Here is a 454,468-nt window from a genome sequence, read left to right as displayed (position 1 = left end):
AAACTCCAACAGATCTGCAGCTGAGGGTCCTGTCTGTTAGAAGGAAAACTAACAAACAGAAAGGACATCCACACCAAAACCCATCTGTACGTCACCATCATCAAAGACCAAAAATAGATAAACCCACAAAGATGGGGAAAAAACAGAGCAGAAAAACTGGAAACTCTAAAAAGCAGAGCATCTCTCCTCCTCCAAAGGAACGCAGTTCCTCACCAGCAACGGAACAAAGCTGGACGGAGAATGACTTTGATGAGTTGAGAGAAGAAGGCTTCAGACAATCAAACCACTCCGAGCTACAGGAGGAAATTCAAACCAATGGCAAAGAAGTTAAAAACTTTGAAAAAAAATTAGAAGAATGGATAACTAGAATAACCAAAGCAGAGAAGTCCTTAAAGGAGCTGATGGAGCTAAAAGCCAAGGCTCAAGAACTACGTGAAGAATGCAGAAGCCTCAGGAGCCGATGCAATCAGCTGGAAGAAAGAGTATCAGTGATGGAAGACGAAATGAATGAAATGAAGCGAGAAGGGAAGTTTAGAGAAAAAAGAATAAAAAGAAATGAACAAAGCCTCCAAGAAATATGGGACTATGTGAAAAGACTAAATCTACATCTGATTGGTGTACCTGAAAGCGACGCGGAGAATGGAACCAAGTTGGAAAACACTCTGCAGGATATTATCCAGGAGAACTTCCCCAATCTAGCAAGGCAGGCCAACATTCAGATTCAGGAAATACAGAGAATGCCACAAAGATACTCCTCGAGAATAGCAACTCCAAGACACATACTTGTCAGATTCACCAAAGTTGAAATGAAGGAAAAAATGTGAAGGGCAGCCAGAGAGAAAGGTCGGGTTACCCACAAAGGGAAGCCCATCCAACTAACAGCGGATCTCTCAGCAGAAACTCTACAAGCCAGAAGAGAGTGGGGGCCAATATTCAACATTCTTAAAGAATTTTCATCCCAGAATTTCATATCCAGCCAAACTAAGCTTCATAAGTGAAGGAGAAATAAAATACTTTACAGACAAACAAATGCTGAGAGATTTTGTCACCAACAGGCCTGCCCTAAAAGAGCTCCTGAAGGATGCACCAAACATGGAAAGGAACAACCGCTACCAGCCACTGCAAAAACATGCCAAAATATAAAGACCATCAAGGCTAGGAAGAAACTGCATCAACTAACGAGCAAAATAACCAGCTAACATCATAATGACAGGATCAAATTCACACCATAACAATATTAACTTTAAATGTAAATGGGCTAAATGCTCCAATTAAAAGACACAGACTGGCAAACTGGATAAAGAGTCAAGACCCATCAGTGTGCTGTATTCAGGAAACCCATCTCACGTGCAGAGACACACATAGGCTCAAAATAAAGGGATGGAGGAAGATCTATCAAGAAAATGGAAAACAAAAAAAGGCAGGGGTTACGATCCTAGTCTCTGATAAAACAGACTTTAAACCAACAAAGATCAAAAGAGACAAAGAAGGCCATTACATAATGGTAAAGGGATCAATTCAACAAGAAGAGCTAACTATCCTAAATATATATGCACCCAATACAGGAGGGCCCAGATTCATGAAGCAAGTCCTGAGTGACTTACAAAGAGACTTAGACTCCCACACAATAATAATGGGAGATTTTAACACCCCACTGTCAACATTAGACAGATCAACGAGATAGAAAGTTAACAAGGATATCCAGGAATTGAACTCAGCTCTGCACCAGGCGGAACTAATAGACATCTACAGAACTCTCCACCCCAAATCAACAGAATATACATTTTTTTCAGCACCACACCACACCTATTCCAAAACTGACCACATGGTTGGAAGTAAAGCTCTCCTCAGCAAATGTAAAAGAACAGAAATTATAACAAACTGTCTCTCAGACCACAGTGCAATCAAACTAGAACTCAGGATTAAGAAACTCACTCAAAACCACTCAACTACATGGAAACTGAACAACCTGCTCCTGAATGACTACTGGGTACACAACAAAATGAAGGCAGAAATAAAGATGTTCTTTGAAACCAACAAGAACAAGGACACAACATACCAGATCTCTGGGACACATTCAAAGCAGTGTGTAGAGGGAAATTTATAGCACTAAATGCCCACAAGAGAAAGCAGGAAAGATCCAAAATTGACACCCTAACATCACAATTAAAAGAACTAGAAAAGCAAGAGCAAACACACTCAAAAGCTAGCAGAAGGCAAGAAATAACTAAAATCAGAGCAGAACTGAAGGAAATAGAGACACAAAAAACCCTTCAAAAAATTAATGAATCCAGGAGCTGGTTTTTTGACAAGATCAACAAAATTGATAGACCGCTAGCAAGACTAATAAAGAAGAAAAGAGAGAAGAATCAAATAGATGCAATAAAAAATGATAAAGGGGATATCACCACCGATCCCACAGAAATACAAACTACCATCAGAGAATACTACAAACACCTCTACGCAAATAAACTAGAAAATCTAGAAGAAATGGATAAATTCCTTGACACATACACCCTACCAAGACTAAACCAGGAAGAAGTTGAATCTCTGAATAGACCAATAACAGGCTCTGAAATTGTGGCAATAATCAATAGCTTACAAACCAAAAAAAGTCCAGGACCAGATGGATTCAGAGCCGAATTCTACCAGAGGTACAAGGAGGAGCTGGTACCATTCCTTCTGAAACTATTCCAATTGATAGAAAAAGAGGAAATCCTCCCTAACTCATTTTATGAGGCCAGCATCATCCTCATACCAAAGCCTGACAGAGTCACAACCAAAAAAGAGAATTTAAGACCAATATCCTTGATGAACATTGATGCAAAAATCCTCAATAAAATACGGGCAAACCGAATCCAGCAGCACATCAAAAAGCTTATCCACCATGATCAAGTGGGCTTCATCCCTGGGATGCAAGGCTGGTTCAACATACGCAAATCAATAAATGTAATCCAGCATATAAACAGAACCAAAGACAAAAACCACATGATTATCTCAATAAATGTAGAAAAGGCCTTTGACAATAGCCCTTCATGATAAAACTCTCAATAAATTAGGTATTGATGGGACGTATCTCAAAATAATAAGAGCTGTTTATGACAAACCCACAGCCAGTATCATACTGAATGGGCAAAAACTGGAAGCATTCCCTTTGAAAACTGGCACAAGACAGGGATGCCCTCTCTCACCACTCCTATTCAACATAGTGTTGGAAGTTCTGGCCAGGGCAATTAGGCAGGAGAAGGAAATAAAGGGCATTCAATTAGGAAAAGAGGAAGTCAAATTATCCCTGTTTGCAGATGACATGATTGTATATCTAGAAAACCCCATTGTCTCAGCCCCAAATCTCCTTAAGCTGATAAGCAACTTCAGCAAAGTCTCAGGATACAAAATCAATGTACAAAAATCACAAGCATTCTTATATACCAATAGCAGACAAACAGAGAGCCAAATCATGAGTGAAGTCCCATTCACAATTGCTTCAAAGAGAATAAAATACCTAGGAATCCAACTTACAAGGGATGTGAAGGACCTCTTCAAGGAGGACTACAAACCACTGCTCAGTGAAATAAAAGAGGATACAAACAAATGGAAGAACATTCCATGCTCATGGGTAGGAAGAATCAATATCGTGAAAATGGCCATACTGCCCAAGGTAATTTATAGATTCAATGCCATCTCCATTAAGCTACCAATGACTTTCTTCACAGAATTGGAAAAAGCTAGTTTAAATTTCACATGGAACCAAAAAAGAGCCCGCATCACCAAGTCAATCCTAAGCCAAAAGAACAAAGCTGGAGGCATTACGCTACCTGACTTCAAACTATACTACAAGGCTATAGTAACAGCATGGTACTGGTACCAAAACAGAGCTATAGACCAATGGAACAGAACAGAGCCCTCAGAAATAATGCCGCATACCTACAACTATCTGATCTTTGACAAATCTTACAAAAACAAGCAATGGGGAAAGGATTCCCTATTTAATAAATGGTGCTGGGAAAACTGGCTAGCCATATGTAGAAAGCTGAAACTGGATCCCTTCCTTACGCTTTAGACAAAAATTAATTCAAGATGGATTAAAGACTTACATGTTAGACCTAAAACCATAAAAACCCTAGAAGAAAACCCAGGCAATACCATTCAGGACATAGGCGTGGGCAAAGACTTCATGTCTAAAACACCAAAAGCAATGGCAACAAAAGCCAAAATTGACAAATGGGATCTAATTAAACTAAAGAGCTTCTGCACAGCAAAAGAAACTACCATCAGAGTGAACAGGCAACCTACAAAATGGGAGAAAATTTTCACAACCTACTCATCCCACAAAGGGCTAATATCCAGAATCTACAATGAACTCAAACAAATTTACAAGAAAAAAACAACCCCATCAAAAAGTGGGCGAAGGATACGAACAGACACTTCTCAAAGGAAGACATTTATGCAGCCAAAAAACACATTCAAAAATGCTCATCATCACTGGCCATCAGAGAAATGCAAATCAAAACCACAATGAGATACCATCTCACACCAGTTAGAATGGCGATCATTAAAAAGTCAGGAAACAACAGGTGTTGGAGAGGATGTGGAGAAATAGAAACACTTTTACACTGTTGGTGGGACTGTAAACTAGTTCAACCATTGTGGAAGTCAGTGTGGCGATTCCTCAGGGATCTAGAACTAGAAATACCATTTGACCCAGCCATCCCATTACTGGGTATATATCCAAAGGATTATAAATCATGCTGCTACAAAGACACATGTACACGTATGATTATTGCGGCATTATTCACAATAGCAAAGAGTTGGAGCCAACCCAAATGTCCAACAACGACAGACTGGATTAAGAAAATGTGGCACATATACACCATGGAATACTATGCAGCCATAAAAAAGGATGAGTTCATGCCCTTTGTAGGGACATGGATGAAACTGGAAACCATCACTCTCAGCAAACTATCACAAGGACAAAAAACCAAACACCGCATGTTCTCACTCATTGGTGGGAATTGAACAATGAGAAAAACATGGACACAGGAAGGGGAACATCACACTCCGGGGACTGTTGTGGGGTGGCAGGGGGAGGGGGGAGGGATAGCATTAGGAGATATACCTAATGCTAAATGACGAGTTAATGGGTGCAGCACACCAACATGGCACATGCATACATATGTAACAAGTCTGCACACTGTGCACATGTACCATAAAACTTAAAGTATAACAATAAAATTAAAAAAAAGTTTACTTAATTTGTATTAAAACATTCATGTTATGTATTCAACGTAAGTGTTCAGAAGTTATGGTTATTTTTTATAACTCTCTTAGCGTTTCTTTATTTTTATATATCCTTAAAACATCCAGAAAACAAATTAGTCTAAGATTCCTGTCCTCTGAGAGGCCCAGCCAGTCAGAAACAGAAACAGTCTCTTCCCCAGGGGATGGTAGTCTGACTTTGGCCATGCCCTTCCCGCCTGCCACTGGTACAGTGGACACGAGGCGACCAGAGGAGCCACTCACCTGAGGTGCAGGATCCCTGAGGAAGCCTGCAATGGGGTCCCTGGGGGCCCTCACTTGGTGGTGTCCAGCCTTTGCTGATGCGTGAAGTTTGGCTTCATACCCATCATGGACTGACAGGACGGGGTTCAAACTATGGAGTCAGTAGGTAGGGGGACCCCCTGGAATTTGAAATTAGGGATCCTGGAGCGTCTCAGGAATACTTTATTTATGTATCTATTTATATTAATTTTTTTTGAGATGGAGTCTCACTCTGTCGCCCAGGCTGGAGTGCAGTGGCATCATCTCGGCTCACTGCAACCTCCGCCTCCCAGGTTCAAGCAATTCTCCTGCCTCAGCCTCTCGAGTAGTTGGAATTACAGGCACCTGCCACCACACCCGGCTAATTTTTGTATTTTTAGTAGAGACGGGGTTTCACCATGTTGGCCAGGCTGGTCTTGAACTCCTGACCTCTGGTGATCCGCCTGCCTCGGCCTCCCAAAGTGCTGGGATTACAGTCATGAGCCACCGTGCCTGGCCTACTTTTATTTTTTAAAACGTTCCTAGATATGACCCTCAGTGATAAAAATAACAAACGCTTGTGCTAAAGAATACATTTTTAAAACAGTAAACCGTGGCTCTCATGCAAATATAAAATGAACATATATTTAGTATTTTTAACTCATTAATTGATGAGGGAACCAGTCAGTTGTCAAAACCAATTCAAAGGAGAATTCAAAAAACCACACTTACATAGGCAATCACAAATGTTGAAACAAATTTACAAATAGATGCAAAATTGGTCTCTCCTCGGGGCAATAATCAAGTGCATTCCACCAAATACCACTTATTTGCATTTCTTTATTTTTTTTTATTTTGGATAAAGAAAATGTGGCACATATACACTGCAGGCTTCCTCAGGGATCCTGCACCTCAGGTGAGTGGCTCCTCTGGTCCCCTCCTATCCACTGTACCAGTGGCAGGCGGGAAGGGCATGGCCAAAGTCAGACTACCATCCCCTGGGGAAGAGACTGTTTCTGTTTCTGACTGGCTGGGCCTCTCAGAGGACAGGAATCTTAGACTAATTTGTTTTCTGGATGTTTTAAGGATATATAAAAATAAAGAAATGCTAAGAGAGTTATAAAAATAACCATAAATTCTGAACACTTACGTTGAATACATACATGAATGTTTTAATACAAATTAAGTGTTGTATAGCAACGTACACAATGGAATATTATTCAGCCAGAAAAAAAAGAATAGAATCCTGTTGTTTGCATTCCTGTGGATGAGAATCACATGGACCATGGTCAGTTTTTCATGACTTAACGGAGTTATAAAGCAGCTCAAAGACAATGAAAGGCAAGTGGTGGATGTAGGACATCCAGTAATCCTTTTTGCCTATTTTATTTTATTTACTTATTTATTTTGAGACAGGGTCTCGCTCTGTTGCCTGGGCTAGGGTGCAGTGGCACGATTTCGGCTCACTACAACCTCCGCCTCCCGGGCTCAAGGGGTCCTCTTACCTCAGCCTCGCGAGTAGCTGCGATTACAGGCGTGCACCACCATGCTCAGCTAATTTTTCTGGTTTTTGGTAGAGACAGGGTTTCACCATGTTGCCAAAGTTGAGTCCTGGGCTCAAGTGATCCACCCGCCTTGGCTTCCCAAAGTGCTGGGATTACAGGCTTGAGCCACTGCACCTGGCCCCTTTTTGCCTAGTTTAAAGACTTTCACACGTTTTTCTGCTTACAAAAAACCCTCAGATAGATATAAAGTTAAAAGGGATTTCCTCACCTACAAATTCCCCTCTGTAGATATATACTGTTAACTGTTTATCAAGGTTTCTGACAGGCTTGATTCCTGCACACACAAACTGATACTTTAAAGACAAAAATAGAATCACACTACACACAGATCAATAGTTGCTTTTTTCACTTGGCAGTATATCATGGACATAACACTACAGGTATAATTCTTTTTTGTGTGTTACTTTGTTATTTTTAACCATTATACTTGCACATGATCTAAAATTTAAAATCCCTGGAAACAGATTTATTTTATTTGAGACGGAGTCTCACGTTGTCACCGAGGCTTGAGTGCAGTGACATGACCTCGGCTCACTGCAACCTCCGCCTCCCAGGTTCAAGCAATTCTCCTGCCTCAGCCTCTCGAGTAGTTGGAATTACAGGCACCTGCCACCACGCCCGGCTAATTTTTGTATTTTTAGTAGAGACGGGGTTTCACCGTGTTGGCCAGGCTGATCTCGAACTCCTGACCTCAGGTGATCGGCCTCCCAAAGTGCTGGGATTACAGGCATGAGCCACTGTGCCTGGCCTACTTTTATTTTTTAAAATGTTCCTAGATATAACCTTCAGTGGTAAAAATAACAAATGCTTGTGCTAAAGAATACATTTTTAAAACAGTAAACCTTGGCTCTCATGCAAATATAAAATGAACATATATTTAGTATTTTCAACTCATTAATTGATGAGGGAACCAGTCAGTTGTCAAAACCAATTCAAAGGAGAATTCAAAAAACCACACTTACATAGGCAATCACAAATGTTGAAACAAATTTACAAATAGATGCAAAATTGGTCTCTCCTCGGGGCAATAATCAAGTGCATTCCACCAAATACCACTTATTTGCATTTCTTTATTTTTTTTTATTTTGGATAAAGAAAATGTGGCACATACACACTGCAGGCTTCCTCAGGGATCCTGCACCTCAGGTGAGTGGCTCCCCTGGTCCCCTCCTATCCACTGTACCAGTGGCAGGCGGGAAGGGCATAGCCAAAGTCAGACTACCATCCCCTGGGGAAGAGACTGTTTCTGTTTCTGACTGGCTGGGCCTCTCAGAGGACAGGAATCTTAGACTAATTTGTTTTCTGGATGTTTTAAGGATATATAAAAATAAAGAAATGCTAAGAGAGTTATAAAAATAACCATAAATTCTGAACACTTACGTTGAATACATACATGAATGTTTTAATACAAATTAAGTGTTGTATAGCAACGTACACAATGGAATATTATTCAGCCAGAAAAAAAGAATAGAATCCTGTTGTTTGCATTCCTATGGATGAGAATCACATGGACCATGGTCAGTTTTTCATGACTTAACGGAGTTATAAAGCAGCTCAAAGACAATGAAAGGCAAGTGGTGGATGTAGGACATCCAGTAATCCTTTTTGCCTATTTTATTTTATTTACTTATTTATTTTGAGACAGGGTCTCGCTCTGTTGCCTGGGCTAGGGTGCAGTGGCACGATTTCGGCTCACTACAACCTCCGCCTCCCGGGCTCAAGGGGTCCTCTTACCTCAGCCTCGCGAGTAGCTGCGATTACAGGCGTGCACCACCATGCTCAGCTAATTTTTCTGGTTTTTGGTAGAGACAGGGTTTCACCATGTTGCCAAAGTTGAGTCCTGGGCTCAAGTGATCCACCCGCCTTGGCTTCCCAAAGTGCTGGGATTACAGGCTTGAGCCACTGCACCTGGCCCCTTTTTGCCTAGTTTAAAGACTTTCACACGTTTTTCTGCTTACAAAAAACCCTCAGATAGATATAAAGTTAAAAGGGATTTCCTCACCTACAAATTCCCCTCTGTAGATATATACTGTTAACTGTTTATCAAGGTTTCTGACAGGCTTGATTCCTGCACACACAAACTGATACTTTAAAGACAAAAATAGAATCACACTACACACAGATCAATAGTTGCTTTTTTCACTTGGCAGTATATCATGGACATAACACTACAGATATGATTCTTTTTTGTGTGTTACTTTATTATTTTTTACCATTATACTCGCACATGGTCTAAAAATTTAAAATCCCTGGAAACAGATTTATTTTATTTTATTTTATTTTATTTTATTTTTTTGAGACAGAGTCTCATGTTGTCACCCAGGCTTGAGTGCAGTGACATGATCTCGGCTCACTGCAACCTCCGCCTCCCAGGTTCAAGCAATTCTCCTGCCTCAGCCTCTGGAGTAGCTGGAATTACAGGCACCTGCCACCACGCCCGGCTAATTTTTGTATTTTTAGTAGAGACGGGGTTTCACCATGTTGGCCAGGCTGGTCTCGAACTGCTGACCTCATGATCCACCGGCCTTAGCCTCCCAAAATGCTGGGATTACAGGTGTGAGCCACCGCGCCCAGCCTAGAAATTTTTAAAAAGCCTTTTGCTTTGGAAATCATTTCTAACTTACAGCTAAGTTGCTAAAATCAATGGTACCAGGAATACCATGTGCCTTTTACCTATAATCTCCTATTAATATTTTTACCTCCTTTGCTTTATCATTCTCAGTCTCTTTCCGCACACACATGCACACACATACACACACTATTTTCTGAACTGCTTGAAGTTAAGTTACATACATCATAGCCCTTTACCTAACCTAAACACTTAAGTAGTATATTTTTACTAAGATCAGGAATATTCTCTTACATAATCAACTTCAGTCAATTTAATATTGGTATACGTTTTTATCTACTCTTAACATTCACGTTCCAATTTTCTGAGTCGAACCAATAATATCCTTTTTCAGTAATTTTCCCCTCTAGTACAGAAGGTAGCCTAGGGGCAGGGGTTGCAGTTAGCTGTCATATCTCTTTAGCCTCTTTTAATCTGCAACATTTTCATAGCCTTTTGTGATCTTTTATGGCACTGACATTTGAGAAGAATACGACCAAGCACACCCACCTTTTTCAAAAATAGAAAAGCATTTGTCTGATGTTTCCTTGGGACTAGTTTTTGGTTCTTCATTCTTAGCCAAAATCCTGCCTAGAGCGTATTGAGTCCTTCTCACAGGAGCACATCTGGAGGCACAAGACAGCCATCTGTCCTTCCTTGGTGATGTTAATTTTGATCACTCGATCAAGGCGTTGTCCAATTTCTTCACTGTATAATTACTGGAGTTTTTTGATCTTCTTTGCAACTAATAAGCAGTCTGTGGGGAGACACTTTGAGACCATGAAAACATTCTGTTCCTCATCAGAATGTTCCCCTAGATTTAGCAACCATGAATGATTCTTAATTGATCCCATCTTTACTAGGATAGTTGCAAAAGATGATTTTCCAACTCTAACAATCTCTCCATTTCACCGGTTGACTCTCAGAATTCTCTCATTAGCATAGATCCTCCTTCTCCCCCACGTATTGATAAATCTATTTACTATTGGTATAGACTCAGAAATTTCCATTTTTAAGGGTTTATATTTCATTACTTTATTATTTTGGTGCTCAAATAGTCCTAGGTTTTGCCACCGGCAGCCCCTTTAAGCTGCTGACACTTCCCCCAGAAGAGCTTTTGATCTTTCCTTACTTTCTGGAGTAACAAAATGTCCCAGGCTCACAATGTACCTACCCTGCCTCAGCTCTCGAATTAGTCATTTCTCCGAGAAACCCTGGGGAATGGTATTAAGAACCAATATCTGCGAGCTAGTAGAATGGCTTTTCTTCTTGACCTTGTCAGCAGGCAGAACTAGGAAATAAATGCATATATGTGCACACAAAAGTGCATATACACATTCTACAAATCATGGGTTTGCATCTGTACCTCCAATTCCATGGAATCTGAAGTTTAACAGGCACCCCCGGGAAGCAAGCTCCTGCATCAGGCAAATCAGTAAGAACCTGCAAATGCTCATCAGAGGAGGAGAAAGCAACCCACAGGAGGGAGAGGTGGGGCTGCTCCCTGCTCCCTGCACCGAGCAGGGCACCCTACAGGAATAGATGAGCCCGCTAACCTGCAACACAGGGCAATGGTGATTTTTGCTTTGCTCCCCATCAAAGCATGTCGGAGATGCAGAACTCTCTTAATGGGTCTTAAATAAATGCTGGAGTGGTTCAAGTGATGTTTCCTCAATAAACAGGAGTGTGCTGCTAGGAGAAAGGAACAGGCTGAAAACAAAAACTTGGAAGGAAAGAATGTCATTGCTGATGGTGGACAACAGAACGCATGTGCTGAAAAGTCAAATCAGTGATCCATTCTAGAACATCGGCTTGAAGCATCCAAGAATAAGGCAAAAGAGAAATAATTGGAAATTAAAGGGACAATAAATAAATGTGAATATGCTCATTCATGGTAATAATTCAAGAAAAATAAAAATAACAAATATCTATATTTTTTGGTCCAGCAATGTTTAGGTAATAGAAACACAAAAGGAATCAACCTAAATAGAGAAAAATACATGACATTTGTTGAAGAACATATAGGGGCTGGGGTTCCCTCTGCCGCTGCATGTCACATCACATCGCAAACTTTTTTGGGGGGTGGTGGGTATCTATCACTTCAAGCATTTATCACTTATTTGTGTTACAAACATTCCAATTATACTCTTTTAGTTTAGTTTTTTTTTTTTTTTTTTTTTTTTTAAGATGGAATCCCGCTCTGTCACCCAGGAATGCATGGCGCAATCCTGGCTCACTGCAGCTTTTACCTCCCGGCTTCCAGAGATTCTTCTGCCTCAGCCTCCTGAGTAGCTGGGATTACAGGCACATGCCACCACGCCCGGCTAATTTTAGTATTTTTAGTAGAGACAGGGTTTCACCATGTTGGCCAGGCTGATCTCGAACTCCTGAGCTCAGGTGATCCGTCCACCTCGGCCTCCCAAAGTGCTGGGATTACAGGCGTGAGCCACTGCACCAGGCCTAGTTATTTTCAAATGTACAATAAGTTACTGTCAACTGTGGTCACCCTGTTACGCTATCAAATATTAGGTCTTATTCATTCTTTCTAACTATATTTTTGTATGCATTAATTATCCCCACTTTCCCCATCCACCCTCACCCTCACCACCCTTCCCAGCCTCTGGTAACCGTCATTCTACTTTTTATCTTCATGAGTTCAACTGTTTTAACTCTCAGCTCCCACAAATGAGTGAGAACGTGCAAAGTTTGTCTTTCCGTGCCTGGCTTATTTCATTTAACATAATGACCTCCAGTTCCATCTGTGTTGTTTCAAATGACAGGATCTCATTCTTTTTCATGGCTGAATAGTACTCCATTGTGTGTATGTACCACATTTTCTTTATCCATTCATCTGCTAATGGGCACTTAGATTGACTCCAAATCCTGGATATTGTGAATAGCCATGTTTCAATAAACATGGGAGGGCAGATATTACTCCGATATACCGGTTTCCTTTCTTTTGGGTATGTACCCGGCAGTGGGATTGCTGGATCATATGATAGTTCTACTTTTAGATTTTTGAGGACGCTCCTTACTGTTCTCCATACTGGTTGTACTAATTTACATTCCTACTGACAGTGTATGAGGGTTCCATTTTCTCTCCACATCCTTGCCAGCATTTTTATTGCCTGTCTTTTGGGTAAAGCCCATTTAAACTGGGGTGAGATGATATATCATTGCAGTTTTGATTTGCATTTCTCTGATGGTATTTTATTTGATTTGTAGCTATTGCAAATCGGGTTACTGGTGGTATTTTCTTTGATTTGTAGCTATTGTAAATGGGATTGCTTTCTTGATTTCTTTATGAAGCTGTTCTGTTGACATACAGAAATGCTACTTATTTTTGTATGTTGATTTTGTATCCTGCAATGTTACTGAATTTGTTTAACAGTTCTAATAGTTTCTTGAACTGCTTAGTTTTTTTCAAATATACAATCATATAATCTGTAAACAAGGATAATGTGACTCTTTCCTTTCCAGTTTGGACGCTCTTTATTTCTTTCTCTTGTCTTACTGCTCTGGCTAGGACTTCCAGTACTATGTTGAATAACAGTGGTGACAGTGGACATCCTTGTCTTGTTGCAGATCTTAGGGGAAAGGCTTTCAGTTTTTCCTCATTCAGTATGATATTAGCTGTGGGTCTGTCCTATATGACTTCTATTGTGTTGGAGTATGTTCCCAGTTTTTTGAGAGTTTTTATCATGAAAGGATGTTGAATTTATTAAATGCTTTCTCAGCATCAATTGAAATGATTATATGGTTTTTGTCCTTCATTCTGAAGATACAGTATATTACATTGATTTACATACGTTGAACCATCCTTGTATTTCTGGGATTGTAAATGTAGATTTATTTATGCTTTCTGTTGTTACGCTGTGGGGCTCAAGTTTTATTCAACCTAGTATAATTATCACCTAACATGATGCTTGGCCTGTGGTAAGCTCAATAAAGGAAAGGCCGTATTTCTTAACCACAGAGCAGTGAAAGTGGGACTTAATAACAAGAGCTTACCTGCTGCTTAGAAATCTCATCAACAGATGAATGGATAAAGAAAATATGGTGTGTATATATATATATACACATACATATACATATATACAATGGAACACAATTCAGCCATAAAAAAATGAAATCTTATAATTTTTGGCAACACAGATGAACCTGGAGGAAGTTACGTTAAGTGAAATAAACCAGGCACAGAAAGACAAATAGTAGTAATGTGTGTACTCACTCGTATGTGGAAGCTAAATAAATTGATATCATAGAGATAGAAAGTTGAATAGTGGTAACCAGAGCCTGGGCAGGGAGGAGGAAGGGAGGATAGGGAGAGGATGGTTGACAAATACAAAATTACAGCTAGGTAGGAGGAATGAGTTCTAGTGCTCACTGTAGGGTGACTATAGTTAACAAGTATTTATTCTACATTTTCAAATAGCTAGAAGAGAGGATTTTGTGTGTTCCCAACACAAAGAAATGATAAATGTTGGAGATGATGGCTGTGTAAATTACCCTGATTTGATTATTACATTATACATGTGTGGAAATATCAGACTGTATAAATATTATTAATTATTGTGTCAATTACAAATAAAGAGAAAAGATGAGATGCCAAAAGTAGATTCAATTATATATAAAAGTGTAATAGAATAAAATAAGCATAAAGAGCTTTGCATTGAAAAAAGCTTACCTGCTGCTTGGAAATTCAAAATGCATGCAGAAATGTGTGTGGATGTATGCGCATGTGTATGGGTGTATGGGTGTGGGGGGGTGTTTATGTGTGTGGATTTGTGTGTATAGATGCATGTGTATGTGTGTACATGTGTGAGGGGGATGTGTGTGTGGATGTGTATATGTGGATGTGTGAGGGTTTCTGTGTGTGCGGATGTGTGTGCATATATGGATGTGCGTGTGCTTGTAGGTGTGTGTGCTTGCCTGTGGGTGTTTGGATGTGTGTATATGTGTATGTGTGTGCTCTTTGTGTGTGGATGTCAGTGTACGTGTGGATGTGTGTGAGGGTGTGTGTGGATGTGTGTGTATATGTGGATGTGTGTGCTTGTGTGTGTAGGTGTGCTTGTGTGTGGGTGTTTGGGTGTGTGTGTGCTCTGTGTGTTTGTGGGTATGTGGATGTGTGTATATGTGTATGAATGTATGTGTGGATGTGTGAGAGTGTGTGTATATGTGGATGTATGTGCTTGTGTGTGCGCTTGTGTGTGGGTGTTTGTGTGAATGTGTGTATATGTGGATGTGTGTGTGCTCTGTGTATGTTTGTGTGGGTATGTGGATGTGTGTATATGTGTATAAATGTACATGCGGATGTGTGCGAGGGTGTGTGTGTATGTGTGAGGGGGTGTGTGTGGATGTGTGTGAGGGTGTGTGTGTGGATGTGTGTTAGGCTGTGTGTGTGTGGATGTGTGTATATGTGTATGTGTGTGTGCTCTTTGTGTGTATGTTTGCTTGTGTGGGTGTGTGGATTTGAGTGTACGTGTGGATGTGTGTGAGGGCGTGTGTGTGGATATGTTTGTGGATGTATGTGTGGATGTGTGCTTGTGTGGGGGTGTTTGTGTGTGTGTGGATGTGTGCTTGTGTGGGGGTGTTTGTGTGTGTGTGTCTCAGTGTGTGTGTGGATGTGTGTGAGGGTGTGTGTGTGGGGTGTGTGTGGATGTGTGCTTGAGTGTGTGTGTGTGTGGATGTGTGCTTGTGTGTGTGTGGATATGTCTGAGTGTGTGTGTGGATGTGTGTGAGGGGGTGTGTATGGATGTGTGTGAATGTGAGTGTGTGTGGATGTGTGTGGGGGGTGTGTGTGTGGATGTGTGTGTGAATGTGTCTGTGTGTGTGGATGTGTGCGTGTATGTGTGTCTGAGTGTGTGTGTGGATGTGTGTGTGGATGTGTGCTTGTGTGGGGTGTTTGTGTGTGGATGTGTCTGAGTGTGTGTGTGGATGTGTGCTTGTGTGGGTGTGTGTGGATGTGTGTGTGAGTGTGTGTGTCTGAGTGTGTGTGGATGTGTGTGAGGGTGTGGGTGTGTGTGTGTGGATGCATATGTGTGTGTATGGATGTGTGAGTGTGTGGATGTGTGTGAGGGGGCGTGTGTGGATGTGTGTGTGTGTGTGGATGTGTGTGTGTGTGGGTGTGTGTGGGTGTGGATGTGTGTGTGTGAGGGTGTGTGTGGATAGGTGTCTGAGTGTGTGTGTGTGTATGGATGTGTGTGTGTATGGATGTGTGTGTGTGTGAGTGTGTATCGGGTGTGCTAGCTGTGATTAAGGTGTTGGGAGTTGGTGTGGGTAGGCATAGCCTCTACCTTGGGATGCGAGTGGGTATGTACGGACGTGTTTCTGTGTGTGGTTCTGTCAAGGTGTGGTTTGTATACCAGCGTGGGCACCTGTCCCATTTAAGTTTGTGAAGAGGCGTGGTAGGTGTGGTGTGTCACCTGCAGAAGGCAGAAGCCAAGGCCTGTGACTTCCAGGAGGTGCGGCAGAGTCAGCTGGCTGCAATGTGGCCAGGCTGTGGGCTTCCGGGGTTGAGTTCCTCCTGGCTGGCCCATCTGTAGCCTTGCCGTAGCAGGGGGCAGCGTGGTGGGGCAAGGGACAGGGGACGCGAGGACAGGGGCAGGATGGCAGGGAGACACAGGGCAGAGGACAGGGGTAGAGACTGGAAGACAGTGCAATGCCTTGAGACCATCTCTGCAAATTGCACCTAAGTACAGCCCACAGCACCCGGCACCTCTCAAGCTGCAGCAGGGAGTAAGCTCAAGATCCTCCCACTCCTGTCTCCCTGGAGGTTTGGAAAAATAGTCCTGGCAAGGGGAGGGGGCAACATGTTCATTATAGGAAATAAGCAGCACAATTGCATTCTGAGAAATCCGCACAGATTTCAGAGCAGCACGGGGGCTCGCGGGCTCTGCGGGCGGTGGAATTCAATATGATATGCTTCAGCCTGTCAGCTAATGGGCTGCGGCTGGACGCCACGTGACCCAGCCTTCCCAGGGACGTTAAATGATGCTGAAAAGTGGCCCAGATTTATTTATTGGGACAGCGCTCCTGCCTGTGGGTGTGTGGGGTAATGACAAGTTATGAAAACAGGTGTGCGTGAGCAAGGGCGGAGGAGCCAGGGATTCCACACTACCCCAGGGCCTCCCTCCTGGCCCTACTGCTGGGTCTGCTGTGCACTGGGAACATGTTGTCCCACCTGGGCGACTCACCTCCCCCTACCCCATCCACAACATCATCCATCTGTTAAATCCATCCATCCATCCACCCATCCATCCATCCATCCATCCATCCATCCATTATTCCCTCTCACCTGTCATTCATTCATTCCCAGAACACTCCACCTTTTGTGTGCTGAGCCATGTTCTAGATGCCTTGATGCAGCTTCCAACACAAATGACTAGGCTCTGCCCTCGGGGAGTTTCAATCCAGCAGGGAGGTGAGATGGCAATTGAACAGCCACTGTGAGAAGTGCTGTCAACCTGGCCTGCTTAAAACCCCTCGAGTGTGTGCCCTTCATTTCCAGGGCCATGCCAAGTTGGAGCTGCCAGCCCTCCCGCCTGGACCCCTGCACCCACTCCCAGCCCACCCCTCCATGTCCACTCTTGCTCCATCCAAATTGTAAGCTTGGTTACCTTTAAAAACACAAACCCAATAGTGTCATCCTCTGTGCACTCTCCAATGGCAAAGAGAACATTTGCAATGGGGCCTGGCTCTTCTCCTGCCAGCCTTCCCCTGCCCCAGGTCCTGGCCCTTCCCTCTGCTGGTAGTTGAGCCCTGCCTGTCCATCAGCAAGTTTCCCTGGCCCTTTGGCTCTGGGCAGGCAGGGGCCACATCTGGTTGGGCCCACACCAGTGTCCTGGGGCCCTGAGCCCCTGGGAGATCCTGATGGCAGAGGTGTTGGTGCCCACCAGGGTCCTCCTAGGATGCCCCTCTGTGGGGGGTCGGGGCGGGCAGGGAACCTGCTCTCTGGAAAGGCCTCAATTGATAATCTGAAAAGCACGCTAGACCTTCCAAATAAAAAGGTCTCCACAACAGACTCGAGAGGCGCACCATATTACCTGGGAAGGGCAGGTCAGCTGCATTTTTTCAAATTTGCATTTTGCAAAGTGTTTAACGGATATTTATGTGAAAGAGCAGCCTATTGGGTAAATGCATGACTTTAAATTAGGCTGAGGCCTTCCCCGCTCTGCTGTGCTGGCTGAGCTCGGCTGTCAATGGGGCCTTTGGTCCCTCCCTCCCTTGTTCCTCCTACCTGCAGGTCCTGAGGGCCCCTTCTGTGCCAGGCCCTGGCTGCGGCGGGATCCAGATATGAGGGGGCACAGCCCTGCCTGAGGTGTACCTGGTAGAGAGTCACCATGAAGTGGCTTAAAGAGACACACCAAGGGGTGGGGGGGCCACCTGCAAGAGCAGAGGCGGTGTGTACCAACAAGCCCACACGGGGAGGGGCATTAGGGGCAGAAGAAGGACCCGGATGCGGTGCTGGCCAGATGACAGAGCAAGGGGCATTTGGGGAGTGGCAAAAAGAGCGAGGAGCCATGAAGGAGTTCACAAGAGCTGGGCAGGGCTGCCTGGTGGGTCCCTGTAGGGGCGCAACTCAGGTTATCCGTGTGTCTCTGTCCTCTGTGCAGAGTGCAGCCTTCATTGGCTGCAGGTGGTGATCCTGTTGGTTGGGGAGGGAGGTTGGTCCTGTTGGTGGGGGAGGGAGGAGGCTGGGCTCCAAATGGAAAAGACCCCTAAAACCAGGTGAGGAGTGAAGCTGAACCCTGGTGACAGGAAGCTGTTTTCTATCTGTATGGGGGTGACACGATCAGTTTGGCATCCCAGAAAGGCTACTCTGGCAGCTTGTTGAGAATGGGCTGCAGGTGGAGAGATAGTTTGCCGCCAGAAAATGGCCCATGTAGAATACATATTTTTCAAAACGATGGCAAAAGGCTAACTCTTTTCATCTGCAAAGATGCTACAAATCAACAAGAAAAGGACCAGTAGAAGAATGGGTGAAGAAAGAGGCTCAACTGCATTCATAATATAAGAAATGAAAATTCAGGCCAGGCACGGTGGCTCACGCCTGTAATCCCAGCACTTTGGGAGGCCGAGGCAGGCGGATCACGAGGTCAGGAGATCGAGACGATCCTGGCCAACACGGTGAAACTCTGTCTCTACTAAAAATACAAAAAAAAATTAGCCGGGCATGCTGGCACGTGCCTGTAGTCCCAGCTACTCGGGAGGCTGAGGCAGGAGAATCACTTGAACTCGGGAGGCGGAGGTTGCAGTGAGCCGAGATCGTGCCATTGCACTCCAGCCTGGGTGACAGAGAGAGACTCCATCTCAAAAAAAAAAGAAAAGAAAAGAAAATTCAATCTGTGATGAGATGCTGCCATGTTTTTTTATTCATCAACAGGTAAAAGTTGGCATTCTCACAACACGCTGTGTTGGGGAGGGCGGGAAGCACAGAGCACTGGCCCTTTCACACATCAGGTGGGGCCAAATGGCGGTCCAACTTATCTGGAGGACAATATAGCAGCAATATTGATTGCAACTTTAAATGCATGCACCCTTTGACCCAGCGATTCCAGTTCTACGACACATTGTACATGCACATAAATGCATGTACCAGGAAGAGTCCTTGCAACACTTTTTTTGTAATAACAGAAAACTAGAAACAATCTAAATGTTACTTAATTGGGGACAAGTTAAGTAAACTACAATATTATACATAACTAGAGTACATTGTATAATGGCATGCTATGACACCATTATAAAATGGAGACCCCGGCCAGGCGCGGTGGCTTACGCCTGTAACCTCAGTACTTTGGGAGGCCAGGGCAGGAGGATCACTTGAGCCCGGAGTTCGAGAACAGCCTGGGCAATATGGTGAGACCCCATCTCAATTTTTTAAAAAGAAAAAGAATATGGAATGGGAGTGAACATTTTCTGGCTGGCCCTGAAGCAGAGAGCTCTTTGCCCCTGCACTGAAAGCCCCTCTCTTAATAAGTCTTTTGTCCCCTCCCCACCTGTCAGGCACCAGGTCGCATGCAGCCTGTGAGTGCAGAGAAAGAGCTAATAAGAGTGGCCTTTCCAGACCGAGCTGAAGCCTGGCGCTGCCCGGGCAGCCTCTCTCCTGACCATGGGGGTCAGGAGTCCAGGCTTTGGGGGGGCCCCTCTGGATGTCATTTGCTCACAAGTCGGTGGCCCCAGGTGGTTAGAGTCAAGGGACTTTGTGAACCTGCAGTCAGGTGGCCAGCTGCTTCCTTCTCCAGTGTGTGGGGCTCTGCACCTGCCCTGGGCTCAGAGCTTCTACGGTGGCCATGTGGCCTGGGCAGGGTGGCCTTCTGTGGCCTCGGGCAAGGCACCTAACTTCTCCAAACCTGTTTCCTCAGCTGTATAAGGGGGGCAATGCCACCTGCCCCTCCATGATGGCTGGGGTGATGCTGGCTCCTGGGACAAAGCTGGTCCTGAGCACATGGTCACCTTTTTCCCCACCAGCCTCCCCTCGCTCACTACTGGCCCATTTAGCCCAGAGATGGAGGCTGTCTCAGTGATCTCAGTGTTGCTCCCTATGTCCCTTCTGCTGTCACCTTGCTGCCAAGTGCAACAGCTCACAAAGGCTGGATCCTCTTGGGTGACCCTAAGGCCTGCCTGCTGTGTGAACCTCACTGAGTTGGGGCGTTTCCTCCAGGACTTTGAGTTCAAAGCTTTGCAGACAGGTTGCTATTCGAGGTCTCCCCCAGAGCCTCCGCTTCCACATGTGCCCGGCGCCCATCCCCTCTTCAGAGCCGCCTGCTGCTGCAAGGGGGCCTTCAACACCGTGGCACAGCACAGCTGTTTGGAGAGCGAGCTCTGTGAGGCCAAAATCCGAAACCCGCCTGGGCACAGACAACCTGCGCCACCTTGGGCACGCCACTGCACCTCAGCTTTGAACCTCAGCTTCCTCTACTGTAAAGCAAGGTGATAATAAGAGTAACCACCCGAGCCTGTTTCTCAGATTAAATGAACTAACGCCATAATGTGCCCCGCATGGGTCTCGGCCTTGTGTGTGCGAGACCCTAGCCATGAATTGAGAATGTGCTTTACATTTCCCCACCCCCATTGTCTATGTTAATTGTGACACAACTTCCAGCAGCTACAGGAGAAGCCCGATGTCACAGGGTTCACTGCCTGTGAATCCTTGGCTTTGCGCAAGGCCTGCTCCCCTCAGCAGGCAGCCAGGGGAGCCTGGCTCATCACCGCAGGGTAGCTGGAGAGGGCTTGGCCAGAGCCCCCTCTCTAGGCCAGATGGCCCCCGGAGCATGGTCTCAGTGCTCTGCTCCGGCCTGGGAAGGGTTGGCACTCTTTCTGGGACCTTCAGCCCCTACCCCCTCAAGGGAAAATGTCAGCTGGCCGGCTTTGGACTCAGTTTTCCAGGTGATGGGGAAACTGCCCGTGGAGTTTGGAGCTGAGCGGCACCCAGGCCACAGAGCCTAGGATTGGCTTTCTTGATGGGAAGGCACAAGATACCCCCTAGCTCCCCTGTGGCTCTGGAGTCAGGAGATCCACGTGACCTCCATCTGCTCTAACTCAACGGAGAAAAGGTGATGGGGGCGGGGGCGCTGTGTGTGCGGCCGGGAGAGAACCGTGGTCATTTCCTTGGCGCAGCCATTTTATGTGAAGATTGAAAAACGTTCTTCTATTGAAACAAATAGGAATTGTGGCAAAAACAATACTATGTGTCCACCAAATCCCATTTTACTTTTGTCCGCTTGGGTGCCCAGGAAGGGGGCATGTCCCATTGTCCCAGCAATTCCGTCGGGGTCATGGGACTGCGTTCTGGCCAAGGGCTTGTGGGAGGAGATGGAGTCAGCCCCTCCTTGAACAACATCCCCTGAGGACCCCTCCTGTCCCCTCATCTTGCCAGAAGCAACTGGGAGGCGTGGTTGAGGAGAAAGACCAGAGCCTGTCTGCGAAGAGCCATCCTAAGAGCCAGCAGACCCACATGAACCTTTGAATTCGCAAGAAATAAACCTCCACTGTGTTAGGCCATGGAGCCCCGTGGGTTTATCTTTTCAGGGTAGCCTAACCTAGCCTGGCTAATATGCGGATGTCATACAGAGCAGAATGCGCTATTTACAAGACTTTTAAAGCTAAAACAAGTGGCTTCAAATAAATGGCTGCTTGTAGCTGGTCTCTCTGGGACGTGCTCTCAGACTTCTGACCTGTCAATGTCTGGGGTCAATCTCCTCCCAGGACAGCTGGTGATGGATCCAGTGACCCACTGATGCCACCTCCCCGCTGGCTCTGGAAATAGTTCAAAGCAGGTTTATTTAAGTGGTGGGTGAGGAGCTGTGACGGTGGAAATTCTTCAGTGGATCCCGTATTCCACCCTGGGTATCTGATGATTAGCGCCCAGTGACAGGTGAGCCCAGGGCCGGCATCGGAGGCTTCCAACAACCGTTCTACCAGGGGTGAGAGAAACCAGGTGATGGACTAGATGTCTGTGTCCCTCTCAAATTCGTCTGATGAAATCCTAGCCCCATTTAGGGAGGTGGGGCCTTTGGGAAGTGATTAGGTCGTGAGGGCAGAGCGCTTGTGAATAGGAATAGTGCCCTGGGAAAAGAGACCCTAGAGAGCTGTCACTCTCTCCCTACCATGTGAGGATACAACCGGCCTGCAAACCTGGAAGAGAACCCTTGCCAGGACCCAACCGTGCAGGGACTGTGATCTCGGACTCGCAGGCTCCAGAACTGGGAGTTATAAAATTTCTGTTGTTTATCCACTGCCCAGTCTACAGTACTTCGTTATAGTAGCACAAATGGATTAAGACACCAAGCCAATCTCCGGAGGGGGTTCACACCTCCTCCCAGGGCCCCAGTGTGAGCCAGCCCAGCACCTGAGCACCGGTGCCAGCATGACATACACTCCAGGGCAGGGCCGGGGTGCCCAGCTGGGCTCAGGTGACCTTGGATGAGTTACTTCTCCTGGGCCCCCAGCTTTGTGAAAACCTGGATTTACCCCATAAGTAAAAAATTGGAAGGGATGATGGCATTTGAAGCTTTTTCCTTACATGCAGCCCCAATATATAAAACAGCCAGCTGAGCTGCTCTAAGGTTCCGTGGGATCTAGCTTGAAAACCCCTGGGCCAGAGGCTCTCTTGGGTTCCCTTCTGTAGGTATTTGGCGAGGTGATGGGCTGAGGGTGGTGTTGGCTTCTGCCCCATCCCTCTGATCACACAGGGCAAAACAGGTTCCTTCATTGAAGTGGCCTTAATTCATGTCCTAACTTGCTGGGTATTTGGGGCAAGACCCCTCCCCTCTCTGGGCTTCCCTTGCCTCATGCGTAATATTGAAAGGCAGGCGTCAGCAGCTGCGGATACAACCTTATTATAAAGCCCATCACGTCGGAATGGGAAAGCCGCAGTTGCCTGGATTAAAGACAGAGGTGGGGTCTGAGCCCTGAGGGGATCCTGGGGGGCAGGCAGCAGTGTGAAAGGGCACCTGTGGCCTCCACAGTCCCCATTCGATCCCCCAAACACATGCCTGGCCCAAGCCAGCGCTAAGCTCTCATGCTGCCCTAGCTGCCTCCCCTCCAGGCTGCAGGGCCTCAGGCAGGCAAACGCAGTTTTCTCCAGCAGAGAGTGGCACAACAGCTCTGCCACACTGCAGAGCCATGACCTGTGACACAGGAGGCTGGGACGGAGGTGCTGGTACATCTGAGGAATGTGCAGAATCTGAATGGGTCATCAAAAGGTGAACTGGGATCCAGAGGACCACAGGGGTTACCCACGGGAACAGGGCCTGCCTAAGTGGCCTCCCTGGGCATGGGGGGGCCGTGTGAAATGAACATTTATCTGACGCCAATGGGTGAGGGGATTTCCAGGGAGCTGGGGTCTCACTTTATTTTTAACTCGAGGCCATCTGCTTTCCACTTGCCAAATATTCTGAAATATTCAGAGCAGATATGTGCTGCTCCCCAAGGGCAGAAGGGGAGGAGAGGGTGATAGGAGGGGGCGAGGCCTCCGTTCCCAGGGACAGAGCCACCAGCTGGACCAGCAGCCCCAGGAATCGCCTCTTTGGTGCAGGATGAATGGTTTAGTTCTCTAGGCAGGCACCTGCCTCTGGCTTCCCCCATGAGGGTGAAACATGCAGTGCTCACCGGTCTAGCCCGAGCTGAGAACTGTGGCTCCTCTTGCACACAGGGAGCTGCAAGGGGCCATTCTGTCTTCCAGGGCAGCCACAGAGTCTCTGACCAAACTCTAGGGACAGATCCCTACCTCCATACGAGAAACTGTCCCCAGCAGATCAAGGGTTGAAAGATTTTCCAAACCCCTCCCTCTACCTCCCCCAGGATCTCACAGTTTCCTTGAGGCAATATTTAGCTTCCTAGACAAATACTAAGCTTTAAGGGAGAAAAAAAAATTAAAAGGCGTCCTTTTCTCAACAATTGACCCCAAGTGAACAAGCATTGTCCACCCCAGTGGACTTGCTGTCAAAAATTATCATGCAGAACAAACTGTCAATACTTCGCAGTCGTTTATACAATGAGCCTGTGTTTAGCAACACTCAGCTTCGTTTTATTATTGCGTTTTATGAAGTTGCCAAGACAACTGAGGCCAAGTAACAGAACCTTGACTTTATGCGCCATGAAAATTTAATAAAGAATTTTTAAAGGCTTTTAAGAGGCAGGAGCTGCAGTCTCTTAAAGGCAGAGCTCAGCACAGGGTGGAGAGGGCTAGAGCACGTGAGGCCTCTCACCAGACCTCCAGGAGCCTCCGCTGTCAGGGGCGTGGAGGCGGGCAGACGTATTTCCTGGCATCCGTCTTGTTTCCGCACGTCAAGACCCTTCCTTTTCTCGACAGACATGTATTAAGACACTTCCCAGGTGCCAAGTCCCGCACCCGGCTCTTTACATACATTATGACGTGATCCCCACTATCTTAGGCAGGGAGCAGGGATCAGAGAGGTAAAGTCACTGGCCCGTGGTCATTTAGGGAGAGCGCGACAGACAGACCAAAGTGCATATGAAGGTCTGACTGCAAAGCCCTTGCTTTTCCAGGATAGTTCACGGCCTCCTGTGGGATTCTCGGCCCTCGCTTTCCCCATTCTGATGCAAGAGGTTCTGAAGGGAAAATATCCCTGTGGTCTGTGAAGGGACTGGGGGAGCAGACAGTGTTCTGTGGCCCAAGACTGGGTCCTGGTTGGAATCTTAGCAAACACCTTCATGTTGGAGGAAATGTTTCCCGTGAGCCTCTTGGTGAGCACAAGACACTACCGCAGGGCTGCAAAAAGCCCCTTCCACTCCGATCTCTAAATAACACTCGCAAGCCAATCACCAGAAATGAGAAAAACATCGTAATTGTGCCATTTTCTACCAAAGCTCAACGGTGCTCTGTGTGTGTGTGCGTGTGCATGTGTGCGTGTGCATGCGTGTGCGTGTGTGTGCATCGTGTGTGTGTGTGCATCGTGTGCGTGTGTGTGGTGTGTGCGCACATGCATGTGCGTGTGTGTGCATCGTGTGTGTGCATGTGTGTGTGTGCGCGTGCGTGTGTGTGTATAAGCATCATGCTGTGTGGTTTTTCCAGTTATATAAAAATCAAGACTTTTGGCTACTAGAGATAAAGGTAATTGAAGCTGTGGCCTATTCTGCAGAGCTCCTTCGTCTCCAGGAACAGAAAAAAATTTAGACTTATTTTGTGAGGGAGAAATTCATATGCCAAATGGGAAAATTTCTCTCACATTCATTGAACCAAATGGGAGATTGGCAAAAGTATCCATCAAGGCGAGGTGGATTTCAGGTTAATACACACGGTGGTGAATGATCTCTCTGTGTGAGGAGGACAGCTCTCTCGGCCACGGGGAATGCCAGCTCCCTGCCGGGACAGCCATAATTTCTGAGCTTTCAGGGAAGATGCTCGTGTGCTGGCCAATGCAAACCCAATTCTCAATTATAGGGCCAAGGAGTAGAGGACATTAGTCAAGAAATGGGAAAAAAAATTAAGCTATTCTGGAGGGACACTCTGCCAATCACAAGGCACATTCTGGGTGTCAGAGGAGCAGCAGGAATCATTTCTCAGCCTACGGATGTCTTTAAATATGTGGGAATTAAGGGGAGGTGGGGGAGGGCAGGAGGAGCTGACCACTGTGGTTTCATCTGTCTTGATGGATAACATTACTCAAGAAAGAGCTTTTACCTTCATCCCTTCACACTTTGTAGGAAGCCAGTAGCCAGGCTGAAGATAACGCTACGTTTGAGCAGCGCCTTGGTTTACAAAACACTTTCACATTGATGACATTTTCTGTGATCTCGTCTTATGCTCCCAAAGATCAAGTGAGACAGGACTTGCCACTCTCACTAAGTGGCTGGGAGACCTGGAGCCCTTCCTGGGGTGCTTGGCAGGAGAACAGATCAGAGAGCCTCAAGCTAAGTCCCCAGAACTGAGTGGAGCAAACACCCAGCCTCTGCGGGACGTGGGTTTCCACACCTGCAAAATGGGATGTTTTGGGGAGTGTCGAGGCACCGTGCAAAACCAAGGAAGTGCCGAGGAAGGAGTGTGGGATCTGGAGCCAGCCGGGGGCCTCAGGTGGATCCTGGCTCTGCACTTCATCAGCACGAAACCTCGAGATCTCGGTCAGTCACTAAGCCTCCTGGAAGCCAGTTCCCCGCCCCCAGGAAAACAGAGTGCCAGTGATCCTCAGCCTTCGCGGGGTTGGATGGATCTAGAAGTGCTTTGTAAACTGTGAAGGATTGAGCATGTGCTAATAAAATCACGTAGGAAAGGGCCTGGGGTCTAGAAAGGCATGGAACACCATTTCAAGTGTCTGAGCTCCTATCCTCCCACTCTGTTCCCCTGACTGCCTACATGCACATCCGGAGGACCTGCTGGGAACTCAACAACCCCACACAAACTCAGGGCAATGCAGAATTGAAAGGAGGCTGGCTAGCCGGCTGGAGGGGTGTTGGTGAGGACCGTCCAGCCTGGCGTCCTGTCTGTGAGATTGAATGGGAGGGGGTGCCCATGGGTATGCAGCCCAGGCCTGGCCAAAAAGGGCCGTGGAGAGACACCTAGAGTCAGAGGAGCTATTATCTGTTTACGGACACAGGACAGCTGCCGTGTCCCAGGGAGCCAACAAGGCAGCCGGGAATGTAGAGGTGTTCAGCGGATCGGCTTGGCGAGATTTAAAATCTGTGTTTCTTAAAGGCACCCGCAGGCGAAGCGGAGGACAAGCGTGGTAACACTGTCCCCTCTCCCGGGGTCTGCTGAACGTTCCTATTCACAGCAAGCACCTGCTGGCCCCTGCTCTGTGCCAACATGGACCCAGCACATGCCTGACCCTGCAGGAACTCACAGCTGGGTGGGAACCAATGCTGTGGTCCCACAGTGTGTGTGACAAGACAGGAAATTTCCAGTTCTTGGAAGTAGATGGAAGGAACCGCTCACTCTGTTTGGGGGATTGCAGCGGGGACACTGGAAGTGAACCTTGAGAGTCTGTTTGCCACTGGGCAGAGGAAGGCCATTCCAGGCAGAGAGGCCAGCAAGACAAGGGTGGTGGGAAATAGCACACCCTCCTCCTGTCTCATGACAAGAGATACGAACAGTGCTGGGAGCAGGGGTGGGACAGGGGCTCAGGAAGGATGCAGAGCCTGGTCCTGAGGTGGGGGGTCAGGTGTGGGCCTTAGGATGGAAAGAAAGGAAGGGCGCCGTTGAGGGCTGCTTTCAATAGGTGACTGGATTTCAGCTCTGTGGCTCTCCAAGTTGCTTCCAGACTGATGGAGATGGAGGGTAGAGTGGAGGGGTGATCGGCAGGGATGCAGTGGAAGCCCAGGCGAGAGACCGTCTCTGAGTTTGGGGGAGTGGACAGAGGCCGGGAGGAGAAGTAAGAGGAATCCAGGTGGTTCGTTTTAGGGATGGACACTCCTCTCTCCTGGAGGCCCTGCCTCTGCCCACTGGGAGGGGTCTGCTGGGACCAGCACTTGCTAACAGCTGCACTGAATCCAGCGGATCTTTATAAGTATAAGCACCTGTTGCAGGCTCCATTTTGGCCAGGCCGTGAGGAGAAAGCTCCTGCCCCTAACAACAGAAACGCTGAGCCTGTCCCCCTAGGAGGTTGGAAGGAAGGGAGCAGCAGGCAGGATCAGCAAGGCAGGAGCAAGGAGGCTGCCCTGGGGCACACCCAAAGAAAGGGTGGGTGGGCCCAGTTCTGTGGGTCTGCCCTGTTCTCTTGATGCTTCCCTCCCCAGATTGGTCCCACTAACTTGTCATACTTGGATGTGAAGCCCCCAAACTGAGCACAGGCTGAGCCTGATCTTCTTACCTGTTCATTCCAAGCCCTCCGGAGTGCCCAGCTCTCCAGGAACTCAGCCAGCAGACTAGGGAGAGGACTGTGTGTGCATTGAGGGTGGGGAGAGACAGGCGTCAGTAGGAGCGGGAGGGGGCAGGAGAGAGGGAGGGAGAAGACGGTGGAGATGGATCCTGAGGGCCCTTGCAGGGACGGGGCTTATCCTGCAGCAAAGCACAGGGGCTGCCCAGCTATGTGTGCAGTGCCTCTGGGCCGGCCGGACTCCCGGCTCTGCTTCCTGTCCTCTTGGAGGAAGGAACCATCTGCTTTTGCTATCGTTTCAATTACATCCAATAAAACGAGTGGCCGATTACCAAAGGGGTAAACACAGTGGGGCTTCTTATTAGGAATGGAGGAGGCGGGGTGAGTCAGCTATCACTCATTCTGACAATGGAGCAGACTCAAAATGCTTTCGGTTGAACTGAAAAGGGCCAATCTGTCACGACTGGCCTCTCATAAAACCACAGCCTCGTTTCCCTAACAATCAGCAGGGAGGCTCTGTGCCCTGCAGGTGGGTGGGGCTATCGGGGCCTTGTCTGCAGGGGAGGGGGCTGCTCCTGGGATAGAGGGGCCATGGTGGGCGGAGCAGCCCGCCTCCAGATGATGGCATGGGGTGGGAGAGGCCCTCACCAGGAGAGCTGATGTTTTCATATCACCCCAAAGTGGCTGGAATTCAACCTCTTGATTTTATTTCTCAAAATATTCAATGTGCTTGGTTGGTTTTAGACCTGAACATTGCACTCCACTTCGGCAAGCGAGTACTTTCTGAAGACCAACTTCAAGAAATGGTGTCACGTGAGAGCTTTGTTAAGACTTCTGGTGGCTCCCAGCTGACGACAAGTGTGCCCAGACGTGCTTACTCTGGTCTTTCTCTGGGAAATCCATTTGTTCTGCCAAAGGGGACTGGGAGAACTGCATGGGGGCTTCAAACATTGTTTCTCACACTGGACCATTTAGGAGCCCTGACTGCCTTGTCCCATGCCACCACACCATGACAGACCCCAGGCAGCCCCAAGCCGGGTAGAGCTGCAGGGTCTTTACTTGGAGCTGAATTCATGCCCACTCAGGGACAAGGAGCCAAAGACAGATACACCTGGACAAAGTCCTGACTATGTGGCCTCCTGGGCCTTCCTTTCCTCATCTGAAAGGGGAGCAGCGGTACAGACCTGCCCTAGTACCTGGGGAACGGAGCCGATAACACCTCCACAGCACCCCATGTAGAGGACACTCGACACCTCAGGAGGCACATCCTGCCAGTGCCACCTTCCCACCTGGCCTGCCTTCTGCTTGGGAAAATAAAGTGATTGCACAAGTCTGCTGTCACTCACTGAACACCCCAGAGTGGGTTCCGCAGGGCTCAGTTCCACGGCCCCTCTTGGCTGGGGAAGGGCAGCGGCCTTTGGGCTCTGCTAGCAGCAGGGAAGGGGCGCTGCGCGGCAGCCACACTGTGGGGGAATCAGGTTTTCCTCTTTGAGAGGGTGAACTCCTGGCAGGAAGGAGCTCCAGGCAGGGATGAACAGAGCAGCCCCTGCTCTGAAATCGCTTGCCAACAATTGGAGACATCTTGGATTAACAATCTTGTCTTTGGGTTTAAAAATACTCTGGGGAGGGCAGATTCAAGTAACTTGTTTCCACAGATGCTTTTGAGTACCTGTTACGAACCAGGTCGACTGCTCTTATCCGTTTGGGTCAGGAGTCAGGACAGGATGGTGGAAGGAAGGAGGAGAAAGCCACAGGAGCTTGTTTGGGATGCACCTCTGCCTCCCAGGACCCTCCCTTGCCATGCACTACGAGCATTTTCTGAGTCCTACAGTGCACCACACCAGGCACAGTACTAGCGCCTCAAATACTTTCCTCCACCTCGCTTGGAGCACGATGACTGACTCTTCCCAGGGTCCTCAGCACCCTTTAAAGGGATCCTCCAGGAAAGGGCCACATTAGCCCCAAATCCAACCACACTCTGGAGAGCTTGGCTTTGCCAGGTCCTGTCTGCCTGTCTTCAATAGGCCCTGGACCTTGGCATGCCCAAGGCTGTTTCCAAAATGCCACCTTCTGCTGTCTGTGAGGCGTTTCCTCTGAGAGAGGGGCTACCTGGGGATACAGATGGAGACAAGGAAAGGGTCTCATGGAAGACAGCGTGAGCTCCCCTGACCCTGGCACCAGGTCTGACATACTCTACTCCTCTTGCTCTGGTTCTTATCCATGTCTGATTTCCTTCCCTCACCCAGGGCTCCCAGCACAGTGCTTGGCATGCAGGGACCCCTGGCAGTGCTTGTTGTGGACACACTGGCCACGTGACCAGCACCTCAGCTATGCAGGGGTCCACTCAGACCATCTGGTCAGGGAGGCCAAAGATGGGATTCCTGCTTTGGGGTCACAGTCAAACAAAATCAAACAAAATGACCTCCGAGGCTTCTGCCAGCTCTGAGGCTCCAGGAGTTTTAGTTACTTCTTAATTAATTATTTCTTAATTAATAACAAACCAAACATTGCAGCAACAGGCAAGCTAATGAACTAAATGAGGTTAATCTGTTCACTACACCCATGTAGCACATGGCTGGGATGGGAGATTTGCAGACGCCTTCTTGATACTTCCACTTCCTTCTCTCCGAACGGGCGGCAGGAAATAAACACGATGTTCTCAGGCTTTTCCCGGTGGGCGCGTGGAGGCCCCGGCAGCAGATCCTAACACTCGGCTTCCTCTCCACAGCTCCAGGCCTTGGGATCGATTGTGTCCCGTGCCCCAAACACAACAGATTTGCCCCAGTTGGTGCTTCCTGTGAGCCCAGAATAGAAGGTGCCATCTGTCATGTTTTAGATGTCATATGTCCGATGACTGATGACTCGAAAACAGGGTGTATCACCAGGAGGTGCGAGGAGGAAGGCAGGTGAGAACCAGCCAGCCTGGTGAAGCACAGCTCAGCCGCACACAGAGACAGTTCGTGGGGACCTCAGCTGGGCCCCTCGGCAGCCTGCCCGCCATTCCTCTGCAGGCAGAATGCCTGGGGCGCTCCAGCCCTGAAAGTCACTCTCGTCTTCCGTCTTCCGGGAGGACAGAGTGGCCCTCAGGACAGGGTATGTCTGGAATGGGAGAGCTTATTGGCGCAGCTGGTGCGGGGTGGGGGGTTGTCCCCTGCTGGCTGGGCCGAGGGGGAGGGCTCCTGGGGAGGGCCACGGTGTGGGGGCCGGCCCCCCGACGGGACGCCCCGGCCACACACCAGGCGTTTTTCATCCAGCAGGGACAGGTGGTACTCGCAAAGGTCGATCAGCGAGGCCACCTGCTCATGAAGTGGCAGCATCTTGAACTTCCTCTGAGCCAGGAAAAAGAAAGCTTCTACGAAGGCCTGCAGACACATCCCTGTGAACAAAGAGACTGGATGAGGGGGTGCACACAGCTGCCCTGCGCTGCCCTGGGAAGGCCCATCTCCAGCCACAAGGATATCAGCAAGAGCTAGCCCCGCTCCCCACCACCGTCTCCGTTCCAGAAAATCCTAACAGGGCTAACTCACTCACAGAGTGCCCACCACGCCCACCAGGCACTAGCTGGGCATTTTACGGCCATGTGCAGACCCAATCCCTCACACAGCCCTGTGAAGGAAGTTCGGTTAACCCTGTTTTGCAGATGAGGAAGTTGAGTCTCAGAGACACGGAGGAACCTGGGGAAAGTTATAGAAGATTTAAACCTAGCTCAAAGCCTTGTAAAATGTCCACAATGAAATGCCCCCATTAAAACCCAGCTCCTGGCCGAGCGCAGTGGCTCACGCCTATAATCCCAGCACTTTGGGAGGCCGAGGTGCGTGGATCATTTGAGGTCAGGAGTTCGAGACCAGCCTGGCCAACATGGAGAAACCTCATCTCTACTAAAAGTACAAAAATTAACTGGGCGTGGTGGCATTTGCCTGTAATCCCAGCTACTCAGGAGGCTAAGGCAGGAAAATCATTTGAACCTGGGAAGCAGAGGTTGCAGTGAGCTGAGGTCGGGTGACGGAGAGAGACTCCATCTCAGAAAACAAAAACAAAAAAACCCAGCTTCTTAACTTTTATAATCAGGGAACAAGGTTATGAAGATATGAAGATAAACACGGTTTGACAGCAAAGTTCTATCTGATAACAGAGATGCTGGTTACATGGGTGTGTGCATTTGTCAAAACTCAAATTGTGCCTTAAGGCTCATGCATTTTGCTGTCTGTTAATTTTACCCGCCAAAGTAAAATAAACCCAACTGTCATTTCTCTGGCCCAAACTATATTCTGGAAAGAATAAATAGTCATCCCTACAACACCCCTGGAATGTTCTTCCCTTGTTTTTGTCTTATAAGCATCTACTTATCTTTGGGACCTGAGCTCAAAATCACTGATTCAGTAAAACCTTCCCTGATCCCCAGATTAGACCCAGCCCCTGGTACAGGATTCTTGCACTTCTCTTTGCAGCACCGGCTGTGGCTTGCTCTGTGTCTGTCTGTTTGTGTGGTCTCCATCCTCCTCTCTGGACTGTGCGCTTCCCATGCTGCCCAGAGGTGCTCAGTATAGATGAATGAGTGAATGAATGAATGGGTGCATTCACGCTAGGTGCTTTACCGACAGTGCCACTAATTCTCACAATACCTTTATAAGGTAAATATTATTATGCCCCATCTTACAGATTAAGAAACTGATGGCTGGGTGTGGTGGCTCACACCTGTAATCCTAGCACTTTGGGAGGCCGAGGTGGGTGGATCACAAGGTCAGGAGATGGAGACCATCCTGGCCAATATGGTGAAACCCCGTCTGTACTAAAAATACCAAAACTAGCTGGGTGTGGTGGTGCGTGCCTGTAGTCCCAGCTACTCAGGAGGCTGATGCAGGGGAAACGCTTGAAGATTGCGCCACTGCACTCCAGCCTGGCGACAGACAGAGCGAGACTCCATCTCAAAAAAAAAAAAAAAGAAAAAAAGAAACTGATAGAGAGGTTAAGTGACTTCCCTAAGGTCACACAGCCAGGGAAGAGTGGCCTGGAAATTCAAACTGACTCCCAAGTTTTTTAACTAAGTTGTTAAAAACGTAGTTAAAAGTTTCAACTGCCTGAAAAGGTCTTAGTCTTCCCAATGTCCAAGTAAAACTGGAACCCTGGGATCTAAACCTATAGGAGTCCCTGGGCTCTTTGGGAAAGGTGACAGTAAGGCTGGACTGAACACCACGTGCCATTTTAGATTAGGCTGGTGTCGACTCTGAAATCCACACCTTCCTGGTGACTGTGCATTATTTACCTGCTTCTGGCACTGGGGGTAGAAGCCTGGCCTAGGGTTTGTAGATCCCAGTTTACATACAGACCCTGGGATCCCAGAGCTATTCTTGCCTTGGGAACTTGAGCTGGGCAAAGAAGTTGTGTTTTGCCTCCCTTATAGTCCATCAAAGCTCTTCGGCTTGGGTTCTTTTGACTCCAGACATCCTACAAGGCCGCTGCTCTGTTTGATCCTGATATGATAAGTTGATAAAATGGGTTTTACATCAGGGTTGCTTTTAATGTAAACAGCGGCCTGGGATAGGCAAAGACACAGGGGAGTGGGAGCCTCGGTCTGACTCAAGAGACAGATGTTTCCTAATCACCAACTCTGGGCCAGGCTTCTCATAGGGCGGGCCTGTGCCCGTGCAAGTATGTGCATCTGGTGTGTGTGAGATGGTCGGGTGGGACGGTTAGATACACACAGAGTGAGAAGATTAGGATCTAAAGCCAGAGAAAACCAGTCCCAGTCCCCTACTTCCCAACGGTGTGATCTAAACAGCGCCACTCAAAGTGTGGCCGAATGACAGTGCCAAGCCCATGAACTGTGTGTCCCTGGTCCCTGACAAGATAAGGCGCTTGGGCCAGAATGTTAATCAAGGTCCTCATCAATCACATTGTTTAGTGCTGTTGACAGTATTTAGTATAATAGCACGTCTTCCTCTACAAAGGAAGCAGCGTGCTGTCTACATTCTGGCTCAGGCGTCTTGTCCACGACTGTGACAGTCTGTGGGTTGCAACTTTGAGTAACTTTGCTCTGCAAAGCCCTTCCCAGCTGTAATGCACACTCCAATCACCAGCTTGTTCAAATGTGAATCCTGGGGTGGGGCCCAAGCCACTGAATTTCTAGCAAGCTTCCTGGTGGTGCTGATGCCACACTTCAAATGGCAAGGATCTAGCCACTCACTGCATCTCTTTACTCAACAAATGTCACTTTCGTTCCCTTAGTTGAAGGTAGAATGTGATTAGAGCTATAATGCATAGAAAACATACAATGAGAACCAATTTGGAAAAAAAAAAAGCACGACAACATCATCTAGAAGACATTCTAAAATGAGAAGTGGGATCTCACTGTGCTGGCTTGGCTTTCTTTCTGCTTGTCTGCATTTTGTGATTTTCTACAGTAAACACGGATGCAATTTAAACATCTGCAGTGGGAAATTCTGGTGTGTGGAAAGAGATGATGTAGGGGGAGATGCTTTTAATTATGAACCCCTTACTACTATTTGAATTTGAAGTCAGGCACATGTATTACTTTGAAAAAAAATACAATGCAAACTTTTTGCACATATATTCTACTTTTTATCAAAGTAGAATATATATATATATATAAACCCAGTAACCCATATATATATATATACACATATATATATATGAGTGTGTGAGTTTATATATATATGGGTTTATATATATATATGGGTTTTTATACATGAGTTATATATGGGTAAAACCATATATATATAGGTAAAACCATATATATATATATAGGCAAAACCATATATATATATATATATATATAGGTAAACCCATATATATAAAACCATATATATATATATATATAGCTAAAACCATATATATATATGTAAAACCATATATATATATATGTAAAACCATATATATATATGGTTTTATACCAGGGTTACTTTTGGCAGGGCTGGGAATTGAACCCAAGCCTCATGCACTGCTGCTTCTGCACTTTATTCCCAGAAATCCTCTGGAGCATCCCTGCCAAGGATACCTGAGGATGGAAATGGTAGAACCTGCAGGAAACACTGAACCCAACACCTTGAAGGATCTAGGGGTTGGGGGCATCAGTGGAAGCTTTTGGCAAAGTGGGCATGACAGTGGGGCCTTGCAGAATGAGGAGGGCTTGGATGGGCAGAGATGTGCTGGGGGTGGTTGGCCAGGCCGAGAGCAGGGACCTGTGGGGCAGGGAGGCAGGGTGGATGGCCCGGGGACCTGCCATAAGACAGGCTCGGGAAGAGGCCAAAGGGACTAAACCCAGAGGGCACTGGTGGTCACTATGGGGCTGGAGTCAATGTCAGATGAAGCCATTGGGAGCCCCTGCAGGTGCTGGGCAAGGCCCGCGTGATCCGAGTCCCATGGGTTTGGACCCATAACAGCCTGATCATATTTTCTAGTCTGATGATTTCTAACTACTTTTTTATAGTGATAGAAACTGTGGGGGATGTTTTTTCTTCTCTTGTTTTATTTCTTAAGTGAAATCTTCCGAGGGAGTCCAGTATGCCAGACAGGTAAAGGGACCCTTCTCCCCTCTCTGCTGACGCCAGGTGAATGGTGGCTTAGAGGCCTGCCACACAGCCCCTCATCCCTTGGGGCCCTTGGATCTTCACAAGCAGCACGATCACTGTCACCCTGAGGCCCTCGAACCCTTGTCTAGCATTTGCATTTTGCCGAAGGGTGGGGCCAGGAAGTACGTGAGGCCCCCCCAGTCACACTTAGCAACTGACAGAAGCAGGGATTGACCCCAGCTCTGGGACTGGAACCCAGGGTACCCTCAAACCACATCTCCCCCTCCAAAAAGAAACTGAACGCAAAATCAAACCAATCACTTCTCTGGCCATGGGCTATCTCCACTGACAGACAGCCCTGTTGAACATGTCCCAGCGAGTGTGGTGGGGATGCAGGGATGCCCCAAACTGCACGCCATGAGCATATGGGCCTCTGGTCCCACAATAGCCCATTCTAATAGCCCTTTGAGTTTGACTAGATATTGGCTTTAATCCTCAATTGATCAAGGTGGCCCAGGAAACGGTGGTAGGACCCAGGCCAATATTCACTGAGCTTCAGAGAACGTAACCTTTTGAAGGTTTCAAGGGGGTGGGGATCGGGGGAGGAGGAGTCAGCGCACTCATATGATTCAAGTTACGCTGCAGGAGCAGGGCTGCTGGGGTTCCCCCTGAGAGTCAAGCTCAGGCTCTGGGCTGTCCCCTCTGGCTGCAGTTTCCAGCCTTTTCCAGAGCCTCCACAATGGTTGATGTTCTACCAGGCAGAATTGGGGCTTTCACCTTCCTTATTTTTTATTTATTATAACATATAATGAGAGTCTTAGCAGAAAGTGCCATAGAGCCCATGCGTGGCCTTCCCTCCAGCACTTACGTGTTCTTGCGGAATGACCTTCCACCCTTACTCTTTGTCCACAGGAAGACGTATTGTCACTTAGTGATAACACACATTGAACTTTTTTTTTTTTTTTTTTGAGACGGAGTTTCGCTCTGTCACCTAAGCTGGAGGGCAGTGGTGAGATCTCGGCTCACTGCAACCTCCACCTGCCAGGTTCAAGCGATTCTCCTGCCTCAGCCTCCTGAGTAGCTGGGATTACAGGCATGCACCACTATACCTGGCTAATTTTTTGTATTTTTAGTAGAGATGGGGGTTTCACCTTCTTGGCCAGGCTGGTCTTGAACTCCTGACCTCAACTGATCCGCCACCTCGGCCTCCCAAAGTGCTGGTATTACAGGCATAAGCCACCATGCCTGGCCACATGGAACTTTATTTTGCTTAAAATTATATCATTAACATTTTTTTATGTTGCTATACAGCCTTCATAACCATGATTTTAATGGTTGTGTAACTGTCCATCAAATTTTTGCCTTCTATGCCATTTCAACACCCCGTCCCTGTTGAACACAAAGACTATTTACATTTGCTCACTATTGTTGAGAATATTATAATCAACACTTGGTATTTCATTGTTTTTATTTATGATTCATTTATTCCCTTACGATAAAACCCTTGGGACCTGGGTGGTTGTTTTTGTTTTTAATAAATGTAAGGTTAGTTTAGTAACTGACTTCATGTTAAAAATACCTAAAACCTTACAGAGGCTGGGTGAGATGGCTTAACCCTGTAATCCCAGCACATTGGGAGGCTGAGGCAGGAGGATCGCTTGAGCCCAGGAATTGGAGGCTGAAGTGAGCTATGATCACACCACAGCACTCCCGCCTGGGCAACAGACAAGACTCTGTATTTTTTTTTTTTTTTTTTTGAGACGGAGTCTCACTCTGTCGCCCAGGCTGGAGTGCAGTGGCATGATCTTGGCTCAACTTCTGCCTCCTGGGTTCAAGCAATTCTCCTGCCTCAGCCTCCCTAGTAGCTAGGATTACAGGTGCCCGCCACCATGCCCAGCTAATTTTTTTGTATTTTAGTAGAGATAGGGTTTCACCACATTGGCCAGGCTGGTCTCAAACTCCTGACCTCAAGCGATCCACCCACCTTGGCCTCCCAAATTGCTGGGATTACAAGCTTGAACCACCGTGTCTGGCCAAGACCCTGTCTTCTAAAAAATTTTTAAAAAGAAAATCTCAGAGTACCCAAATGGACAAAGCACATGAATGGGCAATTCACACATATCAGCAAATAAGAGAGAAGACATCCGGCCCCATCCAAGCCACAGGGGCTATTGCTCACCAAGTAAACTAACAAAAGTATTAAATACTGATAATGGGAGGTAGTGGTGAAATTGCTATAGACTTTGGAAAAGCAATTTGGTGAAAGTTTTAAGAGCCATTCAAATGTTTATTAGGGAGGTAAGGAGGAAGAAACAAAAAATAAATGTGTTCATATCATTGAACACAGTGATCACAATCCTAGGAATTTACCCTAAGAAAATATTCCTTCCAAAGGAAAACAATGTATACAATGGTATTCATTGCAAACTTATTTATAGTACCACGGGGCATGAGGGAAGGCAGTGCTAGACTTATAGGGTATTTTAATATCTTAATTCTTTTCTGAATTTTCCAAATAAGACAATGCATGCTCATTGTTGATAATAATTCAAGTACACACACACACACACACACACACACACATAATTTTAAAAATACCCCCAACCTAGCCTCTGAGGTCACTGGTTCTCGGAATCGGTCCTTGACCATCCCCGGGTGGAGTTAATCACCCTTCATGGTGCTGCTTCTTGTTTCTTATCATAGACTAGGATAAATCCATGGGTACATGGCTGTCTCTCTAATGAGACTCTGTGCTCCTGCAGGTGGGGACCATGTCCCTGTCTTCTCTACATTCCCAGAGCCCAGCATAGCCTGGCACACAGTGAGCATCAATAAAGATGCATTTAATCCACTGAATAGAATGTGAACATTGTAACAGTCGTGTGATGCAGGTGTTCTTATGCCCACTTTATAGCTGAGGACACTGAGGTAAGCCAAGGGGCGAAGAAAAAAGAGACCCATGGAAACCCTTCTCTTAGAAGATGTGCAGACTTACGAAACCGCAATGATCCAGACCAGAGGCTCTCGAACTTTCGAACCTCCCAGAGAGTTTGTTAAAATACAGATGGAGGGTCCTGCCCCACAGTTTCTATTTCGGAAGGGCTGAGGTGGGGCCTGGGAGTTTGCATCTCTCGCAAGATCCCAGGTGATGCTGAACCCCGCTCCTCCCCCTCCCTGCTCCCTGCTGCACAGTCCAGTCTGTATTAACTTCACTCGGATGGCCCATCTGCAAAGCCGGGCTTATTTGCAAAAGGACCTGCCCCCAGACTGAGAGAAGCTTGACTTTGGGCTAAAAATGTCTACTTTTTAAAGACACTCTGATTGAGAACAAACCCAACCAGTTATTTTTAAAAGACTAATGATGGAGCTGAAAAGCCATGGAATGGTTCCAACTGTGCATTAAGTCCTTTCTGAGAAACCGCACAGCCCCAGATTCTTCTAGCATCATTGCTTGCCCACTAAGTGGGGGAGAACATTCTCCATGCGGTCTCCTAGGCCCTGCCCTTCCCTGTCTGGGCCGTGATAGAGGGGACCTGGAAGGTTCCAGAAGGCCAGGCCACAGGGGGCTCTGTAGACCATGGCAGGACTTTAGATTTCAAAATGAAGAAGATGGGAGGTCACTGGGGAGTCCTGAAGTGACATGTCACTGTGGAAGCCGTATTGAAACCTACTGTTAGGGGCACATGTGAAAACAAAGAGATCCATTCAGGGGCTACTGCACCAGTCCAAAAGAGAGCCGACACGGTGGCTTGGACCAGTATGACACTGGTGGAGGTGGTGAGGGATGATTAGATCCTGGATATGGTCCGAGGGTAGTGCCAGTGCCATCTGAGGTTTGCCCATGGTTGGATGTAGGTGTGAAGGCAAGCCAGGAATCTTATGCAGGAGGGCCTCTGACACCTCAGGCCGAGGAAGCTGGCCTTCCCATCAAGGTCAATGGTTTTCAAACATTTTACACATAAAATAATCTGGGGACCTTGCCAGAAATGCAGGTTCCTATTCCCTCACCTGGGGATTCTGTCTGTTGGCAGTGAGGCCCCAGAAACTGCATTTGTAACAGCAGCGTTGGGGCTTTTGCCCCAGTGGGTGATCAGGAAATGGAATGAACATGCCAACTTGGCCATCTCTTGAAGGGCTCTATCGGAGGCAGTGGAGTGAAGAAGTTAAGAGAATGGTCTGGCTGGGCCCAGTGGCTCACGCCTGTAATCCCAGCACTTTGGGAGGCCAAGGTGGGTGGATCATGAGATCAGGCATTCGAGACCAGCCTGGCCAACATAGTGAAACCCCGTCTCTACTAAATATACAAAAAATTAGCCAGACGTGGTGGCGGGTGCCTGTAATCCCAGCTACTTGGGAGGCTGAGCCAGGAGAATCACTTGAACCTGGGAGGTGGAGGTTGCAGTGAGCCAAGATTGTGCCACTTCACTCCAGCCTGGGCAACAGAGACAGACTCTGTCTCAAAAAAAAAAAGAATGGTCTTTGAGAAACCTAGTACTGGGCTGGCTCTGCTGTGGGTGATCAAGAGCCTTTGGGGACACAGAACAAGCCTTATCCTCTGAAATCCCACTGTTCACTCTGCTCCTGGTCTTAGTCTGCTCAGGCTGCAAAATACCATAGCCTGGGTGGCTTCAACAACAGAAATTTACTTTCACAATCCGGGAGGCTGGAAGTCTGAGATTGGGGTGCCAGCGCGGTCATGTTGTGGTAAGGGCTCTCTTCCTGGTTTGCAGATGGCCGCCTTCTTGCCATGTCCTCACATGGCAGAGAGGCAGATTGGGCTCTCTGGTGTCTCTTCTTGTCAGGACGCTAATCCTATTCAATAAGGGACCCACCCTTATGACCTCATTTAACCTTAATTACTTCCTTAGAGGCCCCATCTCCAAATACAGCCACATGGAGGATAGTTAGGGTTTCAACATATAAATTTGGTGGGAGACACAATTCGGTTCATAGCACCCTCAAACCCTCAGTTCTGCTGAGGTGCACCTAGCTCTTGGGGACACTCTCCTACTACTACTCAAGTCTCTGAATTTACCTGAGCCATTTAGAAAAAAATATAAGCTATCCTACACTTCTTCCCTGCTCCTTCACCAGCACTCAGAAAACCCCTCACAGCTTGGATTGGGAGTTGAAAGGATCTCTTTGGTAACATTGCCTTAATGTCTTGTTACAGTGAAAGTAATGAAAGTAAACAGTAATCATTCATATTTATTTAGCCCTCATTATGTGGAAGGCCCTGGGCTATGGGGTGCCTTCACACTATTTAATTTAATCAGACAAAAACCTTATGAAGCAGGTATTGACAATCCATTTTACATTCAAGAAATTTGCCAGAATCACACGGCTGGTAGGCGACAGACCCCAACCACCATGCTCTTAACTCCCTTACTCCACTGCTGCTTCGAGAGTTTTCGAAGATTTGGCCAGGTGCAGTGGCTCATGCCTGTAATCCCAGCACTTTGAGAGGCCAAGGTGGGCGGATCACCTGAGGTCAGGAGTTCGAGACCAGCCTGACCAACACGGTGAAACCCTGTCTCTACTAAAAATACAAAAATTAGCCAGGCATGGTGGCACGCACCTGAAGTCCCAGCTACTCAGGAAGCTTAGTCAGGAGAATCACTTGAACCCAGGAGGCGGAGGTTTCAGTGAGCTGAGATCGCATCAGTGCACTCCAGCCTGGGCAACAGAGTGAGACTCCATCTCAAACAAAACAAAAAACAAACAAACAAACGAACAAAAACTGGGGGGGAGTTTTCAAAGATTTGATCAAGTGTTAATTCCAGTCATTTAGAACAGAAACAATACCGGCCTTGCAGTGAATGAGGGATGGAGCCTCATCTATCTCTGCTGGATGTCAACAAGAAGGTGCAGTTAGATTCGTTGGTCTTTGCAAACAGGCTTTCCCTACCTGCCCTGCATGCCACAAGATAAGCTGTTGAGTATTTTTCTAAACTTCATTTAGATGTTGCTGGAGAAGGCAGCCTTCGAAACATTCCAGTTGCAGCCAGCTGCATGTCTCTCATCTGAGACCGCCACTTGGATATTGAGAGGCGGCCCCTGACAGACGATGGCCTCATTCTGTCAATAGGCTGGGTGAGGATGGCCCACCAGCTCCTTCTAGGCCAAAGCCCCCTGCTCTCCACTCCTGGGAAGGCATCCTTGCACTCAGGGCTTTATGAAAACACTGGGAGCTGCTCACCAATAATCTCGTCATCTCTTCCCCAGCTTAAGGATGGGAACAAGAATCCTATCTTACGTCTGCATAGCACTTTCCAGTTTACAAAGAACATCCATTTTTCTCATCTACTTCTCAGGGTAATGGTGGGAAGAGGACATGTTTACACGTATTCTTCATTTACAGTTGAGGAACACAGGCCCAGAGAGGCTGAGTGGCTTGTCAAGGTCATCATCTAGGTGGGCGAGGCAGCATTTACATGCCTAGCTGACTTTCAAGCCCACACTCTTTTTTCTACATTACATTTTCTTAACATCTGACATTTATGTATTATTTTACAGTTGACAGAGCACATTTGAATATATGATATAATTAAATCCAAATCATTGTCGATAGCCAGGGATATTATCCCAGACTGAATATGAGATATTTTCTTCCTCTCAAAAATACCTGAGCTTCCTTGCTAGTAATTCTGTTTCCTGGGATTGGTGTGCTTAAACAGCCACTTGCCAAGCCCTTGTCTCTCCCCAATCTTTAAATCTCTTTCTTATTACTCACCTAGAACAGATGTTTCTGTCTCATCGTACAATTCTAAATGTATAAGAATACAAGCTTGCTGTTTGGAATCATTGGTAGGAAATAAAGCTGAATGATCTTGACTAGAATTAGCTTAGTGCTTCCTATCTGTGTAGTGAAATGGCCCCCAGAAGAGCTATCTGTGAAGGCTGCACAAACTCCAAGGCGGTTCATCACAGGAATCTCAGCCTTCTCTCCATTCTTAGGGCATCTTGCAGCCCAGCTCCCTGTTTGCTGCTGCACTGTTCCCCCAGACTTGACCACAATCTCTCTAGGCCTGGGGCTGGGGTCTCGAAGGACTCCCCACATGGTAGATCAAACCTGGGCATCTCCCAGGGAGATGGCATTCGGCTCCATGAATAGGGACAGGGATTCAGATGAGCTGGTCCGGGTCCCAGCTCTCCCACTTACTGGCTGTCAAGGCATTTTACTTTTCTGGGTCTCAGTATCTGCATCTGTGAAGTGGGGATAGTAATATCTGCCCTGAGTGGCTTTTTTTTTTTTCCACAAGGTACCACACAGAAAAAGCAACACAGTGCTTAAAAAACAGCAGCACAGGCCAGGCGTGGTGGCTCACACCTGTAATCCCAGCACTTTGGGAGGCCAAAGCAGGCAGATCACAAGGTCAGAAGTTCGAGACCAGTCTGGCCAACATGGTGAAACTCCGTCTCTACTAAAAATACAAAAATTAGCCGGGCGTGGTGGCACACACCTGTAATCCTAGCGACTCAGGAGGCTGAGGCAGGAGAATTGCTTGAACCCAGGATAGGGAGGTTGCAGTGAGTTGAGATTGTGCCACTGCACTCCAGCCTGGGCGACAGAGTGAGACTGTCTCAGAAAAAAAAAAAAAAAATAGTGGCACAAGTACTTCCCATCATCTTCCCACTTGGAAGTCTGCTCTCTCACCTCACTGGCCTGGAGCGCTATCATAATATTGGTTTCATTTTCTCTTACTGAAGTTGGCCAATTTCTTTTCGCCCTGCTGGACTGAGTTTCATGAGGCCAGGAATCTGAGTTAAGGGGCCTGGGATCTCCATGGTCTCTACCCCTGTGCACTGTGTGGCTTTGAGCTGGTCACTTTCCCTCAGTGGGCCTCACTTGCTTCCCCTCTGTAAAGTGAGGGGCTGGACGGGGTGATCTCCGAGGATTCCACAAGTATTGGAAGTGATGGCGACTTCTGAATATTTTAAGAAGTGGAATGTCCATGTTTATTGAGGACATTCTGCCCACCAGGATTCCCACTCAGCATTACCACGTCCTACTGCCACCCTAACAGGCTGGCCTGCCAATACTCACATTGTTAGAGAAAGTTCTGAGCTCAGGGAGACCCAAGCACCAGCCCAAGGTCACACTCCGCCTGCCCAAGGTCACACTACTAGAGAGTGGTAGGTGGTGGTGCTGCTCCCTACCAGTTCTCCCCCAACCCAGATGGAAATCTCAAGGAAAAAAGCCTTGCTCCTGCCACCGCCCAACCCACCAGCTCAGGAACAGAAATTGCACATGTGCAGTCATTGTATTAAGCATTACAGCAACAACAAGTCACTATCACCTTTGTCCTTGGCCGGATGGAGAAATTAATAAGTGTCAGGACTGGACCATAAATAGACCTTGCAGAAAAATCATTACCCCCAGAAGCCAGCGGCACCAAAATAACAAACATCATCAAAGGTGAAAGCAACTCTTCCATCATTTCATTAATCACAGGTCATACTGCTGGCCACGGCAGAGCGGCCCAGAGGTCTCAGTCCAGTCCCATCCAACGTCACCCCTGATTCCATCACGACACGAACATAAGTTCCTGAGTCACCATCTGGGAAGACAGGGCCACAGTTTTGGTCACTGCTTCCTGCAACTGCTTCATGCTATTGTGGACATTTCTCACGAGATTAATGGCTCCTATAAAACCTTCGGAGGCTCAGCACTCATCCCTCAGCAAGTGGGCAAAATCTCTGGCTTAAAAAGGACCTCAGAGATAACACAATCCAGGCCCTTGCAGGGCAACAACAGCACCCAGAATGATAAGAGGGATTACTAAGAGTGGTCTGTATACAACACGTGCTTAATATGTGTCAGGCACTGTGGTGAGTACTTTATGGGCACCTTTTGTTTAATCCTCAGAACAAAATCTGGATGGTAGATGCTTCTATGGCCCCTGATTTTCTGTGGTTGTTTGCCTTTGTTTAGTGATATGGCAAAGCTTTGCATTTGTCTTGGGCTCTGTGTGTTAGTTGGGTGTGGGCAGACCTAGCCATTCACTCAGAGTCCTCCAGGCTGGGGCTGGTAGTGGGGATAAAAAACTAGGGCAGATAAAGCATGATTTCTGGTCCTGTCTCTGTGGCTTTCTGTAGTTGCCCTGTGAGATTCTGAAGAGCATGGGTTGCCCTTCCTGACATTGCTAACAATGACCATCCAGCCCCCCCACTTGGTTGCTTCCAGCGATGGGGAGCTCATCACTGCCCAGGAGGTCCCTTCTCACTGCCATGTGCTCTCTCTGCTCTCTGCCTGGGAGCTGAAATGTGCAAAACCTCCCCCGACACCCCACTTTAACACAGAGCAAATCAACCTCTTCTTCCACCACCACAGCCTTTCTCTACGAGGATCTGAGGATTCAGAAGGCAGCAACCATGGCCACTCAGTTCCGCCAGCCCTGGCTGACTCCCCATTGTGTGGATTCGAAGATGAGCAAGCCTCCTCTGATGCAGGGCAGGGAGAAGCAGGGAGAGGGCAGGATGGCCCAACGTGAGATGGGGGTGTTAGAACACAAAGGAAGAAGCAAGTCATTGCCTGGAAGAGGCAGGATAGGTTACAGAGTGCCTGTGGTGCACATGGTGAGAAAATTCAGACAGCGGCAATGCACAGATAGTGGAAAGTGAAGGTCCTGTTTCCCTCCTCTGCCCTGCGACCTCCAATTCCTGTGTGCTGGAAGTGAACGCTGTTTGCAATTTCTGGCATATACACATAAAAATGAAATATGTGCACTGCTGTTTGCACCAATATCCATATCCATATCCATATAATTTTACACACAAATAGGATCATCTTACAGGTACTGTACTGCACGTACACAATTTTAACCATGCCTTGACGCTTCTCCGTATCAGCATATATAGATCTACCCTGTTGTTTATAGACTGTATAGAATTCCATAGTATAGTTGTACCGTGAGTTTCTAAAATCCTTCCCCTAATAATGAACACTTAGGATGTTTTTCTCCTTTTTTCTTCTTTTTTTGATATTATGAATAATGATGCAACGAACATCTTTGTGTATATATCAGTACATACTTGAATGACCAATCATCTCTTTCCAGTGGAACTTACGGGTCAAATAGTATGTATTATTTTTACTAGTATGTTTTGATAGCTCTTGCCAAATTAACTTGGGGTTGGGATCTTCAAGGATCAGCACTGGGGAGGAAGATCTTTCTGAGGAGAGGAACTAGTAGTACAAAATCTTGGTGCTTTGAAAGGGCTTTTTTAGGGTGTTAGGGAACAGAGCTGGTGCTGTGGGCAGCCTGGCAGGTGGGCCTGGAAGGGGTGGGGGTGGGGGATGCGGGGAGGAGAGGGAGTTTGTCTACAGTCGGTCCTGATTAATGCTCCCAGCTTGTCAGTTTCTCCCCTGCTCCTGAATGCCACCATCTGCCATCAACCAGCCCTGGGATCTTGTGTGGTTGAAAAGCCTGCCTTCCTGTCACTATCCTCTCTCTCTCTGTTCCCTCCTCAGCCAGACTGCCCTTCCCTCTTGGGGTGGCACTGCCTCCACAGCCTCCTTTCCAGCTCGAGAGAGGACGTCCACTCCCTGTCTCTCCTCCCAAAGGGCTCACGCCAAATGCCTGGGTACCTTCCACTCCCATGTCAGCTCTGAGCTCCTCTTGGCTCTTTCCCCACAGCATGTGACCATGTGGAAGCCTCCCTCCTGGAGACACGGTCTTCCCACGTCTGTTTCATCTCGCTCTCCTGCTTCTTGCTCTCTCTCTCTTGCTGGCTTCTGTCTGCTTTTCCTTGCTGTGGGCCCCGCAGGGCTCTCTCTCTTCCTGTCATTCATTCCCCAGGTTGAAGTACCTTCAATGAATCCATGCTCTCCAAATTATTATCTCCAGGCCAGCCTGCTTTTTTGCCACTGGGATATCGCATTAGCCTGTTAAAAATGAATCTCTTGGTCTTCCCTTCCCAATTCTGTTTTTCCTTGAGTCTCGCCCATTTTAATAAATGGTCTCTCCACCCACCTAGTTGTTCAAGCTGGAAGCCTGAGGTCATTTTTGAGACTTCTCTCACCTCCTCTCAACACCTCCGCATCCTTAGGACCATAAACCTGTGCTCTCCTGCCCTCACCCACCTGAGCAGCTGTCCTCCCTTGAAGCCCCCACAGCCTCCTCGCTGGTCTCCCTGCTTCCACTATTGCCCCTTTCAATACAGCATCCAGAATGACCTTTTAGAAACACAGATCAGGGCTGGGAGCAGTGACTCATGCCTGTAATCCCAGCACTTTGGGAGGCCGAGGTGGGCGGATCACCTGAGGTCAGAAGTTCAAGACCAGCCTGGCCAACATGGTGAAACCCTGTCTCTACCAAAAATACAAAAATTAGCAGGGCACTGTGGCATGTGCCTGCAGTCCCAGCTACTCAGGAGGCTGAGGCAGAAGAATCGCTTGAACTCAGGAGGCGGAGGTTGCAGTGAGCTGAGATTGTGACACTGCACTCAAGACTGGGTGACAGAGTGAGATTCTGTCTCAAAAAAAGAAAGAAAGAAAGAAGGAAGGAAAGAAAGAAAGAAGAAAGAAAGAAAGAGAAAGAAAGAAAGAAAGAAAGAAAGAAAGAAAAAGAGAGAGAGAGAGAAAGAAAAAGAAAGAAAGAGAGAGAGAAAGAAAGAAGGACAGAAAGAAAGAAAGAAAGAAGGAAAGAGAGAGAGAACGAAAGAAAAAGAAAGAAAGAAAGAAAGAAAGAAAGAAAGAAAGAAAGAAAGAAAGAAAGGAAAGATAGATCAAACCACGCACTCCCCCACTTTAAACTCTTCAACAACAACATCTCTTGCCCTGCCCACCTTTCTTGCCCTGCTCTGAGGGATCGAGCCCCGCCTCTCCAGCTGCCTCTGGAACCCACGCCCCCGTTCCTGTCACCCTGAGGGCCTTCATTTCCCAGAACCTGCTCCACACATTCCCACCTTGGGGTAGGTCCCTGGCCTCTGCTCAGAACACCCTGAGTCCCACCTGGCGAAGCTTCCATCTCAGCATTACCTTCACTGACACATCTCTTTGATCCACTCTTAATATAAATGAGGTCCTCTCTGTCCTCCTCATTAAAACGTATTTCACAGAACACATCACACCGTCTAATTACATGCAATTTCTGCGTTTCCGTGTTTAATGTCTGCCTCGGCCACCGGATGTCAGCAGTGCCAGGGCTTGGGTGTTCTGTTCGTCCCTGCACATCCCCATCACCCCCAGTGCCTGGCGTGTGGGGGCGGCTCATTGAACATTAGGTGATCCACTTAGGGTAGAAAAAATCCAGGCTTGATATCAGACATGCCTAAGGTTGGCCTCTTACACATTGCGGGGTGATCTCGGCTTACTCACTGCCCGGCTGGAGTGAAACTCAGTTTCTTTCTACCCTGCCCGGCTCTGGGGGCTCAGTGACAGAAAACAGGCATAAGGGGCTGGGCCTGTGTCTGGCACATGGAAGACACACTGGAAACATGGCCTTCTTTCTTGATTGTCTTTAAGTCATGAGAGGGGCCAAGCCTGGCAGAATAAAGAGTATTCTCATGGAGGGCCACGGCTCAGAATTCCCATTCTATCCAAAGATGGGAAAATTGGAAGATGGGCAAATTGGCCCTAACTCAGCCACCAACAGCAACCCTCTTCCCTATCCCCCCCGACTGTCCAGCAGTTAACTGGCGGGGCCTTCTGGAATCTCCAGAAGACCTCAGCCTCAGCCTTCTCAGCCTTGGGTGGGGCAGAGCGGTGCCCACTCACCAAGTGGACCGAGCCCTATCCTCAAGGTAAGACCCCTCTGAGGAGCTCTTCAAAGCTGGCCTGCCATTTGGAGCAGTGACAGGAGGCAGATCAGTGTCAAAAATAAGACAGAGCAGTGGGTTTCAACTTGACTCACATTAAGAATGTCACTTTAGAGCACAAATGAGAGAGAAGAGAAATGCTGTTTTATGCAGGAGTTTATTTTTGTCACTTTGTCAGAGAGAAATTGCAGCCTGGAGGGCACTGGAACTGCACCGAATCACCCAAAACATTAACATGCAAATTGCCTTCTTTAGAGAAGGTAATTTTATTAGTGCACGAAAATGTTTCTTTCACTGTATTCATGCCTAGGAGCAGTGCTATCTGGGGGCCAGTTAGGGCAACCGCAAGTGGAGAATTAGGGACAGTCCTGAACTCGGTTAGGATCTATTACCTCCCCAACTTGGGACCACTACGTATCCTCGGATGCATGGAACACAGTGCGCTGCGATGTGACAGCTGGCTACCGATGGATGCACAGGCTAGAGGGCGCAAGTGACTTGTTCAAGATCATACAGCTTCTTTTTTCTTTTCTGAGACAGGGTCTCACTTTGTCACTCAGGCTGGAGGGAGTGTACTGGCGTGATCTTGGCTCACTGCAACCTCCACCTACCAGGTTCAAGCGATTCTCCTGCCTCAGCGTTCCAGGTAGCTGGGATTACAGGCAACTGCCACCATGCTTGGCTACTTTTTGTATTTGTAGTAGAGACGGGGTTTCACCATGTTGCCCAGGTTGGTCTTGAACTCCTGACCTTAAGTGATCTGCCTGCCTCAGCCTCTCAAAGTGCTGGGATTACAGGCATGAGCCACCATGCCCAGCTGATCATACAATTTCAATGAGGAGGCAGAGTTGAGGCCACATGGCCTGTGTCTAGATACCAAGTGACCAAAAAGGAACCATGAGGTCCTGGAAGTAGTCACTCTGAGAGTAAGGAACCTAGTGAGACCCCATCTACCTATTTGTTCACTCACTTGCTTGATTATTCAGTAAGCTTTCCCTGTGCTAGGCCCTGGGCCCCAAACATGAATCAGGCACTGGCATGAGGCACTTGGCCTCCACTGGGGGCAGGTGGAAAGGGGATAAGACACCTACAAATACTTCTGATCCAGCGAGCTATGACGGCTGGAGAGGTGTGCCTGGAATCAACAGAGCAAGAAGACAGCATGGCTGTTTGGCAGGGAGGGCAGGGAGAAGGGTCTGGAAGCTTCACAGACAACCGTCTTGCCCACGGGCCTTGTGCAGGCAATTAAGACAGGGAGGGATGTTACAGGAAGGAGACACCATGAGCAGAGGCCCCACGATGGAAGCACGTTGGCTGGCCCCAAGCAGCACAGGACGTGTGGGTGAAGAGTGTGGCGGGAATGGGGGCTGTGGTTGTGGAGGATGGAGATGAGGCTGGCAAGTCTAATCTCAAAGGCTAAAGAGCTCAGATGTACCTGTATCCTGCAGGTAGCAGGCAAACCCTCCAGGGCCCATTCAGAACAGAAGCGTGCTCCCCATGAGATTTTGGAAGGGAGGGGCTTCCCCAGGCCCTGTGTTGCCAAAATGACAGAAGGTTCTCTGAGGCTGCGCTTATGTAAGGCTTCCTCCTCCCTTCGCAGATGTGATCAGTGGGGAAGTGTGGGCAGAGACTCCCACCTGCTACCAAGAAGAACGCGCTCAGTCATGTAAGGTCTCGCGGAACAGACGAGGTGAGCTCCCTTCCTCTAGAGGCTGCTTGGGGCCTCCCGGGCTGAGGACATAGCTTTGCCCTGAGTCACGTGGCAGCTGCATGGTGTGGCTGTGGTGGGGCACGAAGAACTGTTACAGCAGCCCCAGGAAGCCGAAGGGGAAAAGCCCAATGATTATTATCATTGGGCCAGACCATTCTTTGTTGCGGGGGTCTGTCTTGTGCATTTCAGGTTGTCTAGCAGCAGCCCTGGGCTTGACCCACTAGATGCCAGTATAGCAACTCCCTTCCCCCAGTATGACAATCAAAAATGTCTCAAATCGTGGCCAGATGTCCCCCTGGGAGTTAAAATTGTCCCCAGTTGAGAACCACTTGTCTCTCTAGACTTCAGGGAAGACATGGATGCCTGACCACTGGAAGTGTCCCAATTCTTCCAGTGAGATGCAGAGCACCCCGAGAGCACGTGCCTGCCTTCTTCCACCTCTCAGGGTGCAAAGGACAGGGTATATTTCATCACATATTTGTGGGCTATCTCAAAAAGGAATGTGTCTAACTTACTCCTTCAAAAATCTGGAAAAGAGCAGGCTGGGGATGTAGAAAGCCAATGGACAGTTGGTGCTTCTTCCAATACTTTGCTAGGGTCTCAGAGTCCCTCACATGTAAAACAAGGGGGTTGAAAGAGATGATCTTTAAGCCTCCCTCTCTTTTTAAAAAAAAAAAAAAAAAAAGACACATGGTCTCTCTCTGTCACCCAGGCTGGAGGACTGGAGTGCAGTGATGTAATCATAGTTCACCGCAGCTTCAAGTTTCTGGGCTCAAGCAATCCTCCTGCCCCAGCATCCTGAGTAGCCAAGATTACAGGTGCATGCCACCGTGCCTGGCTAATGTTTTTGTAACTTTGTGTATGTGTGTGTAGAGACAGGGTCTCACTATGTTTCCCAGGCTGGTCACGAACTCCTGGGCTCAAGTGATCCTCCTGCCTTGGCCTCCCAAAGTACAGGCTACTGTGTGCCTGGCCCCCTTCTACTTTTGAACACTATGATTCCATGTCAGTAAGATGAATATGTAGGAAATGTTACCCATGAATTCTGAAGGTGGCTCCTATGGGCCAGACGAGTCTCTGTCTTGGGTAACCTGGGCATTTTCTTGATGACAAAGAACTGATCAGGTGGTTTGTGAGATTCTCTCTGCTCTCTTGGGTTAAATGAGTAAGCCCAGATTTCCCCGGAGAATCTCTGAAAGGTAAACACTTCTGGAATGTTGGTCATTGCTGCAGTTTCTTAAAGACCATTAGAATCTAAAGACAAAGAATTATGGCTCTACCACTCACAAGCTGGGTGACCTTGGACACATTACTTAACCTCTCTGAGCCTTAGCTTTCTTCTCTGTAACCTGGAGTACAGAGCTTAAATCTCAGGATTGTTGGGAGATGTGTGAAATGCTAACAGAGGACTTTTAATTTCAGCTCTGACGCATAAAGAGCTTAGAAGTCATTGCTCCTGGCTGGGCACGGTGACATATACCTGTAATCCCAGCACTTTGGGGGCCGAGGCTGGAGGATCTCTTGAGCGCAGGAGTTCAAGACTAGCCTCAGCAACATAGTGAGACACCCATCTTTATTTAAAAAAAAAGAGAAGTTGTCACTCCCATCTTCACAACAAGAAAAAAAGCTGAACAAATTGAAAAATCAATGACTTTTCTAAGATCCATGAGTATTGAAGTCACAGGACAAGCCACCACCCTAAAAACCACTGAGACCTGTGAATATAGAGAATCACAGCTGAGTTCAGCTTACCAGGAGCAGAAGCTGCTGGAGCCAGGAGCTGATAAGAACATTTCACTGGTAATTGATGAGTTGCTAGAGACAGTGTGAGGCTCAACCTTTAACTAGGTTGAGTTAAAAATGCCTGGGAGCCAGTCTTAGGGGGTCTCCCACCTTTTTGTGAGTGGGGCTCCAGGAGCCCCACCAGGTTCTCAAGAAAAATACTAGAGAAAATCTTCTCATGCTTCATAAAGGGGTGGTAACTATTTTGGAATATGCCTAGAGCACTCTCTATAACAAAGGCCTGCTAATGCGGGAAACTATTATTTATTTACTTATTTTTTGTTATTATTATTATTATTACAGACAGGGTCTTGCTCTGTCACCCAGGTTGGAGTGCAGTGGTGCAACCACAACTCACTGCAGCCTTGACCTCCTGGGCTCAAGCCATCCTCCTACCTCAGCCTCCCCAGTAGCTGGGACTACAGGCGTGTGACATCACACCTGGCTATTTTTAAAATTTTTTGTAGAGACAGGGGTCTCACTGTGCTGCGTAAGCTGGTCTCGAACTCCTAAACTCATATGATCTTGCCTCAGCCTTCCAAAGTGCTGGAATTACTTGGTGTAAGCCATTACACCCAGCCAGAAACTACTTTAGTAGAGGCTGATCTGACCTAGGGGAAGGGCAATTAGATAACTCTAGCTTTTCTAGCCTTTCTAGCTTCCACACATAAAGGGAGAAAAAAGGAGCTAAGAAGCACTTCTGAAAGTCACAGCCCATGGACTCAAGCCCACTAGGAACAGACTTAATCTCAAGATTGTAAAATGTTTCTCTACCCAGCACCTTATCACCACATCAACAGGGTTCACTCCAGTGTAGTAACAGGGGATTACAACTGAGAGAGATCCAAGAAAAAGATTCCATTTAAGGAATTTTTAAGGAAATACGAAGGTAATAGGGAGAGAAGAAAAAAAAAAAAACAATTGGAGGAATCCGAAGCTTCTGGCACCTATGACTACAGCAAACATTAAACACAGCCCAGTTCCTAGAAAGATAAATATAAAACCTCACACTGAAAGCCTGATTACCTTGGTTCCTATTATCAGGTACTTCATGGCTGGCTTTCAACAAAACATTACAAGACCTGCTAGGCCTGCTAAAAGTCAGGAAAATACACACTGTGAAGAGACAAAGCAAGCATGAGAAACAAACTCAAGTATGACACAGATATTGGAATTATCCAATGGAGAATACAAAATAATGATCAATATGTTAAAGTCTCTAGTGGAAAAAGTAGGCAACATTCAAGAACAGATTGAAAATGTAAGGAGAAATGGAAACTCTAAGAATCCAAAAGAAATGCTAGAAATAAAAAACATTCTAACAGAAATGAAGAAGGCTCTCAATGGGCCCATCAGCAGATCGGATACAGTCAAAGAAAGAATCAGTGAGCTTGAAGATATGTCAATAGGAATATCCTAAACTGAAACAATGAATTAAATAAAAAGAATACTGAAAAACGGGAGAATATCTAGGAACAGTGGGACAATGACAAAAACTACAAAATATATGTTATGAGAAAGAAAGAGAAGAATGAAGGGAGCAGAAGATAGATTTGAAGCTGTAATATTTGAGAATTTTCCAAAATTACAGACAGACACCAAAACCACAGATCCAGAAAGTTCACAGAAAACCGTGCAGGACAAATAACAAAAATCTACACCTAGGGAAAATCATATTTAAACTGTAGAAAACCAGAGACAAAGAGAAAATCTTGGAAGAAGCCAGAGAGGAAAAATAATACCTTACCTATACAGGTAAGGTATATATGCCTTAGGTAAGGTATATATAAAACACCTTAAGGACAATAATTATACCAGCCATCTCACCTAAAACCATGCAAGCAAGAAGGGAGTGGAGTGAAATACTTAAAGTATTGGAAAAAGAAACCCCATCAACCCAGAATTCTGTATGCAGTGAAATTATCCTCCAGAAATGAAGGAGAAATATACTCTCAGACAAACAAAAACTGAAGGGATCTGTTGCCAGTAGACTTGCTTTGTAAGAAATATTAAAAAATAAATTTCAGAGAGAAGAAAAATGATATAGGCCAGAAACTCAGATCTACATAAAGGAAGAGCATTAGAGAATAAATAATAGAAGATACAATAAAATGTTTTTTCTTAATTTTAATTGATCTAATAGATAATTGTTCAAATTAATAATAGCAACAATGTATTGGGTGATTATAGCTTGTGAAATGAATAACAGCAATGTTATAAGGCATGGAAAAGAGAAATTGGAAGTTCTCTGTTACAAGGTACCTGCACTATCTGTTAAGTGGTATAGTGTTGTTTGAAAATGGACTTATTAGCTGGAAACGAATTGCAAACTCTAGGATAATGACTATTTTTAAAAAGAGTATAATTGCTATGCTAAAAGAAGAGATAAAGTGGAATTTTACAAAATTCTCTATTAAAACCAGAAAAGGCAGAAAAGAGAAGTAAAAACAGAAACAAACAACAAGTCAATGAATAGCAAGCCGTTACAAACATGACAGGTATAAATCCAACTATATCAATAAGTACTTTAAATGTGAATGGTTTAAATAAATTAAGGGACAGAGACTGTTGAGAGGATTAAAAAACGAGACCCAACTGAAACACAGCTTAAAGATAAAAAGAAACACCCTTTAAATGTAAAAACAACAACAAAAAAGACAGATAAAAAAGCAAAGGGTTGGAGGAAGATATATCATGATAACCCTAACTAAAAGAAAGTTACAGTAGCTATATTAATTTCAGACAAAGCAGACTGCAGAACAGGGAAAATTATCAGGGATAAAGGTGAGTGAGTAATAATGATAAAGGGACAATTCTCCAAGGAGACACAATAATCCTTAACATGTATGCACCTAACAACAGAGTGTCAAAATATGTGAGACAAAACTGATAGAATTGCAAAGAAAAATAGATAAATCTACTATTATAGTTGGAGACTTCAACACCCTTCTATCAGTAATTGACAGATCCAGAAGGCAGAAAATTGTTAAGGGTATAGTTGAACATAGCAGCACCATCAATCAACTATGTCTAATTGACATGTATACAATACTTTATCCAACAAGAGTAGAATATACATTCTTCTCAGTTCAAATGAAATATTCACCAAGACAGGCTACACCCTAGACCACAAAACACACCTTCTTAACAAATTTAAAAGAATAGAAATCATACAAAAAATTCTCTCAGGCCACAATAGAATTAAACTAAAAATCAATAACAGAAAGATGGTTGAGAAGTCCCCAGATATTTGGAGAATAAGTAGCACATGTCTAAACAACATATAGGTCCAAAAAAATCTCAAGAGAAATTTAAAAATATTTTAAACTAGGCGAAGATTAAAATATAACTTATTGAAATTTGTGGGATCCAGTGATATTAGTGCTTAGAAGAACAATTTACAGCAATAGATTAGACAAGAAGAAAGATCTAAAATCAATAAGCTTCCATTTTAGGAAACTAGGAAAAAAGCAAATTTAATCCAAAATGAACAGAAAGAAAGAAATAATAAAAATCAGAACACAATGCCGGGCGCGGTGGCTCATGCCTGTAATCCCAGCACTTTGGGAGGCCGAGGCGGGCGGATCACGAGGTCAGGAGATGAAGACCAGCCTGGCTAACAAGGTGAAGCCCCTTTTAGTCTCTACTAAAAATACAAAAAATTAGCCAGGCGTGGTGGCGGGCACCTATAGTCCCAGCTACTCGGGAGGCTGAGGCAGGAGAATGGCGTGAACCAAGGAGGTGGAGCTTGCAGTGAGGAGAGATCGCGCCACTGCACTCCAGCCTGAGAGACTGCGAGACTCCGTCTCAAAAAAAAAAAAAAAAAAAAAAAAATCAGAACACAAATTAATGAACTAAAAATAGGAAGAAAGCAATAGAGAAAATCTATAAAACCAAAAGCTGGTTCTTTGAAAAGTCTTAAGATCAATAAAATTGATAAATCTCTAGCCCAGCTAACCAAAAACAAACAAACAAACAGACAAAAGCAAACAAAAAAGCAACAACAGAGAAAGAGAAAAGGTTATTAGATTACTAATTAGTAATTACAAATTACTAATATCAGAAATGAAAGAGGGATCATCACTATCACTACTGATCCCATGGATATTAAAAGGAAAATAAAGAAATATTACAAATAAGTCTATGTCTACAAATTTGATTAGATAAAATAGATCCACTCCTTGAAAGAAATAATTTATGAAAACTCACACGAGAATAAACAGATAATCTGAATAGGCCTTTATCTATTAAAGAAACTAGATGAATAATCAATAACTTTTCAAAAAAGAAAGCACCATGCCAGCTAGGTTCATTTGGTGAGTTCTAACAAACGTTTAAGAAAGAAATGATACAAATTCTCTACAATCTCTTCCAGAATACAGAAGCAGAGAAAACACTCCCTAACTCATTCTGTGAGGCCAGCATTACCCTAATACGTAAACCAGATAATGACATTACCAGAAAGAAAAACTGCATACCAATATTCCTCTTGAGCATAGATGCAAAAACCCTCAATAAAATATCAGCAAATTGAATCATAGGCTGGGCACCAATATAATTCCAACACTTTAAGAGGCCGAAGTAGGAGGATTGCTTGAGTACAGGAGTTTGAGACCAGCCTGGGCAATCCTGTGAAACCCAGTCTCTACAAAAAAATAAAAAAAAAAAATAAATTAGCCAGGTGTGGGGGCACATGCCTGTAGCCCTAGCCACTCAGGAGGCTAAGGCAGAAGGATCACTTAAGCCCAGGACTTTGAGGCTGCAGTGAGCCAAGATTGTGCCACTGCACTCCAGCATGGGCAACAGAGCAAGACCCTATTGCTAAGGAAAAAAAAAAAGAAAAGAAAAAAGGAATCATATACCATGACCAATGCGATTACTTCCTCAACTTGATAAAGCAATATCTACAAAAAAATCTAATAGTTTAATTTTCTAAAGAAATTAGATGCTTGCCTCTTAACATCAGGAAGAAAAAGTCCCCCCTCACCATTCCTGTCCAACATTGGACTAGAAGTCATAGATAATGCAGTAAGACAAGAAAAGGAATGAAAGGTATAGAGATTTGGAAGGAAGAAATAAAATTGTCTGTGTTCAATGGATTGTCAATGTAGAAAATCCCAATGAATTGACAAGGAAACCTCCTGAAGTAACAAATGACTATAGTATGTTTGAAGGATACAAGGTTATTATAGGAAAGTCAATTTTTAAAAATATATTAGCAATGAACAATTGGAATTTGAAATTAAAAACATATTTGAAGTTAAAACCATTTACATTAGCACCAAAATAAAATAAAATATTTAGGTATAAATCTAAGAGAATATGTGCAAGATCTATATGAGGAAAACTAGAAAACTTAGATGAAAGAAATAAAAAGAAGATCTAAATAAATGAAGAGCTACTTCATGTTTATGAATAGGAAGATCACTATTGTTCTTTCTGACTTGATCTATGGATTCAACACAATCCAAATGAAAATCCCAGCAAGTTATTTTGTGGATATTGACACACTAATTCAAAATTTATATGAAAGGACAAAAGGCTAGAATAGCAAACATAACACTGAAGAAGAAAAAGAACAAAGTCAGAGGACTGACACTACCCAACTCCAAAATTTACTATAAAGCTCTAGTAATCAAAACAGTACGGTATTAGCAAAATAATAGGTAACTAGACCAATGGAACAGAAGAGAGAGTCCTGGTAGGCCCCTATGAATATAGTCAACTGATCTTTGACAAAGGAGTAAATGCAATTCAATGTAGGGAGGTTAGTGTTTTGAACAAACTGTGCTGGCACAATTGTGCATCAATAAGCAAAATAAATAAATAAGAGAATCTAAACACAGAACTTAACACCTTTCACAAAAATGAAGTCAAAATGGATCACAGACCTAAGTGTAAAATACAAACTATAAAATTTCTAGATGATAATATGGGAGAAAATCTAGATGACGTTGGGTTTGGCTATAAAATTTTAGACACAACACCAAGAGCAAGATTCATGAAGGAAAAAAATTGTTAAGTTGAACTTTATTAAAATTAAAAACTTCTCCTCTAAAAAGACATTGTTAAGAAAATGAGATAAGCCACAGACTGGGAGAAACGTATTTGCAAAATATATATCTGATAAAGAACTTGTCTCCAAAATATACAAAGAATTCTTAAAACTCAACAACAAAATAAGTTAAAACATGGGCAAAAGAGCTGAACAGACATATCACCAAAGAAGTTATACAGATGGCAAATAAGCATATGTAAAGACACTCAACATCAAATGTCTTTAGGGAATTGCAAAGTAAAACAATGAGGTGGCACTACATACCTATCAAAGGTGGCTAAATCCAAAAAACAGTACAGTAAGTGTTGACAAGGATGTGGGGCAAAAAGAACTCTCATTCATTACTGTAGGAATGCAAAATGGTACTACTACTTTGGTAGACAGTTTGGCGTCCCTCAGCATCCACAGGAGATCAGTTCCAGGTAACCCCACTGATACCAAATTCTGCAGATGCTCAAGTTCCTTATATAAAATGGTGTAGTATTTGCATATAACCTATGCACATCCTGTTGTATACTTCAAATGATCTCTAGATTACTTATAATACCTAACACAATGTAAATGTTATACTTTTTATTTGTATTTTTAAAAGTGTTATATTATTTTTTATTTTTCTTAAAAAAACCTATCAATCCATGGCTGATCTAAATCTGCACATGTGAGATGCATGGATATGGAAGACTCACTGCATATATATATACAGAGAGAGATAAATAGATATAGATATAGATAGATACAGAGATAGATATAGATATAGATATTAATAGATACGGATATGTGAAAGGAGATTTATTAGGGGAATTGGCTCAGGGCTGAGAAGTCCCATATACAACAGACCATCTTTAAAGTAGAGACCCTAGGAAGTCAGTGGTGTGGCTCAGTCCAAGTCTAATGGCCCCAGAACAAGAGATGTCAATGGTGTAACTCTCAGTCCCAGGCCTAAGGCCTAAGTAGTTGGAGCTGGGGGAGTGGGGGTGAGGGGAGGACCTGGTGTAAGTCCTGGATTCCAAAGGCCAGATAACCTGGATTTCTGACATCCAAAGACAGGAGAAGAAGCGTGTCCCAGCTCCAGGAGGGAGCAGTGAAGGGGGAGGAGTGGGGAGGTGGGGGGCAAGAGAGAGAGAGAAAGAGAAAGAGAGTCTTCTTGGCCTTTTTGCTGTTGTTGTTCTATTTGGGCCCCCAGCTGATTGGATGGTGCCCACTCACATTGAGAGTGAATCTTCCCCATCCAGCTCACCAACTCACACACCAATCGCCTATGGAAACACTCTCACAGACACACCCAGAACTAATGCTTTACCAGTTCTCTAGGTATCCCTTACTCCAGTCAAGTAGGCACCTGAAATTAACCATTGCACCATACAATCCAACCATCACATCCTTGGGTATTTGCCCAATCGTGTTACAAACTTATGTCCACACAAAACCCACGCATGAATGTTTATAGTAGCTTTAATTATGATTGCCAAAAACTGGAAGCAACCAAGGTGTATCTCAGTAAGTGAATAGATGAACAAACTGTGGCATATCCGTTCAATGGACTATTATTCAGAGATAAAAAGAAATGAGCTGGCAAGCCATAAAAGACATGAAGAAACCTTAAATGCATATTGTTAAGTGAAAAGAGCCAGTCTGAAAAGGCTAGATGTTATATGATTCCAACAATATGACTTTCCAAAAAAGGCTAAACTATAGAGTAAAAAGATCAGGGGCTCATGGTGGGGGAGGGCTGAACAGGCACAGGGAATTTTTAGGGCAGTGAAACTATTCTGTATGACACCGTAATGGTGGCCACATTTGTCAAATGTCAAATCCCACAGAACTGTACAACACAAAGGGTGAACCTTAATGCAAACTATAGACTTGAGTTGATCATAATATACCAAGGTTTTTGCATTAATTGTAACAGCACAATCATGCAAGATGGTGTTATAAGGAAACTGTGTGCATGGGAATGGGAGAGTACATGGGAATTCTGCACTATCTGCTCAGCTTTTTCTGTAACTATATGTTCTAAAAATATTAAGCCTATTAATTTTTTTAAAAAGGCTTTTAAAGCACCTGGCCTGTGTTAGGTGCTTGATAAATGTACCTGGTGTTGGCGTCAATCACTGGCAGTCGCATTAGGAGACAGCCTGCTGGAGAACATACAGTCAGGAGACCTGGGTCTTGGCCTGAGCACTGCAGGGGCTATTGGAGGTGGCTCCTAACCCATCCCATCCTTATTTCCACAGCTCTAAATCTAGGATAAGAGAAATTCCTCCCCTCAGGGCAGTTGGGAGCACTGAGTGCTGTTTTGCAACAGTAAAGTGTGTGCAAACATTTTACTGCCTGCTCCAGGCCGCGGGAGGAACGGATGGATGAGAGGAGTGGTGGAGGGAAGCCCTCACAGCCCAAGTGCTCCCTGGACACGCTGTTGTCGTTAACGCCAGGCTTAGCCAAGACCAGGGGCCAGACCGTCCTACTAAACACAACTCTGCCCAATTCTCAGGCCTGGGAGCATTTGAGGACCAGGACGGGGCTCACATCTTCATGTGCCTGTGACCGTTGTCACTGCGCAAGGCAGACCAGGACTGAGACTCGGGGCCGGCTCCTGTTCTGCCCCTGCCTGCCTGTGGAGCTGTTTCCAGCCCTCTGAGCCTTGGTTTCCTCCTCTGTATATAGGGTCGTGGTAGAGCTCACTGGGAGTGTGTGCATTGTGTGGACAAGTGACTTTGGAAATGGTTTGTAATCTGTAACACACACACCCACCAGGAAGGATGGTGGTGGTTAGACACAGAAAAAGCTACTGTTTGGGCCAGGTGCATACTTTATCACTAAATCCTGACAGTGCCCCAAGGTAGATGTCATTGCCCCATTTCAAAGGACACTGAGGCTCCCAGAGGTGCAGTGCCCCCCTCTCAGGGCTTCCCGATGGCAGGTAGCAGAGTATTGAAACCCAACCTGTCTAACTCAGCTGATGGCTTTCTGCACAACACTGGATCCTGCAGCTGCTGTTCCTGCAAGATCTGGGGATGGTGAGCAACAAGTGTAGGGAGAGGGGAAGCCTACACAGAAAAGAATTCAGCTTTCCCCTCTGTCTGTTTTTGGGGGGTGGGGCCAGATGATGGGCAGGGATCCTATTCTGCCCACCCTCAAGGTGACTGAGGATGAGGAAGGACAGGCGCTCGCCCGACAAAGGGGCAGCAGGTGTGACCGCACCTCGTCTGGCGGCACTATGGGTGCAGAATTGGCTTTAGCAGGCCTCGGAGATCAGGGTCTGGGTGAGCGAGGGGGAGGTGGAGCCGGCATCTCTGCTGGCTCACTTGCTTTTATTAAAAATAATTCTGACGCCAACTATTTTGAAAGCGTGTAGGGCACACATCCAGAGAGGCCCATCTGACTGCGAGATAATTTCAAGGCTGAAGAACATCGTTCGTGCCAGACACCTCGCATGAGGCGCTGCGTGAAACTGGCCTACTTATCCGCAGCCTCCTGTATTTCAGGGGGAGGGGGCAAGCCATGTTTATGTATAAAGGAGACTGCGCTCAACATTCCAAATGAAAATACTCTTCAATATTTCAGTGCATCGTTCACCAAATACATTTCAGCTGGGGCTTACTCCAGCCGATGTGAGCAGAGGCGTCAGATGACTTGCAGTCGGTGACTGAGGGATTTTGCTGAGAGATGGTCATGAAGCTCAGACACCCATGGGATTGGTGGGTTGCTGTGGTTGAGCCCTGGTCCATGGGACATGTGTAGCAGGGCACCTGCTAGATGCCAGGCTCAGTGCTTGGCCTCATGCAGGCGGGACAGCTCTGTTTCCTGGATGTTGGCCTCGTGTCGGGGGCAGATGTCCAGGCCCTTTCACAGTACTTGATGTGCGCTGTGGTCAAGAGCAGCGCTGGGTGCTGCGGAGCAGATGAGATGGTACTGGGCCCAGCCTGAGCACCGGGGGAGGCTCTGTGTGGGAGGGGGCCTGGGTGGTGGTGAGCAAGGAGACGGGGTTCCTGCAGAGGTGGGGGCCTGAGGGGGCCGGCCATTCTGGCTGGAGTGAGTGTGAGGCTAGTGATGAGTGGGGACGCAGAGTGGACAGGGGTCCAGCTCTCAAGGCCCTGAAATGTGCCAATGTTCTCCCCTGGGGTTGGAATTGTGAGACCAGTGACTGCAGGCAGCTGGGGGCCGGCACAGGCCTGTAAGTGATGGGAGCAGGCAGGGCTCCCGCTTCCCACAGCCATGGCCGAGGCTGCCAGCATGGCATTTCCTCTGCCTTCCCCAGCCTCACTGACCCCACTGTCGCCAGGGTGGGATGAGGAGGGCCTGGCACTCTGTCAGCCACCAAGGGAGAGTCTGTTGTGGCCACGTCCCGAACCCCTCATCTGGCTGTGAGGCAGGCCCTTCTTCACATCTCTGTCCCAGCACCTGCAGAGCAGCTGGCAGGGGTAGGTGCCCCGGAAGCACTTCCCAAGAAAGTAGCGCAGTATGAGCAATGGGATCACACTAGGGGCAGACCCGCTTCCCGAGCATTTTCCACGGGCAGACACAGCCCTGAGCGCTTTCTGTGTTTTGTTTCATTTCATCCATCCCAATGTTTCCAGGAGGCAGGCACCATTATTATCTCCACTTTACACATGAACTTGAGGCTTGGAGGAAGTTACCTAACTTACCTGAGGTTAGCTAGCAAGTGACCAAGCACAGATTGAAAGCCCAGTTTGTCTGATTCTGGAGCCTGTGGCTTTGGGTATATAGCAAGTCAACCCGAGGCAGCCCCCGGAGGCGGACATGTATCTCAGGAGGCAGACATGCAGCTCACCAAGCAGTGGAAGAAATGTTTCTTATTTTGGTCAAAGAGCACTCCGCATATGTCAGATAATAAACAATGCCATTCTTAGAGTTCCCTCTCCAAGCAAGGGGTGTGTGGTGTTTGAGCTCTCATGGGAAGGGGACGTGGGGAAGACTCCACAGTCAGTTTTTAATTCCTTTGCTCTCATGTTCCCTTTGGTTACTGAAAGGGACCTTTAGCTTATATCTTAAAATAGCAAAAACATCTGGCTTTGAAGTAAACAAAGTCCAGAAGCCCCCAGATGTTGGTCTTTTGTTAGGACCGGGACAGGATTCTTGGCTGCCCAGCTCAAATGTTACCTTTGCGAGTAAATGTTTGTCTCTCACAGCTGACACCATGATTTTGCCTTTAATTGCCTAATCTTGATGCTGTCCTCATCTCTTACCACGGAGATGTGAAATTCCACTCTGGAAAGAGGTGAGGGCAAAGTCTCCATGATAAGAAGGAGCTCCTGTGCAATTTACGTGAAATAAATGCATCTTCACTGACAAATTTGTTTCTTTATTTGATTCTGGGCAATGAGAGAGCTACTTGAGGGCTACGACATCCCAGTTTTGCTGATAACATCCTCATTTAGTGTTCTGTGTCCTGCTGGAAATTCTAGAAGTGAAAATTAAAATTCTTATCTTTTTTTTTTAATGACAATTACATTGGCATGCTGGAGAGCATAAGCTACATGTTACTAAATTCCATCAAGCTCTTGAAGAGCCATTGACATTCTGACAGAGGTGAAGGTGAGCCTATTTGGGGAATGATGAACCCAGGGTGCAGATGGGGAGGGTTCCTTAGGTGGGGAGAGCCACATATTAGATGCAGGTCACTGTCAAGTCCTAGCTTTTGTTTTGAGTCATGAGTTTGCGAATGCTTATTCCATTATTAAAAATAGCTAATTTAAAAAGCTAACTAAATAAAAGTAGGCCACGCGTGGATCATGATGGAAGTGTCTCATGGACCAAGGGTGATGGGTGATGGTTAATCTAATTCTATGCACCTGAGGTCTAATAAAACACAAAACAAACAATCAAAAGCAAACTTATTTAAACGAATTATTTGAGTTTTAGATTTCATCATGTGCATGCTTTTTCTCACTAGTTTTTATTTTTTCCTAATTATTTTAAGCACCATTTTTTCTTCTCCATTTCAATAGCAAGGTCTCCTTTTGCAGGTTATTTTTGTTCATAAGGGTCTCAAGCATCAGGGATCTGGTTAACCCCTTCAGTGGGCACCAAAGTCTTATAACGGCAGAAGGAAGGTCTGGCTGGCTTCGGGAGAGGGGAAGATGCTTTAGCACTTTGACGCAGCAGGCACTGGGTATGGGTGACGATCCAGTCCAACTGGGCACTCAGAGGAGGGGAGGGAGACCCTGTCAAAGAGACCACCTCTACTCTGAGCCACGGTCCTCACACTCAGGACTCCCTGCTTTGAGGATGGAGGGCATCTTTTATTTTTGCATTCGTCCGCTCATCAAACATTAACTGGGCACTGGGCGAGATGCTTTGCATGTTCTAGGCCATGTGCTAGGCCCTCGAGGATACAGAATGCACAGTGGGTAGCTTTTCTGGGTCACGGCATGCTACGTGCCTTGTATGCATTCTATCTTAACCCTCACAGCAACCCTCCTCTGTTGCTTCCCCCCATGATAGCTCTGGTCGTATACTATTGCAATCGTCAAATGTATGTCATATTCATTTGTGACTGAGAGCACTGGGTATAATGGAAAGGGCAGCAGACACTGAAGTTAGACTGGTTTTTATTCAAATACTAGGGTCCCCACTGTAATTTATTTTTTAGAGGCAGGATCTCTCTCTGTCACCCAGGCTGGATTGCAGTGGCACAATTGTAGCTCACTGCAGCCTTGAACTCTTGGGTGCAAGCAATCCTCCTGCCTCAGCTTCCCAAGTAGCTGGGACTATAGGCAAGTGCCATCATGCCTGGTGAATTTTTAAGTTTTTTATAGAGATGCGGTCTTGCTATGTTGCTCAGGTTGGTCCTGAACTCCTAGCCTCAAGTAATCCTCCCATCTCAGCCTCCCAAAGTGCTGGGATTACAGGCATGAGCCACTGCTACTGGCCCCCACTGTAATACTTGATGTGTCTGTGTAATTTCACCTCTTTGAGGCTCAGGTTTTTCATCTGTTGAATGGGAATAACAATGCTTATCTCACAGGATGGTGTGAGAAGTAAATGAGGTAATTCATAGCAAGCATTTTTTATTTCTGTCCCATATAAATGTTCAGTAAATGGTCTCTTTTTTTTCCTTAAGAGGACAGGATCTGTACCTAATTTATCTTTATATCCCTGCAGGGCACAATACCTGGTAACACGTTCACTAGCTGTTAGTTGAGTGGATGAATGAATGAATGAGTATGTGTTCTTTGAGCGTGAGAACCCAGGCTCTATCATCCTTCACAGGCTTCTTTCTTTTCAGCCCCCAGCAGCTGTGGGATGGGGAAAGCTGTCTCCCTCAGCACGGCACCCACACCTCCAGCCAGTACCTAACTGGATCTGAGGGCCTCAAACCTCTTGGCTCCACACCATGGAGGGAAGAAAAGAAGACCCTCTGGTCTTTCTGCTGACACTTGGCAAAAGGAAGAACGACCACTCAACCACAGACTTCTCCTTTTGCTACTCAGCAGCTTCCTGAATAGTCCTAAGAAGGTGGCTGTCACCAGATGCCCCTCTCCTTGAGAATCAGGGGCTTGGACCAGCCTTGAGAAGGAGGCAAGAACTGGGCCCTGGCTGGCACCAGCAGTGGCTCCTGAGACCAAGGGCACAGAAGGCTTCCCATGTGTGGCTTTCATGCCCAGGCCCACTTCCTAGACCCCCAGGCCCTACTATTTCCTTCCAGGAGTGATGAAAACTCAGAGGATGGAGGAAAGGGAGACAGGAGGTTGGACAGGCACCCTCTCTGCTCTGGTTCTGTCCTCCCAGCAGGCCCTGTGAGTTGACTTTTATCCTCCTGCTGCTGCCGTCCCCTCTGACTCCTGCCTCATGAGCCCTGCCTCCTCTGTATCACTTAAGTGAACAAGCACTGCTTGGTATAGCCCTGGATGGGGGTAGAGCACCCTGGTCGAGGAGGTAGGAGGCCTGAGTTCAAATACTGCCTTCCTTTGCTGCTCCCTGGCTGTGGGAGTTTAGACAAGTCACTTTTGCTCTTGGAACCTTAGGGTGCTCATCTGTAAAAGAGGGTGCTGTTGCCCACCTTGAAGGCCTGGCGTGAGAATTTGCAGCGATATATGCACAAATGAAGTAATCGCAAAACTGCCCCTGTTACTATTCCACCTGGTGATGACTATTTAACCTAGTCGGGGGCTGAGGTCTGGCGAAGGGCCTGGGAGATCCCAGCCCTGAATTTGCTTATCCGTATGTGCTAAAAATAAGTATTTTTCTCATTTCTATAGCTTGCTCAGCAGAATACAGAAACCCTGGCAGACCCCAGAAAACTTCACCCGAGCTTGAATTGTGGACAGCCCCTGTGCATTCCGCTTACTGGGAGCAATTTAAGAGGCAAACAAAACATGAAAAACTACTCAGAATTAACAATGGGCCAGATGGTAATGCTAGTTTGCAGCAATAAAACATGATAAATAGCTTCCTGCTGCTACTCCTGATCAATTTCAATATTTAATAATTCCACTGCTACCCCCACCCCCTCATCTGGCCCCCTCCGTGGGATCCTGGATGACTCCGCACATTCAGCTCACAGAGCAAACACTTCTTTGCTTTCTGAAGGTGTCAGCAGAAAGTGCCGCTGCTCGATTGTCACATGAGCACTCTCAGTCCTTGAAATGATAATTAATCTGCCTACTTCTCCCAAAGACGCTCCATCTCACGCCTCTCCTGGTTGCCAGGGAGGGCTGTAAGGGAGCTGCCAACTGCAGAGATGTGATAGAGGCACTCACCTTGTTGATTCAATGACTGCTGCTATTTCCTGGGTTTTGCTTTTGACTTAAAGAAAGGGGAGCTGCAGGGAGCTCGGTGGTCGTCTCACTCTAGGACCAGTAAGTAGGAGAAGGCAACCTGGAAGGGGCTAGGGTGGATTGGTGTTTGAACCTTATCCACCAGTCATGTCTCTCTAGGCCTCAGTTTCCTCCTCCGCACAATGGAGATAATCATATCTACCTCTAGGAGAATTCTAGCCGGTGCTGCACATGTAAAGTGCCTGCAGAGTGCTTGGCATATAAGAATTGGCCAAGAACTGGCAGCCAGGAGCATCATTACTAAACACAAAGCCAAACAGCAAATGATGTCTGAGCGCCAGTGCCCTGTAGGAAGGACCGGCTGCATCTCTGTAGTTGGGAAGTTTCTGGCCCACATGGGTGTAGGGCAGGATTGGCTAGGGGTGCAGCAGCTGCCAGGCAGACTGCCCCCAGGATTCTCCCCAAGGGGTGTCCACTAATAAGATAAACTGCCTTGCACCATCAGCGAGGACTCCAAAGACCTCAGAGCCACCCTGGAGAGCAGAGATTGTTGGCACCATTTTACAGATGAGGAACTGGAGATAAGGAGGTGGAATGACTCTTCAAGCTGCCATGGGCAGGAAATGGCATAATCAATTCTAATCTGGATCTCCCAACCTGACTTCATGTCCTCTCCACAGACTCACAGGAGCAAGCTGCCCCACTCCTCACGACCCGGTGCCTCCCTTCTGTGTGTCCCTTTTGGAGGGAGGCAGCCAGAAGAGGGGGTGGCGTGGGTGCCAGGGTGCTGCGGGCTCACAGTTCCTGTGTGATCTGTGTCACCTGAGCTGCAGTTTACTCGTCTGTGAAATGAGACTCATAATGCCTACTGCACTGGTTCACCGGGACATTTAATGAGGAAATATGCATGAAAGGACCTGGAAGTTTTGTGATGAGCTGTACAAATATCAGTTATGGTTATTATAATTTTTTTAGAAAAACACCCTCTGGGCTGGGCGCAGTGGCTCATGCCTGTAATCTCAGCACTTTGGGAGGCCAAGGTAGGCGTATCACTTGAGCTCAGGAGTTCAAGACCAGCCTGGCCAACATGGTGAAACTCCATCTCTACTGAAAAAAAAAATACAAAATTAGCTGGGCATCGTGGCTTGCACCTGTAATCCCAGATACTTGGGAGGCCGAGGCAGGATAACTGCTTGAACCTGGGAGGCGGAGGTTGCAGTGAGCTGAGATCTTGCCACTGCAACCACTCCAGCCTGGGCAACAGAGTGAGACTACGTCTCAAAAACAAACAAACAAACAAACAAAAAATGAAAGAGAGAGAGAGAGAAACACCCTCTGTGAGAAAAAAAGACAGGAAACTCATCCACCTAAAGGTGGGTTCTTCTCACAGAACCCTTCACCACAGAACCTAGAGGATCAAGATCAAATTTTCTTGTGTGGCATTCAAGGCTTTGACAGCTCCCATAATCCCATCTCCACTGCTTCTCACATCCCTTTTTGCTCCAGCCCATCTGGGCTGCTTGGTATGGTCTAAGCTCAACAGCCTCTCCTGTGTCCATGCCAAGGCCAGGCAATAGCCCTGCCAGAGTGTCTGTCCCAGTCCTGTTCACCAGCTGATCCCATACACCCTTTCTCCTGAAGTCTTCCTTGGCCCTCCCTGGATGAGGACCTCCTCCCCTGGGTTCCTGGATAGCTTCTCTGAGCTTCTCTCCCTCCCAGCCAGCCACCCTACTACCTAGCGGCATTTTCTCATCTGCCTCCCAATGCTACAGTGAATTCTTTCAGGATGAGAACCAAGCACTATACCCTCCAGCCCACCCAAGGCTGGGCCCAGCATATGCTCAGGAAATGTGTGTGAGGGGTGAACAAATGAATGAATAACTGAGTGTTCCCAGTATGGATGGAATCTGAGCCTTAAGCAAAGGCAAGGAATGCTAACGGTGGCATAAGAATTTGGTAGCAGACAGTGCTCCCTCATTTAAATTCAGCTCAATCCCTGGGATGATGTCTAGATCTGATGGCATCATCTTCTTCCCCCATCTGAACCCTTGACAAGAAGGAACAGAAAATATACCACCCACACCTGTCAGGACCCCCACAGGCCATGGCAGAGGCATTTGTCAGGTACCTGAGTCCCGCTGGTCCAGGGTCATGGAGTTCCACCTCCGTGTGATGTCAATGTAGAGGATGTCCACGGCAGCCATGGACAGGCTGCTGCTGCTGAGTTTGCAGCTCCTGCCAACAATGGGAAGTGATATGTCACTGCCATCCTGAAACCTGTCCTGTCTATCTCTCCTCCACTCCTGTTAGGGGCTGAATGTTTGTCCTCCCCAAATCCATAGGTTGAAATCCTATCCCTCCAATGTGATGGTGTTAGGAAGTAGGGCCTCTGACAGGTGATTAGGCCGTGAGGGTGGAGCCCTTGGGAATGGGACTAGTGCTCTTCTAGGAAGAGACACTAGAGAGCTTGCCTCCTGTCTACTCTCCACCATGTGAACATAGAAGAAGGCAGCCATCTGCAAACCAGGAAGTGAGTCCTCACCAGACACCAGATCTACCAGCACCTTGATCTTGGTCTTCCCAGCCTCCAGAACCATGAGAAATAAATGTTTGTTGTTTAAGCCACTCAGGCTGTGGCGTTTTTGTTCTGGCAGCCTGAACTGACTGACATTGTCTTTGTTTGGATTATGTTCCGGGTCTGGAATGTACTCCCTTATCACAGCTGGAACTACTGCAGGGTGACTGGCATGGAGCCATGCGAGAGAAGGCAGTGACGTAAGTGAGGTTAGATCCTCGGGTTCCTGTAAGTTCAGCCATTTGGTTAGTTAGGGGTCTAACAGGCTGGAAAGAGCAAGAACTTTAGAAAAGCAAGGCAAGTCTTTTTTTTTTTTTTTTTGAGACAGAGTCTTGCTCTGTCGCCCAGGCTGGAGTGAAGTAATGTAATCTCAGCTCACTGCAACCTCTGCCTCCTGGGTTCAAGCAGTTCTCCCTACCTCTGTCCCCTGAGTAGCTGGGATTACAGGTGCCCAGCTAATTTTTATATTTTTAGTAGAGACGGAGTTTCACCATGTTGGCCAGGCTGGTCTCGAACTCCTGATCTCAGGTGATCCACCCGCCTCGGCCTCCCAAAGTGCTGGGATTACAGGCGTGAGCCACTGTGCCTGGCCAGGAGAGCAAGTCTTGAGTTATAGCCTGGCTCTGCCACTTGGAAGCTGCATGGCCCTGGTTAAAACATTTCACCTTCCTGAGTCTCGCTGTCCTCATCTATAAAACAGGTGGTCTTTATTATAGTCATTGCATGTCAGCCTGACCTTACACAGCAATGTGGGTCCCTGCTTGCTCCAAAAGAGAACGAACTCCACATATCAAGAAATACCCCCAGCAACGTGTCCTCATCTTCATATCTCTTAGTCTCCAGAAGGAGGAGGGGAAGCTAGGCCCTCGGCACTGCCCTCTCCTGGAGTGTCCAGGCAGCTGACGGCGTCATGCTCAGATGACCCAAGGATGACAGCATGTCAACAGTACAGGCTGAAGCCATCACTACTGTCCAGAAGCAATTTCCCAGTGGAAATGCTCACCAGATGAGTCCCTGAGGACAAATCTATGGACAAGGGCTCAAGGCTTCTGTACTTTACCCATCTTAATCTGTCACCTGAAGATTCTACATAAGCCCTGAATCAGCCAAACTAAACCCCAGATTTATAAAGGAGAATAGCACAGGTTGGGTCCTCGCTGCTGTGTGTGGGCTGACACAGCGTTGCTGGGGAGGTTCCTTGTTCCTGACTTTAGGGGAGTCACCTGGAATTGACAGGAGGACTGTGGGGGGCGGGCCTCTGAGCTTTGGATGCTCCACTTGTTTAGGTGCAGGGAGGAGGCCACAGCAAGCAGGTTTTCAGTCTGATGTCAGCATTGGTGCTCCCTGTCCATGCCACAGCAGGGGTGTTTAGAATCCTCCTACCCCTCCCCAGCCTTTTTTTTTTTTTGGTCTGGAAATATGGAGGGGAGGACAGTCTGGTATGCCGAAAAGAGCATGATTTAGGCGTCAGACAGATTAGGATTTAAATCCTGACTAGAATCTTTTCTAGCTGTGTGACTGTGGGGAATTTACTTAAACCTTCTGTGCTTTTATTTCTTGGGCTCTAAAATGAAGATAATAATACCTGCCCACATGGTTGTGAGTACATGCCAAGAACCCAGCATGGTGCCTGGCACCTGGTAGGCCCACAGCAATTGTGAGTTCCCTTCCCCAACTCTCCCCTTTTCCCTTTTCTTCCTCTAGATCTAGAGCCATCTCACCCCAGAGGCTGCCTGGAGCCAACCTTTCAGTGAGTGACCCTGCCCGTTCTGGAGAAATGGAGTACACCAGTTGGAATGTCTGTGTACAGGGCTTGGGCTCTCTCTTCAGACTGGAAGCAGCCCTTGGCTTGTCCAGGTGCACCCCTGCCCTGGATGGGATCGTGCTGAGAGGCCTGTCCCAAGGCAGGCTGGATTTGTCCAGGGAATCCTGAAAGCTAGGCCTCTGGGCCAGCTGTCAGGTTGGCTGAACTACATTCAATGCTGCTTTCAACTTTTCAAACGAATCCACATCCACTGCCTCAGCTAATGATGAAGTGGCTCTTTGATTTCCCATTTGTCATTATCCCTTGTGTGAATAGCTCTGTTAGGGACCGGACAGGGGAGGGGTTGATTGGCAAGCAGGGTTTGGGCATCAGAGGCCCCTCTCCAAACCCAAGCACATCCCTAACGACGGTGGCTGGGCGTGTGCCCCGCATGGTGCCCAGATGAGCCTGGTGCTCCTTCTATGCCAGCACACTTTCTTGCCCCCTTCCTCCCTCCTCCCTTCCTTTCTTCCCGCCTGTATTTCCCAGGTCATCAATGCACATCCTGCTTCCTCCTGGCTCCTGCTCCGTATTTCAATCACAAGTCACGGTGGCAGACTTCAAAGCACATCAGCACACAGTTACTGAGCCCCAGTAACCACATGTCAATGGACGCAGAGGTTTTCACGTCACTTGTCACCAAGACAGCTATCTACTGGTTTCTGTGGGGGACGATGTTCCAGTCTCTCCCAGGGTATTCGAACAGCCTGCATTGCTAATTTACAAAGCTTCATTAGGAACAGCCACAGTGTCCTCTAATTATCATATCAGTGTCCTCTGGGCTACCTGCTCTTCCATAAGTCAGCAGCGCTGCCTAGCTTGCTCTGTGGGTTAATGGAGTATTAAAAGGGAAAACAAACTGACCACTGGTATATAGTTATTTTTTTTCTGACAGGTAGAAAATAGAAGTGTCAAACCTTTAGGAGGAGCCGTAATTTACCAAAGAAATTCTCCGTTTATTCCCTTTCCAAGGTAACTCTTCCTCCCTAGTGATGCCTGCAAATATAGTTGATTGCAACATCTGCTACTGGGACAGAGGAGGGATCCACGCTGGCTGCGGTAGGCAGGAAATGCAAATGCCTTAAAAGAATCTTGATTCTGTAGGCATTTCTTGGGCACCATCTGTATGCTAGGGCTTTTCTTGCTCATCAGCTCTCTGGATTTTAACCATTCTTTGAGGGTGGTATTCCTGATCCCATTTCAATGAAGCGTATGCTGAGGCTCAAGAGATGGGACGTGACTTGCCCAAGGTCACACAGCCGGAATTCACATCTAGTCCATCCTTGGAAGACAGAGTAGTGGGCTTGGGAGCTGTGGGGAGGTGGCCCAGTCCAGGGCTGCAGGAGGGATTCAGGAATCAAGAGAACAGGTCTCAGGCCAGGGACCAGAAGGGTTGGAGCCTCTAAAGCACTCTTGTTGCAAGCTTTGGGATATGGGGCTGGGGCTAAGCAACCAGGGCGCTTGGATTTGCCCTGTGGTTACCAAACATTCTCAATAAACTCAAACAGGAAATGAATGACTCCAACAGTCAAGATATCAAGACTTTGGAATGAATTTTTCATCCATCTATCCACTCAATGAGAATTTATTTGTGCCCTCTCTGTGTAGGCAGTATTCTGGGCTTGGACAGCAATGAAGAGCTGAATGGGCGTTGGATACCGCTCTCAGAGACTGTACGTGATCTTAGAGTCTGGGGTAAAAATGTGGCTCTTAATCATTGAGAATAGTTTTCCCTTATGCCTGGGGATGCAGCTCTTCAAATGACTAATGAGTGGAAGGATAAATTCTTCAGTGGAAGAAAACTCCAGGAAATAGGGTATCATGAGAAGCCAGAAAAGTTTCTAGGAAAGGATAGGTTAGAAATGTACATGGAAAAGATGAGCTTTGGAGTCAAATGCACATGAGTTTGAATCTTGGCTTTGCTGCGTAACCTTGTGCAAGTCATGGAAGCTCTCTGCATCTACATTAGGAAATTTCGGTTTGTACAGTGAGAAAAAGGCTGCTCACCACACAAAGATCTTTTAAGGACTAGCTCAGTGCCTGGCACACATGGGGAAGTGGCAAATGGCAGTTCCCATCCTTCCTCTCTGATGTGGAACCAGTTTGAAGAAATAGTCTTTTTTTTTTTTTTTTCCAGAATCAAAGGAATTTGGGCACATATGATGGGAGAGAATCACAAATCATTTAAGTTCATTAGGAGTCCAAGTATAGAAAGATTTGAAATGATCATTCTCATTTCCTCTTAACAACTACTGACATCTCATGGGAAATTTAGGAACCAACTTTTTCTACTCCATAAAATCCTATTTATAGAATTTCTTTTGTGTTCATCCTTCTCTGTGCAGAGAAGAAGCTTTTTTTTTTTCTTTTGGAGAGGATTCTATAATGTGAAAGCTAACAAATGATCAATATTTATTTTTTAAAAACCAGACTACCTAAACATCTAAGGCGGCAAGAAGGCAACTCCAGTTTAAAATGTATGACATTGAAAGGCCATTGATATCCAAGGCATGCAATATTGCTGGAAAGGGATTGTCACAGAAGCAGGGGAGATTATAAAAGTCACTGAGGAGTTAATGACAGAGGGGGAAGCAAGGCCCCTTACGCTCCTATTCTAGAACATTCTAACACACCATGTCGCCTCTCAGCGAATAAAGCCCCCCCGCAGCTACCCATTATGAAGCATGTTAATATCTCCTTATGATAAAAGGGAGTGGAAGGGGAAAGGGGAAAGGAAGAAAAACCTTCCCCTCATTCAAAAGGAGGCCCAGGATCAGAAGCCACCCAGTGGGAGAACCTCACATGAAGCAACTGCTTGCGATACAGAGAAGCTGCTGCATTTCCTAGAAATAAACCTGGTTTTGGCAAACTGCTTAATTTCTGGGCTGCCATCATGAAAAATGGAGCATATGCAAATTGATGTCCAATTCCGATGTGGGACACATTTGTAAAAATTTTCCTTCGTGAATTACATAGATGCCCCCCAAATCAGTAATCCAATGGAAGGAGAATGACAAAAATGCATCTCCCTCCAAGAAAGCTGTCAAGCTGAAGAATCAATCAGATAATGTCTATTTCTCGGGGAAAAAGGTGGCTTCACACCCCAGCAATTATTATAAAATCAAATGTTAAAAAAGAAAGAAGAAAAGAGGCACTTAATTCATGGTAATATGTGCTAGTATTATGTGCCTCCTGAGGAAGTGACATGAAAAGCCGGTTAGAGAGAGTTAAGTCCAGACGAGAGAAGAACGGTTCATTATTTCTCATTTCTTGGTGAAAAAGAAAAATAGAATATGGCCAGACTGGCATTAGCATAATTCACTCCAAAAACTGCTGATCTATGCAGCACATTATGAGAGATGGACACTGGAAATAAATTCAATCAGAGTGTTTATTATTTTCTTCCCTCTAGTTCTCTTCAAGGAGCTTGGAGAGAGAGAGAGTGGGTAGAACAGATGAAAAGCAAGTTCAACTTCTGCCATTTGCGTGGGAGCGCTGAGAGGAGTGTATATCTCGCCAGTGAATATGTCTTTTTCAAAGTGCTCCTGAGAAGGGCACTTGGTTCGATTTAACATATGGCATAAATATTATTAATTCATAATGAAGCAAAATTTAAACCAAAGTGGAACAGAGAGAGAGAAGAGTTGTTAGCAAGAGAAAATGCGTGCTGTTAAATTTAGCAGGCAAGACTGAACATACGCAGAGAAAGCTAAAGGCAGTTAGATTGTGTGTTAGAATGTTCTAGAATAGGAGCGTAAGGGGCCTTGCTTCCCCCTCTGTCATCAAAGGCAGAGAATATCATCTTTTATGATTAGGTTGCTGTTAGGATTTTCTGGTACATTTGAAAAAGAAAAATCCGGCCGGGTGCACTGGCTCACACCTGTAATCCCAGCACTTTGGGAGGCTGAGGCGAGTGGATCACCTGAGGTTAGGAGTTCAAGACCAACCTGAACAATATGGTGAAGCCCCGACCCTACTAAAAATACAAAAATCAGCCGGGCATGGTGGTGCACGCCTGTAGTCCCAGCTACTCAGGAGGCTGAAACAGGAGAATTACTTGAACCTGGGAGGTGGAGGTTGCAGTGAACTGAGATTGCACCACTACACTCCAGCCTGGGCAAAAGAGCAAGACTCCGTCTCAAAAAAAAAAAAGAAAGAAAAGAAAAGAAAAAGAAAAACCTGTTAATGGTTGTGCAATGCTTTCTCCATTTCTTCCTGCATTCTTAATTACTACAGACATTTGTTGGGAAGGGAGGGAACAGGGAGAGGGGCTCAGTTTGAGTTCCTGTGCACTGACTGCCTGGTCCCCACTTGAAGAAGTGGTTCTCAGTGTCACGGTCACCATGGCTCCCTAATGAGTTTGGCCACTGATTGGGAATGATGGCTGTAGGACCTAATAGTCTCTACTGTCACAAAACCTGGGTTTTCATGCAAACGCCCTTAATTGTAGAGAGCAAAAGAGCGAAAAATCATAAAGCCTATCACATAGAGACAGATTTGTGGCTATATTTTTGACCTTGCCTGGTTCCAATCTGAGAGCATTTTAGGAATCTTCTTGGTTAGAACCATTCTCAATTCCGCTTTCTTTTCAAGAGTCATAGCAGTCCTCTTAATAGGCACCTCCTTCCTCTCATACCAGAGGTCACCCACCGATGGTATCTATGGGCAGTCATGCTTTCATTGAATCCACCATATTTAAAATTATTTTTCAAATCGCCAACATTTGTAGATGTGTATTGAGATTTTATATAGATATTTAGGATTGAAAAATCAAAAGCTCTGGTGATATGAGCCCAGGAGCAGCCTTGCTTTAGACACGGGATGTGCTCTCCAGCTTGCCACAGCTGGCCCTCCCTCCCCAACCTTGTCTACCCAGCCCTCTGTGATAGTTGATGCTTCCTGCCTAACCTGTAGGCAAGTGAGACGGTGATTCTTACCATAAGTAATTTTTCAAATCTCCTCCTCTCTCTTCTGTTTGAGTAGGACTTTATTAGGAGTAAAAAGGAAGCATTTCCGTTTCTACCAGCAATTTAGCCTAGATGATAAACCTTTCTAACTTCTAAATTTGGGCTATACATGCCATCCATTCTCAGGCTCTCCCTGCTGCCTGGAAAAATCCTGCTTTTACCAGTCCAAACCCTGCCTCCTCTCGGGAGCCTGCCTTGATTCCACCAGGCAAAGGAAGCTTCCCTCGTTCTGTACTTGTAGCACTCTGAATGCCACCCTGCTGGGGAGTCCATGAGCTACCGCCCTGTGACTCTACCAAAACATTGCATTTAATGATGTGTTCACTGCATGCTATCTGTTAGACTGACAGTCCTTTGAGGGCAGGCAGGGTCCCATTATTTGCCTTTGAATGTCCCATGGCTACCAGGTGCTCAGGAACAGTTGTTAGGTTAAACCAGACATAATCCTTTACAGCATAACTTTGAGCTAGAACAGATCTCATAGGACCAGGGTTCCCTGCAACTCCCAAGATGTCATCCACATGAAGCCAAGCCATTCCTTCATGTTCTCTGATCTTGAATTGAGTCTTCTGTGTGATGGTGCAAAGGCTGGGGAGGGCCAAGGAAGCTTCTGCCTTTGCTCCAGAGATCTGTGCCCACAGATGTCTTATGCTGACAGAAGCACCCCAGCTTGCTCAATCTCATCATTCTCCCAAATAACTTCCACAGTGCCCTAAGTGTCCTCATGACCTGGGGCCTCTGTCACTGAGCTGCTTCCTTATGTTACAAGGTCCAGGAATCACAAAGGGACAGAGCCTGCCTACCTATCTGTTCTCTTCCTTCTCTTTTTCACTATAATGGGATAGCACTATGCACTGTTAGAATAATTCTATTTCCCAGCTTCCTATGCAGACGGTGGTAGCCAGTAAGATGGAAGTGGAAGTCACTAAATGCAGCTTCCAGGAAAGCTTTGAAAGAGATCTAATTCATCTGTAGAGGCCTTTTTTCTTCCTCCCCTTCTTCCCCTTTCTGCCTGGAACTCAACCATGTTGGCTGGATTTTGAGCAGCCCTCTTGTGACCATAAGACAACACTGAAGTGGAAGTATGCACTTAGGATGGATGAGCAAAAAGACAGAAAGTGGAACACGGATCATCCTGTGGAGTCATTAACCGGCTCTAGAACCCCCACCGCAAAAGTTCCTGTTACATGAAAGAAAGTTACTATTTAAGCCATTCGTAGATGGTTACCTATTACTGAAAGCCAAATGTAATTCCTAAATGAGTCAGAGAGTATCATGTCAGGCAGTCTTTTCAGTGCAAATAATAACATGTGCCTATTGACTTTTTTGAAAATTCCCACTGCCTGATGGAAATAACAATCAGAAGACTCCCACTGAACAAGCAGCTCCTATGAACTAGGCATCAGGCCAGCTGCTTTATGATATATCATCACAACCTCCCAACAATCCTGCAGGGCAGGGATGATTGTTCCCATTTTGCAGATGACAGAACTGAGTGCAGAGATGATAAGGAATTTGCCCAAAGCCACACAGCTATGACGTAACGTACTTGGCTCTGAAGCCAGACCGGTCTAATCCCAAAGCCTGTCCTCTTTCCACTGGGCTTCCCTCCTCCACCCTGCCCTACCCCCTGAAACTAACACAAAGCCCTTCTCAAAGTCACCATGCAAAAGTACTACTTCAGGTGTACTGAAACGGCAAAATTCAGGCCAATACTTCTGTGTACCATCCTGTCAGGAATAGCAGAGGGCTAGAGTTAGAATTTATAAAACTTCTTTGGAGACAAGTCTTTGACAAAAGTGGTTTCCCACTCAAGACTTCTAATTATTTTAGTGAATAAAGCTGTGAAAAGCATGACTTTGAGGTGCAAGACAAAAATATTAAAATCAGTGACAGGAAAAACAACAGCAATATTGAGTGCTAGCAGACATACTCCTTGAGGTGTACAGGATACAATTAATTGCTAAGGAATAATTCACTGTTGTCGCCCGTTCGTATTTGTTAAAGGGATCTGGAGTTACTAGATTAACACATACTTAGTGGGAACCTTCTTTGATCGAGACTCTGTGTAGGACCATATATAGATCTATATAAATTATATATAAATATACATATAATTTCATAGAATTCTTTTAATCTTGTAAGAATAAACTGACATTTATTGATCACTTACCATATGCTAGATGTTTCTATGCAATCTCAACTAACATGACACACACTATTGTAGGGCACACGCAGCTTTATCCTCATTTTACAGGATGGACTTATTGAGGTTTAGGGGTGCTCTTTGACTTGCCTTAAGGTTACTTGCCCTGGAAGCCAGTAAATGCCGCTGTATTGCCCCAAAGTGCCCCCACAGGGTAGAGGGAAATTAATGTGTTACCTCAGGAAACCAAGTGGCAATTGCTTACTGTGCAGGCTGCAGCAAAGATATGATTTCCTTATCTCATGTTTTATCTTGAAAATTCATGCAAATTTTGCATTATACTCTATAATATAGCCATGTTATTTTTATATTAGAACAAATGTAGTAAAATATTTATCAGCTGAATTATTTAACTTTTCCCTCCTGAAACTGACACTTTGGAAAGATGTGCCTTGCTTCTCTGTTGTGGCTTCATGAACGCCAAACACACAGCCATGCACCCCTGGGAGAAGACTGGTTTAAGAAGCGCAAGGTGTGCCTGACTCCGAGGGGCTATTATTAATATGCGTTTTCAGGACTCAGCTCAAGGTAGGCACAGAGTTGTTTTTTAATCATGAACATAAGGTTGCGAATGCTGTCACATCCATCATATTCATTAATTCGCTCAACAAATGAGAGTCTACCATGTGCCAGCCACTAGGCTAATCCAAGCTCAAATGGGGTACTGACCCAGCACCACAGATTCTCCCGAGCGCAGTCAGGGAGACCCACCAGCCAGATGTGAGACTGGACTCCACCCGGCCCAAAGCCCAAGCCAGAGGGGGCTGTTCTCACTGACCTTATGAAGGTACGAAAGCCTGTTGGCCCCAACTTCATTGTCCCCTTGATGCCCAGGAACCGGATAAACAAATTTGCCATCCTGTCCACCAGGCGCAGATAGTTGAACTGTTTTGCGTACTTGGGGAACACCTGCTTGAGGCAAATGGAAGGCAGGTGGGCTTCGGGGTTGGCGTTGCAGTCTGGAGCACTGGTCAGCTCGCCGTCCAAAGCATCTTCCTTTCCAGCGAACGGTTTTTCAAGCTGCTGAGACCTGAAGCACACAAAGAATTAATGATATAACACTTTCCCTTTCAGTTTCTCCTTTACTTGAGATTTACAACCTCCTCGGGAGGCAGCATTACCAATATTTTTATTTTACAGACAGCAAGACTGACCACAGAGAAGTGACCTGCCCAAGCTCACACAGCTAGCACATAGCCAAGCCAGGACGTGAAACCAAGGCAGAGCCACGGCTAGAAATGTGTCCTTCCTCCTTCCACCATCCTGGTTTCCCAGTATGAAAACCTTCCTTTACTGTACTCATGATTCAAGGGAATATTCTATTATGTAGCAGTCTGGGTTTGATTTCAAACTCTTACTTATGGGTAGTAATTGAATAATTAAGAAATATGAAAATCTCATTGAGGACTGGCAAGAAGCCAGAACACAGTTCAACGAACAATTTGCAAAGATGCATCAGCTACCAAATTCTAGGAACAGAAACAATCATATTTCTGGCTTAACTGTTTTTTTTAAATTTGGAATTCATACAAAAAATGATTATAGAGTAGTGATTCCTTAGTCTGGATATTTTATTCAGAAATTATTTTGATATTCAAGAAAACTAGCAGCTAATAACTCTTAAATATGCACCTCTAGCTCAGAATGTTCTTCTCACCTTAGACCTACATATTATTCCCCCCACCCCAAATCTATGTCTCCTATGTCCTTGAATGTCAAAATCATCTGCCAGTTACCCAACAGGAAAGCATAGAATAAATGCCGACTCCTCCTCAGCTCGTTCTCCCTCCTTAGTCCTGAAGCCAACCCCTTCTCTGCCCCTGCCTGGACTGTAGCAAAGGCCCTCCTGCGTCTGGCTTTGCCCATCCATAGATCCATCCTCCAAACTGGCACCTGAGTCACCTCTTTTTAGGCCAACCTGGCTGAGTCACTTACTTGCTAAAACCACAGAGGACTCTTGAGTCTGTACTGCTCATTCTGGCACTTGAGGCCCTTCCCGAGTTCTTCCCGGGCCTCCTCATTTCCAAACATCCCCCCAGCCAGGCACACTGTTCCAGCCCAAGCCTTGAGCGCTGCTCCTCCCAACCTCCCACTCACTGGCCTGCCCTGGAACCGGAGACTCCGTGCTCCTTGGACACCCAGCTCCCTTCCACACTCAAAGGCCCTCTCTGCAACTGTAGCTCAGTTCCCGCTCCTGGGTCCTATCCTGTCGGGATCTGGGGCCAGGTGTAACCCTCTCCCACCTGTTGTGTTCATTCCTGAGACAGAACCTTGAGCATGTTATACATGGTCAGTAAATGCTGCCTGGTTGACTAATCCAAGAAAGTTAGGATGACGTCTCGTGGTACTGAGACGTGGTGCTGTTAATGGTACCAAGGCCTGTTCTCTACTCCAAATTAAATGTCCTCATGCCCACTGCTTTCATTTCCAAGCAAGCACACCATCAGTGCCCAGGTTGGGCCATCTGGGTGTCTTTGTGCCTGCTTTCCTCTGGCCGTGGCCGCCTGGCACACTTCTGTTCCACTTTCAAAACCAGCTGAGATGGCTTCTCGACCACACAGGTGCCTCTCTCTCATGCCTCATCCCCATTCCTTGGACCTGCTTCCTTGTTTGCTTTGTCATGCCTGCACTGCATTGGTTTACATGCCAGTCTGTCTCATCATTTTGTGAGCTCATTGAAGGCCTACATCTACTTCATATAGAAACTTCACTCCTATTTCTATAAGACCTGAAACACACTTGGTGTTTGAGAAAGTTTCATTGAATCCGTTGAATTGGAAAAGTTTGCAACGTAAGCCTTAACATATCAAGGTTATAATGCTTTGTAACCTGTAAGTGCGTTTAAATTCAACAGCAAACCAACATGCGTGATAGCCCTATACGAACGGTCCTCTCTTCATCCCAGTCCAAGGAGCCAGCCTCTGGGAAAAACTCCCTTGTGTGAATAAAAAGTCCTGGAAGGCCTATTCCCGGTTCTTCCTTAGTGGGTCTTGATGCTGCTCTCAAAGCAAGGACAGGCAGAGGGCAGAAGCAGAGAATCATGAGGGAAAAATCTCTTTTCAACTTCAACAGTGTGGAGGGTTTTAAGGAAAGAAATGCTCCCTCCCACAAAGAGGAGAGTCCTGACTCCTTGGGAGAGGCGAATGTGCCCAAAGGGCTGCAATTTTCCTTCCGCTAAAATGATTTTGTCATCATCACCTTGAACTTAAGACAGTAAATATCAGGTGGTTGCTTTTCAGTTGAAATGAAATGTTTTCCCATTAAGGTTATAGGAAGAAAGATGAGAAAAAAGGCGACACTCTTACCAGAAATTAGCCCTTAAATAACTCGGTAAGTGGCAATCAGTGACTTTATAAGCACTCAGTAAGTTTTTATTCAAGGAAAGATTTGGAAATGTACAGTTGGAATACACTCAATAACAACGAAAATAGCTCAGAGGACTCCTCAGTTGGCAGAACCATCCACAGTTAGGCGGTCATCTGCTCCTCACTCCACTCTGTGCAGTAGACTGTTATGACTATGCCCCTGTTCCAGACGAAGAAACTTGAGGCTTGGCAAGGTGTTGCACCTGTATCATCTAGCTGAACTGCAATTATAAGTCAGTTCTTATAATCCACTGATCCACTGCTCTTTCTATTTTACTACCGTAATTCTTCTTCTCCTTTTTTTTTTTTTTTTTTGGCTTCAAGCCATTCTCCTGCCTCAGCCTCCTGAGTAGCTGGGATTACAGGAGTGTGCCACCACGCCCAGCTAATTTTTTTATATTTTTAGTAGAGACGGGGTTTCACCATGTTGGTCAGGCTGGTCTTGAACTCCTGACCTCAAGCAATCCACCTCCTGCCTTGGCCTCGGCCTTCCAAAGTGCTGGGATTACAGGCATGAGCCACCATGCCCAGTCCTCCTTCTTCTTCTTTTCTTCTTTCTTTTTTTTTTTTTAAGAGATAGGGGCTCACTCTGTCATCCAGGCTGGAGTACAGTGGTACAACCACAGCTCACTGTAGCCTAGGTTCAGCCTAGGCACCTGGACTCAAACAATCTTGCCTTAGCTTCTTGAGTAGCTAGAACTACAGGTGTGCACCACCATTAGCCTGACTTTTTTTTTTTTTTTTTTGGAGACAGAGTCTTGCTCTGTCACCCAGGCTGGAGTGCAGTGGCGTGATCTTGGCTCACTGCCACTGCAACCTCTGCCTCCTGGGTTCAAGTGATTCTCTTGTCTCAGCCTCCTGAGTAGCTGGGATTACAGGTGTGTGCCACCACGCCTGGCTAATTTTTGTATTTTTAGTAGAGATGGGGTTTTGTCATGTTGGCCAGGCTGGTCTCTAACTCCTGACCTCAAGTGATCCACCCACCTCAGCCTCCCAAAGTGCTGGGATTACAGGTGTGAGCCACCGTGCCTGGTCAGTCTGGCTAATTTTTAAGTTTTTTTGTAGAGATAAGGTCTTGCTAAATTGATCAGGCTAGTCTTGAACTCCTGGCCTCAAGCGATCCTCCTGCCTTGGCCAGCCTCCCAATATCCTGGGATTATAGGCATGAGCCTCTGCGCCCGACCCACCACTCCATTATTCAAATATACATCATAATTCACATTGTGGGTTACAAATCCTATGTGAAATTATTGATTTTTTATTTTATAGAGTTTTTTGAAAGATTATAATAGTAAGTCATGTTCTTTGTAGACATTCTGAGAAATGTGTAAAGGAATCAAAATCATTTGTAATTCTACAAGTCTGAGATCAACACTATTAACACTTTGATTTCTTATCTATATTTATAAAGTTAGGATTACATTACATGTATTCCAAATCCTTCTTTTTATACCCTACATTGTAAGTATCTTCCCATGGTTTAAGTGTTTTCATCAGTGTAATTTCTCATGACATGAAATATTCTGTATTAATTAACCATTCCCCCTCAGTTAGAGATCTAGTGTCACATGGTCTGTCATTTGACTAAATAGAGTCAGTGATCAGTCCCCTGAGTGATGTGCTCCCTCTCAGAGGCATAAATTTTTTTTTTTTTTTTTTTTTTTGAGACAGAGACTTGTTCTGTCACCCAGGCTGCAGTGTGGTAGTGTGATCTCGGCTCACTGCAACCTCTGCCTCCCAGGTTCAAGCGAATCTCTTGTCTCAGCCTCCCAAGTAGCTGGAACTACAGGCGTGTGCCACTATGCCTGGCTAATTTTTTTTTCTTTTTTGTATATTTGGTAGAGACGGGGTTTCACCTTGTTAGCCAGGAAGCATAAAATCTTATAGTTATAGGTGGCTTTGGAGATCACTCTGTCCAACGATGTCATTTATTATTTTATCATAGTATAATGAACATAAAGCTCACCGTTTTAACCATTTTCAAGTGGACAATTCAGTGGTGTTTCAGGCATTCACATTGTTGTGTAACTGTCACCACTATCTAGTTACAGAACATTTTTTAAATGATTCTAGAGGAGAAATTTAAATCCAGAGAGATAAGGTCATTTGATCAGCACATCATCCAGGGTCGCGGGCTTAGCTGGGGTTGCCCTGGTGATGGGAACCCCACCACCTCTGGGACGCCTTAGAGTGGAAAGGTGTTCCCAATGGTAACCAGCAAATGTCTTTCTCCAGGGTCCAACTCCTGCCTCCCATCCTGCCTCCAGAGCCTTGCAGAATGAGTCTGTTTTTTCTTCTAGTGACAGCCTTTCAAATTTCTTTCAAGGGTTGCTGTATTTAGTGGATGACTACCATGTCCCATCCTTCCTGAATCCCAATTAATAACCTCATGATGAAAAGAGTCTTCAAAGCCAGAGATATCATTTTCATGGATTCAACCACAAATTCAGAGGGAGGTGGTTTTACTCAGCTGGAAGAAGGTACTAAAGATATAGCTGATATGTAAGAGGAAATGAAACAATGAGAAATGGTATCTTTGCTGGAGATAATTCCAGTGATCATGTTGAGATCCAAGCCATCACAAATATGTAAGATCCTGTTTTTACTTAATAGCATTTTAATGGAAATGTCGGGCTTATGAAATAAAAGTGACGGGTAAAGAAAATATAAATCAAGCTGACTAGTCCTTTGGGATAATTTTTTTAAAAAATTGAATTTGGTATATCCTTGATTCATTAAAATAGGTGAAAGAGTTCTGGAATGTTTTATCTGTTAGCATTTTTCAAATAAAATGGAATTCTTTTTCATTGAAACTTGTGAAAAACCACGTATCTCTATTTTGCCTGGAAAGTTAACTGTTAAAAATCACCATTTATCAAGGTAAATACTACTACATGTCAAACATTGCTCCAAGCCGCTTACCTATATTACTTCATTTGTTTCTCATAACAATTCTACAATGTAGGTGGAAATGATTCCCATTTTACAGATTAGGAAACAGGCCCAGAGAGGCTGAGTACTTTCCCAAGCTCACCTAGTCAGTAGTGAAATCAGGATTTACACTTGGGACTGTCTCATGCCACACCCCATGTTTAGTTCACTATATAGCTTTTGTGATAATTTGATTTAAATCAAATCAGAGACTTTTCTTCTTATGTATAAGTGGTATATAGTTCCAGAAATTAACAAAGTAGAGGAGTAGATCCAGCAAGGTCAAATTCTAGTTGCTGAGAAGTTGCTCGAGTTAATTTCCATCTCTAGTTAAACATTCCTTCAATAATTTATTCATCCATGAAACATGTTCCAAGCACTCACATGCCCTAGAGGCCTCAGATACAAGAGTGAGGTGGACACAGTCCCTGTCACCCAGAAGCATGTGACCAAGTGAGGGAAGACAAGACCCATATATAAACAGTGACTTGGCAGTGTGATGATGAGCAAGCCAGCGTGGGTCTAGGTCATACAGGACCCTGAATGTGAGAGAAAGGTGCTTGGACTTAGTAGTGTAGGGAATGAGAAGAATGTGGTAGATTTTGAGGAGAGGAATGGCAAGATTAAAACTGTGCTGGAAACGAATAAATCTGCCAGCACTACGTATTCTGAATTGAGAGGGGAAGGGTGGATGGTATTAGAAAGCTACTGGAACGGTCTAGGTCAACAGTTCTGAAAGTGTGGTCCCCAGCCCAGCAGCATCAGTGCCTCCTGATAACTTGTTAGTAATGTACATTCTTGGATCTCACCCCAGACCTACTGACTCAGAAACTCTGAGTGGGCTGGGCAATCTGTTTTAGCAAGCCCTGCAGGTGATTCTGATACAGGCTAAGGTCTAAGAATCACTGGCCTAGGTGAAAGAAAATGAGACCTAAACTAGGGCAGTTGTAATGGGCATAGAGACAGGGAGCTTTAGACACACAGATTTAGCAATTACTGCTTGAACATGTGGGACAAAAGGGGAGAGAACACCCTGGATCACGTTCCCAGGCAGCCCCACGGCTTGGCAGGACAGCCTTGTGGCCGTGGTGCCGCATGGCAAAGGGACATAAACAGGTCCCCTTCCCTGCTGTTCAGCCAAGGCGAGTCCCCTCAGTCACTAGCAGATTCCAAACACACATGTATCATGTTGGCATTCCTGCAGAAAATGCTAACCATGCACCAAAGAAGTCCCTTAAATTAGCCCTGCAGCTAATTTAAAGAACTGGAGGATGAAGTCACCAAAAATAAACTTTACTGTATAGCCCAGCTCTGTTGCTTGATAAATCTCTGCTATCACAGAGGCTCTATTTGCCTGATGGGTGATGCTAGGCGACTTGAAGGGAAGGTGATAGACTCTAAAACAGGTGAGGCGTGGGCTTCCACAGTGACAAGGAAAGGACTTAACAAGAGAGCTCTATCTGCCTTCCAAGTCCCTCTAAGACCTAGACCCACGTTGAGCCTATTCCCACCTATTCCCCTTCACACAATGACCCTTCCTCCCCACAAACCCTGGCCAGGCCACTTCCATCTCGCTTTATCACTTCCCTCCATAACATATCATCAACAGCAACACAACATCAAAACACAAAAAAACACAATGGTGATGATATTAATTGCACATACTATGTGCCAGGAACTGCAATTTAAAAAAATTTAATCTTGATAAAATCCTGTGAAGCCGGTGTTATTATTAATATGATCCCCATTTTACAGATGAGGAAACCAAGGCACAAGGATATGAACCAATATGTTTTGAACCTGAGACCGAAACCCAGACAGGCGGACTCCAGCATCCTTGTTTCTAACCACTGCATCATGCGGCCTCCATACACGGGGAGCTGGCAGGCACTGACTGAGGACCTCGAGAGTCAGGCTGGTTATTTGTAATATCTCCTTTGACCCTAGCAAGAATCCTATGAATTAGGTATTACAAATGGTCCCATTTCACTGATGAGAAAAATGAGCTTCAGAGAGGTTAACCTACTTTCCTAAGGTGGCTCAGCTTTGACCTCAAAGTCCAGGCGCTTTTCACGCCATCATGCTCACTTGATGTAGTTATACAACTTCACCGAACTCATTTTGCCCTCCCTTGCAATGGAGAGAAGTCTCTGGCTCTATGGGGTGATGTGAGGCTAAAGCAGGAGGATGGAGCCTACGCCCAGCACAAAACGGCCACATTGTTTAGGACTCAAAACAGGCTTTCCACAAAGCATCAAGATGAATCTGCTTGGGGGGCTTGTAACTGTCCTCAGTGTGACTTCTCTGGAGGGTACCAGTGCTCATCTGGCTGCTTCGTTTTGTTTGCCAAACAAGTCAATCTGTTACTTTACATTCCGGGCTCCCACGAATTGCTGACATGTAATGTTTGTAATGTTTGTCGACTATATGATTAACAAAGGACCCCATGGCGACAACAGCAGACTAGGTCTCTCCCTGCCTGGGGATGGATTCCCAGAGCTGCCAGGCCTGGGGTTGCTGCAGGAGCATTTTCCTGCAGGGCCAGGCAACGCATTAACTGAAGGACAAGCATAAGGACTTACTCTAATGCCCTGGCTCCCACAGACCCAGAACTCATGCTATTTCAGAGCTGGAAAGGCCTTTTGGGGTCACTGGGCCCAGCCCTCTCATTTTACGGATGAAGAAGCTGACAGCTCATTTTACAAAGACCTCCCAATAAGCTTCTTTTCCAACAGGGCTCTCTGCCCTGCTGGGCCTGAGCATGGAGCGCGTGTCTTCGCCATCGTCCCTCTTGCCCGCTGGGCCTGCAGCATGGTCAGAGGCAATGAAACATTTTGTGCACACAAGCCAAGGAGGGGTGTTCCAGTCGGCTCCTCCTCCCTGGGCTGTGGGGCTGGTGGTGCAGGGGGTCTGGAGTTTGGGCTTTGCGGGCAGATCAGGGCATGGTTGAAATCCCAGCTCTGCCACTCACAAGCTGTGTGACCTTGGGCAAGTCATATAATCTCAAAGCTTTAGTTTCCTCTAATATAAAATGGGAATAATAATGGCACCTAACCTATAGGACTGATGTTAGGATTAGCAGAGAAGATGGACACAGCACCTCAATACCTGTTTGCCACTTGGATTATAACCACTGACATCTTTCTCTCACAAGTGTCATCATCTCAAGGGGCCCACTGTCTAGTCAACAGCCCTCAGTGGGAGAGACTGGTATTCACCCCTAGGACCTCAGGAGAATATGGGGTTTCTGCCTCACTCTCCACCCCATGTAACCAAACACTAGATTGACTTTCTGCTCCTCCGCTGCTCCTTCTTGGGAAACTCTCATTCCAGGCTGTCCAGGACCACCTAACAAACCCTCCACGTGTGCCTCATTTTCTCAGGCCTGGCTGGGGAGTTCACTGCACCTGCTCTGACACCCTCCTTCTCTATTGAGGATGAAGTAACGCGTGAGAGAGAACTTTGCTGCTGCCCAGGTACAGAAAAAGTCAGATTTTGAGTTAGAAGGGGCACTAACAATGACCGTGTGCCATTTTCCTTCTGAAATACATAGGGAGTGGGGCCAAGTCACTGGCTTGAGGTGAGGCATCACACAGGGGTGGCAAAGGCAAGCTAAGGCCCCCGGACTTCTCATCCAGAGCCTTTGAGATAAAAAAGAGTGAAGAAGGGAGAGTTAAGTGGCTCATGACTGTAATCCTAGCACTTTGGGAGGCTGAGGTGGGAGAACTGCTTGAAGCCCTGAATCTAGACCAGCTTGGGCAACATAACAAAACCCCACTTCTACAAAAAATTAAAAATAAGTCAGCTCTGGTGGTACGCACCTGTGGTCCTAACTACTTGGGAGGCTGAGGTGGGAGGATTGCTTGAATCCGGGAAACAAGGCTGCAGTGAGCCATGAGCTGTGCCACTGCACTCCAGCCTGGGAGATGGAGCAAGACCCTGTGTTTAAAAAAAGAAAAGGAAAAGAAAAAAGAAAGAAAAAGAAGAAAAAAATGACACAGCTATTGAGCATAAATGCCAGAGTGGCCAAAATTCTGAATGAAAAGCTCAGACTCTTCTAGCCACCTTGGCAGAAAGGAAGGAGAATGCCTGTTGCCTGAAGGACTTCAGAGTCCCCTTTAAAGCTACTGAATAGTTGGCCACTGCCTTTCCGTAGATGAATTGGCTGGTGCTTAGCTTTTCTCTGGAACCCAGAGAAAGATTTTTCAAAGTATAAGCCCTGCCTGCACCAACTGCCCAAGGCATGGTGAACAAGGTCCCCAGGCCTGAGAGAGCATTCCAGGTCTGCATGGCCTGGTTGCTGCCTCCCTCATCCTCCATATCCACATCCCTCCGTTTTATAAATGATCCACTAGAAAAACACCCATCTTTCAAATTTAAGATTCTCTCTCACCTTTCCCCAAATGCTTTCCATGGCTTCTGGAGATAGAATCAACCATTCCTTTCTCTATAACCTCCCCGACTTAGTATTTCATCATCATCATCATCAAGAAATTTATTGAGAACTCAGTCTGCATCTTGCACAATGCTAAGCCCACAGTATGCATTATTTTTTTTTCAGAGTAGTTATCACACTCCAACGGCTATTTGCGTAATTGTCTGCTTAATGCCTATTTCTTTTCTAGACGGAAAGTTCCCAGAAGGGCAGGCACCATTACTGCCTGGTTTATGACTATATCTACAGCCCCAGCACAGTACACAGTAGGTGCTTAAAAATATCTGACAATGAATACAGTCATTATTTCAGTGAACTCTCACAACAATCCAATCAGTCACAGTTACTAACAGGAGTTTACACCTGAGGACGCTGAAGCGTGGGAAAGTTAAGTCAGTGGCCTAAGCGAGGAGGCTGGGATTGGAACCTGGGTGGTGTGTCTCCAGCCCACATGTTAAACCCCTGCACTACCCCTGTATTTCCACACCCCTCTACTTCTGGTTGCCAGCATGAATCTTTTTTTCCTCTTGTTCTCTCACAGTCCCTGGGAAAAGCCTGTCTCTACTCTGGGAGAACAAAAATTTCCTAATGGCAACAGCAAGAGACTGTCTATATGACAATTATAATCAGTGGTTGTATTAGCCTCTGTTTTACCACCTCCAAAATTAGCAGAAAAGGCCAACTTGAGCTTTCATTGTACAGCTCTGCTAATGAAGGGATCCTTTTAATTACATACTCAGTGCCTATCTGCAACACAAAGCATTTTAGTGTTTAAACACAGTTCTGCACCAAAGTAGAGGGCTACGTGAATACAGACAATAAGTTGGGGGAAGCCATGTGTAAAAGTTATTCTTTGCCTAGACTGTAATATCTTTTTGGCATTCAATTTCATCTAAACCCAGTTCATTTTCTATGGTAATCCTAATTCTCTTCTATACACTCAGCATCCGACGAACCCTTATTCAGTAATTCTGTAGGCATATCCCAGGTCAGATACTCCCCCTTCAGATTGCAGGTGAAATCTGCACACTTTGTTAATTTCACTCATCACTAACTGATTTGCCTTGAGGGCTCTCACCACTTACCTGTGCTGGCACCTCGGTCAATTCCTGCAGTACATGTGTTGAACACGAAACCAGCTTCACTCAGCATCATGCCAGGAGCTCATGACTTGTATCCCACTTTCCAAAGCAATTTTTGAATGCCATTCTGTATGGGATTTGCACTGATGTGAATGAGGCCTTACGAGGCAGATCCCACAGACCTTTCTCAGACAAGGGTGTCCTGACCTTGCATTTGTATTTGGTCAGGGGAGAAAGGGAGTCACTCTTAGTGAGCCCCTCCTTTGGGCCAGAGACTCTAACAGGCATTAATTACCCTGGTTAAACCACACAGAGACCTTAAGATGGAGATATTAAGATGCACCTCCAGAACCAGAATGCGTGGGTTGGAATCCTGTTCCTGTTCCCAACTAGCTGGTAATCTTTGAAAAGTCTCTTATCCTGCTCGTGCCTTGACATCTTTATCTGTATAATAGGGATGATAATTCTCCCTATGTCCCAGCATTGTTGTGTGAATTAAATGGGCTAATCCATTCAGAGCCATACCTGGAATGTGGCAAGCACTCAGTAAGTGTTAGCTGCTGTGACTCAACAAACAAAGCTAAGCTCAGGTTAAACACAACACGCAAAGTCACGTGCCTTCTAAATAGTATCAACTGGTATCCAGGACCTGTCTGATGCTTAAGACCCTAGGCTTCCAGGGAGGCTAGGCCAAGGGGGCTCACTGCTGATCCACCCCTAGGAGACTGTAGTCAGCGCCCTGGCCTGGCGGAGCGTGACCTAGAGGCAGCCTTTCCGTGTGCATGGTCCCCTCCTGGCCGCAGCACGAGCACACTGGCTTCTGTCTCCACTGCCCACATACTGTTCTCTCAAGGGTGACCATGCACCTCCTAATTGCCACTGATCTTCTTAATCTTTCTCCAATCTTACTTGTTCACAGCATTCAGTGAAGCTGACCACTGTCTTCCTGAACCTCTCATTTCCTGGCTCCTGCACCCATGCACTCTCTGTGGTGTTTTTCCATCCTCTGTTTTCCCTCCTCTAGGACCCTTAGTAGTAGGTGGTCCTCTAAGCCCCTGTCCTTGACCTGCTCCCTGCCCACAGTCTTCCTGGGCGATCTTATTCACAAACGCGATGGCCTGTACCTCGTGCCACCTCTCTGTGTCTGCGATGCCTCTGTCCTGCCCACCCCTTCACGACAGCCAGGTCCAAATCCTGCTCATTCTTCCAAGCTCACTCTAGACAGCAGCCCACAGCCTTCCTGGATCCTTCCCACTCAGAAATACTCTCTTCCTGATTCCCACAGTACTTCATAGTGGAATTTATCATTTTCTAAATTTATATCACAGTCATTTAAGTTTGTGGCTTCTTTTTCCTGATAGACTCTGAGTTTGCCAGAAATAGAATCCATTTTTGTTCCTCTGGCAGTACTGTACATCTAATAGGTGATACAAAAAAGACATGCTGATACATGACTGTGTAAGTATTCTTTAAGACTGAGAACATGAAGAATTTGGAGTAATTTTGCCTGAAGGCAAGAAAATGGGCAAGATGACTTTTGGGTGTCATTTTTCAGCTTATGGGTCTATAAACCCATCTTTAGGGCAAAAATACCACATTAATAATTTATGGTGATGAGAGTAACGGTCACTGTGATTCCACCCCTTACCAATTGTGTGGCCTTAGGAAACGGGCATCAACACTAAGCCTCTTGCTCTCTTCTGTAAAATGGAGATGGACGATAAAATCCACTCTCCAGAGGTGTTGAGGGACTTGATGGGGTGGTATAAACAAGGGGCTGGCACCCTGGTTGGAACATCGTAAGTACAAAAGAAATGGTAGCTGTTATATGACTCCTTTGACATATATTTACTGAGTACCAACTCTGTAGCCAGGGATGTTGGGTCAACTCAAGCCCCACCTCCTCCAGGAAGACTTCGTGGCCTCCTTCGACCCATTACATTCTTTCCTCAAAGAACTTTGGTCCTATCAAGATTAGATTTTTTTAAAAAATCCAACTAATAAATGAGGCATGCCTATTAGCAGTCAGGTCCAGAGAGAAAGTCTAACTTTTTACTTTATGCAATTTGAATTCCCTGAACGTAGAGCTGTTGTCAAAATCCATTAAAGTATTTAATTTCTCTTGTCACTGCGCAATTCCCCAAGCAGACATCCAGACAGTTTGCAGTGGTGTTTCTCACAGAAGTACTAAATGTTTAGTTATCAAGGTACAGTTTTTAGATGATGCCTCCCTGATGGCTCTGGAGACTCTAGAGAGACTGTGTAAGTTCAAGCGCAAGGTTAAGGCAGGCAGCAGAGTGGCGAGAGCTGCAGGGAAGATGAATCACGCAGGCCTGGGCTTCAGCTCTGACACTGCCACTTCCTGGCTGACTGACTTTGGGGAAGGTACTTAACCTCACTGAGCATCAGTTTCCTCATTTGCAAAGTGGTGACAGCACCAAACCCACACGGCTTTAGTGAGCACGAAGTGGAATACCAAATGTAAAGAACTTGGGAGAATGCCAGACACATCACTGGTCCTCGACACAAGATGGCTTAAAGATCCCAGAGATTTGCAGATGCACAGACTGGGGTCTAGAGGCTGCTGTCCCCATCCACCTCTCCCTCCCAGAGGGACAGCCCTAAGGAGCAGTGTGTTTATGGCGACACAATGGCCAGACCCACCGGGTCCTGCCTCTTCACAGTAGCCTCTCCCAACACCCATTCAAATCAATTATTACCCCACTTGACCGACTCACCCGGTGGGAGCCAAAGGTTTCCATGCCAACAGGAATGTGGTGGGCATCCCAGCCCCCAAGAAAGAAAACAAAAGCAACTCTTTTAGTTTCCCTACTAACAAGCGCGGAGCTGAAGTCAGAGCTGTCTCTTTCTCAGTTGTCATGGCAACATCCACTGACCTACCCCGTCCTGCCAAACACACACACGGGAGAGGGAGAGGGCAAGGGGGATGTGTGGGAGGTGGTGGTCCAGGGATGAGGGGCAGCAGAACCGCTCCACAATGCTCGGGAGAGAAGTATAAAAACACCCGCTTTTACAAAAAAAAAAAAAAAACCACTGCAAAAAATGCACACCCCTTGCCAGGGAATGGAGAAATTCCAGTTTTCATTGTGTCGTTTCTTTGGCGATTATGAACAAATTTAGAGCCTATTCAATAGGCCAGTTTAAACCAGAAGAGGGAACAATTATTAATTTCTCAGCTATGACACAGAGACAGGGGGCGCTTCACTTGTACCTTTCCTGTCCTGCTCAGCATTTGGGAGACTGGGGTTGACGCTACTGTCTGCTGCCTCTCGCCACAGCTCAGGGCACAATCTACAGGGCAATTTCCCATTCCTGACCTAATGCAGCCTCAACAGCAGCTTGGGAAGAATAAAGCAAGGCACCCACTCTGCAGGCAAGAAAACTGAATGCCGCGACCACAAACCCATGAGTACCCACTTCTGTTTTCTGTTTTCTAGTTTGCTCTCTGCCCCCAGAAGTCTTCATCCAGGAAAACACTTGAATTTGCCCAGATGGGATCAATTATTTCCCACACTCTTAGTCTTCGTGTAGCTTTGACGAATCATTTTCTGGAAGTCCAACGCCTGCCAGAAAATCCACCCAGATAGCCCACTTGCATCTCAGTAGTCCAATGTTCCAGGATGAAGATAATACATCCCCTTGAACCTGCTTCTTGCTATTTCCATGTTGTTACCGGCAACTTCATCCCCCCAGTGAGCCAAGCTCAAAACCCTGAAGTCAGCTTCAGATTCTTGCTCTTCCTCAGCCTGGTTTCTGGGGACTTGTACAGAAGTCTTCCACTGTCCGTTTTCCATTTGGAGGCTCTGATTCAAATATTCTGGGGCAACCTAGCAAGTGGAAAGCAGTGAACAGTGGTTAACCACAAAGGCTTGGGGTCAGGATGCTGGGGCTCTCGCTGCTTGGCCACCTGTGTGCTAAGCACATCCTCTCATTTGATTCTCACCACGACCCCTTTGAGGTTAGGATTCTTCTTCATATCATCCCCAGTTTCCATAAGAGACTGTTTCCCTATGAGACACAGAAAAATGGCATAATTTGCCCAAGGTCATCCAGCTTAGAAGTGGCAAAGCCGGCTTATGATTCTGGATTGGCTGGACTCAAAACTCTCACTCTGAACCAATATGCATAGCTCCTTCCCACCCAGCCACAACTCTTTTTCTTTCTTTCTTTCTTTCTTTTCTTTCTTTGAGACAGGGTTTCACTCTGTTGCACATGCTAGAGTGCAATGGTGTGATTATGGCTCACGGCAGCTCCAAACTCCTGGCCTCATGCAATCCTCTTGCCTTAGCCTCTCAAGTAGCTGGGACTAAAGGCATTGTTCACCATTCCTGCCTAGTTTTGGTATCTTTAGTAGAGACAGAGTTTCTTTATGTTGGCCAGGCTGGCCTCTAACTCCTGGGCTCGAGCAAACCTTCTGCCTTGGACTCCCAAAGTGCTGGGATTACAGGCATGAGCCACCATGCCCAGCCTATAACTTTCTTAAGAACAGGGCCCATCACTTCATGTTTATATCTCAGCACTGACACCAAGGCCTGCGTTGCAGCACCTGATGAGTGCCACCTGATCAAAGCTCCATAGAGTGTCTTAGCTCGGAGCTGACCAGCCTGGGTTCCATGCCTACTGAGACCCCTTCTCCATATGTGACTTTGGGGGAACCATCAGGTAACAGCTGGAAGGCTGCAGTGAGCTGAACACTGTCCCCCAGAAGATATATCCAAGTCCTAATCCCTGAAACCTGTGAATGTGACCTTTTTTGGAAAAAAAGAGTCTTTGCTGATATAATTAAGGATCCCAAGATCATTCTGGATTTAGAGAGAGCCCTAAATCTGGGGACAGATGTTCTTATAGGAGAGAGATAAAGGGAGATTTGATGCAGACATACACAGAGGAGAAGGCCATGGGAAGCCGAGGGCAGAGGCTGGAGTCATGCTACCTGGCCAAGAGCTACCAAATGCTGGAAGAGGCAGGGAAGGATTCTCCTCTAGAGCTTTGGAGGGGGCATGGCCCTGCAGACACCCTGCTCTCAGACTTCTGGCCTCCAGCACTGTGAAAGAAGACATTTCTGTTATTCTAAGTCACACAGTTTGAGGTAACTTGTTAGGCAGCCCTAGGAAACTGATGTAAGAGTCCAGTGTCCTTATGTCCAACCTAGGTACCCTTAGGGGTTACTGTGAGATCATGTAACTGGAAGCAACTAGAATAGTGCCTGGTGCACAGTAGGCCCTCAATAGATGCTAGCTGAACAGCACTAAAACATTCTCAGTCAATATCCTGGAAACTTCTTTCCCAAGGCATACCTGGCTGACTGCCTCTGTCTACATTCTCAAGCTTGTAAAATGTTTAACTTCAGAACCCATGAGCCAGAAGGAGGAGCCACAGGGAGTATCTCCCTCTGAGCCCAGCTGTGTGGGATGAACGGGCAGCCAGCAGAGATGTTGGTGTCCTTGCGAGGCTGGTAACTAAGTACTGGCCCATCTCCAGCCCAAGATGACGAGCCTGTCACGGTGGGTTTCACAAAACATCTGTTTCAGGAACAAGCCTATTGTTTCAGGCAAGCTCTAGAGATAATAGTATGTTTTTCCTATATACAGCCATGACATGTTCACTGAAGCTGAATATCTCTAAATGTGACCAATTTCTTAAGTGGCAGAAGCCCATCAAACTCTTTGAGAACATATATGGCATGTGGGCAGCCCAAGTGGCTTCCTTTGCTACCACAGAGCTAAAGCAACACTCATTCTGGCTTGCAGGTAGGCGGTGAGAGTGGGTGGAGGTAGCGGTGGTGATTTCTCTGAAATTGGTACCTCTAAAGGTTATGCTTCATTCTGCAAGGGAGTCAGGTCCCCAGGCTTCATGCATATGGATGGCGGTGGTGGTTGAATGATAACCTGCAATTTCTCTTCCCCACGTTAATCGACTTGGGTTGGCTACCGAGAGTTTGACTAGGAATCGCGATGCCAGTACGCATACCAATGATCCCAGGATCTCAGCTCAGCTCTGCCGGCTTCGACTCAATTCCGGCCTGAGATAAGAAAGCACTAGTGCGGTGTCCCGCGTGAGATGAGCAGACTATGCCTTGGCATGAGATAGAGAGACGGCCAGAAGGCCGACCACAGCAAGGAGAGCTGGGACACTTTCCCACAGGCGAGGGGAAACTTGGGCCAATGAAGCAAATGCTTCAAGATCCCCCATGAAGAAAGTGCCTCCCCCGCAGCAAGCTGTCCCCCGTCCTTCCTCCCAGGGGAGGAGTGGGATGTGAGCTCCTTCCCTCGGCACACAGATCAAGACTGGAATACATCTGGTGTCTGGTGTGCTGCTTGGGAGTCAGGCCTGAACTGCTTGGGGGCCCCCAGGCAGCCCCAGCACCCAGTAGGGGTCTGGAGTGAGTCAGCTTCCTGGCCCCGGGAGCCCAGTTAGCCCGAAGCTGCCCTGGCTATTGGAGCCTCCACTCTCAATCCCTCTTTGCTCACCCAGGTGGGACACTGGCCTGCAGCCTTGGCCCAGGTCCCCTCTCCAGTTCCTGGCTCTATCCCCCTCCCCTTCCTCACCAGACCGCTGCTGGGATCCCAGGATGCCACAGGGTTAAGCCCACCCTGGCTGTCCGAGAAGGTCCCAACGCCAAGTCTTTATAGCTCAGAAGGCAGTGGCTCTGGTATAACCTCCCCTAATTATCCTGTGCCCTGCAGACTACTCCCAGAGAGCACTGGGCAAAGGAGTCAACACATGTGAAGAGGAAATAGCTTCAAGCCATAGAGACCAGCAAGCTCAAGGTCCTCATTCTGCATGTACACAAGTTCTGGAGATGGGAGGTGTGGCTTGTTCAAGGTGTCCTGGCACTTAGGTTTTAGGGCTCAAGAAAGAACCCGGGTTTCTGCACTCCTAGTGCAGTTTCCTGGGACGATGTTCTTGGCTCTTCTTTGGGCCAGTATCAGCTCCTTGCAGACAGGGGCTGTGTCTGACTCATTTCTGACTCTCCAGCAAAAGCATGGGGACAGGCCCAGAGCAGGGAATCAGTCAATGTTACTTAGACTTGGCTGAAACAGTCCCCTTTGTAAAACGAATAAATCAGACACAGACACATTACTGAAGCCTGCACAAAGGTATGGCTTCAGGATCTTCAAATACCTCAACTATGAGCAGGGAGGTGCTATTTCTGCCTATTAAATGGCATGGAAGTAGAAAAAGATGTCAGGTCACTATGTGAATTTTTTCTTACATAACTGTGATCCTGTGTCCACACAGTAACAGCCGCTATGGACTGGAGGTTGTGGCTGACACGCAGGCACTGGACTGGGGGCCTCGGACACAGGTCCAATTTAGTCCTGCTCTCAGCCCTGCCAGGCAGGAACTATCAGCCCAGATAGCGCTTGATAATAGGTAGAAACTGAGGCTTAAGCTGGTTCAGTGCTTTGCCCAAGGACACATAGCTCCCAAGTGCTAGAGCGTGGATTTTAGTCCAGGTCTGTGCTGTTTTACCTGGATTGGGTTGTTCTGACATTAGAATAGTAATAATAACTAATACATCATGAGTTTACTCTGTGGCAGGCATGTTAGGTGCATGGATTCATTTAATTCTCACAACAACCTTATGAGGTATCTCTACTTTACAGATGGGGAAAAATAGGCCCAGAGAAGTGAAATAATTTTACCAAGTAATCAAAGCCAGCCTAGAAGACAGGGAGGGAATAGTGAGAGAGAGAGAGCTCAGAATAAGAGGCTGGAGGTGCACGAGGAGCTCTGGAGTTGGGCTGGATTTGCTCACTATGTGATTTTGGGCAAATTACTTGGAATACCTTTTTAATTTTTGGAAAAATACATATAATATACAATTTACCATTTTAATTATTTTAAGTGTGTAATTCAGTAGCATGATGTACGTTCATTGCTGTGCAGCCATCGTCACCTTCCATCTCCAGAACTTTTCTCATCGTTCTCCCCTGAAACTCTGTCCCTATCAAACAATAACTCTCGACTCCCCCACATCACCCCCAGCAACCACCACTCTACTTTCTGACTCTATGAATTTGACTACTCTAGGTGCCTGATACAAGTGGAATCATGGCCAGGTGCAGTGGCTCACACCTGTAATCCCAGCACTTTGGGAGGCCGAGATGGGTGGATCACAAGGTCAGGAGTTTGAGACCAGCCTGGCCAACATGGTGAAACCCCATCTCTACTAAAAATACAAAAATCAGCAGGGCTTGTGGGCGTTTGCCTGTAATTCCAGCTACTCCGGAGGCTGAGGCAGGAGAATCGCTTAAACTCGGGAGGCGGAGGTTGCAGTGAGCCAAGATCGCACCACTGCACTCCAGCCTGGGCAACAGAGCAAGACTCCATCTTGGGCGGGGCGGGGGGTGGTGCCGGGGAGGAAAGTGGAATCATATAGTGTTTGTCCTGCGTATCTGGCTTATTTCACTTAGCATAATGTCCTAAGGGTTCATCCATGCTGTAGCATGTGTCAGAATATCCTTCCTTTTAAAGGCTGAGGCTGTTTATTCATTCATTCATTCATTCATGGACATTGTGAATAATGCTGCTATGAACAAGGTGTACATAGGCAAGTTACTTTTCAGTTAGTCATTTTTCTACCCCAATTCTGAGCCTCCAGCTTTGTTCCTGACACAGAGGAGGGAGTCCCCATCCATCCAGTGTCTGGGCCAGAAACCAGAGAGAAGAGATTCATTCTCCCTCCCCTCACAAGCATCAAGCCAGCCAAGTCCTATCCCTCCTGTCACTGCAGTTCACACACATCTCTGCCATCACTTGTCACCTCATCATGGGTCACCCGAACTTCAACAGCCTCTTCACCAGTTTCCTGGCTCACAACCTCCGCTTTCAATGTGTCCTTCATGTCATAGCCAAAACCCCAAGCCTGTCCCTGGCTCACTCCCTCATTTCCTTCAAGTGTGTGTCCAAGTGTGCCCTTCTCAGGCAGGCCTCCCCCAACCACTCTGCTTACAAGTGCAGCCCACACTCTTTCCAGCCCTCCAGAGCTCTCCCTGCTTCATTTTCTCCATAGCGCTCATCACCACTCATCACAGTATAGATTTTACTCATTTATTTTGTTTATTTTCCATCTCCTGTCCTCTCATCCTCCACCTCCCATCAATAATGGCAGTTCACAAAGGCGGGATTGTTGACAGTCTTGTGCACTTCTGACTCCATCCTGGTGCAGAGTAAGTGCTCAATAAACACTGCCTGGGTGCATGAATGCATGAATGGGTGCATGAATGCATGAATGACTGGCTCTTCTCTGCCTACAGAGTGAAGTCTAAACTCTCTGGCCTGGTCAAGCCCTTGACTTTGGGTCCCTCTCTGGCCCCATCTCAGACCACAGTCCTATTTAAGCTCCAGCCACACTGCCCTGCCCCCTAAGCCCTCCTGCTGTCTGATAGACAAAGACCCTAAGCCTTTGCGTGAACCTGGCCTCTGCCTGGAACTTCATTCCTTCCACCTTGCCCTACCCTTCTGCTGGCTTGTGGGGCCCCCTTCACTAGGCTCCCATGACACTCTATTTTTAACCCCTTTTGAAGCCCTTTTCACGCTATGTTACAATCGTCCTTGAACTCATCTCTAGCTGTTCTAAACTGCCAGCTCCACCAGGGCAGGAAGACCTCGCTCACACTGGGATTCTCAGCGCTGTTCACTGGGCACATCACAGCTGCACAGAAAGTATCTACTGAAAAACACGAGCAACCTCGAGAGTCTCCTCTGCTTCAGCCTGAAACAATGGCAATGCCACTCCTGCAGGGTTGCCCGAGGATCAGAGATCACATACGAGAGGTACAACATCTGCCACCGTGCCTGGCACAGGGCAGGCATTTAACACTAGCAGTTCAGTGCTAGCCTCTGATGCAACAGAGGGATCACAACGATTTAGGAAGATCTGCTGCCTTTGTTTAGAAGCCACCAGCTGAAGTCCTTCCATAATTTGTCATCTCTGGGGCCAGCCGGTAAGTGTCGGCCCCAGAAAAAATTCCTGTCCTTTCCTGTCTTATCCATCACATTTTGGCAGCATGCTCACTGAGCACAGAAAACGTCCAAGTTCACTTTTTTCTCAGAACTGACTGTATCTATAATCATCGTGTCACGGAATTGAGAACTTTCAGGGATTTCAAGGACCAACTGTGCAGATCCCTCATTTTACACCTGAGGATACAGGCTCAGAGAGGTTGTCTAACTTGCTCACAGTCACTCAGCCACATAGGAATTTCACCTTCTCTTTCCTTTATGCACAATTTCAATTCTCTCTGGCTGAACATGTTGGACCCTAAAGGATTTGAGGGTTTAGTCTAAAATTCTCACCTGCACTAAATCCTCACCATTATCATCATATATATATGTGTATATATATATACACACACATGTGTGTGCATATATATATACACATATATATGATGATTATATATATACACATATATATGAGATATACATATCTTATATATCTCATATATATGAGATATACATATCTTATATATCTCATATATATGAGATATACATATCTTATATATCTCATATATATGAGATATACATATCTTATATATCTCATATATATGAGATATACATATCTTATATATCTCATATATATGAGATATACATATCTTATATATCTCATATATATGAGATATACATATCTTATATATCTCATATATATGAGATATACATATCTTATATATCTCATATATATGAGATAATATCACTATAATCTAAAACCTATATATAGGTTTTATATATAAATATATATTAAAATATACAAAATATATATATAAACCTATATATAAACTATATATGTAGTGATGATAATATCTATCGATTATGAAAGTTAAAAACGTCTCCTTCTACCTTCATATATATATACATATATATACACAGATATATATACATATATACACACACACATATATATACACACACATATATATACATATATATGTGTGTGTGTATATATATATAATCTTCCAATCAGCAGCATCAAGTTCATTTTAGACATTGGAAACTCTTACTGGGAAACTGTATTACTCCATTTTCATGCTTCTGATAAAGGCATACCCTAAGACTGAGAGGAAAAATAGGTTTAATGGACTCACAATTCCACATGGATGGGGACGGCTCACAATCGTGGCAGAAGGCAAAAGGCACTTCTTAAGTGGTGGAAAGAGAGAATGAGAGTCAAGTGAAAGGGGTTTCCCCCTTATAAAACCATCAGATTTCGTGAAACTGATTCACTACCACAAGAACTGTATGGGGGAAACCGCCCCCATGATTCAATTATCTCCCACTGGGTCTCTCCCACAACACGTGGGAATTATGGGACCTACAATTCAAGATGAGATTTGGGTAGGGACACAGCCAAACCATAGCAAGAACCTTTTCTGCAACCCAAACAGAAGAAAGTTTACTCTTACTGTCCCCCTGAACGAATGACTTGCCATCCACAGAGGGATGGCAATGTCCCACCACATTCTCCATGGAAGAGAAGCTCCTCCCTGGAAAATACCTCTGCCTGCCCGGAAGTGAGGTCCCCTTTGTCGTGGCCACTGGGAGTTCCGTTGCTGGACTGCTTTGAGTGGGGAAGGAGGCCACTGTGGGAGCAGTGTCAGGTCTGGCACTCAGGGGGTTGCAGAAGGATCAGGAAGGCCGTGAAGGGGGGCCCCAGTTGGAAGTGAACTCACTGGGAAGGGAGCTCTGAGTCATCAACCACCACCTACAGACTAATTCACAACCTCTGGTCCCTGAGGAAATCATTAGTTCTAATTATTATTGTTAGGCATAATAACTAATTAGTAAAAATAGCTACCATTTACCGAGTGCCAACTTATGCCTGATACTTAATGCATATTATTTCTTTTTTCCTATTTTATGCCTTTAAGTTTATTTCCTATTTTCCTAATTATAAAGTCAATATATGTTCATGCAAAAAAAATAGTTAAATATACCAAAAAGCAGACAAAGGGGGAAAAAATCACAGTTTATTCCATTACGTACCTATGACCATTGTTAACATGTTGGTGTTTTATTTCCAGAATTTCTTCTCTGTCTGTCTGTCTCTCTAGCCTTCTCCATGCATGCATATGTGTGTGTGTGTGTGTGTGTGAGGGGGGCCATGTGAGATTTAACACAGTTGTGACCATTCTTTTACAAAAAATTACCTCTAACTTCTACAACAATCCTGAGTTGGGTACTATTATCCCCATTTTACAGATGAGAAACCTGAGGCTCAGAGAAGATGAATAATTTGCCCAGTGTCCCACAGCAGGTCTATGGCAGGACAGGGACTCATATCAAGTCTTTCTGTTATCAAAACATGTCCTTTCCCCACTCTGCCACATTCCTTCCCACTTAGCGTGGAAGAACTGGGGCTAGTTGAATTACCTCTACTTCTGCTATCCCATTCCTCTGCCTGTATCTGCTGGGCCACACCCCACTGAGAGATGTAGGTAAGGGAGACAAAGATTATCCCACCTACGTCTACTCAATGGGCAGTACCCAAGGATGGAAAGCTTTGAAAGCTTAAGCTTAGATGGAGATATTCTGTCAGAAACTGGAGGGAATCTGTGTTTTCTGTGCATACAGATATCTGGAAAGCTGAAATCAGAAAGCACAATGAACTATTTGTTGCGAGCTGTTTTGCAGGAGAAAAATATAAGTATCATCTGAAGAGCAGCTGCAGGATGGCCTCCAGAGCTCTAAGGGGCTGGGCCACCACGAGCCACACCTGTGGGGAGGAAGTAATGAGCACCTGGATTCCACGTTTCACCAAATGTTTGAGCAAAGCCATGGGTACTAAGTGTCTTCATGTTGGTACCAAGCAGATAAACATGCGACATCTCTCTCCTATATGCCAAGCACTGGGCACAGGGTCTATAAAATAAATAAGACAGTGTCCCTGCCTGCAAGGAGCTTACAGCCTGGTGCAGGAGACCCCTAAAAGAAGAGACTTACACAAGGATGTAGGAAGTGCTGAGATGGAGACACAGAAACCTTTCTGGAGAAACAGAAACGATTTACACTGTTGGTGGGAGTGTAAACTAGTTCAACCATTGTGGAAGAAAGTGTGGCAATTCCTCAGGGATCTGGAACCAGAAATACCATTTGATCCAGCAATCCCATTACTGGGTATATACCCAAAGGACTATAAATCATTCTACCATAAAGACACATGCACACGTATGTTTACTGCAGCACTAGTCACAATAGCAAAGACTTGGAAACAACCCAAATTCCCATCAATGATAGACTGGATAAATAAAATGTTGCACATATACACCATGGAATACTATGCAGCCATAAAAAATGATGAGTTCATGTCCTTTGCAGAGACATGGATGAAGCTGGAAACCATCATTCTCAGCAAACTAACACAGGAACAGAAAACCAAACACCACATGTTCTCACTCATAAGTGGGAGTTGAAACAATGAGAACACATGGACACAGGGAGGGGAACATCACACACCAGGGCCTGTCATGGGGTGGGGGCTAGGGGAGGGATAGCATTAGGAGAAATACCTAATGTAGATGACGGGTTGATGGGTGCAGCAAACCACCATGGCACTACCTATGTAACAAACCTGCACCTTCTGCACGTGTATCCCAGAACTTAAATTATAATTTTTTTAAAAAAGGTAAAAAAATTGGACCCTCAAGGTCCAATCCCTAAAAACATTAAGATGGGAGAATTCATGGTTGAGAAGAAAAGTCAGCGGGGGTCAGGGGAGGTGGGACCAACGACAGGAATAAACTGATTAAAGCCTTTTTAGCCAAGTCCTATGCTCGTTTAAATGAAAAGATAAAGAGAGGGGACTAAATAAAGATATATCTTTATCTTACATGTCTTAAATGTAGTAACAATGAGCTTCCACACTTCACTCCCTACAGAGTTTTCAGAATCCTTCTCGCTTTCATCTTGAAAAGATGTCTGGAACGTTTTGCTTTGCTGTAGATAATGTTCACAATGAACCTCATTTGTGTGTGTGTGTCTGTGTGAGCTATGTTTTTGTGTGTTTGTGTGGCTGTGTTTGCGTGTGTGTGCACAGAGTTGTGTTTGTGTGACTGTGTGCATGTCTGTGTGTGTATTGTGTGATGTGTGTGGTTGTATGATTGTGTGTTTGTGTGACTGTGTGTGCATGAGTGTGCAGTGTGTGTGTGTGTCTGTGCACGTTTGTATGGTTGTGTAAATGTGTGGTTGTATGAGTGTTAGTGTGTGTGTGGTTGTGTGTAGTTTTGTGTGTTTGTATGACGGTGACTGTGTGTGACTGTGTTTCATTGTGCCTATGTGTGTGTCTGTGTGTTTGTGTATTTGTGTGACTGTGTGTGGTTGTGTGTATGTGTGTCTGTGTGAACATGTGGTCATGTGTGCTTGTGTCTGTGTGTGTATGTGTGGTTGTGTGTTTATGTGTGTCTGTGTGAATGTGTGATTGTGTGGGTTTGTGTGACTGTGTGTGATTGTATCTGTGTGCGTCCGTGTGTGTGGTTATGTGTTATTGTGTGTGTCTGTGTGACTGTGTGTGATTGTATCTGTGTGTGTCCGTGTGTGTGGTTGTGTTTGTGTGTCTGTGTGTATGTGTGGGTATGTGTGGATGTGTTTGTAAGTGTCTGTGTGTGTGTGTGGGTGTGTGTTTGTGTGTCTGTGGATATGTGGGTGTGTTTTGTGTGTTTGTGTGTGGATGTGTGGGTGTATTTGGTGTGTGTGTATGTGTGGGTGTGTTTTGTGTGTTTCTAAGTGTGTGTCTGTGTGTATGTGTGGGTGTGTGTGTTTGTGTGTGTCTGTGTGGGGGTGTTTTGTGCATTTGTGTGTCTGTGTGTGGATGTGTGGGAGTGTTTTATATTTTTGTGTCTGTATGTGTATGTGTGGGTGTGTTTTGTGTGTCGGTGTGTGTCTGTGCTTATGTGTGGGTATGTTTTTGTGTGTTTGTGGATGTGTGGGTGTGTTTTTTGTGTTTGTATGTTTGCGTGTGTAGATGTGTGGACGTGTGTTTGTATGAATGTGTGGGTGTGTTTTGTGTTTGTGTGTCTGTGTGGATATGTGGACGTGTTTTGTGTGTCTGTGTGTGGATGTTTTGTGTGTGTGTGTATGTGTGGGCGTTTGTGTGTGAATGCAGTTGTATGGGTTTGTGTGACTGTGTGTGATTTATGTGTGTGTTCATTTGTGTGTTTGTGTGTGTCTGTGTGGATGTGTGGGTGTGTGTGTGGATGTGTAGGTGTGTTTTGTTTGTGGGTGTATTTGTGTGTCTGTGTGTGGATGGGTGGCAGTGCGTGTTTGTGTGTGGGTGTGTTTTGTGTGTTTGTGTGTGTGGATGTGTGTGTGTGTATGTGGGTGTGTTTGTGTCTGTGTGTGGATGTGTGGGTGTGTGTGTGGATGTGTAGGTGTGTTTTGTGTTTGTGGGTGTGTTTGTGTGTGTATGTGTGGGTGTATTTGTGTGTCTGTGTGTGGATGGGTGGCAGTGGGTGTTTGTGTGTGTCTGTGTGGGTGTGTTTTGTGTTTGTGTGTGTGTGGATGTGTGGGTGTGTGTGTGTCTATGTGGGTGTGTGTGTGTATGTGTGGGTGTGGTGTTTGTGAGTGTGAGTCTGTGTGGGTGTGCTTTGTGCGTTTGTGTGTGTGGATGTGTGGGTGTGTTTGTGAGTGTGTGTCTGTGGATGTGTGAGTGTGTTTTGTGTATTTGTGAGTGTGCATGTGGGTGTTGGGGTGTGTGAGTGTGTCTGTGTGTGTATGTGTGGGTGTGTTTTGTGTGTTTGTGTATGTGCAGTTGTGTCGTGTGTGTGAATGTGTTGTGTGGGTTTGTGTGACTGTGTCATTGTATGTGTGTGTCCGTTTGTGTGGATATGTGGGTGTGTCTGTGTATGTGTGGGTGTGTTTGTGTGTGTGGATGTGTGGGTGTGGGTGTTTGGGTGTGTCTGTGGTGGGTGTTTTGTGTGTATGTGTGGTTGTGTGTATGAATGTGTGGTAGTGTAGGTTTGTGTGGCTGTGTGTCATTGTATCTGTGTGTGTCCGTTTAGTTGTGTGTGTTTGTGTGTGTTTTTGAGTGTGTGTGCTCCGCCATCTGCAGGTTCTGTTATCTCTAACTGAATAACCAGGAGTTGTTCAATTCTGCCTCTGGCTCCCACCCAAGACACGGAATGCTGGGAATGCTTCCACCTTGGTCCAGTGCAGCAGATTAATCTGGAAAGAATAGACACATTTCTTACGGCGCCCACCACGGGCTCCCCTTTCCAGGGCTAGGTGGCTTTAGCCTAGAGTTCCCAACTGTGGCCCAGGAACCCACCCCTCAGCCCTTCACTTTTAGTCATCTTCCTCTTAACACTCCTGGAGGTCAGTTCCACAGCCCCAGCCGCTGCCCTCAGCTCTCCCATCTCACACACAGTCTTGGTGCCCAACCTCTTCGGTGTCACTTTCCTACCTCTTCCCTCTCATGTCTCGACTCCGAGGCCCTCTTTCTCCTGGAAGTCGGGACATGATTCGGAACTCACACTTCTCCCGGGTCGGGACATAAGTCAGGACTCACACTTCTGGGTCCGAGGTTGCATAGATGGGCGTGCAGGAGGTGCAGGAGGCACCATCTGCAGGTGCCTGAACTTCAGTGCGGGCTCCTGGCGGCGGGGCGGCAGAGATGACTATGCAGACCCTGGCCCTGAGGCAGGAGGAAGCACCTCCTTAACCCGCCGCAAGAGGAACAGGCTGTTCCAGCCGAGATCATTTCGGAAACGACGCTGCGGCTAGCCTGGGAATGGGGCTCTGTTTGTGAATGTCATGGCCATCCCACGCCAAAAGAAAAACGCGTACAGGGATCCGAGGCACGAACCAGCTGCGCACTACAGACCACGGCCTCGAGTCAGCTGTAGGTCTTTTCCTTATGACCGCTTCCCAAACTGGCTCTGCAAAGTCAATGTCAACCAATCACCTATTCCACAAATTTGATTCAAGCCACATTAATTTGCGTTTGACCTAACAGTCTAGCAGTGAATAGACTTATTAAGAAAACCTGAATGACTAAGAATGCCAGCCAGCCAGCCATGCACACACAGGAAAAGATCAAAAGGGGGACCTTTGTGAGAGAAGGCATGGCTCACCCCCACACAGAGGCTATGTGCTTGCAGTAGTTTTTTTCCAGTTATGAAAAAATAAAACCATACTGGTTTTCCACAGCGGATATCCACTGGGTGCTTTTAGACCTCATAACAAGCCTGCGAGGCAGGACACAGGCCCAGAGAGGTTAAGCACCTCACTCGAGATCACACAGCTAGCACGCGGTAGAACTGAGGCTCAAACCTGAGCAGGCTGAGCCGCTCTTCGCTGTTGCCTCTTCTAGGGGCTGCGGTCATTCTTCAGGCCCTGGCTTCGGCTCATTTTTCTCTCTCTTCTCTCCAGATACTCAGCCTCATCAGTGCTCCGGCCATCACCTCTGCGATGACTCCAGATTGATCTTTCCAATTTTCCCTTCTCACCAGGCTTCCAGCCCACTCAAGTCCCTGCGGAATGTTGACTCTTGGCTACCCCCGCATCCCACAAGCCCACCTTCCCAGGCGTTTCCCTCCAGACACACACACACACACACACACACACACACAGTCTCCAGCTGCCCCCAGAAGGTGTTCTCAATTGCAGGACAGCCCTTAAAGGCCACCTCCTCAGGGAAGCTTTCTCTGCCCATGTCTCCACTCTGATGTATCCCTGGGTACTCAGTTTCCCCTCGGTCCTGACTATACCGGGCACAGCCTCTGCTGCAGTGTTTTCCCTCATTTCACTGCATTTCTCCCCATCAAATGGATGTTTTTCCTTCTTATCCCTTCTCTTTTCTCCTCTCCCTCCCTTCCCTCTCTTTCTTCTATTCTTTCTTTTTTTTGAGATGTAGCCTTGCTCTGTCACCCAAGCTGGAGTGCAGTGATGCAGTCTCAGCTCACTGCAATCTCTGCCTCCCTGGTTCAAGCAATTCTCGTGCCTCAGCCTCCCGAGTAGCTGGGACTACAGGCACCTGCCACCACACCTGGCTTGTTTGTTTGTTTGTTTGTTTGTTTAAGTAGAGACGGGGTTTCACCATGTTGGCCAGGCTGATCTTGACCTCCTGACCTCAAGTGACCTGCTTCAGCCTGCCAAAAGTGCTGGGATTACAGTCATGAGCCACCATGCCTGGCTCCATTCTTCCATTCTTAAAACCTGCTGTCACCACCCCCACCGCCACAGAGAGAAGAGCCGGGAAGCTAGAAAGGGAGAGACGGTGCTTGAGAAAAAAGAGGCTGGGGAGCCTTGTTCTCTAGTGAGGGGCCAGGAGGCACTGCTGCTGCCTCTTTGGCCCTGAAAAGGGGATGTGGGGGCTTCAGGCAGATGGGGTAACCCCACTGGCTGCAATAGGAATAGCAGAGGTGGCTGAAGTGGAACAGGGAGCCAGGACAGGAAACTACAGGCCCAAGGGAATGACAGTCCTGAGAGGGTGGGGCAGGGCCAGACCTGGAAGGTGAAGTGGCTGCCAGTGTGGGGGCTCTGGCAATGCAGGGTCCTAACCCTCCCACCATGGAGCAACTCAAGGTCAAGTGCTTGATGGCCGTGTGTTCACCGATGGGCCAGGCACGGTGGGCAGCCTGGGCATGGCACTTAATGGGAGCAGGTCACTCTGGCCATCCCCAACAGTGCAGCAGCGTGATCACCACTCACTGCAGCCTCAAACCTCTGGGATCAAGCGATTCTCTTGCCTCAGCCTCCTGAGTAGCTAAGACTACAGCCACATATATGGTTTAGACTTCACTTAACACATCCATGTGTGCAGCTGCGGAATGTGGTGAGATGCATGTCTGGCCAGCTGCTGGGCAGGGAAGGAGCCATAAGCACCCTCTCCTTGTCCTCATGCCTGCTCCTGTTGCTGGGTGCCCTTCTTCTTTGCCTGGCTCCTGATAACTCGGGAAATCTTGGCATTGCAGAGGGGCCCTCTCCTGCTCCAGCAGCCCCTGTGCTCATCAGACCTGAGCCCCTGTCAGGGGCCATGCTGTGTCAGTGAGCTGCTGACATCACCTCCTCCCTGGGCCCCTCTGCTCCAGCTCTGCTGGCCGCCTTGCAGCTACTTGAACTTGCCAGGCACAGTTCTGCCTCAAGGCCTCTGCACTTGCTGGCTGCCCTACCTGGATAGCTCTTCCTCCCTTAGCTTGCTCCCTCTACCCTCTGTGTGTTTACTCAACACCGTCTTCTCAATAAGCCCTGCCCTAAACACTCTCTATGCACATATATATATATATGTTTAGAGACAGAGTCTCACTCTTTCACCCAGGCTGGAGTGCAGTGGCACAATTAAAGCTCACTGTGGCCTTGAATGCCTGGACTCAAAAGATCCTCCTGCCTCAGCCTCCCAAGTGGTTGGGACTACAGGCGCACCACCATGCCCAGCTAATTTATTTTTATTTTTTGTAGAGACAGGGTCTCATTATGTTGCCTGGGCTGGTCTTGAACTCCTGGCCTCAAGCAATCCTCCTGCCTCAGTCTCCCAAAGTGCTGAGATTACAAGCATGAGACATCTTGTCAGGCCCACCCTATATTTTAATTAATTTTTTCCTCCATTTTCTCCCTGTAAGCTCCATGAGATTTGGGTTTTTGTCTGTTTCATTCTGTTACATTCCCAGTGACTAAAGACAGTGCCACATGCATATCACATGCTTAGTAAACACATGTTGAATGAATACATTTTAAAAATTACCCTTCTAAATGTCTCTTAGGGGTTTTATGTTGTATCTTATTTAACTCTGTCAATAACCCTATGGAATAGACACTATTTCCCCCGCTTTATGGAGGAAGAAACAGTAGCCAATGAGTGACAAGAATGGCTCAAAAAGTACTTATGCCTAGTAAGTGAGATTTGAAACCAGGACAGCCTCTCTAATGCCTGTGTTTATTACACTCTCCACATCACACAAGGGTGACTCCTAATAGTCCCAATGGCCTCTGGACCTAAATTTAGCATTTAACTAGAGCATCTTGCCTTTAGTGAGGGTCTGTTGCTCCTAGTTCTCAAGGGTCTTTATTTTGCCTCTTCTCTTGAAAGACAGGTTCATAGAGCACACAATTCTAAGTTTTCAGTTATTTTCTCTGAGCACTCAAACAGATTTCACTGACTTCTGAATTGCATTGTTACTCTTGCGAAGTCAGCTGTCAGTCTAATTACCACCGTGTTTTAGCATATAATCTGCCTTGTATCTCTGGTAGCTTTTATGATCTTTTCTTTGTCTTTGTTATATAGCAGTTTCACAGTGGATTTCTTTTTATTTTCTTTCTACCCGTGGATTTCTTTTTATTTTGCTTGAAATTCAGTGGGCTTCCTGTCAAAGATCATTGGTGTCTTTCGTTTCTATTCTCATTGGAAAATTCTCAGCCTTAACTTCTTTGAATATCAACTCTCTGCATTCTTTCTATTATCTCCTTCTGGAACTCCCATTGAATGTATGACCTTCTTATTCTATCCTCCATTCTTAAAATTCTCCCATTGTGTTTTCCATCTCATTGTTTGTGCTAAATTCTGACTAATTTCTTCAAATGTATCTTTCAGTTGTCTATCAGGTCTCTAATTTATTTTCAAGTGAGTCTAATCTGCCATTAAACCCACTGAGTTCCTATTTTATTTTTATTTGCTTATTTTTTTTTTGAGATAGAGTCTCGCTCTGTTGCCCAGACTGGAGTGCAGTGGTACTATCACGGCTCACTGCAGCCTCAACCTCCTGGACTCAAGTGATCCTCCCGCCTCAGCCTCCTGAGTAGCTGAGACTACAGGTGTATAGAGATGGGGTCTCACCATGTTGCCCAGGCTGGTCTTGAACTCCTGGACTCAAGAGATCCTCCCACCTTAGCCTCCCAAAGTGCTGGGATTACAGGAGTGAGCCACCACACCCTGCCTGATATTTCATCTTCTTTGTGGCTACTGTAAATGGGATTGTGCTCTTGATTTGACTCTCAGCCAGGATATTATTGGTGTATAGAAAATACTACTGATTTTTGTACACTGATTTAGCATCCTGAAACTTTACTAAAATCGTTTATCAGTTCTTAGTAGCCTTTTAGTAGAGTCTTTAGGGTTTTCTAGGTATAGAATCACATCATCGGTGGAGAGAAATAGTTTAACTTCTTCTTTGCCTATTCGGATGCCTTTTACTTTTTTCTCTTGCCTGATTGCTCTGGCTAAGACTACCCTTCGGATCTTCATTGGTAGGAATTCTTAGAGTCCCAGGCTTAAAGTTCATTTTATCAGAGTAGAACTGTGTTTGCTTCTGTCATGCATCTGAGAACACTAACAACTTAGAACAGCTTTAAACTAAATTATAAGTATTCTGCTTTTCAAGTCATACAGATAATATGAACTCCAACTCCAAACTCTTGTGAGATTAGGCTTATGGCTCTTAAAGAAGACACTGTCTTTCCCTCCCCTGAGAGCCAAGGCCAACACTGGCAAGTATCCCTATATTACCCTGCAGGATGGGTTTTTCCTGGTTCACTCACTGAGAATGTGATCTTTCAGTGGTCCTGGTTTTATGTGGGAGTTTCCAATCTAATTTCCCTCATTGTTGGGTCTCTAGACTTTGTTTCTTGTCTCCATGTGGGCCCAAGGTCTAGGCCACAAGGGATTGTCAGATGCTTGCACGGAAACCCCAGTTTCAACACCTGCTCACTCCCTCTGAAGCTGCGTTTCCTCATTACTTTGTGTTTTCTCATTGCTTCTGGCTTCTGATAATTTTTTCGTACCTTCCTGCCAGCACATTCCTACATTAAATTTTTTATTTTTTATTTATTTATTTTTTAGCCAGCATGTACTGGGGGAGTTTCTTCAGCTATCTAGTCTGTAATATTGTTAGACACAGATCTATTGTGTGATTACACAAAAATTACTTTCATTGCTTTTCTCTCTTTATAAAAATAATATATATCCTCTATAAAGAAAAAATAAAACCATGGGCAATCAAGATGAAAATAAAAACCATTTCTCATCCTACAGCCCAGAAGCAATCAGTGAACGCTTTGGTGCCTATCCTTCCTTATCTGTATAAAATAGATCTTCCATATTTATTATTTTGAAAGCTTTTTCCTCCACCCAAACTATGATGAACATATTTCCCTGGACTTCACTGTTCTTTAAGAACATCCTTTTAAGTTACTAGAGTGCACAGGTGTGCCATGATGGAGGTGGTTTTGAATACAAGTCTGCCTGACTCCTGAGTTCTTACTTTTTCCATTGTTCTGTGCGAGGCTTTCCCTCTAAGCATTAGCTAAACCATAGTAGTTAGGAACCTTGGAGAAAAAGATGTTTCTCACAGACTGTTTCAATTCCCTGTGTCCCACTCTAGGCTTAGTGTGTCTTTAATTGTGTGCAGCTGGGTTTATGCTTGATCTGTTTAGCCTGGAGTTCCTACCGAGTTTTTTTTTTTAAAGATCCTTAATGGGATGTTGACGGGTTTATCTCACTCTCCTTTTTCATGCCTGTACTGTGAATTTGAGTAAGTCATCAGCAAGCCCTCCATTTATGTGTTTTTAGTGGAGTCCAGATGCTTCTTTTCTGACGCAGATGGGAGTTGAACAGCAGACCCAGGGCCACAGGAATGGTCAGTGGCCACGGGAATGGTCAGCCATGCCATTCTCTGTGGACTTCTAGTTCGTCCTTGTAACACGTATTGGGAAACTCTAGAGCTTTTTCTGCTCTGATATTCAGCAAGCATTTTCTCTCTCTCACAGAGTCACAGGTTATCAGACGGGGGATATCTGCAGGTTCTACACTATAGACTGTATCATCTACCCCTGGGACTCTTATCTCAAATGAGCCCAGCTGCTTGGGGGCTTTCCTATGACTACTGTAACCACATTTCCTTATCTAGAAGTTCAGACACATTGTCTGATGGCCTCGGTCCAAAGGTAATAGTCACAATGGGCCAACTCTCAGAGGCCTGCAATGTACCTGAAACTGCACTGTATTTCACATAGATCCTCTAATCCTCATACCACCCCTGCGATGCAACAGGCTCCCTATTTTATAGACAGGAAAACTAAAGATTAAAGAGAGGAGCTTGTCCAGCATCACAACAAATAGGAGAGTCAGGATTGGAGCCTGTGTCCCATTCTTTCCATCCTGCCGTACTGCTTTTTGCTCTTAGGTTTTTTAGAACACAGAAATTATGAGGGCGTGGGAAGAACACTTAGCTAAATCTTTGGCAGTCCCCAAGGCTTGGCTGAAAAGTACCTATCATATGTATGGCAAAGCTGGATGGCACTGGTAAAAGCAGCACCCGCTTTAAACTCAAAACTGGGTTCAAATCCCAACTCTGTCACTGAGACGCTGTGTGACTTGAGCAAGTCACTTAACTCTTCAGATCTTCTGTTTTCTTACCCTTAAAATGAGGGTAATACCTCCCTTGTAAGGTTGTTGTGAAGATTAGGTGAGATTTTATATAAATACGTACATGTAACGTATGAATATGAGATTACATGTATTTATTTTTATGCACTTTTTTTTGCTTTATATTCACTTTTTTTATTTTTTATTATACTTTAAAAGTTTTAGGGTACATGTGCACAACGTGCAGGTTAGTTACATATGTATACATGTGCATGTTGGTGTGCTGCACCCATTAACTCATCATTTAACATTAGGTATATCTCCTAATGCTATCCCTCCTCCCCACCCCCCGCTCCCACCTCACAACAGGCCCTGGTGTGTGATGTTCCCCTTCCTGTGTCCATGTGTTCTCATTGTTTAATTCCCACCTATGAGTGAGAACATGTGGTGTTTGGATTTTTGTCCTTGCGATAGTTCGCTGAGAATGATGGTTTCCAGCTTCATCCATGTCCCTACAAAGGACATGAATTCATCATTCTTTATGGCTGCATAGTATTCCATGGTGTATATGTATGCACATTATTTTTTATAAAATGTTTTAAACACTCATTTTACACACACGGAGATCCCATAGGCGCCCAGTGGCTGGTATAAGGTGGTCACCAACCTGTCTAGTTCTGCCATGTCTATACTTCATGAATCTGTCAGTAAAAGCAAATCAGATGGTACAATTAAAAGGTTTAGGTAAATGTAAAGTATTGAAAGAGAATATTGAGGTGTATCTTTTCTTATGTGCTTTGAATGGAGTGACATTTATCTTGTCATTTTATAGCTGGGAGTTTGCAGGGTTTTCCAGCCGAGCTCAGGGATACCACATACAACGTGGGTTAAATATACAGGCCAACTCAGCTTCACGCCCGGGCTAAGTCTGTCCATGAAACATAAACCGCCTTAATTCCCATATTCATGACAGAGTTCTCTTGGGGAACAGCATTTGGAGAAAATACTAACAACTAAAACTATTTCCACATTTCATAATGATCATCCAAGGGACATCTGCAACTGTGTGGCTTTGATACATTCTTTTTTTTTGAGACGGAGTCTCTCTCTGTCGCCAGGCTGGAGTGCAGTGGCATGATCTTGGCTCACTGCAACCTCCGCCTCCTGCTTTCAAGCCATTCTCTTGCCTCAGCCTTCTGAGTAGCTGGGACTATAGGCATGCACCACCATGCCCAGCTAATTTTTGTATTTTTAGTAGAGACGGGGTTTCACCATATTGGCCAGGATGGTCTCAATCTCTTGACCTCGTGATCTGCCTGCCTCAGACTCCCAAAGGGCTGGGATTACAGGCGTGAGCCACCGCACCCAGCCTGATATATTCTTACATGTTTAATGTGTGGCCCATCTAGAGCCATACCAGCAGACTCAGCCCTGTTAGAGCCTTGAGCCAGTCCAAGCCCAACCATCGCCTTTGCCCTGGTGGTGTTCTTTCTGACGTAAGTCTGGAATCCCCATACATAAGAGAAACCTCAGGCTCTAGTAGCTATCAACCCTATCCTCATGGAGCCAGGTCAATTTCCTCCAACTGGGCTTCTGCCCTTGTTCCTGGTTGGTACCTTGTTTCCCACGAGGGAGACAACCTGACCAGGATCCCTGCCCATTTGACTGGCCCCTGCCATGCCCTTGTTTCCTTTTTCTACCAGGGCAGCAGGTGTTAGTCCCCACACACCTTTGTGCTATCTGGGTCCAGCCATGAATAACCTGAGCTCGTGAAACCATGAGGCCACCAGCGTCTAGTTGCCAGTGTTGACTCATGTATGGACGTCAATGCTCCTTCTGCCATTTTGGACCCACAAATATGGACACAAACAAATCCAAGTTTGTTTTGTCATGTTCTTTCACTTTGAAAAGCTCAGCTAAATTTCTGGATTGTTCCCCAGGCCCTCAGAATGTGCTGGCCTATGCTGTACATTGCTCACTACTGGTGGTCCAAGTTGTGGGGGCTCTCTCTAATATCACTGGTTCTAATATTGTAATATTATATCTCTCTGTAGAAGACATGAAAAATATAGAAATATATAGGCAAGAGAACAAAATTCTCATATGTAATCTCACTAACCAGAAATTATCACTTTTAGTATTTTGATAAATCCCTTTCCACTCCTCTTCGATGCACATAATATTTTCACATAGCTGAAGTCACACTATACATACAATTTTAAAACCTGATTTAACATTTAACTTTTTTTTTTTTTTTGAGACAGAGTCTTGCTTCGTCACCCAGGCTGGAGTGCAATGGCACGAACTCGGCTCACTGCAACCTCCATCTCCAGGGTTCAAGCTATTCTCAAGCCTCAGCCTCGTGAGTAGCTGGGATTACAGGCATGCACCATCAAGCCTGGCTAATTTTTTGTATTTTTAGTAGAGATGGGTTTCACCATGTTGCCCAGGCTGGCCTTGAACTCCTGAGCTCAGACAATCTGCCTGTCTCGGCCTCCCAAAGTGCTAGGATTACAGGCATGAGCCACTGCACCCAGCCATTTAACATGTTATTATAAGCATTTTTGCCATATCACCAAGTTTACTTATAGACATCATCTTTAATGACAGAATGACAATCCCTCAAGCTAACCCATATTTACATTGTTTCCAATTTGTCACTGCTTGGATGAACTTATTTGTGCAAAAAAATCTCTCTCATAATTTTGGATTATATCTTTGGTGCAAATTCCTAGAAGTGAAATTTCTGAGTCAACAAGTATGAACACTTTAAGGCCCTTGATATACAATCTGGCTTTAGTCTATGACCTTGTGAGTTGTTAAAGAATAAATTCATAGTCACCAATTCAAAGATTTTTCATCTATAATCTTTTGTTTGCCATGAAGTTAACTACTAAGACCACATTAAAATAGGGTGATACTTTTTCTATTAATTTCAACACAAATATGGGCTTAAAAATATTTCACACAGGAGTATGGGAAACTGGAAGTAACGAGATTAGGCAATATTTTCAAATGACCTGCAATCACTTTCCTAATAACAGGAAATTGTCATGGAGATTTGTATCTCTAATTATTTTTTAGACTCTTCTCCTCAAAGCTATGAATCTGAATCTGAGTCAGCAGCCTAAACAGCCAGAATTGGAAACAGTGAACTCTATTTCTGAGTTTCTTGAGTAGCATGGGAACTTGGGATGTCAGCTGCTCAGATCCATTTATGTAATAATTTTTTTTTAAAAAAATCTGTCTTCTCCATGAACCCTCCCCTGATCCCTCCAGGCAGAATTAATCACTCTTCCTTCTCTGCCCTGCTCATCACCAGTGCCTCATTTAACACTTTTCTTGGTCTTTATCCTATCTGAGTTATTTGTTCAAGTCTCCCATTAGGATGGGTGCTCCTGGAAGGCGAAACCTAGTGTGTTTCCCTAGACTTAGCACAGAGACCAGTGCAAAACAGGCACACACAAACAGGAGGAGGATTTTTTTTTTTTTTTTTAATCTGCTAGTAAGCATGTGGGTTGTGGCTTCCTGGGAATCCTATGTGTAGGACAGGTTGGAAAGGGAAAGGGGAAAGGGGAAGGAGGCTCAATGCCAGCCCAGAGGCCGTACATGAGCAATAATCAGAAGAGAGTATTACTTCTAAAATTTCAGTGGCTCCAAAATGAAAAGTTCATTGACTGTTTCATAGATGTTTGTGGTATACCTTCCAGGGAGCAGGTATTGTGTCAGGTGATGGAGTCCCGAGAGGAGTAAAAAGCTCTGTCTGCCTTCCTAAAGCTCCTGGAGACCACCACCACAGTAAAATATAGAGATTTTGGCATGGCGTGTTGGCTCACGTCTGTATTTCCAGATTTCAAGCAGCTGACCGACAACTACCCCTTGCTCCCTATTTCCTTTACTCAATAAATAAGAAGGGCTCTAGAAGCTCAGGGCCCCTGTTCACTAGAAGCAAGGAGGCTCCTGACCCCTTTTTCCAAATATACTCTTTTGTTTTTGTCTTTATTCCCATGTTCGTCCTCCTTTGTTCAGTCCACCAGGGTCCGTGGCAATTGAGTACCTACATTCCAGGCATTGTGCTGGGAACTACAGACACAAATTGGGAGGCCGGGGTGGGAGGATCACCTGAGGTCAGGGGTTCGAGACCAGCCTGGCTAACATGGTGAAACCCCTTCTCTACTAAAAATACAAAAATTAGCCGGGTGTGATGGTGCATGCCTGTAATCCCAGCTACTTGGAAGGCTGAGGCAGGAGAATCGCTTGAACCCTGGAGGCAGAGGTTGCAGTGAGCTGAAATCATGCCACTGCACTCCAGCCTGGGAAAAAGAGCAAAACTCTGTCTCAAAAAAAAAAAAATAGAGATTTCAATGATCCTATTAAAAAGGTTGTCCATGGATGAAGAAAAATAAGCAATGCAAATCCGGATAGGATAAGAGATAGAGACTGGATTTCCACTAATCAGAGAGCACCACCTTTAAGTACATTATCTAAAAATCATTTAAGATTCTTTCAGGTAATCACTGTGTGTCACCCCTGCTATCTGCCAAGTCTAGATTATCTGCTCACTCATTTCCATTTGCTAGCAACCTTCCAAGGACAAGTAAGGCCTTTGAAATCCACTAAATCTTACTACAAATTTCTTGGGGGACTGTCACATCTGTGGTGGCTTGCCATGAAAAATGTATTAAGTGGATATTTAAAACTATGTTATACATAATTGGGAAAAAATAGCTAAGGCTTAAGGATAAAGATTCATTAAGAAAAAGTGTTGCATGGTAAAAAGTTTTGGAGTGACATGGCCAAGATAAAATCCTCGTTCTGCTGGACATTCATCTTGTAGCCTTGATAAGTTACTTAGCCTTTCTGGGGCTCAGTATTCTCATCTGTAAAATGGGGGTGATTATAGCTATCTCCTAAAGAAGAAGAGAAGGAGTAGGTGAACAAAGAAGGCTATGTGGGTTCGACACAGATGTCTAGCACCCAAACATAAAGAATGTGGAATGCATAAGAAAAGGGGGAAGACATCTTCTTCTGGTGGGTAGAAGACTGAGCAAGAAGCATCGGGTGACTCAGATTCTGGTCCCAGATCCATTCCAAACTTGCTGGAAGACCGAGGGAATCCCATTCCCCTGGAACAATCTCAGTTTTCCCATCTGCAAAATGAGCAGGCTGGAATACATGACCCCCGTTTCCTCCCAGTTCTGACATTTCATCAGATCCTTTTGTTCTCTCTTCTTCTAAAGCATGTGAGTCAGGGGACAGTGAGTCAGTTAGGACCGGGGCCAAGGCAGCATCATAACAAGGCTCATTCAGGCTTTCACGTCTCCAGGTTAGAAGGCTGCCAGCCTGGTCACCAAGCAGAATACTTTTGTGAAACATCCTGCCACAAGCTGGTGTTTCATGAGCAATGAACAGAAATCCATCTCCCATTTTGACAGCGCTGCGCTGGGAATTCATAAAATATTCAAGTAACTAATTAAGTCATTTTTCGATTCAGCAGTGGTTTTCTCTACTCATCTCTTCATTTGTCCATCCAGTTGTTGACTCAAGTCACTGGAGCATCTATTATGAGAACAGACATGCAGACGTGCTGCTTCTCTTCCAGGAGCTATTGTTTCAGGCCTCTCTTCCTGGCTTGTAGATGGCTGTCTTCTCCCTGAGTCTTCACATCGTCTTCTCTCTCTGTGTGTCTGTGTCCAAATTTCCTCTCCTTGTAAGTACCTTCCAAGGTAATTAGGGCCTACTCTGTTGGCTTCATTTTAACTTGATTACCTCTATAAATATCCTATCTCCAAATAAGGTCACATTCTGAGTTACTGGGGGTTAGGATTTCAACATATGAATTTGTCAGGGGACACAATTCAACCCATAACAGTTAGTCAACTTAGTCAACCATTCCTTCATTTGCTCATACATTCATTCATTCTTCCATTCAACCCATAACAGTTAGTCAACTTATTTATCTATCCCTTCACGTGTTCATATGTTCATTCATTATACCATCCAACCCATAATAGTCAACTTATTGATCCATTCCTTCATTTGTTCATTCATTCTTCCAACCATAACTGAGTGTTGGGAGGCAAAAGCCTGAGGGTTGTGACCAACTCAGCATTCCACTGGAGGCTAAATGATCAAACAGCAAACTGCTGATCATGAATGCAGGATGTGGGCAAACTCACATCTGCACCTGCCGCCAGAAGGTATGCTGAGGGCAATCACTCCCTGCAGCCATGCTCCTTGAGATTATCTACTGGAACATCTGGAGTCTACTGTTCTAAGAAAGCAGTAATGCAGGCCTGCACTAAATCAAGCAGCTGACCGACAACCACCCCCTACTCCCTATTTCCTTTACTCAATAAATAGGAAGGGCTCTAGAAGCTCAGGTACCTTGTTCACTAGAAGCAAGGAGCCTCCTGACCCCTTTTTCCAAGTATACGCTTTTGTCTTTATTCCCACGTTCATCCTCCTTTGTTCAGTCCACCAGGGTCCATGGCAAATGAGTACCTACATTATAGGCATTGTGCTGGGAACTAGAGACACAAAGCAGAACAAGCAGATGTATCCATGGAAGATATTACATCTGGTGGAGGCATCATGCACACAGACAGCTCACTCAGTGTGAGGCAAGCTTAAAGTGCGGGCTGGCCACGGGGAATGGGGCACTCAGCTCCCACAGAGCATTCTGGGCAGGTTTCTAAGTCTTCCATGAGGCAATAGTGTTGCGGCCAAGAGGTGAAAGACTTGGGTAGAGCTGAGTAAGTGGCAGGTAAGAAGAGAGGAATGCCTGGGAAGGGAGGAATGCCTGCAAAGGAAACTGCAAGGGAAGACATAACGGAGTGTGGAAGGAAAGGGCATCATTTTGGAACTCAAATAATGTGGATGGAGTCTAAGATGCGGTTTTCACCCATAACCTCACTGGATCCTCAAGGCAATAATGTAAGGTATGTAGGGCAGAAATTATAATTTCAAAATAAAGATAAGAAAACTGAGGCCCAGAAGTGGATAACTAATTTGCTCACATGATACAGCATTCAAGTGCAAAACCAGAGCTAGGGCTGTGGCCTTCCTCGCTTTGCAGATACAGGGGAGAAGAGCAGCAATAGGTGTCCTGGGGAAAATTAATCTCTTTGGGTTTTGCAAATGACCTTGGCCCATCTATTTGGATTTTGCAAATGACCTTGGTAAATCTCTTATACTCTTTCTCTCATGAGGTACTTCTGATATCATTTTGTTATTACTTGGGCCAAAGTATGCTGCTTTTCTGCAGGGAGCAGCATGCCTTCATTTCAAACACCGTTCCTCGTAACAGCTTTTTAACATTTGGCTACTAGAGAAAATGTCCCTGTATTTTGTGAATGCTTTAGAAACTTTCCAGTTCCTTCACAGTTTCCTCCGTCAGCTGAGTGTAACAGTTTGGAAAACAGTGATGCATCATTACAGCAAAATCAAACACCAATTTTAGCCCTTTCCAGCAGTGGTTTTCTTTAGAACACATTCATCATTAAAACAAAGGGTTGTGGGTTTGTGGGGAAAGCGACATTCGAGCTGTCAAGACGATCGAAAATGTTTAGGAAAACATGTCTCTTTTTTAGGTAATGCTTGCTTTTTGGGCAAGTGCAATTTCAAAAAAAATTCTTTCCTGTAAATGAACATTGTTAAGATAACATAGGAAAGAGCCTGGAAATCTTTGATTGTCTCAAGTATAATCATTGTTTTGACTAATAAGTCAACTTTGCAATAACAAAAAGGCAAGTAACCAAATGTAACTATGTGGTTTGCATTTGTTTGTATTTTTAAAGTGTAAATCCTGAGTTTTGTTAAATAAGAGAGCCAGGAAGAGTCATAGAGATTTTTTTAATGTGGGGGAAACTGGTTTTTCAACACTGGTATAGGTTCTAATCGGTGTATGACTCTTTTTAACAATAATAATGGTGATCACATACTATATTTGAATAAACTCTGAGACTTTACAAAGTTCTTCCATCCCTGTTATGCCCCTGGTTCTCAGAATAGCCCTATAAGTGGCCAGGTGCGGTGGCTCATGCCTGTAATCCCAGCACTTTGGGAGGCTGAGGTGGGCAGATCACTTGAGGTCAGGAGTTCGAGACCAGCCTGGCCGACATGGCAAAATTCTGTCTCTACTGAAAATACAAAAAATTAGCCGGGCATGGTGGCGGGCATCTGTAATCCCAGCTACTCTGGAGGCTGAGGCTGGAGAATCACTTGAACCCAGGATGTGGAGGTTGCAGTAAGCCGAGATTGTGCCACTGCACTCCAGACTGGGAAACAGAGTGAGACTCTATCTCAGGAGAAAAAAAAAATTGACCCAGCAATCCCATTACTGGGTATATACCCTAAGGGTTATAAGTAATTCTACTATAAAGACACATGCACACGTATGTTTATTGCAACACTATTCACAATAGCAAAGACTTGAAACCAACCCAGATGCCCATCAATGTTAGACTGGATAAAGAAAATGTGGCACATATACACCATGGAATACTATGAAGCCATAAAAAAGAATTAGTTCATGTCCTTTGCAGGGACATGGATGAAGCTGGAAACCATCATTCTCAGCAGACTAACACAGGAACAGAAAACCAAACACCACATGTTCTCACTCATAAGTGGGAGTTGAACAATGAGAACACATGGACACAGGGAGGGGAACATCATACACCAGGGCCTGTCAGAAGTGGGGGGCTAGGGGAAGGATAGCATTAGGAGAAATACCTAATGTAGATGACAGGTTGATGGGTGCAGCAAATCACCATGGCACGTGTATACCCATGTAACAAACCTGCACCTTATACATGTGTATCCCAGAACTTAAAGTACAATAAAAAAATAATTTTTTAAAAAAGAATAGCCCTTTGAGGGAAGCAGCATACAGGTGGTCACCCCACTGTATGGATAGGGCATCGGAGCATTAACAAATATTTGCAAGCTTCTACTACGTAAGAAGCCCTGGCCTGGGCATTCCAAGCTGAATTAGACACAGTGCTCCTGCTCCCAGGAACTTAAATGAGTTTTTAGGCAGGTAGACAGAGCAGGGCCTATGATCTACTGTACTGCTAGATCCAACTCAAATCTGCAGCTCTGTTAAGGGTAATGGTGGAATTTCCTTTTGGAAGAGACGCCTTCTGGTCTGGAGGCCATGTGGTGCCTGCCAGGCCTCTGTGGTCAACCTGAGGAGTCATCCAGAACACTTCAAACCCAGGTCCCCGAGGATGCACAAGCACATCAGGAGATCTTCCACGCTTACCATTCCCCTGCCCCTCTCCCTGTCCAGCAATACCATGCTGCTTATGATACCCCAAATATGAAATGCTCTCTGTGTCTCTGCCTTAACCTAAGCTCCCCCTTTTGCTCGGAATGCCCCTCTCTGCCCCACAGTCCATTCAGGCGTCGTATGTCACTAAAACCTAGCACAGAGGACACCACTCCCTTGCCTGAGTCACTTCTATACCTTCTATACACATCCACTGTTGAACCTGTCACCCCTAAATTGTGTCTGTCTCAATACCCTGTTGGATCTGGGAGCATCTTGAGAGTGGAGGCTGTCTTTTGTGACATTCTAGATCCTCAGTGGCTAGTCCAGAATCTGGCACAGGGCAGATATTCAACACATACATGATATCAGGAATTCAGTAAGCACTTAGAATGTGATGAGTTTGAGGCACCCTCTAAGTGTGTGATCTCTAAGCCGCATAAAGATCCTGGGGAAAGGCATTCTTTTCCTCATTTTACATAGGAGGAGCATGAGATTTAGAGAAATTATGAGACTTGGCCAAGATCAGAGTCAAGGAAAAAAAAAAAGCACTAGGATTCAAAGCCAGGCTTATCTGATTTCAACGATCTTTCCACAAACCCACAGTGACTCTGCTGAATTGCCTTCAAGGTAGTTTCTCCTGCAAAGTTTGGTAAAGACTGCAGTGAACTCTGGCTGCTGTACTCATTCTCCACTCACCCTGCTCCACCCAGACAAGGGGAAGCAAGAAGGTTTGGGTTTAGAAGTCTCCCGATGATTTCTTATCCATGACTCCCTTTTTGTTTGTTTTATCATAAGAGCATTTTCCATAGCATTAATCTGGATGACAAGACTTCAAGCACCTTGCCCTTAGTAATCTTGACTTAGAGTCTTCTTTTTTAATCATCTGACAGCTTCTGAAAATGGTCAAAGTCCAAATCTTACTGACGCTAATTATTTCTTTAAAATGTGCGGATCTGTCCATTGGCAAAAAGAAGACCAGGAGGCAAAGTTAAATTACACAGTACATCACTGTCCCCAGCACAGTCTTCTCTGCCACTCTGTCAGTGTGAAAATTTACAGCCTAGGAGATATACCTAATGCTAAATGACGAGTTAATGGGTGCAGCACACCAATATGGCACATGTATACACATGTAACAAACCTGCACATTGTGCATATGTACCCTAAAACTTAAAGTATAATAATAATAAAATTTAAAAAAAAAGAAAATTTACAGCCTATATTATATCTTTGAAGGGGTTCAAGTCCTAGAAAATACAAGCTAAATTTTAAGTAGAATTTTAATTTTAATGAAAGCTTCGGGGAATGCTGTTTATGTTGCTTATCTTTCATACCTGGTGATTAAGTTAATTTATGCTTAATGGTAAAGGATATTTCTAATCCCCAGACAGGCTCAACATCTGTCTAAGACTGTGTTTTTGGAAGCTTTAAGCTGCTTGTGACGGATGTAGTAAAACCAGGACACTACTGAACTGACACCTGAAGGCTATGTGTAAGGAAGACCAGGGACATTATGTCTCTGCCCAGTGCTTGTATTGAAATCAAATCAACATCTCATGCATTTCATTCTGTCAGCCTTTAAAATCCTGCCTCATGCTCTTTCATGGTATTCCCTGGACAGGGCTGTGGAAATGAAGGCGGGTTGTGAGGTGGGATCTGGCATTCACACTCAGTGAAAACTAGCAGTTCTTGAGCCCCTGTGACATCTATAGGCCAGGGCTCTGCTAGATGCCCTTTATTCACTATCTCGTTTAACTCTCACAATAATCCTGAAGGTAGCAATTACCATCCCCACTTTCCACTGGGAGAAACTAAGGCTCAAAGAGGTGAACTTGTTTATCAGGTGACGTAGCTCGGAAGCTAGGATTTGATCCTAAGACAGCCTGCTCTTGTTCTATCCCCCATAGTATAGGAAGGAGTTGACAAGACATGGCCCTTGGGTCAAACCAACTTGCAATCTGTTTGCATAAATAAAGTTTTACTGGAACACAGGCACAGCTATTTGTTAATACGTCGTCTACAGCCAATGTCATGCAGCAACAGTAGAACTGAATAGATGCGGCAGAGACAGCCTGGCAGGCAGAGCCTAAGCTAGTTCCTATCAACCTTTTACAGGGAAGTTTGCCATCTCCAGGCATAGGACCTATACCATAACAAGGAAATGACCTGAGCACCTATTACCTGGGAGGCCTGGATTGGGTCAGGGCATGGAATGAAGGTTGATGAAGATATAGTCCACAGTTTCAAGGAGCTTAAAATCTGTAGGCAGGGCCTTCACATGAAATGGTAAGCCCAGATGTTATCTATCTCAGCAGCCCCCAAGCTGCCCAGTAAAAGAGACAGTGCTGCCCTGCTCTCACCCTCCGTATGGATCACTCGGGCCTTCCTGGGCGTCTCCATGAAGAGCCTCGGGAGCACCCAGCACATCCTCACGCAGCCCACTCCTATGTCATGCGGCCCCCTCCATCCTCATTGGCCCACTCCTGCCTGTGCTCCTGCAGTTGCAGATGGCCCATTTCCCCTGCACACCACGCTGCTGGGGAGTGCTGCTTGGGAGCACCATGCCACAGCAAGAGGGCTGGCTCTTCCTGCTCCCTAGGCTACCTGGGAATGGAGCCAGATCCCATAGAGAAGGAGAGAGGACTAGAGTCAGGAACCTGTGTCACTGTGCTCCTGGGTTTCTGCTTGTGCCAAGTGTGGCCCAGGTCTTCTCACCCAGACCTATCAGCTCTGCCTCTAACCCGCTCTCCACAGGGGCTCAAAACCAGTGCTAGGGACCCAGGTCAGGAACATATGCCATTTCATCTCGATTTCCTCCGCCTCCTGTTGCTCTTTCTGTGATGGAAACCTCTCTCCTTACAGAACAGACAGTCACTGGCAGTGGTGGTGGGAGGGGGAGCTGGCCAAGGATTCCATATCAGTGACCACCGGACATAAAACTGGGTATTTACCCGTCAGAGTAAGATGAAAAAAGTAAACAAAGGTGTGTGTGTGTGTGCATGTGCATGCATCTGTGATTGTGTGAATGTATGTATCATTCTTCCATGAAATCATGCTCACAGGACTACATTAAACTACATGAAATGCAGATATTGGGCTATTTTGACATACAAAAGTGCCATTTTGGAGTGCATATACTAGTGCTGTGCTTGTATACAGCTATCACAAGAACATGTGCACATTTGCCAGCAGACAGGACATCTCCCAAAGTTAGTTCCGCTTTCTTCTGACTTCCCAATACATCTCATGTTTGCTTATTCTGATACCCATCACATCGTATTCTAATTGCTTAGATAGATGCCTGTCCTTCCTAAAATACTAGAAGTTTCTTTCTTGAATCAGAAACTTTTGTGCTATTTTTAAATATCTTTGCCTACCTGGTATTTCCCAGCTCAATATATCTTTGTTGAATAAATGGACTGTTTGTGTGTGTAAAAGAACAAAAAAGTTGCTATTTTCACATGCTTCAAGCCTAATAATTAGTATTTGATTTTTTTAAAGTATCCTTACAGAGAAAAATAAAATGTTGGCTACTTTATGTTATCTTCACAATTTGGGTTTCTTTTTCTTTTACATTTTATTGGCTTATAAAGTCTGGACATCTGGAAATTACTTATCTTATACAAGCAGCAGTTGGCCCCCAAACATTCTCATAAAATTTGGCAGTAGCTATCAAAATGTAAAATCACCTATTTCTTGACCCAGCAATTTTATTTCTAAGGGTCCATCCTGAAGAAATATTGGCATGTATAGACAAAGACACACACACACACACACACACACACACATATACACACACACTGAGGGGGTTCCTGGCAATGTTGTTTGAAATATGAAAAAGTAGAAATAACTTAAGTCCTCATCATCAGAGGATTAATTATAAGAAGAATGAAAATGCCCCAAATTGGTATAGCACACAGGCCATAGAAACAATGATGTCTGGATCTGTATCTACTGACATGGAAAGATGTCCTTACTGTACTGATAAGTGAAAATAGCAAGTCATAGCATGTCATATGCATGAATCATACACAGTGTGATCCTGTTTTTATAAAAATCACTACAACATAATAAATTTGTCTCTCTTTACAGGTTTCAATATCACTAAGAAGGGTTAGAAGGATTGAAAGCAAATTGTTTATAGTGGTTGTCGCTGGGAAGTGAGGCTGGGGTTGAGGGATAAGCTGAGGGAAGATTTGCCTTTCAATCTATAGACTTTAGAAATTGTTTGAATTATTTACAAGGAAGACGTATTACTATTTTTATAATTTTAAAAACAAAGCAATAAAGAAAAAAAAGCCTTGATACACAGTGGTGATTTGTGCAAAGCAGAATAAAAGAGAATACAGAAAAAGGAAAAATTCATTTTGATTCTGGGGTTCTGGGAAGGCTTCAGAGAAAGCACTTTCTGAGTTGGCCTTTAAAAGATGATCAGAAATAACGGAACGATGGTATCCAGTTTGAAGGAATCATGAGCACATGTCAGGCTCGAGGACAGCTACCCACATTAGAGTGTGATTTGTAGTTGATGACAGTCAAGAGGGTTGAAAATTTTGTTACTAAATTTGATCTCCAGTTAAGATTTCTTATTACTTTATTCAGACAAACCTAATTTCTCCTCAGGTAGATGTCTCTTACTTGGAACTCAGCTGCTTAGGTATTTGAGGGCTGGGGAGCTGTTGCAGACACACTTAAAGGCCCACCCAAGACCTTGTCCCTTTTCCTAACATATTTACATTCTGTTTAGGTAGCCATGCTCTTCCTAAAAGCCACCTGCTTCAGAAGAGGCTGACCCCAGCCCAAAGCCCTGCTGGGGGCATACTCTGACTGGTCTAAGCCAGTTGTGGTGGGCCCATCCCCCTTGACAATATTGGTTTATGTTTAGGGCTTTGACCCAATTCTGGCTAATGCGATGTGATGTTATATATATTTTACCATAATAAAAGTAGAGGGTGGCTGCACATGGTGGCTCGTGTCTATAATCCCAGTGCTTTTGAGAGGCCGAGGCAGAAGAATTGCTTCAGGCCAGGAGTTCGAGACCGCCTAGGCAATATAGCAAGATGCTATCTCTATAAAAAAAAAAAGAAAAAAAAATTAGCCAGGTAATGCATACCTCTATTCCTAATTACTTAGAAGGCTGAGGCTTGAGGATCACTTGAGCCCCAGAGTTCAAGGTTGTAGTGAGCTATGATTGTGCCACTGCACTTTAGCCTGCCTGGGTGACAGAGCAAGACCCTGTTGAAAGAAAGAAAAGAAAAGAAAAGAGAAAAGAAGGACAGAGAGAAAAAAGAAAGAAAGAAAGAAAGAAAGAAAGAAAGAAAGAAAGAAAGAAAGAAAGAAAGAGAGAAAAAGAAAGAAAGAAAGAGCTGGGCCGCGGTGGCTCACGCTTGTAATCCCAGCACTTTGGGAGGCCGAGGCGGGCGGATCACGAGGTCAGGAGATCGAGACCATGGTGAAACCCCATCTCTACTAAAAATACAAAAAATTAGCCGGGCATGGTGGCGGGCGCCTGTAGTCCCAGCTACTCGGAGAGGCTGAGGCAGGAGAATGGCGTGAACCCAGGAGGCGGAGCTTGCAGTGAGCCGAGATCACGCCACTGCACTCCAGCCTGGGTGACAGAGTGAGACTCCATCAAAAAAAAAAAAAAGAAAGAGAGAAAGAAAGAAAGAAAGAAAGAAAGAAAGAAAGAAAGAAAGAAAGAAAGAAAAGGAAGAAAGGGAAGGAAGGGAAGAAGGAAGGGAGGGAGGGAAGAGGAGGGAAAAGAGGGAAGGGGAGGGAAGGGAGGGAAGGAAGGGAAGGAAAAAAAGGAAGAAAGAAAGAGAAGAAAAGAAGGAAAGAAGGAAGGAAGGAAGGAAGGAAGGAAGGAAGGAAGGAAGGAAGGAAGGAAGAAAGAAAGAAAGAAAGAAAGAAAGAAAGAAAGAAAGAAAGAAAGAAAGGCAACCAACAGCACCCAGTGAAGCAAGCATAAATTGTGAGTATAATCTCTAAATCTTACATTTAAATCTCTCATTGCTCCATAGGAAATAAATTGCACTTAAAAATCCACTAGAATTAAGTTAAGCCCATATAATGAAATAAAATGGGGTCATTAAAAATAAAAGCATATGCTTTGGGAGGCCGAGGCGGGCAGATCACGAGGTCAGGAGATCGAGACCATGGTGAAACCCCGTCTCTACTAAAAATACAAAAAAATTAGCCGGGCGTGGTGGCGGGTGCCTGTAGTCCCAGCTACTCGGGAGGCTGAGGCAGGAGAATGGCGTGAACCCAGGAGGCGGAGCTTGCAATGAGCCGAGATTGCGCCACTGCACTCCAGCCTGGGCGACAGAGCAAGACTCCGTCTCAAAAAAATAAATAAATAAATAAATAAATAAATAAATAAATAAAATAAAATAAAAAATAAATAAATAAAAGCATATGATTCCACTTTAGGCCACGAGAGAGTGATAGCAAACTTATTTATACTCTTGCCCTAAATAACTATAAAAACTAGGGATTTTTTTTTTTTTTTTGAGGACAGTGTTTTTAAGCACTGGACAACTGGCAGTGCAGCCCTGTGAGCCTTGCAAAAAGGGAAACATGAGGTGGGCCTCGGTTTACCCAGCCTTCAGCCTGTGGGCACATTACAGACCACGGACCAGGGATGTGGGGTGTATCAGATTTGCTGAGCTGCTGGAATTCATGGAGCAGGTTACTGGAAAGGAATAAATCTGTGGATGGGTGGGGGAGACTCTCCACATCTTTGGCTGAGGGCTGGGCCATGAATGTGCAGAGTGAGACTCTGTGAGGCCCAACGGAGAGGCTGCTACAGGGCAGAGCACTGACCAGAGAAACCAGAAGTCACAGAGTGATGGGAAATGTCAGAGTGAAGGTGGGGAGATTTCGATGCCACTGGAACATGTGTCCCAAGAGGGTAGCAATTGCCATCTGTTGTCATGCCTGATGCACCCCCAGACTCCAAAATGATGCCAATCCCCATAGGAGACGTGTAATGCTTATTTAAATGGTGTCACCTAAGCTGGGTCTAGGGCAGATAGCATTAAGGACAAGGTAGGGGCTGTCCAAGGAGTTCAGATTGGGGAGGGATCTGGCTCCAGGGACTGCAGGGCCAAGGTACTTAGGAGTGGGGAGGCATCATTAGAGATAAATTTTAAAATGCATTCATTCATCCATTTCACTTCATTTCTTCTCTGACCCATCTTGCTACCACAAAGAACATGAAATAATAACCAAACACTGGAAATAACCCACGTCATCAATCACCGAATGTAGAAATAAACTGTGGGAATATTCACAGGATGTAATTCCACACAACAATGAAAATGAATGAACTTCTGCTAAACCCAATAACACAGATGAATGTCACTAACAAGTGTTGAGTGAGGGAAGCCAGATACAAAAGAGTACATACTGTATGGCAGCATTAATATGTAAAGTTCAAAAACATGCCAAAGTAACAGATGAGGTTAGAAACCAGTATTATGGTTACCTGTGGGGCTAGTGGAGAGGGTATGTGCAAGGCTTCTGGGGCCCTGGTAATGTTCTATTTCTTGCCCTTGATTGGGTTACCCCAGTATGTTCATTCTATGACAACACACTGAGCAGTGCTCTTATGAATTATGCACTATGAATAGAATGTGTCAACAAAAAGGTAAATGTCCAACTGACATAGTTTACAAGATCAGAAGCTAGGCTAAATGATGGGGATAATGGGGCCTCATTTAATTAATTATACATTTCAGAAAGTCCATTTTTCTTTATTTTAATAAAATCATTATTAAATAACTTTAAAGATGGCAATATAACTTCAGGAGTTTCATCCCTTTCAAATATTTGAGAATATGGATTTTAAAAAGAAACACATACATGCTGTTTAAAAAAAGGATGTGAAGTGGCTTACAGAGATAGATAGATATAGATAAAATGCCTTAAAACGAACATGGAAATAGGAGGAAAGGAAGAGCAAGGGTAGAATAAAAACAGAAGGTTAAAGACAAACACAGAGGCATAACGCTTCAAGGGCCTGCACAGTTTTTGCGGAGGTCCTGAGAGTGAGGGCACAAATATGGCTGTAGGCTTCCTGGTAGCCAAAGGCAAGAAGGAAAGAGAACAGTTCAAAGATTCGCTTTGTCCACAGATGTTGTAATATGGAAGACAGTTGCTCAGGAGAAGTCCAGCTTGTCCTGCAAGTGAGGCCCGAGAGAAATGTCCCCTGTGGGGAGACAGTGAGTAATACAGAGCATGAGGTCCACAAGAATATCCTAAGCCAGGTACAGCGGCTCATGCTTGTAATCCCAGCATCTTGGGAATCTAAGAGGGAAGGATCACTTGAGGCCAGGAGTTCAAAACCAGCCTGGGCAACATAGTGAGACCCTCATCTCTTAAAAAAAAAAAAAAAAAAAGGAAATATCCTAATATTAACACTAACAGTGAGGACAATGTTAACAATAATAGCTAACACTTTAATACTGTTTAACTTTGTGCCAAGCACTGTTTGAAGTTCTTTGCATGCATTATAGTAAATTTAAAATCAATGTTTTTTAGGCTGAGTGTGGTGGCTCATGCCTGTAATCCTAGCACTCAAGCACTTTGGGAGGCTGAGGTGGGCAGATTGCTGGAACTCAAGTATTCAAGACCAGCCTGGGCAACATGGCAAAACACCATCTCCAAAAAAAATACAAAACATTTGCCAGGTGTGGTGGCACATGCCTATAGTCCCAGCTACTCAGGAGGCTAAGGTGGGAGAATCACCTGAGACTGGGAGGTCGAGGCTGCAGTGAGCCGAGATTGCACCACTGCACTCCAGCCTGGTGACAAAGTGAGACTCTGCTTAAAAAAAAATTTTTTTTGATGAATTCAATGTTTCTGGTAATGTCTCCCATTGCAGGGTAGCACAAAAGCAGAGCCAGGAAAGGCAGCTGGAACAATGGTATCAAGGAGCAAAGCTCTCTGATGGTTTGGCTGGATCCAATGATCTAAACCACATGAGCTCCATATCTCTCTGGTAAATGATGAAGGATGTCACCAGGCAGCAAATCATCGGGAAGCAAATAGCCCACCTTGCACATTCAGACCTAGTCTATTGTCTTTGACATATAATCAAACCAAAGGTAGGGTTGGCATCCTTTTCTAAAGCTGAGGTACCTAATAAGCTTCGTACCTGAAGAGACGGCCACCCCATCTCTACAGGAGCAGGCCAAGGTAGGATCTGTGGGCAAGGCCAAGATTCACCTCTGGAAACTGTTCTATGTCTGCTCTAACACAAGGACAATTGGATAAGACTGTATCCCCTGAGTTTATACCACCAAATATGGCCATGATCATGTCAGTCTTGTGAAGACCATGAAGATGAGCAGCCTCCCTTGCAGGGAAGGAATTGTTCACAAAGAGGGAGGAGCATCCTTACCCACTATAGAGGGCCTAGGACCGCTTTGCATGGGGAAGGTAAGAAGAGAGAGTGTCTAGCTAATGCACAACAGCCTGGAATAATACATCCTCATGCTTTTGAGTTACTTTGACTTCTGCCAACAAGTTTCTAACAATCTTAAAGTTAATTCATAAACTTAATCTTTGTTAACAGATGGATTTATGCAAGGATAAATTAAGAGAGGTGAATTTGTTTTTAGTCATTCATTCATTCAAATATTTACTGACCAATCAAAGAGGAAGACACCAGTGGAAAACCCTCACTGGTGGTATGCAAAAGACGTCCGTCAGATCACACATCTGTCCTTCAGGGAAATGAGTTTAATTCACTGGTTTTACTAGCTAGTTCCTTCTTTCCTTGACTCGACAAACACGAGTTTCACGCCTGTTTTGTGCCAAGAAGTATTCATATCACAAGGCCAGTAGGCAGAGATACAAGTAATGCCCTGAAGGTGCTTAGATTAAGGAGCAATTAACCCAGTGGAGGCAGGGGGGTGAACAGAGGTTCAAGGAAGAGGGGACAGCAGAGCCCAACTCCCAAGAATCATGAGATTTGTTTTATAAAAAAAGCTCGCCATAGGATTCCTCTAAGTAACAATTTTTTTTCCTAGTGCCTTTCAGTTACACCTGGACTGATTTACACACCCTTTTATAAGCACAGCTGTTGTGTAAATTAAACCTCAGTAATCCCTCCCCAGTGCTGAGTCCCCCTTAGGAGAAATTCTGGCACCTGCTAATTTATTTCTGTGTACTTTCTCAGCACCTTAAGGATTTCTGCTTTGGTAATCACAAGTTATGAGTCACTCCAACTGGGGATAGTTAGACAAAGAGGGAACAGGGGATTGAAAATAGAGAATGGAAGCAAAGCAGATGGTGGAGAAGGGTAGAGAGGCCTGCAAGGAAGCCTTGGGCTAGATAGAGGGAAGTAATCCTAAGCTTTAGATGTTCAGAGCCGCCTCCTCAGGTAGAAGGAAGAAGAGCTGGGAAATGGAAAAGAGAGGCTGATGGTCTGCCATGAAGAACCCTTCTCCGAGCCCACGGAGGAAGCCAGGAAGCCTGACACAGTGACAGACTGAAAACTTTTCATCTGTGCTTCAAGGATCATGAGATAACATCTTCAAGGAGCTTAGCACACAACCTGGCGACTGGTCAGCGCTTTCTAACTGTCAGCTGCTGCTGCTGCTGCTGTTGTTCTTCAACTTCAACTCCTCAGTCCAGGGGAAATTTCAGGACGAGCCCATTAGGTTGAACCAGCCAAGGAGGGACAACTCTATCTCTACCCGGAACCATTTACTGATAATCCCTAGGAAACTTCTTTAGACCATAAGAATGTCACCCTTGTCTGTTTACATTTTATTGATACTCTTTTTAAAAGATTTAATGTAAGTATGCTGTTGTCCCGTGATTTCCCTTTCTCTATGTGCATCTACACTTATCATCTGTGGCCCTGGTGCCAAGTCATCACCTCAGGTGTCAATGTTGAATTTTTAATGTTGCATTTCTCATTAGAGTCTCTGAAGGAATTCTTGGGGTCTGGGAATGCTCAAGTTTGTGAAATGCTACATTAGACTGATAATTACCTTGAGAGCAAGCTGACCTTGGGCCAGAGGAGACATAAAACACCCAGTGACACTCCAGTGCCCCTGGAATTAGTAGAAAGATCGCATTTTCTAACCACAAGTGTGAGACTCACAAAGGGTAGAATGGATTTTTTTCTCACTTGGAAGAAATGACTCCAGTTCTGGAAATCCTATAGCAGCCCCTGCTGTCACCATGATAATGAGAAAGTATGTTAGAGCCCCAAGCAGGCCCCATAACCTAGTCATGTCCAAATAAGCTTTTTTTAGGGCAAGGGGTCAATATCTATTCAGTGTGTGTGTGTGTGTGTGTGCACATGTGTATATCAAACCTCAAAATCCCAAAGGTTAAGTGGACAAGGGATATAAGCAGATAATTTCCCGGTACTATAAAATGAAACATAAATAGTAGATACAAACAGTTATATGGAAACACGTCCACCCTCATTAACAACCAAAGACATGCACATTTCAAAACCACCTTACACATCCTAAGTTAGCACTTACTTTTAGAAAGTCAACACCTAATGCTTTGCAGGTGAAGGGGCACACATGGGCATTAAAGGTGGAAAAGGCAATAATTATAGCTCACCCTTTGGGTTAAAGCAAAATGGGACTTTGCATCAAGATCTTCAGAGATATTCATTCCCTTTGGCCCTGTGATTGTAGAGCTGGGTTTTATTTAAAGAAGAACAAAATTGAGTACCACATAAATGTCTGATTACGGGGATAAATTATGGTACAACTGCACCCTAGGATGTTCTCGATTCACTAAGATGATTATGAGGATTGCATAGCAATGTGGGGAAAAGTTTATGCCATAATATCATCTAAAAGCCAGTAGAACTCGAATAGCTTGTACGTTACAAGAAAACATTAAAGCTACATCTGCAGGTGGACAGGGTCTAGAAGAGCTTAAAATTGCTGGTAGAAGTTAGGGTTGGAGTATTTTTTTCCAATTTTTTCAATTTTGTTTTTAGCATAACCATTGTAATTTTTGAAAATACCTTACGGTTGTTTGTTCCAAAACTGCAAAAAGACCCCTTTAGAATCAACTGAAATCAGTGCTTATGAAGACAACCTCTGAGCCAGGCATTGTTCTAGGTGCTTTAAAAACCATATTCATCTTTTAATGTACCTCATTTTACAGGTAAAGAAGCCAGGCTTTGGTGAGAGTAAGTGGCTTGCTCTGCTCATAGAGGCTGACAGAAGTTATGAAGGTTCCATCCTTGGTCTGTCTGGCTCAAGCCTGAGCTTTCCTTCCAACATCACACTGACTCTCTTTTGCTCCCAGGAAAGTGATACTCTGGTTTTCATCCTCAACTGAAAGAATTCCTTTTTTTTTTTAACTGCATTTGCTTTTGTGCTAGAGAAGTAATACGGTTTGGCTGTGTCCCCACCCAAATTCATCTTGAGTTGTAGCTCCCATAATTCCCACGTGTTGTGGGAGGAACCCAGTGGGAGATAATTGAATCATGGGGGCCATTTCCCCCATACTCTTCTCGTGGTAGTGAGTAAGTCTCATGGGATCTTATGAGACTTATTAAGGGGAAAACCCTTTTGCTTGGCTCTCATTCTCCCTTGCCTGCTGCCATGTAAGACGTGCCTTCCACTATGATTGTGAGGCCTCCCCAGCCATGTGGAACTGTGATTCCATGAAACCTCTTTTTCTTTATAAATTACCCAGTCTCAGGTATGTCTTTATCAGCAGCATGAAAACGGACTAATACAAGAAGTAATTGGCTTTCTGGAAAGCCTTCCCAGACACACTTAAGTGGAGTTAACCTCTGCCTCTTTCATGCTTTCCCATTGTGCGTGGCCCATTGTAGGTGCTCGGCGTGTAGTGACGCTGTTGAATGTGAGGCTAGGATGTTTCCTTCCCATCTGAGTGCCACATCCCCAGCACTGTGGCAGTGATCCCTTAGCAGGGGAGGGCAGAGAAAAGAGGCAAGGGCCACAGCCCTGGCTGGCTCCCATTTCCTGAGTTCTGTATGCTGCCTAATGTTATTTGTTAGTTGGTTTGTCCTCATCACAACGTAGCTGAAGAGGGTTAGGAGATATTGAGAACAATCCTTTCAGAGGAAAATGAAAAAGACTTGGCCAAGCAAGATGGGGGAAGGAGCAGATGAGAGTTCCGGAGATAAAGAAAAGAAGCTGGAGGACAGAGGAGAAGATGACGGGTGAAGAGACGAGCTTTGGGAGTGCCCTGATGAAAAGGCAGGGGTCACAGTGAAACTGGGCACTTCCAGAAAGAGGAAAGAAAAAAAAACAGGCCCAGGCAATTTCCTGCAGAAATACCTGTGGGGATAACAAACACTTTTTTTTTTTTAACCTGAGCAAAAATCGTCAAGCCCAGCTACTTTTATCATCTAAAATTCGTTCCGGAGATTTCCTCCAGCTTGTAAGAGACATCTTAACTCTCCCTGAAATAGTCATTTGTCACAAGGGGCTGGAAGTGAGCCAAAATGTCTGTAAGCAAAGTCCAGGGGCTCTATATAATAAAATAAATTGCAAAATATTGATTTTGTTTCTTTTCGACCTGTTTTAATCCAATAATATCATCTTATTATGAGAATTTTCTCTCCTGATGGCGAGGGGAACAGGCTCAGCTGCAGGAGAGGAAGAAGCAGACACAGGCTTCACTTCTCCTCTGAAAGGCTCTGTTTAGGGATCTCTAATGTCACCAGCAAGAATTGCGTTCCAATCTTCTACCATGACATTTCTGAAGGAAAGACCAAAGTGCTGGAGAACCTGACAAGCAGGATGTGTGCTTCTCTCCTAAGCTTAGAAAAAAGTAGAAATAAGAACCCAGAGAAAGTGACCAAATGTCACTCAGGTGCTACTAACACCTCTTGTGAGCCCCTCAGAGCCCAGGAGATGAGTCCCAGGCTCCCAGGCTGGGTGGGCTCCCAGATAGGGTGGGCGAGGCCTCCCACTGCCTGGCCTCCATCCACCTCGCCAGCCTTCCAGCTGCACCTGCCCACCCCACCCCGGGACCATCCTCCCCTCCGTTTTCTGGACACATCAGGACTGTTCATGGCTCCAGACCTTTGCTCATGTCCCTTCTGCCTGGGAGGCCCTCTCTCCTCTTCCTCAAATGAGCATTTACTCATTCTTCAAATTCATGGGTTCCCTCCTCAGCAAAGCCCTCCAGACCCTCCCAGGAAGGGTGAGAGGCCTCCTCCTTAGGTTTCCATTAGGTTCCCATGCCAAGGCTCTCCACAGGCTCCCGAAGCTGTCTCCCGGCTGGACTGCATGTCAGCAGCAGGGGCTGGTCTCTGAATCTCTCTGTGTCCAGAGCCTAGTCCACAGCCTGGAACGGCACTTAGGATGGGTTTGTGGAGTGAATGAATGAATGGCAGCCCCCTGCTCCCCTCCTCCACCCTCACCCTTTGTTTAAGAACATCACCCATTCAGGGGCGAGAGCCTGGCATCCAGGCCTCTAATCTCAGGATGAAAGGCACAGGCCCGCTCTTTAGAACATAAAGCATTCATCTTTCCTTCCCACTTTTCTTGTGCCACGGGAGCTCTGAAAATCCTGCCATATCAATGTCTTCCAGGTTCTGTGTTCCTCTCAAAAAGATACCAGTTTACCCATGTGAAGGCTCTGAGGTTATTGAGTCTCTCGAGGGGTTTTTTAATCTTTGGAGGCAGAAGAAGATCCTGACACATGCTTTGAAGTTTGCCTTCACACGCTTCTGCCAGGAAGGAGCCATGGTGTTTCAGATGTGAGCAGTCTCTGCTTCAGAGGGGCCCGGGGCTGGGGTGCACAGCCAGAACTGGCCCTGGGGGACCCTGCGCTGCCCGCAGACCATTTCCAGCATGCCAGGGGTCAGGGCAAAGGATTGCCACGTGCTCTAAAACTCTTGCTGTTATCCCCACGCTCTCCCTCCAGGTCCCCGGGTCCCTGCTGACCCAGGCTTTGTTTAGAATCCAAAAATAACTCCCTACTTCTTGTGTTCACTGCCACAAGGCTTGCTAAGGAGTCATTCACATTCATTAATCCCTTTCATTCTCAGAACAACCCGATGATGGGCACAGTGGCTGAGTGCCAGGCACGGGGCTGAGGACGGCCCAGCCTTGGAGGTGGTGCTCTTCCTGGCCCTGTGACATAGACGAGGATCCAGAGGCTGGGGAGGACAGCAGCTTGTGCTCAGTCTCAGAGCCGCTTAGGGGCAGAGCCTCCATCAACAAGGCCATCTCCTCTCTCCCGTGTGACTTTGAGTGGTTCTTCCTCCTCGAGGCTGGAGCAGGAACTTTGGCACGAGCCAGGCCTGGCTTTGGATCCAAGCAATTCAGCTGTATTTTGGCACACTGCTTGTCTTCACCCGCTCTGGCTGTTATAACAGAAAATCATAGCTGGGGTGGCACAGAAACAACAGAAATGTATTTCCCACAGTTTGGAGGCTGGAAGTCCGAGCTCACAGGGCCAGCATGGTTGGTTCTGACAAAGGTACTTTTGCGAATGCAGACAGCCGACTTCACATGAGAGCCTTGCACGGTGGAAAGAGGGTGAGGGAGCTCTCTGGGGCCCCTTTTATAAAGGCATGAATCCCATTCATGAGGTTCCACCCTCATGACCTAATCACCTCCCAAAGGCCCTAACTCCTAAGACCATCACATGGTGGGGTTGGCTGGTGGAGTTAGGATTTCAACATATGTATTTGGAGGAACACAAACATTTGGTTTATAGCATAGCATTACTTCATGTCTCTATGCTTCTCTCCTCACCTGTCAAATGGACAAAATAATAGTAGAACTGTTGTAAAAATGAATTGAAGTAGAGCTTACAATGCTCTCAGCACAGCGTCTGACACATAGAGCATGCTCTGTCTGTATCTATGTAGATAGATAGATGGATAGAGAAATATTTTTATAACCATTACCCTCTCTCTAAGCTTTTCAGTTTCTCCAGGAATTTGATCTTCATGGTCACTATTTTTTTGTTCAACAAAATCAGCACCACGATCCTCTATAAACACCCTCTCCCTGAACTATGATCCAGCTTTTTGGATCAGTCAATCCTGCTACGTGTCAGGCACTCTCAGGTAAAGGAATCTAGAGATATATGATAACCTATTTTCCTTGCCCCCAGGGAGGTGAAAAGAAATATGTAAACTGCTCATTTTGAAATAAAATAGTAAATATCACAAGAGCACAGAAAGTGGCATTTTTTTTTTTTGAAGGTGGGAGAAGGCAGAGAAGACTTCTGGGGAGATATCTTTCTGGCCAGGACGGTGACAGAGGACTAGGAGTTAGCAAGGCAAAGAAGGGCCTAAGGAGTGTTCTGAATAGAGTGAAGAGCTGCTGGAGTACTGGGTTATTAATTTCCATTTATTCAGTATCATAGCACAGATCACTGGCAGGCAGGAGATGGTAGCAGATGGTTTTAGTAAGGTGGGAAAACCTAGTCATGAAGGATCTTGTACATCACATGTTATTGGGTTTGGATCTTACCTTAGAGGCCAATAAATCTCAAATGTTGGTGTGCTTCAGAAGTCAGCATAGGAGCTTGTTAAGATGCTATTCCCAACCCTGAGACTTGGATATTATGGAACGTGCAGCCAGGTGGTTTCAATAGAGGGGCTCCAGGAGCCACAATCATAAAGTATCTCAGTAGATGATGGAGAAGCGTGGGAGGGGCAGTACCAGAGAGGGCTACCAGCCCCCATGAGGGATGCATGGCCATGGCTGTGATTCAGTAAAATCAAGAATTCTGTTTCAGAACCACCTGTCAATCAGCTCCTCTTTGGTAAGAGGTACTACTTCTAGAAAATGTGATGTCACTTCTATTTGTTCATTTATTTCAACAGCTTTATTGAGATGTAATTGTTATATTAAAAACTGCACCTATTTAGTGCATACAAGCTGATGGGTCTGTACATGTACACATAACCATGAAACCATCACCACAATCAAGGTAAAACACATATCCATCACCTCGAAAAGTTTCCTCCGGCCCCTTTGAGTTTTTTTGTTTGTTTGTTTTGGATTTTTTTTGTTTGTTTGTCTGAGATGGAATCTCACTCTTTTGCTAGGCTGGAGTGCAGTGGCGCGATCTCGGCTCACTGCAATCTCCACCTCCTGGGTTCAAGCGATTCCCCTGCCTCAGCCTCCCAAGTAACTGGGACTACAGGTGCGCACGACCACACCCGGCTAATTTTTTGTATTTTGGTAGAGACAGGGTTTCACCATGTTGGCCAGGATGGTCTCAATCTCCTGACCTCATGGTCTGCCCACCTCAGCCTCCCAAAGTGCTGGGATTATAGGCTTGAGCCACCGCACCTGGCCTGTTTTGCTTTTTCAATGAAATGGGGTCTTGTTATGTTTCCCAGGCTGGTCTCAAACTCCTGGGCTCAAGTGATCCTCCCACCTCGGCCTCCCGAGTAGCTGAGACTACAAGTGTGAGCTGCCACACCCCCTTTGGGTTTGTAAAAATGCTATTCATTTACAGTCATGATAGATTATTTTAAAAACTTTTATAAAAATTTATGTACACACACAACATATATTTGCCACACTAGTATAAAATGAATCCTCTCTTCTCATTTGCATAAACAATAATCTTTAGCCTATCAGAGACAACCTTTGTGATTTTACGTAGATTATGTAGTTTCAGACAACATCAACCAGCAAAACAAGGTCTTCAAATATGAAGAGAGCCCCAAAGGCTCCCAAACCACAGAAACTTTCCATAGAAGTTACACGTTTTGGCCAGGCACGGTGGCTCATGCCTGTAATCCCAGCACTTTGTGAGGCCGATGCAGGCAGATCACAAGGTCAGGAGTTCGAGACCAGCCTGACCAACATGGTGAAACCCTGTCTCTACTAAAAACACAAAAATTAGCCGGGCGTGGTGGTGCACACCTGTAATTTCAGCTACTCAGGAGACTCAGGCAGGAAAATCACTTGAACCCAGGAGGCAGAGGTTGCAGTGAGCCGAGATCACACCATAGCACTCCAGCCTGGGCGACAGAGCGAGACTCCGTCTCAAAAAAAAAAAAAAAAAGTTACCTATTTTATTTTAGGAGAGCCAGAGGCATTTGCAGCTTCTCTCTCAGTCAAGGAATATGTATGAAAAATGGGATGGGGAAGGGTGGCCATTACATTAAAATTAGACACAAACAGAGCATGCTGAGGCCATTTGCGGGGTACACAAGCTCATTCATTTGTTCCTTATAGTTTTTTGTGCTCACTCTGTGCAGGGGTCCTGTGCTGAGTGCTGAGATGACACAAGGCAAGGCCTTAAGGACAAAAAGTTGTTATAACACAATAGACAAGAAGAAAGTGCACTTGACAGGGAGGCATGAGGCAGGTTTCGAGGACCGGCCCTCTGCCCCTCTCCAGCTGTGTGACCCCAGACAGGCCACTTTGCTCCTTTGGGTGTTTGTAGAATAAGGGGTGAGTGACAGTTCCTCTTAGCAATAAGGTCCTATGCTTCAATGTTCGGAAAGAAGAACCTAACTCACCAACAATTAAAATTAACTGCTGCTAAGAAGACAAACGTGTAAGCATTTTAAAAGATTTCAAATTTTAAGTGGCTACAATTAAATTTTGGTGATTAATGGAACAAATGCCTGTCATTTGAAAAGAATTCACTTAAAGGAAATATTGCATTCCCCAAAGACTCTTCCGAAATTTGAGAGCTAGAAGAGTTCCTTAAAGATGACCCAACTGACTTCCATCGTCTGAGGAAACTGATGTCCAGGAAAACCAAATCTGACCAGACAATAGGTAAGTGGCAAAAGAGAACCAGGCCAGGTTCCTGGCTACATCGGAAAAAGACTCCCTGTCATACCGTGTTGCTGTGATTTGTAAATTACGGGGTAAAACATGCAGTATCAGTAACTGGGCTCAAGGGGAGAGAAAAAGGCCTTCAATTCTTCAAAGCACTTGGCCTCTATTTGAGCTCTTTTACTCAAATAGCTTGAAGCCTTAAGGGAGTAGCCCCAAATCATTTGCCTGGGGAAAGTATAGATACAAATTGGTTCATTTTCTCAGTTACACAAATAGTGAAACCGTGACCCACATCTTAAGACACGCTATCACATGACCAAGTCTAATGGCTGGTAAAGAATTAAACTCAATCCCATAGCAATCAGCACCCGAGAATGCTCGTCCTCCCAGATTACCTGCTGCAGACAGAAGAAATGGCTCACCCGGGGCCAGCCAGCCAGCTGGCAGTGGCAGCGTCCTAGGCCAAGGATGAGAAGGACCAGAGCTCCTGACTCCCTAGGTGGCTGCTGTCCCAGGTCTGCCACGCCATCAGGTGGTCCTGGTGGTCACTGCACCACTCTGCGTGTGGACCTTTGCATCTCTAAGATGGAGCTGATACACTGTCCACACCTCACAGGGCAGTTGTGAGGATACGTGTTTTAATGCAAACTTCCTCGCACAGAGTTTAGCACTTAATAGGTGCCTACTTATTAATGTTTTTAGTCAACAGTAGTTATTAAGGTTGTAGGTATCACAATCTCACACTGCCCTCCTTCCTGGTAACTGAATTTGTACTCAGCTGGCTGTACACAGTGAGGAGATGGGATGTGCTCAAGCGGGAAGTGCAGCCAGCGGCTTGGAATCCATCTAATTACTCGTTTCACTTTATTCTACCATTAACTGGTAACATGGCAAGGTTCAAAGTCCTAATGATTAGTATGAGCTCTCCCTGCTCAGTCAGGCCAGCTATCTCCCTGCTCCACCTGGCTCAGCCATTCACTGGGAAATTGCCTGAGTGGCACCTGTCCCATTTGTCAAACACCGAAGCGCTGGGTAATGATCTAATGTGCTTGGGGCAGACAGCACATGCTAATGGCACCAGGCCACCCTACATCCTCAGAGCCCCTTGCGGGCATGCAGACCTCTCTCAGTTAGAAGACGGAGGAAGCTAAGTGGCTGCAAGGTTAAAATTAGCTGTGCCGTGACTAGACTTCTTGTTGGAGCAGAAGTAATATGTTCTCCAGTTTCTTTCTCCCACACTGTCTCACCCCTGCCTTTCTGAACTATAAGAAATATTCAAAAGGCCAGGCATGGTGGCTCACACCTGTAATCCCAGCACTTTGGTAAGCCGAGGCGGGTGGATCACTTGAGGTCAGAAGTTCGAGACCAGCCTGACCAACATGGTGAAACCCCGTTTCTACTAAAAAAAAAAAAAAAAAAGAAAGAAAGAAAAGAAAAGAAAGAAATATTCAATATTTCAGATGGAACTAAAATGCCCGTGAACTATTTAAATGCCTCAATACCTCAGAGCATGCTGGAAACAGGGCTTGTGGAACACTAGAGGGCTCTCTGAGGGCCCTGTCCCAGCAGACTAGCCTCCTGACACCCCGGGTTGCCTGCCTGCTTTCCAGGGGAAGCCACTGGTCCCTCTGCACTCTCAGCAGAGAAATATTGATGCCAACTGTGGCTCCTCTCTCCCCATCTTCCTTCAAGCCTTTCTCAATGATGTCAGCACACTGATTTCTCTCCTCTCTCTGAATTCTTGCAGTGCTTAGCGTTGGACCTCATAATTCAGACTTGATAATAGAGAATCTCTTTCAGGAAGGCCTCCCCAGGTTCTTCAATCAGATATTATCACCATTCCCAACCTGACCCACTTCTGCTCCATAGCCTCAGGGCACCTTGTTCTATCCTTACCTGTATCCAGTGTCCTACATAGCAAGCTTTGGACTGCATATTCTATTTATCTCCAATATGAGCCTATGAGTTCTTGAGAGTTGACTTTTATACACTCTTCTCCTTTGCCTCTGCCACACCCCAGGATGCAGCAAGAAGCCTGACCTAGGTTGGACATTTACACACACATACATGTATATTATATATAAAAAATGAATATTCTGTATTGTACCTAAGGTTTTGGTAGATTTAAATATTTTGTTTCTAAGAATACTATATTCTTTGTTGGAGACACAGGCTGTGTTTTCTCCTGCATCTGCATCCTTCCTTGGTACCAGGCACCACCTGGGTACATAACAGGTTCTCAGGATGTGTTTGGATTACAGAGTCTTAGAGTAGGATGAGCTTTCGCAAACATCCAGCCCATTCACTTCATAAATGGGAAAACTAGATTCAGGGAGGAAAAGAGACTTGTCCACAATCATTAGCGGCCAGTGGAAGCATCATTCCCCACCTCCTCAGCTGACAGCATGGAGAGCCCATGCTATTACAAAGGCTTTCTTAACAGTTCAGAAAGAAAATCTGTCAAATCTTTCATAGTGGTACGGCAGGCTGATAGATCTAGATAACCCACTTTTTTTAAAAAAGGAAAATGAAATAATAAGGCTAATTCCCAGTGATCCTGAGGCTCGGTAAGGTCTGAGTTTATACTTCAAGAGGATGGAGCTCCGAGAAAAGATGATGTACCATTAAAATGGCAAGTATGGCAGATGCAAAAAATAAGCACACATCTCAGCGATTTCCAACTACAAGAGACAGGAAAATCGGCCTCATTAATGACAAAATGCAGATGCTTTTCTTCCTGAGCAGGAAAAAAACCACAGACTAAATTACATCCGAGCCTGTAAAGAGGCATGTGAGAACCCTCTTAAAAATGTATGATGTCTCACGGAAAAGACTGATCAACTGGCTCCCTGAGCACTGAAAATGTCGGTTAGTTTTTCCTCTCTCTTGTATCAGACAAGTGGTGATTAATATAACACAGCAGACAGTAGAGGAGGTGAAACTTGTAAAATAGGTACAAAGGGGAAATGATCAAGGAGGGAGATTATGAGAATTTAAATCTGAAGGTAGAGAACATGTATGAAATATATTAATATGGAGCCTACGGAAGGGAGAAAATGCGAGTGGGTACCATAGATGCCGGGAAAGAGAACGCTCTCCTGGGGTTTTGATGGTAAGAGTGAGGAGAGGTGAATTACAGAGTAGTGGAGAATGGGGAGCAAATGGGTTTTCAGCACAAGAAACTACATGTGCCAAGGCCTTGGGGCAGAAGAGAGTCAGGCTGGAGTAACTGATGGAGTAATGGAAAGACGGTAGTTTGAGGGAGTTTTGGGAATATTAGGAGTGATGTGAGATGGGTTAGAAATCCGGACCTCTGTCTAGTGGGGAGATCAGCGGTGTTCAAAGGTTTTGGTCTTAACAGTCCTTTGTACTCTCACTATCTATCGATTTCCAAAATAGAAATGAAGGCAAGAAAAATATTCACTCATTTAAAAACAACAATAATAAATCCATTATGTGTTAATGCAAATAATGTATTTCTGTGGGAAATTATTTTTTCCAAAACAACAAAAGAAGTGAAAAAAAGAACACTGCTTTACATTTTTTGCAAATGTCTTTAATGTCTGGCTTAATAAGAGATAGTTGAATTTGCATGTTGGTTTCTACATTTGGTTTGCTGTGATATGTTGGGGAGTGAAGTATATGAAGAAAATCAGGCATGATCAAATCTAGTCAAGCAATGCTTTCTTAAAGGTTAGTTGCAATATGGAAGTTGAAACCACGTCAATAAGCTTTTCATACTCTGTTACATTTAAATCCATTGGTCCAGCCGGGCGCTGTGGCTCACGCCTGTAATCCCAGCACTTTGGGAGGCTGAGACTGGCAGATCACCTGAGGTAAGGAGTTTGAGACCAGCCTAACCAACATAGAGCAACCCTGTCTCTACTAAAAATACGAAATTAGCCGTGCGTGGTGTCGCATGCCTACATGTAATCCCAGCTACTTGGGAGGCTGAGGCAGGAGAATTGCTTGAACCTGGGAGGTGGAGGTTGTGGTGAGCCGAGATTGCACCATTGAACCCCAGCCTGGGCAACAAGAGCAAAACTCCGTCTCAAAAATAAATAAATAAATAAATAAATAAATCCATTCATCCATCTTGTGCTTTGGATCTTTTACCCATGCCAAACTATATAACGTCATAGTTATATGCGACACTTGGAAAATACTGGTTTATATAGCTCTTCCAAATGTTGTGCATTTCATTATACGACATCAGAAAATCACATTCATTAATATCACCAACTGAACTCAACAGAAAAGTCTTTAAATATTGTGAAGCTGTCAAGCTCATGGTGGCAGATATGAGTTTTCAGAGATTCCAGTTTTTGCTTAAAAGTTCAAATTTTGGGCCGGGCGTGGTGGCTCACGCTTGTAATCCCAGCACTTTGGGAGGCCGAGGCGGGAGGATCACAAGGTCAGGAGTTCGAGACCACGGTGAAACCCTGTCTCTACTAAAAATACAAAAAATTAGCCAGGCGTGGTGGCGGGCGCCTGTAGTCCCAGCTACTCGGAGAGGCTGAGGCAGAAGAATGGCGTGAACCCGGGAGGCGGAGCTTGCGGTGAGCCGAGATTGCGCCACTGCACTCCAGCCTGGGCGACAGAGTGAGACTCCATCTCAAGAAAAAAAAAAAGTTCAAATTTTATAATTGAAGCAAATGTTGTTGGCTGTTTTCCTCGAAGTGAAAAGCTCACTTAGTTTCAGGAACATGTCTACAAATGTCCAAACCTGAACAACTTATAGTTTGTCTGCCAATTGTTCTTTCCACGAAAAACATTCTGATTGTTTCAAGACAAAAGGGGCTCACTCAGCTTGCGGCCCAAACAATCACTAGAGCCTTACTGTGCTTCAGTGGGCAGCAGAAGTGCTTTAACCTACTTGCCACTTTATCATCCAGAATATTAAAAAGAAGCGTGTTCAAGTGCTGAGATTTAATTTTAAAAAAGGTTTTTTACTGTTTCATCAAAGATCTTCTTAAGTGAATCTGGCATTTTATTTGTTTGTTTTAAACTTTGAAGTATGTGGCAGTGACGAATAATGACTGCTAGTCCACCTTGGTGTTCCTGTCTTTTTTTTTTTTTTTTTTTTTTTTTTGAGACGAAGTCTAGCTCTGTCACCCAGGCTGTAGTGCAATGGCGCAATCTTGGCTCACTGCAACCTCCACCTCCTGGGTTCGAGTGATTCTTCTGCCTCGGCCTCCTGAGTAGCTGGGATTACAGGCGTGCACCACCACGCCCGGCTAACTTTTGTATTTTTAGTAGAGACGGGGTTTCACCATGTTGCCCAGGCTGGTCTCGAACTCCTGATCTCTTGATCCGCCCGCCTCAGCCTCCCAAAGTGCTGGGATTACAGGCGTGAGCCACCACACCCGGCCTCCTGTCTTAAGTAGTAATAAGCAGCCAGCAGTTGTACTCATCACTGCTTTTACACCATCAGTGCAAAAGTCAATACAAGAACAAGGCAAAGGATGCCTTATCATTATTGTGATGACTATAGTTTTGACTCCATAGATATCCTGACAAGATGTTGGGGAACCTTGAATGTTCAAGGACCCCACTTATAGAACTGCTGGTCTAGTCTAGATCAGACAAGGCCTTGTCAGGCATTTAAAATTTTTTAAAAATTTTATCTTTCTCCTATGGGGAAATGAAAAGCCGCTGAAGTGTTTTTAACAGGAACTTAATCCAATTAGATTTTAGTTTTGAAAAGATCACTCTGGCTGCCATAAGGAGAATGAAACAGATGGAGGTTAAGTGTGGATGAGGAGAAAATAAGTTAGGAGATTCTTAGAGCTCTCCAAACTTGAGACGGCGACTGGACAAAAGTGGTAAAGATGGACAGAATTACAAAATTGAGAGATCTTTGGGAGTTGAACTCAAGAGGGCTCATTGAGAATTCACGGAAACCTCCAGGGGTTCTGGCTCAGGTACCTGGATGAACTGGGAGAAGAGCTCAGGAACATGATGCGTGTCGTGTACAGAGCACAGAGCCTCGCTCGGTGAACACCAGCTGCCCAGGCCTGGACAGAGCACAGCCCCGACAGGTCTCCAGGTACCCTGACCCTCTCTTGGCCGCTTCTGGGAAAAGTAGCCTTAGGTAGTAACCTACGTAACCCAGTCTCTTAGTGACTGGCTGAAACCGAGCTATTAATGACTGCCAAAAGGAAACACTCTACACAAAGGGTGGTTTGGCCAACTCAGTTAGATCTCCCTGCTTGGAGAATGGTAGATGAGAGGAAGGAGAGAGGAAGACTCACAATGGTAGAGTGTGAGAAGAGAATGTTGGCCAGTTCTTAGGACAAGCTGAAATAATCAAACAAATTCGATCATTAAAGGCTGACAAGCCGGGCGCGGTGGCTCACGCTTGTAATCCCAGCACTTTGGGAGGCCGAGGCGGGAGGATCACGAGGTCAGGAGATCTAGACCACGGTGAAACCCCGTCTCTACTAAAAATACAAAAAATTAGCCGGGCGTGGTGGTGGGCGCCTGTAGTCCCAGCTACTCGGAGAGGCTGAGGCAGGAGAATGGCGTGAACCCGGGAGGGGAGGCAGAGCTTGCAGTGAGCCGAGATTGCGCCACTGCACTCCAGCCTGGGCGACAGAGCGAGACTCCGTCTCAAAAAAAAAAAAAAAAAAAAAAAAAGGCTGACAAGAGTCCATATAATTAAGACCTCTTTCTTCTTTCTTTTTCTTTTTTATTGGAGACAGGGTCTCCCTCTGTTTCCCAGGCCAGAGTGCAGTGGCTCGATCACTGCTCACTGCAGCCTCGATGTCCCAGGTTCAAGTGATCCTCCTCACCTTGGTCTTCCAAAGTGTTGGGATTATAGGCATGAGCCACGGTATCAAGCCAGTTAAGAGCATTTATATCAAGCTGGATTGCAGAAAGAGAAGAGACAAGACTTCACTCCTCTTCTGCCCTCGAGGACCCAGAAATCCTGTTTCTAAAGTCCCCCGCCAGCTCCAATGTGTGCCTGTAAGTAGGAGTCCTACTGGCACTGAATCTTCTGGGACTCGATGTCAACCTGTCCTCACACAGGTATAACTGCAAGTTCCTTCCTTGCCAGAGCAGGCTCATGCTAGAAACTTGGAATACACAGAAAAGCTTAACAAAAAAAGCTAAAATTATAATCCTACAGGTCAGAGATCATCATGATTAACATTTAGTGTGTTTCCTTCCAATATATTGTATGCACATAAACCATACATTTTAAAATAAAATTGGGGCTATACGCGAATAGTTATGAAACATTTGACTACATCATTATGTGGGCTTTTAAAACATAACAATAACACCTAAACACTATTGTTAAATAACATTTGCAATCCTTTCTCTGCTCCCTCCATATGAGACATGCTAGGCTGTTTCTCCAGGTCTTTGACATCATTTCGAATTTCTGTAATGACACCACTTAATGCAGACAAGGATTTTGGTTTAAACCATCCCAGAAAATGACATTTCTTTCCCTTTGCATGATGTTTTACATTTATCAAAGCCTTTTTACAGATATTAATAAAACCCAACATTTTTACAACATTTTACTAAATTTTCCCACATGCTCGTATGACAACATCTGTCAAATGTTAACAATAATCTATCACATAAAGCAACTGTGAGGATCAGGTGGAAAACTGGACATGAATAATGACAGCTATTTTTGGTTGACTTTCATTGTGTGCCAGATACTGTGCTAAACATTTTATATCACATATATTCAAATGTAGTCTATAAGGTAGATCCTGTTACTATCCTGCTTTAAGAGAAGAGGTTAAATGGGGCTTACAAAAATGAAGTAACTTACTAACTCGCTTACAGTGACATAGTTAATAATTGATGGGGCCAGAATTTGCATCCAAATTCATCTGACTCCAAAACCGGGGTGCCTGGCAACTCCCCCGATTGCTTTGCTGTGCAAGGGTTTTGCAGACAGCAAGCACTAATTGTATTCACCAAACAATGAGTTCTTGGAGTCCAGAGATTCCCCTATTCACCCCCACCCTTCTCTATTGGCATATAGTAGCTGCTTAATAAATGTTTGGTGATTCGATGGCTATGGAAATCAATGGAAGCAAAATAAAGAGACTCTGTGAAAAGTATTAAGAGATGTCCCTCCCTAGAAAAAGACCAGGCAAACCAAAAAGTCCTGAAATAAGAATATTCAAAGTAATTTAAATTTAAAAGAAAGAACATCAAATCCTCAGGGAAGAAAAATTTAAGAAAGAAAAAAATAAGTCTAAGAAAAGAACCAAAGAGATTATCTAGAAATAAACCCAGTAAAGCATGAAAAATAATATATAATTACCAAGGTTTATCCTAGGATTGCAAGGATGGTATAAAATAACCTGACAAAAGATGCCTACCAAACCCCGCAGATGACATCACACTCAACAGTAAAACATAAGAAAGATTTTCTTTAAAATCAGGAATTGCCAGGCATGGTGGCTCACGTCTGTAATCCCAGCACTTTGGGAGGCCAAGGCGGGTGGATCATGAGGTCAAGAGATTGACACCATCCTGGCCAACATGGTGAAATCCCGTCTCTACTAAAAATACAAAACATTAGCCGGGCATGGTGGCGGGCACCTGTAGTCCCAGCTACTCGGGAGGCTGAGGCAGGAGAATCACTTGAACCTGGGAGGCGGAGCTTGCAGTGAGCCGAGATTGCACCACCACACTCCAGCCTGGGCAACAGAGCGAGACACTGTCTCAAAAAAAAATCAGGAACATGATAAGCATGTCCACATTCCTAATTCCCACAATTAGGGAAACGAGACATAAAAAAAGAAATAAAAGTTATAAGCATTAGAAAGGGAACAAAACCATCATTCTTTGCAAACAAAAAATAAGACCATATAAAATTTAAAACTTTTATTTATCAAAAGGTAAATTAAAACAAGGTAAAAGACAAATTATAGCCTAAGAGACCATATGTATAACTCATAAAACCATCAAAGGGTTTCTATCCAAGATAAATAGAGCATTTCTACAAATAAGAAATTTCTACAAATTTTCTTAGTGCATTTCTGCTCTAAGAAAACAGAAATGGCAAAGAATATGAATAGATAATTCATAGAGAAAGAAATCCAAATGGCCAATAAATCTATGAAAAGGCCATAAACCTCATTAATGATCACAAGAATGCAAATTAAAGCAATATGACACCATTTGATATACCTCAGATTGGCAAACATTGGTAAGTTTCATAACCAGGTGTTGGCAAGAATGTTGGCAATGGAAACGCTCATATAAACTGGTGGGAGTGTAGGTTAGTACAATCGCTCTGGGGAGTAATTTGTCAGTATCCATTCTTTTAACAGATATTTATTGAGTATTTACAAGGCACTGTCCTAGGTGCAAGGGATAAGGCAGCAAACCGAAGAGATAAAGTCTGATGTGAGAAAAATAACCAATAAAATAGAAGATGTCTATTTCCACTCTAGGTGTTGACCCCAGAGGAACTCACACATGCGAATGAGAGACACGTATAAGGACATTGACCACAGCTGTGCTTGTAATAGCAGGGATGGAGAACAACTTGGCTTTTCCTTAGTAACAGTAACCTAATGAGGAGGGACTGCTGTATAATATTTCCTTTAATAAACCCTAGTATTTGCTTATAATAAAACTGGGGTTTATTGAGGGAAATATTAAATATTATAATCCCAGTTTATTTATAACTAGGGTTTATTAAAGGAAATATTATACAGCAGTTAAAATAAATGTGGATCCAACACAGACCCAAACATATCTTATTGGATAAATATCAGAAAGATAATGTTAAGCAAAAAGGCTGGTTGCCAAAGGAGATATGGATTGTATCATTTACACAAAAAGGGACACATTAAATAGTCACTTTCTTGATAAACATACCTATGTAGTAAAAGAACATAGTGATTCTCTGGGGGTAGGAGGAGAAGGATGTCATAGCAGTAAACGATTTCTTTATTTTTTCAAAAAGCAAAAGAGTGAGAGATCCAAAGTAGATATGGCAAAACTGTTCGTATCTGCAGAATCTTGGTGGGGAGTGCATACATATTCATTATATTGTTTTCTGAAAGTTTAAAATGTTTCGTAATAATTTTTTTTTAATTTTATAAAAGCAAGAACAAAACAAAACTTCAGACCCCAGCACTGAGCTAATCGCTGGTGCTCATCGTACCCCGCTTCCTGCACCCAGCCCAGCCTGCAGACAGCAGGTCAGGCACCTCCGCGATGCAGTGACAACTCTGAAGAGCCGTCCAGGCTTCAGCTGCTTGTATGCATTCGCTCAGCAAGGAGGGGATGAAGGCAGCAGAAGGCAGAGGGGAGCAGGGAAAGAGGCTGGGGGAGGGCCGGTGAGGACGAGAGGTGAGTGAATCTCTTGTACTACCTGAAAAAGTGACTGCCGAGAAAGGACAAATGTCTTCCCTCCTCCAGCGTTCTGAGAGGACTGGCTCGCCTTCCTTCGTTACTGGAACATGACAACCCAGCTCATTCTCAGATATTCCAACAATGGCACAGGTCAAACACTTATCCAGTCTCTCAAGGCTCAGCTTACAAGCAAAGGGCTTGCAATAGCTGTGTTATATTTTTTGAATCTTGTTTGATTCATAGTCATAAATCCTCTTTTCTAAATTAGGTGAAATTATGGGAAGCCTACAGGCTCTTCCCTCACCCTCCGTCTCTAAAACTCTCTCTCTCCCTCCCTTGGATTTCTAACCATCTGTGATCTATAACTTTCTCTCTCTTTTTTTTTTTTTTTTTTTTTTTGAGACGGAGTCTCGCTCTGTTGCCCAGGCTAGAGTGCAGTGGCATGATCTCGGCTCACCACAACCTCCGCCTCCCGGGTTCAAGCAATTCTCCTGCCTCAGCCTCCTGAGCAGCTGGGACTACAGGCGCACGCTACCATGACCGGCTAATTTTTGTATTTTTAGTGGAGATGGGGTTCCACTATGATGGGTTTCACTATGTCTCAAACTCCTGACCTCATGATCCGCCCACCTCGGCCTCCTAAAGTGCTGGAATTACAGGCGTGAGCCACCATGCCCGGCTAACTTTCTCTCTCTTGATTTATCCTCCTCCTTCACTCACCCACACCCAATCACCCACCACAGGAGAGGTAAAACACCATTTCTTACTCTACTCTGAAACTCTGTCTCTAGCTCACTGCACGCTAGAGAGCAGGCTCCATAGGACATTTGCTGATCTCTTTTTCTATTTCATATAAACTGGAAATATAATTTTAATTAGATTACTAACTTCTTAAAGCATGCTTCAACTCTAATTAAACAAAGAGGTCTTTATTCACCATCAAACCCAGAAACATTGGCTAAAGGTAGCAGGAAAGCTGGAGGCTCCTGAGAACTCCAATTAAGGCAGAAGCTGGCTATATTTGGGAGCCAATTAATTTCACAATGTCGAAAACTAATGCGTTTAAGATTCTACGGTTCACATCTATTTTTCTTCATGAAAACGTTTTAACTGTGTTGTGCCTGTCATCATCTTACCCAGAGTGTCTGTTCATGTAAGGAAGACCTCAGGTTTGCTAGATATAACCAAAGGCTTATGCTTTACCTTCTAAAATTGCAGTCAATTTTAAGACACTTTCAAGTCAATCCGCGTTCATCACCAAAGTGAGCCCTGAATACTGCAAAATGCCTTTTGCACTGGCTTCTAAATGAAGTGGAGGTGGGAGCTGCTTTCCTCCTCTACCCTCCTCTCTTGGGCTTTCCACTGGTGGACTCACCTTCTGCTATGACCTCAACTACCACTGACAGGCTGATGGCTATGAAATCAGTGATGATGATGACAACAGCCAACATTTGCTGAGCATCGACACGTGTTTTAAAGTCGACCTGTCTAAAACTGGACTTCTTTTCTTCCCCTGGAATCTATTCTTCCTGTTGCATTTCTCATGTAAATTCATTGTTTCCTTCTCAACCCCATCATTCTTGAGTTTCTCAGTTTCTTAGCTCATCAGATCCCACTGACTTCTCCTGCCTGCTGAGTAGAACCAGGAATGATGGTCTCTCTGATCAGTTCCTTTCCCAGCTCCCTCGCCCAGTGCTTTTGTTCAGAGGGCACACTTCTCATCTGCCAACTGGCCCTGCAGCCTTCTAGTTCTCCCTGACCCTGCTCATCCTCGGGACTGTCCCCCAAGGATATTTGTGTGGCACAGATCAGTACTCCTCCGTGTTCCCTGCCTCTACCCAGTCGCTCAGGCCAAAATCCCGAGTATCCTTGATTCCTCTCTCCGTCTTCTCCCTCATTGTACCCAGCAGGAATCCTGCCACCCCTGCCTCCAAACACTCTGACCCTTCCCTCTTCCTCTTTCCCCACTGCTGCAGAGATTGTTCAAGCCATCACCATGCCTCCTGCAGGCCTCAGAATAACCAAGAAGGACAAGAATAACCTGCCCTTCTCCCATGCAGTCCACAGAGTAGCCAAAAAGCAGCTCATGTCAACTGGACCCTAGAATCAAATCTATACTCCTACTCCAGCATCTGCCATTCAGCCCCCAGCATCATCTACCATTCCTGCTCTTGCCCACCACCTCAGCCATGTTACCTTTGTGTCTGGTGAACTTCAAATGCACCAGACTCACCCTGCCTTAGGGCCCCTGTGCCAGCTGTTCCTGCTGCCCGACAGATTTTCCCTCAGCTCCTTGCATGTCCTCTCTGACACTCGGGTCTCAACTCCAATGTCATCTTCACAGTCAGGCCGCTTCTCTGATCATCCATTCTCAAATAGTTTCCCAGGCACTAACACATCATCTTAGCCCTTCATTGTTGACTTATTTGCTCACTTGTGTATTGTCTGTCCCCCTCTGTTGAAATGTAAGCTGTTTGAAAGCGGGGATCTCACTGTGAGCATCTTTCCTCTACTGTAACCCTGTAACCCCAGCTCCTAGAAGAGTGCCCGGTACACAGTGATTGCTCAATACATGCTTGTAGAGTGTTGAATGAATAAACAGGGATGTCACTCTCTAGTTAAAAACACCCTATTTTTCCCACTGCCATGGAATCTAGTCTGATCTCTGAGCCTGATGTTCAGGCTCTCGCAGTCTAGTTCTGACCTGCCAAAATTAACCTCCTGCTACTCCCCCCCTCTCACGTTTCTAATCTTTTTTTTTTTTTTTTTTTTTTTTTGGCTGAATATAGCGAGTGCTTTCACACTTTCCTGCGTTTGCAAATTTGGTTCTCACTGCCTGATGATTTTCCCTTTCTCTGTCTGATGAGCTTCTCTCATTCTGCAACAACCAAGCTCCAACATCCCCTCATTCAAGAAGGTGCAACCAAGCGCCCCCAAGCAAGGGAGCTGTTTGCTGTTCCCACACCCTTTCATGCAGGCATATCGGACTCGGGATGGCGTACAGTAGACCCTTGGCGCTGGCAGTCCTGAAGGTCACATGGCATGTGCGGTGTGAATGAAGATAATAATCCTAATCACACGATCGTGAAATGAGATGACGAGTGCAAAACGCCTTGCGTGACCTTGACTCACCCCCACCCAGAGGCAGGTTTGAATTAACAAGTCACTTAACTAGTGAGTGAGCACCGCTGACCAATGAATACGTGCATAACAGCAGTCAATGTAAGGATTCCCAAAGGTTTCTGGACATGAACCTGGTGACAGTCAAGGGCTAACTGTATTATAATTATTTATGTATCTTTTTCTCCCCTCTCAGAAACAGGCATGAGTAGCCTGGCTCTTCTTAGGCGTATGGACTGTAACAGACACTAAGATAAAGGTTTGTTGCATTAATAACTGAAATAAGATCTATGTGGATGTGTGAGTCCGTGGATGCAGGAAAGACTCGCCACTTCCCCCAAACACTTACCTCGCCTACTTGTTAATGCCCAAATTATTTTAGCGAGGGACAAAACCTTTTATTTTACAATGGAAGATCATTTAGACCTCAGCAAAATGACAAACTGCTACATTTCTCAGATCTTCATGGTTGCTCAAGAATGATCAAAATAGTAAATGTTACACCTGCAGGTGTCTAGAAGCCAGAGCTTGTATCTATTTTGTTTAAGCATCTGTCTCTCCACTCTCCAGTGAGCATTTCAAGAAAAACATGATGGCTCATTGTTCCCATCACTGTCCCCATCATCGTACTTACTGGCCTCGTTGCACTTGTTTTCTTTCTTTGTAGACTCATGTGATGCCTACCTACCTCCTTTGAAATCCAGGCTTTGTGGGAATAGACCATGTAGGTTAGTCTTACAGCTCTATTCCCCCGTGCACCCCACACAGAAGATGCTCAGAAAATGTTTGTTGAATAAATGAATGAATGATTCTATAAGCCTGCCCATTTCTTTCTTCATGTATGATCAAAGAAAATTCAATCCTTGTATTATGAATAGCTAACAGTGAGGGAGTCGAAACCCAGATTAATGGACATTTACAAATTCCTGATCGAAAGTGATTCTATACAATTGCATTTTCCTGGAAGGAAGAACAGACTATGACCAAATTAACAAAATGATAAAAAATAGCATAGGAAGGCTGGCTGCACCATGAATAATCATTGAAGGACTAAACTTTTGCCCTTGGGGTAATTTTAGAATTTGGGACTTCACTAATATAGCAAGAAAATATTGAGTTCCGAGCCTGGTGCGGTGGCTCACGCCTGTAATCTCAGCACTTCAGGAGGCCGAGGCGGGCAGATTATTTGAGGTCAGGAGTTTGAGACCAGCCCGGTCAACATGATGAAACCCCACCTCCACTAAAAACACAAAAATTAGCCGGGCATGGTGGCAGGCACCTGTAGTCTCAGCTACTCGGGAAGCTGAGGCAGGAGAATCACTTGAACCCAGGGGGCGGAGGTTGCAGTGAGCCGAGATCGCGCCACTGCACCCAGCCTGGGTGACAGAGTGAGACTCCATCTCAAAAAAAAAGAAAAGAAAATATTGAGTTCCTTTAAGTGAATTGACAGTAGTGGTGTTTTGTTTAATACATAATATACTTAAGCTATATTTTCAAATTATTTTTATTATTTTCCAGATGCTTTTAAACAAAAATACAAATTCCTATGTCAGAAAGCATGGTCCATTGGCAAATGGAAAGCAATAAGCAAGTGACAGTGAAGAAGCTATTGAAAAGAACAAGGACATGGGCCAGCCCCAGGCTGAATCCCAGCCTGGCCCACACTGGCTATGTGACCTTAGGCAGTGACTCAGTTCTCTGAGACCAGGTTTCCTCTTCTGGAAAAGCAGTATTTGCAAAATCCCATGAGAAATCCACAAGATAATAACATTTGCAAAGAACCCACACTGCTCTGGGCACCATAAATAGTAACAGTAATGTGTAACAATAACATTCATCTCAGAAAAATGTGGCATCAGCAAAGAACTGGAAATGCTTGTTTTCAGGGTTAAAAAAATACCATTAGTGTTTCTTCACTAAATAAACTAGTAATTTTAGTAGCCCAATCTGGAGGCCTGTGGTTTAAAAAGCAACTCACTAGAAACTGGTGCTCCCTAAGCTCTGAGTGACACCTGCTTTTAAAACTGTACCCACAGAGAGGAGTCAGGTGCAAGGGACAGTAGCTGGCTGTGCTGTCTCCGGAAAATACAGCTAGGAGCAAACCCCAGACCATCTCTTTTAATAAAATCTTCTCTGAAAAATACATGGGTTAATAATATGAACAAAGGAGGTTTGCTGAGGTCCCATCAGTTTAATTCCACCCAATATCAGATTATTCCTGCCAGGATGGGCTGTGAAAATAATGAAAGCAATAATTAAAAGTAAATTATGCAAATAGCAAGGGCAGGAACAGAAGATTGGGAGATTGCTCGGAAGGAAGAGTGATTTGATCTGATCTGTTCAAGGAGCCGACCACAATGATGCTCTTACCCACCCACTGGGCGTGCCTCTGCCACTCATCCTCTGAAGTGTCCACAGAGTCCTCCTCTCTGCCCACAGGGCAGATCTAAAGCTCCTTAGCCTGGCATTCAAGGTCCTTTATAATCCAAATCCCTGCCAATCCTTCCAAATTCATTCCCTCTGCTTCCTACACCACCCCTTCCATCTATACGAAACTACTTAACAATTTTCCAAACTCACTCTATGTTTAATGACTCCATTCAGGACAGTAATGGAGAGAAAATTTATTTTAAAAGTCAATGTCTATGTCCCTTAAAGAAAGCGATCCACAATTTAACAGCCATGGATAAATCCTGCCATGGGAACTGAATCTCCCTGTGAAATTTCTGGAAATTACAAACACACTCCACTTACCTGGAAAGTCACCCTTTCATAAACTTATCCCTCTAAGTCACAGTCCTGAACATGGAGGTAAGATAGAATCGCCTCCCATCCACCCATCCTTCCTTCCATCTTTCTTTTTTTTTTTTTTTTTTTTTGAGACGGAGTCTCGCTCTGTCGCCCAGGCTGGAGTGCAGTGGCACAATCTCGGCTCACTGCAAGCTCCGCCTCCCGGGTTCACGCCATTCTCCTGCCTCAGCCTCTCCGAGTAGCTGGGACTACAGGCGCCCGCCACCACGCCCGGCTAATTTTTTGTATTTTTAGTAGAGACGGGGTTTCACCGTGGTCTCGATCTCCTGACCTCGTGATCCGCCCGCCTCGGCCTCCCAAAGTGCTGGGATTACAAGCGTGAGCCACCGCGCCCAGCCCCATCTTTCTAAAATATAAAAAAAACTCTATGTGCCAGGCCCCATGCCAAATGCCAAGGGCATGAAGGCATCCGATGTGGTTCTGAGCCTTGAAGAGCTCACAGGAAGTTTAAACCATAAATCCAGCACTCCTTCTGCTGTGTTCATAATGGGCACTAAATAAGTATTTGTTGAATTAAGACAAACATGTAAACTAATAATGACAATCTAATACAGGAACTACTGTACCAGAGTGGACACAGAGGGTGCCCTGGGCCAGAGGGTGAGATGTGCAAAGGCATAGAGGCATCAAAAAGCATGGCATGCTTGGGGGTCTCGACAAGCGGACAAAAGCTGGGGAATGAGGTAGGGAGAGAATGGCGGGTAGAATCCCAGAATCCTTTGCTCCTGGGCCCCCTTCCCCTGGCATGACCTCATCAGTTTCCACTTAAGATCCACACAGGCACAAAACACACACACAGCCCTCTGGTTTTGCCATAGCTCATGGCCAACTAGGCAAAGCAGGTGGGGCTTACAGAGAAAGGGGCTTTGACCACAGGAATCATACCTGGGGCCAGCCTTCAAGATTTAGGAAGATAAAAAAGTTCTTGTGCAAAAAACAGTTACTAGGTTACCATACAGTACAATAGTCTGGGAAGGCTATCCTGTAACCCCTGCTGTGTGCCAAGCCTGCTGACTTATTTTGGAGGGACAGGCACGCTCGCTACCCACAAGTGTCCGTCAGGACCAGTGGTCCTCAAATGTGATTTGCACATTTGAATCACTAGGCGAAAGAGTGTTCTTTTAATTTTTTTAAAACCATGCTCAGTCTCCACCCCCAGAAATTCTGGTTTAATTGGTCTGAGGGGGATCCCAGGTAGAGAAGTTCCCTATTGGTTCCAATATGCAGCTGAGCTTGAGAACCACTGTTTCTGGGATTTTCCAGGGTCCCCACTCAGCCTCCCCCCGTTTACTAGATCACCTGCTTGGCCCTGACAGCACCTGGGACCCCTGACCTCTGCCCCCTTCTCTGGTCCTCACTATCACCCATGGTGTGGTCATGTTTAGCTCAGTTTATACAAAGAAACTCAGATTAAAGATCCTGTTCCAGGTAGCCCAGCTCTCAAGCAGAAAAATGAGGACTAAAACCAGGTGTGTCCAGATCTAACAACCATGTCCTTTCCACAGTGCTACGCTGCTTCCTTGCAGACCTGAGCTCAAGCTGTCCATAAATATTCAGGAGTCTTTTAAGCTGGTTGTTAAAAACCACTGATAGCCTGAAATTAGTTGTGATGGGAATATTTACACCATGGAAACAGACAAACACTACCCATCAGGAGGTGTTTTGTTTTGTTTTTTGAAACCAGTTTGCCAGCACATCTCTTAATTCCAAGGCACCAAGAAAAAAGAAAAAATGTCAAATTATGTTCCTTCAATTTCAGGAAGCAGCTGTATCATGCATTTTAGGAAGATTTCAACTCCAAATAGTTAAAATTGAAAGAGCTTTTTGAGTTTAGAGAGATAAACCTCAAGTGTGCGGAAAATATACACCTGTAATTTTTATCAAGATGCCACATGGGTACAGATGCATTCTGCATGCTGCTATGGGTTGGGTGCATCTGACTTAAAGTCACTTAGTGTCAGTGAAAAAGGAAAATGCAAGTGTAGAACAAGGTCCCTGGAAGTGCTCCCTATCTCAGCCACAGAGAGCATAATAGAAAATGTTCTCTGAAACAAGCCACCTGGCAGCCCACCTCTGCCTCAGATACCTTGATATGTGGAGTTTCAATATTGGAATGCTGGATGGGAGCCTCTTATTACAGAATAACAAGAGAGACTAGCAGAAGTTACTTACCCCCCAGGATCTCCAGTACCCCCGCGGAGCTCAGCTTTAAGTGGTCCCCACTGAACAAAGAACTGTGACATTTCTCTCCCCAGCATGGTTCCTCTAACAGCAGGGCTCGATAGCTACAAAGCCTAGTTATGCTGGTACCGTGCTTTTGGAGGATGGAAGGAGATTGTAAATTGAAAAGGAATAAAGAAAACTACCATTTACTGACTGTCTACTCTGCAACAAGGCACTGAGCTAGACACTCTCAGACCTGGCACTTGAATTGACACTTACTGAATAACTATTACATGTCAAGCCCTATTCCAGGCCCTTAGCGACATTAGCTCATTGCATCCTCTTAATAACTCTATGAAGTGGCTCCAATCATTCCTATTTTACAGAGGAGAACATAGAGGTATAGATAGCTCAAGGCATTTCCTAAGTTAACACAACCGGAACATGGCAGGCACGACTGGAACCAAAGCAATGATCCTGGGGCTGCTCTCCTGAGAAATGGAAATGCTTCTGGCAGACAGGGAATTGTCACTGACTTGAACTCTAGTCTTCAGTATTCAGTAGTTACCAAAAAACTAACCATGAACCTCAATATCACAGTGACAGAAAAAATGTTTCTTACATATGTTTCTGTAATTATCAAATTATAGAAATGATTTGTAGGTAGCTACCGTACATCAAGTAATATCTACCATCTCTGGGAACTCTGCCAGTCACTTGATGACGGTGATTACACGCCGCTCTCCAAGCCCTTCCATATGCCAGGCACAGAACCAAATAAGCATTTAACATCGATCCTCATAATAACTGGATGAGGTAGGTATGGTCCAGTTTACAGATGCAGAAACTGAGGTTTGAAGAGCAACTTGCTCAAGGTCACAGAGCCAGGAAGTGGCAGAACCAGGCTGGAATTCAGGATCTGGGGCCTCAAAAGCTGTGGTCCTAACTCTAGCTGCCATGCATGTGGGCTGCAGAGTGAGTTAGACCATTCCTGAACGGGTGACATTGCATGGCTACTCAGGGGTCAGTAAAGTGCTGTTTTCTGAGTTCTCACTGCATGAAGCTAGTGCAGACACAACACGGTACAGGAGCAAGAACGTGACCTGATGCAAGCTTTGGGCACAAAGGGACCAAAATGGGAATGTGTCCTCCCTAGTCATAGGGCTCAGCATTTCTTACCAAGGCATGGCTGCCCTAGAAATGTGGAATCTTGCCAGGCACGGTGGCTCACGCTTGTAATCCCAGCACTTTGGGAGGCCGAGGCGGGCGGATCACGAGGTCAGGAGATCGAGACCGCGGTGAAACCCCGTCTCTACTAAAAATACAAAAAAAAAAATTAGCCGGGCGTGGTGGCGGGCGCCTGTAGTCCCAGCTACTTGGAGAGGCTGAGGCAGGAGAATGGCGTGAACCCGGGAGGCGGAGCTTGCAGTGAGCCGAGATTGCGCCACTGCACTCCAGCCTGGGCGACAGAGCGAGACTCCGTCTCAAAAAAAAAAAAAAAAAAAAAAAAAGAAATGTGTAATCTTGGAGGTGAGAATGACCTTCAGGCCAGCTGGGCCAGCCTCTCACACAATGTTTGTGTCACCATTGCAATCCTGAGACAAACACTCTGCCACTCACTCTTGTGAGATGGGGCCATCGCACAAGATTGTGTCTATGATTAAATGAGATATTAGTAAAAGTGCTAAACCCAACGACTATCACATTAGTTAACAGCAATTAACATAGTTAATCCCTCCCTCATCCAACCACTCAATACATTTTAAATTAGAGTCTATTATGTACCAGGCTCGGGATAAGACCCACGTTCAAGCTTCAGGGCTGATTTGTGGGGGGGGGGGGGGGGGAATCATTGATTCATTAATTAATTTATTCGACAAACATTTACTATTCTATGATGGCACTAAGCTAAAACCTCTAAGACAAACTCGTTGTCTTAGATGGAATCCAACACAAATTAGTTGGATGACTAAGACACATTCACCAGTAACTACTGTGAAATGACAATAAGCATAATAACTAACATTTTGTGTGATGTCTCATAGTTTAGAAAGCTCTTTCACACTTGTAATTGGGTCTTGCAAGAAATGCAGATTCAGATGAGTCAAGTGACCTGCCTGGGGCCACAAAGCCAGTGCAAAAGTTTGATTCAAATCTAGGTGTCTGACGCCAAAACTCGGCTCTCTCTCCTCTACCATCTGCGTCATCCGGCTCTGCTTGGACCCATCAGTCTGCCCAGTGGCAGCCGTGTTCCACTTTTAGAAAACCTTGATTATGAGAAAGTTTTTGCAAATATTCATTAAAAAATCTGCCTTCTGCTAAATTCTATCTCGTTACTCTTAGCTCTTCTTTCCCTCCAGAGCCATACTGAATAAATGTTCCTCTCCCTGTCCTCAGAGTAACTTTAAGATAGTCTTCCTCAAGTCTTCTCTGCCCCAGGCAACATGTCTGGGTCTTCAGTCCTTCCTGTTCTGACACAACTACTAATCCCTCCCCAGCTTGCTCTGTCCGCATCCATCCAGCCTCTATTCACACTCCCTGGCTTGGTGGAGGTTATCTTTCACTTTTTCCCTATGACTAGGGAGGACACATTCCCATTTCGGTCCCTTTGTGCCCAAAGCTTGCATCAGGTCATGTTCTTGCTCCTGTACCATGTTGTGTCTGCACTAGTTTCATACACTGGAAGAGTATTCCAATGACTCTTCACCCAAGATTCAGTTATGACCCTCCTAGGCACTCTGCACCCTGTATCACCACACTCCTCAAATGACGTTGGGATCTTCCGTCTGTGTGTCACTCTTCGCAGGCAGTGAGCTCCCTGAGGCCATGGGCTGGTCTGTAACCATGATCACAGCACGGCCCCTCTCCCTAAGTGCCCACCACATCCCAGGCACTGTTTAGGCACCTTCCATTGAGTACCCCAACCATATGAGATAGGTGCTATTATTAAATTAACCCCTGTCCCAAAGCCTGACAAAGGGCAAAGAATCATAGATTTTTTCAGAACTGAATGAAACTCCAATTTATTCATATCCCAAAGACTGGCGTCAAGGGTGGTTTCCCTGAGCAGAACAAGGTAGAGTCTGACCTGAGGCCAGCAGGTGCCACAGGGGTCCTTCAGAGAGCCTGGCTTCTCCCAGGGACACTTGAGAGCTTACCTGGCAAGGGAGAGAAATGAACCGTATCGAAAAATGTGGTCTGGGGTGAGACATCAGCAATAATCACTGCCAGGAAAAGGAGGGCTGCTGGTTAGTGCCAAATGCCAATGACAGGAAAGCTGCAAGGGCCTGACCAAGCCTCCCTCCAGGCTTTGAGGAGCTTGTCGCCTGGGCTCCTAACAACACGAGCTCTGGGATGAACCGAACCTGGCTCAAATCATGACTCTGTCCGTGACCTGGAGTAAAATGAGGACAGTAATACCTTATAGGGGTTATGGTAAAAATTAAACCCGAAAGCACTTGGCCACAGTAACCCTCGATAAATGTGATGTTGATGATGATGACAAGGGGGCGAGGAGGCTGCAGAGTGAAGCCACAGCCCCCTGCTCCATCTTCTTTCTGGGCACACTCACTGCCAGGGCTGCCTCTGGCACGCAAAGCTGTCCCTTAAAGCCTGATGGCGGAACATCAGCTCCTGAACACTCTGGGTCTGTGTCAAGTTTCCACTGATGATTTCTCAGCGTAAATTAAACGGAGTGAAGACTTTCTAATGGCCACTACAGAATTACATGACAGCTTCCAGGAGAAGCTACAAAAATAGCTGGAATCAGAAGGATGGTCATTCGGACGCCTGCAAGTTTCTCATTAATTTAATTTCTTCTTTCCTCCTGGCTTGTGGATCTTTTTTGTAAGAGCTGACAGAAAAGACATGCGTAACAAGCCACCAGGTATTCCCAGCCTATTTAAATAAGCCCAAAGAGAGAGCACCGACCGTACTGTATAGCAAGTGGAATTCAGCATTGCATTAAAACCACCACCATAAATAATAACACTTATTTATATTTACATAAACTTGCATAATTTACAAGCGACATTTATATATTTGTCTTTATCTCATTTGACCTTCTATAATTTATGAAGCACTTATCATGGGCCTGGCATTTTTAATATATTATCTCACTTAATTTTCACAGTGACCGATTATTATCTCTATTTTACAGGCGAGGTTTAACAAAGCAGAAGAATTCCTCTGGAATCACACTGTTACAGGAAACAGGTCCTGATTCAGACTCCAAGGGAGGTTTCTTGGACCTCCCGCAAGAAAGAATTCAGGGCGAGTCCGAGTAAAGTGAAAGCGAGTTTATTAAGAAAGTAGAGGAATAAAAGAATGGCTACTCCATAGAACAGCCCCGAGGGCTGCTGGTTGCCCATTTTTATGGTTATTTCTTGATGACTTGCTAAACAAGGGGTGGATTATTCATGCCTCCCCTTTTTAGACCATCTAGGGTAACTTCCTGACGTTGCCATGGCATTTGTAAACTGTCATGGCGCTGGTGGGAGTGTAGTAGTGAGGACGACCAGAGGTCACCCTTGTTGCCATCTTGGTTTTGGCAGGATTTAGCCGGCTTCTTTACTGAAAACTGTTTTATCAGCAAGATGGTTATGACCTGTATTTTGTGCCCATCTCCTGTCTCACCCTGTGACTCAGAATGCCTTAGCTGTCTGAGAATGCAGCCCAACAACACAGCCCAAAAGTGGATGACTAGGGCCGGGCGCAGTGGCTCACGCCTGTAATCCCAGCACTTTGGGAGGCCGAGCTGGGCAGATCACAAGGTCGAGAGATCGACACCATCCTGGCTAACACAGTGAAACCCAGTCTCTACTAAAAAATACAAAAATTAGCTGGGTGTGATGGCACGCACCTGTAGTCCCAGCTACTTGGGAGGCTGAGGCAGGAGAATCGCTTGAACCTGGGAGACAGAGGTTGCAGTGAGCCGAGATCACGCCACTGCACTCCAGCCTGGTGACAGAGTGAGACTCTGTCTCAAAAAAATAAAAATAAAAAAAAAATTGGAGGACTAGGATTTGAACCTGGGTCTGTCAGGCTCCAAAGCTTGTTCTTTCAGCTAGTTACCCAGCTTCTGTTTGGGGAGGAGGTACTTTTTCCATACCCTTGATAGTTCTTTCAGCATGAGAGGAACACCTTTGGCGTAATGTTTCTGGCCTCTCCTGCCCCCACACACTCTGTTCCCCTGGGGAAATACAATACTTTGTTTGATTGGTGAGTTTGGAGACACTGGCAAACGTGCTCAGCCCCTTCCTCTCCTTCCTCATGGAGCTCATTCCTGCTGCCCTCCAGAGCCTGGCTCTGATTCCTGCAAACCTGCCTGGGGTTGCAGCGGGAGCTGCTGCCTGCCTGAATCAAGCTCCGGATTCAGCCTCAGGAAGCTCATTTGCCCACAGACCTGACACATTCCCCAGCAGCACCTTTGTCATAATGAAGGTGATATTTTGGCCCTTATCCTCTTTATTCCTTTATCTTATTCTCAAGTAATTCAGAACCTAAGTGGAAGAGAGGAATATTTATTGGCCCTCCTTCAAAGATTCTAATGATTATGATCCTCATTTTACAGATAAAGCTCTTTCCTAAGAAAAGAGTTGAAATGTTGGCAGATGTGTGATAAATAGCCCCATACATTATTATGCTATATGAATGTAATTCCTTTAATTCAGATTAGTACATGTAGTTTAAGGAGGAGGAAAATGGAGGACTGGAGTGATACCACCAAAAATGACTCAAATGTAAAACAAACTAAAGGAGAAAACACAACTTCAAATGAGCACATCATAATTTAAGAAGAAGCCATGCTCCACCAATTTAGAGATCTTTGTCTGGGGTACTATATAAAGTGGGTCAAATGCCAATAAGAGCCCAGAGTAGAAAATTAACCAAAGCAGCCAGGCACTGTGGCTCACGTGTGTAATCCCAGCACTTTGGGAGGCTGAGGCGGGCGGATCACTTGAGGCCAGGAGTTCGAGACCAGCCTGGCAACATGGTGAAACCCCATCTCTAATAAAAAATACAAAATTAGCCGGGCATGGTGGCGTGTGCCTGTAGTCCCAGCTACTCAGGAGGCTGAGGCATAAGAGTCGCTTGAACCAGGAAGGCGGAGGTTTGCAGTGACCCGAGATCGCGCTAATGCACTCCAGCCTGGGTGACAGAGCAAGATTCTGCCTCAAAAAAAAAAAAAAAAAAAAAAAAAAAAAAAAGAAGATTAACCAAAGCATTTCCCAACTACCAAGAAAGAAGCAAGAGCCAGTTTATAGAGACCAACCCCTCCCCCAAAAAATCCACAAAAAAATAAGCAAAGCAACCAAAAAACCCAATGAACATTGCATGGGGTACAAAAAGCTCACAATCTAAGCATGCTTTCTGGAGCCATCTATAATTTGGAACCCATCCAGAGATTTACCTGTTGCTGGAGTTCTATCAAAACAGCCACCTATACAACCTGCCTGAGGCTTACTACTCTTATTATCAATAATTGAGTTAACAGAATGTTAGGGCCAAAAATGTCCTCAGTAGTCAAGCCCAAGCCCTTGGTGAAGAGAGAAAGCCCAGATGACAGAGCTGGCCGAGAGAGAGCTTCTCTGAACTACCTTTGCATCCATAGGACCCAACACAGCCCCAGCCCCACTGTATGTGAGAAAGAACCACATCAGTGGCAGGGCCGGGGCTAGAACCCTGGTCTCCCAACACTAGTATTGCTTCCTTTTCTTACAATGCATCAGCTGCAGTGACACTTGTCTGTTCACTTCATGGATATCATGTATTCACTGTTGTGTTATCATAGGCCAAGTCAACAGGCCTATGAACCAGAGGAATGATCTCTCATAAACAAACAAGTGGTGGAAGGGTGCTAAGATTCAAACTACGGGAGACACTGAACAATAGCTGAACATGGAGACAAGCCCCATTCTGTCCCCCAGTTACAAGCACCAAAGATGCTAGCAATGAACCCAGGCTGAGGATAAATGCGAAACCTTGTAATATCACTCTTGTGAAGCACACAGATTCTAAGAGAATCAAAAAATGGGCTTCTGTATCCAGAACTATTTTTAGAAACACAATCCTATTTTTCTTCTTCAAAGTAATTAGCGTTCATAACCAGAACTAGAGTGTTTCTTCTGAATGCAAGGGAGAAGCAAACCTTTCTCTTTAGAAGCAAGAAGCTAGATGGTGAGAGGCTGTCAAGAACACATTGAGTGCAAGCACACACACACACACACACACACACACACACACACTGCAGATGATAAATACAGCTTCCAATTAATCTGCCCTCAACTAGCTGGCACCTAATACCTGTTGGTTTAAAAACAACTGGAAAATTTGCAGAGTCTAAGGGTTTTTAAAGGATGAAATCTTTCTTTTAATTTTTTTGTATCCCTTTTTTTTTTTTTTTGAGACGGAGTCTCGCTCTGTCACCCAGGCTGGAGTGCAGTGGCGCGATCTCGGCTCACTGCTAGCTCTGCCTCCCGGGTTCATGCCATTCTCCTGCCTCAGCCTCTCCGAGTAGCTGGGACTACAGGTGCCCGCCACCACGCCTGGCTAATTTTTTTTTTTTGTATTTTTAGTAGAGACGGGGTTTCACTGTGGTCTCGATCTCCTGACCTCGTGATCCGCCCGCCTCGGCCTCCCAAAGTGCTGGGATTACAAGCGTGAGCCACCGCGCCCGGCCCTTGTATCTCTCTTTTTAAAGATAACAAATCACATACATTTACAGAATTGTAGAATTTTTGCACAATAGCGGTCTCTAGAGATAAACAGACCACAGGCAAGGGAAGCGTGGGGTCTGGCTCTTGGTCAAGCTCAGAGTGCAGCCACAGGGCAGCCACTCAGCCCAAGACCTCGACTCCCAGCCAGTTCCCCTTCGTGGTCAGAGCCGCCTTTCCACATCAAAGAGAAGCTCATGAAAATCTATGGAGCCCATTTTCAATGTGAGGTGCAAATTGAACAAATGTTTTGCATCAGGGATTATCTTAATTAAACTATTTAATACGAGCACCATTGGTTTACTTCAATCTTCCTGAACTTCATTAAGCTGTCCATTTACTTATATAAATTCCCATCTTAAAAAATAAAATGCATATAGTTTGTGTGGTAGAAAACTGTATTTTAATATACATCCATGTGTAAAAATTGTGATGATGTTTATAATAGTAATAATAAAACTCATTTGTTAAATGGCAATAGGCTCAACATTGTGATAGGGACTTTATATGATTGGAACAATAAGGAAAATTATAATATAAATTTAGTATCACTCATTAAATGCTTCCCATGCTCAGGTAGTATGCTGTGCAGTTAAGAACTATAATTCATTTAATGATCACAATAATGTTGTTAGGTGGCTATTACTGTGATTCACATTTTACAGATGAAGAAACTGATCCTTTGAGAAGTTAAATAACTGCCCCAGATTTCACAGGGAGCAAAAGAAAAAGTCTAGAGTCAAACCCAGGCCCACTGGACCCTAGAGCCCTTTGCCTTTTCCACTGCACAAGGCTACATCCCCATTGATAAAAGTATTGCTTTGACCTCCATTTCCAGCAAGGACATTTATAGATCCAAGGACAAACTAAATGGTGCAAAGGTGACCTGTTCTTGATAAAGGCCTTAGACTTCTCTATGGTTTGGAACAAAGTAACTCTGCTACCAAATTTTCTCAGGGAAAATAGAGCTCACAGCCTCCGGGTAATCAGATAATGCTTAAATATGAAGTGGTTCAGAACCACAATGAAATTTGGGAGTGGAACATAATTTATCTATTGTTCCATTTTAAAATATTCATGAAGCAAGGAAGCATTTCCACATTCAATAATTAAGTGGTTAAAATCTGCATCCTGATATGTTTACTGATCATGAATGATGCATTCTTAGAAGGACCTAAGTTCAAATTAGCAGCCCCACAGGCTGCCATGTTACAGTGCAAAACCAGTCAAATGAGACAGAAATGTTGCTGCTGCCTAGAGAAAACATTTTCCCCACCACTTGTTCTGCTGCAGAGAAAAGCTGAGACCAAATTGAAAATGCACCTAGGACTTTGCCTGAAAACCAGCTGGAAGAGCATGAAAGGGGAAGAAAAAACCTGCAACTTTCTCCCTCGTTAGAAGAATTGGTCTAAGATGGTGTGATTGTTCCCTAAAGGTTAGATGTTACAATCATTTAATATTTCACTTGTCTTAAGAAACCCGCACAGAAAGGCAGGGAAAGGAAACATTCCTAAAAATGTGAATTTAAAAAATGGCTCTGTTTTGCTTCTTCAGTTCTGTGGTCACAAGCAATATATGTGACACCTACGAGTAGAGTTGTATTAAACTGGGTGTTTTGTTCCCTGTATTACTGGCAAGCTCTGTTTCCAATGGCCTCCCTCGCCAGGGGCATCCTCCATCGCTGTGCATGAGGATGGGGCCTACCAGCTGCCCTGCTGAGAGCACTGTGCCAAACCCTAGTAGGGATGAAGGGCTGCTTCCCAGGGTCTTCAGGTGGCCTGGGATAGACACAAGGCCAGGGGCTGGCAGGCAAGTAGTTCTCAAAGTGTTGTACCTGGACCAGCAGCATCTGTTTTACCTGGAAACATGTCAGAAATGCAAATTAATCAGAAACTCTGGGAGTAGAGCTCAGCAGTTTGGGCTTTAACAAACCCACCAGGTGATTCTGGTGCCCACTAACGTTTGGGAACCACCCAGCTCCTCTTCTGTCCCTACTCAGCTGCAGGCTCCAAGGTTCTGCATCCAGTGGATCTGCCCCATCCAGTCCTACGCCTTGCTGACCTCGGCAGGGAGTAGTTAGCTGACTCCAAGCCCCAGAAGAAGGGGTGTTTGGGAGTGGCCTTGCTGGCTCAAACCAGAATCTGATGCCCCGCTGTGCCCTCCCCGCTGCATGTTGACCCAGCTGGCTGTTCTAATAGGGCTGTGGTTCTATCCTCAACTCCATGGCTAAGGCCTGGTCCTTGCCACTCTCTCCCACCCCAACCCCTCCCCCAGGGCAGGAGCTTGTAATCTCAGGTCTTCCTCAAACCGGCTAGCCAGTCAGAATCAGGGGGCGCCTTCTACCACTGCCCAGGGACTCTTCCAGAAACAGCCTGCCCATAGAGGCCCTCCACCACCATGGGAGGAAGAACCCTGATCCAAAAGGAAACTTAGTCAATCTATCCCTACAGACTTGATCATTTGAGCTGCTGGCACTGTCCTGATAGCCCCCATCTCCCCGCCCCCTCATCCCTCTTCTGCTTCCCTGGCTTTGTACCCCCCTCTGAGCCTGTCACTGAGATTCCAGAATGGCTCCCGGCTGAACACACCCAGGGTAACTGTAAGTACCACCACTTACTGAGTTAGCAGAAAATACTGTGCTTATACCCTGGCAAGTGGGCCCCTGCCTTGTGCCCTGCATTTGAGAGGGTCCTTCTCCAGCCCAACTCTGGTAGCCCCCTTCTCAAGGGGCAAGGAGTCCTTGAGGCCAAGGAGGCACACTCACATGGAGCCCATGCCCTCCCTCCTCTGGGAACCCCTTCTGGGTATCCAGGACCCCGGAATTCCCCTCCTAGATGGCTGGAGTCCATCCTCTCAAGGGCAAATGGTGCTTCTGGGGCCTTCTCCCTAGACCTGAAGAATGGCCGGGAACAGCCAACTGGGGGTGGGGGTCCTTGTGAACAGAGCTGAGATGTGTGAACCGTAGGGTCTACCCAACTCCTTGCAGTGGTGGATGGAGTCAGGATCGGGAAGAGAAGGAGGGGCTGGAAGGAGGCTAAGGCTTCAATTTGTTTTCTTTCTTGGGCCTCAAAAAATGTTGAGGGGCCAGCCTGCCATGAAAATTAAGTCAGATAGCGTATGTCATGAACCTAGTAGGAACTCAATAGCTACTTGTGGAACGAGTGTCCCCAGAGATCTGCTTCAGTGCCTTATTTGGTCCTCACAACCAACCTGCAATGTAGGAACAGTATGCTCATTGTCTAGAGAAGGAGACTTGGATTTTGAGAGGCTAAGCGACTTCCCCAAGAGGGCACAACTAAGACCTGAATGGCTATTTAGCCTTGGTTTGATTACTTCTAACTACATGGAACTTGCTACTCCTTTCAGTCAACCCTTATCATTTCAGGCAAAGTCAGTCATTGCTGTTGTTTTCTTTCTTTCTTTGAGCTTAAATCCCTCTGCAAATTTCAGTCATGGGTCTTTGCTCTGCCTTATTGGTGTCCGAAGAGACTTCATCCCCTTTCCCACATAACCACCTTCAGGTAAAAATGGAAATGCTATCCCCTGGGGTCTTTTTCTCCAAGCCAAACACCTTAGCACCTCCACCATTTCCTCCTGGCAGAGGATGTCCAGTCTCCACTCCTAATCAGACCCCTGAGGACAGATTCCAGTTTTTCTCTCCTCCAGCACCTCACAGAGGTCATGGTGTATGGAAACAGAGCCTAGCTGAGGCTTCAGCTAGTAGATTTGGACACAGGTAACCGTTTCCATGACCAGCAACCTACCCTCCAACACACAGAGTCCTAAAGCCTGAAGCTTGTGAAATGCCATGTTGTTTGAGTCTTGGTTTCCTTGCCTGTGAAATGGGAAGAATGACTCATTTCCTGACTACCTTGCGTGGTTGGGCAAATATCATTTAGGATAATTGGTCTGAAATGACTCTATAGACTTCCAAGCCCTGCACAGGTGTGTGGGGAGATGGTGGCTGTAATGACAATGAGCAGAGGAGGCTCGCGGGGAAGCCCAGAGAAGCAGGTGCTCTAGGGAAACCCTCACTGCCTGCTCCACTCAATAGTCCTCAATCACTCCTCCTGCCAGGCATGGGCACCGCTTACAAGGGGGGTCCAGTGCTTCTTAAGGCCCCCAAGGCACTCGCACAACTCCAAAAGCCTAAAAGTGGATTAAGACAACAGAGGTAATATGCAAAGGGCACCTTGAAGACAGGATGTTTCTATGCCCAGCAACTGAGCCAGCAGGCAGGGCCGAGCTCTGTGAGCATGCTGAGGTGGAACAGGGTTAAGAATGCGCCAAAAAGAGGAGTGAGAGTCAGGATCTGAACCCAGACCTCCTGTCCTGGGTTCACCCCGCTTCACCACAGTTGCCACCGAAATCACTTGGTGTAGACAGTGTCTAGTCCGCACATGGGGACCAAACCGTCCCTGTCTACTCTGTGGAGCAATATTCTTGTAATGGGCCACATCTCCTCATGAGCCCCCAGCCCATGTACCCAACTACCTATTAGATAATATCCCTGGAAGTCTCACGACCCTTCATCAGGCCCTCACAAAGCTGTTCTTCTCCCAGATCGTGGCACCTCCATGACTGGCACCAACAGCCACCCAGTTGCTGAACTTGGGCCCCTGTCTTGGTTCTTCCTTCACAGTCACATCTCAGATCCAATCCATCACCAAGCCCTGTCCATTCATCCTCCTAAAAACGTCTTGATCCAAACATTTCTCTCCATCCCTACTCCTGCCACCTAACATACACACGACCGACATCCCCCAAAACTTGTAACTGTCCCACAGCCACCCTTGCCTCACCCCAACTTGGCTTTCATGCTGCAGCCAAAGCGATGTTTTTAAAAAACATAAACCTCCTCGTGTCAGCCTGCTTTGAAAATCTGTCCATTGCTTTTAGGAGGAAAAGCCAAATGCTTGACCTGACTCATCAATTAGGCCCTGCGGCCCTGGCCCCATCTCTTGACACCATCCCTGCTTGCTCACTGTGATCCGTACTATACATTGGACTTCTTTATGTTTTTCTGTAAAATTTTCAAATATCACACATATACAAGCATGTATAACATAGATACATACATCTAAAGAAAAATTCTAAAACCTATACAGCCACCACCTGGGTTAAGAAATAGAACATAGCCACATCTCAGCCTCCACCTGTGACCCTACTCAGATCACACCTCCCGCTGCCCATCCCTGCCCAGAAGTGACCACCTTAAACCCTCTGATCTTTGTTTCTCACTTTTCTTCATATTTGACTACTTAGGGTTACACTTCTATAAAACAAAGTTTAGTTTTGCCTGTTCTGATTTTTATTTCATTGAACTGTACTGTAGATGTTCTTGTATGACTTGCTTCTTTTGCTGTACATCAATATCCATGCACAAAGCTATAATTCATGCATTTTCATTGATATATAGTATTCCAGTGAGTGAATATCCATAATAAGTGCATTCTTCTGTTGGTGGACATTAGGTTGATTCCAGCTTGGAGCTTTTATAAATTTGTGAATACAGCTATGAATGTTCTGGAGCTGTCCATGCTCTGAGAGCCCCACGTCCTGTCCTGCCTTGCAGCCCTCACCAAGATTTGCTTCCTCGGCTTAGGTCTCCCTCACTGCCTCCTTCCTGACCCACATCTCCTCATGCCCAGGCCTGGCTCACCTGGCTGTTGGTGCTTCTGCTGCCTCCTGCACCTCACAGAGGCTACGGGCATCACCGATCCAGCCTCTAGCACAGAACCTACATGTAGCAAGCCCTCAGCACTCATTCATGCACGTATGCATACTTGCATTTGTTCACACCTTGGCAGTTTCTCAGGACTGGTCTATGGTGCTGCAGGCATGGCGCAGTCCGGAGGAAGAAAATGATCCTCTCTAAGTAAACAAAGGCATCCCCCAAGACAGGAATTGTACATCCAGGAAAGCCAGCCCCACAGTTAGACACGGAAGGCTGCTGACTCTCACTGATGAGATGCACGCCCAGAGAGGATGAGCCTGGGGGTGGATCCTCCTGCTCTGAACCGCTCAAATTCCACCCTCTCCCACCTCTCTCATTAGCCTCTGTGATGAGGGTTGCAAAGGGCTCTTCAGCTGCTTAAAGTGAAGGAAGAAATGGAAATTGCTTCAAAAGAAAAGGAAGGAAAGCAGCTAGAGAACACTGCCAAACACTTGGTGTGATAACCAAGGGTTTTCAAATGATGACTGAAACTGGCTTTCATTTTGATCTTCCATTTCTGATAATCTAACAGATCATTAGCAGAAAATGAAGTCCATCCTCACGGTCGAAGATGAACCTGGCACTGCTGTAGCACTCTTCCCACTTTACCACCTCTTCCTCCACACTTTTATTCTCAAGAAAAAAAAAGAAATGCTTTCAGGTTACATATATTGTTCGATTTATTTAACTACATTCAGATTGGATATTTCCATGTCAAATACTTTCTTAGGAATAAGCAACATATTCCTCCTCTCCAAATTAAGAACTTCTCATTGCTTTGTAGGTTTAAAAACATCCAACTGAAAACTCCCTTTTATGGATGAAAAAAAAAAACAAAGTACAGAGAGTGGGAATCTCTGCCCTATTTATGGTGATAAATGCCAGAGCCAAATTTACCCCCAAGAGTCTCGCTCCAGGGTCCCAACCCTCACCCACTCCACTCTTCTACTGTACATTGAAAACCGGAGTACATCTCTATTCTTGCTGCCCCAGGGACTCTCTCTACCCTACGACACCATTCTCATTGCACACAGAGCTTTAAGCATAGATGCTAGAAATAAACTGAACATTCCCCAATAGGGAGGCAAACTCTGGTCCAGTCATTGATGAAAATGATGTTCAAGAAGAGTTGTGAATGAGAAAGGGGCAACTACTGCCTTATAAAAGGGAGAAAAATAGGCCAGGTGCCGTGGCTTATGCCTGTAATCCCAGAACTTTGGGAGGCCAAGGCGGGTGGATCGCCTGAGGTCAGGAGTTCGAGACCAGCCTGGCCAACACAGTGAAACCCCGTCTCTACTAAAAATACAAAAATTAGCCACGCGTGGTGGTGGGTGCCTGTGATCCCAGCTACTCAGGAGGCTGAGGCAGGAGAATCACTTGAACCTGGGAGGCAGAGGTCTCAGTGAGCTGAGATCGTGCCACTGTACTCCAGCTTGGGCAACAGAGTGAGACTCCATCCCAGAAAAAAGGAGAAAAATAAAAACAGCATACCAAAATTACAAAGACAGAATGGCTTCAACTATAAATGACAGGAGAAGATTATACTATTTTTATTAAGTAAAAAGTTGATCAGGTTAGCTCTGGGTGGCTGACTTTGAGGGAGATGTCATGCTATGCACTTTTCAGTACTTCTCAATTTTTCCACAATAAGCACACATTACTTTTATAATGAGGAAAATATTTTAATACGAAATGGGCAGCAGGGAAGCAGCATCTGTCTTCTCCACCCCAAAATGCCCTTTTGGAACTATGATGGGTGGTCCTGACCCACACCACTGGTGCCTCCCCAACTCCACCCAACCCTGTCACCTGCTTCCTGCCTCCATACTTCCTCTCCCAAGCCTACTTACATATTCTTACGTATCCAAGCCCAAGCTAGTGCAAGCCCCACCTTCTTTACCTTCTTCAAGAGGCTTGTCTTGACCATTGCCAGCCAACTATTAGGTGGAACCATATGACATTGCCATTCTTGTATTCCAGAAATTGTCTGCTATCGGCGATTTCATATGACTCAATCTAGTCCTTGGCTCACCAGGTCTTCTTATGAAACTTCAGCCTGTTCTCCGGTCTGGGACACATAACTGCACACGGGGAATATTCTACCTTGGACTCTCTTGTCTCATGTGAGATCCTGCTTTAAGTCACTCTTCTTTGTACATTGGCTTACATTATATTCATTGTGGTTGTGAACATTATTGAAAATAAAGTCACCGCCTCACTGACCACAGACCTTCCTTACCCATAAGCACCTGCTTGGGTTCTGCGCTTGGCCCTGGAGACAGAGACATGAGACCCTGCCCCAAAGTTTACAGACAGAGAACAGGCCTTGGATAGGCATGAACCCAACCAGGGAATGCTAACACCTTGCAGGCACCCATCTCTTTCATGTGCTAAATACCTGCATGTCTGTTCTTTTGCAGGGCAAGAGCTGGACAGACCTGGCTTTAAATCTCAGTCTGTCTCCATAAACAGGTGGACTTGGCCATGCCACTCAACCTCTCCAAGCCTCGATGTCCTCATCTATAAAATAGAAGTAGTCATAGCCCCTACTGCAGATCCTATGTGAGGACTAGCTGGGACTATATGTGAACATTTACCACCATGCTATACACAGTCAGCACTCAAGAAACACTCCCTTGTGAACCAGGCAGAGCAGAAACTATTATTCCCTTTTTTTATAATGAAGAAACTGAACCCAAGAAAGTCTAAGTGACTTTTCTGAGACCAAGGTGGAGCTGACACTACAACCTTGGTGTCCTAAGCCCAGCATGCACTGTGTTCTGGGCTAACAACTGCCGATTCTAAAAGCACACAAACATTTAAGGTTCACTGGTGCAACTCCTAAGGAAATTTCCAAACACATTCGCTACCTCATCACTACCTGGAATAACTTTGGAAGGGCCCACAAAGAATTCAGCACTGCCATTTCCCCATAATGATGACTGACTGGCCATATGCTTGTCTAGTTTCCCATCTGCTCCATGCACGGCAAGAGGGAGAGCGTGCCTACCTGCTGGCGGAGGGGCTCGGCTCCTGTCTAATGGCCCTCTGGAATGACACTCTCACATCAGCTCAGGAAATTCTTCCCCATACATCTTGGAAATGGTTCCCTCTCAACAGACTTCCCACAAATAAGGCTTTTGCTGGTTACTTCTGACTTAATGCTTAAACGTTTTCAAATGGAAGAGAGTTGTCTGGTTTTACTTCTTGCACATAAAATAATGCACTTATCATTAGTCATCTCCTTCCTGCTCACACTTGAAAATGTATGCACATTTTTCTCATTTACTATCATCTGAAACCTGAGACCTTTCAAGGTATGGGGAATGCAATGTATCTTGAAGTCAGGAACCTCAGACAAGTTGTGGCTTTTTATGGAATGATAATAGGATGACAGTTTGGTTCTTCACTTTTTGAAAATATGATGAAACTTCTGGCTTTTGCTCCAGAAAAAAAATACACATATACACAAAATCACAGATAGCCTTCAAGACTTCATGCATTCCAGATAGAAAAACAGCTCCATAACAAACCTGCTCATGGACCCCCGACCCTGAAATAAAAGTTGGAAAAAAAAAAAAAAGGTTTTGAATACTGTGCCAGGGACTAAGAATAAAGACTGTGACACATTCATTAGAGAGAAAAAAAAATCACACAAAAAAACAAGCTCACTGCAACCTCTGCCTCCTGGGTTCAAGCGATTCTCCTGCCTTAGCCTCCTGAGTAGCTGGGATTCCAGGGAGGTGCCACCATGCCTAGCTAATTTTTATATTTTTAGTAGAGATGGGGTTTTACCAAGTTGGCCAGGCTGGTCTCGAACTCCTGACTTCACGTGATCCACTGCCTAGGCATCCCAAAGTGCTGGGATTACAGGCGTGAGCCAGTGTGCCTGGCCTCAAATTTCTTGACATTCAAGGCCATAAACCTCTGGCTTTGGGTTTCCATCTAGCTCCCACCTTCCTCTCTCCTAATCCACTCCATGCACCCATCCCTCCTGCCTACCTGAACTCCTCAAGGCTCCCCCAACAGAGACTTGTGCCTTTGTTTTCTTCACCAGGGACCTCCTTCCCCTCATTTTCATATTTCAAATCCTACTCACGCTTTAAACCTCAGCTCAAGTGCCACCTCCTTGTCAGTTTTTAAAAGTTCTTCCCATCAGGAAATAACCTCTCCCCACACTTTCCTCTCTTGGCAATTTGTCTTTATGCTTTCAGTACTTAGCACATTCCACCTTACAGATACTGATGCGTGGGTCTTGCCACCCCTACTGGCTGGCGATCTAATTCACTTCTGCAGTCTTCCCCTGACAGACAGTAAGTGCTCAATAAACACTCGAAATAAATAAATATGTTCCTCTAATCCACACGTGGTGTAAATGAAATGCAAATAAGTATGCAAATATTCATTTCTCTGTGACCCAGACTTTTTTATTTGTGTAAAATCTTCAAAGGCGCTTGGGGTCAATGTGTGCTGGTCTGCAGGGTCAGGGTTCCTGATTGAACTCTCATGTATTAGTCTGTTTTCACACTGCTATAAAGAACTACCTGAGACTGGGTAATTTATGACGAAGAGGTTTAACCGACTTACAGTTCTGCAGGCTTAACAGGAAGAATGACTCGGAGGCCTCAGGAAACTTATAATCATGGCGGAAGGCAAAGGGGAAGCAGGGACCTTCTTCACAAGGTGGCAGGAAAGAGAGAGAGAGAAGGGGGAGCTGCCACACACTTTTAAACCATCAGATCTCATGAGAACTCACTCGCTACCACAAGAACAGCATGGGTGAAACTGCCCCCATGATCCAATCACCTCCCACCAGATCTTGTGGGGACTACAATCCGAGATGAGATTTGGGTAGGGACACAGAGCCAAACCGTATCACCTCAGGAATCAGTTGAGCCCAGAATTTCAACCAAAGGTCAGCAGTGCACACATGAACGGGCCATTCAGCAGGATAGCGGATGATTCTTCAGGAAGAATCTATTCTCCAGTCAGAAAGATCATGTTCTGTGCTTCCGACAGCATGCTTAGTCTAGACAGTTAAGAACACCTCTTCGTTATTTTTGAGGGGACTTCAATAAGAGGTGCCACCAATTTAAGGGGCAGGGTTCTGGGTCTGGAGAATTTCTGATTAATGTTTCTCTAATCTTCTCCAGGACTGGACAAAGTCACATTCCTTGGTTGTACGACAAGGCCTAGCCACAAAACAGAGTCCACTGGGAGATTCCTTGTTTTCTGTTCTCTGAGAATGTTTCAACTTTATTCTAGATTCTACATAGAATCTACCGGATTTGGGGATTCATCTATTGGCACCAAACTTGGCACAGGGCCCAAGAGCTGTGCTTGGAGACAAGGTAAGAAGTAAAGCCTGAGTGCCCAATAAAACCTTTAGTGGACAAACACTTCCGAATTAGGACCACAGCTGCTTGGCAGGCTGTCTCCTCTCTTTACAGCAAACCTGGTTGTTATGGTGATAGGAAGTAATGAAACGGGGAGAGGATTGTGAAATGTTATGTGGAAAAAGGGGCTTCTGGGCCGTATATAAGTCATGTTCCAAATATATACCTTTGAATAAGAGGAAAGCAGTCCATAACCCAGCTCCCAGGCATTGCACGGCATCGTAATATCAATAAAACTCCTCCGATTTCTCCAAGCCTGTCTCTGTCTTCATTTATATTACATTGGGGTCCTGAATGGCTATGATTCTTGAGAAGGGAGTCCAGTTCCCTGAAATATCTATGTTCAGGAGAAGGAGCCCAATACTAGTAAAATGGGTCCCCTGGGAGCCAAAAATTAATCAATTGATGGAACAAGCACCTTGCTTTAAAAACAGTTGAGATCGCAATTTATTTACTTCTGCCTTTGACAGAAGTTTTAAAAAGAAAGACTTGGGCTGCCCTAATACTTTGAGTGAAAGGGGAAATTTTCCATTGATTATTCTTATTTTTTTCGCATACCTTCAAAGTTAAGCTTTGAATGTGAAATGGCAAGTGAAGACCAATACAGCCTCTTGGCCAAGCGAACACTGGTGTAGGAGTCAGGCCCAGGACCCAGTTTCCAGTCTATCTCTTACTAGCTTTGGGACTTGGGGCAAGTTTCTTACCTATCTCCAGCATAGCTTCCCCATGTATGATTCAGGGGGGAAGAACCATTATGTCCACAACTCAAACAGCTTGCCTCAAGAGCTGGTGACTTATTTGTCACCATCAGCATGATTTTAAAGGAAAGGCTGATTGACCACTTGGTGACCCTAAGAACTAGCTGTTGTCTAATGCTTTCAGATTCCATGGGCCTTTCTCACACGTGTCATTTCATATCATGACCGTGACAATCCAGCCAAGGAGATACCTGGATTTCCATTTTACAGACATGATTAGACCAAAGTGTCTTGACCACCAAGCTCAGGGTACAATGATCAGAGATTAAGGACATTATCCCAGGCCTGGCTGATACCAAGTCTGTTGTCTTGCCAGGACACAGGCTGCTCCTCTGTCAGTGATGCTTCAGTGGGAGATTCTTTTTTTTTTTTTTTTTTTTTTTGAGACGGAGTCTTGCTCTGTCGCCCAGGCTGGAGTGCAGTGGCTCTATCTTGGCTCATTGCAACCTCCGCCTTCTGGGTTCAAGCGATTCTCTTGCCTCAGCCTCCCAAGTAGCTGGAATTACAGGCGCCCACCACCAGGCCCAGCTAATTTTTGTATTTTTAGTAAAGATGGGGTTTCACCATGTTGGCCAGGCTGGTCTCAAACTGCTGACCTCATGATCCGCCCGCTTCCGCCTCCCAAAGTTCTGGGATTACAGGCATGAGCCACCGGGCCCAGCCTCAGAGGGAGATTCTTGAACCAGGGAACTGACCAGCATGATGAGTTCTAAGGTCTGGGCTTTTAGCAATAAATGAGGAGGCTGGATGAAAACAGGAGTTCTAAAAACTTCTCATAGCAAAAAAGATCCCCTCTCTTCAAAGGAAATCTAATGTAGAATGCCAACATATGAAATAGATCATTGTAGCATCCCTCTGGTTGAAAAAGAGATGGCATCCACCCAAATGTCCATCAACTGACAAACGAATACTAAATGTGGTCTATCCATCTCTTGGAATATTATTCAGCTGTAAAAAGGAATGAAGTACTGACACAAGCCACAACAAGGGTGAACTTAGAAAATATTATACTAAGTGAAAGAAGCCAATCACAAAAGACTACATAGGGTATGATTCTATTCAGATGAAATATCCAGAATAGCTAAATCCGCAGAGACAGAAAGCAGACTGTTGGTTGCCGGGAACTGAGGGGAGGGGGAATGGAGAGTGATGCTTGATGGTTTCCTTTTGGAGTGGCAAAACGCTGTGGAGCTAGTGGTGATGGTTGCACAACTTTGTGAATGTACTAAATGCCACTGAATTGTGTGCTTTCAAATGGTTCATTGTATCATATGTGAATTTTACCTCCATTTATATAATGTTTCCAGAATCCTACCCCATAAGCTTCTTGCTTCCCATGTCCCTACAGAGCCTCCAGGGAACCCTGGTAAGAAAATCAATTGAGTCACTAGATATTACAAAATGCTACCTTAGCCAAAATAGTTCACACAGGACAGATGTTTTCCTCCTTCAGGAGCCAAAGGTAATTTCTCCTAACACATGAAATAAATATCAGCCAGTGACATCTTGCTACCTGGAAACAGAACCTTCCATTGGTAACCAGCTCCAATGTCGATTCTAGTCCACAGTTATCAAGCAGCTTCATTTTTAGGATACATCATTGATTTTAAACTAAAAAATCTACTTTAAATATACCAGGAAAGAGAATAATAACTATTATTTTTTCTTTAATAATAACATTGTTTTTTCTTTCATGTCCAGTAGATACTTTCTTTCTTTTTTCTTTTTTTTTCTTTTTTTTTTTTGAGATGGAGTCTCGCTCTGTTGTCAGGCTGGAGTGCAGTGGTGTGATCTCGGCTTACTGCAACCTCTGCCTCCCAGGTTCAAGCGATTCTTCTGCCTCAGCCTCCCGAGTAGCTGGGACTACAGGCACACACCGCCATGCCTGGCTAATTTTTTTTTAATATTTTTAGTAGAGACAGGGTTTCACCATATTGGCCAGGCTGGTCTCCAACTCCTGATCTTGTGATCTGCTGTTGAGTGGTAAACTCAGCATTATCAAGCACTTACTATACATTAAAAGTTTTTCTCACTTATTTTTATTTTTATTTATTTTTTGAGACATAGTCTCACTCTATCACCCAGGCTGGAGGGTAGTGGCATGATCTCGGCTCACTGCAACCTCCATCTCCCGGGTTCAAGCGATTCTCCTGCCTCAGCCTCTCAAGTAGCTGGGATTATAGGCATGCACCACCATGCCCAGCTAATTTTTGTATTTTTAGTAGAGATGGGGTTTCACCATGTTGGCCAGGCTGGTCTTGAACTCCTGACCTCAAGTAATCTGCCCACCTCGGCCTCCCAAAGTGCTAGGATTACAGGTGTGAGCCACCGTGCCCGGCCTCTCATTGTTTATTTGAACATCATTATCCCCATTTTATAGAAAAGGATACTGAGGCTCAAAACAGCTATGTGACATCTCCAAGGACTCACCACCAGTTGGTGACAGAGTCAGGACTGGAATCTCAGGTTTTTCAGCTCCAGAGAAGGCACCCTTGAATATGCCAAGGTGGGTGTCAGCAGAGTCAAGTTCTTCCCCCAGTAGACTGCCTGAGGACTGCTTTCAGTCCCACCAAGAAACTGACCCTAGGCTACAAGACCCAGAGTTCGGGCAGATGGGTGATGCATGGACATGGGTCTGGGGCTCCTTCTGAGGACTCCTCTGCACCCATCCAGGGCAGTTTAGGGAGATGAGGAGTTTGGGGGATCTACTTTTTATCTTTAGTCTGTGTGAGGAAGTGAAGACCCGCCTCAGCAGTCTTGCTGACAAACTGTTCTCAAGAAATAACTAATGATGGACAGACATTTCAGACCCTCTTTTGCTAAAGAGTTGAAGGGAAAAGCTGGGATTCCATTTGTTTTTTTCAAAAAATAGGTCAGATTCTGTGCAAATGCTAGAAACCCTGGCTTCTAAAGGTAACTTCTAGCCTGGAAGTCTACATAACATCATTTTATGCAGTTGGAGTGACATAGTCTCAGATTTGGACACAGGATTCAGCACTACAACACTGTGCAGCATAAATCAGATAATTTTTCAACTTATTCTGAAATATTTCTAGGCAAAGGAGTTGAGAATAATTTCAGCCTTTTCCTCTGCATGGGAAATTTATCAAAATGATCATAATCCCTTACATATAAACACTCTTTATGGATCACAAAGTGCATTCATGGATGATCCTTGCTGAGTTAAAAAAAAAAAAAGGTGAAATTAAGAAAAAATACCAGTAAACGGCATTAGCTATTATCATATATCTTTATATTGTAGGTAAGAAGAGGATGAGATGAAAGGGTTTTATATTAGAAAAAAAGTCGGGCCGGGCACGGTGGCTCACGCTTGTAATCCCAGCACTTTGGGAGGCCGAGGCGGGCGGATCACGAGGTCAGGAGATCGAGACCACGGTGAAACCCCGTCTCTACTAAAAAATACAAAAAATTAGCCGGACGCGGTGGCGGGCGCCTGTAGTCCCAGCTACTCGGAGGCTGAGGCAGGAGAATGGCGTGAACCCGGGAGGCGGAGCTTGCAGTGAGCCGAGATTGCGCCACTGCACTCCAGCCCGGGCGACAGAGCGAGACTCTGTCTCAAAAAAAAAAAAAAAAAAAAAAAAAAAAAGAAAAAAAGTCAAGTTCCAACTTCTGTTGCTGGTTATCAATAAAAAAAAGTCAATGCTTTTTAAATTAAAAATGAGGTGCTGCTATTTATGACTTGATAAGTTGTAAAATGCCTTTCCTATCCTTCCCAATGGTCCTATGCCCCATTATTATTAAATTTTAGGCCTGCAGCTCATATAGATCACATAGAATGCAGCTCCTATGGATTAATTGGTGTAGGTAAAGAAAAGCAACTAGAACAAGAAAAATAAAACTAAATTTGTTTCAATGTCATTTACTGAAAATACAGTAGAACACTTCTATCCCTTCATGTTTAGGTGGCAGAGCTTAAAAAGACTCAGGCCATACAACGGCTCTTGAACTTCTTGTTCCCAATAAAGGAATAAGAATGCTGATGTGTCTCAAAAAGTGGGCAAATGATACGAACAGACACTTCTCAAAAGAAGACATTTATGCATCCAACAAAGATATGAAAAAAAGCTCATCATCACTGGTCATTAGAAAAATGCAAATCAAAACCACAGTGAGATACCATCTCACGCCAGTTAGAATGGCGATCATTAAAAAGTCAGGAAACAACAGATGCTGGAGAGAATGTGGAGAAATAGGAACGCTTTTACACTGCTGGTGGGAGTGTAAATTAGTTCAACTATTGTGGAAGACAGTATGGCGATTCCTCAAGGATCTAGAACCAGAAATACCATTTGGCCCAGCAATCCCATTACTGGGTATATACCCAAAGGATTATAAATCTTTCTACTATAAAGACACATGCACACGTATGTTTATTGCAGCACTAGTCACAGTAGCAAAGACTTGGAACCAAACCAAATGCCCATCAATCATAGACTGGATAAAGAAAATGTGGCATATATACACCATGGAATACTATACAGCCATAAAAAAGGATGAGTTCATGTCCTTTGCAGGGACATGAATGAAGCTGGAAACCATCATTCTTAGCAAACTAACACAAAAACAGAAAACCAAACACCACATGTTCTCACTCATAAGTGGGAGTTGAACAATGAGAACACATGAGCACAGGGAGGGGAATATCACACACTGGGGCCTGTTCGTGGGTGGGGACTAGGGGAGGGAATAGCATTAGGAGAAATACCTAATGTAGATGACGGGTTGATGGGTGCAGCAAACCACCATGGCAGGTGTATACCTATGTAACAAACCTGTATGTTCTGCACATGTATCCCAGAACTTAAAGAATAAAAAAGAAGAAAAACAAAAAGAATGCTGATTTGTCAAAGTCATCCTAAGAAAACTGTACTGCCAGCCATACTGGCATACATCGCTACCCAAATCTCCTTACAGTACCATACGATTTCTCATAACCTAATATCTGTTGGTGAGACCAATAACTATTAGAGAATAGATTTTTGAGGAATGAGTTTTATTGCAGTAAGTCCAACCAAATTGCAATTAATCCATTGCTTTTCCCTTGGGATGGCTAAAGAAAGCAGCTGCAGACACGTACATACTGGTGAACACATTATTTGGCTGCCACCGGGTCTGAGCTGCTCAGAGGACAGCTCTGAAGCACTGATCGGTGGAAAAAGCCACACCTGGTGGGACTGGCCCATACAAACTACAGGTAAACATTCTCAGCCGAGTCTTGCCAACAATGGCAATCTGTGCCTCACACAGTCAATAACACTCTTGACAAGAACTCAGCCGGGCTGGCGCCATCCAGCCTGACTCAGACTATGACCAATACTTCTTCAGGGTAATATTTCCTGCAGGGCAGTGGCACTCAGCCTTGGCTGCACAGCAGAACCACCTAGGGAACGTAGAAACTTTCTGTGGCCAGGCCTTCCACCCAGGGCAATTAAAATCAGCACCTCTAGAAGTGGAAACTCTAGTATTGGTATTTCTGAAAGCTGCCCAGAGGGTTCTAACGTGCAGCCAAGCGTGAGAAGCACTACCATAGGGTGATATTTGGGCTTCAGCCCAGGTGGTGAGAAGCCTTGGTAGAGGAACCTGCAAACCACCACTTGCTTGGGGAAGTCTGCATTCCTCCCAGTCTTGAACAATTACTGACAAGTGCTTTATTTGTCTGCACACATTAGGGCCAATCTGATTCATCTAGGGATATGAGAAGTGCTATTTAAGATGCCTTTGATTTTTCTTCCTGAAACATTGACACAATGGTATGTACTCAACCCCTATTCTGTGAGAGCCTGGAATTTGGTAAAAACAAAACAACACACTCAAGTGAAATATCCTTCATTTCTGGGGTGATTTCATGGAGGGAGGGCAGAGCACATATATCCACCAACAATGCAATGTAATGTACCACTGAGTGGGTGGGGACGAAGCAGAATTACAAGTGTTGTAAATATCATAGAACTGTCATTAAATTGGCCCTGCCAATTTTGAAACTAAAAGTTTATACTGCAAGAGTGTAAACATGAAGAAAATAAAAAGGAAGCAACTCTTACCACGTCCTAGTTACCTATGGCCCTCTTCTCCTGCATTTTATTGTACTTTTCCTGTGCTTGAGGATTTCAAAGAGAAGCACTATGTGTGCAATGGCAGGCAAGTGGGACGCCTAGCCTTGAGGAAGACAGCTGCTTAGAAGAGACATTCCATATGAAATTCTGGGTTGAAAATTCTTTTCTTTAAGAATGTTGAATATGGACACAGGAAGGGGAACATCACACACCAGGGCCTGTTGTGGGGTCGGTGGAGGGGAGAGGGATAGCATTAGGAGATATACCTAATGTTAAATGACAAGTTAATTGGTGCAGCACACCAACATGGCACATGTATACATATGTAACAAACCTGCACGTTGTGCACATGTACCCTAAAACTTAAAGTATAATAATAATAAAAAAAAGAAGAGACATTCCAGATTTGGATAACACTCAGAAATTCATCAACAGACGCCCATTTGTCAGATTACTCCCGATTTGAGTCACTGATTGCTTGGGGGCTGATATTTATATAACAAAGACATTTTATTAGAATTGTTTAAGATGTAAATCTCACTCACAATGGTAACAGGTTCCAAGAACTTACCTGCTTAGGATACGAAGCCGAGTTAGGAGGCAGAGTTGATAGAAATGAATGACATAAAAAAGTACTTACTGGTTCTCTCTTTTCTTCTTAAGTGGGTCCATGAGGCGCAGAGTGTCTCTGATCACAGCCACTTTCACTTCTTCATCAACGAGGCTGGGGACATTTTCAAACACCCCTGGAGAAAGCTTGAATGGGTAAGGATTCTGTGTCACTGTGGAGACCGTGATTCCGTGCCAAGTGGCTATCCAGCTAGCTCCAGGGGTTATACTAGTAAATTTTGCCTATGCTAACCTATAGAAGAAAATTTTTAAAGACTTCCTTTACACTACCTTAAGAATGTCGATTTCCTTTTATAAATTAACCAAATACATGAAGAGGAAAAATAGCACTACGTTTTTCTAATTATCAAAATGATACATGCTCACTGCAGAAAATTAAGAAATATAGAAAGGGGTTAAGAAAACTAAAATAATCCATATAATCCTCTCTAAACCCAATATTGATATCTGCTGTATTTCCTTCCAGTTTTTTTAAATGCATTTTTTGGGGGAGGGGGAGAAAAATATAACCACTGCTAAATGTATTATTTATCTTAGTGATTCAAGTATGTCAACATGACTAAATCATATTCATAGAATTTCAATTAGTTCATCTCCTGAGGCTAATTAGTTCATGTCAAAACTGATGGGAAGGCTCAGCTGCTTCTAAGTTTCCAAACCTTAAACATTGGAAAAATGGCATGCTGGGAAGTGACCATAGGTCAGACAGGCCTTATATTAATAATCTATGTTCAGAACTCAACAAAACTGAAATCATTTGACTTGAACAGAATTTGGCTATGAAAATCTGAGAATGTTCAATCTTGTTTTGTTAAGTGGGTAGGAATATTCAGCTGTATGGCAACATAGTCAATGAGATGCTCAAAATACTTACTTCGTGCTCATGTTCGATTCTCATACTGGGATTTGCATTTACTTCAAGTAGTATAGGCTTCAGATTTTTCATTAGAAGAATGTCAAAGCCTAAAATCTGGCAGGATAAACACAATTCAGAATTACTGTCTCTATTGAGCATGGTATTAGGGTCATTAAGCTGAAAATAAATTCAAACTCAGTCCCCAACCTTGGCCTTGACCCTGGCTTCTCTTGTCCACAGCCCCTCTTCCTCTGGGGGTACTTGTCAGATCAAATGGACAGCAGAAAATTTTATAGGAACCTTGATCATGGGATGAGTTCCCACAGTGCATTTCAGCACTGTCTTTGTCGTCTGAAGGGCTGTTAAGTTGATGACCTCTTTCTTCTTTAACAGGTTTTTTATTATGTTGAGGATGAGTAGTAGTCCATCGATTTCTCCCTCTGCCTTTTCTTCTTCTCTCCTTTACTAAGTGGCTTCTTAGCTAGCTCTCTGAGAACCTAAGGCTGCTTTTGCAAACCTGAGGTATACATCAGTGTCATATAAGGACCCCATTCAAAACCACCACATCGGCCGGCCTTGGTGGCTCATTCCTGTAATCCCAGCATTTTGGGAGGCCGAGGCAGGCAGATCACCTGAGGTCAGGAGTTTGAGACCAGCCTGGCCAACATGGCAAAACATCGTTTCTACTAAAAATACAAAAATTAGCTGGGTGTTGTGGCGCGAACCTGTAATCTCAGCTACATGGAAGGCTGAAGCAGAATAATTGCTTGAACCCAGGAGGTGGAGGTTGCAGTGAGCCAAGATGGTGCCACTGCACACATCCCTACAGAGTCAGAAGTGCTCAGAGCAGAACCCGGGTGAATGTATTTTGAATAAAGCAAATTCCCCAGGTGATTCAGATACACCCTCTTAGTTAAGAAGAATGGAATATTGATTAGGCACCTACTAGGCACCCATTACTACACAATGCACTGATTATTCATAGTCTCATTGAATCCTCATGACAGCATATTTGGAGAAGGGATTATGTGCTCCACTTTACAGAAGCAGAAACTGAAACTCAGGAAGGCCAGTGGATTTCCCAGAGACCGCCTAGCTAGTTAGTCAATGACAGAGCTGGCTTTCACACCCAAGCAGGACTGACTACGCAATTTGTGTGGCCTAGTGCAACATGAAAATGCGGGGCCCTTTGTTCAAAAAGGACGAACAGTTTCACATAGTTAAACCAAGCTCAGAGCCCTTCTAAGCGCAGGGCCCTGTGTGACCGCCCTGCACAGTTGCAGTTCTCCAACACCCTTTGCTTCACGCCTGCTCTTAAATCCAGCACTCTGCCTTGGGTGAAGCTTTGTCTTCCCGTCACTCGGGTTTCTTTCCATTCCTTCAGGTCCTACAATTGGGGCCAGCCACTCATGAGCATCTTGTTCTCTCTGCCTAGAACAACTCTTCATCTGGATAACTTTTGCTCATCCTTGAGATTTGCTGCCCCTAATGAGATTCTGATTCAGACGACAAGAACTTCCGATTCTCCAGAGGACTCTCATTATGGCTACAGAAGTGATAATGCAGAAAATTTCTAACATAATTAATAAAACCTCAAAGTCTCAAAAAATACTGTGGAGAATAAAGAGAAAAAAGAAAAAGATAGGGTTGTAGACTCCCCTTCTCTGTGGATTCAAGGAGGAAAGATGAGGGAAATCCATTTACTAGTCTATATAGAATAGGCATTAGTTAAATGATAATTATTAAACTGTAGCTTCATCCTTATTAATGAAATTAGAGCCTGAATGACCATTTTTGGGGGGTGATTCAAGATGAAGTTATATTTCAATGAAGGGCAATAAGGATGAAAAGTTGGGAAAAGTCATCCTCACTCTATTTTTCTTTCCTTGGTCATGAAAAGAAAGAAATGGAAATTCAGTAGAAAATGTTACATGTATTATAGATCTGCTTAATAATACATGACAAGTGGATGTGAGTGATGAGGCCTTTTAGAGACTCTGGTGACATCATCAGTCTAACTTCAGACCTGGTCTGAGACACATGATGTTGATGAGGCTACAGAGAGCAGCAGGCTGTGGTGATGACGTTTATCATCCTTAGTCATCGACTCTTACCTTTTGCTATAGTTTGTACTTTCTCAGCCTGGTGGACTCTTCCCAGCTCAATATCCAGTGGTTTCATGAATGTAAAGCTGGGAATGCTGGGAGCTGGAGCATGGGTGGTAAAGCCTCATCAGCCCTGTTGGTCTACACCCACTGGTGGCATGAAATTTTCCAGAACCTCAACTTGAGTGCATGTTTTTAATATGCTGGGTCTTGTACAGGAATGCTTTGGAGTTAGAAAGACCTGGGCTCCAATCCCAGCTCAGTCCCTTACACTAGCTACATGACTCTAGGTAAGGTGCTTAGCCACTCTGAGCTTCAATGATCTCATCTGAAAAATGAGGATAACAATAGCTCTCTGTCAGGGTTGTTGATAATGGCAGTGAAAAGCAATACCTAGGCCTAGGCTCATCATATAGAAGGTACTCAATATTTGCTATCTCTTTCCAGTTTCCTGCCAATTGCACCAAAAAGAAATGGCATTAGTGTGCTTTGTAGTCAAGAGGGGCTCCTTTCATATCTTAGTTCTGCCTTTAACTTGTGTGACTACAGCAAGTTACTTAGCAGCTCTAAGCCCAAATTTCCTCATCTATAAAATGGAACTATGAATGGTACTTACTTACCTTAGTTCATCCATTCAGAAAATATTTATTTTTAATTTAATTTAATTTTTTTTTGAGGCGGGGTTTCTCTCTTGTTGCCCAGGCTGGAGTGCAGTGGCACCATCTCAGCTCACTGCAACCTCCACCTCCCAGGTTCAAGCGATTCTCCTGCCTCAGCCTCCTGAGTAGCTGGGATTACAGGCATGTGCCACCACGCCTGGCTAATTTTTGTATTTTTAGTAGAGACGGGGTTTCACCACGTTGGCCAGGCTAGTCTCGAACTCCTGACCTCAGGTGCTCCGCCTGCCTTGTCCTCCCAAAGTTCTGGGATTACAGGTGTGAGCCACCGCGTCCAGCCCAGATAATATTTATTTAATGCTTTCTATATCCCAAGAACTATTCTAGCTGCTGGAAAGACAACAGTGAACTAAACAAAGTCTTAGACTCCAGTAGGGAGAAAAGATCAAATAAAGATAATGCAATATAACATTTTTTGCACAGTGCTTGATACACAGAAGGTGCTTAATGAGAGCCAGCTTTGTGACGTTTTTTCACAAGTTCAAGGAAATATGCATGATTTTCTTTTCAAAAGTCCAATAAAATATGTAGCATCAATGGATCTTAATAAACAGAATCACAGAACTGGGAGATATGTAGAGTTATCTTGTCATAAAATCACAGAATGTCCCAGCTGGCAGAAAATCAGGTATTTACTTGGTCCAGTGGTTTTCAAACCAGGGTTCTTTTCTGGGGTCCCAAGGGGGAGGCCAACCAGATCAGATCAAATTTTACCTTTTACCTATGTGATAAACTGGGGTTCCCAGGGAAAAAGCTTTACTTATTATTTATTTTTTTTTTTTTGAAAATCCACTTTGTGCAGACAAGGAACATGCAGCTGAGAATGGGGAAAGCCTCTTTCCAAGTCCCTCTAACGGAGCAGGAATTGTCAAACGGAGAGAGAGCTTTTCAACCATGTTATATTCTGCCTCCCCAAGTAATTCAATCAGCAATTTTGTGTTGAGCACCTTCTACTTGAGGGGCTCCCTGGGGGGTTTAAAGATATCTGTCCTTCATTCTAGAAGCTTCAAATCAAGTTGGGGAGATTCCTGAGCCATTCATTATAAATTTATGCAAAGGCTCCAAACTACATCCCAACAACAGGGGTTCCTTCCTGAGCCCCACACCTACACTTCCATATGCATCCACTTCCATACACATTCCATATGTCCCCAACTGGGAGGTCCTAGAGTCCACAAATTCAGTGTATCCAAATGCACTCTGTGGTCTACTGTTTCTAAGATGGTCCCAATGATCCCTGCCTCCTGGTATTCATTCCTTTTGTGCACACACTGGGGTGTGACCTCACCTAGTGACTTGTTTCTAACAGAATAGGGAAGAAATGATGAAATATCACCTCTAATATTGGGTTATAAAAAGACTGTGGTTTCCATCTTGGGGTGCTTTCTCTCACTCTCTTGCTACTCACTCAGAGGGAGGCCACCTGCCATATTGTCGTGAGCTGTCCCATGGAGAGGCCCAGGTGGCAAGGAACTGATTTCTCCAGCCAACAGTTAGGGGTTACCTGAGACCTGCCAACAGCCATGGGAGTGGGCTTGGAGGAGGAGATTTCCCCAGTGAAGTTCTGAGATGACTGCAGTCCTGACCAATGTGTGGGTTGCAGCCTTGTGAGACACTTCGAGCCAGAAGCAGTCAGCTAAGCCTAAATTCCTGATCCACGTATACTGCGAGATAGTGGGTATTTGTTGTTTTAAGCTGCTAAGGTTTGGGGTAATTTGCTACACAGCAGTAGACAATGAATACACTATATTTTTCTAAAATCTCCTTTGCTTTCTGTATTCCTTATCCACCCAATCACACAAGTCAAAACTTTCCCTTCATCCCTTACAACCAGCTGGCCACTAACACCTGCACACTCTACCTCCTAAAAAGCTTTCTAGACCTGGCCCATCCCCTCTGCTTCTACTCTCCAAAAGTCTGTGCCACCTCTCACTTTTCCTCTGCTCTCAAACTCACTCCTCTAATTCATCTGACACAAGGTGCTGCCAGAGCCATTTTTCTAAAGTGCAAATAGACTATTAACACTCCTTTGCCCAAAATCCCTGTCTACAAAATGAAGCCCAAGTCCCACAGCATGTCCTACAAATTGCTCTATGGCCTGACATCTGTCAACACTCCAGCTTTATCTCCTCCCACTTGCTACTACTACACATCTTGGGCTCTCATTGTGCTGAAACGTTAGTAGTTCAAGGATGCTTTACTGTTCTCTGCCTTCATACTTTTCTGCCTGAAGGCATTACTTACTTTGTCAATTATTTATTGGGCACTACTAGATACCAGGCACTGTTCTTGGCACTGAGCATAAAGCAGCGATAAGACAAAACTCCTACCCCCTTGTAGCTTATGTTTTAGAGGGGAGAGATACCACAAGCAAGTCAATAATGAAAGTAAGGTAAGAACACAGAGTGTGATACAGTGGGTGGAGGAGAGCATTTGGTGATCTACCTAGGAGGGCCAGGGGGCGCCTTTCTTTTTTTTTTTTTTTCATAGCAAAATAAGTTTTTTATTGAAGAAGATAAATTCAGAGAATGAGATTTGGATTCCAGTTCTAATACAAACCCTGGACATGTATACTTGAGTGAAACACCTTACCATTGCAATAACCCATCTCCAGACTATAAAATAAGGAAATATCTTGGTGCCTTACCTATTTCATAGGAAGGACTGAAACAAGTAAATCAAGGGAAAGCACTTTGTGAACTGTAGGAAAAGCACCAAAAGCTCTGATGATAGTAATGTCAGTTCCTATTAGCTCTCCACTAACCTAGATCCAGCAGTTCTGCAGTTGAACCAACTACCTTCCCACCCACCTCACATGCAGCCCTCCAGATAGATCCTGTGGTTTTCTAGTTGACCATACTTGTAAGAACCTCAGATTCCTCCTGTCCACCAGTATGAGTCTTGTCTAGTTCTACCATTTGACCCAGCCATCCCATTACTGGGTATATACCCAAAGGATTATAAATCATGCTGCTATAAAGACACATGCACATGTATGTTTATTGTGGCACTATTCACAATAGCAAAGACTTGGAACCAACCCAAATGTCCATCAATGATAGACTGGATTAAGAAAATGTGGCACATATACACCATGGAATACTATGCAGCCATAAAAAAGGGAGGCCTTTCTAAAGAGGAGACACTTGTCATTCCATTGTCTCTGGCCAGAACAGTTTCTGATGAGAACATTGTGGTTATTCTTTGTTCTTCTGCACATAGTGTATCTTTTCTTTCTGACTGCCTTTAAGATTTTCTGATCATCACTGGTTTTCCAACAGTGTGATTATAATCTGGGGGGAGTGTGTGTGTGTGTGCATGTTTGTGTATTTTACTTGGAATGTCTTGAGCTTCTTAGATTGTGGGTTTATAGTTTTTTTTCAAATTTAGAAAATTTTGGCCATTATTTCTTCAGAAGTTTTTTTTTTATATATATATTCCCTCTCTCTTCTGCCCTGGGACTTCAATTACACATATGTTAGACCACCTAATATTGGACCATAATCCACTGAGGGTCTGTTCTTTTTTTTCTTGTCATTTTTCTCTATTTAATTTTGGACACATTCTATTGCTATGTCTTCAAGTTCACTGATGATTTCTTCTTCAGTGTCTAATTTGCTGTTAATCATATCCAGTGATATTTTCATCTCAGAGATTATATTTTCTGTTATAGAAGTTTCATTTGGCTCTTTTCACTAGTTTCAATTTCTCTCTTCACTAAGCTCATATGTTCCTTAAAATTTGTGTATATAGTTATAATAGCTGTTTTAGTATCCTTTTCCTGCTAGTTTCATCATTTCTGATATTTTTGGATCTGTTTCTCTTAAATGATTTCCCCACTGGTAAAGGTTACCTTTTCCTGTTTTGTGGAATGTTTAGAGATTTTTTATAATTGAATGCTGGACGTTGTGATATTTCAATGCTGAGTGTCTGGACTTTGTCTTTCTTTTAAAGTGCTGGGCTTTGTTTTGGCAGTCAGTTATTTGCAAATCAGCCTGATGCCTTCAAAGCCTTTTGCTTAAGGTGAATAGGATGGGTCTAGAGTAACCTTCATCCCAGGGAGGATTTAACCCTCCCTGTTAAGGCAGAACTTCTTTGGAGACTCCATTGCATGCTCCCAGCCATCACCAAAGACTCTTCTTTCTGACTGTTTGGGGCTCGAATGCCTCCGTGCCCTGTGTGAGCCCTGGAAATGGTTCAGCTGATCAGTCCCCCAGTTATTCTTTGTCCAGCTTTGTGGATTAACCCTCCATATATGCATGGCCTAGGACTCAGCAGAGACCCACCGAGATCTCATGCAGCTTTCTGGAGCTCTTTTCCTGCTTAGCTCCTTCCTTTCTGTAATTCTGCCCCACAAATTCCAGCCACCTTAGCCTTCCCAAACTTCAATCTTCATCTCCTCAACTCAATGAGGTCACTGGACGCTGTTTAGGTTCACCTCCTCTGTGTCCATATTCCAAAAATTGCCCCCAGATGAAAAGCTGAGGCAACCATAAGACTCACCTTGTTTTTTTCCCCCTTTTCTCAGAGATCACAGTGCTGAGCTATCTGTGGTCCAAAGTCTGAAAATGTTTCTTTCATGTACACATTCATATATATTTCTGGTAGTCTAGTTGTTTGCAGAAGGAGGTTATTGTTACTCCCTCAACACCAGAAGCAAAAGTCTCAGGGAGGTGACATATGGACAGGGGCTGAATAAAGTGAGAGAATAAGTCATTTTTGGGCTGGGCATGGTGGCTCACACCTGTAATCCCAGCACTTTGGGAGGCCGAGGCGGGTGGATCACCTGAGGTCAGGAGTTCAAGACCAGCCTCACCAACATGGTGAAACCCTGTCTCTACTAAAAATATTTTTAAACAATTAGCTGGGCGTGGTGGTGAGTAGCTATAATCCCAGCTACTTGGGAGGCTGGGGCAGGAGAATCGCTTGAACCCAGGAGGCAGAGGTTGCAGTGAGTGAGTGCCATTGCACTCCAGCCTGGGTCAACAAGAGTGAAACTCCAACTCCAAAAAAAAAAGAAGAAATCATGTTTGAATAGCTGGGGAAGAGCATTCCAGGGAGAGGGAACAGCAAGAACAAAGGCCACTTCTGAAGAACAGCAAAGAGTGAGCGAAACGGAGAGTGGCAGAAGATGAGGTCAGATAGACAAGGGGCAGATGGCGCTGCATCTTGTAGACCATGAGAAGTAGCCAGGATTGTAAGTGCAATGAAAAAGGCAATGGAGGGTTTCAGTGAGGAAAGTAACTGGATCCAACTTGTGTTTTAAAGCATCTCCTTGGCTACAGTGAGAAAAATAGGCTATAGGCAGCAAGGGTGGCTACGGCAGCCATTCAGGTGTGAGGTGATGGCTGCCTAGACTGGGATGGCAAGAGTGGAGTTGGTTAGAAGTGGTTACATTTGGGAATATTTTAAAGGATATTTGCAAGAGTTGCTTATGGATTGGATGTATGAAGGAGGGAAACAGAAAAAAGAAGGATGTCTCAGGCTTTTGGTCTGAGTGACTGACTGAATGCCGTTCATTTACTGAAACAGTAAAGACGATAGAGAGTAGGTTTGGGAGGGAAGTCAAGAGCTTGACTTTGGACATGTTCAGTGTTTGATGGCTATTAACTATCCAAGTAGAAAATTAAAGTAGGCACTGGGATATACCAATCTGGAGCTCAAGGAAAGGTCAGGACTGGAAATACAGCTATAGGCGCCAGTAGTGTAGAGCTGGTGCTTAAAGCCATGGGGGCTACGTGGGATCATTTAGGAGTGATTGTGAATAGGGGGATACCTTTCCAAGGATGGAGGCCTGAGACTCTCCAACACTGACAGGTCCAGAAGAAGAGGCTGAGAAGCAGCAGCCAGGGAGGTAGGAGAGAAACTGGGAGTGTATGCTTCTATCATATTCTGCTTGGCAAACCCTTCTTCATGCTTTATGCTCCAGCTTAAACATCTCCTCCTCAGGGAAGCCTTCTCTGACAGGGTTAGGCAAAGTTAGCGACTCCCTTTTCTGGGCTCTCCCAGCATCCCACATGGACCCTCTCATAGCATTTCTTACAAGGGACCAGAGTTCTCATGAGTCAGCTCTCCCCACTACACTGTGCGCCCCCTCAGAGCAGGGACCTTGTCTTATCCATAACCACACGCCCAGACTAGCTCAGGGCTTGTCTCAGTGGGTGCCCAGGGAATGTGTTAGAGTCCAAAGGAAGAAAAAGCTGAAATATCAGAAGTTGTTTTTGGAGGAAGGCTTTATCTAGGAGGTGGGGCTTGAATAGCACCTTAGAAGGCATTGAAGTTCAAGAAACAGCAAGAATGGGAGAGAGCATGCCAGGTCAGCCGAGACAGAAGAGAACCAAAGGGCAGCAATGGGAAAGCATAAATTATGTCCAAGACAGCAATTGGATCTGTTTTTCAAGACTGCAGGGTTCAGGGAGGGTACAGGGAAGCTAGACTGGGGCTGGGGTCAGGGGTGACAAACGCCGGGCTAAGGAAATGGTTTTCAAACTATGCTCCTTAGAACACTCGTGTTCCCTTTAGGTTTAAAATGTGAATATTTCATGGTTTCTTATAACTTTAAGGCACTTCATCATAGACAAATTTGAGAGCTGTTGTGGTTACAGATAACAAACCATGGAATAATCATAAAAACTCATTTATTAAGTGATTCCTATGTGTTAGGTGCTGTGCTAAACATTCTTCCTAGTTTGCTCTCATTTGCGCTTACAACAATTCTGAGAGGGAGGTACAAATACGGTCTCTAACTGCAGATAAGGAAGCTGAGGCTAAGAATTGTTAACTTGCCAAGCAGACCAGCTAGAGGTGCCACGGTTAGCCCAAACCCAGGCTGTCTAAGAACCAAATCCAAGCCCTTGACCACTCACTGCATTGCTCCTTGGCCTTCTTCCCTTGGGGTGACTGGCTGAAGGGTAAGGAGAAGGTCAAAAAAAACAAAGAAGAAAGAGGAGAAACATCTTAGGCTTTAGGAACAGCGTCTCCTTCAGGCATCTAAGGGAAAGGATCACGGCCAAGGAGATAATTAGATACAGAGAGCTAGAAGAAGATACAGACCAAGCAATGGAACTGGGAAAGAACGTTCTTGAAAGCTGGGCTGGAAGCCTTTCCTCTGCATGTGTTATTTCTGCCATATGATTCATCTACACTGAGACAGGCCTTGCTGTATAAGTCAGAGTCATACTGGTGCCCTCAAGAAGACTGACACGAGGATATGTTGCTGGGAGCTACCTAGGCAATGACAGGAGACAGGCTGACAGGCTGGAATGACAGGGAGGCCACGTTCCTCGGCAGCAGATTACAGGAAACCTGCCCACAGCCGGAGCAGTGCCCGCAACTGCTCTGGGCCATCACAATTTCCCAAGTAGTTATTGTGGCTATGATTGGAAAGGGGTCACCGTCACATGTTTAAGATAAATGCAATTTCTTTGGCTAGAGTTTACGTTCTGGAATGCTGCAATCTGAGTCAAGCCCAGGCAACAAGCGAGAGGGGCTGTACGGCAAAGAAGTCATGTGTTCTATCTGCACGGAACATTACAGCTTGAAAAGCCATTCATAATCTTTATCTCATCGGAATTTGACAACAATCCTGTGAGGTAGGCAAGGAAGATGAGGCACAGAGAAGTTGAGTGACTTATACAAGAACACACAGCAAGTCAGTGGCAGAACCTAACTGGGTCCCTAAATCTCTAGGTTCCAAGTCAGCTCAGGTATGTGAGACCCAAACTCAGAAGTGTTCTTACAAGTGATAAGAATAAAGTAAGAGAGGGCTCCAAGGAGAAAAGGATACCATTTTCTTTCTTTCTCTTTTTTTTTTTTTGAGACTGAGTCTCGCTCTGTCACCCAGGCTGGAGTGCAGTGGTGCGATCTCGGCTCACCGCAAGCTCCGCCTCCTGGGTTCACGCCATTCTCCTGCCTCAGCCTCCCGAGTAGCTGGGACTACAGGCGCCTGCCACAACGCCCGGCTAATTTTTTGTAATTTTTTTTGGTAAAGATGGGGTTTCACCATGTTAGCCAGGATGGTCTCGATCTCCTGACCTCATGATCCACCCGCCTCAGCCTCCCAAAGTGCTGGGATTACAGGCGTGAGCCACCAAGCCTGGCCCAAGGATACCATTTTCTCCCTTAATGACTGGGAATCTGAAATGTATAGTAAGACAAATTCCAAATATCTAACACCTTATACCCTGTCGAAGTATTGTCACCCACATTACTTCACAGTAAAAGGCAGGCAGGGAAGTGAGCATAGGTGATTTACAGAGAAAGAAGCAGAGGCTCAGAGTGGTGAAGAAACATGCCCAAGCTCACACAGCTGGGAAGAGGAAGAGCGCTTCCTTGAGCCTGGCCTCTCCCCGCCGTGCTCCTCCTCTTGCCCAGGCCTGGAAGCATTTAGTGTGGTCAAGCAATGGGAAACGGTCCCAAGACTGTGGTTCCATTTGCAGACATGATCTGTCCAAACCAGTGGCTCCCTCCCTGTCTGCCCCCTCCACCAGCTCCCCACAGCTTGGGCCCCACTGATGGCTGCCCCACGAAGCCTGTCCATAGCAAGACATGTTGCAAAACAACCAGCCTGGCCCTCCACCCTGCCACTCGGTCCAAGCCAGGCCTCTGTGGCTTGGCTCTGCATGCCGGGCCCACATGATAGTTCTAGAATAGCTGTCATTGTCAAACAGATCTGACCACATGGTCCCCCGGGATGACCCCTGGACATGTCCACGTTGCAACTTATCTCCTTGACCCTAGCTTTTTGATGACTTACGTCAGGACTTGTTTTCTCTGGTCCTACCTCTAAGTTCTGCCCTTTTCTCCTTTCTAATGTTTTAAGCCACCTACCTGATGGCTGAGCTGTCCATCCTCCCTGGGAACCAAAGGCCAGGGGTCCAGTTTCTCAGGACAGATTTCTGGATGGCAATTACCCCTTCCTGGTACTGATCATGGCCTGAATAGCCCTCCAAAAGGTGCCGCCAGCCTGCCTGGAAATCCTGCTGACTGGCGCCCAGCCCCTGGGGTGTCCTCTCTGGGTTTGGGGCTGCACTTTGGGACCAGCCTCCTCTTCTGCTGTTGAATGAATGCCCCATCCACTAGAGACACTGGCCCACTCCCTCCGTTCTCACTTCTTGTCCCAACAGACCTGTCACCTGCCTGCCGTAGACTGGAAATAACCCAAATGTTCCTTGACAGAAGAACTGATAATAAATTGTGCATATTCACAGTGGAATCTACAACAGTGCAAATGAGGCAATACCCACGACCCCCACCAGCATGGGTGGACCTCGGAAACCTTATGTGTAGTGGAAAAGAATGTTGCAGGAGACTCCACACTTTATAATAGCATTTTTTTTTTTTTTTATTATACTTTAGGGTTTTAGGGTACAAGTGCACAATGTGCAGGTTTGTTACAAATGTATCCATGTGCCATGTTGATTTCCTGCACCCATTAACTCGTCATTTAGCATTAGGTGTATCTCCTAATGCTGTCCCTCCCCCCTCCCCCACCCCACAACAGTCCCCAGAGCGTGATGTTCCCCTTCCTGTGTCCATGAGTTCTCATTGTTCAATTCCCACCTATGAGTGAGAACATGCGGTGTTTGGTTTTTTGTCCTTGCGATAGTTTACTGAGAATGATGTTTTCCAGTTTCATCCATGTCCCTACAAAGGACACGAACTCATCATTTTTTATGGCTGCATAGTATTCCATGGTGTATATGTGCCACATTTTCTTAATCCAGTTTATCGTCGTTGGACATTTGGGTTGGTTCCAAGTCTTTGCTATTGTGAATAGTGCCGCAATAAACATACGTGTGCATGTGTCTTTATAGCAGCATGATTTATAGTCCTTTGGGTATATACCCAGTAATGGGATGGCTGGGTCAAATGGTATTTCTAGTTCTAGATCCCTGAGGAATCGCCACACTGACTTCCACAATGGTTGAACTAGTTTACAGTCCCACCAACAGTGTAAAAGTGTTCCTATTTCTCCACATCCTCTCCAGCACCTGTTGTTTCCTGATTTTTTAATGATGGCCATTCTAACTGGTGTGAGATGGTATCTCACTGTGGTTTTGATTTGCATTTCTCTGATGGCCAGTGATGATGAGCATTTCTTCATGTGTTTTTTGGCTGCATAAATGTCTTCTTTTGAGAAGTGTCTGTTCATGTCCTCTGCCCACTTTTTGATGGGGTTGTTTGTTTTTTTCTTGTAAATTGACTTTAAACTATACTACAAGGCTACAGTAACCAAAACAGCATGGTACTGGTACCACAACAGAGACATAGATCAATGGAACAGAACAGAGCCCTCAGAAATGATGCCGCATAGCTACAACTATCTGATCTTTGACAAACCTGACAAAAACAAGAAATGGGGAAAGGATTCCCTATTTAATAAATGGTGCTGGGAAAACTGGCTAGCCATATGTAGAAAGCTGCAACTGGATCCCTTCCTTACACCTTATACAAAAATTAATTCAAGATGGATTAAAGACTTATATGTTAGACCTAAAACCATTAAAATCCTACAAGAAAACCTAGGCAATACCATTCAGGACATAGGCGTGGGCAAGGACTTCATGTCTAAAACACCAAAAGCAATGGCAACAAAAGCCAAAATCGACAAATGGGATCTCATTAAACTAAAGAGCTTCTGCACAGCAAAAGAAACTATCATCAGAGTGAACAGGCAACCTACACAATGGGAGAAAATTTTTGCAACCTACTCATCTGACAAAGGGCTAATATCCAGAATCTATAATAGCATTTTTATAAAACTCAAAAACAAGCAAAACAAAACAATATATTGTTTAGGGATACATTCATGCCTAATAAAAGTATTTTCAAAAGTAAGGAAATAATAAACATAAAATTCAGGGTAATGTCGACCCCAGGGCTGGGCAGGGACATGGTTTGGGGCAGAAACACACTAGTTGGAGATCTTGGGTTGGGAGGAGGGCTTGAGATAATCATTTTGTTGTTTGGCTTCATGGCTTACAAGTATGTTCCATGTATTCTTTTTTCATATATATCAAGTGCTACAAAATGACTTTAAGAATTGGATGGAGAGGGTCCCAGAGGTACCCCTTCTTCTCTCCTCCTACCCACACTGATTGATCTGGGGGCAGGAAAGTGTGTACCTATGGAGTGTCTGGACACCACGTCTCCCCACCCCGCACTGTCACAGCTGAATGGCCTGTAAGAATGTTCCAGCCTCATTCCCTTCCCTCCCACACTCTGGCTGAGTCCACCAGACTCTGGCCCTGGCTCCGCTCTGCTGAAGACAATTTTCACTGAAGTCTCCAGTCAACTCCTTATGAGTGGAGAGGACAGTTTCAGTGCTGGTCTTGCCCGGCATCTCAGCAGCATTTGAAGCGCTGACCCTGTCTGCTTCCCCAGGCACCTCCTCCTTGCCATTCGGTCTCCTTCTCTCTCGATATTTATTCTGTCTCAAGACACTGCTTCTTGGCCTCCTTTCCTGGCTCCCTCCCCCTCCCCTGCCTGTCCCTTAGTGAAATGGTGATTCCCATAGGTGTCTTCTCAGTCCTCTCGTCACCCTCTTTGGTCACCACTTGCTGATGAGTTCCCATCTCTGTCCCCAACCCAGGCCTATGTCTCCTGAACTCCAAGCTCCAAATATCCAATTGTCCCCTCAATCCCTCCACTTGGATGTCACATAGGCACTTTAAGTCCAACTCCCAACCTTCCCCCAACAGCCTGGTCCTCTTCCAGGGGATGCTATCCATCCATGCAAGTACCCAAGCCACCTGCACATCAGCCTCAGTTCCTCCCTGCCCTCACTGCCACCATCTCTCCTCTCTCTCCAGCCTCATCTAGTCACCAAGCTGAGCCCTTCTTGCTCCTTCCCTGGTACCCAGATCTGTCTATCCCCCCTACCTGCACCACAACCTTCCCAGTCCATACCAGCATCCTCTCCAGCTCATGTGAAAGCAACTGTCTCCTAGGGGCCTCCCCACTCCCGGCCTTGTCTCAGTGTGTTCTCTACCCTGTAGACACACTGTTCTTTGTAACATGCAAATCTGAGTGCATCTTTCCCCTGCTTAAAATTCTCCAGGGACCCTGCCCCCACCAATATCCAGGCTCTCGACACAGCCCCTACCTTCCTCTCCCACCTCACCTTCCCTCATCTCCCCCCACATCTCTGCCTTAAACCCCACCCGGCAACCATACTCAACCTCTTCCAGTGCCTCCTGCTTCCCACTCACCTCTCTGGCTTCAGCACATTTCCACCTGGAACCCTTTGCCTCCCCCACCCCTACCCAGTTTCTCCTGCTTCATCTAACTCTCGCTCCAGGTTTCAGTTCAACTGCCATTTCTTCTGGGAAGCCTTCCCTGACCATGCCACTCCCGCCCGGAGAATGTCACGTGGCCCCACGATCTCAGCACCTCAGACGTTTCCTATTGTACTCTAGCACTTATAACCCTCCATAATCATTGCTTTTTAAATTATATGTCTCTCACAACAGACTCTATGCATCAGCAAGCAGGGCCCTGACTTGCTGTCTCAATAGAACCCAGGACAATGCCTGACCCCTACTAAGCATGTGGCAAAGGTTGTTGAATGAGTAAGTGAATGAATGAATGAGTAAATGAATGAATGTAAAACTCTGCTTCACACATGTTATCTCATTTAATTCTTAAAAGAACCTTTTAAGGCAGGTATTCTTCATGTCATTTTACAAGTAACACAAGGGAAGCAGCTTGCCCCAAATCACACAGCGAGCAAACAGAAAGCTGGAAGTTGGGCCCAGGTTTAACACCCAAGCCCACAGCACCACCAACCCTGTCCCCTCCTCTGGCCATCCCCCCCGCCCCCATCACTCATCCCACACGAAGCCAGAGAGCCCTCTTGAGGCCGGTCAAGGCTGGAAACGCAGGCTGGGAACTGGCAATGGTTACCTGGAAGCACGTGGGGCCCGGCCTCCCCGTGGGGATGTCTGACTGGTAGAAGACTTTGAGCTCTGGAGTCAGCGCGATGACTGTCTTAATCACCAGGGAGATGATGTCAGACCAGACCTTCTTGATGTCAACACCTTTGGAAGACAGTCTACAAAGGATGCTGGAAAAAGTCCTTTTGCTGCCGGTGCTAGCACTGTCCGAATGGACGAAGTTGCCGCTGTGGATGTTCAGTGAATAGTTGGTTAAGTGCATAAAGATGTGGTGCAGGTTTTTGGGGGTGGGCTCCTGATATGGCTCGGTACAAAACCTAGAAAGTCCGTCTTTGGCTATATAAATCTCTAAGGGGTCTAAGGACTTGAGTAAGACATACAGACGAATATCAAACTTGAGCTTGTCGATAAGGAGAGGTTTGCAGATGTATTCCTGGACCACCGCCGGCCTGCTCTGGAGGGTCCCTGCCAGGCGGATGTCACTGGGGTCTTTAATGAGGTAGATTCCATCACCCTGACAACCACCATCAGGTTTCACAATAAAAGTGGGCTTCCAGGAGGGGTCATCGTCTTTCACCATTTGAACCTGGAGGGGGAAGAAAGGATGGCCGGCATTATATTCTTTTCCCTCTGGATCCCTAACACAGAGCAGGGCCTTAGCAAATGTGTGTTGAATGAGTGACAAGATGATCCCTGCCGATCTGAGTAGGGGCTGAGCATCTTCCATGGAGACGATACTGCACAAGGTACTGAGATGGTGACATCAGGACTGTCCCCAGTCTTGTGCTCCAGAGCGAGGTGGAGAGTGTCATGGATTGGCAGTCACGAGACCTGGGTTCAAATCCTGTTTCGCCAGTTATTAGCTACCACTTTGAACAGGTCATATAACTAATAATAGTGCTGAGAATGATAATGATGGTGAGCTAATATCATTTATGAGCGCCTGTGAAATGCCAGGCACTATATCAGGCACTTACCTAATTAGCTCATCTAACTCTCACAGAAAATATGGTTGTGCCTTTTTATGTCAGGAACAGAGAGGGTACAGCAGTTGCTAAGGGCATGGGTGTTGGAGTCAGATGGCCTGGGCTCAGACACTGGCCCTGCTCCTTACCCTGCAGCCTCGGACAAGTGACTTAAGTTATCCACACCCTTTCCATCTGTGAAATAGGAGAAAGGTTGTTTTGAGGATCAAATGCAGTCATAAACGCAAGAGGCTAAGCACCTAGAACCTGAGAAATAAAAGACAGTCCGAAGCCTGGCTGTCGCTCTTTTTAGAAGATGAAGTGACTTGCCAGCTAACGCGGGGGCAGAACTGGGATCGGAATCTAGACTGATGACTGAAGCCTTTGGACCTTCCTCTATCCTACCATGTCTTGGTTTCCTCACTTTAAAAATGGGGATATAGACACCTACCCTCACTGGGTCATCGTAAGGATGAAATAAACTAAAACGTACAAAGGGCTGAGCACAACCCAAACACGGAGCCAAGCTCGTGCACAGGAATGTTTGGTTTATGGTTACATCCCTTCTAAAGTTCATCTGGTAGACCTGAACAATCCTTCTGTCTGTTGAGAGCTTTTTGAAAGAAGATCCCATCGTCCACAGTATTTGCTCTCCTCCCAGCTCCAGGTCAGCAGAACACTCACATAATTAACTATCCAGGCACTTGACCAGTCCAGATAGTCGGTCTGGACCTGTGGGTCTGCATAATTCATCCTTGCCCCATTCCCCCCGATGCTGGTGAGGTGCTTCCTGCAGCTATGGAGAGCGGATGGACTGAAATGGCAGGAGAGGAGGTTTTCACGAGCAGAGAGAAACTGGAGGAAATGTAAGGGTGGATTTGAAAGAGGGAGCCACGCTCTCTGCAGCTTCTGAGAGCAGTGCCTGGCAGGCTGAGTTGGTGGGTGCCCCAGTGAGGGACTCCTCTCAGCTCTCCACCTTTGCTGTGTAAGCCCAAGCCAGGACATCTGCACTCTGGCTTGTGCCTTGTGCTTATCTCTTTGACCAGCCTATATTTCTAAATGAAGCTTTTGCCAATTCCTCGGGCACTATCACTTATTCTGGGCTTGTAAAAGATCTTTAACAATGGAGAAACACTTAAAGCCTTAATAGTGGTCCACATCAATTGTTTCCCCTTGTCAGCAGGATCCGAGAATGGAACTTCACAAGAGATCAATGCAAGCCTCCCAGGGCCTTCCACTGAGGCTTTCTTGCAACTGTGACCTTGACGTTTATGTAGTTATTTAATATTCAACCAAAGCATTCATACACTTGGCCCTTTACAGTAAATATAAGTGTGCTGGACAAATGGCAGTTATGGATCAGGAAGTGAAAAATGTCAAGTTTGCACTGATGGGAAATTTTTCCCTCTGGAAAGCTTTTGCTACGCCGAAGACACTAACAGTTCAATATATTATCCAGAGCAATATTTTCTCCTTTGAATTCCATGTATATGCCTTAAATAAATTAAACTACCTGGTCAATAGTCTCCGTCATTCATTGGATTCCTGAATACTTCTTCTGCTCTTTGCCAGAATAGTGCCATACAAATCAAGATTATTAATACTCATAGAATCATTGAATTTTTAGAACTAGAAGAATCCTCAGGGATCAACATCACCCAGTACTCTCAAAAGTCAAGGGGGAAACTGAGGCTCAGAGAGGTGACATGACTTCCCTTGGGTCCCATAACAGGCTGGCAGTATGGTCAGGATGAGAACTGAGGTCTCCTGACCCCACCTCAAGTTCACGGTGCCATTTTTACCTCTAAGATAAAACTGAAGATCTCTTGTTCCTCTTCTTACTGTAGGAAAGATCCTCCTAATGCATCAGACAGTACTGAGGTCTGTGCTCTGGCCTCACCCTAAAGATTTTGGCCCTGAGTATGGCCATCCAGGAACTATATCTGTAGATCCTGAGTTGGCCAGACTGCCCCAGTTTCAAATCTTCTGTCTGGGTTCCTTGCCGGTTAAAGCGCAGGTGTGATTTATAGGAAACCCTCACAATTGTTCAGAACGTGGTTCCCATAGCCACCAGACCCTTCCGCCACTACTACCCTAAAAAGAGAAACATTTTTCAGAATTCATATTCACTCTCCTCTGAGGTTTATTCAAGAATGACCCTTTCCCAGCAGTTATTAAAGTTAAAAAGTAACACGTTGGCTCTTAAAAAGAAGTCATGGACCAGAATGAAAACATCATCGATATACCTGGGCCCCAGCCTCAGCAATTCTGATTTAATCGATCTGAGATGAGACCTGGGCATGTGTATTTTGGAAAAATCACCGCAGGTGATTCTGATGAGCACTCTGTCTGAGAATCACTGGACTAAGCGAATTAAATAAAAATACCATCTGAAACCAGCATATTGAATGAAGTATTCTGCACTGGTGTTAGCTGGAGTGTGAGGAAGACTCGCACTTACGCTGGTATCTCTAGTTTTATCCAAACCTGCTGTTGGACCTGAAATCCACTACCTTGTAACGGTATACACGGATGTCTGAAAGAGATACACAGAGGAGGTAGTGGCCTAATTGCCTGGCCCTCCGCGGGCCTATTGAAAAATTTATGTGGCTTTTACTGCCCCCTAGTGGACATTTAGAAAACGCTACTGGGAAAGTCATCCCGTTCAAAATTCCAACACTACTGAGCAGTAAGATACTCTACTAAGATATTAAAATGGTCTTAAAGAAACACCACTACAAATGAAATATTATTCAGCCTTAAGAAGGAAGGAAATTCTCACACATGGCACAAAATGGATGTATCCTGAGGATACTATGCTAAGTGAAATAAACTAGACCCAAAAAGACAAATACTGTTAAGTAAGAATGCACTTATATGAGGTACCTAGAGCAGTAAAATTCATAGAGACAGAAATTACAATGGTGTTTTCCAGGGCTGGGGTGGGAGGGAATGGAGAGTTAATGATTATTGGGTACAGAGTTTCAGTTTTACAAGATGAAAAAAGTTCTGGACATGGATGATAGTTGTACAAAAATGTGAACGTACTTAATGCCACTGTACACTTAACGTACATGCAGTGTACATTTAAAAATGGTTATTCTGGTAAATCTTGTCATGTATATTTTACCAAAATTTTGAGATTAATTTTTAATTTTTTTAAGTCATAGCTTTTGGTAAGTTAGAGATAGTACTATAGTGAAAAACAGAAAATCTGGATTTTAGTCCCAATTGTTTCTGACTGTGTGATCTTGAGAAAGTCACCTAACTTTCTGGGCTTTGGTATAGTCACCTATAAAATAAAGGGGTCAGACTAAGGTCCCTGGCTTCCGCCAGCAAGCAAATGCCGAACCATGATTTATCTTGATATCACCACAGTCCAAGGCTGCGTTACAAACACACAAGTGGCATTCATCACGTCGGAGAGTTCCCGCTGTGCTGTTGGGATCAGCACATTGGGATGATCTATAAGAGGAGGAGATTTGGCTCTGAGATTTATGATGCATTTGAGGAAATCAGCAGGGCATTTGGAGGAAGCAAGCTAAAGTGTTTGGAGGGAGAAATTTAGCAACTAGAATATCAAGCCACAAAACATTATTAGCAATGAGGGGCAGGTAAGAGGCCAATTTCTGAAGAAATACTGTGTCTGCAATACCGGGGAAGTCAAAACCAGTTAGGGCAGTCCTTTGTCACTCCGGTGGATTTGCATCCAATCTTAGCAACTCAGACCTTTGATGTCACAGGCACACGCTACAGATCTCAGGCAAAAACAAGCCTCTGGTAGACAAAATCAGCGTCACACAGTGCATGCCAGACAGGAGGCAGGGCCAGCCCCTGCCAGCCTTAGGGATATAAGCCTGGTACCCAGGGCAAATTCCTACCTCAATGTTCAAGGCAATTTCTGAGTCCACTTAAGATGGAAGGCAGTCTGCAGTGAGGTCACCTAGGAAAGGGCAAGAATGTCCCGTTGGGGCAGAGTGGAAGACAGAGCAGTGAGGCAGAAGGGAAGGACTCAGGCAGATGATGTGCTGCTTCGGTGGGGGGTTATGAAGGCAGGAGCGGGCAGGACACTTCTGGGAAACTGCAGACAGTTCCGATGGCTGGAGAACGTAAGAGGTGGAGGGAGTGTGCACATGGAAATCCTACCAGTGAGATTGGCAGGGGCCAGATACCACCACCACCACCACCAATAATAATAACAACATTAGCAGACACTTACTGAGCACTTATTATGGGTCAGGCACTGTTCTAAGCATTTTGGAGGTATTATCTCACTTAATCCTCACAACAATCCTATTTCACAGATAGGGAGAGGGAGGCCCAGAGATGTCAAGTAACTTGCCAAAGATTACACAGCCAATAGGCCACAAAGCCAGGATTTGAACCCAAGCAGGCAGATTCCAGAGCCCATGCCAGAATGAATGAGAGATGTATGAGAAGAAAGGAGATGGAGGAAGATCAGGCCTAGCTAGGAGGTAAGGGCCTCATAGGGAAGGCCCTGGAATTTGGTTTAGGGGGTTTGAGCAATGTCCTAAAATGATGGGGACTCCCTGAAAGGTTTTCAGAAGAAAGCAACTTAATTAGATGTGTACTATGGGATGATGCCTCAGGCTGCCACATAGAAAATGTACCCAAGTGGTTGGATGGTCTGGGGCAGAGAGGAAAAGCCCAAACTGAGGCTGCAGTGGAGTCAGAGGGAAGGAGAGAGGTTTGGGAAATATTTTGGAGCTAAAATCGACAAAACTGGATGACTGGGAGAGGGAGAGAGGAACATAAGGGATCATTCCCCTATGTCTAGGTAGTCACAGGGAATATAAGGGGAGGAGGAAAGGCTGGGGGGAAGGCAGTGGGAAGATGATGAGCTGGGCAGAGGACCCTGGAGGGCACGCACCTGGAGAGGTTTGTGGTCCCTGGGAAATATGTCTGGAGCTTGGGAGAGAGATCTGGGGTCATCAGGCTCCCGAGGATGGCCGAGGCCCTCGCAATGGGCCAGATTACCCAGAGACAGGATGGAGAGGAAGAAGAGGGCACCTGGGAGCCAGAGGCTGGAATGGGCAGAACAGACCCCAAAACATCTTGTATTTATACTTGATCTGCAGGCAAAGGGTGGAGTTTCAACTGGCGAGGGACGTGCATCCACACATCACCAGGGCACCCAGGAGGAAGATAGTGTGGAAGGAATGAAACCAGGTGTAGGAAGGTCCCAAGGCTATCAAAGGTCCAAAGCCCTGTGCTGGGGCAGGGACAACGGAGTTGAAATAGGGAGCTGAGAGAAGAGGTAGAATCGGGGCACCTGGTGACTGGACAGATGTGAAAGGGGAGAGAGGAAAGGGTCATGGGTGAGCTCATGGTTTGGGACTTCAGCAATTTTGGGAGGGGTGACGGTACCATGAACAGATTTACGGACTACAGGGAGAGGAGCAGATCTCATTGAAGGAAAGTGGGGACAAGGAGAGGAGGAATTCACTTCATCAAATGAGTATTATTTGCACAACTCCAGACAGAGCTAATTTAGGACTTTATAATATCCCGCAAGCCCTTTACTGTTCATCGGAACCAGGTCAGGTTGTCCAATATCTCCTACAGATGATTAATTCTGATAAAACAACTCTCCCAAGCTTAGAAAGAATAAGAGCTGCTGTCCAACAGGGATGAGACTCAGACTCTAAACTCAGATGAAGCATACCTCGAACTGGAGCCCAGGTATCCGAACAGACCTCTCAGCTCCGTGGTGAGTGCGGGAACCAGGGGCCCGTGAGAAGTAGTACCTGCCACTGTGTGGTCAAACATTTTCACCACTCACTGGCTTTTGAAGAGTTCCAGTTAAGAAAATCCAAGCAGCAAAGAAAGCAACCCCGTTCGGCTTATCACTGATGAGTAACCTGAGTTTACTGGGGCAGTGGCATGGATCAGCCCTGGGGAGTTGGGGCTGACCCCCCTGCATGCACTCCTCTCATGCCTGGATGGCCCTCCCTTCCTTGGCAGCCAGCACCAACGCACCCTGGCAGTCTCGCTTCCTGCCCTTCCCTCCTGTCCTCTCTCTCGCCTCGATGCCTTTACACTGGCTTTCCCTGAACCTCCACTGGCCTCCTGCCCCTTCTTTGCCTGTAAAGCTCCTGCCCATCATCTATGGTCCCTTGGGAAGTTCCCTCTGAGAATCCTTTCCTAGCCTGCAACCCTCTATACAGACATCTTTTCCTTCCCAAAGTCTTTCTCCATATTGAGCTTCCCCATATCTTCATGACCAGCCCTTTGAGGCCCAGGAAGGAATCATCACTACACACACAGACACACACACATGCACACACGTGTATACACGAGTAGACACATGCGAGCACACGCACACACATGCACACGTACACACTTTATAAACAAAGAAACTGAGGCCAAGGGGCAAGGAGACTTTCCCAAGGCCACACAGCTAGTAGCAGAACCAGAACTATTAGGGAAAATATGTGAAAACCACAATTACTTTTGCACCAACCTAAATAATACATTAAATATTCTGATATCCAACCCTAAGCTCTTTCTACCATAATTAATTCAGGCATCTGAAGAAATCTTTCAGAAGAAACCTTGGAATAAGTACCCTCTTTCATTCTTGTTCTGAACACATTTGTTTGCTGCTATTATAAATTTTGATGCTCTGCAAAGATATTACTTTATGTAATTGACAACTCTCCACTCTATGGAGAATGAGGAAATTGAGGCCCAGAGTGTCCAGTGAGAAATCTACAGTTATCTAGCTAGAAGGTGGAACTAAAGCGTCAGTTCTGGGCCACGCTGCCCTTTCTTTGAAGATGTTCTCAAGTTCACTGTGGAGGTGGACACAGCATCACACGGCTGCTCAAGGCAGCTGGTGCTTCTGCTCAGAAAACTCGAGGGGCAAGGAACAGCCTCTCCACATGCTTTACCCCAACACCACCCTGCTGCCAATGCAACTTAATGGACTCTGCTTTTGGAGAACAGCAGCCTTCTGTGAGCCATAATCTACCCATCATTAGTGAGCAACCAAAAAGCCTCTCTAGAACACGCCCGGGACACTGAAACCTGTTTAATAGGAAGGGCCCAGTCGTACTGTGAGACTGTCCATTTTCCTCTCAGGTCCCTTCTCACACCCTGCCCCTAACTGCTGGAGCTGAGGGGAGTGAGAACACAGCCTGGCGAGTCAGCCCTACCTGGCCTCCCCACTCCTTCCCCACAGTGCAGTGCCAGCCAGCCTCTGTCCAGCACCACCTAATTCCCTTACCACGTGGGTTCTAAGCCCAGCTTGCTTGGCCTGAAGCCTAGCTTCCTAAGGGCCCTGGGTGACACGGGCGCACGTGGGGGCCCTCAGACTGCAGCTTCCCTTTACCTCCTCCGAGTTCACATACTGGATGTCTGCAAGCAGCAGCTGCGGAGAGAGCGTGGGCTTCAGAGTCAGGCAGATCTGGGTTTAGATCTCAGCTCAGCCACTTCCTAGCTGTAGGACCTTGGCCAAGCTACTTACTCCCTCTTACGGTACTATTTTTAGCATTTCATTTTATTTGGACTAGGCTGCTTTGGTTTCCTGATCATCCTCCTAAGTGATCAGATTCCCAGGTGAGGCTCATTCCAACCTACTTGGCCGGAGTCTCAGCTCCTGCTTATCCTATCCTCCAGTGCTCGCCCATGGGTCGCTGGGACCCATCTCCTAAGACTCGGCTGTTTCCTGGGTCTGCCTGGGTGTCAGCCTCTCATTTCCCAACTCCTGGGGACCACCCCATCAGAGTCCAGCCCACAGCCTGCCTCATCTCCCTGGCCCACAGCCTCATTCTCCTTCCCCAAGTCTCCTACTGAGAGCCCAGAAGACATCACAGCTGAGCCTGCCTGGAACATAACACTCCGCTGCTGAGTAAGCTCCCCTTGCAGCTAAAATCGTTTTTCCAATAGTGAGGATTTCCTGCTAATCAACTGGCTACATAATCTTCAGCTCACTTCCGAATGTATACAACTGGTTATAGTCACAGGCGCTTCAGATCACTGGGCCCAGCTTTTCCTCCTTCCCCACACCACAGTCCTATGTCCCTTGCAGTCCTGCCATAATTTACATATTAAACCGCTTTTTTGTTTTGTTTTGTTTTTGAGACAAAGTCTCACTCTGTCACCCAGGCTGGAGTGCAATGGCATGATCTCGGCTCACTGCAACCTCCGCCTCCTGGGTTCAAGCGATTCTCGTGCCTCTGCCTCCCGAGTAGCTGGGATTACAGGCACCTGCCACCAGAGCCGGATAATTTTTGTATTTCAGTAGAGATGGAGTTTCACTATGTTGGTCAGGCTGGTCTCAAATTCCTGACCTCAAGTGATCCACCTGCCTCGACCTCCCAAAGTGCTGGGATTACAGGTGTGAGCCAACGTGCCCAGCCTACACTTTTTTTTTTAATGCAAGAATATCAATGTCTTATTTTGCAACACTCAAACAAGGTGCCCTCCCTCCCAGTGCTCTTTTGGCTAAACTAGCAGTATTGCTCAATTGCAGTATTGAGCAATTGCAGTATTGATCAGTGCCAGGCAGTGCACTAGGCACGTCAATATGTATACATGAGATCTAATCCTACACGACAGGCAATAGCATTTTCATTGACTTATTTATTTGTTTGTTTGTTTATTGTTTTGCTATGTTGCCCAGGCTAGTCTCGAACTCCTGGGCTCAAGCAGTCCTCCTGCCTCAGCCTCCCAAAGTGCTGAGATTATGGGCATGAGCCACCGTACCCGACCCTGAATTTTCATTTTTAGGCTTTGTAACTAGAGGTTTCTCCCCACATTCCAAGAGCCTACAAAAAAGTGGCAGAGTTAACTACACTGCTATCTCCTTGAAGGCAGGGGCAGTATTTCCCTCATCCCTGGATTCTCCTGCCCACTACATCCCTAGCTAGCACTGGAAGAGCCTTAATGGAGGCGGACTCAGTAAATGCTTATGGGAACCTGCCTCTGTCTCATTTGGTTCAATGCTGTCATGTTCTATCCAGGATCACAGGTGACATTTCTTCGAATGCTAATCCTGGGTGATGCCAACCACTTCCTGGACTTCAGTTAAAGTATGCCCCAAAAGCAGATAACTCCGCACTCTCATCTCTGGAGTGTACCTCTCTTGGGCTCCAGACTCATACAATGAGATATGTCAAACTTGACACGTCCAAAACTAAGCTCGTTGTCTTTTCTCTCAACTCTACCCGTCCTGTGTTCTCCCTAACGGTAAACATTACCACCATCCATCCACGTCCCCAAGCCAGAGATCTGAGATCACCTTCTCCCGCATCACTCACCCCCACCCAGTCACCAAATTGACATTTCTCCATCTGAACACACCTTACAGTCCCTTAATCGTCTCAGCGTTTCTCACCTGAATTGCTGCAATAGCTTCCTAGGCGACCTGACTGCAGTACAAGCTCTGTGCTGGGCACTTCCCATACATTATTTTCCATTCTAATAAGCAACCCTGTGAGATAGGCATTAAAGGGTGAGCCACATGAAATTGTCATTTTTAGAAGTCAAACCCAGCTACACACACACCCACACGCATGCGTGCACACACACATTTGCATGTGATTCAACCTAATACTATTATTATTACCCACCACCCCCCCATCACAGGCAAGGAAACTGAGACTTACAGGGTAATTTATTTCCCCAATCACACACTTTACAACCTGGGGAGCCAGGATCTGAACATGGGTGTGTGTTCCAATTTCCAAAGGCCACACTTTTTCTGCTAAATCATATCATCTTTAGGTCCATATATCAGTTCCTAGAGGAATGCTCACAGCCCTAAATACATTACTTAGAGTATTAATACATCTTAATACTTTTATTAGAGGTGTCTGAACCAGAGCCACTCCATCTTAAATAGGATCTGGGTAGAATGAGGCTAAAACCTACCGTGCTGCATTCGCAGAAGGTGAAGGCATTCTAAGTCACAGGATGAGACAGGAGGTCGGCACAAGATACAGGTCATAAAGACCTTGGTGATGGCCAGGTGCAGTGGTTCACGCCTGTAATCCCAGCACTTTGGGAGGCCGAGGCAGGCAGATCACGAGGTCAGGAGATCAAGACCATCCTGGCTAACACGGTGAAACCCCATCTCTACTAAAAATACAAAAATATTAGCCGGATATGGTGGCAGGCACCTGTAGTCCCAGCTACTCTGGAGGCTGAGGCAGGAGAATGGCGTGAACCCAGTAGGCGGAGCTTGCAGTGAGCCGAGATCGCACCACTGCACTCCAGCCTGGGCGACAAAGTGAGACTCCGTCTCCAAAAAAAAAAACAAACAAAAAAAGACCTTGCTGATAAAACAGCTTGCTGTCAAGAAGCCAGCTGAAACCCACCAAAACCAAGATGGCAACAAGAGTGACCTCTGGTCCTCCTCACTGCTACACTCCCACCAGCGCCATGACAGTTTACAAATACCATGGCAACGTCAGGAAGTTACACTATATGGTCTAAAAACGGAGGCATGAATAATCCACCCTTTGTTTAGCATGTAATCAAGAACCATAAAATGGGCAACCAGCTGCCCTCGGGGCTGTTGTATGGAGAAGCCATTCTTTTATTTGTCTACCTTCTTAATAAACTTGCATCCACTTTACTTTACGGACTTGCCCTGAATTCTTTCTTGCACGAGGTACAAGAACCCTCTCCTGGGGTCTGGATCAGGACCCATTTCTGGTAACACTTTAAAATGTTATTAACAATAATACACAACAGTAACAACTACCATTTATGAGCACCTATGAGGTGCCTTACAATAGTTATTTCACTTAATCTCCACAGCTAAGCTATGAGAAATCTACTGATACTGTTTCTTTTTTCTTTTTCAGGTTTTATTTTGTTTTGTTCTTCAGTACCTTGTTTGTGTGTATGTGTGTGCAATGCTGTTTTTTGATTTTTGTTTTCTTGAGATGGGGTCTCACTCGTCACCCAGGCTGGAGTGCAATGGCACGATCTCGGCTCACTGCAACTGCGGCCTCCGAGGTTCAAGTGATTCTCCTGCGTCAGCCTCCCAAGTAGCTGGGATTACAGGCGTGCGCCAACACACCTGGCCAATTTTTGTATTTTTAGTAGAGACAGGGTTTCCCCATGTTGGACAGGCTGGTCTCCAACTCCTGACCTCAGGTGATCCACCCACCTTGGCCTTCCAAAATGTTGGGATTACAGGCTTATAGGCATGAGCCACCGCACCTAGCTGCAACTGTTCTTAATAATGTTACAAATAAGTATCCAAGACTGAGCGAAGCCAGGCGACCTGTGGGTCACACAGGAGGTGGTGAGCCAAAAGGCAGGGGGTAGGAAGCATGAAGGGGGAGAGGGGGCAGGACAGGGAAGCTAAGCCTACTTCAGGGGTCAAGGTCGCCAAGATGGACACCTTGGGGACTCGCCCTGAGTCCCAGTGGCACAGCCTGTGCTTGGATCAGGTTCACAAGCCCAGGGTGGGCAGAGACAGCAGTGCAGAGCTGGTGCTTCTGGGCAACAGCTCTGACCTCTAAAGAGAACTGGCTGGAAACCGACACAGCAAGAGGATTGTTTTAAACACCCACCCAGCCACTCAGAGAGCCTGGTCGGGGCAGCCAAATGCCTGCCCAGGAACGGGACACTCAGCCTGATCATTTACACCACAAGAGTGAGAACAAGATCTACTGCAAGCCTCTGGATTTCAAGTGCTGGTTTAAATTTCAAGGAGAAGCATGAAGGTGTTGACGTGTAAGGAATTACTTGTACATGCCTTTGATCACCCTGAAACTCCAGGGTGTTCTAAATGAGCGTGCTGGTTGGAAGCCAAGCTGAGCTGAGTTTTACAAAGGAACTCCTACTGTGCCACCGGAGGCCGCTACAGAAGCCACGTTTCCTTAAATCAACACTGCCTGTTTCCCCCACTTCCATTTCAATGGCATCAGGTGGCCACGGGACAACAGGACCTTGGGCTAAGCTCCCTCTCATGGGCTCCCAGGAAATGTTAGCCCCACACCCACTTCCTGACCTCCAGCCAGTCACTTCACCTGGGTGGTCATTTGCAAGGAAACCTCTCTGCTTCCTTAATAAATCAGAGAGGGACACTGAAGGCAGCCTCTCTTTGGGGAAACAGATGCCTTGACTGCTCTTCCAAATTTACTTTCCCTTTGGGGATATCTCGCTAGCCGCTACCACGACCACAACGGTCTTAGGACAGGGAAGGAAGTTTTGATGCCCTTTAATGCTCTGGACAACACCTGGGCTCCAACTCTTTCCTTAGGCCCCCGTAGCCATAGACATAGCTTTTGAGACTTTATTAATGACTCAAGGAGAGGAGAAGGGAAATAAACACAGAGAAGGGCACTGATAATTGTGTTTACAGGATACTCTCATCTCAGCATGACAGAGCTCTTTAGTTTGCCCTTAGATGGCAGAGGCAATGTTTTCCCATCCCCTGGGAAAACATCCAGATTCCCTGGAGGCTCAGCTTTAAGAGATCCCCAGTGGCTGGGTGCGGTGGCTCACGCCTGTAATCCCAGCACTTTGGGAGGCTGAGGCAGGCAGATCACGAGGTCAAGAGATCGAGACCATCCTGGCCAACATGGTGAAACCCCGTCTCTACTAAAAATACAAAAATTAGCTGGGCATGGTGGCACACGCCTGTAGTCCCAGCTACTTGGGAGGCTGAGGCAGGAGAATCTCTTGAACCTGGGAGGTGGAGGTTGCAGTGAGCCGAGAGCACGCCACTGCACCCCAGCCTATCAACAGAGCGAGACTCTGTCTCAAAAAAAAAAAAAAAAAAAAGAGATCCCCAGCCTGTCGAGCCTCCCTGCCAACTCACTGGACATTGGAAGTCCACCCAGCTTAGGGAAACCTCACCTACGACCCACAAAGACAGAACAGCTATGCTACAGTCTCAACAGGACAGCTGTTTCAGGATGTCAAGATACAATACCATGAGCTAAACAGCCACAGAAGACATAAGTATAAGAAATAGCAAGGTATGTGTTACTCGATAGCATCAATATCTTCATCTGTCAAAGAGAGATGATCATAAAACCTCTCCGGTCCAGCACTTCCCAGACTTGCATGGTCAGGGAATGCTTTTAAAATTATAATGTACTTGGGGAACACCAATAGGTACTCATACATATTCAGATTAATAATGTGGACTCATTATAATGTCATATATAAGATATGGTGATATGGCGATGTTAGTCAATGGTGACGTTAGTCAATATATATTATAACATTTTAGCAATTTAATCTGAGACCATTTGCTTTTTTGCCTTCAACTTTAATCGAAATATGCATACGTTCCTTTTTTTTTTTTTTTTTTGAGATGGAGTCTCGCACTGTCGCCTAGGCTGTAGTGCAGTGGTGCAATCTCAGCTCACTGCAACCTCTGCCTCCCAGGTTCAAGCGATTCTCCTTCCTCAGCCTCCTGAGTAACTGAGATTACAGGCACCCGCCACCACACCCGGCTAATTTTTTTGTATTTTTAGTAGAGACAGGGTTTCACTATGTTGGTCAGGCTGGTCTCGAACTCCTGACCTCATGATCCACCCGCCTCAGCCTCCCAAAGCGCTGGGATTACAGACATAAGCCACCGCGCCTGGCTGCACACATTCCTTGTTTATGTTTTGCCTGTATAATGTTTAAAGTGTCTCGGCCAGGCATGGTGGCTCACGCCTGTAAAATCCCAGAACTTCAGGAGGCCAAGGCGGGTGGATCACGAGATCAGGAGTTCGAGACCAGCCTGGCCAACAAAGTGAAACCCCATCTCTACTAAAAATACAAAAATACAAAAAGTGGCCGGGTGTGGTGGCACGCACCTGTAGTCCCAGCTACTCGGGAGGCTGAGGTGGGAGGATTGCTTGAACCCAGGAGGCAGAGGTTGCAGTGAGCCGAGACCATGCCATTACACTCTAGCCTGGGTGACACAGTGAGACTCTGTCTCAAAAAATAATAATAAAATAAAAAGTACCTCACGGTTATCTAACCAAAGGGTGAAATTCAAGAGCAGCAGAGATAAATCTGGCTGATTTTCCTCTGATAAATCATTTTGTCCTGAGCTTTAAGCCCTTTCTGGAAGATGCTCCAAACATGTCAGACTGGGGGAAGGAAAGAGAAAGAGAAAGAAACTAATATGCATTGAGCATCAGGATGCTGAATGCTTTACAGCACTTTTTTTTTTTTTTTTTTTTTTTTTTTTGAGACTGGGTTTCACTCTTATTGCCCAGGCTGGAGTGCAATGGTGCGATCTCAGCTCACTGCAACCTACGCCTCCCAGGTTCAAGCACTTCTCCTGCGTCAGCCTCCCAGGTAGCTGGAATTACAGGCATGCACCACCATGCCCGGCTAATTTTGTATTTTTTTAGTAGAGACAGTGTTTCACCATGTTGGTGAGGCTGGTCTCAAACTCCTAACCTCAGGTGATCCACCCACCTTGGTCTCCCAATACAGCATTCTTATTAACACTCTCTCTTGTTCATCTTTCCAATGCCCTTATGGGATAGTGATTATTTGAGTTGGATAGACTGAAAGCAGTACTGCAAGGCCACATATGTCACCGTGGATGGAATCAAATGCAGTCTGGCCAGCCCCAGGGCCCAAGTTTTTCCATGACACCACGTTGGCGAAGGCCATGGGGCAGTGAGCCTCGGTGCACCTGCTCACACTTGCATAGTCTTTGTCTTCCTACTGTAATAAAAGCTCCACAAAAACAAGAACCACATCAGCTTGGTTCATCACAATAATCTCAGTGCCAAGTACAATGCCAGAGACTGAAGGAAGCCCAGGAGACATGGATACAATTTTGGCATTTCTAAAGGGTTCTCATAAGGGCCATAGGTAACACGCATGTCCCATGGGATCAAGAGGGCCAAACTGCACCCAGAGAGGACGGAAAGGAGGATGAGACACAGGGAACAATGTGTCAACTCAGGAATATTTTAAAAGTTAGAGCAGTCCCGTCATGTGACAAAGTAACTTGAGAAATAGTAAATTGCCTGTTTCTGAAGATCATCAAGTACAGGCTGGAGCCTGACCATCTGTCCAGGTGTGGAAGGGATCCACTTGGCGGGGGAGTTGCCTGGATGGTCTCTCAGGTCCTTTCCAACCCCTAAGATTAGGTTATTTGTTGGTACTGACTTCAACTCAAGGCCTAATTAGTGTCTGACTTGCTATGTGACTCAGCCAAGTCTCTTTCCCTCTCTGGGTCTCAGTTTCCTTATCTGTACAATGGAGGCATTTGTATGAATGACCCCATTGATAATTCTGCTCAGGGCTACCAAGATCCTACACATTCTCTAAAGAACAAGGGTTACGATAAGGTTGCCTGCAGGGTGGCATTGCGCTGAGAGGTCACAAACCTTCCTGCTGGTGCCCTCTCTGCACGCAAGTTCTGGCTACCCTGGCGATGAACTCAGGCCACTTCCCCAGCCAGGCAGGGAGACAGACCAGGTCCATTCTGATTCAGAAAATAAAGTGGGAATCAGGCAAACCCATAGCGTTAAACATAATTCTGGAATGTGTCAAAAATCAAATGCCCTCCAGCAACATAACAACATGTTCTTCAAGGAAAAGAGATGAAAACACTTCTGCTCCATAAGGATCCATCCGTGTAACTCAGTGGGGCTGGTACTGCCACCTAGGGAGGGTTTTGGAAATTTCCAGGGGTGTTTTTCACTGTCACAATGTATGGAAGGTATTACTGGGCAGAGGCCTGGAGTGCCACACAGACAGCCATGAGCTGGGCAGTCCTGCCACACCTTAATAAGGGTGAATAATCTATCGTATATAACATGAAGACAGCCTAGACTCTAACTCCATGTTACATATAAAGTGCTTTTACAGGGTTAAAACTGAGTATCACAATATTCCAAGAATATAAGAATCATGTAAATAAGGGCCAGGCGCGATGGCTCACGCCTGTAATCCCAGCACTTTAGGAGGCCAAGGTGGGTGGATCACTTGAGGTCAGGAGTTTGAGACCAGCCTGGCCAACATGGTGAAACCCCCGTCTCTACTAAAAATACAAAAATTAGCCGGGCATGGTGGCGGGTGCCTGCAATCCCAACTACTCGAGAGGCTGAAGCAGAAGAATTTCTTGATCCCAGGAGGCGGAGGCTGCAGTGAGCTGAGATCACACCACTGCACTCTCCAGCCTGGGTAACACAGCGAGACTCGATGTCAAAAAAAAAAAGAATCATGTAAAGAGAAATTACATTTTGCTTTTTCTTTCTGGATTTTTTTTTAGTCTATTTGATATTTCAGAAACATCACATCACTAATGATATTGTGGCTCATGGTATTTGAGTTACCCATACAACACCCAGTGATTATATAGGAAAATAGTTTAAAACGTTAAATATGAAGAAATATTAAAGAGAGAGACTATAATAACCAATCAAATATTGTCTCACTTTTCTTATATCTAAACTTATTCATTATAGGTAGTGGTAGCATCTGACCACTTTGTTATGTCATAAAGTATAACAGTGCCAAAATATTTACTTATTGAATTGTATAGCATTTCATTATAAAGAGCTTTTCTGGCCACATGTGGTGGCTCACACCTGTAATCCCAGCACTTTGGGAGGCCAAGGCGGGCAGATTACTTGAGGCCAGGAGGTTCAAGACCAGCCTGGCCATCATGATGAAACCTCATCTTTACTAAAAATATAAAAATTAGCCGGGCGTGGTGGCACACGGCTGTAATTCCAGCTACTCAGGAGGCTGAGGCATGAGAGTCACTTGAACCTGGGAGGCGGAGGCTGCAGTGAGCCAAGATCAAGCCACTGCACTCCTGGGTGGCAGAGTGAGATGCTCTCTCAAAAAAAAAAAAAAAAAAAAAAAAAAAAAAGAACTTTTCCTTATTTTTCTGCTTTAGCAAGCATTTAGGGTGGGGTTGTTTTTATTTCAACTACATGTATAGGTTGCTTATATTTCATTTCAGGATACCAAACAGAACATCACAAATAATTTGGATTAAAAGTAGGGGAGAGGGCACTGGAATGACACCCCTGTAGCAATAAGCACACCTGGCACTCATGAAGACAAACCAGGCTTTCTTGGAGAATTGGCTGAGTCCAGGGCAGGGCAGGAAAAATATAAGAAAAGCCTGGAACATCTTGTTGTGGCAGAAGTAAAAGGGTGCTCAGAAAATGACCCTGTCTCTATTAAAAATACAAAAAAATTAGCTGGCCATGGTGGCGGACACCTGTAGGAGGCTGAGACAGGAGAATCGCTTGAACCCGGGAGGCAGAGGTTGCAGTAAGCCAAGATCACGCCGCTGCATTCCAGCCTGGGCAACAAGAGTGAAACTCCGTCTTGAAAAAAAAAAAAAAAAAGTATTCAGGCCTCCATGGCCAAATCTCAAATAAATTTGAGCATCAAAATAGATATTGATGGTAAAATATTATAACTACAGAATAAAGTAAGAATCCATGAGTGCACACTAACAGGCATGCACACATACATAGATAGTTAAATCAGAAGGCAAAGCTCTCCCTTGCAGTAGAAACTCAGCTAACAAATGCAGAAGGGAGGATGGAGGTTGCCAAATAATCACTATTTGGCAACATCACAATAATAACCGATTCAGGCAAGAATCCTTAACACAGGTGAAGACTTGGGGGGGAAAGTCTGAGGAGTAACAGGACATTAGGTAGTCTTAAAGTATCTTCCCACAAGATATTTACTAATTAGAAAGGGGAAAATAGAAACTTTTCCATGAAAATCTGGCAGACACCATCTTAGCCAAATGATTAAAGTTGACAGTACCAGTAATAAGACACAAGGACATCATGTGCCTCCAGATATGATACCCATGAGAAAAACACAATTTTGCTTCTGTGGTACTCCTGCCAAAAATGTGTATCCTGGATCTAATAACGAGGAAACCCCAGACAAACCCAAATTGAGGGGCAGTGTACTAAATAGCCTATGCTCATAAAAAAATGCCAATGTCATGAAACACAAAGAAAGACCAAGAAATTCTTCTAGATTGAAGGAGACTAAAAAGACACAACAACCAAATGTGATGCGCGATCCGGGACTTCCTTTTGCTATACATTGTTAGAATAATTGTCAAAATCTGAATAGGAAACAGTCGATCAAATAAAGAGACAACCTATGGAATGGGAGAAAATATTTGCAAACCAGACATCTGATAAAGGATTAATATCCAAAATAGATAAGGTACTCAATTCAGTAGTAAGAAAACAAATAACCCTATTAAAGAATGGGCAAAGGATCTGAATAGATTATTTGTCAAAAGAAAACATACAAATGGCCAATGGGATATGAAAAAATGCTCAGAATCACTGATCACCAGAGAACTGCATATTAATAACCCAATGAGCTGCCACTTCACATCTGTTAGAACAGCTATTATCAAAAAGACACCATGTTGGAGATGATGTGGAGAAAAGGGAACCTTTGCACACTGTTGGTGGGAATGTAAATTAGTACAGCCATTATGGAAAACAAAAAAATTAAAAATAGAACTACCCATCATGATCCAGAAATCCTACTGGGTTTTTATCCAAAGGAAATGAAACCAATATGCTGAAGAGAGAACCGCACTCCCATGCTTATTGCAGGATGATCTGCGATAGCCAAGATACAGAATCAACCTGTGTCAATCACGGGTGAATGAATCAAGACAATGCAGCATGTTTACACAGTGGAATATAGTTCAGCCTTAAGAAAGAAGGAAATCCTGTCATTTGCAACAACATGGATGAACCTGAAGGACGTTAAGTGAAATAAGCCAGGCACAGAAAGACAAATACTGCATGATCTCACTTGCCTGTGGAATCTAAACAAGTTGAACACATAGAAGTAGAGAATAGAATGAGGGTTACCAGGGGCTAGAGGCATTGGGGGCACTGGGGAGCTATTTGTCAAAGGATACAAAATTTCAGTTAGATTAGAGGAATAAGTTCAAGAGATCTATTGTACAACATGGTGAGTATAGTTAATAACAATGTATTGTATTCTTGAAAATTGCTACTAAGAGAGTAGATATTAAGTGTTCTCACCGCAAACAAAAATGATATATATGTGAGGTAATCTGCATGTTAATTAGCTCAATTTAGCCATTCCATAATGTATGCATATTTCAAAACAACATGTTGTACATGATAAATACACACATTTTTTATTTGCCAATTATTTGTTTTAACATAACAAAATGATAATTTTATTAAGTAAACAATAAAAATACAAATTTATTAAAATTTAAAAAATTTTTAATATCTACTCACTGTTAACTTCACCAACTTTTTTGATGTGAAAATTTAATAAAATGAATGATGCATAAATATTTATCTGTACATTACTTATTATTCTCTATTCTCTGTATAGTATATATATGTAGACATATATGTATGTACTATATATACCATAATGCGTACATAAACATTTACTATATAAACACTATATATAAGTAGATATACATAAAGAACATATATATGTACATATATAATACTATATACTATCCAGAGAAGAGAGAATGAATGTTGTATATATATATATATATGACTTTAAATAAAAGTTTAAAATATATATATGACTTTGTACACACACACACAGTCATTTTAGTGTCTGCTTCAAAAAACTATAGAATAATAGAGATGTACTAATTTGAAGGGGTTATATGAATCCATTCCATGATTTCAGATAGTTAGAAATCTAAATCCAGTCCATGAAGGCTGATCTATTTTCTTCTTTGCTATCTCTAGAGATGGCTACTATATATAAGTAATTTTAATAAATAATCATACAATTTCCCATAAACTAAATAAATTTAATTCTCTAATATTTGTTTCTTTTTTTCCACCTTCCTCTTTGTATTTCTCCAAGAGAAACTGAATCCTACGTGGTCATTAAACCTGTAGAGATGGACGAGTATTGAGCTTTACTATGTTTTTCTTAACATTATTTCATGTACTAATATTGCCTCTGAAGTGCCTTCTAATGTTTAGTTAATCTGACAGGTCAGACATTCTTCCTTACAAATTACCTTTATCGTTTAACACAAGTCCCTTTCCTCTTAATCATCATTTAATACAACTGACACACAATGAAAGTTGTATTAAGTGAAAATGAAAACATGTCGACTCCCTCCCTTTATAAAAATGAGATTCAGGTATTGCTTAAAACGAAAATACATCTATTTTTTCTTGCTGCAATTGTAGCACCCTTTTAGAGCCTCCTCAATGAAGTGACATGATTTTAGCCCTCTATCTCAGGGGCTGGCAAACTTTGGAGCGTGGTTCAAGTATACCAGTGCCTGCTTTGTAAAGAAGGTTTTCTCATTTACGTATGGATAGTCCATGTCTGCTTTCACCCTCCAACAGCAGAGCTGAGTAATTATGACAGAGACTCTATGACCCACAAAGCTGTAAAGAGTTACTATCTGGCTTTTACAGGAAGTTTGCCGTCCTCTGCAATGGATGGACATCTAACCATTAGTTATGCTGCTATAAAAACATGCATTCACATATAGTATTGTTAGCTGTATTGACCAATGTGTCCAATCGAAGGACAGCTTTCCATGGGCATTTGAATATTCCATATCACATCTGCTTACATTTAATAGGTTATTTCCAAGATAATTCTCTCTAGAACTGAAATCTGCCAAAATGTCCTCAAAATCAGAGTTGTAGTTTACATGATAGTTAAAAATATGGCTTTCAGTGTCTGATAGGTCATGATTCAAAGCAAGATCTGCCACCTAATGGTTGTCAGTACCTGCTAAGTACCTAGAGAGGAATGCATAAGCTTGGGCATGGCACTTGAACTCTCTAAGCCTTTGATATGGTTTTGCTGTGTCCCCACCCAAATCTCATCTTGAATTGTAGCTCCCATAATTCCCACACGTCATAGGAGGGACCTGGTAGGAGATAATTGAATCATGGGGTCGGTTTTCCCCATACTGTTCTCATGGTAGTGAATAAGTCTTATGAGAGCTGATGGTTTTACAAGGGGTTTCCCCTTTCTTATGGCTCTCATTCTCTCTTGCCTGCCACCATGTAAGTCGTACCTTTTGCCTTCCGCCATAATCGTGAGGCCTCCCCAGACACATGGAACTATGAGTCCATTAAAACTCTTTTTCTTAATAAATTACTCAGTCTCAGGTATGTCTTTATCGTAGCATGAAAACAGACTAATACAGCCTTATTTTATTCTCCTTATTTATAAAATGGAGGTAATAAGAGTATCCATCTTACAGGTGTAATGTGAGAATTAAATAAGAAAAAAGTGTATATAATGTATTCACGATTATAGCCAGAGCATGTGATGTATGCCCCATAACTAGTGTGTGTTTTTAAATAACCCTAGTAAATATATAAAAAATTATAATGTTAAAATCTGAATAAATTCTGAAAATGATAATACTAGATAGCTGTTGATTTCATCATTTTGATAATGACACTGGTTATGAAAGAAAGTGCTCTTATTTTTCAGAGATACACACAGAAGTGGTTAGGGGTACACATAGGAACATCATGTATGCAACATACTCTCAAAAAGGAGAGAGACGGCAGATGTCAATGTTTACATCTGGGGTTGCATGGAGGATATGCAGAAATCATTTGTATTATTCTTACAATTTATCAGTAAGTCTAAAATTATGTCAAAATAAAAAGCTAAAAGAAAAAGAAGGGATCCTTAGGTCCAAACACACAGAGAAGAACTGTTATCAATATATTCTAGCCAAACATATCCTTTTATCTTATTCTTCTAATCCTTCTAGCCAATGTACAGGGTTAATTTCAGAAGGAAGGTGGGAGAAGAGGGTGCATGTTTGCGTGAGGGGAAAGGACAAGAGAATCCTTTCATTAGCAAGGCCAGAAAATTTGATTACATCATCTTTCTAAATTCAAATCTCTACTTTGCTTTGCCTTTCATTAGAACCCCTCCAAGATGCAATTACACAGAAAAGAAGTTGAACAAGAAACAGAATAGGAGAGATTTCTTTCTTTCTTTGGAGATGAGGAAAAAGGGTAGAGGCAGAACAATTTTTATAATTTCCTTTTGAAATAGGCATTGAAGTCAAGATTGGCTCTATGATTTTCTTGTAGAAAATTAGACTCTCTAGTCAAGTGACTCAGGTGACATCACTAAGAACTTTTGCAAAATGAAATGAAAGGACAAAAATTGAAGGGTGAAAGATGACCTTTAACTTCCTTTGGGGAAGCAAGGTTTTCTTGACCTTTAAAATAGTCTCTCCCAGAAAAATGTTTACTTCTGTTACTTTTTCTTTTTAAAAGCTTGCCATTAGAGAGAGAGAGAGAGAAAAAGCACATTAAAGCAGTGGCCCTCTAATGATCACATTCATCTCAAAATTCCATATAATAAATCAGTACAGCAAGGTAGGAAGATTGTAATAGTTGTGATTTAAAACATTAAATGTATTTGGGGGAAAATTGGAGTTTAGAAAATTAAACAATAAGCTCCTAGCATTAGAAGTGTTATTGCACAGGACTGTCTCTGGCAGGGGGAAAAACACACACACACACACACACACACACACACACACACACCAAGTTAAGCCAAACAGGGATACAATTCAGTCAAAAAGAAGTCTTAGCTCTTTTCTTCTCTTAAGTGATCTATCATCATATAATGAGATAATTCATCTCAAGATCAGATTTTTATTAAAAATTAAAACATATTCATTTCCACATTTCCAAAAAGCCAGAAAGACCCAGAATGCTTTGTCTAAGCATTCTTAGCTCCAGCTTAGATTTCCATTTGAAACTGCAAATCCTTTCTTAATATTCATTCATTTCACACATACACCTGAGGGTCCCCTTTGTGTTGGGCACTAGGGAGCAGAAATAAATCTGACCAGATTCCAGTTCCTCAAGGGACCCCCAATTTAACAGGGAGAACAGATAAGTAAATGTCCACTTAGTGAGGGGATACAGTGTGATTCTCCTAGCAAACCTCTGATGCTACAGATGAGGAAACTGAGGCTCAGAGTAATTAACTTACCCAAGGGATACACTTAGGAAGTAATGAAGAAAGGATTTCAACCTAGGTCTATTCTGACCCCAAACCCTTGCCTCACTGTCTGTCAGCCTGGAACACTGCAAATAGCATATTTTAGGGTCCTATAATTGAGAGAGTACAGGATTGGGATCAGAGGACAGAGTGGTCAACTGTCCCACAGTCAAGGCAGCAGGGGTATAGGAGGTGGAGTAGGGCAGGAAGTATCGGAAAGGGCCGTCACAGATTTGGAGACATCAGCTCTGAACAAGGATACGTAGCAAAGGTTTGTGCAGTGAAGAAGAGCAGGAAGGGTCTCCCAACAGAGGAAATGGGGACAAGGGCAACAGTCAAGAAGTGTGAGAACCTTGATAGATATGAATCTTTCTGAACGGCCTTCAGAAGGAGCCAACAGGAAGGATGCCTTGGCTTAGCCAATATCTGCTAGTCTCAGCCAATCGCACCACAGGGATTGTGCAGGAATGTGCAGATACAGCTTCAGTTCCTCACCTGGGAGGGGGTAGAGCTGAGGTAAAAGAATTGCGATTGCCTGGGGGTTGCCACAGCCAGCCCCACAGAGGCAGCTGTACTGCAGCCTTCATTATTGGCTGTGATGCTGAGCCCCAGGCTACACTGACCCCAGCATTAGCAAGATGATGATGGATTACATAAAGCCCTTTGTGCTCCAACTGAAACCCTGGCAGCAGAAACTTGTGCAAAATTTTAACTCCAATGAAGAGTTTTATGAAAGTCCAGGAAAGCCAAACCCACAGAATCACAAAAAATTAGAAGAAAGGGATCTTAGCGAAAATCTACAATCTCCTCCTTTTGCAGAAGAGGCACTGAAGAAGCCTTGGCGGGTGGGGGAAGGCTGGATGACTTGGCCAGAGTCTCACAGTCAGTAAAGAGGTAGAGTCCTGACTTGAACCTACGGTCGGGCACGTGGCTCACACCTGTAATCCCAGCACTTTAGGAGGCAGAGGCGGGCAGATCACTTAAGGCTAGGAGTTCGAGACCAACCTGGCCAACATGGCAAAACCCTGTCTCTACTAAAAATACAAAAATTAGCTGGGCATGGTGGCGCAGGCCTATAATCTCAGCAACTCAGGAGGCTGAGGCAGGAAAATTGCTTGAACCCAGGAGGCAGAGGTTGCAGTGAGCCGAGACCGTACCACTGCACTCCAGCCTGGGAGACACAGCAAGACTGTCTCAAAAAAATAAAAATGAAATAAAATAAAAAGACTTGAACCTAGGTCTCCTGACTCCAGTTAAGTGTTTCATTTCACTTGAAATGACTGCATAGAAACTTTTCCTGACTTCTCCACCTTCCCACCTTCCCCACTCCATGTTATGCTGGTATCCATAGTGCCTATGTTTAATTCCATCCCAGCTTGGACCATCCGTCTCCTCTGCTAAGCAGGACCCTTCATTGGAAGCCGAGACTATATGTTTTGTCTGACTCCCCAGTCTGCCAGGGCTGGACATATAAAGGGCACTTAGTAAATATTTGTTCACACTAAAGGAAACTGTGACAGAGTCAGGAGATGTGGGTCTTAGTCCCAGCTACATGAACCTAGAGGCCATGGGACTGTGGGCAAGTTACTCAACCCTCTGAATCTCAGCTTCCTCATCTATAAGATGATGAATATGAACATGATGTAGTAGAAAGATGATGGGATGTAGAGCCTATAAATGTCCAACTGAATGAATGAATGATCAACTTCCTCTACCAGAAGTCCTGAGGGCAAGGGGATTCCTAACTTGTTTTGTATCCATAGCACTTGGCACTTAGTAGGCCTCGGGAAATAATTGCACTAAACCGCATAAGAATATCTGAGTACACCAGCAGTTGTATAACCGGGAGCAAGTACCTGTGATTCTGATCCTTTATTTCCTCATCTGTAAATCGGGGATCATGACACCTTCCCAAACTGAGTGAAGATAAAAGAGGTCATGTATATAAAAATCACTTGGCAAACTCCAAGCACAACACAGATGCCAGTCGTCATTTGGGCTGTTTAAAAGGACTTCCTGATGAACAGGACCTAAGTACGTTTTCCAGAGAGGAAAATATACTTTCCAGAGAGGAGCAGCATCTTGAGTTTCAGATGATATCATTTTCCCAGTTAACACATTGAACTGTTAAGCAAGGGGCACAAGAACAGCATGATACATCCAAGCAGGAGGTGAAGTTCTATTTTTGGCAACAAAGGAAATAACACTGGAAGCAGATGGGGAAGTGAAACCATGGCTCCTACGGAGTCCCTGCCAGCCGCTTTGAATCATCTGCCTTCTTCTGACAGCTGGAGTCCCCTCACTTCTGTCTTTACCCTTTTACTAGTTATGCGCCAGAACCCAGGGCCACTGCATCGGCCTCCAGGGATGCCATGCTTCAGAAGCAGGAGACACTGCATTCTCCATGTCACTTCCCAGGCTTGCTGCAGATGTGTGAGGGCGACGTGTGTGGCTGAAGGTTGGATCACCACCAGGGAAAGGCTGGCTGGTGACCACCTGGAGCTCTCACTGGACAGCATCACTTTGGTAAGTTTCTCATGCTCCGAGCCTGGCCCACCCTCTTGTGAAGTGACAGGCTGGGTCCTGCAGATACCCCTGGCCTCAAAGAGGCTAACTTTTGATGACTAAACTCACAAGAGACAAAAAAAAAAAAAAAAAGTAAACCACAGCATATGCATATTAATTTGCAACTCAATTTGGCAAATATACTTGAGTTCCTACTGTGTGCCAGGCACTGTGATAGGCACTGGGGAGATAATGATGAATGAAACCGATCTGGTCACAGCCCTTGTGGAACTTACAGTAGGAGGGAAAGGTAATTAAACAGGTAGTCACTAGACAGTGTAATTAGCATAAGTACCATGAAAAGAAAAACAACAAGGTGCTGTTGAGAACTTGCTCCAGACGTCGGGGGCAGAGTAGGCTTTATAGAGAAAGTTAAAGCTAAGCAGGAGTCTGAAAAACTAACAAAATTGTCAGGTGAAAAGCAGCAGCTTGGAAGTGGCAGTGGGGTGCAAAGAAAGAAGATGGGTGCTCCAGGCAGTCAGAGGTAAGAGAGGTCTTTCTGCCATTAAGTATCTAATAAAAGGTTAAATATGGAAGGACCCAGGAGGAAGAGTTCAGAAATGGGGACAAGTGTAGCTGCCGAGGTTGGCAAGGGCTCTATAAGGCGTGTGCAGGAGTTTAAACTGCATCTTTTTGATAAGCCATTGGGTGATCCAAAGTCAGTCAAATCAGCACATTGTCTACAGGAAGGAAAATGATGCGAATAATAGATTTACCGGAAGGTTATTCGATAAATGTGGAATCAGGACGAAGAATATACACTTCACACTGCAAGTTTTCTTTCTGCCTTAACTCTGACCCACTTATAATGCCACATTTTCCTGGTTCCTAAACCCAGTGGAGGACGTTGTTCTCTGGGGGTTTTTTGCAAATAATGCATTTCATTCAGCCTTGAGGAGCTGAATCAATAAACGCTAACTTGGGGTGGTAACTGGAGAGGAAAATGGAAGAATCTCATGCTTGCTGCTTCCCTCCAAGAAACTGCAAAACATTATTGAACAGGTTTTTGGCTATATTCAGTGAAAAATTCTTCTGCTGAGAAATACAAACTCTTTCACCATAATAAATACTGTTTTGATAACAAAACTGTACTTTTCTCAAATACCCAGATGGAAGACCATATGCAAAATAAACTCTAAGGAATTTTTTTATTGGCCATCTGCTAAAATTGGAAAGGCTGCATCCGCCTCGATTCTTCACAAAAATTTTCACTGAGAATCCCACTCGCTTCCGCCTAGTGCCACCTGCTGATCACATTTGAGTACCGGTTTTGCAAATGAAGAGCAGGGTAATGTGGGTCTCCCTCTTTCTTTAATGAAATAAACTTAATCCTAATTAATGTAAGAAATAACCTACAAAGTGTCAGGTTTTCAGTTGTTTTACAGAAACTCACACTTCTTCCTGTTGTTGCCAGGAATCACAAAGCAAAGCCCCCGCATGCACACACCTCTGGAGACCTCATTTCTGAGGCGCTGTCAGGACATTGTTTTACCCTCAGGATTAAGTGCACTACCTCTAATAAAGCCGTGTGTTTGGCTTTCACCTGTCAAAAACGCCAATGCATTATATTCTTTATTATGTCAATTCCACTTTGAGACATCTATCCAAAGGAGATGCTGGCACGGGTGTATAAAGATACCTGTGCAAGGATATTCCCTTCAGCATCGTTTGTTGAACCAAAAAATATGAGAATATCTAAATGTTCATCAACAACAGGGTGAACCCTTTTTTTTTTTTTTTTTGAGACCCACATTACCCAGACTGGAGTGCAGAGGCGCGATCTTGGCTCACTGCAACCTCCGCCTTCCTGTTTCAAGCAATTCTCCTGCCTCAGCCTCCCGAGTAGCTGGGATTACGGGCACCCACCACCATGCCCAGCTAATTTTTGTATTTTTAGTAGAGAAGGGGTTTCACCATGTTGGCTAGGCTGGTCTCGAACTCCTGACCTCGTGATCTGCCTGTCTTGGCCTTCCAAAGTGCTCAGATTACAGGCGTGAGCCACCGCGCCCAGCCAACAGGGTGAGGATTGTTAAAGTCATAATGCATCTATGAAGCACTGGCATGGCAAGATGTCCTACACACATTCAATGGGAGAAAATGAAGGCTAATGAAAAGAATAGATAGTATAATCCCATGTTTTTAAAGAAAAAAAAGCCTTTTTAAAGAAAAAACAGCTTTGTTTGTTATAGCTATATTTGTTTATACACAGGAAAAGGCTGAAAGGATACACACTAAACAAAAGCAATTTCTGAAGAGTGGGGACTTTTTTCTCCTTTTTACTTTACACATGCCTATATTATTTGAATTTTTACTATCAATGCATTGTATTAAAACAAAGGAGCTACTAAAATAATAATGCCACGTTCTTTTTTTTTTTTTTTTTTTTGAGACGGAGTCTTGCACTGTTGCCCAGGCTGGAGTGCGGTGGCACGATCTCCGCTCACTGCAAGCTCCACCTCCTGGGTTCACGCCATTCTCCTGCCTCAGCCTCCAGAGTAGCTGGGACTACAGGCACCCGCCACCACGCCTGGCTAATTTTTTGTACTTTTAGTAGAGACGAGGTTTCACCGTGTTAGCCAGGATGGTCTCAATCTCCTGACCTTGTGATCCGCCCGCCTCGGCCTCCCAAAGTGCTGGGATTACAGGCGTGAGCCACCGCGCCCGGCCAGTAATAATGCCACATTTTTAAAAAATCAGGTTTGCAGCTAATAAAGTGTTTCATCATCACATGCGATGAAATGTGATGCTTTGCTTCAGAAGCAGGAGACACAGCATTCTCCGCATTTCATCATCACAGACTCACTGGATGCTCACTTGCTCTAAGGCCAGGATCACTTCCACATTCAAGAGATGAAGAAATGGGACTGAGTTGAGGAGAAGGAACCAAGATCCTATAACGAACAGGTGACGGTGTCAGGCGCTCCAGCAAACGACTACTGTGGGGTTTTCAGAGTCTTATTCTGTATGTGCCAGGCCCTAAACTGGCAGTTTTTAAATTGACTCCATTAGGCCGGGCGCGGTGGCTCACGCTTGTAATCCCAGCACTTTGGGAGGCCGAGGCGGGCAGATCACGAGGTCAGGAGATCGAGACCACGGTGAAACCCCGTCTCTACTAAAAATAACAAAAAATTAGCCGGGCGTGGTGGCGGGCGCCTGTAGTCCCAGCTACTCGGAGAGGCTGAGGCAGGAGAATGGCGTGAACCCAGGAGGCGGAGCTTGCAGTGAGCCGAGATTGTGCCACTGCACTCCAGCCTGGGCGACAGAGCGAGACTCCGTCTCAAAAAAAAAATAAAAATAAAAAAATAAATAAATTGACTCCATTATGTGGACAAAGAAATCCTCCTTTATATTAGAGAACTATCCAGTCCTGAGGACTTTCAGCATCAATCAAATAGGCTTTGAAACTTCAGGGATTAGAACGCTAAAGCGGGAAGACCAGAGCAGTCACCTAACTCAGCCTCCCTGTTTTACTGCTGAGAAAAGAGACTCCCTGAACAGCTAAAATCAGGCAGTCAATACTTGAGCAACAAACATTTGCCATCTCCAAGGAGTTAACTTTCCTTCTCCTCCACTAAACCCGCTCCTCCTCTTGGGTTTCCCATCTTGGCAAATGGTAACCCCGCAGACTCCTGAAAGCACCAAGTCTGCCTTCTTCTTCACCCTCAATTCTATCAGTCTCCAAATTCCATTGATGCCAACTTCCAAATATTCCTCACCTCTGATCTTTCTCTGCCTAAGATTCCTGCCTGAGTGTCTCCATACAACCTTCAGCATCTCTTTTGCCTAGATGAACAGAACAGCCCTTCTAATAGTCTCATCTCTCTTCCCTCCCAATCTAGGCTATCCTCTCCAACAGACCACCTTTCTAATACTAAAACTTGATAATATACCTCCCCCCTCTGCACTTAAAACACCCGCATGGCTTCCCCTTGATAAGCGCTTTGCCTTGGCATTCAAGACCCTCTGTGATCTACCCTCTCCTTCTCAAACCTCATCTAGGGTCAGATCCTTTTCATTTATTTTTATTATTTTTTGAGACAAGGTTTTACTCTGTTTGCCCAGACTGGAATGCAGTGGCATGATCTTGGCCCACTGCAGCCTCAACCTCCTGGGCTCAGTTGATTCTCTCACCTCAGCCTCTCCTGAGTAGGTGGGACTACAGACACACACCACCACACCCGGTAAATCGTTCATATTTTTAGTAGAGACAGGGTTTCGTCATGTTGCCCAGGCTGGTCTCGAACTCCTGGACTCAATCTGCCTGCCTCAGCCTCCCAGAGTGCTGGGATTACAAGCATGATATGGTTTGGCTGTGTCCCCACCCAAATCTTATCTTGAATTGTGGCTCCCATAATTCCCATGTGTTGTGGGAGGGACCCAGTGGGAGATAATTGAATCATGGGGGCAGTTTCTCCCATACTGTTCTCATGGTAGTGAGTAAGTCTCACAAGATCTGACTGTTTTATAAGGGGTTTCCCTTTTCACTTGGTTCTCATATTCTCTCTTGCCTGTCACTATATAAGATGTGCCTTTCGCCTTCTGCCATGATTGTGAGGCTTCCCCAGCCATGTGGAACTGTGAGTCCATTAAACCTCTTTTTCTTCATAAATTACCCAGTCCCAGGTATGTGTTTATCAGCAGCATGAAAACGAACTAATACAAGGTGTGAGCCGCCGTGCCTGCCCTAAATCCTTTTCTCTTAAACTTTAGTGACTCCAAACTGCTCATCATTCCAAAATGCCATACTATTTCATGACTTCGTACCTTTGCACAAGCAATTGTTTTTAGGTAGAATGCTCTTCTGTGGCTGGTCTGCCAGGTAAATTCATTATACAAAATCAGATCAGGTGTCACCTCTCCCAGGAAGCTTTCTCTCTCCCTCTATTCCATTTGCCTTCAGCCCTGTCCATCCCTGCTCCCCATCACCAGCAAAGTTTTACTCCTTTCTCTGGAACATTTCTGTACCTTATACACACTTCTATTTAAATATCCTCCCACATTATTACACAGAAGGGAAAAGTACTGGCACTGAAGCCAGTCTTCCAAACTGTGTTAACCCTGCCAAATGACTTAACCTCTCTGTACTTCAGTTTCCTCTCCTATGAATAATAGAAGAATCCTGCAGGGGTTGCAAAAGAATTTTAAATTAGATAATTGTTATGGACTATATGCTTGTGTTCCCACCCCACCTCTGCATTCATATATTGAAACCCTAACCCCCAAGGGGATGATTTTAAGAGGTAGGCTCTTTGGAGGGTAATTAGAGCATAGACGTGGACCCCACACAGTGGGACTAGTGTTCTTATAAGAGGAGGAAGGCAGCTAGTCCTTTCTCTCTACCAGGTAGGCATACAATGAGAAGGCGACCAGCTATAAACCAGGAAGAGGGCTCTCACCAGAACCCATCCATGCTGGCATGCTGATCTTGGATTTCCAGTCTCCAAAACTGTGAGAAAGAAATGTTTGTTATTCAAGTCACCCAGTTTATGATATTCAATTATAGCAGCCCAAACTTCCTAAAACTGTAATCTAGATAAAAACACTCAGCAAATGTTGCTATTGTTATTGTTATGTATTCATTCTTTTAGATAACTTCCACTTTCAGTCAAACTGTAATAACAGAAACTAGATTGACTCTTGCCCCGCATCACTAAAGCAACCAAAAAGTAGACAAAATATGTTAAACAACAGTTTTGAAGACCTGGATATGAGGCAACAAAGGACAGTGATTCCTGAGAGATAGGAATTGAATGATGTGAACCCTAGGATTGCCCTAGATTACTGCCTTGAGAAAGATTCTAGGCTGCAGTGCAGAGTGTGGGGGCAGCAGGACCTTGGTGAAGCCCAGTGGATGCCCTGAGTTGAGAAAATGGAACTGTGAGTCAAGGAAGACTGAGATAGCCAGAGTTCTCAGGACAGAGTATTGGGAAGGACACTTTTGCACAGAGAACTCTGGAGTGTCTCCCTTAAATATTTTGCTAGGTACAGATCAGCATGCACGTGAGGAAACTACCCAAGGCCAAACTAGCTGAAAAACACCCCCAAAAAAGCAGAGGTAGCAGTGCCTGGTGTTCACACAGAGCCAGGAGTAGTGTCTTTCTCACCAGCCAGACTAGAAAACATGATTCATGGAGCACTGGGTAGAGCACACATAAGATTCTTATTTGAGTAGTGAGGAATAGTAAGCCTTAGATTGAGTACCACTCCAGTCCTGCCTAACAAATCTTGAAAATCTTGAAATAGACCTGAAATCTATTTCCAAGTAACTTAACTGGATCCTACAACAAAGTTCAAGAATATGTGCAGGAATATGGAAATATCCAACATCCAAATAAGGATTCACTATATCTGTCACCCAGCTAAAAACTACCAGACATGAAAAAAACATCATGATATGGGCCACAATGCAGAGAAAAATCAAAATCAACTCAGAATGGACAGAGTTAGAATTAGGAAACAGTGACATTATGAGAGTGATTATAATGCATTCCATATGTTCAAAAAGTTAAGTAGAAATATGGAAGATATTTAAAAAGACTCAACTCTCATGTTTAGAAATAAAAACTACAATATGTGACATAAAAAAGAGATTGAACGGGATTATTAGACAATAATAAAAAAATGAGTGAATATGAAGACAAAACAACAGAAACTCTCCAAAATACAACAGAATGATTTTTTTAAATGAACAGAACTTCAGTGAACTGTGGGACAACTTCAGATGGACTAATATGTATGTAATTAGAGTGGGGAGTAGAAGTGAAGAGGCATAGAAAAAAATATCTGAAGAAATAATGGGCAAATATTTTCCAAATTTTATTAAAATTATAAACCCACAGGTCCAAAAGCTCAATGAGAAACATGAGCTTTAACATGAGAAATATGAAAGAAAATTACATCAAGACACATCATAATCAAGTTGTTCAAAACCAATGATAAAGAAAAAATATCAAAAGCAGCAAGAGAAAAAGAATATGTTATATAAAGAAGATCAAAAATAAGGAAGAAAACAGATTTCTTTTCAGAAACAATATAAGCAAGAAGACAGAAGAGCAATATACTAAAAGTGCTGAAAGAAAAACAAAATGGCAACCTAGAATTCTATACCTAGAGAAAATATCCAAAACCAAAGGCAAAATAAATGTCAAGAAATATAAAAGTGAGAGAATTCATCACCAAAAGACCTTCACTGTATGAAATGCTACAGAAAGTTATTTACACAAAAGAAAAATGATAACTGACAGAAATGTGAATCTACACAAAAAAATACAGAACACTGGAAATGGTAAACACATGAGTAAATATTTAAAATTATTTCCTCTTGTTATTTAAATCTCTTTAAAATAGAGTTGATTGTTTAAACAAAAATGATAACAATGTAGTCTGGAGTTCACAATAAGTATAAAAGTAAAATGTATAAAAACAACAGCTTAAAAGCTAGGTGTGGGAAAATGGAAGTACTATGAGTGTTATAAGGTTCTCATACTATAAAATGGTACTATATAACTTAAAGGTAGATTTTGATAAGTCAAAGATGTATACCATCAATTTTAAAGGAACCACTAAAAACAAAACAATTATAACTATTATGCCAACAAAGGAAATCAATAAAACTGAAAACTTCTAACCAGACTAATCAGAGGGAAAAAAAGAAAAACAAAAAAACACAGATTACAAATGTTAGGACTAAGAGGTATATCATTAGTAAAGGTAAAGGCAGATTATTAAAGGTAATATTATGAATCATTTTACACCAATAAAAGTGAAAACTTAGAAAAAGTAGACAAATTTCTTGAAAACAAACTATTAAAGCTCATTCAAGAAGAAATAGATGATATGAACAGCCTATATCTGTTAAAGAAATTGAATTTGTAGTTAAAAGTTTCCCATAAAGAAAATACCAAGCTCACATGACTTCCCTAGTGAATTTTACCAAACATTTAAAGAAACAATACCAACTCTGAAAAAACTCTTCTAGAAAATTTAAAAGTAGTAAATATTTTATAATTCATTCTATGTGGCCAGCATTATCCTGATAACAAACAAAAGACATTACAAAAAAAAAAGAAAACTACAAACCAATATCCCTCATGAATATAAATGCAAATAAAGAAGATCTTAGTAAATCAAAATTCCACAATATATAAAAAGTATAATATGTTATGACTAAACGGAGTTTGTGTTAGGGATGCAGGGTTTGTTTAATATTTAAAAATCAATCAATGTAACTCAACCACATTAACAAGCTAAAAAAGAAGATCCATATGATCATCTCAGTAGACACAGGGAAAAAAAAGAGTGACAAAATCCTACATCCATTCCTAATTAAAAACAAAATCCATGGAAACAAGAAATAAAAGGAAACTTCATCAATCTAATAAAGAACATCTACAAGAAACCTACAACTAATACAATACTTAATGATGAAAGACTAAATCCTTAACCCCTAAGATCAGGAACAAGTCCCAGACATCTGTTCACACCACTTCTATTTAACATTATTTGGAGGTTCTAGCCAGTGCCATAAGGCAAGAAAAAGAAATAAAGGGCTAATTATAAAGTAAGACAAAACCATTCAATTCTCAGAGGATGTAATAGTCCATATAGAAAATCCAATGGAAGTACAAAACAAGCTACTGGAACTATTAAATAAGTTTAACAAGGTTGCAGGATACAAGATCAATACACAAAAATCAATTTTATTTTTACATACAATGAACAATTAGAAATGGAAGTTTAAAAATAAAACACTGTCAATGTATCAAAAATTTGAAATCATAAGGGAAAATTGTGACAAAAGATGTGAAACACTTATACACTAAAAACTAAAAAACACTGTTGAAAGAAATTAAAGACCTAAATAAAAGGAAAGATACATCATGTCGATGGGTCAGAAGACTCATTGTTAAGATGTTGATTCTACTCAAAGTGATATATAGATTCAACACAATTCCATTCAAAATGCCAGTGGGCTTTTTTGTAGACATTGACAAGCTGATTCTATATTTCATATGGCTGATCAAAGGACTACAATAGCCAAGACAACTTTGAAAAAGATGAACAAAGTTGGAGAGCTTACACTACCTGATTTCAAGGCTTATAAAGCTATATCAAAACAGTGAGGTTTTGGCAGAAAGAGAGACAAATAGATCAATGACATAGAATACAGAATTCAGAAATATACCTACACATATTTGGATAACTGTTTTTGACACTGGTACAAAGGCAATTTGGAAGAGAAAGATTAGTGTTCTGATCAAATGTTTCTGGAACAACTGAATATTTATCTGCAAAAAAGTGAACTTCAATCCATACCTTACACTATATACAAAAATTAACTCAAAATGAATCACAGACCTAAATTCGAAAGCTAAAACTATAGAACTTTTAGACAAAAACATAAGAGAATATCTTTGTGAGCTTGGGTTAGATATAAATTCCTATATATGACACAAAAAGCATGATCTATTAAAAAAATTGATAAATTGGACTTTGTCAAAATTAAAAACTTGCTCTTCAAAAGATAATAAGAGAATGAGAAGACATCTCACGTACCCCATAAGTATATGTACCTACTATGTAGACACAAGTATTAAAAATTAAAAAATAAAGGCACAGACTGGAAGAAAATATTTACAATTGGTATATCTCGTAAACACCTGTATTCAAAATATATAAAAACTCTCAAAGCTCAATAATAAAAATAAATAACCCAATTAAAAAAATAGGCAAAACATGTGAACAGACATTTCATCAAAAAATATATCTGGATGGCAAACAAGCACATGAAAAGAAAGCTCCACATCATTAGTCTTTAGGAATTGCGAAACACAACTGATGACAGGCCACTACATACCTATTAGGATGGCTAAAATTAAAAAGACTGACTACTGGCCCCGTACGGTGACAGACAGGAGCAGTGGCTCACGCCTGTAATCCCAGCACTTTTGGAGGCCGAGGCAGGTGGATCGCTTGAGCTCAGGAGTTTAAGACCAGCCTGGGCAACATGGTGAAACTCTGTCTTTACAAAAAATACAAAAATTAGCCAGGTGTGGTGGCCTGTGCCTGTAGTTCTAGCTACTTGGGAGGATCGCTTGAGCCTGGGAGATGGAGGCTGCAGTGAGCTGTGATTGGGCCACTGCACTCCATCCTGGGCGACAGAGCAAGACCCTCTCTTAAGTAAATAAATAAATAGACTGACCATTACCAAATTCTGGCAAAGATATGGAAGAATTGGAATGTTCATACATTGTTGATGGGACTATAAAATGATAAAATGACACAACTACTTTGGAAGACAATACTTTCTTTAAAATTAAATATACATCTACTATATGATCCAGCAATTCCATTTTTAAGCATTCACCCAAGAGGAATGAAAACATGTGCACGCAAAGACTTACACACAGGTGTTCATAGTGTATTTGTAACAGCCAGAAAACTGGAATCAACCCAAATGTCCAGCAGCAGGTGAAGGTCTAAGCAAACTGTGGTATAAACATTCAATAGAATACTCCTTGGCAATGAAGTATTGACACATACTACAAATATGGATGATTCTCAAAATAACTGAAAGAAACGAGACCTCCTCCAAAAAAAGGAGTGCCTGTTATATAATGCCATTTACATAAAATTCTACAAAGTGCAAAGTTACCTTGATAGAAAGCGGATCCACTGTTGCTTGATGATAGGAGAGGAGGAAAAGGGGAAGAAGGGAAGGAGGGGCTGGGCGCAGTGGCTCACATCTATAATCCCAACAATTTGGAAGGCTGAGGCAGGCGGATCACTTGAGGTCAGGAGTTCGAGACCAGCCTGGCCAACACGGTGAAACCCGTCTCTAATAAAAATACAAAAATTAGCTGGACATGGTGGCACATACCTGTAATCTCAGCTACTCAGGAGGCTGAGGCAGGAGAATTGCTTGTATCTGGGAGGTGGAGGTTGTAGTGAGCCAAGATCATGCCACTGCACTCCAGCCTGGGCGACAGAGCAAGACTCCGTCCCAAAAAAAAAAAAAAAAAAAAAAAAGAAGAGAAGGACAGAAGGATTACCAAGGGACACGAGGAAAAATTTCAGCATGATGCATGTGTTCATTATCTTGATTGTGGAGATGATTTCACGGATTTTTACATATATGAAATGTATAAAACTGCACATTCTAAATATCTGTAGTTTATTCTATGTCGATTATATCTCAATAAAGCTGTCTGTTAAAAAGTATAAGACAACTAGGCTCTCTGCAGAGTCTCAAAATATCTCTTTACTAGACACTTAGTAATTAAAAAGGAAAAAAATAGTAACTTTATAGTGGAAAAATCTAGCAGACACTAACTAAGTGATCAAAGTTAACATCACCAGGGATAAGACATCTTGACATCATGTACCTAGCAACATCACTTTCATGGTGTTCTTGCCAAAAATGTCTAATCTGAATCTAACATGAGAAAAATCAGACAAATCCAAGTGTAAGTTCATTCTAAAAAAAAAAAAAAGATAACTAGCCAGTTGTATTAGACTGTTCTTGCACTGCTATAAAGAAATACCTGAGACTGGGTAATTTATAAAGAGAAGAGGTTTAATTGGCTCACAGTTCCACAGGCTGTACAGGAAGCATGATGCTGGCACCTGCTTGGCTTCTGGGGAGGCCTCAGGAAACTCTCAATCGTGGCAGAAGGCAAAAGGAAAGCAGGCACATCTTAGGTGGCTGGAGCAGGAGCAAGAGAGAAAGGAGGGAGGTGCTACACACTTTTAAACAACCAGATCTCATGAGAACTCTATCACTATGCAACATCAAGGGGGGAAATCTGTCCCCGTGATCCAATCACCTCCTACCAGGCCTCACCTCCAACACTGGGGAATTACAATTCAACATGAGATTTGGTGGGGACACAGATCCAAACTGTATCACCAGTACTCTTCAAAAGAGTCAAGGTCACAAAAGACAAAGACCAGGGAACCGTTACAACCTAGAGAAGACTGGGGAGAAATGACAACTAAATGCAATGAGGGATCATGGAGTGAATCCTATACCAGAAAAAGGATGTTAGTAGGACAACAGACAAAATGCAAATAAAGAGCATAGGTTATTTCATATTATATCAATGTCAATTTCCTAGTTTCAGTCACTGTGTAAGATGTTAACATTAGAGGAAGTTAGATGAAGAATTTGGGGTGCTCTCTCTGTCCTATTTTTGCAACTTTTTTGTTAAGTTTTAAATTATTTCAAAGCAGTTTAAAAACTGAAGGCAAAATAAAGACATTTTCAGACAAATGAAAGCTGAGGGAATTTGTCACCAGCAGACCTGCACTGCGAGAAATGTGTTGAAGCAAATTTTTGAGGCCAAAGGAAAATAAATACCAAATGGAATCCCAGAGCCATTCAAAGGAATGAAGAATGCTAGAAATAGTAAATACATGAGTATAAAAGACAAATGTACTCATTTTTTAGTTTCTTTATAGGAAACTAACTTGACTTTTCACAGCAAAAATAATAACAATGTATTGTGTGGTTTATAACATTGTTAGAAGTAAAACAGATGAAGATAGCACAAAGGATGAGGGCGGGAATGGAACTATACTGCTGTAAGGTGCTAATATTTTACTTGAAGTTTGTAATACTTAAAGGCCAATGTGGTAAGTTAAAGATGCATTGTAAACCCTAGATACTAGGGCTAGGACGAAAACTAAAAAGATTTTTAAAAGAAGTATAGCTAATAAGCCTAAAGAAGAGATAAAATAAAACACTAAAAATATTCAATTAATCCAACAGAATAAATAGAAAAGAAATAGTAAGATGGTAGACTTGAACCTAACAGTCAGTATTACATATTAAGATTAACTGGACTGCCAGGCGCGGTGGCTCACGCTTGTAATCCCAGCACTTTGGGAGGCCGAGGCAGGCGGATCACGAGGTCAGGAGATCGAGACCATGGTGAAACCCCATCTCTACTAAAAATACAAAAAATTAGCCGGGCGTGGTGGCGGGCACCTGTAGTCCCAGCTACTCGGAGAGGCTGAGGCAGGAGAATAGCGTGAACCCGGGAGGCGGAGCTTGCAGTGAGCCGAGATTGCGCCACTGCACTCCAGCCTGGGTGACAGAGCGAGACTCTGTCTCAAAAAAAAAAAAAAAAGATTAACTGGACTAAACCCACAAATCAAAAGGCAGAGACTGTCAAACTGAATAAAAGACCACACCCAATTTCATGCTGTCAACAAGAAGCACTCTTTAAAAATGCAGATAGGTTAAAAGTAAAATAATGGTAAAAAGATACACCATGCAAATACTAAGGCAAAGGAAACTGGAGGTGCTAAATTAATATCAGACAAAATAGACTTCAGGACAAGTTACTGATAAAGGAGTCAAATCATCAAGCTAATAACGGAGCTTCAAAATTCATGAAGAAAACACTGATAGAACTAAAAGGAGAAGCAGACAGTCCAAAATTAAAGCTGGAAATTTCAACACTAACTTAGTAACTGATAGAACAAGTAAGTAGTAAAGCAGTAAAAAAGATGTGAATACCACCAATAGCAACTTGGCCTAATTGACACTTACAAGATGCTACATTGACAACTCCAGAATACTTATTATTTCCAAGTGCTATGAAACACTCATCAAGATGGACAATATGTAAGCCATTAGAAAACTCTCAATAAATTTAAAGAGACTGAGATAATACAGAATATACTCTCTGATGTCAATAAAATTAAATTAGAAATCAATACAAAAAATACTTGGAAAGTCTCCAGATGACTTAAAAAGTAAACAACACATTTCTACATAACCCATGGGCAGAGGAGAAATCCCAAGGAAAATTAGAGAACATTTTCAACTGAATTATAATGAAAATGTAATATATAAAAATTCCTGAGATGTATTCATAGCAGTACCTAGAAGGAAATTTGCTTTAAGATTTAAAAATCAGTGATCTTAGTTTTGTAGCACAGCGCATTACTCATGTTTGTGGTGTTGCAGGTGTCAACAAACCTACTACACTGCCAGTTGTATAAAAGTGCAGTATAATACAATTATGTACTGTACATAATACTTGATAATGATAATAAACTACTACGTTACTAGCTTCTGTATTTACTATAGTATACTTTTTATTGTTATTTTAGAGTGTACTCCTTCTACTCCTAAAAAAAAAAAAGTTGACTGTGGATAGCCTCAGGCAGGTTCTTCAGGAGGTATTCCAGAAGAAATCACTGTTATCGTAGGAGACGACAGCCCTACGCATGTTAATGCCCCTTGAAGACCTTCCAGTGGGATAAGATGTGTAGGTGGAAGATAGTGATATTGACGATCCTGACCCCGTGTAGGCCTAGGCAAATGTATGTGTTTGTGTCTTGGTTTTTTAACAAAAAATGTTAAAAGTAAAAATAATTTTAACATTTAAATATAGAAAAAGGCTCAGGGAATAAGAATATAAGGAAATTTTTTTTGTATAGCTGTACAGCGTGTGTTTTAAGCTAAGTGTTATTACAAAAGAGTCTAAAAGGTTTTTAAAAAATAAAAAGTTTAGAAAGTAAAAAGTTACAGTAAGCTAAGGCTAATTTATCAAAGAAAATTTTTAAAAAATAAATTTGTGTAGCCTAAGTGTAGAGTGTTTCTGAAGTCTGCAGTAGCATAATGTCCTCGGCCTTCACATTCCCTTACCATTCACTCACAGACTCACCCAGAGCAACTTCTAGTCCTGCAAGCTCCATTCATGGGAAGTGTCCTACATAGGTGTACCATTTTTCATCTTTTATATGGTATTTTCCCCTTTCTATGTTTAGATACAAAAAAAGACTTACCAATATTAAGTCCAGTACCATGCTATATAGGTTTGTATCCTAGGAGCAATAGGCTATACCGTATAGCCTGGATGTGTAGGAGCCTATACCGTCTAGGTTTGTGTAAGCGCACTCTGTGGTGTTGGCACAATGATGAAATCACCCAATGACACTTGTCTCAGAATGTGTGCCCGTCAAGTGACTCATGACTGTAGTTGGATGCAGAGCTGTAAAGATGGGAAGGAAAGGTATTCCACATAGCAACAACAGCATGAGCAGAGCCACAGAAGAGAGACATTGGGGGGGGTGGTAATTATGAGGAACAGCTGAGAGTTATCTTTTAAAATTAATTTTATTGAAGCATAGTTTGCATACAATTAAATGCACCCATTTTAAGTTAATAGTTCGATGAATTTTAAGCAATGTATATAAACCCATGTGACCACCATCTCAGAGAAAACTTCCTTTAAAAATTATCACTTCAAGCTGTTTTTGTGTTTAGTAAATGATAATTTTATTACAAGTTTTATAATTCAATATTAAAACCAAAGCAATACAGAGGCAATAAAATAGACTATAGAAAGCATATGCCTTGGAAATAGCTGTAGGTTTTAAACCCTACTTCTCAAGCAAGTTGCTAAATTTTTCAAAGCCTCAGTTTCCTCATCCATAAAATGGGGATAATAAAAAAAACCAGCCCCACAAGATTGCTGTGAAGATTAAAAGAAATAATGTGGGCTGGGCATGGTGGCTCATGCCTATAATCCCAGCATTTTAGGAGGCTGAGGCGGGCGGATCGCTTGAGGTCAGGAGTTCGAGACCAGCCTGGCCAACATGGTGAAACACCATCTCTACTAAAAATACAAAAAAAAAAAAAAAAAAAAAAAGCCGTTGTGGTGGCACCCGCCCGTAGTCCCAGCTACTCAGAAGGCTGAGGCAGGAGAATGGCTTGAACCCAGGAGGCAGAGGCTGCAGTAAGCCAAGATCGCACCACTGCACTCTGGCCTAGGCAACAGAGCAACACTCTGTCTCAAAAACACAAAAATAAAAATAAAAATAAATAAAATATGTTAAACTTCTAGCACAAAGCCTGGAACATAGCAGGACCAGTAAATGGTGTTAGCCTTATCACAATTAGACAGGCATTGGTTGTATAGTTACCCCAGAGTTATGGGACAGACTGTGAAATTGTACACAAAGGCTTTGAAAGGATCCTAAATGAAACTGTTAAAAGGCTAACAAAAATGGCAATTCTGAGTTCCACTTCCCTACTGGTTCCACTTCACAATCAGTGGTGAGGGCTCCAGTATATTACATGCTCAAATCTAGTGCTTCGAGATGGAATGGGTCACTTGACAATTGATCCTGGAACAAGTTTAAAGCAAAACACTTAAAAGGTTCCCCATGAGTTTGTCAGACCTGCTCCCTGGCCTTTAAACAGAGCCTGACCTCCCACATCTCAGGCCACAGGAAGCCAGGGAGGCCACGGCTCTAGGATTCCCCCAGTGGCCCCATTCTACTTGGGGGCCCAACCACCTGCTCTGGCTCCAGCTCCCTGGCTCCCCAGCATCCTGACTCCATGATCCAGCTCTGATATCCGCCTTAGGGCTGTCTTCTTGTGTCAAGACCCGTTTCTTCAAGTTTACCTACCTGTCACCCTACTCGTTCAACTCTGCAAGCTGTTTTGATAGCTGCCAACACCTACTGTGTACTGTTAAGACGCTCCCTTAGTCTCAGCTTCCTGGGACCCCCTGCCCCAGCTCCCAGCACACAGGACCCAGGACACAGTTGCAACCATAATATAATTCAGGGGTCATGGGGACGGAGTGCCATCTACCTGAGCAACAAAGAGCTGGAACTCGTCAGGCAGAATCCATGAGCGAGGGTAGAAGTTGTACTCCTCAGGAAAGAGATTCTGCATGGTTCTCACTGCTCTGCTCAGAGTAATTTTACGCACCATCTCCGTCATGCCTGGGGAGAAGAGACGCTGTGAGGTTTTAACAACAGTGGGCTACTAGCTATAAAACAGCCATTATTTGGGACTTTTAAAACCATCCACCCGACATATTCTCTTTTTCAGGCAGGATTTTTAAAAAAAGGTCTGAGTTGTTCCCCACAGCGGTGACTCGTGGTTTGGAAAGAACTACTGAGTTAATGAAAAACTTGAGGTAACGGACGGGTGTTCTTTTCTCTTTATAAAAATGAAGCATCAGTTTGAAGGAATGAGTTTTCACCTAGTTTATTCTTTTATTCTTTGTCATCCCCTTAGGTAATGAATAGGGAAGCATTTATATCTTGCACTTAAAATTTAATACCTTCTTTAATTTGGGGCCACCTTACATGCTTCTGGGATTCCTTCCATCTTGTACCCTAGAGAATATTATCTAGTGGACTCTGGTTACATTACGAGAGGCTTAATTAAGTTTCTTTCTTTTACTGTTTCATGAGTATTAAAGGCATGGAATAGGAAAATACACATCTTTTAGCATAATATCTGTCTCCTTGAATGAAGGACAGGAAATAAAAAGAATACCGTAATTTATACTTCAAGGGAAAAAATGCAATCTGTAGGAGTTCCTCAGTTATAAGGACTGACACTGACATTGATCCTATCTCATTAATTTGCCCAGAGGGAATTGAAATGTCTCACTGTTATAAAACATTAAAAGAATGGTGGGGGCGTGAACCTGGGAGGCGGAGCTTGCAGTGAGCCAAGATTGATCGAGCCGCTGCACTCCAGTCTGGGCGACAGAGCAGGACTCTGTCTCAAAAAAAAAAAAAAAAAAAAGAATGATGGATTTTTTTTTCTTGTAACATCATTAGTAACTCTGGCAAGAGAAGAAACCCAGTAGTATATATTGTAGCAAATTTTAAGCAAATAGGTAAAAATTATTACCAATTTTAGCATGTTTATTTCTTTTTTTTTTTTTTTTTTTTGAAACACAGTCTTGCTTTAATGCCCAGGCTGGAGTGCAGTGGCATGATTTCAGCTCATTGCAAGCTCCACCTCCCAGGCTTAAGGGATCCTCCCACCTCAGCCTCTCGAGTAGCTGGGACTACAGGTGTGTGCCACCATGCCTGGCTAATTTTTGTATTGTTTTTGTTTTTGTAGAGACAGGGTCTCACTATTGCCCAGGCTAGTCTTGAACCGCTAGGCTCAAACCATCCACCCGCCTTGGCCTCCCAAAGCCCTGGAATTACAGGCATAAGCCACCACACCTGGCATCATCCTTATTTCTTTTTCTTTTTCTTTTTAGGCAGAGTTTCGCTCTTGTTGCCTAGGCTGGAGTGCAATGGAGCGATCTCGGCTCACTGCAACCTCTGCCTCCTGGGTTCAAGCAATTATCCTGTCTCAGCCTTTTGAGCAGCTGGGATTACAGGTGCACGCCACCATGCCCAGCAAATTTTTGTATTTTTAGTAGAGAAGGGGTTTCACCATGTTGGCCAGGCTGGTCTCGAACTCCTGACCTCAGGTGATCCACTCGCCTCAGCCTCCCAAAGTGCTGGGATTACAGCCGTGGCCACCACACCCGGCTATCATGCTTGTTTCTTAAGACAAATATCATTGCCAGAAATGGTGGCTAAAAATGGCCTTTACCCTGAAAGAGACCAAACAGTTCCATTATTGATACTAGAAATGTGCTAAGCAAAGCTATTTTTAATAGAAAATACAAAGTTCCATGTCAGCTTGGCATGCCCAAATTATCACACATTCCAAATGGGCAGTCAGAATGAATGAGTTTCCTCTAAATTCCCACGTTCAGAAAAAAAACGGTAAACATCTGGGAAGGAAAGTTTTAAGAACCAACTTCTTGCTTCCGTCAGCATATTAAAAAGTGCAATAAATCTAAAGATCCCAGCTTCAAGATGTCAGTGCCCAGGTCTTAGTTGTTGTTTAGAAGGATGTAGGGAAGGATTAAGCAAGAAATAAAGGAGCTTAAAAAGCACTAATAAACTGTGCTCTAACAGGGACTGTTCAACAGTCAAGAAAACTCACTGAGGACACTGTTCTGAGCTTCCCAAGAAGGGAGTCTGGAAAATCACAGCTATTTCCTTTAATTCTCCCTCAAAATTAGAATTGTTGCATTATAAACACTAGAGCTGACACAAAGTAAACAAAGCAAAACTTCAACTTTTTTGGAATCCTTTCGCTCGAGGTTCACTAACATTTTAGTCACCGTATTGAACTGAAAGCCTTCATAACTAACTGTAATACAGCACTTTACTCCACGTAGAGGATGCCTCCTGACCACATAGTGTTGTGGTATTTTCTGCACTTTAAAGTCGTTGTGCCGGGGGAATGTTCTCTTTCCAAAATCCCTCAGCAGGTCAGAAGGGCTCATACAACCCAGAGAGCTGTGAGTACATGAGGGCAGTCTGGGTGCTCCATGTGAAAAATCTATGTCCAGGAAATTCAGTCAATATTCATTTAATATCGGCAATGGCTCCTTCTGTAATGTGTATCATCAGGCCCCACACCAGCTAATAGGTGTTTCCAAGTTTACCTTCATGTCTCCAGGCAGTTTTCTACTGTAAACGGCCAACTTAAGAAGCACCCCTGGAAGCCAGGCACTTCCTGCCTGCAGGCCGGAGGCAGCTCACTCCAAACCTGCCTGAATGCCTGTCTCCAGGAGGGACGGGTGTAGACTTCTCTCAATCCACTTAGCACCAAACCTTTGCTCCTCCATATCTAAGCTGTGCTCCTATCCAGTGCCACCAGGAAAAGAGTTTCTGGCCCCTCGCTAGAACCCACATGGAAGCTGCTAGCCTCTCCACCTCTGGAGGTGGCTCAGAGACAGGTGTGGGAGTAGCATCTTCTCCATTATGACCCTGACAAGCGTAGCAGCGTTTCTAGCTGATCCAGGGCACGCGTTCCCAGAGTCAATCTGTGAGAAGGGAGGTCATGGCCAGCTCTGCTGACTTCAGGCCCTACTGGCTCCAGGCCCTGTCCCCTTTCCCTAAGCAGCTGCAGCACCTGACCCCTCGTCACCTCTGTCCCCACCCTGGGCTCTGGGACCAATTCTGATCTGAGAGAGAAGCTCTAGGTCTAACCCCCAGCTCCCTTCTGCTAAAAGTCTGACCTAGACTTTGTATTCCAATCAGATAAGAAGGATTTTACCCATTTTTCTGGTGTTCTATTGCTTGTATCCAAATGTTGGTGACCTTATCTTTTGCTCCTGGAGCCTGAGTGGCTGCCTTAGCAATGCAGAGCTGAGGCCTTTTCTTTGTTCTCTCCAATGCCCCTCCTCTCTCCAACCTCTCCTCTGTTCCCCTCAAGCCCACCCTGCAAGGGCTGGAATCCTCCTGTCTGTGACTTTAGCCCAGTGTCTGGGGTCCTGCTACCTAACAGCTCCTTTTGAGGTTGACTGCCCATCTAGGTTTCTCAATAAGGTCTACCCCTAGACGTCCCTATGAGGGCAGTTCCCTATCAATTGGGAAAACCTCCTAATTCAGGTGGGAGTTTCTGACACCAAGGGCTTACCTCCTGCCCCTCCCTCTGAGGCCTGGATGTTTCTGTCTACTACGCTGGAGTCTCAAGGCCTGGTGGGTCTCATCCCATTCAAGTTAACCGACAGCATAACAGTTCAATCTCTGGTTTGCCCATGCAGCCCTACTTAACCCAGTTAATGTAAAACAAAACAAACTAAAACTGAGCTATACTTGGAGCACTATTCAATCAAAATATTATTTATAACAATAATTCTTGGCAAAAACACATTAGAACCACCAAACAACAAATAAATACTTTCAGATCCATCCTGTTCTCTCTATTCTAATTGCCACTAATTCATTCATCTCTTGGGTGGATGCTGCAGCAGACTCTTAGCTACATCTCTGTTTCTTCTCTGAGCCATCTCACCCATTTCTAATATGTCCCTCTGGCTGATCTTGCTAACATGCAAGCTGACCCGTGTCACTGTCTGGCTTAAAAATTCCTCAGTGGCTCCCCATGACCTTCAGGCTCTAACAATGCTGTAGTTGGGTTCCTGCTCATCACCCCTCCCTTGCCCCGCTCACCTGACGCCCTCTAACCATGGTGGGCCACTTGCCCTTTGCTGAATTGAGCAATAGGCTCAAGGCATTCTGTCTTTGCACCAGCTCTGCTCCCTTGTTTGGCATGGGGATCAGGCCCATCCATCCTGGAGGTTCACTTTCCATGCCAGTCCTGTTCTCCAGGATCTCTCACCCTGCTGCTCCCTGGGCAAATCTGGGTTAGGTTGCCTGCCCTTGCTCCGGACCCCCACAGCATTCCAGCTTCCTCCAGCATAGCCCCTAGGCTGTATTTTTCTTCTCTCTTTACATGCCTTTCTCTGTGTCTTTATAGCCTCAGAGCCCAGACCAATGCTTGACAGAGAGCTGTCCCCACAGGGTCCTCACTGAAGCTCCCTCCCTCTCTAGCAGAAAGCCCCCTCCTCAGGTGGGCTCTCAGGTACCGCCTGCCATGTGATGGATGCCATACATCTCAGACACTGAAACTCAGCAAAAGACCTGCTCAGAAGCTGAGAATGGACAGTTTTGGATTTTCTTAAAGCTAAATCTGATACGTCTAATCTGACATGTCTGATTTAGATACGTCTAAAGAAAGTAGACATATCTAATATCTACTTCCTTTAGACGTATCTAAATCAGATTATTTTCATAGAAAGTCTTAATTCATCAGCCAAAATATAATAATGTAATTTGAACCATGAAATTACCCATAGAAAAGTGACTAAAATCTAATGTGCTGACACAAACAAAATTAATCACTTCCATCTGTATATATCCATTCTCAGTTGACCCAGCACATAAAGCGTTTATACTTGCCTGGGATATCCACTAGAACTTACCCTAAGTAATATACAATGTATAGAAAGTGCATTTTAGAATAACGGGATATATGAGAGACAGAAGATAAGCTTGGACACAAACTGGTATCAGAGGACAGACTATTCTGGAATCACCCCTCTGCTGAGGATTACTACCTTTCACAGGGCAGAGGGTGTGGCAGCACTGTTCTCTGCCTGGAGGTTCAAGAGCCTGCTTTGTCATTAGAACTAATTAATTTCTGTTAGTAATGTGGAAAAGTCTATGTACCAATCGCTGGCATGTGGAATATGGGATGAGGCAAACTTGCTTCTTTGGAATGAATATCATTCTGTCACCTTTAATGAAACTAATCCTTTGTGGGCACTTCATTCTATATTTCTAATTTGTATTCCAAATGTAGATCTATAGCTATTTCTTTCCTACTCTGAGCCACTAGATGAGGCATGAGCAAATGGGGAAAATGTAAATGAAGCCTCATTTGATGATTCATGTCTTAGGAACTCTGTCCTCATTCAAAGCATTTTCTCTTCCAAACTGTATTCTCCCAATATCCTAATAAGTCCTTTAAGTGGCATCACAAAGCATCCTTTTCTGAGCAGCAAGACACAAAAAATAATAGCTATCCCATTAAACTGTTGGGCAAGAACGCTGGCTGCAAGAATCATTCTTGTTCTGTAACAAAACCCTTTCTCCTTCTCTAAGGATAAATTTGACCTTGGGTTAACTTTCTATCTCTGTTCCCCTAGAAAACAACGAAGGCAGAATGTTAGCTGAATTACTAGGCAAGAAAGCATATGGTTAAAATGATCCCTGATTTGGTAAATTGCATACATATCTAGTAGAAAGTTATAGCTCTAGGCTTTTCTGAGTGCGATGATTCTTGTAACTTAATATGACCCTTGCTGGGACCTTAGAAGCCATACTATGGAGCAGTTCTAAGAGATAACGGGCTCCTGTGGGGCATCTGAGCCAAGAAAGACTCATATCCACCAGTGTGGATCTTGTCCTTTTGCACCTGAGCTTTCACTTGAGGAGCCAGAGACTAGTCCCTGGAACTCTTACAAATACTTCGCAGAAGAGAAATGCTTGACACTGACTGTCCAGCAAGCTGTTTCCTGCCCTGTATCCTTCTAAGTGAATCTGAGCCAAGTGTGGCCTATGGTAGTGAACTTGTAAGACTGCATGCTTAGGTGAAAACCCCTAGTGGATGTGGCATAACTACCACCCACTGTATAATGTATGGCTATTGTGTTTTCTGCAATGCGTTTTCTTAAAGACATGGGATAAAATGTCAAGGAAAGAGTAAACTGATTCTCCCTTTAAAATAGGTAAAATTGATAAAATACTAAGAGAAAACACCCTATATTTAGGCAACTACACTAGGACTGCAACCATGCAAAAAGGATGAGTAAACTTGCTTAAGGTTTGGGAGGAAATATAGAAATATTCACATTGCTGTTTTGTTAAATGAGACATGGGATTCAGGGTGATGTTCTTTTTAGAAATTATTTATTATGGCATTATAATATGGTCTATGTAATATATTAACATTTTAAAAAATAAGTGGAAGGCCCTTTGACTGCATCATACCCAGCTTAATCCAGTGCTCCTTCTCCCTATGCTGTCCTACCATCTTAAATATCCTCTTCATTCAGCCATCAGAAATAATGAAGAGACCCGGTACAGTGGCTCACGCTTGTAATCCCAGCACTTTGGGAGGCTGAGGCAGGTGGGTCACTTGAGGTCAGGAGTTCGAGACCAGCCTGGCCAGCGTGACATGGCAAAACTCTGTCTCTACTAAAAATACAAAATTAGCCGGGTATGGTGGTGCAGGCCTGTAATCCCAGCTACTCAGGAGGCTGAGGCAGGAGAATTGCTTGAACCTGGGAGGCAGAGGTTGCAGTGAGCCAAGATCGTGCTGCTGCTCTCCAGTCTGGTGACCAAGCGAGACTCCGTCTCAAAAAAGTGGTAGAGATTAAAATGCAAAACAAAAAAGTTGTATTGGGAGGTTGGTAGTGGAGTGAGGGGGATATCTTAGTACTGGCTATGATGCTTTTCTAGCACTAAGATTTCTCCTTGTAGGATAAGTCTTGCTGAGATAATGTCATTAGGTAAAAGGCAGAGGCTGTCTGCAGCCTGTAGTACTTAATATGGAGACCGGTATATTTGGTTTTAAAAATGGTACCACCAAATATAATACTTAAAGAAAAGGGAAGCTGATACCCCATTTCTATGACATACGCCTAGAATTTTGGTACTTTTGTTTCCCGCAAGAGTGAAATGCTCTATTTTTTTTTCATTTTCAGAATATGTTCCTCTCATTAGAACGCCATATTATATGTATAACCCAAAAAGCGGAAACCATGTTCTTCCACCACTGGAATTAGACCAAGAAAGCCTGCCTTTGAACCTTTAAAAGTCTGTCTCCAATCCTTAAACCCTTAATGGCTAGTGAACACAGCAATTCCCAACTAAGAGTCCTCAAGTTTGATCTCAAAAATAACTGTCATGTTTTAGTAGAAGAGTGTACCGGAGACTTGGCCCTAGAAACATTTTTAAATGTCAACAATAACAGCAGATACCTGGAAACTTGTTCACTTGACCGGAGAATATGTCATTGTCGTGAAATGAAACTCCGTGCCAGTAGATGTCACAAGGCAAGCGCCGGCCAAAAGGGAACTAGAAGAGAAAAAATGTGACTCACGATAAGAATAAGAAGAGCAGCGGCCACACTGAGTATCCGTTATGTACAAATTCCTGGCACCCTGGTGTACTTACCGTGGTTTAATCCTTACAATACTCATATGAGGTAAGTGATATTCTTTCCCATTTTACAGATGAGGAAACAGATTCAGACAGGTTTAATAACTTGTTCCAAGTGGTAGAGCTCTGATTACATGTGGCAGATACTACACTCCTGGCTTTGCTGGCACCATTTCACTTTAATCCTTATAACTACTCTATAAAGGATTAATCTCATTTTGCTGATTCAAAACTTGGGGCTGACAGAGGTAATTTAACATGCCCAAGGGTCACACAGAGCTGGTAAGGGGAGGAACCAGGATTTGAGTCCAGGTCTATCCAAATTCCAAGCCCATACGTCCCTTCTTCTGAAAATTACAACCCTCAACTGAGCCCAAAAGAATAAGCTTTCAGAGTCCCTCTTCCCCTATCTCTCTCTCTCTCTCTCTCTCTCTCACAAACACACACACACACACACACACACACACACGCTCCATGAGGGTAAGATGAATCCCCGTGCCTAAAACAATTCCCGAAACTCGTAAAGACTTCCTGAATTAATAAATGAACAAGTCAGGAGTGGTCGTCTGACTCAAGATGAGATAACCAGATTCTCTCTTCCAGGAATCTGGAAATCAGAGATGCCAGGCAGCCTCTGCTGGCCCTTGAACTGGCAGGGATAAAAAGCCAGGGCAGGGCAGCTGTGCTTGGCTATGTGCACAGGAGCAGAGACAGCCAGTCTGCTGTGAGACAAGAAAGGAGCAGGTGTGGGAGGGAAGGCAGAGATGAGACCACATAGCCCTAGAAACTCAGACTGAGTGGCCTCAGACCCGCATGAGCCTGTAAGATAGCCTTGTATCCTGAGAATACCTTTTTGGTCTTCTAAAATCCTGTTTGGCACAAGCTATAGAGTTTCAATTATTTGCAGCCAGAAAATTTCTCACTGAGACAAAAGGGCCTGTTCTTTCCACTACATCCTGCTGATTCTCAAAGTTATCAACAAGCTCTGCATTTAATGAACATATTTTTTAAATCTGTAACTCAGATGACCTTGTTAAAGGAGAAAGGGAGGCCATGTTAGTTCATATTCAGAATTTGCTTGTTAAAAGTGCACACGAATAGATATGCCAACACATTAAATAAAAATCTTTTGATTTTCCCATTCTAGGACTATAGGTAATCAGAATTTTTATCTACTTCAAGTTGAGGGGCCAAGGTCCAATGGAAGAACACAGCCTTACTCATGAAATGGTGGTGACTCAATGCTTTCCATCCATCCCACATTAAAATGAAGCCAGCCTCAAGTCATTTAAACCAGTCACATTATTTCAAAGCTGTGCACAGTGAGGCATATGTTGTACACTCTACTCACATTAACAACTTCCATCTATAATTTATAGCATTTTGCTCATTTTCTTTTTATGTAATGGGCTGTAATTATTAATTCAGTACTCATAAATACAATGAGATACAACATATGTTATTTTCTTCTAGCTATTAAGTGCTAATACAGAGAAGGAGAAAATAACCAGAATTAAGCAGGCTATCCAAGCAAAGGGTAAAGTGGCTTTGCTTTGTTGCCCACAATGAGGAACAAACACCTTGTCAGTGGGCAACCCAATGACTCTTATCTCCTTTTTCATCACTCTTCAATGCTTACCACCCTCATGAATACCAAATTGCCCCTCCTTTCAGAGGCACCTTTAGCTCATTCAGTTTTGAGAAACTACCATTTTTAAAAACGTGTCCATTCACTTGGTAATTATTATATGCCAGACTAGGTGCTAGGAATATGGGGGAAAGAATTTTAAGTCCCAGGATTTCATAATCCTACCTCTTTTTAAGCTCCTTTAAAAACTGTCCGCTTACACAGCTAACATCATACTCAATGGTAAAATACTAAAAGCTTTAAAGCTTTTCCTCCATAATCAGGAATAAGACAAAGATGCCCACTTTTATTTAACATCAACATAGTATTATAAATTCTACCCAGAATAGGCAAGAGAAATAAATAAAAGGTGTCCACATTAGAAAACAAGAAGCAAAATTATGTTTGTTGATGACATGATCCCATATGTAGAAAACTCTAATGATTCCACAGAAAAATATTAAAAGTAATAAACAAATTCAGCAAAGTTGCAGGATACAAAATCAACACATAAAAATCAACTGTGTTTTCATAGATGATAATGAACAATCCAAAAAGGACTTTTTTTAAGAATTCCATTTACAATAGCATCAAAAAGAATAAAATACTTAGGAATTAACCAAAAAGGTGAAAGACTTGTACACTGAAAACTATAAAATATTTGTAAAAGATATTAAAGAAGATATTAATACAAATAAACAGAAAGATATCCTATGCTCATAGACTGGAAGAGTTAATATTGTTAAAATGTCAATACTACCCAAAATGGTCTACAGATGCAATGCAGTCTCTATCAAAATCCCAATAACTTTTTTTCAAAATAAAAAAATCCATCCTAAAATCCATATGGAATTACAAGGGACCCCAAATAGCCAAAACAATCTTGAAGAAAAAAAAAAAGAACCAAGTGGAGTTCTCACACTTCCTTTTTTTTTTTTTTTTTTTTTTGAAACAGAGTCTTCTTCCGTCACCCAGGCTGGAGTGCAGTGGCACAATCTCAGCTCACTGCAACCACTGCCAACCAGATCAAGTGATTCTTCCTCTTCTGCCTCAGCCCCCCGAGTAGCTGGGATTACAGGCACCTGCCAGCACACCCAGCTAATTTTTGTATTTTTAGTAGAGGCTGGGTTTCACCATGTTGGCCAGGCTGGTCTCGAACTCAGGTCATCCACCTGCTTCGGCCTCCCCAAGTGCTGGGATTAAAGGTGTGAGTCACTGCGCCCAGCCTGGAGGTCTCACATTTCCTGATGCAAAAACAAAGCTACGGTAATCAAATAGTGTATACAATAACAATGAGATACCACCAGACACCTATTAGAATGGCCAAAGTCCAAAACACTGACACACCAAATGCTGGCAAGGACGTCGAGCAACAGGAACCCTCATTCCTTTCTGGTGGAACTGCAAAATGGTACAGCCACCTTGGAAGGCAGTTTGGCAGTTTCTTACAAAACTAAACATACTCTTATTATATAATCCAGCAATTAGTTCTCCTTGGTATTTACCCAAATGGGTTGAAAAACTTATATCCACACAAAAATCTGCACATGAATGTTTATAGCGGCTGTATTCATAACTGCCAAAACTTGGAAGCAGCTGAGATGTCCTTCAGTAGGTGAGTCTTTCCGCAGGTGAGTAGATAAACTACAGTATATCCAAACAATGAAATATTATTCAGTGCTAAAAAAAAATGAGCTGTCAAGCCACAAAAGACATGGAAGAATCTTAAATGCATATTACTAAATGGAATAAGTCAATCTGAAAAAGCTACATGCTGTATGATTCCAACTAAATTACATTCTGGAAAAGGCAAAACTACAGAGACAGTAAAAAGATCAGTATTTGCCAGGGGCCAGAGGGGAGGAAGAGATGAATAGGTGAAGTACAGAGGATTTTAGAGCAGTGAAAATACTCGGTATGATAATATAATGGTAGATACATGTCATTATACATTTTTCAAAACCCATAGAATAGCACCAAGAGTGAACAATAATGTAAACTATGGACTTTGGGTGATGATGACATGTCAATGTAGTTTCATCAGTTGTAAAAAATACGCCACTCTGATTCAGGATTTTGACGGTGGGGGAGGCTATCAGTGCAGGTGGGGGAAAATCTCTGCACCGTATGCTCAGTTTTGCTGTGAACCAAAAATGCTTTAAAAATGAAAATAAAAACAAATGAAAAAAATCAGTGTGGTACTGGCATAAAGACAGATATAGAGGCCAGTGGGATAGGATAGCTCAGAAATAAAGCCTCTCAGGCGTGATCAAATGATTCTCAACAAGGAGGACAAGACTATTCAATAGGGAAAGGGCAGTCTTTTCAACAAGTGGTGCTGGGAAAACTGAATATCCACGTGCAAAAAGAATGAAGTTGGACCTTTACCTTATACCATATACAAAAATTAACCCAAAATAGATCAAAGGCCTAATCATATGAGCCAAAACTATTAAATCCCCTAGAAGAAAATATATGAGAAAAGCTTCATAACACTAGAAATATAGAAAATATAGGAGAAAAGCTTCCTAACACTAGAAATATAGCAAATACAGGAGAAAAGCTTCATTAACACTAGAAATATAGAAAATATAGGAGAAAAGCTTCATAACATTGAATTTGGTAATGATTTCTTGGATATGACAATGTAAGCACAGCCAACAAAAAACAAAATAGGTAAATCAAAGATAAAAATTAAAAACTTTTTTGCATCAAAAGACACTATGAACAGAGTGAAAAGGTAACCCACAGAATGGCAGAAAATATGTGAAAATCATATATTTGATAATAGGTCAATATTCAGAATATATTTTTAAACTCCTACAACTCAACAATGAAAAAACACTTATAAAATGGACAAAAGTCCTAAATAGACATTTCCCCTAAGATATACTAATGGCCAATGAGCATATGAAAAGATATTTAACAACATTAATAATTTCAAAAAGTACAAATCAAAATCATAAGAAACTGCTATGTACCCATTAGGATAACTATTATCAAAAACAGGCTGGGCGAGGTGGCACACACCTGTAATCACAGCACTTTGGGAGGATGAAGCAAGAGGAGTTCAAGACCACCCTGAGCAACATAGCAGGGCCCCCATCTAACAAACAACAACAACAAAATACCCAAAAAATTAGCTGAGCATGGTGGCATGCCTGTAGTCCCAACTACTCGGAAGGCTGCAGTAGGAGGATTGCTTGAGCCCAGGTGTTTGAGGCTATAGTGAACTATGATTGCACCACTGCTCTCCAGCCTAGATGACAGAGACCCTATCTTAAAAAAAAAAGAAAAAAAACACAGGACGTAAGTGTCGACAAGTATATAGAGAAATTGGAACCCCTGTGCATTAAGAATATAGAAAGCTGCTGTAGTTAAAAAAAAAATTACTGGCTGATTGACCTAGCAATTCCAGTTCTGGGTGTATCCCCCAAAAGAAATGAAAGCAGGCTGGGCGCGGTTCCTCACCCCTGTAATCCCAGCAGTTTGGGAGGCCGAGGTAGGCAGATCACCTGAGGTCAGGGGTTCAAGATCAGCCTGGCCAACGTGGCGAAACCCTGTCTCTACTACAAATACAAAAATTAGCCAGGCGTCGTGGCGCACCTGTAATCCCAGTTACTTGGGAGGCTGAGGCAGGAGACTCGCTTGAACCCAGGAGGCAGAGGTTGCAGTGAGCAGAGATCACGCCACTGCACTCCAGCCTGGGCGACAGAGTGAGACTCCATCTCAAAAAAAAAGAAAAGAAATGAAAGCAGAAACTCAAACAGATATTTATATACCAACATTCATAGGAGCATTATTCACAATAGCCAAAATGTAGAAAAAGCCCAGGTGTGTCCATTAGTGGATGAAGAAATAAACACAATGTGGTATATAAATACAAAAGAAAATTATCCAGCCTTATAAAGGAAGGAAATTCTGCTACAACATGGATGTACCTTGAAGATGTGATGCTAAGTGAATGAGCCAGACACAAAAAGACAAATATTGTATGAGTCTACTTATCTGAGGAACCTAGAGTAGTCAAATTCATAGAGGCAGAAAGTAGGATAGTGGTTGCCAGGGGCTGAAGGGAACAGAAACAGGGAGCTAGTGTTTAATGGGTACACAGTTTCAGTTTGGGAAGATGAGAAAGTTTGGGAGATGCATGACGGTGATGGTTGGACAGCAATGTGGTTGTACTTAAAGCCACTGAACTGTACACCTAAAAATGGTTAAAATGGTAAATTTTATATCATGTATGTTTTACCACAATAAAAACAGAACACCATCTGCTTAAGCCCCCTGATACAGCTTGGATTTGTGTCCCCACCCACATTTCATGTCAACTTGCAATCCCCAGTGTTGGAGAAGAGGCCTGGTGGGAGGTGACTGGATCATGGGGACAGACTTCCCTCTTGCTGTTCTCATGACAGTGAATTCTCACAAGATCTGGTTGTTTAAAAGTGTGTAGCACCTCCCCCTTCTCTCTCTTCCTCCTGCTCCAGCCATGTAAGATGCCTCCTTCCTTTTTGCCTTCTGCCATGATTGTAAGTTTCCTGAGGCCTCCTGAGCCATGCTTCCTGTACAACCTGTGAACCATGAGCCAATTAAACCTCTTTTCCTTATCAATTACCCAGTTTCAGGTAGTTCTTTACAGCAAGAACAGACTAACACACCCCCTGCGGCTGAGGGGCCATTTGTGGCTCTACTCTGAGCTGTCTGCAGCGTAGAATACTGTTCCGATTTTCATGGAGCATTGAAAGCTGACAAATGGCTCTCAGATCCCCATTCTCCATCTTTTTCCAGTCCTGACCATCCTCCTAGTTTCCCGGGTTCTAAATCTGGTAGTCATGTTTCCTTTTCTCTTCTTCAGACACTTTTGGAAAAAGCACTAGATTTGGGATCAGAAGACCTGAGAGTCCTAGACTTGTCTCTGGCACTCATTGTGAGACCGTAATTAAGCCTCTATCCTCAGGAGATGGAGATGAGGAAACGTGGCAAGATAGCGAGGAGAACCAACCAAGATATGGAAATGGAAGTGCTTAGTACATGCCACAGAACAATACAATCTGAGTTCCATCATTGATTTATGTACTCATTAGGTGTTGATTAAGTACCTCCTATGCGCCAAAGGGTCTCAGGAGCCAACAACACAACGGGACATGTCTGCCTTCGTGGAGTATACAGTCCACGGGGGAGAAGATGATGAGCCAGATGGTGCTCAAAGGTATCACTACAAACCATGGTAGGGGCTGTGGAAGGAATCCCGGAGAGCAATGAGGGCACAAGAGGACCCAATCACATCTGGGGAGCCTGAGAAGGCCACCCCATGTCAGGTGACCACCTGTCCATTTGTCCAGGAAGGTTCCAGCGTATGCCTGTCGTCCTGGTGTTATTGTTTATAACACCCCTTGCACTTCCAAATGTATCCCAGTTTGGGCAATAAATAAAATGGTCAACCTTTTCCTGAGGATGGGCAATTTGAGCTGAGATTGGAAGGAAGAATGGGAGTTGACTAGGAGATGAGGGAAGAAGGGTATTCAGACAGAAAATAAATGTGTAAAAGCACAGAGGTAGGACTGTCATTGGCTCAAGGCAAAGCCTGATGGAGGGTCAGGGTGGCTGCAGCAGAGAGGACAAGAGGGAAGTGGTGGAGATGAGACTTCAGCAGGGGGCAGCTCAGGTAGGGCTGCACCCTGTGCTGGAGCATGCCCCCACCCCCTCTCCCCGGAACAGAATGAACCCAGTGAGCCAGCTGGGAAAGAGAGACCACAGAGAGAGAGAGTACACGTTGTAAAAGCAAGGGAAAAGTGTTTCAAGACTAAAGGAGTGGTGGGAAGCTGAGAGGTCAAAGAAGATGAACATTAAAAACTGCTCATTTGATATAATGCCACAGAGAGCTTTGGAACCACTCCAGTTCACACCATCACCTTCCTGATTCCCTTACTATGCTTAAGATGTGCCTGTGCTGTTATTTAGTTATTTCATGTGTAATCCTTATCTCCCTCATTAACACTATGCATTTCTAGGGCTTGTCTCAGGTCTCCAGTGGGGTGTAACCAGGTATCTGGCAGGTCCCAGGCCCACAGGAAAATTAAAAGTCATAATCCTGAGAGTCACCCATGTCACCTTCTCCCTCCTCAACATCCACTGGGCAGCAAGCCCTCTGGTTGATCTCCTAGCTTATTTTTAATTTCCTCTCCTTCCTGAATCCCCGCTGCCTCTGCCGTAGTTCAGGGCCTCATCTCTCACCAGCCTCCTCCCCCATCTCCCTTCCTCCAGGGTCTCCTCTTTAGTCTACCAGACACACAGCAGGATAAGAGACTTTTATTTTCATTATTTTTATTTTTATTTTTATTTTTTCAGAGATGGGGTCTCACTCTGTCAGCCAGCCTGGGTGCAGTGGTGTGATCATAGCTCACTGCAGCTTCAAACTCCTGGCCTCAAGTGATCCTCCTGCATCAGCCTCCCTAGTAGCTGGAACAATAAGCACACGGCACAGCACCTAACTATATCTTTTACTTTTTGTAGAGTCAGAGTTGCGCTATGTTGCCCAGGCTGGTCTCAAACTCCTGGCCTCAAGCAGTTTTCCCATCTTGGCTTTCCAAAGTGCTGGGATTATAGATGTCAGGCACTGAACGCAGCCCAGATTTTTATTTTTAAACACAGCTCTGACCATATCGCTCCTTTGCTTACAACTCGTCAATGCCTCCCCGTGGACCAACCACAGGATCAAGGCTAAGCTCCAAGCCTCATCTGAAAGACACTTCACAGACTCCCCTCTGCCAACCTGCCCACCTCAAGTTGGGCCACTTAACTCTTGGGCACTTGCACTGTCACTGTGACTACTTTCGATGCTTTAAGGATACAGCACTTTATTATTTGGTGGCCTGGGTTTCTTCATGTCATTCCTTCTGCCTGGGATCTTCTGACTGGGCTTGCCCATCCACTCCCCCTCCGTGATGACGATCTCTCAGCTCTCTTTGTGGTCTCTGTCGCTACACCCATCACAGGCCATTCTGCAACACCTTGTCTGTACATCTGTCTGCCTGGCCACTTTGCTAACTCTTTAAGCACAAGGAGAGCCCATGATCATCAGTGTATCCCTAACACCAAGTCTTCGGCACCCTGCAGGCTTTGTTTTTAACCTTTCTGAGGTCATAAATCCCTTTGAGATTCTTGCCAGAAAAAAAAAAAGCACACACAAGCACAAAATCTTCCACATGAGCTTAGGAGATTCAAAGACTCCCTACAGCCCCTAGTTGTTCTCAGATACCAGTGTTAGCAATGCCTGCAGTAATGTTTCATGAATGAATGAACTCACAAAGAGCAGCCACTCGAATACATGTCATCATCATCACCACTAACATTAGCATTTAAGTAATGCTTATTCCTATGTCTATGTGTTAAACACTTTACATGTATGACCTTATTTAATCCACAAACATGATAAAAGTGCTATTAACCCTATGATAAAGGTTATGATATATGTGCTACTATTAACCCTATTTGCAAATGAGGGCACCAAGCGCTAGGAGAGTAAATAACTTTCCCAAGGTCACAGAGGGATTATAGTAAGGGCAGAGGCAGGATCAAATCCAGGTCTGCGCAGTTTCAAGGCCCATGCACTTAAGCACTACAGATGTCTTTTTGGAGATTGCTATAGTCTTATTTACTAGTCACGCATGAATAACTGTAACTAACCTACCCTCACCCTACATGCTACCATCTTTGTCACAAAGAAAGTTCCTCCCCCAGAGTATACACCTGGACGGACCTGAAATATTTTCCCTCTTGACCAGAAGAACTAAAAACAAACTTGCAAAATAGTCATGTTCAAACAAGAACTGAAGCTGTTAAATGTTCTTTGAGCAAATCTGTGTTTAAGGAATTGATGTTCAGGTCCCTCTTCTAATGGCCCAAAGAGAAAGTTCAAGTCCCCCTGGGGATTTTGCAAAATGAAATTTCACAGTGAATGCTGATGAAAGCACAGTTCGCATTTCTGTACTTTGTGAATGATTTTCTTCATAAAGCTTCTCTATGAACAGAAAGCATTTCAAGTGACTGAGGATAAAGGTGGCAAATAAGCTTTGATATGAGCAAGTCTGTGTGCAACGCATCTGTAGGGTGGAAATGGTCCAAATGGCTGCTCTAAGACGAGGGGTCCAAAGTACTCAAAGGAAACACAGGGAAGGTGTTGTCGTGGCTAAGGTACCAAGCGTGGACCAGCGAGACCCCAACCCACCACACCCCACTCAGAGACTCCAACACAGTGACTTTGCTTCCGCAGCTCAGCTACAACTGAGAGAAACAATAGTAATAAAACCTGTCCACCTCCCAGGGCTGTTATGTGGACTGTGCTAACACATGGGAAAGCACTTTGTAAACAGTACATTGCTGTAATATGAGACAGGTTATTATTTTTAATGTCCAAGGAAATCACCTCAACGAGTAACTTCAATTTAAAAAGATGCCAACCAAATATTGCGTGTCATTAGGACAGCTCTTGAGTAAGGACACTGCGGTGTGCATGCACTTGGGAAGTCTTCCATGATGCCTTCAGGCAGGTTAATAGAGTTCTCTCCAATGTTCCTCTGGCATCTCTTGGTGCCGGTAATATAGCCACTGCCTTACAGGGCATTTATGTTTACATGACGGCCTCCCTCACCTGACAGGATGCTTCAGGGGAGAGACATTTTATTCTTCTTTCTATCCTCTCCCCTACCTGTGGTCTGCAGCCACCAAGATGGTCCCCAGTGATCCCTGCCTCCTGGAATTCATTCCCTTGTGTGTCCTCTCCCACATTGTCACAGGCTTGGTCTAGATGACCAATGGTATACGCAGAAGTGATAAGCCGTCACTTCTGATATTTAGGATATTTTTGTAAAAAGACTATGGTGTCTGCCTTAGTCTCCCCACTCCCCCTTTGCTTTGGATTCATGCCTAGGGAGACGCCCACGTGGTAAGCATTCAAAGTCACCTGACATCAGCCATGTGAGTGAGCTTGGAAGTGGATCCGTCAGCCCCAGTCAAGTACCCAGGGTCTGTGGCTCTGCCCAACAGCTTGATTGTAGCCTCATGAAAAAGCCTAAGCCAGAACCACCCAGCTAAGTCACACTCAGATTCCTAACCCTCAGAAATGGTGTAAGATCATGGATGTTTTTGTTTTAAGCTGCTAAGTTTTGGGGAAATTTGTTACACAGCAATAGATAATGAATGCACCATTTCAGTTTTAGAGCAAGGTCCCAGAGAAAGAACACGTTCTGAGAATGAAGGAACTTAAGATTAATATATCCCTATCATATAATGAATATAATAAGTACTATTGAGTACTTAACGATGTGCCAGGTATCTTACATAAATGCCTCCATTTGGCAGATAAAGAAATAGAATCCCAGCCGGGCGCAGTGGCTCAAGCCTGTGATCCCAGCACTTTGGGAGGCCGAGGCGGGCAGATCACAAGGTCAGGAGATCAAGGCCATCCTGGCTAACACGGTGAAACCCCGTCTCTACTAAAAATACAAAAAATTAGCCGGGCGTGTTGGTGGGCGCCTGTAGTCCCAGCTACTCGGGAGGCTGAGGCAGGAGAATGGCGTGAACCCAGGAGGTGGAGGTTGCGATGAGCCGAGATCGCGCCACTGCACTCCAGCCTGGGGGTCAGAGAAAGACTCCGTCTCAAAAAAAAAAAAAAAAAAAAAAAAAAAAAAAAGAAATATAATCCCATTGCTAATAAGTGACAAACCCAGAATTTGAAGCCATGTTGGTTTATCTCCAAAGATTGCACTCCTTCAATTCGACTAAGGGGGATGGATGGACGGATGGATGGATGGATGGATGGATGGATGGATGGATGAAATGAGCACATACAGCAGAGAGTCGTGACAAACACTTCAAAGAAGATATCATAAATTTCTTTAATATACCCTGCAGTTGCTGCCTTGGCATCCATTTTGTGGCCTGGCATAAGTTATTTGAAACCCAGTCATACCACATCGCCTTTGGCCTAGTTAAAACTTTCCCTCCCATGTGGTTGTTTGTGATACTGCCTGCTTGTTGCTCATCCCACGGACCCAAAACCCAACACACCCACAGCTACAGACCACAACAAAACCTAATCACTAACACCAGAGTCTGTCTCTCTCTCTCTCTCTCTCTCCGTGTCTCTCTCTTGCTCACTCACTCGCTCTCACTTCCCATTCGCTGGTTGAGCTCTCTGTCTCCTCCAGACTTCCAGATAGTCCCCAGTCGATGCCCCTAACCTCTCTGGATCCTCTGAGTAATAAATTTCTTCTGTTTCACCTCCTCATTGTGTCTCATCTGACACACACCCAAACCTAACTTTCCCCTTGGTCAGGGCTCTCCTGGAGACTGGCTATCTTGGCCTGTGGCCATGCTCAACAGAGAGACCTCGAGACCAAATTAGAAGAACCCATAACAATAAAAATCATAAAAGAAAAAACATAGCACAGAAAAGTCCAGAAGAGACCAATTAAGACAAAGAAAAGGACTAAGCAACTGCCCTTCAAGAGTGGACAAAAAAAAAATCTATCACTCTTCCTCAATCAAGAAAAAAAGCCAACTAAGAAAATACTGGTGGAAATTGATGAAATCCTGAAGGGTGTGACCAGACAGAACACAGTTCTATCTGCCAAATGTGAGCACATCAGAAGAAGGCATGTCCCTTTCAGGCCTGAAAGAGGGAGGCCCGCTCACTTCTCTGCCTTGCTGCTCACATCTCAGTGAACAGCATTGCTCCCCAGACAGAGGAGAAATTCCACCCCAACTGAGGGGCTCAAATTCCAGGCTCACTCTTGCCTATGGAAAGTGGGGCTGGTGAGAAAAGGTTTCCCCATGCCAGCGACGGACCAGACAGCTTCCCGACTGCAGTGTCTTTGGATGGGGCTGGTGGGAAAGCCTACCTGTGGGAGCAACTCCAAGCCTGTTTCCTCGATGGGAACAATAATGTCAACTTGATTGGGTTATTACAAGGATTAATAATATGTTTGGACCACCTAGCACGGGGCCTGGCACACAATGCTTGATGCATAGTAGATGTTCAAAAAATGCTGGTTTCCTTCTTCTCTTCCATTCTTTCCTATCATTCTTCACCTCATACTTATTGACTGATAAGATTTTTAAAAACTCCTCCTTCATCCATCTTTCTGTTACCCAAAAGAGCTAGGAGATGGGGGTTTTTTGCAGGACTAGCCTAAGTTTAAATGTGCACATGGTACAATCAGGGTATTAAAGCCATGTGAGTCTTCATGGGTAGGCATGTAACCTCTGGAGAAAGCCCACAAGTGCAGAAAGGGTCCTTCCCTCGAGTTCAGGAACTTGGATTCAAATCTCAGCCCTGCCAACTATTAAGGGCCCGGGTTTCATCATCTGAGAAAGATGCCTAGCAGAGCCTCCCTCTCAGGGGATATTGTAAAGGTGAAAACAACCGCATAGGTGAAAGTCTGTTTGTGAACGGCCTGGCAGACAGTAGGAGTCAAATTAGTCCAATTAGAGAATATTGAGAGCAAGCCTCCCGGATTATTCACCTAATTAACTCCCTTGGTGAGAAAGGCAGAGAGGAAGAGTCCCCAGACAAGCCCATTGGCAGAGAAAGCAGAAGCTGGCCCTCCACAAACCCACCTCAGGAAAAACAGTCCATCAATCATGGCTCCAGTCCACCAGGGATCCAGGGACTGGGTCGGGGTAGAGGCAGATGTGTGGACAGATCTTCAAGTGCACTCTGCGTTACAAAGTGCTGTGTGAGAGCCCAGAGGGAGGAGCAGTGGTTTCTGGTCTAGATGAGAAAAGCTTAACCAAGGAGGGGCCACTGGAGCAGGGCATGAAGTAGGCCTTCGCAAAGGAAGAGACGAAGGGAAATCAGACAGAGGGATCAGTGCACATGAATGGGGGAGCCTGGGACAGCAGAGATGTGTCACGTGCCTGGAGCTTGAGGGGCAGGGGAACAGCCAAAGCTGGAGAGGTCCACGCAGCCCACACAGATCACCGTGGGCTCACAGGGCAAGCTGCGGAGCTGGAGCCTGACTCTGCAGGTGGAGGAAGTGCCCAAGCAGGGCTATGTCAGACCAGGGGAGAATGGTGAGTGGATGAGGAGTAGAGAGAGACTGAGAGCAGCCAGGACCATGAGGAAGCTTACCTAGGCTGGGAGAAAGGGGAGGGAGCATGGGTGGAGACTGGGCCCAGAAAAAAGTATGCACAGGGAGCAGGGCTGGGGGAAGGCGTCGGGGGGTAAAGGCAGTCATGGCTCCGTGTGCAAGGACTGCTCTGACAGCTCACACACTTCACAGTGCCCTTCCCTCCCGCCCGTGGGCTACATTCCTGTCTCACCTCCGCCAGGTTCCTAGTCGTTTGGGAATCTGAAGGGAGAGGCTCCCACAGAGATAACTAGCGCTCTGAAGAGCCTTCCAATGTAATAAAGGCGCCGTCTGGCTCCAGTGGGTTTCCCGGGAACACAATAATTACTCATCCTCTAATAGAGCCAATAAATATAGCAAGAGGATAAGTAATTAACAACCTTTTGCTGGAAAGCAGCAATTTTTGTGATCTATGAAGTTTCCTTTTCCTGTTCACTTCTTCTTCATTATTGCAAATATGATACCCTGGGTAAGTGTGCCATTCATCCTTCACTGAGTTAATCACCAAAGCATGTCGTATTTTTTATTAAATCTATTCATTATAATTGACTCATATGAATGGAAGCTGGAAGAGCCTCCGTGAGGCCCATCGTCCACCTTGCTTCCGCTTGCGATTGCAATACTTTTAATGAGATCAAAATTGTTACCAAACAATTTAACAATGGGAAGGAAAAAAACCCATTAGTAGGAGGGGAAGATAACCTTGCCCCTTTCATAATTTCAGCGTACCATAGCAATCTCCTCCAGTTATTTATCCTGCTGTCTAATTTCCCACCCATAAAGAATCTTTATTAGTAGTAATTATATTACTAGGCAACAGAAAAAGAAAAACTTCACAAACTTGTAAAGCGATTTACCTCTTGGCTTGCAGTTTTAATTAAAATTCCAGTTTATTTAGCAAATAGCTCTGAAAAGATTAGATACCAATTTAGCACTATGTTCTTTTTCCACTTTCCAATTCATGAGGGTGATACAAACAACAAAATAATCTCTTTAAATGACTCTTACTCCATTCCGTCATAATTCAGCCCATGGAAAAGAGCTCCAATATCAATTATAAATTATAAATGAACTCCAATATACCCTGCAAATTATCAACAGTAATCTCCCAGTACTCTACTTCCTCACAGTTGGTAAATTATATCAACTCACCACTAGGCCTCAAATTACCTAGACTCTTCCACATCAAAACTGTAAATGGTTTATTAACTGAAATGGAAACAACGCAAATCAGGTTTCCACTTCAGCAACACTTACCTCCCACCCAGGATATCAGTCAACTTTATCCAAACTCGCACCTGACTTCGCTTAGGGTGGCTTTTCCCCAGTTACCCAGGAACCCAGTCCAATTCAGTACTTTCCCCAATAACAAGTCCCACCAGAGCGTTGGTCTAAAGGCACCATGGTGTTGCTGGTCCATAAATTCATTTATTCAACACATAAGCAAGTCATGCCACTGAGCCACTAGTATGCTCGGGGAATTCTCAGAAATTCCACACACAGGAGCAGAGGGTTAGTGGTGAGTGGCAAAGCTGAAGGGAGGATGTATCAGTCTGGGTTCTCTAGAAAGACAGGACTAATAGGATAGATAGATATGTATATAAAGGGGAGTTTATTAAGGATTAACTCACATGATCACAAGGTCCCACAATAGTCTATCTGCAAGCTGAGGAGAAAGGAGGCCAGTCCAAGTCCCATAGCTGAAGAACTTGGAATCTGATGTTCAAAGGCAGGAAGCATCCAGCACGGGAGAAAGATGTGGGCTGGGAGGCTAAGCCATTCCCGGATTTTCACATCTTTCTGCCTGCTTTATATTCTAGCTGCGCTGGCAGCTGATTAGACAGTGCCCACCCAGATTAAGGGTTGGTCTGCCTTTCCCAGCCCACTGACTCAAATGTTAATCTCCTTTGGCAACAGGCTCACAGACACACCCAGAATCAATACTTCGCATCCTTCAATCCAATCAAGTTGACACTCAGTACTGACCATCACAGGGGAACATAGGAGGATGAATGAACCAGTGGACAAGTCAGGTAAATAAGGCCTGCAGTCACCATCTAAGCCAAGCTTTTTACCTATGCTGTCAAATTTCCAGTCAGAGCTCCACATCACCTTGTGAATAGCCATCATATCCTCATTTCACAGAAGGAGCAACCAAGGCTCAGAGAGGTTGAAGCCATTTGAACTGACTTTTGATGAAAAAAAGGGAAGTTACCAAAAGACTGGGGAGGGAGGGTGTTCCCTCAGGAGGAAGCAAACTGCATGGGCAAAGACTGAGCAGCAAGCAGCCAGGAGCCCAAGGAGCTGGTCCTGTGTGTGGCCACTAACTTGCGGAGCCGCCTCGGGCATTCACAGACCCCTTCAAGCCTAGTTCCCCATTCGCCATACGCAGGATATCCCCCATTCTGCAAATCTGCAAGGGGCTGCTCTTCTTTTCCAGCAATCGACAATGACTTGGGCTGAGCCCGATGCATCCAGTGCTGCCAAAATAACGTACCCAAGGGAGAGAGAAGAGGTCTCCTAGAGGACTAACTAAAGGTGAATGGGCTCTGCCCCCCTCCAAATTCATTTGCTCCTCCTGATCCCAAAAGCCAGCCTGAAACTCCCAGAGATGTGCTACTGCCACAAGAGACTCGAGTCATACAATCACATATTAACAAATATTAATATTGTACCAATAATTTCTGTAATAATGAAAATGGTGGCTACTATTTATGTGCTGTGTATATTACACGTGCTATCTCAATTCACTCTCACAACAACACTACAAAATAGGTAGATATATTCTTTTCACTTTACCTACGTGAAAAACCTAAACTTAGAGCAATTAAATAATTGGTTTATTTAACCCTCTGGTACTGCATCCAGTAAGTGGTAGAACAAGGACTAGAACCCAGCCCCATTAAATCCTTAGGCCCCACAGAACTGAGCCTAGGAGAAATGGATGAGATTCCTTTAACTATCATAGAACTGCGGTGATGATGGGGTGTATACTGAGTTCCCAGGCCCATTCTTGGGAGAAGAGTCAGGGGAGGGACCTGGGCCCACCTAGGAGCTCTCCAGAGTGCTGAACAGACGGCCACAGCATTCCCACTCAAAGCACTGCATCTTCCACCTGGGTGCCTATGCCTATGCCAAGCCTCACCTCCTGATATCAGTGACCAACAGAACCACTAATGCAATAATAGTGTTGGGAATGGGAGTATAAATGGGAGAAAAAATTAACTTTTAGAAGAACTGAGCTAGAGGGGATAACAGGACATCAATCGGAGGTATCCCACAGGAACTGGAAATTCAGGAATGGGAGTAGAGAGAAGCCAAGGCAAGAAGCGCACATGTCTGCTTCACAGAGGAATCATAGAGGAAAGAAGTGCCGAATGGGTGGATGTGTTCTTGGAGTGATTACTGAGAAAGAGCAAAGGCCAGCGGTGGGAAGGGAAGGAGACTCCTTTCAGCTGCCCTAGACAGTGGGCACCAAGAACAAATATTGCATTAAACCCCACTATTGTATTAAAGGTGTTCAGGGAGGATGGCATTTTACTGCCTGTAGATTTGAATCTGTGAATAAATTCCCACTACCACTCCTAAAACTCCAGTAAGAAAGAACAAGAAATGACAAAGTGTTCCAGGGAAAAATAGAAAGTGATCTGCTGTAAGGTGACACGATTCAAGCTCAAATCCACGCTTTTTTTTTTTGACTGAATCTCGCTCTGTCACCCATGCTGGAGTGCACTGGCACAATCTCAGCTCACTGCAACCTCCAGCTCCCGGGTTCAAGCAATTCTCCTGCCTCAGCCTTCGGAGTGAGTAGCTGGGATTACAGGCACCCACCACCACGCCTGGCTAATTTTCATATTTTTGGTAGAGACAGGGTTTCGCCATGTTGGCCAGGGTGGTCTCGAACTCCTGGCCTCAAGTGATCCGCCTGCCTCAGCCTCCCAAACTGCTGGGATTACAGGTGTGAGCCACTGCGCCCGGCCAATCATACCCACTTTTAATTGAAGTAAAAACATCTTAAAAATTTGAGAAGTCACTTGGAAAGGCCCTGAGCTTTGACCTTGAGACCACAGAACCTAAAGGCTTACATAAAAGGATATTTATAAACGCACCTCTCCCTCTGGTGGTAAAAGAGTTATTTAAAAAGCACATTTATTCTCTGGCTCCATCCCCACCTCCACCCTCCTACAGACCTTACATAAGAATAGTTATGCCCTTTTATGAACTTAGTCTCTCATTCAAGCCCACTTTATTATGCATCAATTCAGTGTCAGGCACTGAGGAGTTCAGAAAAGAATAAGGCTCAGTCCCTGTCTTCAGGATGGACTTGTAAACAAATGATAATGCAAATTCACCCATGTTCTAGCAGGTGAGGGCCAAAGGGCTACAAGAGCATGAAGCAGAGCATGAGTTATTCTGCTAGAAGGAAAGGTGTGGTTTGGAAGAAATGTCAAAGGTGAGGTAGAATTTGCCAAGTCTAGAAGCCAGGAAGGTGGTGTGGGCACGGGACCATGAGGAGCGTGATCATAGGTTTCCTCGAGGCAGGAACACCTTCATGATTTCCATACTGCTGGTGCCTAGCCCAGTGCCTGGGAGGGAGTAGGCGCGAAACAGATGCTAGAGGAATTAATGGCATGTAGCTCCATGTGGAGGGAGGAAAGCCTGCCCACGGGGCTTTGCAACAGACAGGGAACTCAGTGGAAACAGAATCCATAAGCCTCAAGACCAATTTTAATGTGAAACTGCTCAAGCCTACAGCTGTCATGTTCAGATTTGGTCCTTCATTTCTCTAGGCAAGGATTTAACAATAACATTCATGTCTACCTCACCACAGGGGAAAGGAAATATATGACTACAGTGGGGTCTAATTTCAAGAGGGATGGGCCAGCTCCTGGCTGCAAGAGGGAGAGTCCACTCTGCTGTTTAGAATTTTAAAAGGTATCATCAGCAATAACTGCCCAAATGTGATGGGAGAGGGGACTAGCGCGTATGGGCATCTTTATCAAATTTTGGAGCCTCCTTTTGTTTCTGATGTTGAGCTATAAGTTCCAAATCTTCTCATTTTTCACAGCTCAACACAGCTAATAGCTGTGGCCAAATCCAGTGCTTTCACTAGCTCCTTGAGATGAGAGCTGTTATTCCTCTACTAAGTATTTAAGCAATACCTTTTAATTTATTTAATGAACTCAGAACAAACTGATTGATGGCCCAGCTCAGTTGGCACTGACAGCTGGCATTTCCCTGATGACCAGATAATGAGGCAATTGCATTAAGTGTGTGTCACCCTGATCAGCTGGCGTGGTCTGTTAAGGCAGAGCTAGGCCACGTACGGCTTTCAGTCAGCATCTACAGCATGCAGGTCCTTAAGCACTCTGGGACTGGCTTAAACACCTCTGCACTTCCATGCTGTGATAAATCTGATGCTTTCTCGGTGCACCTTGAAGAAACCAAGCCAGTCAACTTAGCTTTGGAAAAGCTTGTATCCTGTTACAAATAATGATTAAAAGAAACATTGTGGGATTAAGACTCAGGAAACTGAGATTCTAGTCCTAATTAATTAATTCATCCACTTGACAAACATTAATCGAATGCCTATCACATGCTAGCTACTGGGCTAAGTGCTGGGATATAAAATAAAACCACTACCGCCATGTTTGCTGAGCATTTACTATGTGCCAGGCATGGCTCTAAGCACTTTCAATGTATGAAGTTACTTAAAACTCCTAACAACCCTAGAGGTAAGTGCTATTATCACACCCATTTAACAGATGAGGAAACTGAGGCACGGAGCCGTAAAGTAACTTGCCTCAGTTTTCGACCTCATAAGTGGCACAGCCAGGAACAAACTCAGCCAAAATGATTCTAGAGATGAATGAGATGCAGCTGTAGCCCTAGAGAAGCTTGAAGTTTCTTGGAGGGATACACAGACACATACACATGTGCACTTAATGCTCTGTGATCCAGAAAAAAAAAAAATGTGTAACCTGTATTAGCTTTCTATTGCTGCACAAAAAATTAATACAAATGTGGTGCCTGAAGACAACACCTATTTATTAGTTCACAGTCCTTTAAGTCAGGAATCCACCATGGTGTAACTGGTTTCTCTGTTCCCTGCTCCAGTTATCACGAGGCTCAAATTAAGGTGTTATGGCACTCATCTGGGCTCAGGGTCATTGTCTGCGCTCACTGTTTGTTGGTAGAATTCATCGCCTTGCAGCTGCGGGACTGAGATCCTTATTTTCCTTCTAGCTGTCAGCCAGGGACCACACTCAGCAACTAGAGACTGCCCACGGCTGCTTGTCATAGTGACCCCCATAGGTAATTGATAACATGGGTATCTGCTTTCTTCCTGACTGGCTGGAATGCCTCTCTCAGACTTCCTCTTCTGCAGCCAGCCAGAGAAAACTCTTCCTTTAAAGGACTGGCCTGATTAGATCAGCCCTAGGGATATCTCCCTTTTGCCCTACAATGTAACATGGTCACAGGGGCGATGTCTCATCATAGACACAGGGTGCATCCACACTCAAAGGGAAGAGGATTATACAAGGGAGAGTATCATTCAAGGTCATCTTAGAATTCTTCCCACCACACTTGCTGAGTTTTCACTTTCCTGATCTGAGGCTAGACTACATGACAATGATGATAGCTACTATTTGTATAGTGATTCACAATTTAATAAATACCTTTTCACATGTAGTCTCTTATATGAGCCTTACCATCCAGAAATCCCAGTGCTCTAGGAGAAAAGGTTAGCTTCACTGCTCAGAAGAAGAATATAAGGGTTAGATAAGTTACATAGCCTGCTCCCTGCCATGCTGGTAGAGCATGGGAAAGCCAAGATGTTAACTTAAGCCTTCCAGTTCCAACATCTGAGCTCCTTCCTCTAGCCCGTGCTGCCATATAGATCCAAAAGGACCAGACACAAGCTAGTGCCAGTGCCTTGACCGAAGTGGGAAGAACACAGGAATCAGATCTTGGTTTGAAGCTAAGTTTTGCCGCTTGGATTCAAACCCATTAGTTCCAGGTCTTGGGCAAACCACTTCTTCTTTCTGGGTATCCTCATCTGTAAAATGGGGGGAGAAGTTGGACTACATGGTCTCCAAGGGCTCTTTCAGCCTCAAATCAGGACAAGACTGTTTCAACTGCACTGTGGGAGTTTATTAGCTCCATGGGTCCATTTTCTTGTTGAAGAAGAACTGTATAACTATATGGGAGAAGATCAGTGTATTAGTTTCCTAAGGCTGCCATAACAAATTACCATGAAGTTCGTGGCTTAAAACAGAAATTTATTCTCTCACAGCTCTGGAGACCCGACATCCAGGATCAAGATGTCAGCAGGGTTGATTTCCTCTGAAGACTCCAAGGGAGAATCCATTCCATGCCTCTTCCTGGCTTCTGGTGGATGCCAGCAACCCTTGGCATCACTTGCCTTGTTCACACATCACTCCAATCCCTGCCACCGTCTTCACATGACCCTCCTCTCCATATGTCTGTCTTCTCCTTTTCCGTCTCTTATAAAGACACTTGTCATTGGATTTAGGACCCACCCTAAAACCAGGATCATCTCATCCCAAGATCCTTAATTACATCTGCAAAGACTATTTCCAAATAAGGTCATATTCACAGATACTGTTTAGGGCTTGGACATATCTTTTTTTTGGGGGGGGGCACAGTTCAACCCCCATACATAAATTGATGTATGCATCCCACTAGTGACAGAATTTCAGTGCTTTCCAATTTTTTCATTACACAGAACACTGCAATAAGCATCCTTACTGTATCTCATTGAGCACATGGACAAGAATTTCTCTAGAAGTGGAATTTTTGGGGTTGAAGAGTAGATACATTTTCAACGCCACTAAATATTGCGAAATATTTTTGCCAGTTTGATGGATGTGAAATGGTATCTCATTGTCATTTTAATTTACATTTCATGATTAGACTAGTGAGACTAAATTTTTTTTCTTTTTTTAAATTTTATTATTATACTTTAAGTTTTAGGGTACATGTGCACAACGTGCAGGTTTGTTACATTTTTTTTTTTTTTTTGAGATGGAGTCTCACTCTGTCGCCCAGGCTGGAGTGCAGTGGCACAATCTTGGCTCACTGCAACCTCTGCCTCTTGGGTTCAAGCGATTCTCTTGCCTCAGCCTCCTGACTAGCTGGGACTATAGGCACCCACCACCACGCCCAGCTAATTTTTGTATTTTTAGTACAGATGGGGTTTCACCACATTGGCCAGGCTGGTCTTGAACTCCTGACCTTGTGATCCACCTGCTTCAGCCTCTTCCAAAGTGCTGGGATTACAGGTGTGAGCCACTGCGTCCGGCCGAATTAATTTTTTCAAGTGTCTGTTAGACATTTGGGTTTCCTCTTTGAATTTCTTTTGAAAATTCTAAATAGGTGGTTCTCTGTCAGGTAATCCTGTCAGGGAACTAGGAATCTGAATGTTAAAATGCTCACCAGGGGACTCTGAGGCACAGCCCCAATGGGGCACATTCTGGGCACATCCCGCTGTAATAAATATAGTAGCCAATCTCATGGGCACTTTGTTGTTATACCTCAGAGTGCACTGAGGGGCTCGATCTCATACAAAACCGTGACACTGCACTGATTAGCGGAGGCTGTTAGAGGATGCTATTCACCATATCATGCAGGGGCTCCTTTATGAAGCCCTCTGGGGGAGTTTCTCCCAGCCTCAGTGCTAGGAAAAGCCAAGCTTCTCTTCAACATCTTCTATTTGATCTGATAGATATGACTTACGACTTGGTACATTTCTGTTTTTCCTTGGTAACCAGGGAGTTCCAAACCAAATCTGTGTCCCATTATAAGAACTGTGCAAGATCTTTCTATTATGCTTTTTTGCCTGTTTGTTTTGAGATGGAGTCTTGCTCTGTCACCGAGGCTGGAGTGCAGTGGCATGATCCTGGCTCACTGCAACCTCCATTTCCCAGGTTCAAGCAATTCTCCTGCCTCAGCCTCCCAAGTAGCTGGGTTTACAGGCACCCACCACCATGCCTGGCTAATTTTTGTATTTTTAGTAGAGATGGGGTTTCACCATCCTGGCCAGGCTGGTCTCAAACTCCTGACCACAGGTGATCCATCTGCCTCAACCTCCCAAAGTGCTGGGATTACAGGCATGATATATTATGCATTTCTAGATGTTAACTTTCCCCAGATTTTTTTAAGAGAGGGAGTCTCACTCTATTAGCCATGCTGGAGTGCAGTGGCGCAATTACTGTTCGCCATAACCTTGACCAACTCCCAGGCTCAAGCAATCCTCCCACCTCAGCCTCCCCCATAGCTGGGACTACAGGTGCATGCCACTATGCCTGGCTAATTTTGTTTATTTTTTGTAGAGACAGGATCCTGCTATCTTGCCCAGGCTGGTTTTGAACTCCTGGGCTCAAGAGATCCTCCCACCTTGACCTCCCAAAGTGCTGGGATTACAAGCTTGGGCCACCGCACCTGGCCTGAGTTTATCTTATTATATCATCTTAATTGATCCTTTGCCCTAATTTTTTTACCTGAATGTTAAGAAACCAAAAACTTGGCCGGGCGCGGTGGCTCACGCTTGTAATCCCAGCACTTTGGGAGGCCGAGGCGGGCGAATCACGAGGTCAGGAGATCGAGACCACAGTGAAACTCCGTCTCTACTAAAAAAATACAAAAAATTAGCCGGGCGTGGTGGCGGGCGCCTGTAGTCCCAGCTACTCGGAGAGGCTGAGGCAGGAGAATGGCGTGAACCCGGGAGGCGGAGCTTACAGTGAGCCGAGATCGCGCCACTGCACTCCAGCCTGGGCGGCAGAGCGAGACTCCGTCTCAAAAAAAAAAAAAAAAAGAAACCCAAAACTTATAATAATGTGTGTCTTTTTGAAAGCCATTTTACATAGTTTTGGGGAACAAAATAGGCATAAATACATATTAAAATAATTTTACATTTTACCTTGTGAGATTTAAATAATATAAAACTTCTGTGAGTTAAGACCCTTACTTCAAAATCTACCTATTTGAAGATCCATATATGACAACATCAGATCTATTGTTGATTTTTAACTGGAAGAAAATACTTCAAACATGAACTATTCAAAACATATCAGTGAAAATTATATTAATGCTAGAAAACAGGTCACTAGCTGTAGCCATTCAGGTACAGAAAATATAGGATTGCGTTTTAAAATACAATACTATTTATTTTGAAATCACTATTATTGAGTTCAAAAATGGTGTACATTCATTTAAGATCACCTGTATTTCGTTTAGTGGCTTTAAAAGCAAAACTGATTTTCAAAAACGTTCACAGAATTTCTTAAAGGCAATTTTAACTTCTTATGGTTCCTGTTTTTTTCTTAAAACAACAGAAAAGCATGCTAATGCTTAATTCACTGTTGCTCCAATTCTTTCTCCAAGAATAGGATGGCCAACCAATTCATCCCAGTTTGCCCAAGACTGTCCAGGTTTTAAAACTGAAGTCCAGTGTCTTAGGAACCCCCTCAGTCCTGGGCAAACCAGGACAGCTGGTCACCCCAGCAATGGGGCGGCCTCCTTTTGCCAGTGTACGAAAGGAAGAGCCTATTAATAGCAAGTCTTTCTCATACACTTTAAATTTCAAAGGCAGTCATATATCTGAAAGGTATTCCTAAATGTTAGGAAACAATAAAATTCTGAATTTAGTTCACTTAATATCAGCCTGGATTTCATAATGGATTAGAGGACTCTTCACCCATCAATGTTCTTATTCTCTTCTAAAGAATTCCAGGAAAAGAGATTCCATAAAGCTATCTTTGAAATCCATTCTGCCATCTATAATCTTTTTAAAATATTAAGTTTAATCTACAATTATATCATTTTCCTTCTCAGCACCAAACTGAATAAAGAAATCTTAAAGATATGCTATCCACAGGAAATCAAGCAAAATTATTAAAGACCTCAAAATGGGTCACCAGAACAAAGTTAAAAGACAGTGAAAAACATGCTTTTGACTTGGGGTGGGGGAGGAAAAGAAGGCTAAATTCTAAAACGTTAAGAATACTGGAAGCTTTTTAGGATAGTGGGTCAAGCAAAGACCCTTAAAGCCTTGGTTATAATCTATTCTATTCAGAACAATAATCATAAATGAGTTACTCAAAAGAAGGCAAAAACTAACATTTATTAGATGCCTACTGTATATCGGTTGCTCTCATGCTCAGTATTTTAATCTCCCTATACCCCTGTTGATCAATAGCATTTATCCATTTTACAGATGAAACAAATTAGACTCTGAGTCATTCACACTACACTGTGCTAGGTGTTGGGTGTGCAATAATAAACATTAGAGCCATGGTTTCTGCTTTTGTGGAGCTTAGAGTCTAGTGGGGGATGATAGACACAAGAACTCATTACAAAAATAATTATGAGTGACCCAGCTTGGGAGGAATCAAGGAATGCTTTCCTGAAAGCTGAAGAGTAAGAAGACAAAGGAGGAGGGAAGAGGTGAGGAGAGAAAGGAGAACAATTTTTTCTTTCTAGGCAGAGGAAATGGCACACAGAGATTAGAATCTAATATATAATTATATTTATATAGCTTATAATCTTAAGATTAGAACACTCACTTATGTGTCCAAGATTAACCCAATTTATAAGGGGCAGCTTGGGGTTCTGAGACCTGTGCTTTCTGACTCCAGAATTCACGTTCCCTCTACTGTAATATAATGTGAGCCTCCGTGCTTCAATTCTAAAGAGGATGGTCCACAAAGGGGACCAAATTCCCCGTGGTGACACTCAGTGTCTCCCAAACCAGTTGATCAGAAGAATCATGTAAAGGGGCTTGTTAAAATAAAAAAAAAAATAGTCTCTAGGTCCCACCCCTACTGGGAAATCACATTTTAACAAGCGCCCCAGGTGATTCTTAGGATCAGACAAGTTTGGGAGATGCTAAGTTATGGCTTCAGGAAACCTAAAACCCAAAACAATCGTTTACTTAACTGCAGTCTCCTGGCCAATTTTAAGAACTGGGTAGAGTTCCTCGAAGTAATTTAGCCTTGCAAGAAGAAAAGGAATGGGTAAAAAATAAAAACCTCCAGAGATCAATCAGCCAGCCAGTCAAATAAAAATGTTGCCCCTCCTTTCTTCTGGGTTTCCTATGGGTTTTTACAGTCTCTCATTCTGGATTAAGTAATGTCTTCTTAGTATAGGTTATGTGACTTAGTATAGGTTATGTGTCAAAACAAAACTGATTCCCACACTAGGAGGCTCAGTAACACACTACTAATTTCGAGTCATCACTAATTAAGGAGTTGAGTAGACTCACGGAAGCAGCAAGATAATAAGAAACTACAAGCCTTGGCTTTCAGCTGGGAGAGGTTATGGATTTAGAATCCAAACAACCTGGGTTCAAATCCCAGACCTACCACTTACTAGACAAACATAGATAAATTAATGAATCTCTCTGAGCTGCATTTTCCCCAACTGCACATGGGGCTAATGATTACCTCCATCGCAGACTTATTCTGAGGAATAGGTGAGATAATGGAGGGGGTGGCCTGACTCTATCAGGTCATTAACAAATGTTTGTCAATGAATAATAAAACAAGAGTGAATTTATAGCCCAGCAAGAGAGGGACTGTACTAATATGCAATCAGCAGTTAATAAAGACATATTAAGTCTTAAAAAGAGACATTCACAGGCACGAAGTACTGATTCTAAACTATATTGTAGAAAAACAGGCCCTTCCCAGTGCAGAGTGGATTGAATTACAGTTTGGTTCTCTGGATAGGACGTTCTTAAACGGGGCTGGAGTTAGAAGGTGGGGGAGCGTTAATGTGCTAATTTTGTTCTTAGGTAATAGATTTCCTGGAAGCTGTAAGAACTGAATGCATGTTCCAAAAATGATAGCAGACTACAGATTGAAGTGACACCAGCTCAAAGGCTGGTGGACTGGGGAGCAGAGTGGTGGTGGTGGTGGTAGGGTTGTAGGGTTTATAGGTCATCTTAGTAATAATAATGTCATCCAATTTAGAAAGTGCTTTAATTGGTTTCCCTCTACTAAGAGACAGAAGACACAAGAAGAGAAGTTTAATCAAAGGTGCGGGGGTGGGGTGGGAGACAACAGGGAAGGACAAAAAAAAAATCACTGAGCCAGAGTCCAGGGTCATACAGACAGCAATCTTGCCTTAGAACTAAGGGGTGGAGACCATGGAAAGATGGAAACCAGCAGAGCTGACCATGAAGACAGGACTGGTCACCTGAGAATTGCTGGATCCATGACTTTAGGACTAAGCGTGCTAAAAACCAAGCTTGGGGCCATAACAGACATGACTCCCTTTCTCCACTAAGCTTAAAGAGGCCACAGAATCTCTCAGAAGCACTGCAAATCAGCAAATGTCTACACAATCGGTAAAACTTATTTGATATCCGAGAATGTTCTGCTGAATCCCCTAATTAAGTCCAGAGTAGTATGGTCTGTTTTCATACTGTTATCAAGAACTGCCCCAGACTGGGTAATTTACAAGGGAAGAAGGTTTGACTCACAGTTCAGCATGGCTAGGGAGGCCTCAGGAAACTTAAAATCATGACAGAAGGGGAAGCAAGGCACCTTCACAAGGTGGCAGGAAGCAGAAGTACCGAGCGAAAGGGGAAGAGACCCTTATAAAACCATCAGATCTCATGAGAACTCACTCACTATCATGAGAACAGCATGGGAGAAACTTCCCCCACGATTCAATTACCTTCACCTGGTCTCTCCCTGGACACATAAGGATTATGGGGATTACAATTCAAGATGAGATTTGGGTGGGGACACAAAGCCAGACCACATCATAATGACATCAAGACTTGAGTTCAAATCCTAGTTCTGCATGCCTTGGGCAAGTCACTCAACCTTTGTGAACCCATCCCTTTCTTTGTTTGGAAAACAGGAATAATAATTGCACCTCAAAGGATTTGCAAGAATTAATAAAATAACCTATAAAAACTCCCTAACACAGAAAAGTCCCCAAATGTGTTTGCTTCTCTACCACTCAAAACAAAAACAAAAGAGGCACTTTGTTTCTATTACGGTGAATTCGACTTCTTTGACAGGTATGGGCTTCGGAAAGCTGGTAGACAACTTATTCATGTGGGAAGATACACTCACTAAGAGTAGGTTTGCATTGGTTTATAAATCTGCCAATATTACTGCTGCAGAATCTGAATCCAAGGCACCATGAGAAGAGGATACAAAAGTCTATATGAACAAAAGATTTTTTTATGTATTAATTTATTTGAGACAGTCTCGTTGTGTCAGCCAGGCTGGAGTGCAATGGCACGATCTCAGCTCACTGCAGCCGAGATCTTCTGCCTCAGTCTCCAGGTAGCTGGGACTACAGGCGCCCACCACCACGCTCAGCTAATTTTTGTATTTTTAGTAGAGACAGGGTTTCACCATGTTGGTCAGGCTGGTCTCGAACTCCTGACCTCACGTGATCCACCCACCTCTGCCTCCCAAAGTGCCGGGATTACAGGTGTGAGCCACCATGCCCAGCCTGAGCAAAAGATTTTAAATGTAAACAATGTACTTAATTTCCCACTTCTTATGAAAAGCCAAATCTCAAGTCCTAATTCTTTCACTCCACAAGTTACCAGAGTGAAAACTTTCCAAATTTTATACCTTAGTTTTGAAGAGAATTAAATGCACGATGTGATTCCTAGATTTTTGTCCTACGATATTCTTACACAAGTACACAAAGACATATGGTCATTGCAGCTTTACATACAGTGGTAACACCCTGTAAGCAGCCAAGGGTGTGTCAATAGGGCATTAATTAAGTAAATGATGGTACATTTGTATTATGGAATGTGATGTAGCCACGAAAAAGGATGCAGTAAATCAATATATAATGATATAAAACAATAGCTAAGTTATACTACTAAATTATATAAAAGGTACAGAATTGAGTGGGTTATATTAAAATATTAGGTACATAAAAAGGGCTATTTATACAATATATACCTAGATATGTATATCTCTGGAAACAGACCAAGAAAACTGCTCAAGGTGGTTTGCCTTTGAGGAAGGGAACTATAGGTGGGATGTACTGGTCTACTATGTAAATTCGTTATCATGTGCATGTTATTAAATTGCTAATCAATAAAACTGGGATATACAGTAATAATAAAGATAAAAATCCATATAGTATTAATAGTAATAGCTATATTGTTGGATACCTGTTTTGTACCATTGGGACTGTCCCAACATTATCTCCCAACCCTCCTCTAAGATGGGAGTTATTATCCCCCATCACTCAGCTGAGGAAATTAAGACTCAAAGAAGTTAAATCACCCGCCCAAATGCACTCAGCTAGTAAGAAGCAGAGCCTGGATTTGAAGGTGATTTGCGCCGACTCCAAATCCTGCACTCTTTCTACACTGCCTTGTGGCAGATACTGGGGGGTGTTCACCAAAATCCATTTCTTCTTATTCCTGGACAAAACACTGGGCTACATTCCCCAGTCTCCCTGGCACTTGGGTGTGACCAGGTGCCTGAGTTCCAGCCAGTGGGATGGGGACAGAAGTGACATGCACCACTTCCTGGGCTCACTTACAAAAACCTCCTGTATGTGCTCCTCCATGCTCTGTCCCCTTTTGCTGCCTGGGTGTGGGTGATGCAGAGACCCCAGGGAACGACAGAGCCACAGATGGACGGATCTTGGACCCCTGAATGATGAAAGGTGAAAGTGGCGCATATCACAACAGTAAGAAATAGACTTCCAGATGTTGAGACCTTACACATTTGGGCCTACTCGTTACAACTGTTTATCCTACTCAAGTGAATACACACAGTGAACAAAGAAAACAGAGACCAAGAAATGCAAAACCCCTTTGTGTTCAACAAATTATCATTGAGCAACTCCTGTGAGTCAGGCACTGTTTTAAGGGGCTGGGAATGCAGAGATGAATAGCATGGTCCCTACCTGTGCAGTGGGAGACTCCCCAAGTACTTAAGCCCTACCTCCTCAGGCTAGGTCAGAGACATTTCAAAGCAAAGGGTGCATGGCCAGTTTTCATTTGTTCACTGCTAGTCAGCCAGGGGTTCAGGATAGAAGACAAGAAAGGCTGGAAGGGGCTGGGCGCGGTGGCTCCTGCCTGTAATCCTAACACTTTGGGAGGCCGAGGCGGGCAAATCACCTGAGGTCGGGAGTTTGAGACCAGCCTGGCCAACATGGCAAAACCTCGTCTCTACTAAAAATACAAAAATTAGCCGGGCGTGGTGGAGCACGTCTGTAGTCCCACCTACTCAGGAAGCTGAGGCAGGAGAATCGCTTGAACCCAGGAGGTGGAGGTTGCAGTGAGCGGGATCGTGCCACTGCACTCCAGCCTGGGCAACATAGTGAGACTCTGTCTCAAAACAACAACAACAACAACAAAGGAAGGGCCAGGAGGGATGGGACTCTGAGGGAGTGGGGTCTGGTCACTCTCCCAGGTGAGGGTAGGTGAAAACCCTGCTGGACAGCCCCAGAGAAGACCCAGCAGCACGACCCCCACCCAAAAGCAGCCTTTCCTGGAAGGAGGCCAAAGGACAGAGAGAGGAGAGTAATACGACTGGACTTGCTCCTGCTCATCATGGCACCACTGGCCCCACCTTATACATTCTCACATTCTCCTGGGTCACAATCCCTTCCTGAGCACCTACTCTAGGCCAGGCATAGAGAATCACACACACACACACACACACACACACACACACACACACACACACACACCAGAACACTCTCTCTGTCCTCAAACTTTTTAGGGTTTAGTAAGAGACACAGCTCTTAAGCAAATCATTATCCCCCATGAAAAGCAACATATACAGGAAGGGACACACCAAGGGCTCTGACAAGACAGGAAGAAGTGGCTCCTTCTGCAGGGCAGGTGAGGCTTCGTGATGGAGCTCATAACTGAGCTGGATATTGAAAGGGGCTCCAATTCAGCCAGCAGGGAGTCAGGGGAACAAAAGCTATTCCAGGCCAAGAGCTCTGTGTGAGCAAAGGTTGGTGGCACAACTACCTCAGGCTGTTAGGCCACAGCACAACAGGGGGTGGGGGCAGCGGCAAGCCTGGAAGGGGTGAGGCTGGCTAGGGAGGGCTTGAGGTGCTTTTCCAGGACATGAGTAAAAACTGAGTGTGAGAACATCACCTCCAGGGCCCTCATCCCACCTGAGGCACCTTGTTCCCTCGGCCCTTGCAGATAAAGTTGTCATCCAGAGTCTCCTTTTAAATGTGACACCCCGAGGAAGAATCACAACCTGATTCATCCACCTGCTCATTACTACCCAGCAAAGGTCCTGGGATGGACTCAAAACGATCTTCCAGTAGGGCTGGACGAGTGTCTCTGAGGGGACAGAGGAGTGAAGGAGACGGAAGCACAGACAAAAGGAATGTGATAAGAGGGTGGCAAAGGCCAGCGCTCCTCTCCTCAGGGCAGGAAGAACCTACCAGCCTTCATCTGGCTGTGTGTGCAGCATCGTGCCAGGGTGTGGAGGCAGACAGAGGGATTCCTACCTTCGGGTGGTGTATGGTGTACCCAGGCACAGGCTGCTGACCTCCCTGCCATTCAGCCTTGGCATGAAAAGCAATCACTGCTCGTCTTATGGAGAGGACAGGCTCCACAGGAGGGCAGCATGGTATCATGGAAGGAGCAGGCACCGTGTGATCAGAGACCAAGGGCTGACAGGATAGTTCTACCTCTAACCAGCCGGTGTCTCAGGCACTCCATTTCCTCGCCTACAAAACTGACAGCACAGTCTCTGCTCGCCAGCATTGCTGGAACTTTTTAAGCAAGAAAACTAATGCAAAAGCATCTATCCAGTGCCTGGCTTAGAGTGGACCCCATGGCTTGTTCCCTTCCCCTTAGGAGAGGGCGTGCATGTGAATAGTCTCTTTAGGATTTTATTTCCACACGGTCTGAATTTGATTTAACTCTGCGTCTTCCTCCTCGGTGAGGTTGAAATATATCATTGGTTACTTAATGGCCCTTCAAGCAATGAGGCCTTTATTAAATAGCAGCGTGATACCCAGGCGATGAGAATGCGAGCCGCACACAAATCTCTCCCCGCTGCTTTGGTGAAGACAGCTTTCAGCTGCCCCCTGTGTCTCCATCTCTCTCTGCCTGGAAGGAGACGCAAGAAAGGGGGCACCATTGCCTGGAGGGGACATGTGAGATGGCCCTCTGTGGCTGGAAACCTGGAGATGCCTCTTTGGGCCCCTCCCTCATCAGAAAGGAGGAGGGTGGTCCCTAGAGAGGAGAGACACCAGCAAGCCTCGCTCTCCCCAGCACTGCTGCCGGCCCCCAGCCCAGCCCCTAGGTGCAGCACGGGATGGAGAAGGTGCTTGACCTGCCATCCACAAAGACTGTATGACCAGGGACATGTCCTCTGGTCAGGCCTGATCAGGTACCTGGCCTGAAAAGTGGAACTAATGCTATTCCCCTACTCACTCAGAGGGTTGCGGGAGACTCAGTAAAGTGACAGTGGTGATTCTGCTGCCATTCTGCAATGAGGACTTTTGAATCCTACCTTGCTGTCTCTGCGGATTGACTCCATCACAAAGCATCACTTCAGTGCTTACTGGACACCAGCCGCTCACCAGATGTTAGAGATTGAGGAGGAAGCAATGCTCTCTGCCCTCAAGGAGGGCGTCCCCACTTCCAGCTCACCGCTGCAACCCCTAAATACACTCCACACCATAGCCAGAGGGGTCTTTCTAATATACAAATCAGATTTTTCACACACACACACACACACACACACACACACACACACCTCTGTTTAAAACCTTCTAGTGTAGGCCTGCATGATGGTATGCACCTATAATCCCAGCTACTCAGAAAGCTGAGGCAGGAAGATCACTTGAGCCCAAGAGTTCGAGGCCAGCCTGGGCAATATAGCAAAACCCAGTCTCTAAAAGTTTAAAACAGACACCTTCCAATGGCTCCCTAGAGCTCTCTGCTTGCAGCTCTGTTCTGTATGACTTTGCTCCTGCATACCTCTCTGATCCATTCCCCTCACTCTCCTCCCACATCCTGTGATCCAGACGGAGTAAAATGTTAGCAGTCGGCCAGGCATGGCGGCTCACACCTGTAATCCCAGCACTTTGGGAGGCCAAGGCGGGTGGATCACTTGAGGTCAGGAGTTCAAGACCAGCTTGGTCAACATGGTGAAACCTCGTCTCTACTAAAAATACAAAAATTAGCAGGGTGTGATGGCGCACACCTGTAATCCCAGCTACTCTGGAGGCTGAGGCAGGCGAATTGCTTGAACCCGGGAGGTGGAGGTTTCAGTGAGCCAAGATCGTGCCACTGCACTCCAGCCTGGACGACAGAGCAAGACTCTGTCTCAAAAAAAAAAAAAAAGTTTGCAGTCTCCTAAACACCCAGTGTTCTCGCTTGCCACCATGCCACAATCCATGCTGAGCCCCTGCCCCCTGCTACCTTGCTCACCCCTCATCCTCCAGATCCAGCTCAGAGGCCCCTCCTAGAGGAGAACCTCTCCGACCCTTAACCTAAGCCAGCCGCTCCTCCCCTCCTCCTTTCCTGTAACATGGCGCTTCCTACACCGGAATAATAAGCAGAGAGGGAGCTCTCCGGGGAAGGGACACACAGGGTATCATTTCTTTGTTTGCCCAGTGCTTCGCAGGGTCCATGGCACAAAGTAAGGGCTTAGAAAATGTTTGAAGAATGAATGAGAAAATTACTTCAGCCAGTATTTATCAAAATCTGATTATATCGTGTATCAGGCACTGTGCAGTATGAGGATCCAATAATAACAATAGTGAACAAGACAGAAGTGGCATTTGCACTTGTTGAATTTAAAATCTGGTGGGTGGCCAGGGGTGGTGGCTCACACCTGTAATCCCAGCACTTTGGGAAGCTGAGATAGGCAGATCACTTGAGATCAGGAATTTGAGACCACCCTGGGCAACATGGTGAAACCTCACCTCTACTAAAATACAAAAAATTAGCCAGGCTTGGTGGCACGCACCTGTAATCCCAGCTACTTGGGAGGCTGAGACATGAGAATTGCTTGAACCTGGGAGCCAGTGGTTGCAGTGAACCAAGATTGCACCACTGCACTCCAGCCTGGGCAACAAAGCGAGACTCCATCTCAGAAAATGAAATAAAATAAAATAAAATCTTGTGGGAAAGAAAGAAAATCAAACTAGCAATCACCACAATAAAGTTGATTCATGCTATGGTGGGGTCTGAGGGAGCACAAAGCCAGAGCATCAACCCAAGGTGGAGAAGGAAGGAGCCGGGAAGGAAGGAGCCAGGAAGGCTTCTTAAAGCAAGTGAGATTTAAGCTGAGACCTGAAGACAGGGGAAGTTGTAGGCAGGCAGAAAGAAGATCAGATAGTCTATCTAAAGATAGAAACACCTCACCAATCTGGAACACAGCTATCTCACGTATCCAGAAAGTAGCCAGAACCAGGAAAGAAGGCTTAAAGGCTACTTATAGCCAAAATACGTCAAAAAGGCCATGGACCTTACTCGCCCAGAAGCCTCTCATTCACACAAGCCTTTCTCTACCTCCAGGCTGACCTCATCTTGCCTTCCTCTGTCACCCGCCATATTTGTACATACTTCCAATAGGGCTCTTAGCAGCCTACAGTGGACTCATCAGCTACGTCTGCTTCCCCCAGCACAGGGCATCCAAGGCCACCATGTGTGGCTTTTTAAGTCATGTACAAGAGTGCCATGATGCTGGCCGGGTGCGGTGGCTTACACCTGTAATTCCAGCACTTTGGGAGGCCGAGGCAGGTGGATCATTTGAGGTCAGGAGTTCAAGACCAGCTTGGCCAGCATGGTGAGACCCCATCTTTACCAAATATACAAAAAATTAGCCAGGTGTGGTGGTGCACACCTATAATACCAGCAAGTTGGGAAGCTGAGGCAGGAGAATTGCTTGAACCTGGGAGGCGGAGGTTGCAGTGAGCCGAGATCGTGCCACTTCACTCCAGCCTGAGCGACAGAGCAAGGCTCCATCTCAATTTAAAAAAAAAAAAAAGAGTGCCATGATGCTGTTCACAGGTAAACATCTTTAACATTTGGAATATTTTTATAATTATAAACTGTATAACAAATGGATTATTCATGATAACAAATATAAGTTATTGTATAATACATATTGTTATCATGAAGGTACTTGTTGATTTAAACTGGGAATTGAGAAATATTTTGGTTTTGTAAACTAACATCAGATGATTTTATATTTGGGTGGTTTTTTTATTTACAACGAGAATTTTCTGGCAATGGCGGTCATGTCTTATTTTAATAAGCCAGTATGTATTGTTCCCCTTTGACAAATTCAACAATCAAGAGACCATGTGCTGGGCATGGTGGCTCACACCTACAATCCCAGCACTTTGGGAGGCTGAGGCAGGAGGATTGCTTGAGGCCAGGAGTTTGAGCAACCTGGGCAATACAATAAGACTTTCGTCTCTACAAAAAAAAAAAAAATAGCTGAGTGGGTTGGCATGCGCCTAGTCCCAGCTACTTGGAAGGCTGAGGTAGGAGGATGGTTTGAGCCTAAGAATTTGATATTGTGCCACTGCCCTCCAGCCTGGGCAAGACAGCAAGACACACTGGTCTCTTAAAAAAAAAAAAGAAAGACTTTGTTGATGTAATCATATCTAAAATAGTCTGTGTTTCTAAATAGGGATCTGCTTTGACATTTGATAGATGATTCATGAGTCCCTTTAAATTTTTTTTAAAATCCCTCATTGGTATCAGTGCACTGATTAAATTGGAAGATTCATATTCATATTGTAATTCAATAATCTGCTGTTTGCTTACTGTGCCAGAATATTTCTGAATTTCAAGTTCAAATCAACAATACTATATAAAAATTATTTAATAACTAACATTCATTTTTCATTAACAATCCATTGTCATAACAAATTTGCTATTGATATGTTAGTACTATATTGATGAATTTAATATTCTTTCCTTGAAGAATGGGTGCCTTTTCCTAATTCACACAAAAGAACACAACGGGCGAGTAGGGATGACAGGGATGGTGTCTGATAGTGATCACCCATGCCTTGCACAGGCCTTGGGCCACAGCAGACATTCAACACATATTTGTTGAATGAATAATAAAGATCTTCCAGGCCTCAAAAGTTAAAAATCACATATATATGCTTTATTTTACCATACCTTCTAGAAACACTTCTGCACAGTTAATGGAAAAGTGTTGCATACATTCTTAGAACAACAGTTCTTAGTGATCAGCTAAAGCTTATTAAACTGTCACACAGCAGGAAACATTTGCCTCTCCCTTCGTTCTCTAAACACAGAGCATTTTTTCCAAAAAGAATGCCTTAGCAGGAAGAAGTTTTCATAGCTGTAATATATCATTAGAGGAACATCTTTGCAACCTGCCTAGAGAGTCATAAAGTTTAGTAATTTCTAAGAAAATGCCATAAAAATCCAGTAAGATGGTAAGGTTTTGTGTAAGTAATCTCAAGCAGAGCCTGAGACTCCTTAAGTAAGGAACAAGTGCACAGGCTAAAGAAAGCTATGTTATCATGGAAAGTAAACCCTTCCAAAACCTAAGGCTTTTGGGCTTACAAACAGCTGGCTCTCTATTTCTGGACTGGGCTTTGCAATGCCAGAGACAGGCATTAGTTCACTGCCTGGAATCCCTTCATGTCATTTCCCTTTAAGGAAAATAGTCATTTAGAAGGTAGGAAAAAAATCAGCTCTAGAACCATTATTGATTCCACTGTTCAATTCAATCAGCATCTGTGAATGCCTTCTCTGTGCCAGGCATTGGAAGGACTCAAAGATGAAAATGACATCTTTCTGATGACACTCACCCTGAGGCTGGATATCTTACAGTCTATGGGAAGAGACAGACCATCTTAATAACTTCCCCATCCACCACCATTCTGTCTGTCCCAGGGCAACACCTCTCTCCTGAGGTTTATAATAGCATCCTAACTTGCCTCTCTGCCTCCACTCTTCAAGCCTTCTTTAACCCATCCTCCATAAGGCAACCAGAGCGATCTTTTTAAAAGTGTAGTTATCTTGCTCCCTGTATATGTTGGCAGTGGTCTAGCCTCTGCATGTGGTCCGGCCCCCGAGTGTCTGCTGGCAAGGCAAGAATCAGACTGGAAACTCCCATACCAAGCCAGGCCCTCTGAAATGCCACATCCTCAGTGGGTGAAACTGGAAACAAACCTTCTGTGTTTTGGCCTTGCCTCAGGAAAGGGGAAATAAAAGGAATAAGTCTCTGCTCAGAATGTCTAACCATGATACCTTCCTATCCAAGTATGGAGTCAGAATTCATCCAACACCTATAACCAAAAAAGAAGTCTAACACCAAAAGATGTAGTTTTAAGTGTTCTGGAGGCATCTGTATAAAAGGAAGATTCTAACTTGAAACCAAAGCCTCAAAGAATGATCAGCAAGTAAAGTTCCAAGGAACATAAGATCACCATCAAAAAAAAAAGGCCTAACATCTAAATCAGAATTCCAAAAAGAGAGAAGCGAAAGAGTGGATGAGAGACAGTATTTCCGTAATTGATAAGATACCAAACCTCAGAGACAAAAATCCCAACAAATCCCAAGAAGAATAAATCAGAAGAAATCCTCACCTAGAAATGTCTTACTGACAGCGAAGACACCTAAGACAAAGGGATTTTAAAAGCAGCCAGAATGAAAGACATTTTACTAGCAGAAGAAAAAATTAGACTGACAACTGACTTCTCAACAGCAAAAGTGGAAATGAAAAAACAGTGGCATGTCTTCAAAGTGCTGAGACCCTATAGCTATCAACTTAGAAGAGCAGGTATAGCAACACTATTTTTCAAGAATGAGGAGAAAATGAAGGTAATTTTGGACAAATAAAAACTGAGTTTATTACAACATAGTATCTCACTAAAGAAACTTTTTAAAAAATTACTTCCAAGAGAAAGGAAACGACCCCAGAAGGTAGGTCTGGGTTGTAAAATAGAATAGCAAACAAACAAAATGGCAAATGTGGGTAACTCAAAAGGACATAGACTATATAAAATACCAATAATGTCTAATTTGTGAAGTTCAAAAAAGAATAAAATAAGATAGGACTAAAATATTGGACAACAAATGCATATATGTCAGAAGTGATGTCGCCAAAATGAAAAAGCATTCTAAAGATTCTTGCATTGTTAAAAAGAGAATAAAGACACTAATCTTAGGCTTTGTGAAATTATACACACATATTAAATTTCCTAGGGTAATCAATAGAAGAATAAACATAGAATATGTAACTTCCAGACTAGTGCAGGGAGAAAATGAACAAGAAAAAAAATCAATTAAAAAAGATATGAGGGGCTGGGCGCAGTGGCTCACGCTTGTAATCCCAGCACTTTGGGAGGCCGAGGCGGGCGGATCATGAGGTCAGGAGATCGAGACCACGGTGAAACCCCGTCTCTACTAAAAATACAAAAAAAATTAGCCGGGCGTGGTGGCGGGCGCCTGTAGTCCCAGCTACTCAGAGAAGCTGAGGCAGGAGAATGGCATGAACCCGGGAGGCGGAGCTTGCAGTGAGCCGAGATTGCGCCACTGCACTCCAGCCTGGGCGACAGAGCGAGGCTCCGTCTCAAAAAAAAAAAAAAAAAAAAAAAAAAAGATATGAGGGAGCCAAGATGGCCGAATAGGAGCAGCTCCGGTCTACAGCTCCCAGCCTGAGCAACACAGAAGATGGGTGATTTCTGCATTTCTGTTTGAGGTACCGGTTTCATCTCACCAGGGAGTGCCAAACAGTGGGTGCAGGACAGTCGGTGAAGCGCACTATGCGCGAGCCAAAGCAGGGCGAGGCATTGCCTCACTCGGGAAGTGCAAGGGGTCAGGGAGTTCCCTTTCCTAGTCAAAGAAAGGGGTAACAGATGGCACCTGGAAAATCGGGTCAGTCCCACCCTAATACTGCGCTTTTCCAGCAGGCCTGGAAAACGGCACACTAGGAGATTGTGTCCTGCACCTGGCTCGGAGGGTCCTATGCCCACGGAGTCTCGCTGATTGCTAGCACAGCAGTCTGAGATCACGCTGCAAGGCGGCAACGAGGCTGGGGGAGGGGTGCCCGCCATTGCCCAGGCTTGCTTAGGTAAACAAAGCAGCCAGGAAGCTCGAACTGGGTGGAGCCCACCACAGCTCAAGGAGGCCTGCCTGCCTCTGTAGGCTCCACCTCTGGGGGCAGGGCACAGACAAACAGAAAGTCAGCAGGAACCTCGGCAGACTTAAATGTCCCTGTCTGACTGACAGCTTTGAAGAGAGTAGTGGTTCTCCCAGCACGCAGCTGGAGATCTGAGAACGGACAGACTGCCTCCTAAAGTGGGTCCCTCACCCCCGAGCAGCCTAACTGGGAGGCACCCCCTAGTAGAGACAGACTGACACCTCACTCGGCCAGGTACTCCTCTGAGACAAAACTTCCAGAGGAACTATCAGACAGCTGAATTTGTGGTCTCACGAAAATCCGCTGTTCTGCAGCCACCGCTGCTGACACCCAGCCAAACAGGGTCTGGAGTAGACCTCTAGTAAACTCCAACAGACCTGCAGCTGAGGGTCCTGTCTGGTAGAAGGAAAACTAACAAACAGAAAGGACATCCACACCAAAAACCCATCTGTACATCACCATCATCAAGGACCAAAAGTAGATAAAACCACAAAGATGGGGAAAAAACAGAGCAGAAAAACTGGAAACTCTAAAAAGCAGAGCACCTCTCCTCCCCGAAAGGAACGCAGTTCCTCACCAGCAATGGAACAAAGCTGGATGGAGGATGACTTTGACAAGTTGAGAGAAGAAGGCTTCAGATGATCAAACTACTCTGAGCTACGGGAGGAAATTCAAAACAATAGCAAAGAAGTTAAAAAGTTTGAAAAAAAATTAGAAGAATGGATAACTAGAATAACCAATGGAGAGAAGGGCTTAAAGGAGCTGATGGAGCTGAAAGCCAGGTTTCAAGAACTACGCGAAGATTGCAGAAGCCTCGGTAGCAGATGCGATCAACTGGAAGAAAGGGTATCGCTGATGGAAGATGAAATGAATGAAATGAAGCGAGAAGGGAAGTTTAGAGAAAAAAGAATAAAAAGAAATGAACAAAGCCTCCAAGAAATTTGGGACTATGTGAAAAGACCAAACCTACGTCTGATTGGTGTACCTGAAAATGACGGGGAGAATGGAACCAAGTTGGAAAACACTCTGCAAGATATTATCCAGGAGAACTTCCCAAATCTAGCAAGGCAGGCCAACATTCAGATTCAGGAAATACAGAGAACGCCACAAAGATACTCCTCGAGAAGAGCAACTCCAAGACACATAATTGTCAGATTCACCAAAGTTGAAATGAAGGAAAAAATGTTAAGGGCAGCCAGAGAGAAAGGTCGGGTTACCCACAAAGGGAAACCCATCAGACTAACAGCTGATCTCTCGGCAGAAACTCTACAAGCCAGAAGAGAGTGGGGGCCGATATTCAACATTTTTAAAGAAAAGAATTTTCAACCCGGAATTTCATATCCAGCCAAACTAAGCTTCATAAGTGAAGGAGAAATAAAATACTTTACAGACCAGCAAACGCTGAGTGATTTTGTCACCACCAGGCCTGCCCTAAAAGAGCTCCTGAAGGAAGCACTAAACATGGAAAGGAACAACCGGTACCAGCCACTGCAAAAACATGCCAAATTGTAAAGACCATCGAAGAAGAAACTGCATCAACTAACGAGCAAAATAACCAACTAACATCATAATGACAGGATCAGATTCACACATAACAATATTAACTTTAAATGTAAATGGGCTAAATGCTCCAACTAAAAGACACAGACTGGCAAACTGGATAAGGAGTCAGGACCCATCAGTGTGCTGTATTCAGGAAACCCATCTCACCTGCAGAGACACACATAGACTCAAAATAAAGGGATGGAGGAAGATCTATCAAGCAAATGGAAAACAAAAAAAGGCAGGGGTTGCAATCCTAGTCTCCAATAAAATAGACTTTAAACCAACAAAGATCAAAATAGACAAAGAAGGCCATTACATAATGGTAAAGGGATCAATTCAACAAGAAGAGCTAACTATCCTAAATATATATGCACCCAACACAGGAGCACCCAGCTTCATAAAGCAAGTCCTGAGTGACCTACAAAGGGACTTAAACTCCCACACAATAATAATGGGAGATTTTAACACCCCACTGTCAACATTAGACAGATCAACGAGACAGAAAGTTAACAAGGATATCCAGGAATTGAACTCAACTTTGCACAAAGTGGACCTAATAGACATCTACAGAACTCTCCACCCCAAATTAACAGAATATACATTTTTTTCAGCACCACACCACACCTATTCCAAAATTGACCACATAGTTGGAAGTAAAGCTCTCCTCAGCAAATGTAAAAGAACAGAAATTATAACAAACTGTCTCTCAGACCACAGTGCAATCAAACTAGAACTCAGGATTAAGAAATTCACTCAAGGCTGGGCACGGTGGCTCACGCTTGTAATCCCAGCACTTTGGGAGGCCAAGGCAGGCGGATCACGAGGTCAGGAGATAGAGACCACAGTGAAACCCTGTCTCTACTAAAAATACAAAATATTAGTCGGGCGTGGTGGCGGGCGCCTGTAGTCTCAGCTACTCAGAGAGGCTGAGGCAGGAGAATGGCATGAACCCGGGAGGCGGAGCTTGCAGTGAGCCAAGATTGCACCACTGCACTCCAGCCTGGGCGATAGAGCGAGACTCCGTCTCCAGAAAAAAAAAAAAAAAAAAAAATTCACTCAAAACCGCTCGACTACATGGAAACTGAACAACCTGCTCCTGAATGACTATTGGGTACATAATGAAATGAAGGCAGAAATAAAGATGTTCTTTGAAACCAACGAGAACAAAGACACAACATACCAGAATCTCTGGGACACATTCAAAGCAGTGTGTAGAGGGAAATTTATAGCACTAAATGCCCACAAGAGAAAGCAGGAAAGATCCAAAATTGACACCCTAACATCACAATTAAAAGAACTAGAAGAGCAAGAGCAAACACATTCAAAAGCTAGCAGAAGGCTAGAAATAACTAAAATCAGAGCAGAACTGAAGGAAATAGAGACACAAAAAACCCTTCAAAAAATTAATGAATCCAGGAGCTGGTTTTTTGAAAAGATCAACAAAATTGATAGACTGCTAGCAAGACTAATAAAGAAGAAAAGAGAGAAGAATCAAATAGATGCAATAAAAAATGAAAAAGGGGATATTACCACCGATCCCACAGAAATACAATCTACCATCAGAGAATACTACAAATACCTCTGTGCAAATAAACTAGAAAATCTAGAAGAAATGGATAAATTCCTTGAGAAATACACCCTCCCAAGACTAAACCAGGAAGAAGTTGAATCTCTGAATGACCAATAACAGGTTCTGAAATTGTGGCAATAATCAATAGCTTACCAACCAAAAAGAGTCCAGGACCTGATGGATTCACAGCCGAATTCTACCAGAGGTACAAGGAGGAACTGGTACCATTCCTTCTGAAACTATTCCAGTCGATAGAAAAAGAGGGAATCCTCCCTAACACATTTTATGAAGCCAGCATCATCCTGATACCAAAGCCTGGCAGAGACATAACCAAAAAAGAGAATTTCAGACCAATATCCTTGATGAACATTGATGCAAAAATCCTCAATAAAATACTGGCAAACCGAATCCAGCAGCACATCAAAAAGCTTATACACCATGATCAAGTGGGCTTCATCCCTGGGATGCAAGGCTGGTTCAACATACACAAATCAATAAATGTAATCCAGCATATAAACAGAACCAAAGACAAAAACCACATGATTATCTCAATAGATGCAGAAAAGGCTTTTGACAAAATTCAACAACCTTTCATGCTAAAAACTCTCAATAAATTAGGTATTGATGGGACGTATCTCAAAATAATAAGAGCTATCTATGACAAACCCACAGCGAATATCATACTGAATGGGCAAAAACTGGAAGCATTCCCTTTGAAAACTGGCACAAGACAGGGATGCCCTCTCTCACCACTCCTATTCAACATAGTGCTGGAAGTTCTGGCCAGAGCAATCAGGCAGGAGAAGGAAATAAAGGGTATTCAATTAGGAAAAGAGGAAGTCAAATTGTCCCTGTTTGCAGATGACATGATTGTATATCTGGAAAACCCCATCGTCTCAGCCCAAAATCTCCTTAAGCTGATTAGCAACTTCAGCAAAGTCTCAGGATACAAAGTCAATGTACAAAAATCACAAGCATTCTTATACACCAATCACAGACAAACAGAAAGCCAAATCATGAGTGAACTCCCATTCACAATTGCTTCAAAGAGAATAAAATACCTAGGAATCCAACTTACAAGGGATATGAAGGACCTCTTCAAGGAGAACTACAAACCACTGCTCAATGAAATAAAAGAGGATACAAACAAATGGAAGAACATTCCATGCTCATGGGTAGGAAGAATCAATATCGTGAAAATGGCCATACTGCCCAAGGTAATTTATAGATTCAATGCCATCCCCATCAAGCTACCAATGACTTTCTTCACAGAATTGGAAAAAACTACTTTAAAGTTCATATGGAACCAAAAAAGAGCCCGCATCGCCAAGTCAATCCTAAGCCAAAAGAACAAAGCTGGAGGCATCACGCTACCTGACTTCAAACTAGACTACAAGGCTACAGTAACCAAAACAGCATGGTACTGGTACCACAACAGAGACATAGATCAATGTAACAGAACAGAGTCCTCAGAAATGATGCCGCATATCTACAACTATCTGATCTTTGACAAACCTTACAAAAACAAGAAATGGGGAAAGGATTCCCTATTTAATAAATGATGCTGGGAAAACTGGCTAGCCATATGTAGAAAGCTGAAACTGGATCCCTTCCTTACACCTTATACAAAAATTAATTCAAGATGGATTAAAGACTTACATGTTAGACCTAAAACCATAAAAACCCTAGAAGAAAACCTAGGCAATACCATTCAGGACATAGGCATGGGCAAGGACTTCGTGTCTAAAACACCAAAAGCAATGGCAACAAAAGCCAAAATTGACAAATGGGATCTAATTAAACTAAAGAGCTTCTGCACAGCAAAAGGGACTACCATCAGAGTGAACAGGCAAGCTACAGAATGGGAGAAAATTTTTGCAACCTACTCATCTGACAAAGGGCTAATATCCAGAATCTACAATGAACTCAAACAAATTTACAAGAAAAAAACAAATAACCCCATCAAAAAGTGGGTGAAGGACATGAACAGACACTTCTCAAAAGAAGACATTTATGCAGCCAAAAAACACATGAAAAAATGCTCATCATCACTGGCCATCAGAGAAATGCAAATCAAAACCACAGTGAGATACCATCTCACACCTGTTAGAATGGCCATCATTAAAAAGTCAGGAAACAACAGGTGCTGGAGAGGATGTGGAGAAATAGGAACACTTTTACACTGTTGGTGGGACTGTAAACTAGTTCAACCATTGTGGAAGTCAGTGTGGCGATTCCTCAGGGATCTAGAACTAGAAATACCATTTGACCCAGCCATCCCATTACTGGGTATATACCCAAAGGACTATAAATCATGCTGCTATAAAGACACATGCACACATATGTTTATTGCAGCACTATTCACAATAGCAAAGACTTGGAACCAACCCAAATGTCCAACAACGATAGACTGGATTAAGAAAATGTGGCACATATACACCAAGGAATACTATGCAGCCATAAAAAAATGATGAATTCATGTCCTGTGTAGGGACATGGATGAAACTGGAAACCATCATTCTCAGTAAACTATCGCAAGGACAAAAAACCAAACACTGCATGTTCTCACTCATAGGTGGGAATTGAACAATGAGAACTCATGGACACAGGAAGGGGAACATCACACTCCGGGGACTGTTGTGGGGTGGGGGTAGGGGGGAGGGACAGCATTAGGAGATATACCTAATGCTAAATGACAAGTTAATGGGTGCAGCAAAACAACATGGCACATGGATACATATGTAACAAACCTGCACATTGTGCACATGTACCCTAAAACCTAAAGTATAATAATAAATAAATAAATAAATAATACTTCAAAAAAAGAAAGGATATGAAATCCACAATCACAGAAGAAATTTTTAACATAACTCTTAATAGATCAGATAAAAATCAGGGCTGTAAAATTTATATAATACAATTCACAAGTTATCCTAACATACATATGTAAAATGTTGGACAAAAATCAGGGCTATAAAATGTATATAATGCACTTCATAAGTTAATCTAACATATATATGTAAAATATTGCTTTCAATAACTAGAGAATACACATTGTTTTCAAGCATACATGGAACATTTGCAAAAACTGACCATGTATTAGGCCATAAAGCAAAAACCTGCAAAAAAAAAAAAAAAAAGATGGGAGGAGGGAGGAAGGAAAGAAAGAACATCCTCTAACCACAATGAAATTAAGTTAGAAATTAATAACAAAAAGATAAGTAGAAATAACCTTATGTGCTTAGAAATGTTTTTGAAACACAAATCTAAATAACCCATGGGTCAAGGAAGAAATCTTCATGAAAATGTAAAATACATAGAACTACAAGGTGATTTTTTGAATACTGCGTAATAAAACTCATAGGTGTAGCTAAAGCAGTGGTTAGAGGCAAATTTGTAGTCTTGAGTGCTTTTATTAGCAAAGCAGCCAACGTAATATTGGAAAAAGAACAACAAAATAAACCTCAAAAAGTAGAAGAGAAGAAGTAATAAAGAGCAGCAAGCCATGAAATAGAAAAAAAGATACAATGGAGATGATCAATAAAGTCAAAAGTTGCTTCTTTGAAAAAACTAATCAAATTGAGATACATACAAAATACTCTAAATGACCCAAGGAAGGGGACTTAGCCTAGCCTAGGGCATGTGTGTGGGAGTCAGGGAAGATATATGGAAAAGATGAGCTAAAACTTAATTCTTGAAGGATATGTAAAAAGATAGCCAAACAAAGGGAGGGAGCATTCAGAGGAGGAAAAACATGAACAAAGGTCAAGAGGAATAGCACAGCATGAAGGCTCAAGCAAACCACATGCAGTGTGGTGTCAGTAGCACATAAAGTTCAAGGCAGGGGATATGGGAAATAAGCCTAGAGAATGTTAGGGCCAAGTGTTAATTTTTTTGAATATTCAACTGAGTCTTCATTATGTACCTGGCACTTTACATGATTATAGCTTTTTATGCTGGCAATAAATAACTCCATTAAGTATGGTGGTATTATGCCCATTTTACAGATAAAGAAACTGAGTCTCAGAGTAAAATACACCAAAAGTTACACATTGAGTTGTTTCAAACCCCTATCTGTGTAGGTCTAAAGCTCATGCTTTCAACCACCAAGACATAATGTATCTTGGGTTGTGAAAAGCATCATATGGAGCCCTCATAAGGAGTCTGAACTTTGTTCTTCAGGAAAATATTCAAAATTTCCCTGAAAAAAAAAAAACAAAGCTCATTCTTTTGAAGAAAGTTTAGAGTACTGTTACAGCTTCCATCAGGTTGCATACTACCTTATGCAACCAGAACAGGATTGCATTAGCTACAGGTATCCAAGGAGCCAGTGTACCTGTAATGGGCAATATTTGCAATGCAAAATTAACAGGCAGCACAGAACTTCAGTCCCTAATGCATATTGCCAGTTACTACCTAGGAAGCAAGTACTGTTCAATGACAAGAACTGGATAAGCATATGGCATTTTTAACAGCTTTATTGAAATGTCTTTCACATACCATACAATCGACCCATTTAAAGTGTACAATTCAATGGTTTTTAATATACTCAGAGTTGTGCCACCAGCACTGCAATCAATTTTAGAACATTTTTATCACCCCAGAAAGAAACCTTGTACCCACTAGCAACCACTCCCCACCTCCCCCACCAAACTTCTCTCCCACCTCTAGCTCTAGGCAACCACTAATTTATTTTCTGTCTACAGATTTCCCTGTTCTGAATACTTCATATAAATGAAATCACACAATATGTGGTCTTTTGTGCCTCGCTTCTTTCACTTAGGATAATGTTTTCAAGGTTCATCCAAGTTGTATTATTCATTCCTTGTTATGGCTGAATAATATTCCACTGCTTGGATATAATCCACATTTCATTTACCCACCAGTTGATGGACATTTGGATTGTTTCCACTTTCTGGCTATTGTGAATAATGCTACTATGAACATTAGTGTACAAGTTGTTATGTGCACATATGTTTTCGTTTCTCTTGGGTTTCTCTTGGGTATATATCAGGAGTGAACTGCTAGGATGTTTAACATTTGAGGAACTGCCAAATTGTTTTTCAAAATGGCTGCACCATTTTACAGTCCCACCAAGAGGGTATGAGGGTTCTAATTTCTCCACATCCCTGCCAACATGTACTATCTGTCTTATTTATTATAGATAACCCAATAGGTATGAAGTGGTATTTCACTCTGGTTTTGATTTTCATTTCCCTAACAGCTAATGATGGCATATGACATTTTAATGCAGCTCTTAATATAACCCTCCCCTTTTTTTTTAACTCCAGAGATATTTTGACAAAACCTAAGAAATCACCTATCAAAACTGGCTGGGTGCAGTGGCTCATGCCTGTAATCCCAACACTTTGGGAGGCTGAGGAGGGCGGATCACGAGGTCAGGAGATCGAGACCACGGTGAAACCCCGTCTCCACTAAAAATACAAAAAATTAGCCGGGCGTGGTGGCGGGCGCCTGTGGTCCCAGCTACTCGGGAGGCTGAGGCAGGAGAATGGTGTGAACCCAGGAGGTAGAGGTTGCTGTGAGCTGAGATTGCACCACTGCACTCCAGTTTGGGCGACAGAGCAAGACTCCATCTCAAAAAAAAAAAAAAGAAATCACCTATCAAAACTTTTGGCAATAAAACTGCCAAAGTATGTGAAATGCTTAAGCCCTACCTCTGGGTAGAAGATCAGGGATGACACAAGGAGTTAGAAGTAATAAGAAGGTCAAGGATGAGCCAGGCGCAGTGGCTCACATCTAGAATCCCAACACTTTGGGAGGCCAAGGTGGAAGGATCACTTGAGGCTAGGCGTTCACGACTAGCCTGGGCAACATAGTGAGACACCACCTCTTTTTATTTTAAAAATAAAAAAAGAAGGTCAAGGATAAAGAGAAAGCCAAGCATGTCTACTGAATACATTATTTGAAAATTAAGAGTGAGTTTACATTGTGATATGGCTGTTTCAAATTAGGCATAATGGCCACAGCAAAATAGCCATATCAAAATGCCCTGCTTTGAACTATGCACTGATGATTAGAATTTAAGTATTTGGTGAAGACAGGACCCATAGGTTGGAGAAGATTCATTTGTTTCACTCTTTTCCCCAGTATTTGTCATTATATTCTTAAAAAGTAAGTATTTATAGGAACCCTCAGAGCTGAGCATAAATTGCTAAAACTATTTTGGAAAGCAATTTGGCCATATATTCCAAAAGCCTTAAAATGTATATTCCCTGTGGTCTAATTATTCCATTTTTGGAAAGTTATCTTAAGAAAATAATATGAAATATGCTGGGTGCAGTGACGCACACCTGTAATCCTAGCAATCTGGGAGGCTGAAGCCAGAGGATCATTGAGGTCAAGAGTTCAAGACCAGCCTGGGCAACATATGGAGACCCCATCTCTACAAAAAAAAAAATATATATATATATATATATACAAAAACTAGCTGGACATGGGGGCGCACGCCTTTAGTCCTAGCTAGTTTGGAGCTGGGGTGGGAGGATCACTTGAGGCCAGGAGTTGAAGGGTGCAGTGAGCTATGTTCATGCCGCTGCACTCCAGCCTGGGTGACAGAGTGAAACCTTTTCTCTAAAGACAAAAAAAAGAAAAGGAAAAGAATATGAAATATAGGAAGGAAGCACACTCCTGAATAATTTTTAATAGAGGGTTCAATCTAAACATTTAATACCAGGAAAATAAATAATGAAATACAACCCACTGAATGAAATATTTTGCAGCAATTAAAATGACATTGATAAAAAGTTGTATAGCAAGGAAAAATGTTTAAATTATAATGTGGGCATTAATGTTAATGATATAATAAAATTGTATCAGATTTGTAACACAAAAAAATGTATATGCCCAGAAGAAATACTGGAAAGAAATGCTTCAACGTGAATGCAGTCATTCCATCTCAATGGTAGGACTATAAATGTTTTAAAAATATTTTTTCCAAATTTTTAAGCAATGTACAAGGATTATTTATGTAAGTGAGAAATGTGCTTTTTAAATAAAACCAACATCCAGGCTCAAAGCCCAGTCCTGCACTGAAGGACTTATGTAAACACTAACTTCTGATGGTCTTATTTCTAAAGAGGCCAGGAACTCACACTCTCTTCAGAGGAGCAATACAGTCCACTAGAACAAGACCTGGCCTACAAGCCAGGAGAGCCAGCCTCTAGATCTAAACTGTGTGCCTCTTAACACCTCTGAAGAGTGGGAGAGTTGAAAGAGAATAAACACTGATTGCGTACTGACTTCGCCATACATGTTACATGTATGATTAACATGGAATAAACCCCCTAAGTACTATGATGCCCCATGTGACAGAACTAATATGTGGTGGGGATTCAAACCCAAATCTATAGATGCAGGGACATCTGTACAACAGAAATAACGAAATCTACCATACTTACTGTACAAAGTCAAAGTCATGTTAGATAAATCTATGTAAAAGTTTCATATAAAATATCCAGTTCCATGGACATGTAAAACTCTAAGGCTCTCCACACAATCTCTTAATTCACTAGGTATTTCATAGCATCTGGAGGTAGAATTATGTGTTTCTTCTGCCTTCTTGAGCTAACAAGTCAAAAGTAATTAAGGACTGTTTTTAGTGAATGAGAAGAAGAAATTTTTTAATTGTAATGTGGATCATGCAAGGCAAATGATTATTTGGTAGACATTTAAATAACCAACAGGGGAAATATTTACAATGCATATGAGATAAAAAGTAACCATAATATTTACAAGCCAATAAGAAAAAACATAAACAAAACAACCCAAAAGATAAAATGAACAAAAAATAGATTCAGTCATTTCACAGATGAAGCAAGACAAATGACAAATTAACTTATGCAAAAAGTTTAACCTTGTTGACAATCAGAGAAATGTAAATTAAAAGAACACATTTTTACCCATCAGTCTGGCAAAGATACACAAGATGAACAGTATATAGTATTGGAGCAGATTGCAAAAACAGGCAGTCTCAAACCCTGCTGAGGGCAATTTGATAGTAACAATCAAAATATAAAGTACATATGCCCTTTCACCCAACAATTCCTAGGAATTTATTCTACAGAAGTATTTGCACAAATACACACTTAAAATGTCTGAAAAGGCCAGGTGCAGTGGCTCACACCTGTAATCCCAACACTTTGGGAGGCCAAGGGGGGCAGATTACTTGAGGTCAGGAGTTCAAGATCAGCTTAGCCAACATGGTGAAACCCCGTCTCTACTAAAAATACAAAACTTAGCTAGACATAGTGGCACACACCTGTAATCCCAGCTACTCTGGAGGCTGAGGCACAAGAATTGCTTGAACCTGGGAGGCGGAGGATGCAGTGAGCCAACATAGTGCCATTGCACTCCAGCCTGGGTGACAGAGCGAGACTCTGTCTCAAAAAAAAAAAAAGAGTCTGAAGAGTGATGTTTATTGCACCACTCTTTGTAATAGCAAAGAAAACACATAGAAACAACATCCATCAATAAATTGTGGTATATAAAATGGACGATTAGGTTGTTAAAATGAAATGAATCTATATATACTAACAGAGAAAGATGTATATGAGATACTGCTAAAACAGCAGTTGCCAAACACTATCTATATAGTATAACTGCAGCATTTTAAAAAATGAAATATCTGCTGGGTACAGTGGCTCACATCTGTCATCTCAGCACTTTGGGAGGCCAAGGCGGGAGAATCACTTGAGCCCAGGAGACTAGCTTGGGCAACATAGCACAATGCTGTCTCTACAAAAAAATATAAAAAATTAGCTGGGCATGGTGTGCACCTGTAGTCCCAGCTCCTGGGGGGCAAGGGTTGCTGAGGTGGGAGGATGGTTTGAGCCCAGGAGGTGGAGGTTGCAGTGAGCCGAGATTGTGCCACTACACTCCAGCCTGGGTGACAGAGCAAGATCCTCTCTAGAAAGAAAAAATAAAATATGTGCATATTTATATTTATATACAGCATATATTTGTATCTCTACATATGATATCATGGTGGTAATTAGCACAGTTTACCAAATAGCCTGATTCTCCTCTTTATACCCTCATGGTGGGACTGCGCATCCCTCATCCCTCTGAGGTTAGCTATGGCCATGTAACTTGCTTCAGCGAATCAAATGTGAGCTGAAGTGATGCATCACTTCTGGGTAGACGTTTTAAAAACCAGTGCAAATTCACCACCACATGCTCTTTCCCTCCCTCAGTGACTCATGGAAGCACGTGTCACAATGGGAGACCACGATCTCAGTAACCAAGATGATGAGAGACCCCGGCTCCCCAACCCCACCAGCCCCCATTGAACCCATAGCATGGGCAAGAAATAAACTTTGGTTGTATTAAGCCACTGCTATTTTGTGGTTCTTACCATAGCACAATTTAGCCATCCTGATACGTACAAGAATAAGAAAAAAATCTGGGCCAGGCACGGTGGCTCACACCTGTAATTCCAGCACTTTGAGAGGCCAAGGAATGCAGATCACAAGGTCAGTAGTTCGAGACCAGCCTGGCTAACATGGTGAAACCCCGTCTCTACTAAAAATACAAAAATTAGCCAGGTGTAGTGGCATGCACCTATAATCCCAGCTACTTGGGAGGCTGAGGCAGGAGAATTGCTTAAACCCGGGAGGCAGAGGTTTCAGTGAGCCAAGATTGCTTCACTGCACTCCAGCCTGGCTGACAGAGCAAGACTCTATCCCGGAAAAAAAGAAAAAAGTCTGTAAAGATACATACCAAATTGGGATTCTGGTGTCACCTCTCAGAAGTGGAATTAGAGGGGAGGATGGAAAGGGAGGGGGATGGGGTAGGTGGTTTGTTTCAGTTTTTATTTTATATGCTTGGGAACAGTATAAATTTTTATAAGCATATATTATTTCCGGAATTGGAACAAAGTTATTTATACATAATCTAAGATGTCCAAAAAATGGTCCACTGTTGCTTTTTAAAATTCCAATAACCCACAGTTCTGACACAATGAGAAATAGAATCTCCCTATGAGCATAAAGAACAAAATAGGAAAACTGGCCTTCATCAGAGTTCTAGGCAGATGTACTGAGGAACTTATTTGAAAAGCAAAACCATACCCAGGGAAGACTACACAGGAGATAAACTGCCTATTCTTCCAGCTTCATTAAGGGTACGAAGGTTTTATTCAGATGACAGAGAAGCATATGGGAGAGGGAAGGAAGCTGCCAGAAATGCCTGCTAGGACTTATAAAGCATTTATAAAAATTACTAGATAATAGTTCAGAAACACCCAGGGAAACAAACATGCACGCAAATGGCAGCGGCAGCAGCTGGCAAGGCACAATTTGATATGAGGAGGAAGGAGAGATGCAAGTCCTCCTGGAATAGAGAAACCTAATCGTTCTCTCCAGCAAAACAATAACCTCTGTGGAGGAATCTCAGGGACATGACTCAGCTTCAGAGGAGCAAACACAAGGAAAGGAGGGGTTCAAACCTAATTAGAGGATGGCAAGCTGATCTGCCTGTTCACACCATCCATTTTTCTGTTACAAAATTTAATTAAGATGTCATAGAGATTCACCAGAGGGAAAGTCAAACCAACATGTATTCTTACTTTAAAGTGCCAGGCGCTTTTAAGATTTTCTGACTTTATCCTCACAACAACTAGCTAGTATTTTATACTCAGTCTTAGAGATGAGGTAAAGCAACTTGTCCGGGGACACAGAGCCACTGCGTGACCCAGAAAATTTGTATCTTTTCCACACAGGTGGTGGGTACTTTCATGTAGAATAACATCTGTTTTCCCTGTGAAACCCAAAGTCAAGATACTGATGTCACTTAAACAGCTAAAACGAGTTTCCCGTGGTGAGGTACACAATTAACATACCAAAGTATGAGACAGGCCAGGCGTGGTGGCTCACGCCTGTAATCCCACCACTTTGGGAGGCTGAGGCGGGCAGATCATCTGAGGTCAGGAGTTCGAGACCAGCCTAGCCAACATGGTGAAACCCCGTATCTACCAAAAATACAAAAATTAGCTGGGCATGGTGGCAGGCGTCTGCAGTCCCAGCTACTCAGGAGGCTGAGGCAGGAGAATCGCTTGAACCCAGGAGGCAGAGGTTGCAGTGAGCTGAGATCTCACCGCTGCACTCCAACCTGGGCAACAGAGCAAGACTCCATTTCAAACAAACAAACAAACAACCACAAAAAACAAAGTATGACATAGGCACCAGGTCCAGAATGGAGAATTTAAAACATTCAATTAGACTCAGGAAACTTTAAAAGTATAATTGATTTAAAAAGAAAAAAAACATGAAATCAGTGTTATTTTTTAACGTCTTAAACCTGGACTACATCAAATTGACATTCACCCAAAATGCAACTGTCCCTTACGCTGCAGCCGTCTGTGAGTGGCTGTGTTATCTGCTGTATCCGCAAGATCCCAAATACAGCCTGGCACAAAGTAGATCTCAAAATATCTATTAGATGAGTCAAATTAGCTGGTCACACCTGCTCTGACTAACCGGTAACCTACATATATGGACAACATTTTATATTAAATTTTCCCCCTGTTTAAGAAAAAATAGATCAAATAACCAAGCCTGTAATTACATGATAGAAAGAAAAGAATCAACACTAACTGAATACCTACAGTGTGCCAAGCATTGGGTTAAGTCAATTTACATACATTCCTTCATTTACTCTCACAAAAACTCTATGAGATTATAGATAGCACTAGCCCATTGCTACAGCTGAAGAAACTGAGTCTCAGAGAGGTTCTGTATTTAGTACAGAGTTTAGTCACACAAGCAATCAGAGGCAAGGATTTTAACCCACATCTGTCAGATTTCAAAGCCCATGCCAACTACAAAATACAACACTTCCCCTTGAGAGAAGGCACTGAAACAGTGGTCGATTACTTTTACAATATGTTCAAGAACAGATTTAAATAAAAAATAAAATGCGTCATTAAATTTTTGCCTTAAACTTCTGCTGATACAAAACCAGAATCCAAAACACTACCAAAATTGTGGCACAATACACTGTATGTTTTATAACACAGAAAACAGCCTAACCATTACAGCACCTGCTTAAAAACACACAGACATGATTTTAATTTATAGGAGTTATAGAGCTTGAATGTGAGCCCCTTGAATTTATTGTCTTTTAAAGGATTGTTTAAGGAGTTGGTGTGGATTCATGAAGCTATTACCCGGATTGTATCGTTCAAATAACAGTGGTAGTGAATTGTGATTTTTATGTTATGACAAGTTTAACTTGCAAAGGAAAGATTCCAATAGATTAGACATTAAAATAATGTATTTGTGGAAGGAGAACATTTGATGGAGTAGGGCATACAATGTTTTTAAATATGGTGCTATTTTTTTTAAATGGGCAGTAAGTTGCAATGGCGATCATTGAAAATAGAAAGGGAGGAAAGATTAGACTACCCAATATTTCATTTTATACTCTACCTTCTTCCAGAAGGAATCCGAGACAGAAAGATTCAAATAGCAGGCTCACATTCCACAGAGGAGGAAGGCAACCCGGCTAGTCAAATGGCACAGGAATCGCATCTCCCCTGTGGGCAGCAGCAAGACAGGATTTGGAAGGCGCAGGCACCAAATGCTCCCTCTGCCAGGCAGGATATATTTCAGTACGTTTTATTTTAAGTCCTATTTGCATTATTGCTCTCCTGATTCTGACCGACTCCAAGGTCACTTGAGTTATGGGTCAAATGAGGAATGGGAAGGTTAAGAAGTGGAGAATCATAAAACACTTAAAAGTGGGTTTTTGAACCCTGACTTTCTCACTTACTTGCTGTACCCACCTCAGTTTCTTCTGTTGTTACTTGAGAATAGTAATGATGATAGTGATGATACTAGAATAACTTCTTACAGAATGGCTTTTAGCAAAGGATTAGCAAAGAAGAAGGTATATGATTGAAAACTGGCTACAAGCCCAGGCCCTGGATGGCTCTGCCACTGGTTATCTGTGTGGCCATGGGCTGGCCCTGTACCAGCCCCTCTCTAAGCCTCAGTTCCCTCATCTGTAAGTTGACGATGACAATGCAGTCTATTTTAGAGGGCTGTTGCAAGGATTAAATAAATAATGCATAGTAAATACTCAATACAATTTTTTTTTTTTTTTTTTTGAGACAGAGTCTCACTCTGTTACCCCAGCTGAAGTGCAGTGGTGCAATCTCAGCTCACTGCAACCTCCGCCTCCCGGGTTCAAGCAATTCTCGTGCCTCAGCCTCTCAATACAATTTTTCATGAGCATAAAACATTACAATGCCTTGCACATAACGCCTATTTAATAAACAGTAACTAATATTATACAAGTTGTAAGTAGGACAATATAGTAAGTGTATACTTGTTCTAAAGAAAGGCTGGATAAATTTCAGGGAACAATGCATGATTTGGAGTCTCTGAAACAAACACTTTATACTGTAGTAGATCTCGGGACAGGGGCTTATTCAAACTATCATCAACAAAGGTCCCGCTATGAAATCTCTCAGAGCCCTCATTCACATTAGCTGGTGGCCATGGCACCACTGTGCACATATACACAACCTACATCTCCAAGGAGGGCAGCTCACAACAAAAGTGGCATCTACTCTCTATGGTGTCTTTCCTCTGAGATGTTTTTAACGAGGGTAGCAAAATGACAGAAGAATCTATGGGAGATGGGGAATCTTCACAGGACGGGAAGAAGACCATACAAATCCATAAACATTGAGCATCTGCGGTGAACCAGAAACCATGCCTTTCTTTCATGTCGCAACTTCAGTGGTGGCTCTGTAAACATGATTTTGCTATTTGAGAGTAACTCCAGTCTTGTCTGCAAGTTTACAGAGCTAACATCTGTGATTCTTCCCTTTCAGAAACAAATTTAACATTGTGGACACAGTTAAATTAGACCTGGCCAGAACGGGTATGACTGCAAACTGAATCATCTGAGGGCTGGCATGGTTCACTTGGGACTGAAGGAGAGTGGGCAAGGGAGGCTGGGTCTATATATGACAAGCAATCTGTGATCAAATTCAGTCAGAAGCGCAAGCTTCTTGGCGTGGCCTTCAACATGCTCTGTGATCTGGCTCCTTCTTCTTCGCTCTCCACTCCCCCATATGCTCCCTAAGCTGCCATCATCCCATCCTGCATATAAAACCTGGTCCATACCACCTGCCTTGTTGTTCCTACTCTGTATAGAACGTCCTTGACTCACTCACCTCCCAGACCAAACTGTAACTGTCTGTTTGCATTTATTCCTCCCCTACACCAGGAGCTCATGGAGGGCAAGGAGTGTATCCTGTTCACATCTACATCTGCGACCTCCAGCCCAGTGTTTACCAATAGAGAGCATAGAATTGAAGCCTGGTTTCAAATGGAATGCATATTTCAAATGCTAGCTCTGTCCCTTACTAGCTATGTGGCCTCAGGTAAGTCAACCTCTGTGTACTTCAATTTTCTCATCTGTAGAATGGACACAATAAGGCACTTACTTTACTGAGTCGTTGGGAGAATCAAATAATTGTATATATGTAGAGCACTTAAAACAGCACCTGGAACAGAGTAAGAGCTATAGAAAGATTTATTATCATGTTGTTGTTAAATATATGTGCAATAAAGAAAAGTGAAAATGGAGCCAGGGGTGGTGGCTCACGCCTGTAATCCCAGCACTTTGAGAGGCCGAGGCAGGCAGATCACTTGAGGTCAGGAGTTCAAGACCAGACTGGCCATCATGGTGAAACCCCATCTCTACTAAAAATACAAAAATTAGCCAGGGATGGTGACACGTGCCTGTAATCTCAGCTACTCAGGAGGCTGAGGCAGGAGAACTGCTCGAACCTGGGAGGCAGAGGTTGCAGTGAGATTGCAGTGAGCCAAGATAGCACCACTGCACTCCAGCCTTGGTGACAGAACGACACCCTGTCTCAAAAAAAAAAAAAAAGTGAAAAAAGGAAGAGAGATTGTGTGCCCTGAGGCTAAGCAAACTTCTGAATTCACATGCTGGCTCAGTCCTACCCTGTTAGAGTGGACAGTGATATATAGCTCCTCACTATGCACCCATAAAAGGAGACACAGCTTTCACTCTGGTTGGTGTTCATGACCTTATTTCTTACCTGGGTTACTCATCCATTCCCACCAAAGCCAGCCACCTCAGTACTCCCCAAACCCACAGCAACATAGTATGGCCTGCAAGAGATACTGTTGCTCATACCCTTGCACCACAGCCCCCAGTAGAAGTTCTTGCTCCTAAAACGTCAGCGCTGGGAGTTCAAGATGATCTCATCCAATATCACCTCATAACAGATGGGGAAAGGCAGGCATAGGAAAGGTCATGTGTTTGCACTTTGTTAGTACCAGGGATATATATATATATATGTTACTTTTCATGCAGTCAACTTTGTAGGAGGTACTAAGAATACTATAATCATAGTTTAAAGCAGGAAGGAACTTTAAAGTTTAGCTACTCTGGCACTTTTCAACCTCCACACTAGGGTGTCAAGATGTGATGTAAGCTCTGTTGCAAATATTCCATAATTCATTTGATGAATATTTATTGAGCACCTAGAATATGCTATGCATTAGGGACATAAGTCAGATACCACCCCTGCCCTCAGGACTTCATGCACTAATGAGGGTGACAGTAATAATCACAAGCCTAATAGTAGAGTCTTGCTGTTGCAAGTGAATTATGTTTTTTTAATTTTCAGTATTTTTTTTAGAGACAGGGTCTTGCTCTGTCACCCAGGCTGGTGTGCAGTGGCACAATCATAGCTCACTGCATCCTTGAACTCCTGGACTCAAGTGATCCTCCCACCTCAGCCTCCCAAGTAGGTGGAATTACAGGCATGAGCCACCACACTCAGTGAATTATGTTTTAAAATATACTAGAATAAACATCTCCACCTATATGCCAATGTGCTCTCTGAGTGGGACTAAAAGGCAGGGTTGGAGGTGGAAGAAGTGTCTTGGAAAAAGCCTATCCTCTGGGGTTGACCAGTGCAACAGTCTCATGTAGATCAACATTCCCATTATGCGGCTACCGAAGTAGAAAGACTGGAAACCACTGAACTAGCTCTGCCCACCCCTACTTTACAGATAAGCAAACTGAGGCCTCAAGGATTTAACTGACTTGCCCTGATAAATGGAAGAACGTTAAAATTATGTTAATGGCTCACATAGCCTTCCTCCCCCAAACAGGTCCAAATCCCGTCATATGGCACATGATCTGACCCCTGCTCATTTCTGTAGCCCCATCTCTCACCATTCCACCTCCCACGCTATGATCCAGCCATACTGAAAGTCCTGAAAGGGCCTCTGCTTTGCCCATACCACTCCTGCAACCAGGGATCCAAAGTCCATGCCCCTAAATAACTCCAGTTCATTTTCAGCACTCACGACCTAGCTCGGGTTTATCTCCTCCAGGAAGCCCTTCCTGGGTGCCCCTCCTCTACCTCCCACAGCATTTCTACTTTCACACAGAAACACTCATCACCTAATGTATTCATTCATTCATCAAATATTTATTGAGCAACTTCTATGTGCCAAGTACCTGTGGGTACAGCAATAAACAAAACAAAGCCCCTGCCCTCATGGAGCTTACACTCTAGTGAGGGAAACAGACAATTAACAAGCAATACATAATATAATGCCTGGCGAAGTTTAGTACTATGGAAAAAAAATAAATACCAAGGGCTGGAGACTGATGGGGAAGGTATCATCTAAAGAAGTGACAAGAGTAAGCCATGCAAATAAATGAAAAGGGAGCATTTCAGGATGCAGCAGCAATGGCCCTGTAATGACCGCAATTATTCCTTTACTTGTGTTTTATTCCCTATTGAACTACGAAGTCCTTGGGGGCAAGGGTCACATCTTAAGTATGTTTGGTTCCCAGGGCCCAGCAAAGAACTTGACACCTCCAAAGTGGACATTTACAGAATGAGTGAACAAACCTGGGCTGGGATGTATTAGTCCATCTGGCCCCATCTCTCCTAGCAAACAAGATCTGGCCTGCTTCATGTCTCTCTCTCCCACAGGGGGAAGCTAAGTGGAGGCCCCACTTGGGCCAATCTGCTTAGCCTGACTCCATAGCCTGGTTTCATTCGCTGGATTCTCCCTTCATTAAGACCACGGCACTGACAAGTTGTCCAGTTGTACCTTTTCTAGCCCTCATATATCTGGCCTGGATCTGGGACCCTGCCTAGAAACCCAGATACTTTAGAACTGAGAGCCTGCCTTTGTTTTCCCCAAGTTTCCCCAGCATGAAAGTTCCCCTCTGAATCCCAAGCCCCAAGGCTGGGGACCCAGACACTTGGAGTCAGACTTCCCCAATGGCTAACACCTATCCACCTGGAAGTCGGTTCTGCCTGATCCTTGACTTCCCTCCAAACCAAATGCACTTTTTCCTATTGGGACATCAACTCTCTGACCACATCAGTCCTTTCTGTGGCCATCTCTCTGTATGTTCCAACTTAATGCAACCATTACCGAGCATCTACCATAGCCAAGGCACAGGGCTAAGAACCTGAGTCCTCTGTTACCTGCAGCAGATCCGTGTTACCACTGGCTGTGTCCACACTCAGCTATCCTCAATCAAACTCCTGACACTCCTGAAAGCACATTATATACCCTATATGCTGCAAATAAAGTCAAACGGCTTTATCCACTCAGCCAACTGCAACAGACACCTCTAGAGTCATTGGTGCTACATCCCATCCCCTGCCAGTCTAAAATGGGCTCGGGGATGATAACTCACGTCTTCATTCACCCTTTGATTCACCGCTTACTGACACCTGCTGTAAGCCAGGCCTGGAATATAAAATACAGTGCCTACACTGATGATGATGACAGTGGTAGTGCTGGTGGTGGTGATGGTGATGATGGTGGAAGAAGACAGAAAGGAGAAGGTGGTAACATAAGTTACCATTTATTGCAGACTTGTGCTATAAAACACTAAGCAGTGAGTCTTCTAATGCTAACAAGGTGATAAGTATAATTGGCCTCACCTTACAGAGAAGGTAATAGGCTGAAGCGGTGAAGCAACTTACTCAAGGTCACACAGCTAAGTAGCAGAATGTAGTGAGACCCTAGGCCTGTCTGCCTCCAAAATAAAAACTATTCCTCTGCTCAAGAGTCACACAGCAAGGGCTAAACAAATATAACTTCAACGAAGAAGTGAGAGAGCGGGTCCGGGGCCCCAGGGGCTTACAAGCTGGTGGAAGAGACAGACGTACACATATCTACAAGCAGAGGCAAATGCTGATGGCTGAGACATATAAAGAGCTGCAGGGGAGGCAGACGAGTGAGTGGCTAACTTGACCCGGAAGGGTCTGAGGAACCCTCTTGGAGGAAGTGATTTTGGGGGGGTAGGCCTTGAAGGATGAGCAGTTTGCGGCTGACAAGCAGGCCCGAGCGTGGTGCACCGCAGGAGCTCAGCCCTCGCCCGCTGACCTGACCTGGGCCGTGCCAAGACCTCTGAGGTCGTCCTGTCCACCCCACTGTGCCCACGCGGCCGGGCCGGGCCGGGCCTCACCTCCTTCCACTTGAGCTGGCGGATGCTGATCTTCAGGGCATCCAGGGAGGTCCTGGCCTTGGAGCTGTCCACGGTGACCGGCCGCTGGGAGCCGTTCTCGCCGGAACCGTGGCCCGAGCTCCGCTTGCAGCTTCGGCCCTTGCCCCGGGGCTTCCCGTGCGGGCAGAGGCCCTGCACCGGCTTTGGCTTGGACGGGGGCAGCGTGGGCGGCGGCCGCTGAAGGACCTGGGTGTCCCCCTCCTCAGCCGAGCTGGGCTGCGCCGGGGTCGGGGCCGGGGCCTTGGGCTGCTCCTCCCCTGCCTTGCACTCCGGTTCCCCGGCCGCGCCCGCGTCCACGCGGACCTGTTCCGCCACCATCTCCGCTGTGGCCTCGGCCTCAGCTTTGGCCGACGCTTTGGCCGCAGCCACCGCCTCCGCCTCCCACCGGGCCGCCAGCTCGCTCTCGGAGCTGCCCCGCCGCATGGCGCTCAGGGCCGGCTCCAGTGCCAGTGCCAGTGCCGTCGCCGCCGCCGCCGCCGCTCCGCCGCCCCAGCCCGCCACCAAACTGCCGCCGCTGCCGCCGCTGCCACGCGCTCCCCGCCCGAGCCCGTTGCCATGATCGCTCAGGCTCGGGTTGACAGCAGCAGTCGCCGCCTCGAGACGGGGTCCGGGAAGGGACAATCGCCGGCCGAGCCCCAGCGACCTCATAGGCAAGGCTGCCCACGTGACCCTGCCTGTCACAGAGGCAGCGGCGGCCATGTTGGAAGAGGGCAAAGAGCCGCCAGGACCCGCCCACCCCGCGGATGCGCTGGATCTCTGGGGCGCAGAACTCGGGGTGGCGAGGAGAAGCGGGAGGGCAGATTGAGCGCGCGTGGGGCTCGTGAGCCTGGGGACTGGGAGTAAAAACAACTACCTCAAGCAGGAGGCTCAGTCCCCGCCAACACTCGCTGGGATAACTCTCGATAGTACGGAGGAGGCGCCCCCCAATGGGACCCTCCTCAGTGCAATGGATGGGAACCTCCTCAGTGCGATGGATGTGACCAGCCCAGGCCCTAGGGGAGCAGAGAGTGTTCCACTGAAGAAACCCTCTGCTGGTCCTTTGAGCGCCCCCAGATAAGAGGGGAGGCACTTTTCCCTCTTCTCAGGGAGCTCCCGATGGGATGGGGAAGTCATGGGCATGGGTAACTCCCCTATAGATTCCCACTCGAGTTGAGGATATTAACGATTTTTTCTTTTCTTTTTGTTTTAGACAGGGTCTCGCTCTGTCGCCCAGGCTGGAGTGCAGTGGCGCGATCCCGGCTCACTGCAGCAGCCTCAACTTCCAGAGCTCAAGGGATCCTCCCACCCCAACCTCCCAAGTAGCTGAGACTACACGAATACACCACCACGCCCGGCTAAGTTTTGTGTTTCTCATAGAAACGTGGTTTCGCCATGTTGCCCAGGCTGTTCTCAAACTCTTGACCTCAGGTGATCTGCCAGCTTCGGCCTCCCACAGTGCTAGGATTACAAGCAGAACCACCGCGTCTCTTTTCTTTTCTTTTTTGTTTGTTTTTGTGTTTGTTTTGTTGTTGTTGTTGATGTTGTTACAGAGTTTCGCTCTTGTCGCCCAGGCTGGGATGCAATGGTGCTATCTCGGCTCATTGCAGCCTCCGCCTCCCGGGTTCAAGCAATTTTCCTGCTTCAGCCTCGTGAGTAGCTGGGATTGCAGGAGCCGGCCACCATGACCGGCTAATTTTTTGTATTTTTAGTATAGATGGGGTTTCACCATCTTGGCCAGGCTGGTCTCGAACTCCTGACCTCAGATGATCCACCCGCCTCAGCCTCCCAAAGTGCTGAGATTACAAGCGTGAGCCACCACGTCCAGCCTGACTGCTTTTTCTTATATCACTTTTTTTGTTGTGGTAAAATATAACAAAATTTGCCATTTTAACCATTTTTAGTGTGCATTTTCAGTGGCATTCTGTATACTCACATTGTTATGCAACCAGCACCACTATGGGTCTCCAGAACTCTTTTATCTTCCCAAACTGAAACTTTGTGTCTATGAAACAATAAGTCGGGATTCCCTTCTCTCCTAGTCCCTGGGAACCACTATTTCTACTTTCTGACTATAAATTTGATTATTCCTGGTCCCTCATATAAGTGGAATCATGCAGTATTTGTCTGGCTTATTTCATGTAGCATAATGTCCTCAAGGTTTCTCCATGTTGCAGCATGAGTCAGAATTTCACTCATTTTTAAGACTGAATAATATTTCATCGTGTGCATACACCACCTCGTTTTTGTTTTTTTGTTTGTTTGTTTTTTGAGAAGGAGTCTCGCTCTGTCGCCCAGGCTGGAGTGCAGTGGCGCAATCTCGGCTCACTGCAAGCTCCGCCTCCCGGGTTCACGCCATTCTCCTGCCTCAGCCTTACACCACCTCGTTTTTATCCATTCATCTGTCAATGGACATTTAGGTTGTTTCCACCTTTTGGCTATTGTGAAGAATGTCGGTTAACATTGATATACAAATACCTGTTTGAGCCCCTGCTTTCCGTTTTTGGGAGTTGCCATCATTTTAAAGCCAAACCAAGGAGAAAGCTCTCCCCTCCCACCTGAGGGAGCCACATTTGTTTTTTTAGGAAGTGGGGTTGAGAAGGTGTAACAGCACCCCAGACTGACCACAGCGGCCACGACTGCACACAGGGGAACTTTGCCTCGCTCGGCACTACAAGGTGAAAGAAACACAGAAGTTGTCAAGGAATGTGGCCCTTCTTCCTCTCTCATCTCTCCAGGTGTCTTGTTTCTTTGCTTTAGTCCAGGGGTTTCACTTGCTGAATAAACTGCCTTGAAATGTCCAAGTCATAAACTTAAGCGGTCCAAACCTCCTTTTTAGCAGCAGAGGGCGCTCGCATCTGTTCCCTTCATGACTTTGTTTCAGAGTTTCTGTTAAGTATGGTCGTCTGGCCACTTGCATGGGAGCAACCTGGGGTGTTTATTTAAAATGCAGGCCCCTGGACCCCACCCCTAGAGTCTTTGATGCAGCACATCTGGGTGGACCTGGGAATCTGCGTGTTAAATTAGCTCCTCTGCTGATTCTAAGGCAGCGGAGGCAAGAACCACTCATGGAGTCTGTTTTCAAGTCCTCTGGAAATTCTTGGAGCTGTCCGTGGTACTAGTAAGAAGGCCTCATTGTCCCCCCATCTCTCTCCACCAACCTACCCCCCAAATCCTGTCCCTCCTCCTGGTGTCCCTGATCTCAGCAAGTGGCACCACCTTCATTCAGTCATCCATGCTTGAAATTTGCCAAGCCTTATCCCTCTCCCTGGCCCCCTAAAGCCAGTCTATCGCCAAGTCTTACAGGTTTTATATTGAGATCTCACTCTCTGGTCCAGGTGCGTTGTCCCACGCCTGTAATCCCAGCACTTTGGGAGGCCGAGATGGGCGAATCACTTGAGGCCAGGAGTTTGTGACCAGCCTGGCTAACATGGTGAAACCCCATCTCTACTAAAAATACAAAAAAGGCCGGGTGCAGTGGCTCACGCCTGTAATCCCAACACTTTCGGAGGCCGACGCGGGCAGATCACGAGGTCAGGAGATCGAGACCATCCTGGCTAACATGGTGAAACCCCGTCTGTACTAAAAAATACAAAAAATTAGCCGGGCATGGTGGCGGGCGCCTGTAGTCCCAGCTACTGGGGAGGCTGAGGCAGGAGAATGGCGTGAACACGGGAGGCGGAGCTTGCAGTGAGCCGCGACCACGCCACTGCACTCCAGCCTGGCCGACAGAGCAAGACTCTGTCTCAAAAAAAAAAAAAAAATACAAAAAATTAGCTGGGCATGGTGGAGTGTGCCTGTAATCCCAGCTACTCAGGAGGCTGAGGCACAAAACTCATGAACCCAGGAGGCAGAGGCTGCAGTGAACTGAGATCGCGCCACTGCACGCCTAGGCAACAGAGCGAGGCTCCTGAGAGAGAGAGAGAGAGAGATCTCCTCCTTCCTCTCTTATCTATCTCTATCATCACTGTCCCAATTCAGGCTTCTGCTGTTAGCCTGCCTCCAGCTCCGCCATACACCCACCCATTCTCCACACCAGACCTGCCACTCTCCTGCTTAGAAACCTCCCCTGGTTTGTCACCATCCACAGACAAAGTCCAAGAACATTGATTGTCCTAAGAGGCCCTTCCTGATTACAATTTCTGGAATCACCCCCCTCTCCCTGCCTCCATGCCTTTGTAAACACTGTTCCTTCTGTCTGGACTTCCCTTCCTTCATGTCTCTTCTTAGACAAACTTTTCCAAGTGCCCCAGGCAGAAATAGTTACTTTCTGTTCTCTTCTATTCACACTCATAATTCTCATCCACAACTCTCAACCCTGGTCTGTCTGTCACACTATCTAGAAATCATCTCAGCCTCCACCATCAGTCTGGGCAAGAACAAATCTTGTCTGATTCATTCCTGTATCCCCATCTCCTGGGTCTTGAACACAGTGGCCCTTGCTTTGTTCATGGGAGTATAAACGAAGCAGTATGGATGTATTAATGAATGAGTCATTTTCAGCCTCATGTGTCAAATCTGTAAGGACAATCCCATATAGAAATATTCATTTTGGCTTCACATCCGGAGACCTCTTCTGCCTCAGGGCCTTTGCACATGCTCTTCCCCTCTGCCTTTCTTTAGATCTCTGGCTGCTGCTCCTTCAGCATTCAGTGTAAGTGATACATCTGCCCAGATACCTCTGATCTCTTCATCTAAGTCAGACTTATTCAGATGAAATAATGATGCAAGAGAGGAAAGTAGGAGGTATCATGAGGGAGTATATGATTAAGTGCCAATGAGGCAAAGAGTAAAAAATAACATTCATCCAGTAGCTCAAGAAATAGAGAATTCACTGTGAATTAGAAAGCCAGACCAGGCTTCCTATAAGAGAGAGACTATAAGCTGAGTCTTCGAGGTGGAGTAGGAATCAGGTCGATAGAAAGCTAGTTGGGGTGGTCATTGCAGAGCTATGGATAGGGCTGCTGCAGTCGTGCAAGGGGTCTTGCGGGCATTGAAATCCAATGAGTACAAAGCCTCACCCATCAAGGCTTTGTCCATGGGATGGGGGTGCTTTTGCCCATTGGCTTAAAGACTCCCAGGGCTCATGGAGGCCCCGTACTGAGAGGGAAGATGAGGAAAAGGTGAAGCAAGATTTAAGAAGGGAATAGTCATCTACTTCTTCGAGAGGGCAGGGAGCAGACCAGACCGGTTGAAACACAAGCCTCGGAGGAAGGGAGAAAAGAAAGGAAACAAGGCCCACTTGAGCCCAGCTGTCAGGTCTTTGAATACCATGGCACACTTGACTGCTCAGGAAATTCTAACACGTGTTAGTGGAAAATCCAAACCCGCACGAGACTCCTTCAAGAAAAGCTTCAGCTGTGTCTGCTAAGAAGCAAAAGCAGGTTAGATTTCAGGACTAGGATTACTTCCAAAAAATACACAAACGTGAAAATAAAGTTCTCCGGGAGTTCTCTCCTTTTCCTTCCCAGCACTCACCGTAGTTTACAGTTGGAGTGTTACTTGTTTGTTTACTTGTTATAGCCTGTCTTGCCAGCCAGGGTCTGGGTGCCAGAATATAAACGGTGCGTTGTTCTTATTGACCGCAATATCCCTGTGCCTAGTTCAGTGCCTGGCAGAGAGTAGGCATTCTGGAACTGTTTCTTGAATGAATGAATGAATGAATGAATGAAAGAAAAATTAGACTACCCAGATATTCAACAATTAAAAAACGGTTAAGTGAATGATAGCAAACACTGTCAATGACAGCTTCAGCCGCTTAGGAAAATGTTGATGATGTAACGTTAAGGGAACTGGTGCAAGCATTGCAATTACAATGCTTAAAAAGTGCTCTGCGTAAACAGGCCCTGGAAGAATATAGAGACAAATGAGAACAGCTGTGGTGCTGGAGACACGAGATCTTGCTTAAAATTTTCCACTCAGTTTTGGCAAACTGTAACAACCTTGTGGCTCTTCATATCCTTGAACCCTGAAATCAATCTCATTTCTAGAGATTGCTGATAAGAGTCAGAAAGACAAAGCTTTAGGTAGTAATCTGTTACTGGTGAGTAACCTCTCTGCGACAGGCACTGTCCTAAGTAAGCATTTTGCATACATCATGTCATTTAATCCATAAAACAGCTCTGGGATGGGTCCCATTGTTAATCACATTTTACAGATGGTGAAGGAAATTGCTACTACTCCGAGAAGAGAAGGCACTTGCCCAAGTCACAGCTAGTAAAGGCAAAGACAGGATTCAAACTCAGAGTGGTCTGACACCAGCACCAGCTCCCAACACCCACACTTATTCCCACACCAAGACTTTGTCCACAAAAATACTCAACATACATTTAAACATCAGCGAGTTTAGTCCTCAGCTCTGTGAAAATTATATGCAGGGAAAAACACTGGAGGCAAATATGCCAAAATATTAATAGTGGTTATTCTGGGTGATGGAATTAAGGGTGACTTATTTTCTTCTTTATTCTTTTCTATCATTTCCACATTTTCTACAATGAGCACGCGTTGCTTTAATAACTGGAAAATCAATGTACTTTTAAATTAAAATTTTAACTTAGTTGTTATTTCTCAATGCTCAGAGTGTTCTTTCTCTAATAGAAGTCTGACCATGTCAGTCCTCTGTTTAAAACCCTCCTGGGAACCCCTGAAGCTATATGGGAGGGAGCTTGTTTTGTTTTTGTTTTTGAGACAGGGTCTCACCCTGTTGCCTAGGCTGGAGTGCAGTGGCACGATCTCCACTTACTGCAACCTCTGCCTTCTGGGTTCAAGCGATTCTCATGCCTCAGTCTCCCGAGTAGCTGGGACTACAGGCGCTTGCCATCACACGGGCTAATTTTTGTACTTTTAATAGAGACAGGGTTTCGCCATGTTGGCCAGGCTGGTCTCAAACTCCTGACCTCAAGTGATCCACCCATCTCGACCTCCCAAAGTGCTGGGATTACAGGCGTGAGACACTGCGACCAGCCGGGAAGGGGCTTGTTTTGACACTGACCTCACCATGCCTTTACCACTCCCATCCCATCCACATCCCAACACCTTGTCTCTTTCCCCCAGATGGACTTGCTGTAAAATGGACTTTTATAGCTCTCAAAGTCAATTGACTTTTAAAATTTTTTAAACTGACGTTAACAGCTGTAAAAGCCCATTTTACAGCAAATCCATTTGTGGCGAAAGAGACAGGAGGAACAAATGGTCCAGGAGAGAGGGGTGTGGGCAACTTTTACCCCAGCTGGTTGTTTCTGCCTTGTTAGTATCAGAGGTCGCCACCAGGTGGCACCCGAGGTCCAGTTTTTAAGAAGGAGAAGGCTGAAGCGCCTCTGAATCGCGAGCTCCGCCTAGCTCAGCTTGCAAACACACACATTTTTGCACCTCTGGGCTTTTGCCACTATTGCTCTCTCTGCCGGATGCACCCTCCCTCACAGCTCACCTGACCCAATCCGCTCAGTTTATCCTTCAGGCCCAGCTACGAAATCTCCTTTTCTTAGGGTATGGCTGAGCCCCCGGGGGCACCCAGTTCCTGGAAGGGGGCGTGGCCGATCTTAATAAATGAGCAAAAGGCATCATGTTCAGTTTCAGGTTAACTTTTTCTCTAACAGGTTGTTTCTTTCTTATTGTCAATAGTAGCCATTGTTCATGGAGCACATCTGTATGTCAAGCCTCGTTGTGTATTTGGGCATTTAATTGAGCATTATTTTCCCCACAGCCTGGAGGCTGAGCATGAGTTCTGAAGCTGACAGCCTCGGTTCAAGTCTCATCTCTCCCACTTCCTGGCTGATTATACTTAGATAGGTTACCTGGCTCTTCTGTGATTCTTTCTTCACTGTGAAAAGGTGAAAATGATAGTACCCACCTCCCAGTGTTCCTGTTACTTTGAGGATTAAGTTAGCCACTACGTGGAAAAGCATTTAGAACAGAAATGGCTGGCATATACCAAACCCTCAAGTAACCTGTTCATCTCTGTTATGCCCCTGTGTCCCTCTTGGCTTTATAATTCTCTAGAAAGCAGTGCCATCCCCTCCTCTTGGATCTGCTTTTATGACCTCTCCACCCCGCTAGGCTGCCTTTCCTCATCCCCACAGACCAGGAGTTCCTGGAGGACTGGGCTGTGGTTGATTCAGTCCCCTGGGCCCCCAGCACAGGGCCCAGCACAGAGTAAATGGCACTTATGGAATTGGATTATGAATTATTTAGCTTGGGCATTGTTGCCTTAGGTTTTACAGTGCTGTATCTACAGGTATGTCAAGGGGTATAGGGGTGAAAGAGGAAATTACTGAAACAAAACAGAGTTCTGACATTTTTATTGAAGGGTAATATACACACAGGAAAGTTCGATGGATTTTTATAAACTGAAAAGACCCATGAAACCAACACCCAGATAAAAAATCAGAACATCCCCAGCACCCTGGAAGCCCCACCCTAGGGTAATTGCTTTCCTGACTTCTAATAGCATGGATTAGTTTTGTTTAAAATAAGATACATTTTAATTGATTCCAAGTTTTAAGAACCCACGTCATACATTATCTGCTTGGGTAGAGAAGCATAAGGCCGGAGGCTATTTTCAAACACAACAGCAGACAGTGGGACCCACAGTGACCAACAGCCCACTGGGGTGGGGCCCTGCTTCATGGCTTGCAAAATGCCACATGATGTCTGTACACCGAGTACCCCTTTCCACTTCTGCACACCCATGTGTCCATGCTGTGCATGGAAGTCAAGGAGGGACATCCCAGAGGAGGGGACAGGGACAAGAGCAGGGTGCCTGGCAGAACCGATCACTCAGGGAAAGGCCCCGACAGGTGAAGTAGGGAATGTTAAGGGGGTGCTGGGTGTGGGCAGGAGGGGTGTGGTAAAGACATGGTGAGGCTGGCAAGCTCAGTGTCAAAACAAGCCCCTTCACTGCTGGTCACAGTGGCTCACGCCTATAATCCCAGCACTTTGGGAGGCCGAGACAGGCAGATAACTTGAGGTCAGGAGTTCGAGACCAGCCTGACCAACATGGCGAAATCCCATCTCGACTAAAAGTACAAAAATTAGCCGGTGTGGTGGTGCCTGCCTGTAGTCCTAGCTACTCGGTAGACTGATGCATAAGAATTGCTTGAACCCAGTCCGGGCGCGGTGGCTCACGCCTGTAATCCCAGCACTGTGGGAGGCCGAGGCAGGCGGATCACAAGGTCAGGAGATCGAGACCATCCTGGCTAACAAGGTGACACCCCATCTCTACTAAAAATACAAAAAAAAATTAGCCGGGCTTGGTGGCGGGCGCCTATAGTCCCAGCTACTTGGGAGGCTGAGGCAGGAAAATGGCATGAACCTGGGAGGCGGAGCTTGCAGTGAGCCGAGATCGCGCCACTGCACTCAGCCTAGGGGACAGAGCGAGATTCCGTCTCAAAAAAAAAAAGAATTGCTTGAACCCAGAAGGCAGAGGTTGCAATAAGTGGAGATCGTGCCACTGCACTCCAGCCTGGGTGACAGAGTGAGACCCTCTGTCTCAAAAACAAAAACAAAACAAGCTCCTTCCCATAGCTTCCGGGGTCCCTAGGAGGGTTTTTAGCAGAGGACTGACTGGTCAGACTTCTATTTCACAAATAAAGCTCTGCACAGTGAGAAATAAAAGTAAGTTAACATTTATTGTCCTAAACCCTTTACATGGATTATCGAGTTTATGGCTCACAGCAACTGAGGAGGTAGACAGCATTGGTCTCCCCCATTTTATAGATCAGGAAGCAGCACAAGGAAAGTCAATGGGTGCCCAAAGTCACTCAGCTGGAAGTTCTGGAGCTCATATGCCAACCCGGGCCCAATGACCCCTAACTTTATTCTACCTTGGAAGCAGGCTCGGGGGCAGAATCAGGGTGAGGAGGCCAGTGAGGAGTCTACTGCAGTTAAGCAGCCCAGAGGTGGTGGGTGGGGGCTGTGGGAAGGGGACCGAGATAGGGGGGGAACTGGGGCCCTTCCTGCTGCTCAGGCTCATCAGCATCACCCTTTCCTCAGGCACCAGGAGCTTGGACTGGGCTCCCCTCTCACCAGCCTAATGTCAGAGACTCCCAATTTCCTTCTCCTCCCTCCTCACTGTCCCCAAGAGACTCATCCTTTCAATGCTTTCACTTTCCCAAGGAAGAAGCTTGGGAGATGGCAGTAAGTCTGAGGTCCCACAGCCCTGGTCTCTACCCTGGGGCTCCTTAACCTCATGAAAGGGTCGCTGGAAGCACTGGGGAGCCTGCGCCCCTCTAGTTATCATCCTGAGGATGAGTGGGGGTGATCCTGGCTTCCTTCCCCCTGGGCCTCTTCCTCCAGGGCATCCCTCTCCCTGGGAGATTAGCTTGAAGCTGCCATCAGCCTCGAGGCTAGCACCCCCTTGTCTTGGGAGGATGAATGACCACTAGGAGACCTCTAGACTAGCAACACCTCCCGTGGAGCCCCTGCCCTGGGAAGCCTCCTGGAGAAAGCTGATGGAAGACAGAGGTACCTTTGGGCAGCCACACCTGGCACCTGGCGGACAGACATTCTTGGAGGGGCAGGCCAGAGGGAGGTGAAGATAGCTTTAGGGAGAAATTGGAGCTGCAGATGGAGGCCTAATCTTGTCTGCTCTGAGAAAGAGCCCTAGGAAAGAAAGGAAGAGAGAGAGGATTGGCGGGAGGGAAGGATGGAGGGAGGAAAGAAACTTACATTTGCTTAACACTTCCAGTATATTGGGAACTTGATATAAACAAGCCTTCACAGCAAGATTATAAGCCTCCATAGTGTAGAGCAGGAATCAGCAAACTTTTTCTGTAAGGACTATATAATAAATATCTTAGGCTTTGTAGGTTCTGTCACAACCACCCAAGTCTGCCATTATCGTGAGAAACCAGCTACAGAAACCACGTAAATGAATGAGGTAGCATGGCTGGGTTCCAAACTTTATTTACAAAAACAAGCAGGAGGCTGGGCACAGTGGCTCATGCCTGTAATCCCAGCACTCTGGGAGGCCGAGGTGGGCGGATCTCCTGAGGTCAGGAGTTTGAGACCAGCCTGACCAACATTGAGAAGCCCCGTCTCTACTAAAAATACAAAATTAGCTGGGCGTGGTGGTGCATGCCTATAATCCCAGCTACTCAGGAGGCTGAGGCCGGAGAATCACTTGAACTCGGGAGGCGGAGGTTACTGTGAGCCAAGATCGCGCCATTGTACTGTAGCCTGGGTGACAAAAGCAAAACTCCATCTCAAATAAATAAATAAAAACAAAAATAAGCAGGAAAGATCCTCCACATTATTCACCATCAAGGAAATGCAAATCAAAACCACAGTGAGATACTGCTTCCCATCCACTAGGACAGTTAGAATCAAAAAGACAGTAAGTGTGAGGATGTAGAGAAATTGCAGCTTTCACACTGCTGGTGGAAATGCAAAACGGTGCTTTGTTAACAGTCTGGCAGTGCCTCAGATGGTTAAACATAGAGTTACCATACGACCCAGTGACTCCACTCCCAGATGGAATGAAAACTCAAGAAAAGTGAAAACGTGTCCACACAAAAACGTGTACACAGATGTGCATAGCAGCACTATTTATAATAGCCCAAAAGTGGAAACAATCCAAATGTCATCAAGTGATAAATGGATGAATAAAAGGTGGTACATCCATTCAATGATACATTATTTAGCAATAAGAAGGAATGAAGTAGGCCGGGTGCAGTGGCTCACGTCTTTAATCCCAGCACTCTGGGAGGCCGAGGCAAGTGGATCACCTGAGGTCAGGAGTTCCAAACCAGCCTGGCCAACATGGTGAAACCCCATCTCTACCAAAAATAGAAAAATTAGCTGGGCATGGTGGTGCGTGCCTATAGTCCCAGCTACTCCAGAAGGTGAGGCAGGAGAATCACTTGAACCCAGGGGTCAGAGGTTGCAGTGAGCCGAGATCGCACCACTGCACTCTAGTCTGGGCGACAAAGGGAGACTCTGTCTAAAAAAAAAAAAAAAAAAAAAAGGGAAGTAAAGGGTTTCCTTTTCAGGATGATGAAAATCGATCATGGTGGTGGATACACAGTCTTGAATATACTAACAACCACTGAATTGTACATTTTAAACACGTGAATTGTATAGTATGTGAATTGTATCTCAATAACGCTGTTTGAAAAAAAAAAAAAAAACAGGCACTGGGGCACATTTGGCCCACCAACCAAAGTTTGCTGACCCCCGGTGTGGAGTAGTCAGACTGCCTGGGTTGGAATCTATACTCTTCTTTACAACTCTGGGCAAGTTTTATAACTTCTCTGTCCCCTGCTTTCCTCATCTAAAAAGTGGAGTGGGGCTGAGTGTGTGGTGGCTCACACCTATAATCCCAGCACTTTGGGAGGCCAGGGTGGGAGGTTCATTTGAGCCCAGGGGTTCAAGACCAGCCTGGGCAACATAGGGAGACCTCATATTTTTAAAAAAAATTGTTGTTAATAAAAATTAAAATTGGAATGATAACCGTAATATCTCAGAATTATGTTGTGCAAAGTAAGTGAGATGAAATACGTATGGCGCCTGCACCAAAACGCTCTACAAATGCTGGTGGTTACTATGGTTTCCATTTTAGAACCGAGGAAACTGAGGCTGAGACAAAGGAAGGCTTTTATTCAGCCACACAGTGAGTGACAGATTTGAAGTTCAAGCCTCAATTTGTCCAGTGCTAAGTCTGTGTTTTTTCCATTCCACCATTCTATTTTACTGTCACCTCCTGGCCATGTCCTAGCTCACTGAGAGACCCTGGCCTGGCCCTATACCCTCTGGCCTTTCATTTCTCCTATACCAAATGAAGAGTTTGGCACAGATACCCCTTGTATTAGTCTGTTTTCACACTGCTATAAAGAACGGCCCAAAGTCCGGGCATGGTGGCTCATGCCTGTAATCCCAGCACTTTGGGAGGCCAAGGCAGGTGGATCACGAGGTCAGGGGTTCGAGACCAGCCTGACCAACATGGTGAAATCCTGTCTCTACTAAAAATACAAAAATTAGCTGGGCGTGGTGGCAGGTGCCTGTAATCCCAGCTACTCAGGAGGCTGAGGCAGGAGAATTGCTTGAACCGGGGAGGTGGAGGTTGCAGTGAGCCGAGATTGCACCACAGCACACTCCAGCCTGAGCGATAGAGCGAGACTCCGTCTCAAAAAAAAAAAAGAACTGCCCAAGACTGAGTAATTTATAAAGGAAAGTGGTTTAATTGACTCACAGTTCAGCATAGCTGGGGAGGCCTCGGGAAACTTACAATCACGGCAGAAGGCAGAGGGAAAGCAAGCACCTTCTTCACAAGGTGGCAGGAAGGAGAATGAACTTAGGAGGAACTACCAAATACTTATAAAACCATCAGATCTCGTGAGAACTCACTCACTATCATGAGAACAGCATGGGAGAACTGCCCCAGGATTCAGTTATCTCCACTTGGTCTCTCCCTTGGGGATTATGGGAATTACAATTCAAGATGAGATTTTCAGTGGGAACACAGCCAAACTGTATCACCCCTTAAGAGCTCTGTTATCTATACCGATATTTTACAAATCAGTAAAGAAGATGATACGGAAATGTGGCGTGTTTGGCCAGGCTGCACGCACCAGGCATTCCTGTGCCATCACCACTAAGCCTAGGGGATGATTTCCCGTCTCCCTCACTGGACTCACATGCCAGCCACGGGAAGAAGAGGAGATGCACCATACCGTATCTACAGGTAACAGAATAAAGGCCAGGCTTGTGCAGCAGTAAGCTGGAAAGAAAATAACTGAGAACCCGATACCATCTTAGATTCTCCAAGCACTCTGTGAAGGCAGAGAATAAACATTAAATTTCAAACAACTTTTCCTAAAAGGTCAAGAGAAATTGAAAGTAACCGCACTCTCCTAAGAACAGCCTTCTCTCCTGGAGAGCTGTCAGGGTTTAAAAATATTTTACAAAGCAATCATCTGCATGCAATCAAGAGAGATGCCTCACTTAGGTCAAGAAGTAGGGGCTGTTGAAATGTGTCAGTGGAATTGTGCTAGGAAAAGCCCACCACTGATAGCTCAATTCTACCTAACTTCGGAAAGCAAGTTAAAAGTAAAAATAAAAATAAACAAAGGAAAATCAATCCAAGTGTTCCCAAGTGGCCCAATTTGAGAAGAAATCCTTTTCCTTGTTGGTTTAAGGGGTGAACTGGATGGACAAGATAAAGGTACATAATGCATGCTCCTGCACCAGTACCTGGCCTTCCAGGTGCCTCTGGCTCAACTGATGCCTCCTTCACTCCGGCCTTCTGTGCCAAGGCCTGTGCTGGGAGCTCCACACACGGATGAGTAAGACAAGGCCCCTGGGGCCTGGTGATTTTCTCTGTTCACCGAGAGGCCAGGTGCATCCATAAATAACAGCAGAGCTTGAAGTGATATAATAGACAAACAGGGCGGTCAAGTTGGGCCTCTTAGCCAGGGTGACCTTTGAATGGGCTCCTGCAGCAGGGAGAGCTCACCAGGCAGATGGGGAGGGGTGGGGAGGTTTTCTAGACTGGTGGGGCGGTGGGCGGGGTGGGGGGAGCTGGCTCATGCAAAGACAGAAGTGTGAATCAGCCTGGTGCAGGTGGCCAAAAAGAACAGTGTTACGTGGGACATCCATATAAAGCAGTGGACGGGGGAGGCTGCAGAGGCAGGCAGGGCCAGCGAGTGACACAGGGTCTTGCAAGCCTGGAGAGTGAGTGTGAGCAAAAGCCTGCGCTCAGCAGCAGGTCACTGCGGGTTTGGAACCAGAGCAGGACAGGACTAGATCGAGCTTTTCCATGTGTTTCTGGCTACTGAGTAGAGAAAGACTTGGAGGGAGGGAGTCTGGAGGCAGCTGGCCAGAGCCTGAACTAGGCATTCATTCATTCATTCAACACATGTTCATGGAACACCCACTGCGTGCCAGGCACTGCTTCCGGTGTGGGGTAGTTTGGACCGTGGGGATGGAGAGAAGGGCACAGACCTAGAGATGTGGTGAGGTGAGGAAGGGGTGGCAGTCCAGGGGACTCCCTGGCTGTGGCTTGCCCAACTGAGGGATGGATGGTGTTATTGGCTAAAATGAAACCAGAAGAAGAAGCAGGTTTGGGAGACAACAGTGAGCTCAGTCTTGGAGTGTTGGTTTGAGATGTCTGCGGAGCAGTGGACACCTCTCCAGCCTACATTTCCGTCAGTGCTGTGTGACAATAGCCTGGATGTTGGGGTTGTCAGATATTGTCCCTGTCTTCAACTTTCCCTGGTCTATATTTCTGGAGCCAGAGAAGCTCCAGGGCTATGCCCAGGCGGAGTGGGGAAAACCTGTGGGAATTTGCTTGTTCAGAGGAGACAGGATGGGAGATAGAGGAAGCCGGGTGTAGCTGAGGAATCTGGGGGAGGAGGGGGTCTTTGACAGTCTGTATGCCTCCAAAGGAAGCCATGGAGCAAGGGAACAGACCGACCTTCCAGCTTCGATTTTCTGTCTGTAAATAGGATTCATAAAACAGTTGACGATTAAACCAGACCGCTCAGGTAAAATTGTTAGCAAGAGGCCAGGTCCATAACATCCGATCTCTAAGTGACTGATGTTTTTATTAGTTTGTTGGGCCCTGGATGCAGCTAGGGCCCAAGCCCAGAGGTTTGGGGATGCATATTCAGCTCCAGGACAGGAAGAATCTTAAAAGGCCAGGTGTCCTGGGAGGGAGCGAGGAGAAAGGCAGAGGAGTCAGGAAGGCCAGAGCAGACCAGCTGGGCACCCCCCATCCCCAGCCCCTACTCCCGGTGAGGGCCTGAGGCTGAGTGCTACCACTGATCCTCTCTTCCCCCGAATCTGGGAGCCAGGTAGCTGTGCAGGGTGGGGCAGGGAGGTGGCAGGGTGTACTGGCCAGGAGGCAACAGAGGCCGGCAAGAGGAACGCAGCTGGTGGGCACTGGCATGCGAGGGAGGAAGCCTGGTGAGGGGACAGCTTGGGCACCCTAGGGGTCAAGGCCCCGTCTTTGCACCAGGAGGAAGAGGTCCAGTGAGGAACTGCATAGCGGCCAAGGCCTGTCCCACCTGGCCCTGCCTCAGGCAGGCTGCCCTCAGGCAGGGGGAATTGACTAATTCCCCAGCACCACCACCTTCAGGGATACCCAGTCCCAGAGTCCTAAAAAGACAGGCCAGGTCGGCAGCAACCCACCACCACCACCTCAAAATACAGCCTTTCCAAGAAAACCACCCCAAACCAGTTCAAGGCACGTCCCCGACAGGTGAATAGAGACACCTGGCCACCGGCTTCCTGGGCCCGGCTTTGGCCTGGTCCTCAGGGAAAGGGTGCTTGGGGGCTGGGGTTTCTAACCAGCCGCATGCTATTGCCCACCTGTCACTCCCCACAGAGTGTGGGCGGGGCTTGAAGAGGAGCCCTCTGCATGGGGGATGCCAGTGACATAGGGGCCTGTGTCTGCTAATACCTCTCACCTTCTCCACTCCCCTGACCTCATCCCATTTCTGGTTCCAACATGAGGGTCAAATCTATTTGGAGGTCAAGGTGAGCAGCAGGAGAGATCTTTCAGGTTCCTCCCAGCATCCCAGGCCTCTGTTGCATTCAGCAAGCACATATTTGAGCCAGGCACTTCGACACAGACAAATCCTCTTGCCCACACTGGCCCCCAAGCATCACACTTCCATTCTCCTGGGCTGCCTCCACCAATGTCTGCCTGTGGAAGTCCTATCCATCCTGCAAGGATGGGCTTCAAGGACACCACCTCCAGGAAGCCTACCCTGACTGCACCTCCTTTTCTCTCCCTGTGTCTGCCTGAGCCAGAGTGATGCTCCCTCCTTTGAGCTCCTGCATCCCTTTCTCTGACCCTGGTCTCAGGTTTATTCATGGCAGGGCAGGCTCCCCCAAGAGGCCATGAGCTCTGAGAGCAAACCCAGTCTGAAGCAACAGGGGATGCTTTTTGAGCACCTCCTGGGCACCGGGTGCTGTGGTAGTGTGACGTGCTCCACCTCATTGACATTGACCCTTCGCTCAGTGCTATAAGGTGGGCACTGAGACCATCGCCATTCTACCATAGAGAAACTAGGCCACTGCTTGACAAGCCAGTCGTGGGAGCAGGGACTGTATCTGCCTCACCCAGAGAAAATAAGAATGAGTGGGGCCCCGCCAGCTGTTCTGCAGTTCTGCCCAGTGCCATCTGCCCGGAACCCACTCTGCTGCCACCAGCTCTGCTCCACCTGCCTTTCCAAGCTTCAGCCTCTGTTTTCCGAAGGGCCCCTGGCCAGCTGGGAGCCTCCCTCCCAGGGCACGGTATAACCTGGGATTCCTCTCAGCTGGGGCCCTGGATGACTGGGCCTGGGGGTTTCAGGATCACCCGACCTGGCCCATGGCAGCCAAGGTGGCTGGCCAGGCTGCAACCCCCCACCCCACATCTATGTATGCCCCGCTGCCCAGCCCTGGAGCTGCCACCTGCTTTCAATCTTCAAATGGCTTGTGCTTTGAGGACCCCAAGTTCAGTTGGTCACAACCCTGGCCCCCAGAAATACCTTAAGGTGGCCCATGGGCCCTGGATGATCTGCTCCCCCACCCTCTTCAACCCCCCATCCTCACATTCCATTTTCCAGCCATTGCTCCAAGCACCACTTCCTGCCACAGGCTGGCTTCTCTCCTCAAGGTCATGACACCCAAAGCTTCCTCTTCCTGACCAACTCCATCATCCTCCCTGGCCAACTCCATCATCCTCCAGGTCTCTGCTCCAAAGTCCCCTCCTCAAGGAGGCCAACCCTGAACCCCAGAGTAGATCTCCCAGCGCCCTGGGCCTTCTTGTTGTCCTCATCACACTTGACATGGCATTTGAACAGCCTCCCCCATTGGTGTGAGAGTGAGCTCCATGAAACAGGGCACTGGCTCCTGCTCCGAGCCCAGCACAGTGCCTGGCACACAGTAACCCTGCTGAGGACAGGATGCGCAGACTCCTGGGACACCTGGGAGGCAGGGAGAGAATATTTTTAAGTGAAGGTTGGAAAAAGCAGTCCACAGGACTGGCATCTGAGCTCATACCCAGGTGGGCAAGGCAGGAAGGGCATTCCTGATGAAGGGAGCAGCCTGGGCAAGGGGGTGAGGGGGCCCCGTTATGGTCCCCAGGAGACAGATGAGAGACCTGAGCCTTGGCTGGGTTCCACGACCTGCCCAAGCTGGCCCAGTTAGCAGCAGGGCCTGAGTTCAAATTCAGTCAGTCTGATTCCACAGGCTACGTCTCCCAGCCTGGCCCATCTGGCACCCTGGCCCACCACCAGTGCCATCCTCTGGCTGCAATCCATAGAATGACTCAGGGGACAGTGCCTGAGTCCCCATGAAAAAAAAAACGATATTCCAGGCTGAGCCCCAGACCACAGCTGCCGAGGAAGCTGAACAGAATTCAGAGAGAAGGGAAGCTCTGACCAGTGGGCTGTGGTCCAGGCCTGGCAAAGGGACTGGGGCCCCTGGGTGAGGGCCTCCTCTGTGCTTCCCCATCACAACCCTTCCCTACCCTCCCCCAGCCTCAGTTCCTTCACCTGTTAAATAGGACCAACCATGCCTACCTTGAGTAGTTTTGTTTTTAGTTTTTATTTTATTTATTTTTTTTTTGAGACGGAGTCTCGCCCTCAGCCAGGCTGGAGTGCAGTGGCGCAATCTCGGCTCACTGCAAGCTCCGCCTCCCGGGTTCCCGCCATTCTCCTGCCTCAGCCTCTCCGAGCTGCTGGGACTACAGGCGCCCGCCACCACGCCCGGCTAATTTGTTTGTACTTTTTTTTAGTAGAGATGGGGTTTCACCATGGTCTTGATCTCCTGACCTGGTGATCCGCCCGCCTCGGCCTCCCAAAGTGCTGGGATTACAAGCGTGAGCCACCGCGCCCAGCGAGTAGTTTTTATCAAGGGAGGAAATGGAAATAAAACACGAAGTGTCCTGCAAATGTCAACTGCTGACATACACATTTTTATTATAATGACTTAGGAATACTATTGATTTCTGATTCCCACTTCGCATTGTGCTTTGATTGTCAGAGGCATTTCAGATTGTGGGGGAGACCCCTCTTGGCGGCGGCAGCCCTAGGCCAGGAGCTACCCTGAGACAGACTATCATCCCTACCCTATCCTTTCTGTCTCAGCCAAATGGCCCCTCCCCTTGCCCAGGTTTTGGGGTCTCCATCCTTCTTGGCCAGTCCTCCACACAGTCAACTCAGGAACCTTTGCTGGCTGCCCGCCATGGGCAGGGTTTTCTGCTGGAGGAGCCAGAATATCAGGCCCTGGGGTCAGGGAGTTACTGGGAAAGACAGAGGACACCAGTAGAAGAGCTAGGGCCATGCTGGGGGAGGCACTGGGTGCCCGAACAGCACAGAGGCCCCAGTCCAGCCTCTCTCCTGGCCTGGTGTGGGTGGGAGCTGCCACTTGCCAGGGCCCTCCGTCTCCCCTGTTCTGATCATCCGCAGCAGCTGTAATTCAGGGCTCGGTCTGGAGTTCTGGGTTGTCCCAGCCTGCTCTCTCCGGATCTTGGAGCCTGTGGCTCCCGCCTTCATCACCTCCCCATCCTTCCCCTCCTCCCATCCTGACATGCAGGCTGCTCCTTTGGGGAACTCTCCAGGTGTTCTGCCTGAGGGAATCCCATTAGAACAGCCTTGGGGGAATTCAGTTCCCTTCAATAAACACTTACAAGCATAGTTAGAGTGGGTGTACTGAGAGTCAGCAAAAAGCAAACTTTGATCATACCCACAGCTGCCCTGGGAGGGCAGAATTACTACTACCCCCAGTTAACAGATGGGACATTCAAGGTTCCATTCATTCGTTCATCTGTCCCCACGTGCTGGAGATGCAGCAGTGACCATGCACTCAGGACCGCCGCCCAGAGGGAGCCCAGGGACCCTGAGTGAGTCGTTCCTAATGACAAGATGAGAGGAAAGGGAACCCTGGGAAGGTGGACTTTGGGGAGGGTCAGAGACCTGGAGGACGAGGGGATGGTAGACAGATAGAGGTGGGTCAGGATGGAGAGGCAGCACAAGTTAGCAATTTGCCCAACTCCAAGTGAGAGCCACAGCTGGAACTCACTAGGGTCCGGGCCCCAGTGCTCGTCCCACAGCGTCGTGCTGCCATGCTGACCACCTGTATGGCCATGCCCTGTCCTGGGCACAACATGCCATGAGTGTTACAGCGTGGACATGGCTATGAGAGCCCAGGGAAGGAAGTTTGCCTGGGAAGAGTGGGAAAGGTCTAGGAGTGTTACAGGAAAGGGGCCCCAGTCCAGACCCCAAGAGAGGGTTCTCGGATCTCACGCAAGAAAGAATTCAGGGAGCGTTTGTTAGTTTATTAGGAAAGTAAAGGAACAAAGAATGGCTACTCCAGAGACAGAGCAGCCCCAAGGGCTGCTGGTTGCCCATTTTTATGGTTATTTCTTGATAATACGCTAAACAAGGGGTAGATTATTCATGCCTCCCATTTTTAGGCCATATTAGGTAACTTCTTGCTGTTGCCATGGCATTTGTAAACTGTCATGGCAGTGGTGGGAGTGTAGCAGTGAGGATGACCAGAGGTCACTCTTGTTGCCATCTTGGTTTTGGTGGGGTTCAGCTGGCTTCTTTACTGCAAGCTCTTTTATCAGCAGGGTCTTTATGACCTGTATCTTGTGCCGACCTCCTATCTCATCCTGTAACTTAGAATACCTGAACCATCTGGGAATACAGCCCAGTAGGTCTCAGCCTCATTTCACCTAGCCCCAACTCAAGATGGAGTTGCTCTGGTTCAAACACCTCTGACAGGAGGGCTTCACAGAGGAGGTGACATGGAAGCCAGTCTTTGTAAGATGGATAGGAGTTTGCCAGATAGAGGAGGGCTGTCCATGCTGAAGGAGTAGGGTAAGCAAAAGCTCAGAGATGAGAATGTGATTTGCATTCTGGAGACCTCACTATGGGGAGATTAGTGAAGGAAGGGGGCCTAAGAAGTCAGCTCTCAACCCCTGTGGCTCCATCAGGATGTGAAGGAATCAGGCAGAGGAAGGAAGAACTGGAATTGAGAAGGAGAGCTAGGAGCCAGGCTCTGCCGCACGGAGAGGGGACCAGCTGCCAGTAATTGAGGCGCGTTGTTGGCTCCTCCATTCATTCCTGTCTCTCTCAGAAGCTGATTAGCAATTGTTCCTCCAGCTTCTTAAGAGGCCAGGGGATTGCAGGGAGGGAGGGGGCGCCTGGAGAAGCTGCCAGGCTTCCGTGGAAGGATCCAGGCACAATTTGGAAGGCACAGGAGGCCCCTCGACCTCAGACACCTACTCCTAACCCCTCCATGCTCCCCGCCTTTCCAACTAAACCTGGGAAATGGGAGAGGAGAAAAACACCTAAAAATACTGAGACAAACCAAAGCATTCTGAGGCAGAGGCATTTAAATCCATGGAGCAGTGGAGCAACAGAAAAAAAAAATCCTTGGATCACACCTGTTATGGTGGTTCATGCCTGTAATCCCAGCACTTTGGGAGAGTGAAGCGGGTGAATTGTTTAAGCCCAGGAGTTCGAGACCAACCTGGGCAATACGGTGAAACCCCTTCTCTACAGAAAATAAACAAAATTAGCCAGGCATGGTGATGTATGCCTGTAGTCCCAGCTACTTAGGAGGCTGAGATGGGAGGATCACATGAGCCTGGGAGGTCGAGGCTGCAGTGAGCCAAGATTGAGCCATTGCACTCCAGCCTGGGTGACAGAGCAAGACCTTGTCTAAAAAAAAAAAAAAAAAAAAAAATCCTTGGATCATCAGACAGATGTGAGTTTAAGTTTTCTCTCAGGATGAACTTGCTGTGTGGCCTCAGGTGAGCAGCCTAACCTCTCTGAGTCTCAAGTTCCTGACTAAGGTTATTTGGAAGGCTTAAGGAGGCAAAGTTGGCATAGAGGTTAACAAACAATAGGTGCTCAATAAATTTGCAGTTGAAAAGACAGGGCATTCAACGGATATCTCCATTTTCAAATCTCAGTGGGGCTGTCCTGGACAGAGAGGGTCCTGATGGGGAAGAGGTACCTAAGGAGGCAGGGGCTAGCCCAGCACAACACAGAGAGGAGAAGCAGCCCCCGTCACCACCCACCAACACACCCCCGATGCAGAGGCCCCGGCAGGGTTAGCATCCTCGGCCAAACAGCAGCCCAGTCTCTGCCTCTCTCGGCAGAGTCTCCATCTCCATCCTTGTCTGCATCTCTGTCTGCGTGTCTCTGTCTGTGTGCCTCTCCCTCTCCCTACGTCTCTCTCTGTCTTTGTGTCTTTCTGTCTCGGTGTGCTCTGCAATGTTTTTAGCAACTTGTGTTTCTCACTGTGTTGCCCAGTGTGTCTGTGTCTGTCTCTGTCTTTGTTTCTGCCTCAGATTCTCTGTTTCTCTCTTATTCTTTCTCTTCTCATTTTTGTCACTTTCTGTTCAGCCAAAAAAAGCAGAGACTGCCTGAGTCTAGTGATTGGAAAACCACCATTTTCTCCAAAATGTTCCAACCCCCTACCCCAGTCCTGGCCGCGGTTCCTGGCCTCTGAAGTTTGGGGGAGGATGGACCCCTCGACCCCTCTGCTGCAGAGGCCAGGTCTTGGTGAAAGCAGGGAGCACTCCATTCTGGATATGACCATTTTCTGCACAGCCACCATGTGCCTGATAGAGAAGCACTCTAGGCTCCTATCCTCCCCTGCTGCGGCCTTGAGTCATACATCCTATGACCTCAGCTCCTCTCTTCCTGTCCTTGCCCTGGGTCAGGGTTCATCCTCCCAGCCGACGTGCAGTGCCAGCCTCCTCGCTGCCCTGCTGGCCTGGGGCTGATGCCTCCCACCCATCCTAGCCTGCCCCATCGCAGGATGAGCTTCTGACCTGCTTATTCCTGCTCGAGAACCTTCTGTGGCTCCCACCTCCTTTAAAATAAGCCCACACTTGCCCACTGGCGACTTCTTCGGCACCTGCCTCTCTAGCTGCCCACCTTCTGTGCAGCCATAATAGACTTCCACTGCCCCAAACACGCTCCGCCCTCTCCTGGCTCTTGTCTCAGCATTTGCCGTTCCTTCCAGTTGGTATTTCTGCTCCACTGCCACTTCTTGCCCCTCAAGCCAGCTCCAGTGGCCTCTCCTCAGGAAAACGTGAGTTATTCTCGGCTCTGTGTTCCCCAAACCCTGGCTGTCCGCTTGCATAACCCCAATCCCTCAGGCTTGCTTCCTGGTCTGTCTCCATGAGACTGTGAGCTCCCTGTTCCTGGGGCTACACAGAGGAGGCACGGAGCGCTTGAGGAGATGAGCCCACCGGACCCTCTGGGGTCTGTCTGCAGCTCTCCCACCAGCCAGCCCAGGATAGAAGCACCATGCCAGGCCAATTTTCCTCTGCCAGCTCTCTTGGGCTTGTGGCCCAGGCTGCTTAAGGGAGGAAGGCATCTTCTCCCTGCCAGCTGTCCAGCCAGTGACCCCAGGGCTGCCATTTAGCCAGCAGCCCCTTCAGAGCCACTCACGCCCCCCACAGAGGCCCTGAGTCAATAGGCCTGCGGGAAAAGCACCACCCTTGCTGTGCAAAGCCCTCTCCACATGACTGGGTTTGAGATACATGGTAGAGGGGGTGGGGTTTGCCAACAATGGGTAGGTTACCCCATGCATTCCATGAATCTCTGCTTCCTGGTACCTGCTGCTCACTGTAGAAAGGGAAGAGGCTTTAGGGGAAGTTCTGGGGCAGGGTTCCAAAGCTGGGGTTCAATCTTGGCTGAGCTCCTGACCTTGAGCTGTGTGACCTTCTTTTGGAGCTCTGTTTCTCCATTGTCCCATGAGAACCAGATGGTCTCTCTGATTCTTGCAGCTCTGACATGCTGGGCTGTGAGACCTGGACTCCCCACAGTCTGCCCTCTGGTAACATCAGCCCTAAATACCCACCTTCTGCCTCACCGAAGCCCCTGTGTGCAGAAGCGATACATGTGAGTGAGGACTTGTGACTACCCCACTCCTGGCCTTCCAGAAGCTGGCACTCAGCCCCAGGCAGTGCTTGCCTCGCCCAGGACTCACCCAGGAGGGAGGTGACAAGGGTGGTAGAGTGCAAGGTTGGAGCCCTCAGCTTGGGCGCAAACCCTGATTATGTCACTTTTTGGTTGAGTTACCTTAGATCAGGGGCTTCTCAACCTCAACACCAGGACATTCTGGGTTAGAAACATCTGTGCTGCAGGGGTGTCCCGTGCACGGGAGGGTATTTAGCAGCATCCCTGCAGCACCCCCTGAGATGTGACAACCACAATGTCTCCAGACATTAACAAATGGCCCCCCTGGAGTACAATCACCCTTGTTGAGAACCACTGCCTTGGACAAGTCACTTATTTTTCTTTGACCTCAGTTTCTCCATCAGTAAAATGGGATTTAATTGTGATAAGGACAAAAGCTAACTTGCATTGTTTACTGAATGTGAGAAATTGTTCTAAGTTCTACATGTTTTAAGTTTAAATTCATTGTATCGTTGCCACTGCCTTAAAGGTGGGTATTACTCTTCCCATATTCTGGGGAAGGAAATAAAGACACTCAGAAGTTGAGTAACTCTCCAAGGTCGGACAGCTAAGAGGGCTGCTGTGTTAGTCCATTCTCACGCTGCTATAAAAGACTGCCTGAGACTGGGTAATTTATAAAGGAAAGAGGTTTAATTGACTCACAGTTCAGCATGGCTGGGGAGGCCTCAGGAAACTTACAATGACGATGGAAGGGGAAGCAAACACGTCCTTCTTCATATGATGGCAGGAAGGAGAAGTGCTGAGCACAAGGCGGGAAAGTACCTCCCATCAGATCTCGTGAGAACTCACTCACTATCAGGAGAACAGCATGAGGGTAACCACCCCCGTGATTAAATTACCTCCCACTGGGCCCCTCCCACAACATGTGGGGATTATGGGAACTACAATTCAAGATGAGATTTGGGTGGGGACACACCCAAACCATATCGGCTGCCCAGCTCAAACCTTAGGCCCATAACCTTAATGCCTGGCCTCCAGGGCATAAAAAGTTCAGGACTGAATGAGGCAATGCATGTAATGTGCACTGTATCTGGAATTATCTCAGTGCTCAATAAATGGTATTATTAGTCTCAACAAACCTCTGCAACCCAAATGCTGGCCCTTTATGCAGATACGACAGGTTGTATCTCCTGTTGTTTCTGAGTCAGCTAATGGTTATGGCGGTCGGGCACAGTGGCTGATGCCTGTAATCCCAGTGCTTTGGGAGGCCAAGGGTGGAGGATCACTTGAGGCCAGGAGTTCGAGACCAGCCTGGGCAACATAGTGAGACCCCTGTCTCTAAAAAAAAAAAAAGCAAAAACAAACAAAAAAAAACATGGCTATTGAGTGACTAGTCTGTTCCATTTATCACATTTAATCCCATGAGAAATTTCCCTGCCCAGGTTGCAGAGGGGAAAAGAAAGACCCAGGGAGGGGAAGGGACTGGCCCAGAGTCACACCACCAGGCACAAGGCCAGCACCGGGCCATGGGGCTGTCTGCTATAGCAAGACCCTCAGTGGGACCTGGGTGCCCAATGGCAGGCTCTCTCTGCCTCTGCAAGAAATGTCAGGGAGAAGATGACCAAGTGGTACTGGACAGAATGGCAGTGATGACGAGGAAGAAACCAAAGGTGAGCGCCCCCTCCCTTTGTGTTAAATGAAACTTTCCGGGCTCAGGGCCTGCAGCCTGTATGGTGTCAAAAAACAATTGTCATAAGTTGTGAACACTTGGAAACATTTAAACTTGTGAGGTTTCACATTAAAATCTGTATTACTGCCTTCCTTTACAAATTTGGAAGAAGGAATGCATCTGTATAGGTGGGTAAGAGCAGGGGCTCTGGAGTGAGACTACCTGGGTTCCAATCCTAACTCTGCCACTAGCTTGCTGTGTGTCCTTGGCTGAGTTGCTTAACCTCTCTGTGCTCTGCTTCCTTCATCTGCATAACGGGGATAATAACAGCACTTTCACCAAGATTGTCATGGAGATTAAATAAGAAAGTGCCTATACAGCACTTCTTTTGAACAGCACCAGGCACAAAAGAAGCATGCAAAATGTTAGCTGGTGTTATTTGTAACTTTTTTTTTTTTGAGACAGGGTCTTTCTCTGTCACCCAGCCTGGAGTGCAGTGGCACAATCATGGCTCACTGCAGCCTTGACCTCCTGAGCTCAAGTGATCCTCCTGCCTCAGCCTCCCAAGTAGCTGGAACTACAGGCTTGGGCCACCATGCCTGGCCATTTGTATCATTATTTACAGAGTTTAGTATTAGGCAGTGCTGACCCTGCATTCTGTCCCCAGCAGAGCTGAGTAATAGCTGCCCCTTTAGATGAAGTGTGAGCTCTTCCACTGTCCACAGCCCACAACCCCAGGGACCAAGACTGAGGTCCTAAAAAAGCCAACCCTGTGTAGGGGCCTGACTCCTGGTTGCTATCTGACTTTGGACAGTCACTTCATCTGTCTGGGCCAGTGTCCTCACTTATAAACCAGAAGCACAGAACCCTGAAAACATCATGCTAAGTGAAAGAAGCCAGACACGGAAGGCCACACAATGTATAATCCCATTCCTATCAAATGCCCAGAATAGGAGAATCCATGGAGGCGAACAGTGAATTAGTGGTTGCAGGGGCTGAAGGAATGGGGAGTGACATCTCATGGCCATAGGGTTTCTTGTGGGGCCACAAAAATGTTCTGGAGCTCCATAGTGGGAATGGTCGCACAGCCTTATGAACGCAGTCATGCGTTGCTTAATGATGGGGATACGACCGGGCACAGTGGCTCATGCCTGTAATGCCAGCACTTTGGGAGGCCGAGGTGGGTGGATCACCTGAGGTCAGTAGTTCGAGATGAGCCTGGCCAACATGGCGAAACCCCGTCTCTACTAAAAATACAAAAATTAGCTGGGTGTGGTGGCACGTGATTGTAATCCCAGCTGCTCAGGACGCTGAGGCAGAAGAATTGTTTGAACCTGGGAGGCAGAGGTTGCAGTGAGCCGAGATCGTGCCACTGCACTCCAGCCTGGACTACAGAGTGAGACTCCGTCTCAAAAAAAAAAAAAAAAAAAGACGGGATTCGTTCTGAGAAATGTGTCAGCGGGCAATTTTGGTGTGCAAACTTACACGAACCTGGATGGTGTAGCCTACTGCACACCTAGGCCACATGGCATAGCCTATTGCTCCTACGCTATAAACCTGTACGGCATGGTACCGTGCTGAATACTGTCAGCAACTGTAATGCAATGCTAAGTATTTGTGTATCCAAATATATCTGGATGGTTTCCCTGCAGGTAACAGCTGGCTCGGATGTCCTGAGGAGACCCCAGCGCCACGACAAACCCAGGGATCTCTGATTGCTCCCTGCCTGAGTCGGTTCATATCCTACATGGGAGGCTGAATCCACAATCCCTCCCACGGAGGTACCCTCTCCTCTCCCTTGTCCCTGCAGAGGCCAAGGCTGCAGGGGATGAGGCTTGCCCCTAGCACTGCATGACCCTGTCTACAGGTGCGGAGGCTCCTCAGCTCAGCCTCGGCCCCTGGGCACTTGTCTTGCTAAGCCCAGTGACCCATCTCCCACTGGGCTTGGTGGCTGCTTGAAGTGGATCATGCCTTGCACCTCCCCCTCCTCTCCAGAATCTTCTATGTGTGCCAAGACTCCCAGAACAGGAGACATTTGGCTACATCACCCAAGATGGTGCCCACTTTCCATTGCCATGGGTCTAAGAAAAGGTGAAGTTCCCTCCCCCAGTCCTTCCCTGCCTGCTGAGGGGTAGGACATGTGTCGCCATCTGCTCTGGATGCAGGGAGGCCTGGAGGAGTGCTCTGTGCTGTGAGTAAGGCATGTTCTCCTGTAAGTGTGCCCATGACAGCTTGTGTATGCATATGTGCATACATGGATATGCATGTTTGTCGACAGGGATCTGTGCACATTTGTAGGTCTGCCTTTCTGCCCGTCTTGTGTTCTGGACTGTGCACATATCTGCCTTGACAGACTTATCAATGTTCACACACTGGCTACACCTGTACATTGTCTATACGTGTGGCTGTGTGCACGAGTCTGCTGGAGCTTGTGTCTGCACTTGTGTGGCTGAGCTGTTTACACCTGTCTGAATATGAGGGGTGTGTTCACGTGTCCCCTGAACGCACACTAGTGCATGTGTCCCTTCTGTGTGTGTCAAGGCAGGGCGCACGGCCATGAGGACATAGCCCAGGCCTTGGAAGTTTTCCACGAGCTTAGACTCCAGCACCCACTGCACATGGCAAATGGCACCAGTGACCTGCCATGGAAGGCACTGATGCCAGAGGGCACCACTACTCCAGCAGGAGCAACACCAACAAGGCCAGCACCAGCCCCACCCATGGCCTCCAGAGATCCTGGAGCCTGGACGGCCCAGACGAGCTGGCAGCTGCAGGCTCCAGGCTCCAGGCTCCAGGCTCCTCAAGGTCCCACGGACAGGCCAAAATCCAGAGAGCGGGAAGGGACAGCACAAGCCAGAGACTGGGGACCAGGGGCAGTTTGGGGGTGCTCCATGGGGCCCCACCCCAAGCCTGCTCTACATATTCTTCTAGGGCTCCAGGAGTGGGGAGAGCCACAGGTGGGGAGGGCTGCCCCACAGGTGCACAGATACAGGTATGAGGCTGACATAGGTGGGTGAAGGATCAGAATCAGGAAGAGGAGATACTTCCTGCCTGATGAGTCTCTAGCTGTTCCCTCCAGGGTGTTAGCCCCCAGCTCCTCCTTCTCTCCTGTCTTTGGGGCACCCAGCCATGGCCCCAGCAGCAGCAGCAGCAGATGCAGGAGGCTGAGGCTCAAGTGAGAGTGGCTAGTGAGCAGGTGAGCTGAGCAGGTGGAGGCCAGACCACCCTTTCCCATCCCAGCTGGCCTGGTCCACAGGTGCCACTTGATGAGGCCTCAGCTAAGCACTAAGACAGTTGCCCTCAGAGAGCCCAGGCCCGCCAGCTCCCTGCACCAACCAGAATCTCCTGAGGCACCTGGCACCACCAGAGGCCCGCCTGGGAAAGAGAGGGCTCGAGAGCCAACTCAGCCTAGCACCCGGGAGGCAATGGTCTGGTGAGACTTGGGAAGCTGAAGGTCCTGCCCCAGGTGGAACTCAGAAAGATCAAGAAAGGGCAGCTCAGAGATAGGAGGGGACTTGCATAGGCTGCCTGTCCAGGCAGCGGCCAAGCTCTTGTGACTGTAGAGTCCTTTATTACCCTTTCCCACTCCCAAGCCAAAATGCTGGTACCAGGACCCAACTGAGTCAGATCCATCTTCAGTTTCCCCTAGACACCCAGTGGGCTCCAAGAGGCCAAATCCTGGGGACTGGACCCCTAGGACAAGTTGGTGGCCCAGGGTTGCCTGCCCTTCTTTGCTCCAATACCAGGGCTGCCCTGGGCCTATAAGATGCTTTCCTGAATTCTGGATAGGTCTTCCTACCACAGCTCAGAGAGGGTTGCCCACTTGCCCACGGTCACACAGCCAGGGAGCTGGCACAGGACAACTGGCCCGTGGGTGCTCTCCTGTGTCACTCTCCTCGGCTGCCCTGGGCTGGCCCAGCTTCTGAGGGGGAGGGGCCCTCCAGGGAGGCACTGTCTCCCCAGGCCACCTCTTGCTTCTGCCCTGGCTTCAGCTTCCCTGCCACCCACCAGCAGTGATCAACTAAAGCCACACTCTGTCAGACATGGAATGAGGCTCCAACCCTGACTCCTTGTCCGCAGCTGAGGCCACCAGCACACCAGCCCCTCTGAAGATCTGATGGCGGCCCAGAGCCAGGAACCAACTGTCGTGACCCTCACATTGCCCCTCCCCACAACCGGCACCAAAGGACTGCAGACTCACAGGGCAGTGCTGGGAGGCGTCCCAGGATAGGACGGGGCTGCCTCAGAGACCTGAGGACCAGCAGTGCTGAGGAGACTCTCATGCTCTTTCCCTCCTTGTCCTGATGAGCCCTGAGGCCCAAAGAGGGCACAGGTGCTGACATGTCCCAGACAGGGCAAACAGTGGCAGGACAAGGAGCCCGGACAAAGAGCCAGAGCTCTGCCCTGGGGGCAGAGGCAGCCCCACCCCCACCCCAGTACTCCCCATAAGAGGAAGCAGAGGCCACCTTCAGAGACAGTCGCTGCAGGCAGGTTTAACCCAAACTCATGGGATGGTCTGTCCTCACTCAGCTAACCTTGCACACACCTGTAGGGCTCCTCGAGCTAGCATTCTGTGTTCTCGCTACATGCTATACCTGTGCCATTGACCTTACTCACTTTACACGCTTATTGTGGTCAGATGGGGGGTGTCACATTGGGCTGGGAAGGCGGTAAGGGGATGCAAAATGAAGGGGATCCCAACAGGGTCCAAGAGAATATGATGTCCAACTGCCCCATTTTGCAGAGAAAGAAACTGAGGCCCAGAGAGCCCAAGGACTCATCATAGATGAAAACAGCATCTGGAAGCCGACTCCTTACAGAAGGCTCAGCCCACGCAGGACCTGTTTTTATGCTGCCCCCTTGTGGTCAGAGGAGTGACTGCCACCCAGAGGCGCCCCCTGCCTTGAGTCCACTGAAACATTGGGTCTCCTTTTCTCCTTCTGAGGTCAGCTCGCCTCAACCCTACCCCAGGGTCCTACTCCCTCCTTGTTTGTAGGTCCGGAGGATCCTCAAGGGCAAAGGGCACCCAAGTGTCCCCACCAAAGGCTGGCCCCCCTTGAGCAGGGATACGTGGAGAGGTGACCAACTTTGCTCTGCTGAGCCTGCCTGGCAGCCCCACAGCCACATCTGGGCCCCCTCTTCAGTCCTCGTCTCTGTGCCTCCTCTTGTTTCCTACATGACTGATCACATCCTTTTTCTTGGAACCCCCTCCTTCCTTGGCCCCAGTGATGCCACATTCTCCTGGGTTTCCTCCAGCCTCCCTGGCTGTTCCTTCTCTCTTTTGTGGGCATCTTGTTCCCCTCGGTTCCAACCTGTTGGTGTCCCCTGAGCCTCTTGTTTTTCCCTGGATTTGGAGCTGGGCCACCTAGCCGGCAAGCAGGTAGACACCTCAGGGCACCATCAGACCAGGAGCATCAAACAAGGAAGACGAGGAGGAAAATGTGTTTCTGTGAACCCATGGATGTGATGATTGCAAAAGTTTTTTTTTGTTTTTATTTGTTTTTTTTGTTTTTTTGAGATGGAGTCTCACTCTGTTGCTCAGGCTGGAGTGCAGTGGTGCGATCTCGGCTCACTGCAACCTCTCCCTCCCAGGTGCAAGCAATTCTCCTGCCTCAGCCTCCCAAGTAGCTAGAATTGGAGGCATGCGCCACTATGCCCGGCTAACTTTTTATATTTTTAGTAGAGATGGGGTTTCACCATGTTGGCCAGGCTGGTCTCAAACTCTTGACCTCAGGTAATCTGCCCATCTTGGCCTCCCAAAATGCTGGGATTACAGGTGTGAGCCACCGTGCCAGGCCAAGATTTTTGTAATGCATGTAAGTGTTACATTTTATAATTTAATTTAGACTCCTTCTTTTTGACTCACGGGGGTGAGGTGAACACCATGACATCTTTGGTGCTTAGGGCTTCCAAGGACCCTTCCTGGGTGGCCTCAGCTGTGCACTGCCTTCAACCACCTGTCAGTAACCTTCCAACTCCCAAGTGAATATCTCCAGGCCTGATTTCAACTGCCTCCTGGATACCTCTCCAGACATCCCCTTGGCTCTCAGGCTCTACAGAGCCACATCAGACTCATCATCTCTCCCCCAGGCCCCTTTGTCAGCACTGATATGCCCCAAGGTGACTTCATCTTCCGGCTCCATGCCCACCATGGCCAAATCCTCACCAAAGCCTAGTGAGTCCATCTCCTTAATAGTTCTGGGATCTGCATCTTTCTTGCCACCTTACTCCTGCCCCGTCCTGGTCCAGGCCACCGCATCCCTCCTGTCTGGCCTTCCTGCCTCAGTCTGTTCTCCTTAGCTGGTGCTCACATGCCCATCTGACCAAGTCGCTTCCCTGTCTGGGCCTGTCTGCAGATCCCTGTCCCCCAGAATAAAGCCCACACACCTAACACTGGCCTTGAAGACCTCCAAGAGGTGGCCTGGCCACCCTCCGCAGCCTCATCTCCGGCCACCCAGGATCTCACCCTGCTGTTTCAGGTGCTGAGATGCTCTCAGTGTTTGATGACTGACAAACCAAACAGGAGAGTGGCTGGGCTGGGGTGAAGTAGGAGAAGGCTAGACATACCTCCCAGGGCTCTTCAAGCTGGTGATGACCTATGAAGTTGTCCACTCTGCCACTAAAGACCGCCGATCTGCAAGTGGTCCCAGCCCAACTCGTACTCCTCCCATGATAAGGAGCTCTGCCCCCTCACCATCCCTGGACTGGTCCTTCTGTGAGCAAGTTCTGCCCACATGTTCTGCAGTACATGCAGATTGGGGTAGGGAACTGGAACTCAAAAGACCCTCGACCCTAGGAACACAAATTCCTTTTCCTCCCTGAAATCCCATCCCTGGGAGTCCCAGTTCTCTGGGTCTGGGCCTGGGCCTGGGCACCCGCATCGTGGCTCAGCTGTGGTTCTAGGAAGCCAGCCAGAGCCTGACGGAGAGATTGCCAAGACAGCCGCCAGAGGGCAGTGCTGCCACACACAGGCCCAGGGGCCAGCCTGCCTTTGTGTCTCAGGCTGCGTGGGTCTTTCAAGGAGAGGCTGCGTGTCTGTGTTTGTGTGTATGTGACTGTGGGAGTCTATTACTTTGTGTGTCTCTGGTGGCAGGGTTGGGAGTTGTCTTGGCCAGTTGGTATATGTGGTTGTCCATTTTTGCTCACGTCTGAATCCCCCAATTTCCATGCCAGGAAGGGGTGCAGATGCCTGGTTACTCGGTGGGGCCCCAGGCAGGATGGGGAGGAGCACGGCCATCCTCTGAAGAGCCCTCGCCACCATCACCCCCACCATGAGCCTCCAGCCAGACCGGGCCTCAGGTACCTGTCAGTTAAGCCAATGACCCAGTAAGAAGGACCAGTTAGTTGTCCTTGTCACTGGAACCCAGGGCCAGTCCTGGCCTGTGGGGTCCAGGTGCTGCAAACCCCCAGTCCCTCCCTCCCAGCCTCCTCTCCCCTCCTGCCCACCATCACCATACAGCAAGGACAGGGAGACTATACCCCCATATCACAGTGGAGGTGTCCGTTTGATCAGCCTTGAGCTGGACACCAGAGCTTCCTGGTGACTCACCAGCAGCCCCCAGGCCGGTCAGGCCCGGGAGGACGCCAGTGTCCCCTACCTGCTGCTGTAACTGCAGGACATGCCTGGACACCAGGGTGCTCTGGGAGGGAGCTGTCCTGTTGCCTGCGGCGGTAGGAACAGGGGAAGGCTGCTCTGAGCTGTACTCGGGATGCGTCTGGAAAGACAGGAAGGGCGTGCCAGCAAGAGAACAGCATGTGCAGGGCAGGGAGGTGTGAAGGCGCAGCCTGGGCAGCCAGGGGGCCGGCGCCGCAGGATAAGTGGGTCTGGTGGCATACGGGAGGCGGCAGAGGCAGCGGGCAGAGAGGGGCCTCTCTCCCCAGCAACTTGGTTGCGGGGACGAGCCAAGCCACCCCATGTTCACAGCCAAGACGGGGGTCTTGAGACCCGTCTCATACCTCTGTGACCTCCACGGAGCAGACAGTCCCCGTTACTGCCCCTGCTGTCCCCAGGGACCTAGGAACGCAGGGAATGTGCAGCTGGAGGGGGAGGGACAGCGACTGACATTCTAGACCGGTGATGCACCCAGTTAGAGGCCTAGAGCGAGGAGAGGAAGTGTGGGGCACAGAATAAGGAGAGAGAGAACAGAGGGAGAAAGAGACACTGGGAGGGGAAGGGAGACAGAGACGGGGAGTCGGAGGAGGGAGCGGAGAGAACCGAGGGAAGGGGGTGCCAGGAGGAGGGGTAGGGAGAACTTTCTTGGCCTCCCTGCTCGCGCCCTCCCGGGCAATCAGGCCGGCAGGAGGCAGGTGGTCCGGGGCAGACAATGGCGCGAAGGAGTGCGGAACCTGGGACTAAATTTGGCGTTGCCTTTGCAGGGCGCGGGGCGCCCGTTCATCTCGATGCAAAGGAGAGACGAAATGAATATGCAGCGCGGGCTGTAATTGGGCCGCCGCGGCCGCCGCCGCCGCCGCCGCACTATAATTTTCCAAACAGGATCTTGCAATCAGGGCCTTATTCATTAGCGCATAAACAATTTTGTTTCTCGGCACTCGAGCCTGTCAATCACGCGGAGAGGGAACATCTTGGCCGGAGGCGCGGGCCGCCATGCGCGCTCCCACGCGCGCCCCCTCGAGCGCCGCCAGGTGGCTTTGTGTCCGGGAGGCCCTTGGGTGCTGGGGTGGAGGGGGCCCGGGGCACGCTTCGGGGTTCACACCCCAGCCCGGCAGATGGGGGTGGGCGGCCTGAGAGAACACAGGTTTCGGGGCCCACCGCCCCAGCTTGCAATTCTGCTTCTGACCTCACCAGCTCTGCCCTTGGGCAACTCCCCTCCTCCTCCCCAGCCTCAGTTTGCCCTCTGTAAGGTGTGCTCAGCGCACTCACCCCGCAGAACTAGAGGGGGCATCGGGTGGAATAATGGATGCTTTGAGGGCTAAGGCTGGGGGGTGGGGTGCTGAGGAGGGGGCGTTCTAGCTCCTTTTATTGAAGGAGGGGATCAGAGGCCCACAGAGAGCTTCTCATCCCATCACCACCCCCACCCCTCTAGGAGGGCTCCTGCCACACTGTCTAGTGAGGCCTCAGAGTGGTTCTCTAAGAGCTATGCTGGGCACAGCCCTGGGCTCACCCACACGCTGGGGTGGGCACGCATGCATGATCTCCCGTGCTGGCTCCCAGGAGGGCTGTGCAAGCGGGGACACCTATAACTCTACAAGCCCATGTGTGACTGTGCCACAGGCTTTGTGCCTGTGTGTGTGGCGGGGGGTGGGGGCGCTGTGACTGTGCGTGCAGCTACTTGGTTCCTGGTGAGATCATGGAGCTGAGTGTGGCTGCCTAGCAGTAGCCAGGTGACAAGGACTGAAGGGGGCTGGTGAACAGAACTGTGGGGTCTTTGGGGCCCAGGTGACCTGGCAAGAACTGCAGAGAGGGCAGGAAGCACTGAAGGGCTGTGTCTTTCAGGACAGATGACAGCTCTGTCCTCCCCACCTCCTCCCTGGCGACCCCTCCATCAGCCCCACGTCCCCAGCACAGTCATCCAGGGTGCCCAGGCTGGGGAGATAAACAGCCTGGTTTTGCCCTACTGCCAGGCCTTGCAATTGGGAGGGTTCACCTTCCCCACCTCTCTGACCCCACCCCCAGCCCCCTCAGTGCCTCCCTGACAGCACCGAGACTCAGCCCCATGCTCCCTCCATCAGGGAAGCCCAAAGGCCTCTGGAATTTCAGGGCCAAATGTTCTCATCAGCTCAGATTTACAGAGATCACAGCAGGTCAGAGCTGGATAGACCCATTGCATGGATGAAGAAGCAGAGGCTTAGGACTGGAAACAGGAACGATGCAGGCCTGGGAACGCCCTCCCCACCGCCCCGCCAGCAAGTGGGGAGCAGAGCTAGGATCTGAACTCCTGTCTCTGGCCCCAAAGCAGAGGGCAAGGACCTAACTTCCCAAAGACACACACCGCCGACAAGCGGAAGCACCAGCAGACCACGGAGGCCTCCCCCAACCCACCACGCCGCTCTCCTGTCCCCACCCCGGCATCCTCCTCCTCTGCTGTGCCCAACCCCTGCCCCCTCCACAGTCCCCACTCCACACAGAGACAAAGAATTTGAGGATGTGCTGGCAGCCAACTGACAGGCCATCAGTCTCTACCCAGACACCCTCTTCACAGCTCTAGCCCCAGCCCGGATGCCACCCCACCCGCTAGTCACCCCCAGCACCGGGCCAGGAAGGGAGGCGGCCCGGGAAGGGGCTGTGGGGGAAGGCACGGAGTCCGGAAGCCCAGAGGAACAGTCTTCAACCTGTGAATCCGGCCGCGCCTGGCCCTGCAGCCTCCCCGGCCCGGCAGCCTCCCTGCTCCTGCGTGTCCCAATGCATGATGCACGGCTGACCTCTGCCTGTGAGGGACCCAGGCCGTCTGTGAGGCAGTTGCCATGAGTGACTCCTGGTGAACAGCCCATTGGCATCTCCAAGTGCTGGGCAGAGGCCAGAGGCAATGGCTTTGGACAAGGAGACCAAGGTTTAAAACCCAGCTCTGCCACTTTCTGGCTGGTTGACCTCAGGCAAGTCACCAGACTTCTCTGTGCCTCAGTTTCCTCACCTGGAAAGAAGAGCTATTTAACTCATTGGGCACCCAGTCGGTACTGGTGCTTAGTAAACAACAGGATGAAGGAAAGGAAGGCACAGAGACCCTTCCACCTGCAGGCCAGACTTAAACCTAGACCCTAGACCCCAGAAACGTGTTCCAGAGCTTTCACGCATGAGGAACCCTTGGCCAGGCCCCCACCTGCTGGGGGCAGCCGAGTCAGGGTTTCTAAGCAGAACTCACAGGAGTTTGTCATTCTTGAAAAACAGTCCCTTTCCAAGCCCTGTGTGACCCTTCTTTAATGGACCACTTGCTTTCAGGGCCCTCATCCTGGGAGGTAGGTTACTCTGCCCATGTAATGGGGGCAGAACTGACCCTAGAGGGTCAAAGCCTCTTCCCCAAGGTTCTTCCTCAACTGGGAAGAAAAAGAGTCAGGACTTGAATCCACTCTTTCAAGTACTCCTGTTTCTGCTCCCATTCTTCTGCTGCCTTGGTGGGGATGGGCCTTCCAGTTGGGGACACCTGGGCTGCTCCCAGTCCAGCCTCCAGAGCTGCCAGGTCAGCAGTGTAACCAGTCACTCCACCTCCTGCAGGGTTGCTGGACTGTCATCTAGGAAGAAGATGTTCTAAATTCAAGTTCCTCAGGAAGTCTTGGTTCTGAGGCCCTCAGGGAGCATCAAAGCTGGAGCGGAGAGAAAACTGAGTGGGAAGGGGGAGGAACCAGGTCTCTAAGGAGGTGTAGAGACCTAGAAGCATGAGTTTCCTTGGGGAGGTCCCTCTGTAGATCTTACCTCATCCCCAACCTCCTCCCTCCTGGAAGCTTTACTTATATCTCAGTTATCTATGCAACATGGAGCAGGAGAAAGAGCTCAGAGGGTTACCAGTTACGTGACCTCCAGAAAGTCAGAACTTTTCTGAGCCTAACCTTTCTCATCTATGAGAAAGGAATAGTATCCTAATAAGAATTACTACTCCACACCAATGCACTATTCCAGACCTAGCACCTAGCATAGCGCCCCGCACATAGCAAATGTTCATTAAAAGTCTGTTGAGTGAGTGAGCGAGTGAACTGACGAAAGAGAAAGCAGAGGAAAAAGGCTTTCCATCGCCCGTGTGGTTGCCTTCTCCCCAACCCCAGCCTCAATCAGCTGGTGCCCTGGAGGCCCCTCTGCAGACTCAGCCCCTCCCAGTGCCTCATTCCTGGTGGGTGGGATCCAGGGCCCAGGGCTGCCTTGTCCAATGCAGCAGCCACTGGCACATATGGCTACTGAGCACGTGCCACGCGGCAAGTCCAAACTGAGGTGTGCTGTAAGTGTAGGATACACAACAGTTTTCGAAGATATTGTACCTCCTAAAAAAGGAATGTAAAATATCTCATTTAATTTTTATATTGATAACAGGTTGAAATAATATTGTGGACATACGGGGTTCAGTAAAATATGGAGTTAAAACTCACTTCACCCACCTCTGTCTACTTTTTTAATGTGTTACTAGAAAATGTAAAATGACAAGTGGCATGCCTCTGTGGCCTATGCTACATTTCTATTAGACAGCAGAGGTCTGGAAGACACTACAGACCCCAGTCCCCCACCCTCCGCCTTTCCTATCCTGGTCCTCTCTCTTCCCATCCAGATGGCAGGGCTGCCAGGCTGGAACAGTGTGGTGTTTGGGAGAGGGGCCCCCTGGACTGGAAGCAGGGACTGAGTTCCAGTCCCTCCCAGTGCACTCAGATCTAGTGCACAGGATGGGGCATCTGCCTCGGTTTCCCCTATCCTGCCCCCAGTTCTGCATCTGGCCTGGTCCTGCCCCATCCCTCCCCACCTCCTGAGACCTGGCCAGGCCGTCCTTTATGCTTATCTCTTGGATCCTGGAATCACCCCATGGTCTCATTCCTGAGCCAGAAAGGCACCTGCACAGGGCCACAGCCACCATCTCAGAAGTCCCTGGGGGGCTCAGCCGTGCGTCCACCACCTCCACTTTAACCCAACCAGTCAATTTGCCTTCCACACCTCACTCTCCCCTTGCACTTCTCTCCTTCCCTTAGGCCACTCCTCTAGTCCAGGCCTCATCCATTCACTCAACAAGTATCTACTGAGCACCGACGTACCAGGCCCTCTTGTTGGTCCTTGATATGCTTCAGTGAACGAGGCAGGCAAACCCCTCAGCTCTCATGAGCTGGCATCCCAGTGAGGAAAACAGAGAATAAACAAGAAACTGAAGACAAGTATATGGTACATGTTAGAAGGTGTAAATGCTAATGGGGAAAAAGAATAGAGCTGGGTAGGGAAGATCGGCACCACACTGACCTCCCTGCCTCTAGGCTGACCTCTGACCCATCCTCCGTGGGCTGCTGGAGGGATCTCAGATCCAACCATGCTGCTTCCCTGCTTCAAAGCCCTCACTGGCTCCCCAGTGCCTCCAGGTGAAGGTCCAAGCTCCTTAGCCCGGTATGCAGAGCGTCCCCATGATCTGGCCCTGCCAACCTCATCTTCCTGCCAGCAGCTCCCGGCATGCTCTCTAGCACCACCCTGCCTTTCCCTCTGCCAAGAACACCCTTCTCACATTCCTGTGTCAGTAGGCTTGTTCTCACTCTTAACGGCTCCTCTCACTATCGGGCAGGTTTGCGCCCACACATGTGGGTCTCTATGTCCTAGGCCTGTGTGCATGCTGCAGCTACACGCCTGCCGCTGCCATAGCTCTCACATGCATGTGACATTCTCTGTGAGCAGGCACGCCACATTCCTTTGCGTGCTCCTCCTCCTCGGAGAGGCCCAGTCGGGGGCAGGGGCTGCCCAGGTATGTCTGACTTCCTAAAGCCTCAGCAGGAACAGGCGCTGCGATTCAGGAAGTCGCCATGGCAACCGCCGAGCCCTCCTGCCATCTCCTGCAATCAGCGCTGGGACCCGGCCACCCGCTGGGCTTCCTGGAGATTCGTTCCCTATGATTTGAGGCTGGGGGGAAGAGGCATGGGGGAGTCTCTTAACCCCCTGGCCCCCACCCTTCCTACCCTTGTCCTCTCCCTTCCCATCCAGGATGGCAGGGCTGCCAGGCTGGAACGGTGTGGTGTTTGGGAGAGGGGCCCCCTGGACTGGAAGCAGGGACTGAGTTCCAGTCCCAAATAACAACTTGTGTGGCCTTGGATAGATCCCTTCCTCTCTCTGAGCCACCGTTTCCTCACCCATGAGATGTTTCTCTTATAGGGTCTCTGTGGGTTCTGGGGCAATAATGTGGCATGTATTAGATATTCAGGTAATGCTGTCATAGAAACTGAAGGTCTGAAACAATCCATTGCTTTTACCGAGTTTTTGGGCACTCTCCCATCTGTTAGTCTGCAACAGCCCTTGAGGTGAGCCTTTTCATGTCAACTTGACAGAAGAAGAGCCTAAGGTCAGAGAGGTGGAGAGAAGGAGGTGGTGGGAGAAGGCTGGGGTTGCTGGGGAGCTCCAGGAAAAAGACTGTCTGGGAAGGAGGGTGCTTGGGATGGTTCTTTCTCTGCCAGCACACACAGGTGACCCTGCCTCCCTTCCACTTGCTGACAAGAATCTGGCCTTCATGTCAGGCTGGAGCGGGGGAGGTGGGGGAGCCCCTAAATCCCAGGGCCCTCTTCAGTAGAAAGAGCCCTGGACTGGAGGCAGGAGGCCTGTGTTCCAATACTGACTGGTTGTGTGACCTGGGGGAGGGGGAGTGGGGCAAAAGGTCACTTGCTGTGTCTGAGCCCCCTAGATTAGAGGATAAGCCAGATGACCCTAAGGGCACATCCTGCTCCCATGGGCTGTGGTTCCTAGTCTAGATCAATGCCTGGCTTCACACATGCTCTTGGAGAGACTGGAAATAGAACAGTGTCTTTGTTCTCCCAGCTCCACCAGAGCTTGAGTTTCTTCAACAAGATGCTGCAGTGTCTATTTCTCCATCTGTCTCCAGTCCTTGGGAAAGTCACCCCTAGTGAGGCAAAAGGCACCACGTTTGCCACTAGCCTCGGGCCCCTTTCATGCCCATGGTCCCATCTAATCCCCACAACCACTCTGCAAAGTAGACCTTACTTCCTGCATTTCATGGGTGAGGAAATGAAGGCTCAGAGAAGTGGAGTGACTTGCTCAGGGTCACACAGCTAATAAATAAGTGGCCGAGCTGGGAATTGAACCCAGGTCCCTCTGATCCCAGATCCCAGTAGAAAGACCATTCTCGATTTCTGCTTTATCTAATTGCCTGGTCCCACTCTCAGTGACAGCTCTGCTACCTGGAACTCCTCTCTCTCCTCTTTCTGGGGCCCCAGGTACTATCCATGGCACTGCTTCCTCCTTATCCAGGCAGGAAAAGTGCTTAGACTCAGAAGTACAGAGGCAAAGAGCCCTTTGAGAGGACCCAGACCAGTCCCACTTGACCAGCTCTGCCTCCAGACAGATGAAGAAACTGAGGCCAGGCCTGAGACCTAGAATTAAAGGTGTGGTCTCCTATCCAACCATGAGGGATGGTGGAAGGTGAGTCTCACCCAACAGGATTCTAGGAGGCAGAGGCTCCCAGAAAGAGGGGAATCAGTGGAGAACGCCTCAGGGGATGTGTTCTATGGCAGGCAGGTCTGCTGGTCAGGGCTCGAAGGTTTGGAATGGACTGGCAGAGAGGAGAGGGAACAGGCCAGACCTGAGGGTGGGGGTTGGGTGGCTTGGCTGAGCTGAAGGGTCAGGCAGCCTTGGCCAGGCTCCCATCTCTAGCCCCAGGGCGAGCGCGTGAGGTGGAGCTGCAACATTCAAGCAGCTTCCTCCCCTTTGTTGGGAGTGATGTCGCCCATTTCCTGGATGTCCAAGAACTGGCTTCAAACAATAGCGCTGTCAGGAAGCCAGGAAGGGGCTGCTGCCCTGCGCCTGGTCCTGCCCCATCCCTCCCCACCTCCTGAGACCTGGCCAGGCCATCCTTTATGCTTATCTCTTTGAGTCTGATGCCTCTGCCACCAGCCAGCTGTGTTTCTGCGGGCAGGCCACCTAACTTCTCTGGGCCTGAGCTCTCCATCTAAAACTTGGGGAACAGATTCTTACCGAGCAGAGCTGGCACATCCATCAAAGGAGGTAATAACAGTAGTAGGGCTGGTGGCCAATACACCACATGTAGATATTGCACATGGAAACGCCTGGCACGTGGTAGGCTTGAAAAATGTGAGTTGACAGTTTTCATGGTTCAGAGTCAATTCACCTTTTCCAAACGCCTACTAAGTGTCAAGCATTTCCGCATGCGTTATCTACGTTTGGTAGGTTAAGACTTACGGTTTTGGAATCAGACAAAACTGGGTTTAAATCCCAGTTCTACTACTCACTATCTATAGCTGTGTGACCCGCGATAATGAGATAACCTTTCCGAACCTCAGCTTCTGCATCCATAAAATGGGAATAACAGGAACACCTATTTCATGAAGTCATCGTGAGAAATATGTGGGCCAATAAATGTAGAACCCTTGGTGCAGTGCTTGGCAAACAGCAAGTACCTAATAAGTGTCAGTAATTATCATTTCCACCATGGCCTTCTATAGGCCCATTTCATATCTTTGCTCACACCGCTCCCCTGCCTCTGAGCCCCTCCTCTCTAAAAGTTGTGCAGGCATCCAACTCTGCACAACTTTTAATATTGAGTTGCAGCCACACAGGTAGTCCACAGTGAGGGAGTCAGAAGTCTAGGCTCAATCCTAATTTCACTACTATCTGAACCCTTCCCATCTTTGGGCCTCAGTTTCCCCATCTGTGAAGTAAAGGGAATTTATGATTCTCTGGGGGTCTCACAATTCCAATGCTCCATGAGTTAGTTCAGTTCTCTGACACCGGACCATTCCTAACACTGGACTTGGCAATGGGTCAGAGCCCTCACCTGGCACGAGAGGGCGACTATCTGCTCACGTCACCAGCAGGCTGGAATCCTCCCCAAACGCGGAGAGCTGCACAACTGGTTCAAGCTGTGTCCAGGCTTGGAAGCTGGGTGGATGTTTTTGTCAAGAAACACGGCCTTTTCATTAACGCCATTGTCTGCCAATTAGCCCAAGGCTGACTCACAGGGAACACCATGCGGGGGGCCTCCACTCAGACAGCCTGTGGCTGGGGCTTTGTGTTCTCCCAGCCCCTCCCTCTTGCCTGGAAAAGCTCTGCCCCTCTGCCTGTCCACCTTGCCTCAAAACCCCCTGCTGGGTGCACTTGTCAACCTGAGGGGTCCCACTGGCCGCACACCTACTTGGTGCAAGGCAACGTATAGTCATCTTGTCACGGAATCTACAAAACCACCCCAGAAGGGCAGCACTGTTGTTATTCTCATTTCTCAAAGGAGAAAAATAAACTTCAGAGAAGTGAAGTGTGTTTCTCAAGTCTGACAGAAGACTCAACTGTCTCATGAGTCACCAGACAGAGTGGCTTTTTGGACCATAATAAGTTTAGAGCTGCATGGCCTGGGCAAGGCACTTCACTCTCCATATTCTCTCCTGTCTCTCCTCATGCGTCCGTTACCAATCATCCAATTCACCAACTCCAAACTGATAACTAAGAGGGAAGCAGAGCCCGGGTTTTGCAGCCAAACAGCCATGGGTTATTTATTTATTTATTTAGAAACAGGATCTCGCTGTGTTGCCCAGGTTGCAGTGTAGTGGTGTGATCACAACTCACTGCAGCCTTGAAGTCCTGGGCTCAAAGGATCCTCTCACCTCAGCCTCCCGAGTAGCTGGGACCACAGGCGTGTGCTACCATGCCCAGCTAATTTTTTCATTTCTGGAGAGGTGGGGTTTCACCATGTTGCCCAGGCTGGTCTTGAGCTCCTGGGGTCAAGTGACCCTCCCACCTTGGCCTTCCAAAGTGCTGGGATTCCAGGTGTGAGCCACCATGCCCAGCCTAGCCCTGGGTTTTAATTCTGCTTCTGCCAGAGATAAAATACATATAGTCCCTGCCTTGAGAAGCTCAAGTCAAAAAGGAAGGTAAACAGAATGTAAACAAATAATGACCATGTAATTTGACATACAAGAGAGCTGTACCTCATAGAAATTTCCCATGTCAATAGAGTCACTTTGGTCCTTTTCACGGCTGTTCAGGATCACATTGTGTGGCTCTATTGCAACTCATTTACTGTTCACTACTAATGAACAGAAGCTTTTTTTTCTCTCTCTCTCTCTGTCTCTCTTCGCTTTTTACAAGCAATACCAAATGAACATCCTTGTACACAGCTTAACGTAATTGAATCAATGCTTCTGTGGTATGAATGTTTACAGGTGAGGAACGGTACACACATTATATTTTGATAGATGTACCAAATTACCTTCCAAACATAATGTATCAATACAACAATTTATACTCCTCCCAGTAGCATAGGAGAGTACACATTTCCCCACTTCTGGGTCAATACTCGATATTATCAACTTTTTACACTTTTGCTGAACTAATTAAATGGCATCTTATTATGGTTTTACTTTGCATTATTCTAATTGCTGTTGAGGTTAAACATCTTTCACATGTTTATTGGCCATTCTGATGCTCTGTTCTGCAAACTCTCAGTTCATAGCCTTTGTAGTTTTTTTTTGTTTTGTTTTGTTTTTTGAGACAGAATCTTGCTCTGTCACCCAGGGTGGAGTACAGTGGTACAATCTCAGCTCATTGCAAACTTTGCCTCCTGGGTTCAAGTGATTCTCCTGCCTTAGCCTCCTGAGTAGCTGGGATTACAGGTGCCCACCACCAAGCCTGGCTAATTTTTGTATTTTTAGTAGAGACAGCGTTTTACCATGTTGCCCAGGCTGGTCTCAAACTCCTGACCTCGTGATCTGCCCACCTCAGCCTCCCAAAGTGCTGGGATTACAGGCATGAGCCACTGCGCCCGGCCGCCTTTGTAGTTATTTCTATTTGGGTGTTTATCTCCCAACTTTCTGCTTCGGTTCTGTCAAGTTTCTGATCCCACTCCTGCCCTTCAGGCTTCTGATGCTCGGGTCTCCTGCAAGATCCCAAGCACTGCTCCCGACTCCTGTAGTTTAATCTTCCTGATCTATTCCTCTGCACGATAGCACTAGCCATAGTTTCAGCCAGCTGAATCAAGGAGGGCAGAGAAATTCAGATTGAATTTGGCCCAATCAAAAGGCAGTTCAAGTAGTGGATGATCTCCAAAAGGTTTCTCTTCTAACTTTTAAGATCAAAGCCCTCATAATAATCCTCTAAACAAACTCAGCCTCAAATGGCAACAAAGTTACATGAAACAATTTCTTTTTCTTCCTTTTTTTTTTTTTTTTTTTGAGACAAAGTCTCACTCTGTCTCGCCCAGGCTGGAGAGCAGTGGAGTGATCTTGGCTCACCGCAGACTCTGCCTCTTGGGTTCAAGTGATTCTCCTGTCTCAGCCTCCAGGGTAGCTGGGATTACAGGTGTGCACCACCACACCCGGTTAATTTTGTATTTTTAGTAGAGACAGGGTTTCAGCATGTTGGCCAGGCTGGTCTCAAACTCCTGAACTCAACTGATCCACCTGCCCTGGCCTCCCAAAGTGCTGGGATTACAGGTGTGAGCCACCACACCCCGCCACATGATTTCTAATGAGGGAAGTGGTTGACAAAATCCTATAATATCTTCCATATCTTGTCCTTCAAATGTCAGTGTGGGTGATCTATTTAAAACAGAAGCCCAAAATGCTCTTCTCATTTTAATGAAATTCCTGGAATGAATTGCCCAGGTGATTAGGTCTATTTCAAGAAAATATGAAAACTCCACTGTCTCCCCAGCAAGCTGGCTAATAGAGAAACTATGTTTCATATATTTCTTGACATGGAAAAGAGCCTGGATACATACTTGGTCCAATTCTTTATTTTACAGCTAAAGAAACTGGCTGAAAGGGGTAAGTGACTTGCCAAGGCCACATAACAAGGTCAGAGACGGAGCCCAGCATAGCAGCCCAGCCTGCTTTTCGTCTTTGCCCAGCTGCCCATCACAGTGATATGGAAGAAAAGATGCTAAAGGACTTTCTGGAAAGTTCTTTGGTAAGAATTCACCACTAGGATCCTTGGAAACAACCACAGCAGCCCAAGGGTGCTGTGTGTTCATCAATCAAATAAATAAATAAAACCTTTAAGTCAAACCACTGTCATATGACATAATACCTTAGTTTTGGAGAGCAAGGGAAAGGAACAGTATTATCATTTTCTTTCTAGCATCAACTATTCCATCAGAGCAGCAGAATTGATTAAAACAAGGCTTCCAGAAAGGGCATGCCTGCTTAATTTGCATTCAACCTTCCAATTAAAGGAATACTGGCATGCAATTTATATTTCTTGCATGCAATTTATATTTCTTGCATGCAATTTATATTTCTTGCATGCAATTTATATTTCTTGCATGTAATTTATATTTCTTATTACCACAGCTTAATTTGACCTTTTATGCCACCATCTCCCTTCAGTTCACAGACAGCATTTTTACTGAGACTGTGACAGGGGTTTCTGGGCTTCTTTTTTTTTCCTTTTTGAGAAAACAAAAGCGAAAAGCTTGCAAGACCCCCGTCTTTTCCAATGGCGTTAATCATTAAGGTAGAATCCCGGGCCTCCTTTTGCATAGAAAATGCCCTGGTGTTTATTCTGTATAGAGTGATACACATTGAACAATTAACTAGGCTACTCTCTTTTGCAGAGGTGATGGCTGTGCAGCATTCATTCAACAAACAGTTATCAGGCACTATGTGTCGGCTGCTGTTACACGAAGGAGAAGATACAACTGCAAAGGAGATGCAGTTCTTGCTGCCAAGGAGTGTTATACAAGGCAGGTCATGCGCAGAGTGCTTCTGAACACGGAGGAAGAGGTGATTCCCTTGCTGGGGGTGGGGATGTTGACAGCTGCTTCACAAAGGAGACAAAATGTGAGCTGAATCTCCAAGAAAGGGATCACCAAGAAGAGGTGGGGGAGACTGTCTGAGCAGAGGACACAGCAAGAGGAAAGGCACAGACTGGGCTCAACACGGATGGAGTGTTGGGGGACAGTAGTGGGAGATGAAGCTGGAGTGCTCTGAGTCACACTGTGAGGAGACTGACTGTCACACTGAGGAGGCTGTACTTTACCCAGCAGACTGCAGAGACACCTATGGCAGGAAACGTCCCCATGAGCATAGAGGTGGAAGTATTATAGATAGGCTGTGACCTGCATTAGGCTCTTCCACACAAAACCACACTCCAGGCAAACGAGTTTCCTCTCTGTTCCTGAAGCACAGCAAGCCCTGCCCTGCCTTGGGGTTCTGCTCCTGCCAAAGGGTTTGTTCCTGCAGACTGGGACACTCTTCCATCCACTCTTTCACTGGCTGGCTCCTTTTCACACTCCAGGAGGAAGCTCAAACTCCACTTGCTCTGAGCGTCCTTCTGTGGCCTGTCTTCCTAAACGTTCCCTCGCCCCCTAGCTAGTCACTATTGTATTAACCCCGTTTGGTTCCTTCTCAGGATTTATCACAACCTGAAATCATCTTTTTTCTGAATTGCCTGTTTATTGCCTCCACCACTGGAATGGAAGTTCCATGAGGACAGGGCCCCTGTCTCGTTCACTACCCATGTCTAGAAAGGCAGGCTGCAAAATCAATGTTCATTGAATGAATTAACTACTTAATGCGTTTCCAGAGTTCTAGCTGCAACTACACCCCCTTTTCTCCCACTGAACAAAGTATTTGTGAGTATGAATGAGCAAGAGTGATAGTATTTATTACAATGCCTGTATGTCCAAGCCACACACCACACCAATTTTTATTTTTTCCTTTGGAGACAGATTCTCACTCTGTCACCCAGGCTGGAGTGCAGTGGCACGATCTCAGCTCACTGCAACCTCCACCTCCAAGTTCAAATGATTGTAATGCCTCAACCTCCCCAGTAGCTGGGATTACAGGTGCGTACCACCATGCCCAGCTAATTTTTGTATTTTTAGTAGAGACAGGGTTTCGTCATGTTGGCCAGGCTGGTCTCGAACTCCCGACCTCAGGTGATCTGCCTGCCTCAGCCTCCCCAAATGCTGGGATTACAGGCGTGAGCCACCGTGACCAGCCCCAGACCAATTAAATCCAAATCTCTGGGGGTGAGAGCAGACATCAGTATTTCAAGATCTCTTTGGGTGATTCCAATGTGTATCCAATGCTGAGATTCTAATACTTTTGAAGGACAAGCACACAGACAATCTTCATTTTGTTTCCCAGATCTATCAGTTTTCATACATGAAGCCTGGGACATCTTACTTAGATACTCCCTAGTCTCTGGGATCTGTCTTATTTTTTAGAAGTAAATAAATTTGCAAATTTCAATATCTTACTTAAATTACTTATGACACACATCACAAATAATCAAGACACATAAAGGCATCACAGCTTCAAACTGAGACTTCCTAAATAGGAGAAGCAGCTTTTTAAAGCCCAAGTATGTCATGATCCATTTCGGGGCATAAAAAAAATCCTTTATTACATCCAAAGCATTTCAGCTAGGATGTGATGTCTACAAAAGTGGCAATTTAACCTCAAAGAGTTACTCGCATTTCTACGTACAAGTAATTTATTGTTTGTGGTTTTACAGCACGTAAAGGGTTTGGAAGTCCTTTGGAAAGGTAAACTTCGTGTACAGTTAATCATTTCCTGGATGTTTGTCATATACTGGGCACTAGGATATAGACAGAAATAAGATAGAAGTCCAACTCTTGCAGCACTGAGAACAGGAGAGGTAAGACACAGCCAGGGTCACGACAGGTGTTACTCAAATACAGTCTTATACAACAATGCTACCATTTATCAACCCTCTGCTATGCATTTTGTGTGTGTAACTCACTATATACTCATAGCTATCCCAGAAGGCAGGTACTATTACTGTCATCTCCTTCCCCTTCTATTTTACAGATGAGGACTATAAGGTACAGAAAGGTTAAGTATCTTCTCTAGGGTCATACAGCCATTAAATGACCAGAGCCTGTATTCAAATCCAGACAGCCCAACTCCAGAGCCATCATGCCCAACCATCAAACTACATTGTGTCACGGGAACAAAGGGGCAGGAAAGACCATTTCTGGCTGTAGGACGGGGACACTTCCTGGGAAAGACACCATTCATGTTTGCCTTGAGAGATGGGTAGACTTTCAAGAGGCAGATACGGGGAAGGACTGTTTCCCGGCAAGGGGATAGCATTCGTGAAGATCTAAAAATTCTTGATGAATGGCATGTTGTAGAGTATAGGCTACATAAGAAGAAGTAAGATAATGATGGGGAAATGGGCTAGGCTAGGGCCAGATTATGGAGTGTCAGAATGCCAGTAAGGATTTGGGCTTTAGTTAGCAGCCATTTGGGAGCCCCTGAAGGCTTCTGAGTAGCAGAGGCACGTGGAGCAAACTTGAGGATGGCCTGGAGGGGGAGATGGCAATGGGAGACCACTTAGGAAGTCGTTTTAATAATCCAGGCAAGGGGAACAGAAACTGGCTAGGAAAGTGACAGTGAGATAAAACAGGAAGTAGCAAATGAGAGCGATTACAGAAGAAACTCAACAGGACTTGATGTTAGATTGGAACTTGGAGTAAACAGAAGAGTCAAAGATGCATCTCAGGTTACTTGACACTAGGAGGATGGAGACACTATTAACTCAGATAGGGAAGACAGGAACAGGCTTGGCAGAGGAAAGGAGTCAGATAAATTTCCTTTGGGGATATAAGGAATTCATCTCATTATTCTCAAGCCAAACCACCAGGAAGATTTTCTATTATTTGAAGTCCTGTTCAGGAATCCTTCACACTAACTGCTTTCCAATTGTTCTGTGACCTTTTACCTACTGAAACTGAGACAGGCACTTGTTGTGAGAGACTTAAGAAATTATTATATTTAATTACTTAGACCCTTCTGTCCTAGAAGGCTATGATGTCGTGTAATCCCATCGAGAGTACAGGAAAGCCAAAAGTTAGTTTCTTTGTTCAAGGAATTCAAAGCAAGGTGGGGAGGTGGGAGGCAAGAACTGCTGTCCAACTTGGGCAAAAGTTACATCCTAGAATTGAATTTGAAACCATTAACAGTTCAAGATGTGTTGCTCTGGTTCTAAAGAGGTGAATTAACATTTGGGGAGTGAAAAGTGCTAGAAGCTGCAGCAGGTAAATTAGTCATAGATCCTTCTCAGAAAGACAGTATGGTTTATTCCCTCATTACCCGTGTGATCTATGGACCAGTGCCGTTAGCACCAAGAAACAGCTTATTAGAAATCTCAGGACCTACCGCAGACCTACTGAATCAAAATCATTTTATTAGGATCTCCATATACACCATTTATTTTGAGGGTAGGGGCTTTGGAATCAGATGTATCTGGGTTTAAATCTCAGCTTAGCCGCTTACTACTTACTAGCAGGTAGCCTCCTGTACTTGCTTCCTCATGTCTAAAATCAGTACGTGGTTCTACACCTTGGTTTCACATCAGAATAGGCCGGGAGTGCTTTCAAAAATTCCATGCCCAGGCCACACTACACACCAATTACAACAGAATATCTGCAGGTGGGATCCAAACATCAGGATTTAAAGGCCTCTCAGGTGATTCCAATGTGCACTCAAGGCTGAGAACCACTCATGGCTTTGAAGAACAGGAGTGTGGCCATTGGAACCAGACAATCTTCACTTGTATCCTGTATCTACCACTTCTTATATATGAGACTGGGGCTTCTTAACCTCTCGCTAAACTTTAACTTCCTTCATCTGTGAAATGAATATGACCTATAGTACCTCGTTCAAAGGACTCTGGGCATTGAAGGAGGTGAAACATGTAAAGCGCTTAGCACAGTGCACAATATTTGTTATTATTTATGCAAGGCGCAGCTTCCTTTGCAGAAGGAACCTAGGAAGCAACATGTGGGTTGAAGTATCATATAAACACCAATCTGCAGCCATGCTGATACCTTACCCACCAGAGGTGACTTCCAATTACTTGGCCACCAAAAGGTTAATGGGTTTTGCCTCAGCTATTGAAAAAAATGCAAAAAAACTATTATTTTTCATTAGAGAATCTGAGGCAAAAGTTGGTTGGCAAGTAACTTTTGCAGAACAGGTGGGGGTTCTGCTGGAAGCATTCAAAATGCTTCCGGCTGTGGGGTCAGCACCAGGTGCAGAAGTGGGCATGGCAGATCACAGTGCTTTTTCTTTGAACTGTGCTAGCACTTCAGGCAACAGACCCTGCACCTCATCTGTCTGGTGCCTCACAGCAATCTCCCCACTTAGAAAATCTAGAATGAGCTGGAAGGACCTTTACAAAGACTCTTGTCCAACTGCTTTGTTTTTTAGAGTGCTGCAAAGAGGTAACCAAGGCCCAGGGAGCTGAGAAGACTTATGCAGGGTCATATGCAATTTAAAGCCATAACCAGAAGGCATAAAATGACCCAGTCAGATGTGGAGGAAACAGCCTAGTAGTGAAAAAGGAATTGAATGAAAGGGGAAAAAAGACATAATAGTGCTTTGAACCAAAGAGCTTTATAAACACTTGTGGCTTTAACCTGCCCAGGAGGTAGATAAGCATGTGCCCTTTAGTTTGTCCTCAAACTCAACCTCTCACAAGAGGTTAAGGAACACACCCAAGGTTGGAACTGACACTCAGACCTCCAGACTTCCTGGCTTTGGAGCTGGAAGTTCAGCCTCCACCTCCCTTGTCTATCAGGAAAAACATCTGGGTTATAATGCTTGAGGATGGGATATCAAGGGGAAGTGGTGGAAGTTTGGTTCTTCAAGAAACTTTGAGCAAGACTGCATGAGACCCTGCTAGGGGCCCCTCCCATTCCCTGAGTCACACCTCAAAGAAGTTTCTACACTTCTATCCTGGAGGCTCCCCTTGTATGACCTTTAGAGAAATCTATTTGCCTGAGATGTTGGATGGAAGGAAAGAGAGCTGAGACTTCAAAATGTGTGAACACGGACACACCCCAAGGAGCTGCCTAAAGTAACAAAGCCTTTCCTTCACATGGCCACTTCTCCCTGTTCTAACAGGGATCCCCAGCCACATGAGCGAGTGCCTAAAGCAAAGCAAGAGGAACAGGCAGGACCACAAGAAGAAAAAGCAAGGGGAAGTCATCTTTAAAGGCCAAAAGGTCACATAAAACATAATAAAATATAACTGTTTCCTTTAAAAATTTTAATGGACAGGAAATGGTATAGAATAACTGCCAAGTCACATAAATTAACTTTTTTGTTAATGTTTGTGATCCCGGAAAGAACACACTATCAGTCGATGCAAACTGCATGGGCGTTTTCATCAGCCGTTGTCTGGGCACATGACCGAGTGTGGGCCACAGACCCATCTTTACTTGGTCCAGAAATAAAAGCGGCTGCCATGTATGGCAGGCTTCAGATCTCCCTCGATCTCAGGGTTGGGATCCGGTCTTGGTCTTGAGTGATAGGGATTCTCAGGCAAAGGTCGATCTGTTTTCACTTTGGTGACCTGGGAAGGGTGAAGAAGGCAAAAGCAAAGTTGAACGCTAGGGTGGAGGAATCTGTAACCATCAACGCACCTCCTGGTGTCTCCCCAATGTTCCCGCTGCTACAACTGCTCCCTGACTTAAATTCCCAACAAATCACATTCAGACTTATTTAATCGTTGAACAAACACTCAGGAAAGCCTACTTTATGTCATTCCATGTGGTAGAAACCAGGGATATAGAAGGGAACAAGATACTGTCCTCAAGGGGATCACAGTCTAGTGAGGGAGAAAGCCAGGAATAACAACCAAGATTTCCAAATTACCCCGATGCCTAATGGCAATGATGGAGACAGGAACTGCCTGCTATAGGAGCAAGGACTGCGCACATCTAACCCATCCTGAAGGCTGGGGGTCTGGAATATTTTTAAGGAGGTAAGACTTAGCTTAAAGTCTGAGCAGGAGCCAGTCAGAAAGGCAAGGGAGGAAAAGACATTCCAAGTAAAGAGTACATATGAAGATAGACAGGCATGTCTTCAGAATGGCTGAAGCAAAGGCTGCAAGAAGAATGGAGGGAGATGAAGCATCTCACCAGGCACTTATTGCTAGAAATGATGCTGAGCACATGATTCCATTCCATTTTCACTCTTATGAGGTCATTCTGCAGGGGCTCACTGAGGCCACCTAGCTAATAGTGGAAGAAATAGTACACAAAGCCAGATATGCCTACTCCAAAACTTGTGCTTCTTAATACCACACTACAGTGGTGGACAGGCCAGATGATAAAGGGTATTAAATGATATGCAAAGGTGTTTGCGTTTTAACCTGATGGTTAATAGGTGCCACTGAAGCAGGGCAGTAACTAAATCCCATCTCTGTAGGCTGGGAAGTGTGTAAGCTAGACTGGAGAGAGGCAAGACCCAAACTGGGGAGCTGAGCCAATAAGCCAGGAGCGTGGTGAAGTACTAAACTGCCAACAGGGAGAGAGACAATTTACACTCACAGTATCCCCTGATGGTCACAAAAATCTCAACTGGAAAGCCAGCAGAAACTGCTGTCATTTTAAAAATAAAGAAATAGGCCCAGAGAAGTAAGAAGACATAATGCCACAGCTGTCAGCAGTCTTCTGATTATTCCTCTACTGGTCTGAACTCTTAAGTCACCTCATATAAGATGACCAGATTAATCTTCCTAGATGTATAAATTCAGAAACCTTTTATTGGGAACAGAGCTTTTGTGTATACAATCACACAATTATTATTATAACCACCTTATGAGGCATTATTATCTCTAGTGCACAGATGAAGACCAGGGAGGTTGGCATGCCTAGGATAAGATACACACTAACGTCAGAGCTAAAGCTGGAACCTAAGTCTTCAAGTCTACTAGTTTTGTTTGTTTGCTTTTGAAAGTTATCCCACTGCCCTGCCGTAAGTAGAGATGGTTCCTTGGTACTTGCAGCTCCTTTAAAGAATTAAAGACATTTATGAAATTGGTTGGGCACGGTGGCTCATGCCTGTAATCCCAGCACTCTGGGAGGCTGAGGCAGGCAGATCACTTGAGGTCAGAGTTCAAGACCAGCCCAGGCAACATGGTGAAACCCCATCTCTACTAAAAATACAAAATTTAGCTGGGCATGGTGGCGGGCACCTGTAATCCCAGCTACTCAAGAGGCTGAGGCAGAATTGCTTGAACCTGGGAGGCAGAGGTTGCAGTGAGCAGAGATCGTGGCACTGTACTCCAGCCTGGGTGACAGAGTGAGACTCCACTTCAAAAACAAAAACAAAAACAAAAAAAAAATGTTGCCCAGGCTAGTCCTGAACTCGTGAGCTCAAGTGATCCTCCTGCTTCAGCCTCCCAAACTGCTAGAATTGCAGGTGTGAGCCATGGTACCTGATCGAGAAATACAATTTTGAAAAGAGTTAAAAGAATTTTTTTTTATCTTACAGACTTTTAAAAAATGTTAATACAAAGATTCAAGAATAAATATGCTTTCTTACTAGCATGACTTGTTATTTCTTCTTTCATAAGAGTCAGAAATGAGAAAAGGTAGTTTTATTTGTTACATGTATAAGTTCTACCACTTTCCAACCTAGAATTATCAACTATTTAAAATAATATGTTCAGTACATCAAAAAGTATCTGAAAATAATCAAGCCAGACACAAAATACAAAAAAAATTGCTAAGTTATTACTTCTGACATCAAGCTTATAATCCAACTATTCACAGATGCTATACACAAAGAGAAGGGAACCAGACTGGTGTGGTGACCTGTAATCCCATCACACTGGGAGGCTAAGGTGGGAGGATTGCTCGAGCCCAGGATCTCAAGACCAGACTGGGTAATATAGCAAAATCCTGTCTCTACTAAAATACAAAAATTAGTTGGGCATGGTGGCCTGTGCCTGTAGTCCCAGCTACTCGGGAGGCTGAGATGGGAGAATCACTTGAGCCCAGGAAGTCAAGGCTGCAGTGAGCTGTGATCGCACCACTGCATTCCAGCCTAGGAGAGAGAGTGAGACCTGAGTTTTTTCCTCTGCCTTGCTACCTGTGCTGCCCCAGAGTGAACGGAGGGAGCTGAGGCTGAAGAAGCAGAGATGGGTCAGATCATAAAGGGCCTGCATGCCATGTTATGGAGAAGATGCTTTATCTCACCAGCAATGGAGAGTCCCCGTACAGTTTTTAAAAACACAGTGACATAAGATTTATTTTCCACACAGATCACTCTTCTTGTGGAGGTGTAATTTAATCCTCAATTCTTCAATTTCATCTAAAGCCCACATTGATCCACCCTCCTCTCCCAGAAATTCATGTACCCCAGGTTAAGAACTCCTGTCCAAGAATAAGATAACAGCAGCAGGAACAATGAGAGGATTAAAAAAAAAATTCAGGAGATGCTAATCTAAAGGAAGTGATGACTGCATGGAATCAGTAGGGAATGAAGAATTCAGGTTTCTAGCTCTGACGTTTCAACAGATGGTGGTGTCACAACTAAGACAGGAAATACAGGAGAAAGAGAAACACTTTTAAAACTACAAGAATGTAGTTAAAAAAAAAAAATCTTAGATACGTTCCTGAAAAATGTGGCGTAAGCCTGATCCTATTTCCCCAGTGAATTCCACAATAACCCCCACAATGTTTTCAACTGACAGTGTTTCACTAATACTTTATCTTCCTCTACTCCCTTCTGTTCTTTAATTTGCTAATTAACTAAAACAAATCTGGACATGCTAGAAGGTCTAAAGAAATACTTCTTTTTTTTTTCTTTTTTTTTTGAGACAGAGTCTCACTCTGTTGCCCAGGCTGGAGTGCAGTGGCACAATCTCCGCTCACTGCAAGCTCTGCCCTCTGCCTCCTAGGTTCATGCCATTCTCCTGCCTCAGCCTTCCAAGTAGCTGGGACTACAGGTGCCCGCCACCATGCCTGGCTAATTTTTTGTATTTTTAATGGAGACGGGGTTTCACCGTGTTAGCCAGGATGGTCTCGATCTCCTGACCTCATGATCCACCCGCCCACCTTGGCCTCCCAAAGTGATGGGATTACAGCAAGAGCCACTGCGCCCGGCCAGAAATATTTCTATTTTTAAAAATTCCTTTCTGGATTGTGTATAATCACTGCCTAATTAGTATGTTTGGTAAATCTGGTAAGTTCTTACATAATATCTGTATTCACAGAGACTCTTTGCTGACCACCTCCTGCCTTTATCCCACCCCTGAGTCAGAAAGTGAGACCTCCAGCAGAAGCCTTTTTACCTTTGACAGTTCTCCCAGGTCAGGCCGCACCCAGCCCAGTTTGTCCAGCACACACTCATCAAACTTTGCCTGCTGTTTGCGACAGTGACGGAATAACTGCTGGCCAGTATAATCAATGCAAGTCCAATATTCTGTAAAAGGCTCCGCACAGTGACGTTTTATCTGCCTGGAAAAGAAGGCTGGGTTAAGGGCATCTCTTTGCAAAACAATGAAAAACAGAAAAGTGAGAAAACAATAGGCACAGATCTCAAATACATAGCCTTGCTTTTTGAAAGGTATGTGAGTAAATATTCTTACCTCATTTACAAGACAACTTCAGGACCCTCAAGTTGAGAACAAGTTAGTAAACAAAAAAGATTTCTGAGGTAGAAAACCTAATTTCTTTATATAGTAAGAAGAAAAGAGTGTAGCCTAATGCATGCATATTTTACTCAGAGAGGAACTCCTTACTTGGGGCCTATTTATTCTTTTCTTTAGATCCAATTCCTCTAATGGTATCAGCTTAGCAAATTTAGAAGAGAAGGAGGCATAATTAAATAATGGACATGCTGATAGAAGTCAGAGGTCACAGACAATGGCAAAGGAAGAGACAGAATTATAAAAAGCAAATACACAAACTAACAAGCAGAAGATCCTGGGATCATTCAGTATAAAGACAAACTGCACTCCACTCCTCAAAAGCTCAAGGTCCTCATTCTATTTATGCACTGAACAAAAATAGATATTAATCCTTGCTATCAAGAACAAAGTTATATTATATTTGGTATTCTGTTAAGAAGCAGGGTAGTATATAATTCATTCTGTGGCCATCAAAAATGGCTAGAGAAAATTTAACTTCTGTGTATAAAAAGAATAAGCTTCAGTTTTTTGCAAAATCCCCCTTATCTTATCATTCAAGCCTGCTAGTATGCATGTTCAAGCAAGAATAAAATACCATTTTATGTAAAAGCCATACTTGAGGCAGTGAAATTCAGAACACCTCTTTCTCCCAATGAAATAATAATTTTATTATTTAAGTGCTTACCTGTCATACTCCAGAAATCTAGCTACACTCTCACATGAATCTTGTTTAATATGGATCAGGAAGGAAGGATCTCAGAGATGGCTTAAGGAAGTATACAGTGAAAAATCTGCTTTCCACTCCTGCCCAATAAGCCACTCAGTTGCTCTCCTAGAGGTCCACAAATGTCACCAGTTTCTTAGGTTTCCCTTCCAGGTATTCTAAGCATAACCTGCACCCACATAACTTCTACTCAAGAATCACTTTGGGGCTGGGCGCAGTGGCTCACGCTTGTAATCTCAGCACTTTGGGAAGCCGAGGCGGGCAGATCACGAGGTCAGGAGATCGAGACCACGGTGAAACCTCGTCTCTACTAAAAATAGAAAAAACATAGCCGGGCGTCGTGGCGGGCGCCTGTAGTCCCAGCTACTTGGGAGGCTGAGGCAGGAGAATGGCGTGAACCCGGGAGGCAGAGCTTGCAGTGAGCCGAGATTACGCCACTGCACTCCGGCCTGGGCAACAGAGCGAGACTCCGTCTCAAAAAAAAAGAATCACTTTGGTAGAAAGCAACCATTTCCAATGGGAGTTTTATATTCCTCCAAAATGCTGCAGCAGCAGACGGGCTGCAAGCCACTACTCTAGTAGCACGGATCCCTGTTCTGGACCTTGTTACCCATACCTAACAATTATCTACTAATGCCTACAACCAGCAACTTCAGCAGTGAGAAATTCCTCTATGGAGGCAATTAGGCACCTTGGGAATTTGTGAAATCCACATATTCCCCGCTTAAAATGTACCACCACTGGGCCATGGAAAAAATGCTTTGCAAAAGTTCTCTTAGAAAATAAAAATTGTTTAGGCTGGATGCGGTGGCTCACACCTGTAATCCCAGCACCTTGGGAGGCCAAGGTGGGCGGATCACTTGAGGCCAGGAGTTCAAGACCAGCCTGGCCAACATGGCGAAACCCCATCTCTACTACAAATATAAAAATTAGCCAGGCATGATGGCACACACCTGTAATCCCAGCTACTCAAGTGGCTGAGGCACGAGAATCTCTTGAACCCAGGAGGCAGAGATTGCAGCGAACCAAGATCATGCCACAGCACTACAGCCTGGGTGACAGAGTGAGACTCTGTCTCAAAAAAAAAAAAAAAAAAAAAAAAAGAAAAATTGTTTAAATAAACACACACACACACACAACCTCGCTGGCAATCAAATCAATGCAAATTGAAACATCAAAAATATTTGCACCTCCCAAATATTTAAATACTATGCATACCAAAATCTGGCGCTGAGGACAGCATAAATTGATCCAACATTTAAAAAACAAAAGCAATTGCTGTGCGCGGTGGCTCATGCTTGTAATTCCAGCACTCTGGGAGGCCGAGGCAGGTGGATCATGAGGTCAGGAGATTGAGACCACAGTGAAACCCCGTCTCTACTAAAAATACAAAAAATTAGCCGGGCGTGGTGGTGGGCGCCTGTAGTCCCAGCTACTCAGGAGGCTGAGGCAGGAGAATGGCGTGAACCTGGGAGGCGAAGCTTGCAGTGAGCCAAGATCACGCCACTGCACTCCAGCCTGGGCGACAGAGCGAGACTCCATCTCAAAAAACAAAACAAAACAAAAAACAAAAAACAAGCAAACAAAAAAAAGCAATAAAGTTCAAGAGCCACAATAATGTTCAAAGCCTTCTATAGAGTAATCTCACTGTTAGGAAATTTATGCCAAGGAATTATTAACTGATGAAAATGTGATTACACAAAGGTAATCACTGCAGATTTATCCAAAATAATCAAAAACTGAAATCAACAATGATGTTCAATAACAGGAATTGGTCAGGTATGTTATGGTTGGTTTATCCACTGATGGAATAATATATAACCATTAAGGATGATGATCATGGCCAGGTGCGGTGGCTCACACCTGTAATCCCAGCACTTTGGGAGGCCAAAGAGAGTGGATCACTTGAGGTCAAGAGTTCAAGACCAGCCTGGCCAACATGCTGAAACCACATCTCTACCAAAAATACAAAAAAATTAGCCAGGTGTAGTGGTACAGGCCTGTAGACCCAGCTATTCAGGAGGCTGGGACATGTGACTTGCTTGAAGCCAGGAGGCAGAGGTTGCAGTGAGCCAAGATCACATCATTGCACTCCAGCCTGGGCAACACAGTGAGACTCCGTCTCAAAAAAAAAAAAAAAAAAAAAAGAAAGATCATGAAGACTATACAGCAACTTCAAAGAATGTTTCCAATAATGTCAAGTGAAAAATGAATTTCCCAATGTATACAAACTATGACTATAACCACAAAAATATCTTTGCATAGGGAAAAAGACAGCAGAAGCAAAAAAGAAGGAAAGCAGCTACTGTGCTAAGGTATCCATTTTTTTTCTCTAACATCATTGTAGTGGACATTGGTGGTTTTCGCCTAGCCAGCAGTCATTTCCCATTCTTCTGTAACATCCTTCTAATTTTCCTTTGGGAACAACCCCTCCCTGTTTCTCAGCAATGTGGTTTGGATGAAGCTAAGTCCACTCCCCATCTCAGGCCTGACCAATCAAAGCTTTTTATCTTCTGAAGCACAAGTGATGCAATGATATGTATATGAAGTCAGCCAGCCAGGACAACTAGACTCAGTCCAGGAGCTTCTGCTCACTTCTGGATAAACGGCACACTTTGTCTAGGTTTGCTAAGCAAGTATCAGCAGAACAGCAACTCGAGTGGCTGGTGGCCATTTTTGGTACAGCAAGGTGAGAGTCTTTCTGAAATGAGGTCAACAGAGAAAACTAGAACTAAGAGATTGTGAAAAGACGAGAGGCAAAAAGACATCAAGTAGTTGTGAAATTATTTAAGCCCTTGAATCCAGTCCTGCCTGATGCCAGGCCTATTTCTGGACTTCAGAGTTACAAGAGCCAATTTCCTTTGAGTTGACGTTCTCTCCTTTTAAATAGAGTGCTAATATGCTTGTTAAAACATTTTCCTACAATTACACAGTTTAGGTTTTTATTACTTAAGCATCAAACACAATGACCTACCTAAAACCTAACTCTGAATAATTTTCTTTCCATCATACCTGTGTTCTGTAGTAATGACAACAACCTAGTGAATGCCTGCTTAAAAAGGACTGTACTAGGTTGTTTTACGTGCCTTTTCAAATTTTTCACAGCAAAATTTTTCACTTTCCCCTTGCTGTAGCAAAAATGGTCACCAGTCACTTGGCTTAGCAAACCTAGATAGGTATTATTTTACAATCTGGAAACTGAGATTCATGGAGATTAAAGAACTTGCTAGATAATAAAAAAAAACCCAAAAGTAATTATAATCCTTTGAATGTTTTATCTTGGTCTGATTTCAAAGCCTATGTACTTCCTACTAAAATCCACATTATTAGCTGGCTCTTCACTTATTCATTTAAACCTTTATGTTTCAACCAAGTAGGCACTGATACCAAAAGACTTTTACCTAAAGAAGTCCAAAGCACACTTGTTGACCAGTTTGCCTTCCTCTAAACACCGCCTCGGATCTTTCTCTTCCCAGCGGCAGAGCATAAACTCCTTGTTGGGCTTATCACACTGAGCTCCATAGTGATGGGCCGCAGCTTTAAGCACAGCAGAACTAATTTTCACCTAGGAAAGGAAAGATGGGACAAAGGCCACAGACTGTGAACCAGAATACCACTTTCTCAACTTTACCTCATGCGGGTCAGAGTAGAGAACACAAAAGTAGCACTGTTCTGACTTTACCAAGAAAATTAAACACTGTCATAATAATAATTTTTTTTTTTTTTGAGACAGGGTTTCACTCCCATCGCCCAGGCTGGAGTGCAGTGGTGCGATCTCGGCTCACTGCAACTTTGGCCTCCCAGGCTCAAGTGATTCTGCTGCCTCAGCCTCCCAAGTAGCTGGGATTACAGGCATAAGCCACCTCGCCCAGCGATTCTTTACAATCTATGGTGATTTAGAGAACACGAAGCTCTTTCACATATATTATTTTCTTCACTTTTACAATAGTCTCATGAAGAGATTACTATCCCCATTTTAGAGCAGAAGAAATGGCACCCCTAATAGAATCTTTAGATAGTTATGGTAGAGAGAAAGGGGGTGGAGAGAAGGATGGAGTCTTCTGGGATGCAGGGAGACGAACCAACTCTGGAGAGCTTTTCTGAGTTTCTGCTGCTGGAATAAAATTAATAGATATATAAGGCTGGGTACAGTGGCTCATACAGGTAATCCCAGCACTTTGGGAGGCCAAAGCAGGCAGATCACTTGAGGCCAGGAGCTCAAGACCAGCCTGGCCAACATGGTGAAAGCTCGTCTCTAGTAAAGATACTAGAGATGTATCTGGGCATGGTGGTGCACACCTGTAATTCCGGCTACTAGGGAGGTTGAGGCATGAGAATTGCAACCAGGAGGCAGAGATTGCAGTGAGCCAAGATCACGCCACTGCACTACAGCCAGGGTGACAGAGCAAGACTCTGTCTCAAAAAAAAAAAAAAAAAAAAATTAAATTAAATTAATGGATAAATAAAACTCCCAGAGGACTACAGAGTCACAGAAGATGAGGCTGGAAAAGATCACAAAGAGCATCTAGTCCATCTAGTAACAGTCCATCTAGTAATAACTAATAATAAAGTACTAAAATCTGCAAATTTTTAAAAAAATCAGAGCATATCCAAGGTTGCCATCCCTTTAACTATGCCCACCGGTTTCCTCAATAGCATTTTAGCGATATTTTCTTGAGAAGATACACAGTGTAGATATAGCCAGCTCAGAGAGAACTGCAAACTGTCCAGGGCCTACTAACAGCTGCTTAGGCAAGAGACCTGCTGGTCCCTTTTCTGTACTACCTTTTCTTATACCAATACCACAATGTTTTAATTACTGTCACTGAAGAGAACATTTTGTTATCTGGGAGAACCATCCTCCTCATTCTTCCTTTTCAAAACTTTTTTGGTTATTCTTTCAGATGAACACCTTCCCCCAATAATTTGCATTCAAACTGTATTAAATTTAGTTATATATTAAATTAGGGAACAATGGGCACTTTTTATAATACTGGGTGCCTGCTCAAACTTCACACCCTCAGAGAGCCTCTCTATAATCATCTTATATAAGCTAGCATCAGTGGTCACTCGTGTGGTCTGGTCTTAGCACTCATGTGCTAAGTCTGATCAATTCTAGATATACTTGTTCTTTCCTCTCTGTAAGCACAGTTTCTGTGTAAGCACCAATTACACTGGGGTCATTAACATCTTTCTCAATAATTTTAAGAGCCCCTGAGTGGTCTGTGTGTGACTAGAATATAAGCTCCAAGACGGAAGGGATTTTGTTTTCAACAGAGATCCGCGACTGTAAAGATACCAATTCTCCCTAAATTAAGCTATGGTAATTAAATATCATGTTGACTACGGTACACACCAAGCACCCACAATAGTGTCTAGCACAAGTAGCTGTTGAGCACCCACTCTTTGCTAGAAAATGGGGATACAATAATTAGAAAACAGATATGAATACATGAATTACACCTTCTCATCCACAACACAGTATTTCTCTCCATTTATTCATATTCAGGTCATTCCTGTCCTTTGGTTAAAATTACAGTTTCCTTCATTATAGGGACCTTGAACATTTCTTGTTTATTCCTCAGTATTTTAGCACTTTTGATAGTATCTAAATAGGATAGTTTTTCTATTAGACTTTCAAACTGTTTACTGCTTGCTTGTACACTGTATTTTCTCTCCAGCCATCTTACTGAACTCTTGTTAGTTCTGACACAAAACTCAAGAAGACTAACAGAAAAACTGCCATTTACAAAAACTGTCTCTTTCCCTTCTGCTACTTTATTTTTTTCTTATTTTCATTTCCTATTTTATTGCTTTGACCAACCCCTTCAGGACAATACAGATGAAGAGCAATGACAGCAGACAACCTTCCCTTTTTCTAAAATTAAAAGCAAGTTTGGTATAATATTTGCTGTTGGTATCTGGAATATAGTTGTTTGGATATTCCTTGTTAAGAAAGCTTCTTTCTAATTCTAATTAGTTTTGCTTTACTGTTGTTTTCTATACAAGAAAAGACTAAAATTTTTAGGCTTCATTTTCATTAATTTGTAAATGTAACATAGAGCATTAACAGATTTTGTAAAACTGATCCAATGTATTTCTAGAATAAAATCTAGTCTGTCACAGTGTATTATGCTTTAATACACTACTGAATTTGATTTGTAAAATTAAAAATTATTATGTGAGAGTAGTCTATTATTTTATTTTATTATTATTATTTTTTTGAGACCGAGTTTTGCTCTTGTCCAGGCTGGAGGGCAGTGGCACAATCTCGGCTCACCGCAACCTGCGCCTCCCAGGTTCAAGTGATTCTCCTGCCTCGGCCTTCCTGAGTAGCTGGGACTACAGGCATGCGCCACCACACCCAGCTAATTTTGTATTTTTGGTAGAGACGGGGTTCCTCCATGTTGGTCAGGCTGGTCTTGAACTCCCGACCTCGGATGATCCTCCCGCCTCAGCCTCCCAAAGTGCTGGGATTATAGGTGTGGGCCACCACGCCCAGCTGTAATTTTATTTTTTATGCACTTTACGCAGCTAGGTTATTAATAAAAGGCAAGGAAAGATGACAAGAGTAATTAATCTACACACTATAGAAAGGAGAATAAAGTTATGACTATGTCTATTAATAGTGCAACTGTTATAATTATCAAAGATAAAGTTATGACATAAGTGAAATCTGCCATGATGGCTCTAATAAACTTATGTTTAAAATCTGTAAAGTTTTCGTATTAAAGTTTTTGAAAATAAAAGAATTTATTTAGGTAAACTGAGTGGCACACATTTGCTTGTTTCATTACCTATAAACACCTAGGAGAATAAAAACTAACACTCAAACTTCTTTAAAAGCTTAATATATTTTAATAATTAAGTTAGTTATATTTACTCGTCATATGCCTTAAAAGAGCTTTAACTGGCTGATTCAATTATTTAAAGGCCCAAAACTATAAGGCCCAAAAAGCCTGCCGCATTATTTATTTCCCTACAAATGCGGAAATCTTACCAAAATGAAGGTACACTCATGTTGCTGAGCATATAAAACACCATCCCTGTCACAGGAAAATAAAGGAAGACATTGAGTCTGTTTCGTAATTAATGAAAAAGAGGGATGTGCTAGAGACAACACAGTGAGTCAGTGGCAACCCCAGAACTGGAACGTAGAGATTGTGACCTCCAATCAGGCTTCTTCCTATTATATCACCATCACTGAGGTGGATGAGCCTGAGATGTCACCATATCCCCTCACCTGCTTCTTCACTAAGACTGATGAATTCCAACAGAAACAACATCCTTTCACAGCTGTTTACCGTGAATACCCTCTCAAATTCATTCAGATCTCTTTGTCTCGAAGAACACAGAATTTCAACATCCTTCCTCATTTATTCTCACAACAGCCTCACTGCACAGCAGGGTTACACAGTCTGCAGGTGTGGAAACTGAGACGAAGTCACCATCTAGAGCCAATCAACCTTCTAGTCCTGTCCTTGCCTCATTAAACTATGTCTGTACCTCTTTTTATAGTACTTTATTTATACCATGCCTTGAGTTTTCCTAAATTTATGTAAAACAGAGAATAGTACTTAATAGAACTGTTACGAAGATTAAATGAGTTAATACATATAAAAATAAGAACAGTGCCTATCAGATCGAAAGTACACCATAAATATTAGCTATTTTTATTTTTACTCAGAATTGTCAATATGTCCAAGGACTTTCCAGTCCAAAGCTTCTGACTGCTTTTTCAATGGGGATGTGTCATAACTCTTAAGTCAATGAGGTCCAAAATGTATTTAACTCGCTCTCCAAACCTGCTCCTTCTTCTGGTTTCACCAGTACTATTGCCACGCTGCAAATCTGACTTTGATTCTTCAACCTTCCCTACCTCCAATATCTAATCTATTGCTAAGTCTGATCAATTCTAGATATACTTGTTCTTTGCTCTCTGTAAGCACAGTCTCAGTAAGCACCAATTACACTGGGATCATTAACATCTTTCTCAATAATTTTAAAAGCCACTGAGACCAGTCTCCCTGCTTTGCTTTTTTTCTTCAATCCATTCTTCACACAGCTGCTACAGTGATCTCCCTAAATGACAATTCTTATTTTACTCTGCTATTAAATTAGCAACAAAACTCTCATTTAGCCTAAACAGCAGAATAAAGCCTAAACTTCTTAATGGGTATCAAAAGGCTTCTGGACCCAAACTACCTTTCCATCCTTCTCACCCACAACATTTCAAAAGGGACTATTTACTGTTCTCTCAAAACACTGAACTCCTTTTTGGCTCCCTGTATTTTCCCATCTCCTTACTTTTGCTAAGACCTTGCCCTCACTTAGAGGGGTCTTCTCTTCATCTCTGCCCGTAAATGCCATTCTTCAAATGCCATTTCGTCATGTCTTACATTATGCCCAAAAAGTGCTTTCTCTATTCCCTTTATAGTTTCAGAGAATTTTATGGCTGGGATCACCTCATCTTACAAACAACCATGTCTGCAAATGCTAAAATCAAGTAATCAAAGTGACCGCAGGTAGGCCTAGAATTTAGATCCAACTTCAAATCTTTTCCTAAACCACATCTGCCCCCTTTCATAGTATTTAATCATACTTTGTCTTGTATTTTAGTTATTTATGTAATTATCCGTATGTTCATTCAATTGTGTGAAGCCTAAAGGCAAATGTATTTCAGATACATCAGTTGTATGAAGTAGAACTTCAGATGTTTGTTGAACCTAATAAAAATTGCAACAAGAAATACAGCAACTCAAGATTAACTCAGCTACATGGGGTGGGGGCAGGGGGGTGGTTCTTGGGGGGAACAAAAGAGTGGGGGCCACATGGCAGCTCCCCTCTGCCACCTCAGAGTAAATGTCACTTTAATATAATAAAGTCTCTGAACATAGCTAATAATTTCTTCCTCTGAGGAAAGTAACAGTTGCCACTCTCACAGGCATCTAAGATTAAATGAAGCATTGTAGGTAAAACACTTAACATAGGGCCAGGCGCGGTGGCTCACGCCTGTAATCCCAGGACTTTGGGAGGCCAAGGCAGGCAGATCACGAGGTCAGAAGATCGAAACCATCCTGACTAACACGGTGAAACCCCGTCTCTACTAAAAATACAAAAAATTAGCCGGGTGTGGTGGTGGGCACCTGCAGTCGCAGCTACTCGGGAGGCTGAGGCAGCAGAATCGCTTGAACCCGGGAGGCGGAGCTTGCAGTGAGCCAATATCGTGCCACTGCACTCCAGCCTGGGCGACAGAGCGAGACTCTGTCTCAAAAACAACAACAAACAAACAAACAAAACACTTAACATAATGCCTGGTATATCATTGTTGGTACATCATTTCTAGTCTTGGCCTTCCTCTCCTTTAATATAGCCTGTTCTACTATCCAGCCCTGCCATGACACTCCTCTGCCTTAAAACCTTCCACCTCTTCCCACCACCTCCCTTACTGGATCAAGTCCAAACTGTTTGGTCTGGCCTTGTGGAAGCTGCTTCCAAGCCCTATCTCAGCCTAAGTTGCCTCGCCAGGCTCAGCACCTGCTGCTTCCCACCACCACCACCACTAGGGTCACATCAAACTGTACTTGGCTCCCTAAACACACAAGTTCTGCTAGGCCTTCTCATTCTTTTGAGTTTTCACCCATAATATAGTGGAAAACCATTGGTTTTAAAATCAGACCTGGGTTCACTTCCAGCTCTATTACTTACAAGCTCCGTGACCTCGGGCAAATCATTTCTACTCTCAGGGCCTAGTTCCTTATTTATAACATGTTACGACCAATTATATATATATCCTACCTTATAGTGTTGCTGGGAGGATTCAATGAATTAATGCATGGAAAGTAATTAGCACCCTGCCTGGTATCTAGAAAGGACTTGATCATGTTAGCTATAATTCGTAGGGTATGTTTCTACTTCACTTCTCACAGCACTAACTACACTGTACTGTGACTGCCTCTTTATGTGTCCGTCTCCCTAATGGATTGTAAAGTCCATGAAGGCACAAAGTATATCTCTTCCAGCGTTATGTGTACCTGTTAATTACTCAAATGACATCTCTTGAATAAACGAATGCTTTAAATGAGTCCTGTTACCAAACACCTTCCCATGGCTGTGAGTAGATGCACGCTCCAATATCGTCTCATTTTTCCGCAGCTTCCTCGCCCCACTCTATGCACTCTGCACCGGTGATACCATTTTAAGGTAGGTGACTGTCTCCCTCGACTGTGAGCCCCTAGGGTTGTATACTCACTTCGCATGCAAGTTTGAGGATTAAGCGACATAAATTAAGTAAAATGACTGGTTGGTGCTTAATAAAACACATCACTATTATTCATGGAAGAAGAAACAGGTCGCTGTGGAGGGCGAAAAGGGGAGGATTCTAGAGCCATTGCGGGATGCGACAGGGTGGGGTAGAGGGGAAGCGACTCCCAAAGCTGCGGAGGGGCCCTCCGAGGGTCGACCTGTATATGCGTTGGAGGGCTGGGGAGAAGGGCCCCGGGCCCAGGATCCGCGGAGCCCAAGCGGGGCTAGGCCCAGGCCCGAGAAGCCGCAGCCCCATGTCTCCCTTGCCTGTCCTCCGGATAGCCTCACCTCGTCTACTTTCAGCTCCTCTAGAGTGGGCAGCTCCACTATCCCCGGCATGACGGCTGCAGCCCCGACTCCAACGAGGAGCGCTCAGCCGCGTCGCCCCCGTCTCCTTGAACTCCCCTTTCGACCGCCGAGTGCCAGACGGCGCCTGCGCATGCGCATCCGACAACACGCAGGCGCACTGCCCTGCCCAACCACGAGCGAGGGAGCGTGCGCAATACCAAGAAGTTTTCAGCCTCCAGCGGGGCGGGGCTTCGACTCGGCTCCGCCCACCCCTCCAGGTTGTCATAGTGATGCCGTATCCACTGAGACTCCGGATCCTAACAGCTGGAAGCTAAAAACAGGCGCCATGGAGTACACAGGGAGCAAATATATCGGGGAATATGTAGATGGAAGGTAAGGGGCTCATTTAATTCACTTACTATACCTTGAATAGCTGTGACTGGAAAAAGACGGCTTTTTGCTTCTGCGAAACTCCTTGCGCCAGGCACTTTCACAAACTTGCCCGAGTAATTTTTTCAAGGACCATATCTAATAAGCAGCAAAGCTGAGATGCATTCATTCCATATATACTTATATGTGTGTGTGCATTGACTGTGTGTGCTATCTGCCAGTTTTAAACATAGGAATAAGAATATTTAAAATGTCAAGATCCTTGCTCTTATGGAGTTTATAATCCAGTTGGAGATGTATTGCCAATAAACTAATAAGTGAGAAAATAATTACAGATAGTGGTAAATGCTATGAAAACAAACACGAAGATTAGGGAAGAGAGACTGGCTAATCTGAATCTACACAGTCGCTTCCTTCCAGGAGTTCACGATCTAGGGATTGTTACAGAGGATTATATACACAAATCACTGTACTGGAGTAGTAGTAAAAAACAATTCAACAGTTTTTTTCTTTTCTTTTCCTTCCTTCCTTCCTTCCTTCCTTCCTTCCTTCCTTCCTCTCTCCCTCTCTCTCTCGTTTTTGTTTTATTTTCAGACAAGATCTCGCTGTGTCGCCCTGGCTGGAGTGCAGTGTCCTGTTCACTGCTTACTGCAGCCTCGACCCCCCTAGGCTCAAACAATCTTCCCGCCTCAGCCTCCCAAGTAGCTGGGACTACCGGTGTCCACCACTACCCCCAGCTAATTTTTCAACGCCTTTTGTAGACACGGCGTCTTGCTATGTTGTCCAAGCTGGTCTTGTACTCCTGGGCTCAAGTGATCCTCTTGCATGAGCCGCCGTGCCCAGCAATTCAACAACGTTGAGTGGCTACCGAGTACCAGGCCCTGGAATTGACTCTGGGCACAATCCCTGTCTTCAGAAAGTTCATTCAAACATGATGCGACAAGTAGACATAACACTGCGATTCAGTGTGGTAAGAGCTGTAGTAGAGAGAAGCAGAGGAAACACAGAGGTGGCCACTCTTTCTTGCCAACCACCCTGGATGAAGAAAGTGGAATCTCTGTTTTTATAGCTGAGGAAACCAAGGCTGGACCACATAAAGTGCTTTGCCGAACCAGTGCTAGTTGTCGGCACTGTGAAGCACTCCCACCTTGCAGCCCTGTATTCACAACTTGGTGGAATTCCAGGGCATTTTGAGTTACTAGGAAAGAGGGATCTGTGGTCTAGACAGGGATAGGAGATAGATTCCTAGAGAAGGTGGTAGGAATGCTATGGGATGCTATCTCTCTAATCATTACATCAATCTTGCAAGGAAGATGTTATTATCTTTCCAGGTAAGAAAGGCGACCCTTACAGGGCTTGAGACACTTATCCTACTCAGCAGGTAACCGGCAGAGGTGCTTGGTGTGTACTCCCTCTCACTACTCAGTGAGATAGTTCAGGCTGACCTTGCAAATAAAGGAACAGAAGTTAAGAGAAGCAAAATGACTTGCCCACCATTGTGGATACACAGCTAGGAAGTAACGGAGTCAGGATTTGAACCCAATCCACTGTCCAAACCACATTCTTACTTTTCACAAGGCCCTGCTACAGTGAAGGTGGTAGAATTTTGGCAGATAGAGGTGGGGTATTGGGCATTTTAGGCACAAAAAGTTGAGAAACTACATTAATTTTCAATAGGCTATGTATGTGTGAGAGAGAAACACACAGACAAGGTAAAAGAGGGAAGGCTTGCAACCATTTGTCTTTGGCCTTCTGTGTATTTCCATTGGGTTTGTGTGTTGAATCAGCCAGTTCCATGCTTTGGCCCTAGGAATTTGGGTTTTGCCTGAGGTTGTCTGGTACCTCTGTAACCACGATAGGGATTCCCAGACCTGAACAGGGCTTCCCACCTTCCCATAACTAGCAAGAAGTCAGCAGTTTTTCACTTGTTATACTTCTTTTCATAAGCTGGACATGTGTTGTTGTGTGTTGATTTTGTATTTTTAACAACAGTTAACTAGAGTTCTATTTGGGGCGTCTCAAATTTCAGCATGTAACAAGAGCATGAGACAGGTCTGGGCTCAAGTCTGCCATTTGCTTGTTGTACACTTAGTTAACCATCCATACCTCAGTTTCCTCATCTGTAAAATGGGAAAGCAATGCACATTCAACAGCAGTGTTCCAAGGAATATGTAATAATCATATATGGATGTTATTTACAGATGGTAGATACTCAATCGATTTTTTTAATTTAGGGAGGGGATATTTTCCTCTTGGAGTTTAAATGAATAGAGTAACCTCTCTATACAGTAGGAAGTTGATATTTAATGTTTGGTTTAAAAAGTTTATGTAGACTCTCCATGGCTGATAGGAACATCAAATGGTACGACTGCTTTGGAAAAGTCTGGCAGTTTCTTAAAAAGTTAAACAGCCATTCCACTCATAGGTATTTACCCCAGAAATGAAAGTGTATATCTACACAAAGACACGTATACAAGTACTCATAGCAGCCTTATTTATAATAACCAAAACTAGAAACAAACCCAAATGTCATCAACAGGGGAATGAAGAAACTAATTTGGTATATCCATTCATTGGAATACTACTCAGCAATAAAAAGGAGTGAACTATTGGTACACAGAACAACATGAATGAATCTCAAAAAATTATGTTAAGTGAAAGAAGCCAGACAAAAAAAGAGTAGATACTGTATGATTCCATTTATGTAAAATTCTAGAAAATGCAAATCTATGGTGACAGAAAGTAGATCAGTAGTCACCTAGAGATGAGGATTGTGGGCAGGGGCAAGGAGGAAGTGTTACAGAAAGGCATGCAGAAACTTTTGTGGGGAGTAGATATTTTGTCTTGATTGTGATGATGTTTTCCCAGGTGATGTCAAAATGTATCAAATTGTACACTTTAAACACGTGGCCTATTGTATGTCAATTACACTTCAATAAATCTACTTAAAAAAAAACTTAAAAGAGACATAATTTCCCTGTACCATGTGTGAATATTAAAAAAAAATAAAAAGTTAATGTAGGATCTGTCTGACCTCAATATGCTGGTTTCTTTGGAGTAGTCGCACAATTGAGTTCTAGATAACTCCACTCCAAAGCACCACAAGGTAAGTGCCAGAAGAGACCTACAGACACAGGGGAGGAAGGGACTCCCATAGCATTTATGTAGCAACTACTGTGCTCTGGGTGGCTTTGCCTGCATCTTCTCTTCACAGGGACTCTTTGAGATAGATATCATTATCCTATTTTACAGATGGGAAAAGTAAGGCTCGGAGTAATTATATAACTTGCCCAAAGTCACCCCGTTAGCACTTGGCAGAGCAGGTATTAAAACCCAGGTCTATCAGACTCTAAGGCCCACGTGCTTTCTACAATAGACCCCTGCTGCTGGGGCCCTTCAGAGGCCACATACAGTCGGAGACGTCCTTAAAGGCTTCATGGAAGAGATAATATTTAAAATGGGCCTTGAAGGTTGGGTAGGATTTAGGTGATTGGAGATGCAAAAGGAAGAATTTTTTTTCTAGAAGTTTCTAGGCAGAGGGAACAGCATGAGCAATAGCCCAGAGGGCACATATGGAGTAGAGCTGGCAGTTCAGTTTGGCAGGAGAGTGGGTTGTGCCCAGAGGAGTTATGCGAGCGGAAGCTGGACAGGCGGTCTGTGCTCTGGCAAAGAAATTTCAATACCATGCACAATTCTGGTGGTGGAGGAACCACTGATAGATCCTGGTAGGGCCAAACATCAGGAAATAAAACTTATTTCGTCTCTGTATCTCTCCTCATAATGCATATGTGTGGTAGAGACTCAGTAAATGTTGGCTGAATGAATGAATGAATGAATGATAGGTTTTGAGGGGTTTGTTTGAGACAGGGTCTCACTCTGGAGTGCTCTGGCTGGAGTGCAGTGGTGCAGTCTTGGCTCATGGCAATGTCTACCCCACCGGACTCAAGCAATCCTCGCACCTCAGCCTCCCCAGTAGCTGGGACCACAGATATGCCTCACCATGCCCAGCTAATTGATAGGTATTTGAGATCTGGTAATCATATCCTTATTATGGCTTGAAGTCTTCACTATAAAGTGGATGTTTTCTTCTTTTTAACTTACTTTGAATTTAGAAGGCAGGCTTTTCACCTTGAATGAATTTTTTAAAATGGATGAGAAGGAGGGAGAAAGGAAGGGGAAGAGAGAAGGAAGGAGAAAAAGAAGGGAGGAGAAGGAGAGAAGGAGGGAGAGAGAGGAGAGAAGCAGGAAAAGTGAAGATGGGGAGATCAGCTCAGAGCTCACTGCAGTTGTCCCAGTAAGAGGCAGCAGAACCCTGGGCCAAGGCAGAAGCAGTGGAGCTGCAGGAAAGAGAAAAATGTAGGAGAGGTTTGGGGATTTTACTGCCAGGAGTTGGCAGCTGATTGGCTCCAGTCCCGTCCAGAGATGGCTTACAGCCCCAGCCCAGGGCCCAGCTCCTGGCCTTGAACCAGAGGATTCTAATACCATTCATGGAAATGGAGAACTCTAAGGAGGTGCTGCTTAGGGGTGGAGGAGATGAGTTCTGTTTTAGGCGAGTTGGAGATGTCTCTCAGAGGTCTGAACAGTGACGTCCAGTTTGAGGTAAGAAAAGGGGTGGGGTCTAACCTCAGAGAAGGGTGTAGAACTTGAATATGGAGATGGTGCTTAGAAATGATAGATGTGAGCTCAAGCAAAGAGTAGAGGAGGGAAGGAGAAGAGGAGTTCTCCTTTCCCCCCCTGTCTTGCACTAGAATACAAGCGAAATAGTTTTCAAGTTCTTGCTCTATGCCGGGCATTTTGCTATAGTTTCACATCCATCATCTCACTCAGTTATCTCAACAACTTTGTCATCCACTCTGTTCACTGACTACTCTTTCTGTTTTGTTCATTCTTTACTCAGGAGACATTTATGAAGCACCTGCTTAGTGTTTCTAGGAGCTGAGGATACCAAGGTCTTCCTTTAAAGAAGCTTTAATTAAATACAGGAGATAAGATATCTAATTACAAAACAAGAGGCTGAGGCAGGAGGATCACTTGAGCCCAGGAGTTCTAGATCAGCCTGGACAACCTAGGGAAACCCTGTCTCCACAAAAAAAAAAAAAAATTAAATCAGCCGGGCGTGGTGGGGCACACCTGTGGTTCCAACTACTTGGGAGGCTGAGGTGGGAGGATCACTTGAGTTCAGGAGATTGAGGCTGCATTGAGCCATGATCACACCACTGTACTCCAGCCTGGGAGATAGAATGAGACCTGGTCTTGGGAAAAAACAAAAAACAAAACAAAGAAGCTAGTCAACTGGTCAAGCTGGTGTCCCTGCCTTGTTCTCCTGTATGAGCCTGTCTTCCTCCTGCATAGCACTTATCACACGTTGTATAATTGCTCAATTTTGTCCCCCACTAGACTGTGAGCCCCCCGAGGACAGGGACTGCATCTGCCTTGATCACTGTTGAATCTGTGTTGTATTCAGCAGGTTGGACCATCAGCATCGTCCCTAACAAAATGTAGGTGCTCTGTAAACACCTGTTTGGAAGGAAGGGAGGGAGGCACAAGCAAAGACGTTTGGGAAAGTATCTGTATTAGTCTGTTTTCACGCTGCTGTAAGGACATAACCCAAGACTGGGTAATCTATAAAGAAAAGAGGCTTAATGGACTCACAGTTCCACATGGCTGGGAAGGCCTCACAATCATGGTGGAGGCAAAGGGGGAACAAAGGCACATCTTACATGGCAGCAGGCAAGACAGCATGTTCAGGGGAATTGCCCTTTATAAAACCATCAGATCTCATGAGACTTACTCACTACCATGAGAACAGCACAGGAAAAACCCACCCCCATGGTTCAGTTACCTCCCACTGGGTCCCTCCCATGACATGTGGGGATTATGGGAGCTACAATTCCAGATGAGATTTGGGTGGGGACACAGCCAAACAATATCAGTATCCAAGATTTTATATATATATATATGTATACGTATATATATAAAATGGTGGTAAGATTCAAACCCTTACTCCTGTCTCTAAATTTCATATTTTCCCAAATATTCCACTTGTGACATAACAGGCAAGGATGGGTTAGTCATGGGCGACAGAGAAATCACAGAACCAGCTGCCAGAAAACCCGGGCTCTAGTGTCCACAGTTTTTACTGTGTGTGATTTTGAGCACATCTCTACACTCTCTGGGCCTACTAAGGGGGTTTATTTCAGGGAGCAGTGTGAACTCCAAGGTGAGAGTGAGCCTCCAGGTGAAGAGGAGAATGAACAGAGCAAACTCTATTCCCCTCTTCATTTTTGAGCTTTTGAGGGAAACAAAACAAAAATTTTGTTTTCAGCAGAGTACTGCTGGGATGAGAAGGATCAGAATACCGAGAATGGGGCTCCTGCTCACTCTGTCGCCTGCCAGCTCTGACCCTCCAGCTGTCACACACAGCTCAGTGATTTCCCTGTGTCTTTACAGGATGGAGGGCAAAGCCAAGTACATCCTCCCTACCGAAACAATATATGTTGGGGAAATGAAGGACGGCGTGTTTCATGGCGAAGGAACCCTGTACTTCCCCAGTGGAAGCCAATACAACGCCATTTGGGAAAACGGATTGGCCATAAAGGTGATCAGCCGGGGGGGCAGGTGCTGTGGAGGAGAGATCCTTGGGCAAGAAAAGCCTCACCCTCTGGCGCCCCATCCTCCCTGTCTGGTGCCCACCTCCTTCCATTCACTCTTCTCTTTGCTTCTCCCCGCTCCCCCGACTTTTTTTTTTTGTTTTTTTGTTTTTTGAGATGGAGTCTCACTCTGTCGCCAGGCTGGAGTGCAGTGGCGTGATCTCGGCTCACTGCAACCTCCGCCTCCTGGGTTCAAGCCTCCCTCAGCCTCCCGAGTAGCTGGGACTACAGGCGTGCGCCACCACGCCCAGCTAATTTTTGTATTTTTAGTAGAGACGGGGTTTCACCATGTTGGCCAGGATGGTCTTGATCTCTTGACCTTGTGATCTACCTGCCTCAGCCTCCCAAAGTGCTGGGATTACAGGTGCGAGCCACCGCACCTGGCTTTTTTTTTTTTTTTTTTTTTTTTTTGAAAATGAGTCTCACTCTGTTGCCCAGGCTGGAGTGCAGTGGTGTGATCTCAGCTCACCACAACCTCTGCCTCCTGGGTTCAAGCTATTCTCCTGCCTAGGCCTCCTGAGTAGCTGGGATTACAGGTATGTGCCACCATGCCCGGCTAATTTCTCCCTGCTTCTGGATCTCCCAGGGCTCTAGAATCCTCTCCCTCTAGATCTGGAAGGATCTGTGGAGAGGCCGTGATTAATTTGCATCTGTTACACCACTTACTGCCTGATTTTGGGCCCACAACTTCACCTCCCTGAGAGTTCTTCACCTATCAACTCAGGACAGTTAGTTGCATTAGTTATCTGTTGGTACTGTAACAGGTTACCACAAATTTAGTCTGAAATCAGCACAAATGTATTATCTTACAGTTCTGGAGCTCAAAAGTCTGAAATAGGTCAGCAAGCCTGCATTCTGTCCGAATGCTGTATGGGAAAACTTGTTTCCTTGCCTTTTCCTGCTTCTAGAGGCTGCCTGCATTCCTTGGCTCATGGGCACGCATCACTCCGACCTCTGCTTTCATCATCACATCACCCTTCGTCCCTCTGCTTTCATCATCATCTCTTCTTCTCTCACCCTGACCTTACTGTTTCCCTCTCATAGGAACCTTGCAATCATATTTGGCACACCCAGGTAATCCAAATAATGTTCCCACTTCAGGATCCTTTATTTAATTGCATCTGCAAAATCCCTTTTGCCATGTAAGGTAGCATATTCACAGGTTGCAGCAGACAGGGACATCTTTGGGGGACCATTATTCAGCCTACCACAATAGTACAAGGCACCTCCTAGGATGATCATAAGAGTAAATGAGACAATATATATATATATGTGAACACTTTGCTAAGTTCCCGGCACACAAGAGGCACTCAGTAAGTGTTAGCTCTTATTACCACCATCACTGCTACTATCATTATAACTTACCTAATCCAAGGATTCTTACCCTGGTATTTGTGAGTCATGAATAGAATTCAGGGCGTCACTGAAACCTCTTGATTTATATACAGAAGTTTCTGTGTAAAGGGGACTAAGTTTTTCTCCAGGAAAAGCATCTATAGCTTTCATCAGTTTCACTAAGAGCATATTGGGGCCTGACTCATGACCTAAAAAAGGTTAAGAAATGCTCCTTGTTTTATAGCTTGGAGAGTCTAAGTCCCAGGAAGGGGATGTGACTTACCCGAGGTCACACAGTGAATTAATAGTATCACTGGAATTTCCACCCGTGTTTCCTGATGCCCAGGCCAATGCAATTTCTTCATCCTGAGGCTTCCTTTAGCAGTAAGGCAGCAAAGGCAGAATGTATGTGTTTGGACAAAGGGCCGTGGCTGATGGCTCTGACCTTTCCAGCTATAATAATAATAAAAGAATAATAACATTTATTGAGTGCTTACTTTGTGTCAGTGTGTCAGTCAGGGTTCTTCAGAGACACAAAACCAATAGGATATACAGAGATGTATGGAAAGAGATTTATATTAGGGATTGGCTCACAAGATTATGGAGGCTAAGAAGCCTCCCAATCTTCCCTCTGCAACCTGGAGGCCCAGGAAATCTGTTAGTGTAGTTCCAGTCCAAACCCAAGGGCCTCAACCAGGGGGATCAATGGTGTAAGTCCCAGTCAGAGTTCCAAGGCCCGAGAACCAGGAATGCTGATGTCCAAGGGCAAGGAAGATGGACGTCCCAGCATAAGCAAAGAGAGCGAATCGGCGCTTCCTCTGCCTTTTTGTTCTATCCAGGCCCTCAACGGATTGTATGATGCCCACCCACTTTGGTGAGGGTGGAACTTCTTTGCTCGGTCCACTGATTAAAATGTGAATCCCTTCTAGAAACGCTCTCATGAACACACCCAGAAATGTTTTACCAGCTATCTGGGCATCCCTTTCCTTCAACCCAGTCAAGTTGTCTCACAAAATCAACCATCACAGCCAGGCACTGTGTGAAATGCATTACGTGTGCTTTCTCATTGAATTTTCAATCAACCCTATTTCGTGTACACCATCATTAACTTAATTTTACAAAAGAGGAAATGAAGGGCCAGAGAGAGTGAGTCATCTGCCCAAGTTCATCTGCCAAAGTGAGTTCACCTACTTTGAGTGGCAGGGACAGGGCTCAGCACTTATACTCATTCCCTCTCGTCGTCACAACCATAATAATTGTGATAGTTACTACTTCTTTACTGCGGCCATCAGAAAGCCCCCCACTTCCCTTTTCATCTGAACCTCTTGGCCAAAAGCCTTCAGCTTTTTCAGATGCACGTGTGCGCTCCTTGTCTTCCAGGGCACATATACCTTCGCAGATGGGCTGCACTATGATGAGAAGAACTGGCATTACTGCGACGGCTATGATCGGAGGTTTTATACAGAGATCCCCAAAGGCTTGAAGCCTGCAGGTACCCAGGCACCCACCCTTTCCTTCATACCCAAACTGAGAGGGAAACTAAGACAGTTTCAGATAAGTGGACTGTGTCCTACTGAAGTAACTTAAAGGGGAAGAGGAACTGAGCAGGCACAGAAGAATACAAAAGAGCCAGGTCCTGGAGCCAGGAAGGCCAGTCCTTATATCTCAGCTCCACTGTGCTAGCCAGAGGACCATGGGCAAGGGACTTTACCCACCGTGCCTCAGTTTCTCCCCTTCAAAATGGAGTTAGTCGGCTGGGCACGGTGGCTCATGCCTGTAATCCCAGCACTTTGGGAGGCCAAGGCGGGTGGATCACTTGAGGTCAGGACTTCCAGACCATCCTGGCCAACATGGTGAAACCCCGTCTCTACTAAAAATACAAAAATTAGCCGGGTGTGGTGGCATGCCTGTAATCCCAGCTACTCAGGAGGCTGAGGCATGAGAATCGTTTGAACTCAGGAGGTAGAGGTTGTAGTGAGCTGAGATCACACCACTGCACTCCAGCCTGGGCGACAGAGCGACACTCTGGTCTCAGAAAAAAAAAAAAAATCACAATGGGGTCAATAGCATCATCTACCTCCCAAGATTGTTGTAAATAAGATAATTCATGTCAGGTGTTTAGAACAGTGCCTTGAGTGCATGTGGGTGCACGGTACATGTCAGCTGTGCTTATTTGTAGTACCTACTATAACACTAAAATTATGTAAATATTTTTAAAGAAAGGGTTAAGGGCGAAAGCAGTACTGACAGAGCATGTGCTTTGTGTATCAGGTGCTGGGGGAGGCTCTCTGTAATCCCTGTCTCCCTAATGTCCAGATGACCCTGCCCAGTCAGCCTTCCTAGTCCCATGTCACTCCAGGTTGAGGCTGTGGAGTCCAGACATGGCTCCCTGTGGCAGAGCTCACACTGGAGGCCCAGTCTTCCTCTCTGGGGTTCTCTATATCATGCTACCTCCCTGCAAAAACCGTGTTTCATCACGGAGGGCTACATTTGGACTACAAGTCTGGATTCAGAGAGTGGCACCTTAAAAAACACTCATCTGAGTGTTTTTGAGACGTGTTCCAGGTCAGGTGAGCCTCAAGACAGGGGTAGGGGAGGGATAGCATTAGGAGAAATACCTAACGTAGATGACGGGTTGATGGGTGCAGCAAATCACCATGGCACGTGTATACCTATGTAACAAACCTGCACATTCTACACATGTACCCCAGAACTTAAAGTATAATAAAAAATAAATAAATAATAAAAAAAATTTAAGAAGAGTGTAGTTTTTGGCACAGCAGAGATAATATATCCAAAATGACAGATGGGGAAACAACTCTTTGTACTATAAAAACAATCCCAACTTAGGTTATGAGAGATCATGAGCTGTGGTTGACAGAGCATGGAGCCAGAAATTGTGGGTTTGAGTCCTAGCATTCTATGTCTGTAGCTGGATGAGCCTGCACAAGTCAACCTCCATCAGGGCAGAAGCCTCCAGGAAGCACCCAGGCACTGGAGTCAGGCAGACCTGAGCTCAAACCCCCATCTCCTTCCCTTCCCGGCTTCATGACCTTGGGTCAGTTAGTTGACCGGGTGAGCCGCCTTCTCTCCCTTTGACCTCCTGACACTTACTCTGCTATTTTCCTCCTATCCCCAGACTTCTTTGCCAGTGCCTCCTCAACATCCCCCCACCCCCAGTTATTCATGTTGAGGTTCCCGGGGCTCTCTGGCTTAGGCACTTTCTGTTATCATTCTATATGCTCTTCCTGAACAACTTGATACACTTCTAAGCCTTCAGCTACCATCAGCTTCTGAATTGAAATCAGAATCCCTGAGCCTAAGATCCCTGCATCAAGCTTCCCTGACACCTGTATTGGTCATTCCCCAACTTGTCTGCACTGAATTCATTGTCACCCCCACCATGATGGCTGTCTCACTGAATATCATGCCCATCCACCTAGGTAAGCCTAATCCTCCCTTCCCCTGCCCCCTAAGTGCAATGATCCTATGGATTTTACCTCTGAAATACAGACTTTTATTTGTTTATTCAACAAATATTTATTGAGCACTTCCATGTGCCAGGCAGCATTCTCTTCATACTCTTTGCCACTGCCCTGTTCCAGCCCTCCATCATCTCTCCCCTTGATGACCTGACTCTGGAGATCCCCACTTGGCCCCCTTGAGGTCATTCTCCATTCTGCAGTCACTTCCATCTTTTTTTTTTTTTTTGAGACAGAGTCTTGCTCTGTTGCCCAGGCTGGAGTGCAGTGGTATGATCATAGCTCACTGTAACTTTGAACTTCTGGGCTCAAGCAATTCTCCTGTCAAGTGATCTGGCCTCCTAAGTAGCTGGGACTACAGGAATGCGCCACCACTCCTGGTTAATTTTTTTTTTTTTTTTAAGTTTCTTGTAGAGATGGGTCTTGCCATGTTGCCCAGGCTCTTCTAGAACTCCTGGCCTCAAGCAACCTTCCCTCCTTAACTTGGGATTACAGGCGTGAGCCACCATGCCCAGCCACTTACATCTTTTAAAGTGTGAATCTGATTGCCTCCCCCCCACTCCGCCCCTTGAGTGCTCCCTATACCCTCAAGATAAGGTTTCAAATTCTCAGAAATGGTGACATTCTCTGGCTCCTGCTCATGTCCCAGCCTCATCCTGGGCTACCCACCCTTCTCGGTTTTTCTCTGTCCCCTCTTGCCATGCTTGCTTTCTCTCTATTTCTCAAAGAGACCACACTTTTTCCTGCCATTCTCTCTGCCTGAAATACTTTAACCCTCTTACTTCACCCAAATAACTCTTTCCAGTCCTTCAGGTCTCAGCTCAACGTCCTGAAGCTGGTACCCCCTTCCCTGAATTCCCACAGTAGGTAAGGTCTCCCTGTGGCATATCACAGCAGCCATGATCTCCCCCCAGGGCTTGGATCATGAGCGTTCAGCTCGTCTTCCCAAGCTGTGAGCAACATGAGGGCCGGGCCCTAGCACATTGTCTGGCATACAGTGGGTACTCGTTAAAGAGTTATTGTCAAACAGGGATAATGACACTGACATCACAGTGCAGGGTGAAGTATGTGCTTAGGGGAGTTAAAGCAATGACATTAAGAAACATTTCCTAAGCTCCTACTGTATGTCAGACACTGGCTGGACCCAGGGAGACCAGAGTTAAGAGGACATCATCTCTTCCTTCAAAGAGCTGCCAGTCTAGCTGCAGCTTGAGAACCTTGCAAATCACGCCTCCCGGATTAGTTATGGGAGGCCTGGACTTTGCCATGGGCGCTTCACCCCAATTAAGGCTGTAGGCAAAAAGCCCTCAGCCTTAGGCCTTAACTCTCACGCAATGGCTGGTTTTGCTCAAGCTAAGCCTCTGCCAGACTCGTGGTGGCTTTTCCTGAACCTGCCTGGCTCTCCCCGAACCCGCCTGGCTCTTCCCTTCTTCTCCAGTGACCCTCAGCAGAGCAGCTTGATTCTAAGTAGCTACTTCCTTCCCTTGTCACTCCACACTTTGCCTCTTGGGGCTGGCATTGTTACGGCAACTTGCCCTGCCTGCAAGGCAGGGTAAGGGTTAAAAGTGCCCCGCGACCTCTTCGAGCATCTGTGAGATGGGCATTGGCCTGAGGCTTCGGTGAGAGAATGGCTGTAAAGTGCTTGACATGGAGTAAGTGCTTGGTAATCATTAGCCAGTACATGTGGGGTTAGGTTTAGGATCAGGGTCAGTGTCAGGGTTAGGGTTAGGTATGTCATTAAGCAACACAAGAGTACCTACTGTGTGCAAGACACTGAGTTGTGGACATGGTGCTGTGTGCTCAGTGGGCATCAAGCTCTCAGTCTAGAGAACAAGGAATTATAGGAACTATAGTTAGAAGGAACCTGAGAAGTTATTTATTCCAACCTCTCCCTTTACTTGAGCCATGGCGTTTCAAGATACACACACATAGGGTGCCTGACCTAAAAGGTGCACTAAATCTTCTTTCCCTCCCAGGGGTCTCAGTGTCCCTGGTCCTGTGGCTGCACCTAGGCTCTCTCCTCCCCTGATGTTGGCAGCTGAACATACAGGTTCCAGAACTGGACTTCTTCCTAGCTGGATAACCTTGGGAAAGTTACTTTAACTTCTCTGAGCCTCAGTTTTCTTATCTGTAAAATGGAGCCACAGAGTTGCTCTCAGGATTAAATAAAAGAGGAGCACAATGCCTAGCACATAATAAACATTCAATAAGTGGCAGCCACCGTGGTAATTTTGGCAAGAGTCAAGGTTCTCCGCCACCTGCCCCTTGTCCTCCTGATCCATTTCTTTTCTGCTGTTCTCCTTCATACGTGCTCTGCCCTACAAGTTTTCCAGAGGGGGGCTTAAGGCTGCATGCCTCTGGCCTCTGCCCATGCTTTGAATGCCACCCCTCGTCTGGACCTGATGCTCTCCTATCCATTTGCCAACTCTGACTCACCCTCAGGGTCTGTCTGACTTCAGAACCTGTGCCTTTTGTCATGGTATCCCAAGAAATGGAGGAGGATGGGGTCAAAGGAAGAAGAAGACAGAGGGTCTAGTTCCTAAGACACTGTTCCCAAGAGCCACGTTCAGAAAGTTCCTTTGGGGCATTGTTTCTGCTGGGTTTGCTTCTTGCCCTGAGTAGGGGGTATTTAGTTCAACAGGGGAACCAGATAGTCACATGAGCCACCAGCCACAAGTGGACCTTATGGGAACACTGGGTTTGGATTTGGCCTTGATGGTGAACTAATTGCCCATTATGTTCTTTCAAGCTATGGCTCAACTCACCAATATGGACCCACCTAGAAAAATCCCCAAGGGCTATTACGATTGTGGAGACGGCTTCTATAACCCAGTCACGAGGGTAATCAAGGACTATAGGAACCGCTTTCTAAGAAACGCAGGTAGGTTTCTTCTGACACTGCAGCACGTTTTCTCTTCATCCACATATAAGTATGTGCATCCGTATGTACAAATGTATGCACACACTTGATGAGAAAGAAGCTTTTGCTGATAAAAGACAAAAATTGATTACCTGGATGTTTTATTTTTTGGACTTCTCATGGCTGGCAAATCTGTACATAGTCCTAGAGTGAGGTAAAAGGACATTCGTGGTCTAGCTGTGATGGCACATAAATGTCACACCGAAAGGATTAAGGTACTGATTTTTGTATGCATTCCTTCGATTTTAATGGGCACCTACTACATGCTAGACACTGTGCTTGGTGTTGGGGGAAAAGCAGAGCAAAGCTGGACACAGCCCCCCTTCCTTGAGGAGCTTGCATTCTAAAAGTGGCAGAGAAGTACTATAAACAGTTAATTGTATCATGGAACAAACACAATGAAGGGAAAAACATGGTCCTGTGGGAAGGGAAAGTAGGGGCCCCAGAGAGGTGGGACGGATGCTGTGGGAGCACAAATAAGGGGTATCAAATCCTGAAGTGGTTAGTCAGAGAAGGTTTCAAGGAGGAAATGACTTCTAAGCTGAGACCTGAAGAATAACCAGGGGTTGACCACAAGGCCTGGGGAGAGGGTTTCCCAGTGAGAGGAAATGGCACAGGCAACGGCCTAGAGGGGAGTGATCCCTTGAGGTCCAAGAAGGTTGGTTCATCCTTTAGCCAGGGGAGTAGGTACCTTGGAGGATCCAGAACCTCAGTTTGGTGAGTCAACACAAGGCTGATCAGACTGAGAAGAACCCATTTACAGTGACCACACTCACAAGAGATCAGTACACAAATAATAGGAACATTTTCCTTTAATGCAGTGATTCCTAACCTTACCCTTTTCTGGAGTCACACTCTCACTAGGAATATCAAAAGATACGGACCTTCTTGCCAGAAAAATGTCCATGCATGCACACACACAAGCACACATGTGCACACATGTGTGCCCACACGCGCACATGCATACACACACACACACACATTTTGCAGATAGTCTTAAGGGATGGATGGTCCCTCTAAAGACCTAGGTCAAGAAACCTTGCTCTATAATGAGAAAGAAACTGCCAGGTAGACCAGAACATCTGCGCTGGTGAATGAGAGCATCCTCTCCCTACAGGGAAATGTACTCAGTAAGTCAGTGATGACCAGAAAGGTGCCTTGTGGGGCTAGAATAAGAGCAAGGAGAATTGTCAGCTAATCCTGTGACTGGAATCCTGGAGCTAAGATGCCCCTAACCCACTGGATGCTACTGGAAGAACATGGCAAATGCTCACACTCCAAGTCCCCTGGCTCACATTTCTTCAATGACTTCCCTTTTCCATTTGCACAATGCACTACTATGTAGCACGCTAACTCTGCTGGGTGCTAATAGGTTTACCATGAAGTTTCTTGGTCAAATAAAATCAGGAGATGTTGCCCTAAACAATGCTAACTAGGCTTATTTACTGCAGAACTTCTCAGGGCCTTTAATGTGCTAATATACTTTGTACTTTTCCTTCATGGCACTTATTTCAACATAATTAAATGTAATTATTTGCTTAATATCTGTCTCTCCCACTGGACTGTAGGATCCGTGTGAGAAGGAACTCTGCATTATCTTGTATCAGTAAGAGTTCAGTTAGAAAAATGGAAAGAGGCCAGGTGCCGTGGCTCATGCCTGTAATCCCAGCACTTTGGGATGCCAAGGCAGGCAGATCACAAGGTCAGGAGTTCGAGACCACCTGGCCAACATAGTGAAACCCCGTCTCTACTAAGAATACAAAAAAATTAGCTGGGCGTGGTGGTGGGAGCCTGTAATCCCAGCTACTCGGGAGGCTGAGGCAGGAGAATCGCTTGAACCTGGGAGGCAGAGGTTGTAGTGAGCCAAGATCCCGCCACTCCACTCCAGCCCGGGTGATAGTGTGATTCTCCGTCTCAAAAAAAAAAAAAAAAAAAAAAAGAAAAATGGAAAGAATTTAATATCAGGAAATTGGTGGCTACCAGGGAACCAGAAAAGCAAAGGAAGACATTGAGGTAACAGAGAAAGTAACTGCAGGATGCAGGCACCCCCTCAAGGACTGGGGACAATAGTAAGAGATTAGGTTGTGAGAACCTAGAAGGTCAACAGAGGGACCCCCCAGGACCTGCAACCCAGACCCCTGAGCAGAGGCCAGCTAGGGCTGGCTCCTGGGAGCTCAGAGCAGGGCTCCTGCAGACCTGGGACCCAGACCTCTGGCGGGGGAGCACTGCCCAGTGGAGCCTCTGAAGAGAGAGATGAAGCTGATTCTAGGAGTGTGGAAAAAACTGGAAACTGGAAGTGAAATGACACTGCTGAGATGACACTGGCATGAACAACAAAGACAACAGAAAGGAGTGTATCTTTGTCTGCCTGACAGCCCCTAACAAGGAGCAGGCTGGCAAAACTAATGTAATTCAGGCAGTTCCAGTCCCACCATTGCCAGGTTAAGTATAGAAGGCTCAGTTTGGAGCTAAGAGTCAGTAGCTTCTTTTTTTCATTTTGAGATGGAGTTTCACTCTTGTTGCCCAGTCGGGAGTACAATGACGCAATCTTGGCTCCCTGCAACCTCCGCCTCCCAGATTCAAGTGATTCTCCTGCCTCAGCCTCCCAAGTAGCTAGGATTACAGGCACCCGCCACCATGCCCAGCTAATTTTTGTATTTTTAGTAGAGGTGGGGTTTTGCCATATTGGCCAGGCTGGTCTTGAACTACTGACCTCAGGTGATCCATCCACCTCGGCCTCCCAAAGTGCTTTAATTACCTGACACTGCACCTAGCCAGGTGTCAATAGCTTCTCATTGGCCCAGCCACCCCTTTTGTTGCTCAGCATCCACACACATTCTTCTATAGATATTAAGTCTTCTGTACAACATTAACAAATGTATATTTTTTTGTATAACAAGTTTCAATGCATCCTTCATATTAACACAAGGCCCTCTCTCCTTCTCCCACAGAGGGGAGATAGGAATCCCCAACAGACACTGCGCCCATCTTTTGAGTAAGGTTATTCCTTGACAGTTCTGCCTGAAGAGTTTATAACCTACAAGCTCTTGCCAATAATCCTTCTATAAAATAACAAGGATAAAAGAGGAAACAAAAGAAAAAAATTAGTTAATAAAAACAAATATGCTAGCCAGGCATGGTGGCTTGTGCCTGTAACCTCAGCTACTTGGGAAGCTGAGGCAGGAGGATCTCTTTAACCCAGGAGTTTGAGGGCAACCTGGGCAACACAGCAAGACCTTATCTCTTAAAACAAAACAGACCGAGTGCGGTGGCTCACACCTGTAATCCTGGCACTTTAGGAGGCCAAGGCAGGCGCATCACCTGAGGTCAGGAGTTCAAGACCAGCCTAACCAACATGGTGAAACCCCATCTCTACTAAAAATACAAAAATTAGTTGGGCATGTTGGTGCATGCCTGTAATCCCAGCTACTCAAGAGGATGAGGCAGGAGAATTGCTTGAACCCAGGAGGCAGAGATTGCAGTGAGCCGAGACCGCACCACTGCACTCCAGGCTGGGTGATACAGCGAGACCCCCTCTCAAAATAAAACAAAACAAAATGTGCATATAGATGAATAAATAGAAAGATAGATGACATAGATACAGATAGACATACACATACAAGCAAGGAGAAAAAACTATCACTACTATAGTTCTCTTTCTGTAACTGGTCACAAGGCTGTAGTTAATATTCATAAATTCCTTCTTCCATTATTCACCCCAGGTTCCATTTGCCTTGAGCCCACCCTTCCATTGGTCTGGCTTTTTACCTAGTAGGGTGATCAAAACCTTCATTCCTGAAGGGTCCAAACCCTTAGTGGTCCTGCCTTTGTTGGTTATTTAGTTGGTTGGGTTAGTTTTTTATGAACTTTTACTGTGGTCAGTGGAAGTACCAAGAGGTGTCCTGGAGAACTGCTGGGTTCCATACAGCGTTCCCTTTCTCCTAATGGATGGCAGCACTATCTTCTATACCCAGCCTTCTCTCAGGAGCCAGGAGAAACTGATGGTGACACAGATCATAACAGCACAGAGTTGCTCCCAGAGAACTCAGCAGGGATTACTCTACCCTGGAGGCCAGTAGGCCAGGGAGGTTTCCTGGAAAAAGAAAGATCTACTCTGTAACCTAAAAAAGAACAGACAAATGCAGTAGGGTTGGTAAGAGTGTTAAAGGCAGAGGGGACAGCATGTGCAAAGGATTATAGTTGGGAGAAAACATGTCATCAATAGGGAGCTCCAAGTAATTCAGGAGCATGAGCTAACAGTATGAAAGGAGACAAAGGGCAAGAGAGGAAGCCCTAGAGGTGGGCGGGGTGAGGGCAAAGGGTATGGTTACCTTTCACCCTAAGGCAGTGGGGAGCAAGGGAAGGCTTTAGGCAGGTAACATAGTAACTCATTTGTTCTTTAGAAAAAGACTTCTTTGATTACATATGGAGAAGAGGCCAAAGGAGGTCAGATTAGGTAGGAGATCCTTCTGGTAAGATGATGGGAGAGAGGAGTATGTGAAGGACACGGGCTCAGGGTGATGGGATAGGTGACCTGGGATCCTGGTCCTGGCCCCAGCTCTCAGGCTGCCTGCTGGATGACCCTGGGCCAATGCCTTCCCTCTCTGGGCCCCTTTCTCTTCATCTGTAAAATGAGAGAGTTGAACTGGATAATTTCTAGGGCCCTTCCAACCTTAAGTAAGAGTCTATGATGCAGGAGAATGGTAGCCAAGGAGTATTTTGGTCCTGATATTATAGGACAGATGAAGTTCGGAGTGTCCTGAAAACCACTAAAAAGGAGTCTCTGTTTGTGGCCACCTAGTCATTACCCCTGACTCACCTCACCCTGTGAGGGACTGATTCAGGCTTCTGTCCCTCTTCTGTTTTCCCCAGGGACCTCTTTCTGCTGCATTCCAATCTACCCCCACAAACAGTGCTTCCTGTTGGCATCCTGAAGGCTCAGGCTGCTGGGCCTCTGGGCCTGAGATGGGTGACTGAGGCCATCCCAGAGTAAACACAGGGGCCTCAGCCACTGCTATTACGAAGCATATACCACCTGGGTGGGTCAGAGCTGGGAATGCTTATTGTACAGCAGGTCACGGGCTGGGCCACCAGCAGAAGAGTCACCTTTGCTGTGAGAATTTAAATCCATCCTTCCACGTATCAAAATTCTTTGAATATCTACCATGTGACAGGCTTTGGGTTCAGGGCAGGCAACGTATTCTCTCTAACTATAGCTCTCAAACCTTCGACCCACAGTAAGGAATGTTTTACATCATGACCCAGGATACACACAGGTGCACACGTGTGATGTATGTATCTTTGTACATGCAACATTCTATGACATTTTCTTTTTTGAGATGGAGTCTCACTCTGTCACCTAGGCTGGAGTGCAGTGGTGCGATCTCGGCTCACTGCAACCTCCACCTCCCAGGTTCAAGTGATTCTCCTGTGTCAGCCTCCCGAGTAGCTGGGACTACAGGCACCCACCACCACACCCAGCTAATTTCTGTATTTTTAGTAGAGACGGGGTTTCACCATGTTGGCCAGGCTGGTCTCGAACTCCTGACCTCAGGTGATCCACCTGCCTCGGCTTCCCAAAGTGCTGGGATTATAGGCATGAGCCACTGCGCTCGGCCCGATATTTACTATTCTCTTTATTTTTTAAGATGCTAGTTGCTAGGCACTAAATTGATTTCACAACCTTTTCAAAGGTGGGACCAGCTGTTGGTGGACCATTGTTCTAGGCAGCCTTCTCTGACCATCTCTTCTGTCCTCCACTCCACTGCTGTGTCTGGGTTGGGCATCCTCCTCTGTGCTTTACAAGCCTACCTCTTAGCACTTAGCCCTGGACAGTAGAAGTATCTTTATTAGCCTATCTCCCCCACAAGTCTGGGAGCAGCTGAGGGCAGGGACCACGTGACTATGTCTGATTCATCGCTGTGTCCCCAGCATCTCACATGGGTCCCATGGGTTGGAGCTGATTAAATGTTTGTAAAAGACAAAGCATGCAGGCAGGCAGAGCACCTGCTCCCAGGTCCCTCGTATTGTTCAACTAATCACACCAAATTCAACACCTGGTACATGATAGACAACTTATGATTCTGAATAATAAAAACAATCCATTATATTTCTATGCACATCCAAGTTTTCAAAGCAGTTTAACATGTCAGAGATCTTAACCCAGTGGCTCTCAGGACAAATCTGGTTGCAGTTTTTGTTTGGTTGGTCCAATTCTTGAAGCTGCTTGGGTTCGAGCACCTAGGTGGGGCCATGCACTGCCCAGATCCCTCCCACTCCCTGTTGTGTGACCCTAGCAGCATCAGTCATTTCTGGTACCTGCCTTAAAGCCTTTGAGCTCAGGGGCCTTGCATCTCATAGACTTCTCATGCATCCAGTGAGCTGGGAATGGGCTCACCCTGAGATTGGGAAACTAGGTCTTGGAGTGATGAATGACAGACGTGTGATAGTGAAGCTGGAACTCAAACCCACTCCCATCTTACCACAGCCCAGTGGTCTCTCCACTACCCTCTACTGCTGCTTACATTGGGACCATAAAGCCATAAATGATAGCAACTGCAGACAGTTATTACATATTCTAATCAATACTGCAAACACAAAAGAGAGACTGAGTTAGGATCTCTTGCCCCACAGAGGCTGGAGAGCTGAGCTGAGAGAGGTGAGAGAGATGGCGTGGTGTGGTGGTTAAAAGCCTGGGGCCTGGAATCCATGCCTCAGGCTGGCCTCTAGTCCTAGATCTACCACTGACCAGCTCTGTGATCATGAATAGGTTACTTTTCCCCTTGGAGCCTCAGTCTCCTCATCTGTAAAAGGGGCATTGTGGTAGTACCTATTGGAGAAATTATGGTTAGAAAAAAAAAGATTAAGTATTCAAAATACATAGGACAGCACCTGGCCCAAGACAGGTGTCCTGTGATTGGTAATTGTGGCTGTTATCATTATGATGATTATTGACTCAGGCTGGAGAGAAAGAAGTGAGTTAGAGCCCGGGATTGGTTAAGCTTTCTCTAGGTGCCTGAGAGGAGTCTCTAGGGAGACAGATGTGCCTGGATATGCCGTCTTTCTGCCTCCTCAATGGTTTTGCTTGGAAAATGAGGTGCTGCTGAAACTTTGGGATCTGCAAATGCTTGATTATGGCATTCAGAGCCCCAGCTTAATTTTGAAGGTCTACCTTCCATCCTGCTGGCTCTTCTGCCCCATGTTCTAGTCCAAGAGGACTAGCTGGCATCCACTGATAAACACACCCAGCACTTCCTACTGCCTATTCTCACCTCATGTATTCCCCCAGCGCAGAATGCCTTTCCCTCGTTTCTCCACCCATCTCAGTCCTCCTCATCTCTCAATGCTTAGCACATAACAGAAGGCCATGAAGTCTTTGCCTGCAACCCTCAAACAAGGGCATGTGGCTTTGCCTGTGCATCCACAGCTCAGCTGGGAAAGGAATGCTTATTGTGGAGGATCCTTGCTAGGCTCTGTGCCAAGCACCTTAACAGCTTACCTTGACCATGTGCAGTGGCTCACGCCTATAATCCCAGCACTTCAGGAGGCTGAGGCTGGCAGATCACCTGAGGTCAGGAGTTCAAGACCAGCCTGGTCAACATAGTGAAACCCTGTCTCTACTGAAAATACAAAAATTAGCTGGGCACAGTGGCACACACCTGTAGTCCCAGCTACTCGGGAGGCTGAGGCAGGAGAATTGCTTGAACCTGGGAGGCAGAGGTTGCAGTGAGCTGAGATCATGCCACTGCACACCAGCCTGGATGACAGAGCAAGACTTGGTCTCGAAAAGAAACAAAAAAACAGCTTACCTCGCATGCTTTTCCCTGCCACCCCAAGTCGGTAATTTGCATGAGACACAGTTTGCAATTTGCAATGAAGACACTTGGTCTCGGGTTAATAACTTGCTCATGTCACACAGCTAGTGATACAGACAGATTCAAGCCCCAATCTTCCCAAAGCCTGTCCTTTTCATTCTTCTTGCCAGCTTCATGGTTCTGGTTTATTCTGTATTCCTCTATCTCCTCTCTAGATAGGGGCATGTCTGATTTATAGTTGTTCCTCCACCAAGCACAGTTCCTGGCACCCAGTGGGAGCTCAGTAAGGTTCCCAAGTGAATGAAAAAGTCCATCTTAGAGCTTTAAGATAAAAACACCACAGTCCTCCCAATCAGATGCTACTTCATTTGAAAAAGGGTCCTTTATACACTGTGAGCTAATAAAAAAGCATTTGGAGCTATTTGGGCAAATGGCCTTTACCATGATGGGAAACTGGGAGACTAACTCTAGCCCTTCCCCCTCCTACACGTCCCTGTCATTCCTCTTAGGAAGGATGAGCTAGAGCCTCGCTGGCAGTTTGTACGAGTATCTCTTTCGTGGGGCTGTTGCTTGCCTCAGTGTTACTAGTAGTAATCATTTGCAAAATAACTGTACCACTAATCTTTACTCCCTCCTCCCAATTAATGATACCCCATGCGAGTGTCTCAGATGAAAGACACATTAATATTCAAAGAAAAAACCCTCATAACCATTTTAACATATACAACTAACAATGAACTAAATTTGCTTTGTGGAAGACAGAGAGTGAGCATCCCAAATTAGTTTATGTAAAAGCTGAAATTCTTCCCCGAAAGGTCTCAGTACCATCCTCAAAGAATATCCTGATCATCAGAAATGCCGTCAAGACTCCTGCCAACATTATCCCCTTTGTTGTCTGAAATGTCGAATCAAGCACATCTGGCAAATGTCCTAGAGCTCACAAATCTTTCAAACAGCGTATAATTCCCAATGGTTAAAGAGATAACGCCACCGCTTAATCGTGCTGCTCTTCAAAATAGCACCAACTTTCCTTCAATCAGAAACAATGGCTTTGGCTTCTTAAAAATATCGCACACCAGTGATTATTTGCAGAGAGGGCCCTTTTGCGTTTGAACCTGTGGGTTCCAGACAGAATTTAAAATCAAAACCACAAGCCTCATTTGAATGCACACTCCATTAAATGGACAATGGGAATAAGGGGTGTGGATTGGGGTCTGAAAAGTAACCTGGCTTATGTGACTGGGCTGCCACCACCAGAATCATGAGGAAGATGGGGATGATGGTGGTGGCGACAGCTAACGATGACTGAGCTTTTACCATGCACCAGACCCTCAACCAAGGGGTAGGGAGTACTCATGTGGTCCCTGTTTGACAATGAGGAAACAGGCTCAGTGGGGTTAAGGAATTTCCCCAGGAAATTTGGCAGGAGCCCGAATTCACACTCAGGCTCGCCTGCCTCCCCAGGTTTCCCACTTTCCACTTCTGGCCAGCTGCAAGATCATCTGTTGAAAGAGGCATGGGCGAAAAGCTCCCAGACATGATGTTTATCTGCTCCCCACCCAGCTTTAGAAAAGGGTGAAATTTAAGCCGCACAGTGAACACCTAGAGAAGAAAGATCACTTTTGTCTTCTCAATTTTCTCTGGCGTTGTTTAGACACTTGAAAACTGGAAACATCCCCAGTGTCCAATAGGAGAGGACTGGTTAAATAACATATAGTTTATTCTCACTATAGACTACAATGCAATCATTAAAAATGGCAGCGAAGAAATAGATCTATTGATATACAAAGGTATCCATATTCTATTTCAGGTGATAAAGCAGGATAATAATAATAGCCAGCATTTGCCAACTGCTTACTGTGTTCCAGGCACTGGTCTAAGCCCTTTACATATATTTTATTTTATTTCATTTTATTTAATCTCCACAGTAACCCTGCAAAGTCGTTATCCTTGTTATTCCCACTTTACAGATGATGAAACTGAGGCAAGGTGAAATGCCTGCCCAAAGTCAAACTGATAGCAAGTGGCAGAGCTGGAGCTGGAAGCCAGGTCCAGCTGACTTCAATGCTAAAGTTAATGTTAGAGCTGACTTTGAATGAGAAGTTGGAGTTTACTAATGAACGAAAGAAAGACCTGAGGGCCTTCCTAGCAGCCCTATATTTCATAGAGATATAAAAAGTACATATCCAAAGAGTGTAAGGTTGCAGATGCCTATTCCCAAGATAGTTCTCTGCCCACTTTCTTGCTCAAAAATTGGCCAATGAACAAGTCTTTTTTTTTTTCTTTGAGACGGAGTCTTGCTCTGTCTCCCAGGCTGGAGTGCAGTGGCGCCATCTCGGCTCACTGCACGCTCCACCTCCTGGGTTCACGCCATTCTCCTGCCTCAGCCTCCCGAGTAGCTGGGACTACAGGTGCCCACCACCATGCCCGGCTAATTTTTTTTTGTATTTTTAGTAGAGACGGGGTTTCACCGTGTTAGCCAGGATGGTCTCGATCTCCTGACCTAGTGATCCACCCGCCTTGGCCTCCCGAAGTGCTGGGATTACAGGCGTGAGCCACTGCACCCAGCCAATTTTTTGTATTTTTAGTAGAGATGGGGTTTCACCGTGTTAGCCAGGATGGTGTCGATCTCCTGACCTCGTGATCCGCCCACCTCGGCCTCCCAAAGTGCTGGGATTACAGGCATGAGCCACCGCGCCTGGCCAATGATCAAGTCTTTCAATGCCACTGACAAACCAAGACTCCCCTAATCTTGAAGCCACTGCCTTCTCCTGACAGATGAGAAATCTGAGACCCAGAGAGGGTAAATGACGTGTCCAATCCCACACAGACTGTCTGTGATAGAGCCAGGGCTGGTACCCTGGTTTCCCACTGCTAGGCCGGAACTCCTTCTGCAAACCCAGGCTACCTTGCCACAGTGCTTCCCTTGCAGTTTCTGCAAAATGGCCGAGTGAGACTCCCCCACAGCCTCCTCCCGCTGTCATCCCTCCAGCGAGACAAAAGGCAATTTATCGAAATGTTATAATCACCTGGAGGCTGGCACGCAGGGACATCCATGCTTTATCTGCGGTGTTGTTAGCAGCACCATAATGAAGGCTTTGTGGAGGGATAATACGCTGTAACTGCCAAATCAAATGCCCGCACCAATCACACATCCCTGCCAGCAGATGGGCATTTGCTGTAAGCAAAAGAGGTAGGAAAGAAAGTTATGAGTATTGAATGCCTCCGTGATGCCAGGGACTTACCACATCCCAGTTCTTTGAGGAATAGACCATTATTCGTATTTGGCAGATGCAGAAACTGAGGCTCAGGGAGTAAGTTATTTACCGACAATCAAGCAGCTAGTAAAGGGAGGAACCAGGGTATGAACCCAGGTCCATGTGATACCGGAGGCCATGCTCTGAACCGATGAAATATGCTGTGGCCTTTTCTGAACCATGAACCTGTCTGAGAATCTAGGCCCAGCTACGGACCTCTCCCCAGAGAAATACACTTGAATTCACAAACACAATTTTGCCTACAGAGGGCGGGATTGGCCACTTGGAAGCCATCCATACAGCCCTGTCAAGACCTTTGCTCTAGGAATAACAGCCTGCCCAGCTTGCTGCCTCTCCCTGGACTGCAGGAATTGCCCATTGCCATCCTCTCTCCCCACCCCAGTCCCAAAGGCCCTGGAAATTCCCCTTCCAGCCATGGTGCCCGTCAGATTCTGGTAACAATTCCTCCCCTGCCGCCCCCCGACTCCCCCACGGCAGCCTCCTGGAGACATTCGAGGGACACAGCTTCCCCTGCCATGGCTGGAGTCAACCCGGGCCAGTGCTGTAATGGTTTGTTTTGTCTCCTTTAATAGAAGTGAGTGGAAAGCCAGACCCTATGAGGCCGGAGCCTGCTCTCTTTCTCAGCCCAAGCTCTGGAACTCAGCACTGTTGACTGAAACCCCTCAGGTCCAGGAGAGGCGGACAGGGTCACAGACAGGTATTTAGAGCCAGCCAGATCTGCAAGCAGATCCCAACGCTGCCATTCACCAGCTGTGTGACCTTGAGCTAGGCCCTTAACTTCTCTGAGCTTCAGTTTCTTCACCTGAAAAAATGGGGACAGAAATAGACCTCCCTTCCAGGGCTGTGGCCTGAAGTGAGATGACACGCATGAGGTGAGATGACACACTCCAGCAGGAACAGTGGCTGGCCCGAAAGAAGCACCTGGTGCATGTTGACAATCACAGTCGTGATTCCTTTTATACCCAGGATGAAAAGGTGAAAAGCAGGGGCCTCCTTAACTCCACGTCCCAAAGGGAGGAGCCAGTGTTTCCACGGCAAACTGCAGTCTGGCCTCCTCCCATCTGCTTTTAATTCTAATTTCAAGACTGGACTAGAGGCCTGTGGTTTTCTGATCTCTCTACCCAGCCCCTGGCATTCCATTATGGACATGTCCCCATCATCCTCATCATTTCTTATGCACCTAGAGCCTTGGGCCCCCTAAGCTCCCCCTAGACACAGGCCTTTGTTGAGCCCCTGCATCCACCAGGGTTTCACTTGGGGATCAGACCCAGTGCCTGGTCCCCACCAAAACCAGTGCAGGGCTAGAGGGAACATATACATAAATAGACAGTCACAGGACTTGGGTGGGTGTTCTCTGGATAGAGGCCTGGGCCCTTTAGGGAGCCTAAATGTTTGAAAGACTGTGAAGAAACTCCCACCCCTCAAAATATAGCTTAGGAATCAAAATAACATAAACCATAAAAAAGCATAGGAAGCAGTCCAACACAATTCTATATTCCCTACGATGTTTAATTTTAAATATCAAATATGAGATTCTTTCCAGAAAACTGGGAGTATCCCTATTTCAATGGTGCTAGGAGCTACATTCACAGTGTCCTACACACACAGAGAAGAGCATCAGTGTGTCCCAAGCCGTCCAGATGATGTCCTGGAAAAGATGGAGCTGGCTAGACCTAAAAGGATGAGAGGTAGATTCTGCTGCATGGAAGGGAAGGAGCAATATGGGCAAGGGTCCAGAGGGATGCAGAGGTACAGGGTGCTCCGGATGGAGCAGCTGAGAAGGCTTGTGTGTTGGGGAATGGGGAAGGTGTCAAGGAGGCCTCAGACTGGACTTTGATGAGTATGGAGGAGTAGGTCTCAGCGGGGCATTCAAGGCAGAGGGACCCAGTGTGGGCTGGAGAGAACCTTGAATAGCAGGTTAGGGAGTTTAGCTTCGGTCCTTCAGACGGTGAGGAGTAAAGATGGGAGTTGCAGAAGAATTCCTCAGGGAAGTGGGTAGTGGTCAAGGCTGCAGCTCTGAAGACAGACTTGGCTATCACCCTGCACCCACTCACATGAGCTGGGTGAGCTCGGGCAGACACCTTCACCTCTGAGCCTCAGTAGCCTCCCCTGTAAAAGAGGTAAGGACATTGTCTTTCCACGACCGCTGTGACGATTCTGTGAGTTCTGGTCTGTCACAGACTTCTGCAGATTCCTCCTTAACATCCCTGCTGACTGTTGCCACTGCTCTAGTCTTAATTCAGCCCTCAACATTTGCCGACTGGACAACAAGCTCCCGACTGCCAGGGCCCCTTCAGTCCATTGTCCACGTGCAGCCAGGGATTAGGGGCCAAAAGGAGCAGAGGGTCAAAGCAGAGGCTGTGGGGTCAGGCCAATAGAGTGACCTTGGCCATGGCACTTGGTTCCTCTGAGCCGCCTTAGGACAGCAGCTAGGCGTCATGAACATGTTTAGTGAACATGGATTCAATTATAAGTGCTCAAAAAGAAAAGAGGGCACCAGGAAACAGGAGGAACAGCAACATCAACAGTGTTGGTGATTTTGCATCCCCTCTCCATTCAGCACACATGCGTTCTGCAGCAAATGTGAGGACACTGCATCAGTCATCTCCATCCCTGTGTGCCTCCTGTCCTGGGAGCACCTTGCTACAGAGGATGATTCTAGCATTTAAAGATATGTACCTGGACACGGTGGCTCAAGCCTGTAATCCTAGCACTTTGGGAGGCTGAGGTGGGTGGATCACTTGAGGTCAGGAGTTCAAGAGCAGCTTGGCCAACATGGTGAAACCCTGTCTCTACTAAAAATACAAAAATTAGCCAGGTGTGGTGGCGGTTGCCTGTAATCCCAGCTACTTGGGAGGCTGAGACAGGAGAATCACTTGAACCTGGGAAATGGAGGTTGCAGTGAGCCAAGATCGCGTCACTGCACTCCAGCCTGGGTGACAGAGCGAGACTCCATCTGGGGAAAAAAAAAAAAAAGATATGTATGTTTTGATCAGTGTCACCCATAAACACTACTCATATGCATCTGGACCTCAACAGCAAGGCAAACTCTCTAACAATTGTCAGAAGACTGGCTATGTGGGCCAGGCATGGTGTGCCTATAATCCCAGCACCTTGGGAGGCTAAGGTGGGAGGATTGCTTGAAGCCAGGAGTTCAAGACCAGCCTGGACAACAATCCGAGACCCCATCTCTACAAAAAAAGATTTTTAAAAATTAGCCAGGGGTGGTGGCATGCCTGGAGTTCAGCTACTCAGGAAGCTGAGGTAGGAGGATCTCTTGAACCCAGGAGATCAGAGGCTACAGTAAGCCATGATCACACCGTGCACTACAGCCTGGGTGACAGAATGAGACCCCCTGTCTATAAAAAATTTTTTCTTTTTTTTTTTTTTGAGACAGAGTCTTGCTCTGTCGCCCAGGCTGGAGTGCAGTGGCACAATCTCGGCTCACTGCAAGCTCTGCCTCCTGGGTTCACGCCATTCTCCTGCCTCAGCCTCCCGAGTAGCTAGGACTACAGGTGCCCGCCACGACGCCTGGCTAATTTTTTGTATTTTTAGTAGAGACAGGGTTTCACCGTGTTAGCCAGGATGGCCTCGATCTCCTGACCTCATGATCTGCCTGCCTCGGCCTCCCAAAGTGCTGGGATTACAGGCGTGAGCCACCGCGCCTGGCCTGTAAAAAATTTTTAAAAATAAGAAGTCTGGCTGTGTGGCACTTAGTGAGATGTCCATCTCCAGCATGGGACCTTCCTAAGAGATTTCCAAGAGTCATTATGCCTATGGGAACTTTTCCCCTCACCCGTCAACTGGAGCACCTAAGGCTCCCCCTGAGACAACACCAGCTGTGCATACACAGATGTTAATGAGGATTGCATGATGGCAGGCATGCAAAGTGCCAGGCATGGCACCTTGCTCACGGAAGTACTTCCTAATATGAGGCAGCTATATTCCTTGCCCTGACTTAGCCCCATCCCAGAGATAGTCCTAAATCCAGCCTTAGGCCTAACCTTGGAGACCCCACCTCAATTATTTCCACATATTAAAACAAAGTGTATCCACATGAAATATAAATCCCACATTAAATATAAAAATGTTGCTGTTGCTTGGTAAACTGCTTTACTACGAGTCTTTAACAATTGGCCTTGATTTCCTGAGAGTCATGCATACTGGAGAATTCTCAAAAAATGAGGAAATTGAGCCTACAAATGGATTTCAAGTGTAATAAAATTGTTTTGATTTCTAAATTTAATAATTAAGTCTGAATACCTTAATTATAACATTTATTAATTTCAGTTTTGTAGTTTCTCTTTTTTTCTATTTAGAGCCAATCATCTTTTTCTAAGGCTTTTACATTTGAATAGGCCTTGAGAAGCTTGTGGGTGCTTGGCCCAGCCCTCCACCCAGCCCAGAAGATGCTCTTCTATGGGGAAAAGCCGGAGCAGGCCCAAGGCCTTCCACCTCCCCACCCCGTGGCAGGCTTTGCCTAGGCAATGACTCCTCAGTCAATATTGACAATGCTGTGGCCTTGGCCTCTGGCCACCACCACTGCCAGCAATGTTCAAAGACTCTTTCTTGTCAGGAGTGGTGATGGGGATGCCTGGGCATTGCTGCCCTCACTGTGGCACTGCCATGGCCCTGCCCCGCCAGCTCACGTGGGCTGCATTTGCACAGAGGGTGTGGCAGGGCATTGGATGGGACCCATAGGTGCCCACAAGCTGTGGAGCCTGCTTTGCAGTGCACCCCCCATCCCAGCCTGGAGTCCTCTGAGGATGGGCCTAGACCCCCCAAAAGATGACAGCCCCTATGACAGAAGCTTCCTTCCCCCAAGGCCTGCCTCAGCTCTGTGCTCACTGCCACCCTGGCATTCAGCATGAGCCCTGGGCTGTCTCTGTGGGTTGGAAGTGCCTCTGCCCTCTGCATGTGATGACACACACTGAGACTTTAGGGACTCACATCCGGCCACACTCAGCCAGTCACATGAGCCACACACCAAGTGCACACCTCCCCTCAGCTGCAGCCACTCCCACACTCACACACACACCTCTTCACGCTTATGCTGGTGTGAGAGCAGTTGGATGGAAATAAACACACACCTGTGTTTTTGCACACACTCGCAGCTTCACTGAGCGTAACTCTGGGGCCAGACACACTGAGCCTTTCCTTCTGCCCTGATGGAAGGATTTGGGGCAAATAATTTCACCCATCAGTTTCCTCATCTTAAGTGGAGACAGCCCCATCTCACTCACTGAGGAGAGGATGAGTGTAGCCCCCCACATACACGTGGAGCTGGGCACCTCCTAAGTGCCCAGCCAGTGTGAGCTCTGCCACTCTCCCAAGGCAGACGCTTTGTTTCATCTTGGTCTCCTCCCTTCCCTAGTCCCCATCCCAGCCCCCTCACTCACACAGGGTGGAAGCTGCATAGCAGCGGTGACCACAGGTGTGCCCAGCCCAAAGGCGTGCCAAGAGCAGGCAGAGCCCAGCCTGTGGGTGTGCAGTGACCCCAATCCGCCTGCTTGCCTTCCCTGGGTTCGCCTGCCCTGGCTTGCCCTGCTGACTTTGAACAAAAATTATTAGCTGAGCTGTGGCCCTTGATCCTTATGGTAGTGATCCTCATGTGAAAACCTCCTCCTCCCGCGGGCTCCCCCTCCATCCTGACAGGGAACCAGAAGTCCTGGGGGTGTCCTGAGTGAGTCCCTTAAGGACGCTCCCTTACGGGCATCCAGTTCGGGAATGAAAGACCTATCACAATGGTGACCATAGCTTCCATCTCTGGGTGCCCACCGAGTGCCGTTCATCCTGGTCAGTCTTCACTCTGCCCTCTGCAGAAAGTCTGGTGAAACCTGCTATAAAGGCGAGGAGGGTGGCTCAGAGATGGGAGTGACATGTCCAGAATCACCCAGCGAGTCGGTGGCTCAGCATCAGATCCGGGCTTGTTCGGCTCCAGAACTCCTAGTCTTTGCTGTGTTGCCACATGAGCCCTGAAGTCCTACCTTCACAAGATAACTTTTGGCGTTTCTTTTGGTTTTTGGCATTTCCTGTGCACCAAGTGCTGTGTTAACCTTTTTCAGGAATGATCTCACTTGGTCCTCATGCAAGCCTTCAAGGCAGGCATCTTTGTAGATGGGGAAATGAGACCTAGGGAGGTGTGAGGCCACTTGCTCAAGGTCTGTGAGCTGGTGACACAGAGTTCCAATGCGCAAGCTCTTAACCATCATGCCACACTGCCCCCTCCCTGCTAATCCTCTGAAGAGCTGATATTTCCTTGCAGCTGTTCTGAGACTTTCAGGATCTCTTTTTTCCCCCAGCTGTGCACTGACCTGCAGGCTGCACTAATGTCACCCGGTGACCTGGGCACAGCTCAGCAGACCCGGCACAGCTGTGCCCTGTACAGGTCAGCTCCTCCCTGCCTTCACTGAGAGACAAGTCCCAGGCCAGCCAGGCTTTGAGCTTCCTGAGTGGGGTTAGTGCCCAGGTATGACCCCACACAACCCAGCCTCTCCATGTGGTAGGGCTGCTCAATCTATTGCCCCAAGTCACAAAAGGAACCAGCAGCTGGCGGTCTTGGACTTGCCCTTGGCGTGCCTGCCTTGCCCTCTCACGAGCTCCGTTTGCCCAGGGTGGGGAAGAAATTCTTCCCCCTTTGTCAAAACCCCACAGGGTAAACCTGTTGCTTTTATGTCCCCAAATTTACATTTCTTTATTCATTATTCACCATGTACTTATGAAATACTTTAAGTGCTGGATCTGTGCTGGGCCCTGACCATCAAAAGTAAATGGTACAGGCTGGAGGGGGTGACCACGACGAACACTGTGACCTCGGCTCAGGGAAGGCTAACATCCGGGCAGGGTCTGTGGGGGTAGGGGACAGCCAAGAGAGTATGAAGCCCAGCCCACACATTCATGGGGCCTTTAAGTATGGATTGTGACCCTGTTCATCAGACAACTCAAAATTCACACCCCCTTTCCTGACCGTAGTGCCTCAGCACACTATGAACTTATACTTTTTTGGAAGAAATCCTAGAATAATACACTCATATTACATTTGGTTGTTTGTGTTAAAAGCAGCAATTTGTCCGCCGGGCGCTGTGTCTCACACCTATAATCCCAGCACTGTGGGAGGCCAAGGCGGGTGGATCATGAGGTCAAGAGATCGAGATCATCCTGGCCAACATGGTGAAATCCCATCTCTACTAAAAATACAAAAATTAGCTGGGCGTGGTGGCGCATGCCTGTAGTCCCAGCTACTCCGGAGACTGAGGCAGGAGAATTGCTTGAACCTGGGAGGCGGGGGTTGCAGTGAACTGAGATTGCACCACTGCACTCCAGCCTGGCGACAGAGCAAGACTCCGTCTCAAAAAAGAAGAAAAAAGTAGTAATTTGTCAAATATAAATGTTTAAACTATACTGTAATTGTTATCACTTTGCTTAGGCCTGTTTTCAATTTTATATACACTAATACTACAAAATGGAAAGTACCTTGGGTCTCTGTTGTGTTCTGAGAGGCCCTGAACCCAAGCCAGGTCCTGAAGGAGGAAGGGTGGTCCCTTGGGAACAGCATATGCAAAGGCACAGAGGCACTGGTGAGCATGCACACGGACTACGGCAGTTCCTCCAGTGGCTGCATTTTACAGTGCGAGGGGAGCTAGGAGGGAAGCGGGGAGGGAAGTAGGCCTGGGAAGCAGGGGGATCTGGCGAACTTGAAGGCCAGGCTAAGGAGTAGGGAGCCTTTTCAGGGAAGTTTTTCACTGGGGTAGCCCACGGTCAGATTTGGGGTGTCTCTTGCAATACGTTTCTTTTCTTCTCTATAAAAAGCCCAATTATCCTAATGACCTATAAGGGCAGGGTGTGCAGGTGGCAGCAAGGTCACTTCCAAAGCTTCAGAACCGTAATAAAGACATCTTTCGGCCCCAAAGATAGACAGACCTAAACCTGAAGTGCACCTGGGTCCTGGCAGCCCTCACTGCTGGTCTCAGTCCCATCTGTCCCTAACACTGGCCACAGGGCTGGCCACAGGATTGGGCTTGCCAATTCATTCATTAATTCAAAAGCTATCAACTGAGAACCTACTATGTGCCAGACGCTCTCCTAAGCACTAGGATATCATAGTGAACAAGCAGGCAGGGCTTCTGGTCTCACTGGAGCTTACAGTCTGGATAGGGAGACAGACAACATGCATGTAAACAAATACATATGCAGGGAGTGGCTTATGCTATGGAGAAAATAAAATGAAGACAAGATGGAGTGACTGTGAGTGGAGGCGGTTAGATTAGGGTCATTGAGAAGGTGACATTTGAGCTGAGACCTGGATGCCGAGAAGGGAGTGCATAGGGAATGTTTGTTGATGGCAACTGACACAAGTCAGAATGAAAAAGGCTTATTCCAGACTTCATCTGGGACAGATGAAGGTGCTTTATTAAGCACCTACTGTATGCTGGGTCTAGTGGTCAACAAATCAAACATGGTCCCTGCATTGAGAGCTTACAGTCTAATGGGAGAGAAAAACATTATATAAGAAAATAGGCAAGCCGGGAGCGGTGGCCCACGCCTGTAATCCCAACACTTTAAGAGGCCGAGGTGGGCGGATCACCTGAGGTCAAGAGTTTGAAACCAGCCTGGCCAACATGGTGAAACCCCATCTCTACTAAAAATACAAAAATTAGCCAGATGTGGTGGCATGCGCCTGTGATCCCAGCTACTCGGGAGGCTGAGGCAGGAGAATTGCTTGAACCTGGGAGTTGCAGGCTGCAGTGAGCCGAGATCGCGCCCTTGCACTCTAGCCTGGGCGACAGAGCAAAACTCCATCTCAAAAAAAAAAAAAAAAAAAAGGCAAATAAGTATAGATTCAAAAATTGTGATCTGAGGGGACCATGAAAGAAAAGAGAGTGAATGACGTCAATGTGGTTGCCTGGGTCTGTGAAGGGATGTCTACTCCTCTTAGAGTACATGAGAATCTCACCTTTTAGGGACCACACTCGGTTTTCATGTATTTCTTAAACTGTTTATTTGAAAGCAGTTAAATTAACAGAATTCTCGCAAAGATAGTACAGAGTTGTCAACATACTCCACGCTTAATTTCCCTGTTATGACTGTCTTACATTGGATGGCACATCTGTCACAATTAGTGAACTAATATTGGTGTTATGATTCACTAAAGCCCACACTTTTTGCAGATGCCTTTTCCTAATGTCCATTTTCTGTTGCAAGATCCCATCCTGTCTCCTTAGGCTCCACTGGGGGACAGCTGTTTCTTAGGCTTTCCTTGTTTTTGGTGACAGTTTTTGGGAGTACTGGTCAGATATTTTGTAGGATGCCCCTCAACTGGAATCTGTCTGATGTTTTTTTCTCATGATTAGACTGGAGTTGTGGGTTTGGGAGGAAGATCACAGAAGTAAAGTGTCATTTTCATCGCATCTTATCAAGGGTCCAGACTGTCACCATGACTTACCAATGTTGCTGTTAACCTTGATCACCTGGCTGAGGTAGTGTTTGTGAGGTTTCTCCATTATAAAGTTACTTTCCCCTGCTCCCTTTCCATACTGTACTCTTTGAAAGTCACTATGCACAGCCACACTTCAGAAGTGGGGATTTTTGCTGCAACTCTTTGAGGGCAGAGTACATAAATTACTTGGAATTCTCCTGCATGGATTTGTCTATTCTGATTTTTATGCATTTTTACCACTATCTTTATGCAAGGTTTTTTTGCTTTTCAGGAGTTCAAGAAAACTGTTGGTATTTCTAGGAACCTAGAAATTTTATTTTATTTATTTATTTAGAGACAGGGTCTCAACTCTGTCACCCAGGCGATCACAGCTCACCGCAGCCTCAACCACCCCAGGCTCAGGTAATCCTCTCATATCAACCTCCCGAGTAGCTGGGACCACAGGCGCTTGCCACCATGCCCAGCTAATTTTTCTATTTTTTGTAGAGAAGAGGTTTTGCCATGTTGCCCAGGCTGGATTAAAACTCCCAGGCTCAAGCAATCTGTCCACCTCGGCCTCCCAAAGTGTTGGGAGTACAGTTATGAGCCACCGTGCCCAGCTGAAATATCTTATTTCAATTAACAAAATGCATGAAGTTACCAAGACATTAAATTGGAGGGTAGGAAAAAAGCCAATTTTTTTTTTTTTTTTTTTTGAGACAGAGTCTCGCTCTGTCACCCATGCTGGAGTGCAGTGGCGCAATCTCGGCTCACTGCAACCTCTGCCTCCTGGGTTCAAGTGATTCTCCTGCCTCAGCCTCCCAAGTAGCTGGGACTACAGGCACCCGCCACCATGCCCGCCTAAGTTTTGTATTTTTGTAGAGATGGGGTTTCACCATGTTGGCCAGGATGGCCTTGATGTCTTGACCTCGTGATCCACCCACCTCAGTCTCCCAAAGTGCTGGGATTACAGTCTTGAGCCACCACGCCTGGCAAAAGCCAATAATTATTTTAATTTTTTTTTATTTTGTCAATACCCATTAGTGAAAGAAGATTTGGGAAATAAAAGCAGAAAGAGAAACTCTCTCGTCCCACTATGCAGGGCTATAATTCACATTTCAATTTATCTTTAATTTTTCTTCTGTGCACAGTTATTACATAGAATATACTATGTGTACTTTTATTTCTTGTCTCTCCTTGCCTTTTTTCTTTTGCTTATTATCACATCAAAAACATTTCCCCCACGTTGCTATACAAACTTCCTAACAATTATTTTCAGTAGCTGCTAAATATCTCTTCACGTGTCTTATAGTATCCACCTCCCCGAATCTAGCATGATGCCTGGCACATAATTATTTGTTAAATGAATGCATATACAACAAAATAATCATTCCTTCATTTTTAGAAATGTACATTTTCCTTTTTCCTGATTCTAAATAGTTCCGAGACAAATAGATTATCCCTTTAAGAATAGTGTCCCAGAGTGGAATTACCGGGCCAACAGGAACCAAAAATTTCTAAGATAAATGCACCAAACCAGAAATCTTCCATCTCTCTGCACCACTGGCAGTTGTGCCAAGGGTAATAATTTACAATTGATTAAAGAGTTTGTGGGGTGTTTTTTTCCTCATCATTTTTCTCCCTCCTCTCCCTCTCCCCTCCTGCCAAAAAAGGGGAGAAATTATCTGAGAAGGTGAGGATGTTCTCAGACAATCATATTAACATATTCCAACAATCGCAATTTGCAAAATAGTAATCACAACTCCCAGGATCTGGGAGGCATTAATCAAAGCTGCAGGTTTAATTCCATTTTAAATATTGATGAAATGTGCTTCCGCAGCCTCACCCTGGCGTGGCAGGGCCAGGGGAGCCGCAGAGAGGCGCAGGGGAGGCGGAGGGAGGGTTGGTGAGCAGCTGCTGGGAGGGGAGGCATCTGTGATTCAAATTGGTGGCTGTACAGCCAGGTAGAGAGTGAAAGGGGTAGTGAAGAGGGCTGTTAAGTCCATTGCTGTCAATTTTTAACGATCAGGGAGGGGCCTGAGGACTGGTTCAGCACAATACACCCAGTTTGTCTGGTTTCAGGGGTTACTGCTGAAGAGGTTGCAGCTGCACTGATTCGAATAGCCTGGAGACTTCAGAACTGTAATTATCAACCAGGCTGCTCACAGTGTGGCAAAAGTGGGCTCCACCAGCGCTTAACTCCTTGTGTGCTGACACATCATCGCTGCTTTCCCCACCCCTGGATTTCCCAGCCTCAGCGGGGACTCCCAGGCAGCCTCCCCAGAGGAAACTGAGGCTCACTGGCTGCTTGCCAGAGTGTGCCAGGCAGCAAGCCGTTTTCCTTAGGTCTCATGTAAAGAAATGGTGGGCAGGTGGTTAGTGATGTGGAGGCAGCCTCAGCTCCTGGCGTGCTCACATCTGCCCTGGGGTGAGAGGTCAGGCTGCAGAGCCTGGTGAACCTTGGTTTGAATCCACTGGCGATGGACTTAGGACAAGGCTCTCCCCTACCCGACTGGGCTGTTACAAAGATCCAATGAGACACAGTGTCTGCAAAGCACCAAGCACACATAGGCTGTCTGTGAGCTTCCATCTCTCTGCCCCTGGGTCTGATGCCTTTCACAAAAAAGGAAGGCATCCTTGGCAGGGGATCTGATTCAGGCAAGCATTCCGCCAGCCCTCTGTGTTTCAGCTCTCAGGGAGTGCCCTTGTTCCCAAGCATCTGCCATTTGTTACCCAAGGAGGGTGGACACACCCATCCTCCCATCTCTTAGGCAGGAGGCACTGGGCTAGACACAGGGTAAGGAGAGGAGGCAAGAACTCCTCCAGTGCTCTGGCCCTCAGGAGAACTGGTTAAAGGCAGGGAGTGGCACCAAGGGAAGGGAGGAGTGGCGGGAAGGTGGAGAGGCAGGAAGGCAGGGAGAAGGCAGCGTGGTGTGAAAAGAGCATGGGCAGCTGCAAGGACGGTGCAGGAAGGATGTGCAGGACTCGTTGACCCTCCTTCTGGAAGGAATGTAACCCCAGAGACATTCTCCACGTATCCATGAAGGGGTGTGGCCAAGAACGCTTGTCCCAGCATTGTTCCTGGTAGTGGGAGTTGCAGGCAATCTCCGCGTCCACCACCGGCACAGAGAGGAAAACGTGACGGAAGCCAAGCATGGAATATTAGGCAACGGTAAGAAGCAAAGAGCTGGATGTACACACAGCAACAAGAATAGGTCTTGAGTGAAAGCTGTGAGACATAATGAAAGCCACAGCACAATGCCATTTCTGTAAATTAAAAACACATTTGTACACAAAGCAACAGCACATATTTTACAGAGCAACATGCATTTTGAGGGGTCTCTATCCCATCATTGGAGTAAGTCCCTGTAGTGGTGGCGGAGGGGCCAGTGTGGGTTTTGAGGAAAAAGGAGGAAAAATGAAAATAAAGTAAATCCGCGGAGGGGTCTTGCACAGAGAGATGATGGCAGCGTGCTGTGGACTGAAGAATATGATTCACTCAAGTCTCTCTATTTGAGGTTTAAAAAACAGCACAGGCTTTATAGCTGGACAATCCTAGGTTCTAGTCTGAGCTCTCCCACATACTGACCCTATGGCTATGGACAAGTGCCTTGACCTCTGTGAACCTCTGTTTGTTCATCTGTAAAATGGTGGTGAAGGCTTGCCCATTGGGTGGTTGGTCATGAAGATTAAACTAAGGAGACACTGCATTTAGGGCTGTCAGGGCACAGCGGCGAGCTCCTGCCCCTCTCCGTTCCCCACTGAAAGGCCTGGAGTAAACAAGAGGGTGTTAGTCCCCTGGAGAAACCATGGGTTCTTGAAAGGGTCAAGAATGGAGAGCCTAGAAAGGAAATGAAAATCTCAGGACTCTGTCTCCCAGCACCACTGGCAAGGCCTAGACCCACTGTCCTGGGGCTGCTGTGTGTGGGCTGTCAGACCAGGCAAGTGCCCGACTGTGAAGCAGCTGCTCTCTGCCTGTCAGATGAGTCCAGCTTAGGGTGGCCAGAATGCCTCATGTTTGCCTCCGCCAGCAGCACCCACAGCTAGAAACCCTTCTGTGTTCAATTTCCCCAAGACCAGGCACTCCGAGGAATTCAGTGTAAATGAAAGGTCTGTTCCTCCCCACACGAAGCTACACAGACTGGCCATCGACAGACCATCCCAGTCCCAAGGCCCCACCTGGGGAACCCCCCAGGCCAGGAAAGGTCCCAGCGAGCACCAAGCATGACCAGCTCTTCCTCTTTCCTTGCAGATGATGACGAGCATGAGTGGATCACCCGTGCCTGTCCAAAGGGCTTGGACGAGATCGTGGGTCACAGGCCCGAGCTGTGAACTCTGTGGCTGCCTCCACCAGAAGTTTCCATCTGCGCTACTGGCATTGGCTGCCCCGGGGGGACAGGCTGTACTTCTAGAACCTGACTTTTAACTCAGGAATAAAGACTTTCTGCAGTCAGTGGCCCCAAGTGTATTTTCCTTAAAAGATTGTTTCTCAGTGGGCATCATTTAACCTGGACAAAATTGTGAGCTATAGATATTCCCAGGCCCCACCCTAGACCTCCCAATCAGAATCTCTGGGAATGGGGCCTAGTAATTTGCATTCCCAGCATTTCTCATGCATCTGAACGTTTGAGAACCATCTCTTTATAATAATAGATAGATGTAATCGAGCACTAACCAGTGCAGGTAGTGCGTGTGCATTATCTCCGCTCCTCACAACAGCCTTGCAAGGGGAAGGCTTTTGCAGATGGGGAATCTGAGGTTCAGAGAGACAGAGTGACTTGCTTGGTCTCAGAGGGCAGTAGGACCTGATCACTGTGCCCAGTCCTGCAGCAGTCATGGGTTCTTAGTTTCTGTTTCTGGTTGGGCCAGTGAAACCCCTTCCTCATCCCTCTTTTCTGCTTATCACTAGAGACAGAAACTAAAAACTATGGCTTCAGGCTGCTGAAAGCCTAAAACAAAACAAAACAGAAAAACAACAACAACAAAATAAGGTGGGTTGGACAAGCTTGTTAGGCCCAAGAACGATTACTCAGGCCTGTCTTTCCCTCTTGGCAGCTCCCCCATTTGAACCTCATAGCCTAAGCACAGAATCAGCATGGTGCCATAGAAAGAATGTGGCTTTGGAGGCCGGGTGTGGTGGCTCACGCCTATAATCCCAGCACTTTGGGAGGCTGAGGCCGGCAGATCACATGAGGCCAGGAGTTCGAGACCAGCCTGGCCGACATGGTGAAACCCCATCTCTACTAAAAATACAAAAATTAGCCGGGCATAGTGGCATGTGTCTGTAATTCCAGCTACTTGGGAGGCAGAGGCATGAGAATTGCTTGAACACGGGAGGTGGAGGTTGCAGTGAGCCGAGATCGCACCATTGTACTCCAGCCTGGGTGACAGAGCAAAACTCTGTCTCAAAAAAAAAAAAAAAAAGAATGTGGCTTTGGTATCATATAAAAAATGGTCATAATAATGCTTTAAAACAATACAGTAGCTGTGTGGTTAAATGAGATAATACATGTAGGGGACCTGGCGCATAGTAGGTATTCAATATGTGTTTGCTTTAAAGAACAACTTGTTAGTGGTGCATATAATCGTTCCTCAAAATCATCCCGAAGGTCACATTTGTCAGCTAAAAATCAGAAGAGGAAGCGACAACATGTTCCAGGGCCACACGTGGGCCATATGCATCCTGGATCTTTGTCTAACTGTTCCTCCTTAGAGGTTGCTAGATCCTGTCACCCCCTGTGCTCTGTCCCCTGGCTCACCAGGGCTGCCCAGTGGAGGCAGAACAGTGAGTCAGGCTTGGAAGGCAGGAGAGGAAATTGGATCTCAAACTAGGGACCCAGAGGCGTCATGCTGGGGCAGAGCCAGGAGCCAGCGGGAAGGGAGGCTTGGGCTCACTCTCAGCTGCGCCAGGGAGCAGACTTGGGAGGATCACCTCTCCCCAAGACGCCAGTCACCTTGGTAGACAGGGTTGCGCTCCACCAGTGGTTTCCAAACTGTATTTTGAAAACAGAAGGTACATTCATGTAAAGAAACACACAACTAAACTCATATATTTTCAAAGATACACATATATCTAAACATTTGAAAATAGATTAGAAGAGCAGATATATGAGGAGCAGAAATGGAATTAGGGATGGGAGATTTAAAAACTAATAGAATAAAGAGAGGGGCCCTGCAGTCAGTGACTCATGTGCACCATGAGCTAAGGTCTCTGAGCAACTCATTTCTGTGCAGGGCCACAGCAGGCCAGGGAAGCCTCTGCATTCTGCAGGGGAGCTCTGCTCTCCACACCAGGAGCTTTGGCTGGAGCAAACGATTCTGCTGCTGAAAGAAATTTGACAACCACCAGAAAGATGCTCTCTCTCACTCCTCAGGTTAGGAGGTGGCTCTGGAGCCTGACAAAACCACTATAAGACCCAGTCTTGTGCAGAAGCTGGGGCCCTGCTGCCCATTCCATATTCCCTTAACTTCACCTTATTAAATTCTTCCCCATCTTCCAAACAGGCTCCTCTGCACCTCCCTCCCTGCCCCACCCTCTTGCTTACCTATTCTGTGACCTTCTTGTCTGATAGGATCCAGCTCTAATACCCACCCCCTTGGCTCCTACAGTATTTGCCAGACTGAGAGCTCCTCCAGGGCAGGGTCTGGCTGGGAGCCTTTTCTGAGTGTGCAGAGCCAGCACAGGGCCCAGCAGAGAGTGTACGTTCAGAGACTGGAACAGAGGGCATCAAGCAGCCTGATTTCCTCCAAAGCTTAGATAAGAAGCAGGTGTGACTGAGTACTTAGGGAAGAAACCCATCACCAGGCCTCTACAATCCATTGTTTACTAACTGGGAAATGGTACCCGTTTCCCAGGAAGGAGGATTACACTGTCCAGCAGCCCACATATTCTGGGAGCCAGGGACCTAAGCCCTTCACCAGAGAGCAGGAAAGAAATGGAATCCCATCATGTTCTGGGTTTCAGTGCCAGCACTTCTACTTGCATTAACTTTATTACACAAATAAGACATTTACAAAGCACAACATGAAAGGTATGTAACAAAACAGACATTGGTTTTACAAAAAAAGTGCTTACAATTTTTTTTCCGTGTGTGTGTTTTCCCCCTTTTTTTGTATTTAAATAAATAGTCTTGATGGCCTGTACGTTCCCAGGCTGCTCTTAACAGGGTAGTGGAGACATGTTTGAACTGTAACATGCTACGGCCACGTAATCCACGCAAGGAATAGACCCTGAGGAGAGGCTCAAGGCAGAGTGTGTTGGGTGACCCTGGGCAGGGCTTGGTTGGCCACTTACCACATGGTTGCCACTGGGGCCTTGATGATCAGAGCAAAAATCAAAGGAAAGATTTGAGCTCCCCAAGGCCAGGGATTGGGCCCTGGTTGCTCCTGTTAATGTCAGCGCCTAGCACAAGGCTGGGCACAAGCTACCAATGACTGAGTGCTGAGCTGAGCTGTACTCACCACGTTCTGAGTGGTGCCTGCTCTTTGCCCTCACTCAGCCGTCACCGTCTTTGGAAGGGAGAGGAAGCAGGTTCTCTTCTTAGGCTGCACCTGTGCCTATCCCGCCTGTAGATCCCAGAGCAAGAATGAGCTATAGGCTTTCATTTTAAGTGCCAACTTCAAGCATTTGAACTCTGAAGCCTTATCCAGACTCGGTGAGATAAAGCTGCCATTGATTAGCAATGTCTGCCATGGGTAAAAACAGAGACAACGGCTGCATATGTACCATGAACTTGCTTTCCCTGTCTTAGAGTCTCCTTCCAAAAGCAACATAACAGGTTAACCACAGCAGGAAGGCGGACTTAGGCTAAAACATGCTGATTAGCAACCTCTAGTGGAAAATGCATCAGGACACCAGGTAGTTCTAGAATTACAGGATAAGCTTGGGACAAATGGGCATCCCCTGAAAACATAAATCATGGTCGTGTGTAGCCTGAGCCCTTTTGTTTGGGGTGGAAGAGTTGTAGCAGGATAGATGTTACGCAGCTGTGTCTGGCCTCTGTTCTCAGGGGTGGGTGGGGCTGGCTCCAGGAAGTATTGGTGGGGAAGCTCAGAGGTGCCAATTTGAATCCTCAGCTTGGCACACTCACCTAGGCAATGGGCACCCTCTCTCTACTTAGAGATGGATCCAGGGTTAACATTCTGACTGCCATTTCACTGGGCCCTGTTCCCTCTCCCCTATAAGGGATCCCCCTGCCATCGAGAAGACCTGGCCCAAGCACCGCTATGAGACGTCAACAAGTGGCCAACAGGGGTCCCCAACTCTAACCTGTCCAAACATTCAGAAGAGTCATGGCACAGATCGAATACCATCGCTGCTATGTTTCCTACATATATGCCGGATAATTAGGTGGGGGTAGGGTCTCTCCCTGACCCCAAAGTTTTCTCTTTCCTCTCCTTAAAATGGCTAGTGCCTCTTCTGGTCCAATATGTCACCGCCCTCTCCTTGATTTCCAAACCAATAGGGGTCTTTCTTCTCCCCATTCCCTGTCTATCCCCCCTGCCTCCTAGTCTGGGCAGGCCTCCATCTCTGCCCTATTAGGCCTCTCAGGGTTGGTCACTGTCTCTTCTCTTTCTGAATTAACTTGACATAACCAGACAGATGGAAATGATAAAATTAGAACATAGCTTTCCTTTGGGGACATCCCACAAACACTGTAGAGTTTTCCAGACAAAAGCAACAGAGTGGATAACATTGGGGGTTGTCAGCTATTCAGAATTCAGAGATGGTTCCAAGGAAGTAGTAAATAAAGGCCAATGTGGGGGAAAAAACCTGTAAATTAGAAGGCCGTTGGCATCGCACAATTCAATTCCGCCTTTTGCTATTGTAATCAGCTGAAGTTGAAGAGGACTCCTGTTTAAATGGGAAAAACAGGCTGTTTCCACCCTGATTCCAGATTTCAGGGAGTTCTGCTTTCCAAGAGGAGGACTCTGTGGTGCTCCTGGTGGGTTCTGGTTCTCAGCAGGAGAGGGAAAGGCCAGGCCTCGGGAACCGACCTGGTGGTGGGCAGGATAGCGGACGGGGGTGGATGCGGAGGTGGGTGGATTCCTGGCCGCAGCTTGGACACTGGATCTCAGCGGCTGAGGGGCAGCTGTGGGGCGCCCACGGGCAGATGCGGAAGTGCCGGCAGCGTTAGTACTGAAAAAGGATGACCTGCAAGAGGAGGGCATGGGAGGTGGCTAAGCTGGGGGCCTGCCCCACCCTGCTGCCCCCCAGAGAACCTCAAAGGCACAGAGAAGAAGGGTGGGCTCAGGGCCCAGATCTGAGTTTAAATCCTGGCTCTGTCAACTGACTTGCTGTGGGACCTTGGGCAACTCACTTCACCTCTCTGAGCCTGTTTCCTCATCTTTAAAACAAGGATGACAAAATCTCTCTCTGAGAATCAGAAAGATTCAATGAGATACAACAGCAGTAGCAAAAGCCTTCTGGGCATTTCACCCTGCACCTTCCGCGCCTGACTTCACGGAGGCCGCACCACAGTCCTGTGAGGGACTTCCAACACTATTTTACAAGGAGGGCACTCAGGCTCAAAGAGGTGGAAGCAGGTGAGCTCATGGGCATACAGCGAGGAAGAGGACCTGGCACTGGAGGCCAGGCCTGGCTCACGGCAAGCTCTCCCTACCAAAGCACATTGCCTCTACCTTCCCAAGGCCACCGTGACCATAGTGGCTGACTGCTTATTACCCACAGGGCCACGGGCTAAGCACTTCACATACGCTTAATCTTCACATGCACGAAGCCTAGAAGTGCGTGGCTCAGACACACTGGGTTCCCAACACACAGTAGGAGATCAGGACTGTTTGTCCCTTTCCCCCTCCCACTCCTGCCTCTAGCACTTGGTTGACATCTCACTGCTGCGGACACAGCCAGTTCCCTGAAGTTCAGGTCAAGGATCACTCGCTGGCTGGTCAATGGCAATGTGTCATTTCACAGTAAAGTGTGAGGGGCATCTAGTGGGCATGACCACATGGCTGTTCCCTTTTCTGATCAGGAATGTTACTTGCCCAGAATTGGTTATCACAAGGAGGTGATGGAGGAAAGCAATGATGATGATCTCCATAAGAGTGATCACGATCATAACCAACACCTCGGGGCATTTTCTGTGCACCAGGCTCCATGCTGGGCTCTTTACACACATTATGCATTTACTCTCTGCAGCAACCCTAGGGAATGGGAACTATTATTATCCCCAGTTTGCAGATGTAGAAACTGCAGCTCAGAGAAACTAATTGCATTCCCAGATCTCACAGGAAGGAGGTGGCAGAGCTGGGATTCCGAGCTGGCCTAACTCCAGAGTGGCCAGGGTGGGCATTCCTTCCCCACCCTGGCCACTGCTCCACTTTGGCCTCCAGAATGCCTGGCTTTTAGCCCTTATTAGGAAAAGCTCTCTCAAGAGTGGCGACCCTGGTAGGACCCTTCCCCTCCATGGGCCTCAGTCTCCTCCACTGATCAATGACAGCTTAGCCCTGATTTCTAAGAACTTTCCAAGTGTTGGATTTGTGGAATCAGGGGACACAACCAGGAAGAAATGTGGCTCTGGAACCTCACAGGCTTGTGTGGCCAAATGGTGATGCGGTGGAGGCAGGGGATGCTCCCCTGAGTGCTTAGAGCACTGTTCTCCTGGCCAGGCCAGTGCTGGTCTAGATGAGTGGGTTCAGGGGCCAGCCCCATGGGGACACTGAGTCTCCTCAAAGCTAGGCAGGCTCAGGCCTGGAAGGACTTGGAAGAAAGCCCAGACAATCCTGTGCTGGCCACACACATCCCACACCCTGCCGCCCACCAAGCCCCAGGAATTTGAGAGTTGTGGACAAGAAAAGTCCCTAGGAGCTGGTGGAAAGGCCTGACAGTGAGAGGACAGAAGGTCATGAAGGAGGGAGAGACACTTTAATGCAGACTTTCTGGATGCAAAGTTGGGGACACAGCCCAGCAAGGGAAAACTCTGGCTCAGCAGCCAAATCCAGAAGCCAGAAACTGTCTATAGCCAAATCTGACAGCCCTCCAGCGTGGCTCATCCCCCAAGCTGCATGAGACAGAACCACAAGCTTAGCTGAGCAACCAGGAGGCAAAGGCTCCTCTCCAAGCACTGAGCCCAGCCCTCTGCACCTCCAGGGTCCACTCCCTGCCCTCCATATAATGTCCAAGACCCTCTTTCGATGATCCTTTGTTCTGTGGCCCCTGTCGGCTCTCCCCACTTCCCTGGACCTCAGCCACACTGAACACCCCCCAAGGTCCCCTCCGTCCCAAGCTCCTCCATGCTTCTGGGCCTTTGCACATGCGGTTCTCTTGATGTGGAATGCCCTTCTTCTCGTCCCCTGTCTCTCCCCTAGAGCTCCCTGCCCCCTCTTCTGGGTCCTCTAAGGTCAAGTTTCTCGCCTACTCCAGCTGCCCATTCCCCTGCAATGTAGCTGCCCGCATTCTGTGCTAAGCCACAAGCAGCCTGAGGGCAGGGATCATGTCAGCTCACTTCTGCAGTCCCAGAGCCAGGTCTAATAGGATGAATCCCCTCCCACAGGAAGGGACAGCTCTGAGGCAGGTGGCTCTAGGATCCAGGTCAGTTCTGCCCATGCTCACATTGTGATTCTGGATGAGCACTGCTCTGTCTGAGCCTCCGTTTCTGCAAGTATGAAATGGAGGTCACCACAATCACCCTCCCAGGGAGACTATGAAGGATGAGGTCGGAGACAGGGCTGTGTACACAATAAAGTGCCGCACAAAAGGAAGTGATTACTGAACCGCGCAGACTTCAGAGTCCGACAGACTCGCTGCATCCCTGGACAAGTCATGTCACCTCTCGGAACCTGTTTATCTCTTTACAATGAGAAGGCCATCTCTATGTCCACAAAGTGGCTGGGAGGTGTGAACCAGATGCCATGTGAAAAGTAGCTGCCTTGAACAGAAGGAGCTCAACAAACAGCAGCTCTTCCTATGATAGTGACAGTCTCAGCGGCGATGATGTTCCTGGGGCAGGCTCACTCACTACAGATTCCGCAGGATTTTACATTAGGCACTACCATTTACTTACAAATGTATCTGTCCAGGGCTGTCTGTACCTCCACACCATACACGTTCTCCTGTGGTGCCCGGCACAGAGAGCTCAGTACATACTAGGTGTACTGAGCTCAATCAGGAGGCCGAGCCAGAGGTACCGTCCTAAAGGAGCTGTCCCCACCCCGGCTGCCCATTAGAATCACACAGGCTGAGTATTACACACGCAGATCCCTATATCGCACCCCAACAGACTCTCTGAGAGCGAGGCTTAGGAATCTCTGTATCTTTACAAGCTGCCCGGGTGATTCCGAGCACACCAAGACCGGGATCTGCTGAACTGGAGGGCTCCTGACTCCAGCCCTAACGCTCTGACCCTCTCCCTCAGGACCGCCACACCCACTGACCTCCAGGGATCCCTGCTTCCTACTGGGTGTCCTCCAACCCAGCAGTCTCTGAAGACTGCTACAGTGATGTTTCTGCAACAGGCCCTCCAGGACCCCACACTGCCGCAGCATAAAATACAGACTCTTCCACCTGGCAGCCTCAAGGCTCTCGCTTTCCTCCTCTCATCCTCCCAGACATGCCTGCCAACAATGCTGAATGGCTCAGGGTTCCCTGAGAGCTCTGGTGTCTCATGCTTTCCCTGATGGCTCAGCTTTCAGGCCTGGCCTTAGAGGTTGCCTTCTCTGGGAAGTCTTCCCTGCCTCTCTCCTTTGCCCCCTTCCCCCTCCCCAGCTCCCATGGCTTCCCCTGTCACACCGTATTGTACTGTTGGGATCTGCCTCCCTCTTCAGACTCTGGTCTCCTCAAGGGCAGGGAACACACTTTACTCATTTCCACTCCTGGTAACAGACTCAGGGATGCTGTGCACAGACAAGACATAGGAAATGTCTCCAAATAAACAAGTAAGTGAATTAAAAAATGCAAGGTTGGGCCGGGCACAGTGGCTCATGCCTGTAATCCCAGCACTTTGGGAGGCTGAGGTGGGTGGATTACCTGAGGTCAGGAGTTCAAGACCAGCCTGGCCTATGTGGCAAAACCCCGTCTCTACTAAAAATACAAAAAAATTAGCTGAGCATGGTGGCAGGCGCCTGTAATCCCAGCTACTACTTCGGGAGGCTGAGGCAGGAGAATCGCTTGAACCCAGGAGGCAGAGGTTGCAGTGAGCCGAGATTGCGCCATTGCACTCCAGCCTGGGCGATAAGAGTGAAACTCTGTCTAAAAAAAAAAAAAAAAAAAAAAAAAAAAAAAAAAAACGGTTCTCATTCAGTCTCTGGCTTTGAGCTATCTGAGCCTCAATGTTCCCATTTCTAAAATAAAGGGTTGTCTGAGAGCACTGGCTTTCGAGGCTAACTGTGAGGTGTCTTGGAGCTGGGAGGGAGGTGAGGCTCCTCCTCTCTCCATGGTTTGAGAGCAGCTCCATCCACCTTCATCTGCACTATGGACAAGTTTAAACAAAGGGTTGCATTGCTTCAGAAACAATACCTTGAAGCCCTGGAATGGCGACAGCTAAGCACCCTTTTAGAAGTACAGTCCTAAAGCCTGAGACAACCCGAAATCCTGGCTCCACAGAGGAGGCCCTGCCAGTTGACCAAGGTCACTGGCTGGCCAGCTATCCCCGAACCCCATCAGCTCAGGATATTCACTCCCAATAGACAAGAATGAAAAGGAGAAACCAGTGAGATGATGGGAAGTGGGGTGATGAGTGATATAAGCCCTCCCTGGAACCTCAAAGCTTGAGTAAAGGAAATTCACAAATCTGAGACAGAGAAGGGCAAACTGCCAGTGGGGAGCTGCAAGGAGGCCTTCGGAGTGGCCATGCACACAGAACATGCCAGCAGCCGCCGCTCCAGTGACTGCTGTGGGGGTGTGGTGGGGGTCTCAGCAGGCCAGGAAGACAGGGTCTGCCACAGTGCAGCATGGTACCAAATCGTTAACAGGGGATGCTGCCAGAAACCCATCCCCAGCAGGGTGGCTCTGACCCACCAGACCCAACCTGGCTCCATTTACCTTCTCACCCCGGTTGGAGAGCGGCCCATCCATATCGGCTTTGAGGTGGACTGGGGGTGCGGTGTAAGGCAGCCGGCAGTGCACCTGCCCGCACTGTACCTGACCTGTGGACGAGAGGATGCCTTGGAGCTCATCCCCCAGGCTGCACACAGGATCCCACTTGCCCTGTGCTCTACAAACTGGAGCCCTGAAACCAGCTTCATCTCTGCCACTTACCTCCTGGGTAGCCCTGGGCAACATTTCAGTAGGGTTGGTTGCGATGATCCTTTTTTATTTTTTTATTTTTTTTGAGACGGAGTCTCGCCTTGTCGCCCAGGCTGGAGTGCAGTGGCACGATCTTGGCTCACTGCAAGCTCCACCTCCCAGGTTCATGCCATTCTCCTGCCTCAGCCTCCCAAGTAGCTGGGACTACAGGTGCCCACCACCACGCCCAGCTAATTTTTTGTATTTTAGTAGAGACGGGGTTTCACCGTGTTAGCCAGGATGGTCTTGATCTCCTGACCTCGTGATCCGCCTGCCTCGGCCTCCCAAAGTGCTGGGATTACAGGCGTGAGCCACCGCGCCCGGCCAATTATGATGCTCTTTATAAAGAGCTATGTGAGAGTGAGGTATAACCATCTAGCTCACTGATAAACAAACACTCCTAAATATGTGCTTTCATATTAATGCACATGCAAGCAAGGCTGTACCCTGCCTATTCAGGCCCTGCAAGCAAGGCTGTGCCCCATCTATTCAGACCCTCCCTCAGTAAGTTCATATCTCTTAGGTATCACTATGACTTTACCCATGCCTCTTAGAGGACTCTGTACTCATATGTCACCTCTCTTTACAACTGCATCCAACACCAACACCTATCCCCTACCCTCCCTGTCTTCCTCCCGGCTTTATTTTGTTTCCTTAGCACTTTCATCTGACTTAACTGCATTTTTTTTTTTTTTTTTTTGAGACAGGATCTTACTCTGTCACCCAGGCTGGAGGGCAGCAGCATCATCTCTGCTAAGTACAACCTCTGCCTCCTGGGTTCAAGTGATTCTCCCACCTTAGCCTCCTGAGTAGCTGGGACTACAGGCATGTGCCATCACACCCAGCTAATTTTTGTATTTTTTGGTATAGAGGGGGTTTCACCATATTGGCCAGGCTGGTCTCAAACTCCTGACCTCAAGTGATCTGCCCGCCTCGGCCTCCCAAAGTGCTGGGATTACAGGCGTGAGCCACCACGCCCAGCCTGACTTACTGCATATTTTTATTATTTATTTGATATTATCTGTCTTTGCCAGCTAGAATGCAAGCTCCACGAGGGCAGGAATTTTCTGTATGTTTTCTAGATTCTAGATCTTTGTGGATTTCCAGCACCTAGAGTGAGGCATGGCATTTAGTAGGTACTCTTAAGTATGTGCTGAATGAATTTCCATACCATATTCCAACATCTAGAACTGTTGGGGAAAGTCCACCTTTGTGTCAGATCCAAATTTCTCACGCTTCAGCCTGTTTATCACTACAGCGGAGAAGTCCATTGCTGGTCTCTTCTTTAGGCTTCATTCTCTTTGGTCACAGGGAAAGGGCATTGTAGAGACACTTACAACTGATATATAAACCGGGACAAGTCACTGTGCCCTTCTGAGCCACAGTTCTCCCATTTGTAGAATAAAGGAGTTATATTAAATTGGGAGTTCTTCACCTGGGGTGTTCAAGGAGTCCATATACAACTTCAGATTACTTGGAAAATGTATGTACATCTGCATTTTTCTGGGGTCTGGTTCCAAAGCTTTTATCAGATTCCAAGCTCGAAGCCTCCAGGAAACTCAGTATTCTGTGACTTTAGTTAACTGCAGAGCAAACTCTACAGAAAAACTCATTTTTCTGGGGTCTGGTCCTAACACTTTCATTAGCTTCCCAGCTTAAGGCTTCAGAAAATTCACAACTGTAGTTTACCATAGAGCAAACTGCTGTGGTGACTCTCAGTCAGTCATGCAGCAAGAGGTGCAGGTGCACACACCCCCAAACTCTTCTTCCCCAAGCTGAGTTCCACCACAAGGGTAAGAGGAGAGGGCACCTCAGCCTCTTCTCTAAGCAGCAAAGACAGATCTAAGTTTGGTCAACAGAGTGTATGGACAGAGTCCTGGCAGGGACTCTGGTGGTCATGGCCCCAAGTCCAAAGGGATCATCTAGATTTTTTATTGACTCTACACCAAGTATTAGCAGGTAGCTCAGACCCCTGGTACTTATAGAGCCCCTGATCCTTGGCACCTTTAACAGGCTCTGTGCAGCCTGAATATAGTCATTGTTTAGAAAAGAAAGGGGGAAAATGTCGCTCCTACTGAGCAGATAGTTCAGAAATGGAACTATATAAAGAGACATGGTTTCCAACTGGCAGCCTGGTGCAGAGACAGGGCTCTGCACTCCTAGTTCTGCCAACCAAAACCACTCCCACCATCACAAGAGCAGCCAATACTTATGCGGCACTTGCTGAATGTTGAAGATTTTCAGTTACCTCATTTGATGCTCAGAACACTGCTTTGAGATACTCTTGACCTCATTTTTACAGATGAGGGAATGAGTATTCAAGAAACCCAAGAAACTCACCCACTGTCACACAGCTAGTAAATGGCAGGGCTGGGATGTGAAGCCTGGCAATCTGACACCAAAGCCCACACTCGATCATTAAGGCATACCAGCTCCCACTAACTTACAGTGGGCCCTTGGTTTCCTCATCTATTCAACGAGATGGTGGCCTCTGATGTTTAGAGACGCAGTCAGTAGAGTGTATGGCATATGGTCAGTAAGCAGCAGTTCTCTCTCTGATTTCCCTTCTTTTTCCCTCTTACGTGGAGCCAGAGAAGGGAGGATTTGTGTGTGTGTGCATCGTAGTCATTTATATTTTTTTGGTCATGCCCAGCTTAGAGGAAACAATTGATGGGAACAACTTCAAAGGGAAAGACAATCTGTGATAGGCACCTGCTCAGCAGCAGATGCACTGAACATTCATCCTCCAGAAATCCCCGGGGCTCCTCCCTCACTCCTCCAGGTTCCCACTCACAAGTCACTTCACCATGACCCGCTTGCCCCTGCATCTCTGCCACAGTGCTCCCTGCCACGGACATGCCTGCTCCCTCCCTATTACTTTATCATCTCCACCATCTCCCATGCTGGAGCGCAAGCCCCAGGAGCACAGCAGCTTTGGTCTACTGTGTTCACTGTCGTATCCCAGTGCAAAGAACACAGAAGGCACTCAAGATATAGCTACTGAATGCATGAATGGTGTCTCATGACCCTGTGAGGCAGGCATTATTGACATCCCAGGTTACAGATGAGGAAATCAGGGCTCAAGGAGGTTAGGTGACTTGCCTAAGGCCTCACAGCCCTGGACACTCCCACCATACTGGCCTTCTGCTCCCCAGAACACACCCAAGCCACGATGCTTTCTGGGCCAGGGCCTGCGTGCATCCCGTTCCCCCACTCCAGGTATCTCACTAAATCCTATCCATCCTTTCAGTCTCTGCTTGCTGAAAGGCAGCCCAGTCCCTTCCCTTCCACCCCGCAGCATCTCCGGTCACTCCTACCCAGCACCTTTCCTACAGGAATCATTCCACTTAAAACGACACGCTCATCTGCCTAGTTATTTTTCCATGCCCATCAGAACGCAGGCTCCACAGAGTTGGTACCTTGTCCATCCTGTTCTCTCTCCAGTCTCCGGGCACTGGCACAGAGTGGGTGCTTTGAAAGCATTTTTTAAATGGTTGAATCGCTTGCCTCTATGAAGGACCCCGCACCACTGAGGCAGAGCCGAAGATTTGACCCTTCTTCCCCCAACTCCTAGATCCAAATGACTTCGGGTCCCGCTTCTTCACCCACGAGGCTCCCCAAGGCCCCCCACCCCATGCCTCGGCCTCAGCTGCCCACGTGCGCTCCTCCGCGCCCCCTCCCCGCAGGCCCAGCGGCCCCCGGCGCTGCGGTTACTTACTCTCAATGTAGCCGTGCAGGGTGACCATGCGCGCCCGCTCGGGGCTGCTGAACGGGGTGTAGTGGATGTCGTCGGACAGGGCGGAGGGAAGGCGGGACGGGGGCGCCCCTGAGGGCGGCACTGGGTGTTGCGGCGTGTGCTTTTTATGACGCGCCCGGCAGTTTTGAAACCACACCTGGAACGACAGCCTCGGCAGCCTCAGCCTCGCGGAAAAGAGTCGGACGCGCCGCCGGGAGACCCCAGGCGGAATTGCCTCGTCGCCTCCTGCTGAAGGATGGCCACGTGCACGCACGACCCTCCGCGCCGAGCCCAGCTACGAGCTCCGGGGCGTGCCCGCGGTCCCCAGGCCCCGCCCACCCCCGTCCCACCTGGATGACTCTCCGGCTGAGGCCCGTCATGTCCGCCAGCTTTTGCAGCGTCTGAGCGTCGGGGTTGTTGTCCTGCGCGAACTGCGCCTGCATAACCTGCGGGGCGGGGAGGGCGGTGAGGCGCCCGCACGCAGAGACTCCGAGACCCCGGCCCAATCAGCGGCGCCAGCCCACAGGCCACGCCCCAGGCAGCTGCGGCCCCGCCCCGCCACCCGGGTCCGGGCCGAGGGGCGGAGCCAGGAGCCATTGTCGGCCCCGCCCACTTTTGGCCCGGCCCCCGCCCCCGCCGCCCACTGCTTGTAGCGGTACCTGCAGCTGTTCCGCGGTGAAGGACGTCCGCGCGCGCTTGGCCGGCTTGGGTTGACTGTCCTGTTCCGAGGGCACTGCCCCCTCCAACGTGAGGCCGTTCCCTGGGGGCGATAGAAGCAGCTGACCACGCGTCCCCATCTCTTCTAGTGGCAGCCTGGAAAGGACGGGGGTGGGGGGAGCTTGTCCCTGGAAGGGTCAGGAGCGGGAGTTGGCTGGGAGCAGGGATCCCAGGGTCCTAGTCCCTGAGCTCAGTCTTTGGGGAAGGGGTTTCTGAGCGTCCGCTCAGTACTGGACACTTCTTACACGACTGGACCACGTCTTACAGCCCTAAGGAGAGGTGGCATTACCTCATTATACATGGGAGGAAACAGGCTCAGAGAGAAGGAAAGCCCCTGCCCTGGCCCTTTCGACTAGAATCTGAAAGCTAGCTGACCCTAATGCCCCAAACTGGGCTCCCTGCTGGCGAAACTGGGGGACACCAAAAGCTAGAGGAGATAGGATGCAAGCAAGTAACGGAACTATGCTCCTAATTTTATAAAAATGAGCGGAAGGAAAAAAGGTTGTAAGAATATACAACAAGGTGTTGGCAGTGGTTTACTTCCCAGGAAAGTGATTATGGAAACTTTTTACTTTCAGTATTCCTGTAACTTTTGAGATTTTTAAAAACAATCATATGTTGCCTTACTTTTCTAAGGTTTAATTTTGTTAACCGGAGTATATGTTAGATATTCTCTTTCCACTCATATTACTTTTACAATCATACTAAAACACTAACCATATTCCCATTTTATTTTTAATACTTCATTGTTCTGAATATCCTCAAAATCTCAGAAAATTTCCATAAGCACAAAGAAGAAAATAAAAATCACCAGTAATTCCAGCACTCAGAAATAACCATTGTTCACAATTTATTGTAACGTTTTAATTAGGAAAAAATTATGTTGAAGGAAAAAAGCAAACACTGTAACATACATGGAAAAAATCTGAAAAGATACACATTAAAATATGAAGGAAGGCGGCATTTGGAGCAATCGTTATTTTCTTCTTTTTGCTTACCATCTTTTCTATTTTTTCTACAATGAACGTGTGTGTATGTGTGTGTGTGTTATGTTTAAAAAGTGAAACAGTAGCCAATACTGAGGGCTGATCAGTAAGAGAGATCGGAGGCCCCAGCTTTCAAGTTCCTCAGCATGTTAAGTCTGTGGACAGGTGTGGCTGTGAGAGCTAGGATGTAATTGGCAAGGCTATAACTACAGGTGGTCCTGGTTGGACCATGTGTGGAAGGAGCCTGTGGTCACTGATGGACCACAGTGTGGGAAAGCTCTGACTCCTGCATTTCCATCCCAGCTCTACTGCTGACTTGCTGACCACTGCAGATAATTTAATTGCCCACCACTGCAGATAAGCAGGCAGCAAGTGAAACCCAAGTTCACTAGATGCCCCCTTAGACCCACTTAGTCCTGATCCTGGCAGGAGAAAATGATGGCCCTGATATGGCCATGGCCGGGAACACTCTAACGGTCCCTGACTAGTCCCCAGGCTGGGACCTAGAAGTTGAGGCAGGGTAGTTTACTCCTCCCCAGAAGAACTGGGGATTGGGCAGACACTCTGTGGTATTAATGTCCCCTAGGAAAACAGGCAGGGCAAGGATTGGTGTGTTGGTCTTTTAGATGGGAAACTAAAACAGAGGCAGCTACATCCCAGAAGCCTCCTTGGCTTTATGAGATCTGATTAAGGTGCCCTAGAGCTTAGGGCCAAGGTGCTATGGTATGGTATGGTATGGTATGGTATGGTATGGTATGGTATGGTATGGTATGGTGTGGTATGGTATGGTAGTTAAGAGGCTGGGCTTTGGAGCTAGGCAAATCTACTAGTATGTAACTCTTGGCAAATCCTGTTTCTTCTTCTGCAAAATGGGGCCGTGCCACCTACTTCCTAGGGCTGTTGTAAGGATTACATAAAATAATCCCTGTTACAGAGAAGTTAGCAGCTTTCACAGACCCTAACAGGGAAATTAGAGAAAGAGTCCCTGCCTCTGCCCACAGCCAAGCACTGTCCTTTCCCAGCTCCATCCCGTCTGTGACTCCGTCCCCAGGATCCCTGGAAGACCTGGATCTTATTCCTGGGCAATCTGGGGAATCACAGTGTCAGAGCCAGAAGAGATTTAGGGATCATTCTAGTCCAGTATCTGTCTTGCACAGATTTGGGGACTGAGGCCCAGAGAGAAAAGGAAACTTCATATGTCAACACAGTATGTGAGAGCCTGGTCTCCAGACTCAGAAACCTGGTCCTTTCCCCTTGTAGTTAGAGACCCTGGTCCAGGATGAAAACCCTTCCTCAAACCTCTGGCTTGGAGCTGCTAGGATAGGAATTGGGAGAATGGGAGCCAAGTCATCTCTCTGGGACTGGCCCAAGCCTGGTCCCGGGCAACTGGAGGGGATGAGCCCCTAGGCCAATGAGAGCTGTTCAAAGGTGGAGTAGGCTGCCCGATTATGAGAACCATCTCTAGGTGCCTCCTGGCTTTACAACACATCAGCTCATCTATCTTTGGGAAGGTGTTCTGTCGTTAACGCCATTTTACTGATAAGGAAACATAGTTGCAAAGGAGGGCAGTGACTTCTGACTCCCAAGCAAAAGATCGACCCGGAAGTGCAAGATCTGTGCGCCGCCCCACCCCTACGCTGCCTGCGGGAAAGATACCGGGAAGGCCCAATCGGTAGAGGAGTGTGAGTGGTTCCTGGGGTGCTGGGGTGGGGTGGGGTGGGGTTGGAAAGGGCCGGGGGCAGAGGTGCCAGGCGGAGCAGGTTGGGTACCGTTCTCGGCGGCCCTCTTGAGGTTCTCAATCATGGTGTCGTAGTGGATGCGGCAGAGCACCTTCTCCTCGACCAGGCCGAACTCCTCACCAGTGGACAGCTGGCGCTTGCACGAGAAGCAGGCGAAGCAGGCCAGGTGGTAGGCGTTGCCGCGAGCTCTCCGCACCCAGTCGCTGGCGTAGATCTGTCGGCCGCACCGGGCGCACTTGGTCCCGAATCGGCTGCAGGTCCAGAGGACAGGCACGGGGTATCGAGACTCAGAGAGGCCAACCTTCCTCCTTCCACCACCCAATGGCCCGCCAGCCCCCAGGCTCCTGACCTCTAAGTCTTCAACTCAGGCATTAGCCTTAGCTTGGACGCACCAACCCTCTACACCTAGTCCCACCTAGGAGGTGAACTGGTGGGTGATTTTTATTTTCTTCTTGGTGTTTTTCTGAATTTTCCAAATTTTCTGCGATGGTCACTTATATTTGCATATTAATTTGTTTGTTAAAAATACATCACAAGTTAGAAAAAACACAATAATAGTAATAATAGGCAAGTTGTTGAGCACTTACCACTTGCCCAGCAAGATTCTAATTGTTTTGCGTTGATTATCCCAATTAATCCTCATTTTGCAGGTGAGGAAAATGGGGACCAGAGAGGTAAAGTAACTTGCAGGAGGTCACACCGTTTGCAATGATAGGAACCCTAGCCATCCTGACTCCAGAAATGAATATAAGCTATAGCACCAGCTGTACAGAAGTGCAGTTTCTTAGATAAACAGACAGATAAGCACTTACTGGCTTTGTGACACTGGGCAAACTGTTTAACCTTGAGTTCTCGTTTTCCTTGTCCTGCACTGAACTAGATGACAACAGCAATGACTACTACTGTTTGTTTAGTGCTTTGCAGTTGGCTAAGTACCCAGCGAGTCCCTCTGGAGCCTGTGGCATTCTATTAATAATACTAAATGTTAAAAAGACAAAAATAAAAATAAAAAGCCCAGATCGAATGTCTTCTTGCCCCTTAAGCCTTCCTTGACTCTACGACTTCTCCTTCTCCCTTCTGGTTTTGTAGTCTGGCAGTTTGGGTGCAGCTGCCTCCAACACCAGACTGGAAGCCCCTCCAGGAGGCAGCAGAGTCTGGTTTACTCCATCCCAGAAGTCAGCCCAGGGCCTGATCCCAGGCACCAGGGAATGTGTGTTCTTTAAAGTGGATGACTCACCTGTGACTCTTTCCCAACCCTGGCAGCCTGTTTCCTCTGGTACACCCTCTATTTCAGAGAATGGTGCCACCACTTGCCCAGCCCCTGAAGCTTGAAAATCATAATCATGCACTCCTCTCTCTCCTCAACCCCTCATCCAGCCAATCATTGATGCTGTTGGTTCTGTTTCCCAAGTATCTCTGGGATCCATCTCCTTCTCACCATCTGCACTGTTGCCCTCCTAGGCCAGGCTCCCATCATGCAACCCTCACTGTCAACCTCCTCCTGGGTCTCCCTGTTTCCAGTCTCGCCCCTGCCAACCCATCCTCCACAGAGCAGTCACAGCAGTTTCCAGCATGCACATGAAATCCTGTTTCTGCCTTGCTTACAATCCTATGGTGGCTCCACTCTATCCTCAGGATCTGGTCCAAAACCCTTGGGGTTTGGAAAACCCAAGCGACCACATCCTCTTCAGGCCCATCTCCTCCCTAACCTTCAAGATATGCCGCCCCACCATCCAGGCATGTGTCCCAGTCAGCCACAATGGAAGGTCACTCCCAGGTCTTTCTGGCCTCCTCTGAAGCACTTTCCCACCCCGGGCCTTTGCACTGACCTACCCTCCCCCAGAGTCCCACGGCCCCCTGCACCGCTCTCTCAGCGCTGACCACACTGGTTTGTAAATGTTTCGTTTCTGGCTCTTCTCTTCCACCCCTTCCACCTTCCTAGAGTTGGGGGCCCGGGGTTGGGGGTGGGGGACCAAGAAGATTTGCCTCTGCGTCCCCAGGGCCGGCACCCCTCCACCCGGGGGAGCATTGGGAATCGCTTGCGTGTGCACGGAGGAAACAGTCCGGCAAAAAGGCTCTGGTTACAGCCTGCCTGCCTTGGCAAATTCAAGCAACTGTCGGTTGAAAAAAACAGCGTCGGGTTGGACTGAGTGCAGGAGCCCAGAGGCTTCTGCCAGTCTCCGCTCGCAGATTCAACCCCAACCCTACTGTCTCCAACAAGCAGCGCGACAGGACCCTTCCGCGGCCAGCGCAGTTCCCTCAGGAGGCGCTGAGCATCTTCGTTGAGTCCACCGCTCCCCTAAGCAGAGGCGGTTCCGGACCTCGGAAATGCGGCTTCCCCAGCGGAGTGCCCAGCCCAGCCCACGGTCTCTGTTCCCCGTCCCGCAGTAAAGGGGAGAGGAAACAGCTTTGCCCAACCCAGCCTACTCCCTCCCGAAGAGCCGACCCCGGGTTCCGCCACCCGGCTGGTGGTATCCGGATTGGGAGCACTTTCTGGTCTCTGAGGGGAGGCTGGCTTCCGATTATTTGTGCTGCAGGAGGAGGGGGAGGCCAGCCGCGCTCAGAGCCCTTACTACGGGCCGGGGGTCCTGGGGCTCAACGTTGCGCCCACTCGGCTTCGTCGCAACCCGGTGAGGTGGGGACTGTGGCATCCGGTTTTCATACGAGGAATCGAAGGTTCAGAGCCGGCGAGTGATTTGCCGGAAACTCCACAGGGTATGGGGCTGAGGTTGAGGCCCCCTCCAAGGTGCAAAAAGTACCTAGAACCTGCGGAGCAACTGGACTGGCGACGAGGAAAGCTGGAATCCCGCATGGATGAACAGGAAGCGGGGCTGGTCTGGCAGCGCCGCGTCCTCACTCCGGGCCGCTGATTCTGGAATCTCCAGCGCGCGGGGCCAAGGGCCCACCCTCCTGGAGAAGGCGGTGAGTGCGTCCTCAGGGAGCGGACAGAGCCGGAGCAGGGAAGGTCATGGCCATCAGAAGCCGGGCAAGAGCGGCTGAGCCTTCTGTGCGCTTGGCTCGTGGGATTCTTTCCCCTTGGCCAGGGACACGTCAGACTCTCCGCGCACAGCGATCTTCCTGCCCCGCGAGTCCCCGACGCCCGAGTCCGTTCTGCGCCTACACAGGTATGTCACAGTGTCCTCATACCCTTGGTCCGAGGTCGGCGCCGCTAGTGAACTCTCAGCAACTTTCTCATGCTCCGCGTGTCTCCCGAAATGCTGGAAGCTGTCCCAGCTGTAGGATCCTCCTGTGCTCCTCGTGGCTCAGCTCAGTTTACGAAATCGTCCTCGCGCCGGATCCTTGAGGTGGAGTTAGGGGGGATTGTGTAGGTTTGGTTGCATTGCAGACTGCCCTGCAGCGTGTCCCTCACCCAGGACAGGAGGCAGCAGCACGAAGGGCGCGAGGAGGCTTATCGATCCAGGCTCTGACAAAACGACAGGCTCCTTCCCAGGCGGGCTGCGAGGCCGGAGCCACCGGATTCCAGAAACAGCGAAATCGGCGACGGAGACAACGAAACTTCAAGAAAGAGATGTGCAGGAACTGCCACCAGAGAACCAAAGGGATTAGGGGGTGTGTCCACTGCCACCCCAGCCTTGCTGTGAGGTCCGGGCCTTGCGTCCCTGGATCCCGGCGTGTGAAGGGCCTAGGTGCAAAGGATGCGCGGCGCTTTGGGGAGAGGTGTTCGACAGATACTGCTCATCCTGGCAACTGCTAAAAGGAGTAAGGTGGGCGTCGCGCACCGCAGTGCCCTCTACCCCCTGAAAGGAGAGCAGAGATATCTGGGTACTCGTGGTTATATGAGGGGAGCTCTGCGCCTTTGACCAAGTCAGACTCACTTTCCCAGCCTAGTATGCTGGATACCTAGTAAGCACTTGGTAATTATTTGTTGGATGAATGAGCTTCAACGAAAGAGCCCATCTGAGTTTCACCTCGACCCCTTCTCCCACTATTAAGCTACCCCTTTTCTGCACAAGGAAACCAAACCTCAGAGTGGAGACGCCAATGTTAGTTACTAAGCTATTGAGCCGAGAGGCCGAAACTCAAACGGAGGTTCACTTATTTTAGGTTCGAGACGTTCTTGAAGGCCTTAGATCCTGTGAGGCGAACAAGGTGGGTTGGAGGTGGAGCCCTACCTATTCTCTCTGCTCCTTCCCTTCTAGGTAAACCCGTAGGGGAAGAAGCCAGGGGGGGAAATAAAAACCCAGAACCAGCAATTAAGAGGTTAAAACGACCGCTTCTCGGAGGTCCCGGCCCCGAGGCTCCTCCCCCAGCTCCCCTCTCGGCTCTCCCAACATCTGTCCCCCAACAGCTGGCCGCCGCTGGGCCGCTCTCTGCCGCGGTGGGGGGCCGTTTCCCGCTCCGCGCTTCCCCTGGGACCCTCGCTCTGCGGGAGGGGGTAGGGTTCTCCCGCTGGAGCCCGCGACAGAACTTGGGCTCAAGGCGGAGGGCCAGAGAAGGCTAGGGGCTTGCCTGAAGTCGTTTGGGCCTAGCTGGGAAGAGGAACTTTAGCCTCCAGGGCACTCACTGAACCCCCACCCCCATAAACACGAGGGGAGGCAGTTAACCCTTTACTCCCCACTCCCATTGTCAGAAGGCAGGAGGGCCAGGGACCGCAGTGACCTGATATTGACAAAGGTGCTCCATTCACAGGCCTCTGAGGTCACTCCTGCCCAAGTGTTGCAAGATCACCCAGGGAGCCACACATCAGAAAACACAGCGGGTGTGCCAACCAAACTGGGCAGGGACTCTTAGGATCAGCAGAGAGGGGCCCCATGATGCATAGATGGGTGGCTGATATATCTCACCTATAGAAGAGTATGGGGGTGTTTAGGGGCAGGGATGGTGGAGCCAGGCAGCTGTAGGGCTTATCTAGTCTCTACCACTTAGCCGTGTGACCTCATCTCTCAGGGTCTCAGTTCCTCGATCCCACCCCCACGCCACCATAATGTGGGATTATGAGAGTATCATACACACAAGGTGGACCTGAGAATTAAATGAGATAAAGCAGGTAAAGGGTTAGCCCAGTTCCTGGCTTAGACAAGAACTCCATACATTCTGATGACTGGTGTCCTGTGTGACTGCAAGCAATGGCACTTTCCCAGGACATTAGTCTCCCCAACTATACAACGGGCATGATGTTCCAGCAGGCTGAGGGAGCCAGGTGGGCACTGCAGATCGGGCCATGCCCTATTGTAGGGTAGCAGCTGCAGGTATGGGAAGCTGTCCGGGGCTGTGGTTGTTGGTAGCAGGGGAAATGTGAATGTCCTGGAAAGGAGCACTATTTTTCCTCCAGAATTTTCTTCCATTTTTGGAAGAAAACAGAAAGAAAATGGTCTTCACAAAAAGGTGAAGAAATTAAGAGTCCCATCACATTTTCTGGTGATATTTTTTTTTTTCCTGCTGGGAATCTCAGGGAGTAAGGGGAGGTAGGGATCTGGTTGAACCCACAAGGGTTGGTAAGGACCCTGTTTAGAGTGTGAATTGGAGAAACTGAGGCAGAGTCCAGTGGCCTGGCCAAGGACACGCAGCCAATGACAACCAACCTCTCCCAACAATGCAAGTGAGCCAGGAGCAGCACTGGACCTCCATGTCTCCTCTAAGCTTTGCAGACTCTCTCCCTGGTGAACTTGGAGTTCCTTCCTAACCTTTAACTCCCTGAGCCACCAGTGCTAGCTCTGCCAATGGAGAGTGAAGGAGGGTCTATAAGATGATGTCAAGGAGGGACAAGGTGGGGGATAGAACCTAGGTGACCCTCTTCCCTGGGGAAAATACCAGAGGTTAGAGGACCATGGGATCTTCATGCTCCCCCTCCATGGGGCCTTGGCCACTCCCTCCTCCTTGCCCCATTGGGAGCTCTTGGCCTCTCTTTGGGCAGAGTGCTCCAGTCCACATCCTACCAGACCCTTGACCCTGGGCTTCAGGAAACAGAAGCCCAGAGAATCTCAGCATGTGACCCCTCCCTGGGCCCCAGCTCCTTAGAGGAAAATTCTGCCTCCCACGCCACCATTCACACTCTCTCCAGGAAGAGCTTCCTCATAGCAGCCACCCAGAGCTTGGGCTGCAGTGCAGTGCAGACAATAGTCCTTGCCTGGCATTCGACCGGCTTTTTCTTTTCCCTTTTTGTGGGTTTTATTATTTTTGTTACAGGTGGGGCTGCCAGGGATGGGTTATGCCTGCAGGGAGAGAAATGATCAGAAGAGCCACAATTCTACCCTCAACCCAGAGAATGTGAGTTTTTACTGCCTCCATTTTCTTAACCAGAAATCTGGTTTAGTTTTGCTTTCAGGGCTCTTGTCATTGGAAAAAGATTAGTGCTCAGAACCTGCAGCCCAGAAATGGCCCAGTCCCATCCCTCCAGGCAGGCTCTGCTCCTCAAGCTGCGTGGGGAAATGCCATCGTGGGCTTGTGCCCAGCATGCACCCTGCCAATGATGACAATTGTGATAATCGAAGCGTTCATACCAACCATCATTTAGGGAACCTTTACGGAGACTTCCCCCCAACAGTGGCCTCTTTGGCAGCTCTGGGAGACAGCCTCGGAAAGGGCGAACTAAGGGCCGAGAGATGCAGCAACTTGCGAAGGTCACTACTGGCCAGACTGGGCCCAGTCTCCTGCCTCTTCCCACAGTGGCTGCACACCCTACTCTCTACCCCACTGCAGTAGGAAGAGGACTCCAGAATAAGGGGAGGCTCTGAACAGTGGAGTCAAGATCCGTGTTTTGACTAGTTTCAAGGTCTAGTAAAGCACAGTATCCAAGGAGGCTCAGTCCAGCATGGGCATGAGCTAGGGCTGGAGAAGCAGAAAAGAAATTTGGGCAAGTAGCGAATAAGACTGCCAAATCTATTGTTAGGAGAGCCAGGAGAGGTGTCCTAGTGGTGCCTTAGTCTGTGGGAGAGACCCAGACACCATTCTGCTGGGTTCCCAAGCTGGCACCTTGAATTTAGTAGCTGATGAATCCAAGGAGCCCCCAAGCATCATCTGGCATGTTTTTTTGTATGTTTGTTTGTTTGTTTTTTGAGACAGAGTCTCTCTCTGTCACCCAGGCTGGAGTACAGTGACGTGATCTTGGCTCACCACAATGTCCACCTCCCAGGTTCAAGTGATTCTCCTGCCTCAGCCTCCTGAGTAGCTGGGACTACAGGCACGTGCCACCACACCTGGCTAATTTTTGTATTTTTAATAGAGATGGGTTTCACCATGTTGGCCAGGATGGTCTCGATCTCCTGACCTTGTGATCTACCGGCCTTGGCCTCCCAAAGTGCTGGGATTATAGGCATGAGCCACCGCGCCCGGCCCATCTGGCATGTTTTATACCAACTGGAGTCAGGCCTAGAGCAGGGAGGTGGCTAGACAGTGACTGTAACCTCCATTTCCTGTCCTGGCCAAACCAATACTCAGATGGGACAGTGAGAGGAGACATCACACTCTGGTTACACACCATTAACCCTTTTCTGACTACATACACACAGACACACACACACACACAGCCGTCCAGATTCACAAATATGTTCATATCACCCCCTTCATCCCTCAGTGCCTGGGTGGAGGCCCTTAAGCAGGAATGCCCCCTCAGAGGAGAGGGTGGGAATGGAATGATGGAATTTCAGAATCCCCTCACCTCACCCTCTCACCTCCAGATCCTAGTCCAGATATAATCCTGTCCTCACCACGTTGCGTGCACACGCACACACACACACACACACGCACACACACAGTCTCAACATTCACATACAGACACCCACTCTTGACACCCACACATGAACTAAAAGACAAACGTTGGTCCATAAAGGAACACACATGCTATTTACACACCCCCAACCCTGCCCAGTGATGCTTTCCCCAGCACTACTGCACAGATCCCAGACAATACAGACACACAGGCACTTCTTGCACACTGAGTCCTAGGCCACCTGGTTGAGCTGCCCCCACCCCACCCCAGCTGCACACTCTTTCACATCCATCCCATAACGGAAGAGTCCGTCTCTTTAACCATGCTTCTCATGGTTTTTTCAGAGTACCCTTGCCCCAAATGCTGCCAACCTTCCCCTAGACTCAAGATCTTCTCTTTCCAGATCCCTGGAGGCTCAATGCCAGTGCACAGGAGGAGATCGCCTTCCACCATATTCCCTGACTCCCAGAGGCTCTTTCTAGGGCAGGGGTCTGGCCAGGAAGACTGAAGCCATGACATCTTCCTATGCAAGGATAGGAAAGATGTCTGTGGGTTGGAGGGTAGTTACAGGGAAGCAGCTTTCTCCACTTTTTGAGACAGCACTTGGGAACAAGCATCCCTCTCAGGAAGCAATTCTCCACCATTCTCCTCTGATCCTATAGGCCTGGTGGTCCAAGCCGCAGGCCGGTTGATGCCTCCCACTGGGATCAGCAGACAAGGCCGTGACCCTGCAGTGACCTCGACCCCATAATCAGGTCAGGTCCGGGCTTCATGGCTAGAAGCGAGACCCAGGCAAGTGGCCAAGACGCGGCAGGACAGGAGGATGCGCCTGGCTGCTGTCGGCTGCTGGGACGCGGCCTGCAGTACGGAGAGCGCAGCCCGGGGTAATCCCACTCAGGGCTCTGGGTGCCCGGCTCTCCCACTTCCATCCCGGCGGCCCAAAGGCAAGGCCTAGACCCTAGAGAGGCCAAAGTCGGGCCAAAACAACAGCGAAGCTGGGACGGAACAGGCGCCGGGGGCCTGCGCATGACCCCAGACTCGGAATGCGACACTCCAGTGACGCCGGGGAGTGAGTTGAGATGGAGCCGGAGACAGAGATTGGGGTTCAGGACGAGGCGCTTGGGTATGGGATCGGATCTGAGACGGTTGCGGCGCTGGTGCTTTGGGCTGGACCAGACTCGAACCCAGAGCGGAGCCAGGGTCAGAGCCAGGGCAAGAGTCCGGAGCCCAGCTCAGCGTCCAGCCAGGGAGAGACCCCAGCATGACTGACGTCCGAGTAGGGTTGGAACTCGAAGCCCAAGCGCAATGGAAATGCAGCCGGACGACGGCTGGGATCCGAGTGGGTCCGGGCCAGAACTGGGGACGTCAGAGCTCCACCGAGGCGCTCGAGGTCGGAACTGGAGCCTGAGACTTAGGCAGGACCCGAGGCAGAGCCAGAGACGATACCGAAACCCAATGGACCGCGAGGACCGAAGGCAGATCCGGGGCGCAAACCTGTGCAGGCACCAGCGCGCTGCCTGGAGCTCTGGGTTCGCGCCGCTGAGCGCCGGCAGGCTGGACCAGCGCTGCGCGCCGGAAGTGCACTTGGGACGCTGGGGTCCTGGAGAAGAGACCACACGCCGCAAAAGTGGCCTCCGAATGCGCCCGGGGCCTGCCCTCGGCGACACTGCTGGCCCGGCGGCCGCAGCCTACCTGAAGTAGTCCATCTTGCAGAAGATCTCCTTGTTCTTGATGTAGCAGCTGTTCTGCTGCCTCAGCGACGTGCGACACACGGAGCACTCGAGGCACCGCACGTGCCAGATGAGGTTGTTGACCTGGGGAGGGGGCGGGGACGGAGGTCGGCTCAGCGCGGGCCTCTTTCACGCCGGGCCCCAGCCTTCCCGGTCCCATTTGCAGTCAGAGGCGCTGAAGCTCAGAAGGTGCATGCGATTCCCCTATTTTTCTCCCGTAATACTGAGACTCAGGGAAATTGAAATAAACTCTTCTTATTTTTCAGACGGAAACCGGGGGCTCAGGCAGACCCTAAGTCTTGCCCAAAGCTTCGCACTCTGGCAGGCAGCCGTGGAGCCAGGATTTGGAAGTAAGAGGACCTGGAGCCTGCGGTGCTTCCCTGCAGTCTCCTGCGCTGCGTCCCACGCCCAGACAACACGCACGCAACACCTACCCCTGTCTCACCTTGAGCAGATACCGGTCCAGGATCTCGAGGCCGCAGCTGGAGCAGATGTTCTTGCCTGCAGACGGCACGGAGGAGGCGGCAGAGGGCGGTGAGCAGACAGATGGTGTGCTGGGCGTACATGGGGAGGCCTGACCCTCGTCCTTGTCCAGAGCTCCTGCCAGGGCTTCGGCGTCAGACTGAGCCTGCGGCGGGGGAGGGAAGGAGAGAGGAGCGCTGACCCGGGCACCCAGAGTTGGGGCTGTCTTGGAGACAAATCTGGGGCCCCCGAGCACCAATTGACAACGAAATCTCCCCGGGACGATGCGCCGTAGACTGAAGGACAGGGATGGAAGGGCCTATTGGAGAGGAAGGGACGGCCCCAACTTTTAACCCGCGCATTCTGGGTGCTGGGAGCGGTTAAAGCCAACATTCCCTGCCGCAAAACCGAGGCTCAGAGAGGGGCGGCGCCCGCCGGGAGTCCCCCAGAGCGTGAGCAGCGGTTCGTGGCCGGAAAGCCTGGCCAGGTCCCCAGGGCCGGGCCGCTGGAGGACTGGGCACCGCAGGCAGGGCCAAACGGACTCACCATGGCGGACGGCGCGGTCCCTTCAAGACAGCGGGTGGTCGCTTTGCAGCCGGACCCTGGCTGGGCCATCACCTGGGGGAGGGGGGAGGGAACGCAGGCGGCGGCGGCTGCTGAACTGGCTCCGCGCAGCCTGAGCCCAGCGCCTCCCCGCGCCTGTTATATAAACCGGCGCCGAACAATGAGTCCTAACTTTGTAGTGGGCATTTAAAGCCCTTCCCCACAAAAGCGGTGTCTCTCTAATGAAGCAATTTGAATTTGGATTGGATTTTTTCCCTCTCTCTCCCCCTCTCCCTGCACTTAACCCGTGGCTCTTGAAGTAATCGCTTAGTTCCCTTGCAATCCAAGCCTCTGAGGGGGGGAAAAAAACACGCGCACACACACACAAACTACCTGCAATTAGAAATTGTCGTGAATGCCCAAGATAAGAGGTAGCCAGAGTGTCAATTCCAACTGTCAATCAGTGAGATCCATCAGGCCGCCCAAAGAATTGCAAATTTGATTTTTTAATGGTAGTAATTAAAAATCGAATTTTTTCTCTCTCCACCCACCCCCCCACCCCCCTTCCTCGCTCCCTTCTCCTCTCGGCACAAAATGCAAAAAGGAGAAAAGAGAGAAAGAAAGAAAATAAAAAAGAGATGGGTGAGGGGCGGAGGGTGGTTGAAGAAAATAAAACCCCTAGCGCGGTGAGCACCCGCCCGCCCGCCCGCCTGACACGCGCGGCGAAATTGAAGCGGCGATATTGACACGGATTCAGGCGCCTTTCGAGGGCCAGTCGGAGGGAAACCCGGAGCAAAAAGGGAGCGAGATTGGGGGCGAAACGGGACCAAAAAGAGAAAAGAGAGGCGCTCAAGGGGAGGAAAAAGCACCCTCCAGCACCTCGGCGCGCCCGGTACCGGCCCCGCGTCGGGATTCTCAGCGCTGCGCCCGCACAACCCCCGGCGCATCGGCGCTATCAGCGCCTATTCAGACGGACAATACCGGCCTCGCCTCCTCTTGATTCGCCTGTGTCTTTACTAAATCGCTTTTTGAGAAATTCCTCCAGCATTTGCATAATGTGTTCCCGCTTTCCGCGACCCCCCCTCGCTCGCGCGCGCTCCCACACTCACAAGCACACACTCACAGGCGCACCCTCGTACCCCTCCTTCCTGCAACCGTCCGCCACCCTGCTTGGCCCGGCTGGGTCCCGGACCCTCGACCCCGGCCCGGGCCGCTCACCCAGTCGTTCGCCGGCTCACCTGGTCGGTGGCGGGGCCGCCCTCGGCCGGCAGCCGGCAGCCCTCGGGCAGCGCCGGGGCGGCGTTCTCATGCTTCCAGTACATGGGCCGGGGAACCTCGGGCTCAGCGGGCGCGCAGCGCGGAGAGCTGCGCCGAGGGGGGCCACAGCCGCAGTGGGAGCAGAGGCTGCTGCAGGAGCAGGAGGAGAGCGGAGGCGCCGGCCCCGCCGCCCCGGGCCCGGCCCCAGCCCCCGCCCCCGGCCCGCGCGCAGCCCCGGCCTCCCTGGCTGCTGCCGCCGCTGCCTCGGAAGAAGGTCCCGACAAACTTGGAGAGGCCCCCGCCCCCTCCTTCTCCTCCTCCCCCTCCTGGTAGTCCTCCTCCTTCTCTCCCTCCTCCTTGTCCTCCTCCCCCTCCAGCTGCAACGGCGGCCGCCCTGCCTCTGGAGCCCCGCTCGGTTCAAGATGAGTCATGCGTGACCAATCCCCTCCCCGCCAAGGGAGAGCAAGACACACACGACGAGGCAGAGACCCAGAGAGAGAGACACACACACAGACGCAGAGACACACAGAAACTCAGAGCTGCCGACAGAGAGACTCGGAGACACGCCGGTACACAAAGGCACCGGCGGGCACACATCCACCCAGCTCTCACTACTGCCCCTCCCTCAAGGGGCACCCGTCTTCCTTAGACACTGCCCCACTCACAGGTACAGGAGGGACCCATGGCCATACCATCTGCGGAGATAGATTCCGTAGGAGGTCACACGTTATTATGTGTTATTATGTGTTGATGCAATCCCATGTCTGGTACATTTATGTACACACTAATGCAAGTGATTACCTGTTCACATCATTTACATGGGCACGAGGCGCCACACTTACTCTCACACACCTGCACAGATACCTCTGCTCTATAAGAACCAGACAGTGCACCAGCTCCCAGGGACTGAGTGGGATCGGGTTGGGTGAGACAGGAGGGTAGTTTCCCTGAATTCTCTTGGAAGGGATTGCTTGGCACATTCCCCTTCCCTTCAGGATTTGCTTAACCACACAGTCCAATGCCCATCTCATCTTCTCTAGGGTTCTACTGACAATGAGAATGGTAGGGAAGGCAGGAAGGCCCAGGCATTTAGACAGAAGACACTGCCCCCAGACACACAGACACAGAAACTTTAAACCCAAAGATAGAGCCTTACACACCCTAATGCCCTGCAGCATACACAAGTGGACACGTAGAGTCTCAGCCCCCTTCTCCACACACAAACTGAGCCTAAAGAGACACATGTAAACATACATCATCTTCTAAAAACAAATAAGCACACTCAGACATAGATCCAGCCCACAGACACCATGACAGCCTACCTCACCACATCACACATGTCATCACCTTCATAATTGCCCTCATTTACAGATGTAAACACCCCCCACACACAATTGTTCTTCCATTTGTACACACAGCCATGTACTTAAGAGGGCACAGGTTTTCACAGAGCTCCAAACCCATGTATAACCTTATGTCCTCTACTCAGGCACCCTCAAGTATGTACTTACATCCTTACAGATGGTGAGACAACTATTGATAGGCATTTATAGGCAGACACAGCACATATACTTCTGCAGCCATAGATTCCCAATAGTTATAGTCTCAGTTTGCACACACACAGGCAGGTTCTGACAGATACAGGTAGTAGAGGATGCCTGCACACCAACATGATACTAAAGATCCACACCCATATTCCCCAAAGATACAAATATCTGTTCCTTTACTGGCACCAAGGTACACAAAAATGGCCCCAGCCTCAGCTAACGGCATTTCCCACCCTCTGCATCCCAGTCATTCATTGCTCTCAGACACAGAAATTCAGAGTGAAAAGAGTTTCTCTTTGAACCCTAATCTTTTATACGAAGAGAACAAGTTGCAACGTGAAAGCGGGTGAGGTGTATGCATAGATACACATGTGTACACACATACACATGCATTCTCAAACGTGAACACAGACGAACAACCCCTCCCTCTCAAATATCTCCTTTGCACATAATAATTTCAGCTACTACTGGGATTATTCCCAGTTATTACAGCTACTAATCTGTGCCAGGCATGATACTAGGCATTTTACAATCATGATCTCATTTTCCTTTCACAATAATCCTGTGAGGTAGCATCTCTCAGTGTGCTTGTTTTACTGATCAAGAGACTGAGGTTCAGATAGTTCATGTGATATATCCAAAATGGTGCACATGGCTAATTGCCAGAACCAAGGACTTAAAACCAGATTCATCTCACATTAGAGCTCATACTCTTGATTTCTAGGCTGCAGACATGACCATGTTTACTTTCTGCACACACACACGTGCACACATGCGTGTGCGCGCATACACACACACACACTCCACATTATCTGTTAAAAGACCTGGATATGACTCCCAGCCTCACCACTTATAGGCTCAGCCTGTTTTCTCATCAGCAAAATGGGAATAACAATAGGACCTGCTTTATCTCCTTCTCTTCCTCCCCTTTGGGTGGCTGGGGGAATGGAGAGGTTAATAAACATTATAGAATGCTGCACATATGCTAGATTTGTGAGTGCAGAAGGACTCCAGGAAAGAAGACTGTGAAGATTGTACTGGCTTTGCAAAACTCCTTAGACATGAGCCGTGGAGGAGGCTTGAGCTAGAACTAAAGGGCAGGTGAAACTTGGATGGGTTCAGGGAGGAGAAGAAAGTATTTCAGCTAGAGAGAGGACCACAAAGGTTCAGAGGCTGGACAAACAAGCTGCTGCACTCTAATGAGGGGGAATGTGAAGCATGTGCTCCTAGAGTGATAATAACTACAATAATAACTACTATTTATTGAGCATTTATGTGCTAAGCCCTTTGTTGTTTACACGCATTATCCTCTTTAATCCTTGCAACAACCTTACAAAGAGGTTATATTATTGTCTTTCTTTTATAGTTGAGGAAACAAGCTTACAGGAGTCCCATTTGAAACTCTGGCACTCAGATTTTAGAACCCAAACTCTTACCTGCTATGCAGTTCTGCTCCTGAATTCTGATGAAGTGCTCAGATAATAAAAACTGGTGTAAGAGGCAGTGAAGTCAGTAGTGAAGCACAAAGACTCTAGGGCCAGATGGCCTTGATGCCAACCTTGGCATCTGTTTTTTATTCCCTTTATTACTTTATTACTTGGGTAACCCTGGACAAGTTCTTCAGCAGCTACTCATCAGCCTCAGTTTCCTCATCTGTAAAGTGGGGATAACAGAGTTCAACTCCTATGGTTGTGAAAATCACGCAAATGATCCATGTAACAGGGCTCAGAAATATGCCAGGCACAGAGTAAGCAAATAATAAACTGCCATCATTATGGCATGGACTGGCTGAATCTTGTGGTTGTTATTCTACTAGGTACTACATCAAATTCTTTATGAAGGCAGGGGATGAATCAACCAAAAAAATCAAATCTTCTACTGAATAACTTATCTAAGGAAGATGCAGAACCATTATTCGAGCCCAGAACTTGCCTAACTTCAAAGAGGACAGAAGTGAAATTACTTCGGTAAAGAAATCTGTCTTCCAATGACTCCTGACTCCATCTTTTTCCATCAGGAAAAAGAGTCCAGATAGGAGTGACCTTGGCAAAATTAGGATTAGTAAACATAGTACGTTCCATTAGGATACTTGATTTATTCCTATGACAAACTGTGGGTCACTTTGAGTCACTTTGCTTCTCTGAGCCTCAGTTCCTTACCTGCAAAACAGGGATAATGATACCTCTCAGAATTGAAGTGACAACTAACTATACATTAAAAACTAATATTTTGGCTGGGTGCGGTGGCTCATGCCTGTAATCCCAGCACTTTGGGAGGCCAAGGTGGGTGGATCACGAGGTCAGGAGATCAAGCCCATCCTGGCCAACATGGTGAAATTCAGTCTCTCCTAAAAATACAAAAATTAGCCGGGCGTGGTGGCAGGTGCCTATAGTCCCAGCTACTCGGGAGGCTGAGGGCTGAGGCAGGAGAATTTCTTGAACCTGGGAGGCAGAGGCTGCAGTGAGCCGAGATTGTACCACTGCACTCCAGCCTGGCAACAGAGCGAGACTTGATCTCAAAAAAAAAAAAAAAAAAAGAACTAATATGTTTTAAAGTGTTGCAGATTTATTCATTTATACATCCCTGAAGCTGTATTAAGCACCCTACATGAATAACGGCACCTTCTCACTTCACAGTTCTTCTCCCGGTCACTAAACAGGATGTGGTCATCTGGTCCTATGGGGTGAATTTTGCCATCTTCCCCCATTTGAGTCTAGGCCCAAGGGTTCAGTTTGAAAGAGGCTTCATTAGTAACTGGATAATTCTGTGGGAGGCCCCCAGCAATGGTTCGACCCTGCTGGGGAGTAATTCTAGGAAGGTAATGTGAGCTGGGGGAGGCTGGAGACCCAGCTTCACATTTATTTACTTTGACAGCTAAATTGGTGAGCAAGGGGGAAATCAGATGAAAGCCATTTCAGAGTAAATACTAAATACGAAATTTAAACATTCAGATTGTGACAAATGGGAAAGGGACAATGGGAAGAGACACGGCAGCACCCCCCTTCCAAGCCTAGGACCCTACCCTCACCCCATCAGCTTCCTAGGTATTTCCTGTTTGAGGAAAGAGCACAGAATGGGGTACAAACTGTATGACCCTAGGCCGGCAATTTACCTCTCCTGGCCTCAGTGTCCTTGTTTGCAAAATGCGTGTGTGAATCAGAGATGTGGAAGTGATGGGATGTGGAAGTGACGGAGAGAGCCTGGGCATAAGACAGACCACCAATCCCAGCCCAGCCACTTCCTGGTGCGCTGAACTTGGAAAAGTCACTTACCTGAAACACATTTTTCTCAGTATCAATGTCTGGGGACAAAATCAATCTCAGAGGAGTCAATAAGATAATCAGTGTGACAGGGCTTTGAGAAGCACAAAACTCTGGGGCCAGATGGCCTTAATGTCAACCTTGTCACTTCTCTTTATTACTTGGGTAACCCTGGACAAGTTCTTCAGTCACTCATCAGCCTCAGTTTCCTCATCTGTTAAGTGGGGATAACCGAGCTCAACTCCTATGGTTGTGAAAATTACACAAATGATCCATGTAACAGGACTCAGAAATATGCCTGGCACACAGTGATCGATCAATAAACATTAGCCATCATTATGGCACGGGCTGTCTGAATTTTCTGTTCGTTATTCTACTAGGTACCACATCAAATTCTTTATGAAGGCAGGGGACAAATCAAAGCCTCAAAGTATATGGCAAAGCAATATTGCATACCTCAAAGCATATTGCAAATGTGA

General features: G+C 46.0%; 4 protein-coding genes and 2 long non-coding RNA genes across 25 annotated transcripts; 2 read left to right on the top strand and 4 right to left on the bottom strand.

Annotated features, from left to right (window-relative positions):
• Positions 1 to 5,650: 5,650 nt before the first annotated feature.
• LOC134736175 (uncharacterized) lies at positions 5,651 to 14,409 on the bottom strand. The gene is made up of 3 exons (XR_010119992.1): positions 8,817 to 14,409; positions 7,023 to 8,384; positions 5,651 to 6,589 (listed from the first exon to the last, which is right to left on the bottom strand). It is a non-coding gene; the product is annotated as an uncharacterized lncRNA (long non-coding RNA).
• Positions 14,410 to 24,176: 9,767 nt separating this feature from the next.
• TTLL11 (tubulin tyrosine ligase like 11) lies at positions 24,177 to 314,568 on the bottom strand. 12 transcript variants are annotated; one of them, XM_055271228.2, is made up of 9 exons: positions 313,907 to 314,568; positions 253,186 to 253,282; positions 245,631 to 245,764; positions 202,510 to 203,085; positions 186,840 to 186,935; positions 185,976 to 186,091; positions 78,879 to 79,130; positions 68,677 to 68,783; positions 24,177 to 31,341 (listed from the first exon to the last, which is right to left on the bottom strand). In XM_055271228.2, the coding sequence occupies exons 1-9, from the start codon at positions 314,366 to 314,368 to the stop codon at positions 31,049 to 31,051; spliced, it is 2,133 nt and encodes a 710-aa protein (XP_055127203.1). In that variant the 5' UTR covers positions 314,369 to 314,568; the 3' UTR covers positions 24,177 to 31,048. The 12 variants fall into 12 exon arrangements, with proteins under 12 accessions (XP_055127203.1, XP_055127207.1, XP_055127209.1 ...); XM_055271232.2 differs by lacking the exon at positions 313,907 to 314,568 and adding an exon at positions 304,418 to 304,661; XM_055271230.2 differs by lacking the exon at positions 24,177 to 31,341 and adding an exon at positions 63,554 to 63,891 and having other exon boundaries at positions 313,907 to 314,534.
• LOC129478936 (uncharacterized) lies at positions 176,779 to 199,064 on the top strand. Of its 3 annotated transcripts, none has more exons than XR_008656503.2 (5): positions 176,779 to 178,458; positions 184,339 to 184,476; positions 185,999 to 186,100; positions 197,036 to 197,195; positions 198,729 to 199,064. It is a non-coding gene; the product is annotated as an uncharacterized lncRNA (long non-coding RNA). The 3 variants fall into 3 exon arrangements; XR_008656504.2 differs by having other exon boundaries at positions 197,036 to 197,309; XR_008656505.2 differs by lacking the exon at positions 197,036 to 197,195.
• Positions 314,569 to 365,111: 50,543 nt separating the features above from the next.
• Positions 365,112 to 381,024, bottom strand: NDUFA8 (NADH:ubiquinone oxidoreductase subunit A8). 2 transcript variants are annotated; one of them, XM_055271227.2, is made up of 4 exons: positions 380,818 to 381,011; positions 373,626 to 373,789; positions 369,162 to 369,327; positions 365,112 to 365,432 (listed from the first exon to the last, which is right to left on the bottom strand). In XM_055271227.2, the coding sequence occupies exons 1-4, from the start codon at positions 380,866 to 380,868 to the stop codon at positions 365,295 to 365,297; spliced, it is 519 nt and encodes a 172-aa protein (XP_055127202.1). In that variant the 5' UTR covers positions 380,869 to 381,011; the 3' UTR covers positions 365,112 to 365,294. The 2 variants fall into 2 exon arrangements, with proteins under 2 accessions (XP_055127202.1, XP_063492097.1); XM_063636027.1 differs by lacking the exon at positions 365,112 to 365,432 and adding an exon at positions 365,842 to 366,096 and having other exon boundaries at positions 380,818 to 381,024.
• MORN5 (MORN repeat containing 5) lies at positions 381,024 to 420,554 on the top strand. 3 transcript variants are annotated; one of them, XM_055271226.2, is made up of 5 exons: positions 381,029 to 381,210; positions 387,658 to 387,805; positions 390,573 to 390,684; positions 395,424 to 395,555; positions 420,354 to 420,554. In XM_055271226.2, exons 1-5 carry the CDS (start codon positions 381,164 to 381,166, stop codon positions 420,431 to 420,433), a joined length of 519 nt encoding a protein of 172 aa, XP_055127201.1. In that variant the 5' UTR covers positions 381,029 to 381,163; the 3' UTR covers positions 420,434 to 420,554. The 3 variants fall into 3 exon arrangements, with proteins under 3 accessions (XP_063492098.1, XP_055127200.1, XP_055127201.1); XM_063636028.1 differs by lacking the exon at positions 395,424 to 395,555 and having other exon boundaries at positions 381,024 to 381,210; XM_055271225.2 differs by lacking the exon at positions 420,354 to 420,554 and having other exon boundaries at positions 381,027 to 381,210; positions 395,424 to 395,644.
• Positions 406,511 to 449,464, bottom strand: LHX6 (LIM homeobox 6). 4 transcript variants are annotated; one of them, XM_063636023.1, is made up of 11 exons: positions 449,164 to 449,458; positions 447,929 to 448,000; positions 447,366 to 447,548; positions 446,883 to 447,004; positions 437,552 to 437,772; positions 434,739 to 434,839; positions 434,430 to 434,525; positions 434,062 to 434,236; positions 430,101 to 430,204; positions 425,099 to 425,255; positions 406,511 to 406,586 (listed from the first exon to the last, which is right to left on the bottom strand). In XM_063636023.1, the coding sequence occupies exons 1-10, from the start codon at positions 449,245 to 449,247 to the stop codon at positions 425,235 to 425,237; spliced, it is 1,179 nt and encodes a 392-aa protein (XP_063492093.1). In that variant the 5' UTR covers positions 449,248 to 449,458; the 3' UTR covers positions 406,511 to 406,586; positions 425,099 to 425,234. The 4 variants fall into 4 exon arrangements, with proteins under 4 accessions (XP_063492093.1, XP_055127195.1, XP_055127196.1 ...); XM_055271220.2 differs by lacking the exon at positions 406,511 to 406,586 and having other exon boundaries at positions 423,053 to 425,255; positions 449,164 to 449,464; XM_055271221.2 differs by lacking the exons at positions 406,511 to 406,586; positions 430,101 to 430,204 and having other exon boundaries at positions 423,053 to 425,255; positions 449,164 to 449,464.
• Positions 449,465 to 454,468: the final 5,004 nt, after the last annotated feature.

The sequence above is a fragment of the Symphalangus syndactylus genome, chromosome 3, assembly GCF_028878055.3.
Source record: "Symphalangus syndactylus isolate Jambi chromosome 3, NHGRI_mSymSyn1-v2.1_pri, whole genome shotgun sequence".
NCBI classification, from domain to species: domain Eukaryota; kingdom Metazoa; phylum Chordata; class Mammalia; order Primates; family Hylobatidae; genus Symphalangus; species Symphalangus syndactylus.
This window is presented reverse-complemented; position numbering and strand designations above follow the sequence as displayed.

Excerpts from the sequence above, each read along its gene's own strand:
- TTLL11 (XM_055271228.2), bottom strand. The coding sequence starts at position 314,368 with ATGCGGCGGGGCAGCTCCGAGAGCGAGCTGGCGGCCCGGTGGGAGGCG. Across the intron at positions 245,765-253,185 it reads TCAAGTGAACAAGTTTCCAG|GCATGACGGAGATGGTGCGT; the intron begins GTATCTGCTGTT and ends TCTTCTCCCCAG. Across the intron at positions 186,092-186,839 it reads GAATCGAACATGAGCACGAA|CTTTCTCCAGGGGTGTTTGA; the intron begins GTAAGTATTTTG and ends TACCCATTCAAG.
- NDUFA8 (XM_063636027.1), bottom strand. The coding sequence starts at position 380,868 with ATGCCGGGGATAGTGGAGCTGCCCACTCTAGAGGAGCTGAAAGTAGAC. Across the intron at positions 373,790-380,817 it reads AGGAGCTGAAAGTAGACGAG|GTGAAAATTAGTTCTGCTGT; the intron begins GTGAGGCTATCC and ends TTCCTTTCCTAG. Across the intron at positions 366,097-369,161 it reads ACCTGGGAGAACTGTCAAAG|CTAGGTGGCCTCAGTGAGCC; the intron begins GTAAAAAGGCTT and ends TTCCACTATTAG.
- MORN5 (XM_055271225.2), top strand. The coding sequence starts at position 381,164 with ATGGAGTACACAGGGAGCAAATATATCGGGGAATATGTAGATGGAAG. Across the intron at positions 381,211-387,657 it reads GGGGAATATGTAGATGGAAG|GATGGAGGGCAAAGCCAAGT; the intron begins GTAAGGGGCTCA and ends GTGTCTTTACAG. Across the intron at positions 387,806-390,572 it reads AAAACGGATTGGCCATAAAG|GGCACATATACCTTCGCAGA; the intron begins GTGATCAGCCGG and ends CTTGTCTTCCAG.
- LHX6 (XM_055271220.2), bottom strand. The coding sequence starts at position 449,247 with ATGTACTGGAAGCATGAGAACGCCGCCCCGGCGCTGCCCGAGGGCTGC. Across the intron at positions 434,840-437,551 it reads CAAGAGGGCCGCCGAGAACG|GGAACGGCCTCACGTTGGAG; the intron begins GTACCCAACCTG and ends TATCGCCCCCAG. Across the intron at positions 425,256-430,100 it reads TCTCCAACCGGGGTGAGAAG|GTCATCCTTTTTCAGTACTA; the intron begins GTAAATGGAGCC and ends CTCCTCTTGCAG.